General features: G+C 36.2%; 120 protein-coding genes across 120 annotated transcripts; 55 read left to right on the forward strand and 65 right to left on the reverse strand.

Moving 5' to 3' along the window:
- Positions 1-2330: 2330 nt before the first annotated feature.
- HO133_002961 (uncharacterized protein) lies at positions 2331-3089 on the reverse strand (the record flags this gene model as incomplete). Its single annotated transcript, XM_037293885.1, has 1 exon — positions 2331-3089. The coding sequence occupies one exon, from the start codon at positions 3087-3089 to the stop codon at positions 2331-2333; it is 759 nt and encodes a 252-aa protein (XP_037149963.1).
- A 1817-nt stretch (positions 3090-4906) lies between these two features.
- HO133_002962 (uncharacterized protein) lies at positions 4907-10293 on the forward strand (the record flags this gene model as incomplete). The annotated part of the gene is made up of 8 exons (XM_037293886.1): positions 4907-5061; positions 5114-5939; positions 5989-7652; positions 7703-8026; positions 8081-8680; positions 8734-9619; positions 9683-10015; positions 10102-10293. 8 exons carry the CDS (start codon positions 4907-4909, stop codon positions 10291-10293), a joined length of 4980 nt encoding a protein of 1659 aa, XP_037149964.1.
- Positions 10294-11057: 764 nt separating this feature from the next.
- Positions 11058-12395, reverse strand: HO133_002963 (uncharacterized protein; the record flags this gene model as incomplete). The annotated part of the gene is made up of 2 exons (XM_037293887.1): positions 11058-11700; positions 12004-12395. The coding sequence occupies 2 exons, from the start codon at positions 12393-12395 to the stop codon at positions 11058-11060; spliced, it is 1035 nt and encodes a 344-aa protein (XP_037149965.1).
- Positions 12396-13095: 700 nt separating this feature from the next.
- Positions 13096-14334, forward strand: HO133_002964 (uncharacterized protein; the record flags this gene model as incomplete). The annotated part of the gene is made up of 3 exons (XM_037293888.1): positions 13096-13293; positions 13368-13503; positions 13580-14334. 3 exons carry the CDS (start codon positions 13096-13098, stop codon positions 14332-14334), a joined length of 1089 nt encoding a protein of 362 aa, XP_037149966.1.
- A 1585-nt stretch (positions 14335-15919) lies between these two features.
- Positions 15920-17580, forward strand: HO133_002965 (uncharacterized protein; the record flags this gene model as incomplete). Its single annotated transcript, XM_037293889.1, has 4 exons — positions 15920-16098; positions 16167-17123; positions 17194-17311; positions 17383-17580. The coding sequence occupies 4 exons, from the start codon at positions 15920-15922 to the stop codon at positions 17578-17580; spliced, it is 1452 nt and encodes a 483-aa protein (XP_037149967.1).
- A 1368-nt stretch (positions 17581-18948) lies between these two features.
- HO133_002966 (uncharacterized protein) lies at positions 18949-20126 on the reverse strand (the record flags this gene model as incomplete). The annotated part of the gene is made up of 2 exons (XM_037293890.1): positions 18949-19123; positions 19405-20126. 2 exons carry the CDS (start codon positions 20124-20126, stop codon positions 18949-18951), a joined length of 897 nt encoding a protein of 298 aa, XP_037149968.1.
- Positions 20127-21007: 881 nt separating this feature from the next.
- Positions 21008-22324, forward strand: HO133_002967 (uncharacterized protein; the record flags this gene model as incomplete). The annotated part of the gene is made up of 5 exons (XM_037293891.1): positions 21008-21091; positions 21177-21294; positions 21345-21494; positions 21571-22227; positions 22296-22324. 5 exons carry the CDS (start codon positions 21008-21010, stop codon positions 22322-22324), a joined length of 1038 nt encoding a protein of 345 aa, XP_037149969.1.
- Positions 22325-24354: 2030 nt separating this feature from the next.
- HO133_002968 (uncharacterized protein) lies at positions 24355-25629 on the reverse strand (the record flags this gene model as incomplete). Its single annotated transcript, XM_037293892.1, has 1 exon — positions 24355-25629. The coding sequence occupies one exon, from the start codon at positions 25627-25629 to the stop codon at positions 24355-24357; it is 1275 nt and encodes a 424-aa protein (XP_037149970.1).
- Positions 25630-30147: 4518 nt separating this feature from the next.
- On the reverse strand, positions 30148-31464 carry HO133_002969 (uncharacterized protein; the record flags this gene model as incomplete). Its single annotated transcript, XM_037293893.1, has 2 exons — positions 30148-31236; positions 31339-31464. The coding sequence occupies 2 exons, from the start codon at positions 31462-31464 to the stop codon at positions 30148-30150; spliced, it is 1215 nt and encodes a 404-aa protein (XP_037149971.1).
- Positions 31465-33470: 2006 nt separating this feature from the next.
- HO133_002970 (uncharacterized protein) lies at positions 33471-34940 on the forward strand (the record flags this gene model as incomplete). Its single annotated transcript, XM_037293894.1, has 1 exon — positions 33471-34940. The coding sequence occupies one exon, from the start codon at positions 33471-33473 to the stop codon at positions 34938-34940; it is 1470 nt and encodes a 489-aa protein (XP_037149972.1).
- A 2872-nt stretch (positions 34941-37812) lies between these two features.
- HO133_002971 (uncharacterized protein) lies at positions 37813-39661 on the forward strand (the record flags this gene model as incomplete). The annotated part of the gene is made up of 4 exons (XM_037293895.1): positions 37813-37944; positions 38002-38332; positions 38398-38651; positions 38864-39661. 4 exons carry the CDS (start codon positions 37813-37815, stop codon positions 39659-39661), a joined length of 1515 nt encoding a protein of 504 aa, XP_037149973.1.
- A 4113-nt stretch (positions 39662-43774) lies between these two features.
- Positions 43775-44242, reverse strand: HO133_002972 (uncharacterized protein; the record flags this gene model as incomplete). Its single annotated transcript, XM_037293896.1, is given in 2 exon segments — positions 43775-44143; positions 44159-44242. 2 exon segments carry the CDS (start codon positions 44240-44242, stop codon positions 43775-43777), a joined length of 453 nt encoding a protein of 150 aa, XP_037149974.1.
- A 6043-nt stretch (positions 44243-50285) lies between these two features.
- Positions 50286-51908, reverse strand: HO133_002973 (uncharacterized protein; the record flags this gene model as incomplete). Its single annotated transcript, XM_037293897.1, has 2 exons — positions 50286-51301; positions 51443-51908. 2 exons carry the CDS (start codon positions 51906-51908, stop codon positions 50286-50288), a joined length of 1482 nt encoding a protein of 493 aa, XP_037149975.1.
- Positions 51909-53272: 1364 nt separating this feature from the next.
- Positions 53273-55027, reverse strand: HO133_002974 (uncharacterized protein; the record flags this gene model as incomplete). The annotated part of the gene is made up of 7 exons (XM_037293898.1): positions 53273-53449; positions 53517-53789; positions 54016-54157; positions 54224-54398; positions 54464-54582; positions 54645-54673; positions 54731-55027. The coding sequence occupies 7 exons, from the start codon at positions 55025-55027 to the stop codon at positions 53273-53275; spliced, it is 1212 nt and encodes a 403-aa protein (XP_037149976.1).
- Positions 55028-56898: 1871 nt separating this feature from the next.
- Positions 56899-60994, reverse strand: HO133_002975 (uncharacterized protein; the record flags this gene model as incomplete). Its single annotated transcript, XM_037293899.1, has 8 exons — positions 56899-57414; positions 57468-57782; positions 57837-58121; positions 58176-58333; positions 58384-58675; positions 58724-60825; positions 60877-60921; positions 60976-60994. 8 exons carry the CDS (start codon positions 60992-60994, stop codon positions 56899-56901), a joined length of 3732 nt encoding a protein of 1243 aa, XP_037149977.1.
- Positions 60995-63563: 2569 nt separating this feature from the next.
- HO133_002976 (uncharacterized protein) lies at positions 63564-65228 on the reverse strand (the record flags this gene model as incomplete). Its single annotated transcript, XM_037293900.1, has 3 exons — positions 63564-64055; positions 64127-64835; positions 64903-65228. 3 exons carry the CDS (start codon positions 65226-65228, stop codon positions 63564-63566), a joined length of 1527 nt encoding a protein of 508 aa, XP_037149978.1.
- A 988-nt stretch (positions 65229-66216) lies between these two features.
- On the reverse strand, positions 66217-66978 carry HO133_002977 (uncharacterized protein; the record flags this gene model as incomplete). Its single annotated transcript, XM_037293901.1, has 1 exon — positions 66217-66978. One exon carries the CDS (start codon positions 66976-66978, stop codon positions 66217-66219), a length of 762 nt encoding a protein of 253 aa, XP_037149979.1.
- Positions 66979-66986: 8 nt separating this feature from the next.
- On the reverse strand, positions 66987-67590 carry HO133_002978 (uncharacterized protein; the record flags this gene model as incomplete). The annotated part of the gene is made up of 2 exons (XM_037293902.1): positions 66987-67226; positions 67543-67590. The coding sequence occupies 2 exons, from the start codon at positions 67588-67590 to the stop codon at positions 66987-66989; spliced, it is 288 nt and encodes a 95-aa protein (XP_037149980.1).
- A 389-nt stretch (positions 67591-67979) lies between these two features.
- Positions 67980-70604, reverse strand: HO133_002979 (uncharacterized protein; the record flags this gene model as incomplete). Its single annotated transcript, XM_037293903.1, has 4 exons — positions 67980-68711; positions 68765-69284; positions 69337-69972; positions 70084-70604. 4 exons carry the CDS (start codon positions 70602-70604, stop codon positions 67980-67982), a joined length of 2409 nt encoding a protein of 802 aa, XP_037149981.1.
- Positions 70605-71168: 564 nt separating this feature from the next.
- HO133_002980 (uncharacterized protein) lies at positions 71169-72208 on the reverse strand (the record flags this gene model as incomplete). The annotated part of the gene is made up of 4 exons (XM_037293904.1): positions 71169-71722; positions 71783-72024; positions 72081-72114; positions 72178-72208. 4 exons carry the CDS (start codon positions 72206-72208, stop codon positions 71169-71171), a joined length of 861 nt encoding a protein of 286 aa, XP_037149982.1.
- A 591-nt stretch (positions 72209-72799) lies between these two features.
- Positions 72800-74566, reverse strand: HO133_002981 (uncharacterized protein; the record flags this gene model as incomplete). The annotated part of the gene is made up of 4 exons (XM_037293905.1): positions 72800-73444; positions 73497-73963; positions 74013-74315; positions 74563-74566. The coding sequence occupies 4 exons, from the start codon at positions 74564-74566 to the stop codon at positions 72800-72802; spliced, it is 1419 nt and encodes a 472-aa protein (XP_037149983.1).
- A 1093-nt stretch (positions 74567-75659) lies between these two features.
- HO133_002982 (uncharacterized protein) lies at positions 75660-76181 on the reverse strand (the record flags this gene model as incomplete). Its single annotated transcript, XM_037293906.1, has 1 exon — positions 75660-76181. The coding sequence occupies one exon, from the start codon at positions 76179-76181 to the stop codon at positions 75660-75662; it is 522 nt and encodes a 173-aa protein (XP_037149984.1).
- Positions 76182-77251: 1070 nt separating this feature from the next.
- HO133_002983 (uncharacterized protein) lies at positions 77252-77906 on the forward strand (the record flags this gene model as incomplete). The annotated part of the gene is made up of 2 exons (XM_037293907.1): positions 77252-77377; positions 77463-77906. The coding sequence occupies 2 exons, from the start codon at positions 77252-77254 to the stop codon at positions 77904-77906; spliced, it is 570 nt and encodes a 189-aa protein (XP_037149985.1).
- A 798-nt stretch (positions 77907-78704) lies between these two features.
- On the forward strand, positions 78705-79370 carry HO133_002984 (uncharacterized protein; the record flags this gene model as incomplete). The annotated part of the gene is made up of 2 exons (XM_037293908.1): positions 78705-79267; positions 79337-79370. The coding sequence occupies 2 exons, from the start codon at positions 78705-78707 to the stop codon at positions 79368-79370; spliced, it is 597 nt and encodes a 198-aa protein (XP_037149986.1).
- A 462-nt stretch (positions 79371-79832) lies between these two features.
- On the reverse strand, positions 79833-80836 carry HO133_002985 (uncharacterized protein; the record flags this gene model as incomplete). The annotated part of the gene is made up of 3 exons (XM_037293909.1): positions 79833-80163; positions 80264-80582; positions 80638-80836. The coding sequence occupies 3 exons, from the start codon at positions 80834-80836 to the stop codon at positions 79833-79835; spliced, it is 849 nt and encodes a 282-aa protein (XP_037149987.1).
- Positions 80837-81098: 262 nt separating this feature from the next.
- HO133_002986 (uncharacterized protein) lies at positions 81099-82039 on the forward strand (the record flags this gene model as incomplete). The annotated part of the gene is made up of 3 exons (XM_037293910.1): positions 81099-81270; positions 81327-81406; positions 81458-82039. The coding sequence occupies 3 exons, from the start codon at positions 81099-81101 to the stop codon at positions 82037-82039; spliced, it is 834 nt and encodes a 277-aa protein (XP_037149988.1).
- A 1222-nt stretch (positions 82040-83261) lies between these two features.
- On the reverse strand, positions 83262-84059 carry HO133_002987 (uncharacterized protein; the record flags this gene model as incomplete). The annotated part of the gene is made up of 2 exons (XM_037293911.1): positions 83262-83308; positions 83669-84059. 2 exons carry the CDS (start codon positions 84057-84059, stop codon positions 83262-83264), a joined length of 438 nt encoding a protein of 145 aa, XP_037149989.1.
- Positions 84060-87577: 3518 nt separating this feature from the next.
- On the reverse strand, positions 87578-88406 carry HO133_002988 (uncharacterized protein; the record flags this gene model as incomplete). Its single annotated transcript, XM_037293912.1, has 2 exons — positions 87578-87943; positions 88014-88406. 2 exons carry the CDS (start codon positions 88404-88406, stop codon positions 87578-87580), a joined length of 759 nt encoding a protein of 252 aa, XP_037149990.1.
- Positions 88407-89891: 1485 nt separating this feature from the next.
- Positions 89892-91313, forward strand: HO133_002989 (uncharacterized protein; the record flags this gene model as incomplete). The annotated part of the gene is made up of 4 exons (XM_037293913.1): positions 89892-89959; positions 90019-90199; positions 90249-90825; positions 90883-91313. The coding sequence occupies 4 exons, from the start codon at positions 89892-89894 to the stop codon at positions 91311-91313; spliced, it is 1257 nt and encodes a 418-aa protein (XP_037149991.1).
- Positions 91314-92948: 1635 nt separating this feature from the next.
- HO133_002990 (uncharacterized protein) lies at positions 92949-97738 on the forward strand (the record flags this gene model as incomplete). Its single annotated transcript, XM_037293914.1, has 7 exons — positions 92949-93243; positions 93459-94189; positions 94327-94569; positions 94591-95090; positions 95295-95314; positions 96220-96365; positions 96674-97738. 7 exons carry the CDS (start codon positions 92949-92951, stop codon positions 97736-97738), a joined length of 3000 nt encoding a protein of 999 aa, XP_037149992.1.
- A 1232-nt stretch (positions 97739-98970) lies between these two features.
- HO133_002991 (uncharacterized protein) lies at positions 98971-100034 on the reverse strand (the record flags this gene model as incomplete). Its single annotated transcript, XM_037293915.1, has 3 exons — positions 98971-99032; positions 99065-99279; positions 99334-100034. 3 exons carry the CDS (start codon positions 100032-100034, stop codon positions 98971-98973), a joined length of 978 nt encoding a protein of 325 aa, XP_037149993.1.
- A 2419-nt stretch (positions 100035-102453) lies between these two features.
- HO133_002992 (uncharacterized protein) lies at positions 102454-104050 on the reverse strand (the record flags this gene model as incomplete). The annotated part of the gene is made up of 4 exons (XM_037293916.1): positions 102454-102914; positions 103276-103350; positions 103443-103908; positions 103988-104050. The coding sequence occupies 4 exons, from the start codon at positions 104048-104050 to the stop codon at positions 102454-102456; spliced, it is 1065 nt and encodes a 354-aa protein (XP_037149994.1).
- Positions 104051-105682: 1632 nt separating this feature from the next.
- Positions 105683-108530, forward strand: HO133_002993 (uncharacterized protein; the record flags this gene model as incomplete). The annotated part of the gene is made up of 3 exons (XM_037293917.1): positions 105683-105757; positions 105812-105978; positions 106028-108530. 3 exons carry the CDS (start codon positions 105683-105685, stop codon positions 108528-108530), a joined length of 2745 nt encoding a protein of 914 aa, XP_037149995.1.
- A 606-nt stretch (positions 108531-109136) lies between these two features.
- On the forward strand, positions 109137-111724 carry HO133_002994 (uncharacterized protein; the record flags this gene model as incomplete). The annotated part of the gene is made up of 5 exons (XM_037293918.1): positions 109137-109223; positions 109285-109304; positions 109356-110835; positions 111005-111319; positions 111380-111724. 5 exons carry the CDS (start codon positions 109137-109139, stop codon positions 111722-111724), a joined length of 2247 nt encoding a protein of 748 aa, XP_037149996.1.
- Positions 111725-112335: 611 nt separating this feature from the next.
- Positions 112336-115090, reverse strand: HO133_002995 (uncharacterized protein; the record flags this gene model as incomplete). The annotated part of the gene is made up of 3 exons (XM_037293919.1): positions 112336-114324; positions 114382-114640; positions 114696-115090. The coding sequence occupies 3 exons, from the start codon at positions 115088-115090 to the stop codon at positions 112336-112338; spliced, it is 2643 nt and encodes an 880-aa protein (XP_037149997.1).
- Positions 115091-117635: 2545 nt separating this feature from the next.
- HO133_002996 (uncharacterized protein) lies at positions 117636-121126 on the forward strand (the record flags this gene model as incomplete). The annotated part of the gene is made up of 3 exons (XM_037293920.1): positions 117636-117790; positions 117863-118013; positions 118073-121126. The coding sequence occupies 3 exons, from the start codon at positions 117636-117638 to the stop codon at positions 121124-121126; spliced, it is 3360 nt and encodes a 1119-aa protein (XP_037149998.1).
- A 1258-nt stretch (positions 121127-122384) lies between these two features.
- Positions 122385-122933, forward strand: HO133_002997 (uncharacterized protein; the record flags this gene model as incomplete). The annotated part of the gene is made up of 2 exons (XM_037293921.1): positions 122385-122421; positions 122749-122933. 2 exons carry the CDS (start codon positions 122385-122387, stop codon positions 122931-122933), a joined length of 222 nt encoding a protein of 73 aa, XP_037149999.1.
- Positions 122934-123680: 747 nt separating this feature from the next.
- HO133_002998 (uncharacterized protein) lies at positions 123681-125365 on the reverse strand (the record flags this gene model as incomplete). Its single annotated transcript, XM_037293922.1, has 3 exons — positions 123681-123769; positions 123833-123845; positions 123908-125365. The coding sequence occupies 3 exons, from the start codon at positions 125363-125365 to the stop codon at positions 123681-123683; spliced, it is 1560 nt and encodes a 519-aa protein (XP_037150000.1).
- A 729-nt stretch (positions 125366-126094) lies between these two features.
- On the reverse strand, positions 126095-127259 carry HO133_002999 (uncharacterized protein; the record flags this gene model as incomplete). The annotated part of the gene is made up of 3 exons (XM_037293923.1): positions 126095-126237; positions 126290-126734; positions 126807-127259. 3 exons carry the CDS (start codon positions 127257-127259, stop codon positions 126095-126097), a joined length of 1041 nt encoding a protein of 346 aa, XP_037150001.1.
- Positions 127260-127768: 509 nt separating this feature from the next.
- Positions 127769-130786, reverse strand: HO133_003000 (uncharacterized protein; the record flags this gene model as incomplete). The annotated part of the gene is made up of 1 exon (XM_037293924.1): positions 127769-130786. The coding sequence occupies one exon, from the start codon at positions 130784-130786 to the stop codon at positions 127769-127771; it is 3018 nt and encodes a 1005-aa protein (XP_037150002.1).
- Positions 130787-133930: 3144 nt separating this feature from the next.
- On the forward strand, positions 133931-135512 carry HO133_003001 (uncharacterized protein; the record flags this gene model as incomplete). Its single annotated transcript, XM_037293925.1, has 4 exons — positions 133931-134200; positions 134273-134925; positions 135100-135264; positions 135374-135512. The coding sequence occupies 4 exons, from the start codon at positions 133931-133933 to the stop codon at positions 135510-135512; spliced, it is 1227 nt and encodes a 408-aa protein (XP_037150003.1).
- A 2282-nt stretch (positions 135513-137794) lies between these two features.
- On the forward strand, positions 137795-139035 carry HO133_003002 (uncharacterized protein; the record flags this gene model as incomplete). Its single annotated transcript, XM_037293926.1, has 4 exons — positions 137795-137842; positions 137891-138347; positions 138416-138502; positions 138551-139035. The coding sequence occupies 4 exons, from the start codon at positions 137795-137797 to the stop codon at positions 139033-139035; spliced, it is 1077 nt and encodes a 358-aa protein (XP_037150004.1).
- A 641-nt stretch (positions 139036-139676) lies between these two features.
- On the forward strand, positions 139677-140547 carry HO133_003003 (uncharacterized protein; the record flags this gene model as incomplete). The annotated part of the gene is made up of 3 exons (XM_037293927.1): positions 139677-139769; positions 139912-140047; positions 140198-140547. 3 exons carry the CDS (start codon positions 139677-139679, stop codon positions 140545-140547), a joined length of 579 nt encoding a protein of 192 aa, XP_037150005.1.
- A 294-nt stretch (positions 140548-140841) lies between these two features.
- Positions 140842-141522, reverse strand: HO133_003004 (uncharacterized protein; the record flags this gene model as incomplete). Its single annotated transcript, XM_037293928.1, has 1 exon — positions 140842-141522. One exon carries the CDS (start codon positions 141520-141522, stop codon positions 140842-140844), a length of 681 nt encoding a protein of 226 aa, XP_037150006.1.
- A 1542-nt stretch (positions 141523-143064) lies between these two features.
- HO133_003005 (uncharacterized protein) lies at positions 143065-145327 on the forward strand (the record flags this gene model as incomplete). The annotated part of the gene is made up of 5 exons (XM_037293929.1): positions 143065-143545; positions 143603-143649; positions 143703-144053; positions 144102-144390; positions 144444-145327. 5 exons carry the CDS (start codon positions 143065-143067, stop codon positions 145325-145327), a joined length of 2052 nt encoding a protein of 683 aa, XP_037150007.1.
- Positions 145328-145569: 242 nt separating this feature from the next.
- On the forward strand, positions 145570-146861 carry HO133_003006 (uncharacterized protein; the record flags this gene model as incomplete). The annotated part of the gene is made up of 3 exons (XM_037293930.1): positions 145570-145996; positions 146058-146617; positions 146688-146861. 3 exons carry the CDS (start codon positions 145570-145572, stop codon positions 146859-146861), a joined length of 1161 nt encoding a protein of 386 aa, XP_037150008.1.
- A 501-nt stretch (positions 146862-147362) lies between these two features.
- On the forward strand, positions 147363-147775 carry HO133_003007 (uncharacterized protein; the record flags this gene model as incomplete). The annotated part of the gene is made up of 2 exons (XM_037293931.1): positions 147363-147425; positions 147479-147775. 2 exons carry the CDS (start codon positions 147363-147365, stop codon positions 147773-147775), a joined length of 360 nt encoding a protein of 119 aa, XP_037150009.1.
- Positions 147776-148628: 853 nt separating this feature from the next.
- Positions 148629-149395, reverse strand: HO133_003008 (uncharacterized protein; the record flags this gene model as incomplete). The annotated part of the gene is made up of 2 exons (XM_037293932.1): positions 148629-148829; positions 149231-149395. The coding sequence occupies 2 exons, from the start codon at positions 149393-149395 to the stop codon at positions 148629-148631; spliced, it is 366 nt and encodes a 121-aa protein (XP_037150010.1).
- A 1243-nt stretch (positions 149396-150638) lies between these two features.
- On the reverse strand, positions 150639-151757 carry HO133_003009 (uncharacterized protein; the record flags this gene model as incomplete). Its single annotated transcript, XM_037293933.1, has 3 exons — positions 150639-150784; positions 150929-151624; positions 151682-151757. 3 exons carry the CDS (start codon positions 151755-151757, stop codon positions 150639-150641), a joined length of 918 nt encoding a protein of 305 aa, XP_037150011.1.
- A 531-nt stretch (positions 151758-152288) lies between these two features.
- HO133_003010 (uncharacterized protein) lies at positions 152289-152980 on the forward strand (the record flags this gene model as incomplete). Its single annotated transcript, XM_037293934.1, has 4 exons — positions 152289-152306; positions 152408-152674; positions 152728-152860; positions 152910-152980. The coding sequence occupies 4 exons, from the start codon at positions 152289-152291 to the stop codon at positions 152978-152980; spliced, it is 489 nt and encodes a 162-aa protein (XP_037150012.1).
- A 443-nt stretch (positions 152981-153423) lies between these two features.
- On the forward strand, positions 153424-155342 carry HO133_003011 (uncharacterized protein; the record flags this gene model as incomplete). The annotated part of the gene is made up of 6 exons (XM_037293935.1): positions 153424-153543; positions 153597-153687; positions 153744-154104; positions 154166-154271; positions 154322-154460; positions 154510-155342. 6 exons carry the CDS (start codon positions 153424-153426, stop codon positions 155340-155342), a joined length of 1650 nt encoding a protein of 549 aa, XP_037150013.1.
- A 619-nt stretch (positions 155343-155961) lies between these two features.
- On the forward strand, positions 155962-157399 carry HO133_003012 (uncharacterized protein; the record flags this gene model as incomplete). The annotated part of the gene is made up of 2 exons (XM_037293936.1): positions 155962-156195; positions 156533-157399. The coding sequence occupies 2 exons, from the start codon at positions 155962-155964 to the stop codon at positions 157397-157399; spliced, it is 1101 nt and encodes a 366-aa protein (XP_037150014.1).
- Positions 157400-159154: 1755 nt separating this feature from the next.
- Positions 159155-163590, reverse strand: HO133_003013 (uncharacterized protein; the record flags this gene model as incomplete). Its single annotated transcript, XM_037293937.1, has 4 exons — positions 159155-160870; positions 160963-162702; positions 162764-162881; positions 162932-163590. The coding sequence occupies 4 exons, from the start codon at positions 163588-163590 to the stop codon at positions 159155-159157; spliced, it is 4233 nt and encodes a 1410-aa protein (XP_037150015.1).
- A 1927-nt stretch (positions 163591-165517) lies between these two features.
- Positions 165518-172114, forward strand: HO133_003014 (uncharacterized protein; the record flags this gene model as incomplete). The annotated part of the gene is made up of 11 exons (XM_037293938.1): positions 165518-165749; positions 165804-165941; positions 165992-166877; positions 167007-167119; positions 167167-167180; positions 167236-167290; positions 167343-168027; positions 168079-168153; positions 168573-169143; positions 169227-171793; positions 171871-172114. 11 exons carry the CDS (start codon positions 165518-165520, stop codon positions 172112-172114), a joined length of 5580 nt encoding a protein of 1859 aa, XP_037150016.1.
- A 230-nt stretch (positions 172115-172344) lies between these two features.
- HO133_003015 (uncharacterized protein) lies at positions 172345-174248 on the reverse strand (the record flags this gene model as incomplete). Its single annotated transcript, XM_037293939.1, has 2 exons — positions 172345-174007; positions 174058-174248. The coding sequence occupies 2 exons, from the start codon at positions 174246-174248 to the stop codon at positions 172345-172347; spliced, it is 1854 nt and encodes a 617-aa protein (XP_037150017.1).
- Positions 174249-174575: 327 nt separating this feature from the next.
- HO133_003016 (uncharacterized protein) lies at positions 174576-177773 on the forward strand (the record flags this gene model as incomplete). The annotated part of the gene is made up of 1 exon (XM_037293940.1): positions 174576-177773. One exon carries the CDS (start codon positions 174576-174578, stop codon positions 177771-177773), a length of 3198 nt encoding a protein of 1065 aa, XP_037150018.1.
- A 353-nt stretch (positions 177774-178126) lies between these two features.
- On the reverse strand, positions 178127-180991 carry HO133_003017 (uncharacterized protein; the record flags this gene model as incomplete). Its single annotated transcript, XM_037293941.1, has 2 exons — positions 178127-180810; positions 180871-180991. 2 exons carry the CDS (start codon positions 180989-180991, stop codon positions 178127-178129), a joined length of 2805 nt encoding a protein of 934 aa, XP_037150019.1.
- A 165-nt stretch (positions 180992-181156) lies between these two features.
- Positions 181157-182180, forward strand: HO133_003018 (uncharacterized protein; the record flags this gene model as incomplete). The annotated part of the gene is made up of 4 exons (XM_037293942.1): positions 181157-181349; positions 181416-181561; positions 181613-181835; positions 181870-182180. The coding sequence occupies 4 exons, from the start codon at positions 181157-181159 to the stop codon at positions 182178-182180; spliced, it is 873 nt and encodes a 290-aa protein (XP_037150020.1).
- A 508-nt stretch (positions 182181-182688) lies between these two features.
- Positions 182689-184690, forward strand: HO133_003019 (uncharacterized protein; the record flags this gene model as incomplete). The annotated part of the gene is made up of 2 exons (XM_037293943.1): positions 182689-184517; positions 184564-184690. The coding sequence occupies 2 exons, from the start codon at positions 182689-182691 to the stop codon at positions 184688-184690; spliced, it is 1956 nt and encodes a 651-aa protein (XP_037150021.1).
- Positions 184691-185949: 1259 nt separating this feature from the next.
- HO133_003020 (uncharacterized protein) lies at positions 185950-188619 on the forward strand (the record flags this gene model as incomplete). Its single annotated transcript, XM_037293944.1, has 2 exons — positions 185950-186228; positions 186478-188619. The coding sequence occupies 2 exons, from the start codon at positions 185950-185952 to the stop codon at positions 188617-188619; spliced, it is 2421 nt and encodes an 806-aa protein (XP_037150022.1).
- Positions 188620-189154: 535 nt separating this feature from the next.
- Positions 189155-190917, forward strand: HO133_003021 (uncharacterized protein; the record flags this gene model as incomplete). The annotated part of the gene is made up of 4 exons (XM_037293945.1): positions 189155-189317; positions 189370-189520; positions 189577-190828; positions 190882-190917. 4 exons carry the CDS (start codon positions 189155-189157, stop codon positions 190915-190917), a joined length of 1602 nt encoding a protein of 533 aa, XP_037150023.1.
- Positions 190918-191230: 313 nt separating this feature from the next.
- Positions 191231-191932, reverse strand: HO133_003022 (uncharacterized protein; the record flags this gene model as incomplete). The annotated part of the gene is made up of 1 exon (XM_037293946.1): positions 191231-191932. The coding sequence occupies one exon, from the start codon at positions 191930-191932 to the stop codon at positions 191231-191233; it is 702 nt and encodes a 233-aa protein (XP_037150024.1).
- Positions 191933-192918: 986 nt separating this feature from the next.
- HO133_003023 (uncharacterized protein) lies at positions 192919-195717 on the reverse strand (the record flags this gene model as incomplete). The annotated part of the gene is made up of 4 exons (XM_037293947.1): positions 192919-192955; positions 193029-195052; positions 195106-195369; positions 195421-195717. 4 exons carry the CDS (start codon positions 195715-195717, stop codon positions 192919-192921), a joined length of 2622 nt encoding a protein of 873 aa, XP_037150025.1.
- A 348-nt stretch (positions 195718-196065) lies between these two features.
- HO133_003024 (uncharacterized protein) lies at positions 196066-197418 on the reverse strand (the record flags this gene model as incomplete). Its single annotated transcript, XM_037293948.1, has 6 exons — positions 196066-196376; positions 196438-196502; positions 196557-196930; positions 196983-197044; positions 197102-197138; positions 197227-197418. The coding sequence occupies 6 exons, from the start codon at positions 197416-197418 to the stop codon at positions 196066-196068; spliced, it is 1041 nt and encodes a 346-aa protein (XP_037150026.1).
- A 3540-nt stretch (positions 197419-200958) lies between these two features.
- HO133_003025 (uncharacterized protein) lies at positions 200959-202379 on the forward strand (the record flags this gene model as incomplete). The annotated part of the gene is made up of 2 exons (XM_037293949.1): positions 200959-201364; positions 201418-202379. The coding sequence occupies 2 exons, from the start codon at positions 200959-200961 to the stop codon at positions 202377-202379; spliced, it is 1368 nt and encodes a 455-aa protein (XP_037150027.1).
- Positions 202380-203691: 1312 nt separating this feature from the next.
- Positions 203692-204699, reverse strand: HO133_003026 (uncharacterized protein; the record flags this gene model as incomplete). The annotated part of the gene is made up of 1 exon (XM_037293950.1): positions 203692-204699. One exon carries the CDS (start codon positions 204697-204699, stop codon positions 203692-203694), a length of 1008 nt encoding a protein of 335 aa, XP_037150028.1.
- An 843-nt stretch (positions 204700-205542) lies between these two features.
- On the reverse strand, positions 205543-207057 carry HO133_003027 (uncharacterized protein; the record flags this gene model as incomplete). The annotated part of the gene is made up of 1 exon (XM_037293951.1): positions 205543-207057. The coding sequence occupies one exon, from the start codon at positions 207055-207057 to the stop codon at positions 205543-205545; it is 1515 nt and encodes a 504-aa protein (XP_037150029.1).
- A 4879-nt stretch (positions 207058-211936) lies between these two features.
- HO133_003028 (uncharacterized protein) lies at positions 211937-212592 on the forward strand (the record flags this gene model as incomplete). The annotated part of the gene is made up of 2 exons (XM_037293952.1): positions 211937-212060; positions 212108-212592. The coding sequence occupies 2 exons, from the start codon at positions 211937-211939 to the stop codon at positions 212590-212592; spliced, it is 609 nt and encodes a 202-aa protein (XP_037150030.1).
- Positions 212593-214905: 2313 nt separating this feature from the next.
- On the reverse strand, positions 214906-216464 carry HO133_003029 (uncharacterized protein; the record flags this gene model as incomplete). Its single annotated transcript, XM_037293953.1, has 2 exons — positions 214906-215907; positions 216195-216464. 2 exons carry the CDS (start codon positions 216462-216464, stop codon positions 214906-214908), a joined length of 1272 nt encoding a protein of 423 aa, XP_037150031.1.
- Positions 216465-219159: 2695 nt separating this feature from the next.
- Positions 219160-220313, reverse strand: HO133_003030 (uncharacterized protein; the record flags this gene model as incomplete). The annotated part of the gene is made up of 2 exons (XM_037293954.1): positions 219160-220181; positions 220292-220313. The coding sequence occupies 2 exons, from the start codon at positions 220311-220313 to the stop codon at positions 219160-219162; spliced, it is 1044 nt and encodes a 347-aa protein (XP_037150032.1).
- A 389-nt stretch (positions 220314-220702) lies between these two features.
- On the forward strand, positions 220703-222016 carry HO133_003031 (uncharacterized protein; the record flags this gene model as incomplete). The annotated part of the gene is made up of 3 exons (XM_037293955.1): positions 220703-220829; positions 220882-220988; positions 221039-222016. 3 exons carry the CDS (start codon positions 220703-220705, stop codon positions 222014-222016), a joined length of 1212 nt encoding a protein of 403 aa, XP_037150033.1.
- Positions 222017-222932: 916 nt separating this feature from the next.
- HO133_003032 (uncharacterized protein) lies at positions 222933-227129 on the reverse strand (the record flags this gene model as incomplete). Its single annotated transcript, XM_037293956.1, has 6 exons — positions 222933-223492; positions 223549-223644; positions 223699-226206; positions 226259-226909; positions 226969-226999; positions 227085-227129. The coding sequence occupies 6 exons, from the start codon at positions 227127-227129 to the stop codon at positions 222933-222935; spliced, it is 3891 nt and encodes a 1296-aa protein (XP_037150034.1).
- Positions 227130-230775: 3646 nt separating this feature from the next.
- HO133_003033 (uncharacterized protein) lies at positions 230776-234438 on the reverse strand (the record flags this gene model as incomplete). The annotated part of the gene is made up of 4 exons (XM_037293957.1): positions 230776-232792; positions 232848-233768; positions 233826-233944; positions 233992-234438. 4 exons carry the CDS (start codon positions 234436-234438, stop codon positions 230776-230778), a joined length of 3504 nt encoding a protein of 1167 aa, XP_037150035.1.
- A 1656-nt stretch (positions 234439-236094) lies between these two features.
- On the forward strand, positions 236095-237109 carry HO133_003034 (uncharacterized protein; the record flags this gene model as incomplete). Its single annotated transcript, XM_037293958.1, has 4 exons — positions 236095-236136; positions 236201-236452; positions 236519-236798; positions 236850-237109. The coding sequence occupies 4 exons, from the start codon at positions 236095-236097 to the stop codon at positions 237107-237109; spliced, it is 834 nt and encodes a 277-aa protein (XP_037150036.1).
- Positions 237110-237825: 716 nt separating this feature from the next.
- Positions 237826-238880, reverse strand: HO133_003035 (uncharacterized protein; the record flags this gene model as incomplete). Its single annotated transcript, XM_037293959.1, has 2 exons — positions 237826-238660; positions 238723-238880. 2 exons carry the CDS (start codon positions 238878-238880, stop codon positions 237826-237828), a joined length of 993 nt encoding a protein of 330 aa, XP_037150037.1.
- Positions 238881-239315: 435 nt separating this feature from the next.
- HO133_003036 (uncharacterized protein) lies at positions 239316-241102 on the forward strand (the record flags this gene model as incomplete). The annotated part of the gene is made up of 3 exons (XM_037293960.1): positions 239316-239318; positions 239376-239460; positions 239511-241102. The coding sequence occupies 3 exons, from the start codon at positions 239316-239318 to the stop codon at positions 241100-241102; spliced, it is 1680 nt and encodes a 559-aa protein (XP_037150038.1).
- Positions 241103-241823: 721 nt separating this feature from the next.
- Positions 241824-243683, reverse strand: HO133_003037 (uncharacterized protein; the record flags this gene model as incomplete). Its single annotated transcript, XM_037293961.1, has 4 exons — positions 241824-242811; positions 242865-243178; positions 243241-243493; positions 243646-243683. 4 exons carry the CDS (start codon positions 243681-243683, stop codon positions 241824-241826), a joined length of 1593 nt encoding a protein of 530 aa, XP_037150039.1.
- Positions 243684-245377: 1694 nt separating this feature from the next.
- Positions 245378-246989, forward strand: HO133_003038 (uncharacterized protein; the record flags this gene model as incomplete). Its single annotated transcript, XM_037293962.1, has 5 exons — positions 245378-245468; positions 245519-245533; positions 245588-245863; positions 245915-245942; positions 246083-246989. The coding sequence occupies 5 exons, from the start codon at positions 245378-245380 to the stop codon at positions 246987-246989; spliced, it is 1317 nt and encodes a 438-aa protein (XP_037150040.1).
- A 159-nt stretch (positions 246990-247148) lies between these two features.
- On the reverse strand, positions 247149-247616 carry HO133_003039 (uncharacterized protein; the record flags this gene model as incomplete). The annotated part of the gene is made up of 3 exons (XM_037293963.1): positions 247149-247221; positions 247282-247464; positions 247540-247616. 3 exons carry the CDS (start codon positions 247614-247616, stop codon positions 247149-247151), a joined length of 333 nt encoding a protein of 110 aa, XP_037150041.1.
- Positions 247617-247856: 240 nt separating this feature from the next.
- Positions 247857-249128, forward strand: HO133_003040 (uncharacterized protein; the record flags this gene model as incomplete). Its single annotated transcript, XM_037293964.1, has 1 exon — positions 247857-249128. One exon carries the CDS (start codon positions 247857-247859, stop codon positions 249126-249128), a length of 1272 nt encoding a protein of 423 aa, XP_037150042.1.
- A 716-nt stretch (positions 249129-249844) lies between these two features.
- Positions 249845-251472, reverse strand: HO133_003041 (uncharacterized protein; the record flags this gene model as incomplete). Its single annotated transcript, XM_037293965.1, has 3 exons — positions 249845-250115; positions 250186-251039; positions 251095-251472. The coding sequence occupies 3 exons, from the start codon at positions 251470-251472 to the stop codon at positions 249845-249847; spliced, it is 1503 nt and encodes a 500-aa protein (XP_037150043.1).
- Positions 251473-252758: 1286 nt separating this feature from the next.
- On the forward strand, positions 252759-254135 carry HO133_003042 (uncharacterized protein; the record flags this gene model as incomplete). Its single annotated transcript, XM_037293966.1, has 3 exons — positions 252759-252791; positions 252854-253288; positions 253344-254135. 3 exons carry the CDS (start codon positions 252759-252761, stop codon positions 254133-254135), a joined length of 1260 nt encoding a protein of 419 aa, XP_037150044.1.
- A 209-nt stretch (positions 254136-254344) lies between these two features.
- Positions 254345-256171, reverse strand: HO133_003043 (uncharacterized protein; the record flags this gene model as incomplete). Its single annotated transcript, XM_037293967.1, has 1 exon — positions 254345-256171. One exon carries the CDS (start codon positions 256169-256171, stop codon positions 254345-254347), a length of 1827 nt encoding a protein of 608 aa, XP_037150045.1.
- A 3296-nt stretch (positions 256172-259467) lies between these two features.
- On the reverse strand, positions 259468-259954 carry HO133_003044 (uncharacterized protein; the record flags this gene model as incomplete). Its single annotated transcript, XM_037293968.1, has 3 exons — positions 259468-259644; positions 259701-259892; positions 259952-259954. 3 exons carry the CDS (start codon positions 259952-259954, stop codon positions 259468-259470), a joined length of 372 nt encoding a protein of 123 aa, XP_037150046.1.
- Positions 259955-260254: 300 nt separating this feature from the next.
- Positions 260255-261995, forward strand: HO133_003045 (uncharacterized protein; the record flags this gene model as incomplete). Its single annotated transcript, XM_037293969.1, has 3 exons — positions 260255-260369; positions 260433-260488; positions 260541-261995. The coding sequence occupies 3 exons, from the start codon at positions 260255-260257 to the stop codon at positions 261993-261995; spliced, it is 1626 nt and encodes a 541-aa protein (XP_037150047.1).
- Positions 261996-262426: 431 nt separating this feature from the next.
- HO133_003046 (uncharacterized protein) lies at positions 262427-263286 on the forward strand (the record flags this gene model as incomplete). Its single annotated transcript, XM_037293970.1, has 2 exons — positions 262427-262470; positions 262665-263286. The coding sequence occupies 2 exons, from the start codon at positions 262427-262429 to the stop codon at positions 263284-263286; spliced, it is 666 nt and encodes a 221-aa protein (XP_037150048.1).
- A 290-nt stretch (positions 263287-263576) lies between these two features.
- On the reverse strand, positions 263577-265564 carry HO133_003047 (uncharacterized protein; the record flags this gene model as incomplete). The annotated part of the gene is made up of 9 exons (XM_037293971.1): positions 263577-264064; positions 264117-264234; positions 264289-264304; positions 264360-264453; positions 264652-264972; positions 265020-265124; positions 265175-265307; positions 265359-265430; positions 265484-265564. The coding sequence occupies 9 exons, from the start codon at positions 265562-265564 to the stop codon at positions 263577-263579; spliced, it is 1428 nt and encodes a 475-aa protein (XP_037150049.1).
- Positions 265565-266199: 635 nt separating this feature from the next.
- HO133_003048 (uncharacterized protein) lies at positions 266200-267567 on the forward strand (the record flags this gene model as incomplete). Its single annotated transcript, XM_037293972.1, has 2 exons — positions 266200-266787; positions 266839-267567. 2 exons carry the CDS (start codon positions 266200-266202, stop codon positions 267565-267567), a joined length of 1317 nt encoding a protein of 438 aa, XP_037150050.1.
- A 658-nt stretch (positions 267568-268225) lies between these two features.
- HO133_003049 (uncharacterized protein) lies at positions 268226-269543 on the reverse strand (the record flags this gene model as incomplete). The annotated part of the gene is made up of 3 exons (XM_037293973.1): positions 268226-268873; positions 268924-269112; positions 269490-269543. The coding sequence occupies 3 exons, from the start codon at positions 269541-269543 to the stop codon at positions 268226-268228; spliced, it is 891 nt and encodes a 296-aa protein (XP_037150051.1).
- Positions 269544-270722: 1179 nt separating this feature from the next.
- Positions 270723-274061, forward strand: HO133_003050 (uncharacterized protein; the record flags this gene model as incomplete). The annotated part of the gene is made up of 4 exons (XM_037293974.1): positions 270723-271474; positions 271558-271721; positions 271768-271847; positions 271896-274061. The coding sequence occupies 4 exons, from the start codon at positions 270723-270725 to the stop codon at positions 274059-274061; spliced, it is 3162 nt and encodes a 1053-aa protein (XP_037150052.1).
- Positions 274062-274220: 159 nt separating this feature from the next.
- Positions 274221-275753, reverse strand: HO133_003051 (uncharacterized protein; the record flags this gene model as incomplete). Its single annotated transcript, XM_037293975.1, has 1 exon — positions 274221-275753. The coding sequence occupies one exon, from the start codon at positions 275751-275753 to the stop codon at positions 274221-274223; it is 1533 nt and encodes a 510-aa protein (XP_037150053.1).
- A 1285-nt stretch (positions 275754-277038) lies between these two features.
- Positions 277039-278559, forward strand: HO133_003052 (uncharacterized protein; the record flags this gene model as incomplete). Its single annotated transcript, XM_037293976.1, has 3 exons — positions 277039-277191; positions 277275-277709; positions 277768-278559. The coding sequence occupies 3 exons, from the start codon at positions 277039-277041 to the stop codon at positions 278557-278559; spliced, it is 1380 nt and encodes a 459-aa protein (XP_037150054.1).
- Positions 278560-279170: 611 nt separating this feature from the next.
- HO133_003053 (uncharacterized protein) lies at positions 279171-280496 on the forward strand (the record flags this gene model as incomplete). Its single annotated transcript, XM_037293977.1, has 2 exons — positions 279171-279341; positions 279498-280496. 2 exons carry the CDS (start codon positions 279171-279173, stop codon positions 280494-280496), a joined length of 1170 nt encoding a protein of 389 aa, XP_037150055.1.
- Positions 280497-281885: 1389 nt separating this feature from the next.
- On the forward strand, positions 281886-283220 carry HO133_003054 (uncharacterized protein; the record flags this gene model as incomplete). The annotated part of the gene is made up of 2 exons (XM_037293978.1): positions 281886-281957; positions 282006-283220. The coding sequence occupies 2 exons, from the start codon at positions 281886-281888 to the stop codon at positions 283218-283220; spliced, it is 1287 nt and encodes a 428-aa protein (XP_037150056.1).
- A 128-nt stretch (positions 283221-283348) lies between these two features.
- Positions 283349-284399, reverse strand: HO133_003055 (uncharacterized protein; the record flags this gene model as incomplete). The annotated part of the gene is made up of 2 exons (XM_037293979.1): positions 283349-284162; positions 284212-284399. The coding sequence occupies 2 exons, from the start codon at positions 284397-284399 to the stop codon at positions 283349-283351; spliced, it is 1002 nt and encodes a 333-aa protein (XP_037150057.1).
- A 333-nt stretch (positions 284400-284732) lies between these two features.
- On the forward strand, positions 284733-286415 carry HO133_003056 (uncharacterized protein; the record flags this gene model as incomplete). Its single annotated transcript, XM_037293980.1, has 6 exons — positions 284733-284935; positions 284987-285065; positions 285116-285244; positions 285295-285619; positions 285677-286113; positions 286173-286415. The coding sequence occupies 6 exons, from the start codon at positions 284733-284735 to the stop codon at positions 286413-286415; spliced, it is 1416 nt and encodes a 471-aa protein (XP_037150058.1).
- Positions 286416-286780: 365 nt separating this feature from the next.
- HO133_003057 (uncharacterized protein) lies at positions 286781-288384 on the reverse strand (the record flags this gene model as incomplete). The annotated part of the gene is made up of 4 exons (XM_037293981.1): positions 286781-287296; positions 287350-287696; positions 287768-288143; positions 288229-288384. 4 exons carry the CDS (start codon positions 288382-288384, stop codon positions 286781-286783), a joined length of 1395 nt encoding a protein of 464 aa, XP_037150059.1.
- Positions 288385-288911: 527 nt separating this feature from the next.
- HO133_003058 (uncharacterized protein) lies at positions 288912-291479 on the forward strand (the record flags this gene model as incomplete). The annotated part of the gene is made up of 4 exons (XM_037293982.1): positions 288912-289514; positions 289571-290212; positions 290264-290485; positions 290544-291479. The coding sequence occupies 4 exons, from the start codon at positions 288912-288914 to the stop codon at positions 291477-291479; spliced, it is 2403 nt and encodes an 800-aa protein (XP_037150060.1).
- Positions 291480-291718: 239 nt separating this feature from the next.
- On the reverse strand, positions 291719-292249 carry HO133_003059 (uncharacterized protein; the record flags this gene model as incomplete). Its single annotated transcript, XM_037293983.1, has 2 exons — positions 291719-292153; positions 292208-292249. The coding sequence occupies 2 exons, from the start codon at positions 292247-292249 to the stop codon at positions 291719-291721; spliced, it is 477 nt and encodes a 158-aa protein (XP_037150061.1).
- Positions 292250-292924: 675 nt separating this feature from the next.
- On the reverse strand, positions 292925-296433 carry HO133_003060 (uncharacterized protein; the record flags this gene model as incomplete). Its single annotated transcript, XM_037293984.1, has 8 exons — positions 292925-293313; positions 293484-293832; positions 293922-294140; positions 294267-294903; positions 295051-295088; positions 295142-295519; positions 295859-295997; positions 296270-296433. The coding sequence occupies 8 exons, from the start codon at positions 296431-296433 to the stop codon at positions 292925-292927; spliced, it is 2313 nt and encodes a 770-aa protein (XP_037150062.1).
- Positions 296434-296791: 358 nt separating this feature from the next.
- HO133_003061 (uncharacterized protein) lies at positions 296792-298867 on the forward strand (the record flags this gene model as incomplete). The annotated part of the gene is made up of 4 exons (XM_037293985.1): positions 296792-296993; positions 297044-297128; positions 297183-297400; positions 297453-298867. 4 exons carry the CDS (start codon positions 296792-296794, stop codon positions 298865-298867), a joined length of 1920 nt encoding a protein of 639 aa, XP_037150063.1.
- Positions 298868-299725: 858 nt separating this feature from the next.
- On the reverse strand, positions 299726-303252 carry HO133_003062 (uncharacterized protein; the record flags this gene model as incomplete). The annotated part of the gene is made up of 2 exons (XM_037293986.1): positions 299726-302475; positions 302535-303252. The coding sequence occupies 2 exons, from the start codon at positions 303250-303252 to the stop codon at positions 299726-299728; spliced, it is 3468 nt and encodes a 1155-aa protein (XP_037150064.1).
- An 823-nt stretch (positions 303253-304075) lies between these two features.
- Positions 304076-306590, reverse strand: HO133_003063 (uncharacterized protein; the record flags this gene model as incomplete). The annotated part of the gene is made up of 2 exons (XM_037293987.1): positions 304076-304960; positions 305010-306590. The coding sequence occupies 2 exons, from the start codon at positions 306588-306590 to the stop codon at positions 304076-304078; spliced, it is 2466 nt and encodes an 821-aa protein (XP_037150065.1).
- A 522-nt stretch (positions 306591-307112) lies between these two features.
- HO133_003064 (uncharacterized protein) lies at positions 307113-307884 on the reverse strand (the record flags this gene model as incomplete). The annotated part of the gene is made up of 4 exons (XM_037293988.1): positions 307113-307287; positions 307348-307612; positions 307668-307800; positions 307858-307884. 4 exons carry the CDS (start codon positions 307882-307884, stop codon positions 307113-307115), a joined length of 600 nt encoding a protein of 199 aa, XP_037150066.1.
- A 519-nt stretch (positions 307885-308403) lies between these two features.
- HO133_003065 (uncharacterized protein) lies at positions 308404-308978 on the forward strand (the record flags this gene model as incomplete). Its single annotated transcript, XM_037293989.1, has 3 exons — positions 308404-308441; positions 308502-308595; positions 308649-308978. 3 exons carry the CDS (start codon positions 308404-308406, stop codon positions 308976-308978), a joined length of 462 nt encoding a protein of 153 aa, XP_037150067.1.
- A 944-nt stretch (positions 308979-309922) lies between these two features.
- On the forward strand, positions 309923-311636 carry HO133_003066 (uncharacterized protein; the record flags this gene model as incomplete). The annotated part of the gene is made up of 3 exons (XM_037293990.1): positions 309923-310042; positions 310138-310712; positions 310763-311636. 3 exons carry the CDS (start codon positions 309923-309925, stop codon positions 311634-311636), a joined length of 1569 nt encoding a protein of 522 aa, XP_037150068.1.
- A 488-nt stretch (positions 311637-312124) lies between these two features.
- Positions 312125-315772, reverse strand: HO133_003067 (uncharacterized protein; the record flags this gene model as incomplete). The annotated part of the gene is made up of 5 exons (XM_037293991.1): positions 312125-312571; positions 312624-312798; positions 312858-313227; positions 313278-315135; positions 315185-315772. The coding sequence occupies 5 exons, from the start codon at positions 315770-315772 to the stop codon at positions 312125-312127; spliced, it is 3438 nt and encodes a 1145-aa protein (XP_037150069.1).
- Positions 315773-316659: 887 nt separating this feature from the next.
- On the reverse strand, positions 316660-319235 carry HO133_003068 (uncharacterized protein; the record flags this gene model as incomplete). The annotated part of the gene is made up of 5 exons (XM_037293992.1): positions 316660-317428; positions 317576-318130; positions 318185-318633; positions 318685-318698; positions 319079-319235. The coding sequence occupies 5 exons, from the start codon at positions 319233-319235 to the stop codon at positions 316660-316662; spliced, it is 1944 nt and encodes a 647-aa protein (XP_037150070.1).
- A 343-nt stretch (positions 319236-319578) lies between these two features.
- Positions 319579-321591, forward strand: HO133_003069 (uncharacterized protein; the record flags this gene model as incomplete). Its single annotated transcript, XM_037293993.1, has 1 exon — positions 319579-321591. One exon carries the CDS (start codon positions 319579-319581, stop codon positions 321589-321591), a length of 2013 nt encoding a protein of 670 aa, XP_037150071.1.
- A 343-nt stretch (positions 321592-321934) lies between these two features.
- On the reverse strand, positions 321935-324287 carry HO133_003070 (uncharacterized protein; the record flags this gene model as incomplete). Its single annotated transcript, XM_037293994.1, has 3 exons — positions 321935-323410; positions 323461-324068; positions 324146-324287. The coding sequence occupies 3 exons, from the start codon at positions 324285-324287 to the stop codon at positions 321935-321937; spliced, it is 2226 nt and encodes a 741-aa protein (XP_037150072.1).
- A 459-nt stretch (positions 324288-324746) lies between these two features.
- Positions 324747-329212, forward strand: HO133_003071 (uncharacterized protein; the record flags this gene model as incomplete). Its single annotated transcript, XM_037293995.1, has 15 exons — positions 324747-325049; positions 325111-325279; positions 325335-325792; positions 326488-326524; positions 326610-326740; positions 326873-326887; positions 326953-326972; positions 327034-327096; positions 327150-327237; positions 327306-327436; positions 327487-327558; positions 327748-327968; positions 328027-328398; positions 328555-328976; positions 329045-329212. The coding sequence occupies 15 exons, from the start codon at positions 324747-324749 to the stop codon at positions 329210-329212; spliced, it is 2670 nt and encodes an 889-aa protein (XP_037150073.1).
- Positions 329213-329383: 171 nt separating this feature from the next.
- On the reverse strand, positions 329384-331864 carry HO133_003072 (uncharacterized protein; the record flags this gene model as incomplete). Its single annotated transcript, XM_037293996.1, has 5 exons — positions 329384-330174; positions 330270-330738; positions 330798-330890; positions 330943-331230; positions 331406-331864. The coding sequence occupies 5 exons, from the start codon at positions 331862-331864 to the stop codon at positions 329384-329386; spliced, it is 2100 nt and encodes a 699-aa protein (XP_037150074.1).
- Positions 331865-332641: 777 nt separating this feature from the next.
- HO133_003073 (uncharacterized protein) lies at positions 332642-333739 on the forward strand (the record flags this gene model as incomplete). The annotated part of the gene is made up of 1 exon (XM_037293997.1): positions 332642-333739. One exon carries the CDS (start codon positions 332642-332644, stop codon positions 333737-333739), a length of 1098 nt encoding a protein of 365 aa, XP_037150075.1.
- A 797-nt stretch (positions 333740-334536) lies between these two features.
- Positions 334537-335327, reverse strand: HO133_003074 (uncharacterized protein; the record flags this gene model as incomplete). Its single annotated transcript, XM_037293998.1, has 2 exons — positions 334537-334962; positions 335109-335327. 2 exons carry the CDS (start codon positions 335325-335327, stop codon positions 334537-334539), a joined length of 645 nt encoding a protein of 214 aa, XP_037150076.1.
- A 717-nt stretch (positions 335328-336044) lies between these two features.
- On the reverse strand, positions 336045-336950 carry HO133_003075 (uncharacterized protein; the record flags this gene model as incomplete). Its single annotated transcript, XM_037293999.1, has 5 exons — positions 336045-336348; positions 336406-336542; positions 336595-336649; positions 336723-336847; positions 336915-336950. 5 exons carry the CDS (start codon positions 336948-336950, stop codon positions 336045-336047), a joined length of 657 nt encoding a protein of 218 aa, XP_037150077.1.
- Positions 336951-338581: 1631 nt separating this feature from the next.
- On the reverse strand, positions 338582-339458 carry HO133_003076 (uncharacterized protein; the record flags this gene model as incomplete). Its single annotated transcript, XM_037294000.1, has 2 exons — positions 338582-339242; positions 339307-339458. The coding sequence occupies 2 exons, from the start codon at positions 339456-339458 to the stop codon at positions 338582-338584; spliced, it is 813 nt and encodes a 270-aa protein (XP_037150078.1).
- Positions 339459-339792: 334 nt separating this feature from the next.
- Positions 339793-342763, forward strand: HO133_003077 (uncharacterized protein; the record flags this gene model as incomplete). The annotated part of the gene is made up of 2 exons (XM_037294001.1): positions 339793-342257; positions 342313-342763. 2 exons carry the CDS (start codon positions 339793-339795, stop codon positions 342761-342763), a joined length of 2916 nt encoding a protein of 971 aa, XP_037150079.1.
- A 492-nt stretch (positions 342764-343255) lies between these two features.
- On the reverse strand, positions 343256-344660 carry HO133_003078 (uncharacterized protein; the record flags this gene model as incomplete). The annotated part of the gene is made up of 2 exons (XM_037294002.1): positions 343256-343648; positions 343788-344660. 2 exons carry the CDS (start codon positions 344658-344660, stop codon positions 343256-343258), a joined length of 1266 nt encoding a protein of 421 aa, XP_037150080.1.
- Positions 344661-346600: 1940 nt separating this feature from the next.
- On the reverse strand, positions 346601-348452 carry HO133_003079 (uncharacterized protein; the record flags this gene model as incomplete). Its single annotated transcript, XM_037294003.1, has 3 exons — positions 346601-346683; positions 346851-348225; positions 348273-348452. 3 exons carry the CDS (start codon positions 348450-348452, stop codon positions 346601-346603), a joined length of 1638 nt encoding a protein of 545 aa, XP_037150081.1.
- Positions 348453-348955: 503 nt separating this feature from the next.
- HO133_003080 (uncharacterized protein) lies at positions 348956-350167 on the forward strand (the record flags this gene model as incomplete). Its single annotated transcript, XM_037294004.1, has 1 exon — positions 348956-350167. One exon carries the CDS (start codon positions 348956-348958, stop codon positions 350165-350167), a length of 1212 nt encoding a protein of 403 aa, XP_037150082.1.
- Positions 350168-562067: the final 211900 nt, after the last annotated feature.

Raw genomic sequence — 562067 nt, forward strand, 5'->3', positions numbered from 1 at the left:
TGCACAGCCCCGTACCATTCGTCTTTGCGCCTGCCGCTTGTGAATACCACGCTTGTCAAGTAGTACACCTGAGAACTTCCGACACAAGTAAGAATCCAACGTTGTCAGGAACCTTCCGTGCGGCAGTATTTGTCGGGCTACGGTATTTGAATCTCTCCTTGGAGATAGACATTAGTGCTTGGACAGTCAAAAAAGCGCTCGAAACTTATCGTACAAGACCATGTAGTTGCATAGGCTACCATTTGATGATCTTCACAAAAGAACGAACCGTCCTACTTGCTCTACTAGCTACCTACTCTAGGTCAAGAACCCATTAAACAAATCGGCGACTTTAAAGGGCTTTCGCTCTAGTGAACTTATTTTATTTGAAAGATCAATAAGATTGAAACGCAGAAAAAGATCTAAGGTGCATTGGGAAAGGGTTCCCTTATACGTACTTATGGCTGTGCTTCGGTCTCTGCAGAATTACCTGAGACACTATGGACTTCTCATACATGAGGCGACTGTTGAAACGCCAGCCCCCTATGCTAGCGCATACCGTGTACTTGTCTAGTCATCTGTATGTATATGACTATTCATACCCCCCATAAATCAATAGTCTAGTATTATTCTGACTCTACTCCACTATCCCTGTATTCTACCGGTCAACAGAGACTGTCTGTGTGTCTTTTTTTTCGGGGGTTTTTTTTCAGCAAGTTTACCTCGAAACATGGCAAATCTGACATGCATCAAGACAAATGCCTTACAATCTTGACTGTTTCTGATAGCAGCCTATCGTTGTTGCAGCATCGTTTGACAGCTGCTTGTTACTGTATTTTGGGCGTCGCTTAGCCAACGTAGCGGAAAGGGATGTGTCGATTAAGCTTTCACAATGGTAGTACAGTGCTTTGCGCACCTGCGACACGTCCGCAACTGACATCTTGATTCTCTTCTCACATACCGGCACCCCTGATAACCCTCGACTCGGCGCAGAAAGCGAGACTTGAAATCGACGGACGGACCGGCGGTATCCCGATTCCGCATCAGAGAGCAAGTGAAGGTTTCTTGTATCTGGACGGACAAAATCAGTATCTAAACCCATCCAATGCACAAAAATGATACATAGCAGGTACCTCCGGATAACATACTGAAGCACAGCAACTATCAAAGACAAAAGATCTGGGGCAGGGAAAAAAGTTCGAATGCGATCAGGGTTCATACTTTGCTGGAGCGGCTTATTTGCTCCTGTCTCTGTGCTGGCTGTCATGACAGCGGATGTGGTTGTTTACATTACCATAAAAAGAGGGAAGAATATCGACAGCTGGTCTGTCCTCGCCTTCCAAGACCATTGAAGAACGTTCAGACACTGACGACGGAGCCAAAGTATGACCACGTTAAAAAAACCTCAACGCAACGCTCAATGCGAACGACCAATTTCCTACGAAGAGATGACTCAACCAGCCCTGCAAATCCTAAAATTCCAAAATATAAATCCTACATCATTCGTCCCCGCAAGTGACTGCTCCAGCCTAGCGTCGCCTTACACACCCTCGGCAACTGTTTTATAGTCGACCGCAAGCAACAACTCATTCAACATCAACTGCGATACGGACCATTTTGACATGTCTGCGGCTCTCATGAGGTTCACCGCATTTACGTTTGAAGACTGCATTACCGCTTGCGCCAGCCACAACCAAAGAGTCCCGAGTCTGCACCCAAGCTCGACTCGTTATGGCGCGAGCTTTGACCACGGCGTAGGCGGAAATCAGGGGCCTAGTTGTTTCTTGAAGGGAATGCAGGTTCTTGCGCCTTCGTCGAGGCCTGGGCTTAGTAGCAGTGCTGTGTTGATTACGACTGAGTGATCAAGAGGAGTGTGTCTCGTAGCGAGGCTTGCCAGGTTTCTTTCAGCGCACAACCCTCTTCAAAAGAGCTTTCCGCCGTTCTTCATGTTTGGTCATTAGATTTGTAACCCTGTTCATTCTGCTGTCCTTAAATGCTGAGGCTTGTTTCTAGACGTGTTGCGATATCTAAGATTTCTATCTTTGTAACTCGCTCCGAGTCAAGTTGGCCCTGGACTTTCCGTGCCAAGCTTTGAAATAGTAAAGTTTTCTTCCTAGCTACACTTGTACGCGAACAGTTCAGCATCACGTGTATTGACCACCTGGCTTTCGTCGCCGTCACGCAGAAACCTTGCTAGAAGTCAACGAGCGTCTTTGAGTCGCACACACTTACAGCTAGGAACTCTAACAGTGCTAATGCACTCGCTGCCCTATATCATGAAACTTGGGTCGTTCGAACACACTTCGGGATCTGTACCCCTCCATGGAAGCAATGGTATCAAAGCAAAAATCTTACAAAGAGTCATATTCCGCTGTTCCCAAGTTTAGCGTGTACTTTAGGGAGCTAGCCAGAACATGCTGTTGCGCCAGGCTGTACATAACGGCGAGACTCCACTTCCTTCCCAAGCGCTGTATCTCCACAGCTTCATGCTTTTCTGCGCATTCTGCGCACGTAATCACTTGCCCCATTACCAGTACGCTTATACGATCCCTACTCTCCGATCTCAGTAGACAGGGTTGGCGGCAAAGGAAGCACTTCGCTCTATCCTGCAACGGCTCCACAAACATTTCGAAGAAACCACTCATCGTGTATGCCAGCATCGTGATATGTTGCTGGTTGGTAGGGCCTATTTCCTTATCGAACTCGCAATTTAGTCTCTTGCGAGCCTCGACGTAGTGCTTTTCACCCGAGCTGAAGGGGCTACATCCAACAAAGGTAGCAGGCATTTGTCGAACTGCGCCACCAGTCTCATTGAACTTGAAATTTCTGGTGATCTCGCGGCCAAAATCTGCTTCCGGGATGGAAGGTTTCATCCAGATCAGTTTATGGCGCGTTTGCGAACCATAAGGCCAAGTGCAGCGGAAGAAGATTGGAACAATGGGATCATATGTCGATCCTGCTAAGACCCTGTCGATGCCGTCATCTCTAGAAGTACCGTTGAGAGCCGTCGTCTGAACTAATGTGCGGACCCTGTTGATGAGTTCGTCGAGATTGCCGAGGGGATGGTCCAGCGAAACCCCTATGGGAATAGCGTTGATTGTTGGGTTCATGTTGGCTGAGGAGGAGCTCATTATCGCTGTCTTCCTTTCCGGTGTTGAGATGGTTCTCAAGGGAATGCGACTCCCTGGAGAAGAGGATAGTACTTTATTTCAAAAAGAGAAGTGTGCCGGAACGTGCGTGTATAATTTGCAAAATCCAACAAGAACAAACAAATCTTCAGATGTGCTGGCCGCTGCAACCAGAAAATGAGGAGGAACGGCAGAAAAGATCATGAACATTTCGATTCCGCGGAGGGAGAAGATCGAATGAGCTTAGAGCGTTACTCTTTCCCTGCCATATGGTGTTGTTTTCTAGCTCCTGTCTGTCATTCGAGATACGGGACATCCCTGACAGACGTAGGAAAGACGCGAACAAGACAGTCAACTCGACATGGAGTAGTTGTAACAAAACTTATTGAAATGCACTCAGAGTAATCTTCGCACATACCGTGCTACTTCTATGGGTACACTTTGGTATTCGGATGCATAAGTACTCGTACACGCCATCCTAGTTAAGAGGTTCGATACTTTTTGGCATGAAATTAGGAATCGTTTCGAAGCCATGGCAAGTACAGAGGTCGGCACCGAAAGTCCTGCACGCGCTAAGAAAGGGTCCAGCTGTCGGATAACGCCCTACCCGGAGGACCACCTGGACAATGCGCTCAGAGCTGCTTCAAGTTTGTATCCGGCGTGACCCCCACTCGAGGGTCTACGCCCCTATCAGACCCCAAAAAGGTCCCTAAGTTCAATTTATTCTAGTTCAGCTACAGGGCTGCCTTCCGAAACTAAGGTAGGGTTGGGCCTGCTACTAGCGCTGTGCAGGACTTTCGGTGCGGACGTCTGTAGAGGACATCAAACCTACAGCCGAAGCGGTTCAGTGGAAGGTAACCTGCCGGTCTTTACCACTTTCTGGACGTGATCACCGAGACGCTGAGCTGACAAGGGTGGCTGGGTTGGGGAAAGTGTACCCGGAAGCCCCGCCCGGTGCTCTCCGAAGCTTGCAGAGTAGAGTAAGCGCCGACCCCCACGTTGCTCGGCGCGTGGAAAAACTTCATCGTCCCTACCACTCCCACTTCACTGTTATGGTCACACACGACACGCAAGGTTCACTGTCGTTGAGCAGCTGGACTGGCTCTTTCGAAGTGTTTCTATTGCTTCGCTCCGAAAACGTCTGAGCTGTGGGAGCGATGGCGAGACAAACGGTCCACATCTTGCATTCGATTTGTCTCGTGAAGGAGGCGATGCCCACATGAAACGAGCTGGCCGCGGAAAAGGTCGTGTCCAAAGAAACGATGGCCAATGGATAAGACTAGCACAGGCTGTGCCGGCGACTCACCCGGGGCTGAATGCAGCATCGAGGCGCTTGTTTAAATCTTGTCACTTCGATCCAATGGCAAGCCAGAGAAGTGCTTGACTTATCGTTGGTTCCGACACAAAAGAACCCTTGGTCAATGCACTCTCTTCTCCCGTATCTCCGTCGTTGACATGAGTGAGAACGCACATGCATAAACGTAGCGCTGAGTCCATCAGCTGTGGGGTTTCGTGAATGCACGGGGTCGTCTTGAGCACCGGATACGGCAATGTTCGTCTCAAGTTCGATTCTGTGTGACAGAAGTACGCTAGATGTGCAAGGTTATTGGTATGAGTCTGGAAAATGCGCTGGATGTAGCATTTTTTCGGTTACATTAGTCGCTTCAGCATCAGCACTAGCGAACAGCAACCATCAGATCAGCATGAGTTACATCGGGGTCTTTAGGGTCTCTGCCATTCTCTTAAAACTGACATGACCAGGATTCAAGGCAACCCAACAGCCGTCTTAGATTCACAGTATGAAGACCATCAGTCGAGAGAGAGGACGTGAGATCGTGGACGAAATCAGAGAGAACAATGGCGGCATCAGTGCGGCAGATCGCGCCAAGACACCTGTAAGCGTACTTAGATCTCTCGACAGTGTACGAAGGAAATTGGGGTCTGCTACCCAGACGTAAGTTTCTTCCCGCGAAGCTCTGGGCCTCTGGTGCTCACGAATTTTTCAGTCTCGCTACCAATCTGTATTCGAAAGACACGCGATTCGTGTTCGAGCTTATTCAGAATGCCGAGGACAACGATTACACAACAGTAGAAGCGGCTCGCGACGAGCCGCTTCTTACATTCGGACTACATCCAGACAAAATTATCATTGATTCCAATGAGGATGGATTCACGGAAGCAAATGTCAAAGCAATTTGCAGTACTGGAGAGAGTACCAAAAATATCTCCAAAGGCTACATTGGGGAAAAGGGAATTGGCTTCAAGTCAGTCTTCAAGGTTGCTTCTAAGGTCCATATTCAGTCCGAGCCATTTTCTTTCTTCTTTGAACACAGACGTGGCGATGGTGGCTTGGGAATGGTCACACCAATCTTCGAAAATCACCATGGGATCCCTTCAAACATTCGCACTAGGATGACCTTGACACTTGCCAATCCGTCCGAAGCCGCGAAACTCGCACAAGAGTTTTACGACCTACCCGAGACATTGCTTCTGTTCCTGAGCAAGCTCAAAACAATTAAAATAACCAGGTTCGATGCACTTGGCACCGCGTCCGAGACCACGTACTCGAAGCAAGTCGACCTGATACAGCACCGAGCGACCTTGACAACACTCTCGGTCTCCAACGGGATTGCCGATGGATCGAGGCGTAGAGTGGTGTCTACTTATCAGATCAAGTCTAGACTTTTAAATAATCTTCCCGAACACCACGCCCGTCTTCACTCCAACCAAGCGGAAGTGGTACTAGCTTTTCCTTTAGACAGTCAATCTATACCTATCATTCAACAGCAACATGTGTTTGCTTTTCTACCCATCCGTCAAGTTGGTTTCAGCGTGAGGAACCACCTTCCTGAACGAGATCATAATTGCTTACATTCCTCAGTTCCAAATCCAATCCGATTTCATTACCCAAGCAAGTCGAGAGGACGTTGAAAGAACAGATTGGAATGAGGTCATACTTAGCGGTGTTGCAGAGACCTTCCGAGATGGAGTTCTCGACTTTTGCGGCCATCCTACGCTCCAATACCAGTGGATGAGATACCTGCCAAGCGAAATGATCTTCGAACCCTTCTGGGCACAGCTTCTTCCGAAAATTGTAAGGCTTTTGAAAGAGACACGTGTCTTGCGACCCTGGAGTGGAGGTGCCTTGAAACGTCCAGACCAGCTGAAACGAGTTCCAGACTACTGTCTCGACGAGGCAGGTAATCCTCTGTTCAAAGACATGCCCGATGAAGTATACCTTTCGGCAGGATACGAATGGGGTGACTTTCAGTTACTAGATAGACTCGCAGTAAGAAAGCTCAGTCTTTGGGATATCTCGACCAGAGTTAACATGGATCTCAATGATCCCTCCTCGAGATGGAAATCATCTACGGCCAGCGATGAATGGGTTACGCGAAGTGCATCTATGCTCATGCGGCCGTTTTCCACGCAAGGATCCGTCGCCGAGGCTACCGGAGTCAGGGCATTGCCTTTGATTCCCCTGCAAAACGGATCTTGGGTCTCGGGCGACTCGGGCACAATTTTCCATCCAGACAGCGACCGCGTCCCGGTCCCAACAGACCTCGGTTTACGACTTGTGGATCCTAAAGCACTCAGGAATTCCGCCCGAAAAGCTCTGTTCACGCACCTTGGTCTGCGGAATTGCGCTCCCAGAGACGTAATTGCATTGATCCTCAAGAAGTATAACACGTGGGGCAATATCTCTCTGCAATCATCGGTCTCGCACCTTCGGTATCTGTACTGGCATCTCCCGAAGAACGAACGCGATCTGCCAAAAACCATCTACCTCAAAGACCAGGAGTCACGGCCAGTATACCGTACTTTCGTCACACTTGGCAGAGAAATCATCGTGGATGATCTGTACTTCGAGACAGACGAGAAATACGATGCCAAGCGGCTTACGATGCAGGAAAAGGTTGGCAGCAAGATCATCTATCCTGGATTTCCCCTCCATTACATCAACCGCGCATACATAGATGCAATGCCATCCGACGCCCGTCGCTACGATAGCTCCTGGGAAGGCTGGCTCGGAGACTCAGCAGGTGTGCGATGTATACCTAGACTTGTCAAGCCGTCCACTCCTACAGCTCTCTCGGATCTCTTTCTCTACATTTTAAGATGGCGCAAAGAGGTGGTGGGAACGTTGAAAGCACATTGGGCCTCATACAAGGATTTGATCACCCCTCCCGTGATTCGTGCGCTGCGCGAGGCTGAATTTCCTTGTGAAAATTCGAAGAAGGCACCTTTACAAACTACCTATCTACCTCTCTCGAAACTAACGAAGAGGTGCAGAAATTTCGACGTTAACCGAGAACTGCCATTCTTAGTTTTGCCTAGTGAGACAGACGGTGGATCTCAAGAAGACTGGAATTTCTTAGAAGTGTTCGATGTTGGTCGTGAAACCAATACTAGATTCTATCTCGACGTCCTTCGCTACTTTGTGCGCACTCATCAGAGCCCCAGCGAAGCCTCAAGAAATATCCTGCTCAAGATCTACGAGGCAGTTGAAATACACAGTAACGCCGAGGACCGTGAAAAGATTAGGTCAGGTCAGGTCTTGATGTTTGTAATTGTTTGTACTAACATTTTTTCAGCAAGGCCTTTGCTGAAGAGAATGTCATCCACGTAACAGCAAGAAGATGCCAACCTGCAATGTGGACAGAGCCTAAGAAGTGCGTCTGGAAAGCGCCTGAATTTCTTACCGAGTATCATTCGCTCTCGAACCAAGAAGGGTTTCGGGACAATGACAGACTGAGGCATCTTTTCCAAATCATATTGAATATTAGAGATGCGAACTGGATCTACTACTTACACCAAATCCAAGTGCACAAGGCAAAGGGACTCCCCCCAAATGACATCCAGGAAATATATCGACATCTTTATTTGGAGGTGGAGGGGGATGACTGGGAACACGTGCGGTAAGCAGTCTTGCACAATTGGCGTTCTGCTACTGACTGCGTCTCTATTACCAGCCAGCGCTTTAGTGATAGACATTTGATTTACGAACCTTCTGGACGAAATTGGCATTCACCTGCCTCTTGCCTGTGGACAGATGACACCCGGATATCTGACAAGGTGGCTCTAGGTAGGCACTACCCTAAGCTTCAAGCTTTCTTCGTCCAGCGCTTGGGAGTCGAAGAGCCCAATATCGATACGTACATTGCCGAGCTACAGCTCCTGACGGCGGGCGATCAGTCCCCACCAATGGAGGATGTGAAGGGCTTGATCAAGCAGATCAACTCTTTTGGGCCGCAAGCGGGAGCTCTGGACAGACTGAAATCGTCTAACGTTCTGCCTGTCAAAGGTTCAGATGGTCAAACGCGCCTCAAAAAGACTTCCGATGTATTTGCGATAGTTGACCGAACCGGATATGGTTCTGCATTTAGAGACAAAGTACCAATCCTGGATTTCGAGATAGAAGACGTTCGAGAATTACGGCCAACCATTCTAGCGTTGAATCTGGAGGATAGATACATGTCTCGGGTGGTCGTAGAAAGCTCGACAGTCAAAGATTCTTCGAGGAACATGAAATTGAGTAATCACGTCCAGAACAGAGCATATGCGCTTCTACGGTATGTCTTTCCGCATCGTACCTTTCCATCCCGGAGTAACTCACTCCGTGCAGATGTGCTTCTTATTACGGAAGCCGAAATTCGTCCTTATACCGCAAGATCCAAGCTACGGATGTTTATGAGAGCGATGGAATCTCCAAAACCATTACACTTACGCTCAAAGGCCTCTGTATAGCTGTCGAGGGAGCAAAAGGTATAGTGCACATTGTGGAGGACGATCAGCAAATGCGATTCTATGTGCCGAGAAACAGGGAAGACCGAGAGCTATCTTACTGCACAGAGTTACCAGAGAAACTGGCTGCTCAATTAGGCATGAACGATATAGCAGCTATCAGGGTTGTTGGAGATATCCTGACGAAAAGTTTGCCTGTGCTTGAGAAAGTGCTTGACCACCATGGCATTGTGCAAGTGGCAGGAATAGAGCCTGGTCCACAGACGGTCTCTCACGATTCATTGTCGGACGAAGACGATGAGCAATCAGTAAGTCATAGAGCGACAAATCAGCCGGTGCATGCTCCATCAACCCCAGTGAGGCATGGGTCGACGGAGTCGGCGTTTACTTCAAGCTCAGCTCCAAATTCCACAACGCGCGCAGGGTCGTCGTCGTATGCGGGAAGCGCTTTGACCCCGCAATCATCGCAGGCAAATACGAGATTCTCAAGCACCCCTAGGTCAGGTTTGTCACCATTTCCCGAGAGAAGGAGGGATTATACAACGCCAGAGATATCCACTAGCGGCTATGAATATCGCGCCCTTCTTGACCGCGTGATTCGTGCAGCAAGCCGAGCTCCATTCCCCAGGCCTGGTATGCCCTCGCCAGAGGTAGCCTCAGACTCGAATGACGACACTCCCTTCGCGTTGTCAGATACAGTGTTTGGAAGTCGTTCGGATAGCAAGGTCAGCCACGACGTTAAGATTGGCGCCGCAGGAGAGTTATATGTAAGTCAATCGCGCTTTGCCTATGTTCTTACATCCCGAGAAGACTGATCTTGCGTGATCTAGGCTTTCGAGTTTCTACTCAATTTGAATCTGCCAAATCTAGACCGAAGTAATTGGAGAAGCACCATTCGCAAAGAAGTTTGCGTGCACGAGAAATACAGGGACATGCCCGCTTGGAATGGTAGAGAAACTGCAGACATCACGTACGAGGACCAGGTTACGGGAAATGCGGAAACGACACTTAAGCTCACTCAGCTCTTGTTTGAACATGGCCATCTCCCTCACGGCCTACTCGTCGAACCTGAGGGTCCCGGGATCAATTACTACTTGGAAGTGAAGACGACAACACTCGGTTGTGGAACCCGCCTCTTCGTCAGTAGAGCACAATACCAAAGGGTCAGTGGTACATCCCTGCTATGGGTGGAAATAATTTACGCTGCATATACCTTGGATAGGAGAAAAAGCTAACCACTTGGTTCCAGATGCACGAAATGACCTTGCGTCCCGGGCTTCCGGTCAAGAACATCTACGTGATATTGCGAGTCTTCAATCTGGGTCAGGAGGATATGGGCATGCGGATCTATGTTGACCCGGCGGCAATGGAGCGAAATGGCGAGCTGGAATTTCAGGCGGAGACATATACGGTGATTCCGGCAGTAGAAGAAGAATTATAGTGAGCGAGCTCTCTGTGGGTATGACAAATTGTCTGTGCTGTTGTGGCGTTCTGTACAAGCCAGGACCAGGTCGACTTCTTTTGAAGCATCTCCTTCTTTTTCTTGTAGCAGCTATTGATTCATGAGTTCTTTCATGCTTCATTATCGGCTAGCGAACATTCAAGAAAGACCCTTCAATTCAACTTAAAGAGAGACACAAAATAGGCTGAACGCAGGCTTACAAATGGCATAAAAGGGACCACACGTGGAAGCATGGTTACCAAAGTGCCAGTACAAGTCGGTGGACGAGGGAAGCGAACTTTTGACAATAGGCGAAAGGGAGGAGTGGGGATTGTCTACAAGAACGTCACACGTGCAGAAATGGGAATACTCAGATTTTCCTAATCATACGCAATACAGGCTCCAACGCTGCCGATCGCGTCGACGGGCATGAGTTTCTATCGCGTTTTCTTGATGATAAGTGCAGACAATCAAATGCGCCCACAGCCAAGATCAGGCCTCCATCTGGCAGTGCCCTAATTTTGCAATTCCAACTCGTACCCACTCACCTCGGCCTACATCAAAGCAACTCATATCTCACCTCAGCTCTCACTCGCTCCGATAACTCCAACAAATGCCTCCTCCCAACTCTCGAGTAAATCAGAAACCAAGCAAACCAAGTCGCCTCATCGGCGGTAGGATCCGGCACACGCTGCCCTTTCTCAAAGTAACAATGATACGAGGACACGCTCCGCCACAAGTCGGGACAGCGTTTCTTCAACCCATCAGCCAACATCGTCCGCAGCAAGTACTCCGCCCTTGTCGAGTGTGATGAACACAACGTTGCGCCAGTACTGTGGTCCAGCACAGAAAGGCTGTGAAAGCGCTGCGGTCCTCTCCGCGTCCCCCACTGCAATCAACAAGTGGAGAGCGGCATAGCTGATACCGTAGGTACTATGAACTGCTCTGGTAACCATAAGGCCTGGAAGACGCGGATTGACTTCGATGAGGAAGCTGTTCGGCGCTTCGGTAAGGGATTCACTTGCTGCGGTCTGAAGATCCAGGACGCCGTCGGATACCCCGTACTGCATGCTGGAATCGCGTACGCGAGCTTCCACATGGGACACCCCGGATCGGAAACCAAACTTGAGTAGCGTTTGATGCAAAGACCTTTGGACCATCTCCAGTTCAGCCGCTGGAAGGCCGGAAGGGTAGAGCACTGCGCTCGCTTTGAAGACGGTGGACGTTCCAGCCTCTTCCCGGTCGCCCGCTTTGGGGAAGTCGTCTGCGCCTTCGACGAAGAGGACCTCACCATCCTGCAGAACGAAATTGGCATCGATTTCAGGTCCGTCACAGTATGGCTCCACGCTGACTGCGTTGACGCCGGTTAGGAGTTGAAGACTCGGTCGACCGGCTTCTTGCAGCTCTCTGTGATCCCGTTGACATGTCGAATGGCACGAAATGCTCCCTAAGATGGATGGCATCGGGTAGTTCAAGCCAATGACCAGGCGTGTCAAGTACAATCATCCCAATGCCAAGCGCTTTGGCAGAACGCAACAATGGCTCAGTGGTACTTCTATCTCTGCCGTCGACGTAGGCTAACATCTTTCTTGTAATGGGCTGCGGCGTCATCCATGGAAAGGAAAGCCTGTTGTCAAGTTCCGCTTCTAGTTTGCTTAGCTCAGACATAGCACATCCATGTCGTGGAACATTGACCAAGATGCCTCCAACAACATCTGATAAAGACCGTCCCACTGCACTTGTTCAGCACTTTGAGACCTCAGGTATTGTCGTGGCTGGCAGAAGCTCTGGACTTTCTCGACCCCTTCCCATTCAATCAGACGTTGCTCTAGAAAATCGGATTTGGAAAGATAGCCGTCAGCCCGAGGCACAATCAGCTTCACAGCTGCCTCGCGGCCCTCAGGTGTTTCCGCCGCAACGGAACACCAGAAGAGGAAGAAGTTGATCGCTGCAAAAGAACTGTCACCGTTACAGCCCCTGTCGTCTTGGAAGCAGGTGAGGTGGTCCAGTGAAGCCTTGGAGGCATTTGAGACAGAGATGTCTGCCTGCGACTTGTCATATTGAAGTCTCGCATCTAGAATGATATTGACACTCCTAAACATCCTTTGTGATTCGCCATCCTTCGTGTCGCAGATCGCCCCGAAACAAGAGATGGGGACTAATTGCGCGTTCTGTCAGCCACTGACCCGTCCGTCGTCCAGTGAAGACCCTACCTGTCTGACCATGTATTGGGAGCTCAAATCATGTTGTACGAGCCATCGTCCTATATGAATGCAATAAGCAAAGCGTGCGGTGAACGACAATGCTAGCGAGAAGACGTGAGGCCGCAGTGATTTTCCGGTATATGTGCTCATATTCGCAACATTCTGCCTTAGTGAATGTTCTCAATCGGCGGATCTGTCGATCGCCGAGTATGTCCTTCGAAGTCTAAAAGTGCTGTGCCACCTTCTATGGCATTTACCAGAGTGGCAACAGACGGCAACTATGAGGTTGAACCAGGTATAAGTCACAGAAAAGTCATCCTCCGTATTGCCGACTTGTAGTAGATCCAGTCCCAGAAATCTGCAATAATCGTCCCCACAGATCGAACATGGTTGAAAACGTGGGCTGTGCCGGTGACAATGATCAAAGTCTGGCGGTATCGAGCCGCAATGGCAGGAATCATCACGAGGTCGAGAAACAGAGAGTAACATCTCTGAACCCACGGATGGTGGTTCCTCCGCCTGGTTGCTACTCTCAGGCTCTTTCTTTCTTATTTTCAGTACCAGGTTCGTCCAGCGTCACCGCATCAACACTCAAACCATGACTGACCCCAAAAGCTGCCAAAACATCAGCCTTCTGAACAGCTTTGGCGTCTACCAAGCGTACTATTCCCCCGCCTTTCTAAGCAACAAGTCTTCGTCGGCAATATCATGGGTTTGCACGATTGAAGCTTTCCTCCTGGAGATCATAGGAGTGATCATCGGCCCTATCTTTGACCGTGGCTACTTCCACACACTCGTCTACACAGGGGCCTTCCTGGTCGTCTTTGGCATGATGATGCTGAGTCTATGCTCTGCGTACTCTACTGGCAGGTCGTCTTAACGCAGGGGGGTTGCGTGGGTCTTGGCAGTGGTTTGATCTTCGTGCCGAGTGTAGCCGTGGGGACTGCTGCGTTTAGTGAGAAGCGTGCGATTGCGGTGGGCATTGCTTCGTCGGCTTCGAATCTAGGTAAGTGGGCCGCCATCGTATCTATACTCTACGTCGCTTGAAATGACGTAATTAACCACGCTGCACCCAAATCTAGGTGGTATCATATATCCCATCACATTCCGTCAGCTGCAACCCAGAGTCGGATTTGCGTGGGCCACGCGAACAATCGCGTTCATAGCCCTTAGGACATTCATCATCTCGTTCGCGGCACTGCGCGACCATAAAGTCGCCGGCAAGGAGCCACGCGCACTGATCGATGTCCGAGCTTTCCGTGAGCTCCCTTTCATGATATACCTACTAGCCCTCTTTGGTCTATACGCCGGATACTTCGTCCCGCTCTTTTACGTCGCCACATACGCTTCCACCCATCTGTATACCACCTCGGATTTTGCTTTCTACCTCACCGCCGTCACGACCGCCGGCGCTTTCATCGGAAGGCTCTTTCCAGGTTTGTTCCTAAAGCCCTTCGCTGCCATCGAGACCCTCGTGCTGGCATCGGCAGCAGCAGAGATCTCGGTGCTCGCGTGGGTGGGCGTCTACAACCTCGCGGGCATCATCGTCTTCTGTGTCGTGTTTCGCTTGCTATCTGGAATCATCATCACACTGACGACCGTCATGGTCCCTGTGCTATCGCCCGGAACGCTACAGGGTAAGGTGGGGACGAGGCTGGGCATGGCATATGCGGGATGCGGGATGGGGGTTCTCATATGTAGTCCGATCGCTGGAGCGGCTTCGCGTACGACGGTTGGAGACTTCCGCGGAGCCCAAATCTGGGGCGGTGCGACGCTGTTGCCGGGCTCGGCTTTGTTGGTGTATCCTTGGTCAATCGTGAAGAGAAGGAAAGAGTGATAGAGAGTGTGGAGACGAGAAGCTCAATGTCTGCCCGGATGGGTTTGTCGGAGCGGATAAAGTATGATGGTTTGTGGGCTCTGTAGGTGCCTGCATACTTTTGCGCTCTTCTGAGCCTTCCGGTCGTCTGCACACGGCGCTCCTTTCTCTTTCTCCCGCATCCCTCCAACTGTTTATCGAAGAGATTAACAGTTGAAAGGTTAAAAGGTTGCATGTGGCCAAAGTCTGCGCTGTAGTCCCCACACGTCTTCTAGGTTAACGGAGGTCCTCGGATGCAGTTCTAGACCATTCGACAAGAACCTGTCGAAATTTGGCCCCCACGCGTCCCAGCCACCGTGTTTTTCAGCCACCTGATTTTGTACTGTACTTAGGATCTGGCCCCGGGAGGTTTTGGAGAATTAAATCCATCTGTTCTACACAAAACATACCCATACCTGATATTCTAAAAGAACCACCAAGATCGTCAACTGGAAACATCAAAGAAATCCCGCTCTCATTGCAAACAAGTCTTATATTCTTGATTGCGCAGCTGCACGACAACATTCTCCCTGCAATTGACTACACAGGGATCGTTGCAGGGACGAACGGCCGCTATCGCTGCTACAGAGACGAACACGGGTAATATCATGGACAAAGTCCTTGTAGGGCCGTGGTTAGGGCGGTGCTAATTGCCACTCTACCACGGGAGCTATGATTGGCACAGCATCGTTTCTGCAGCAGGGGTTTTAGAAGCGCTACTAATGCAAGCCGTTGAGGTAGCCTCCCGCACTACCATAAAATCGCAGGAGGTTATCCATACCGAAAACCATCTCGGGAAGGGAACCTTTCTTTATGAGACCTCGGTCATTCCGCAATGCATGAGACATTCTGTGAAGCAGCAGGAGATTTCATAAAGTGTAGTGCTGTTTTGTGATTCATCTGTTCGACCTCTTCACGGCTTGGTACGGAACAAACATATGCAGGTCGAATCCTACGCGGGGTAAGTGTTAAAGGTATCCTTCCGTTGCTTAGCTGGGTAAGTGTTCAAGATATCTTTCGGTTGTTTGGCTGGGTAGTGTTAAAGGGATCCTTCGGATGCTTAGCTCAGTCTGTTTGTTCAACGTGTCGGCCAGACTTCTTGTTTTTCCCTTTTCAAACTCGGGTTTTTTTGTATGTAAAGCTTTGCATTTCACCTGATCTTTCTTGTATGCAAATTGTTTCATAGAAGAAGATATTCCTAATCCCGAAGGCATTGCCTTCTTTACCGATAGACAGCAGGAAAAGATGTTGATTTCACTTTCCGTCCTTGCGATAGGCTTAGCCTACCTCTGCCACACAGCTTTCGCATCAACAAATCAGTGTCGTTGTTATCCAGGAGAAACCTGCTGGCCGTCTCCAGCAGAGTGGGCAGCACTTAACAGCTCCGTTGGTGGGAGACTAGTTGCTACCGTTCCGCTTGGTTCACCATGTCACGACCCTACTTACAACGCTACCGTTTGCAAAATTTTGCAGGAGAACTGGGTCTGGCCGCAGGAACAGTGAGTCTTGGAGTACCGCGATTTGAAAGTATCCTGAGAGTAGCAGTTACGTGTCATCTTCGTCTGTCATGGCACCCTTCTACGCCAATCAAAGCTGCGACCCTTTCACGCCGGAGTCTCGGCCTTGCACCTTGGGCAATTACGTAGATTACGCAATCAACGTCACCGAGCCCTCCGATGTAGCCAAGGGAATCGCATTCGCAACGAAGAACAACATCAGGCTCGTCATCCGCAATACAGGCCACGAGTAAGTATTCCCGCAACCACTCCCACCCCCAATCTTAACCCCAATCATCCTAATACCACTCAACAAAGCTACAACGGAAAGTCAACCGGCGCCTTCGCCCTCGCGATCTGGACCCACTACCTCAAAACCATCTCCTTCACCGACTACAAATCCCCTTCCTACACCGGCAAAGCCATCAAAATGGGCGCCGGCGTCCAAGGCTTCGAAGCCTACGCCGCCGCACACCGAGTCGGACTGTCAGTCACCGGAGGCGAATGCCCGACCGTCGGCCTCGCGGGCGGATACACGCAAGGAGGCGGCCATTCGGCCTTAGCGTCCAAGTATGGCTTAGCGGCTGATCAGACGCTGGAATGGGAAGTCGTTACCGGAACCGGGGAGTTCGTGAGAGCCAGTCCGGGAGAGAATGCGGATCTGTATTGGGCGCTGAGTGGAGGGGGAGGGGGCACTTACGGTGTCGTTTGGTCGCTGACGTCGAAAGCACATGTCGACATACCCGTCTCGGGTGCCAATCTCACGTTTTCGAGCGAGGGTATATCGACAGATACGTACTACGCGGCCCTGACGGCCTGGCATGCGAATCTGCCCCGGCTCGTAGACGCGGGCGCGATGACGGTCTACTACGTCACCAGCGCAGCTTTCACCCTCACGCCTTTCACGGGGCCGGGTATTTCGGCGTCGAGGGCCAAGGAACTCCTGCAGCCTTTCATCGATGAGTTGAATCGGCTGGGGATCGAATACAACATGACGGGCCCGACGGAATTTCCTACGTACTTGGATGAATTCAACACGTTTCAGCTTCCAATCGAGGTCGGCACCGCGCAGTACGGCGGCCGTTTGATTCCGCGCTCGGTCGTTGAGAATGATACTGATGCGCTCACGGCTGCAATACGAACAATCAATGAGCAGAATTCAGCGCCTTTATTTTGTGGCATAGGGCTAAATGTAAATATGAGTGTGGCGGGGGATGTAGACAATGCGGTTCTGCCGGCTTGGAGGGATACGTTGATCGATGCTGTCATTACGACGTGAGTATAGTCCAAACCCGGGTTGAGCAAGGCGACCGTGGGGAACGATGGGGCTGACTTTGAGAAACAGGCCTTGGAATTTCACAGCGCCGCTTTCGGATATGGTGGAGTTGCAGGAGGAGATGACGGATGTGCTATTGCCGCAGTTGGAGGCGATTACGCCGGGGTCGGGATGTTATCTCAACGAGGTATCCCGTCCTTTGTCTCACCGCGCATCCCTCACCAGGTATTGTGTAAAAAGACGCTGATGAGCGTGCAGGGAGATCCTTACCAGCCTAATTGGCAAGAGACTTTCTACGGCGCGAATTACCCGCGTCTTCGCTCGATCAAAGCTAAGTATGACCCTCATGACATCTTCTACGCTACCACGGCCGTTGGGAGTGATGAGTGGGAGATTGAGAGCCCGGGAAGGCTGTGTAGAGTGCCAACTTGCGAACAAGTAGGAAATGTTCAGTAGGTCAAACGCAAAGATGGAGATCCATGCCGACCTGGAAGAGCGTCTGCGGACGGACGAAACGTGATGGACTTTACCGGTGCTGAGGGGCCACGAATAATGATGACAATTGCTAGCAGCACGGGCAGTGAGTGTTTAGTGAAATGCTCAATAGTCTTTCCAAGCATGCAAGATCACTGGTGCCGAGGCTGCACTGTCTGGAAGTTAGTCTACCACATTATCTGCAGCATGTGCATGAAAGACCGCCCGGGTCTCTGTAGTTGCGTGAGCTGCGTTATGTGGCCACATTGTTCGAGGATGCAGGAGTTTGAGTCGTAAGCCCATGCCCGTAGCGTCGTTGTAGTTGACAGAAAAATGTTCCTAAACCGAGAGCTCTAATTGGCCAAGTCTGTCTTCTCAAGACAGAGGTTGCAGACCCCTTCCGCCCATGTGTGAGTACTACTTCAAGGGATCTGGATTGGAACCGGAATGCTCTATCATACAGAAATCGTTGCCAGTCCTCTTGGCGCATGATGTGACGTAAGTCATGCTTGTCAACTTTCAGTATGCTAATACCTGCACTCGCGGCGAGGACCTGCCGTACGCAATCCTTGTCATCGGAGCACAGGGCCAGCATGTAAAATGCTGTTCTCTGGTCCGCTCTTGGTGTTGATAACGCATCGGACTACGTCCTTGATGAGGAGAGGAATATGTCAAAGCCGCGTTACTTGGCCAGTCTTCCTCTGCTATCGTATAGATGTCCGCGTCGTGATCTGTAAGTAGTTTCGCAATGGATGTATCAGCTTGGCGGCAAAGCAAGTTGAAGACAAGTACCGTGGCATGGCTGACCCCAGTTGAGCCTTGTGCCAAGAAATGTCTCAACGTGTGTTATATCCTCTTTTAGATGAAATTTCCAGCAGACTGGGGTTCTCTTGGACGTCAAGCTAGATTTGGATCTAGGGGAATAGAAGGTGCGAAAGTTTGGAGATCTGTCAGGCGAAGAAATGGCAAGCTGCATGCACACTGAACAGTCCCCGCAACAAGACGGCTGAATCCGGTAGCAACGTCATGACATTCATTTCCACGAGCGAACTGGCAGAGGCTCAGTTGAAAAGTAGGGTGAAAAGTCTCAAATTTGTTGATAAACAAAAATGTGGATTATCCGGATTTCAAATGTGACTGCTCCATACAGGAGCGAAATGATAGAAAATTTGGGCACGAGCCGCAACACGTTTATCAAATCTCTAGCGGTTAGTGACCGATGGCGTCCTGGCGAGGGACGTCATCCCAACCTCCTCATGTGACAGCAGAATCGTCCAGAAACCCTCAGGAATGGCTTTCGACGAACTCCGCTGCAGTGGACCTGATTGATCGCGGTATCTTCCCTAGTCCTCAAGTAATGCTTACAATCGTGCCTCTACTGAGTTGATCATCCTCCTTCTCCTTGTGTTGATCACTCCACTCCCTTCGTCCGCCCCTCCTGTTCCTCCCGTATTTTGCGGACAACTCGCGCTCACCGAGCTTGCTGCCGGCCCATCTCTTATCACTGGCGCTGGCATCCATAGGCCTGTGCTCTCATCACAACAGACAGTCGCGTTTGGTGCATACACTGCATCATTGCAGAAACCCTGCAAGGTGTTGAGATCAGGCGGTACTGGTACGGACGGGGGGATTTCGGAATAGATTGGTAGTGTAGTATTGGATTCGCTACAGTTGGCGCATATTTCTAGTAGGTGGCGCAACTCGTCATGTGGGTTTTGCATATTGGGAAAGTTGGTGCAGCCAGCCTGCACGGCTGCCAAGCGTGGAAAATATTAGCGAGATTGCTGCTTCTCAATGGGAAGATACGTTAAGTGCTCACATGCATAGTAGAGGGCGTAATTTGGCGGATGCTTCAGGGACTCCGAAACATTCAGCGCAGAAGCGTCCGTAATAGTGACAACCATATCGCCAGAAACTCGATGATAAAGATGCACCAGATTGCCAACAAGAAGAGCCTCCTGGTTTTTGAGTAACCGATCATCGTTCGGGGTTAAAGTATTCGCTACCACTAGCGGACAATCAGATAGCCTTGCTTGTTTCTTGATTGTCCAAAACAACGGACAGAGAGGCATCAACTCAGTCTGCATCCAACTCATAAGTGGGCTGTTTGGCGCATGCATGCAGTGTTGGTAGAGGAGGTCGGTTTCTGGGACGTTGTTGGCGCATACAAAGGTTGGGTGTCGTATAGTGATGGGATTGATATTGCGGCCTTGGCCGCCCAACGCGACACTAGCACCAACGGCCATTCTCTGATAAACTCGCAGTATTTTTGCTTTGCTCGAGTCGTCCTTGAAAAACGCGCTGTAACCATGCGTGGAAGCGGTGCCCAGCTGGAGGTCTGCAATCACTTTTTGTAATCCATTGTACACCTGTGGCAGAAGGTCTTGCAGCTTGGATGCTTCGGAGTCAGGCTGTCCGGAGTTGCACAGATGGATGAGATAGTTGCCGCTGCTGACCGTGTCCTCAGCACCGACTGAATGCAAGAGGGCCAAAGCGAAGAGCAATAGTGATAGGGGCTTGAAAAGCATTGTAGCGATGGTTTAGAATACACATCCCCGCCCTGTAAGCAACGCAGAGATCGAATTTCCGTCTCTCCCTTGATTTGAGGGAAATCTTCGAGGGAAAGTTGGGTGAAAAAAATATCTGAAGTTCTCATTTAAATCAGACGCACAGACAGGTCGGATTAGTCGACTAGCAGCAAGCAATGATGCTAAGTGCTTGAAACGTCGGAAATATCAATTTCTTGCAAAAAGCCAGAAGTATATTGCCGCAGGCGACAGCCTCCACCAATGCTATTGCCTCTCATGTACGGGTTGCATTACGCAACAACAATAACGAACGCTACAAAATGTATACCTACCGAGAGTTTCGCTTACCTTGTTTCTCACGAACAGCCGATCTGTACGAATCGGTGGGAAATGACGCGCCTACCCAATGATATCATACGGCACGTACAGGGGCGTACTCCTTGCATAGTCCTTTAGTGGTGTATCATTGGGATATCTTGTGACTTGAAAGTATCAGAACAGATTTGAGATCTCTGGGTTTCGTCCCAATTTCAGCGACAGATGACCCAGATGGCGTAATAAAAGACGTGCTTCCAAGGTTATGTACTACAGTATAACCCAAGCCAGCGTAAAGCTACCCCAGACCAGCATTGGTGCATGACGTGCCGCGTCAGGATAGGATTGAAAAGATATCGACAGTATCTCGGAGAGGGTGAAAAAGGTGATAATGTTCGAGCAGTTGCAGCTAGAGCCGTTTTGGCATAGCGCGGTAAAAATGTCGAAATTTGCCGAGCTTCCGACCTTTCGAAGCTTCCTCTCTTCACCCATTTGACCGCATCTCACATCCTGCAATTGCTTCAATCCTTCCACTCAAACTAAGCTCGACATTACCTGTATACATTATGCTTGCTTCAAGAACTATGCTTGCCTCTAGGCCTATTCTCGGCGCTTGCCAGAGGAGAGCTTTCTCAGCAACAGTCAGACAAGTACGAAGCTCCTACAGCTCCGCCAGCCCCAATTGCTGCAGCTCAACCCCCGAAAACTCATCATGGCACTGACAGTGCTCGTCAGGCATCCAAAGTCACCGTTCTAGGTGGTGCGGGGGGTATTGGACAGCCACTATCCTTGCTGATGAAGCTGAACCCTCGGGTCACCGAGCTTGCCCTATACGATATCAAAGGCGGACCTGGTCAGCAACAGAAGCTATACTCTATGGATCACCGCTGATCTTGAGGGCAGGTGTCGCCGCTGATATTGGCCACATCAACACCAAGAGCGTTGTTACCGGCTACCAACCCGATGCCGATGGCTTGAAACAAGCTCTCACTGGTGCAGAAATCGTCCTAATTCCCGCCGGCGTACCAAGAAAGCCAGGCATGACCCGCGATGGTGCCGTTCTTCTCTCATTTCCCATACACGTCTATCCCCCACTTCCGAACAGTCTTCTAACAAAGCCCGCTCACAGACCTCTTCAACACTAACGCCTCCATCGTCCGGGATCTGGCCAAAGCCGTCGCAGACGCCGCCCCAGATGCCAACGTTCTGGTCATCGCCAACCCTGTCAACAGCACTGTCCCCATCTGCGCCGAGATATTCAAGGCAAAAGGCACATACAACCCCAAACGTCTCTTCGGCGTTACAACCCTGGATGTCGTCCGCGCGAGCCGTTTCATCTCGCAACACAAGAGCACGGATCCCGCTGATGAGAACATCACGGTTGTGGGAGGGCACTCAGGTGCCACGATCGTGCCACTCTTGAGCCAATCGGGATACAGTCTTGAGGGCAAGGATTTGGATGACTTCGTCTTCCGTGTGCAATTTGGCGGTGATGAGGTTGTGAAGGCAAAGGACGGTGCTGGATCAGCTACGCTCTCGATGGCCATGGCTGGTGCTCGCTTCGCCGAGAGTTTGCTCAAGGCTGCTCAGGGACAGAAGGGCGTTGTGGAGCCCACGTTTGTTGACAGCCCGCTATACAAGGACCAAGGCATCGACTTCTTCGCCTCGAAGGTGGAGCTAGGACCAAATGGGGTAGAAAAGATCCATGATGTGGGTAAGATCACACCCAAGGAACAGGAACTATTGGATGTTGCCCTGAAAGATCTAAAGAAAAATATTGTGAAAGGTATGTCTTCCGCGCCAGCATTGAACCCTCCTTCCTAGAAGCGCACCACGACTAATTTCTACTTGCAGGTGTCGAGTTTGTCAAGTCGAACCCATAGATAGGGACGCAACTATTCCACTGTAAAGACCATAGGCGGTTATGCTCTAATCCCCGGATATGGGATTTGGAATTTGGCAATGGGCCTGACCTTACCGCCTTCTAAGGATTTGTTGTATTCCCTTTCTCCGAAAATCCTCGAAAGCAAGCAATATTTGTGAAAGTTTCCTTATCAGATAGCTCTGTCTTCATATCAAAGACCTTGACAGGTTGATCTCATCCTTTTCCTCATCTCCTCTACGGCGGATCCCATGCCGCAACATCTCTTCCTTCCCTTTTTCCGCGCCGAACGCAATGCCCTGCATTTCACATTCATGGCATGATGATATCATGCATGAGATTATGACGTCGCTCTACGCTTCTTCTCGTCCGCCACTTTATCCTCCGTCCCTCGCCTTCAATCCATATTCACATCCACACCAACACCACCCATAATCCACACAGCAGTCTCCCATTATACCTATCGACCATGAAAATGGCATCATCCTCCTCACCTGCGCCAACGGCAAGCCATGTAACCAGCTCATCCCATTCCTGCTCCCCAAAAGGAAGCATTTACGCCTAGCAGTCAGCAATGACTCTTCCCGCCAACAGCTCCTCGAAAAATATGCCGGCAAGTCCAAAGCGCAAATCGAGGTCGTCCTGGCGGATTTGACGCAGCCAGATGACTGTAAGAGGATACTAGAAGGTACCACAGCAGTGTATCATGTCAAACCAACTTTCCATCCAAGAGAAACAAAGATCGGGTCCAACATTCCTCTACTCACGCGTACGAACCTTCTCGCTGACCACCTCCCATCGCAGCTATCACATGATCGACGCCGCTCTGACCAACAACCTCAAACACTTCACCTACTCGAGTCTCCGTCCTGCACCCCTGCCTCCGCAAACTCCTAAACCACAACTGCAAGCGCTACATCGAGGCAGCACTGATCGAATCCGGCTGACCCTACACCATCCTTCAACCCTCCAATTCCATCGACCTGTTCCCGATCCGGGAGATACTATCTGACGAGCGGCCGGTTTGCCGCGCGCTTTGGAACCCCGATGTTCCCTTGTGCTACACGTCTCTGTACGATCTCGTGGACGCTTCATCCGCTATCCTCGATCGGTGTGAGGACCATTTCTATGCGACTTATCAAATGGTTTCCACCTCTCCGCCGAAGGGATATGGCGAAGTTTGCAAAATAGTAAGCAAAGTCGTCGTCAAGGACATCAAAGTCGAAAAGATGCCGTTTCAGAAGACTATGGAGAGAGATTAGCCTGTAGAAACTATGTTTGGTCTAGGTGATAATCCGCACACGAGGGATGTTGCGCAGAGGCGGCTGCTTTACTATAACTACAGGGGGTGGGTGGGGAGTACGAATGTGATGAGGTGGGTGCTGGGAAGGGAGCCGATGGGGTGGGAGGGATTGGGTGAAGGGCAAGATGGAGGAAGTGGGAAAGAAATGATGCTAGAAGTCTAAGCCTTGTGGAACGGGACGTGGCAGATATTCAGGGAGCATTTGGGGTCTGCAGTGGGCTCCAACCTCGGCTGGATGGCGATATCGAGAAGTTTCAAGCTAAGGGATTGTTTTCCTTGGATCAGCACTGCAGGGTGTTGACAATCCGTTTGGGCTGTCGACATCTTGTTATCGACTACCACAGTGGGCCCCATCCATGAAAAGGTGGCGCTATCAGACGGAGTTGAGCTTGGAATCTGAACTGGCTGGGTTCACCTAGCAACACGTTGACGGAATATCTCGGCTGGCTTATTCAGGAAACGATCGTTGCCGAGCTTAACCTTGCATCACGTTAACGCAGTATCTTGGCTGTTTGCACACATTTGTTCACAAAGCTAGCATTGCCAGCTCTTGGGGGTACACCTTGTCTCGACATTTTGCCCTTGCCTTCGCACTGCCTAGCTATTGCTCAGGTGTCCGCAGTCTACATTTTCTGGGCCAGGGCCCGGCGTGGGACGTATAAAGACAAAAGACTGCATGAAAACTTGCAAATTCCTTTAGATGCTTGCCGTCCTGTTTGGTCTACCTTTCACCACTCGTATAGTCGTTGACCAAACGGTGTGTCCTTGAAAAAGGGTGTTGAGATCCACTCAAACCTCACGCCCACATTCTTGAATGTCTCCAGCGCCAACCCCTCAACATTGGATAATTGGGATAAGTTATGGTCGTTGGGATCTTGTGCGGAGGGATGCTGGAGCCACCAGATTAGACGTTTGAGCCCAGGCACACACACTTCCTTATTCTTCGCAAGCTCCCGGAACAACACGAGATCATCCTCCGGGCCGGCTGGCTTCTCCTCGCAGCAATTCAGCCTTTCGAGCTGGAGCTCTTCCAACTGTGGTGGTAGGACTTCATGCAACATGGCGTGAGACAGCGTGGCATAAGGCACCGCTAGCCGTTTGAGGGCGGTCCACTGGACGAATGAACCAGGAGACTGCACCGGTTGGTAATTCCTGAGAGCATGGCCCGTTGTAGAGAGTGCAAGTTCTTCGATTGTTGATAGATGGGCTAGCAGTGCGGGTCTGAGATCAACCTCGTGTGCCGGGTCGTTGGGCACCATCAGAGGCTCCCAAGGTGATTCGATCTCGAAAACGAAGCATCTCAAGTGTATGACAGCGTTTAGGAATGCCGTTACAGAATCGCCATGGATGCGCGGACAGCAATTCAGGAATCGAAGGTCCTCCACAGCCGAAAGACCAGCACGGATTCGACGCTGATCAAGCCAGTGCTCATGCTCGAATTTATCCGTGAAGAAGAGCTTCTCGGCCTGTACCTTCCGTACCGATGGCCCCCAAAGGTGCTTGGCTACGATCTCCAAGGGGACGCCAAGTTCCAACCACAGGCGGCCACCATCTTCGTCATAATGGTTCGTGACATGACTGAAATCGAACCGTTGGGCCGTGAGGTCCTTGCATTCAGTGGGGGTACCACCGCCATGAATAGCGGGTGGGTCGTATGAAAGCTTGCGCAGTCCCGGCATGCGACGGATGATGCTGATCTGGGGATAGCTCTGGTACCAGGGAAAGTGGGTGACTCTCAAGGAGAAGGCGGTGGTGTATCTGCCGAGTTCCGGACGCGCCTTCAGGGTTGCGATGAGTTGGTCTGTCCGCTTGAGGGTGGGTATGAATCCTACTGGACATTCCTCGAGTGGCTCCGCGTCCAGGTGAACGATGCGGTAGAGGAGGGGTTCGGTGAGGTTCTTGAAACGATGTGACACAAGCGTGACTCTTGCTAGGTCGCTGTTGAGGGGAATGTTGGCGACGACATTCTTGAGAATCTCGTTTGGAAAGTCTGTCAGCTTCATTGTGGTTGTATTATGATTTCGTTTGTGGTTTGAATCTATGTGTTACTTGGGGAAGAGATAGATGGGAAGGGAAAGAAGAGTGGGTTGGGCGAAACGGAAGTTGCTTAGCGCCAAGCCACTCTGAAACCACAGTATTCATCGGTCGGGCACAAACATACGGACTTCGGAGAAGCGTGGCATCACGCCTACCTTGGAAACGTTTCATATCATCTGCTCAATGATGCTCTTATCTGTTTACTGCAAGCTGGATAGTGGATACCCGCCTTCAACATTTCGTGCTGCTTATGGGCTTAGCCTAGACAATCCCACATTAGCTAATCAATCAGTTGGAGCGACGAACAACGTTGGAGAATCCTCCCATGGGTGAGGGCCGAGGTAGGCTCGTGTCCGCCATCTGAGGTGATCATCTGCTCAAATGTATCTAGGAAGGCGGTGTATACGAGTAGGTCTGCTTAGTTCGCCACGTGGGACGGGGGTTTAGTGGGTCACAGGATATGCCCCTGTTTCAGACGGTTGTCAGGACCCCTGCAAGGGGTAGGAGACATCTGCCTTACCGGCCCACGCCTGTACATGGCTAGCTAGATGCGAGTTTTTCATGAATGGCACAACTAAAGAGAAATCAAACATGACTGACGCAAGTCGATTTGAAAAGCTGTATTCGAAGACTTTTTGGGTATACTCTACCACATCACGTACTACCTCCGAACTCCGATTTCTGTCACGTCAAGCTGTCCTCTTTGAACTCTGCGTGTCACATGAAAAGCACAGTCATGAGCTATGTTGAGATCGATCAGAAGATTGTATGCAATTCTTGTCGTAACAGAGACCTACTCCGCCCGCGCAGCAATTGCACTTCTTCCAGCGAACAAGATGGGGCAGCCTGTATTCCAATCTCAAAGGCTTACCGAACGCCGATCCAGTCCAGTCAAGTATCCAAGCTGGCTCGAGAGGTAAGCAGATTTACCATGTCTTTGGCTGGTTTTGCATAATTTCCAGTCAAAAGTTGCTCGAGACACGGGCATACAGAGTTAACAAGATGCCTGTTGACCCCATCATCGACAAATTCTGAATCTCACTAGGTGGAATTACGTGAATGCATACTTGATTTTAATCATTGATGTGGGATGTGTACCTGTTTGCCCAAGCATTTTGTATGCTGCCAAGGGGATCGGGTATGTGGAATATCAATGCCCCATGGTCAGTTGGTGGGGATGCTGTACTGCGGTATGACTTTGGTGAGGCAGACGTAAATTCAGAATGCGGACATGACTCAGAAGTGTGTTAAGGCTGTGACAGGATTTGATGTCGCATTCGCTCACTGATTGAACTCGATTGGATTGAGTTAGCAGCCACCAATTTCTTTTCGTCAGCTTTTGTTTTATTCTCGCTTTCTAGGCTGCTTGCTCATGCATGAGCTTGAGTGAAAGTTTGTGGAATTTCGGTCGAAGACTTGCTCACTTGCCGGTTCGCTTTTTAGGGAGGTCGCTTCTATTAGCAGTCTCCCAGTTCGACTGCGTGACGCAAACTACGTAAGAGAGGACTTGATCCAGATCAATTCTGAAGTAGTGCCAGCGACATCCTTTCTATAGGGAATCCTACCACCTCAATCCCTCTTCCACCTGTTCCAGCCTGGAACTTCCCCTACACAGACTGTCAGCGTGTCTAGTTCCTTCATGTTCTATGCATGCGTTCCTTCTACATCCTTCCATGCATATTCCATCATTGTTCCTTTCATGTAGCTAGCCATAGATAGCAGTGCTTTGTTCTCCATCAGCTACATAATGGCTGATGGCCCCACCACTGAATCTATACGCTTTCTATCATCACCACTGCTGTGCTACGCTGAGACAGACTCAATCCTACTCCAAAAAATCCGCAACATCTTATGTCCCAATCTGGCAGTAGCTTATCCTCGAGCGTACCTGAATGATCTGGAAAGCACTGGTGGCATGTTTGAGTTAGAAGTCGTACTCCAAACGACCTCGATAGCAGATGGAGATCCAGGTGCCGAAGCGAATATTGAATACAAGCAGAAGGTGGACTCTGTCCAGAAAGCGGTTAGAGGGCGGCTGCAGAGTGCGGTTGCAGCAACACAATGCCCTGTTCCAATTTAAACAACCCCTTGCATCGTGATCTTCAGTTCCCAAAATACCCTCCACCTGCCCAGGATATTCCATGCTGACAGCGGAAATTGGAAATTGGAAATGCTCTCGGAATGAACTTGAGATATGTGATAAATGACGGATGTGAGACAAAGTGTGGCCCAGCGAGCATTGACGGTCTAAGACACACCGCCCTTTTGATTATGCAAAAGATTCGACATCAAGGAGGCTTGATTCCGCATTTACTATTTCCGAAGAGAGTTTCCTTCAAAATACATCCTTCCGGCGTCTTTCTCCTGTCAGCCAGTTTATCAAGATCTCACTGCCTACAAGCTGATCGGTCTATCTTTTCAACTGCACTTTCTCTTCTCAAGAGAATACTTGCCATAATGTTCGCCTTCAAGATCGCACTCGCTGGAGTCCTAAGGTGAGCGCTTTCGAAACCTTTTCCTCCAGTCACGTCTTCAAAAGGTCATTTCCATCTATCACGGAAAGGGAGGAGAAGCTGCTGGAGTCCTAAGGTGAGCGCTTTCGAAACCTTTTCCTCCAGTCACGTCTTCAAAAGGTCATTTCCATCTATCACGGAAAGGGAGGAGAAGCTATGACTCGGCCTCCAAACCCACCACATATCTTCCACCGCTATTCTTTCCTCCCTCTCCCGCCCGGGTTACTTATCCCACACGCTCACCAAACCCAACCAACCCATCACACTAACGCTCCCACAGTCTCCTTCCCCTCTCCCTCACCCACATGCCGCTCGACAGAATCCACCCTCCCCCTCCCAACAGCCTCTCCACCATCACATTCTCCAACCCGACCGCCACAAACGCAAACACCTGTCCCACAATTACATCGACGGTCCGCCCGGACGAGTGCTTCAAGAACCTGCAAGCGTGTCCTCAGTTCGTGATGCTGGAAACGACAACGGTGCCGTGCGGGTGTCCGGCCAGTGCTGAGACGACAACGGTCACGGCTTGTTACGGGTGTGGGAATGTGAGGTGAGCGATTTCTCCGGATCCTGATTTGATATTGCGAGAGCGGAATATGTTTCTTGACGGAATTTGTGATCTTGGGAAGGCAACTACTGACCGGAGAACTTGCAGGTGGACGACTGTGACGGCGAAGGGCTGTTAGGGTTCGCTGAGCATAGAGGAAGGGTGGCGTGGTGTGGTGGATGGGGGCAAGGAGGGATGTCTTGTGAAAGGTTTTCCGTACTGTTGAACGAGGATTCAATCAACAGATGCCATGGCTAGGCGTTGGGGTTATGCTTGTATCTGTGGAGAAAGACTGGGCAGGATCCGCCAGCGTCTACGACCTTGACGATTGAAGTATAACAATGCACCAGTCAAATTACGGCGCCATGATCCGAGGGCGCGTCAAAGAAACAATCGGAGTCGACGTTCTGCAATTAGGATAACGAAATCTTCGCTTTTCTTGTCGCTGCGCAGCTCTCTCTCTGTCTCTCTCTCCATCTTTCTGCCTTTCCCACGAAGTGGCGAAGACATTTGACCTGTAGACCAATTTGACCGATATCAATTTCTCCAATTCTTGATCTAGCATGCTTCCATTTATCAAGTTTAGTAGTGGCACCTACGTGCAGTATTCTCTCCTATACTCGAATTGAATCTCACTGCATGGTGGAGAAAAAACGGGATTCGGAAAGTCACCGAAAACCGCTGATTGTTTTGGCAGCTAGAAGCCTAAGCCAATCAAACTGCCTGGTTAAACATGGGAGGAAGCTGAGGTGGTAAGGGTAAGGTAAGGGTCCAACTGCTGGCGCATTCTACTGAGAGTCCATCGTCCTTCCAGCCTCAGTGAACATTTCAAACTGCCTCCGCATCTTTGTACTACGATGAGACTACCGAACTACAGACTTCCTATGGACTGTGTCAGATATCCTAGCATGCATGCCAGCCGCCGCACGTGTGGTGGCTGCCACTGCCAAAAGCTCCGCTGTCAACGGGACAGTCAGGACAACATCGATAGCTGTTCCCGCTATCTGAACGTAAGAGCATTGTGCGTATATAGCGCGCCTCTACCCACAGGCCATCTCATCACCCACCCATCTAAAGCTTGGAAGAATGCGGTCCACGCGAACCACTTGCAGACATCTTATAAGTCATGAGAGGGAGGTAGGGTTGAGTCTTACCGTGACTACTTCTATATGCTAGTGTCAGCGCTAGGTACGATTTCGGTGCGACTCCTTTTACAGTGGAGATGTTTTTCTTCAAGCAATCACTAAGTCCCATACGAGATGCATAGAGAGTTTTGACTCTCAGTGACGAGTTAGATAGGTCCAAATCAAGTTCACCTCGAGCTTTGAGAATGCGATTCGGCATGATATGAAACTGACATTCAACTAGTTGGTAGCATAATATCTGTAAACTAGTCTTCTGCTGGGTTCTCCAACTCCCTCTCATTCACAACCTCCAACCCGGTCTCGGTCGGCCAGTCCTTCCATCATTACTTGCAGGTTCCTCAAGCTATCCATCCCCTCCTTGCTCCTCATCTTCTCCTCCAGCTCACTAAGATCCTGGTGCCAGTACGACTGCGTAGGTTTTTCATCCAGACTCTCAACCAGTCTCTCGAAATTCTGCACCGATTCGCTCGATTCGGCGTTCAGCACCCACGCTACCAAGTAGACCAGCTCTGCGAGTTCGATAGGAAAGAATTCGATACCCATGGCATCACATATCCAGAAATGGGCCTCTTTCCAGTCGTTGAGCTTTGCATGGCACATGGCGATCTTGCATCTTAGCATGAAATGGAGGTAATTGAATGCGAACATCTCAGTCCGGCCACCCAGCAGCCCCGTCTCAAGAACAGTCTTGGGAGTAAGATACCGGTTTTTGGTGAATGTCTGTACTATGGCTGACATGTACTTGAGGATTGCTTGCGCATGGTACCCCAGGTCACTGAGTTTGACGGCTTCTCGTGACATGGTCATCACACGATCGACAGTATCTTCGACACTCGGGGCTGGTTTCGAGAGCCTCGCGACAACACTGTTCTTGTAATCAGTGTTTACGTGACCGCTTATGGTGAACTTGCGCACGCTGTGGAAAGCGGTGAATGGTTCCAACAAACGACGTTGAGCCGAAGTGGACACTGGTTCAATGATCATATTCTCGTTGGGTTGTGGACGCATGGCGACCTCGAAATGGACATCCGGGAGAGACGCTTCAGCTGGTTCGCAAGTAGCGTCGTGGTGTAACATTATCTGACACAATGATCCTAGATCATCGCAGGCAATCACATAATACATTCTTCCGTAGTCTACGTTGAGATATCTGGGATCTTCCTCCAGAGTGACCGACATGGCGCAGTATTCGAAGGAGTGTGCCTTGCTGCCTGTTCCACCTGCGTACAGTAATGCTATGCCTCCAACGGCTATATTATCATCAAGATTGAAAGTAATGCTTGATACCACGACGAAGAGGTTCTCGTGATACAAGATTTTGATGGCTTCATCGTGGATTTGTCGATTGGTACGAAGAACTGCGGACTGAAAGCGAAAGTAGGAGCACGGCCAGAGCTTTGCACAACATGGATCCTATGAGCACCGCCGACGTCAGCAAACTTCAATACCAGGTATCGCATGACTTACACGGTTAACATGTTCGGCATAGCATTTGACATTTTTGGCCAAGAACAGGTACCGGTAGATCTCGTCGCGTATCTCTCGTGGTAATCGATTCGTAAAGAGGGACACTTCGATGTCAAGGTCAGCCATGGCTGAGCAGACGTTGAGAGGGTCTCGAGGATCATAGGATATAATCGTAAGAGGTGGTTGAGGTCGCTTGGTGGTCTCGCATAGGGAGGGAAATGTCTTCTTGCTCATTAGCAAAGACGACCTTGAGACTACAACTAAAGATTGAGGACCAATGCTCCACGGCTTATCCTTTTTTGTCTTGAGGTCGAAAAACCTGCTGGCATCGTGTTTCAGGATGAGATGAAGATGATGGCAGACTACAAAGCGACATTCAAACGGAAGCCAATGTATTTGTGGCTAATGTTATCTAACGAGGTAAGCTTAGTGTCGATTCGGTACGGTAATTACCGGCGGCTGCGTGGTAACTGTCTTGCTTGATTTCATTCACCAAATCTCAAAGGAGGGCAAATTACAAATTCATACCCCAAACTATGGGATTCTTACAAATTCATACCCCATCTTACATTTTCATACCCCTCACCAAAAAAATGGGGTATGAATTTGTAAGTTGCCAGTCTTTGGGGTATGAATTTGTAAGTTACCATTTCTTGGGGTATGAAAATGTAAGATACCACCAACATCCCTATACCTGTAAATCATTAGAACGGTATTTTAGGGTGTTCCAGGCTACCTACCCCAATTGTTAGTAACCCGAGTTACCGCTAAAGGGTTAAATAGGGGTGTTTGCACTTCACGCTGCAGACACCCCTATTTGACCCTTTATGGGGCCCCCGCAGGGCCCCCGAAGGAATAATTCCTAACACCAACCGCCCCTATAGATGGCAACTTACAAATTCATACCCCTATTTATGGTATCTTACAAAATCATACCACTGTTAATGGTATCTTACAAATTCATACCCCATTGGGGTATGAAAATGTAAGATGGGGTATGAATTTGTAAGAATCCCATAGTTTGGGGTATGAAAATGTAATTTGCCCCTCAAAGGAAGTGCCATAGAAATATGGTAATGTCAGGCTATGAATTTCCAAGCAACTTTCGTTGGATCTAATGCTCTGATCTATTATTTTTCATACTCCCTCCTACATAGTTCCTCATTTTATAGCCCGCTTAATTATTGTGACTGTACGGTTTTTTACTCAGGATATATTACGAAGCTAGCCTAGTGCGGTGCGGAAAATTACATCCGATCCAAAATACCCAGAAATTCATCTCCCTCCAACTACCCACACGCGGGTGACGCAAAAACCTGCACACACCAAGAAATCCCTTCACCTTGTCAGCTGGAATAACTCAACGAATATCCTTCTTATGAATTAGGCTTTGCGGAATAATATATTAGTATTATCGAAATCCTTAAATTACAACGCATAACTTTTCTGCTAGGGTTCTTCGTTGTGAAATCATCATCAAATTTCAAGGTGTGCAGGTTTTTCTGTCACCCGCGTGCTACCCTCCATGGGTCACGAGGTCCAAACGCTGGCTTGGGATCTACGAAGAAGGTGCACCATGCTGATGTGGCACTGACATCTAATCCTGTCATGAAGTGCTACAGAGGAGGTCTCAGGGCCGAAGGCTTCCGAACGCGGTCGTTAACATGCTCTTCCCAGCTTTGTCCGAGCACAAGAAAGCTCGCGTAGGTGGCCGGATCTGGACTATTCCTGAGCAGTGTAACTTAAGGCAACTGAGAGGCACATAGTTTTGTCACTGCGCTGATAGTGTATCCAACCAAAAGATCTGATAAGTCGACAATCTTTCATAAATAGGTACTAACAGCTTTCAGTATTAGCGAAAGGCTCCTTTCGGTGGTCTTTGTTGAGCCACGAAGATGTTGAACCACAAAGAACTTATCTGGATGTCAAGTCGAAGACAAAGCCTGACTTTGTTTGCTGGCAAACAAAGCCTCAACGAAACCCAATGAACGCATAATTCTATCATCTTTTCTCGACTCCTCTTTGATTCCTCCTAGAACTCACCTCACAACAAATATTGCGCAACTAAACTTATCCTAAAAAGAACGATAAAGACTTACGTCTAGTACAACCTCGTATAGATGTCAGACAATATGGCTTTCGACCAAACAGAAAACACCGAGATACCTCTGATCGATTCACTGCAGCCGGCGATAGACAGCTCGCACGGGACAAGTGGAGGAGTGTCTGATTCGCCAACCCGATCCGTCAATGCTTCGCCAACCCGATCCTCGAACTCGAACGGCTCAGTCCGAACGTCTTCTACGGCGGCCTACGAGCGGGCAGAGCGGGAAGCCGAGGACGCTTTCAATCAGCGCATCGAAAACCTGTGCCAGGATTTATGGCCTTCCCCAACGTCTATCAAGCACCGCTTCTTAGCTAGTCAAGCTGCTTTACGCCTACGCACGAATAAGTTCTTTCGCTCTTTTGTACCAGCGCCACAAGTACCACTGATCGAGCACCTCAAAGGTGGAGGTTTCAATCACATCACAAGTATAACACTACCGTCGTCTTACGATGAAGGCCACCGCAATCTCATCCTTCGAGTACCCCGAGAAGGCGAGTCACGGCCTGATCAGCAAGTGGCCACTTTGGATTATGTACGACAGCGAACAGCAATCCCGGTAGCCTCGATCGAGTCTACCGACTTTACCTGCAACAACGCGGTAGGGAAACCATATGCCATCCAGCATCGGATTCCTGGACGAGATTTGGATTCGGTATGGGATGTTCTTAGCCGCTCACAGCGATGTGTAGTTGCAAAAGAAGTGGGCTGCTTGATAAGAGCTCTCTTGTCAGTGGAGAGTCCGGTCGCCGGCACCATTGAAGCAGCTACCAACGGCTCATACACTTCTGCCGAGCTGCCAAATATCGTCCCATTCATACTGACAGATGCACGTGGAGATCTCGTTGAGGAACTGGAGCCGGACGCGACCAGTGGTGCAGGGACTGCTCGTTCGAGCGAGACTACCGTGGAGTTCTTTGAATACTACCTCTCGCGCTGGAGGAAATCTGCTCTCGCAGAGAGTCTTGGGGAGAACAACTGTGACGTCGAATTATACGATGACATGCTCAAAGTCGTGCACGAGATGAACGCCCTGTGCTTGTTCAAGCCAGAATTGAACTGCTTGTGCCACCTTGATTTGCACCCTCGCAACATCATGGTCGAAATCAATTCCGAGGACTCCGTTCGAGTCACAGGGATTCTTGACTGGGACGAAGCGGTGGTCGCACCAAAATTTGTGAACTGTCAACCCCCTGGCTGGCTATGGGGCTACGACAAAGACACCCATACCGAGAATAGCTTACTTCCCTGGCCATATGAGCTGGAGGGGGCCAACAATACACCCTCGACACTCGAGCAACAGGAGCTCAAGTCCATTTTCGATGACCATGCTGGGCCCGAGTACCCACGATTGGCATACTCTGAATCCTCCCGCCTCATGAGGGGACTCTACAGAGTCGCAACACTTGGATTAACAGCGAATTGGCACAGTGCAGCGGCGGAGAGGATTGTGAAAGAGTGGAACATACTGCGCCCGAACTTGACACATGATTTGTAGTCGAACTTGAAAGAGCCGGAAGCAATTATAATAGTGATAGTACAAGTGTTCTCGCTAGGTGAAAAATTTCATCCGAATTGCACAGACCCTTCCTGTCTGTTCAATTGATAATCCAATAGTAATGCATTGTCTCCCTTTTCTACTCCTTTGAAGTGAGGATAACGTTTATTAAAAAAGCACTCAGTTTGATCTTAATTTCGTACCATTGTCCAAAGCATTCATACGTCATACTTTACCATTTTCTCGTTCTTATCCAACGTTCGAGGTCATTAGCAGAGCCCGTTTTGTCACACCGCTTTACGTTGCTTTCATACTGTTATAAAGCCAGTCTGGCTCCGTCAACACGTACGACAATGTCTGGCTCTATAAACTATCCTTGGGAGCCCGCTTTTCGTGTCACATCTCTCTGTGCGTTTCTCTTTGTTTCCAATACAAACGAGCGACACCCTGATATGTTACTTCTACATGTATTCAGGGCCTCCCCAGCTCTGAACCCTCGAAACAATACCTTATCATCCCAGCAATTCTCAAACCACGCTTGCCAACTACCACGCTTACGAACCACCACATTCACGAACCACCACACTTACGACCTACGCGAAACAATTTTACATATAACAAGATGGGAATGGGTAAAAGGTCCACCGTCCACCACTGCCCCAAGGCATCGAAAGGCAACTGCCGCAAGGGGACAGGCACGGATGGAATGCCAATCTGCACCAAGCATCAAAAAAATTGCACGAACGTCACCCGTGTCGGTAAGGTATGCAGCTACCCACGCCTTATAGACGAGCGGTGCAGAGGACCTTGCTCGCGCTAATCGCTTCGCGGATTGAGTATACATTTTGCTTATGAACAGCAAATGGTGTGGCGATTTTTCTGATTTTGCTTTTATGTCCTTTCTTTTCTGGCTATTATACCTGCGTCTTATGAATATAGTGTCCTTACCTGTCAACCCACTTCTGTATCTCTAGTGAAACTGTCTCATGTATTAGAATTGCCCCTGTGTCTGCGTCTCGATACCGATGTCTGGCTGTCGTAGTACAAATCTATTTCCATTTGACTCACATCCTCCCTCCTTTTTTCGCTACGATCGGGCTCATTTGCCAAAAGTCGCGTCGCCAGTCATCCGCTGGATCATGATAGTACGCAAAGAGTCAATCCACGAACATTTAATCTACGCTCTCTAGCAACACATGTAGCATCGGTACTCGTACAAGTCCGCAGTGAAGTCAAGACGAAGACCCGATTCTTCAATTCATTGGAACAGGACATTTTAAGCGTTGGAGGTCTGGACGTCTCTGCGCGACACGTGTAAAAAGGGTTCCACCATCGCCCCGAGCAAGCCGATGTTGATCAGACGAGTTGCCCTAGCCTTAATAGCTACTCGGTATAATACATAGACTATTAAGCCTACAGTAGGATTCCCACCAACAAGTCATGAGCGGAGTCAGCAAGTGACCAGGTACCCGGATCCCGCGTTCATCATCTCCATGTTCAGCGCCATGATTAGTCTGCTACAGATCGCCACAGCTCCGAGGAACCTACAGAAGAAGTCGTCGAAGACTCTCCTAATTGAAGAATTTCAGTGTGGCCATGAATCTTCTGCGCAATAAGTTCGGAAGTCTCAAAGAAGGATCGATCGGGGGCTATTTTCCCCGAAGAACAAAAAGAAGAAGAACAAGATGGGAGGAACTGGGGAGTGCGAAAATGAGGGAGGCTCCATCTGAAGACTGTTCTTTTCATGAGCTCGAGCGCTTGGGGAACTTCGGCTCATCCCTCTCTCTGTATATCTCACTCTATCTCACCATTGCTTACCCTACTTTTTTCTAGCTCACACAATGGAGCTCACCCTTGTCTTCATTACGATCACCGTTGATGGATGAAGCGGCGTGATTAAAGCTAAGTGGTTTAAAGCGATATAGAAGTATCCTGACTTGGAGTGGTGAGAGAACCCGGGTTCGATGAGAGTCGCCCTTCCTAATGGCTGACGTGTCTACATCGAGTATGACGCCTGTCGCCGCCGTCAAAATTACCCTTCAAATGTGAGTAGGGGTGAGCCACCACCTATAGGGTTTCGTACGTCCCCTTTAAGTTACATGAGCTGATACTTTCCTTTGACCGATCAATGTATGTTCATGCACAAGTAACTTTACGCGCGCGAATCAGCGAGATGAGTACTATCTTAAACTGCTGCCGTAATCCGATTGGTATATGCATAGAGACGAATGAGTGTGTGTGATCTCATGTCCTGGATTGGCTGACTTGTTCAATAAGGTGCTTACAGATCGACTGTATCGTCATCCAAGCCACCACGGTCCGGCCCCTTGGTACCCAATCAAGGCCCGTGCCTAGACCAGCTCAAGGCTGACAATAAGGCTATGCTAAAATTCTGCCCATCCCCCAGCCCATACATATACCCCTCGAGACAACTTTACCTAGATGAATTGTTCTATTTAATAAACTTCACTGATAGCCGCGACGGGAATCTATCGTCCAGTGCTTCAAATTTCAAGATGAGCTCGCGCCTATTTGGCAACGGCACCAACTTAGTGCATTGGAAACCCAATCCTAACACTCGTGGCACCTCTGACATCCTAAGCACATGTATCATTACCATGCTACTATGCGTCTGGACCGCCGTGCATCTTAATGTTTCTCCACCTGGAAGCGTTTGGGTACCGAGACTGAGGAAGGTTGGATGGCTGGTTTTGGCACTTCTTGCCCCTGAGATGATCGCTTACACCGCCTGGTATGTGCGCTTTGAATAACATTTTGATCGCCGGATTTGGGACCTGCTAGTTGCCACAGTTCGTCGAAATAGTGTAAGCTAATAAATGGCAGGTCCCAGAGGCGTCGGGCGCTCTCCATAATGCGTGAGGTCAACAAGGCCTTTGCGTTACCGGACCCTCCCTCCTGGCATGAATCAATAGCCAAAGGCGCCAAAAAGGCTGTCACAGGGTTCAAAGGAGTGTTCATGCCACATGACCAAGAACCTGTTCGGGTGAGTTGGAACGATTAGAACTGTGCACTTGAGCGAAGTGCATTGATCTTCTAATAGCAACCGACTCTTGAAGCTCAGAGACCTTCCTCATCTGAGGACCGTCACCCATGGACTATGGTGCATGGATTTTACGCGTTAATGGGTGGAATAGCCTTTGAGATTCCAGGAAACCTTCCCGAATCCCAGAGATTCTTACCTTCCCAAAACAGTGAGACTTGGTTTGTTGGTTACTATGGAATATGTCGGTTACCAGAGCGTGAGACCGGCCGCGACGTAATCCCGAACCTTTCAAAGGAAGAGATAGAATCGAAAAGCAAAGCCAATGGACTCGCGAAGGCTCTTGTCTGCATCCAGGCCTCATGGTTCATTGCACAATGCGTGACGCGTCGTATGTAGAGAGAATACCCTACCTCCGTGGAATCTTGAGGAAGTTACTCTAACAGCCCTGTACAGTCGTACAACGCATCCCGATTAGTTTGCTGGAGCTCAACACGTTTGGTCACGCGATCTGTGCGCTGCTGATATACTTTCTTTGGTGGGAAAAGCCTTTCGAAGTAGACTATCCTACGATGACCCAGGGTCAAATCCTTTGGGATATTCGCTCTTTGATCTGGATGGAGAGCAATCGATCATCTGCTGCCGAGTCATTCCGTCGTGATCTTAGGGATTATCTAAAAAGTGACCAATGGTTCCAGACACTCTCAGAGGTAGAATCTTTCAATTTCGCTTCATTGGGTAGTATTCTTGCACCGCTTTCTCCGCCGAAGACATAGAGAGTGCCATTGATGACTTAACACCTTCTTCTTTGACATATATTGTTCTTTGCATTGATTCTTCGCATGGATGTAAGAGTAATTGCCAAAAAGTTCTTAAATGACCAGCTCGCTTTGGACCACAGATGCTAATACTGCTACCGCAGGAAGACAAGCGACTGCTTTTGCCGTACGAAGAAACGGATGCTAGTCTCGTCGATTCTTCCCAGGACATTCGCAATAACGAAACACGTTTAGAGCAAGAAACAGGGCATGAAGGAGACAACGAAACCGGCTTGACTATCTTGAAGCCCGGTCAAACTCTACAGGGGACAGGTTTCAAGGCGCCAAACCTTGAAAGCATTGTCGATCGAATCGATAAAACGTCTACTAGAAATTTTACAGAGTCTTTCAGCAATCACACCGGATCACATCTACCTCTTCCGAACATTAGGCTCACAACTCAAGACGTCAACCGTTGGAAAATGGCCTGGCGCGCTTATCAGACTGAATTTTATTCTTCTTTGACAGTTCGGCGATGCAAAAACTGGCCCGACACAGATCGATTGGCAGAAATTCCAATAGCCCTCGGTTTCAGTGCGGCAGCATTGATATACGGTGGACTCCACGCATTGGCATGGTTCGCACACTTCGATTCATCTACTGAGCAACTGTTGTGGCGGATCTCCGCTTGCATAGTGATGGGCGGGACTCCTGTCCTCTTCGTTGTATACACCTCTTCAGTTCTACTTAACGAGTTTGCGTTAAGATCTATATCTGAGCTTCCTGAGTACATGGAAAGCGTTATCTTCTTTTCTCTATTTGTTCTTCTTATCTTGATACTTGTGGCATACACATTAGCACGAGCCTACCTGGTGGTCGAATGCTTCATCAACCTCTCACATCTCTCGGCCGGGGTCTACGATGTTCCAAATTGGTCCACGTACTTCCCTCACATCTCTTAGGCGAGCCCCCATTCGAAACAGTATACAACATCTCGCGGATCTTGGACGCCAATACAACGGACATGGCTTCGGAATGGAGTGGCGGAGCGGCATCAAAATGAGTACGGACTGGCACGATGACGGAGGGTGGCGAGGAAGCGGTTTGCCGGTTGAGAATTGCTCTAATACAGTCCTTTTGAACGGAGTGAGATGATATTTAGCATTTTGTCTTAACGACTCTCGTTTTTAGGCGCACAATTATAATGCAGTCATGACAACGGGGCCATTGCACTGGCTAATATTCTCACTCCCTCTCAAAAAACGCATGTCTAGATCAATTTGGGACGCGTTATCAGTGGAGAATATTTCGCAGATTCCTCCGCAAAGACCAAGACTGAGGCCGCCGTCAAGCCAGGATCTTGGACAAGGTCAAAACCAAAGCTTCCCAAATTGGGAGACCGAGAGTCCCAGCGTTGATTCTAAGGGCCCAGAAGGCAAAGAAATTCTGATGCTTCGCCTCAGCACTAGCCTTCTGATCCCTTATCGTGTGTTGATGACAGGAGGAGTATCTGCCAAAAGTGTGCCAAATCCGTATATACAGAAGCCGAAGCACAAAGCTGCTCTGCCCAATTCTTGCGACTTTCACGCGTGATCAGATCTTGGCCCCCTGACGAAAGAAATCATTCCAGAGTCCAACAATGGCAAAAGCTAGGGCACACCAGGCACGACAACATTCGTGAAATGGAACCCAGGGCCCAAAGAAAGCTGTGCAGTGGCTCAATTCAGCGTCTCTAATAAGACAGAAACCCCCGGACCGCACTTGCCATCCTGCCTGTTTTCTTCAACCTGATCATCCCTACATACAATTTGTAAGTTCAACTTCTCCGCAGGGTAACATGAATCATATAAATAGAGCTCACCCGACCGGTGTCACATTCCGCATACGTACCGTACGATGAGAGAATGCATCTTCTCAGGACATTCGATTCAGGCACGGAAGACACTCTCTACCCTTCCTACCGTTTCTAGCAAGGCCATACAGTACATACGCTCCAGTAACTTGCATGACATGATCTCGCTTCATATCACTCGTGTCTGCTCTTCCGAAAAGGGCACGCTGCTGACTGCTCCCATCTGCACACACTGCAATATGCTGCTTACGGTTTGTATCTAGCTCAGACGGCTTTAAGAGGTCATGGCCATCTACTAACAGTATCAGGGTTCTCATGATGTGCGGTATCAAGGGTGCTAGGCCAAGTCTCAATTGACAACGAAGAGAATGGGATCCTTCTGTCTGCAACCTGCTTCGTTCGGCAAGAGAAGCGCGTACTAATGCTTTACGCAAGCGCAGTGTTCCAACGAAGCCAGCGGTGCGTGTGGTCCCTTTCCGGATCCTGTGTATTGGCTACGTGCTGTTTACAGCGGCTTTTTCGCAAGGGTGAGTGGCATATGCGGTACCAGATGATGCGCAGCTGGAGAGGTGATGGAGAGAGATAGGATGAATTAATACATCCCTCCTCACCATATTCTCGTAGGTACCGTGCCGGTACGCAGTTTTCCGTAGACTCCCATACCCAAAGTATCCACTGATGAAGGCTGAGATGACACGAAGATGCGTCACTACCCTGCGTGGCCGGATGATCGGATCTACATTGCTGTTACGAAAAACGTTCCGGATAGAAGCGCAGAAGGGCGATCTACACGAACAAGGCCCGTGCGAAGTGATCGACAGACGCACAAACATGCAGCTCTCCTTTTGGACAGAGGACTATCCAGTCAGACCCTCATGTTACACACAAGCCGGGTAACAAAGGCGATCTCTTCGCGTTCCGTTTGGGTGGAAGATAAGGCCCGAGTCCATGCGGGGTCTGCGTTATCATTGACCAACCTTCGACGATCTTGGGCAAATTACAAATTCATACCCCAAACTATGGGGTTCTTACAAATTCATACCCCATCTTACATTTTCATACCCCTCACCAAAAAAATGGGGTATGAATTTGTAAGTTGCCAGTCTTTGGGGTATGAATTTGTAAGTTACCATTTCTTGGGGTATGAAAATGTAAGATAACACCAACATCCCTATATCTGTAAATCATTAGAAGGGTATTTTAGGGTATTCCAGGCTACCTACCCTAATTGTTAGTAACCCGAGTTAACGCTAAAGGGTTAAATAGGGGTGTTTGCACTTCACGCTGCAGACACTCCTAAGAGGCCCCGCAGGGCCCCCGGAGGAATAATTCCTAACACCAACCCGCCCTATAGATGGCAACTTACAAAATCATACCCCTATTAATGGTATCTTACAAAATCATACCCCTGTTAATGGTATCTTACAAATTCATACCCCATTGGGGTATGAAAATGTAAGATGGGGTATGAATTTGTAAGAATCCCATAGTTTGGGGTATGAAAATGTAATTTGCCCGACGATCTTCCGGAGCATACTTCCCCTTCTTCACAACTGCATTGTGAGTGTCAGTCCAAAATCAGCCAATCGACGCCAAATGCCGAGACGATGCTTAGCTTTACAACTCGTCCCCGTTGATCCTTCAGACTCAGTCTTACACCTCGGCTCACCTTTAAAGAGTGGTTACAATGTCGGCGAGAGGTACTTTATTCAATTCAGGTAAGTCAGCCTTTGTACTAGTACATGCGCACCGAGAAGGAAGTAGGAGATAGCTATAACACCGATGCTCGATCTTCAATTTACGAATATTAACGGTACATACAGAGGCAAATCACTTACCAATACCCCAAATTGTGAAATGCTTACCGATTCATACTGTCTTGGTTATGGTTCGGTAAGTTGCCATCTATTGGTGTATGATTCAGTAATTTACCAGTCATCGTCTTCCTTTCCAGGGGGTTAATCCACTAATAGACAATTAGAAAGATGATTAAAAAAAGTCTAAGCTTGTAAAGTGTTGGAACGACTCAACACTCGCTACCACTAGTACTCATTCGGCCTAGTCATTGATATATGAAGGCCTTCCCTATATATAGATATCCTTCTTTCTTAGATATTATTAAGAATATTATATCTAATAATAAGTCTTATTATAGTAGTAATTATATACTTAGATATTATTAATATTAATTAGTATACTTTAATAATAGTATATAGATTAGTAAGGCTATACTCTTAAAAGAAGTTCGCTATTAATGTCGTCGCGATAGCTTTATACGATTCTATAATTATATAATCGATTTAGCTCTCGAGTATTATTAATTAAATAAAACTATAATTTCTATAATTTCTACGACTTTTATCTAGTAGAGAATACTTAGAAAATATTAAGCTTTATATTATATTAATATATAATATATATTTAAAATAAAATTTAAGAAGAAATCTAAAGCTTTATCTTTAGTCGAATCGCTTAATACTATAACTCTATATTAATTAGAGAATATATTATTTAAAGAAGTTAATTTAATAGATATCGATAAGAGAATTAAATAATTTATTCGTTAGAGAATATAAGACTATAATAAAAATAAATGAAAGTCCCTCTCGAATATCTTTATTAAGAAATTTCGACTATTCGCTAAGAAGAACTTTAAGATTCTTTTTAAAAAGAATCTCTATAATTTATAAAACTATTTATAAACTAATAAAGTCTATATTAAAAAAGAATAAGAGGTTTTAATAGCCGAATTATTAGCGAATATAATTTAAGAAGAAATCTTATAACTATTAGACGACGAGAATCGTTCTTTATTAAAGTATTATTCTTCTTAGTAGCAGCCTTATTATTAGTCTTATCGATCGGAGAATACTATTTCTCTTCCGCCGTAATAGCCTTATTAGTAGCCTTATCGACCGGAGAATACTATTCCTCTCCCCCCGCAATCGCCTTATCGACTAAAGAATTCTACTCTAATTGTCAAGGAAATGGATGACTGGGTCATGAATTCATAGTGGTGTAAAAAGATGTTCATTATTCTATGTGCCTGCAGGGCAGATATGTGCGGTGCCAAGCCACGCTAGGCCCAATTGGGTGGTGGCTCTGGAGGAGGCCTTGGCGTACCGTGACAACATGCCCGCAAAGAATGAAAAAAAAGACACGTCCTCGTGGCTGCATCCCTGGATAGCTACATCAAGCGTGCGCCGTCCATATATCTATACACCTATCCTTGGCCTATAGCCTCCATATCCTTCGCATATCGAATGTAGCCGAGCGGAGAGGCGAGAGTGAGAAGAGAGGCGAGGAGTGAGGTAGAAAGTGGAGTACTGCTGAGGCGAGGGGAAGGATCTCCGCAATTATGCATAGTGGCTTGGTGTGGAATTATGGAGAGTGTGTGACGTGGGATCTTGGAGAGCTGAGCCGTGTTCTTGATGATGGTGACCTTGTTGTCGCTTGATTTCTCCGTAGATTTCTCCACATTTGCCTGTTGCAATGGCTTATGCTTCTGTTCCTGCTCTTGCTGTGCCGGCTTTGGCATTATGACTGACTGCTTTTGCTGTGGCTGCAGTGGGTTGAAATGCTTGTCGAATGCCTGGCGAAGCATTACTTGAAGCGCTGGTAGAAGGATATTCGTGAAGGAGTGGTTTTGCTCTGCCGTGAAACCGCGAATTATCTGGCTGTTGGAAGACATGATGTGATGTCAAATGGCCTATTGAAAGGATTGACTTGATTGGCTAATTTTGCGTAGGCTGTGACGGCCTAGCTGCGTAGCGGAGCGCGGGGGCTGACTGTCGGTATATCGTGACTGCGGGTTGAGTGACGGTATAGACGACTTGGGAGGACCTGGGTTAGGTGTTGCTACCAATTGTCAAGGAAATGGATGACTGGGTCATGAATTCATGGTGTTGTAAAAAGATGTTCATTATTCTATGTGCCTGCAGGGCAGATATGTGCGGTGCCAAGCCACGCTAGGCCCAATTGGGTGGTGGCTCTGGAGGAGGCCTTGGCGTACCGTGACACTAATTCTTTCTCTAATATTAGCCTACGACCTAAATTATCGAGCTCTATATCTACTATTCTTATCTTATTAAATTATTTAAAATTTCGATATTAAATAAAATTATAGTTATAATAAGAAACTTATTACTCTAATTAAATTATATATTATTAAGAAGAAGTATAACGAAAGTCTTATTAAGAGTTTTAGCTATAAATTTATAATTTTTATAAATCTTTATATAAAAGTCGAGATTTCTTATTAAATTCTTCTAATAGTATTTTTAACTATATTAAAATCTATAGTATTAAAATACTATTACTTTAACTATTAAGGAATTAATTTTACTATTTAATAACTCTTTAATCGATTTTAGAGTTATTTTAAGAGAGAAGAATATCGTTATTTTATACTTTATAAATAAAATAATAATAATCTAAAAAGCTTACTTCGAGCTAGTCTCGAAAAGAATAAAGAAATTATCTTTAATAAGATAATTTAATAACTTCGTTAAGTCTAAAGAGAATTAAATTACGAATTTTAATTAGATATAATACTTCGAAATAAGATAGTTATTTCTTATAGTAATATTTCTATATATAATATTATAATTTTATAATAAATAATTATAATTATAGAGTTAATTAATAATATTTATATTATAATTAAAAATTATAAAGAGACTATAAAGACTAAAAGATTCGAGCTATTTAGATTTATAATATACTTTATTAATCGAAAATATTATATTAATTAATCTCTAAATTAAAATAATTATAATAGATTATCTTTATAGATAACTAGCTTCTAGAAAAAGTAATATTTTATCTATAAGAAGATAGACTATTAATTAATAAAGTATATTAATAAGAAATAATAGAAGTCTCGAAATAAGTTTATAAAACGATTTATCGACTTTATTAATAAGCGATATAACTTCTATATTTAAGAGTTTAAAAGTTAGAAAAATAAGATCGAGGATTATAAAATCTTAACTCTCGATATTTAAAAAATTAACTTAAAAGAGATTAAGAACTTTATTATAACTACTTTTATAGTTATATCGAATTAAGCTTAAATATATTACTTAAAGCTTTTTAATTATTTTATATATTATAATATTATTAAATTTAATAACTTTCTTAATATTAGTTAATATATCTTAAAGTAGTTTTATAATATTATATTAGATATCGAAGCTATATATATATCTACTATTAAATATAATTAAGTAAAAACTTATATAAGAGAATTTAATATATAATTAAATATTACTATTAATAATATTATTATCTAATTTAAAATTGAAATAATAGTATTAATTAGAAAATTTATAGTAAATTCATTTATTAGCTAAGTCGATTTCCACGTAATATAAACTAATATTCTATTTTTATTATATATTTAAAATATAAATAAGCTAGAGATCTATCTAAATAATTTTAAAAACTAAGTTATTTTAAGAAATAGTTCTATAGTCTTAATTATTCGCTTTTATAAATATTTATTCTTAATATAGAATTCTATATTAGTTAACTATCTAATCGATATCGAGTTATATTAATTATATTATTAATTCGATTATCTCTTAATTAATAAACTTATTTATACTCTAGAGAAAGTCGAGTATAATAACTCGAAATATTATTATATACTTAAGCGAATTATCGAGTTCTATATACTCTATTAGAAATACTTTTAATCTTTAAATTATTTTAAATTCTCGCTTAAAGACGAGGATAATATTTATTTTAATTATATAATTATTATTAATATTCTCTATATTAATAATAGCCTAATTCTATAAATCGTTAATAAGAGAACTTCTTTTTAGATCACCCGCTGGTTAATAAATATAATTATATTTTATATATAAAATATACTAAGACTATACTAAATAGACGTATATATTAAATCTCTTAATATTATTATTTATAACGCTAAAATTAACTTTAATAATATCGAGTTTAAATAAAACGTTAAAACTCTAAATATTTAAATAAAATATATATTAATTAAGGCTACTAATTTTATTAACTTAGTAAAATAATATTATACTTTATTAAGATAAGTTTATCTAATAATTACTACGAAATTAAAGAATTAAAATATTAAAAAGAAGATTTATTTATAAATAATTATTAAGGTTATTAACGATATAGTCGAATATAATAGTATTATTTTTATATTACTAGTTTTTAAAATCTTTTCTTATATTATAAATAATAACGTATTAACTTTATCTATTATTAAGAGAATAAAAGTTATTAATATAATAATAATTAAAGTTATAAAACTTTATATTAAGAGATAAGTTAATAACGCTCTATATTAGCGAAATAACTTTTAGATTATAAAAATATATAATACTTTAATTAGTTCTTCGATACTAATATAAAGAACGTATTAAAAAAAAATTAAACTATATAAATTGCTAGCCACTTCTCAAGAGATATATATTATCAAATTATCTAATAATTTTATAGACTTTCGAATTACTATTATTAAGCTATATTTAAAAAAAATAGATATTCTAATCGAGTCTCTCGAGTTTTTTTAAATAAGAATCTTTATAATTAAATGATATTTAATACGAAAATAACGATAATTAAGATTATTAAGACTCTTTTTAAAACGCTTTACTACGTTATAACCCTTCTCGATATTAATATATTCTTATTTATTTTCGAAATTTAGCTAATATTATAATTTATATATCTAAGTTTATATTATAATTATCTTTATTAAACTTTTAGATATCTTAATAAAAAGAATTTAATAAATATTTAAAAAGAATATATTTAAGATTATAAAGATCGAAGATATTCTCGTAGAAGTATAGATATTTAATAGTCGTTTTATGAATTAAGTTAAGAATAAGAATATTAAGAAAGTCTTCGAGAAGTCGCGATTAGTAGTATAAGTATTTAACGAACTAATTAATAACTTATTATCGTCTTAATATTAGCTATCTTATAGCTATCTCTATATCTACGCGATATTATTTAGATATATATATAATCTTAATTTAAGTTAATTAGAGATATCTTTATTTTAACCTTAGCTAAAATAGAATTATCTTTAAAAATAATACTTTATATTATTCTCCCCCTCTATAAAATTACTAAGTTCGATATTTACTAGTTTTAGATATATTATAAATACTATATAAAGAAGCTAGAAATAACCCCCTCTATATTTAATACTTATTTATTATTTAATAATAATATAATAGTAATTATTAGCTTATAAATCGATAACTCTCTTATCATCGATATTATCGAGTTTATAAATATAGAATTATAAGAATTATATATCGCTAAATTATTAGCTAAATTATTCGAGAGACTTATTTTAAAATAGCCTCTCGAATTTAATAAATTCGTTATTACTTTTAAAAATAATATAAAAATTAGTTAACTTAGATAAGCGAAGAAGATTTAATTATTTATAAAATTATTTATAAAAGAATAATATATTATCTAGCGAGTATAAGAAGTATATATTATTACTATTTTATAGCTATAAGCGATATTCGCTCTATTATATATTATCTAGATTATAGAGTTTATATATAAAAATATTTAATATTTAAATCACTATTTTTTATAATAAATAAAAGAAAAAAGCTTTATATTTATTAAGTTAGATATAACGTCTCTAAAAATTATAGCTTTTATAAATTTATTATTTACTAATAATAAAGATCTTTCTTTTTAAATCGACTATATAATAACTCTAGCTAACGCTTAGAATAAGATTAATATTATTTATTAATAATCGATTAAATACTATCGAGTTATTAGAAGCGTATTAGTCTTCGAATTTTATATATTATTTCTAGAATTCGATATTATAACTATTATAAAGTCTATTATAAATTAAATTTTCTCTAATACTCTTTAGAAAAAAATACCTCTTTCTATATATATAGACTCGAAATCTTTATATAAATATCTTATTAAGCTAAAGACGATTTAAGAGAAGAGATTAATAATAAATATTCTATATCTAAGATAATCTTACGAGCGATAAGAAATTATCGAGATTCTCTAGATTAAAGAAGATAAGAACCTAGTCGATACGATAATAAAGAATAAGAGATATAATATATTATAAAGACTAGTAGATACGAATTAACTAGATCTAGATCTGGAAGAATAGATGAAAAGATAAGGTATCGATCAATAAGGAATCATCTTTCTCCTATTGCTACTAGAAATACGCCAAGCATGACCGGATCTAGGATGTGATGCATTGCAAAGACTAGTGGACACGAATCAACTAGATCTAGATCTGGAAGGGTGGGTGGAAAGACAAGGTATCGATCAATGAGGGATCATCTTTCTCCCATTGCTACTAGAAATACGTCAAGCATGACCGGATCTACGCCCACTGCAGCAAAGGGAGCAATTGCAGTTATGGAGGCTACGGAGAAGGAATGTTTTGATAGCATGTGAATAGCCTCACTTTTTGTTTTTTGCCAGTGTTGGAACGACTCAACACTCGCTACCACTAGTACTCATTCGGCCTAGTCATTGGTATATGAAGGCCTTCCCTGTACATAGATATCCTTCTTCCTTAGACATCATTAAGAATACCATATCTAGTGATAAGTCTCATTATAGCAGTAACTGCATACCCAGGTATTACCAACATAAAGTAATCATAGCAATCAAATTATCATCAATCATAAATCTTGATGATTCCACCTCGAAGCATTTTCTAAGCTATCGCATCATACTCATGACACCATTGGGCGCTTCTTCCGGTGAAGTAAAGGAGGTTACTTAGGGGCTACTAGGCTACCGGCTTGGGGCGGGCTTTAGGGGGCGGGCTCCGGGTTATCTACCCCAGCCGCACCGAAACCCCGGGTCACCCCGCCCCGTCACGCAACGTACTCGTATTTTAAAACAAGCTAGTTCTACGGCGACGAGCGTTGATCGATGTCTTTCGATATACCCTCAAATAGCCCTGAACACGATGGATTACCGAATCATACCTCTGTGGATGGTAAGTTACCAAATCATATTCCAAAATTTGGTTGGGAGGGGTATGGGCAAATTACATTTTCATACCCCAGACTGTGGGATTCTTACAGACTCATACCCCATCTTACATTTTCATACCCACACCGGTATGATTCGGTAAGCATTCCGTAGTATGAGGTATGAGTTACTTAATTTGCCCGTACATACAGGGAAGCCGTGGGCAGGAAGCTACATATGCAGACGGTTGTGGCAAGTACTCGACGTTGGACTACATACCCTTATAGAGGTCAAGGCTCGCCCGGGGTAAGGAGCGCGAGAGCCGTCACCCTGGTAGAACCCCACGAAAGTGCAGGGGCCTCCGCCGCCAGGCTGCGTAAGGGTTGCTATCTACCGGTCTGACTGGAGGACATTACCTCTTCTCGCGAAGAACATGAGGATTTTCCTGTCCAGCTGGCCTAGGTACCAGCGGACATCGATCGAAAGTGAATGACGAGTCACTCACTGATGTACGCTAAGAGTTTGTAGTATTCGCTGCTAACAAATGTCTCTGTTTGCCACCTTCCATGGTCTTCTTTGCCACTCTGAGACCCACTATGAGACCGAGTAACCCACAGTCCCACTGTGACGATCAACGGCACGAGGATGTAGGCCCGAGCGTGGATTCCCTGGCATCTCATGAACGGAAGGAGCGAGAGACTGTCGTCGCGGATCTGTTAGCCCACGTAAAAGACTCTTAGAGAAGCGTATCATACCAGAGGCAGCTCTGATGGCGATGAGTGCGCCGCTTCCTCGGAAGAGGTAACTGATAGGACATTAGGCGACAGCTGAGCCCCTCTATCGCTTGGTTCTATCCTTAATTCCTGGACCCTCCGTTGCTGACGATGACGACGGAATAGAAGCACAAGCACTCCCATGATGGCCAGCCCTGCTACCCCCCCGACCGTCCCACCGACGATAATGCCAGTCTTCCTAGGTTTGTTCTGGGAACTTAGAGGAGGGGAGCTGCTAGAACTAGGGTTGCTTGTTGGTGTTGGTGTGCAAATCGCCCTAACTGCTTGTGAGCCAGTATGCTGGTTTCCTTGCACGGCGGGTGCTAATTGAAAGTGGCCGCTCTCATAATCGACGACTAAATAGTTGAATGTTAGAAATATGCCACCTAGGATTGGCTGGACGGTTGAAGGGTCACTCTGGGCGTTGTACACGATTTCTGTCTCCACGACTGATGAGTTTGTGATCTGAAAATGTCCGAATTGATCCGACCCTCTCTCTAAAGCGACGAACTTGGAATTTGAAATGACAGTTGTGTAGTTGTTCTCAAGTGTTATTGTCATATTACCGTCCGGCGCCTGGGCTACGGGATAGGTTAGGCCACGGTAGGAGGAATCATAGCTGGTGACATTTGCGAATTTGTTAACCACATCCGGTGTGAAGGTGAAGCGGTCCTGAAAAGGTTCGATGCAGGCAACCATGTTCTCGGACGAAAGCAATTCAAAACTTTCATTTGGTTGGTTATACATGATACTAATGACAGTGACCTGGAGTGGACAGGGTTGCTGAAGTGTCCAAGTTCCTAGAGGGAACGTGGCGAAATTTCCAGCAACTCTTCCAGGATCGTATCCACCAATTGTCAGAGCACCGTCGATGGGTGATAGCGACCGGTCTCCTGCCCATAATCCCCAGGCTTTGGATGGCGCCACGTTGGCTTCGGTCACAGCTGCCAGGAAAGAGGAGTTCTGACCGAGCGGGAGACCAGATTGAGTCCCTATAAAGCATATCGACAAAAGTCAGCCAACCCTTAACTCAGAATGGATCACGCCTGTTTTAGAATATCCAGTAATGTATCCTAGTACACAAAGTCCCATTGTTCTTGCATAACTGGGCTGAGCTGATTTCAACGACCTACCGGATACCAAGTCAGAATCTTCAACTAAAGGAAAGCCCCATATACTGTCATTGGATTGAAAATCAATGAAGTCATTTAAATAGACGTAAGAGCCAGTGGCAGTCTCAGTATCCGCTGCGCTGCCGTTCCATCGATCTTTGATCGAGACTGAACAGGTCGATGACTTCGAGCTATTGTACACGCCGCCTTTTCCACCAACGCATGAAGTATTCGCTTCCGAGCCGCAGTCGAGTACGTTCGAGAGACGAGTGTTATTGAGAGTGGTTGAGGGTCGGAGAGAAAAGATCTGATTGGGAGACCCGATGCCAAGTTCTAAGCCCCTCGCAACAGCAACGCCGTTGGCAGATACAGTAACATTGCTCCACGGCAGCGACAATGGTGCTACGTCGCAGTTCCCGCTGGCGGCAATTACGGTTCGGAGGAAGGGGAAGATGTAGAGGCTTAGACGTATCCAGAAAAGAGCCATAACGCTAAGCTTTGGGCACGCAGTCTTCGCAACTTCTTCGTACAACGTTCGCAAATGACAGTTTTCTTACATATAAAGAGGGTGTATAATGAATGAATCTTAGAAGGCGAACTTGGCGTGGAAACAGCCTGATCTGAAGGGCACCACCATATCGCTGTGGAGGCAGAGAAAGGTGGGTTGCGGAGGAGATTGACCTATACGTATTGGTTACTGGGGTGCATACGCAATGCAATGGCCAGGAAATCTCCGTAGGTATAGACCAAAAAATGGCGCAACGGTTTGCATCAGCTGACAGGTGGACCAGAGGTCGGCGTATGAACGTCGCTGCCTCAGCACGTGGAATTGGGGGTTGCATGCTTACTGTAGCCTCGTTCGAGTTCGGATAGAAATTTTGAGTCCTAGCGAATGGAGAACCTGGAACGCTATTATGGCTGTCGTTCAGTCTCAGCTGAATGGTCAGCCTTGCGTTCAGATGCACGAATAACGTGCGTGCATTAGTCCCAACTGCCTCATGAAACCTTTACGGTTCGTGCAGAGTAATGCTTGCTCAAAAGCGGTGGCGCTAATGCTCAGCACCGTTGCTTGGGATATACTTTAGCTTTCGTTTCTTGTCGCCATTTTGACGAGTCGTGGTTTCGGGATTCATACATGCCCCTACCCTACCTGGTCTAGAGAGGGTAATTGCGCGCAGATCCTTACATAGCCTTAACTGTTGAAGTGATCGGATCCGTTTTCTGCTCCTGCAGAACTGCCTTAAACTATTGCGGATATATACGGGTGACTCCGCTGCTAAATATTCAGCCTCAAAGGGGACTGTTCGTGAGCGACTATCCGCAGAGGACCTGATTTGGCAGTCGTCTAGCGCACGTGCCGCCTAGGATGAAAACCTCCAACTTTGCGAGTGTAAGCTCAGCGCTAGAACACTGAAGCCTCGAATGATTGAAGTAAACGGAGCCGCCAATCATTTTGGCTAATTATTCATACGAGACCACGGGCGAGTTCTGTCACGGAAACACAAACTTACCCGTTGTATTCCACCGGTATAATCTCACCAAGCTAGCACAATGACGGTTCCTTTCAATGAAACTGTTACTGTAAAGATGAGTGGAGAGCCTCACATCCACTCGATTGTAGTACAATATCGCCTCATAGAGCTGTTCTAAGCTTCGCCGTTCCCGGCATTCAGAATAATTCTCAGATCTCTTCGGCGTTGCTTATCGTCAGTCACCCTTGACCAAGTGGTCCAAGTTAAAACAGTAAAAAGCATAAGAACGGCAGACACTACAACAAAAATCCAGATAGAGTGGTTGGACTTGTCTTCAGTGATCTCGAACACGTTCATGCCAAATACTGACTACTCTTTATTAGCTCTTGGGTGGAAAGACGAGGGACGGCAGCCAACCACATACTGCTGAAAGCATTAATGGTAGGTAAATGAAGGTTAGGACCGTGACGCGGCGGATGCTCGCCGCCAATACGTTCGCTGCGTGGCTCTCTTCCACAGCGACTCGAGTATCCTGAAGCGTTGCGATGTTGAAAATCTGGAGTGGATCAGTCTATCATATCTCGTCTGCCTGAATACTGGTTCGACCAGGTGGCAATACATACCAGGCTGATCAAGTTATTAGTCTGTTCCGAGAGCTCAAGCGACCGTGTCTTATAATCATCTAGCGCAGCCGTTGTCTTATGAAGGTACGCGGTCATTGACTGGTGGGCGTTGACGCTGGTGAAGAAGGGATGGCCCAGCATTTGCTGAATTGTGTCTTTCACCGCGAGGATGCGTCGACGCGATTCGCCAAACAGCGGCACCAGTCTATGTAACTCACGGGTGTAGATGAGCTGGTCATCGGGCGAGAGCTCCTCTTCTACGCACTTTTGGTTCTGCTTACCGTTACCTGCGATTAGGAAGTCTGCCAAAATTCGAAGAGTCTCAATCAATGGAAGGTTTCCTTACCAGGACGTCGAGATGTTCTTCCAATTCTTCGAGGAAACAGCCCCAGGTAAAACTGTATTTGTCTCAGCGCCCTAACTCAGAATTTTTGAGGGACTAGGTACTATTGCTCGTGCTCATGCTCGTGCTCATGACTGACCTGATGATATAGAATACCTTGGTTAGAATATCGCACAGCCCAAGTTTATGCTCTTCAAGCCCCGGGAGCTCCTCCTCGACATTTGCGGCAAGTGCAAGAAGCGCTTCTACGAAAGCCTGGTCGGCAGGGTCAAATACTATCACTCCATTATAACGCGGCCTTTTAAAGATCAGTCAGTAGCTCACAACGTAGCCGGCGACAGTAAAAGCACAGCCTTCGGCATACCTTTCCAGGGGAATTCTTATGAACACCACATTGATCCGCGTCACATGCCAGGTATGGCTTGACTGGCCGCTCTTGGTACGGAAAGTCATCTTCGGAGAATTGCTGCTGCGCTTGGCTTCTGTAGGAAGATTGTTATGGCCATATCTTTCCATGACCTGGAGACCGAAAAAGACAACTATTCGAAGGTTGTGAGCTAATTGTTGCAATTTGGGCAGCTTGGTAAGCTACAGAGTGACGCACAATCATTTACTGGCACACCAGTACTCAGAATTGTATAGGCGAAGTTGAAAAAGCGAGGTGTGATATTGAGATGAAAGCCAAGCATCTGGAGGGCTTCTGCTGAAAGACTGGATACGATACTGTGCGTACAATACCATCAATGGATTTGTAAGATTACTTTCTGAATGCAAGGAGTACGTACTATAACGCACAGTATGTTTCCTCGGGCCGCTTTTTCATATGAGCACAACACTTTCTTTATTTTATCATCAAACACAGATGGCGTACCTGCTCCAGTAAGAGTGCCTCTAACTCTACCGAAGATCTGGCCTGCCTGTCCCGGCCCCACTTTGCCCTCTTTTTGCTAGCGTCGTAGCTGTAAGACAGTCTACAAACAGAGCAATGGGTTCCGGGGTTTTCGCGGAGAAATCGCTCAAGCTCCTTGAATGCTAGTCCGTTTGAGCCTTGGTTCGGCCAGCTCTGATGTGGGTGCAGATGATGTGTCGTTGCATTAAGATACCTGCTTTCACCGCCCGTCCGACCAGTTGCTGGCTCCCGCATCCACCAGGCAGATCGGATTGCCATGGCGTCTCGACGTCGGCCAGACGCGATAGTAAGCTGTACTAAGTCCAAGACAATGTGGAAACCCCAAAGTGCTTCATCTTAGTACGGAAAAGCGTTTTGACCATGCCCCCTTTCTCGGTATGCAGTATTACGTATGTCCCGCCTGGGGGCCAAGCTGTGGCCAATAATACCCCGCATACGGACCACATACAATAGCCTTATCAATACTAGCCGGAAATCGCCGCTGGAGTGGTGGATCGCAGCTACTTTGACAATTTAGCCTTTCAAGCCAGCAGTAACCGCAAGTGGTACTTTAAGGCTTACGCCGTGGGAACATGCACATGCTGAACGACTGAAAACTCTCCCGGCGCAAAAGTACATTTCAATGGAATTTTTACATTGTGAAAATGCGACAGGTAAGATTCTTGCGGTTCGAGGAATATTTTCCAAGAAAAGGGAAAGTGTGAGATTCATGTTTGAGGGATCCAAAATGGCGGAAGAGAATTGTTTGATCCACGTTTCTCACATGTAAGATTTCACTTTGATTGATGGGAAGAGGGAGAGGTGGAGCGGCGTAGGCACAGATGGATTGTGCAAGTAACAGAGTTGTTGTTGGAAATCATGCTGCTGCAGCATAGTGTGTTATAGCTACCCCTCACGCTGGCAATAACAATATGGCATAGCTGTTGTTGGGGGGTATTTAGTTCGTATTAGGTTCGATTCCTAATGGCGCTGGTACAATTATGGTGTTGCGGTGCTTTTTATTTTCTGGCAGCGCCATTAGCCATAGGTTAGCGAGGGCTTAGGTTCGAATCCCATGCGACGCATTGATTTGTGAAGCGAAATGTTCCCCGTTAGTCATAGTCCGAGGGCGGACACCTGTTGGTTGTGGTCGTGTTGTTGGGGGTATTTAGTTCGTATTAGGTTCGATTCCTAATGGCGCTGGTACAATGGTGTTGCGGTGCTTTTTATTTTCTATAGCGTGGCTTCACATGATATATAAGTAACCTACATATCACTCTATAGCTAATTAGTCCTTCAACCTCTCTTCAATTCTAATAGTTGTTATTCTTTCGGTCCTTGCTGACAGACGTGGGATATGAAAACGGTGAGACGATGCGCTCGACGTACTCAGCAGCCCCTCGTGAAGTCCAGAATGATCGGTACGCTCTTTTCCGTAGCCACATGGCAGAAATTGAGAGTGCCAAGGCTGATCATCTTAGTGCCTGGGCAATGCTTGGCTGACATCGAGGTACAACCAGACGGTCTTCGAAGGGAACCCTTTGTCACAGCCTTAGTTGTGGCACATTAGCTTGCAAGGACCACCTACCCTAAGCAGACAGCGTTCAGCAAAGAGGACTACTCAAGAGAAGTGATATGAATCATCTGAATGAACTGCGAACTTTGATGACATGGACTGGAACGGGTTCAGGACGCGGAGTAGATAAATCTATCATTCTTTGTGAATGGGCCCCTGATACACTATCAGGTCACATTACTTCCACCCTCTCCTTCTCAAGTGCATGCACTGACAAATGAAAAAGTAAATGAATGGCACGCCAGATCTCTGGCTGGTACAATCTGTACTAAGTATCTCTTCCGCTAGGGTGTGCTCCTCAAGTCTCCAGCACACATCTCCAACCACCACCACCGTCCTACGTACGCTCCTCGTCATGCTGGCGTGCCGGATTGCGTCGACCAAGCTGAGGGAGCATACCGGTCCGAAATTGTCCGCCTGCTTCACGTCGTAACCATACGAGCTAGTCGACGCTGACGATCGGGTATCATTGAGACACATGTTTCTAGTTGATGCATAACAAGAGGTGTAGTGATGGGCCTGCCAGATAGGCAATGCACATTTCTCAGGTCCTGTAAAGCCACATAAAGCGTAATCAGCCAGCAGTTCTACGCGGGCCCCGATGGGGACCATGGGGAAAAGATCCGCTCCCCCGACTCCGGGAAGAGTCAGGCTTCTGGTCATACCAATCAACATCACTGAGTTGCAGCTTCCTTGCACGATGACCGCTTCGGTTCGTGCCAGACTTATCCGCAGGTCTGGCATTCGAGTTGTTCGACGCCGATGACTGATGCAGGGATGCGTTGTGCTGGTGGTGAGAAGGGCCGTGCTTCTCGCCACCTAGACCTTCAGACAGATAACTGTGAGCAAGCGTGTTCTCATCCAGGGGGACCAAAGAAAAACCAGCAGGTCGCTGGTCACGGAGGTTGGGGTTTGGGTGGGAGAAGTAATCGGAAATGGCATTGTCTGTACCAGCATCTGTGCTTGAGTCTTGCAGATCATAGTTCAAGACCAGGTTCTTGATACGCTGTTGTTCTGCGCGCTCAGCTTCCTTTTGGGACTTCATCGCAACGGCGAAATGGGAGTCGGAGGGCATCTCGATGGTTCGAGTCTGTACCTCCTTGTCAGCAGTATCTCGTTGGCCCAGCACCAAATGATACATACCTGCTGTCTGTTCCCTTTCTTGGTCATAAGGGAAAATGCCATGGTATTGGCGTTGGGTGGGGTCGCGGTACCGCCCTCGTTGCCACTGTCATCGGCGGCGGTCGTCGTCTCTCGCTGTGCACGACGCATAGGTAGTGGAACATCGAACATGGGCTTTCGATCGAATTTGCGAGAATCTAGGCTCTCCGACATCATCTTGGCAAGCTCCCTGTCAAATTCAGCTTCAGCTTCAGGATCTCGCTCTTCCTCTTGACGCGTGACGACAATGTCCTCCTCGAAATCGGAGTCATGTTTCGATTCGCCATTAGTAATGGGCTACATAAATGATCAGTACACGAATAGAAAGCAGTAACAGACTAGAAATCAAACCTCTAATTCAGCTTCGTCACTTGATGATTGAGCGTCCACATCTGGCACGGGTAGCTCATCTTCATCAGCTTCATCCTCGGAAGAGACTCCATCGTCAGGTTCTTCTGCTTCAATTGGCTTCTCTTGTTCCTGTGCTTTGTAGTTCTGCTTCACCAGGTCGGCGAACGCACGACCAGCTTCTTCAAAGTCAGCAGCAAGCTTCCATTGCGGTCGCGTTAGCGAAAACGTGTCCTGGATAATGAAGTCAATGTCCATGGGAAGATTCTCCTTTGTGTGGATATAGTACTAGCACGTATCAGACGGTTGTGCTCATCAATATGGGCTGTTCAATTAATTTACCTGGAAGAATGTCAGGAAGAAATCAAGCTTCTTCTTGGCGGCGCCACGATCAAAGCATAAGCCGCAAGTGTCGAGAAGAGTGCACACAAGACGTATTCTGAAAAAGTCATCGGGCATGTCGATTGGGTTTAGTCTCTCTCGAGTCGGTGTTCCACCGGCTATCTAGTATTAGTATGGATTCGTGAATTCCATAGCTTCCTGTACTTACGGTGTCCGAAGGTAACCATCCGGTAAAGCGTGTCAAAGATCAGGGGCGAGTCAACCATCTTGTAATTGTATAGTTCTCCCAGATACTTAACCTCCGCTAGTCGACGCTGATTGAATTTGAAGTCATTCTGTTCCAAGCCTAACGTGATGTTCTCCATGAGGTTATCAATGACCATGATCACAAAGTCTTGATGGTAGCGATATAGAGATCCGATGAGGACAGCAAGCAGATGAATGTTGCTGTATTTGACTTTACCAGGTTTGGAAAAGATCTTCTCTAGCATATTGACAACCTGCACGCGATCAGCTCATGCGCAGCAGATCAACAGTTGGGAGCTTACCTCTTGTTCCTCCCAATGGAGTTTGCGCAAAGACTTGAGTACCTTGGTGTAGGTGCGTTTGTTCATGTCAAGGTAGACAAGTCGCGAGACATATTGGTGGACGGGCGTCCGTTCTTTTTGTTCAATGGCAGCCCTCTCGGGTGGATTAACATAGTACATTGCATTTTCGATCAGCATTCGCTCCTGCTGCCCAAGGTGCTGAGCAGCCTTCTTTCGTTGCAGCGTCTCCAGGAACGAGTTCATTCTGGGAGCCGTGTCTGGGTTCCGAAGCAGATAGCGACCGCAGTTCTCCAGAAGATTGCCAATGATCTCGATGTTCATCCTTGAGAAGTCGTCTAAGCTGACTTTGAGACAGTGGAAAATGACATGCTCTGGCACAACGCCGAATTTCGTGAGCTCTGCAAGGTATCGAATGTTGCTGGTTCGGACCTGGCCCAGGAAGTCCTTTTGCTTACGCCGTTGCAGGCTTCTGAACTCATCATCGAGATGCGATACCAGGCCGTGAGAGACATCGGGCATATACTTTCCCAATGTTGCCACCAGGCGTGAGTAGGATGGTAACAGGTCAGATCGGCCCTTGGGCACTTCTTGGACGGTCTTGATCAAGCGATTTCGAGATGCTTTAGAATTGAGGAAGCAGAAGTCCATTGCAGCTTGGTCGATCTGCTCCTTGTTTTGAAGTTCCGGAAGGCGAGCTAGAAGGGCATCCACCTGTGCACCAACGGTTTTATTGGCGATTGCAGTCGACTGATCGTTCGACGCTGTAGTCGAGGGCACCTTCTCATGCAAATCCTTGACTTCGTCATTGGTTTCCACTCGCTTGCCCACCTGCTCATCTCCTTCTTGTTTCTTTTTCTTCCCGTCTTCGAGCAGAATCCCTGGTACCCGATCTTGCAGATCTATCAGATTTTCATAGAAACGGCGCTCCTCGTCATCCTCCCAGATGCCTGCACCGTCGGCTTGACCACGAAGGTATTCGCCAGTCTTGACAAGCCCTATCCCAGCAAATGCTCCCGTATCTTGTGTGTCTTTCTCTTTCAAGTCTGGCATTTCCTGGTTTTCCAGCGCGTCGCACAGGATTTGCGCATTAGTTACTAGCTTCTCTTGGGACTTCAATTGTTTGTCATAGTTTGCCTGACGATCTTCAAAGACTTCTCCGGATTTGACATAGGCCTCAGCATTCCGTCGTCCTTGTGCAGTGATACTTTTGTTACCCTGGATGATGTGGGTTTTGACGTCTTCAAAGTAGCGATTGAGTACGTTTTTGAAGCGCTGTTGGAGTTCTGTGGTGGTCAACGGGGGATCTTCTACTTTTGTGGCAAGATCCTCGTCAGTTGAGCTCTGGTCGTATGTTTCCGGAGCTGCTGAGATCGCCCCATCGGGTTTGACAGATTTCTGTCCGTCTGTGCTTGGCGATTTGATACCCAATACATCCCAACCAAAGCTCTTCACGAACAAAACCACCAGAGGAAGATTGACGTGCTCTTTATCATGGCCAAGCAAATCTTTGAGTACTTCGAGGGGAAAGGGTTCTGCGTCTGTAGAGCCCGCCTTCCCGACGCCTTGTCCAGATTTTGACTTCCCCACAGCTTCACCCAGTTTACTGCTCGCAGGTCCAGCGTTTTCCTTTCCCCTGGCCGTAGCATCCTCAGGCCTTGCAACGTCGTCCAAGCTCCGCAGCAAGCCTACAAGCCAAAGTTCCGTCGCAACTTTGAGCAGCACCCTATGCCTTGTTAGACGCTCTTTCTCTTCCTTTTCTCTTGCTTCCTGCCCTAGGTTCTTCAGCTGTCCCTTGTCCGGTGTGCTCAAGCCCCGTCCGATCAGCCATCCGAGGTAGCTTGTGTACTCAGCCGGTCCAAAGCGCTGATGTAGTGCACCGATAATCTCCACCCCCGCCGCGATCTCTCCCGGCGTCTTGAGCTTGGTGAGACCTTCATAGCTGGCGGATATCACCTCGGAAAGGTACTTTTGAAGCGACAGGGAGCGGATTTCTTGGAGAAAGGTGGTGGTGCTAGCAGCTGTGATGGCTGTCCGTAGTCGCTTTATGAAGGCAGTATTTTTCTTGAGGGATGAGTCGAGAGAGTTGTTGACACTGAACAGGTCTACTTCTGAAGTCAGCTCTTTCCCTGCCTTGGACAAGAAGCATGGTGTACCTGTTGCGCCAGCCCAAGCTTTCGAGTTGACGTCACGCAATTCACCTTGATGCTAGGTTAGCGCATGTATGTGAAGTGCTCTCGATAGCCGAGTCTCACGTTTTCTCTTACGATCCATTAACCCCACTTGATGCGCACCTCCACGGTGCTGTTAGGTGTTCAAGGATCTCTCATGTGCGCCGCACTGTGAATGATGAGACAGAAGCTTTGAGGCTTCATATGTCTGCTGTAAGCTTGTGGAAATATCTAGCATTTGTCGTCTCTTTTCTCGGAGAAGAGGACAAGGTGGTCAGAAATTATGGAGGTATGAAGGTAAGAAAATGTGGTGGACAGTGGACCAGAGCGAAGTGGCATGCATTGAGCATGGGAGATCGATAAGTGTTTAGCGGCGGATAGCTAGCGGACGATCTTAGCCTGCAAGGCACATCAATTAAGGTAATCACATCGTTCCGAGACCCGAACCAATCACTCTTCATCTTCCCCACTTCGCGTCGTTTTGCTGGGCAAGGCTGTGATGGTGAAATTTACATAACATTGACATTGACAATACTACATGCAATTCGTGCAATTCATGAGATAATTCGCAGTATCATCGCTCAGCCACATTACTCTACGGCCTTTTGACTTACTACGTTGCAATCTTGAAATACCGAAATGAAATGTGACAGTTGAACGCCAGGCAGACTTGCCAGAAAAGTGTGCAGTCTGGGACACTGAATACTCTTATTAGTACGTTTATTTGACATGTCATCCAGAGATAAGCTGGCATTTCACGAACGAAATTGCTGCAGGTTGAATGTTCAGTAGCGGGATAGATACTTGTTGGTGCTTGTTGTGTCGACGTTCTAGGGCTTTGTACCGCTTCGTCTGCCACCTCTTCTTTTTTTTTGCACCTCGCCTGCCACGGTGTCAATACGGCCACAGAACTCTTGATTGAGACCTTTCGAGAATGGGTGGCAGCCCCCTTTTGTATGACGAGCCAATTTTTGCGCCAGGACAAGAGGGGTTTCTGCACCCGACGGTACGAGCGCGTATATTGTTTTTCGGCAATTGGACCACACAATTTCTTTTTCGTCAGAAAAAGTGGTAAATACAATTTTAGTATCTCAGACTTTTGCTATGCTGATGAACTAACTGCTTTGGAACGACCGTCTTAAAGCAGAAATTCAAACTCCGCCTAGCAGTATCTAGGTGCCGAAAGGGCAACCGAAACGGTAGTAGCGACACTGTGCGTGCGTTGTGAGAGAAGTCGGAAGATGAAATCAAACCGGGGAGAGTCAAAGGGTATCCGAACAGCGATGAGCAGACACATCGAGTCCTGGACGTCGACTGATTATTCAATCCAGCCAAACAACAGAATCATGCGAAGCAGACAACATCCCAACGAGGGAAAGAGAGATACCTGCCACTCAGAAAGGCCTACAACGACTTCATTCACATCGATAACCCTGAAAAAAACAAACCTCCATCGAACCAAAACCATGCACCTACAACGGCGGCAACGGAACCAATTCCGTAATGGCTCAGCCTGCCTGTATAAACAACAACATGCCGGGGATGTCAGAATGCTCTAGCCGCCGATGAATAGAACGGAGCCGAGTGCCTGCCGCCTCTGGGCCGGGTAACGTTTGGGTTATCACCAGACCGAGCACGATTACCCCAACGCTGTCAAGTATTTCAACAGATGTAAATGATGTTTGTCATCGGCAATCAATGCCAATCAGGCCATAACGACAAACTATCAGCACGAGTAAAGAACGCTGAGACATCCGGCCGAGTATAAGACTCATACTAGCGCAACGGGCTACGATGCAGGGCGATAGGGCAGGGAAATCGAACTCGATTCCCGGGACGCTAATCACTCGGTACCACCATCCAACACGGGTGTCGGGACTCATGATCGCACTTTGAACGAGTTTCGCCTCACATATTGGGAGATTGGGCAAATGCATGGACATGCGTGGCGGTTATATTACCCTTTTTTTTTTTTTTCTTGTTTGGTCAAGAGCTCCATCATCCCGTCATCCGAGTCAAACAGTAGCAATAAGATAGTGACGATACCCAAATACCACAGTCTACCACAAACCACACGATCCACGGAGAGATGGCCGAAAACTCACCCGCTACACCAAAACAACGACGACGACGACGATAGAAACCCACTCCCTGCTCAAACACTAAAAGTGAGTATGTTTGTCGCTGTTGAATTTCCTATCACCCTTTCCACTCATCTTCTTCCTCCACTTGGGCAGGCGTTGCCCTTCAAACACAACTTTTTTGTTAAACACGATGTCAGATTGAGAGTTTCGACACAATCGGTTTTGGACACGGCCAGTTTTGAACTCCGTGTTTTCCTTTCATCCCGTCTCTCTTTCTGAATTGAATCAACTGAAGCTTTGAGCCACCTTTCTCTTGTGCAACACCTCCCCTTCGCACGTTAAGGCATGTTTATTTTCTTCAACATTGCAGGTTTTGATGTTCTTGTGTGTAAAATCTGCCTTCAATCTTTGCGTATTCTGCTTAGCTAGTCGCTACAGAGCCAACAATTCATGCGTAAATGCCAGTTATTTGCATGCTATGCTACCTTTGTATCCATGGGCTCATATCCTAGCGAGAGCCAGTAACTTCTTCGCGACTAATACGCCCTGAATCCCACTCTATGCTCTTTGAACTGTTCGCGAAATTGATCAGTTCAACAATCTTGCAAAGATCTCCGAGTACCCAGATTTTGCGAGAGCAGAGGAAAGACTTACATCGAACACCCCTCCAACACCCCTAAAGAAGCCCTCTCCAATGACCCACACATCTCTCATACCGTTCCCTCCTAGTCCTCCTCTGCTAGGACCTGATCGGCCTCTCTTCCCATCATGCACTACTTCATCCCTCTCCTCTCGAATCCCCATCCTCGTCTCCACCACCGCTCCAACACAATACCCACTGCCTGCCTCTAGCCTACCCAGACTGAACTTGCCACCTGGAATACCAGACCATTCGGCGCCGCGACCTCCTTGCATGAATGGAAAAGGGGTTCCACTGAACTCGAAATGTAGCGTTGGTGGGTTGAGGCAAGGGAAGACGTAGAAGTTTGAGAAAGGAGGAGGAAGCGGCCGTGAACCCGAAATGGAGGCGTAGAAGGCTTTTACGGCGAGTGGTGGGGCGAGGATGAAAGGGCTGTTTATCTGTAACGTATCAGCTCACGCCCGCTTGGAGTACACCATTACGAAGAGAGAAATAATCAGTCGTGGCTCACATCAATGACCACAGCCTGATTCTGCAATACCTTACTTCCGTCAACCCATACTCCTCGCATCAGCAGCTGCCACCATCCCTCGGCACCTTGGACTCCTGTCCAGACCCATCCTGTTTCCCAATCCTCTCGCTTTGTCACAACCTCTTTACCGTGTCTGCCCCTCTTCACTAATGGCGCCAATTTCTCAACTGGGCCTACGTCACCCTTTTCCGTCCCATCCAACTGATTTAGCGCGTTCTCGGTCTGGCTGACCACCATCTCTATAGTGCTGGCAGCTGTACCTCCAACACTAAGAACCCCGTCTTGACCGTTGATCAGCATCAAAGAGAAAATCGGATGCTGGATGACTTCTTTCTCAAGTAACTGCTTGAATAATGATATTGAGCCGGTCTGGCTGAGATGTTCTGATGGAGCAAGACCCAAGGAGCTACCGGAAGGGCCAAGCGTGTTGCGGGAGAATTTGGAGGGGCGGCAGTATGGGAACGAAAGGGGCAATGGATCGTTGACGGCCGGTAGAGTGAAGAGGTCTGTGTGTTGGTAGCAGGTTGGGTAGGGACGATCTAGCGACTTCTGTGCTGATTGGGAGAAGAAGTCATCGTATCGACTCCCTTTGCGGCTTGTTGTCGTAACCACGTAGAAGTCCGAGACCAGCATGTTCAGGTCCATCTCAATCTCTTGCGGTGGATCTCCAATCTTGACCTTCGCATACCTGCAACAAGACAGCCATAGATCAGCAAGCCGTTCGCACCTCTCAAGAATTGGCGGACGGGATCTACCAGATTCCATCTGCGGCCACTTCACCCATAAGTGCACTTGGATCCCTTCCACCCACCTCATTGTTCTTTGCCTTCCTGACTAACTTGTTGCCTTTGACCTCTCTCTTCGTAAGGTTGAAACGAGCTTCTGTCTTCTCTAGCTCTTCGGCGAGATAGGTCAGGTTGACGTAGTCGCGTGCGAATTCAGTTGGAGCGAATTTGCCACCTCGACGCGTGAGAGTGAAGTGCAAGACTGGTGCAGTGTCGAGAGAGCGTAAGGCGGGCGCTGAAGCGAGCGTGTAGGACAGAAGTCCTGACGTAAGTGTCAATAGCGGTAGGAGATGCATGACGATGCTTTATGCTCATGTATGAGCAACGTGGTGCTGTTTCTGGGGTCCCGAATGAGTTGAGGAAGGCGCGGTTGAGGGTGTTGACTGTAAGGATGCAACGTGAACATGAATATCAAGCAACATCAGGTAAGTTGTGGGCAAGAACACTATGATGACGATCAATTTCAAGATAGACAGTCATCACGAATTAAAGTGTAAATGCTACCCGACCACGACTAATGAAGTTTTGTTGAAGCGCTGGAACTTCATTCTGGTTCATGTTTATCTCTCTTCAAGGGCAGAACTTCCACCGCGTTTCCCACATCCCATCTCCGCATACGAGAGTGTCATTTTTCATGAGGAAAACTTCCAGACTGGCCAGCTGCGGAGACTCCCTATCAACCAGGTGGATCTTTGTTTCTGCATCCCAATCATCAACATGAGATAGATTCTTGTGTTGAAAGCTAAAAGTTCCTATATTCCATCTTGTGATGGGACAGTCCCTTTACTAATGGAGATGAGCGGCTCTCAGAATTCGAAAAGCCAACCTTCCTGTACCGCATCTTTCATATCTGGTATGGCTGAAAAGGCAAGAGGTTGAGATTGGTCCTTGTCAGGCCAAAAATCCTCTGCTGTATTCTTTCTCGTAAGAGTACCTTTCGTATTGGGGCCACTCATAGCGGCGTTGTGATTTTCGCTTGTATCCTATGCTTTGGTATAGGTACGGCACGGGCTTCTTTTCCAAAGGCATTCTCAGTCGCCAGGTCTGGAAACGCCTTGGACTCTGTGAATTACAACTTCGAAGCCTACCCCCCCCCCTTCTTTTTTCTTTTCGGATTTGCATGTATTACTTCTCTCGCTTGTAGCGGTTTTGCTGGCAACGGCAACACCTCGATTGGTCAATCAACTTGGTAGTCATGTCGTTCCTACCCACGTCGTGAGAGGACCTGGGTTCATCAATGCCCCTATTCAGGCTTCCAGCAATTCTCTACCACTCTGGACACTATCACCACGGCACCTCCTCCCCAAAGCGATCGAAGAACTTCCCAGAATCCTCGTTTCCAAATCTCCCAATTAACCCCAACACATCCACCACACTCTCCTCCGCACTAATTGCTCCGTCCTCTTTCACAGCCACCAACCCGCTTTCGACCCTTCCCGGATGCACAACCGTAAAGATAATATCCGGCAAATCTATCGAAAACGATTTCACGATCGCGTTCAGCGCCGCCTTGGACGCACGATACGCATACCCGCCACCGGTCGTATTAGAGCCCATGGAACCCATCCGAGAACCCATGATAACGACTTTCGACCCGCCAAGAGGCCTCAGTTTGGGGAGCAAAGCTCGAATGAGTAAGAACGTGCCCACAGTGTTGGTTTGAAAAGTATCCGTCATTGTCTCAGCAGTTATCACATTCATAGTCTCTGCCTCGGCAACATCGGCGCTCCTCTTAATCGATACCGAACTCTCGAGACCCCTCACACCAGCGCTGTGGATCACGAGGTCAATATCCTCGACATCATGGAGTTGCGTGGTGATTTGGGTCTCATCTCTTACGTCAATCGTAAACATGCGGAGCGTATTCGTTTCGTTATTGCCGACGTCCTTGCGGTACGCATCTGCTGCTTCCAGAACGTTTTGTGCAGAGGAGGAAGAAAAGCTCCTATCGACTGCAAGGACGGAATTGTCGGCACTTTTGAGATAGGCTGTCACGAAGGCCTTGCCTAAGCCGGAAGCAGCGCCAGTCACGATGATATTGGGCATGAGCACGATTATCGAAGCTGCACCAGAGAGTCCGGTGAAACTGATTGCCGTTTCCCTTGATAATCACCGATCTCTGGTGCTGTGTGGATAGGATGGATTTGCAACTGGAGTGATGGTGAACTAGCTTCAAAGCGGGCCTCGACGGCTGGGGGAAAAGCGATGAAAGTTTCTTCCAACCCCTCCGCAGTCGACTCGGCGGCGACCCATCTGTACGAGTTGCTGATTGGGAAGCAAAACTTCTGCAGAATCTGTACGCACTACTGCAAACTTAGGGATGCAAATATGCCTGTTGTGCCACGAGTACATTGAGGGGAACACCAAGACCATGAGATCCCTGCACGAAAAAATGGGGTTGATCATGCTGTACAGCCTTACAACCGTAAACTGTGGGGTCCGGACAAAATGAGATACCGCGTTTGATGCATGCTACAAAAGTACCTGCGTAATGACACGTCGACAAATCCATCAACCCCACCTTTCTACGCGCAGGGTATACCACATGCACAAGAGTACAACGCAATACAATGCCTCCTTGCGGACCTCTTGAGCACTATAAAGAACTACGGCTCCAGGTATCTCGCAGATCACAACTCCTTGACCACGAAAATCCATTATTCATATCGCTGAAGTCCTTTGGATCGGATGCCGGCAGCTTTTCATTTCCTAAGGATTATAACTTTGGCTTGACGGTCGCTTTCGAGGTTCAGAACCCATGTCCGACTTATGTTCTTGAGGAGGTATGAAGGCATGGCTATCCTCGAACATCGAGAGCAAAAGACTGTCCTAAAGGTGGCAATTTTAGGATGGTGACTTAAAGATCGCGGTGCGGAAAATGTGGTCAGCAGGTTGTTGCAGCAGCACTTCGGAGCATATATTAGGAAGACTATCAGAACGCTACGTAGAAAATGCAGGATCTAGGTCCCCTCCATCACTGATGCATGTACTCGTTGGTATCATATCCGCTATACAGCAACAAACGATGAATCCACTCACAGCCCCCCTCAACCCCCTCCCTCCCCTGGATGATCCCTATAGAACTCGCTCACACTCTCAAGCTCCGTCATCCTGAGCGCCTCATCCACACTCTTGACAAAATGCCTCGGTCCCCCACACCTTCCTACTATCCCGCTCTTCTCAAACATCCGATAAACATGACTGCTCTCCTTTGGCACTCTGCAAAAGAACACCCTTTCACCGTTGTCAATATACCCGTCCACAATTTCAGTCAATACTTGTGTGCCTGAGCCATCAATCGAGGTGACCCCATGGACGTCGAAGATGATGTTTTTGTTGTGCTCCGGTGCTCGCACGCGTGGCAGGGCGGGATGGGCGGCGTTGGTACCATAGAGTTCGAGTCTCCGGAGACGGTTTTTAAGGTCGCCGGTGTTAGCGAAGGTGAGGGGTTCGGGTATCTTGACGATGAGGCAGCCTTCGATGAATTCAAGGGCTTGGGGGTTATCTTCCGCGTTCTCAAATTGGTCTTGTGTGCCTGGTACTTTGCCCAGGATTTGTATGCGCGGTTTTGTTGAATGTCGAATAACAGAGAGCAGGGAGAGGCCGACACCGAAGGCGATGCCGAGGGTTAGGGAGTAGAAGATTGTGGCCGCGAAGATGAGAAACATAAGAGCAAGTTCCGACCAGCCGCGGATGTGGACGAAAAATTTGATGTCGTGGGGGGCTTCTTCGATGAGGGAATAGGCAACGACGGATATCATGGCTGAGAGGACGGCTTTCTGGGGAAGGGATCAGCGATGGCAACGAGGTGGAGATATGGAATGAAGCGTACCGGTAGGTAATAGAAATACGGCAAGAGGAAGAGAACACATATGACAGTGATAAGACTTAGAAAGATACTACTCATCGGAGTCTTCCCACCTGTCGACGCATTGACTTTGCTCCTTCCATACCCACCGAAAGCCGGTAGGGCCATGAAACACCCACCCAGTACATTGGCCGCCCCAAGGGCCACAAGCTCACGATTGGCACTGAGTGACATACCCTGCAATCCTTCGCTCCCTCCGGTTCCCAGACTTTTAGCCGCTACCGAAGATTCAAAGAAGCCGAGTAGCGCGATAAGGAACGAGGTACTCATGGCTTCTTGTATGTGTATCATTTTGGAAGGCTGCAAAGGCCATCGAAATGGAAACGGTGAGCCGGTGCTTGATTGGATGGTCCCGAGGATCTCGAGACCTTGCTTGTCCCAGCCGAATTTCCACGTTAAGACCGCAGATAGAACGACGACGACGAAGCGGTCCGGGACGTATGCCACGGATGGGAAACGCGGCTGCATGTATTTCTTAAGTTGCCTGTGCGTTTTTAGCAAAATGGTCCTAGTCTCTCGCGAGGCTCACGACATACCTGCAAACCATAATGATGGCAAAACTCCCAAATGCAACACCACAAGTCAATCCGTGCGCATATTTCACGTTCGTCACCAAGAACACAATCTTTGCCGCACTACTCCCGTGGCTCACCCCTCCTGGATCATGTTTAGCCCTTCGATTCAGTCCCATTTCCGGTATAAGCTGATCAACCAGTATCACAAATCCGATTGCGCTGATGAAACCCCGGAGAAAAGGTCTCGAAAGCACACTATCCAAAAACCCAAGCCTTGTCAACCCTGCAACGAATATGATCGCACCAGCCATCCCCGTCACAACACCTGCAATAGCTGCGTTTCTTGCATCGTCTTCATCCCCAGAGTGTCCAGAGTCTACACTACCTCTCACCACCGTACCCACAAGCAGTGAGCCAGCAGCTTCTGGTCCAACAACCATTTGCGGACAGCTGCCTAGCAGCGCGTAGATGAACGGGTTGAAGACGAAAGAATAGAGACCGTTGATGGGCGGTATGTGGCCTAGATTGGAGGCATAGGATAGAGACATGGGTATGTAGAAGGATGCCATGGTAAGGGCAGCGATGAGGTCGCCTTGGAGATATGACCATTTGTATTGGGTTATCCATTGTAGGAAGGGGAAGTAGTACGCCAGATACCTGTGTGAAACACGTGCAATCAGTAGTCAATTCATACCTTCACCAGCTTCGGACACACTCCAATACATCTCTTTCAACATCCTAAGCCGGATTCTGGGGGAAAGACCATACATTACCCTCCTTCCCTTCACACCATGCCTTCTAGCCAACCACTGCGTCGTACTCATGGGCCCTTCATCTCCTTCCCCACTTCCGTCTCCTCTCCCGCCTTTCCCATCGTTTGCCCCATCCAATTGACCGCCCGCCCTGGATCCAAAGACCCCATCCGCAAGCGCATCTCCTAGAATGCCATGTCTCAAATCCGTCTCTCCAGCATGCCTTCCCCCAAAGACACCTCCATTACCTGACTCAGTATGTTGAGGTTCGTAGCTTAAGTGTGTAGGAGTATAGTTGTTTTCTCGTGCATTGCCGGCATTGGAAGAAGATTGTGGGGGCTTGTTGGAGTCCGAAGAGGTAGGACGGCTAGCATGCGGACTTAGCAGACCATGTTCGCATTCTTCTTGTTGGCAGGAGGGGCGATGGTAGGCATGACCGCTCCTGGCGCTCTGGTTAGATATGGAATGCTGGAGGAGCGGTGTCCGTTGCGTGGGAGGAGAAAGATTCGAATGGGAGGACGAGGTTCGGGAAGGCATGGCGAGGCTTGGTAGGGGGTGAAGGGAAGAGTTAATTCCTGGCGGTGGTTGGACGTATCATCAATGCCAGTATGGTAGTGATGGGTCTATAACTTAGATATGCAACAAATATATGATCAACGGTATGCGGGTTACCTCAGATTGCCGGGTCACGCTGGGCCAGGTGGCATGTGTGAACAGCTTATAGAGCGCCCAACTTCAAGTCACAGATAAACGATTCCAATGCGGATGATTTTGGTCAAAGTATTATCGGTCTATTCTCAAATGTATTGATACTGTCTATGATAGTGTGTTTTACAGGCGCATTTTATCTGCTTGCAACGTAACGCCATGAAAAGACGGGGGAACAAAAAGAAAAGAAAAGGGTAGCGAGTCTCTGAACTCCCCTGCTGTAATACGAGTAGTTACGCCACTTGCTCGAATCTGCGTGTCTTGAATGAGCCCTTCGCGTCTCCACTGTCGGAAGGCAGCTACCGCGGAGAGGACTAGGTGGCATCATAGAGCACATTTATCTCACACCTTAGCCGAGCAACTAATCCTCATCTCGGGTCTCTTCGCGTGCGTCTACTGCGCCTTTTTCATTCCTGGCTGCTGTTGACCACCAACGTACTTGTTGATATCCGTAGCATCAGTAGCCTGTCTTCCCGCTCCCTTCACCGTCTCCCAGCCCTGTCTTACCATTGGAGGCGTGCTCTGATTTGCAAGCAGCGCATCCACCCTGGCAACCATCTGCGCAATAGCCGCCTGTACAAAGCTGCTCTGGCTGTATCTGGCCCTCACAAAGACGGTGTAGATACCCAGGAGGATCCAGCTGCCCTTGGTGAAGATGATTGCCGAGAAGAGGACGCGGAACCAGAGGAAGATTTCGAGGCTAGCGACAAGCATCATGGAGGAGTCATAGTACTCTTTGACAAACTTGCCAATTGTATCAGCCATAGGAGAAGCTTTGGTTGCTGGGCGGCCACCTGGTGAAGCACCGGCGGCAGATTGCTGTGGGCCGGAGATAGTGGGAAGGATGTTGGTACGGGTGTAGGTCGCGACGTGAAAGACAGAGTAGACCATGAACGGAAGGAGTGCGAGCGGGACCTGGCGCGCGAAAAGCCAGACAAGTGCCATTGCTGCAGACAAGGGGTATCAGATTGGTACTAGTTGTGGTGGTACGTTAGAGATTCACGAACCTAGATATTGCACATTCTCATCTCCAGCGAGGGCCATAGGGCCACCTTGTTGGCGGCTATTGGTGCGTGCTCGTGCACGGTAGGCCTTGTAGACGACGATTCCATAGGTAGCCGCGGCAGCCACGAAAGCGGTGCGATAGGAGTATCGGGCCCAGGCACTATATGGGTGGAAAGTGACATAGGATAGGCCATAGCGGAGGGTGCAAAGAAGCAACGTCACATGTCCTACAAACCAGCCGAATCTGTAGAAACAAAGTCAGTGCTGGCAAAACACGGTAGAGTAGCTTCCAGGACTCACTGAAGTGTCTGCGCGAGGTGCATGAAGCGCTCGCCTAATCAGGTTCTGATAAGCATGTGTGGTAGAAAGCAAGACTTTGACGGGATGCGAAGTGTACCTAGAGATCCAGTGGAAGGAGGCGGAGCCATTGTTTTTTAATGATATGTTGGTTCAAAGCTGTGGAATGGTGACAGTGGAATGTGTCTTCGTGGTAGTGGTGAGGTGGTTGTTAAAGAAGTTTCAAGCCGTGAAGAACAGGGTCAGGCTGAAGCTCTAAATTTCCCAGCCCTGCTGAATGACGCACAAGTCGTTTCTTGACACGCGACACGAAATAATGCTGCGTCTTCACTACTTTTACATACCACAAGTCACCAGGTGTCCTCTAGCAATGATGGGTTTGGTGCCTACGTCTGCCTAGGGTAAGAGCCATACCAGCCAGGGAGCCTCGAACTCATTCTCGAGCAACTGTCGCATGATAAAGAAGATTGGCTATGGGCTAAAGAATATGAGGAAATACACTTCAGAAAGCTATCTTGACAGACATGCCATTTTGCTTCCTGCCCTTCCTCGACATTACTCTTCAACAGTGTCCAGTCTGTAGAGTTTAGTACCAATGAAATTAGACCTGGGATATCGAGAATATGCTGGGAACCTAATCAAGGCTGCACCGACGTCCTCCCTTGGCAAAGGAACCGGTAGAAGGTCGCATAGTCATGGGCACAATGATGCCGCTTTTAGAGTTAGTTTCTCCCTCCGAGTGAGAAGCCCTTCTTCTTCGTCTTCTCATCCAGTGGCCGTCCGCTTTCCACACGTGACTTCTTCTCGTCCAGCTCTGCACGTTGCCTCTCCAGCTGATCCTTCATCTCACGATGTCTAGCATACAGCTCCTCCTCGCTCTGCTTCAATTTGCTCTCTTTCTCGGCGACCTTCTGCTGAAAGACCATCTTCATCTCCGATTCCATCTTCGCTAGCTTTTGCTCGTGTAGCGTACGCTCCTCTTCCTGCTTGACAGCTGGGTTGACTTCTTTGAACACGCTTGGGTCCTGTGCCACGCCCATTTGAGTAAGTCTGTCAGAGCGGTAATTTTCGTAGAGCGCGTTGTTGGTGTGCTCTTTGAGCTCTTCCATGTGTGTACGGATAAGCATCTGTCGTAGCTTGACGAAGTCGCAGTGGTCTTCGTTGTCTACTTCGATGACACCCCAAGGGTAGCGTCGTCCGCGGACCTTTCGACCTTCTGGGCTAGTGACTTCGCTGTTGGCACCAACGACGGCAAATGGAACCTTTGACATGATCTCCTGGTTTTCCGCGATAGTCTCGTCATCGTCCAACTCGTAGCGTGGTCCTTCAAAGATCTGAATAGAATGGTGGTGGATATCGGTCAAGATCTGACGAGCTATTAGCGCCTGTTACCGCACCGAAAATCCAGCATCAGCTTACTCTCGCTTTGAATGACATGATCTCCTCGTCCGTCAGAGTATCCGACTTGGCAATGACCGGAATCAGGTTGACCTTGGTATGTAGTCTGCGCATCACTTCGATATCCAATGGCTTTAGCGAATGACCTGTAGGCTGGATAAAGTATACACATGCGTGCACTCGGTTATCAACAATGTTCATTCTGTTGACCTTGTTCTCAGCATCCAGGTAGGCATCGAAACGCTGCTCAATGTTCTCGACAATGGGCCTCCAGGAGTCATCATTATTGACAAAGTCACCGAAACCTGGTGTATCCACAACAGTGAGACGTAGACGCACGCCATTCTCCTCGATATCAGCACTGATTGATTGGATTGAGACGGTTTTTGGGATGATGTCCAAGCTAGGGCCCTTCCGCTCTTTTGGCGGGTAGAGGGAGGTATTGAAAAGGGTGTTAACCAAGGTAGATTTTCCCAGACCGGATTCACCTGTGATGGTCAGTTGCTGTGGTCCTCGGATCTTGAGGTTGGCACTCACCAACGACCATAACGTTGAAGTTGAACCCTTTGCGGACACTTTTGCGGTGCCATTGGTTAGGCAAATTCGCGAAACCAACGTATCCTGTGAGCTTCCTCCGAACAACATTCCTCATGTCACTAGCCGCCTGTGCTGCTGCCTTGGGGTCTTTGGAGCTGACAGTTTGAGAGGCAATTTGCTGAGTGGGGCTCATTGGGTTGGTGCGCTCATTGTACGGTGAAGTGGGCTTTCCGTTTGGTACTGGAGGGCCGCTTTGGGGCGCTGGAGATTGTCTCGGCGCTTGCGATAAAGGCCCATTGGTAGCTATAGAGAAATTAGAGATGTCCCTCAGTCTTCGTTCTTTCTTGGGCGTTGATGGAGGCGTCGGCGATCTGAAACTTCCGTCTTCAACACAATATTCGCTGCCTCTCGTACGGGTGACCCGCCTGACATGATGCAATTCGAAACATTCTAACATGCTGGCTATTCATGTTCTCGTAATATATGGCTGCTTGCAGGTACAACGATGATTGGGGCAGAGAGCGTTCTGGGGTATGATGATCCAACTTACCCATGTTGACGAGCTCGACAGAGTGTGGAAGGAAGAATCAAGTGAGGAAGTGACCAGTCACCTGTAAATTCCGTTTGAAAGTTAGCAGGAGCTCGTTGATTGCAGTTTGTAGTCGATGGTGATACCGGCGTAGGATCTTTGGGCGGGACGCGAATGCAAGCCAAGCTGTGGGGAATCCTTATTGTTTGCTTACCTTCTGAGGTCGAAACACCAATTGCGCAAACGAATGTTCCCACGCAATGAGAAGTGAGCAAGCGAATGATGCCACAACGATATGTGAACGATATGTAGGGAGGATATGACAGGCGTGTCGTGGTTTCTGTTGCCGTCCAGAAGTGCAAGATTTTTGGCTTAAGGGGGCCGTTAGCGCTTCATAGAGATGAAGGAACGGACAAGGGTCTCAGCCTTACGGGCTGGTCAACGGCTCCACGATCTTTTGACACCTCACACTCACAGCGACCTTCTCAACGAACTCTATTAAGGGGATCCTATTCGTACAACTTGCACATGTGATCGCCCGGAAGTTCAAAGCTGAATTTTCTCGACTTACTTGTGGGCTATCATTTACTTTTCACGGGAAGCAGCATGACAGAATTGCCTTGTTTCTTTGTGAAGTGGACCAATCAGGATACTTCGCTACTCTGTTTTTACCTTAACGCTTTGACTGTGCATACTGTCTCGGGATTGTTGTCGTGCTGGGACACCTTCGCATATGTGCTAATGCGAGAAGGTGGAAATAAGAAGCCTTGTCTTGACCAAAAATGGGTAAAATGTTTTCACAGCCGGTCTCGGAGTTTGATCAGTGCACTCTCTCCAGCATCAAAGATGAGCCATAGATGAGATAATGACGACGTGGAAGTTGCGGAGATTCAAAGGTTTCTTTCGCTGCTGCATAAAGGGTATTTCTAGGCTTCCAACCTCCCAACCAATGGCTGCTTCTGCTATGAATGTTCCTCCCAGCAACCCCTTTTGCGCCCGGTGGTTCGATCCATGAATTCTCATGAAACGCACTTAGTCGCCCAATATGATGGCCTGAAACTTCCACTTCTCTTTGCAGTCCGAAACGCCACGCTATGGGTAAGAGGCCTTAGAGAACATCAAAGTATAGTCTCTGAATCGCTAGTATTAATAGGGTCCTCGTCGCTCGCTTCGGGACGCCACAGTTTCGGGTCTGATCCAAGTGAACCATCCTCTTGATCTTCGTACAGTGGAGTCTCCGAAACATGCTCAACAATCCCAATGGCGTGGCCATTGCCGTTCAGAGAGACAGCTTTCCCAATTTCCTTACGAGCACCATTCTTCACCCGGGCACGCTCCCCCTTCATCCCTGCTTTCACTTTACCCGCTTCCCTGCATCCACTGACCCTTTCGAAAGCTGCCAGCTGCGCACAGACGATCAAGAAGGTGTAGCTCCAACAGAGCTTTTCTGAAGCGTGGACGTTGAGATGGGGATGTTGGGCTGAAGGACCGAAGGTAGAGTATGGCGGCGGTTGTTTGGCAGCGTCCACTAAGATTGGTGGTAGAACACGTGAGAGTACGGTGTTGAGACTCAGGAGGAAAAGGACCGGGTTGAGGAAAATAGCCGGCACGATGTAGGATTTCGAGATTGCGGGATGCATGGTGGCGAAGGTAGGATGTGAGCAATATGGTCTGATATAGAGGACGACCTTCGTGGTAGAATAAATCGCTGGATGGTCCTCTGCTGAATCTGACGAGAGTGTTGGGCAGATGCCTGCCTCGCAGAGTTTAGGACAGTACAAAGTCGAAGCCTTGGACACAATTGCTGGTTAGCCACCGTAGATGATGTGTGACTCCAATGGGTAAGCACCTCAATTTGTGGCAGACTCACCAAAGAAGGAGTGTATATTTAATCGGTGAACGCGAGCTGAAAGCTTGTTGATCCTCTACCGATATTCAGACCTGGCGGCTTTCCACAGGGTCAGAGGATAGGCTTATGCAAGACTCTCAGGTCTGTGAGGGAAGTAGGAGACTATGGAAATCATGATCGAAGTATAGTTGAAAGTGAGTTGGGAGGGAGGTATTTCATCGTCATTTTAAGAAGTTAATTGGATCCAAATAAAACCTGGCATTCTCAGCAGTCTGAGACCTGTACTTTCTTTCCAAGTAAATCGCCGAGAGCGCGGGGGAAATTGCACGCTCCTGCCCGGAGACAGGACATAGAATCGAGCCAGCACCTTGCACATCTTGTGTTGCCTTGTTTCCTTCTCTCCAAAGACTGCGATCATCGCCGAAGTTGTTTCCAGCAGCTGGAATCTCTTATCTGAAAGGTCTAGAATCAGGGACTGAGGGCACATCTGCATGAGCCACTGGCGGCGGGTGCTCCCGTCAAGGGCCCTCTCACTCCGCGCTAGTCCACGGATTCGAAACGTGTTGCGAATGCGATCCCCTTCCTCCCTGTCAATATGGTTTGTAAAGCTCCAATCTGGAAAGCAAGGTTGTCCTGACAGCGAAGATAGAACACCCTCTTTAACTCTGCTCTCAAGCAGTCATCTTCTCTACGCCGCGACCTCGATGCCTTCGCCGATGCACCAGGCACTTCGTCGCCCGCACTGCAAGGTCAGCGAGGCCAGATGATCTCGTCAAATAGCATCCAAATTGACCAAATCACATAGGCCAAATATCTGCCTCACTTACTTCACTGTCTCGCACAATAGACGACTATGCAGAAATGGCGAAGAAGGAGCTTATTCCAAGCAAACAAGAAAAGGCCCATGAACGCCTGAAGAATTTCCGGATCGAGTTGGCAGACTATAGGCAGAGTTTTGATCGCTTAAGAAAGGATAGAGACGACAGTGTAAGGCGTTCTGATGCATTGCTACAGCGATCCAATCGCCGAATAGATTCTTGTTTTCCCATTGCTAATGCTCGCTCGGCTGCAGCAAACGGCCCAAAACCGCACTGAGCTCCTTGGTCGTCGCCCGCATCATACCGCAACGCCCGAAAACCCCTACTCGCAATCCAGCCTGGCTCAAAACTCAACCTTTGCTCCCCCTAAACCTCAATCCTTGTCTTTTGGCGCCGCTCCACAAGACTACACCCGAGAAACACACGCTCTGCGTGAGCAGACCTTCATGTCTTCAACAAATGCTGCACTGGATGAGTATCTTGAACGAGGACGAGCGGTCTTGGGTGATTTGGGAGACCAAAGAGAAATGTTGAAAGGAACACAAAAGAAGCTGTACAGTGTGGCCAACACACTAGGTATAAGTGGTGATACGATTAGGATGGTTGAGAGGAGATCGAGGCAAGACAGATGGATCTTTGGGGCTGGCGCGATTATATTCTTTGCATTCTGCTGGCTAGTCATACATTACCTTCGGTAAGAGGAAACAAAAAGGACAGCCACTGTACACTATCGCTTTAAGGCAACTCCAACTTGAGCATGGCGTTGGGGCCAGACAATTTCGCTGTTAGGTATTAGTGCAGTTTCTAACGGATCCATACGCACGTTGAACGGCTTCATAGACGGTTTCTAGTCTGGCCTTCTTAACATGGAGAAGTCCAAAGTAGATAGGGTGGCTGCTCTCTGTTTCTCAATCCCTCTTGCAGCCTTGCTGTAGATTGCTCAATTGCGTCGCATCGGGAGAAGTCGTAGCGCGCGGTAGGCGCGAACCGATGTCATTTCGCCAAGGCCAGCGCTGCAAGTCTCAAGCTTGGATTTGCACGAGACCTCCAAAGTCAAACAACTCATCGCTACTTCAACAAAATCTCTGCACATCGTCCTTCCAAGCAACAGCTCAATTACATACCATCAAAAGGCAGGCATCATATGCGTGGACGTCCTTATCGCGTGGTGCTAAGCGTGAACAGCAGACACTCCTTGCTCTCAAGCTTTGAATATTATAACAACAACAGACATGTCGTACGCACAAGCTGCACAGAAGGGACCCAAGCAGTCACCTGAAGAAGTATGCAAAAGTCCGTCTCGCTTGCACGGTCTCGTGACTAACAGTTTGCAGGCGTACGCAACATATTTTCTTTCAAGGAGCAGTACCCTTCCCCATGTTCTGGCTCTGCACATCGCGTCAACATATCCTCTTCACAGCTCGTGCAAATATCACTGCCAAAGCCCGCAAATCATCCATCCCTCCCCATACAAACACTGACACATTATACCCAGAATGCCAAATACTGACATGCCAAACGGTAGCCGTGCGCCAGCACCCCCTTCTTTAAACTCCTCGTCTTCCTCCTTCACCAATGTAGACTCACAGCATCTTGAATCAGAAGCCTCCGAGACCGCCGACCAAGCAAAGGAGAAGACCTCTGAAGCCGCCGATAAAACCAAGCAAAAGTCCTCCGAAGCTGCCGAAACCACCAAAGAGAAATCCTCCGACTACGCCCAGACCGCCAAAGAGAAGGCCAGAGAGGCAGCCGACTATACCAAAGAGAAGTCTTCCGATTTCGCAGACTCCGCAAGCAAGAACTACAGTTCGGCGAAGAAGAGTGCGGAGAAGAATGCAAAGGAGGCCAAGAAGGAGATTAAGAGTGCTGGACAGGACCTGAATGAGAACAGGGACAATCCAGTTGTCATTGCCAACGGCGTGTTGATAGTCGCTGGAAGCGCGGCATTGGGATATGGAGCATACACCAAGCATGTGAAGGGAGAGCTAGATTGGCAAATCGCGGCCATCACCGCTGGAGTCGTGGGCGTGTTGGCTGTGGGCGACTACTATTTGAGCCAGTGAGTATTGTCTTGCCTTCTGTTGGATATCTGAGCTGTTGCAATGATCGATTGCTGACACTGCAGCAGATACCTGTTCAAGAACAAGTACCCCAAGAAGTAGACGTGCGTGGGGAACGCCGAGGGTGCCATAGGGAGGAGACGCCAGGATGGGCGGTTGCGTGTGCTTTTCGACAATCATACTCGACTCATTTCGATTTCCTTGGTCAGAGCGCTAGGTAGCTTGGGATTGCTTAGTCGCCATGCCGTCAGTGATATGACATATGGTGTAGTACTATCAAGTGCTGTCTGATCACAGCTTTGTGGACCTTGCCCGATCACTCAAGTCGTCCTGACTAATATTCTCTACAATCCCGAATGTATGCTCGCAAGCTCTATATGCGGAGAGGAGATCGCAGTGCCGATGCCCATAATTTACAAGGTGCCCATGAGTACCTCCTATACCAGGAGATTAATGCTCTAACACAAATCTGCCAAACTTTCATTTACTCGCCCCTACTTTTCTTTCCATGTAAATGCCGCTCAATGCTTTGTCATACAGTACAATACACCTTTTCCAAAGCCTTCACTTCCTAACACTAGCACCCGTAGCATCATGTGCCGCCTTCGGTACCATCTCATCGCTCTCACTCGTCGGCTCGCCATGCTCACTCTCCACTTGCCGCTTCGCAGCTTGTGCGCGGTCTGTATCACTAATACCTGCTCCCGAGGCCACAGGATCTGGAGATGACGACGGCGGTGATTGCGACGCAGGTACAGCTGACGTCGCGGCTGTTGGTATTGGTCCATCGCCCGACTCTGGAGACGGGGCACCTTCGTCGGGTGGGGGGGCGTCGTATTCTTCGAGTTCGGAGCCGTAGATTTCGGGGTGTCCGCGGAAACAATCTTGCATCGTCCTGTCACTCCAGAGTCAGCCCTCATTCCCCATCTTCTTTTTCTCATTTCCAATTCGTCCTCCTCAAGATTCTCAGCGCGTCAAAGATAGGACGAACTCACTTGAAATTGTCAATACAATCCATCCCCTTCGGCTCCGCCTTCGAAAACACAAAACAGCTAAACGCCCCCCTGAACTGCTCCCCGCACGGCCCGTACGCCATACCCCCTAAGCATGGGCAATCCCAATGTATCTCGCCGGTCTCTTCATTGAAGGCACCCTCTTGTGAGGCTTGTTGCTCTGTTTCTTCAAGTGTTTCCGGTTCCGTAGACTTTGGCGGAGGCGTGGGAAGGGGAGGTCTGTCTTGGCGATTCGGCTTTACCGATTCAAGGGTTGGGACAGAGGTTTCGTCGGAGGGGCTGCTCGGAGGAGGGACTGCGACTGGGGAATTGTTGTTAGTCTTGAGGAATTGAAAGGGGGTACTTAGGGAGCGAACATGGAGGTTCTTCGGCGAACAAGGTGCTTGTATTGTAATAATATATCACTCCAACTGCCAACCCCAACCTCGTTGCGTAGTTTTTCCAGCTCCGCGTCTGTTGCGCTGGTGGCGCGGTGGAAAGGAAGCGGCGCGTTGGGGTGGAGCGGAGGGAAGGGATAGGAGCGCGGAAGAGGCAACGGGGTGCTTGTCTTATCATTGTGGAAGCTGGAAGGAAGGACATCGAGGAAACCTGATGTTGCAGGTGCAGTCAGAGTAGCTGAAGGTGAGTAGCAACTTTTTGGTACGAGATGTTTTGTCAGCGGAAATTTCCGTCCGGTCTGCCATGACGATTGACGAGATGTTGCCAAGACTCTTCTCTTAGATCGAGGGGGATATAATTAGTTCTCGTTTGTTATGTTTAAGCCATGTAATCTTTGAAAAAATTACGTTGAATAGAGCTCTCAGCAGGTAGGGCAAGCATGGTCCAAGATCAGAACCCCAAACTATGGCATCCAGCACGCTTCACCCACGGCCACATCCATGGCTCGGGTGATGGACCATTTGGGCCTGATGAAGTCAAGCAACACACTGTTATAATACTCAATAACCCATTGGAGAACAGAAATCTTCTAGTTGATGTCTGTATCGAAGGTATGCATCATATTAAGGCAAGAGATTCGGGTTTCATGGCTGATATAATAGGTCAGCTCGTTGCATTGTATGTGCCGATGGCGGAGCAAATAGACTTCATGATTTGCACCTTGCGGGAAAAGAAAAAACCATCTGTGTCTGTCATTCGAGTCTTTGTTGGTTATTTCTTTGTTGACCAAAGTTCTAGTTCCCCAACGCCATATGCGGAGACTTGGACTCTTTACGTCTCGACGTCGAGGAACACTATCGAAGCCAAGACGTAAAGATCATCAAAGACCCAGATCAGTATTCAACAGACCTAACAAAATGCCTGAAGTATATAAGAGATCAAATAGTCGAAACAGAAGATGAATACGAATCTCCTCGGAGAGGAGTGGACGTAGCGATCTTCGGAAGCCTTGGTGGCAGGGCCGATCAGGCCTTCTCTCAACTACATCATCTTTACACAAGCTCCCAAGATTTTCCATCGATGATTGGCGATTTGTACCTTATCACAGCGGAAAGCGTGATGTTTCTTTTGGAAAAGGGGAAGAACAGAATCCATGCTCCAGTGGGACCGAGGCATTTCACTGAGAATGTTGGTGTTATACCAATTGGAAGGCCATCAAAAGTTACGATGCACGGTTTCGAATGGGATGTAACAGACTGGCGCACCGAATTTGGTACCCAAATGAGTACGAGCAACCACATCAGAGCGGAAATTGTGGAGGTGGAGACCTCGGAAAGAGTCTTGTTTACTCTTGAGACTGCCAGAAAACCTGGACGCTAAGCTCTGCATCTCCATGGTGGCGAGACTTCTAGGAGCAATGAAACTCATCAACTTGTCCTCTTGCCTTAACGGCATCGATCGAAGATTGACTAGCATGCCGTGGATCTCGCTTATTTCGCGCTAGAGACACCCACCTCTGGGATCATCGATATCTAAGAGGACATCAGTACTCTCTTACTTCGTTGACCCGGTATCTTAGGATCTTCACCCGGCGGTGGCTATGTGCTCGTGAAAGATGAGAATCGTATAGGGGTGGTTGATGACTGGACTCAATCAACCGGACCACTAGCGTCACATGTAGCGTCTTCAAATCTATTATTTTTCTGAGCATTTGTTTACCGTGTTTCAAAGACAGCCGGGTTGTAAACCTCAAATAGGTATAGCGCTTCACCGCGTCGTGGTGAGGAGGTGGAGCGGGAGAAATTTCAAAGGTGGGGGACGGAGAGCATAGAAGGGGTGAAAAGGGGCTTGCTCAGAGTGTTGACGGTTGACTTCAAAGCGTCTCTGCGGCGCGAGCGCCTTCTAACATGCTTTAACAACTGTTTGGCTCGAGAGAAATCGCTCGACTAAGACCATTGAGGCCCGAGGGTTACGAAAAGGCCTTTCATGCTGGGTTCAAAAATGGTTACTCCTGCCAGTACTCCTATCCAGCCTTGCTCCAACTCCGAAAATAGCCCTTCCTGCAGTCCCCTCCGCCGTCCAGTCAAAGAGTTACGCAGAACGCCGTCAACCAAGTTGACTTTTCGCATGCCTACTCTTGACAGTGGGACAACACTTGGCTTGGCTTGGGATGTGTATTGGATCCGACCAACAACCCTTCCATAGCGTTTATCGAGAAATGGCGTCCAACCGGATTCAGTCTTTCGCCGATCAAATCACTCGCTTCAGGTTGAACTACAACCTGGATGTCTCAGATCCGGACGCAAGATGAACCAATCTAAGCGGGCTTCATGTCTTACGACGGCTCGATCCATGTTTCGTCGAACATGGTTGGTGAAGGTGGTCAGATTTACCAGACGTCAGTAAGTTGTTCCGTCAAGCGAACTGATGAAAAGCGGACATGCCCTGATGAGCTATGGATGAGAGGAGATGGCTTTTATTCAGAGAGATATTAGATGATGTAGCAGACCCTTCTCTCTAACCCTGTCACCTACGGAGATTTTCCAGAGATCCGAAGGCTGATTTATCTTTGCATGCGTTCGAAAAGGCAGAAATGCTAGAATCAATCGAGCCAAGCAGCGTCCTGTTTCCCTTCCGACCGTGCCTGGCCTGTTAACAACAGCTATAAACATCGCATGTTCCCTCGGGAATCCGGATTACATGGGCACCACTACCACTACCGATGTCGTAATCGCATATTGGGAAGCGATACTGCTTCGTGCCGCCCCATAGTGGGCAATCTAAGACCTCGAACATGTCTCCCTCAGAGATGGCTATATATTGTTAGCTGTCGAAAGATGATGATGGAAGGGGGGGAACCCGAGCGCGTACAACATGGAGCACAGAGATGGAGGGGCATCCTTCCCTCCCCATTTCTGAGGTGAGGATACATCCTGTGCATTTTCTGGAATTCCCACACATCACCCATCGTTATCCCTTTATCTATCCACAATGTACAAAGAGAGCGACTATTGAGTGGGTGCGCTACCACATCGCGCATCAACAGCCCACCAATCGCCGGTCGAGTGATGAACATCCTCTGCCAAGATGCACCGGGGTAGTCGAACATCTCCAGGATCTTTACGTCCGTCGACCGGCATCTATCATGTCCCTCCAAGTCGTCTTTCCTTCCACCCAAGTGGTGGAGCAAGGGATTCCACTCTAAGCCGGTCAGGTCGACATCGCCTTCAGGGACCTTCGATAAGAGGAACAGCTTTCCTTGTAGCTTCGGAGACGTGTTAATGATCCATCGCCACGTCATGTTGACGCGTTGCTGGAAGAGTAGGTCTTCCTCGGCGGCGTAGGACAGGATCATCTCGAGGAGCTCTGGGAGCATTAGTACGATCGTGCTTGGGGGCATGTCTGGCTCAGCTGAATTCGACATTTGCATAGACGGGAGCACAATGGGCTCTATCCTAGAGAGAGGTTGATCGAGATTTGAATTGCAGAATGCGAAGACGAAGAGTCGAGCAGGTTTTTGAAGACACTCGGCTGCACTCGGCTTGGGCGCTTCAGCCGACGCTCGATGACGCTAAATTTCGGGAAGTGTTGAGGCGGGCACCGACGAGAGACTCCTTTCAATCTACTGAACCGGTGCATTTACATTCAGGATTGACGCACTTCAAGAGATCAGAAACTTTTAAAACTTTCATCGAGGTCTCTGTTTGTATCGAAGAACAGCAGGCTTGGACGAATGTTTGGAGCTACTAGACTATCAAATTCTATTTGTCTAGCAAGGGTCGATCGACCTCTCTCACCGCCTCGGCATGTCTCTTTCGCACCCGATGCAATGCTCTGGGGTGGTAACAAGCGACCAGCATCCCTCAACACTAGGCTCCACAGGTCTTGAACAGCGAGGCAAATCTCGTCTTGGAGGCCTGGAACTTCAATTAGAGTTGAGACTTGAGGACCTATGATCTCGCGAACGAGCCCCTCGTGCCAAGTCATGATCTAGCCCAGAGTCCATCCCGTCTCGCTCTTTCACGCACGTGCAAATACACGCCCGTCGTTATAGGAAATTTGCACGTGCACACGGCAGCTAGCTAGGTAAGTAGGTAACGAACGTGCTCTCTTCCAAGAGGCCGTGGGGTTGTTGTACGCTTCCATGATCTTTATGCTGAGATTTGTATAGTATGGGGGGTCCTCCGTAATATGTTTCCACGGGTAGTGGTATTCCCTCGCCCAAGTGAGACAGGAAAGGATTTCACTCCAGAACTGAGAGCTCAACGCTTATGTCCCAGACATCTGCGCGGAGGAACAGCTTCCGCTGAAGACTGGGCGTACCCTTGACGACCCGGTGCTATTTCTTGTTAATGCGTTGTTGAAAGAGTATATCCTAGGCTGGTACTATGCAAGCAGCGAAAACATCTCCAAGGGTTCTGGCAGGTTCAGGGCCTGGGTCGAAGAACGCGTGGCTCGATCCTGCGCTGGGAGATTTGAGAAGTTGGTAGGTAGAGATACGGCTGGCTCTGCGCCACAATGTGGCTCTGGACTGCCAGGTTTCGGGGCCGTTGGAGTCATGGGTGATTATTTGGCGATGAACGGCTTACTCTTGTCTAATGTGGGAGAGAATGAGCGTAAGGCTGGTGCGAGTGAGCAAAGAGACCAAGCAAAGAGTTCGGAGAAGCTTGGTGAGACGGTGAGGAAGGACGGAAGATCAACGTTGCTTGGTCACGAGATCTAGGCCCTGGGGCCATGATGCCCGATGACGTTGGCCCCGTGACTTTCGATGGTTTTAATAGGACGGACTGTCTGGAACGGAGTTTCTGATTGCACATTCACTTCAAGTTATCGCTTCCATTGTCCACATTGCCTGATGTTATGGTACCAATGTTGGATGACCGGTGGTGGTGAAAAGGCTCAAGTGTTGACAGTTCAGCCATCGGACCAAGCTCCACTTCGAACTTTGCAGCTTTCCAGCACCGAACAGTCCTGCAAGAAGGCTCTTCCATCTGTCCGACCCTTCCATCCTGTCTGCGGGGTGTTTGTTCCGGCGTGTGCCGCTGGTTGTTCGTCTTGCTGTATGACTGTCCCGATCAGAAGACTTGGAAGTCACGGTGAGCAAGTGTGTCTCCTTCTTACTCTATTACGCCTGTGATTATTTACAAATCTTCATGGGTCTATCCTCATCGTAATCAGCATGAAGAAGGTCTCTCTTCTCCTGGGCGTCTACCAGCTGGCCGATCGTGATTCGAGACCCACAAGCAATTGGCTTGATGTATTTATTTCTCTCCCAACCACTAACCGCATACAATCCCAGCTCAGTGATGGCGGGTTTGGTCATGAATATCCGCTTCCATGATGCTGTCGGATAGCTGGCTTTTTCACTGAAGGCATTCTTGGCGATTTGACGCCAATCCCAGGGGCCGTAGTATTTTTGCAAAAGGAGCCCATGAAGGGGTTCCAAACAGCGTGCTTCGGCTCATACTCACCTTTGCAAGGTTTGATTCTGAAGTAAAGCTTCTCCTGGATTGGAGGCGATCTCTGGATAGTTGCTTGCCACGTCTTGTTGACTCGTTGCCAAAGGAGTAGATCTTGTGGTCTATTGTATTCCAAGATCATTCCAAGCAGCTCAGGGATACCAAAGGTCTCGGTGGACGGAAGCATGGCTGATGTTTTGCGGTTGTCCCGCCGTGCTAGGATGGTTTGTCAGCTAAGGTCTAGTCATGTCTTCACTGCCCCTAGCTCACACAGTCTCGGCTCTAATGATGTTCACCGTAGCTACACTGGCTTCGTTGTGTTGGAGACGGTGTCGCTCAGCAGCGTAGATGTGGTGAGCTTACGGAACACTCAAGTCATCACGGTTGACAACGGGAATTTAAGAGGAAGAATTGATGATGAGTGAAGAAAAATGAAAGTTTTGGACCCAGCCCTGGATTTGCGTTATACAATTCTACATTGATCACGTGCTGCGATCTTACTGGCCGCCTCGATATTTCTATACTTTGGCCTTGGTGGGATTTTTACTCATCCTCCGAAACTTCGTCAACGATTCTTCATGATCCGCCAAAGAGACATTGCGCAGACTTGCGTAATCAGGTGAACTCCACAAGCGTGCGTTCTGAAACCCAGAACAAATCGTTCTTTTATCGTTTGTTAGTCTGCTGAAGCCGAGAGTGTGAAATTCTTCTCCGGCTTCCGGACAGGATCTTGAAGACCCGTACACGAATGGTAGTGCTGTCACCTCTCACACATCTGATTGCCACTTCTTTCTCAACCCGCTCCGAGCTTCGAATGTCCCCCATGGTCACGCCGTTCGTGTTCACCACGGGCCCGTATAGTTGGGTGCACCCAGAATCGCTTCTGGGTGAATCGACATACATCTTGTTTACGGCAGGTCGTGTCAAGAACATATGTAAAAAGAAGAGATTAAAGGTCCAGAAAATGTATGTACAGTGGCACGCATGACGCCAACGCCAACGAAATGCAAGTGTTGATAGCGTTTCATGGTGCCTTCCTAATCTGACTTACTAAGGACCGCTAAAATGGCTGGCAAAATATATGTCGTTGAGTTAAGTGCACCAGGACATCAATGAAATGCACATTGGTAAAGAGATAGATGGGACTGCTAGAGGACGAGTAGCGAGAGGGTTGTAATTGATACCTTGAAGTGAATATTAGCAAAGATATTCCAGCATAGGCGACAAAGGTATTCTGTAAGGGTAGGCGATGTGAGGCTACTTGGGGTGAGCTATAATTCATCGTAGTGTCTCTCGATAAGCGACCTATCTATCATTCCGCACGAAGTGGCTTTGCTCGAAACGCTTTTGCTCGATTGCCTACATCCAGCATGTTCAGATGAATGTTAGGATGGGGTCCACATCCCTGTCAAACCTGCCCCCCGACTCGGTTGAACGTATGCTGCTCGATAGCCAATGACTAGAGTGGTCTATAAACCGGTGAGGTACCGCCTTTGAGGGGAGTTGGATGATTACCGGTTATATCTCCGAACTGGGGCAGATTAAACATCCGTATCCAGAGCCTAGGTTTACCTCGATGTTCAAATTCTGTAATGATGCTGTGATCCATTGTAGCCGGCGCATGACCTTGCCAAGCGATCACAATCAACTGCCCCGTCTGCACTCCCTTAACGTCCTCTATCTTATGTATAGGATAGAAGGTAAAGTCGTGACGACATAAAAGGACGTTCCGCATTTGCATTTCGCGAAGCGCAGGTTGCGTGAAGAGCATACGTTTCCAAGAGGCGGAAGAGTAGTCGGCGTTCCTAAGAGACTTCAAATCAAGCTGTACCGAAAACAGCACGATCTTAATGTCCATCAGTGAATGGGAATCGCGGGACTCGAGGGTCACGTACGAATTCATCGATACTCATCGTGCTTTCCACGTTTGCGTTTCGCCAGATACACCAGCTGATCATATACGTTGATCTTGGCAAGTCAGGCATTGGGTAAGTGCAGCCTTTTCCGGGCCTGAAGATGTCAATGAACGGATTCCACTTCCACTCGGGGACCAGCTCGTCATCCAGCTTGGCATCAGCTGTCAAAAATAGCTTTCGTTGCAGATGCAAGGAAGCGGTAGTGGCATCTCGGAAAGCCTTTTTGACACGCTGCGCAAGTAGCAGATCGCGTTCAGGAAGGTGGAGTAGGATACTTTCCAGAAGCTCCGGGATGGCGAAGACTTGAGATGCTGCAGTCATGCCTGGTCCGAATGACTCAAGAAACCTGAGATACACAGGGTCTTGGCTCATGCTGTACATCCAAGAAGGTCAACGTATACCGAGTAATGATGGAAGCTTTTTGTTCCCTTGAAGTTTGATGATGGGTCCGAGATTGCGGCGTCCTTGCGAAGTTGCCAGCTCACGTATTGACAGCTAGGAAATGGATAAGCCTCACAATGAAAGCCTGTAAGCCTCACTTTGACTTGGTCGTTCATGGATAAACGCTGGTGACCGCGTGAATCGACTTAGAGAACTAGCGAGTGTAAATATTGGGATAGTGGAGGGAAGTAAGAAACGAGGAATTGACGTGGGTTGGATCTAAAAAAGTATGTGATCGTCGGACGTTAAGATGTTAAGAATCTTAGCATGCAGCACGTGAGTTTCGCAGTGAAGGACTACTAGCGCTAGGCAAGTCAACGCAGAAGCCGACTTTCAAATCAGCACGAAGACGTGAGTTGGGCTTCTTTACCCTCAGAAAATGGTTATGTCAAGCTCAGAGCGCACTTTCAAGACGGGTTCGCCGCGGAGGAGAAGTAACACAAATGAGCGAGATGGCCACTTCACAATGGACAGATTGCTGTTCGGGTTTGCTTCTCTCCTGCCTCCACTAGAGACATCCCCGGGTTCTGCTCCAGTACTTGAGCAGCAACATAACTCCATCTTGGGCCAAAGGACATAAGAAATTATAAAAGGCCAGAAATGGTCTTATTGACCATCTTCAACCTTTTTCGCAGCAAAGCTTGTGCTTTTCGTCAGCTCGGAGAGATGGATGGACTCGTCCGGTGGCGAGCAACAGCCCGCCATGCGTCCGTATCCTGCTGCGGCTTGCCATAGGTGTCGTGACTGGAGCAGGCGGTTCTTAGGATGTTTGTAAGAGTTGTGTTTAATTTCGTACTGGTTGCCTCGTCTTGTGGGTATATCCCTTTTTGTTTTCGACAAGCAAGGCCGAGAAGGAGAGTCACCACGCGGTGTACGACTATGTAGCGGTCCACGGACTTGTAGCAGCCCATCACCATGCCAGAGAATGATTATATGCATCGAACTGGTTGCCTCATCCAGGCAACGCTTATTGATACGAGCTCACCACGCGGGTGACAGAAAAACCTGCACACCTTGAAATTAGGAATTTGATGATGATTTCATAACGAAGAGCCCTAGCAGAAAGGTTTTGCGTTGTGATTTAAAGATTTCGATAACACTAATATACTGTTGCGCAAAATGTAATTCATAAAGAGGGTATTCGTTGAGTTATTCCAGCTGACAAGGTGAAGGGATTTCTTGGTGTGCGCAGGTTTTTCTGTCACCCGCGAGCTCACCGACGTCACGAATGTATAGAATGAGCTTTGGTACGTAGGAACTGCCGTAGTTTAGCTTGCAAATTGAACCTCGGCTTATTGTCTTTGTGATTCTGTCACGCTCTTCCCCCCACATCCTACAACCTTTTCCTTTTCCTCTTCCTTTTCCTCTACATTCATACCCTCACCAGTCACTCTGACACTCTGACACTCCTCAATCATGGCAACCGAAAGACTCAACTCCATCCTCAGCCACCTCAGCCCCAGCAAGAGCGGACTGTCTGCAATGTACGCCGCTTTCCCCGCCATAAGTCCGGTTGCATTTGCTGATCACCAACTGTCAACAGAACCCAGAAGAACGCCGACGATGTAGTCATCACACTCGCCATAAGGACGCCCTTGACCAAAGGCTTTAAAGGCGGCATGAAAGATACTTCGCTCGACTTCATAGTTTACCAGCTGCTCAAGAAGGTCATCGAGAAGTCAAATATCGACCCGCAGATGGTAGAGGACATTTGCCTCGGAAATGTCAGTATTGACCACGACCCATCTCACTGCCCTTACTGACATGAACGAGGTATCTAACGGTAAAGCCGCCTACATCGCCCGTGCTGCCTCCCTTGCTGCCGGCTTCCCCACGACGAGCGCCGCATCCTCCGTCAACCGCTTCTGCTCCTCCGGTCTGAAAGCCGTGCAAGATATCGCCAACCAGATCAGTAGCGGTAGCATCGAATGTGGTGTTGCCATTGGCGCCGAATCAATGTCGGAAGGCGGCGACCGCCTCGAGAAACCCTTCCATGACGCACTTCTCCAGAACCAAGATGCCAAGGATTGTATGCAACCCATGGGGCAGACATCAGAGAACGTGGGCAATGACTTTGATATTTCAAGGGAAGCGCAAGACAAATTCGCAGCCGAATCGTATCAGCGTGCGGAGAGAGCGCAGAAGGCTGGCTGGTTTGACGACGAGATTGTGCCGTTTGCCGTTACCATCAAAGACCCCAAGACCGGCGAGGAGAAAAAAGTCACATTGACAAAAGACGAGGGACCGCGTTACGGAACCACATTCGAGTCGCTCAGCAAGATTCGCCCCGCTTTCCCAGCCTACGGCGATAGGAGCACAGGTGGTAATTCTAGCCAAGTGACCGATGGAGGTAAGCATTGCTCGCGAACTGCTTTTCTCTGATTACCCCTCTTAATCCCTCCGCCAGCGGCCGCCATTCTCCTCATGAAGCGGTCCACCGCCCAAAAGATGAACCAGCCTATCCTCGCGAAATTCTGCGGCGCCACTGTTGCCGGAGTTGCTCCTCGTATAATGGGTATTGGGCCCTCCCTCGCCATTCCCAAGCTCCTCGGCAAATTCAATCTAAATCTCCAGAAGGACGTCGATATCATCGAAGTCAACGAGGCTTTCGCTTCGATGGCTGTCTACTGCACAAATGTCCTTGGTATCGACCCATCGAAAATGAATGTGAGAGGCGGAGCTATTGCGTTAGGGCATCCGCTGGGAGCTACAGGCGCCCGACAAATCTGTACTGGGCTGAGTGAATGCCGAAGACAGAAGAAGAAGATATTGTTGACGAGTATGTGCATTGGGACAGGTCAGGGCATGGCGGGTCTGTTTGTGAATGAGCAGTTGTAAGTTTTGATAGAGTGGGTTCGATGTATGTACATAAAAGCATTTTCGTGCATTTGGTAGCAGATCAAATACGGTCAAAAAAAAGAAGTGGCCCAGTCAATTGTATGCAACCTCACATCAACTGACCACCCCCGTCGAGTTGAGCGCATATATGACTCTTGCATACACATATCTCTACTGGGCCCCTTCGTCTACTTCGCCGCGACCAGCATCCTCCCCCCCCTCCGTCTTACCTTCGTCCCTGTTGACTCCTTCAACCGTCTCCTTCGCCTCCTTCACTTCCTAGAGATCCGCTCGTGCTTCTACAACAACAACATTAATCCAGCCTATCTCATCCCCATGCAAAACATCCCCACTCACGAACCCTCGGTCAATCTCATTCACATGGACCTTGCCACGGATGAGTTCTCCCGAATGTCCGGAACGTTGAATATTCATCGCAGCTTTCGTTGACGAAATTGAATCATAACCGTCCCCTTCCCTGCCTTGAACGCGCCCTAATTAAGCCAACAGCGTCTTCCGAAGCTAGCCTCTGAATCAACAGCGCTCATACCATTTGTTCCGTCAGGCATCCAGCTAAGCTTCCGGCCGCGGCAACAGTGCGATAAAGGATACATGCTCCGAGAAGAGTGACAGAGTACTCGTTTTTGACCCATTTCATCTTTGACGGGTTCTCTTCCCTCCGGAGAAGGCTGTAGATCCAGCTTCGCCGAGATCTCCCCCTGGACTCACCGGTCCATCTCGGTCGGAACCGGCATTCATGCAGATCTAGATGCGTTCTCGATTGCTTACATTAATCTGACGGCGAACAAAGCCGGCATTTCTTCGCACGAAAGCAATGCCTTCGGCACGCTAATACTGGCGTAAGGAGCTTTCCGAGCAACAGCGAGGGGTCGCCGTGAGATTCATTGATGTACGGGCTACCTTACATGAAAAGAAGGCTGGAGGCTAGAGTGCTATGAGCACTCGTCTCTTGGATAGCGGACACTATTAGCAGTTACCTATGTAACGCTGGTGGGCCTTGTGGGGGTGAAAGATGCTGCCAGGCCTTGGCGAGCTTGGGCTCTTCCCGTTCGGCAGCTAAGATCAATCTCAAGGTGAAACAGGATGTTGTAACCCTAAAGTACCGAGCGAGCCTACCTTATTCTATTAGCTGCCTCCCGCCATGTGCCCTCTAACTCCACCGAGAAAGGGGGCAATCGGCGAGTGGGATGATTGATGCTCCTGGATATGGCTTGCCATCAGCTTCTTACAACAATCGACTCGAGTACGGAGTTCGGGGCAAGATACCGTACAGCGTGTCCAGGGTTGAATTCCTCTCCAGTCTTATTAATACAACCGTGCTTGCTCGTCGAGCTGGTCCACTGATAGAAAAGGGTAAAGAGGGCGCGGAGAGTCTGGAGGGGAAGCGAATCCCTCCAGATGATGCCCATTGCGTTAATCTTCGCTCGCGATTCATGTATCATTTGTAGGAGAATGATGCGAGCGTACGAATTCGAGATTAACTTCATCTTAAGGTAAGCCTGCTATGCCGCAACCTTAGATAATATGAGAGATATAGTTTGTCAGCCCAAGCTTTCAATCTCTCCGACTCAAACAATTCCTCTACTTCGACTCCACTTCCTCACTTATTCAAAAATGGGAATGCAATTCCCATCGCCTTTACGAGTCTCCCATCTCAAACCCATTTGCCTCGCTGTCTTCCTTATAACTGCCTTGCTGTACATTTTCCCCAAACATGACCTTTCTCAAAGCACTGGCGCATTACAAGCCTTGAAACCCTCAGTCTCCCACTACAGCGATGAGTATCGGCACAACTCGTCCCATGAGGAGCCGGCCGCTCCACCTCCGTCTTTCGACTTCATAGACTTGAACAAATTGGATACAGCCTTGTTATCCAATGCGCACTACAACCCATACGTCGAGTCCAATGGTATATGGCGCAGCTCTCGCAGAGAGCTGCGCCATGCGTTGGTCCACGAGGCGTCGATGTCAATGGGAACCCAGATGACATGCTTCTCGCATATGCAGTCTCGCCGCCGAGTACGCATCGCTTTCCTTGCGCTCAATCCAATTCCGAGATCTTCTTCCCCCATCACAGCCCATCTAAATTGATACATTCTCGCTGACAGTCTTATTTTACCGTAGTAAGCATACCTGAACCCATCTTCGGCTCCTATCACGAAGGTGGACTCGACCGCGAGCATTGCTTCGACCGTAACGGCCGCCTCGGCCTCTACGGCTATTCAAGCGCGAATCCCGCAGGATGGGCGCAACCATCTCGAGTCAATTGGACAGAAGTAGATTGGGGAACGCTACAGGACCAATGTGTGGAAGGCAACGCAGACCGCTACGCTCTCGTAGCGACCCCTATGCGTCACCCACTTAGGAATGCCACTGCTGAAGACCTAGTCTTTAACTCGACAGAGAACAAGAGCAACGCGAAAAAAGGTTTGTTTGGGAAACCCAAGTCTCGCACTGCGGTCGTGGTGCGCGCGCACCATAAGATGAATTTCAGGAATGATACGATGATGTTACTACGTTCTCTCATTGCGGAGCTCTCTCTTCATTCCGGCGGAGAATACTCGGTTTTCCTGCTCGTCGAGGTTAAGGATGAGAGGTCGATTGATGATCCTGAAGTGTATCAAGATATCCTTGAAAAACACATTCCGCAGGAGCTTCATAAGATGACACTTTTGTTCAAAAGGGAAGCGCTGATGTCTTCCTGGTACCCGAAAAGTACGTTGAAGGTAGAGGGGTTGAATCAGGCGCTACAGGTCTTTGCGGAGCTGCATCCAGAGTTTGATCATTTTTGGCAGACAGAGCTGGATGTAAGATATACCGGCCATTGGTACAATCTCTTGGAGAATGCGGACTCGGTACGTCCTAATTTAGGATTCAATACGCCTTTCTACACCCCTCTCTGAGGCCGAAGACGTGTTCGGAGAGTATGACTAATACTTTCTCTTCGAATCGATATCCCGAGAATCATGATGCTGACACCAAATTGGTACAGTGGGCACGCTCACAGCCTCGGAAACTGCAATGGGAGCGCGCAAGCAGGTTCTTCGTCCCGCATATCCACAAGACCTGGGCAAATTTCACCGAGCTTGTTGAGGCCAGCACTCCCAATGGTGGCGTTTGGGGGTCCCCCAAACACATTGCCGTACCAGGTCCCATCGGACCTGAGCCTCCCGTCACTAACCCAGCCAAAGACAAATATACGTGGGGCGTAGGGGAAGATGCCGACATCATCACTGTAGGCGCTGTGGTCTACTAGCCCGGTGGGAAGGATTGGGGCATTGGAAAGGAATTCCCAGGCGATCCGCAACGCTCGCTCGAAGTCCGAGTCTGTGTCCAGCTCGCCATTGCCCGCTTCTCCAGACGTCTGTTGCGCGTCATGCACTCGACCCAGTCGCAGGATGGGGTATCCATGACGCCGGAAATCGGCCCCTTTACCTATGCGAAGCTTCACGGGCTCAAGATCGCGCACTTCCCCCTGCCGAATTACTATGATCCCCAGAATGATATGCCGCAAGATGTGGGGGAGGTCGAACACCTGATCAATAAACAGGGTCCGGAATCCCCCTTGAAGAATCCGAGGAGTGGCTACTTTGATAAATTCATGCATCGTTTTACGTATTGGCTCAATTACGGGGGTGGACAAGTCCCGCAAGAGTTGTATCAGAGGTGGATGGGTGATAAGAAATTGGCGGCTGATGATCCGAGCTCGGAGAGACTGTGCATGCCGGGAATGTTGTTGCATCCCGTTAAGGATACGTGAGTCTGAAATGTTGCGTTGTTAACGGGGAACGAGCCGAGGACTCTTATATCCTAACTCAGACAAAAGTGACTGCGTCTATGAGATTTTCGTGGTTATACAGTTCGCTCACCTGAACGTGCCAACCGGGGACGGGTGCTTGTATTCTTTTAAGCGCTGGCACAACCGGTGAAGGGGCAGGGGACTTGTCAACATCGTTACAGGGACGCAGCTTATGAATCAGGTCGAGTCACTCACTGCTCTTCCCGTCAACGCCGGTAGTTCGTCAAGCTGTGACTTGATCCTGCTGGCCGGCTTATTCCACACACGCAAAGATCGTCATGCTCACGCTAGCTCTAGCGTAACGTACGGGATTTTAGGAGGGTCCTTGATTATTCTATCTGAAAAGTTTGATGCGGTAAGGATCAAGGAAGCGAGGGACATCGAGCGCGCCTGTTGATCCGTATGATGATCTCGGGGTTTTACGGAATCTGTAAGATCTCTTGACAGAACCTAAACCCGTGCGATTAGCTGAGAATCATCACTGTTAATGATGATACGCACCTTCTTTATTGTTTTCGCTCACCTGTAATACCATCTTGAGTTTCAGGCGTGCGCTTCGGCTTGACAATCTCATCCTCTGGCTGAACAAAAAGCGTCTCAAAGCACTCGGGCCCGTGAGGTATTCTTAGCTGTCGTGATGTACATCGTAAGAGACGAGAAGAGGATCTCGATGAAGAAAGGCTTGAATGAGGGGAGACTTGAGTATTGATTGACTTGGTCGAATTGGGACAGGACGTATTGATTATTTTCTTGTTCATGATGGTCGAGTGCTGCCTCTTTGTCCTAGGCGTCAGTCGAGCTAATAATAAGCTGTGGAATAGGATAGGATGATGATAGGAATGTCAAAAGCAGCGAGGAAGTTCGATGGATTGAAGGTGACAAATGGAGGTCCGAGGACGCATCCTATGTAAATCGGCTGTGGCCGATCGGATTCTAGCGGCCTTTCCACGTTTCCTGTAGAGGACCGTTTCTTGGCATTTTCAACCGAGCACCACGAGGCAGTGAAATCTTTACTATCTACAGGCAACCAACGAAGAGACAAGACATTCACTGACGCCAGATGACTCGAGCCTCCAATCTGGACAGCTACACAAGAGGAGACCCGGCGCGTTACCGTCATCCCCACGGTCCTCAAGGCCAGAGAAGCTTTCAACATCGCTCACGAGGACATCATTGACCTCGATGTTGTTCAGTCTGGTCGAACGTACGGATACGAGTATGGTTCAAAGATGGTCTGGAAAATGAAGACTGGATTGTTATATTTCGAGCTCTTGACATTTACCGTCGGCATGCGACTCCTATCAAGCGGGTCGGGGTGCTTTGCTGTGCTATCATGCATGCGCACTCTTGTTTCCCGCCATTCATGCGCTCCTTGATATCACCATAGATCCAGTCCCCATATCTTGCTTCCTATGATTTAACTGCTTTGTCCTTTCTTATCTGCTAAATCCGACGCATTCTCTGACGGTCGAGGATTCGAAGCGCTTCCACCTATCTTGTGCCAAGATGAAGTTGGCTTCTTTGAACTTCACCGTCGCAGCCGCGACCTTATGTATCATCCACATCACCTACGCACTCCCTGCGTCTTCGAGTACACAATGCAATCTCCGCCACCCTCTCGTTAGATATATACTCACTTCTTCTAGTTGCATTTGGCCCAGAAAGCTACAGCCTTAGCGACTACTTATCAGCTCCCAACGCATCCTTTCCAGCAGCGAACATGACTGATGCGAATAGCATCTTCGTCGAAGAATGTGGCGATGAAATGCGCATTGTTCACCAAGCATACAACCTTGCAAGAGCTGCTGTCAATGTAGCAAAAGCCGATGTCGTTCGTGGCGCAGACAGCCCTTTTGGCTTCAGTGCTATGTTCAAAAGCGACAGATCCAAATATCCTGTCTCATACTATCTGAACATGATATTTGATTCAAAAGGGCTGATCAATCTAAAACCGCATATGGCGCACCCGACCCCACCTCGTCTTGCTTGCGTGCACGAGAACAGTGCATCTGTGTATAAAGGCCTTCAATTAAAATATGATCCTTGGCAACGGTGCATCCATCCGTGGCCTGGCCAGAGGTCTCTCCGGATCTTCTACGCTGTTGACACCGCGTACATTTTCCTCTGTCCCGATTTCCATTATCAAGCCCCAGCGCCAGCCGGCAATCATTGTCCAATGGTTGAGGATAACAAGTTCGTAGGAGACGTTGACGTCTTCTATCGAAATTACCAGATGTACACATTGATGTACGAGCTCATTCGCTTCTACCTCCAAAAGATCGCGCTGGGTTCTGAAAGCCTTCCCAAAGAGACGTTTGACTGGAACGAGTGCGTTGCCTATGGTGTCGAGTCTTCCGTGAAGAACCCCACGAACATCCTACTCTACATAGCGTGTAGGTCGCATATCTGCTTCCCCTGCTCCTATCATTCCTTTTCGATAGATGAATCCAACGCTGACCGGATGCTAGTGGCGCAGCAGCAGTGCCTCGCAGCACCCAACCCTTCCCAACCTCCATGGGTGCTGCAGAGGCGCACAACTACCCTCTCCGCCGTCAACGTGTGGCAGACGCCGGCGCCCGGATTTCCAGCCATGGCTTTTTTTTAAAATAAAAAAAATATATTAAAAAAAAAAATTTTATAAAAAAAAAAAAAAAATAAATATTTTTTTTATAAAAAAAAAAAAAAAAATTTAAAAAAAAAAAAAAAAAAAAAAAAAAAAAAAAAAATATTTTTTATTTTTTTTTTTAAAAAAAAAAAAAAAAAAAAAATAAATAATTTTTTTTTTTTTTTTTTTTTTTTTGCCTTTTAGCGGGTTGCTTGCCGCAATGACAGCTTCCAGTGCCCAGGTAGCAGTCGGAAGCGGGGGTCCCGTGGTATCGCTTATGCTACCCTTAGCCAATAGTGAAACCTCTTGAACACCTTGTCTCTCGGACAACCCCCATGCTCACTGACGGGATGGTCGTTTTGTACATCACATCAATGAACTCATGCAGCTGACAGGATATCAATATCCTCGAGCTCAACATGTTGAAAGTCGGATACCAGACATGTGAGAAATTGATTGAAACTGAAAGACTGATTCTTGATTCATGGGATGTTCGGATATTTATGTACATAAAACAGGTGCCTGGTGGCTACTTTAGGGGCTGGTAATTACCAGCCCTGGTAAATACGCGACATGTATGCGATAGCCGAAGGGGCTGATGTTGTAACAAAACATTCCATCCTTGGACTTGGCGAACATCATCCATCACGTGATAGATCCATCGCTAGCCTTTGCTCAGCGCACGCCGCGGTGGCGCTATGGAAAGATCAGAAGTTCGCGCGAGGTCTGCGTTGGATGATTAGCCTCAGCTTATATCCATCCAGCAACGTAGTATCAGCATCGGTATTAAGGAATCTGGAAGTGAGGGAACTTTGGTAGCGGCAATCGTGTGAAGTGCTCTACGCTAGCGATTGAAACAGTCCATCGATTATATCGTGCGCTGTGAATTTAAGTCTTGCGATACTAAGATGGTGCTTGTGTTGGTCTCTACGTGGAGTGAGGTTGGGACAAGATTCTGTGAGCTTGGCGCTGCAATTTACTATCTTCTACATACACGCTCCATTTGCGGCTCGGATCGACACGTGCAGAATGGTGCCGGGATGCCCAAGACGATCGGAGACTCTATGCTGTGGCTAGATTGAATCAATGGGGTTGTACGTGTGGCAAACCCCCAGCCGGGATACGTCGCTCAAGAGAACCAACACCAGATTGTACCCAACACGCCTCGGAAAGATTCATAGCACACCCTTGGAATGTCATTGCTTTCGGGAAGGATAAAGGCTCTGCCTGTCCTAGTTAGGGTGGAGGTAGTAACGGGCATGCTCCTCGGGCACACCAGGGACCAGTAAGCGTGCTAGGGAACGACAGTGAGCGCTCTCACCCTACGCCGATTGCTTCGGGATGTGTCACTCACGAGGAAGAACCAAACGTGATTCTCATTGTTGATGAGGGCTTTACCATAGTCACCCTCGCGAAGCAATCTGGCTTGATACGGTCCATAAGCTTTAGAAGAGCCACAGAAGTCACCCTCTTGGTCGTCGATGAACTCGCCGGCCTGCAGGACCGTGCCCCATGCTAGCTGACCCACGTTATAGAAATGGCTGTATGGCAACTTCAGTACAAGGCCCTTGTTTCTTCGTTGATTGACCACTCACAGTACTTCGTGGAAAAGGAGTCCTCCAAGGAATTGCATCCTATAGTCTACCTTCGAACCGATCTTGCTGCAGTCGGCGGGATAGTCGGACAGAAACCTCCGATTTCTCAGTACCTGCCATCCGAAGTCGTAGATGGCGATCTTTGGATCCAGAGCCCTAGGAGCAACGTTGAACGACTGGGCAAGGTTCGGAGCCGTGCCATGTTCTCTTAAGAGAAGGATTTCGCTGAGGTCCGTGGGTCGATAAGCCTGCAAGTTCCCGGTCATATCGGTAATCCCTCCCGGTTGGGCCATGCGCAAAATTGTGTAGGCTACTTGCTGGACCTTGGTGACGTGGAAAGGGTGGAAATAGGTCTCGAAGATGTTAGGATCGACTCGAGCCCAGTTGTTATAGATGTAGCCGACGAAGTATACCATGTCTTGATAAGCGTGATTCAGATCCGCGTTCTCGGCATTGCTTCGATAGGCAATTGTCATGGCGCCTCTTTTCTCGAGCCTAGTATGGTTCTCCCGTTCATCAAACTCACTGAGAGCTCCCAGATCATCACGCTCATGAGACCGATCGAATGCAACGCGCGATGGAACGTGCTCTGACGGGTGAGTGCTGGCGCGTGCATGCGCATAGTGCGACGAGGAGAACGGTGCCAAGCTTAAAGTAAGCAAAGTAGAAGCTAGGCATCGAATAGCCAGAGAAGATTTCATAATGGGAATTGCTATATTGCAGAGCAGCTTATGAGTGGTAGCCGCTCACAAAGGATCCATCTGAGAAGGCGAGGGTGCAAGGAAGAGAGGTGTACATGATGAAGGGTAGAGCTTTGATCGGCCCAATGCTATGTAAGGCCTGGATACTGCAGAGAGGAGAGTCAGGTATGATGAAGGATAAAATGAGCTCCAACATGTTGAGATAAGCCGACCCTTGGACGCCATGGTCGACGCAGCAAACCACAATATGGCAGCAATTGCAGATACGCCTTGTCGACTCTCGTCCCGACCTAGGCTGTCGGTCTGTTTGGTACTGCCTGCAGCAAGTATCTTTCAACGGCAATCGGCATGAAAAGCGAAACTTGCCTCCCATCTTCCCCGTTGGATTTGTTGGTGGGGAGTGTCAAGTGTCTAGGAGCCAAAGTTCCTCTCTCTAGATAGATAAATAGTATGTACGTTAATTGTATCGCTAAGCTTATCTATCTTCTTTGTAGATTAGATTTAAAGTCGACACGGGAAGAGGGGGAATTTAATGTATATGCTGAAGATTTTGTGATCAACGCTTTGATGGATAATTTTTGAGTTGTAGGATTTGCAAAAGTGACAGACAATACGACGACAACAACAAGCTCCCTGCGAACCTTCTTTTTAATTGTCAAGTATATCTCGCGAATTTGGCCAGCGAGCAAAGCTTATTGCCATTTGCCACCCCCAAACTCAGTAGATTGCGTCGATATTGTCAGAGTCCCATTAACCCACTTCACGATAGAATCAAATGCCGCTGGACGGATTCCGTCATATACATGATTTGCAACATTGCAGCGTGAAACATTGATCGTTTCCTTATCTGCCCCAACGCGCATACTGTACCTGAGACCTTGTGCCCGTTACCATCGGCGTAATAGGCTCAGGTTGACTTGCTACAGCGGAGCCAGATACACCAAAAAAGAATAGCCTACCAGCTAAGCTTCGTCCAGCACATGTTGGGATCTCGCTATCACCGTCCCACAGAACAACCTCCTTCGATGTGAGTTTTCATTCTCCTACATGAATCTGTTCTGTCTTCAACGCCTATATATTGTCCCGTTATCGTCGCATTACCGAGCTTTGTGTTGGTCGACGCCCAGAGTAAGTTTCCAATAGGACACACGACAACGAGCTCAGACCAAAAATACACTACCTACAACCGCTCTCTGATCACGCTGGCGCCAGGCTGACTCAAGCCGGTGACGGCGTAGCACTGGCCCTATCGTTCGATGGATTCACAAGATTGCTGTTTATCATGATTTCTTATTGAACACGAGTATCACTTGATTGTATCTTGTCCGCCGCTTGAGCTTTATGTCAGTGTTGGTGTGAAAACAGAGAGGGCCACTGTGGGGTTTGAGATGGGACCCAATTCGATTTCGAGGTCCGTAGCGGATCCCCAGCCATAAGCCGTGGCCACTCAAAAGATTGTCAATAACGACGAAAATCCTATGCTCTGTGATATGTTTTCTTCATGATCTTTTCAGTGTCGCTAGCATAGCTGCAGCCTTCAACGACCTGACATCTTCAGCTGTCTTCCTTATCCTTTCCCTTTCCTTCTCTTTCTCCATAATATCATGCTCTGGACCCCTTTATGCGTGCTGCTCTTTACCCATCCTTTCCGCATTCTCGCTCAAACAACCGGAGATGACATTCCCATTGTCGAAGTATCAGACGGGCGCATCTTCCTGCCCAGCGCTGCTAGTGTTGCCGGTGTCTGTTCGACAATCACGACCACGATCGGCAACACCGTCGACTACATACCGGTACCTTGCGCCGACGTAGCTCATGCCCCCATATGGTCTGAGAAAGTCCTTGTCGATGGAACAACAGCCGAGATAATCATTGCTCCTTCAGGCAATGTTCGATTCGCCTCCGAGGCTTGGCTTGATGCAAACCCGCCGAGTTCGACTCGCCCCGCCAGCCAAACCCGGTTCTCCACAAAGGCCACAGCAAGTTCCACGGCTAGCGCCTTCAGCAGGGTCGTTCCGTCTTCTTATATCAGCCTGAACTCTAGCTCAGGTGTCTCGACGTCTTTGTGGGGAGCTCGTTCAAACTCCCCTCCTACAGCCACCCAAACGAGTCTGTATCTCTCAAACACAAGTCAGGGCTCCGTCGCCAATAATTTGTCAATAAGCACCGTATCAAGCTACCAGAACACAAGTTCTGGCTCAGGCAACAGAAGCACATCATTGCGCACCGGATCAAGTTCGCTTAAATCAGGTGCCACCTCCATCTCCGCCAATCTCACCTGGAGTTATCATCTACGTGTTCAAGGCCCTTCATTGACAACTCAATCAACCTTATTCGACTCGGATTCGGGTACTCTCACCTCAATCAACGCTAGCTCGGGCTACAGCGCCTCTTCAGTGACAAGACTTGTAAACTTAGGTCAGAACTCCAGTAGTCCGCAGCTAGAATCAAACCCCAGCAGCTCCTCCCTTTCGTCGTCGTTAATGAGGAGCATCTCTACTTCCCGGGGTAGCCATGAGCCCGCGACCAATGCACCATCCGCCCCACCGACAGAGGGCTTCCCAAGTACGACAACGAGCATTCGCATCGCCTTGGCCGCTACATCTCTGACCACATCGTCTTTCCTATCAATTCCAACCATCACGCCGCCGCCAAAGTCGTCGGCTTCCGCAACCGGCAATTTCACCCCACCCATATCCTCTGACCTCGACGCATTCGAAACATCAGGTCCTTCACTGATCACACTGAGCATGAGTGGCCAATCCATCACCTTGACACGGCAAACCATGCCTGGCTTCGAAGACTTCACAGGCACGACAACTGTGACAACTTCAGAGATGACGACCAACTCTGCTGGAGTAGTAGTTTGGGTAACTGGTGCTGTGATAATTGGTACAGATGGCATATTTTGGGGAGTCTACCTCGCTTCTCTAGGCACCAGAGGCTTCTGCATTTGGCCTTTCTGTAGCGGCGGCGGGATCTGCATATGGCCATTTTGCGGAGGGACTGGCGGTGGCGGCGGAGGAGGACACGACGGCATCCCAAAAGATGAGGGCAAAAAAACGCTACCGGATCCAAAAACGCAGGAAGGAATGACACGAAAAAGGTCCGACCCAACCTCCACCACCGTGCCAACATCAACCACCGCGCCAAAATCAACCCTCCCAAAGTCGACCACAGCGACAACCACAGCCTCCGATACCGCATGCCCCCTCTTCAGCATCCCCACAGATTCCCTTACCTTCGACGACAGCCCCACCTGGAATCCCAACGACCCAGAATACGTTGGCGACATTGTCACTGCCGCTTATGCCATCTGGCGGATAGATACTGGGAGTGGATCTGAGATACTTCCGCCTCTGCCAACCAACACGGGATATGGAAACGCAGTATCGATTGACTTCATACCTAATGTTGCGAGTGGTGGTGGAAGTTCGACGAACGGTCCGTCGTCAACGGCGACTACTACGCCAATGTCAGAGGTGTCGAACAGTGCTGTAGTAGCTGCTAGTGCTGCGCTCATGGCATCGATAATGTCAGCCTCTAGCGCGAGTGTCGCTTCAGTGCAGAGCGTCGAATCAGTCCAAAGCGCAGCATCCGTCGAAAGCGTAGCTGCAGCCCAGAGTGTTGCCCTTGTCGAGATCTTTGCTGCGATCCAGAGCCAGGCTTCGATCAACAGCATCGCCTCAGCGCAAAGTGTAGCCTCCGTGTCCAAGTCCAGCGTCCTCTCAGTCGCCAGCGCCATCTCAGCAGCAAGTGTCGCCTCGGTCCTCAGCGCCGCCTCCATCGCCTCCCTCCCAACGCCAACCCCCAACCTCGCGATCCTAATCATGCGCAACGTCAACTGCGATGATACCAACTGCGCCAGTGACGGCTACGTCTACGACGTCGTGCCGTCTTCCCCCACCGTCTTGATATGCTCCAACCCACCGTATATTCACTATTATTCATACCCTGACGACGCACCCGACGACGTGCAGTTTTACGCCATCAACAGTGGGACGTTCACCAGTCATGGTGTGTATACGAATTGTCAATATCAGGGTACTAGTATTTCGTTTGGGATATTTGGCTGCGATCAGATGGAGGCCGTGTTTTGCAATTTGCCGACGGAGCAGGAGACGAGCTGTTCGAGCACACACGATATATATGAGGATGAGTGGGAGCCTGTTGCTTACTGTGAAGTGAGTCAATACCAGCGATCTGTACCTGAAGACCACATTATCAATGCTGACAATTCTTTGCTTGTAGTGGGTCGGTACGACGCCTCAAAGCAAACGACGGTTTTCGCGGTACTCTATGTAATATTTTCAACCGCAAGTGAGAATTATACAGATCCATCCTTCTCCGTGGCCATCACATCACTCTTGTGAATAGAATAGATAACCACAAGAAATGTACCTCCTCAAGGTGCTGTAACACGCGTTTCACGTGTAAATGTCCATCGATTCCTTGTATCGTCTTATGGATAATCTCAAGATCTATAAGCCACCACTAAGTGTAACGAGACAGCGTCTACCTAACACGAGGTTGTTCTCGAAGTCAACAAGGCAGTCTTCGAGACGATGCAAAGCCTTGAGTAGATCATCGTGAGGCTCCAAGCCAAACCAAACCAACTCAAAACGCACCCCTGGGCCCCTGGGCTAGTTTTGACTTTGCGGTCTCACCACGCCGCACCCTCCGGGCGGCTCGAGAATGCCTGCGTTGATCATTGCGGCAGTCTATGTGGAAACGACATCCAATGGACCGCTTGATACCTGCTCAACTTCCAAAACGACATCTTGCATGAAAAAACGATGATGCTTTGACCCCATCTTGAACCGGATTTTATTTTCACGTAATAGAAACTCGGGCAGCCGCTTTCGGACCCGACTGGAGATGTCGTCTGGGCGTGCGCAAAATAAAATCTCGATGGATTGCGAGTGCATGTTAAAATCTGGCCTGTCTCCTTTTGCGTTTGCTCCTATTCTCCATGCGTGCGTGACTGACATGGGCCTCGTGATTGGTTTTCGTTGTCATAGCTCTTCTTTCGAGAAGGCAGCGTCTACGTATGTCTATTTTGGTGGCAAGCGGATAGCCTGCAGGCCGACCTGCAGCGGGTGGAGATCGGTCAAGCTTGCGGTTACAAAATTCCGTCACTGCTTCCTTGAAAATTCACTTCAGTTCCCTTCCAAGAACCTCTCAACTCATCTTCTCACTTCTTCATCATCACAGTCATTAAAGCTTGTTATGTTTCAGCGTGCTTCATTTCTAATAGAACAGTCTCTAGTCGTCGCATAGCGCTCGTCTTCGCTACGCAGCTACCCCGCCAAGACAAATACCAGCTATCGTCACTTTGGCAAAGTTCATGGATACTCTTGTTCTACCGCGCAGCATTGACTCCTGAGGAGCTTGGAGGTGAGCCGAGACATGTACACTGGGCCTACACATGCCCCCCATGACAGCCCCACCACCGCCCTTACATCGGCACTCATGTACCACTCAACACTTGCCCTTGCTCGTCCACATTCCTAATCAGTGTGAGATGGCTGATTTACTCGTGTTACGTGCAGCCCGCCCTTCCGCATACCACGCGTCATAGCCGCTGAGGTTCTCGTGCTACCACAAGAACCTGTTTTACTCTGACAGTCGCTACCGCTTCAACAACTATGGATCTTTACCCACGACAAGGAGCCACCATGGCCAGCGACCCTTCGACTTCGGCAAAATGGCCGGTATCAGATGTAGGATTGCGGCAAGACTTCAGTGCAAGGCCATGGGCTTACAGTGGCGACTAGATTGTTTTCGTTTCGATTATGGGCTTCGTCCTGAGCGCAGCCGCCCTGGAATGGTTCCTCTGGCTCGCTGCCTTCCTCTATTGCCTGGTCAAAGTCTTCAAGAAAGCTGAGCACTGGACTATTCGACTTCTTGCCGTTATCATGATGATCAGCTTCACAGCCCTGAGGTCAGTCACACAAAGCCAAAGCGCAAGAACGTTATTGACTTCGTTGCAGATGCATCTTTTTGCCAGTCATGGTTGTCACGCTACCACTGCCTCCACAAATCACAGCCAAATTTCCTCCTGAGCTCGTCAAATTCCTGCAATGGTTCGCCTTCTACTCCTTCTCAGGCCTTCTGATCATCCCATGGCTCTTCTGTGTCTACCAATTAGTCGTCAACAGCCTTGGCCGCACGAAAAGGATCAAGACGGCATTGGATGAGGACTCGGCGCCGAAGACTGTTATCGTCATGCCATGCTACAAAGAAGAGCCGGATGTCCTCTTGACAGCCATAGATTCAGTGGTGGATTGCGATTACCCGCCATCCTGCCTCCACGTCTTCCTATCCTTCGACGGCGACCAAGAAGACGAGCTATATCTGAAGACGATTGAGAAGCTTGGGGTGCCTTTGACGCTGGAAAGCTATCCAAAAAGTATTGATATCACGTACCGAATGGCGAGAGTCACGGTCTCGAGATTCCCGCATGGCGGAAAGCGGCAGTGTCAGAAGTCGACGTTCAAGCTCATTGACAAGATCTACACGGAATATCTGAAGCGCAATGACAACCTTTTCATTCTCTTCATCGACTCGGACTGCATCCTCGACAAGGTCTGCATTCAGAATTTCATGTACGAAATGGAGCTCAAGCCTGGGAGCAAGCAGAACATGCTGGCTATGACTGGAATCATCACTTCGACGACCGTGAAGAACACTTTAATCACGCTCTTGCAAGACATGGAATACCTACACGGGCAACTTTTCGAGCGCTCAGTCGAATCCGGCTGCGGTTCCGTTACCTGTCTGCCCGGTGCACTTACCATGCTTCGATTCTCGGCATTCCGGAAGATGGCCAAGTACTATTTCGCTGACAAGGCGGAACAGTGCGACGATCTCTTCGACTACGGCAAATGTCATTTGGGAGAAGACCGATGGTTGACCCACCTGTTCATGATTGGTGCAAAGGAGAGATACCAAATCCAGCTCTGTACAGGAGCCTTCTGCAAGACTGAAGCTGTTCAGACATACAAGAGTCTTCTGAAACAGCGCCGACGATGGTTTCTGGGTTTCATCACTAACGAAGTATGCATGCTGACCGACATCCGGCTGTGGAGGAGGTATCCACTTCTCTGCATTGTCCGCTTCATGAACTGCACGATCAGGACGACGGCCTTGCTGTTTTTCATAATGGTTCTCTCCGTTATAACCACATCAAACAAGGTCTCGAATCTCCCAATCGGCTTCTTGGCTGTATCGCTTGGCTTGAACTGGCTTCTGATGATCTATTTCGGCGTCAGACTTCGGCGCTTCAAAACTTGGCTGTATCCAGTCATGTTCGTCATTAATCCCTTTTTCAATTGGGTATACATGGTATATGGGATTTTCACTGCGGGGCAGCGGACTTGGGGTGGGCCAAGAGCTGATGCGGGCGCGGCTGACGCGCATACAACGCCTCAACAAGCCATTGAGCATGCGAAAGCGACTGGCGACGATCTCAATGTCGTGCCGGAGACTTTCAAGCCTGCCGTCGAAGCTCAGCACCCTGGGAAAACTGTAGCTACCGTCCCTCTACAGCCTACAGACCACGTCGAAGGCCGTTTTGCCCCTGCCGAACATCTTCCTGGTGGTTGGTACCTGCAAAACAATGACTCTGGACTCACCCTACCGAGTATGCTTCCAAGAGATCCGAACGTACCTCGCATCCCATTACATCCTCGAGAATCATTCGACTCCTTCGTCACCAGCGCATCACCCACCAACTCCGTCTATATGCCCCGCCGAGTCGAGAGCATCATGGGTGACGAAGACCGAAGGAAGTATTACTTCGCTCAGCAGGCACAGCAGGCACCCACTGGCGCTTACTTGAGCATGGAGGCACAGGATCATGGCCATGTTTATGAAATGGGAGACGACCCTGACACCAAGCATGCCTGGACCGAATCAGCTGAGTCTGTCGACTCTGAAGAGTATCAGAACCAAGATATTCCGCACTACTCTCGTGATGTTCATGGCCGACATTCGCCTGTTTTCGCGCCTAGACACCCGGTCGGCGTTCCGCTTGACTTTGAAGGACCGGGCCATGGCGATTTGGGAGTGCCAGACTTCTCTCTGAGCCATGGGCAGCGCTCGAGCACTAATAACGGAAGACTTGCTCCCAATCATCCAGAGCGACCACCTGCCATTGCTGGACGACCGATTAGAAAAGATCGTAGTCCACTGGGTCGAGCGCCAATGGTCCGAATGCCTACACGGGAGGATGTGAATGACATCGAAATGGAACAGCAGGCGAGACCTCAGGATTCTTTCCTGGAGCAGCCAGGCAGACAGCAGAATCCCTTTATGGGTCGCTCGGCGCGAACGCACGAGCCTCCGCCAGCGAGCTATCGGCCACCGAGGCAGGAGGATCCGTTGATGGGGGAGACACCCGGTCGTCCATCAAGTACTAGGAGCGAGAGGTCGGAGACAGCCAGTACAAAAAGCAATCGGAAGAGGTTGCAGAAGGCGCGGCCGAAGAAGTGATGAATAAAGTGGTGGTTCAACTGGTGAAAGCATTGTCAAGGCGTCTGTGAGCATAGCGAAGGGGCTTCGGCATAACCAGCACGAAAAAAGCAGCATATACATGGTCGATAGTGGTCTTCTTAGCATTAGCGGCATGCAGTATTTGACGGCATCGATACTGGATATGGAGTATGCTGTACTACTAGCTGTTTGCAATGGTAACGGTATGGCAAGAGAAAGAAGTTTGCAGCATACTAGCAGAGGGTCAAAGCCTTTAGATTGAGAAAGCTGCATCGTTACATGACATTAATTTTTTTTGTTAATCACAAAATCAATAGAGCACTCTACCGTATCTTGCCACTGTTAGTCGGAGGAACGTCCGAAAGTATAAGAACCATCACCACCGTTGTGCAGATCTGCAGCGTGTCTTGGCATCTTCAGTAAATATTTTCATCACTAGAAGCTTCTGGCTGTTTCTCAGCCTCGCAACTCAACCACCACTCAATCACCACGTATTCGCCAACTTCACACATGATATCTCACAACTAATCCTCTACTCGCCATCGAGACCATACATTGCACTCCACCTAATTCCCGCCTTTCAAACAAGCATTTTTCCTAGTCAGCATGTCGGTCGTGGGTGTTGATTTCGGTACGCTCAACACGGTCATTGCCATTGCACGGAACCGCGGTGTCGATGTTATTACCAATGAGGTATGTCTCATAACTTGGCTGTTGTCGTTAAGAAGCCATGCTGACGCCGAAAATTGCGTAGGTCTCCAATCGGGCTACACCGTTCGTTCCCCCACGCACTCCTCAACTACTTTCCCAGCTAACAACCCACAGATCACTCGTTGGCTTCGGACCTAAGAGTAGATATCTCGGCGAACCCGCAAAGACTCAAGAAATCTCCAACCTAAAGAACACTGTCAGCTCCCTCAAGCGCCTAGCTGGCCGCCAACTCCAAGATCCCGATGTCCAACTTGAACGCGAATTTGTCTCATCCCAACTAGTCCAGATTGGAAATGAGGTCGGTGCAGAGGTCACATATATGGGCGAGAAGCAGCAGTTCACGGCGACCCAACTTGTGTCGATGTTCCTTAGCAAGGTCAAGGCTACGGCATCCGCGGAGCTGAAGCTGCCGGTCTCCGATATCGTCATCAGCGTTCCAGCATGGTTTACCGATGTACAGCGGAGAGCTATAATGGACGCATCAGAGATCGCTGGGCTGAAGCTGTTGCGGTTGATCAACGATACCACCGCTACGGCGCTGGGCTATGGTATTCCTAGGACCGACCTTCCGACTGCAGAAGAAAAGCCAAAACGTGTTGCTTTCGTCGATATTGGGCACAGCGACTACGCATGCTCGATAGTCGAGTTCAAAAAAGGCGAGCTGGCCGTCAAGTCTACGGCTTACGATAGGCATTTTGGTGGACGAGACTTCGACAAGGCTTTGGTACAGCACTTCGCTCGAGAATGGAAGGAGAAATACAAGATCGACATCAATACCAACCCGAAAGCTCTCGTTCGAGTCACCGCCGCCGCCGAAAAGATGAAGAAGATCCTCTCCGCCAACGCACAAGCTCCGATCAGCATTGAGTCCCTGATGAACGACGTCGATGTCAACGGAATGATGAAGCGTGAAGAGCTGGAAGAGCTCCTCCAACCATTACTGGAGCGCGCAACAATACCTCTGGAGCAAGCACTCGCCGAAGCTAAGATGAAGGTGGAAGACATTGACACGGTTGAGATGGTTGGCGGATGCACTCGTGTGCCATCTCTGAAAGAACGGATAAGCAAATTCTTCGGCAAGGGACTTTCGTTCACCCTCAACCAAGATGAAGCTGTTGCCCGTGGCTGCGCTTTCAGCTGTGCTATCCTGTCCCCCGTCTTCCGCGTTCGCGACTTCTCGGTCCATGATATCGTGAACTACCCTATCGAATTCAACTGGGAGCAATCGCCTGACATACCGGATGAAGATACAAGCTTGACCGTCTTCAACAAAGGCAACGTTATGCCATCGACCAAGATCCTCACATTCTACCGCAAGCAGCCATTCGACCTGGAAGCCAAGTATGCCAAGCCTGAGATGCTCCCTGGCAAGATGAATCCTTGGATCGGAAAATTTTCGGTCAAGGGAGTGAAAGCCAGCGGTGATGATGACTTTATGATCTGCAAGCTCAAGGCACGTCTCAACCTACATGGCGTTCTCAACGTTGAATCGGGGTACTACGTAGAAGATGTCGAGATAGAAGAGCCCATACCCGAAGAAAAGGAAGGGGAAAAGAAGGACGCGGACAAAAAGGAGGAGAAGAAAGACGGTGATGTAAGTCCCCATATCTCCTTCATCTCTAAATGCTTGCTTTGCCGATGACCAATCGTTGAAGGACGAACTTGGTCCACGTTCGAAATTCAAGAATCTCGCGAAGAGTGTCTTCGGCAGCTCCAAGCGACCACCATCTCGCGACACACCGCTGACAGAGTCTACCAATCAGGCAATGGACACGGACGCTCCCAACGGCACCGCGGAACCCAAGCCCAAAACACGGAAGATCAAGAAGCAGGTCCGCAAGGGCGAACTGCCTCTATCGTCGGGCACGTCATCGCTCGATCAACAAACCAAAGATGCTGCCGCGGAGAAGGAAGGTGCCATGTTCATGGAAGACAAGCTTGTTGCCGATACGGAAGACAAGAAGAACGAGCTGGAATCTTACATCTACGAGCTTCGATCGAAGATCGATGATCAATACTCCGAACATGCAAGCGATGAGGAGAAGTCGAAATTAAAAGAGAAGCTGGAGCAGAGCGAGGTTCGTCTTTGCCCTATGCATTCGCATCCCTGGCTACCCTGAAACTAATACTTCCAACAGGACTGGCTCTACGACGAGGGCGAAGACGCCACCCGCGGCGTCTACGTCGCCAAAATGGACGAAATCCGCTTCGTCGCCGGTCCCATTGTCGGCCGCTACCAAGATAAAATTGAAGAGGAACGACAAGCTGTCCTGAAAATCGAAGAGGAGAAGGCGGCGAAGAAGCGGGCGGAGATTGAGGCGCGGAAGAAGGCGGAGGAGGAGGCGAAGAAGGCCAAGGAGGGTGGGAAGAAGGAGAAGGAGAAGGATGGGGAGGGCGACCAGGAGATGAAGGATGCGGGGGATGCGCCGGAGACGGTGAAGCCCGAGGGGGTCGAGGAGCCGGATGCCGAGATGAAGGGATGAGGGCGCCGAACAGACAAATGACCAAGAGGCAGAAGTGGCAGCCGGATGAAGAATGATGAGAACCTCAGGATGGATGGTATGCATAGAGGTGCTTGGTACGTTCTTGCCGTGACGGACGCGCGAAGCGCAGGGATAGACGATGCTTTCTCCAGTACCTCTTATGACGATAGACAAGCAATCGAAGGAAAACGTTAGCCACGCTCGAATGTTTTTCAATTTTTCCTCCTCCCGGCCGGTTAACGGTCAGACGATTTATTCCGTCATCATCATTATTCGGGGACAAGTGACCGTTCAGACGCACAGTAGTAATATCATTTCTTCGTTTTGCTCTATACAATATCTGAGACTGAGACACAGCTGCTGTGTATATATCCGCGAGCTTTTCAACGCCGCCTGAGTCTCGCGCCGGTTATGTCAAAAGCCGCGCGCGGGGATGGAAGAAGGCAGGCCGGCCGTATGTATATACTCGAGATAAAAAAAAAGATAAAAAAAAAGGCCTCCGATAAGCGAGGGCGGAGATATGTGCAAACCGCATCCCATATGCACAGTGTACGGAAACATATCAATCGAAGGTAGCCAGCCAGCCAGTCCTTTCACGAGTTCCCCCGAAATCAGAAGAATAGGATCTGCTCATCCGCCCACCCCTGCTCCTTCAACACCTTGTGGACAGCCTTCTCCAGCGTCTCCGGGCCGCAGATCAACACCATGGTCTCGTCATGCGCATGGCAGTGTTTTCGCACCAGCTCCGCGTTGATCCTTCCGGTCAGGCCGGGCCAGCCCTCGGCCGGCGCTTGTGTAAGCGTGTGGATGACTTGGGCGCGGTCCTCGTTGCCTTGGAGTAAAGCGTCCAGGTCTTCTCTGCAGAGGATGTCTTCGACGAGACGGTTTCCGTTGAGGACGGTACACGTGGTTGGGTCATCTTTATCCCGCATCACGGCGCGGAAGACTTGGAATATGGGCGTGATGCCGCTGCCGCCGCAGATCATGGCGAATCTCCTGACTTGTTTCTCTGTGCCGCTGACGGCGCAGCGTCCGCGACCCATGTATTCGAATTTACCAATGGGGCCTTTGAAGTCGACGCCGTGGCCGACGGGGAGGGCGTTCATGGCCTTGCTCATTTGACCGCCTGGGTGAGAGTCCGAGGAGAGATAGAGCTTGATGAGAACTTCGAAGTGGCCTTTGCGTGTGGTCTCGGAAATGGGCGTGTAGGAGCGGATGATGGCTTCGCGATCGACGGGGTCGCGGAGGCGGATCATCAAATGTTGGCCTATGGGCAGACCGAGGGTCTGCTCAGGGTGTTCCAGCGTGAAGGTGAAGACGAATGTGTCTGCTGAGATGGCACGCTTAGAGTGGAGGACAGCTTTTGTCCAGGCGCGGGAGTTGAGGAAAGTGGGGCGAGGTTCGTTGGATGCGGTTTCGGAGGCTGGTTCTGAGAGGGCGAGTTTGGCGGAGTCGGAGAGGGTGCCGAGGTGGTAGGAGGGCATCATGCCTTTCGCCGTTTCGGAATGGATGGCCATGAATTCGTCAGAGCTGTCGAGACCCGCGGCGCTGATGATAGATTGGGCCCCGCCGGGGTGTTCTTTCATAAAGGAGAGACCCGTGTAGACTTCGCCATTTATGACGAACCAGGGGTCTTGTTCGCTGTCGTGTTTTCGCAATTCGTCAATCGTGATTTCATTCTTCAAGCCTGCTTTTGTCATGGGGACTTCTTTTGCTTGTTCGTGGACAACGGCCTTTTCTTCTTCGCCGGCGAGCTTTTCGCCCCAGTGCCCATTCGTTAAGTTGCCGCCTGCTTTCCTCACTCTCTCCATCCAGCCGCCTGGCATTAGTGCTGGTTGAGTTGGATGCTCGAATCGCAAATAGTCGCCCTCTTTACTTATGGTGACACGGAACCACAGATTGTTCATCATACCGAGTACGCTCCAGTACATATCTTTTGGTTGGATGTTCATGCTTTCATCCATGGCTCGAACAACGATATCCTTCGCGTCTGCGAGCTCCACCGTTGGTATGTTTAACGACCAATGACACCAACAGAAGCAAGTTTCTCTCCATGACATGTCGAGGCGTCCTCCAAATAACGTTTGCTCGGCTTCACGATATCGATCCTCGGCGTAGTCGATGTCCGCTAACCGCCACGTCCGGCCTTTGTCGATGGAGATCTCAACTCGAGTTACTCTTCTTCCGCCGCCACCGTAAGCATATCCTTTGGCCCGATATCTCTCCGGGCCATCTTTGAGACATACTTGCTCTTCATGCGCAGGATAGGCTATTGCTGAGTTGGTGCTCAAGTCATAGATGGCGTATCTATCATCATGCCACCATTTGGGATCACTGGCAGACTCCTCGGGACTGACCATGGTCGGCAAGACTCGATTGTCGTATATATGATACCAATTGTCACTCGGAGCAGCTGTGACGATGAGACTTTTCAGCCATTTTACACTTCGTCCTCCGATCTGCCCTGGTATGACGGCCCGCAATGGCTTGCCGTGATCCGGTCGAAGCATCTCGCCGTTCATCTTGTGGGCAAGCATCATCCCTCGATTCGGGTCCATGACCCAATTCAACTTCACGGATGTGCCGTAGAATCCATTGGGCTAGGCGTAGTATATTGTTAGTCGAGCTCCCTAAGACGACTGATTGGATTTCCATACCAGTTCATCCGCGCCTTCCATGCACACATATCGGGCACCTTTTCTTGGGCGCGCTTTCTTTATGAGCTCCGACATTGCCACCCCAGTAAAAAGCGCGGTGGAGACGCCGGCGGCTCCCCATGAGAAGCCTTTGCTTTTTCTGACCTGGTTTTGTTCTTTCCTTCTGTTTCCAGCGCAGACAAGTGTGATGGGGCAGGTGATTTGCTCGTACTCGGCAATCAATTGACGAAGGGTGAGGGTGAGGGGTCTTTCGACGAGCCTAGAGGACAGCTGTCAGCGAATTGAGAAGAACTTGGACGCTGTGTTCCACCTACCCTTGGACCGAGATTTGCCAGTCGGGAATGTCCTGGTCCTTGACTTCTGGAACAGCACCATGGTTCCTGACGTAGAAGAGTTCAGGGCTTGTTAGGAAGCCTTCGTTGAAGAGGGCGGACAATGGTGCCTCTACGTTGAATGGGTGGGTGCCGGTCAATCGGATTAATCTCGGGTCTCGGGGTACGTGAGCATCGGGGGTCTTCTTGTCGAGGTCTAGGACATTGGTGGGTGGAGTGGTAGGTGGCGGTAGGGGGATTTCGACTTCTTCGCTTGACTGGGAGTCATTTTCTTCAGTCTGCGGGGGTGAAGGGGGTAATTGGTCATATTGAGGTAAATTTTCATGCTTGTGTAATAAATGGTGAGAGCGTTTGTCTTGAGTAGTAGGGTCCTCCATGGTGATGGGTGGGAAGCAATTGAAGAGAAAGCAAAGAAGTCATTATTCACAGAATAATTCACAGAATAATTAGGTCGAAATTAAAGCAGTGGAAAATGGGGGAAAATCGGTTTATTCGGATTGGATTGCCAAAGTTGGTGGAGTGTCCGACATGATGGCCAAGAGAGGATATGACAGAAGAAAGGGAGTCATGCAAGTTTGAAAGGAGATGGCGATCCTGTCATCGTACCTTGAGAATGTAGAATAATGAACCAATGAGCTACTGACTGTATTGGTGGGCATAAGCTAGGTAGTCATGGGTGGAGGAAAAGGAGCCCGCGGAAGTGGCATATCCAACGCATTGCATAATTGCCATTCCTCGAGCACATGGGACCATCGTGCAGTTCCCAATCGTAGCGGTAGTAGTCAAAAGAAAGAAGATGCTTATCCATTAGCGCGTAGATAAGACATGCCCCGGTCTGGTCCATTTGCCATTCGCCCAATTACCGTTCACCATTTAAGTGCCATTTGCCATTTACCATTTGGCCATTTGGGACTGGAAATGGCAAATCCAAGGAAGTGGAGGTTTAAATAATTGAATAATGCTGACTTGGTGAGCAAGCAAAAGACGATGCCTACTCTATGCATTCATTACATGCAATAATGCGAGTATTCTTGTAAATAATCAAAATGGTATAGTAATTACTAATGGAGGCGGTAGATGTTGTTATATGTCGAAAGAATTATAAAACATAATTATATATGAAGAAACAGGAGCGTTCATTCCATCAAGCAGCGGCCTTGGCTGTGCATAAGCGAAATCCTAACTTTCAATGTTTCGATAACTAAGTGGATGCAGCACTTGGCGTTCGTGGTGATTGACCGTCTGGAACCCACCATTTTCATCGCTGTTGCTAATTCCGTCTCAAATTGAAGAAAACTTCCGCTCCGTCCAACCTCTACCACCCACAAGCCTCTCAACCTTACTTTAGCCCGATCACATCAGAATCTCATGGTCCTGGTTCGAAGATTAAAGCAATGGAAGCAAGAATGCTATGAGCCCAGCCGAGGGCATCCAGCATACCTTTCACGCATCTCATCTTGGACCCGGGTTTCACTCAAGCTGCAGAAAGGTGCTCTTTGATGAAAGCAGATGCCACCACATCTGCTGTGTAAACGCCCGGACTGGGCTTCCATCACGCTGCAGCGGGATCATGAGTGCAAGCGAACCTCAAAATCAATTATTGAAAGGCTCACGTTCAGTGAGAGTCGAAGGCTATGAGAGCTAAAGAAAGTCTTGTGCCATACAATACCGGCCTTTGAAGCCTTCCTCAGCCCCCGACACCAGCCATCACCACACCGCCATAATGTCTCATCAGCAGGACTCCCGCCATCACCATTGCGTGCCTCAATCCTCCGTCCCCAGCCATCACACCTTCATCCGACCGTTTCCAATGCACGCATGCCAGAGCTCGGATTGGAAGGGTTGGAGAAGGGCGAGAGAATTGAGCCGTGGTAAACGGGGGGGAGTCCTTGAAGAACGAAATGACAAAGGAGAATCTCGGGTCAGATGTGTATGGTTGAATAAGAAAGATTGGGTGGACATGGAAGATTTCGATCTCACTTGCAGAGACAGTAATTTGAAGACAATAGTTATGGATCCAGCGGCATCATGGTTGTAAAGTTGATGATCTGGACAAGATGTGTAGAAACGAGGTCTACGTGCGTATGGTGTGGGTAAGGTAGCAAGGATGAATATTCTATGGAGAAGAAGCCTGCTGCAGGATCTTCCCCCACCAAGCGAAGACACTATACTAGCGTGATCAAGGCTCCCGGAAGCGTCTTTCAACTTAGGTGGTGCGAAACATCTCAAACGCCAAGGGATCTAGAATACCTTACGCTAACAGTCGGGCTGAAAAGGAAGCTTACCCTCATTCTCCTTAGAATCTAAAGTATAATAAACAGCAGATTGTAATTTCCTAAAATGTGATAAAGTAAGGTAAAGTAGAGTTGTCCGCGACTCGCTTGTAAGTGGGGAGGGCTAGACTAGCGCTAAACAAAATGTTGGCGCCAACCAGACGACGCATGCTTATCTTCGCTTATCTTGTGCTTCAAGATGAAGTCGACTCCACCACAGTTCGTAATTTATTGAATAATTCTCCATTGCCGAGGAGAAAGATCAATGGTATTTGCCACATTGCCATGAATTCGAATTTCCCTTTTTCCATCTTTTCAAACAACAGGCTCACCAAATAAAACGATAAACCGATAAACCGATAAGCTACCGACCTTCCTCTGCCTTTCCCCGCGGCAAGAGGCCAAGGTATTCCTAGAGCATGAGGCATGGCATGCGTCGGAAACCTGCCAATAACAATGCCTCTTTCTCTGTGCTTCCTTTCGCCTCATCTGCTACTGAATGAAATCTCATTCTAGCTCTCTTTCTCTGCACTATTCTCCGCCTACCTTCCAAGTCTCATTACGGCGTTAGCTTGACTGCTTCATGCAACCCTCTTGAATGCTAACAGCAAACTCTTCCACTATCCCAGCTGTATCATAAATATTCAGCATGTCTTGGGCAGACTCCTCCCCCGGCATGCAGGCCGGAAGAGTGCCTGTCAATGGCCATGACCCGGAAGAAGAAAGTGCCCAATATCCGAGGCCCCCCGACAAGAGGAAGAAGGTTGTTGTTGTGGGGTTGGGAATGGTGGGCATTGCATTCATGTGAGTCTACAAACTTTGCAGACTACAGCGCTGCTAATGCTGGAAACACGAGCTCACGAATGTTGTCGACAGTGAGAAGCTACTGAAGATGGATGCAAAAAGGAGGGAATACGACGTCGTGGTTATTGGAGAGGAACCACATTTGGCGTACAACCGTGTTGGCTTGACTAGCTTCTTCCAGCACAGGAAGGCGGAGAACCTATATCTGAACCCTCGAGAATGGGTATGTCGTAAGCTCAAGCTCGAGCTATCATGACGGGGCTAATGCTTGCTTCCGTCCAGTATTCTGGTTTGCCAGAAGGCTCCCTCAATTACCACCTCAATACCCAGGTAACCGAAATACACTCCTCAGACAAGGTTGTCTCAACATCCACCGGCGAAACCGTCCCATATGATATACTCGTCCTCGCTACCGGCTCCGACGCTCTTCTGCCGCGACACACGCCTGGTCATGATGCAAAGGGAGTCTTCGTCTATCGCACAATTGAAGACCTAGAAAAGCTCATCAGCTATTCAGAAACGTGCAAGGGCGCTACGGGTGCAGTCGTAGGTGGTGGTCTGCTCGGATTGGAAGCTGCAAAGGCCATGATGGATCTCGAAAGCTTTGGCAAAGTCAAGCTCATCGAGCGCAACCGATGGGTTCTTAGTCGGCAATTGGACAACGATGCCGGCAGCATGGTCGTAGACCTTGTGCGAAAGCTAGGCTTAGACGTGCTTCTTAGTAAGCGAGTCGGCAGGATTGAAGTGGATGAGGACAACGCCGTCAAAGGGGTGCTATTTGAAGACGGGGAACACATGGAGTGCAAGTGTCTCATGTTCGGTATCGGTATCAAGGCTCGAGACGAGCTTGCGAGAAGTGCAGGAATCAAATGTGCCGACAGAGGTGGAGGTATAGTCATTGATCCAAGTCTCATGACGAGCCAGGACGGCGTCTATGCTATTGGAGAGTGCGCCAGCTGGGAAAGTCAGACTTTCGGCTTGATCGCTCCCGGCATCGAGATGGCTGAGGTTCTTGCTTTCAACATGACTCAGGCAAAGGTTCATGCTACAAGGAAGTTTAAGAGACCGGACCTGAGCACGAAGCTCAAGTTGCTAGGTGTGGAGGTGGCCAGCTTCGGAGATTTCTTTGCCGACAGAGACGGACCTAAAGACCTACCAATTAGGAGACATGGAGCGAAAAGCCAGGATAAAACCGGGGTCCAAGAACAGGAAGAGCAAGTGAAGAACCTTACTGATGGGCCACCCCCGCCACCAGTGAAAGCTTTGACTTATATGGACCCCTTTCAAGCGGTCTACAAGAAATTCCTTTTTACATTGGACGGCAAACATCTCTTGGGAGGCATGATGATTGGAGATACCAAAGATTATGTCAAATTGGTACCGATGGTGAAGAACCAAACGATGTTGGACGTTCCCCCCAGCCAATTCATCTTAGGAGCCGCCAAGGAAGGAGAGGACGATGCAAACGATTTGACTGACGACACACAGATCTGTTCATGCCATAATGTCACGAAAGCAGATGTAACAAAGGTCGTCAAGGACGGAACATGCAAAAGTATTGGAGATGTAAAGTCGTGTACAAAGGCTGGCACAGGCTGTGGTGGCTGCATGCCTCTTGTGCAGACGATCTTTAATACGGAAATGAAGGCTCAAGGATCGGAGGTCTTGAACCATCTCTGCCCTCATTTCAAACACTCACGAGCCGATCTTTTCCATATCATTACCGTCAAAAAGCTGAAACAATTTCCGGAGGTCATGAAGGAGTGTGGTACAGATCCAGATTCTCTGGGATGCGAAGCATGCAAACCAACTATCGGCTCCATCCTCGCCTCACTCTACAATCAGCACGTTATGGACAAACCGCTGCATGGTCTCCAGGACACCAACGACCGATACCTCGGCAATATTCAGCGAAATGGTACCTATTCCGTGATTCCTCGAGTATCAGCCGGAGAGATCACCCCGGAGAAGCTCATCATCATCGGCACCGTTGCCAAGAAGTACGGACTCTACTGCAAAATCACTGGCGGCCAACGCATCGATATGTTCGGTGCTAAGAAAGAAGACTTGATCGATATCTGGACCGAACTCGTCAACGGCGGCATGGAATCCGGTCACGCTTACGCCAAGTCCCTACGAACTGTCAAGTCGTGTGTTGGAACTACGTGGTGCCGCTTTGGCATTGGCGACAGTGTAGGCATGGCCGTCCGCCTTGAAGAACGCTACAAGTCCATACGCTCGCCCCACAAAATGAAAGGCGGCGTCTCTGGTTGTGTACGTGAGTGCGCTGAAGCCCAAAACAAAGACTTTGGGCTCATCGCCACGGAAAAAGGCTTCAATGTCTTCGTCGGCGGTAACGGTGGAGCAAAGCCACGCCACAGCGAGCTCCTCGCCAAAGACGTACCACCAGATGATGTCGTCCCCATACTCGATCGTTACCTGATGTTTTACATGCGCACAGCAGACAAGCTCCAACGTACAGCCCGCTGGATTGAGCAACTACCAGGTGGCATCAAGTACCTCCGTGAAGTCATTCTCCAAGACAAACTCGGCATAGCAGCCGAGCTCGAAATGCAAATGAATCAGCTCGTGGGCACCTTCTTCGACGAATGGGCCGCTGCCATTAAAGATCCCGCTCGCCGATCAAACTTCCAACAATTCGCCAACACAGACGATACCCTTTCCGTTGTTGACAAAGTCGACGAGCGTGGCCAACAACGCCCCGCTTACTGGCCCAAAGAGAGCACAACTGAGGATTTCCGTGGCACGCAATGGAGTGACCTCGCGTGGCAGCCTATAGTGGAAAGCAAACACTTCGTCGATACTCCGACCGGCAGCAGCAAGAACGTCAAGCGTGGAGACACGCAACTCGCCGTCTTCAAGATCAAAGGAAAGTGGTACGCCACGCAGCAGATGTGCCCGCACAAACGCACTTTTGCTCTCAGCGAAGGTTTGATAGGCGACGACACGAAAGCGGATAAGCTCTGGGTCTCCTGCCCTTTCCACAAGAGAAACTTCGCCCTCAACGGCTCCGATGCGGGTAAGTGCTCCAATGACGCCGAAGTCAATATCGCTACTTTCCCTGTTGAAGAAAGAGACGATGGCTGGGTCTATATCAAATTACCTCCCGTTGATGAGTTGGACGCGAGACTGGGGACCAGCAAATGGAAGGTCAGGAAGGGCGAAGGGAGTGAACCGTTTGGGAAGCTGGATGAGAAGCTGAAGGGCATGAAGGGACGGAAGCCATTGCAGGATAGTCATTTTAAGGATGGAGCGGGCGAGGTGAAGGCTGCGAGGGAGATTACGGCTGGAGGAAATGGGGGAATTGATTGGTAAGAGTATATGACGACGTGCATTGCGTGGATAAGCATTGTGCGTTGGAGTCCACGATCCTTGTACAAAACGGTTTCCTAGAATGCCTATACGATGGGTGCAAGGTACGCTTCCCTACGCCTACTGGTCGTGCATACAGAGTTTCACCCTTCCCATGCAAGCACAAACCCCTCCGGCTCCCGCCATCCTCGAGCTTGCCCCCCCCCCAAAGCCAAAATAGACGAAGAATCCTCAACCTCATGCACGACAAGAGGAAGTTGCGTCGGCCTCGCCCTTTTAGAAGGAAGGATGTACAGAACAAGCCTTGAGACGGTAGGTCGGTTCGTTCGTCCCTCGTATCTGGATGGCTTGCATCTACATCTACATCTACATCTACATCTACATCTACATCTACATCTACATCTACATCTACATCTACATCTACATCTACACCTACATCTACATTTACATCTTCCCTATCACCACCGACCCAGATGCCTCACCTCAAAGGCCTCACTCAAGACATCCCGGCTCCACGACTCTCACTTCCCCCCCTCCTAGCAGCCGTAACCTGCCGACCAGGCACTTTTAGAAACACGCATCTTCTTTCCCCTCCTTTACAAAACTGCCTACATGTAATTAACATATACCAGCCGATCGATCAACCGACCCTCCCAAAGTCTCGTTTCCCACTCGCCTCCGGCCCTTGCATCGGTCTTTTGAATCCCCCCAAAGTGGAAGCGGGCGAGGCCGACAGGAGATGTTTCACGGCTGAAGCGGAGCGAGCCCTTTCCGACTGAACGCTGCTGCTACGGAGCAGGTCGTTCGAAAGAGGGTATATACCCTACCGACTCCTCCCCCGGCACCAGCACCCACTTTCCCGCAGCCTTGTCAGTCGTTCTTCCCCGCCTAGCACTCCTCTCTCTCTCTCTGTTGCCCCCGACCCGCCATCCAAGCATCCCCTCCGCCCCGCATTCCACCCGCTCGCCCTCCTTCCCCTCACCGCGGCGGACCCGATCCCCTACAACTGCCCCGGCGCCCCGAACTACTGTCCGTCCCCCCCACCCCAACCCTGCTTTCACCTTCCCCCCCCCCGCCCATCACATCTTCGGTCACCACATGCCTTCCCACAACTCCATCCTTCACCACACCCACTAACCGAAACCTCACACGGGCGGATGCCCCGCCGGCGTGGACCCCCGTCCGCACCGACGCGTGCTCCAAGGCCGACAAGGCGAACGGCCGCGCGACTTTCTACCGGTACGTTGCATGCGTACACACCATGCTCTCTCTCGTCCACAAAGCCTTTTCTTTTTTTGGTTTGCCCTGTGTGCGTACCGTTTCCCATACACACACATACTTCTGAGCCGGACGTCTTCGCGGACGAAAGATTGCGATCACTCGGGTTTGACGTTGTTGGGACGGACTTTACATATTCTATTCCATCTGGTTTATCCCGCCGGGGATGTTTAAAGATCTATCATTTTCCCTTTCTTTCTTTCTTTCTTTCTTTCTTTCTTTCTTTCTTTCTTTCTTTCTTTCTTTCTTTCGTCTGGGTTGTTCAAAACAACAGGCGCGGACGCAGACGGCGGCGGTGCAGGTGTGCGGGGAATATCCCGGGGACGTGCAATTTTGAGGAGTAGTAGAAGAAGAAGAAGAAGACGACGAAGAAGAAGAAGAAGAAGAAGAAGAAGAAGAAGAAGAAGAAGAAGAAGAAGAAGAAGAAGAAGAAGAAGAAGAAGAAGAAGAAGAAGAAGAAGAAGAAGAAGAAGAAGAAGAAAGAAAGAAGAAGAAGAAGAAGAAGAAAAAGAAGAAAAAGAACAGAGGGTGAAGTTCTGCGGGTGCGGGTTAAGCGGTGAAAGGGCAACGAACAGGGGATGATGATGTCGAAGGGGTCCGTGATGACGGTGTGGGAAGAGAGAGAGAGAGAGAGAAAGAGAGAGAGAGAGAGAGAGAGAGAGAGAGAAAGGGTGTGTATGGTAGAGTACTAGTACGGGAAGCTGTGACGCCGACGCCGACGCCAACGGAAGAGCTTCCGGGGTGATGGACGTTGCGCGTTGGGAAGCAAGGAAGGAAGGAAGGAAACAATTCACACATCGTATCACGTCCGTTCCGTACCGCATCTGTTTCGAATACTTCCGTTCCGTGTAACATTGCCATGGGGGGAAAGAAGCAGGTAGAGATCGAGCTGAACTACCTCGTTGTCTGGGGAAGGTGGACGTATCTCGAAGGCTATTTCTCAATTCTATCTATCTACCCTGACCCCTTCCCACCCAGGCCCTTGCTCTCCATTTTCCGGCCCCCTTCAAGTCAACAGCGTCCCCCACCACGCAAGCATGTACAAAAAGACGAATCGACTTCCGGTTCTCGAAAGCCAGCGCACCTCGCTATGCAGACATCATACCCCCTATCCAGGGCAGGCAGGTGGAAGTAACAAGGCCGGCCGTACTCGGATATCCTGATTTAGTAGAAGCAAACCGAACAAGTGGTATCTCGCAGTCGTAAGACTTTGGACGTGATGGAAGAAACGAAAGGGATCGCTAAAATGCTGCATCTGATATGCACACCGCACAAGGAGTTAGACACCTCGATACTTTTGGTCTGGAATAGTGTTGTATCGACAGTTGAGCCTTGCTGAGGCTACTTGGGTTTCCGCCAGTAGTATTGCTAGGTTCGTTAGCACATGTCCAATCAGACATTTCAGCCATGGCTGGATTTGCAGTTGCCTACCTTGTGACTCTTCCTACAATTTCTCAACCCTCTCCCTCCCATTCCTTCCACTACTTCCCGTCGGCTCCCATCCACATCCGCCTCTGGGATGTAGTAGTACTCGCTCTCGAGACGCTTGCCGGCCGCGTCCTTGCCTTCACGCTCCACAGTTCCAATGCAGCGCGTACGGTCCAGCGTTGCCTTCAATACATCTTCTGTAAGTGAAGCGTCTTTCAGAGCAGCAGGCAGGGTTTGCATGAGAGTTGAAAGTGGTGTGGATTGAACGCGCGAATAGGCTAGTTGATTGATCACATGGTGCGTAATGGCGTCACCTGCTTCATCTTCTCGATGCAGAGAGTCAGAGACGTCGCGGTGGGCGTTGTGGCGACGGCGTTTAGGAGAAATGCCAGCTCGGCTCGAGCGTTGGGGTGATATGCTCGCTTCTTTGAGAGGATTCAGGGGATGACGATTAGGCGAGGCATTAGTGGTGAATGATTCCATGCGAGCTCCCAGGTTGGCGCCATAGGGACCGAAGGACGATATGATAGGGTCGTTCTCTTCGTCATTGTCGTCGGAGAAGTCGTTGGGGTTGGGGGTTTCTTCCAGGAGAGCAAAAGGTTGTGACGCCACTTGTGTAGACTGTGTAGCTTGCGTGTTACCCGCTGGTGGTTTGTCCTTGTCTTCGTCCGATGGTTCGTCTTCATATACCTGCACAGGTACAGGTATAGGAGGATCGGAAGCAAAATGTCCAGATGGCTGAGCATGAACAGCTTGCACAGCAGGCGAAGGAGACACAGGCGACTGCAACCTATGTTGCTGGCGAAGCGGACTTGTATCTAGAGGCCTATTACGTGGGGCGGCCGTGGCGTTGCGCTGCGGAGAGGTTTCGGAATCCCACGTCGAGTCCGAGTCTGTAGGGGTCGAAATCTTATTCTCATGCTTCGGCCAAGTCAATAACACACGAGCATCCTGTACATCCACCATGATATCCGCATCTTCAGTCTCAGAGGTAAAAGTATCCCCTTTCATGAGCTCCCATGCCTTTCCTTGGCAGTGCACTTTTACGCCATTCCAGCCCCTGCATTCAACTTGCACTCTTTTAGGAGCAGGAGGGTTAGAGGCTATGTACACTGCGCTGACGTGGACGCGGGAGATGAGCTTGTTGGTGGAGAGCTGGTAGTGGGAGGAGTTGCTCGATCTGCCCATCAGTGTTGGCTCTCCATGCTCAGAAAGCTCTATGGATGGTACAGTAGCTAGAGGGGCCCGCTCAGAGACTGCGGAATAAGTCCGAATCAAGCCTGGGCGACGCGTACGTAGTGGTTGAGGCGGAGAAGAAGAAGGGATCATAGTGGTGGAAGATGGAATAGGTGTGGGATATTGGCGCTCTCTATTTCCCAACTTGGCCGGAGACGCGTGAGCCAGGCGCTTCATTGGTCGAGGTAGTGCTGGCGAAGAGGAGAGAGGCTCAAACGCTGGCAGTAGAGAAGGAGCTGGACGCTTGACACCAGCGACTGGAGAGACGGGGAGAGGGACATGCTGCGGAGAGGGAGGCATTTCTGTTCTGAATATGCGGGCTCATGCATGAACGCCAGGGAGACGGCACTTTTTATACTGGATGTAGTATGAGTGCACTGGGTCAGAGGGCTTTGTACATGATCAATTGAGAAAGCGAGATGGTGTATTATGAGTAAAAAGGCTTTGATTGGCAGAAAATGTTGAAGATGTACAGTGGTAAGAGGTTGGAAGAAGAGAAGGTCTCTGACACGGTCAGTTCTTTTTAGTTGGCGCCGCTCCACTCGCTTTCTCTGGCGCGTGCTCTCGCGTTCTCCCACCACTAGATCTTCAATCCGAGAACCCCACATATCCCGACGATCTACATACATCATTTCCAATACATTCATTGTGGAGATTGGTCAAACTGGTTAAATAAAACAATTGATCACGCTCTTCTATCTGACTATCTGAGTGTTAGTGTTGCAAGATGCGCGCTGCGAAGCCTGATCTGGAGACTTGCTTGGGGGTATAAAATGCTATGCTTAACCGCTCCTTCGTCTCCCAACGCCCGCTGATGAAAGATTATGCTTATTCGAATCGTAGAACAATTCTCGACTGCCATGGATGTTATGTGTGAACGTGAATTCCAGGTATATCAGGTCAGTTGAGGGTGAAAGGCTCACGGATGCCACAGGGATATCAATTGCCATATCTCCTTTTCGTAGCTTGTGACAATGAGGATTCACTTTTCCTAGATGCGTTCCAGTCGTGCTGCTCTCATGTGGTTTCTCAATCCTCCTTGTCCTCAGTCGTGTTGGCATGGCTTCCCACAATAGCCTCAGTGTTGTCCGCCTCAAGTGGAGGAGCTGCCAAATTCGAGGGGGTGGCCGGGCTATTGGCAACAGCTGAGGTGCTTTCACTGAGTTGGCGTTCTACGCGTCGTCAGTACCATGGTAGACAAGATTGACCTCTTACTTGACGTACCTAACTCCCTAATCCTCTGCTTCAACATCTGGTTCTCCCTCGTGAGCATTTGCGTCTCCGCCTGGTAGAAAGCACCGTCGTCGAAGCTCGACTGGCTCCTGCCTGCAAAGCCCCAGTCCTCACCCGGTCCCTGCATACCAGCGGAGACAGGGCGCAGAGAAGGCGACGCAGTGCGGCTGGGTGTTCTAGAGCGGCGGGAAGACTGCCGAGAAAGATCCATAGAGCTACGGAAAGGTGAGCTCGGACGGGGATTGTTGAAGATGGACACGGAGGCCGACGGCAGGTTTGGTGGAATGGAGTAGTGGTAGGGATGATTTGCTGAACGCTCAGAGGGAGGAGTGGTGTCATCGAGTGCTGTGGAGCTACTGAGAGGTGTGTATGATGCTTGTTGCTGGATTGCTTGTAATTGCGCTTGCTGTTGGCGGATCATTTCCAGCAGACGGTTCTGACGCGCGCAGAAATGTCAGTAAAGCAAGAAGATAGGTGCAGAAAATGATAGACTGAGAAGACTGCTTACCACTTGAGCCTCCTGTTCCGCCTCCAATTCTTGATGCAGCTCGCCCAAGCTCGGTGCCCTATCCCGCTGAACCCCCATGATTGGACTTCCCATCGCTTGCGGACTGGCTGAACGAAACGGAAGGTTCATACCCTGATATGACTGACCCCTCAAATCTCCAACCTGCAACTCTCCAGGTCCAGGTACTGTGGGGTCGTACGAGCCTAGAAAAGCATTCGAGCGTCTCCTCTCACGCTCACTACGGCTGACTTGCGGTGATGCGCGCCCACGGTTCGAGCTAATGGATGAGCGGCGGGATTCTTCATTTTGAAAGCCTGCGTTGATAGTAGCTGCAGCGGCAAGAGAGGAGCTTGAGGCATGGCGGGAAGGCGAGTGGCGTGAAGGTGAGTGAGTGCCATTGCTGTAAGCGCGTGAGGGTGAAAAGGATTGGGTTATTGAATCGATGTCAGGCATCGTGAGGAGTAGTGGACCCAATACAAGCTGGGTGCTCCAACGGCGGACCTACTTTTTTATACAATGAGACCCTGGGTCATGGTGCAGAGGTGTGACTGAGAGGAACAAGGTGAGGTTTACAGAAGTTCCTGTTGACAGCTCGGCACTAAATAATGTGGCCCGAAGTTGTCCCGGCTGGTTCAAACTTTTGGGGCTCTCGCCGTTGCATGATCACCTTTACAGATCTCTCGAAAGTTGCTTACATCCTCAGAAGAGTTTCTGTGCATGGATTGATCTTTGATAAATGTCATTGTGTGAATCTAATCCATGGGTATCATGTTCCTGCTAGCCTATACCCCCCTCGTTTGGTAATCCTTTTGTAGTCCCATCCTTTTGTGAAAAAAATCCCCAATAGCGCCCGCTAAAAACCGAAGTATTGGAACATAATGCACGAAGTCTTTTAACATGAGTCTGAGACCAGCACAGCATGGGTGGCGAAGTGACATGGGTGAACATACGGTTGCGTGAAATCAAACAGCACCCAGATCGAGAAAAGTTCGCTGGGGCGCCCCGTACGCAGGGTTCCATGGACCGTCAAGCGATCCACGAAATTTCCTATCCGAAACCTTGATAGGAGGAATAAAAGGATGTGGGGCAGCTTCATCGAAGTAATGGGTTGCCGGAGAAATCACCGAGATCCTACTCCTAGGGCTCGGAACGGCAGACACTGGCGGTGGCTCTCGACCGATCCGTGGCGAGCTCTTGCGAAAGCCAAGCTGTGGTCGCTGCTCAGAAGGCGGCGGCGGAGGGTTGCGGGTAGGCCTTAGGGGCGATGGCAGTGACTCTGTTGGTGGCGGTGTAATGTTTTCAAAGTCGAAGGTCGTCTTAAAGGCGGTTTGAGGCGGAGTGGCATAGCTAGCAGGAGATTGGCTGCGCACTTGCATGCTCACTGGACGACGTAGATCTCGAGCTCGGGTTTGATCGATCCTCGTCGATTCTTGTGTGGTGGGAATTTGGATAAAATAGGATTGGTGCGGCGCTTCAGTCTTAGGTACAATAGGGACCGACAAATTCGCTTGAGGCATTACAGAATCATGTGGCGGCTCACGAGCTGTTGATTCATGGGACGGAGTCCTGGGAGGGGATGGAAGAACAGAAGCGCGTGATGAGGGGCTCACATCAGGCACAGCTGGCAGAGCCTTTGTTGGTGGCGGGTAAGAAAAGCCTCCTCGTGGAGGTTCCATCTCTGGCAAAGCTGTTGGTGGTGGCGATGGTGGTGATGGTGATGGAGTGACGAAAGTGTGCGGCGATGGTGTCGCTGAAGGAGACGCGAGCAAAGCCGTTGGTGGGGTCGGAGTTGTGGAGCTGGCTCTTGACTCTTCGGCACCTGGCAACGGGGGCAAGGGGGACAATGGTGATTTGATAAAGGAAGATCGTGAGGAGAGGTCAGCTCCAGGAATTGCTGGCAGAGCCGTAGTTGGGGGTGGGTGCGGCGATGGTGAATGACTCGCCAGCTGAAGCGGAGATACACCTCGAGAGTATTCCAACGAGGAAAATCGACGAGAGAATGGAGGGTTTCCCTCTGACGAAGATGGAGGACCACAAGAGCCTGCCGAACGAGGCGGAGTGCTCGTTGATGGGAAAAGACCATTCAAGGCCCTTGGGCTTGGTTTCTGGAGATGTTGGAGTTCTCCTATGATAGAAGTACGCCTTCCATTACCTGCCCCTTCCTCGCTAATGACAGGTGGAGAAGGAGACGCATGGATAAGGGCTGCCGGTGGAGTTTGCGGCTTTGAAGTAGTGCAAGATAACGCAGGAGAGTTGCTTGAGGACGAGTAACGTTTGCTGAAAGTTGGAACACTGAAGTTGGGTGCTGCAGGGGATGGAGTCCGTTGCTGCTGTGGTGCGTATTTCGAGATTCGATGCGATGATGGAGGCGCTGGAGGGGATGTTGTGGACTCTCGACGTTTTTTATTTGGAGACGTCAGCTGTTGCGCCGAGCTTTTGACCAGTCCATGATACATAGATGTTGTTTGTCGCCTTTCGTTGAAGTTCTGTGGCCACTGCGGTATGTCGGCCTGGAGATTCACTGGCGAAGGTCCAGGCGATGAATCTCTTGATGACGACGTTGTCTTTCCCACTGACGCATACGACTGTCGTGGGCTTTCTCTCAAATGATCGAGGTGGATTTGATTTATAGACTCGGCTGTATTCGATGTGGCACGCGATTCAAGGGACTGCTGGGTAGCCATGGATTGCCTTCTGACAAAAGAAGGATCTGTTGGGTCAACAACGGCTTGCTTTGAGGGCTCCGGTGAGAGAGTATTGTTGCCGAACGTAACATTCGGCACTAGGTCCGTGATCTGAGAAAACCGATTGGGATCCCTTTTGACCAGATATCGCTGGCTTGGTCTCTGATGCAGCTCTTGAATTGATTCAACTTCAGCTGGTTTCCGAAACTCGTCTGGTCGATATTCTTTACCACCCATAGCTTGAATTTCTTTCCTTACAGTTGCCATCCAAGCGCTCAATTCTTCCGGGCTTTCAAATACAAGTAGGAAGCTAGAAGTAGACCGCTTCATCTGGCTTCGTAAACCTAGATTTTTGAACATTGACCTCGAAGCTTCCGTGTCCAATGACCCATTGTCGTGGGCGACTTGAGATATTTGCAGGACATAAGGCTTGCCAGGAATGGCATCGCTTGCAAAGGCGGCTGACTCCTTGGTCAACGACATAATCTTCTCAGGCAGTCTGTCAAATGGCCCTTGGCCAGCATACTGCAGGAAATAGCCGGAAGTAATTAAGACGAAGGTTTTCTTCGTCCAATCTCCCTTCGATAGCACATCTAATGCGGTAGGTCTTTTCAGCTTTTTTTCTTTTGAGGATTTCATTCCATTGACCTCTGGAGTGTACGACTCCACTCTTTGGTTCGAGCTGCCATTCCTTTCAGCATTGAGACGTAAGATTGTTTCTGCGGAAAGTGCGGGCGCTCGTAACGTCGCGTGCCTCACTGCCTGGGGATATGCTTGGAATAGTGGAGGTGGATCCCAAGCGGCTGAGCTCCTGCTGGTAATCTCCCTTCTGAAGGATGATCTGAGCGCTGATTTAGAGGTTCGGCTCCGCAGTGGAGCAGCAGGGGGGTCAATGTCTGGCCGGGCTTGAATTTCTGGGGAGCGAGGCTCGGAATCTTTTTTTTGTAATGCTGTCGTTTCAGCACTCTTTGATGTCCCCGCAGGCTCGTCACATTCCCATTGTACACCCAATTTCTCTTGCACTCCTTCAGTCGCCAATGGCTTTGATCTGCTGAAAAGACTGGATAGCCCGAACCTAGAAGTTCGCCGCTTCAAATTGGGTGACAGTGAGTCCGGGACTATTGAACTATGTTTGTTGCGCTGACTGCTTCGCTTTGGGTTGAAGACGGGGTCCGTGAGGACTGTGTGGTGAGACTGATGAGAGGGAGAGGGCTCGTTATTGAAAGGAGTCAGGGGAGGTGGTGGCCGCAAGCCATTGCGCGGAGGCTCTTGAGGGGTTTCTTTGGAAGACGTCATATTTAATGTTTGTGAGGAAAGCGAAGGGTTTGGTGTGGGCCACCAGGGCCTGAAGTCGGAATGAAGATTGGTTGACTTGGTCGAGGTCAACGGAGATACAGTTCGCGCATGACCTCCGACTGCATCGCATGAGACCAGCTTTCGCGTGAGATGACGTGTCAGAAAGCTGTGGAACGCTCTCCCGGACTGACTTGGGATACCTCGTGAATTATCTTTTTGCTGGAAGAGTGGAATGCGATGATTGAGAGGCAGAATCTAGTCTTGGAAGATGAAATCGGATGTTCAATTGACGACACGGATTAGGCGGTCGGATGGTAGTGGGATGTATGAGAATGATGAGTGGAGGATGCGGCATAGAAGCTGAAACAAACAATGCGAAGAAGGAGCGTGTTGGATAGAGTAGTGATCGACCACGCCTCCGATGAATGGCAGGCAGGCGATATCACCTCGTGGAAAGAAAGAAAGACAGAGAGTGTATGTGTGTATAAGAGGGTGTTCGTAGGGAAGGTGATAGGGCGAGAATACGAGGGAGTTGGAGACACGTCTGGGAGTCTTGGACGGGAGAGTTGGATTCGACACGCGCTGCGTTGCAACCCTCTGCAAGCATCCCGCAAACCTACGGTGGTGCTAGTCTAGCCTTACATGCTTTGAGTGACACTCAGCAGACAGCGGCTGATGGTCGTTAAAAAGTTGGCGCGACGCTGTAGCCTGTGACAAGGGGTGACAGCCTGCAATTTCCAATTTCTACGGAGAAGTTATTAAAGTACCTAGGTACATACATGTAAGTAAGGTAGAGAAATTAGAAATTAGAAATTAGAAATTAGAGAAATCAGCAGCATCTGTCAAACCCTGTCATCTTAACTAGTTAAGCGCACCGACCATCTCCGGAGCCGGAACTAGGGGTGACGCAGACCTAAGCACAGGCCATATATCCATTGACCTGCATCCAATCTCGATGTCTTGCATCGACAAACAGGACATGCTTCCGTCATGCCCATCTTTTTCAAACTTAAAAATGTTTAAAAAAAAAAGTCGAGAAGTCGAATTTGCCCTACTTCCCTATAATCAATTATATTTACAACTACAATTACAGGCAACAGACAAGACACATGCATCTTGGCGACTTCCATTCAAAACACGAAATGTTCTACCCTGAGTATTCAAGGCCAACTTATCAAAGGCTGTTTATCTCGAAGGATTTTTCTATATGCTTGCTGGTAATCAGTCAAAGGAACATCCAGTTGGGCAGCTTCCAGGCTTGGCCCAGCAAATCAGAAATCGCTCCCATGCGCCATCACATGGTTCCGGTGCATTACTCCTGCTTGGTGTAGCTTTTACAAGGCGTCACCTCAGGACTCTATTCTCTTATAGGTTAACCTTCAAGTACCGCGAACCTTCGGCAGTGAGCATGCAAGCCATGTGGATTATCCTGACAAGACAGCTCATACCTCAACACTCGCCACCAAACTTCGCAGCTGCACCGTCTACCACACCTGCGAAATGACGAATATTGGTGGCGCCTGCAAGGATTTCATGCTTCATGGAAGTTGGCCAACGAATTCCCATATTGTCGGCGGACCGCTTTGTCGGTGCCAAGTGTCCTCGCACCCCCGATGAATAACCTGTGTGCGAACGTCCATGTAGCCAACGAAGGAGCGATTGACAATGCCGTCACCAGCCTAGTGAGAAACTCCATGAGATTGCCGGAAGTGAAAGGTAGCCTTTCTCGTGGGTTCAACCCGACGCTGGCGGGCCCGCCGAAGATCACGCTGGCGCAGGGAGATCTTCATTTCCAGCAGCTGGAGCTTCGAGGGGCTTTTGATGTCGGGTCTACGAGCCTTTTCGGGTTCAGATGATAGCAATAGATGAAGTTGCGGGCGCGGCAACGCGGGCTTTACTGTGGGTCTCCCGGCGTCGTATCTATCCGGATTAGACACTTTGAGGACACCCTTTAAGAAAGGTCAGCAGAAACGCGTGTGAAAAACCTTTTTTAGTGACCACGTCTCACTTCTGCCTAAAGAAGCACGTGCTATACACATTGACTATGCTCACGTTGATAGGTACTTCGAAACTCCGCACATTTGGGAGACTCTGCGCATTCGAGAAGAGTAATGGTATTCTGCCTCCACACAACGTTCGGAAACCTGCAAATACCAGCAGTGATGAACAAGATGGTAGGGTCCACAACTAATCTCCGCTCCGTACACGATGTGAGGCCTTAGATGCCAATCAAGCACAAAAGTATAAATTCAGCAGGATTGACAGTCTCGCGGGTGACAGAAAAGCCTGCACACCACCAAGCGATCCTCCCAGCCTAATGTTTGGAATGATTCTATCAACACCCTCTCACATCGCGGTAGATTGTACTACTTCTGCGAACCGAAGTATTCTTAATAGGAACTTCGTTGGCAAAGCGTGATCGATTTGTAGATGTTAGGTGTATAGGCCGATCTGTCACCCGCGAAACTGTCTGTTTATTCACGTGTTCTATCTACACGTGACGAGCTCGCAGAACAGACAGCTCGGTACGAGTTGCCTCCGAGATTACCAATTTTCCGAAGAGGACCAAGATGGTTAGACTTACGAGTAGGGTTTCTATCCAATGACAGGACACTGAAGCTCTCTGCGTGTTCGCGGTCTTACATATCGTTTATAGCGCAAAATATGACAGCTGACAGGTATGAGATTTATTGTCTCGAAGCTAACGATATGTACATCTTGTGCAGAAGTTAGATCACCGGGAGATCCGGGTGAAATGTTGGGGCTCGATCGCTTCGCAGGAAATTCCATCATTGTCCATCCATTTTGTTGAGTCACCACGGCCGACAAAGAGGAAATCATCAACAAAGTATCAGTTGGCTTGGCAACTCGAACCCTGTTCAGCCTTCCCAGCCTGCCCCAAGCGCTGCTGCAGACCCGTCTCCATTAGATCCTAACCTGGTAAGCATTATATCTTTGAAGCCAGGCGAGGGTCGTTGTTTTCTTCCCAAGTTGTTGAAACAATTGATGATCTAAACACGACAGGTAACATGGGCTGGTCCCGAAGATCCGGAGAACCCCAAGAACTGGCCAACAAGTCGAAAATCGACGACCCTCCTTCCAATGTCATTGTTCAATTTTCTATCCTCAATGAGTTCGGCCACCATGGCCCCAGCATTGAACACTATTCAGCAAGATCTCCATTTCCAATCCACCCTCCTTGTCGTCTTATCTCTGTCAGTCTTCCTTTTAGGCACTGCGGTGATACCTCTGTTTACGGCTCCCCTCTCCGAGGTTTTGGGGAGATCGATAGTCCTTCAGTCAACTAATGTCTTCTACATCATCTTCAATACCCTGTATGGTGCTGCGAAAACCCAGAATCAACTAATCGTCTTCCGTTTCCTCGCGGGCTTGGGTGGAGCCGGTCCCTTTGCTGTAAGTCTTCATTTAACTACTGTGTAATGAACATGGTTGGCATATTTTTGAATGCTAACACTCGAGCTGCAGATTGGAAGTGGCATCAATGCCGATCTGTTCCGACCTCACGAAAGGGGCCAAGCCATTGCGGTCTATACCCTTGCACCTCTTGTTGGAGTTGTTGTAGGCCCCATTGCAGGTGGTTTCCTCGTCCAATACACATCGTGGCGATGGTGCTTCTATGTTGTTTCAATTGCTGGCGGCGCGGTCCAGGTCTTCGGCTTCCCCTTTTTCCGCGAAACTTACGCCCCAGTTCTTCTTCAAAGAAGATGCAAACGGTCACGAAAGAGCACCCAAAATCCGGATTTGTACACCCAAAATGATAGGGTGTCTCTTTCACAGCTACTGCGCACTAGTCTCATCAGGCCCTTCATGCTGCTTGGAACCCAACCCATTGTGCAGGTCTGGAGCTTGTATTGTGCATACCTCTACGGTATCCTTTATCTCCTGATTGCAACCTTCCCGAATGTCTGGACGGATACCTATGGGGAAACCGTTTCCATTGGCTCCCTCAACTACATCTCATTGTTTGTAGGAATGGGTATAGCTTCACAACTTGGAACACGCCTTGCCGATAGGTATTATAAGAAGTTGTGTGAGGAAAACGGCGGGCAGGGTCGTCCTGAGTTTCGTCTTCCTGTTCTCATCATAGGGGCGTTCATGGTGCCGGTGGGATTATTCTGGTACGGATGGAGTGCGAGGTCCAGCATTCACTGGAATCTTGCCGTGAGTAATCATCTGCTCTTGACTCTATACCTATCAGGGCCTCTCGTCTGTATTGATGAAAACAGACTTGGAAATTCCACTCAAGAAAAGCCTAGAGGCACAATTTCTTTGATGCTGACTCACATTCGCAGGAACATTGGGGCAGCCATTTACGGGGCCGGCACCGTTCTGGAGTTACTTTGCGTCATTGGTTACATGATTGACACATATCAAAAGTACGCAGCAAGCGCCATAGCCGCTATCATCGTCCTGAGAAGCATTTTAGCTTTTGCTTCGCCTCTAGCTGCCCCGAGTTTGTAAGTCCTCCGCCGCTTGCTGCCTTCCATCCAAGTTTATCAGGCAACTCCCCCCTTCCTTCATTAGCCAGGTCATATTTTACTCTTTCTCACTGATGTATCAAACTAGATATGGCAACCTCGGTTTCGGGTGGGGCAATACCCTTCTCGCATTCATTGCTATATTCGTTGGGATCCCCGCGCCCATTCTTCTGGGGTACTATGGCCCAACCTTGAGGAAACGGAGTCCGTATGCGAGAGATGATTGAACATAGAAAGATTTGTGGAAATTAGATTACGAGTCGTTGGAAGGACTCTCAGGCCCTTAGTGCTTCTTAGTATCTTGCCCTAGTCACTTCTTACTTTCTAAATTTGTGATCATGAGGGTGTATCCAGAAGGATAGGTGGTATGAAATGTTGCTTCATGCTCAGAATGTTCTCAAGCCTCTTAGCTCACAAACAGTACATAGACAAGCAAACAGCTTGCCAAACCATAATACCAATACTCAAGCCAGCACCACATCCGCTACCGCGCAACTTTCCACCTCAAGTCCCCCGCGACCCTGAATCCACGTGCTTCATTTCTTTCACATCAAGCACTCAGCAAGCTCCCTATCCTTCCTGCCATCCTCCCCCCAGCGCCACCCTTTTCCTCTCGTCCTCTTCCCTCTTCCCTCACCCCGTCTCCCCATTCGCAGCAGCCTAACAACAAGCAATGATACAACTGCCCTACTGCGGCATGCGCTTCCGCCGCTTTTCCATAAAGTACACCAAGAAGCACTAGTGGGTGGTGACAACCCTTGCCGGTCCTGCCCACCCCACCGATTGGCATGACGGTACTTGGGCGCCTGCTGACTGTCGTGGCTGTCATCGAGGCATATCGTCGTCCAGACGTCGGATTCGAGCTCGTTGTTGACGTAAGGTATGTGAGGACGAGCCGGCCATGGGTGAACGTGCTTGACACACTCTAGCGTCCTTGAGCCTACAGTGGCGCGTCTTGGCGGAGGCACGTGCTACTACCTATCTGTATGATGCCGTCACACCTTGTACGATTCTCGCTCTCTAGAGTTACTGTCTTATCTATTATTACAAAATATTCGCGTTATTTTTAAACATCGATAGATTTATATTCTTTCGAATCTTAAATACTATATTAAATGACTTTTGACAACAAAGAGATGAATGTGCGAGAAGATTCATCTGAATACCTATCTGACATCTGCTCCAACGGACAAGAAGTTATCTTCCCGCTGATGGTAAATATGTAGGTGAAGCAGGACTTGAGAATCTACGAGCGGATGCCATAGTTGCGAAACAGTCGGCGAGGGAAGGGAAAGATTCCGAAATGTATTGATAGGTTTGCACCGCTCAGCCTGATCCCCCACGCACACGGTATGCCCCACGCCGTGTGCCTTATGCCACATCTCCCACGCTGCAAAAATCATCATTCACGGATCTGCTTGTATCTCGGTCGAATGTTTCGTTTCGAATCATGCGGCTGGGTATCATGATTGGTTCATATCCGTACATGCAGTCATCCAAGGCTGCGAAGTGCATGTAGGTGCAGCCATCTTACAGGTTCCAGGAATATCTAAGATAGGGATTTTGATCCTGAGCAAAAGCTTCGGTCCGCAGTTCTAGAAGCGCACCAATCGGAAGCCGGAGTGGTGTCAAAAGCTGATCAGGCTGGTGTACCCCACCTGTCGATACTTCAAATGCGGTTTCAAATGATATAGGGCGGCTTGGGGTCATCGATCGCTGTGTCGAACCTGATTCTTTCCAAACCAGAGATACGAACAGAAGTAAAGTAATTCGGATGGCACTGGGGCTCGGAGCGAAAGGCGCAGCAGCCTCATCGATGCTTCATGATGGGGTAGAGACCTCTTGGCACAAGTGTAGAATAGACGATGCGTTCGCGTTTGGGGCGAGTGATGACAAGGGGATGTTTTTCTTACGAAGAGCATTTATTGAGAGTGGGAGGGTCTCGGAAAACCAATCTGGAAGGATGGCAAAAACGCTCGGTGTACAGGTCGGATAGAATTGCATGAAAAACATGGATTGCTGGGATGGGGTTCTGACTTGTTCGAACTTGTGCGTGAGCAGGAAGTGCTAAGATCTCGTGTATGAGACGGTACTTGAGAGCATGGGTGCATGACAGGGGGCGGGTGGAGGAATGCGTGGAGGCTGAGGCTGCAGGATTGGGGAAGAGTCTGAATGAATGGTGGGCTGGACGGCGACCAAGTGAGAGGGGAATTTAGAGGGACAAGGGTGGGACTGGAGAAGGTAAAGAACCAAGATGCTGGTTACATACGAGTACCCCTTCCTTCGGCTACACCGGTGCTCGGCTCCAAGACTTCAGCCTTTGCTGACATGCGTTGATGATCGATGGGACAACGCAATCGTGCTCTTTTCACGTGCAGAGAGTCTGTCGATCGGTCGATAGAGTAGCGCCATCATCCTCACCGACGTGCTGACAACTTCTCAACTCCTTCCTTGATCATAGAAATTTGCGTGAACGATCGCTGGTCTGGGGCACGTTCCAAGTCACATCATGTCGCCTTTCGACGATACGGGCAGAATACACAAGTGGCCTTTGCTGGTCTGTGGGGCTCTCAACTCTGTGCGTGGCTTGACTGAAAGAGACTAGATATCCAACTCCGTCCTCTTTGGCGTCTGTCTAGCAAGCGTTAGCGTTCGATACTACGTCCGCTTTTTCATACAGAAACAGTTGTCGATAGACGATGGCATTCTACTCTTCGGGATTCTATGCTTGATCTCAGCCATGGTCTTACTGATCATCTTCGTCGACGATTTGTTCCTGGTCGAGGCACTGGAAGGAAGCACGATCCCGGCCGACTTGCCGGTAGACTTCCTTCAGCGTGTCTTCGATTTCGAAAAATTGGTTGTTGGTGGTCTGGTGCTGACGTGGTGTGCTATCATCTCCGTGAAGTTCAGCTATCTGTTCTTATTCAGAAAGCTTATTGATCGAATTCGTCCTATGGTCCTTTACTGGTGGGTTGCTGTGATATTCAATGCGTTGATCTCGATTTATGGAATTATCATCTATGCCGTTATACGCCCTTGGTATTGTACCACTATTTCAGGTATTCTAGGATTCTTGCTTTGACCCATCCCTATGATTTGGGAACAATGACTGATGGGTTTGGTTCAGTGGAGTGTTTGCAGGGAAACGGTCTAGACAAATCATTTGCTTTCGCAATCAGCCAGATGGTTCTCGACATCTTCGGTGATCTCTTGAGTAAGTTTCACATGGTTTGACCGTTTCATGACTGATCTCTGCCCGCAGTATTGGTTATCCCCTTCCACCTCATCTGGAGGATCAAAGTCCGATTGTCGCAAAAGCTCGTCTTAGCGTCAACCCTCTGTTTCACCGTCCTAACCATCATGTGCACAATAACCCGTGTCGTCGGTGTTCGCACGAGCTCCAGCGATTCCTCCTTAGACACCGTTTGGCAGACATACTGGCAGTACATCACTGCCAACATCGCGCTGACCATGACAGCGGCTACAGCCTTCCGAGCGTTCTTCATCTCCAGACATCAAGACAGACCAGCGCAGAGACAGGGATCCAACAAGTCTTGGATTAGTAGGAGTTGGCGGTTCTTCAAATTGGTGCTGAGGCCGTGGTCATGGCAAGGGAAAAGCAGCGCACTGCAAATTGGTGAAGACTCCAGTAACCGAGGAATAGAACTGCCATTGATCGAAGAGCGGGCCACCATGACTGGCATGCGGACTTTCATCAACCGGCAAGGAGAATTCGGTGAAGAATAGCGCCTGCAATCCTTGAAAGAAGGGGTATTGGCTGGAAAGAGTTCCGGCTGAGGGATTTACCTTCCACGTTGTCCTTTGCCAATGAGGAAGATGATACGGCAGCCTTGCAAAGAAAAAGCATCGACTAAACAAATTATGTGAAAATAATGATCCCGCAGCCGAGCTGAACACATGCCAGACACATGTATGTAATGACCACAGACCGTTAACAGCCACTGAAATCCATGTTCCAGAGATACAAGAACTTGATGTACCATCTCACCACGATTCCATTGGCCGGGTGTGTCAATCCGCCGCAGCAGCTGACAGACACTGCAGATGATCGTCTCCCTGCAGGACGTCGATCGGCGGGACGACCGGTGTCGCAATCAGATATTATTCAGCCCTCTGCATGCAGGGGGTTCGCGACTTTGGGCGATGGTGGGCGCGCCCAGGTATCGAGGTTGCCTTATTTACCGGCTCACCTATCTGGATCGTTCGCTTCGTCTTTCACAGAATATAGCATCAGTCTCTACTCTGCTCTTCTGCTCTTCTCCCCGGACGCTCAACTGGGGAAATCCGTGCAGTGTTCTCACTCTTACAGAAGAAATTGATGTGGTAAACGTAGCCTTCGCGACAATCCACCCATCTTCGAGATCACGATGCACTCGAAACTCCCATACTTAGCGCCACTCGTCCTTCTTCTCTCCTCCAGGTCACATGCCCAGAATCTATCCAATCTCCCCTCCTGCGCAGTACGTCGCTCAGCACTCACTCACCATTCCTTCTCCCCCCCCCCTGCCCTCCCCACAGCCCCACCGACTCGGCTCGCCACTCTCCCCAAGCCATCCTTACGAGAAGAAGACCAAGCTAACACCATACTTCCCTCTTCCCCAGCAAAGTCCCGCCCTCTCCGCTATCGGCTCGACGGGCTGCCAAGCCAACGACTTCGCATGCCTCTGCAAAGACAACTCCTTCATCAACGCAGCCCTCGCCGGAGCAGAGAAACAGTGCTCGCAAGCTGATTTGCAAAGTGTGTATTGCCCCCGTCTCATAACCTTTCTCCCCCAGCCCCACCTCCGAGGTCCAGAAACAGCGTACAGGCGCGATGATCGCTACGGAAGCAAGGCGGTACGAAAGCTTCCAGATGTAACGATCGACTGACCGGGAATGTTTCCTCCAGAAGTCCTAGCCTTCGCGCAACAGATCTGCGGTAGCGTGGGCGTGAGCCTCAGCGTTAGTGCCAGTGTAGAGGGAAGTAGTACTCCCTCTCCGATCACCAACACACGTACACCCACGCCAATGCCCTCGCCTGTGACTACCAGCACACAAGTATTGCAATCTGCGTCCCCATCGAGGTCTGCGCTCGCAGCGGCTACGACGGCGACGAGTCAGGCGAGCGATACTGCAACAAGCAAAGTCAGAGGGACTGCGACTTCTGGTGCCAGTGGTTGGGATGCGAGATTCGGTTTGCGAGGCATGATGTGGAGCGGAGCGGTCGTGGGATGGTGGTTATTTGGGGTTGGGGCGTGAGGGAAAGAGGGAGGAGGGGGAAGGAGGCAGTTTTGGTTTGTTTTCTCTATACAGATTGAACGCAGCCTGTTGCCAATTCATTTGGTTGCGGGAAGTCTCGAACTATGAATCCCGGATTAGAAGTGTTTGAATAGACAGAATCCATGTGAGAGCTGAGACTATCTTGGTCTGATGTTTTGACAGTCAGTCCCGACTGCGCATGCAGCAACGGAGCCCCCCCCCCCACCCAAAACAGTCTGCAATAGAAAGCTCAAATGTACATATCCTGAGATTTAGGCGTACACATCAAAGTCCTCATCGAAGGGTTTCCCGCCTTGACGGCCTTCGCCCATATCTTCTCCATGGCGGGGACATGTGTGAAGAGCCATGGTCAAAGACGTTGTGCCTGTAAGCACGCAGCGCAGCCCGCCCTTCCTCATCATCCATGAACTTCTGACGGAGTTTTGTCACATGGAAGATCTCCGTCTCATCATCCATGATCTCAACCCAGTGCACCAGTATGTTGGCATACTCTGGGTTCCAGCAAAGCGAGAAGACCCAGAAGGCTTCGACTGCACCAGTCTTCTTCTTGTAGCCGCGCCCTTCGACGTATGCTTTCAGTTTGACGAGTGACTTTAGGACAGCGCCGCAGTCGCGTTGAGCCTGGTTACGGGCATGGGGGATGGCGGTTTGGGCGGGCTTGGCTTCGAAGATGAAGAATGGCCAATCAACGATGCAGCCTAGGCTCTTGATCGCTTTGATGTCGCTGGGTCCTCGCGTTCCGGGCTTTATGAATTGGGGTCGCAACTTGCCGAAGACTGTGTCGGGGTTGGGTTCGGTCATGCCCAGCGCCTTCACGGTGTCGACCTTCCCTGGAACAAATCCTGTTGCCAGATTTGGCTTTTCCTGGCTTCTCAGACCATCATTGGCCGCATAGCTTTCCATCATTATCATCATCTCCCCTTCGGCATCCCGATTTTTCGTCTTCTTCACCATCTTCAAAATTGTCAATGGGTATGTGCCGGGAGCTAATACATTGTACCTCTAAGCACGCACGCAATATTCAAGAGCGGAGCACCGTCAACACGTGTGAATTGGAAACAGAAAGCTGGCATGCATGGAAGCTGGGAAGCTTTGGGCTGCGGACTTTTCATCCGAGTGTATAAAGTAAGCACACCGTAGCATGTCATGACCAGGCCCGAGAGAAATGTTCCTTGACCTCACACCTTATCAGGCTTAGGTCTAGCGATATTTCACAGTTGTACAACGCTGGTGAGAGTCGCATTAGTCTTGCGAGCTCTAAAGCTCAGAGCTCGCAAGGCTTCTCTCACAGAGTCTTGAGTCCTCTATAAGTATTTGCTTGTACTTGTTGCTGTTTTCATTCGCCGCTGAAACGGAATCAACAACAGATGATTCAGTCAATAATAGCGTTGATGACAATGCAGTACGAAACAGCTACACTCTACGTGTCGAGATACACGCTTTCTTTTCTCGAAGGCTGAATTGGTCGCGTTGATAAAGAAGCATCGCAGGATAGAGAAATATCGCAGAGTAGAAGAGTATTGCAGGGTATGAAAACATCGTAGGGTAAGAAGGTATCGTATCGTAAGATACATAATTTTGGTAGGGTATGTAGAGGGTAAAATACTCTACTTGAGGCCCAGCCACGCTAGTGGAGGGAGCTAGACAGGGCTATTGATTGGCTGATTCAGACGTCAGGCTTAGATTCCATCACCAAGTAGTGTATTTCACATCAAAGAATGTTGCGATTTGCGCGATATTACTGTAGCACTCTACGATTGAACACATAGTTGTCAAATGAAGATATTTTGAAGCTATACACAATTGTCACTTTACAAAAAACCGGCAGAACTTCGGTTCCGGGGGCTAAATGAGAAATTGGGTACGCAGCCATGAAATGGAGCTCTATGACTGCACTCCCTGCACATAGCGATCTAGACGACTGAACTGTGCCAGAAACACGTCATCGACCGGCTTACTGACATATCTTTGCGCGCGAGACTAATCCAGGAGGGTGGTGAGGTGCAGTGTGGTGTGAGTGTACAGGGAGAGATGCTCTGGTGGAGTGGAAGATCTGAGCGACATAGCCTGATCAGGCGACCCAGGTTATACTTTTATATGTAGAGTGGTTCAAATGGACATAGATAGCTGCTCTCCTAATTTGCGGGCGCGATTTCTTGTCTAGACCTGACTACAGTTTTGATGCCAAGACGGCCGGAACTACATTAATCCCCTCCTACTAGCGTGGCCCTCCCGAGCACAAGGGAAGGGATAGCGGCCACGCCCGTGCCAAGGAAAGGAGCCAAGCAAGACCAAGCACAGAGGTTCGGGGAGGACTGAAATATTTAGCCTTAGGGTTTCTGTTCCGTGACTACTCCTAAGCCCGAAATCTGAAGCTCTCTAATGTCGTTGATGGCTCAAAGAATGGCAGCTGGCGACGCATGAGAACATGTCGTCTTGAAGCTGGTGATACATTCATCTTATACAGAAACCTGATTACCAGGAGGTCCGGGCGAAATGTGGGGGCTCGATCGCTTCTCAGGCCATTCCACCCCTTCTGGCTCTCCTCCACCACAGAACAGATCATTTTCACCTGCGCCTCGACGTCCCAGTCACCTCGGGCCTGGACTTGCGGCGAGACCACCACACAATCCTCGATCTTCATCTCTCAACGTCTCCGGCAAATACAACGCTTCCACCACGTCATTGAACTCTCCACGTCTGCCCAATGGTTCGGGTCTAAAGCAGCAGATCACCCCGCCAGCAGACTTCACGAACCCACTGAAATTGCTAGAGGAGATAGTTGGGCGCCCAGTAGCTGACGAGGATGAGGGGCATGGAGAAGAGGGTCAAGGCCAATGGGAGAAGCCGGCTGACCTGGTCGAGGATGTTCATTTTGGGGGGCGGAGCATACATAATTTCTTGGAGGACGAAGATGAACGACACGACATTGGAGATTTAGACTCCTATGACAATACCGCACAAAGTGCCATGGAATGTGAGTATGTATACTCTTACAAAATCCCACTGTTCTGATACTGAACGTCGGCATCAGATGAACGAGCCAAGGACAAGTTTGAGGACTTGCATAGATCCATCCTCGTAGATCTTCTCCTAGTCAAGGTAATGCCTGCGTAATGCTGATGCTTTGTTAGGCATGCGACGACGTTCTCAAGTCCGTCGAAGTTTCCCTGACAAATTTTCAAAAAGACCTGGGTGCAGTGTCAGCCGAGATCGAGACCCTTCAATCCCGCTCAACTACTATGAACATCAAGCTAGAGAACCGAAAAGTGGTTGAGAAGCTTCTGGGTCCTGCCGTCGAGGAGATTTGCGTTTCTCCTACAATAGTCAAACAGATCTCCGAAGGTCCAATCGACCACGCTTGGATCAAGGCGCTTGAAGAACTTGACAAACGATCCAAGACAATCGAACACAAATTCAAAGGACCTGACAAGGTCCTTGCAGTGTCAGAGGTCAAGCCGCTTTTGGAGGACCTTACCAACTTGGTGAGACTTGCGACTTTTCAACAAGACCTGACTGATATCTTCACACAGGCTATAGAGCGAATACGTGACTTTCTGGTCTCTCAGATCAAGGCTTTACGTTCACCAAGCATCAATGCCCAAATTATTCAGGAGCGAGCATTCATTGCTTACAAGGACCTCTATGCTTTCCTGGCCAAACATCATGCCCAGCTTGCCGATGAAATTGCTCAAGCATACATTAACACTATGCGTTGGTACTACTTGAGTCACTTCACACGCTATAGAATGGCTCTTGAGAAGATCACTCTGTACACTGTGGACAAGCATGATGCTCTGGGAGATCAAATGAACCAACGAGGTGTGTCTTTTGGCCACGAATGCTATATCCTGCTCACTAATTGGTCATCCCAGGCGCCGCCTCCAAAAGTGCCCAACCCGCTCACGACGCTCTCTCACTTGGTCGACGTATCGACATTCTGAAGCGCGCCTCTTCTTCTGCGCTTTCCTCCCATGTAGCGGAGCAGTCAAAAGCTCCCACGTATCTCGAAACCCCTTTCTACGCCTTCAATACCGCCTTGATCGACAATGCTTCCTTCGAATACTCCTTCCTCACAAGCTTTTTCACTAACTTATCATTTCATGTCGTCTCCCAGCACTTCAATTCGATATTTGCCCCGACTTTTGCTTTGGGAAATGCTTTTACGAAACATCTAATAGATACTTCCTACGACTGCTTGGGAATACTACTTTGCGTTCGTCTGAATCAACATTTAGCCTTCGAGCTGCAACGGCGGAAATGCCCAGTCGCGGATGGATATGTTAATGGCACGAACATGCTTCTTTGGCCGAGGTTTCAGTTGGCTATGGATGTGCATGTTGAATCTGTGCGGCGCTCTACAGCTTCGCTCTCAGGTGGCTCCCGCGCTACATTGTCCTTGATGAACTCAAGTGCAGATAGCAAGGGGTCCACAGCTCCCCACGTTCTGACTCAGCGCTTTGGGCAATTTCTGCAAGGCATCTTGGCGCTCGGCAGCAACGAGAATATAGCATCAGTCACAGGAGAGGCGGCACCGAGTGATGCCGAACCTGTGGGCCGCAGCTTGGAACGCTTGCGCGGGGAATTTGAAGCTTTCTTGATGAAGTCTTCGAAGGGACTAGTACAGGGGAGAAGGGGAAGGTTCTTAGGGAACAATTACAGTCTTGTATTGACTATTGTAGGAGATACGGGCGGCAGATTGGCGAAAGAGACGAGGGAGTGGTTTGAGCAAGCGAAGGAAGGTGTTGGAGAATATTGAGACAACGCGGAAGTAGAAATATCCAAATCAATCATACGTTGATTCGCGGTCAAGTATATGAAGCACGTGAACTGCTTGAACAAAGGGTTTTCATATCGCTCGGGGATAAGGTCGGCAATAACAAAATTCTGGTTGCGCTGTCCTTTCGAGGAGCGCCCACGACTGTTGTAAGATCTTAGAAAATCGAAAACCTTTGTACAAAGAATTACAGAGACTAGATTCGCTCAGCACCACCATTCAACATGTCAGGCCCACCACCTCCGGGCCAGCAGCCCACCCCTCAGCAACTGGCAACCATCCAGCAACAAATCGCCGCCGAAGCCCAGAGACGAGGCATGACGCCCCAGCAGCTGCAAGCCCAGCAACGGCAGCAGATCCAAGCCGAAGCCGACAAAGCTGGCTTGACCTTCGACCAGTACATCAACAAGCTCAAACAACAAGCTTTCGAAAACCATCAACGCCAGCAGCAAATGGCGCAGCAACAAGCTCAGAACCAAGCTGCACAACCACAAGGGCAACCGCAGATGCAGGGGCAGCAGGGGCAACAGGTGCCTATTACACCGGGAGCGCCGGATCCGAGGGCATTGGCGCTAGCAAAATGGTTGAAGGGTCAGGATTTGAAGCCGAGGACTTGTATATTGAATGGGCAGCGAAAAGATATGTTTAGAGGTATACATTACGCCTTTCACCTTCGTACATATCTCTACGAGGTCACTAAATGCTCGAGCAGTCAAACGTGCCCTCCGAGCCATCGACTCCGCCGCCTACACGAAAGCCCGCAGTAAAAACCCTCTCCTCCCCGAAATCACTACCGCAACCCCAAAAGCCGAAATTTTCAAACTGCTCCCCCTCTCCCTCCTTGCTCTACGTGTGTCAAAATCAGATCCCCACGAAGGCCATGGCCATGCTCCTTCGAAGCCTCAAAAGCGAGTTAAGGGGCTATGGACCGTTAAGATCGAACAGCAGCAGGATATAAACGATGATCTACATTATGTCTGGCTGTACGAGGGACCGCAATGGCGGACAAAATTGTATGCGGTGGGAGCTTTGATACTGATTATGACGGTCGTCATGTTCCCACTGTGGCCTGTTACGTTGAGGATTGGGGTTTGGTATCTTAGTATGGGCTTCTTAGGCTTGATAGGGTTGTTCTTCGCTATGGCTATCTTCCGCCTCATACTATTCTGCGCGACGGTCTTTACGGTACCACCTGGACTATGGCTATATCCGAACCTCTTTGAGGATGTGGGTTTCTTTGATAGTTTCAGGCCGGTATGGGGGTGGCAGGAGGTGAGTTACCATTCAGCTTGTATTTCAACTTGAGGAGCGGGCGGTGAGGCTGATCGCAATCCATGAGCAGGACAAGAAGGCGAAGAAAGCCAAGAAATCGAAGAAAGGAGGAGGCGGGGAGAAAGCGGCTGCTAAATTGATTGAGGCATCCCCATTGACAAATGGTACGGAAACAACGAATGGGCAAGTCAGCAAGCGGCACGCGCATGCTGCGCCGAGGGTTGAAGAGGTGGAAGATGAGTAAATGATCCGGACCGCTAAGAAGTAGCTTCAGTCATGCCGGCTAAGCATGCAGATTGTACTATGGACGTGAGGACATTGGCGTTGATGGCCTAGAATGGGGGTTTTGTCTTGGGTGGTGGAGTAAGCACATGCTTCATGGTGTACCATAGAAGTGTGAGATACTTCTCTTTCGTGCAAGGATTTGACGTTTCTGAACTGTTAAGATCTGAGAATCGGGGCAGTTGATCCCGCGAATAAGATTCAAACGATTCTGCATGCATGTCTCAGTTTTTCTTTTGGCTTTTTTGGTTATAAACAGCGAGGTATTTATCTTGCCAGATCTCTTTTTGTCACCGAAAGACTAGCCAAACCACCGCCAATTCAGCGAAGATTACAGGCAAGGCCCTTTGTTCCCAGCGAAGTTCCTCTTACTGATATCCTGCGAGACCAAGAAGCCCAACGAGCTCCCCCATCCACTCCACACCAACACATACCAAATCCACACTCCTGCCCAGGCGACAAGATGTCACTATTTATCAACCTCGACAGCCAATCGGGTGCCACCGTCAGAGGCATGCTCTTCGGCGTGCTAAAGGCTCTCTCCCCCATCGCCCTCTTCTACTTCACCAGACCCCACAGCCTCCACTGGAGCACCTACTTCTTCCCCTTACCGACCCTGGCGGCAGCGGCCAGGCTCTCTTCGAGGGCCGTCGCATTGCACGCTTTGACGGAGAGAGAGAAACACTGGTATACGATGACGATGAACGGGGCGTTGTTGAGCGACGAGCAGATGGAAATGGGGCAAGGAACGGGGTATCTGGCTCAGAAGTTGGTCGGACTTATGAAGGTGGATATCGAAGAGGATTGCCGGAGGAGAGGTCAGCGGTGGGGACGGCGGGCGGAGACTTCGAAAGGCAGAGTTGGTGGGTTGCATAGTGCTGGGGCGCTTCAAGGATTTTCGCTGCGCCTCGTTTTGATGTATTGGTATGATGAGAAACAGAAGAAAAGCTCCACTCCGTTGTTATCGACTGATGACTGCAGTGCTAAATATTTACTTACATAGTGAGCTTCCCCTGCGCTGTCGATTTGGCAGCTACCGCCAGGATGTAGCGGGTTTCGTATACGTTTTCACGAACGACGTTGTGGATGCCCAAGGATTACCTGGTGCATATCGTGATCGTGAGCCGTGGTGTCCACTTCGACAATCTCTGGTACTTGTTGATTGGTAAAGCGATCTTGTTCTTCGCTCCCAATTAACCCGACGTGAGTGAGCGTTAATTCTTCCACATCTCGAGCTCGCTCTTTCAGACCTCGCACGCAGCCCACCCTGGGTAAGTACAAAGGAGGGGCTGTCGCCGGTCACTGAATGAGCTGACATGTGGAAACATTGCCAGAGAAGCCGCATACCATGCGCTTGGAAGGTGTTAAAGTGGGCGATGGCTTGGGCTGTCTGCTCGTTCTAATGTACGCCCTGTGCCGTAGGGTTTACTGCTGAGGAATGGCTTTGCGTGGTAATTCGCTTGTGTTGTTGGTACATGTTGTGGGCTGTGATATACGTGCCGGAGGGTTGGGATCTGACCTAAACTTCCCTGATCAAACGGCAGCCGTGTCGACCTGATTCACCATGAAAGAGGCAGATTCTGATAGCATTCACAATTTTCGGTCTTCAGAGTCGAATCAGATTTTGGTTTCTTCATTGACATGCTGATGATCTGAGCGTTGTAGCCGCTTCGTAATCTAAAGAGGCCAGCACCCATTTACATGAAAATGCCACAGCCCTATTGCGTAGCTAATCGATCTCTTCCTCAGTTGTACTTCCCCTGATGCTCTGCCCCTCAGGCTCTGATCCCCCCAGGACGGAAAGACCGGCAACAGATGACCAAGATCTCGACTCACAGTCCCAACTTTCTGCCAATACCAAGCGCACCCAGGATCGGCATGGATCCTCGCTATCTCCTGATTCCTTTCCTGCATCGTAGAAAATTGGGAACTATACCCAGCCATAAGCAAAAAGTCATGCAATGTAGGGGGGCATGTGACAAACCTTAGTCTGGACTCCAAGCAATGCTCGCAATAGATCTTCCCAGCGCGGATATCAAGCAGGATCGTCGCTTCTGCCGACTTCAGCTTCCATCCATCATACATCGACATCGGACGCAGGCAATCGTGGCAGGGAATTCGTTGCTGGCCGCCAACAGTAGGGAGGCATCTGTGCGAGTGTTCTTTCCTTCGAATGCCGCAGGCAATGCACGTGCGGTTTGCCTTCGTCTTCTTAGCGTCAGGATCTGAGAACTGAGCCGTATCTTTGACAAGCCCGCAGTGGGTGCAGCAACAGCGAACTAGCTCTCTATTGCGTGGGAAAGCGGCCTCGATGGCGGCATGTCACCTTACTACTTCTGCGAGGGTGAGGGTAGTCGTGTCGATGTCAGTGGCCCAGCCGCGGAATCTCTTGGACACAAGCTTGACGCTGAGATGATCTGTAGCGTTGACGCTACTTAGGATATTGAGTAGGGTTTCGTTAGGGACATTGTTGAAAGGCCCGAAAGGGGTGGCCATGCTGTGGTATCCTTAGCAAGGTCTTAGCTATTACGCACATAGTGCCATCAGGAACGTACTTTGGTGTGAGAAGTGGTGATATTTTGTCTTTCAGTCGCCCCTCAGATAGCACTTCTGAATTTGGCTCAAAACATCGGACAGGAGCGTCGCTCACCCGCAGGTTGAACGCTCCATTGGCTAACGCCCGAATGGAAATTATACAAGGGGATCTTTGAATCAAAAGAAGACACTAAAGGTTTCCGGGGGCCTCTGAGGTATATCCAGTGCCTAGTCCATTTCTAGCGAGTACTATGAGCTCCACAGTCGCAGCGTTATGATAGAGGGCTCTGGACCATCAAGTTTCTTGCATAGACTCCTCCATACATATAGAGAGAATTAAGCAACGCAGGGGTGATGCCATGGAACATAACATTCGAAACTGTTTTCAATTTCGGCACCGACAACATGTTCGAAGTCTGGAGTGACATACTTTTGGCGGAAACAAAGTTCTTTCCATAAGGGCTACCGAGTTGACAAATCCTTGGCCGGTCATGGCAACTCTCAGATTTGTGAGAGAAAGTGCATGCTCAAGACATAGCAGAGCAGTATTACTTAAGGTAAGCTTGTGCTGCGGAAGTGCCTTTTAGGTTTGGTAAGGGCGCCGCAAGGTTACACCAACATCAAGGACGGTCGATGGACGGAGCTGACGATTGAATATTTCGAAGAAAGATATGGGTATCGAAAAAATGAAGCTTGGATTGGCAATGTTTAAACGAGTGACACATTGCCATGATGGAGCGGGTGCATAGTCAATCATTCAAATCGACAACATGCGGACCTTTTCAGGTCGAGGGCAATGGTAGAATGCAAGCTGATTCATGCGCAAGATCATCTCGAGAGTGACTCTGGAGTGATTTGGACCGTGACCTATGGCTTCATCACGATATCTGGAACGTTGACTTTCCTCCATTGCCCAAGAGCGTAAGAAACTCTCTCTCCGTCACCAGGTATGTAAACATGCTGCTGGCCTGGAATGGCTCTAATGTAAGGTTTCCTTCGTATGGAAAAGTAAGGTTTATAACTCGTATATAATAATGGAAAAGAGTCTTTCAGGACCTAATTCCAAGGACCTAATTCAGAGACTTTACTCTGTAGGTTTGAGAAAAGACTGATTTGGCAACGATTGTGGGTTTGAGCCTGCGGCTGTCGGTATACGAAAGAACAAATGCCTGGACTGCGGTCCATGAATCTGCACTCCTAAACCTCAATACCCATGCTCGGCCAATTGTTGCTCGGTCCACTCCCACAACTCCCCCGCCAGCTTCGAGTCTCGCGAGTACTTGGACCCAGCATTCTCTGTGGCAGTAGGGACATAGTACGTTCCAGTTTTGGCCTCTTCGCTCGTCGCGGCTGGAAAGATTTCGGTGTCAGCATTGCCCTTTCAAGAGCGGTCTCCGAGTGTTGAAACAAGCCTACACAGCAACATTCCTGACACTTGATGCGAGTTTCGGAAATGGAACGGAAAGGAAAAATTCTGGCTGCGAAATCACATACCAAACAATTGCGTGAGAGCACCCTGTTGGACCGTCGTCAGGAATGGTGAGGCTATAGGGCGAAGGAATGCCGCGAGCCATGGGTGTTCTTTCTGGAAACCCAGGGAAAGTCCAGTGTCAATGCCTCCTGGGTGAAGGACAACGCTCTTGAGGGCGGGGTAGCGCCTAGTGAGTTCTCGCGTGAACAGGATATTTGCCAACTTCGACTGGCCGTAGCGCACCCAGGTGTTGTAAGAGGCCATATTTGAATGGGCATCTTTCAATACAAGTCCGCCTTTTGGAGGAAGCCTGTGCCCTTCTGAACTGAGATTGACGACGCGTACGTCTCCTTTGCCCTCCGCGGTGCGCTGCAATGTGGGCATGAGAAGCTTTGTGAAGAGGAAGTGACCGATATGATTGGTACCGAATTGAATTTCGTACCCCTCTTTGGTGGTGGAGGCAGGTAGAGCCATGACCCCTGCATTGTTGATAAGAACGTCAAGTTTATCGGACTCGGCATTGAAAGTATCGGCAGCTTTTTTCACAGACTCGAGAGAAGCTAGGTCCAGCTCTAGGAAGGTTATATTGGCATTTGGCGCTGTCCCTTTAATGTCTGATATGGCAGACTGTGCCTTGGATGGTGTTCGGGCGGCTAAGTAGATATGGGCGTTATGTTTGGCAAGCTGACGGCAGGTCTCCAGTCCTAGGCCATTGTTACCTAGGACTAAAGTTCAGTATATTGCCCGCTGTACTGACAGCCAGATCTGAATCTAACCTCCAGTCACCAGGATTGTCTTCCCTGTTAGATCAGGAATCTCCGTGTCCGGATCAAATTTCTTGCCGCCAAACATTCTGAACTGTCGTACGAAGAGGAAGGAGGATTCGAGAGTGTTGGATTGTCGGATAGCTGGATAGAAGAAGAGGGCAGTAGCACTGCATCTTTTGGCTACTATCCCTTGCCCCTAACGTCTTTCCGAGTGATCGCCCGAGACTTGCCGAAGACAGATTGGGGCAAGCCATGATAGATATCTGCAGCTTGGCAAGTAGAGTACAAGCACAAGCGACAATTTGCACTGGTGACCTTATGCCTTACGGAATAGAAGCGACATAAGAAAGCTGGAGAGTAGAATCCTGAGAACCTCAGTAAAGCAGGAATCAAAGCACGCAGGGGCAAGCACTTGGTGACCCCACACCCATCTAGCCATAGTGAGCCGAACTAGCTCGCCCCGCCAATCGCACTTTCTTCGAGTTCTTGACTCTTTCACGTCAAGAAAAACTTCAACTCTTCAACAGATACTCTAACCCTCGCCGCCGGCGCCTAGTCCCCTTTAGTTCCTATTTATCTATTCGCTCCTTTCATCTCGCTTTTATCAGCTTTCATCATGGCGGACGACGCCCAGGTAAGTGACATCCAAGCTGTCTCACAGACTTTCCCCCGCCAGACCGGCGCATGAGCTCGAGCATTTTCTTTCCAACTTTTGCTGACCAACTTGCCCATCAGCATGAGCATACCTTCGAGAGCGCCGATGCCGGTGCTTCTACCACCTATCCTATGCAGTGCTCTGCGCTCCGCAAGAACGGATTCGTCGTCATTAAGAGCCGCCCCTGCAAGATCGTCGAAATGAGCACTTCCAAGACCGGCAAGCACGGTCACGCGAAGGTTCATCTCGTTGCAATTGACATATTCACTGGCAAGAAGCTCGAAGACCTTTGCCCCTCCACTCACAACATGGACGTCCCTAACGTCCAGCGCAAGGAATACCAGCTTGTAATGATTCACTGCATACGCCTGCAAATTACATTTTGCTGACCGTTCACTAGCTGGATGTCACTGACGATAATTTCCTTTCTCTCATGTCTGACGACGGCACTACCAAAGATGATGTCAAGGTTCCTGATGGAGAGGTTGGTGACAAGATCGAGAAGCTCTTCCGCACCGAAGAAAAAGACACGAGTAAGTCGAACCTCTGTCAAGAAGTATGACTTTCGCTAATGTTTGCAAGACGTCATTGTTCTTACTTCCATGGGCGAGGAGGTGGCTATTGAAGCGAAGGAAGCCCCGAAGGCCGCTTGAAGGCTTTTCTCAACCAAAAAGTGGGCTTACATCCTCCGGAGAACAAAGACAGTAAAGTGGATATCATGGTTAACGTTGGTTGCTTTTGTGCACTTTAGCGGGGGATCGAAGCTGGCAGCCCAGCTTATCTTGCTACACTTCATGATGGATCTCCCTCAAAAGGTATCTTGGGTTTCGGCATATACCTTCTGCATGTATTAGGCGATGGATACTGCATGAGTTGATGATAAGGATGAGATCAATGTAGAAAAGAATTCAAACGCTGAGATATGAGGACACCGAGTCATTGAAAGTCGATGTTGATACACATAGGCAATATTTAAGTTTTCGATGTAGATCCGTTGCGCGACGTAGCTATGAACCTCTTCACTCCTATACACCCATCATCCAAGCCGCTCCAAGGCAAGGCCCATCACGAAGATCAGCATGCCTCAGAATAATACATGCCTAAAAAGTTGGAATACACGAAGGGTCAAAGGTGCGGCAAGGAGGATAATTGCAGATCAACGCTGTACTACGAAGAAAATAGCTTCCAGTACTGCAAGAGGGGGCATCTGCAGGAGGTAAATGGGGATCTAAGCCAGTTGGGCATTGAGCCTGACAGAGTCATATCCAGGGAATACCAACGCAGCAAGATGAGGATGACTTTGGCACCCAGGGTAGAAAGACCCGCGTCAGAAGGGAAACAAAAGAAAAGGTCTCCCAAAGTAAGCCCACGCCCTGCAACCCCGCTCCTCTACAGAACCTCTCTAACAGCATCCAGTTTACAGAGGCGCCACTGCTACAGAGCTCTACCTTCAATCCTATCAGCTCATCCTCTGGAAACAATGCTACGCCTTGGTCCACACCACTGGCCTCCCAGCAGAGCTCGAGACCGTGGTCAAAGACTTATGGGCGTTGCGGTTGCAGTTGCTGAAAAGCAAGACTGATGCTACCTCAGACGAGGACACGATGTTTAGCTCACAGCCGCAGAGCGAGACGGAGACAGAAGATAAGCATGAGGGTGTTGGGAGAAAGTGGAAGGTTAGGGGGAAAATTATGCCCAGCTTGATTGAGACGCTGGGACTCTGCTATCTGGGAACGATCCTGCTGCGATTGCCTGTTAGTATTGGGGAGATGCATCGGTACGTGGCTTGCTGTCTGAGCTTCGGAATAGACTTGTGCTAAAACGGTCTCGATGTCCAGGTGGGCTGTCAGAGAGGACATTCCTTTCATAAGGGCCGTGAGATTCGTACCGGCTATCATGAAGCAAAGGCTACCCGCACAGTACCTCAAAGCACTGGATACCACGGCATGGCTATCCAAAATATTGGAAAGGCTTGACTGACTTTGTACTTGCAGTCTCCGCTCGAGCTAGATCAGCTACGCAAGACGATCCATAATCTCTCTCTTTTCTACACACACCATTTCGCGCTCGTCTTCCCTCCACTCAACGCTCCTCTTTTACTCTACAAGCAGATACGCAATCTCTCCTTACCAAGTATGTCTAGGTACTATCCCTCTTCAAGTCTCCAGCTAACGAGACGCAGTCACGCTCCACCTCAAAACGCTCGAGATTTCTCGACTACTATTAATAACGTTCGCCTTTCCATTGCCTAGCTTTCGGCAGCAGATCTCTTCCTTGCCCGAAATTCAGCTGATATGTCTGCTGATAATAACGGTGAAGCTCTATCACCCATTTGACGGCTTTACCCGCCATGTGCGCTCTCTTGCAGACTCGGCTGTATTGACAATTGACTGGGCAACATGGGTCGACGTTCAAAGCTCTCACAAACTCCATGCTACCGGCGAGGCTCACGTGGAACGTGGAAGCGAGATAAATGTCACGGAAAGGGATGTCATGAATATGACGGGGGAACAGTTGGACGATTACATGGATTGGTACGAACGCACCTATGTCGACGAGTCCCGTGTGGAGGAAAAAGCTCGTGGCCTTCCAAAGCAGCTCCTCGACATGTTTCCAATAGGTCGTACAGATGGTTCCAGCCCTACGCCATACAATTACGATCAGATGGCTGTCAAGGAGCAGGAGACCATCGACAAGAGGCTCAATGTGGTGATGGGCAAGCTGCGTTTGCGCAATGTAGTCCCTGACAACCCTGAATATTCCGCTGGGGTTCATGGGGACTCGACTCGAATCGGAAGCTTCTACAAGAGATACAGGAAAGTTGAGGATTTAACGCCGCACGCCAAAGCTTTCCATGAAGCAGTTGCTGAAGCGATCGGTGTCAGGCTTGAAAGCCTCATTCTAGCGGTGGGACAGGTGGAGCGAAGCTTGGTGAAGTGGAGAGAGGCAAAGGTGAAGGCAGACAAAGAGGAAGGTGATGCGCTCATGGAGAATACAAGCGACAACAACGCTTGACCAACCATGAAGGTGCATGACCGCAAACGTAGTGGATTTCGGGTGAGGACCATGGAACTTACCTTCGGCTGGCGGCGCCGTTGCTACTGATATTCATAGTAGTTCCAGACTGTAGGCTTTCTCGGTTGTGTTGCTTCTTCTTGAAACACTGTTCCACATCCATGAACTTTTTCTATTCCAACTGGATCGCTGCAGAAGACATATAGCGTTATACACAAGAAAACTCTTGTGCGACATCTGCTGCAAGGAGTGGGCTCGTATTTCTACCAATCGCATGCGCAACCATTGTTCTGCTTCAATATCCTGATCGGCTCAGTCAGACGGCGTACCCTTTGTTTTAGACATCTATGGTTTTTTTACTCGGTAAAGAAACCATCTAAATCACTTTAAGAACCGTCGGAAGCGAGGGGCAGCGGCTGGATTGAGGGATTCGGAGCGCCATTTTACCCTCCGTCACAACAGTCCTCGTCTGCGGCAAGAGTCAGCACTTTGTGTCACCGAACTACATCTAGACATTCACTGTTATCACCCGCCTTTTGCAATTGGCAAGACATTCAGCGTACACCGCATAGCGCGTTGATCAGTGTCCGTGTACTAGGTAGGATTGTTATACCCAGCAATGCCCACAACATCAGCCGAACGTGTCTTCCACGCTATACCCGTCCCAGCCACAGCAGAATCGCTGTACAATCGCTCCTATTTCTACGTAGGAGGTGAGTATGTGGATGCCGAGAGTGGCGATGGCCAGCGTATATTCACAGGCCAGATGTACGTGGAGCAGCTCACGCCAGCTGGTGGTGTAAAGCACCCATGGCCAATAGTCTTTATTCAAGGAGGTGGTCAGACAGGAACGGTGGGTTAAGTCATTGCTTTGTCTGCTTCAAATTGTTCAATTCACTGCGCAGGCAAAGAACGCATGTCGATCATGACTTACGTCCTTTGAGAAAAGAGAAGGTGTGCCGTACGCGAGACACCCTGGGGAAGATCGGCCTGGGGATTGAAGAGCTAACAGTGCGAGCAAGCAGACCTTCCTCGCCAGTCTCAACGCAACTGTTTTGGATTGATCGTATCTCATCGCATGCTGTTGTCCTCTCTTGTACCAGGATTCTTTTGGCAAATTCGCACTTGGCATATCCATTAAAGCGTCCACCTTTCCTTTGTAATCCCTCGCTGACATCCATAATGCACAGAACTTCCTCAACACTCCTGATGGCCGTAAAGGGTGGGCATCCTGGCTCCTAGACCAAGGCTATACTGTCTACCTCCTCGACCAAATCTCGCGCGGCCGCTCTTCTTACCACCCTTCTACTGGCCCAACTATCACCTATACTGCCGAACTGGCCGAAAAACGCTGGACTGCATGCCGCGACTTTCAGCTCTGGCCGGAGGCCGCCCTTCACACGCAATGGCCAGGCTCGGGCCGTGTTGGCGACCCTGTATTTGATGCTTACTACGCCAGCACCGTCCCCTCCCTCAGGGACTATAGCGTGGAACAAACACTTATGCAGACCGCTGGAGCTAGCCTGCTGGACCGCATAGGGCCCGCTGTCTTAGCCACTCATTCTCAAGGTGGCACCCATGGCTGGCTGTGGGCTGACGTTCGACCTGAGCTTGTCAAAGCCATTGTCGCAATTGAACCCAGCGGACCACCTTTCCAAAGCACTATTGTCAAAGACGCCACGGTCAAGCTCTACGGTATAACGGACATCCCCATGAGCTATGATCCACCAGCCGATGCCACGATTGACGGCCAGGCACCATTGCAAACACACGAACAACCTGCCCTCAATGGCAGAACCTGTATCCTGCAACAGGAGCCTGCGCGAAGACTCAAGAATCTCTCCAAGATACCCGTGTTGTTAGAAACAGGCGAAGCAAGCTCCCATGCTTCTTACGATGAGTTCACTGTGCGCTTCCTTAGGCAGGCAGGCGTGAACGTGAAGCATCTCAAGCTTGCGGACGAGGGGGTTCACGGGAATGGGCACCTACAGTTTCTTGAGAAAAACAATTTGGAAATCATCGAGATGCTCGAGAAGTGGATCAAGACGATTGAATAATGTCCTCTTGATAGCTTCGCATAACTCCCACAAACCACGACCTGAGAAACTTGTTAAGATTCCCACCTGATGTATCAGTGATCAAATGTGCTGCTGTCTGCGTGCGAGCCTGCGTATTGCGTGTTTGTCCCGTCTAGATCCACTGTCTGATCCAGAAGTCCACTATGCAGTATCATCAGTGTATCCATGACAGATAGCATAAGCCCATTCGTATGCGGGTTTCTAATTGAAAAGAATGTACTCTATGATCCAAGCCCCAACGTCACAGGGTAATCCTCTACCCGAAGTTTTGAACCACAGAAGCTGAGAAGCTCTATCAAGGTGCACTCTTTACAGTCAACGTTCCTGTTTTCACGAAAGGTTTCACTCGAGCCTTTATGTCTAGTCTTATCCTTCTGAGAGCAGCATGTTGAGATTATTGTAGTAGTAGAGATCGCTAAGAGCGAAAATGTAGCTATAACGCCTCATATATTCTTGTCTTTGACTGCCGTAAACGATGATCTATTCCGTCACCCGTTAATTCTCTTACTCCACAATACTTATGTAGAGGACGTCGTGCCCGAATCAAACTAGCGCCAAGTCTCGGCTGGCAGAGCCATTTCGCCCCACGAACAATCCAAAACTCCAAGTCATCGACATCAAAAGACCACACCTAAGCACAGCAGGATCGAAGAACCGCAATCAGTAAGCCACCTTCCACATCGCCATGTCATTGAATCTACATGTACTAACTTCTGCTCTCAACCACAGTGCAGATGTAAGCTCCCGCGGCCCTCACCCACAACAGCCCGTCCGCCCACAGAGAACTGACAATGTCACAGCTTCGTCAAAACCCTCACGGGTAAAACCATCACGCTCGAAGTCGAATCCTCCGACACCATCGACAATGTCAAGGCCAAGATCCAAGACAAGGAGGGTATCCCGCCGGACCAGCAGCGTTTGATCTTCGCCGGGAAGCAGTTGGAGGACGGGCGTACGCTGTCGGATTACAACATCCAAAAAGTAGGTTGCATCCACAAAACTGTTGGTGGGGAGCAAGAGCAGTGGGCCAGGGAGGGAATCTGCCGGAGTTTCGAATTGTGCAGGCCTTTGGGAAACAAAACGCTGACGACCTGCACGTGAACAGGAATCCACCCTGCACCTCGTCCTCCGTCTCCGCGGCGGCATCATCGAGCCCTCCCTCAAGGCTCTGGCCTCGAAATACAACTGCGACAAGATGGTCTGCCGGAAATGTACGTCCCGGCCCCCTCTCCGATTCCCCAAGCTTGCCCGGGTTCCCAGCGGCAAGTGGGGGAAGACTGCTGACGGATGGGGGATTCCAGGCTACGCCCGTCTCCCACCACGAGCAACGAACTGGTAGGCGTTCTTTCGTGGAACATCGCGGGCTGCAGCTGACAGGACGTAGCCGTAAAAAGAAGTGCGGCCACACGAACCAGCTGAGGCCAAAGAAGAAGTTGAAGTAGAGGATACGCTGTGGCTGTGGGTTGAGCTGGACGGTTGAGATGAAAGGAGTTTGTGCTGTTGTTGTGTGCTAGGCGGATGAGATAGCATAGGCAAATACAAAGCTACTTGACTCGAAAGTCCGCGGGTTGTTGGGTTGATCTTGCCTATTTGTCATGATGACGCCCTCTGGTTTGTTTTACAGTTGGAAAGTGCATAAGCGAACGTTCGTCATACTTCAAGGATTCCTGCCATCATTCTCGTAGCTCATCGGTCTTCATCCCCAAGCCTCATCATTCATCATCATAAACACATCTAAAGCGCATTCCGCAATTGGTACCTAAGCCACAGTACCACCCTTCCCAACACGTCGCCCTTCTCCACGTCCTTCAGCACTGCCTTCGCCAACTCCTCAAACCTCTCCCTTCTCTCTTCCTTAGACCCAAAGTCCGTGTGGCTTTCATGGTCCGGTTCCACATCTAGCATGTCGTTCAACAGGCCTTCGCCCCCTCGATCGACTATTCGTTCGAGTATGTCCCCGTTGATATGCATGTAATGCGGTCGGGCAGCCGAAGGCTCAATGTGTCTTCGATGGGGCTTGCCTGGGTGGAAGGGGCAGATTATGGGGTGTCGCTCGGCCATGTTTTGAGTGAAGCGAAGGAAGCGCCATTCAATGCTAGAAAGGATAGACATTTGAGTCAGAGTACCATCTGCGGAGGAGCCGAGTATTACTTCATCCACTGGTGGTGAAGAGTTGACGGGCTTGTTCCCATTGCTTTCAAGGGAACTACGAGGATCGTGAGACCATATCGGACGACTGACGTGTCTGAGACGGGTTATGGATGCTTGCAACACAGCCTCAAACACTGTAGTCATCGCATTATCGATCCTTCGCTCGGGAGGCTGCCATAGTCCTACGACTGTATTTGACATATCCGAAGCTAGAACAAGTGAGTGGGTGGGCAACTGAAGATGATGTAAACCACATCGAGCGGACTGATCCCCGAACTGGTAGATCAGCTGACCAGCATCGCACCGATATACTGACAACGACTCACGACTGCTTGAAACATATATGTATGGCTCTTTCACGGTTATATGCCTTCCCGGTGACCGCATTGCAACTTTGACTGGAGTTTGCCAATTGATCCGAGATGGATCAGCTACCCCGAGAGACTGCATGTATAGATCGTTTCCGCAGCAGTAGACGAGCGACTTGTCAGGGTATATAGCCACAGAATACACAGGTTCATCCGTATCAATCGCTTTCTTTGTGACAAGTTTTGGAGGCTGATTGCTTCTTTCCTTGGTAATTGCGAAGAAGAGTAACCGCCCGACTGGCTTTTGTGCCCGGGTCAACATGGTGTTAATGACCAACATATGGTACTCGTTGACGCCAACTATAGGGAACCACTCGGTCACACCAAGGAACTTCTCGCCTGGTTTGCATTCCGATATCATGAGCGCTTGATTGTCTTTGGGCTCTTCCCCATCATCAATGTCCATTGCATCGGGATCAAGCCCGGCGACTGGGTCGACATCCGAGTCCAGAAACGAGATCATCGGGCGCAGAGCACGCTTGCCTCGGACGTTAGGTCGCCCATGGATTTGTCTAGCAGACCGAAGAACTTCGAACTTGTTGTGGAGAACAATGAGCTTATCCAGGTGTTTTGAATATAACACTCTAACAGGACTCCCACCAAGCTCTAGACGGCGAGGAACCATTTTTGGCTGCGAATCGAGAGAGATCGTATGGAGTTGATTGCCATCCATGCAAACGAAAGATTCAGCGGTGAATCCAGGGGTTCCTCCGGGCAACCATGAATCCACAACTTGACTGATTGCAGAGATTTTACCTTGCTGAAGTGAAGGTTTGCATGGGTCTGTTATCCACACGTTGAGCACCGTCGCGGGTGCTTTATCGTCCTTTTGGGGATATTCTAGGGTGCATAAAGTGTTCTCGCAATGGATGACGACTCTATTGGCCGTTGTGTCCTTAAGGACAGCCACGGAAGTATGGCCGAAAGCCAGCTTTTCGCAGAGAGTTAGATGGTCCATTGCCATTGTCAGCATGTACATCTTGGGTAGAATCCCAGGATAGTGGTAAACTCACATGTACCTACTTCCTTGCTCAGATTTAATGTTTCCACAGTGCCATCGCGGAGGCCACAGACAAGGAGCGGTTGTACCCCTTTGCTCGTGGCCCTTGCGATGATAGCGATACTATCACATATACCAAAGGGACCGGCAAAAGTATGGTGAATGGTAGTAGCAGGGTTCAGGAGCCCGGAGCCAATGTTGGCCGGCAGATAGATATCCAGCTCTCCCGCAAGAGTACCAACGAGTACGAGAAGTTCTTTTCCGGTTTCCAGCACAGAGAGGCAGGATGGTTGTACGTGAAGCGGTATTTGTTGATCCAAATGCTGATATTCATTGGCAAAATTTCCAGATTCTAGATAAAACTGTCCATTCCGTTGGGTAGCGAAAACAATAATGGTGTTGTCCGCAGTTGTGTGTATACAGGCCGCCAGAATCCGCGAGTCTCCAAATGGATACTTAGATCCTGGCTCATATCTCTCGGCGTCAAGTTGATTTTTGTCCGGCTTTGTGTCCTCCATATCCTCTTCTTTAATCTCTTTGTCGTTCAACGGTGGCGAAGGCAATGATGTGGCCATAAGAGAGGTTTCTGTAATTTGAATAGTGAGGCCTCGATTTGTGCGCCCTGCAGCGATCGTCCTAGCGTTGAGGTCAAGACCCACATCATGGTCAATGAGTTTATAATCAGCCTTTAGCAGGCCTACATCATCGCCAGTGGGTTCTGGTTCTTGCTTCAGCCACACTCGCAGAAGATAAGTTCGCAGTGGGTGAGACAAGATGATATATGTGACGTCTTCCAGATAATTGTCTTGCCTGTCTTGCTCGTCTGTGTTTCCGTAGAAGCCGTGCAAGGCCCAGATTCCAAACAACCCATTTTTCAATTCATCGATAAGATCAGATACTGTGCTGATTTTCTTCGATGCTTGCACTCCGTAGCGTATCTCTGAGATCGCGCCGTATTTTCCTCTGCCGGAGCATGCGAACAGCCGTTGTTGTCCCTTTGAGGCGTTGTTTGCTGCAACTGTGATCCCTGCATTCTGTCGGTCCATCGGAACATTGGCAATAGCGAAATCATTGATCGGCGTCCAATTTGGTAAAGTACCTCGCTGATTGGGACTTTTCTGACGGGGTGGAAAGCTCCACAGACCTCCATCGCTTTCGTCGCCGCCTGCGATCAGCACATCCTCTGTATAAAGACCAATATCTACAGTCGCAAATGATGTGTTGATGTTGACCCCGAGTCTGCCAACGTTGTGGTTGCTGTCGATCATCTCTTTGAGACCATGATCAATCACCACATACTGCACAATCCCGTCCTCTCGGCATAAGACTATGTTGTCTTCGTTAGGCCTCTTCTTCTTGGATCTCATTGGTCTTGCCCATTGAACCCAAAGTGGCCGCCTCGTAGAAACGCCAGGTTCTTGAGGCTCTTGCTCAACGGCGAGGCGATGTAAGAACCGGTGGCAACCCCCCGTCAAGATATCCTTGATCAAGACCAGGCGTTTCTCACACACCATGATAAATGCACTGTTTTTCATAAGAGGTATCAGAAGTAAGGGCAGCTGTTCGTCTGGATGCAAAGCTATCTTATTTGGCCTCGGCTGAGACAGGTGCAAAGGCATATCAGCGTTCCAGTCGTACCAAAACAACCAACTTTGGTGATCCCTTGCGACAACGAACAGCAGAATAATTTGGTTTGGCTCGTCCTCCGGCGGATGGAGGAATTCCATCTTCAGAATTCTTCCGCCCAGCAAGATGAGCTTTTCCTTACAGTGAGATGGTTATTAGCTGGGGGGTGTGCACAAGCTAGATTGACCGAACACTCACTTCTTTGATCGGCCCAAGCTGAGACTTCTCCTTGAACTCTGCTCTCATCTCGTTCATTGGCTTCAAAGCGTATACGTAAGCTCTGTCTTCGTGAGCAGCAACAGCCATTGCTCGGGACCTAGACTTGTCAGTCAGGAGCTTGTCCAACGTATCTGGCTCACAACGCACTTCGGATCGACAGCAATATGCTCGCCAAGGCGTTGCAAAGGCGAGGTCGGAGCTGGCAAGGCCTTCTGACTCCAGAAAAGTTCAGCATGCTCCAAATCTCCACTGACTGCACACAAGAACACAAGCCTGTTCGACTCCAAAGCTAGAACGAGGATATGAGGTGGAAGCTCTCGTCGGTACAGGGCAGCACAATCCGGAAGATTTTCTTCCGGGACCAAATCGTTATGTTTGTTAGCGTGGGTATCATCCCAACGCTCCTCCTTCCTGAGCTTTCTATAGCTGTAGTCGTGTCTTGTCAGCTCCCTTCGCTCTCCGATTACTCTAGCGGACTTGATTGCTGAGTCAAAGTCACTCTTGGTGGCTATTTCTCTTAAAGTGTAGTCCGCTTTGGCTTCTTTGATTGTTACTGAATTTGCCGATATAAAGAGCACGTCGTTCTTCGTCTTGTGCCGTATTCTTGCAGGGATAATCCGGTTGATGACGGAACTTCTGACCAGAGTCTTCGTAAGGATTCCTAAAGAAGGCGTCTTTGGAAGACTGATCGACGGCTGACTCCGTTCTTTGCGCGGCGTTTCTGCATTTTGGGCTCTTACATGGTAGGGGTCCACGTTTCTAGTGACCCATCTTCCATTCTCAAGGACAGTAGTTCGAACCGACATTTTGAGGAAAGGCTCAACGATAATCCACTGTTGTAACAATGTTCTTGGGCCTTTTCAAAGATTACAGGAGAGGCTATGGTAGATCTGCAGTCCTCTTAAGCCAAAGGAAACAAGGACAAGTTGCCAGGGAACTAGGGCAACTCGAGGGAGCAACGGCGTCCTAAGACGAGGGAGAAAAGGAATCAACCCCTCTGAAATATGCCTGGCCTAGTCTGTAGAGTCTGGAAGCAATTGTCAAGGGGCTCATTGCCCCTCATGCGGAAGACAGAGAGAAAGAGCTGTCTCGATGTGGTGAGGGTACATGGGTGCGACGCCAGCAATATTCACGCAACCTAAAGGAGAAGAAGCTAAAGGTTCCAGCTGAGCGGGAACGATTATGCAACTGAAAATCGACGGCGACCTATTCACGGGACTTGCACCCAAATATCCTTGGGCTGGTGGGCCGGCGACCTTTTTCTGGGGATTCGAGCGGAGTACTCGTACCTCTCCAGTAGAAAATGTCCACTACTCTCAAGGAAGGACCAATTGAATTGTGATGAAGATGATGATGATGGAATCAACGAATCTTCTGCTTGAATGCGGGTCGCCTTTTGGTGTCTCAATGGAGAATATGTAAAGGTCATTATTGTGCTGCTGGTACTGCTGGCCGTGAAGTACGGTAGAGTAAGGTAAGCTGGCGCTTGGAGGCCTGTCGGTATTAGTCGTGGATTCCAGAAGTGAGTTACTTGATAAAGCGAGGACACCAATAGATATTTCCACTCAGCGGCACGTCGCTTGATCTATTGGCGTCCTCGCTCTATCAAGTAACTCACTTCTGGAATGCACGAGTATCCGTTAAACGCCGAGAGGCAACAAATTGTTTTCTCCGCACCATTATTTCGATTACTACCCCACCACATCAATATGATTCAATAAATGTAGTCTAGATCTATTATATAGAGTTCAATGCATCATTCCTTCCATGAAATCGTCTTACGCAATCCCCTTTGCGACATAAGAAGACCTGACATACTTTATATCCCCCGCGTGTCTTGAAAGCATCATCCCTATTCCCACTGATCTCTCGCCCAAAACCTCGATTTTGAATATCCTTACGACACATAAGGCACGCCCGAATGGCCTTTAAGTCTTACTAATTATGATTACCTCGTAGTGTAGAGATAGAGAGAGGATTTGGCCTTGCTCGATAGAGATCTCCTTCTTTTAATAACTCTATTATTACGCTTTCATAAATAATAGAAAAGTAAAAGATTCTTATATAGATTATAATAGCGATGAAGATTTTAAGCTCTGATATAGTTGTAGAGTACCAATAAGGATCGCGAGAACTCTGAGCAGAGGCATACAAATTTGTATTATCTCGAAGTATTTCCCAGACAGTAGTAGTTTATATGAGATCAAACATAGTACGTGAAGTAAGAAATAGGTCACTTGGAAGATGACTGACGGCTGCCCGATACTCAATTTTCATTGGTTGATACTCTGGGAGTGGTGGAATACGCTGGAGAAGATTGTCACGTTTTTCAAGAAATTGCTGTCTCTCCTTGGTTTTTGAGGCTTTTTTTTGCTGCTCTAAGGCCTAATCTAATTCGTCCTTATCAGAAGTAGGTAGGGTAGCAATTTGAGGCATATTGGACTATTGGTAGTGGAGTTATTTAATGATTAATATAAGGAAGCTATTGAATGTGAGGGAAGAATCTCGGTTAAATTTGTTGCCTCGGCCTGGGCGGTTATCGGATAGTACCTCGGTAGTCGGTCCCCGCCGTCTTGCCCTGCACCGCCGATCATCCGCCGTACTACTCGTAACATCTCAGCACCCATGATTGAAGACCTGTCAGTCTTGCTTCTACATTACGGTTGCTGCAAGCTATGATCATCTCCACCTTTCGCAGGCCTTCGGGGTCGACCATATCACCATACACGTGCAATGGAGAGGCGGAATGAGGACAAGCGTGAGCTGTCAGAACAATCTGACAGCCGTACCTCCGCAGTTGGTATTTCCAAAGAATCTCAGAACAGGGATGCTGGAGAATCAAAGCTGCCACATGAGGTCAATCGTATACTAGCTGCTTGCGAGGATCCCCACGATCTAGATCTCTTGATCAGACTGGCAACTTCTACCGGTGGCTTGATCAACGACGAGGTACGGAAGGTGGTCTGTAAGTCTGCCAGAGCTGAAATTCCCCTATTTCCCGAGACTGACCGCTACTGAGGGCCACTTTTGCTGGGCTACAGAAGCGAAGAGTCTGAGCTCACCGGCTCTGCTCGCTACCCGCTGGATCTTCCAATCCATAAAGATGAAGATCAAGTCGAGCTTGATGTGAACCGGTCCTTCATCTACTACCCGAAAGGTAGGCGTGCTTTGAGCCCCTAGGATAGCTTGATGCTAATTCAAATCTAGACGAATCGGAAAGGCAGCTTGATCGACGGAAACGCGAGCTTTCGTCGGTGATCATTCAAGTCTTAAGGGAACACCCGATGCTTTCCTACTTTCAAGGATTCCACGATATCGTTCAGGTCTTTCTACTTGTTCTTGGTGTCGATCGAGCGCCCACAGCTGTCGCTCATATCTCACTCTTACGTATTCGTGATTTCATGCTGCCTTCGCTCTCGGCATCCCTTGAACATCTGAACCTACTGCCGACCATCCTCTACGCGGTGGATCCGAAGCTCTGCCTCCATTTGTCACAGACGCGGCCGTTCTTCGCCTTGGCGGCTACACTTACTTTGTACGCTCATGACATTCAGGAGTATGGTGACATAGCTCGACTGTTTGACTTTTTGATCGCGCAACCAGCTGTTGTCTCCATCTACTTCTTTGCCGTTATCATACTCTCGCGCCGCGATGAACTGTTTGAGATCCCTGCGGAAGAACCCGAGATGCTTCATTCGGTCCTGTCCAAGCTACCCAAGCCTCTGAACTTGGAAGCTCTGATCTCCCGGGCGATGACGCTATTTGAGGAGCATCCTCCGGAAAGTCTGCCGTTAAGAGCTTGGGCGAAGATCTCAGTTTACAGCGTCCTAAAAACCACAAGAGAATCTGTCAGAAACCAGACTCTCGAGGACGGCGAAGACCTGTTCGAATACCAGGCATTACAGCTACGGAGAGAAGAGTTGCAGAAACGAGCAATGGCAACTATATGGAAATACAGACGTCCTGCTAGTCGAATGGGGTTGGCATTCTTGGTCGGTATCTTTTCGATATGGTTTAGCAGAAGAGTGGGACTGGATCCCAGTTTTGGTCTAAAGAAGGTATTGGAAGTCTTCAGGAAGTTTCGTTGGAAACTGTGAGAGGCTACTTATATGGATGTTGTACTTTATATACACCAATAGATCACAAAAGCTAAAGAGATTCAGATCTCTGCCAGTCGACCTGTGGAAGTCCCTACACTGAAGTGACATCGAGTGCGGGATAGAGTGACCTTGGCCTACAAAAAAGGCAACTTAGCCGATCTCGAGCTTGGCGACACGTTTGTCAATCGACGCTCAGCTCCGCCATTCACAGTACCTCACCCAGGACAAAGAAAAGGTGGGTACAGTTCTTGATGGCGAACCAGGGCTATGATGTCGTCGTAGACGTCGATGAAGGGGTATGCTCACTGTCCAATGGAAACTTCAACCCACACACGCTAACCTCGTCCCAAGGGCGATCTGGGTCATACAGACCTCCAACAAGACGACCTCGAATTCCATTCTTCCAGTATGCTCTCAGGACTCGCCCAAACCTCCTATTTCTAACTTCCTGCTGCTAGACTTCAACGACCCATCGAACCCACGCTCCAAAATACTTCCAGACACATCCACTCCCTTCGGCAGCACCCAAAATCCCACACCGTCCAAACGTTTCCTCTGGACCCTATCATTCTATGCCCAATTTTTCGATGTCGATACATCAGAAGTGCTCCGCCGCTGTACCTCGTCTCTCTACCCGCGTGCCCCGTTCCTGGATATTCTAGACGGAAACCCCGATCTCTACGGCCCGTTCTGGATCGCTACGACGCTTGTCTTTATACTTTTCATCACAGCTACTATGAGTCAATACCTGAGCCGGAACCATGATATCCATTTCGAATACAATTTCGCCCTGCTCAGCGGCGCCGCGGGTTTGATTTACGGTTACACGGGCTTCGTCCCTGTTGGACTATGGGCCTTGCTGCGGTGGTTTGGAGCCGAATCCGCAACACTCGTCGAATGTTGGGCGTTGTATGGGTATGCGAATGTGATATGGATACCCGTGGCCATCATCAGCTGGAGTCCGATTTCAATGTTGAACTATGTCTTCACTGCGTTAGGGTTTGTGGTGAGCGTTGCGTTTCTGGTCAGGAATCTGTGGCCGGTTGTGAGTGTTACAGACGCGAAGATTAGTCGGGTGCTGGTCATTGCGGTGGTGTTGTTGCACGCGGGATTGGCTATTGCGATCAAGTTTACATTCTTCGCGTGAATATCCCCTTCAGTTGCTGGAGATTATGTGCTGATATATTTTGACAGACATGGCAGTCCCGCTGTAAAGGTCACCAAGCCGAGTGGCGATGGAGTTGGAGCCACGAATACGACAAGACCTTTGTTAGGCTTTTGAATGATATGAACTCGCCCTTCGTTTATAGCTCCCTGTAGTTCTTATTCGGATACCCAGCTTCTTAAAAGTAGAGTCGAGCACTCATAGATCTGAAGAATTTGTGAAATGACTCATCTCAATGAAGCTGATCTTCCTCCTGTAGAGTACCGAGTCCCACACATCCTGAGTAGAAGCTTGCTCAGTGTGTATCCACAGCTTAACGAAAGGAATTCTCAAAAGGCATGAGACATTTATGTGAACTAAATTTGTATGTTCAGGTTCATCTACGAAGTATCTTCGGTCACCGTCAAACCACCGCCAATTCCTTCTCCGCATCCCGCACTAGCAAGCATCTTTGCCGCTCCCACGATCAAACTTCAGCCCACGCCATTCAGCGCCGCCCACAGATACCCTACTAAACGTTTAGAGAACCATCCTTCAAGCTCTTTATTCCAAAAGCCTTCCCTGCACAAATGGCGCCCAAAAAGAAAGGCAACAAGAAGGGCAACGACGACTGGGAAGCAGACTTGGGTGAAACCCCGGATCCTATCGCCGCCGCAGCCCAAGAAGCCAAAGAGGTTGAAGCAGCCCGAGATGCCGAACCTGATGAAGCTCCTGGTGGAGGAGGCGGTCTACTGGCTGCACTCAAGAAAAACAAGTCTAACAAGAAGAAGAAAGGCAAGGTTGTGGAGGAAGACTATGTGAACGGCGAAGATCCTCCCACAGCGGATGGTGTCAACGGTCATGTCGAACCCAATGGTATACAAGACCTAGCCTTCACGGCACCTGAGGAGGCTACGACAGAGGACCTATTCGATGAGCAGGTTACGAAGGCCAAGAGTGGGAAGGGTAAACAGGGGAAGAAAGAAGGGACACTAGTGCCCAACGAGGACGAGGACGGAGAGGATACAGAAGAGGGGGGCACAGGAGGGGTCAAGAGTAAGAAGGAGAAAGAGAAGGAAAAGAAAGAGAGAGAGAAGGCGAGGAAGAAAGAGCAGGTACGTGCATATCTTTAGTGTTGACCTTACAAGCGTAGGGATACAGAGAGGCCGTGGCTTATTAACATGCTTTTTGTTTCCAGGCTGCTGCAAAAAAGAAACAAGGAGGTGCTCTTCCGGCACAAAAAGAGGAGCCTGTGAAGCCCGTAGTCGAAGCGAAGTCTGAGGCTGCCTCAGCTGCCGATGCAGGGAAAGGAGGAAAGAAGAAATTACCGCCCGCCCTTGCAGCACTCCAGAAACAACAGGAAGCTCTGAGAAGACAGCAAGAGGAGCAAGAAAAGGCAGATGCCGAAGAGAGAGCCCGGATAGAAGAAGAGGAGCGATTAGCGGCGGAGGAAGAAAAGAGGAAAGAGGATGCTCGAGCGCGGAAGAAGGAGAAGGACAAGGAGAAAAAAGAGCAGTTAAAGAAAGAGGGCAAGTTGATGACACCAGCCCAACGGGAAGCGCATCGGCGGAATGAATTGAAGAGAGAACAAATGCTTGCCGCCGGTGTAAAGGTTGCAGGACTGGACGAGGAACCTGCGGAGAAGAAGAAGCCGGTGTACGATAACAAGAAGAAGAAGGGACTGAAGAAGCCAGGCGACGATGCCAGAATACAGGAAGAAAAAGAAGCTGCCGAGGCAGAAGCTCGGCGGCAAGCTGAAGAAGCGGAGCGTCTGAGGCTAGAAGAAGAGGAGAAGGCGAGGGCTGAAGCTGCGGCGGCAGCAGCAGCAGAGGAGCCCGAAAGTGACGGCCTCGAGGACTGGGAGGCTGTTGCCGATGCTGACGACGGTAATGTTAAAGAGAGCTGGGAGATGGACTCTGATGAAGAAGCTGCTGCCTCGCAATCACCGCCTCGGAAGCCCAGTGCTGTCACTAATCTTATGGAACAACTCAAAGCCGCACAAATAGACCTGCCTTCGAGGCCCGCTCCATCAGCACAAAAACCACAGCAGAAGCCACAACAGAAGCCAGCTGAATCCGATTCCGAGTCGGATTCAGACGACTCGTCTGCTGATGCGCAAGGAACAGCCACACAACGAGCGGCTGCACAGAAGAAAGCTGAAGCTGCAGCCAGGAGGCAGAAACAACACGAGGAGGCGCTTGCCGCCAGATCAAAAGACAACCTCCGTTCTCCTATTTGCTGTATCCTGGGTCACGTCGATACCGGGAAGACTAAGCTATTGGACAAGATACGGCAGACTAATGTCCAAGAAGGTGAAGCTGGAGGTATCACGCAACAAATAGGTGCAACCTATTTCCCAGTTGACGCCCTAGAAGCTAAAACTGCGGTCGTCAACAAGGACAACAGCTTCGAGTTCAAGGTACCTGGTCTTCTGGTCATCGATACTCCTGGTCACGAATCCTTCACAAATTTGCGATCTCGAGGATCCTCGCTATGTAATATTGCCATTCTCGTTGTCGACATAATGCACGGGCTGGAACCGCAGACTCTGGAGTCGATGAAATTACTCCGTGACCGGAAAACACCATTCATTGTTGCTCTCAACAAGATCGATCGTCTATATGGCTGGAAGAAGATTGATAATAATGGTTTTCAAGAAAGTATGGCCTTACAGAACAAGGGGGTTCAAAACGAATTTCGAGATCGCCTCGAAAAGACAAAAGTCGCCTTCGCCGAGCAAGGCTTCAACTCTGAGCTTTACTGCGAGAACAAGTCCCTTGCTAAATTCGTTTCCTTAGTACCAACATCAGCGCACACAGGAGAAGGTATACCAGACATGCTAAAGCTGCTCGTCAGTCTAACGCAAGAGCGAATGACCAACAAACTCATGTATCTCTCCGAGGTCGAGTGTACAGTCTTGGAAGTGAAAGTCATTGAAGGTCTAGGCACAACCATCGACGTCGTCCTATCTAACGGTGTCCTACGAGAGGGCGATCGGATAGTTCTTTGCGGTATCAACGGCGCCATTGCCACAAACATTCGAGCATTACTCACCCCAGCACCGCTAAAGGAGCTCCGCCTGAAGTCCCAGTATGTCCACAACCAAGAATGTAAAGCATCGCTAGGTGTCAAAATTGCGGCCAATGACCTCGAACACGCCATCGCCGGTTCGCGCCTCTTGGTCGTCGGACCAGGCGACGACGAAGAGGATATTGAGGAGGAAGTCATGTCTGATATCGAGAACCTCTTATCGAAAGTCTCTAAAACAGGACGTGGTGTCAGCGTCCAAGCATCCACCCTCGGCTCTCTCGAAGCCCTCCTTGAATTCCTCAAGGTCTCCAAAATTCCTGTCGCAAACATCTCCATTGGCCCCGTCTACAAGCGGGACGTCATGTCCGCAGGCATTATGCTCGAAAAAGCCAAGGAATATGCAGTCATGCTCTGTTTCGATGTCAAAGTTGATAAAGAAGCGCAAGAGTATGCTGACCGGGAGGGAATTAAAATTTTCACGGCGGATATCATCTATCATCTTTTCGACGACTTTACGAAACATATGGCGCAGTTGGCGGAGCAGAAGAAGGAGGATAGTAAATTGTTGGCTGTGTTCCCTTGTGTGCTGAATCAGGTGGCGGTGTTTAATAAGAAGGATCCAATCGTGGTTGGGGTAGATGTTGTTGAAGGCAACCTCAGACTCCTCACGCCAATCGCCGTGGTACGGACGAACCCGGTCACCAACGTCAAAGAGGTTGTCAATTTAGGCAGAGTGTAAGCTTCCTCGTCCTCCGTACCCTCTTTCGCTTCTTCCACAAGTCTTCCGAGAATTGTTACTAATTCCCCTACAGCCAATCAATCGAGCGCGACCACAAACAAATTCCCATGGTAAAGCGCGGCCAGCCCTCCGTCGCCATTAAAATCGAAGCTCCCAACCAACCTGTCTATGGTCGACATTGGGAAGAAAAGGACGCACTCTACTCGTTAATCTCACGGCAGAGTATCGATACTTTGAAGGAATTTTATAGGCCTGATGTCAGCAATGATGAGTGGGCGCTGATTAAGAAGTTGAAGGGGTTTTTTGACATTCCCTGAATTGGAAGAGGGGAGCGAGATGTTTGAGTGACACGATTGGCATGATTTTGCATAGATAGCTTGGCTTGGATGTGACAAATAGCGGACGCTTGGTACATGTACATACGCAAATGCATCTCTGGAGCCTCATTTGCTGTTGGGCATGTCGCGATCTTTACAGTGACGGTGTGACCCAACAATATGCAAGAGCTGGCGGTCTAGTTTCGTAGATTCGTAGCACTGTTTGTTCCTCATCGACCAAATCCGAACCACCCCTTCTTCTTCTCTTCTCCGCCTTTCGCTCCCTCGGCAACCCCGTTGACCGCTTTTTCGTTGATCTTTTGAGTCCGCCCTGGATACTCGATGTAATTGAACGCTACGTCCAAGAATAGCGGCTTAACAGGTATCGGCTCCACCTTAGGCGGGTAAGTGACCAATTTTGTGAGGTCGACGTCATTTAGAGGATATTCGTACAATCGCTCTATCAGCGGTGGTACGGGGTTAATGTTTTTGTTGAAAGATACGGAGTGGATATTGTGAAGTTCGACCAGGGCGCGGTGCTGGGATACGAGACTTTGGAGGAGTGAGTGGAGATCGGAGGCTTGGGTTGGGGTGATGTCGAGTTTTGGAGGCTTTGCATCCGATCGTTGGGTGCTAGAGGGGTGAAGAGACGCTCGACTAGATAAATCGAGAGCACGTGACAGCAGGGCGAGTGCGTTCTTCGTTTCCGATAGCAGGGCGTAAGAGCGAGCGATAGCGAGGCATCTTAATGCTGCAAAATATGCCCTTTTGGGTTCGAGTTCCTCGACGAACTTTTGGTCTGCTGCTACACCGGGTAGCTCTTTGACGGAGTCTAAGCTCTGTAGTGTGGAGTCGTAAAGTACAACTCTTTCTCGCAGCCTGGTGAGTTTCCGTCCGGTGCTTTCTTCTTGGATTACAGTCGTCTTGCCGTCTTTTCGAGAGTTTCTATATATCTCTGGTTCAAGCAACGCCCCGTCTTGTCTGCCACAAAGTATTCGATTCCTACCAATTCGCCACTCCACCAATGCGTAATTGACTGCGGTCCTAGTAATTTGCAACGCCTGCATGCGTCGATCTCCTTGGGAAATACCTTCGGCAGACAACTCGTCAAGAGCAGTCTTCGTGGCGTCAACTGCGTCTTGACTGGGTATGAGGACTTCATCGTAAGCGGCTGCTTTACCTTGAGGTGCCGCATCTGGGTTAGCTGTCAAGAACGCGGAGAGCTTGGATTCCGCATTGGAGACCGCTGCCAAAGCCTCAGCAGTGGCTGCGTCTTCGAGATTCACGAGGCGTGATCGCCATTGGATTGTCTTTGGTACATTTTCAGCGTTACCGCTGGGCGTCTTCCTTTGGGCAGTGGCTGGGTCATCCAATGCATCTGGGTGGTCTTTCAAGATCTCTCGGACAAACGGGCTGTCTTCGGGAACATAGCGTGAGATGATGGTATCGATCGATGTGGTACGGGGCAATTTCAATTGGTAGGCGGCATATCGTATGCTAGGGTCAACTGTGGTGTTCAAGAGATCCCGGAAAAGATCCTCCTGTTTTGGGCCTCCACTTTGCGCAAGCGTGGTATAAATGAAACGAGCCTCCGAATACTCACGCAGGCAGTCCTCCCAGCGGTGCTTCTCGAATTCAATGGCTCCCCGCAGTGAGACGTAGTACGCTCGTGCTTCGAGTAGGGCCTCCGAAGTAGCCTTCGTAACTTGTTTATTCTTAAGCAACTTCACAAGCTGTCCAGCATAGGTACTAGCTTTATGTAGGCGAGAGTGCATGTGAGACTTCGTTGATCCGGTACTACCATGAGCTCCGGATTCTGCAGAATGCGTTGACTTTATTTGCATCGCTAGGGCCCATGCTCGCTCTGAAGTAAGCAGGAGCAAGTATATAAATCTGAGTTTCTGTATGAGGACTTGCAGATCAAGTTTCTAGGGTTGACGCACTCATGATTCCCAGCTATATCTTCGGCCGTGACCGCAGGTCTTGCCGCATACTTTTTGCCTTTGGTCGAGGTATAGTGGAGCTTCTTCCGTACAACAAGCAAGCGTCGAGAAAGCTGTTTCCTGTAGGATGCATAATCACCAACTAGAAGTGCCTTTTCACGCTGAGAGACGATAAAATTGGTGATATCCATTGTAGCTTACTTGGAGGAGAACCATGATGTCCTTGACAGTGAGCTTGCCCGCTTTGTGGGTGGATCTCGGAATGAATTCCGAGGTCTTGGCGCTCCCGTTTCGATGATGTACTCTACTCGTAAATTCTATTCGTAAATTCTGTTTGTCTATCATGCCACTTTTGAGGCTACTAGGTCTTCGCCTGTACATATCTTCTACTGGCCTCTGCGCGAACATTTCTTCGGGCTCCCTTTGACTGACTCTCCCATTTTAGACTTTTCTTCGAGGATCTATGACAGCCAAAGCCTCGGCGATCCCTTCCCCTGTGGTAGCACACTTGCCAGGGCATGATAGAGAGAGCGGTTGGATGGCTCCACACGGGAGAACGAGCTGTGCTCCGGGGCTCCAAGAAGCATTCTCGCAATCGACGCCACCTACACTCTGCCTTCTGGTCTCACGGTGCCGGTAACATCGATCTACCGTCTTGGTGGATGCTCTTTCTACAAAAATCAGGCTCCGCCCAGGAGTCATGTTCGAGCAAAAGACACGGAATCCCAACGGTAGCATTGTCCAGTGGGCTTCAAGAGATCTTCCTAGACTTCCTGTATCCTGTACATACGCTAGCACTCATTAGACGGCTCAAGCGGTCCACAAAGGCGCAACATCACGCTGCTCAGAACATCAAGCACTGTTCCAGAAGCTACACCTCAATTGCTGCAGATTTAATCAATGGAGCGAAGGCAGTTAGAACAGCTACTGGGGCCCAGGCCCAGGACGCTTCCGCGAGGTCTTCGTCAGAGACGCCTCAGCCGGGCGATGCAATAAGACGAGGAATCAACGAGATGCTTGATTCGAAGGATCAGACTTGGATCTATGATGAGCTGTGGCAAAGCTATCAAGCTCTACTAGAGATGTCACAATCGCTAACGCCACAAGAGCTTATCAGGATGCTGCGATCCTTGGGGGCGTCAAAGAGAACCATTGATGTCGAACGTGCCGTGGCTCTATTCGACAGCATACCTGTCACGCAGAGGCGGGCTATTCATTACAGCTACGCCGTCTCAGCTGCGCTCTCATTGAAGGACCTGGACACAGCAATCGACATCCATCGTGAGGCTTTGGCAAGGATTAGTGGTTCTATCGGGACTGCAGCACTACTTCGGTATACCGTGCAACATGAGAAGTGGCAGTTGGCAATAGACACATGGCACGCATATTGGGTCAATAAACTACACTACTACACAAGGCCCGATATTTGGACAGGAGTCAACGCTCTGTCTCTGCCAGATTTGATGGAGAAGGCTATCTCGGCTGCGAACTTCGCAATTTCGACTGCTGAATCTTCTTCACAACATGAGAATGCAGTGGCTGCTCGCGATTTCGCATTAGAATTAATTCGACAAACTCTTTGCATTCAGAACACCAACTTCGATATCCACAACCATTGGCGGCTCGTTCAGAAGGCAAGAACCCTTGATGCTTCGGATATGACGACACAAACCATGGCTTTGGAGCAGCTATTATCCATTAACAGTAGGGAGCATGGGCATCGCGCACTGAACCTTTATCGGATACTACGAAAAGAGTCGGCATTCTTACCTAGTACGGACTTACTCTCATTGGTGACGAGCAAGCTAGTGGCAGAAAAGAGTAGTCTCGGCATGTTTATGATTATCGAAGATTGGCGCACTTACCATCAGAAACTACCCGCTGGCATTGCTATCAATGTGGCGAACGTCCTTGCTCAACTCGGACAGCTTGAGCCCCTCCAAAACCTATTCCATGATTTTTGTTCTACGTATGGAAGGCCTACCAGGAAATGGTGGTACAACATCCTGCTTTTCGTCCACAATAGGCGAGCAGACCCTGAGGGTGTGGTGCGCGCCTTCAACGACCTGCAGAAGGATTTTCACTTCAAGCCTACCGTGCGAGCCTGGAATTATGTTATTGGGACATTCTCTCGCATTGGCGACGTTGACGGCGCTCTGACTTGGTTCAACAAACTCCTCGAGTCCGAGTTACGGCCGGACTCCAGAACCTACTTCCTGCTAATGTCTTTGTACGCGAAAAGAGGGGACTGGGAGACCGTCCATGAGTTCCATCAACAATCGAAGATCGACGGTAATAAAACAACCATGTTGATGGTTGACAGTATTGTCTTGGCAAACATTAACGATGAGAGATTGGCAGAAGCCGAGCAACTTGTAAAAGAGGCTTTGCACATGGATTTAGAAGGATCTCGGACGTTTATGTGGACCATTCTGCTCAACGCGTATGCTCTGCGCAGAGAGGTAGAGAAGGTGTCTGTGTTGCACAAACAAATGCAAGCTGCAGGAGTGGCATCTAATGGCATGACTTATGCTGCTTTGATGACAAGCCTGACAATTGCTAAGATGCCCCAAGCAGCATATAAGATCTTGGATACGGTAATGCCGCGAGCAAAAATGAAAAGAACGTCGCTACATTATGCCATCGTCATGGGAGGATACCTTGCAAACAAGAACTACGGCAAAATATTCGAACTCTACAAAGACATGCTGACGCGCAATCTCAGCCCGACAATGAGCACCCAGAACATCCTTCTCCGAGCGGCAGCCTCAGTGGACAAGGCGAAGCAAGGTTACGACGAAGATCCTGAGAACCGAACCGAGCTTGGACGTGCACAACAGACTTTTGAGCAGACGATATCCAATCTGGATCCAATGGAACTCGCGGCTTCGGAACCGCGCAAATTCGTGGGGCCTAACCCCCTAAATGAGTCCTTCTCCTCCACCTACTTCGAGTATCTCATCTTCCTCTATGGCAGAGACGCTGCTTTTGCTAAGGTCACTGAGCTCTACGAACGCTACATCTCCACTTCCGCCCGATTCAGCAACCGTGACGTCGAAGCCAGTCCTCCAATTCGGTTACTTAGCGCTCTCATGATCGCTCACATACGCGCTGGCGACCATGAAGAGGTTGAGCGATGCTGGTTCCTCGCTCTCGACAAGTCCGAGAAGCTCGCCTGTCGCGCCAGGGCCGTTACGTCGGAGCCAGGCTGGGTATTACACTCACGCCGCCTTGTAATGAATGTACCTCTACGGCATTACATAATCTCCCTAGCTGAACAAGGCCGCATCGATGATCTGATCAGCACAATCAAACAGCTACACTCCTCTGGCTTCGCCCTCAACAGTCCTAATTGGAACCTCTACATCCAACACCTTGCCCAGTCCCCCGAATCTAGACATCAGCTGCTCGCCTTTGAGCTCTGCGAGCGCGAACTGATCTCAAACTGGCCGGGCTGGGATACATTGGGAGATCCCACTTACGTCAAGGTCAAACTCCGCGCAATGATGAGGGATACATTGCTTTTGCCGAACCAAAAGATGCCAGCATACTTGACTCTGGTACATTTGGCAGCTGTGTACCTGCAGGCAAAGCAAGGGATTCGTCTCACGCCGCCATGGCGCTTTGTCAGGGTTGCGCCAAAGACGGTGGATGCGCTCAGTAATATGCCTAGGATGGCAGATACATACCAGATTACTCTTTTACGTGGAGGATAGTGGTGCATGGCTAGAAGTAGCTAGGAATGGAGAACTTCGACATGTATATATCCGTACGATATGGGACAGGGGCATCTTTGGCGTACATAATTTCTAGTTTTTGGTCCCATACTGATAAAAGGATGTCAATACATCTGACCCTCGCGTCCATTTCTGTATCCGTTCTACATCTTTGGAAACCGAATATGTAAGACCGATAGGGAGTCTATTCCCTGACTTTCTACTATGTGACTTGGGTATATGTCCATCACTTGTGTCATGTGAGATAGTAATCAGACAGTAAAGACATTGTAAGCAATCTCTAGGCACCAAAAAAAATTCTCGATTTTAAGAGCAGCTGTATTTCAGGGGTATCATTTTGCATAAAATCCGCTCATCTCAAAGTCCAGAAGAAGCTGGCCAATGGTGTTTCCTCCATCTGCGCTCAACGCCTCACCTGCATCGTGACTTTTAGTGCCGCCCTCGCCTCGCCGCTCGTTCAAACCTCTGCAAACGCTGATGAAAATTCTGACTTTCTTCTTGAACTTCTCATAGGTCTCCTTCAGGTCTACCTTGAAGCCCGAATGGCCCATGTCTCGGGTAGCTTCAGTCCTGGCGTGCCGTGCAAACACCAGTATCAGGCTGAAAATTTCCTCGAGCAACTTCATGACCTGCGCCTGTCTTTTCCTTAGAATCAGGCTAAACATTAGCCGGTCCAGCAGATTTTCGTGAAAGTCGCGCAGTCTATGAAGACTGTCGCCATCGCTCGTGCCAACGCGGTCCAAGGCTATGTCAACCTCTTCGAGCCTCCGTTGGAGGATATTCCAATTCGCTTGAACGCCGTTGAAAAAATACCGACAGATTGCGGAGACAAAGTGGTGGCTTTCGATTCGGAAAGATTTAGATATAGGGTCTGCTTCTTGACGAATTGCAAAGCGCAGTTTTGTGTCACGAAAGAGCTGGTTTACGACGAACAGCATTCGTACTGCTCTTAGCAGGAGTTTGAAGACAGTGTCATACTTTGTCAGGGAAGCCTGGGTAATCACTGCGTCCAAAGGTGGCGGAGGCCTATACTGAAGCCTCAAAAAGTCCAGGGCCTCGATAGAGTTAGGGTTCATACAACGCTGCAGCTCGTCTTCAGGCATGTCTCGAATGGCAAAACTCAGGCCTCCAGGGAGTTCTCTCCGGAACATTGAAGAACCATTGGCTTCTCGCCCAGATTCGTAATAGCTTTCTGTCAAAATACCCATCAACGCCAGTCGCAGTTCAGAGCTCGCTGGTGGCCAAGTATCTCGAGAGCCCAATTTCAAGCCCGAGGTGCCAGCGCGGGAGCGACCTTTCCGGCGTTCAGCAGAGTCGAGTTCAGGGTCAAAGAGAGCGTGCGAAAGGCGAGAAGCGAATACGCCGTCGCCAAAAAGGCTGTAGCGGTGAAGGAGAATGAAGTGAGACCGTATGTTGTGCTCCTTGAAAACAAGGCGTAGGCACGCACGGTTGATGAGAAGGGCCTGACTTGCGATCACAGGATTGAAAGACAGGATGGGAAGCAGAGACAATGGAGGCGCAAAGATCTCTTCCTCTGGCAAGTCATTGTAAATACACTTGGGTATAAAATTATTGCCCTTCTCCGCCTTCAAATCGGGTAATGGTTTCTCGAAGGTTGCAATGGATGCGTGGATGTAGGCTTTCGCCGTCTCTTCCGAAAGCGCAACCGTCGCTATCTCAGCCTGTGCGACGCCTTCTTTGGGCATATGCGCCTCTCTTGGATTGCCACCATGGAGGTTGAAGTCCGCGATGGCTTTCTGAAGGTTTGATTCATACTCCTGGGCTTGCCTTTGTGTTCCTTCCAAGTCCCGCCATGAGAATCGCCAATCTAGGTCGGGGGCCTCCATAGTACCAACCTGTGTCGGTCTCGAAAGAGGATGTTCGGGTTGATGACTTTCGAGTAGTCGCAAGCTTTTTCCGGTTTCGAAGATTATAAAAGAATCCTCTTCTGAGATAAAATTTGGCATTGATAGATGCTTAAAATCATATTCCAACTTCTTCGTCTCCTTACCGCCCTCGAGTCTTTGTGATTCCTCTCTCACAACGACAAAGTTCTGACCGTGACCATGAATTCCAGCACCGGTCTTTTCCTTCAGACCCACCCATTTGCAGACAGAACTTAGCCATGGTTTGGACACGCTTGCAAGAATCTGGAACAATGCTGGCCGAATCCACTCAGCTGAATGTTCGGTATCTTCCACATATTCATAGAGCCGAGATAAGAGCTCTTCATCACTCCTGGCTGCGTCAACCTTAATGACTATGTCGTTAAGGTAAGACAATACTAAGCCAGGCCTTTCAAACAGTGATTGGAGTTGGAGTAAACTACGTGCTGACGTCGATGAATCTCCGACTTGAGCGTGAAGTGTTGCAATGATGGCAGAGATGCTACCCACCAAAGCTATAGATGTTGGAATTGACATGCTCGAGGTTTGTGTCTCGTCAATGAAAGACTGTAAGCGTTTTGTTTTGTTGCCATGGTCGATGAAGGTAGCGCTAAGACTTTGAACTGTCTCGAGGCTGTATCCTGACATGCGCCCATTCCCGATGAGGGGAAGAAAGGATCGTTCGTGCTCATGATAGCGATATAGCACGGATTCTCTTCCCAGCCCAAGCTCGACAAGGCTGGATACCAGAGCGGCGGATTTGATCACACATCCAGATCTTTTGCCAAGACTATCATTCTTTGTATCTCCGTCCTCGACGGCAAGGATGGCATCAAAAACCCGGGGTCCACCTTCGCTAATGTATGTAGTCCGAGGCTCGTGGAAGGTCTTATCATAGAAGGTTTCCCAGCTTTTCGATTGGGGCGGTCTTTGCACTTCTGGATCAAGTGGAAATGACCAGATGTCAGGCGTTTCAAGGGTCTCAAATGATTCTGCGGAGGAAAGCACAGAAGAAGCGTCGAATGCGCCTAGGTCTTCTATGGGGCCATAGGTAAAGGTCGAGAAATCGGGCAGCTCGAGGTCTAGGTCTTTCGATATCCCAAGTCGTTCATGACTTTCATCTTGTACATCTTTCGCAAAGTATAAGCATGGAGTCCTTTCTCATACACTCCTAGGTGACAAAGACGTACTCAATGGTTCAATTTCAAATGCAATAGAATCTATTGCGCGCTCACTAAATTGAGCGAAGGTTGATGCTTTCCAAAGGTCTGGAATCGCGAACGCGTTTCCATCTCTGACCTGTTGATCCATAATCCCTTTGTATATAATCTTCCAACATGAATGGATTGTGGGCGACGTGACCTGCGCAAATTCCGGACGACGCGATACTGTCGCCAAGGCGCTAGTCCGGCCTTAGGAGGTAAGGTACAAGTTCAGAAATTAAGAGGTTTTCAGTTGCACATAAACAATCCAGCCATGGCTCCCAAGAAGAAGATCCGCCAGCCTTCGAGGGCTGCCTCAACACCGGTCGGCGACGTAGTCGAGCAGGCAGAGGAGACACCAACCACAATGAAGTCGGACTCGGGCATAGGGATCATCGTCACAGATGCATGGACTGATGAACAGGAGACATCGCTCTTCAAAAGCATGGTTAGATGGAAGCCTGTAGGTTCGTTTTCGAATTATATGAGTTCGCTTCATCTACATGGCGGATTGCACTGACAGTCATTGCCAGGCATGCACAAGCACTTCCGAATGATATCTATCTCTGAGAATCTGAGGAACCATGGCTACTCCTCTCCTCAAAATGCTCATACACGAATACCAGGGATCTGGGAGAAACTGGGCAGTCTGTACAATCTCGAGACTCTTGATGCAAGAGTTAGTCTTCCAGAGACTGGGCCACAGGAAGCTTAGACTTATAGCTTCCAGGAAGACGCTTTCGGCGAACCAATCCAAATGGACGGTGATCCTGCTGAGCAGCCCTTCTGTCCGTTCGCATTACCTGAAGATGAATACCGGGACATGATGTTTGGAAAGAGATTAGCAGGTGAAGGAACTTCGTCGCCGCCGCTACTTGCCCACCAGCTCTCTGGCATGTCTGTTGAAGGCGGAAGAGCGGCAAGAAGATATAGTACCGTGGACGACACAGATGGTATGCATGCTCATTGCTTTGCACGGACGCTTAGTGAATGTTCCAGATCCACGTTCTTCGCCAGCATCAATTAGTGGGCAAAAAATAAGCCGCAACACTCGTACGTCGAAGGGTACGCGAACATCGCTGCTAGCAGAAGTCTCCACGATTGGAGGAAGACAGGGGAGTAAAGGATCAGTGGATCAAGGTACTGACGATGGTCAGAAGGACGATGAAGATGACGGCGAGGCCATGGGGGAAGACGAGAACGATAGTAAAGCTGCCACGCTGAAGGATACTAGCAAAGCATCGAAAGGAGCTGCAATAAAAAGTAATGCGTCGCGGAGAAGTGGACGGAAGAGGTAAGGTTCGGAATTGCGGAATGTTGAATTGAAGGGGGGCATATTCTAGCCAAAGCTGCGAACCTTTTCCCTTGGCATTAAGCGTGAGTTTTGAGGCAATATACTGTAAGCCATAGTTTCACAGATTTGACCACAAGAATAGGGAACTAAGTGAATTCGGTGCTCAGGTGATTGATCCCTGTTGGAAGGAGCTGGAGGTTTTGCCCCACGAGACCGTGTTCAAGGCCGTTTGGTGGGGTTTGCCTCGGCACTCGGCTAGCGCTCATGGAGAACTGCAACTGCATTGCTTCGTGTTCAAGGACACACGTAATTTGGGGCATCCTTAAAAACAACAATACTCAAGAAAGCAATTCTCTTCCGCTCTTTCCTTGTTCTACACTGATCAGGAGCTCCTTTTCCCCTTAATTTTCCTTTGCTGACTGGCTCCGGGGATGTTGCAAGCATTGGCAAGAAGCCGCTCAGCATTCCGGAATAGCTCGACGACGGTCCATCCTGCAAAGGTAGCTTTAACAATGGCTGAGATGAACAAATTGCAGGAAAGACTGACGGATTGCTCAGGCTTTCACCATGGCGCCAGCAAATTCCCGACGAAGCTCGTCTGCGCTACCCGAAGGTATGGGGTCTTTCCTTTCATCCGGGCCCATCCTATTGTCGCATCGCTCATGCATTGCGTGTCAGGGTACCGAGAAGACAGCTCGAAAGGTGACATGCTACGATTCGAGGATTCGCTCCCTAAACTACCGGTTCCTACCCTCGAAGAGACCTCAAAGCGTTACCTGAAGTCCGTACAACCACTGTTGAATAAAGCCGAGTTCGCAGCAACGAAGAAAACCGTTGACGATTTCGTGAAACCTGGCAGCATTGGACAAGAATTACAAAAGAGGCTACAGGCCCGTCGAGAAGATCCCAAACACCGGAATTGGATCTACGAGTGGTGGAACGATGCAGCATACCTCAGCTATAGAGACCCGGTCGTGCCGTACGTCAGCTACTTCTATTCACATCGGGATGATAGGAGGCGACGGAACCCAGCGAAAAGGGCGGCAGCGTTGGCTACGGCTGTCCTCGCATTCAAAAAGCAAGTAGACAGCGGGAGTTTGGAACCAGAGTACATGAAAAGGCTTCCCATTAGCATGGAATCATATCAGTGGATGTTCAATGCGTGCCGCATTCCTGGCAAAGCAGTCGACCACCCAGTCAAATATTCCCATGAAGACCACAAATACATTACGGTGGTCCGAAAGAACCAATTTTTCAAAGTGATGTACGAGGTCAGTGGCCAACAGCTCAACGCTGCAGAGTTGGAGAGGCAGTTCAATCGAATTTACAAGATGGCGCAAAAGACTCCAGCGGTCGGTGCATTGACTACTCAAAATCGTGATATCTGGTACTCCGCTCGCGAGACACTTCTCTCGGCGCATCCAGCCAACGCTGCTGCGTTGGAGACCATCCAGGCTTCAGGGTTCCTGATCTGCCTGGATGATGCCTCACCAGTAACGTTAGAAGAGCGTGCCCATCAGTATTGGCATGGTGATGGTGCGAATAGATGGTTTGATAAACCCCTGGAATTCATCGTTAATGAGAATGGCACTTCTGGCTTTATCGGCGAGCACAGCATGATGGACGGCACTCCTACTCATCGACTAAACGACTACATAAATATGATGATCTTCACCAACAAACTCGACCTCTCCGACTCCAACGTCCGCTCCGACCTCGCTGAGCCTGTGGCCGTCAAATTCCACATCAACGAAGTTGTGAACAAGGAGATCCACCGGGCCATCTCCGATCATGAGAACCTAATTGCACAGCATGAGCTGAGGGTGCAAGCCTATCAAGGCTATGGCAAAGGTCTAATCAAAAAGTTCAAGTGCTCGCCAGATGCTTACGTGCAGATGATCATCCAGCTCGCTTACCACAAGATGTACGGCACCTGTCGTCCCACCTACGAATCAGCCGCTACTCGACGCTTCCAACAAGGCCGCACTGAAACTTGCCGTAGCGTCAGTGATGAGAGCGTAGCATTCTGCGCTGCCATGGCGGACCCAGAGGTTCCTCCAGAGGAATGCATTAAGGCTTTCCGAGCCGCTGTTGACGCCCACGTCAAGTATATCACTGATGCAAGCGACGGAAAGGGCGTTGACAGACATCTGTTCGGCCTGAAGAAGTGCTTGAAGGAGGGAGAGGAGTTGCCAGAGATCTTCAAGGATCGAGCATACGGTTACAGCGGAACGTGGTATCTAAGCACCAGTCAATTGAGTAGCGAGTATTTCAACGGATACGGGTGGAGTCAGGTTATAGATGACGGCTTTGGCATTGCGTATATGATCAACGAGAACAGGTGTGTAGTCCAATTGGTTGATGAAATCATGGCTAACGACATGTAGCATTCAGTTCAACATTGTGAGCAAAGGATTGGGCAGTGAGCGCATGAGCTTCTGGCTCAACGAGGCAGCGGGCGATATTAGAGATCTGCTTCTACCAACGACCGAAGGCCCAAAAGCAAAGCTGTAGATTTATGGGAAGCATATTGATTCAGGAGGCACCTTGTATAGGATACTGCAAGGTCTCTACATTTTGCACATTTTGAAAGCCATGGATTGCTTCAAGTAGGGTGTACTCTACCACAGCAATAGCATACTATTGTTCGGGCAACCTTCTGAATCATCAGTCGTCATTCCAGACTCCACTGCGTACTGGGTCTCGCATATTTCGGGGGTACTTTATATAGTACTTTACTTTATATCGTACTTTATATAGTACTTTATGAAATCGGCTTTGCTTCTGGTCTCATTTGTGCTTATCGGATTGGCTTGGACGAGGAGCTCGACCCCGCTTCGGCAGCTCGCGCGTTCCTGATCCGGCCCCGGGTTACAGCTCGGCAGGGGTGAAAAAAAGTTCGGCAGGGGTGAAGCTTCGGCATATGCTCGCTTCACCTCGGATGAACTCATAGCATATGCTGAACGTATCCGTTCACCCCGAATGAACTCGGGCCGAGTCTAAAATAATATCGGCACTTTAGAGGGGGGTAAAGGCATATACTAGGCATATGCTATAGACTTCTAAATTTCTAGCCACTACAAGAAGTAATTCTCTATTATCAATAGTTATAATAGATAAATTATTAAATAAATCTGCATATACTAAGCATCAGCTCCGCATATCCTACGTGTGGGGATTATCTCATATACATAAAAATCACTAGACTGAATTTAATTTTCTTCACCCCCGATGAGGTGCTGGCATATGCTGAGTGTATCCCTTTCACCTCGGACGAGGTGCATATACTTAGCATCTACTCACCCCTGCCGAACTTTTTTTCACCCCTGCCGAGCTGTAAGCCCATGTGGCCCCTGTGAGAATTGTGAATCACATCACCCCCGATAAGCGGCGAGTCTCGTCATAATCCTCCAACATCACGTCAACATGGAAGTCATACAGTGTCATGAGTGCAACAAAGCTTCCTCCAGATGCAGGATTCATTGCAAAGCATCTTCTTCGTATTTGCGTCCAGCTGGAGAAAGGAAGTTGAGTCGATTACTCTAGGAGTTAGGACTGCTTTGTCTGCACTAACATTGCCACACTGCACCTAGGGCATGACCTTTATGGAAACTTATGCATAACTCCGCATTTGCACAAGTGTCATACAAAACCGCTGTGTGAATCAGGAGAAAGGTAATCCCTCGTCTCCGCGCCATAACCCTGTTTGCAACCACTCACCCTCCACATCCCATCTGCTCGGACCATGAAATCTGCCAAACCCCGCCGCCAGAATGCCTATCCACCAAGATCCTGAACAGCAGCTCTCGAAAGCTTACAAACAAGAAGAGCTTCCTCCACACCATGTCAACGTGCGGAGACTGTCAGAAGAGAGCATAAGGACAGAATACTGTGACGGGCCAGTACCGGATATCGAAATGGACGATGTTGCCCTACAGACACGGAGAGATGGCAGGGTTAGCAATAATGGAGAAGCAGTCTGCAGTGATAGGGCCGAGTTGATCGAACGAATCAAGCGAGGAGAAAGTCCCACTTGGATTCCTAATCAGGCGGTGAGTTGGGGGTGGCCTACTTTGAAGTACATTCGGGGATTCTGCGTATGGTCCACATCTATGAATACATGGCCATGAACTTTGCAAGCCAACCTCTAAAGGGTGATTTGGTCGTGTCAAGCTGCTTGCTTGAACGTTGTATCATGGTCAAGGAGAAGTTGATTCACATGTACCGGAGGTGCAAGCTTCTTTGACCTTCTTAGAGGCAATGTTACGTTGGAGATAGTAGCTAACGGACATATCGTACAGCTGCAAGAGGAGTACCTCAAGACCAATAATGGGGATGTTCCAAGCCTTCGACGCCAGACTTCCGAATGGAAAGCCCCTTCCCCTCTCCTTCCAGCCGCCGAAATCAAGGGTATGGCACAGAAGCAGGATGATACATTGAATGCCGGATTAAGTACACCATTGGAAGTTCAGAGACCAAGGTCAGCTTTACACGCTGGGGACTTCACGGAGGTACATGGAAAAGTGAAGGAAACTTCACGAGACTCGCCACGGGTTTCCAGGCATTTTGATGCTTTCCCAAAAGGGGCCCTAGGGACTTCACCAACGACTCCCTGGTATGATCCGCCTTCATCATTCAAGGAATTTGATGCGAGCTCCCAAGTCAGTCCCCGTGACCGAGACTACGCTACCTCAGACCGAAGGCCTTGGAGGAGCCGAGCGCCATCACTTAGCTCGTACTCATCATCAAGCTATGTACTCAAGGCCCCCACAACTCCATTGGTCCAGCAATCAAACACCACCGATCTGGACTTCTCCCCAACGATCCGTTCCGTTAGCCCCGAGAAAGGTAACAGGCGCCATACATTACCTCCCAATACCCTTCAAGATATGCACTCGTCCTCTAGTGGCCAAGCTTCGACTTCTTCACAGGCAGCTCGTCATCCTCCATCGTATCGAAGGGAAGGTCCTTTTCCATATGGCCACCATCAGCGCAGATCTTTGACTTCGAATTGGTCTTTGCAAGCTTCCAGCTCCCCGCAAACGCCTGCGTACCTACGCCCAAGGCGGACATCATTCTCTTCCGAGGCTTCCCCTCGGCAGCATGCCCACATGGTGGGATCGTACGAGGAGTCCATCCTTCGTGGATGGATGTCAACCGCTCCCTCTAAGCCTCTAGATTTTACGGCCCAGATTGGCGTCCTTGGTAAAAGCAATTGCAAGCCCAAATGTCCAGCTCATGTGACTGTTCCTTTTCCTGCGGTGTTTTACAGCTGGAGTGCAGGCAATGGTAGGAGCTCCGTGAACGATGATCCTAGCCCCTACGTGGGCCACATCGATCTGCAGCACTCGTTATCACCTCCAGAACCTGAAATGGCTTCAACGCTCCAAGCAGAGGTTAAGGTTGAATCTCAGACCAAAGTGAAGGGTGCGGAGCATGATACAACCGCTGCCAAACTTACTCCGAGAAAATCCAAGAAGAGAAGGCGTACCTCGCCTGCATCTGCTCCGCCCAGAGGGAGCTACAGGATACCTGAGCAGGGCCAATTACAGATTATCATCAAGAACCCCAACAAGACAGCGGTGAAGCTTTTTTTGATCCCGTATGACTTGTCTGGAATGGAACCAGGCACCAAAACGTTCGTGCGCCAGCGTTCCTACTCGGCCGATCCCGTCATCGATAGCCCCCTGGCCTCAAAACCTGAACCGGACGCAGCATTTATATCCGGCAAACCAACTCTGCGCTATCTGATCCATTTGAACATCTGCAGCCCTTCAAAAGGACGATTCTACCTTTACCAGCAGATCAGGGTTGTCTTCGCGAACCGCGTGCCAGACAACAAAGAGCAGTTGCGAAACGAGATCCAGGTACCCCAGCCAAGATTCAGCGCTTATAAACCAAGTAGAGACCCGTTGTTTGGTGCCAGCTTGAGCGCAGGTGCGAAGCTAACGGCAGAAAAGGCATTTAGAAGACGGAGCTCCGGGTTCGGGTTTGATAGCGACGAGGCTGATGGTCATGCTACGCAGACTTTTACAGGCGGATCAACGTTCCCCTTCATTACTGGCCCCCCCGTTCCTCCTATTCCTGCAATACCGTTCAATATCGCAGTGTCACGGCAAAGGCCTACCAAGGGCCAGGGGAGCAGCAACAGTGAAGCCATGGACCTGGATACTTCGAGGCCCACCACCGCGTCGGACATGCAATCGCCATTGAGCGACAAGACTACCATTTACTTGAATGGCGTGCAGCCATCAAGCTCATATAAGAGCAATTCCTCCAGCAATGGTAGCGACGGCTACAACAAGCTGAACAAAGGAGAGTCTGGCTACGGCGGCGTCTTTGGGAGGCCTGGTACTCCGGAGCCCGGCGAAGGCTTATTGGCAAGGAGACTGAAAGGGTTAGGTGTCCAGCGAGATTCGAGACAGGTAGAGGAGGAGATGTGATTGTATTGATCATCAATCATGGTGGAATTGCACGACTTTTTGTTGGGGGGGGGGAGTTGTCCGGGTTTTAGGCCTTGAGCATAGATAGCGGCGGCATTCCGAATACCTATAATATTGTCCGTACAGAGTTCGATGATGAAAAAAAGGTTCCCCTTGATGAATAGTATCCGCTTCAGTTTCGACACTTGAAGCTCTTGGCGGGACCGTTCCTCTTGGCGCCTCGGGCGTGTGGTCTGAGCTTCGGCAGACCTATTTCCCGAGCCCACCTCTCGCCCGCCGCCACCGGCTCCTTTTATTAACGAATGATACTCATAGTATAAAGAGGCGACAAGTATAGGCTTGATAATTCAATGTGCTCATCATAATTTGCGCGTTCTTTACTGGCTTGTTCATTGAAGGGCACATTCTCTTTGGCCTCTGTAAGATTACGAGTAAGTATCAATCAAAAAGTTCTTTGTTTGCGGCTTCAAATTTGACTATTTGACCCAAATTTGACCGCTCGCCAATAATTTTAATTTCTCCCCCTTCGCGCAGCATGGCCGCCCTTATGAATGGAAGCTTTGCATCGCCAATTGCAAGCGCAGACTACACTGCTCTCAGCCCAGCAGAGGGAGGACTCCTGTCAAGAGTGTACAATGGCATGAGCGGACTCAGTGTCACAGTCACCCTGCTGTTGATACTTGTCGCATATGATCAATGTGAGTCTACATTGCATCCACGGCTTCTATGGGTCGCTGAGGTATGCCGCAGTCAAATATGTCTGGAACAAGGGATCAATTGTTGGACCGTCGTGGAAAATACCCTTCATTGGGCCGTTCCTGCAATCCGTCAATCCAAAGATGGACGAATATAAGGCAAAGTGGGCGAGTGGAGACTTGAGCTGCGTTTCCGTCTTCCATAAGTACGGACAAGCAGCTCTGATACCGCCAATTGCAAATGCTGATCGCGCTGTTCTAGGTTTGTCGTCATGGCATCGTCTCGGGATATGGCGCGAAAGGTCTTCAATTCACCTACGTTCGTCAAGCCTTGCGTGGTAGACGTAGCAATTAAGCTGCTCCGGCCTACAAATTGGGTGTTCCTGGATGGCAAGGCACACACCGACTATCGCAAAGGTTTGAACGGCTTGTTCACCCGCCAGGCATTGGAGGCATATCTGCCAGGTCAAGAGGAGGTCTATGACAGATACTTCGCGAGGACTTTGGAAATATCTGAACAAGGAGACAAGGAGAAGGGTGTACCCTTCATGCCATTTTTCCGAGAGCTCATGTGCGCCGTATCCTGCCGGACCTTCGTTGGCCACTACCTGTCCGAAAATGCAGTGAAGAAGATTGCAGACGATTATTGGATGATAACCGCGGCCCTTGAACTTGTCAACTTTCCAATCATCCTTCCTTTCACCAAGACGTGGTATGGGAAGAAGGCGGCGGACATGGTCCTTGACGAATTCGCCAACTGCGCCGCAAAGAGCAAAGCACGCATGGCCGTCGGCGGTGACATCACTTGCATCATGGACGCCTGGGTAAAGTCTATGATCGATTCCACTAAATATAATGAGAAAATTGCCAAGGGAATTGCGGTCGACCCGGAAGCGAAACCTGCCACCCTCGTCCGCGACTTTTCCGACTTTGAGATCTCCCAAACTGTCTTCACGTTTCTTTTTGCCTCGCAAGATGCGACCAGCAGCGCCTGTACCTGGCTCTTCCAAATCATGGCCGACAGACCCGAGATTCTCGACCGCGTACGCGCAGAGAACCTTGCAGCCCGCAACGGTGACAAGGATGTTCGCTTCAGCATGGACTTACTCGAAAACCTCCCATATACCCGCGCTGTTGTGAAAGAACTCCTACGGTATCGGCCGCCAGTTATCATGGTGCCCTACGTTGTCAAGAAGCCCTTCCCTGTCACAGATAGCTATACCGCGCCTAAAGGTTCCATGATAATACCGAGCTGCTGGCCCGCACTACATGACCCAGAAGTCTACCCAAATCCTGATTCATACGATCCCGAGAGATGGATCAGTGGGGATGCGGAGAGCAAGAGTAAGAACTGGTTAGTGTTTGGTACTGGTCCACATTACTGTCTGGGACAGACATATGCACAATTGAATTTGATCGGTATGATTGGAAAGGCCAGTCTGTGCCTAGACTGGTCGCATAAGCCTACCGAGAAGAGTGAAGATATTGAGGTTTTCGCCACGATATTCCCACAGGTGAGTCTGTCATCCGGAAAAAAAAGCAACGAAGTGCTGATAGTTGGCAACAGGATCACTGCCCGTTGGTTTTCACAAAGCGATCATGAATGCTGCCGTCTTTGTTTCTCAGCTTGCACCAGTCCTCATATCATTGTAATTAGATTTCCCTTTTTTTTTCTTCGTCCCGCGACATTACATTCCCCGGAGTCGTTTTGGGTGGCTTTTATGGCCGTTCTGGGCGTTCATATAGCGTCTGATTCATTACTTCGAAGTTCCAACATCCTCGTCATATAACCACTCCGCGTCCGTTGTACCCTCTTCTGGACATCGCTGGATGTTACACTGCCTCTATCTGTTCTCTCCAATACGTGATCTCTATGGCAAGTTTCAATATTCCGAGGACTCTCACCTCCTAACCCTTCACCGTTCAACCTCCCCTCCCCTCCCCTCCCACTCGATCCACCCGCCTTTCATATCCCCGGCCTGGACTCCCACCCACTCCCTCGCCATCCTAGCTGCAGCTCTACTCCTCACCCCGGCCTTGCAGTAAAAAACCACCTCCTCCACCCCCGTCCCCCCTCCATCTTCCCCCCCGTCCCCCGCTTCCCCATCGGCATCCGCACCCTCAACCCCATCCTCCGCACCCAACCCGCCGCCCGCCTCCCTCCCCTTCGCTTCCGCCGAGTACGGCAACTCCGACGTCGACGTCTTGTACGCGTGCGGTTTCCCGAACCCGAACCTGTCGAAAAAGTCCCCGTCGCTCAGGTGGAACGCGTCCGGGTTCGACGTCAGGGGCATGGAGTAGGCGCCCGGGATCCGCCCCGATTCCTGCACTTCGGCCGGCTCGCGGACGTCGATGATGATGGTGCGGGAGGGGGAGGGGGAGGGGTCGGCCGTGAGGGCGCGCACCTCTTCGAAGGTGTAGGGTCTGGGCGCCGAGGGTTCCGTGCTGTGGTGGTGTCGGTGGCGGGGGGTGAGGGGAGCGGGAGATGGGAGTGGACGGCGGAGGAGGAGGTGGGTGTGGTGGTGGCGGCGGAAGAAGCGCGGGGGAGCGGCGAGGACGGGTTGTCGGGTGAGGATTGGGATGACGGTTTGGGCGAGGAGGGAACGTGGTGGGGCCATTGGGATGTTGGGGAGCTGTACTTATTGGAGGAGAGAAGGTTGGGGAGAGCGAGCATGAGCTCCGGCCGCCCCGTCATCTATCGACCGAAGTTTATCCAAGACGGACTATTTTCGCATTCAGTTGTCACATCACACCAACACTTTTAGACAAAATGTAGAACAATCTTTGGAGGATAGTCGGGCTCGTCCACGTATGTTTCTGTCTGGCTCCTTCGGGATCGAATAACCTATCAATGACATCTGGGAAGGCGCTCCCCCTTGGTGCAAACTTCGTCGTCAAGCCCCACTGCTGGATCGCTCTCTTTTTCCGAAGAAGCCATAACCCCTCCGTTGCACTCCCCTCCGCACGACCCTCGAAACAAACGAAAATGGCACTACGAAGGAGGCGAGCGAGGATCTCGTCTTCCCACAGCACAAAGTTCGAAACCGAACATGCGGACGGTAAGCGCGAGACGCGAACTAAATAGTACGCTGGGTGAGTAATGGATGGCGATCCGAAGGGTTTGCTCTGCGCTGGCGAGACCGGTGGGTGTGGCGGTTATGCAGGTCTTTGGACGGGAAGCTGCCAAAGGGGGCTGTCGGCGCCTGAGACGCCTGAGGTCTGTGATCCGCTGAGGGAGGAGCTTGAGGGGGTGAGATGGTGGAGAAGACGGTTGGGGAGGTGGAGATGAATACTCGGTAGGTCAGGAGCTGTGAGACTGCTAGGAAGAGCCGCTGGAAACAATGGTCTCTAGATCAATACCAGCATGACGCCAAGAATGATTCGACGAGGTCAAGGCAAGAGGTACAATGTTTGCACAAAAGCATCTGAACACTCAGTCATTCTTCTCTACTAGCTTCCACAAATCAAAAGGTACTCTGCAACGCCGATGCATCAAATGATCCCTCCCTCGCGGCTCGGTGCAGATTCGATACCGCAAACATTGTCTCCCAGACCAACGCCGCCCCCATCCCAACCACTTCTCTTACCTCAAAACAGACCGAACTTAGATCTTATACACAATACCGTCGCTCTCGGAATACCTATTTCACCAATCGTTATTAGCCAAACTCCCTTGACACCAACTTCGACAAAGCGAAAAGGGCTAAGGCTCACATAATCTCATTCCTCTCCTGCATCCCCTCCAGCGCCTTCCCAGCTTCTGCCAGCCCGAACTCCGCATCCCCTGTCCTTCCCAACCTCTCATTGACTGCCTTGACAAGCGGCTCTACGTCGGCGCTCTCGTTTTGGAACACACTGGTATTCACCAATTGCCCTAATGCAGTCCGGAAGACTCGCAGGCGGTTTGCACTGATGGGCTGTTGTGAGTCGCCGTTAGTGCTGGCTTGGCTATCATCTCCTTGCGATGTGAGGAGCTGAGATGCTGGCGCTGAGGACGCAACCGACATCTGCGATTGCGTGGTGCGGCCATTGGTGCGGGGGCTGGCAGTGTACATGTCGTCATTGTCCGAGTCGCCATCACCGTCCACGTCGCCGCCGTTGTCGCCGTTAGTAGCAGCACCCCTTGTCCTTGCGGTCCCGTTGGTCCGTGTTGTTCGGCGAGGAGTGGTGCCATTCCTTCGTGGTGCTTCTTCTTGGTCTCCGTCGTCATCGTCGTCATCAGAAGAAGAGTCGCTGGACATTGCATCCGCATGGCTGACTTTCCTCCGCTTCTTCCGCTCGTCCTCGACAACTTCCTTGAAGAGGGCGAACCGGAGAATCGACTCTGCGGCTTCGGCATCTTTCTCTTCTACCTTGTGTGAGAGACGAGCTTTGGCGTGAGCCGTTGCAAGGCGGATCAGTGTTTCGAGGGTACGAGCTGTCATAGGAGAAGTCTTGCGTTGATTCCCTTCCAGCTCGTCGTTGCGAAGTGCGGAGTAGGTTGTTACGATGTGATCTGCAGCCCCTTTTGTGAGGACAGGTTTGCGCTGTAGCTTGGCGTACTGAATATACTTCTTGATGAAAGGGATACTCAGCACGTCAACTTTTCGAGCGGCGCCACGACCTGAGGTCACGGTCACGCCGGCGTGGAGCATGATGTTGAATTTTTCGTAGACTGTGGTGGGTTGGTTGGCGTCTTGTTCTTCGTCGAGGCCTACGCCGAGGGTCTGATATTGCTGTTCGCGAACTGGTGCGCCTTCTTCAGTGCCAGGCTGGCGATATCGATGCATACGGAGGACGTGCTCAGAAATCTGACGGTCGCGGAAATCATCGATATCGTCTGTGACGACGAAGAGAAGATCGAAACGGGAGAGGAGCGAGTCAGGAAGGGCGATGTTGCGGTGCGGATCTTTGTGAGGGTCGTATTGGCCGTAGATGGGATTTGCGGCTGCGATGACACTGCAGCGGGCATTGAGAGATGTGTGTATGCCCGCTTTTGCAATGGTGACGGTTTGTTGTTCCATGACTTCGTGGATGGCTACTCTGTCGATGTCGCTCATTTTGTCGAACTCGTCGATACAAACGACGCCTCGGTCTCCAAGAACCATGGCGCCGGCCTCGAGACGTCGTTCTCCTGTCTCTTTGTCTGAGGTCACTGCTGCTGTGAGACCAACGCCTGAGGATCCTCGGCCAGTCGTTGCAATTGCCAATGGTGCTGTATTCAGGACGAATCGGAGCAGCTGAGATTTCGCAGTCGAAGGGTCTCCCACCATCAAGATGTTGATATCTCCTCTTAGATGTGTACCATTCTCCAAGTTCTTCTCCATACCACCCAATAGCATGAGCAGTATTGCTTTTTTGATGTGATCATGGCCATATATACTCGGTGCTAGCGACTGTGATAATAGTTCAAAGACATTCTTTTTCTTCGATATCTTGTTGATATTTCGAATATCCGTATCTGTGATTGCCGACTGAGCGATACCCCCACCCGACTTAGAAGAGAGCATGATGACATTGTTTGCCAGTATCAGTGTCCTGAAAGTCGCACTACCTTGACCGGCATTGCGGTTCCCTAGGGACCGGTAGATACCAACGAGCTGTATTCGGTCTCCCGGCTTGACTTGGTCTACTAAATCATCGTCCATGATCACGTCCACACCTCGAGGAAGCTGTCCGGCCGGTGCACGCTCTGGCATCTCCTGTATCGAGATGGTTTGGTGATCTCTGTAAGTGCAGTAACCATATTCTGTAATGAGCTATTGATTGTCAGCGCTTACCACCAAATAGGCTCCGTCTTCCAGCATCTTACCGGCTCTCCATCCTCATCCTCTTGAGGATACACACTTGTGCTGGCGGCTCCATTCACGGTCATCGTCTGATCCCGGTATTCCCTGAACCGGAATATGTTCTTCTTTTCATTGTAGTGCACACTTTTCACCACCTTCGGGCGAACTAAAGAGCATTTCGTAACAATTCCTTCTAGCGATACCATATGGTTGAGGTGATTGGAGCTGAGGGTTCGAGGGTTGCAGGAGAATTCACCGAAGCTGCCAACGTATGCGCAGTAGTACATCTAGCAATGCAATCAGGCCTGTTGATAGGATTTCGAACGAAGAAAACTTACAACATCGTCAGACGCCTCCCTAGCAGGTCTATTGGGTAAAGCCACAATCGTATTTTTGAGCGCCTGGTCGAATGCTTGAGAGAAATCGAAAGGTGCTTGGAGAAGTCCATCTGCCAATTGTCTATTGTGTGTTCTGATCTCATCAAGGCTGACAGTAAGTCTTCGAAGACCTCGATTGAGCATGAGTATGATGTCCGCGCGGTAGCTTCGAGCGCTTTGATCGCTGGGATCTAGAAATTCTTCTGCCAGGCGTATGCGATCTCGTACTGCCTCATCGCGAAGCTGTAGACCATCCATCTTGACAGAGATAAAGTGGTAATGAATGAAGGTAGGGGATTTTCTCTTGAGATATTCAGAAGATGCGGAAGGTTGATGTTCGGTCTGTGGAACGCGTTGAAATCGCGTTCCTTCGCGGGAAGCTGGCGGCTTTGTACGTGTGAGCTGCCGTAATAGATTGGATAGGCTAGTACTATTTGGGATCTCACGCCATGCGCGTTGAGACCGCCATATATTCAAGTTTGTTGAATCTTCGTTCCGACTACATCGAAGGCCCAAAGAATACACAAAAGTCTCTGAAAGCGTCTTTCATCTATCATAACATCTTTCAGCCTCATCGCTGCTGTCAGGAATCATTGCACAACTCTATCAAAAATATCCCTGCAGTTTCGTATCATTCCCTTTCTCGACGGCTTTTGGTACATCCGCCCAATCAATCATCTTCAAGAACTCCTTATGAGCGTTCCCTACTCCACTCTTGAATCCTGAGCGACGTTCATCCGGCGTTAAGACAGGATACCGAGACGAATCGGCGCTTCTTGACTGGGACATTCCGCTCGGCCTTCGGTTGTCGCGGACACTCTTCCAGCGGAACAGCGCTGGGAACGTAGGTAGGCAGGCGCCGAGGATACCCTGGCAGACCTCGACGACGGCCCATACGCATGGCTTGACGTCGGACCCTAGTAGCTTGTTAGTGTAGTCCCGCAATACGAGCTCGATATCACGAAGTCGAGGCCTTACATGGTGCGTCTGAAAGCGAGATATTCGCCATTTGAGGAATCCGGTATAGGCTGACGCCACAAGTCCTTCACGTCTTCGGTCAATGTCACACCTACCAACGGACGGATCTGGTAACTTACAGGCTCCCAAGCGAAAATATACCAATGAGCTGAAATTTTCTCGCTTTGTCGGCGTGGAGACGCCACAGAAACGGCATTGGCAGGCAAAGTGCAATGATATCAGTAAGTGCGTTCAACGAGCCCAAAATAATGAACGCAGTGTTCAGGTGAATGCATTGGCCCTGCACAGTCAAGTTCCAAGACGCATTGACTGGTCGACACTGAAAGACGACAAGAAGGTTCATGGTTAGACCGCAGCATATTACGAAGCCGCCAACGGTGCAGAGGGCAATCTTGAATCGAGGATCTGGGAAGAGGCGACGATAGAGTAGCAAGATGGACAGCTTGACTGCTGTGATGGCAGCGTTGTACAGCTCCTCGGTGGCGATTACCCACTAGCATACAATGTTAGCCGGCGCTCAACCATATGTGATATCGAATACTTACTTTAGCGAACGTCTCGGGGTTCTTGAGCAATACCGCGTGTTTTCCACCTCCGTAATGGACGCCTAATCAACGGGAATCTCTCAGTATTATCTCGCCATATCTATTGGGTGAGTGCATACACATTAGACCTCCTGCGACCTCTCCAGCTGCAAGAATCTAGGCGGCAACATTTGCACCGGTTAGCCATCTCTTCTTGCCAACGAGAGCGCTGATGGCGGGAGTAATGCGTTCAAAGGAATCTCACAAGTGCAACGATGGTCATGTAGTCGTCTGCTAGGATTGGAGCTTTGCATAGTCGTCGGGAAGAAAATCTGAGAACCACTGCAACAGCCGCAATGACAATGCATATGCCGTGTGATACAACGATATCGTTGGACCGATCCTGGTGGATATGTGCGAGTTGATATTGGATCTCTTGGGCATTTGGTGGTGCCATTGAACGACTTTGCCAAAGGCCCAGATGTAGAGCACAAGGCTGACTGTTTGAAGACCTTTGGTTTCGGACTCAGGGATTCCTTCGTAAACGAAGCTCGAATGTGACGCTTACACAAGCCTGAGATTGCGGAAGGATGTAGTTTTGCTCTATGTTGCTTGATGATTTTAGGTTTCTCTTCCAGCAAGCCACGAGAAGCGACTGAAGAATGCGCGGGAACAGTAGATCAAATGAGCTTTGACATGGAATAGAAGGTGCCGTTAGAGTATGGCGCCTCGCTAGAGGAGGGCCCAAAGTGGGAGGGCTGTCAAGACTCAGGACCAAATTTCGGTGCATGTGGGGTGCTAGGCTTTGGCTGTAGTATTGCGCCGATAGGTTGAGTACGTTGCAGCAGATTCGAGTCGAACACGCGGCACAGTGACATTCATGCACCTTTGACGAGTACTCGGTTCATGACGGGGCGCTGTGCTGGAGGGTGGTGCACTCAGTGGTGCATGGGGTGCCATCACCGGCGTATTGATTGATGCACTGTTGTAGGCTGTGTGCGGGTCCTTTTCTTCCTAACAATCTCTATGGTCCTTCCATACAATCATCTTTTGCGAGCATCCAATCAAAATCTGATTCAGCCCATAAGCCTGCATCTTGATTAAGGCCTCGCCTATAATCTCCGCATTCTCCAACATGAATCGCGTATTTGATGTGGTACGAGTAATAAGTCGGGCAAAACGTCGCACTCGGAGTGTATACGTGTATAGGATTAGTGGAAGTACATAGAGAGAGGCACAGCGTATGGCCAGTCGTGTGTCTCCAGGATCATCGATCATCGATTATCGATTATCGACATGAATAATTGAAACTTTAGATAACTCCTGCATGTCATGTTAAAGCCTCAGTTACCCGCAACCGTTGTGGCGTTCTTCCCACATCTTACGTCTTACGCTAGCAGCGACTACAATCGCTACACTATCAGTCGTTCTTCATACTTCGCAACCTTCGCACTGACACTCGACCAATAGAGGCTGTCCAGAGACCCTACGATGAATGATAGGCTCAGAACGAATCAGAAAACACGCCGATCTTCTCAATTGGGACCGCCAGACTACCGGTTTGAATGCGCGCATATACTATACTAACTGCATTGTGCATTGAAGCGCGCCATCGACAGCTGGCAATACCAAGACCCTGTGAAACCTCGACACGGGCATATTCTAATCGTTTGCTGAATCTGCAACGAGGAGTGAATTACAGTCACTCCCAATAGGGGCCAGCAGATGAAAAAAAGTGGATATTGTTCAAAATTCGCGGGGTTCTAGGCTCGCCCAATGCTCGATGAGATCTCGTGCGATGGTCGAGATGCTGCAGGTACCGGTACCCTTACGATTTCTTCGCGAACCTACTGGATCGGGACCCCGGCTACGGTTCACAGACGATGGCGTCGTGGACGAAGACAGACCGGTGACGAATTCCAAATCATTTTGTTCACCCATGCAGCACGTATTCAACGCGAGTTCTAAAGGCCGGGATAGCTCTTCCAAGATCAATTTGGTAGCAGGCAGAGGCCATGGATGAAAACCGAAGTCCTTCAGTAAGCATTCTAGACTGTGTCCCACGCATGGCGAAAACAGAAACATTACCTGATGGAGAACGCTCTTCGAAGGAGAGTGCTTAGTCTTCACTAGAGCACATTCGACCTGCATCATGACGAGATATCCAGTCTCCAAACACGAGCAGGCATGCCTCTGAAAGGCAGCTGAGATTCTGGCCATCGATCCCCGCCCACTTGCACTATCTAAAAGCAAAGCATGCCGAAAGTGACTTGATTCTGAGACCTCGCCATGACGACAGACATTTGAGAATGATGGTACCTAGGCACAAGTAAAGGTGGCGATCTCCTCAATGTGGCCAACCATGCTTTCTCAGAAACAAGTGGGCATGCATGCCCGCATACTGAAGATGGGTACATATCAATCCAGGATCAGTCGCAATGACGTTGGGCGATCATATCATGCACAGATGCTATTGCATGTTGAGGAAGCTCAATTGAGACTTAGAGATGGATGAAGCCGACACACAAGTGCTTGTTGCAGGACGCATGCCTATAGTAGGTAGTACAGTCGTGGTGATCGGATAGTTCAGAAGACTGCTCGAAAAAGAGTTTCATTCCTTCGACCACTCGTCAGTGAGTGGGCAATCTCCGCCCTTCCTAAATTCACTCTTCGACGGCCTTTCGTTCCTCAATCATAGGTACGTCTTCCGGAAGACGAGTATCATCCCACTTAACGACCCCCAAATCGAAATCTCGTCTGGGAGTATCACTGCCAATCGAGCTTAATATTCAATCTTTCCGGATCGTCGGCTCCGGAAATCAGATCTTGGACGCGCCCATTCCTCAAAAACCGGCGGCATTCTAGTAATCCGAAGCCGATTGTGTGTTCCCAGAGGCGTCCATTCCTATCGAGAGCTGCAATTCGAACATGCGAACCTGCGACAGCGTTGCTGCGAACGCTTTCAAGTCGCTCTTGGAGCACCGGAAGGTTTCCAACTGACATCACCACACCCAGAATTCTGCAATTTGGTGCCGGGGCCATGCATGCTCAGTAAGCAAGACCGTAGTTGTGGGGCCCGGGATGCACAAGTACTCCTGTTGTCACCGAATGTACCACTCAGGCCGGCGCTGAAGGCTTGCTCCAGGTGGTCTGATCGATTCGAAAGACTGTTCGCCATTGACATGTAGAGTTTTCAAACCTTATCAGCAGCGACTGTTGAGAGTATCAATCTATTCTGAACGTTGAAGCAAAGCGCGTCGTCGCTGTTTACTCGTGTGTTTACCACAAACGCCATCGTACAGAGCGCCAAGATCTTGATCAGTCAGCCTCCACCCGGTGTGCTGTCTGCCACCTTACTTTACACCTCAGCGAGACTATTTAGTTTCATCTTACAACAGTAAATGCTTAGTATTTGAACTCAGCTTTCTGTTCCGAGCCAAGCAGCGGAAATTATTATATATGACGGTAAGGCCGCAAAGCTTTCCTATATACCGTGCCATGTATTCTCACGGCATCGATGGTCTCCTTCCAAAAAAACACCCCCGAACTCAGATGTCATGAAACGTGTTTGGGAACACGCGTCTAGGGCAGAGTTTCGCTAGAGTATTTGTTGCACCTTTTGAATTTCTATGGAATGGTACCGACCAGATTCCAAAGGTTACCCATCACAGAATAACAATGCAAAGTATTGATGGCTCAGTAAGTTGGCAAGAAGCGCGTATAAATACCATTTCCTACCGGATGGATTATGCTTGGCTTACTTGGTCAAGGGCTAATGATATTGGACCTAAAACATGAGTGAGGTGGGGCATTTCTGGATACCGACATGGAGGTTTGCTTCGTCTTCACTCTGAGCAAACTTCAATGAGTGATGTCACATTGTCTTGAGTATATGCCTCATTCGATGAGCCCACGACATTTCGAGACACGCTCCTCTTCAGTGACATCCTGGACATCAAGCATACATCATTAAAGCGTGAGAGCAAAGTCTTTGGCCATGTCGTCTTTGAATCCCTTCTCGAAAGAACAACGTCGTCAAAGTATCATTCGGGCCGCAAGTGCAATACTCAAGGGTAATACAATCCAGGCCACTGACAGGAACGCAATCAAGGCTATCATCTTCGAATATCCAGCAAGGTTTGAATCTGTAGTGAAGTTGTATGGAAGTGATATGGTCGTCCAGATAATATCCAGCTTGCTTGAAAACGGAACATTTGCGTTGGAGTCAAATGCTCAGCTTGAATCCGCTAAGACTCATCAGCCCTCTGCGCTCAGGGACAGACAGCATGACGCTTTGGAGCAAGAGGCAGCCCAATCAGAAGCGATGGCTCTAGATGAAGCCTCAAGATCTGATCTAGCTATGCTTGAAGGCGACCTAGGTGGCGAGCACGTCGATGTTGCAGGTTACAGCTTCTGCCATGCGATTATTGTTGATCCCGCTAATGTGTATGAAAAGAAGTCGGACCGATCGAAGACCCCTCCGGGTCCATTTCCCCCAAATCGCCATCTCTCTTTCCCTCGTACTTGTCGTATATTTCTCAGCATAAGCTGCTGAATGCTGTTCAGAGAGTTTTGGAGAACTGCTGCTACGATTGGGCGGCCAGGTGGATCCCTTCCTTGTTGAAAGAGCGGAATTGGACTTGTTCGGAAGCCGTAGAGCTTGGCAGGTGGACCGCAATCATACCTAAACGAGCTGACGCTTCCAGCTTTGATGCGAAGATTCTCGGGTCAGGGGAGGCATTAACCGCGGTCTTCCAGGCAACGCACCCGCTTCGTCATGCAGCTGTACATCGCCTTTGCACAAGCGTCAAAGGAATTGAGAAGATGCTCAGAAATGCGTTGAAACTGGCCACGGCTCTACAAGATACGCCACGCAAGCGCAAGCTTCACGATATCCTTGTGGCTTTCCGGGCTACGATGCAGGCCATGGAACGAAAGAAAAACGACCTCGAGAATCAATTGGACACAGAAGTCTGCAACATTCAGGAACAGAGAGCAGCTTTGGATAAGAAGGCAAAAGAAGCAAGGTTAGGCATGTTCCAACAGGATCGGGAGAATACAGTTCAAATCAGCCGCCTGTTCGAAAATTCGATACGAAACCTGACCTCGACGGACGAACCTGATGCGACTGGCATGGAGCAAGACAACGCAAGGAATCATGTCTCGGAAGAGGCTTGCGATGACGCAGTTGTCGGCGGTACCCCAGATAAGCACAGTGCTGAGGTCATTCGTCATACGACTGATAAAGCTAGTTGTGGAAACAGAGACAGCAAGCCAAGCAATCATGGTGACAGTGAAGCCAACACAGCAGACTCCACGAAAACTGCACAACAGGCGATCGAAGATGAGATGGCCGCATTGCCTTCTCAATTTGATCTTGACGGCTCAAATCTGCCGTCACAGTCCACTGGTCAATAAATAGCGTGGCACCTGACATCGGCGTAAGGGAGCGGCAAGTAGCCCAGCAAAGAGCAGAGAAAAGTTAATTTCTAGGTTCCAAAACATCCATGATATGTGCGTGTGTTATACCAACGAGAGCAAAAGACCTCGCTGTGCAGAGCGAGCGTGAACCATCGCCCAAAACCAGACACGAAGTCCCGAATCACGCCCTTCACATCTCCTCACTCCCGTAGCCTCATTTGCACCATGACAAGCGATTGAATCAGTCGGCGTCGCAACAGCCACATTCCCCACCACGCCCCACCTTTCACGTCCAATAGCGAACCGCAGTCCGTCACCACGGTGTCCCCGGTTCATATACCTACCCATCAGGCCCCGGAAGCGCCGCTGGCAATCGCCAATAAGTCAGGCGCCGGACCGGCTTGCCTGAGCTCCTATCCAGGCTTCCAGCCCACCCCATCCCATGACTGTGCACTTCCTCCCCTCGCAACTTCGCCCTAGACACCTTTCAAGGAAGGGCTCGCTGGAGGATCGTCGCTGGGGAGTAGCGGTCCGTCACCCGCGGAAAAGAACGCGCGCCTTCACTTCGGGCAATGCGTCTAAGTCCATGGTAGTGCAGTGAGGGTTGATCTGGACGTGTGGTGAAGGTTGGAGGTGCAGAGTTAGGCTTGAGGTTAGGGGATGTTACAATGTAAGTTGCGAAAGAGGTGTGGTTCAAGATCGGGCTGTGGGTACTTGATGGGGGCGTTGATGTGGATCCTGTGTAGTAGAAGTCGGAGAGGCGAGGGTCGCCGTAAGAGCAGGCAAAACGCCTTGAAGGGCGTGTAGAAAGTCGGGGGGGGGGGGGCCCAATTAAAGCATCCGATGAGATACTGCATTCCGGCAGATGATGCTCTAAAAGATCTCGATGCCCCAGTGAAGGCGAAGCCATCCCTTGTCGTGTTCGCAGTCCTTGCGCTTGCCACTGCTGCATCTCACGCTTCAAGTTGGGCAAAGGCAAAGGCAAATGGAAGTGTTTGGCCGGCGACAAGGGATCAGAGTCGGCCGGTGCTATGGACGAGTGTCTCGGATTGCTTGCTGCGACTCTTGGGAAGCTCGCTTTGGGCACTCACGGGCTTTTTTCGAGCCCCCCTACTGCAAGAGTATCGTATCACGTGGAGGAGCTTCGCCAGTGACCGTTTTTTCTCCATTAATAGTACATGCGAAGCCGTGCTATATCTCATGTGGGTATCTAAACCTCAAAAGCGCCATGCAGCAACACCGCCCTCTTCTAAAAAAAAATGACGCCTCTTGCGATTTCAAAAAAAGCTCATTCCCTAGCATCTCGTCCTTACGCCTCATAAACATCGTTCCCATAAGCCGCCGCCGCCGCACGCTCGTCACTGGGACCCTGAACGACAACCTCGGGCTGCTCATACGAGTACCTCACCCCCCTGCCCAGCTCCTCCGACATCACCGCCCTCCTCTTCCCCTTATCCCCCACCGTCATCCCCGTCGGCGCGGGCGGCATGCCGTAATGCAACGGCGCCTGCTGCTCCACCGGCTCGCTGATCGGCACGAACCCCGCGTTCGGATTCCTCTCCCCCCCCGCGCCCGCGCTGACCTTTTCGTTGTACATCCTGTCGGCGATGACCGTAGCTTGAGCGTTGACGAGCCGCGCGTTCGTGTAGCGACACGCGGAGACGAAGAGCGCGAAGTGCAGGAGCAGGACGACGAAGCTCAGGGCGGCGCCGACGGCGATGACGGTGCCTTTGCGGTTGACGGCGTCGTTGTAGGATTTTTGGGCCGCGCAGCTGGTGAAGCTTTCGCAGAGGTCGGACGTGGTGGAGGTGGCGTTGCTTACGGTGCTGTTTGGGAAGATGAAGTAGGAGGAGCTGTTGTCGTCGCTTTCGGTGACGGGGCCTCCTTGGTTGTAGTTGTCGTAGTCGTTGGGGTACCACCAGAAATAATTCCCGGCGCCCACCGTTGCGAATGTGCCTGTGACTATCAATCCGAGCCACAGCAGCAGATCGCATGCTACGTTCGCGCCGGGGTGGATCGGTCTGTTGCGGATGAGGAGCACGAGGATGTTGGCGACGTTCCAGATTATGGAGAGGCCGAGGCTGATAAACTCCCAAGGGAGGAACCAGATGTCGCTGTTGTAGGGCCAGTCGTAGTAGGCGTAGTCGTAATTGTCGTAGATGTTGTTTGGGAAGACGACTTGGTGGGCTAGGGACCAGCCGATGAGGCCGATGCTGATGATGGCGAGGATGATGGCGAAGGAGCGCAGGATGTATTTCCAGAGGAATTTAGGGTCATCGGCGTACATTTCCTGGCGGGAGGGACGGATGGTGATCATGATTGGGGACTCGAGAGGGAAAGTCAAATTAAATCTTTTCACTTAGAAAGAAGAGATAGAAGTATTACAGTCTGATAGATAAGATGACATTGGAAAAAAAGCGAGAGACACAAACCTAATAAATGTTGTAGGGGAACGGTTGTGAAAGGACGGCAGGAATAGATGCCGCAGCCCTCGCTCCGCCACGCTTGATGTTTCAAACATATAGTAACAATGGCTGGAGAGACAGTCTATCGGATACCCTAGGAGAGGCGAGGCATTCCTTGCTGGTGAGTGAAGCGATCGTATCACTGTTGAGGCCGAATGGATTCAGGGCTGAGTTCGGTTCTAAATTTAGTAGCAAAGCACAAGGTGTTCTCCTCGAGCCGTGTCTCAAATGCCTGATGCGCTGGCAAAATGCGCATCAAAATGTGAGTCAAGCTTGCGAAAACAAAGATTGCATGCGCGAGAGACCAAAAAAGCATGAATACTCTCGGGTCGCATGCCTTCCTAAAATTGGCATTCAAAGTCTGTCTTGAGGGGCCGACAAGTAGCAAGCTCAGAGGGGCGCGAAAATTGGAGCGTAAATAGTGTGATAGTATATGGGTGGCAAGTATATCTAAGACAGATGCGTGTGGTTGTATCTACCCAATGTATGTCATCAGGAAGGAGTTTCGTGGGAAAGGAAGGAACCACTTCGAAGCATGGGAAAATCCAACTCAAGCCTCGACGGGCGAGTTACATCATGCGCCGCACAAATCCATTCCCAACCCAAGGTCCCGTTCCTTCCAATCCTTGATTTTAAAACCGGAACGCCCGCCCATGCTTGTTCATCCATCTGTGGATGTGAAAGCGCAAAGAGCATCATTCCTGCAAAGCACTCGTCATGAAATCCAATTGACCCATACTCCGGGCCGCCCTGTCCCTCCCCACCCTAACACTCCCTGGACTTCGAGGCGGAAGATAGTCTGCATTTTCGTATGGATCTAATCGAATCTCATCACTGTTGGGACTAGCCTCGCTCTCATTGTCGGGTCCTTTGCCCCATTCGCTAACACTCGGCCTGGTACTTCGTAGCAAGCCGTTGGGCATGACAGAGTTATCAAGGTCAAGGTGTGGAGGCGGAGGAGCCCGGCGACTGTGGAGGGTTGACCCATCTATGTCTCGGGTTGGTGATGTCTCAGGAGAATCGGGACATGAGTTAGGGATGCCGCCAAGACCATCGTGTGGAGGATAGCCGTCAGGCTGTTGTCGGCCAGGCTTGAAGCAGGCGGCGGGATTGGTAAATACATTAAGTTGGCAGTCTTCAGTGTTTTCGATGTGTTTTGTCTCAACGACGCAGTTGCGATCCAGAGTGGGTATCCATTGAAATCGGCTCTTGTTGTTTGGTCCAAATGAATTCGAGCGGCTGTGATGTGGTACACGCGAGGTGGAGTAGCTACTGTGGATAATGGCAGGAGCGGATCTCTTGGCGTTGTCTTTCGGTTTTTTCGAAGGCTTCTTGTACTTATTGCTGATGTACTCCGTGGATCTAGAACGACCGGTGGGCGGTTTGGTAGGTTTCTCGCTACCCTCTTCTATGTTCAATTGCTGGTGACTACTGACAGTCGAATTGGCGAGGGTCATGAGCTGGTTGAGCACCGCGAATTCGAGCTTCAACTTGATGCTGTAGACCATCGCCTTCAATGTGGCTTCGATCTCGTAGATGTTCGAGTACTCCATGGCAAGCAGGCAAACGTCCATCCCGATGATGATTAGGTTGATCCATATGAGTTGCGTCATGACTTTTCGTGTTCGACCATGGTAGACTGGCTTGAGAAGTCTGATGGTTGACCAAACGTATACCCCGGAGATAATAAACTCTTGCGAACAGAAGGCCGTCATTTGGAGCTTCTCCATAACGTTGAATGCGGGGATGTATTTGGCAGAATCCATCGTATTTGATCCGTATGTGAGTATGGTAGTAGGTATATGAAAGCAAACAGCATCGACGATGATCATTGCGAGAATTGCACGGAGGATCTTTTGCTCCCGCACGACGAGATGGAGCCTCGAATACAGAACTACGGCCTGACCGGTCACCATGCAATACCAGCCAACGGTGATGATAGTAACTGCAACATAGTCGTTGAGGGACTGATTGCGGGAAACCAGCTGGAAGAACTTGAGGAGGAAGCCGAGAGCATGAAGCACACAGCCATAACTCGATATCAGAAGTGACCAGAAGTAGAGGCCCCGATGTCGTTTGAAAGTGAGGAAGACTTGGACATTGAGTTCGGCGACATTGTACCATGCGACTGCAGTGAAGGCAGCTATGGCCATATAAACACCCTTGTTGAGCGGGATTGGGCCCCCGGATTCTCCTTCAGGGGGGGCCATTTTGGCGACTCTGAACGTCGGGTATTTGGGGCAAATGATTGTTGAGGATGGGTGAATGGAAGTGTCAACAGTGTGGACTCATAGGGGTCGCAATTACTTGTAGTCGAATTCAGGGAAGCACTTTTGACTGCACAACCAGCCAAGGCCGCAACAAGAATCGGTAGAGGGTTTGATGGAAAGGGAAATGATAAGATAGTTATTGCGGAGTAGTGGATTTTGGAAGGAAGGATATAACGACGATGGAATAAGCGGACGGGTAAATGTGTCTTTGCGGAGAATATGGGGTCAAAAATGCCGTTTTGCGGCTAAACAGCACGGTTCTGACGGCTTGCGCATCGAAGAAGGTCTTGACAGACGAAACAACGGGGGGGTTGAATGTGACGTTGAATGACAGGGTAAGGGAGAAAGGGAATACAGGGAGAAAGGGAACAAAGGGAGAAATGAAGAAGTGAAGAAGTGAAGAAATGAAAATGGGTTGAGGGTGAAGAAGTCCAATGCGATCGACCAGCAAAGTTACGGGGGGGGGGGGGCTGAAATAAAAAACCTAAGCAAAATCAAACCGTCGCAGGCCATGTGCAAAGGGTGAGCAGGCAAATCATATCCCAAATTGCGGGGTAACAGAGCATTGTTTACGTTATTAACGGTATTTCGATTACCACTAGAACCATATCTTCTTTCCATACCTCTATCCTAAAGGTACCTTAGGGTTACCCTCGAAGACTTTGTAGGGTCCAGTGCATCTGTAGTACAGGCAGTAGTATGATAATAGTATGTACTATATAGAAGTAGGGGGATATGATCTTCAAAAGATTGAGAATTTGAGTGACAGCAGCGCGAAAGCCTTGCATCTAACCCATGCTAGTGTAACCTCGGTTATGAGGCCGAAAGCGCCATGACCGAAATCGACATGTAGCACCGAGATACTAGATACAACTAGATACTAGCTATAAGGCTGTCCTGTCAAATATAACCAATCAATAAATCATACTTCTCACAATATCATGTAGTTTTCATCCAGTCGCCCGTCGAATCGCTGTAAGCCAGCCAACCAGTTATCACCTCATCCCCATCAACTTCATCAACATGATTGACTTGCTACACCTCCGACCAAGACGGCCAAATCGAATGCAGATTGACATTATTATTGTACCACTAACATTCCTACTGTATAAAACGCCAAAAAATATTCGAACTGGGAACTGGGAACTGGGATCTTCAGAGACTGCATGACCGTGTCTCATCTGCACGCGCACATTTCTCCGGAGTCCGCGACTCTTGGGATTTCGCGAAAAAAGAGATAGACGCTTCAATGGTGTGCAGCTGTCAAACCTTCAGCGGTCCAGTCCATGCAAACGAGTCCACTCGCACAATTTGTCGACACGGATCGCATCGCAAAATTATCCCATCGAGATCTTCTGCTCATGCGCCTATATCCTCCAACTCCCCGGATGTATGGTTTGGGAAAGTACTTCCCTCAGCGCTGGCATATGCTTGGTCTTGGAAATCTCACCATTTTTACCACCCCCGCCGTATCTTTACCAGAGTTCCCCGAATCCGGTCATGATGAGGCCAGACCCAGCCGGAGATGTGGCCAAATCGCTCGCAAGTATGACCCTTCTCGGCGACTTTCATTTCAAGGAAAGCCACTCGTTTCTCGTGTGCCCGGGTGGTGCTTTTGGAAGGATCACCGTCTCATCTTATTCATTGGACCGCGAGATAGCATCACGTTCATCTTTTCCTCTTTGAGGCTTAGCCCACTGTGCGGTAAAAGCGCCTACATCTTATTCGTTTTCTTTTGACGAACACCTCTTCCCTTCCTTCCAATTCGTTGGCTACAAGCAGAGTTCACCTGCGCCGTCTCATGCAAGAGATCGTTCCCGGTCGCACTCACAGATAACGCTGCCAATTTTCGGATTGAGCTAAACATAGCTGCTGTGCCTTCGGGCCCGTCACAAACACCAGCGTGGCAGTCTCATCAGACGAGGCTCCAAGCCTTATTGCTACGGTACCGCTGAATCTGCCACTTCAATAATGTGGAATAGAGTCATGAAGACTAGGATGTGGCTGATCTTGTCTGACCTCCAAGACACGCAAAAGATATGTATTAACTGCTCTGACTCGCGTCAGACTGTCAGTCCGGAGGCAACGGCGATCTCCCTGCAGTGCATACGTTTCATAGGCTGAAAATAGCTCACACGCATTGTTGGCAGCATCATAAACACTTCTGTGCCTAGATGATCTGGGTCTTCTCCCCTGTTTTAGGTCTGATCTGTTATCATGCAGCGGGTCTGCGATACACAGAAGACAACAGTACTGTTGTCTAAGTACACAATCTTGGTACCATATCTTACGAATTTCAGTAGGCAGACTCTACCCAAATTCATATGCGCAGGTATCACACTACAGCACCATGTTTGCCGACTTTCTTTCCCCAGGTTTCGCCAGGAGAAATTCTCGAGCTCTATCTCCAGGCGCTCAAATCTGGGCTCGAGATACCAACTTTAGATCATTCACAAAGCTTCGACCATTTCATCACCACCGACGGAGTTCACTCTTGAGCCGAACCGGGCCATTGCAGCGCAAATGATATATGTTTCCGATGTCAATGACCGCACGATCACGATGTATCTAAGCAAGGACCCACAAGATCCAGGTTTTAAAGCTTCATGTCCCTTCCGTTGACATTCGGAAGAATTACCCGTTGACATACATGCGCGAGCTTTATGCCTGCACGACATGGTACAGGCGCCGTTTTGGTTTCAGGTTGCAAAATAGTGTCAGGAGTTGTTGTTTTTATGCACGTAGGCTCAGCAGCACTGCAAGAAGTGCTCTCCATTTTGAGGCGCTTCAGTCATGAAGATTGGTCAATGCTTTGACGGCAGGTTCATGAGTTGACTGCGCATCAACCTTCACCTCCGTTTACAATCATTTTGCATTGCTAGCTCTGGGAGCCCAACCTGAACAAGGGTGCAGTTTAAGTAGCTACAGTATTACAAAGGCTACCCGGCTCTACCACAAGCTCGAGCAACTCGCAACCCTGCTTCCTATGTGTACATGGCAAATCGAAACGCCATGCAACGTGCGCATCGTATAATTTTGCGCTGTCTGAGATACAGCCCTCGGACCTGACCTTCTTGCATGGAACATTGCAATCAGAAAGTCTTTGGGAACGAAGATGGTCCTCCTTCGTTGCTTTAGACGAAGTGGTATTGACAGCCTCACTATCTTCGAACAGGAGCCTTCTTTTTTGTTTACTTGTGTTTAGCTATGTTTGCCGTCCAAGGGACATAAATACAGTCCTCAGACCGACACGCCTAAGCAACAGTCCAGCGCGTCCACATCTCTCGCGATGACATGCCGGACTTGCATAAAATCTCCTTCTCTTCTTCTCCCGATCCACGCACAGACGGAAATAGTTATGCTCACGTATATGGAACATGATCCATCAAGCCACAGCGGATTTGCTAGTGCATACACAAGGACGCACGGACCTGCAAGTATAGTACCTGCAGGCACGAGGCAGCAAAAGACCAGAAAGTTTTCTCCTCCAAAAGATCATTGCTGTAATCCTACCACATGCTGTGCTCGTATCGAGCGGAGTACGTGCACGCACTTGTATTGCTATATTAGTTATGTCTTACCTCGACTTCCTCTACTGTGCTTTTGCTCAACCAATACCTACCCGTTGTCCAAATACGTCCATGTCACCCCATCACCAGCCCTCCAGTCAACTCCCATATCCATATTCCCCCAACCCACCTCCAATCCTCTCACGAGAACAATACACCGACGAACCAAACGAACCATGCACGCCCCGTCTCTCAACCTCATCTTGCTATTCTGGTTCTTGAGTAGCCGCATCGGGGCCGTACCAATGGGTCCTACTGAGCGGCAGGGATCCTCATCTGATTATTTCTCTTTCAATGTGACGTCTAGTAAGACTACCTACTGAACGTGGTAGATCTGGGCATATCCGATCAATTGAGAGATGCTGATGTTTATGCAGCAACTGAGAGAGTAGGCTTGGAGAATGCCGCGATGGATGGGTTGGCAGATGTGAGCTGGTCCTTCTCTAGTCTGGCATGTCGTGAGAAGGAGTTGCTACAGAGATTAATGGCGGCTGATGTGATGTGGTGTCAAGCTCTCGGAACTCGATCTCGTCAAGGAATGACCAGCGGGTGGAAGCAGGGTGGCCAATGTGATCCTCGTGTACGACTTTTGCTTGGGAGGTGCTTTGTCTGGTCGATACAGAGACATGGTCTATGGTTTGCTCGGGTCTTTCTCGCTCACAAGAGCAACTGATGCGAAAGTTTTCGTGCACAGATATTCGAATATGATAACGGACGTCAAATTCAACACCAGCTAATCTCGTTCCGAAATGTTTTCCTCACCGCTCGAGACTTGAATGTCAGGAAAAACGCTACCGTGCTGAAATCCGCTTGGGCCACAACAACGCTTTGAACGTCCCTTCAAGTAAGCATGAACCTCGCTCTTTGAACCTGGTGTTCCTCTTCAACGATCAATTGCCCCTTGGCATCCCCCTCCATTTTCTATCTTCATCAACCAGCGCACGCCTCACGACGCCCTCGATCATCATCGTGCGAGACTCATATACTCAACATACTGGATCATCCAAAACCCTGTAGTACATCTGCACATCATCCGTAGCCATCAGCCTCACCTGTTCTTCCAGGCGCGATACTTTGTTGATCTCCGCCGCAAACCCATCCTGTAAGAGACATGCGTAGAGGTTCAAGTCTAGGATGGCTGACACGTCGTAGTCGAAGGCATCCAGTGCCAAGGCGCTAAAAGAACGTCGCCGAAAATCAATTTACTTGCGTCTCGCCAATCCTCTTTGTTTTTTCACTCCTTACCAGACATGGCACCTAAAAGAATAACAGACGAAGTCGAGCATGATCACCCAGAAACACAAGCCAAGAGGTTCAAAAAAGGTTTCTCCGTAGGACCAGCCACACTACCCGATGGCACATATCGTCGCAAGGGTAATTTCTCTGCACGAAGGCAAATCCATAGACTAACCCATCGAAAGTCCAAAAGATCAAGCAAGATCTCATTCGGAAAGCCAAGGTCAAGAAATCCTACAGCAAGCTCAAAGAACGAGAACCAGTTGACACAAAACCTTCCGTCTACACCTCGACCCCTCCTCCAGAAGAACCCTCTGCATCGCTAGAGCTGCACCCTGAGAGACAGGCTATGCTGGATGAGCCTGAGCCTGCGCCACGGGAACAGATAGATACAAAACAGCAGGTGCTGCGAGGGAGGAAACCACCACGCCCAAAGTCGGTGCCTTTCCGAAAAGAAGCCCTCCTGGCCCAGCAACGCAGAGAAGAGAACGAAAGGCGTCAGAAGGAAGTTGAGGAAATCCGTCGGCAGCGGCAGGCGAAGATCGAGGAGAGGGAGAGGTTCCGCAAGGCCATGGCTAAAGCAAGATCTGGAGGCAGAGATGGGCAGAGGAAGCTTGGGCGCGAGAGCAAGGTTCTGCTGGAGAAAGTGCAGAGGATGATGGGACCTTGAACCAAAGATGGTCTATTTGGAATGAGACTCTCTGGTCCTTCCGCTCCCACGACACAGACATGCACATATCATCGCCTCGGGCTTCAGATCTAATGCTGCTATTAAACTGCGCCAATAGGCTACTTTCAATCGCATTGGGCCAACGTCACGTCACCAAATGGTAGCCAATGTTGAAACTGCTCTATGGGAGCCTCGACACTTTATTGTGATCGCAGAGATCGTCTCGGCCAGGAATGCCGATACTTGCACGGAGACAGATCCTTGCCCAGCTCAAAACGCCGAGAAAAAAGCGTCTTGAGAAGCATTGCCAGTAAATCTTTTCCAGGTCTACGGATCTGTTTGATACTATCTGGAAGCTTGTGGCTCCTTGCCTCTACCTCCTTGTTGTGATAAGGGGCATGACTGTTAGGGAAACAATGCTACGATTCTGTGGCTCTTACCTAGCAAGTCTTGCTATTATATCACTTCTCAGCCGTAAGAATTTCAGCATTGGTCAGCCGTCGAACATCGACCTCAGTTGATGATGCTGGTTTAGGACCCAGAGCGCGGAGTTCTTATGTTTCTTAGCCTCCTGCTTCGCGACAAAGTACGAACCGAAGCATTGGCCGACCTTGCCGCTCATGTCTTTGACTTTTTTTATGGCAATCATTCCTTTGTACGTACACTTACGCTTTGATGTTCGTGGCGAGAGAACACCAGTCAAAAACCCCTCAGCACACTCAATGGAGACAAACATTGCCATTTCAGTCAGGACCCATCATTGAAACAAAGCTACAACACCACATCCACAACCGTTCCATTCCCTTCCACATCCCGCAAACCACCAGCGGGACGCAACCGAATCCGTATCCGATCAGACACCCCCACATCCACCCAAGCGCTGCCGTACCTCCGCACCGCCCCCCTGCTCCCCGCACACCGTCCGTTCATCTCCGCCGCCGCCCGCCCGGCATCCAGCCAGCTCCCCCGATCCCGATCCGGTCCGCCCCCGCGCAGTCCCACGACGACGTCGCACCCGCCGTACGTCCGGGAGACCGGGAGCCGGAAGCCGTCGTCGGCGCCGCCGCCGTGGAACGTGCCGACGGTGTGGTCGATGGGGAGGCGGAGGATGGCGCCGGCGCAGGCGTGGAGGGAGATGCGCCCGGGGAGGGGGGTGCAGTGTATCGTTTTGGTATCGCGGACGGTGATGATGCCGGGAGATGGGTCGTTGCCGTTGCCGGTTCGGCGGGTGCGGGCGGCGTGGGTGGTGATGGTGGAGAGGATTAGCACGGAAAAGGAGAGGGCGGGTGGTGGTTTCATGGCGTTCGATTGTGGCTGGCAAAGGCAGGATGTCCTCTTTTCGACGATCGACAAGCGGGTCACTTCTCTGCGTATGTTGCGCCTCAAGGGTTTTCTTCTCTCGCTTGGATTACTTGCAAGCGCCGGTCACGCGCTCAAGCGATAGATCAACGACTGTTGAGACATTGTGGGCAAATTACACGTGCGAGCCGCAATTCCGTGCTCATACACCGGATTCTAGCCCCTTGTTATGGTTTGTTCTCAGGACTCTAGAGCTGGAAATGGGTGACATGGAAACGCAAACGATTTCAATGGGGGCTTATTCTAGCTGCTGCCCCATGTTACATGGCTATTCTGGGTTTGAACCCGCACAGGATAGGCACGACCGCCACTCTTGACCAGTAAAAAGGGGCTCACAGCCAATCTCAAACTTCAATGACCGCGGTGGAACCTATGTCACAGTTGTTCCGTTGATTGGCACGTCGTGTGGCCTTCTCCCCCCAAGGACAGATCTCTGCAGTTTTATTCAGTATCACTGAACCGATCTGGCAGCTCTCATCGTCTGTACAGTTACGCTACGAAGCTCGGTCTACCTCTTTAAGATCCACCATTCTAGGTGCAGTATACCGCAGCGTCCCGCGCGCCAGCTTGACTACGAGCATGTCGTCCACATCGGAACTCAGGATCCGATCATGCTCGTCTCCTCTGTCAGCGCCAGTCACTAATAGCATCAGACCCCACAGTGTTATAGAGCTGGCTCCATGACCGTAGAGCTGACTTCATGACATCATGTGAGGCAGATTGGTAAAGATTGTCATGCGGACACTTTCTAGAGCTCGAAAGAAGTGGTTAGCAGGGACTGGATCTGTACCATGTTCCCTGCAGAACGGGCCGAGCTGATCCAGCCAGCCCAGATTGCGACGTCGAGCTCGCGCCATGGAATGGACATTCCATGGTGTTTGAAGGTGACGATGGTTGGTGTGTTCGGCATAGGGGAATGGAATGATTCCCGCTATTCTGCTCAGTGCGTCCCTTTCAAGCTAGCTCGCGGGAATACCACACCGACGCAGACCCCACCTTTCCATGGCCTACGAACTTGATATCGCATGTCAAAAGCTGGTAATGTTCTGGCGCTCCGGTCATGAAAGCGTACATTCCGTCCAAGATCCACGACAACTGCTTCCAGGTGATGATGATCCCCTTGTCGGGAAGAACAGTGATACGAACACTTTCTTCCTCGTGCTCGAACTGGTCGTTAGGGATAGGCGAGGAGGGATGCTGACCCAGAGGGCTAATGATCTGCGAGCGGGCGCCGTCGAAGGCTGCCCAGACCGATAAGATCGGAATCGCGTCGCCGAGGACGTCGAAGATTAGGGCGAAGGGAGTGTCGGGTATTCGGAAAGGGATGGTTTTTGCTCTTAGCGCAATTAGTAAGGGGTCCGTGGGAGCCAACAGGAGCTTTGTGTCTTTTGCGTTCGTCAGATTGAGCAGTGTAGGATCTCGGAATTGAAGGCCGCGGGAAGGGCGGTATGAGACGAGCCCTTCCCCCGTCCTGGTCCCGTCTTCGATGATCTCGAATGATAACTCTTGCATATGCTGCCGGCCGGCTCCCGGATCACCATTCATGAAACTGGATGCCTGACGCAGCACAGAATTCAATTGCTGCCATGATACTCCGTGATGCAGAATCGCCTCAACGCCAATCTGTACACTGCCGCCAACAGCACGGTACTGAAAGTCATCGTTCGCGATGGGTTCGTCGGGTTTACTTTGGAGGAAAGGGTGAATCCTAGTGATGGCGCCGTTGAAGGCGGCGTTGACTGCAGAAGACGGGATTTGAGAACCGAAGAGATCAAAGGTCAAAGAGATTGATGAAGGAAGGGAAGTCAAGCCTATACGAACAATTGAAGAGGTGTTAGTGGCGCCTAGTGATGCAATAGAGGTTTCATTCCTAAATTCGGACGGCGAAAGTACCGTTGTCGGAACGGTGAGAAGGGATTGGAGAAAGAGCGTGGATAGTGCACAGAGGGTGTGCATCTGTAGGCTTCAGACTGCAAATCGGGCTTGAGCAACGTAGCACATTCGATGATGAAGAAAGCTGACAAAGTCAGACAGAGCTCATGTAGAGCAACTATCTGAAAACAAAAGGTCCCACGCCAAGTGACTACCCTTGCAATTTGCCGCATGTCGTAGTCGAACTAATCGCGACTTGCGGTGTTTTGAGTGGTAATGGATGATAGGTTTTCGATTGACTGGCTTATGCGACAGGCTTGCAGTATTGAGGCTCTGGGCCGTGCAATGATGACGAAAAGGTAACCAATCACCTGATACACCATCGCTGAATCGATGAGAACTTCACGTGTCTCAATGAAGTGCTTTTTCCAACCCTGACGCACCTCACTTCCCAGTCCTGCCAAGCGAGGTTTTCTGACGTAGACTTTCGTAATAATAATTGCGTATATGACGCCTCCTCGTTCTTCGGTCACAGACACAAATGCTGATTCTGTACTGTCTGTTGGATTCAAGACTGTTGCAGGAAGAGTGAGCTCCCTTATGACCTTGTCCAATCCAATGCCTTTGTTTACCGATGACATCTTATCAGAGTGTTCACAGTCGTCATGAGACCTCATCCGCCCTTTTGAGCTCCGTATCCTGTAAATTGCCACTGTAATAGCTACATAGGGTGAGTTCGTCTAGAGTTTGGGGCCGTGATTTATGTCTAGTGGCGATGTAACCAGTATATCGAACGTGGAGATCCTCGGCATCGCACTTTGCCCGGGGATCACTGAAGACGTTGTTTCTGTTGTTGCCCAACAGAGACGCCGGCGCCCAGCGAAAGCCATCAGCCAGTCTTTTTGATCGGTGAAAGAGGACGGAAGCCGGCAATTGTTCGATCAGCGTATACATCGCCTACATCCTTTGCTCCGCTGTTATGCCGTCCACAAACGCTCTTCGGATTCTGAACATATGTGAATGTTGCCAGACATATCGTTTCACCCTCTAGCTTGCTCGTAGTCCGATACTCAAGTGCCCGGCTCAAAAAAGCATACGTCCTATCCCTTGCCTGGAATTGTGGGAAGGCGCTGTATACGAGCTTCATGGCAGACTCGGTATGATTAGACTAAGACCGCTCCGCCTGACGACCGCATTGAACTCAATCGAGCCTTCGTGGAAGTGGGTATCCAATTTGCTGCAATTTGGGGTCTTTTCGGTCATCACAGCCTCTTGGAGGGTCCAAAGCCGTTTCATCCAGCCAGATCACAGGATTCTTGTTGCCAATTCTGTTCTGCTACAACGCCTAGAAGAGCGCGGTGTATCCGCATCGAGCACGACTGCTTGTCTGGCTTGACGGAAAGTATTTGCCAGCTGCGTAATTGCAAGTTTCCTGAGCTCTTTGCGGACCGGATCGATAGGAATACACAGTGTATCAACCCAGAACGCGGTTTGTGTCGCACGTCTTGTCGAGGACCACACCAGGTCAGCGCTCAAGCGCTTCAGTCGTAATATTTGACATGATGGAAGAGCGTTTGCTTTGGGGTTTCCTAGAACGTGTGCCCAAACATGAGAAATCGCCACATATTCAAGGCCATTGGCGATATAGACTATAATTCTCCCTTTGGGAGGATTTCCATGCTCTGGAATAAACGGCACATAAATCATGGGCGTACCGCCGCTTCGTAGAATGGAGCCGATCTTCTCTTGAGCAATCGAGACCTCCGGGACGAAGCACCACATGGACACTCATTCGCATGATTGGTTTTGCAGTCGTCGTCTGAAGTCTGCAGGGCGAGACACTGCAGCTCAGTATAACTTCCGTGGTCCAGCTTTTGCGAAAATGGTAGCTTGAGCATGCTAGCAAGTAAGAGTCTAGTGTCCTCCATTACTTTCGTTAGCATAGATACCTCATTTCGGCACTAACTTCCCGACTGAGTCAATGGCTGACAGGATTCTGCCTCTGAACGAATGTCACGTGTCTTAGATCAGACTCGCCATAAGACACAGGCCACGATTGCATAGCTGCATGCTTAATGGTCTCTCCTAGTATCAACATAGGTTAATATTAGGTCTGTCGACAACACCGACGATGGGTCCCAGCTTGCCTTGGTCTTATTTGAATTGAAGTGGAAAAAGAAGCCTTCAAGGACACAAAGACACTTATGGATTTGCCCTTGACGTTGCTAAATAATCTCCCAATCCCGAAGATATCCCCTATAAGGGTTTTTCTTTTTGTTGTTCTAAATCCTGGGTTGGTCAAATATAGTGTTTCTGATTCTTTTCACTTTTTGTTCTTGCTCCTTTTATGTTCCATATGTCACTTACAATCTTCCCCCCCGAGCAATATCCTAGCCATCTCCTGCAACTCTCAAACCGAGTGAAGTCACAAAATATAGCCCAAGTCTTGCTACCATCCATCCTTTTTTCTTCCGATACCGACTTGCTTCGCCCGTGGCGGCGATGCATTGTCTCAACACAACACAACAAAAATGCGGGGGCAACAACCCCCCATCAGCATATCATTTCTAGATCTCATGCAAGGGATCTTCTCAACTCATCAGGTGTCGGGTGCAGCACTGCTGAACCGAGCAGCATTCAGCAGCAACGACACCTCTTCCGAGGCAGACGTACAGTTGTAACGAAGAACGCCTTACCAGCAGCTGAGAGAGCAGAGCTTGAGTAGAGCGTTGCCAGATCCAAAGCCAGGATTGCCGCTTCGAAAGACCGACTAGCAACCACCAAAGCTCAAAGCATGCCTTGGTGCCTTTGACCTGGTGTACCAAAGTGGCTTTGTCACATATGCAGATTTGCGCGTCATGCAGCAGACATTTACCCAGCATGGTAATGAATTCCTGACAGCGTGGGTGCTCTCGGCGGTTATGGTCAGCGATCAATTGGCGTAGGATCATGAAGATCGCAGACGAACCTCTTCGCCTGGGCACTCCACTCGAAGTTGACACTCCAGCGCTGCTGCGAATGCCAAGAAGCAAGATGACGCAGAATCGACGAGATCTCGAATTTGAATGCCCTCTCGGCACGATCTTGAGTGTTGTGGGAACAAGCTAGGAAACAGGGGAGTTCTCTGACACAAAAAGGTAGAAAATAAGATCGGTAGGGGTTCAAGTTCCAAAGATTTGTGATGAAAAGTATCTCAATTGAAGTGACGAGCCTTCAAGTCTAACCTTAGGAAAATTCATGAGCGCCATCACCAAATTCCGCGAATGCCACCCAGTTTCAACGCCACCTCTTTCGCCACCATAAAAAAGCGCCCCCTTTCCACGTATAAGCCTGTCATCAGTAACCCTCGCTGACCTGACTACCGACCTCTGTCCAGCTTCCCGGCGTACTGACCAGGGCTTCGTCATCGCTCATGACATCCATATCCTCGCTCCCGACTTGACTAGCATGCTCACCGGTACCTGCATGTGACCCACCAGTGTGGTTCTCCATTTTCTCTTCGATACTGCCAGCTGCTTCGGATTGAGGTGGTGAGTAGAAAGCCGGTGCACTGTTCTGGGCCCATTCATTGACAGACCAAAAATTTGAACGTGTTGGCTGGGGTTCATTACTGAGCTCAGCTAGATCTGCAGCAGCTGAGGAGGCGGACGTGGTGGGTGTGAGGTCCAGTAGCTGTTCAGAGGGATGGTTGGAGACTTCGTCGGTGTCGATAAGGAGGCGTTGGGGTTGGTACGCTGCTGGTTTCGGAGGGACTGGAGGAGAGGCCGGAGAATCACGGAGAATAGGTGGGGAAGCAGATGAGGCGGGATGAGTAGGTGTGCTGGAGCCTGAGATAGTATCTGGCTCTTGCTCTTGAGGTAAAGGAGGTGCATCCATTATTGGCACACCCATCTCATCGGCGAAAGGGTCCGCATATGCAGAGCCCAGAGCTGCGGCCCTGGATTCTATATGTCTGAGGCGTAGGCCTGGTTCCTCTGGTTGGGCCTCGGCAGCCGATGAAGTCGCCGTCGTTTCCTCGACTTTGAGAGCGCCATCCCTGTCAACCAGGTCATCGAAGCTCCTTGCCTTCCCCCTGGCTGCTTGCTTTGATCTCCGTCGCTCTTCTATCATTCTGCCCCTCTCTAAAATCTCATGCCTGGCTCTACGCCTTCGTTCAACCGCTTCTGGGTCCTCATCCTCGCGAGTTGAAGCATCTGGTGATGTGTTTCGGGATTCCGATTGTGGTGCTACTTCGTCGCCTAGGCTGTATAGGGCTATTGCAGCCTTACGTCGTGATTCATCGATCCACTGCCGTACTTGGGGGTTTTCGTAGATAGCGAGACCGGCAGCGCAGATGAGGGAGATGGTTAGAATCAGGCCTGGAGACTGTAAGCTTGCTGTGAATGGTATTGTCGAGACAGAGGGGTGTGATTTGGTCTCTCATCTGAGACTAGTGCAGGCATTCAAGTTTCATGAGGGTGTGACTGACCTTTGGCCAATGGCGCCGGCATGGTGAGAGAGACTTTAGGTGTCGTGTATAAAAACTTTTTTATGTAAGGTAAATTGGAAATATGGCAGGCTCAGGAGAGAGTGATAAGTGGTAGACTGGTAGAGGTATTGCAGAGCAAATCGGCGGTGCCTGGAAAAGAGGCCGTCTCGTCGTCATACCGAAAGACCGAGTACTCATTCATGCTCAAGCTACTTTAAGGTAAGTTAATGCTTCGCCCCCGCACTAGCCCCGATAAGAAGTCCCCGATATCCCGTGCCTCGGCTCAGGGCGCGTGTAAAAAAGCCCTAAATAAATACGCGACCTTTTGATGCTTTGATTGCCTCGATTGCTTAGGATGCTTCTCCAACAAAGTCTTCTTCCCACGAAGTAGATAGAACATCATTTGTAACCATGTCGCGCCCAAGCGCCTTCGGACAGAGGGATATCAATTCCAATCCCACCTCGGCAGCTCAAAGAAACCTCTCCCTGACCGAAGAGCTGGAGAAGCTGGAACAATCCATTACCTTGACCCTCCAAGGTGATTCCATACCATGCGGGTACCAATGTGCGGCGCTGACTTTGCTTCTTAGAGATCGATCATAACTTCAGTCGAGCCCACCGGATCGTAACGACGAGCATTCTGCCAGTTGTCGAACGATATGCAGAGCATTCGAAAAATGTCTGGGAAGGCTCCAAAGTATCCCCCCCGTCCTAATCGCATCAAGCTTATAGCCTGACATGCCACAGTTCTGGAAACAGTTCTTCGAAGCCTCGGCCAACGTCTCCCTCTCTGGCTATGGGGAACCTCCCGCCGACGACGAAGCCACCACCACAGAAGAAGACGATCCCACCACAACCACGCCGTCAACGTCAACCTACGACTCCCCCCAGCCCAACACCCCTTCGAACCAGCCGTATCCTAACGAAGAAACACTCTCTCCCTCCCCAACCAACAGTACGCCACGTCCGCCCAAGCAAAAACGGCCAATAGCAACAGCCCCGTACTCTTCGCCATACGAAACCCTCAAGCGAGAAACCCTTGCGCCCTCGCCGTCTGAATCTACTCTTCCATCCACACCCCGCGCCGCCGCTTCTCCAGTGCCTCAATCATCTCCTTTCGCTCCGCCTTCCACATCTCACCACACAGCCCGCCGCACGCCGGCAAACGATGTCCTTCTGCACCGCGTTCTGGACAAGAACTGGCGAATACAGGCCACCCCCCACTCCACCATAAGACTGCCTCAGCGTAGCAAATCATTCACAGATGCAACGCCGAAACCCAGCACAGCCAAGAAGGGTAGAGGCAGAGCGAAGGAGGACTTCGATCTGGATTCCTCTCCTGCAGTGCCTGCACCACAATTACATTCAGAAATCTTCGATACGCCGGCACGAAAGAGCCGTATACCAGGAGTCAGTGTGCTCACTCCTGCAAGAGGGAGGACACACAGCGCCGCCGAAAGTGGGAAGAGGGGAAAGCAACAGCAGATGTGGGATAGTGACAGCGACGATGGTGAAGACGATATGGGAGTCGGGATGAGCCCGCCAAAGACGATGCAATTCCATGTTCCGCAGCCGAGGTTGTTGAGGACGCCCGCACGGGAAGCTTCGAAGCGGATTGTCGAGGATTTGTTGCTTACGGCTGGGGGGAACGTGACGGATGATTTGGAGGAAGACAGCCCGAGTGTGGTTCAGAGAGCGAGATTGGGAGACGAGGACACCTTCTGAGGCTTTCTATGTGTATAGTACAGAGAAGAAAGAGGCCCAATTTCCATCTCACATTCCCTCTACTGTCCAATCCTGGTTTTGCAGAATCAATCAAGCATTGCTCTTCGACGCTTGTAATCTTATCTCTCGATCTCAGCGGAGCCGTGGGCAATGTTCCAAATGAAGTGGCTGAAAGCTGTAAAATTGTTACTTCAAGCAATTCTCAAACGGACACTCAGTCCTTCCATGCTTGTATCCGTTCAGACTCTCGGTATTTGTACCGTTGCATCTGTCATCTTTTCTGGTAGTGAGCCTGATATTCTAAATCCTCCTCCGGAAAGCGTGGTTATAACCTCGTTTCCAAACAATTTGTTCCAAGAAATACCCTCACACTGGTCTGCTGCTCCCAATCAAAAGCACGACAACGATTCCAGTGCAAAGATTACTAGTAGTCTAATCCATGATATACTTTCTCAAGCTAAATACAACTAATGGTATATATCTACCCGTATCATCAGGTCCTTAAAATGCTCCATCCGTAAGGTAAAAGATTGAAATGCCCCCATAAATGATGCACGCTTTGCTAGTCATGCCGGAACCCAGTACACGGAGGAAACTAAAAAGTATCATCTCCGAAGGATATATGGTAAGATAAACAAGGATAGCGCCCGCTCGAAGTGCTGTAGAAGTAAAAATCATTCCAATAAGGGTATCAGTATCGTTTCTTCGATGTGCTCTCGCACTCTCGTAACCTGGAGGCCGAAGTCACTATACCCACTTTCGTCTTGTGACGTTTCCACTCCTCGAATTTGAGAGTGTAATGGTGTCTCGGACCTTGCCAGGTCCATCTCTCGATACTTCTTGGACGGCGGCATCGAGCACGCCGTCATGAGCCTCCCTCTCTCCCTAGGTCACAATTTTTTTTTTCAGGTCGCTCTCATCTCCGTTCATCGTCACCCATGAACACCTCCTGGCAATGCTCAATCAAGAATTGCACGGCCCCGTTCTTGGCCTGCGTGTCTTGCATTTCTCTCGCCAGACTCTCTGGCCGCATAACAGTGGGTGCGAACACAACCGCCACGTTCTGGCTCGTCATCAAGTTGTCCGCCTGCTGCTCCACGACTCTCGCCAAATGAAATACCAGTACTTCCAGCGTATCACGGTGATGCGTGGGTAGCTCGCTGATTGCGTTTCTCATGCTGCTCACGCGGTAGGTGTGGTTGAGGGGATTATTGGGGTGGGCCGGATGTGAGGGGTCGATATCCATTGGGTTCTGCCCAGGAGGTGGAAGAGTCTCGAGGAGTTTATCGTATACTTCGTAGGTGATAAGTGGTGTGGGAAGCTTTCGGAAGTATTGTTTGAGGGTGGAGGTGACGGCGTTGATATCGAGGTCGGGATCAGAGATGTCGAAGTCGTTGCTGCGTTCAAAGCCTTCTTTGATGGTTTGGATTTGGGAGTTGCCGCCAGATTTGCGGTAGATGCCTTCGATATCCATGCCTAGTGAAGGGTGTCAGTAATAGACAAGGTTATGGAGCAATGGCACGAAAACATACCTCGGGCGTCCACTTCTTGGATACAACGCATTACGATACCGGGGATGTTCACCCGCTCGTATTCTGCGCGGTGCTCAAGCTCGGAGCCAAACAAAGCTGTTGGTTATGTTAGCGAGATCATAGCACTGGCGGAAGAATGCAAGTACATACCTGGACCACCTTCGTGATTGATAGCAGGCATGCTACCGTTGGGCGAGTTCTTCCACGGCTGCTGCCTTCCCCTCTGATTGCCGAAGAAGCCTACGAATCCTGGTCGCGCTGGGTCATGACTCTGATTCCTGGAGAGGCTACCGCTGGGATATTCTTGCTGCTGCATAGCTCCATAAGGCATACCTTCAGGATACTGGCCTTCTCTTTGATTCCTGTTCCCATCGCTAGAGAACGCTCCCTTCAGGCCTTTCGTGACGCCTTTGGCAACGTTGTGACCTCCTTTCTTCCAGTTGAACTTCTTTGGTTGGGCCTTTCGGATATTGACCACTTGAGGTGCTGTCAAGTATGTTGCAGGCTCGACTTCGTTCTCCTGCACCACGGTGGATCCGGTCATAGTACTTTCCGTGAACGAGGGCCGTGAATCCCGAACGTCCATCCCAGAGTTAGACCTACTATTTTGGTTCTGTGCATAGATACCCAGGCCATTGGCTTGAGGTCGGACAACGTCAGGAGCAGGGCCCTCATTTGCTTTTCGAAGCTCTTGGACCTGGTGGACAAGCTGATTATTGAGATCTGCGAGTTGCGCATTCTTCAAAGACAGCTGTTCAAATTCCTGAAAGCTGCTCTCTCTCAGTTGAGTGAGGTTGAAGATTTCTTCGGTCAAATCGTTCCTTCGCTGCGTCAGCTCTTCGATTTGCGGCGCAAAAGAATCCTTCAGCTTCTGTAGGCTTTCCGCAAACTCTCTTAGTACCGCGTTACTCAAGTTACCAACGTCCAGTGGGTCGCCGCTTTTCTTGGCTGCAGCGATATGCTCTGTCAGAACCTCCAACTCCCGGACCACTATCTCTTTCTGTGTGTCCAGTACGACCATCGTAGATCTTTTTTCCCGCAGTTCTGTGTTCATCTGTTTGATATTGGTCCTGGCTTCAACCGCTGCTTCCAATTCGACGATTCTCTGCTCCATTTCGGTCATCTTCTGCTTGTCCCTACGACTTTCGTTTTTGTACCGTCTGAGCTCTTCTTTGTTCTCTGGCGATGAGGCTGTGGGACTGCTGACTTCATTGGCAAAACCAGGACTGTTCGATCCAACGAGAGGTGACTTGGGCCATTTTTGTTCCCTAGAAAGACGGGTACCTCTGTCACTGTAGCTCCGAGCGTGACGGACCGAATGCGAGACACGTCTTAGGAAGCCACCTTGGTCTTGCTGTCCGTCAGTGTTCGTAGCGTGAGCTATGTCATTATCCATGGTGAAACCTTCCGCTGCGGGGTGGCGCATATTTGGTGAGCCTGAGGAGTCCCCATTGCGTGGCGATTCAGGCTTCATCAAGTCGGTCTTTGCTTTGAAAGTTGCTGTATTCGGAGGGTTCGGAGGCACTCTGGGTGCGACAAAGGAATCGCTTGAGGAGGCACCTTGCTGAGCGAGGCGTTCGCGGGCACGTAAAGGAGGCGGCGGAGCATCAGCAAAGTTGACAGCTGATGGGGAGTCCTGCGCCCTTGTAACGCCTCTACTCCCATTGGTGTTTGCAAGTGGTTGAGTAGTCGTTGTAGCTGGTGCCGATGCTGGTTTCTCGTAACCGCTCTCAAAATTTGACACATTATTCGACAGCTTGCTCACAGTTGCTACATCCATCTCTCTCCTGGGAATAGGTTGTTTGCCAAGCGATGGCTTAGCCAAAGAATCGCCCCTCTCCGGCAGGTTTTTTAATTGCGTACTCAACGGCGAAGTATGCGAAACTGGCGAATCCGTCGAAGTATAACTTCTCGAACCTTGGGTGTCAAGAGGCGAGCCGCTTAGAGTTGCTTCAGAGCGTGAGGAGGTTGGGGACTCATGCGAAGATAATATGACCTGTTGCTCTTTTACCTGTGTACTTGCCGTTACTGGCGCAGACTTCGTCTTTGACGCCGGTATGGAGGTATCTCTCGTTGGCGGAATCGGGTCTGACTTCGAATTCCTCTTCTTCTTGGGGGCTTCTTGTAGCATGAACTTGCCATTAGTTGTCTCGCCGTTCCGACGAGGACGAGGCTCCTCGCCTGGAGTGGCTCGTGGGGTCTCGTGGGCAATTGCATTGATTGAGTTGCTCCCAAGCTCTTTCTTGCTGCGGACTTGATCCGTGAGGTCAGTGGACAGTTGCCGACCTCTTTCTTGATATGCAATGTGTGGACTTTGCGGTTGAGAAGGCGGAGATGAATGGCGAGAGCTAGTTGGCGAAACAGGGGTGGGAGCTGTCTGAGTATTTTCTTTCTCGATTGGCGATTTCCGTGACGCGGAATTTATCGCGTTGAAGTAATCTCGAGCGGTAGGTTTGCTCTCGCTCGGTTGAGACTTGGGTGTACTTTTTTGCTCGTCGAACAACTCCCGCCTAGCTAATGGAGACGGTCCAGGCGCTGGGTTGGGATCAAGTGCCATGGGAATGAAGAATCCCTCGCCATTTCCAGATCCATCAGATAGTTGCGAATGAACTGAGTGTCTATTGTTTTGATAGGTGGTATTGGGTAGCGTGATATTTTCTGCCAGTTGTCAGCTACCGCATTGAAGGAAGCCACCCCACTGGATGTATACCTTTGCGCTCGTCTTCTTGAGTCATAGGTGACCTTTCACGTTTCTCACTCCTTGATGAAAGCGATCTGAAATTCGGCGGCCTTTTTGGAGGCCCTCGGGGTATTTCAGCCGGTGCTCCAGTCTCCGACCTTGATCTCAAATTCGATGGCACGTTGTGCGCGCCAGGTGGGAGTTCGGTAGGTGTTTCGGAGTAGCCCTCTGAAGGTGGGCTCTCATTGTCCGGCGGAAAGGCACTTTGGTTGACGGCGCTTGGCGGTAGAGATGGCAAGGACTTGTCCAGCAACATGGTGTTGTTCTGGGGTTGCTGAAGATGTTTATGACGATTTGAGCCGTTCTTTTGAGATTTCTTCCGGCGCCTTTGCATCAAGGATTCGTGACATTCCATGCAAAATATGCCCTGTGAAGTCCTAGCATATTTGAGATTCTCGATCTTCTTTTTGCAATTCCGACACTTGAAGCACGTAGCGCAAAAGGCCTGGTCTCCCGTGAGAATGGCGAGGTCCTCTATCTTATTGTTACAGACGCTGCAGCTATATGTACAATTGTTGCAGATGAGTGAGCCGTCGCCGAGCAGGAGGAGGTTTGCATCCGAGTCGAGGATGGTACCGCAGGTGTTGCAGCGGAAACAGTCTATGTGCCATCGATTGCCCGCTGGTAGACTATCAGTATATCGATCTCGCAAAGTGACCATGGTTGTAGCAGAGACGTACCCAGTTCGAAGGCCTTTCCTTCCTCGAGTATCTACGTGCAGGTTACACTCGTTAGCACTCCGGCCTAGCACAGGGGGCTACTCAGCTGAAAGGCAGCAGGGCGGCGTGAAACATACCTCTCCACATCCTTTACACGGATATGCTGCCTCGTCCTGCTCCATAGGAGACTCAGGAAAGCCCGAAGACGAGTCCATCATCATCAGAGGCACTGGGTTGCCAGAACCCAACTCTGCTGTGGCAATCAACAGCAGACGTCAGGGCCAGCGTATCGATAGGACGTTTGATCCTCCCCGCTAGCTCTATTCATGGGACATAGGCCAGACTTGCCCAGATCCACCCAAATGGACTGATATCCCTTGCCGTTTCGCAAGAAAACCAGACCTCAAACAGTCGAAATCTGCGTCTTCCGGGCGTAAGGCAAGCCTAGTCGACTACCGGTTCGGTCTATGGTGCGCGTATGATGGGACTGGCGTTGGCTGACAGGTACATGCACAACCGCGAGCGACAAGCGGAGAGAAAGGAGTGGATAGCCTAAGCTCTGGCCAGGGCAGCGCGCAGAAAGCTGTAATATGATGCAGGCCTCGCAGCTTCCCGAAAAGTCGTGGAGTTAAACCGTAAAGCACTCACACTCGCCCCGAAAGGGCAGTGGGATGAAGTTGGTCGTGATTATATTGATTCATTGGGGAGTGGATGGAGAAAGAATTTCGAGGTGCGGACCTTGGGACTCGTGACTGGGGCTCTCGGCAATGGTGTTTCAGGATTATTAGGGCAATTGGCCTTGTGGGAAGGTCAACGACGAAGCGTGCAAGCAAGAATGAAGATTCGTCGGTGTCGCTGTCGCTGTCAGCATCATCATAGGTGCCAGTGGTGTTCCGAAGTTCAGGGTGACGATGTCCAGGCGCAGAAGAGGAAGTGGCTAGTGCGTTTTTGAGAGTATTTCCACTATACACTACTATACCAAGGGCAAAAGGTAGTTCGCCGGGAGAAAAGTTTGGTGAAGCATTTTCCAAGCCAGTGCCATTACGAATTTACGGTACTTAAAGACAGGGTGGGTACAAACATTTTCTACTGTTCTACGGCAGTGCCCACAAGTACCTCGCATAAGGGGTTTTGGTGACTGATGAGTGATGACTGCTGTGCTACGAATGTGTCTGACCGCTTCAAACGTGCGCAGCCAGGCTGAAACGCATATCTAACGGCAAATCCATGTCGGAGTCCTTTTATGCGGAAGATATTTTGATTGCAACTTTGTGATACGGGAGGGCCGAATGGAATGGAACTGGAATGGGCGCAAGCCATGTATGTAAGGAGTATAAGTATACAACTGCTTGCTCCTTTCCGAATCCTTTCTACATCCCACGACTTGTCAATAATTAGTTATCAGGCTCAGCCAGATCACTGAGCGTGAACTCCAGAAGCCTGATAGGTAGTAGTATTGTTTCAAAATTGATAGAAAAACCAATAACGCGCTGTCCGGAACTCTGGGCGCCCCCGCAACCCCTGCAGGAATACACATACCCTGTCACTGCCAGGGTGTCAGGATGTCAGGGGGCCCTTAGACGCCACCCAAATCCTTTAGGCATAGCGGGGGCTGACGTGGGGCCTGATTAGCGGCCCAAACCTTGACAATATGCCTATTGCCTGCAACTAACTACTGTGCTACTGTACTCTTTACTCCGTATGGTGGTAGGTCTACCTTACTGTACCTGCAACATCATTCATCTCCCTCAGCCTTGTCTTGCCGTTCTGCAGCATTAAGGTATCTTACTAGGTATGCATGCAGTATGCCTCCTATCCCCTTCAGCCTCACCTCAAATCCTGATGCTGATAGGTAATGCTTCAACCTGCCTGTTTTATTGAACTCAAAGGCTTGCAAGTCAAGTAGCATTCTCCACCAGTCAAGCTTTACGCCTCTTGACTTTTCTCAGAAACATCGTTGCCCTGAAACACTTTGCCCATGTTGCACCTCCAGCCCGTCCCTAAGAAGGCCTGGTGCCGCCGTCGCCGTGCAAGCTTGTCGTTGACAGGGCCTAGTAGTAATGAGTAAAGTTGGAGATTATGGTCCGGCGAGACAATAGAACCTCAATAACGATAGGCAGATGACAAAGATCTGGGATGTTAATCATTCTAATCAATGTTCCATACGACGATATCCGATAATCGCGGCCCGCAAGCATTTCCTAAAACTCAAAGGTTCAATCTGCTAGCGCCGTTGGGATCTCGAATTGGGCACTAAAAGTAATAAAGTACGACGCTACTAGCGTTGTTGATTCTGCGCTTGTAGAAGCGCGCCTGACTGTGATCATAATCATCACATCGAGAGGAGACCAACTACCAGGCGTATGTTCATCTTCGAGGGCGGCAGAAGACTGAAGAGGCGTTCATACGCATCCACTCAATCAGACCAGCGCCATGTAGCTCTACTACCTATAATGCTCCAATTGCGGCATACTTCTGGGGTTCAGGACACCTCGACTGCTTTAGCCAGATGGGCGACTTCATCCATCGCACCACTTTAAGCAAAGACCTTTTAAAAACCTCATCACCAGCTACGTCAAGAGTATTCAGTCTTATTGTATTCGCACGGAACTTCGAATCCTCCAAATGTCCTTTGTCTTCTGTTCAGACGTGGATTTGACATGACACAACGAAGGGCCTACCGATGGTAAAGCGGTTCGACGACTACTACAAATACTCGGGTCAATCTCCTTGAAAGGATTGCCCCTGTCTTCAACAAGTCCCTACGTCAGAGCTCTCAATGGAGCCCCAATCAGCTCTTTCAGTATCCGGTCAAGCTGGTATGATGACAGAGATTGTGCTGATTGGGCGTCAGGACTTGCCGAAGACCTTCAGTTCCTATACAACATATGCTGCTTCTTGTCCTTGACGCGTCTATCAATTGACGGCCTTCAGTATTGGACCCGAGAGGGGCATATCAAAGGCTATGGTGAACGGAGAGAGACTAAAGCGTCGGACGATTCTGATCGAGCTCTTCGCAATTTTGGTACACCAGGCAATGGTCCGCAAGAAGTGATCATTCGGCCCAAAGCTCTGCGAAATCTATCCATTGAAGCGTGCCCTACGAGCTACGCCGGGCATCTACATCGGCCATGTTCGAGCGGGAAGCTATACGATGCATTACTCTTGTCTATCCCCAAGACCTGGATGATTCTCGGTCGCTCATCCTGCAAGACTTCCCCAAACTCAAACGACTTTGTATGAGAATCGATTCCTTAGTCTTGCGCAATCTGTCAATGTCGGCCGCTCTTCCACCGGTATTGGAGGAGCTTCATCTTGAGACTCAAGATGACATCGGAGCCATTCGTACGTCTCACGTTCTCAGAATTGGCAATGCGTTGTAGCCCCATTTTTGGATCACTTCCGTGATTTGAGAAGTGCAGATGCATGCACGAGCTCTGGGCGAGAAATCTCTAAAACACGGATGATACTTCCGAGTCTCCAGTCACAGATCCGTGCCTTTGTCTTTTTGGCGTAAAGACTTGAACCTCGGAACCCTGTTAGAAGTTGAGGCCAAACAGTCCGCTACTCAAAGAAGAGAACCCTCATAGCTCTAGGAAACTATTTGTAGAACTAGTTACCACGGCACGCATAGCTTTAGGCAGAGACACATCGAACAGTGAACACTTTGCATTTTATTTCAGCGCTATTTAATACATTTTGAGTGCACAAATTGGGAAGCCCTACTGAACAGTGCATATACAATACAACGACAGCCACCAGCGCCATCGCTGAAATGGAAGGCTCGAAGCCCAGAAACCCCAGAAACGTTCCGTCATCAACCATGCGTTACTGCATAACAGCCCTCTTTCTCGCCAAATAGTAAGTGATCAAGCTGCGATGATCTTCCTTCGCACCCGTCACAAGGCCCCAAAATCTTTTTTGATCCACGGTATCGTATAATTCAAGCACGAATTCGATTACAGCGCGTCGTATATCAGGATTCGTATCTGACAAACATCTCGCACCCATCCAGCCTAGTCTCTCTTCTTGTTCCTCACTCAGATGAAGGCGAGTTCCTTTCTCTTGACCACGGTGTAATAAGCCGGCTAGGACATACAATCCCATGAGAATGGTATTAGTCTCAGCGCCTTCGGGACGTTCGGTCTCTAGAAGATCCATAACAGAATCAATGCAGGGAGACGGGTCACACTGATGGACGATGGACTCAGCGGTCTCTTCGAGACCGCAAACAATATGGGATGTGCTGCTGTAATGCTTGCGAGCAGCAAGGACAGCGGTAAGTGCGCGCGGATGGTAGGTGAAGAAGTATTTCGGCTGATGTTGCAGCAAAACTCGTACCGTAACCAGTACCTGCGTCTTCAAATCCTGCGCTTTGCCTGTGCGAGGTGTAGATTCGTCATTTGGTGTCTCGAGGTATTCGAGGAGTGGGAGGATTAGCTCGTCAAATTTGTAGCCGCCTTCCCAGATTGACTCTCCTGAGGTGCGAATCAGCGCCTGAAGCTTGCGAAATCCGTGAACATCCAAGCTCCTTGACTGGACGCGGACGATTCCGCTGTCTAAGATCTTGCGTGCAAGCCGGGGATTATCAATGTTTTCCGAATTGCTAATACGTTGTCTCTCCGCTGCCTCAATAGCCAACCACTTCTGGTGGTATTCGGGACTAGCGGGCTCCTCCGCTAAGAGTTGATGATCAAATACCTGGCGATGCTGTTTTGCAGGCTCGTTCACTGGAAGTTCTTCAAGGGCGCCTGGCGTGTGGACTAATGGCGGAAGGGATAATTTGCCATCGCTGGGGTCAAGCACAGGATCTTCATAGACCTGGAGCGGCCGTTGTTCCTGGAAATAGGAGGTTTTCATGGTCAGATTTTCTTTCCTCGATCCAATAGCTCTTGGGCTCATCGATATTCTTTGGCTACTGGCCCCGTTCATTGATAGATGATCAAAGTCGTTGGCTAGCTTTGTGGGACTCGTGTGGGACTTGTCACCTCCATGGCCATTGATCGATGAAGCGGAACCGTTCTGGTTGAGATACTTCCTTGGACTCGGGGATGATCCAGCGTTCTCGGACTCCGTAGGCATGAATGGATCTCCCGTAGGTGGTATATCTAGTGAGGAAGTAGACTTGATCTCAATAGGTGCTTTGAGTGAAGGCAAGAAGTCGCTGGCGTTCGACTTCGTCTCACTCATATTGGGCATAACCATGGTGAAATCTTCTGCAGCTTTCGTAGGACTATGCTGGGGCTGGACTTTCAAAATGACTATGCCAGCTTTCTTTGATGAATTCGCCTTGACGGAGCTGGTACTAGCAGGGCTACCAATCTTCGTAGGACCCATCTTAATCGTACTTGCGGTGTTTGCGGGGGTCTTTGGTCTCTTTACAGGGCTCACCGCAGGACTTCTTGGTGGTGTTTCCGTTCTCGCGGGTTTCCTGGTAGAATAGGGATCTGCGGTAGCCGGGCGAGCTACATCTGCTCTCCGTCGTGGGCGCACTGGTGCGGAGGATAATGTACCAATCGATGTTGTAGACACGTTTCGGGTGGCTGCAGACATGGCAGTTGCCGGTCTAGCCAGACTAGGCTGTAGGACAGATTTCTTGGGTGATCCAAAGGGTTCGGCCGACCCAGGGCGTTCGGGAAGATGTTTGCCTGCTAGCTTTGCTTTCTTTTGTGCCGCAATGGTCTCCTTGATCGAAGGTCTAGCTGGTACTGAGGTCGTGCTATGAGAGAACCCGGGCTTAGCACCAGCTACAGTAGTGTGCGGTGCCGGTATCTTGTGTGGGTTCGGGTTTGAAGGATCTTCTATCAACAAATCTTGTTGTTTCTTGTCGAGAGTGGACATGATGCTAAAAGACGCATTAGCAACGAGACCAGGTGGTCGAGGATAGACGTGTGACGTACACTTCAGATCTTTCCGGCCAAAGACGGGCGAATGCCCAGTACGTTGATCGCATGCTCTCACGGACTTTTAGGTCCCGGTCTCCGAGACCAGCTCTCAGACACTTCTCAATCCATTCAAGCCCTCCGGCGTGCTCAATGACATGCTTATGGTGTCCGTGTTTGTTGATGATTATTTTGAGCCATCCACACGCATAACTTCTAGGTTGCACGTTCTTGTCCTGGCAAGCGCTGTAAATATGTTGGGTGAGTCGACTGTTAAAAGTCACATTGGCCATGATGGCGGAGACCGTGTCGTTGCCTTTAGCTGCTGTGATCTTCTTTGTATTCGCACAAAGCTTGATCAGATTCTGAAGTAGGATTTCAACCATGCTATCAAGACCAGGCCCGGCGACTCGGGCCAAGTCTTGTACCAAATGGCAGCCAATGGCGGATACGGTTGTCCTTAAGGAATTGACAGTCTTCAGAATACCGTCGAGGAGTCCCTTGATGCCGGCAAGGTAAACTGTGGTGAAGTCTTGAAGTGCATTGCCTTTCGTTATTTTTCTCAATTTCAATATGCTCTTCTCTCGCTTGAGCCAATTCTGCTCAGACTCCTTGCCCTCGAAGTATGGATGCATCTCACGGAACGTTTCTTCAAGATCTCTGTGGCTTTCGATGTACAAGGGATCCAAATGTACGGCTTCTTGCTCAGATACCGACATTGGCGGCGCATCAAGCGGGGGGTCGCTTGCGGTACTACTGCCAAGAAAGTGTGTCTGTCTCGGAAGCTCACCAATTCGCGCCTGTGTTGGCGGGGCAGATTCGATTTCCTCATGAGCAGTAAGTCCAAGCTCGGATAAGATGTGGTCAACAATTGATCTCCGGACATTGCGCTGTTGAAGATGCTTCTGCAGGTCGTTGGTTCCCTTGATTCCAGCATTTCTACGCATTGTCAGCGATGGCTACCGTAGCGGTCGAGACTCAGCTCCGGGCACTCACTGGAACAATTCAATGATTGTAGACTGTGCGGTCCGTCGAACGCTTCCATCAGCCTCTTCAAGACAGTCCACAATATTGGGCACAAAGGTTCGAAAGGGTATATTCTTTTCTGAGCGGATCTGAGACTTATTAGCATCTGTTGCAAGGCGGGAAGGACAACACATACGCTAATTACCCATTGCATCCCAGCTTCTTTCGTCTTCGGGTGTCTATTGGTCAAGGCATGGTCGCGCACATATTGCTCGACATCCGGTGGAGAAACGGAATGAAAGTCAGTGAATGCTTGCAGCGCCCTTTGTCGAATGCGATCTTTTTGGTCTGCGAGGCGCTCGAGTAGACACGGGTAAGTTCTGATTCCTTGTGCTTGGAGAAGCGAGTCCTGGTCCTGCAACTCTAAACGTTTCATGAGATGACCGAGTATGGAGAAACCGGCATCGGTGAGGTGTGGTGTAGCAAGTGAGATGCGAATAGCATCAAAGAGTGGTGCGACAGCATGTTCAGGACAGTGACGGTGCTTGATCTCGGCCTTGAGTTCTGTCAAATGCTTAAGCTTGGTGTCAATAGGTGCAGTGCTTTTTAAGGCAGTGAGTGTATTGCTAGCTAGAAGCTCCATATCGTGGATGCTATGGAGAAAGAATGGCAGCAAAAGTTCGGCGTTGCTTGTACTTATGGTTGTGCTTGCTGGTCCTTCGATTTGCCTCGGGGGGGGGGAGTCGCGCAATGTTTTGAAAGCAACATATTTAGCGTCCGCTTTTAGTGTCCGCTTTCAGGAAGGCCCGGGGGTTTCGCAGCCCAGCGAAAGGCAAAGGCTTAAGGTACGGTACTCTAAGGTAGGTACCTACCGTACCTTAGCACGCGGGTGACAGAAAAACCTGCACACACCAAGAAATCCCTTCACCTTGTCAGCTGGAATAACTCAACGAATACCCTCTTTATGAATTAAATTTTGCGCAACAGTATATTAGTGTTATCGAAATCTTTAAATCACAACGCAAAACCTTTCTGCTAGGGCTCTTCGTTGTGAAATCATCATCAAATTTCTAATTTCAAGGTGTGCAGGTTTTTCTGTCACCCGCGTGCTTAGGTACTTGTAAGTGTACCTTAATGAGGTAGTAAGAGTAGGTACCTACCTTAGTGGGCGCCTTGTCTCTGCATTCTCTTACTTCAGAGACGGGTATGTAAGGTACTCCTACCTTACATTAGGCTTGCCCCTTTACCTATCCAAATCTCTCCCACCGTCTTCCACCTTTCTGAAGATGGCTCGGGGTGGGGTACCGTTGAAAACGATTCAATTCGCCTCCAATTCTGTCACCTGGGCTCGTGCCGCTCAGCCCATCCCCTTTGTTAGCGTTATCGAAACTGCCTCCCATATTTGCTCAGGGAATATCACTAATCAGATCAACGAGGAAGACAGACTTGCAGAATATGAGATTAGCAAATTTCTTAATCCTATGTACAGGTATACGAATTGTGTAGCTAAAAGAAAGCAGGAAGCCAATACTAATGGACCGATGCTTCGACAACAATAGGTTCACGTTTGTCGACCAACGCTCGCATTTGCTACATAGCTAGAAACACTACATATCACACAAACAACCTTTCTTTAACCGCATGCAGCTCCTTCACGGGCTCCGATTTAACTCTGTGGGATTGGCAGTCTTTGAGTTCTGCAATCCTTCTGCTTTGAGCTTCGCCAGACAGGCGACAGTCGTAGTCTTAGACAAAAGCATTATAAAGAAGACATCGACTTCAAAGACACGGTAGATGATACCTGAACTCTGCCGCCAACACAGAATTTAGCCCAAATTTGGACAGATGGCTCTTGGCATTGAGCTGGTTGGCCGACAACAAGAGCAAATTGCTGATGTTCTGTCCGACACTTGATACTGGAGCTCTGGTGGCGCCGCCGTTAATCCTCCCCTCAGCAAGAGTCTCGCGACGGACTTTGGCAGTTTGCGTCCTACTCCTAATCATCTTGGCCCTCTCTGTCTCTCTATCAGTCACGGAGCTACACAGCCTCCTGCGTCACCGCACAGATCCCATAGAATCCTCCAATAGTATCCCAGTAGGCTTAGCCTGTCTTCCGGACGGTCGAGGTCCGTTCTCAGTCCAAGACTGATTGGCTAGCTGCGTTTCGAGGCACTCTTGATTTGACCCAACGTTTCTATTTTGTTGCACCCTCCACCCGTTATCTCACTCATGCAGCCGCCCATCCTCAAAGCTTTTGCTTGATATTCACCCAGTGTCGCGGCCATCGACGGACGACAACATGGCCGTCAAGGGCGTGAATGGCGTTGCACTAATCACAGGGGTGCGTGCATCCTCATAAGCCATACGCTTCATACTATCGAGCACTCATCTTCGCTTGCATCTAGGCTGCTGGTGGCATCGGGCGTGAGGCTGCTTTTGCTTTTGCTGAGGCCGGGGCAAATGGCATCATCTTCGCTGATATGAACGACAATGGTGCTCGAGAAGCAGCTGAACAGAGCAAAATTGTAGCCATCCAGTCAGCCTACCGTTACCTCGTCGTCCATCTCGATGTCACAGATCCAGCGAGCGTGCAGTCCATGGTCGATGCTGCCATCAAGGAATTTGGCAGGATCGACTACAGTGTCAATTGCGCTGGGGTAACACCCCCGTGTTAAGGAACAATGTTCACTGTATCTGAAGCTGATGCGGATGGACATGTTCAGGTAGGCACAGATTCAAACGCACCGACTGCGGATGCGTCCGTCGAGGAGTTTGATAAGCTTGCAGAAATCAACACGCGAGGGACAATGCTGTGTGTACGCGCTGTCTCAAAAGCCATGGCAGTGCAAGAGCCTCTCATGTATCGAGGCCGTCACGGGCAGCGATCTCTTGGTCGAGGGTCCATCATCAACATTACTTCCGTCATGTCCTTCATTGGGGCTCGTGGCAAACTTCCATACGCAGCCTCGAAACATGCAGTGATGGGCATCACGAAAACGGCTGGTAAGTCTCGAATGTTGTCTTTGGGGATGATCTTTCTGATCAGAGACGCAGCGCTTGACAATACAGCTCACCACATCAGGGTTAATGCCATCTGTCCTGCGTGGGTCGATACGGCGATGATGGCCGCAGACTTCGACAAGCAGCCTGAGCTCAAAGGTATCATTCAAGCCGTCTCACCTGTCGGGAGAATGGCTGTACCAGAAGAAGTTGGCGACGTGATTGTCTTTCTGTCCAGTGCCTCGGCCAGCTACATCAATGGCCAGGGTCTCATAGTTGATGCTGGATTAAGTCTTACAATGAACCGAATGTAATCTGTACAGTACGAATAGGATACAAGCCCTAGCTATCAAAAGCGATCCTAAGAACCTGTCTTCTGGAGTTTTGCCCCTATGAGCGAGTCATAGGCTGGACAAGCTTTGGAAGGCAGGTTCCGACATCAGGAAATGTTTCAAGATTATGTGAATCATTCAACAATTTTACCTGTGTTCCTGGGGATCTCTTATATCGTTGTGAATCCAGGTGAAAAGCTAACGCCACTATTAAATCTACTCGGTCACACAAGATTTCGAACCTAGACTACCACGATTCGACGGCCATGGACCTTTTGACCTTTACGAGTATGATTGATAAAGCTCGTTCACCGAATGAACTCGGATTAGAAGTAGTAGAAACGTACAGTTGCAATACACCATCATTTCGAGATGCTGCTAGAATTGGAAGACCAACGAGGCACAGCTACATTTGATCCTCAGAGACCATCGGGAGAATGTGAGTCTGAAGAAATTTGGAACTTGCACCTCGCCTGATGCTTCTAGAATCGAGTTGACTAGCAGCAGATCCATCCTGCTCAGCCATGGGAGTCCATACTCAGCTAATACCTGATCTTTGACAAGCGGATCAATATCGGCTGGGACTGAAGCGTTTTGTAGGATATTGAGTCTATGAGTGGGAAGCAATGAGGGCTAATAGAGAGGATATCATCTCATCACTCATACACCTGGTCTTGCTCGATACCATCAATTCCAGTTCATGCAAGGTTGTCGTTTGGCTTGTCCTTTTCGACAGACTCGTCTCCCTCGGAGCGACCGTCTTTCCTGCCCTTCTCTTTCATTTCAGCATTATCTTTCCTATCCTTCTCGTGACTTTTCGCGCTGCTCTCCACCTTTTTCGTCATTTTCTGTTCCTCGTCTAGGCTTCCTTCATACTCCTTCCACAGAAGACTAACGTTTTTGCCGAACAGTTGCTCCCAAAAGTCATCCTCTGCGTATTTCTTGTCCTTCAATGCGTGATTAATCTTTCTCACACTGCCTCGGCCACAAGTACTTTCTATCCATTCCAAGAAATATCCTGTATGCTGGTATCCAGCATCCCACTGCCCACCTCCTTCCTTCTTCCAATGTGGTGGGCTTAAGCCAGCCTTCAACCTTACAAAATCAGCAATGCCTTCGATTAGCCCGCCAGGTGCGGTTCCCACGGCGTTCCATTGCCAGCAATGGACCATTTCGTGTACAAGCACCCCTTGTACCTCGTCTTTCTGTCGCGCAGATGGAATTCCATTGATATAGTCCAGAGAAAAGTGGATTTCTTTGTGGTCTCCGTCTAAATCTGAGCCCGTTGTATATGCGACACCGCCCATAGCATGGAGACAGAGGGTCACGGAGCGGCACGCAGGGATATGATCGTTGGTTTTGGTGGGTTGATAGAGAATGGAAAGGACGGCGTCGACTGCCTCGGAAAGAGCTTTGGAAGGGTTCGTATTGCTGAAAAAGACATTGGAACCAGGGTGATCAAGGTCAAGGGTAGAGAGGCGGAGCTTTGGGGTTGGAAAGGTTGGTTTTGGATGTGGACGACTAGTCACTTCCCTGTCGTTGATCTGGTTGTCAGAGCTCGAGACAGATCATTAAAGACCCCCTGAAATGCTTACTCTTCCCTTCCATCTTTCTTTCGTCCCGCCTCTTTGAAAAGATGAGCCTCCTCCTTGGGGCGGATAGGAAGAGGGGAGGGAGTAGGTTCATTTGGGGCAGCGGACATAGCGAGGGGTGTTGGTAATAGTTTGGGAGTCGTGCGGACCGTCCGAGTCATTGCTGTATATATGAACAGTTTCTATAAGTAACTGTTACCTAGTCGAACTCCGTTGCTCCATAGGAGAAGGGTATCATCCCTTACACCAAAGGTATCACGACTGAGGTATCCCTGCGTCGATCAAATCGGTATCTCGGTGAGTGACGCACCGATGAGGTTAAACCATGCAGGCTTCGTGACAGCGAAGGTACGTAACAGTTGCACCTGCGCAACTTGAGCACCTGTTGAAACACTCGGTGTTTTTACAATGAGAATGAACTTGGGCCCAATTGCTGAGCGTGGGAAGTAAATCGGAAGAAATTGAAAAAAAAGAGAAGAAAAAAAACAGGGAATCTTTTGCCATTTTCTTGTGCAAGACCTACCTACACATACAAAAGCATTGCCAATGCGAGTGCAGTAAGCCAATCAAGGCCGAACGCGGAAATCAGTAGAACCATGGTATGTCAACTAAAGAATGAGATACATCCCGAATGTCGTTTGTATTAAGACCCTCAGGCTTCTCTTCTCCGATCAATTGTAGCAGGTCCTCGTTCACGCCATCCCGAGGCAGGCTTGGACCTTTGCTACGTTACAGACAATAGTAAACCATCTTACCCACCCTTCACTCTTCAGCCTCTGATACCCGGTCAGTCATCGCCACCTCTGGCCCATCTTCGACTTATCCCCAACGCGCTTACCGCAACCCAACCGACGCTCTTGTTAGATTTCTTGACTACAAACATGGCAACAAGTGGGCGATATGGGAGTTTCGTGCCGAAGGTACAGGCTATCCGGACAGCGAGGTCTACAATCGAATAAGACATTTTCCATGGCCAGATCATCATCCTCCCCCTTTCGCTCTGATACCCAACATCGTGGCTAGTATGCGAGAGTGGCTGAAAGGTCCCGAGTCGGAAGAGGGGAGAACGATTGTAGTACATTGCAAAGCTGGAAAAGGCAGGAGTGGGACCTCGGCTTGTAGTTACCTGATCAGCGAGGAAGGATGGACCATTGAGGAAGCACTGACGAGATTCACCTCTAGGAGAATGAGGAGCGGATTCGGAAGTGGAGTCAGTATACCAAGCCAATTGCGGTGGGTCGGTTACGTGGATTGGTGGACGAGACATGGTAAGATCTACGTTGAGAGGCAAATCGAAATTCTCGAAGTACATGTGTGGGGACTCCGAGACGGGGTGAAAGTGGCTGTTGCGGGCTACGTGGAGGAAGGTAGAGTCATCAAGACATTTCACACATTCGACAGAAAAGAGAGGATGATCATGGATGGGGAGTCGCAGAAGATGGTCAATCCCGCAAGCGTCTCGGATCATCTCAACGAGAAAGCTCTCCCTCTCCAGGAGACCAACTTTCAAGCCGACCCCAGCCATCCTTCCTACTCATCCTCGGTCTACTCCAAAATAGCTCACCAACCGGGCGCGGATGCTGTCCTCTTCCGTCCTGAACGCCCAATCGTACTTCCTACATCCGACATCAACGTCGACTTCGAACGCCGCAATAAGGCTACCTACGGCCTCACAATGGTCACGTCAGTCGCACATGTCTGGTTTAATGCGTTCTTTGAATCTCAACACTCCTCTACCTCTCAACCTGACTACGGGACTGCCTCCATGGCCACAGCCGATCCTCCTAGCGCGGACACCCTACCTGACAGCGGTGTCTTCGAAATTGACTGGGAAGCAATGGACGGCATCAAAGGGTCGGCTCGTAAAGGTACCCGCGCGCTCGACCGTCTAGCAGTCGTATGGCGAGCTATTCCAGAAACCAAGGAAGGCCTCACGAAGATCATCACCGAGCCAAGCGTCGGCCAGCCAGTCCCAGAGAGCAAAGCCGCGGATTGGAAGAACGCGAATCTCAAAATCGCTGCCGAAAGTCTAGGCAAGGACCTAGGACTGCGAACTGAGAGCCCGTCGAGTACGAATGTGAGTAAGGCCAGCAGTACGACTGATCTCAGCAATACAGCACTGGCTGCAGAAAGAAGCGATAGCGATTCGGAAGCTGGCGTCAAGGTCCATGGACCGGAAGGGGAAGAGCATATACCGCATCCGGATCAACCTGCTATTTCTGTATCGGAGCCTGCGCCGATGGATCGCAGTCATTCAGATGGAGTTGGCGGGCCCCCCAACGTCAACTTGGGAATCGAGAAAATGCGCAGCCCTATTCCTGACCCTGATATGAGATCAGCCAGTACACAGGATTTGCCGGGTATTCCCGGGCAATTGCCATGAGGAAGATGACGAATGAATGTGGTCAATGACCGGCGTATCAGGGCCAATCAGCTCTTTCAACTGCATTTGGGCATTTCGGTAGGAGCATAGCAAGCATTTGTTGGAGCGATGGCGTCAGAATGGGCTTTTGAGCAGTGCAAGTAGCCCTGCATTTGGGCATTTCAGTAGGAGCATAGCAAGCATTTGTTGGAGCGATGGCGTCAGACTGGGCTTTTGAGCAGTGCAAGTAGCCCTGCATTCGGCCCACCTAAGCGTGTCTGTCAGCCAGTCTTTCGTGAACTTCCGGCTGTTTGCTGCGGCAATGTGATCGAAGCGTGGCCCATGAGAGGGCCCATTTGAATGACATTCGGACCTGGGAGGAAATCCTAGCTCACATCTCTTACCAAGATGCTGGGAAAGAAGACGACCCTCTGATCACGCTGCCTGTGCTATCCCTCGGTTCGGGGTCAGGATTATTCACCTATTCAACTTCCAGACGAACAAAACCAGCTACTGATAGGCATGCTCGCCTGAGCAGGAACTCATAACGTACGCTAGTGTGTAGTGCTGCTCTTCGATATGAACTCCATGTGGAATTACCATTGAATGGCAGCATCTCATGAAATATTGTAATCGATTACAAAGATCTTGTCAATCTCAATCTTACATGCTCTCTTCTCACCAGCCAGACCTAGACCATCTTTGGCGCTTTTCCTACCCCTCTCATTCCAGATTTCATCTCCTATCCAGCATGTTCAACAATCTCGCTGACGAGCGCACCATTCCTCACCACACTCTTGACCTGCTCCGGCAGCGCCTTCTCGACATAATCATCATCTTCTGTCTGTCCCGGCAAATTGACGTTGATGCCCGTACACTTGCTCGTGAAAACCTCTGTCCCTAGCGAATCTCTACTCAAATAGATCGCCGCGCCATCGACTTGGTCTAGCATGATAGTCGGCAGCTTACCCAAAACCTGCATTTCAAATTTAGGGCTTTTGATGACATCGACGGCACTAACTAAAGAATCTATGACGAGCGAGCATTGCGTGCAGTTGTCGAGAGAGATAGCGTTGGCCTTTCCGATGATACGGATGGGAGTCTTGGTGCAGCGCGTTACGAGGATGGAGTGCGAGATTGAAGCCTCAATTTCGAGCATTTGGCCAGGGTTGTCATAGTTTTCGATGAGCCATTTGTTGCCCTCAAGGTCTTTTCGGGGTGGTCTCTTTCCGCGCATACTTTCTGGCTTAGGCTTTTTGCCAGGGATGGGCGATTTGCCGAGAGAAGAGCTTTGAGATGAAGAGCGGCTAGGAGCAGGCGGAGCGCTGGCGCCCTGGGCACGGAGCGAGGGATTCTTGTGGGTTTGGATGGACGGATCAACCTTGCGGAGGTGAGAGGTCACATCTGAGCCACGAGATATTTGATCGAAGACGGCACCCATGTCTGACGAGCTGGAAGTTGGAGTGACGCCGTTCGGCGGCATTGGCGGTGGAGGTGGAGAGCCATCGAAGGAAGGCAGAGGAGGTGGTGGAGGCGGTGCCGGGCCAGAAGATGGCGGTGGGGTTTTTGAGGACGTCTGGCCTGTTTGAACTTGGTGGAGGGCTTCTTGTGGATCAATGCCGTTTTGGTTGTTCCATGTCACGCCTGACGGGTAATGCTGTTTTACGTACGCGATTAGGGATTTAAAAATGGCGTAAAAGGCGTTAACCCAGTCGACATGTCTCCGATCCCTGATGAAGAAATTAATTGACATCGGGCATCGAGTGCGACGGCGATGACTTACCTCTCCTTATACTCCTTGATCACACGGTTCCCATGATATTGAGCGCTACTGAGTATTTCCGCCACATAGTCTGCGGGTTTGGGGTCAATGGTTATCCAGGCGAGCACTTCAATGCCTTCGGATACAGTTGTCAGATGGGTAAAAAGGGGCGATGCTCGATTGGCTTCTCGAATGTCATTGACAGCACCCATCATCGCTTGCAAGTCCTTCAAGATCTCCATATAGACTGGTGACTGGATGTCCGGCTTTCTGGCTTTGGTGGTGATAATAAGGAACTTGCGCTCTGCAGCAAAGGCTCGAAGGACAGCAGCAGACTGGTGATGCGAGGGTCAGCAAGCCAGATGCTTCGTGGATGAGGAAGTCTTGGTGGACGTACCTGCTCAGCAACTAGTCCCCCAATCTCTTCGCTCATATTAACGAAGGACTTGACTTGCCCATTGATTATAGCATCGAAATCATCAATGACCGGAGGTAGTGTTTCCATGTGCCTGGAAGGCGATCTTGCCTGGTCCAAAGCCCGTTCTGCGGATGGTCCCTGGCCGGACAGAGGCTGGGCGGCATCTGTCGTGACTGAAGGATCGGTTATCGTAGGTACTAGATCTTCCAAACGCGAAGTTGCAGCTTCGAGCCTACCAAGTATGGTCAGTGCCAACTTTGCAGGTAGAGTGGAGGGCATTTGGGGGGGGGGTGGAGTGGATTTGACGGAGATGGAATGGGTAGTTTGGCAGGCAGAGTAAGGCAGAGCAAGACTGTTGGCAAGCAAGTAAGGGTTCGTGCATACCGCTTGATCAGGGTTGTCAAGTTCACCGAAGCTGCCATTATGGGAAAAGGAGAGAGTAAAGACAGGCGCTTCGCTGGAGTACTGTAGTAGCAATCACAGCTGTACTCTAATCAAAGGAGAAAGGACAAGAAGCAAAGCTCTGTCACAAAATCAACAACCAATTCTTTCTTACTCCGGTGAAAAAAAATTGAATAATGTGATAGATACTTTAGTTTTGCTTCGCAGGTACATTTGCATTTGCATGCATTATTTGCCTTGGCAAGATAAGCTTCATCAGCCTTATCGAAGTGGTTTAGTTCTAGGGTTTGGTATAGTCCTGCAAGACCTCACGCCCAATATATACCCTGTTAGAGTCTGTCTCAGCGGTGCAGGTCAAAGCATTTTAGCACTCGCAATAAGCAATCTCGAGCTAATCGCTCAAGCTATCATTACAGTATCATCAGAATCTCAGGATATTGGTTACGATTGGGAGGTCCTAGAGGTAACGGACGGAGCTACTTGTAGTGATTCAATATAAGGAGGGCCTATCTGATAGCCGGAAATGAACTGAACTTATGACGCGAGTCTCATGAAACTCAGGGCCTTGGGTAAACGTTCGACAGCCAGGGTCTTTCAATTCGGAGTCATAGTTCTGGGTGGTCCTTCCTGGAAGGCTTTTGCAGGTAGATAGCTGCCATAGGCTTCTGAACAATCCATCCTTCTACCCACCCATGGCTGGCTCTTCTTGGTTTCTGGAGGTCTTGCCCAGATCCTAGGTGGCCCTCAAGTGATCATTCTTTCATTCTTGCTTGTATTATCACCCTCTTTGGCCGTTGAGCCGTTTGTACAAGTACCCTTCTCCCCTGCCCCGCAGAGACGCCGGCTGCGGAAGGCTTCAGTGCTCTCACTAGCGAATTAGAATCAAGAGCCAAGATACCTACAATCTTCTCATCGACGTCGTCATCATCAAGCATTCCAGCAATTCACCCCACTATCACCTATAAACCCTGCTACGCCAGCAACCCCATCCATTATGCATTCTAGAATAGGATATGATACTCTAAACTTCGTTCTATCTCGTCTCGTTACGTACCTACGTAATAAAAGCTTATAGAATAACTAATATAGTTATCAAGCTATAGATTGTAGAAATAAAGCTACTTCTATAATTCTTTATTATAACTAAATAGTTCATAGCTTCTATAATTTTATCGGAAAATATATAATTAAGCTAGTTATCTAATGGATCACACTAATTTATAGCCATAGAGCCGAAGGCCCCTAACTAATTCTCTTGTACCTTTTCGTATTTATACCAGTCCGATCGCGAGCCGACCCGCTCTTTAAAGTAAATTAGACAAAGTTACTCACGACTACAAGGCCTGGAGAGCGGACGACGGGTTCAGTGTTGAGATTGTACAGTAGACTGTAGATGTATGTATTTTCGGAATGAAACTTCCCTGTTCGATAGCAAATTAGGGCCCACAGCTCAGATTTCGGGAGCAGACAGCTCCTTCACTGTGAATCCTCCAGAATTGTCTTGTTACTCAGGTGAAATGCCGTGTTTCGGCAACGAAAGGATATTTCTGCTCTCCAAATGTGTCTACTCCAAAATCTGCGCAGTGCTCAAATTTGACAGTATTCGGTTCTACACGCAGATCTGGCCTGCAACTACTTGGTTTGTTTTTGCTTCCCAGCATTAGCCATCTGGTCCGCTCTCAAGCTTCTAACTTTGGCACCAATCAGAGGCATCATGCCGGAAAAGCACTTGATACCCGAGAAGGAGCAAGTCAACTTCACGGGAGAAGATGAGATAGAAACCCCCATCGACTTTGTTACGCTTGGTGAATAAGTTACTTGGCTAAACTCATGATGTCAACTGAACATGTTGCAGGCTCGTGCATCATTGGTGAGCTTTTCCGAAATCCCTTTTCATATCTAGACCATCTCCAATGCTTGTCAGACGACATCTATCAAGAATCGCCGCCCAAATTGTTGTATTCGAATGTACTTGGAGGTGCCGGGATTTACGCAGCTCTTGGCGCGAGGATTTTCCGGGAAATCAAAGGCAATGGGGTGGACTCGAAGTCTGTTGGTATGATCGTACATGAAGGTTGTGATTTTCCAGTGGATGCAAAAGTTGAGCTTCAGTCTTGGTGTCTGAGCAGCATCTTCGTCAGGACGCCGCACAGGTTGACCACTCGCGGGAAGAACGTCTACTCTAAAGAAGGAGTCCGTGGTAAGTCAATGGTATGATCTCGAGAAGCAACGCCAATGTTTACTTGACCAGACTTTGAATTCCTGACTCCTAAGATCCAGTACGTATTTTCCGTGTCCATACTTTCTCTTCTGGACCAAACATTGAAATTTGAGACATATCTTGAGAGCTTTTATTCTTGTTCCAAGCCTCGAGATCCCCTCGAAAACAGGTAATACTGACCACGAGTCTAAAATCCAGGGTCGACCACGCAATGCTCAGTGGTCGTTTCTTGACGTCCAAGAGCTACCACCTCATCTGCACTCCTATTCGGTGCATTGAACTAGTGAAGGGCATCATGAGTCGAAGAAAGGCTCTTAAAAACGAACACCCACAATGGAATTCTGATCAATTCCAGACGCCATTCATTGTGTGGGAGCCTATGGAGCACTGTTGTCGGCCTAGCGAGCTGCAATCAATCTTTGAGGCAATGGATTTTGTGGACGTATTTTCGCCCAATGACCGCGAACTCTTTGCCCTGTTCAACGAAGAGAATCAGGGTGAGGGCACTATAGCTCAACAAGATCTCCAACAGTATTGCAAGACGCTCCTCGCGCAAGGGTTCGGACTCAAGCCAAGTGCCGTAGTGGTCCGAATGGGGGAAGATGGTTGCTTCGTAGCTTCGCACACCCGAAATGTTGCATTGCCAGCGTACCATACGCCATTGAAGCACGTAAAACAGGAAGACCGTGCGACCTGGAAGAACAGAGTTACGGATCCAACTGGGGGTGGCAACGCATTCCTAGGAGGCTATTGCATAGGGTTGCTGATGGACGAGTGGCGCGATCTTGGGCCCGGCCTCACTGCATTTGAAGGTAGTGCATTAGTGGGCTCCATCAGCGCCAGTTTCGCCATCGAGCAGTCCGGAATGCCAACGTTAAGTTACCATGAAGGGAAAGAGCTGTGGAACGGTGAACGAAGTCTCGATCGCTTAGACGTGATGCGGGAGAGAGTCGAGAAGCTCGATATCACCAAAGTCTCTGGCGAGTTGTTCGACAAATTTTCACCATGGGAGGTCTCAAAGAGATCTGCGGCGACTGGTACAACATCACAACGTCTCCTACATAGGCGAAGCACAATAAAAGACGCGAGAACGCGGATTTCATGAAGACAAAGGTTCGAGCAAGTGGAGGATCTACCAAGATTGGTAACGGCCTTCTCATGAAAGATAGCAAAAGGAGATAGCGAATTGATCTACACTTTGTGATACCCATAGGCTCGCCGATTATCTGCAACGCCGGCAGTAATCAGCTGCATGGACCTGTCGTTATTGCTGCCCTTTCGCCGCTGCTTCCTTGGCAGCTTCTGCCCGTTCGTGCTCTATTATTTGCCTGCTCCAACTAAGATAGACCAACATCAGTATATACGCACTTAACTTGTAGAAAATAGGGTATTCTTACTATCGACTTGGGAAAAATCTCCCCTTCTCCGGCATTCTTGGCCTGATCTCCCTCTCCGCACTGATGTTCCATGCAATTGCCGTAATCCCGATGACGACCACCCCCATTACCGCTGTGTTTGCTTTCCAATTGGCTGGCTGTGCATACCATCCTCCTGCTGGTGACCAGACATGCTTGGGATATCTTGAAATGGGGTAAGCCGACTGAGCAGAATGGAGTTTCAAGAGCCATTGGATCCACAGCCCTTGCTCTACTTACGGTATCTTTCCTCCGCTAGAGTGCGAAATTGACGCTCCTTTCGACTCGACCGACTTGATCGAATGGTCTTTCTCCATTGCGCGTAGTAATCGGGTTTCTGTTAAAGACAAAGAGGAAGTGCGCTCTTTCTAACTTTACTCTATTCATGGCCTTGGCATCGGAATTGATCGACAAGACCATTAAATTTAGAAGTAGCTCAAGAATTTTAAAGATGCACCAGCTTCAACATCAACATTCCAGATATCCCTAAGGAACAGTCGTTGAGCAATTGGGGGAAAAGGGAAAACTGAGGACCTACCGTCTTGTCATATGCCTATATGAAAGGCTTGCACCTCCTACGATGGAGCGGCTCAGTCCTCTCGCCGCGCACGAGACCATGCTGCTTCATTCACAAATATCCGAGTCAATATCGACCTCAACCTTTCAACATTCTTCTCCGCTTTCAATCCTCCGCTGCAGTACCAATAAGAACCATCTCAGAACCAGAAGATGACACTGAGCCACAAAATCCAGCACACTACACCCTCCTCCCATCTCCACCACCCTCACGCGCCCTTTCCTCCGCTCGCCTCTCCGCCTTACATGCTCGACTCGTTCTCCCTCCACGCCTTCCCCTAGAGTCTCTTGCCCGCTGCCTTGTCGACCCTTCCGCCGATACAAACCCTAATTTCAACAATGCCTCCCTCTCCATACTCGGCTACGACCTCTTAGGCTACTACACCTCCGAAGCCATCGTCTGCCGCTACCCTCGTCTCCCCACCGAAGTCACGTTCGCCGCCATGTCCGCCTACTGTGGGTCTAAAACTCTCGCGGCCGTTACGCGAGAATGGGGCGTCGAAGTGGCGGCAGCGCCAGGGGGAGAAGTCGATCCTGGGGTTCTACAATGCACAAGGCAGGAAGCGGGAAATGCAAGCGTGAACGGCACTGGCACACAGTTCAAGGACCTCCCAAAAGTTGCTGAAGATCCTAGCACGCGACCTAACCCAGAGCAGCAGAGAAGGGGCTGGAGCAGAGGCGCGACTAGCAAGACCGTCTATGATGACGACTTCGGAGACGAAATCGAGCGCACCGAGACCGACTACGCAGAGCGACCCGAGCTGCGACAGGAAGACGCCCAGCGGAAGGCTAAGAGGGGGGTCACGCTCGAAGTAGCATCCGCCGGGTTTGTGAGAGCGCTGATGGGTGCTGTGTATCTACATGCTGGGAAGAGGGCTGCTTATAATTTCTTCAAGGCGCACATACTCAGTCGGCACTTGGATGTGAGCAAGTTGTTCGAGTTTCGACAACCAACGAGGGACCTGAGTAAATTGTGTGCGAGAGAAGGGTTTGAGAGTCCTGTGGCAAGAATATTGAGTGAGACTGGGAGAAAGAGTCGACATCCTGTCTTCGTGGTTGGTGTCTTTGCAGGGAAGGACAAACTCGGAGAGGGATCCGGAGGCAGTCTGGATGAAGCCAGAATTCGAGCTGCCATAGGTGCATTGAAGGGTTGGTACCTGTACAGTCCGTTGGAGGTGAGGGTGCCCAGCGAGGCTACCGAAGGGAAGCCTTGGGAACCGGTACTTGTTGATGGTGGAGAGGTGTTTGTGTGAGTTTTGGGGGTGGAAGCGGATGGATATACCTGGCCAGCATTTTGCTGCTGCAAGATCTAAGCGCTTCTTGTGGAAATGTTTTGCGTGCATCAGCAGGCTTCATTGGGCGGCGTCTGATCCTGTACACCATATGTACATAGAGGAAAACGCCCTTCTCCAAATATTATGTCTGCTGGAAATGCTTGGTGGTGGTTTGGTCAAAGGACGATACCCCCAATTTCTCCTTTTGCCTGTACACCCGAAATGGACGCCACAAATTCCTCCGTACACGAAAAGAGTGGACACGAGTTGTATGCCACCGAAAACTATTTCCTTGCTGTTCTTGTCGTGATACCCTGAGGACTCCCAATTGCCACCACTTGGGTTAGATTGTGATTCAAAAGAGGAAGTACGTAGACATTGGCTCCATTTCTATTCTACGCGGAGATATAACAGGGGTCAAGACCCATCACGTTGTTGTAGTCTTTGCCATTAATCATTAATCAAGTATCCGCTAGCACTTATCGTTATCTCTCATTTTCAACAATATCCTCATATCAAAGCTATCCTTGTGGCCGAAAAGCAGTATGCAAAAGCAATATGTACAAGCAAGACTGGTATCTTGATACTTTTTGAGGACAGAAAAATGGAAAGCCAATGCCATCTTCTCTCTATGCATGCATGATCATCAGCAAACCGCTGCAGAATGAACCTCTTCTCTAATTGCAAACTTCACATCACGACTCCTCGACCTTTGAATCGACCTTCTTAGAGTTCCCCTGCTCCTCTGCTCCATCGTCGTTTTCCCGAGCACGCTTCTTTGAGCCTGGATCGGCAGCAGCATCTGGAGGAGCTTCAGGTGGTGCTGTAGTCGCATCCACTGCCTTGTCGTCATTTTTCGTCAAGGTGTCGGTAGCCTCTTTGGCTTCGTCTTTGACCGGCTTTTCTGTGCTTGGGCTATCCTTGTCGTCCGATCCCGGGCTTGAGGTCCTGACTTTTGGAACTCCGCTGTCGTTTTGTTAGAATGAGTCTTGCATCAGGTGAATCGATAGTGCGTCTCAGAAGCACACGAACTTACCGCTCGTCTCTCTCTCTCCTCTGATCGTTCCTGTTCCTAGATCTATCTCGGCCTTCTCTGCCTCGGCCGCCTCCTCGACCGCGTCCTGAACCGCGGAAACCCTTGTGCTTTCCGCCATTCCTGTCTTTGAAGCCACCCTTGCGGTCTTCTTCCCGACGAACCCTCCAATCCCGGTCATCCTTGTCGTCTCTATCGCGTCCGACACCTTTCTCTCCCCGCCTATCGTGATCATGACCAGCCCAGTCACGATTACCATTCTGATGAGCACGATCATCTTCGTTGGGCCTCACACGGCCAGCTGCAATATCATCGACCTTATCATCACAGTACTGCTTCTTGCTCTTGACCTGCAGCTCATTGCTTTGCCACTTAGGTTTGGGGTCTAGAGCGAGGAAAGCGTTCTGGGTCTCTTCCGAGTCAAACTCCACAAACACACTTCCCTTGAAGGTACCGTCATACGATCGTCGTAGACGCACAGAGTTGGTGGGGCCGTGCTGAGCAAAGTATGCTTCAATGTCAAATTGAGTGCTTGGCCGTTCTTCCCCGAAACCCTTTGCGTAGACACTTCGAGCCATGGTTTTGTCTTCGTGAACCTTTTGTATCTCTACCATTGGCTTACCTACCAGACCTTCAGGTAGCGGGGTTTTTCGCTGGATGGACGTGTCATCTTCGACGACGTTTAGGATGGTACTCTCTTTGAGAGCGTCGACAATGGCAGATAGGGGCTGGAAGTGGCGCATACGCTTGAACGAGTGGATGGTACTAATTGGGACTGGTAGATTTTCATGGCCTTCGACTTTTGTGAACAGGAATTTGTCTGTCAGAAGGTTGGAGTCTGAGAAGTAGAACTCGACCTTGGGTATGGCGGTCAGTCTTTATGAAGTTATATAACATCGGAGAATTACACACTTGTTTGCGAATGGCAACAGGATCGCTACTCTCTTGTTGAGAAACGAGATCCGACTTGTTATTGTGCCTTTTGTGTGGACGATCATTGGGATTGCCATACTGTTTGCGAGGTCTGTCGTTCCATTTCTGTCCTTCTCGAACCCTCTTCGAAGGTCCGTCCTGGCTTGGACTCTCCTTCTCGGATTCCTTGCGCGTCTTATCTTCCTGCTCCACTGGGCTCTTGGCGCTCTTTCCGGCAGACGCTGCTTCGGTGCCATTGGTCTGACTCTCCGATTTTGATTCTTCAATCAATCTTTCAATTGTATCTTGCGACTGGCCAAGCGATGGTATTTCTACTTGGTCCTCGCTTCCAGGCTTGGTTAGCTCTTCCACCTCCATATTGGGTAGACTCTTCTCTAAGCAACTGTCAGTCTCAGCCATATTCTTTTCACCGTTGACAGAAGGAAAGAGTCCCTAAACATAATGCGAGTTTGATAGATCATCAGACGTGAGGCTAAATGCTTTACCTTTTGTTTAGAAGATCCTATTAGAGACTGCTTTGCATAAATATCGAAGGACTGATAGCTCTCCAGTCACTCTAGTGGGACAGGGTCTTCAAGTCAAATAGTATATAGATGATGGGAAGCAGTGATTGGGTCTCGATGCAATGTACTCGTGTACCTTGGAGAATGTTTCTGCGGAGAATTGTAGATCTGGTTATTACAAGATAAGCTTGTGGTGAGTGGGAGAGAGATGACTACCTTCGAGTCATGAAAAAGTGGGAGGGTCAGCTCTGTCAAACGAGCGGGGCAGTTTTTCCCGGCTCCGACTAGAATACGGTGAACCACTAATAAATCCCTGCAGCGAACGCGAATTCTAGTGATGTGATTGGAAAGCTTGCTTTCTCAATGCTCAAGAGTTGAAATCCCAAATGGCTTCTACGCTAAGAGGCTAGTGACCAATCAGATCATCGGATCTCACCATTTTCAGTCTAAAACACACCTTATTTCTCCATTTTCGATCTAAACGCGGGTACACACGGGTACGTCCAAAAGAGGAAGCTGGAAAAGAACTTCAAAATCTTCAAATCCACCTTTTTTGATTCCTTTTCTTTTATCAAAAATATGATAATAAACTAAGTACGTAGAGTTATAGAATTACTTATACGCTTTCAGATAACGTAGCGTAGACGAAATTTGATAAAGTATTCGTCTATCGAGCTTGCGAGAAGAGCCTCTCCGGCAGGAGCCCTCGGAGAGCCCTCGGAGAGCCCCCGGAGGGTCAGGGGGGTTTTAGGGGGTCTCCCCCTAAGTATATCAACTATCTCTCTCGATTCTCAGGGTTAGACCCTTTAAAATCCCTTAAACCCTTCGGAGCTCTTTAAGGGCTCTCCGAGGGCTTCTATCGGAGGGGCTGTCAAAGCAAGCTCGAAATTAATCAAATATCACTAAAATAATCAAATTTCGAGCTTGCTTTGACAGCCCCTCCGATAGAAGCCCTCGGAGAGCCCTTAAAGAGCCCCCGAAGGGTCCGAGGGGTTTTAGGGGGTCTCCCTGAGAATTAAACAGTCAAAAACCAGTACTCGGCAAGCTTTTCACTACTGGGAAGCCCGCGCCCCAGCACATATTAATTTATAGCGACAGCCCTGACAGAACTGACTACCACTCATACCAGATCGATTGACCATGCGCAAAAGGTTTCATGGTCTCAAGAGAATAGTAAGTCTTTATATTCGGCGCATATGTGTTGGAGATTAAAGAATGACTAATACATCTCGTAGAAACTTCGACAGTCATGGAATAAATACAACCTGTTCAATCTCTCTCGAGTCGAGCCTCCCAAAAATATCGAAAGAACCTTTTTCCAACAGAAATGGACCGCCAAAGCTTTGACAAGAGCATACCATGGCGAAACTATCAGAGAGAAGCAGTGGACCAGGATGTTCCGACGGACAATCCGCTCTGTCGTGCCAATGGATTATAAGATGCTAGCAGAGAAGGATGGATCAGAACAGGCCGAAGGGAGGGGATCAGGACTTGATCCACCTCCTGATCAGAAACCTAAGCCGTTCCCACGGACACCATACCTCAACATGACATATGCGCCAACCGAGCGGAGGCTGGATACCGCTATCTTCAGGGCTCTGTTCGCAAGTAGTACGAGGCAGGCACGCCAGTTCGTGGTACATGGATATGTCAGAGTCAACGGAAAGGAGGTCCTCATTGCTCTCGAGATGTTTGCTAGCACATAGCTAACCTCACGCTCCGCAGATGATCTACCCAGGCTATCAATTGAACCCAGGCGACATGTTTCAAGTGGAGCCTGATCGCGTGCTTTATGCCACCGGCGCCCCAAAAGATAGATTCGAGCGTCGCGCTGGCCGCAAGATACGGGCCAGATACTCCAAGAAAGCGTCTAACTCCGAAGGCTCTGAAGATGCCGAGCCTCAAACGCCCAAGTCAGACCCATCTCATGAACCCACCACCACGGACAAAACCCCCAAAGAAAGCCTTCAGTCTCTCCTCAGCCAAGCGAAAGAACTTCTCGCAACTCCTTCAACTTCTCTAACTGCAAAACGAAAGCAAGATCTCCGCGCCTTTCAAAGGACTGTGAAACGCACCTTAGGCCGCCCCAAGACCCTGACAGCGACCTCGCTCGACAGTCAATTAGCAGAAATAGTAGCGCGTATGATTACAGCACCGAATACTGGTCTAAAATCACCGTCACCCCCAAAACCAGAAGTACCCGTACTCTCAACGCCCGAACTTCAGGCGGAAGCCGCCACCCTCGACTCTACCCAACTCAAGACTCTCCGCGACGCTCTCAAAGACGCGCGCGAGAACCCTGTGGATCCATCAAAACCGTATGCTACTCCTTGGCGGCCTAGAGAGTGGATGTCCGCATTTGCATTTGTGCCCCGATACTTGGAGGTGCATCAGAGAGTATGCGCGGCGGTGTATCTAAGGCATCCGGTTGCGAGACCAGGCTTAGCGGAGGTGCCGACACCTTACGGAACTGAGATAAATACTCTAGCTCATAATTGGTATCTACGGCGGAGGTAAAGGAGTGCGTGATAGCGGCTGGCAGCTGTAAGAATCTGTACATCACCGTGGAAGATTTGTAGCATAGCATGGCACACTGCATAGAAACACTTGGACCGTGCTTGTGCCCTTGGAGTGACAGCGATGTGCTCTATATCCACGAATGTGTCTCTGGGTATCTGGGCGTCATGTACACATATACAAGCTTCAAAATATGAGAGCGAGCATCTCTACTCCCCCTCACGCCTTTCCGGATTTATCTCCATTTCGGGCTCTTCAGAGCCATCCTTCCAATATTCTTGGATCAGACTTTCCACTTTCCACTTCGGGACTCCCTCACCTCCCTCCTCGCTGACAAGCCTCCAGACTCTTTGGTCGCCTCTCTCACAGGCTCTCCTTGCCAATGACACTGCAGTACCATGTCTAGGCCACCATCCCAGGCCACGCATCTCCTCGAAATAGCGCCAGGCATCGTCGATGCTGCTCTCGCTATTGAGGCATACCAATGTGAGCCGATCGTACGTGAGTCTGTCCGGCACGACCTTTAGCGCCACCATTTCAGAAGCCAGGAACATGGCAAGGTCTTTGCGAGCAGCTTGCGAGCAGCCGCGAAAAAGAAGATTGAATGTTGCAGTATCGGGAGTAAGAGAGTCTCCAAAGTTGTGCAAGGCCTTGTAGATTGAAAGAGAAGAGGCGAGGTCATGGTGAGCTATGTACGCTTCCATTATCACATTGATAGCCTGTATCGGAATTTGACGGTCCTGCTCGCGGAGTTCTTCGAGTATTGAGACTGCTGTAGCTACCAGACTGGGCGACAGGCATAGATGGGTGAATATGGGCCGAGTAGACGCTGCTGTTGGAGGATGGCCGGCAGCCGTCATGATGGTAAGGAGAGTGAACGAAGTGCGAATGTCCTTGGCGGTCATGTATGTTTCTAGTAAAGCTTCGTAGTGGTGGAGCTGGATAGGGTTGCCTGATCGGCGACCTAGGATACGTAGGGCGGACGTCGCGAGGTAAATGTCTCCATGACGAGCTGCAGTAGAAATTATATTGATGCAGATTCCAGCAGAAGGATTGAGATACGAGCTCTCGACCCTCGCCCTGTAAGCAAAGAGGGTGCCTCGATGGTGTAGGGCGCGTGAGGCAGTGTCGAGCAGATAGTACCACAGGGTCGCTGAGATGTAGAATTCGCCTGACGAGAGGCGGTGTTGCATTAGGTTGACTGCCGAGTCGAATTCTTCAGCAGAGCAAAGGGTATATATGATCAGGTCATAAAGCCAAGAGTCGACTTTGGCTCCTTCTTTCTGCATTTGGTCCAGAGTATCAAGCGCAAGCTCTAGCTGTCGCTCTCTGATCAGACCCGTAACCACGTCGTGCCAGCCGTTTTTGGTCAAGGAAAACCATCGTTGGCGTAGTTCTTCGAGTATGCGTTGCCTCAACAGGCAGTCTGGATGTACAGCAAGAGCCTGTATGGTGTCAGCCAAAGCATATCTGAATCCTCTAGTGCAATATCCCACCGTCAAAGCAGCATGATATGTAGCGGAATCCGGGGTAAGACCTTCCACCGCAATCTCATCTAGGATCCTAGCAACCTCTCCTGCTGAGCCATACTGATGATCCGTGTTGGCAAGCAGCAATGCATCGTACAACCGCAAATTCGGCTTCTGACCGCGTTCTTTCACCAATATCTTCACACAATCTCGAATATGGGCATAATGACCTTGCAGGGTTGACCTCCGCAACTCTTGATATGCAGATGTTATGTCTAGGTGCCTTATACGGTCTTGATCACGGACATGCTGGCCAACGAAGGAGGGTTTCTGATAAGCGCACCGCTGAGCTTGAAGGTTTCCGGGTTGGCGTAATGGACGCGGAACAGTTCGAGAGCTTGTGAGGAAGCTTTGTGTGTGGGTCTGGCGTGGGTGGAGTTTTCGACATACTATCAGACTTCTCGCACCTGGCCGTGAGATCTCATTGAAGCCTTGCCGCGGGATTCTACTCGATGTTGGACAAAGACATTGCAATAAGCCATCGATTGTCGTTCTCCCCGATGACATTGGCTTCAAATGAAAGCATGTCTTCTCAGTCTCAAGATATTATCAAACTTCGTTCCTCTTGCTTGCCTCGGTCCCTCAGATGTGCCAATACCGCTAAGCCCCTTTGGGGTAGTTCTCTGACTCTGGCAGCCTTTCCTATGTGCCCCTTCAGTCCACGCTCATCGTTGTTAAGCCCCAAGCATTTCAGTCATAGCACAAGAATTTTCCGAGACAAATTCACTGTTTACCAAGGATACTTCATTATGCCAGAGATGCAGTCTCTTCTCTTCGACGAAATCATGATCAAGACCTGCACTAGGTAGTATGACTCCAAGAGGTTTGGAATGTCAAGTCTGCATGATGCGACTTCACTTTCTACTTGGTCAAAAACATCCATATCCCGCGGCATGTGCATACCCTCTAGGGGTTCGCACCACCACTACCCGGGGCCCTGGTTCAAGTTCTTGCCTCAGCTAAGAGATGATAGCAAAAGTCATGCATAGAAGGAATCTAAAAAGATTCCAGATCTCAATAGGGACTGTCCCAGAAAAGTTGACAGTTATAATCAAACGAGCCCAAATTCATAATTCTTGGTATGGGGAAAGCATCTTTCCTGCTTGAATACCCATCATGCTCAATTCCTTCAGATGAACGGTTCACGTATTCTGACTGATTCCCACAAAAGTGTGCCAAAATGGAAAGAATGAAGCCCTTGGGATTTCCCTCCCCCCCTCTCAACAACATGGTTTCCTGTAGAGCTTCGAAATTTCCACTTCTAACTCGGTGAGGGACCTAAAAGTGTCAGAACCCTTGCTCGCCTAATTTCCCCCTCTATGCATGACTTTTGCTCGATCCTCTTACAAAACACAACCCCATACTCTGCTTGCAGGGTGCCAATACAAGGGGTAGACATCTGCCAAGGCCGATTCGCGGCTTATCATGCTCCCGCAGCTACCAAGGGTATCAACAAGTGTATGGAAATTTCTTCTCCAGTTGGTAAGTGGATATAGTAGATCTAGTCTTGTTAGCCAGCTCGTTCCAAAGATTCTGCGCTGTCTTACACAGTATTTTCCAACAAAACCTCGCTGTGTTAAGTGGGCTAGTCTCTCTGCAAATGCTAAGACGAAATTCCACTAGCATATTTCCGGGTCAGCATTTCCGTTCTGAGAATGGCCTCGAGCCATGAGACAGCGTCGAGGGAGCAAAGAGATGGCGAGATGAGCAGCCTGCTTCAGTGACATGTCACGCGACTCAAGACCCAGCGCTGGGCTGCAAGAAAGGACCCCAAAAATGCCTTACGGGTATTGTTCTTGTAGCAGAAAAGAATTCCAATTCAATGTTCGCCCATGTGATTGTGAAGCTATTCACGGGCTGCTGCTGCTGAATCCATTTCTGCCTTACGTTGTCTATGACAACGTTATAAAAGCTTTCGAGAACCGATGCGGCGATCTGCACAGGTAGTAATGAGAGGTATTTGTCGACTCGGCCGATCTACACAACTTTTGGCATAAGCATGTCTTCCTTAGGGGAGGAACTTGACTTGTAAGACAAGTCTATCTTTAACGTTTGGACTGCATGTTCCCGGGCATGTCTTGAGATCTAAGACTCCGAAAGGGTGGAGAAGGAAGTATTCTAGACTGTACGAACCCATCCATTCGGCAACTCATAGAGATCCCTGGCGACAGGAAAACGCTTTGGGGTATACTGAGGACTGCTCCTCGTCTGTGAGGATGGTATAAGTCTTGGTCTGCTTTGAGCGTTGTAGGTGTGTATATTTGCAGCATTTGGTGTTGGACTTGTTGCAGACAGGAATACAAAGCCAAGGAGCCAAAGTAGCAGATGCGGTAAACATGATATCTTGGAGGGACGCATACTGATTGACAGTGAGGGGTCTTCTCTTTGTCCGTGTCAGTCTTGTCATTGTACTGGGAAAGATCGAGCTCGTGACGTTTGGTATACGAACGCCCTGAACAGCCTGATGGCGATAGTCATGGTGGGAAATACTCAGCTGGTTACCCCAGCATGCTTGAACCGTGGCGGAGAGTAGTCGGCTATCGCATACATATGCGAACAAGACTACCCCAACATATAATATGCTTACGAAAGAGATGGAGGAACAATGAGTGAATGTGGAGATGAAGCGATTGGCTTACAAATGTCCCGTTGAAACCCTGAAAACGTGGATGAAAGACCTTCGAGCGCTATGGTATTTCTTGGCAGGGGGTACAGTCTGCGCTGCCGCCAAATCTGCAGCATGGATAGTTCGGCCAAAACAGTCATCACGGCAAAGACCTTGAAAGCTCGTTCTCATGCCTGACTCGAGCAAGCTTACCCTGCTGAGCTGTTTCAAATTGGATTTGGTGCTGATAGACAGGTTGCTCTGGAGAGCACAATCATGTCTGTCCTGGAGACAACAGAGAGCACCGAGGACCTAGACCTTGCACCCAATCCGGAACCCAACCGATAACTTTTCCCTTCCCCAATTGCGAATGAGGAATGTGCGTAAATAGCGATCCCTCTTGTTATGTACCTAGGCCACTCGTCTGCTTCTCGATGCTCTCTGAGAATGCGCAGAGATGATTGACTTTAGACTTCACAGCAATCACGCAAATACGGTATGTTACCCGCCCGAGATTTGAAATCTCGATCTGGTCAATAAGTGGTAATGAAATGATCAGAAGAGGTTGAAAGAGTTGCACTCAGGTGGCTCTGAGCAGTCGCAGTGGCCATCTTTGCTTGTAGCAAATAGCAATCTCGTGGGTTCCAAGAAATATCGCAATGAAAGCAAGATAGCATGCGAGATGAAACAACAAGAAGCAAAAACATGCTAACGTCTCAACTATAATATTGTAGTACTAACAGAGGGAAGCAACAATTACACGGAAGAACTTGCGATCAATCCTCTCGTTGTCGATAGACAAGAATTGATCGAACATGGATTCTGAGGTATTCGCAGTCTCTCATTGCAGTCCATGTCCATAACCCAGAGGGAGGATACGAGGATCTCTATCGCTGGTGTCGTCTACTTCGATGTTACCGAGCTTTCGATTTGTGACCACGGCATTTCCAAAAGTGTCTCCTTTCTTCCTGCATCATACTTTGTAACCGATTTGAGGTACATCCAAGAACGGGGGGACCATGCTTCCTCATCCGTCCGGGTCACTCAATACTTCTACGACAACGAAGCTCTGCTCGAAACCTGTGTAGGTGGTAATGGCAAACGTCGGATGGACTCTTGAACATGCCCATTGCTCGACCATGTAGAGCTCATAGGAAAGGCCACCCCATATATTTGATTTGCAGCACAATTCACAGCCTCAACCTCTGCCTCTGCCTCTTCCACGAGCTCCTCTTACCCCACCCCTTCCTCTGTCTCCTCTTCCCCCGTGATCACCTCTCAGGGCACCGCCACCTCTGGCGCGACTCGATGGCTGGTTTTGCTGTTGGTCTTTGACCAGATCGATGATCTCGTCCGGTACTCGCAAGTATTTGATCTACCACCAAAGTCAGCCCACATTGTTCTTTCACATCAACGAGGGGAGTGATATACATTATTCCCCCTCACATAGACCTCTGGTAGTCTGAAAAATTTATCGCCGTCTGGGCTTGTTTGGACCACTTCCTTGAGCGTAAGGTTCATCCACGTATCGCAACTGATCAAGTGACCGTTGAGCGTCTCTCCGTTCTTTAGCTCGACGAGCATAGGGTGACCCTGGGCTGCATTGAGAAGACCTAACGGCAGCTGAGTCGCACCGAAGTCAGCATACAGTACCGGTATGTCCAATATCGAGCTCGACTTACCATGGTTGGCCTTGATTTAAATGGGGGAAATGCGAAAGCTGCAGGATCGACACTAGGTATCTACGGTCATTTACAATATTCGAGAGGCGCGGTTGAAGCTCCGCGCTACCCTTAGTGCTGGACTGCTGGACCCTTCGGACGCGATTGATCAGCCCTGCCAAGAAATCAAACAGGGCTTAGCTCTTGGCAAGGTGGTGCAGCTGAGTTGTTGCCTGCCCGAGCCTGCTGACTTCAACAACAAAAGGTTCAATACTACAATCCCCTCCTCTCGAGAGGCGACTTCGAGCCGTTGTCGCCACCAGCATGCGCGGCTTCACCAAGGCGGCAGCTTTGCTGTCATCGACTTGGGCTTCGGCTTTAGTCATTCCTGAATCGGGTTCCCTGAGCACTCCGTCATCAGATGCCGTGATCCAATATCGTAAGGCAACCTCTATAAAGCCCTGACGTTTCTGATTGACTAAGCATACTAATTTTCCTTTAGATCCTTATGAAGCTCTACTAGAATTCGGTGCCAGATCTGGCGAGCCAATTGATCCAGTATGATGCACAATGTACCGAGTCTTAAAGAGCATTTACCAATAGCGTATAGATCGTCACATTCCAGGTCCAGGGTACGGAAAAGGCATGTGGAGAGAGCAATGTCAAGCTTAATGGTCAAGAGCTGGAGGCCAAGTGGGAAGGGACGACTGCCGAAGGTCACGATTACCTCGACATCTACGGTGGAAGCGAAGCCACATGGCACATTAGCTGCCTTTACGACGCTGTGCCAACCGATGGAAGCAATTCCGTCGGAGAAGATGTCGTCCATGTCCTCAGTATCCATTTCGTCAACCCAGCCCGTCGTGGATTTACGGTCTCGTACAAACAGATTGGCCATCCGGCAATCCTGCGCTTCTTTCCGAGATACCAACCAGCTAATTTCGCTCTTGATCCTGTGCTCGCCAACCAATGGCGGAGGCCGTCCGTAGATTTCGATCCGGATATTATGGCAAATGCAGGAAAGAATGATTCAGTCTTGTATGAAATTTTGAGTCAAGGCCAAAAGAGCCTCGGGGCTGAACTGACTGCCATCAAAGGTTCCTTGAAAAAGGGCATGAAGAAGGTAGCTGGTATCTGGTGTCACAAGAGCAAGGGAAAGCCTAGCGAAGTGAAGGCCGTCTCGGTAGAACATTCTAAGATTTCCACTGACCGACTACTGGAGCCACCTCCCCTATCCTACGAGGAATCAGTTTCCACAGCTGAGGCTTCCAGTTCAACGAGCACCACACCCAATCTGTCCGCAGCGGAAACGCGATCTTTTATATCGACGGAAGCTCTGCAGACATCGACAAGCCCCATAACAACAGCTCTTCCCTCTCAACCCAATATTAACACCCACCTCCTTAAATCATTTGGCTTGGGACTCATAGTCCTGTCGTGTCTTGCATGGCTCCTCCTACGTTGTCGAGACCCTCGTCACCGTGTTGACTGTGCCGCTCGCAGGGAGGAACGCAGAACCAAGCGAATGTATCGTAGGGCTGCGCAGAAGCAAGCATTCGAGAACTGGCTTCGGAGCGTTCATCTTAAGTTCAAAGCTCTCCGTTTGAGGTACGGCTTCGCGCCTCAGGCAGCAATTAGCTGGGATGAGAAACGGACACGTGTGATCGCACAAGAGGCCGTTCTGGAAGATGCTATGGCCGACGACATTAGGGCACTCAGAAACGCCCACCGGGTCGTGAGCAGCATTACGGCTGCCGAAGAAGGGAGGCATGACTTCGTGTACGAGGCCGAAGGCTCCGAACGGCGGAGGAGCGTCTCCACTCTCCCGGGGTACGAGAGTGAGGGTAGCCTACCACCCTCGTATGACGACGCAGGGGATAGCTTCGAGAGAAGCGCTGTGGTCAACGGGTTTCAATCTATTCCGGTCGACGCCGAGTTCACCTCTAACAGCAGTGTCATCTCGACCAGTCCACGAATCAGCCGAGACGGCACAAACAGCGAATTTGACGAGAAATTTGAGCAGATAACATTGGAAGCAAGCGGCCCGGCTGGTTCGGGTTTCTGATCGGTGAGAGGGCTGATAAACGGAGCGAATAGGTATGGCGAGGGGGCTTGGCTGTAGGCCGTTAAATGTACAGTATTTGGAGCCCTGGATGGAAAGGAGGTGGCGTTCAATTTACGTCTTCATGCCAATGTTCGCACAATGGGATGTTTCTTCTCCGTATTTACAAGCATATGTAGTCAATACCACTCGTCGATCCTATATCGATCTACACAATTCGAAATCATGATTGTGTATCCTTTGTGCAATTGCAAAGGAACATAATGCTCCACACGGGTATCCAAATCGAAGTGGACCCCCAATTGGCAATTGGCCACTACGAGTAGCACTAGAAGACGTGCGTTCGAGAGCGTCATGAACTCTTGACTACACGAATATACTACACAACGCAAAGCTTCGCGCGTAGCTCAAATTGCTCATTCTTTTCAAGCGCCATGGACGGCCTACGAAGATGCGTCATATTTGACAGTTTCGGATCGTAATGTCAGTCCACCGTTCCCTGATTCGCAGTCCCTACCGAGGTCCAACCCCGTACAGATCAAGCCGGACCACGTTTCATCTCTCTGGCTGCCCGCCACGTCACCGTGACCTACTTACGTGTCGCACACATGCTCATTCCAAGCCCTTTTCGACGGTGCACATCGGCACGTCATACGAGCATCTATGCGCCAGGACACTCCCGCGCCTTGAATTCCGAGATCTGACCCGCACAGGCGGTCCTGATGACAAGGGTATTGATCTACTGGGAAAATGGCTGCCATTGTCTCTGCAGTACACCAAGTCCCCACCCCTAAACGTGGTGGTGCAGTGCAAAGCTGTAGCGCGAAAGGCTAGCCCGGAGATGATCAGGGAGCTTGAAGGGACCCTTGCTGGCGCGCCGGGTGAATGGAGGGGAGAAGATACGATCGGGCTGTTGTGTGCGAAGAGGGAAGTTACGCGTGGGGTGAGAGATGCTCTGAGGAGGTCGAAGAGGGCCGTGGTCTGGATCATGATTGAGGATCTTGACGATGCCAAGAAGGACAGGAAGGGAAGTGGAGACGAGGTTGAAACAGAGGCTGGAGACAGCAAGGAAGTGCAGGAGGGAAAAGGAGGAAGGATCAGGCAGATTTTGTGGAACGATCGGGTACAGGAGTTAGTAGGGAAGGTCACAGGGACCCGCGTGATCCATATACCTGGAGAGGATGGAGGGCGAATGGAGACGGAAGTGCTCATGTCATACAACGGCATGTTGGCGGTAGCTGACGATGTCGGAAAAAGACTGGGGGACGATATTCCAGGTTCCTCGCATCTATGACGGTTCGGTTGAACAAACAGGCCATGTTCACCCAGCTACGCTAAATTTGTCATCTTTTCCGGCCGCATACCTCGGAACCGTTTCATCGTAGTCTGGCTGCCTCCCTATCTGTGTTGGTGTTGAGATCAGTGTCGAGCCGCCTCAACCGAAACTTGAATCTGTCTGGTATACGAGACTCCCGGGCACAAATAGCGGCAGCCATAATGCTTTGTAAACGTCAAATATCTATCATCTATCATCATCTTTTCAATAAGACCACTCGGCATGTGTTGGAGGGCCTCATGCACGTATCAAGCCTCACGTGCTCTCTCCCTCTCTTTACGCTTCTTCAAGTTTGCGATCCAGTCGTGGTGTATACTCCAAAGGCTTATTCCCACGCCAACCAAGCTTGCCCCCAGCGTGACAAAGTACGCGTTACGATAACAGTACAACCCGTCTTTGCAATCTCGCTGCCCGCCAGGTAGGATGATCGAATGCCGGTCATAGATGTGGCCGTAGACCAGATTGAAGATGTTACCGAAGACAATAGGCGCAAGCGTCATGCTGCCCCAGTTTTGACTGAAGCCATTCACGCCGAAGGTTTCTGCTACGAGTGCTGGGTAGACGCCGAAGAGGAAACCGTAGGCTAGGCCGGTCAAACCAGACAAGAAGCCAAGAAGGTGAGGATTATCTATTTGGGTCCCGCAAACTTGGGCGAAAAGAAAAATTGTGCTGGATATAAAGAGGCACCAAAAACGGCTCATTCCCAGCTTCCTGACAATGATATCGGAACCAATACCTGGGCAGATGAAATTAGCGTTGGGTTTCGGGAGTACGCAGCATTGACGTACCGCTGGTGAGCCGTCCACAAAAACTCATGAAGGAGAGGATCTCGACATGCATCAATTGTCGTTCTTGTACGAATTCTGAGGAGGCACTGTCGTCGTAATGATGCCATAGCGCTCTAGCCTGTAAAATAGGTGAGAATGTTCAACGAAACAACAAGAAATTAGGAAGATTTACATCGCTTCCGATATTGCTGAGCAGCTTGTTAGTGTGACATCCCTCCAAGATGGAAACAGCGATTTACTTGCTTGATCGTCATTATGCCCAAGCCTGTCAATAGGCCCATTAACACCCATAGTAGGTAGAACTTCGTGTGTGAAAGCATCGCTAAACCTCGTATATCTACATCGTGTGAGTCATGATCCGTTGCAATTTTTGCCCCGCCTTCCTCATAAGGTATATCGCCGGGACACGACCCAGAAGACTTAGACAACAAAGATGTGGTCTCTTCTGTGCCTTGGCTAGGGACTTCATGTCGATTAAAACTTGAAGGATCCTTGGGTGCATCTTCATGAAATTTGATAGACTCAGGTTGCGTACCTGGTTCATGAGACAAGTGACGGACGATGTGCCTGCTGTCTTCAGATTTGGAACGTTGAAGTAATGTTGAGGCATCCGAGCCGCTTCGTTCGAGTGAGCCGGGCAGAGGATCATAAGACTGCGGGACTGGCACAATGCGAAGGAGGAAACTACCGATGAAAGGGATCGTGAACGTAGCGATCGCTAACAAGAGGAGCAGATCTAGAGTATTGTCCGGGAAGGCTAAGGACGATACGGATGCGAAGACAAAGGCGCTCAGGCCGAAGGCTGATAGGGGAAAGGCGGTCGCGGCACCACGGTGATCCGGCCAATTCAAAGCGGCTGAAACTGTGAGTTTCCGGCGACCGTGTTGACGTAGGAAGCCTTACATGTCTTGACAGCGCCTGCGAAAGAAGCGCAACCCCCCACGCCTGTCAGAAAAGCGAAGAAACATAGCCACGGCAACGATATTGAACCAGGACCTCCATCATATGCTGTGGCGATGTCAAAAACCTGACCTTTTGGGCCGCATAGGGCTCCATACCTCTATATAGCGAGAAGTAGCCCACTCCCAACGACACGGCACCCAAGAGAGCGCCTGGCCGAGGACCTCTTGTATCAACCAGTAGACCTATCGGGATGCCGGCGCTGTACATGCCCAGATTGCCGAATGTACCCTGCGAGACATGAGATGCATGTCTAACGCTTTTTCAAAGAAGATGGCCCACAATCAAATTGCTCTGGGTTGAGGAGAGCTTCAACTTTTCTGCAAATGCTGGTGCCCATGCCGAGTACGCATACTGTCCATGCGGTCAGCGTGTTACACAAAGACAAATGTTGCTGGCATATCCACATTAGTCCCGCATGCCAGTGATATAAGAGTGGCTGCAATCACTGATAGTACTCTCGCTGTCCTCAACCTGTTTCCTGACATTGTAGTAGTAATTTGTAATTGGCTAGGCGGGCAGAAGGTCTTTGAGAGACGGTGATTGCTCGTCACCACCTCTTCACGATGGCGAAGCAAGTAGCATCATATCTGCATACAAGGATACAAGGATGAATTAATCAATTTGGACGGACACAAATTGCATACAGAGTATGGTCAGGATCAACAACCGATACGCTGGTGGACAGCTTATCAGTGCCAAGAGAATGATATCATACCCAACCGCTCGGGATTGGTTGACTTTAGCGCCTACCCTAGAATACATCGAGCACGTCCCACTGGTCGCATCAAACACGAATATTGTCATACACCTCCGCCGTATCGCCTTCAACCTCGAAATCGCGAGAAGAAAGTGCCTTGGTGGACACCATGGGGGCTTTACTCTCCCTTCCGCTCTTGGCTGTCCCGAGTCTTGGGACGGTGAGTTGGCCCCGCTGCTTTTGTTCCGGCGGGCGTTGCCTCAACCATTCGTACTGACTGACCTATCTGTAGCTGATGACCTTTGGAGCCTCCTGTTGCGGAGCAGCCACTTGTTCTGCAGTATGCAGTTCCTGTGGGAAATTTCAGAGCAGGTAGATATCCTTTGGGCCGTTGCGAGGATGTATAGCTAACAGGAGACAAGCATGGCCACTCGCATCGCCTACGCAGTCATCCTTTTACTCAATTCAATAATATCTTGGCTCATGCTCACACCATGGGCCCTCAAGAAGCTGGAACATCTGACTTTGGACTACATGGCGATAACCTGTCAAGGAAAGCAGTGCTATGGTTTCGTCGCTGTCCAGCGGGTCAACTTTGCTCTCGGTCTATTCCACTTCGCTCTTGCAATCCTGCTGCTCGGTGTCAAATCTTCTAGGGATGGACGAGCTGCATTACAAAACGGTTACTGGGGGCCTAAGATCATCATCTGGCTGGCTTTCGTTGTCATGACCTTCTTCATTCCCGAGGCTTTCTTCCAAGTCTGGGGCAAATACTTCGCATTGGCCGGAGCCATGATGTTTGTGCTCCTGGGACTCATCCTTCTAGTCGATCTTGCCCACACTTGGGCTGAATTCTGTTTGGAGAAGATCGAAAACTATGATTCGAAGGCATGGAGGGGCGTTCTCATTGGATCGACGCTTGGCATGTATACCATGTCGTTCGCCATGACCATCGTCATGTATATTTTCTTCGCAAACAGTGGCTGCGCAATGAATCAAGCCGCAATTACCGTACGTTGATGTATAATCTTACAAACCATGCTACCGCTAATAAGCGTCTAGGTGAACCTCATCGTCCTGCTCATAATCTCCGCCATTTCGGTCCACCCCGTGATTCAAGAATATAACCCCCAGGCTGGCCTCGCACAGTCCGCTATGGTTGCCGTCTACTGCACCTACCTTACTATGTCCGCCGTATCCATGGAGCCCGATGACCACCACTGCAATCCTCTCATCCGTGCTAGTGGCACTCGCACAGCGTCAATCGTCATCGGCGCGATCGTTACCATGCTTACAATCGCCTACACCACTACCCGTGCTGCCACTCAGGGTATTGCTCTAGGTAGCCAAACTAGCCACTCATACAGCAAGCTTGGTTCAGAAGAGGCCGCAGAGCATGGTCTCGTCGACACTCAGCCCTCTGCATCTCGCCGCGAAATGCGCGCCGAAGCCCTCCGTGCTGCGGTCGAAGCTGGCAGTCTGCCTGCTAATGCTCTTGACGACGATGACGAAGACGAAGAGTCCAATGACGGCCACGGCGGTAAAGACGATGAAAGACGAGGCACGCAATACAACTACTCCCTTTTCCACGTCATCTTCCTGCTGGCTACATGCTGGGTTGCTACCTTACTCACGCAAAACATCGATTTCGAGAACGCTGGTGACTTTGCAGCTGTTGGGAGGACATATTGGGCTAGTTGGGTGAAGATTGTGAGCGCATGGGTGGCGTATGGCATTTACACATGGAGTCTGGTGGCGCCGGTTACGATGCCGGACCGCTTTGGCTATTAAGAGGAGCACAGTAGCTTTGCTCCAGATATGGGCATTTTTTGCGGAGCTGTTGCCAGGGTGTGCGTGGGCATTGGCTGCCAGGGGTTAACATCGGATGGTGTTTATGGGTTCATCATCGGTACTAGGTTGTTACGTACATAGTATAGGCAGTCAATGTGAACGGATGCGAGGAGGCTCTCATCAGTCGATATATCACATTTCTCAAAACACGAACTTACTTCAATCTGGTGGTGATGTCTCAAATCTAGAAACAGGCCTCTTCAGATGTGTGTGTGTGTATTGATGTCATGTGTTTCTCAAGTCCGTAGGCCTTTGGCTCTCAGCATAGATTGCCACCTATTAAACGGCACCGTCGTACGAGTAAAGTACATGTAAACGCCTAACGGAAGGGTATTAAAACTCGCATTCTTGATCATAAACTTTTAATCGATGCTGGACAACATGAATTGAATGAAAATCGTGATAATGGTACAGGTGTCCGTAGACTTCGAACAAAAGAAAAGCCGAGGTCGAAGATTAACATTAAGGTGTGCTGCAGCTCACATGTCCCTTTTGGATGTGAGATTCTAACAGTTGCAGAAGGCGTTCATCGTCTGATATCATCAAAAAGCGGAATGGTCAATACTGGTAACAGTCCAGAATGGGCGTGTTGGTAAGGTTAGGCGTGCAACCCGTTGGTGAAGGCTTGAGGCGGCTCTGGGTACTCCGAGGAGTCTGAGATGCGACTTCTCTTGGCAGGTCGTGATTCCGGCTGCTCGCCTCGTAATTCCGCAACCTCACGCTCAAGCTCGTCAACCTGGCGCTTCAAGTCCTCTTCCCGGTGCAGCGCCTGGTCTAAAGACTGACGCAGCTGGCTCTCGGAGTCTTTGGGAAGCATCTCCGCTTGTGGGGCGCCACCTTGTTCATACTGATTGACCGTGCCCTTGTATAGGTCGTTGATGACCTCCAATTCGCTCACCCGCGTCTTCAGAAAGGTATTCGCTTGTAGTAGCCCTTCGTATGTCTGTGGGGGTTCTAAGTTGCGGTCATTGAAAGATGACGTGGAGCCTGGCGAAGGATGACGCAGCTGAAACGCAGGTATTGCGGGAGACTGGAATGCATGCTCCGCTGACGAGACACCGTCGAAGATATGTTGAGGAGCGATGTTGGAAGGATGAGCGGGGGTTTCGTTGTGCGAGACCGGAGAATTTGATCGGTCGGACCCAGAATTGTGGGTCACTCGCTGATTGTTGGCATAATTTGGATAATTTGGAGGAGGAGTACCCTCTGATTGAGACGTGGGCAAGCCGTTACCGTCAAACAGCGACTTCATCACCTTTGTTAGTATATTTCTTTGCGCACTTCGAATGTGCTTACCTTTCGCTTCTGCCCCTGACCTGCGGTTTTGACACGATTGCGACTCTTGATTACATCTGTTTTGAGGGATATAGGCCGAGGCGTACCATGAAGCTTGAGGAAGAGGCCACATGCATTGCAGAGGACGGATCCCATCTCGTCGCGTCGCCAGAGAGGTGTTGTAGACGTAGTACAGTTCTGGCATACTGGCTGTAGGTTCCCAGGCTCACGGTCAGCAAATGTTGCCATATTTCACACAAATACCCGCAACCACAATTTTCGCCGCTCTCGAATTAGTCCTCGACCTCTTCACTTCACTTCAGCCCGGAACGTTTTTTCAAAGCGTTGAAAACAGAGAAGAACGAAGCCCGATAAGCGATAAGTAATAAGCTCTTTTAGCGCGCAGAAAGGGATCTGTGGCCCGCCAGCAATCCAAAAACGTGGTCGCAAAGCCGAACTTGTGAAATACTCTGATAGAGATCATGCCATACATCTGAAAAACACGTCGGTCTTCTTCGCGCTCAGATTCTTGCACGCGAGGGGTCGTGAGGGGAACTATCCTAAGTAAACCAGCTGAAGATACTCACAGGGACGTTGCCTTGACCTGTAGTCGCAGCAGGTAACGATGTAGCATAGCTCATGGTTTGGGAGACATCATTGTACGCCCTATCAGCATCCAGCGGTCAGCCTCAGTCTTGTCCAATCTCAACCACGTGTAATTGTTCGGCGCTCAAGACTAAGCGCCCACTCACGGGGGTGAAGCCAGAAAATGCAGCCAAGGGGGAAGCGTTAGAATATAGGGTGCGTTGCGTAATGGGGTAGTTACCGGAGATGCGGCGACGGAACAGAGGCGACTGAAGCCAGGGTGACTAGAGCAGGAAGTTCGAGGTGGAGATTTGCTTGGTGGGAACGTTGCTGTGTTGAGGCCGAGGACCGCCGAGAGGAGTCGTGGTTGAGGCTGGACGATGGCGAAGGCGCCCGAATATCTGCTGCAGGAGCCGTTTTAAAGGCTGGCAGATCCGGGATCTGATGTGTAGAAGGCAATGGAAGTGTGGGATCCAAGGGGGAGTGTCTGTAGATGAGGGGTACTGATACCGAAGCCGTGGTTGCGGTTGTGGGGGATGTAGAGTGGAAGAATGGAGTTGGAAGCGCTTGGTACCGCAAGGAGGTAGTCGGAAGGTGTTGGCGAAGAAGAGTGTGTTGAGTGTTGTTCGTGGTGTTCGTGGTGTTTTCCCGGGACGCGATAGTTGATTAAGGAGCGAGGATTAAATTAAAGTTGCTTATACAAATGAACGCGCTGGCATTATTAGGTTGGGTAAAGGCAGAAGCAGAAGCAGAAGCAGAGGCAGAAGCAGATTACACGTAAAAGTACAAATGGTTGAAGGATAGCATGGGTTTACGTCGTGGGCGTGGGCGTGGGCGTGAGGATTTGGCTTGGAGGGAGAAAATATGCCCAGGGCCCCAGGGGCAAATCGCGATATAGATAAAAGGGATGATCTGCCGCCCTGCACTTATTAAAGCATTTCAAAAGCAATTAAAAGCACTCTAAGCATATTTGAACAGCAGGGGAGCTATTTTAGGCTCTTGTCATTTCACTTGGTCTTCATCCCCTCCAAATACTCATCATGGAGTTGTTGGATTCGAAAATGAGTTGGTCTTTAAGGATGCTTCCTTCATCTCCTTGCGCCTGAGAGGTTTCAAAACTCAAGCAAGCAAGCCAATCTCGCCTGCAAGAATCCTTTACACCCAAAAATCACACGCTGGTAGACGCGTTCCATTACTTTAGCAGAAGCGTCCGTGTCCTGTCAAAATGGCATGATATGGCAACGATCAAGGCTCTTGAGGGTCGTACTGTTCACCAAATCCAATCTGGCCAAGTCATTGTAGACCTGTGTTCGGTGGTGAAGGAACTGGTTGAGAACAGTCTCGATGCTGGAGCTACTTCGATCGATATCCGCTTCAAAAACAATGGTCTTGACTCCATCGAGGTTCAAGACAACGGTAGTGGCATTGTCAGCGAGAATTACCAGACCATCGCCTTGAAGCATTACACCTCCAAGCTCTCTAGCTACGACGATCTTTCTTCTTTGCAAACGTTCGGCTTCCGAGGCGAAGCTCTTTCCTCTCTTTGCGCTCTCTCCAAGTTTCATGTCACCACTGCCCGTGCAGATGAAGCTCCAAAGGGCACGAGGCTCGACTTCGAGGTGTCTGGCCAACTGAAGAGTACTCAAGTAGTAGCAAGCCAGAAAGGTACTACTGTTGCTGTTGAGGATCTTTTCGTGAGCCTGCCAGTTCGGAGAAGGGAGCTTGAGAAGAACATTAAGAGGGAATATGGTAAAGTTCTCGGTATTCTCCAGGCGTGTGCTTGCATTAGTACGCAAGCGCGGATCTCCGTCAGCAATGTCATGGCAAAAGGCAAGAGAGCGGTAATTTTCGCGACAAAGTCGAACCAGACAACCAGAGAGAACATCGCGACTGTCTTCGGTACAAAAGCATTGCCCGCGCTGGTTGCTATGAATCTCAGCTTCGAGCTACAGCCTACCAAGACCCAAGAACCAGCGTCTAATTCCGAGTGAGTACCCATACTACACATGGAGAAACGAGAATCTGACTGCCAAGAAACAAGCAAGTGCAAGTAATTGGCCATGTTTCAAGACCCACCTTTGGCGAAGGTCGGCAGGCACCTGACCGCCAGATGTTCTTCGTCAATTCAAGGCCTTGTGGACTTCCTCAAGTTGCCAAAATCTTCAACGAAGTCTACAAGGCCTACAATGCTTCGCAGTCGCCATTCATTTTTGCGAACCTATCGTTAGACACTAGTACGTGGCCCTGGAAACACCATAGATTTTTTTTTAATGATCCCAGATGCGTACGATGTGAACGTTTCGCCCGACAAGAGGACGATTCTGTTGCATGATCAGACTAGTTTATTGGAGTCCATTAGGGTTTGTAGACGTTTTAGATTCTTGGGAATAGCGAGCTGACCGCTGCAGGTTTCTCTGACCGCGCTTTTCGAGAAACAGGATCAGACTGTACCACAGTCTCAAAAGTCGGGTCAGACCTTTAAAAACCTTACGGGCCGTCGGGGAACCTCAAGCGTTGATGACACACATACGCCTGGGAACCACGCGTTACACCCCCCGGAGCTTCAAATTTCGGATGATAGCGAGTATGAGGTATCGAGTGAGAAGGAAGAGCCAGCCAAAGATGACGGTGTGCCAAGTCTGATTGAGAGCTTTGCAGGCCGTGACAGCAGAGAGCGTGCTATCAAGGCCACCTCAGCTCCAGGGGCATCGAATAGGACGAAAATGTTGTCCAAAGACAAGCAAAAGCTCGTAAAGAAACTTGGTCGAGAGAAGGAGCAATCACACGAGCCTGCAGACTATGATGATGCTCGGGATCTGGCGAAATCTGATGCCATGCTGAATGGTCTTGCGAGACCAGTGGAAGACTTCAATCGGAGGATTGCCGAGCAGCAGCCTGATTCGATTGAGACTCCAACCCCAATGGGATGTCTTTCGCGCGAGGAGTCCCAAGCATCTTCACCAACGGGAAGTAAGTCAGAGACGGAACACTCTTCAGGAGTAGTGCAAAACGCCTTTGACCGAATGCGCCCCCGGCGTAATCCTCCAGAAGTTGCAACGATAACCATTGGCTCAAAGACTACCACTTCTGTTCTCGGACCATCCTCCTCCTCCAAACGGCGAAAGCTCGATTCGACAACAGCCACTCCAATTAGACCCACGGGCTTCGCTGATGATCCAGCGCGAAAGAAATTCAGTAGCAGCATGAGAGCCTTTGCTGCTCCCGGCTCTGAGCTAATCAAGTCGGTTGGTAGACCACAAAGCAAATCACGGGTGTCTCGGCCGTACCTTGGCAGTGCTAGTGACAATGAAGACGAATCTCGTGTGACGGACCTAAGTCCAGGAGCATTGACAACGTCTGAAGATGATGACGAAAGCCCGGCCGAGTCCCCAGGTGGTCGTGCCAATGAAACCCTGGAGACGCCTCTCGCGGAGGCTGAATCTGATGATGACTACCTGGATGATGAGGGTAAGAAAGCTCGAGAAGAAGCGACGGTCGCCGATCTGATCAAACAAGCCGAGGAAAAGGCAGCTATGCCCTCCGAGGACAACATCAGACGTGTAAACCAGATATTGAGAGGTCGCGGGCAAAAGGACTCCACTACGCAGCTCATGCAGATGATCGACGAGTCCGTAGAGAGAATTGATCAGCAACTGAAGACCCTGGAGACCGCTTTGCAAGCACCCGCCGATTATGGCTTCTCGCCAAATCCTACAGCTCCCACGGAGGACACATCTGCTGAAGAGAGGTTGTCGCTAACCGTATCAAAAGCCGACTTCGCGCACATGCATATTACAGGCCAGTTCAATCTCGGCTTCATTCTAGCTGTCCGTGACCCCTCTCCCTGTTCGCCCAATTCTGATCTCTTCATAATCGACCAACACGCCTCAGACGAGAAGTACAACTTCGAGCGTCTTCAGGCCAAAACCATTGTCCAAAATCAACGCCTAGTTCATCCACACAAACTCGATCTCACCGCCATCGAAGAGGAAATAATCCTCGACAACAATAACACTTTGCTAAAGAACGGTTTCCAGGTCGAAATTGACATCAGCGGCGATGAAGAAGTCGGCCGTCGCTGTAAGCTCATGTCCCTCCCGATGAGCCGAGAGGTCACCTTTGACGTTACCGACCTGGAAGAACTTATCGCTCTGCTTGCCGATAATCCTTCCTCTTCCTCATCAGAAAGCGTTCCACGGCCGACCAAAGTGCGACGCATGTTCGCCATGCGCGCTTGCCGTAGTAGTGTCATGATAGGAAAGACTCTCACGCCGAAGCAGATGGGCGCGTTGGTGAGGAAAATGGGAGAAATTGACAAGCCGTGGAATTGTCCGCATGGAAGGCCGACTATGAGGCACGTCTATGGGTTGAAAGAGTGGGAGGGGTGGAAAGAGGGTGGTGGGCTAGCGGGAGTGGAGGCAGGGAGAAAGGTTGAATGGGGGAGATGGGTTAAAGGCGTGAGGGAGCAAGAAGAAGAGATGGACCGAGAAGATGATGATGGGAAGGAGGAGCAGATGGAGAAAGGCTTCGACAATAATGAAGCTGGGGATGCAGAGAATGAGGAATGGAGTTGAAACAAGATGAGTGAACATGTGTTTAAGGATTGTACCGAGTAGTTACCACATGCATGCTGTACGCTAGACTTTCACCTGTAAAACAATGACATGTTACCCTTTATCCAGCCCGGACTCCCTCCTATTTATGAGCACGCTCTGCTAAACGATCCCTAGAGCTCACATCCATCCTCCGGTCCCTGTCCTTCCCTCCTCCATCACTTTCCCGCTAACTTCTCGTGCTCTGATGCCTCCACTTGGGAAAATTCCTCTCTCCTTGACCTCCACTCCGCTCCTACTAACAACCCTACCTCCGCCACCCATTCCTGCAGGCCCAGATCTCCCCATGCCTCCCCACGCTTTGGCCTTGCCGATCCCAACCATCCCAGGGGCCCAGCCCCCTCCTTGGCCAGGATTTCCGGTTCCCGGCGTCAATGGCCCCTTCTCTACCCCGGCTGCTCCCCTTCGCTTCTGCTGATCGAGCGGTGGGGTTGGTGGGTTCATTTGCAGAGGGCGAAAGTTCTCGTTGGTCGTGTACTCAAAGGGCGAAATCTGGGAAAGTGGCTGGTAGGACGGTTTGTTGAGAAGGTGCTTGAGTTCTCTTGGGGGCGATGGGGATGGAGAAGAGGAGGGAGAAGGGTGCGTAATCCAATTGCTGTCGGGAAGTGATGGGACTGTGGACCGCGGACGTGTTGATCCAGGTCGACTTGTTGCTATTGTGGTGATGGTGCTGGTGGAGTAGATTGATGAAGATTTAGTAGGAGAACGAATTATATTTGGGTGGTTGGTATGGCTCGCGGGGTTGGAAGAGTTGGAATAAAGCGAAGAAGACTTGGCGGGAGAACAGATTACTGTTGGTTGATCGGTTTGTTTCGCCAGGCTTTCGCCCTGAGAAAGGACAGGGAACATGGTACGAGACGACTGGTGGGAGGGGGAGTGTTGATCATAGAAAGGGCCTTGAATCTCAGTACGAGAGGAACGATGAGCAGGCGGTTGGTCGTAGAAAGGAGTTGCGAGGTCAGTCAAAGAGACACTGTCATTGGTGTTGAGATGGGGAGCATCAGTAGTGTTGATATGGGAGTCGGTACGAGAAGAGCGCAATTGGTCATTATTTTGGCTCTGGATCTTGGTCCGCGAGGAGCGCTGAGAGAGCGGTAGGTCATAGAAGGGGCCTCCAATCTTGGTATGAGGGGAACGATGAGCCGGTGGCTGACCGTTAAACGGAGTTGAAAGGTTAGTACGAGAAGCTCTGGCGCTCGCGTTAGGATGGGAGACGTTTGTAATGTTTGAGTAGGAGTCGTTGCGGGTGTGCATGAATGGGACGGTCGGGGAGGCCATCAGAGGATCTTCAGCCCTGAGTCCTCGGATCTTGTCTGTTGATATGGAGATTTGGCTCGTACGGTTATCGAGAAGAGATGACTTATTGCGCTTGTGCCGAGACGTTAGATTGTCCTCTAAAGGGTTCATATCCGGAGGAAGTCTTGAAATCTTGCGGAAGATGACCCCAAGATAGATCGATACCGCTAAAGATACCAGGTGAAACGTCCCGGTAACCACGCTGGTAACAAAGGTGGCGAACACGATACTGGTAGTAGCCTGGTCGCTAGCGAACAGAGTGGACCAATGACCTGGGGCATTGACAGGCTCGATAGACTGGGTGTGAGAAATCAAGGCCGTAAATACAAGGAACGGGGTCAATCCGGCGTCAATCATGGCTGCAAATAACATATAACTGGCCGAAGATGATGGTGTGCGTCCCCTGGCAGAGCGCGAAAGATGATATGTACCATAGACGGTGTGCAATATTGCAATTCCGGGCTAATACAATACGTGATTAACGTTGATCTTTTGTCCTCATTGGGGTTATACATACGGGCACCCGTATAATCCATCCTGTGGTCGCGTCGGTCCCTTTGATACATATGACACAAAATAGCATGCCAACTGCTCCAATCAACTGGCAATTTCGAAGGACTAGCTGAGTGATTCGCGTAGATTTGACTCTCGACTTTGTACGCGGACTCATTGGTTTCCAGTCCAGGTTTCCATACGGACTAGCAAACGATTAGACAAAGCCACGGACAAATCGCCATAAGTATGGGCAAGCAGCCAAACATCAGTGGCATTCATGACGGCACAAAATTCAAAGTGATCTCAAAACATAGACAACGAATTTGGCCAGATGCTCTGATGCTACAAGGATAATGCTTCCCATGGACACGTCGTTTGTTCGAGCACTCGGCCTGGAGCCTTCTGATGCACAGAGAAAAAATTACGCTAGACAGCAAAACCGTGCTTTTTCTGAAAGCTCGCGCCCAAGACTTACGCGACAAAGTACGAATCCGGATGTCGATTAAATTCCTTGGAATTAATCAAAAGGCCATCCGGTTTCGATCTTGGTGTTGGTAGAGACAGGCTCGCTTGCGATATGGCTTTGGGATTGAAGCCTCGCTCGGTGGGGGCTGAGAAAGAATATTTCGAAGGATGTTCGTAGAGGAAGGGCGGCTCAGCACCCATGACTTGGTACAGTGCTCAGCAAGTATCAGATAGAAAATACGACAGATACCTGCATGTATAAGGATATCGAATATTGAATCCGGAACTTGAGTCGGGTGTTGGCGAGGCAACGTCGAGCTGCTTCAAAATAAAGTAGCGACACTATCTACCGAGGCACGCGGGTAGATTGATGAGATCCTCAAATTATCTCGCAAGAACCTTCAGCTACGGTTCTTATTTCTGTCACCCGCGTGGGCACTGCGAGGTTACCTACGTAAAGTACCTTACGTACAGGTAGGTACCTTACTCGTAAGCGACTTGAAAATTCCACGAACGAACCCTCATTTTCTCCACTAATTAGATGAGCACCATCACTCGAACTATTAGCATCTGTACCAGGTGCTCAAAGTTGTTGGTCAGACCATCACATATTCATATTACGAGGCTACACGTCTCAAGGCGGCATAGCAGCCATGTTGTTCGGAATGACCGGCCTTTTCGCATGGCTGTTATTGGATCTGGGCCTGCGGGCTTCTATACAGCTTATAAGGTCATGTCAAGTATAGAGAATGCTATCATCGATATGTATGAGTGTATGCCCGTACCCTTCGGCCTAGTGAGATTTGGCGTTGCGCCGGATCATCCAGAAGTCAAGGTAAAAATGCCTTTTCAACCCGCCTGTATTTTCTTATTTGCCTCTCATGCTCTCACTGTTCACTTCTGATAATCCTTTCTCAGAACTGCCAAGATAGATTTGAGGAAGTTGCTTCATCACCGCGCTTCAATTTTATAGGCAACGTTGCGGTTGGCAAAGATCTGCCGTTGGCAAATCTCAGACCTCACTATAACGCTATCGTCTTCGCCTATGGTGCCACCAAGGACCGGAAACTTGGAATCTCAGGTGAAGACAACCTGAAAGGAATCTACTCAGCGCGCGACTTTGTGGGCTGGTACAACGGACTTCCCGAACACGAAGCACTGGCGCCAGACCTGGAATCGGGTGAAGAAGCAGTGATCATTGGGCAAGGAAACGTAGCCCTTGATGTAGCACGTACACTCTTGAGCGACGTCAATAGTCTACGGAAGACGGACATGACAGATTATGCCCTTGATTCTTTGTCGAAAAGCAGAGTGAAGAGACTTCGTGTCGTTGGTCGAAGGGGTCCAATGCAGGTGTGTACTTCCGTCTCATCAATGCCAAAGAAAACCGCACGATTGACAATTCGTGTAGGCATCCTTTACTATCAAAGAAGTCCGGGAGCTATTGAATCTGCCTTCTGTCTCTTTCGAGCCTATTGATCCTGCTCTGTTTCCGCCAAACGCTGCAAAACTTCCTCGAACGCCCAAACGTCTCACTCAGCTCTTAGCTAAGGGCTCATCAACTCCAGCTTCGCAAGCGCGAAAGTCCTGGTCTTTGGATTTTCTCCTGTCGCCTAGATCTTTCAATGCGTCCAGTGCAACACCTAGTAATCTATCTTCTCTCACATTCCTCAAGAACAAAGTAAATGGTCCAGACGTCTTCGACTCGTGGGCTACCGTCTCTCCCACTACAAGTGAGGTATTATACCCCACTTCGTTGGCGTTCCGGAGTATTGGTTATAAGTCAGAAGCCATCAATGGCATGAAAGATTTAGGCATAGACTTCGATGAGTGTCGAGGCATCATTCCCAATGATTTACATGGTCGTATCACTAGTCTCTCAGAAGACGGGACCGGGATTCCGGGCCTCTATTGTTCTGGATGGGTAAAGCGAGGTCCGGCGGGCGTGATTGCTAATACAATGGAAGACGCCTTCGACACAGCGGAATCCATTGCAAAAGACTGGGAAAACAAGGAACCGTTCATGTCCGGTACAAATGGATGGGACGCGCTGCAAGAAGACGCAGCCGCAAGGCATCTGAAACCTGTCAGTTGGGAAAATTGGAAGAAGATCGATGTAGCGGAAAAGGGAAGGGGGAAAGCAAAGGGTAAGGAGCGGGAAAAATTCACAAGCATCCCAGACATGCTTGAAATGCTTGACTGAAGAATGGAGATGGCGTGGCCCGGAGCGGCTTTCGCAGAGCACAACCACGAGCACTAACGCCAAATCAAGAGGAAGTATAAAGTTGCCGTCAGCTATGACCTTGAGCTGACTCTCAGCAGTGGATTAATGAGCTTGCCACGACGGAGAAATTAAGCCAAGGGACACTTAGGAGATACACCCAGTACGCTGGGGTGCGAATGTCTATACTTTGAGCATGCGGTGCGCAGTGACAGACTCCTCCACTAGACCGATTGAGCTTAGAAAATTTGACTATATCTTTTCCGAGACTGGAACGTATTGCTTGGGGCTGCTAGAGAGGGTAGAGCAGCAGATTTTCTCGGAAGAAGGCGTGTCCTGCTGTTCTCGAGAAAGTTATTCTACAGCAACATGTATGCGAAATGAGTGTGTGTATATATATGAGCTGTGATATGAGTCTCCAATTCCACATGTATCCTCTTCTGCGTGCCGGTAAAGCGTCGACTGATCCTTATCTCCGAGGACGAACGTCATTCGAAGCCAACAACTCTAGCATTGGTAGAGCCTTGAAATACCAATTATGCTGAAGCTTTCTCGTATTGTGGTTGCGAGAACTTTTCTTCTCTATTCCTGACATGTTCGCCAGAGCGTTGTGTCGAGTGTTACGAATGCAATGCGATCTACGGCCTTTCTCGACCTCTTCGACGCCCAGGGCTGACTTCACCCATGTGGTTGGTGCAATGCTCACCGCAACAAACTCTTCTCGAGGTGAAACTAAAACATTTCAGGTGGTCGGCGCTGGAGCTGTAGGTCTTGCTATTGCTCGCAAGCTGGCTGACCGGGATGGCACTTCGACCCTTCTTATAGAGAGGCATGGAGCAGTGGGGACAGAAACCAGCAGTCGCAATTCAGAGGCGGGTCTCTACACATCTACAAAACCCCTCAAAGCTTAGCCATGGCAGGTCATTCACGCCGGCCTCTACTACGGTCCTACCTCTCTGAAGACACACCTATGTCTCAAAGGCAAAAAGATGATGTACGATCTCTGCGAGAAGCAAAACATTCCTTACCGCAACGCAAAAAAATGGATCCTTTCACAGAACGCCCAGCAACATGAAGAGCTCGTCAAGACACATGACTTTGCCAAGTCAATCGGCGTGCCAATACATTTCATCCCCTTATCAGAAGCACATGCCCGTGAACCAGACGTCCGAGTCGAAGAAGCCGTCCTTGAGAGCCCGACAACCGGCATCGTAGATTCCCACACCTACATGTCCTATCTGGAGTCTGATTTCCAGTCAAAAGGTGGTGACTTGGCATGCTATACGAGTGTGGAGTCAGTCGAGCCTCTTGCTTCGGGCTCTCAAGGCTGGAAAATACAGACCAAATGTCCTTCTTCTTCGAAGACGACATGGATAACAGCCGATACTTTGATAAACAGCGCGGGTCTAGCTGCTGTGTCCTTATCAAACAGTATACTTCCACACGCGCGGCATGTTAAGCCGTATTATGCCAAGGGCTCGTACTACTCTTATTCTGCTCCTATGCCCCGTCCGAAGACTCTCGTGTATCCTGCGCCAACTACGGGAGCCGCTGGCCTTGGTACACATCTGACCATCGATATGACGGGCGCGATTCGATTCGGTCCAGACGTTGAGTGGGTTGATGATCCCAACGACCTCTCTGTAAATGAGTCTCGATTACCAGCCGCTCTCGAAGAGATCGAGACGTATCTACCAAGGATTCAGAAAGAGAAGGTTGGCTTAGATTACTGCGGTATCAGGCCAAAATTAGGAAAGGGAGGCGCTGTTTGGAAAGGTAATGGGGATGGCTTTTTAGACTTCGTGATTAGAAAAGAGGAGGGGTTTGAAGGATTTGTCAATCTTCTCGGCATTGAAAGTCCCGGATTGACCAGTTCTCTAGCGATTGCTGAGATGGTCGATGGATTACTCTATAAATGACGTTGACAGGCGGCCATGCATATAGAGCAGAAATGGGCTCAGTCTCTCCGCGGAAATCAGATCTCTTGGTTGTTTCGTATTGTAAGCTCAGCTGCTATGTCAATTTACTCAGCGCGACCTTGTCTCCTTTCATTCTTGCTATCTAGCTAGCTATCCCCGTTCGATGCGGTCTTGCATTGGGAGCCAAGCCAGTCAAATCAGCAATGTCCTTTGCCTTCCACGAATCTCAGATTGTTACATCCTAAGAGAGGTTCTTGAAAAGACCTTACGTTTGCCACCGGACCCCAGATTGTCCTTTCTTTACATCCGCAAGATACAGTCTTTGGCCCGCCCCGAATTGCCAGTCGTTGTGGATCTCCACATCAGGAAAGCAAAGGTCCATTTGGATCAGACTCGACTTTCAGCGACGCGTCAAAAGAAGCCCTAAAGGTTCTCTTAGACTACACTTTAGCCCTCACCTGCTATGCGGTGACATACCGCCACCTGTAGCCGCCACCCCTGTTGAAGAACATAAACATGATACGAGATAGCCGATTATTAATTACATTACAGTGCCGAGAAGCCACGGTACAAGGCCTCATATACGGATATACCCTGGGCACACTGAATTTGCCTTGACAATGTAGAAGTCGTTATCTCTTATCCGTTTTCCATTGCTTCACTAGCATTTAGTTCCTCACAAAAGTTGGACTTCTAAAACACACGGGTAAGTTTTTTCCACATATGACGGCCGTCCCATGCCTTTGCTGCCTTGCGTTGACTGCGATCCGGTATCCTCGAAATATCTTGAAATGAAGTGAGAGCTATCGGTTTTGATGCCCCCATGGACAAGCTGTCCGTGCCAAATACCATTGCCCTAGATAACATAGCATGCCACTACGGATCGAGTGATTGAGGTCCATAGAAAGGTCCTCACAAGGCTATTTGCATATACTATGCTTATTGTCTTTTCCTGGCACGACATCGGAAAGACCTCAATCGCCACGAGCAGGACCACGCTTCTATTTTCCCATCGAGTCCGTAATTGTTCGGAAACCAAAGCATTGAAGTTCTTTCCTCTATGAGACACATTCTCGCAGGCACATTGTTAAGCTCCACCCTTGCTTTCTCTTATGGTTTGTCCTGGGATCCCAGTGCCCCTCAATTAAATAGTGGAAAGGAAGGAGACGTCTCGCCGAAAATATCCGGCCTTCGACTCGGTAAATATGAAAGGGGGAAAAGGGAGTATAACACGAAGTGCTCCTCGATGCTCCGTGTGTTCTGGTTAGGGTTTTAAGTCCGAGAGCCCTAGTCTCGGATCTCGGCAAATCTTTGATCCGGTTTTTGCGCAAGGAAAATCCACATCCATTTTCTATAACTTAGTTCGTGCAATTCAAATTTTTTGCAGGTATGGGGCCAGAGTCTACCGCGTTGACGACAGACGTCGGATCTGAGTCGCCGTATCAACTGGATAAAGTCCAGGTCAGTCCGATTTCAGCTTTTCCGTAGAAAAAGCCTAACGCCGAACAGACACTCAGAGCTTCCAGCGCACTTCTCAAGCATATCAAGACCGAAGTGCAGAAAAAGGAGACTGTCTCTGGGACCAAAAATCTCCTTGCACCGGAAAATTCTTCCGAAGATGTTTTTCCCTCGGACGTGGAGCCTATATGGCTTGTCCTTACCACGAAAAAATTCATGACCGACCAAAAGCGCCTGAAACCTCGCAAAGTCCTACTTCCGCACTCTCTACATACCTCTTCAAACACATCGATATGTTTAATATCACCAGAGCCGCAACGCCAATTCAAAGATGCCATTGCTCATCCTTCTTTTCCCACCACACTGTCCAAGCGGATCACTAAGGTTATCAGCATCAAGAAGCTGGAAGCGAAATACCGCTCGTTCGAATCTAGACGGCAGCTTCGTGATTCATACGACGTTTTCCTTGCCGATGATCGCATCGTCACATATCTAGCCAAATTTCTGGGCAAGACGTTCTATAATACTACAGCCAAGCGGCCTATACCCGTCTCCCTCGAAGCCTCGAAGCCAAAGGAGAGAAAGAATGCGGCTCTTCCAAGCACCAAAGTCCGTAAGGAACCTTCCGACACCAAATCGATTGCTGCACCGCCTTTACTCGCGAAGGAGATTGAACGCAGTCTCTCTACAGCACAGATCAACCTCTCCCCATCGACTACCACCGCAGTACGCGTTGGCCTTGCATCTTATACGCCTGAACAATTGGCGGCGAACATCGAAGCTGTGATGGCAAGCCTCGCCGGGAAACTCGTGGGATGGAAGAACGTAAGGGCTGCGCATGTGAAGGGCCCTAATACAATGGCGCTGCCAATTTGGTTGGCTGAGGAACTCTGGGTAGACGAGGGTTACTTGCTTGAGGATGAAGAAGCCGCAGAGGCGAAGGCGAAAGCAGCCCAAAAGGGAAAGAGGAAGAGGAAGTTGATAGAAGGCAAGGAGGCTGGTCATGCAGATGGGGCAGGGAAGAGAAAGGTGGACGGTGAAAGTGAGACTGCGGACGAGCCCAAGCAAAAGAAGGTCAAGAAGTTGAATGATGAAGACCTAAGTCAGGAAATGAAGGAGAGACGAGAGAAGTTACGACAGCAGAAGAGACAAGCTAGGGACAGTGTTGAGGGAAACGATGTGACCATGGACAGGACTTCAGTGGCAAAGCCCAAGGTCAAAAAGACCAGGAGGGCGACGACAGCGATCTCAGCATTTGAATCATGATCTGACGAAGTCTCATACACGATGATACCCACGCGTGTCGAATCAATGTCGTCGAAACAAGATTTCTCACAGAACTAAACAGCAGCCAGGTACTACGAACAGCCATTCCATTGGTCCTTAACGCTAAATCAGTCAAGACCACCTTTATTGCGCGACTTGAAATATCTGTTGAAGGCATCTGTGAGGATATTGTCGCTCAGCTGCATGTGTCCACCCTCAGCGATCCTGAAATCGAGTCTTCTCTTTTCGTCCAGAAAGCGCAGACCAATCCAATCTTCCTGATAGATGTCCCTTTCTTGCAGCTTCGTCACTTCCTCACTCGTAGTATTTACCTCACTGAAAAATGCACTCTCCTTAGGGACGACCGTTGTATCATTTGCGAACATAAACATGGCGAATCTGCCCAACTTCTTCATGTTTTCTTTATAGGTGTCATTTTTTACCTTCCTTTCGTTATTTATGTCAGCCAGAAAGTTGCTGTATTCGAAATAATTATCCAAATCCTCAGGGTCTCGATAATATTGCGCGGGTACCAGTCTACTTTGCGAAAATGAACCCCATGCATTGCCTTTCAGGACACCGCGCCAGGTCTGACATAACCAATCGTTGGTAGCACATTCTTGAAACTCACTGATACCGTTGTGCTGGCTTCCAAAGGTCACAAGATTCTCCACCCTTGGACTGTTGCAGCGCTCAACGTAAGCTCGAAGGAATTGGCCGCCTTGGGAAAAGCCGAGAGCATTGATGGCCGGTGCTTTGGAGAGTACCGGATGCGAGGCTAGATCGTCGCATACTTTCTGAACCTGCAGGGTCACATTTCCCAGGAAAGTGGCAGTGCGGTCGGCGGAAGGATCACCATCAAGACGAATATAGTATGTGGTTGTGTTTCCAATGGTGTCGTTGAGTAGCTCCCCAATCGATTGAAGGCCTTCAGCTTTGTAGCTAGAATCTATGAGTACAATGACGTCAAGCTGAAAGGAGGCCGACCCACTTGTCGCCGAGACCATGCCAAACCACCAGGGGCAAGTTTGCTGACTCTGCCGAGCTTGCAATTGGAGTGCTCTCCGTTGGTAAGATGGGCTGTTGCGGAGGAGGTAAAGCTGTCACAAATCTCCAAGCAATTGGCAACAGAGCCCAGAGATAGAGAAAAGTCATGCCCATATCTATGCCCATGCCCATGATACGATGAGATGATAACGCTGCTGTAAACACAGATGTCGCCCTTAGGTGAAGAAGGTGGCGGCTGCCAAGAAACACAGAGATGTTGCCAAGACAAAAGAATTGTACCCCAATATCACCCCCTATTAGTTCTAGGGTGAGTGGGGGGTCGTGGGGGTGCATATATGTCTTGTACTGCCAAGCCTTTTCCCCGGATTTTGTTAAATTGACTTCTTCCAGTTTCAAGATTTCAATCACTCTCGTTTCACAGAAGACTTCAATCGTTCCGCAGTAACATTGACAGTCGTCTACTCGAGAAGCTGGATTCTGGATTTCTCGACACTGGATTATGAAATGGCTCCGTCTCAGATAGCAGAGCCGATGGAGCATGGTCTTGTTGGTCCTCACCCGTCTTATATCGAAATTGCAAAGCCATACATCTTCGAACCCAAAATTCATGAATGTCTTACCGTTGCTGGAGTATCAGAAGCGAAGGATGACAGTATTCGACTTCAGGGTGTGGCCTGGATCGACAGTGTGAGAAAAGCTATGCATCTGTCAGTAAAGACTGGTAGCATTCTCTAAAGCCCAAAAGCTGATATGAATAGTCCCGTACGAACTTACAACACTGCAGCGGTGTACTATCACAAGTTCCGTCTAGTACATCCTGATAGCAATGGTTACATTGTGAGTATCAGAAAACCCCCAGTAAATTTTGCCCTCTAATAGCATCGTAGGATGCGGCTGCAGCAGCACTTTTCGCGGCGTGTAAGATCGAGGACACACTGAAAAAGTCAAAGGAAATTCTCTGTGCTGCGTACAATCTGAAACTTACACCGGGAGAGCAGCTTACTCCAGATGACCAAGTACGTGTGCGTCCAGTCGAGAAATCGATCCATTTCCTGACTATGGACAGCTGTTCGAGAATCACTCAAAGACAATCATTGGTCTGGAACGTCTCATGCTCGAAGCATCAGGCTTCGACTTCAGAAATCGTTATCCTCAAAATTTGGTTCTGAAGATGGCAAAGCATTATCATGTAGACCGAGATACGGTAGGCAAAACTGCTTATAACATATCTCTGGACCTCTATCGCACCTTCGCTCCCATCAAGCAGACCACGGCCACCATGGCAATTGCATGTGTGGAACTATCGGGGCGCATCTGCGAACAGCCGGTTTCGGAATTAGAAGCAGGCAAGGGTTATACAAAATGGAGAATCTCTCGCCCCGAGGTCATGGGTATGCCCTCTTACTACACTCCTATCAAAACACCATATCTAATCATGTCAACTCTAGAGACGCTGCTTGACCTCCTGGACTTGTATACTCACCATCGAGCATCTACCATTGTCGGCCAAGATCACGCCCTCGAGACTTTCATTAGCATCCGAATTGCCCTAAATCAGGAAGCATCGGCCAACAAGTACCCACGCCATTTCCAAAGTCACAAGAAGAGGTCCATCACCAATGGCGCCAAAGCGGCAAATGGCATCATGGACTCGAAAGCTAAGAAACCCGTTACTCCAACCACGAGTCCTCGCGATGAATCCTTGAGAGACATTACCTCTCCAACGGCTAATGGCGGCTCGAAGCCTGGGCTGAAGGAGGGCACGGTGCGCTTCATGCTCAACCCGCAGCGCGCAAGAGACGAGAAGAATGCTGTGGCCGAGTTCTTCAAGGTGGAAGAAGAAGAGTACGAGGTCGAGGTCGAGGTTGAGAGGGAAAGACGTAGAGTCTGAGCTTCCCCTGGGGCTAGATTTGAGCCTGACCTCTGACCATGGAATGCGAGTAGGTACTTCCAGAGACGAAACGCATCCGTTCATTCAAAGCCGAACCCGAGGCCACCATTGCAACACCTTACAGGGGAGATCCCGTAGAATGGTGCGGCAATGCACCGGACAAGCCGCATGAGGGTCAGCGAAAAGGCAATGGTCGGCTGGAACACCAAGTCCTGGTCCAACGAGGTCCTCCAATTGTTAAGGACGAGGTCCCGGGACGAGCTTCAAAGCGAAAGAAGAGACGTCGAGGCCGTTAGATACGGCCTCAGGAAGCACAGAGCTAGCTTGAGGGCATGTGCCCACAAGTCTGCAAATTCGACATTCCGACCGGAGATCAAGTTACAGCTTCCGAGTGGTAAGAGCAGTGAGGAGATATATCATTGACGCTTGCAAAGAACGTTTTCGGATCAAAATTATAGCTTTAGATGAAGTGACCGCTGTTTTGGTATGAGTGAATTTCTATTGTCATAAGAATCATGAGGATTTATGTCAAAGCCCCAACTATCTAATCTAAAGATGTTAGGCTACTATTGCCCCCGCTGTCCATGCCCATCCCGATATAAAGATCATATGCATCGGAATTTGTCGCTTATAAGTTAATTGATTTTCCTCGAGGTTCCCTTCACTTCCTCTTTCCGACCACTCCTGTCAGGCAGTCGAGGAGCCGCTCTTCCACAAAACCCTGATTGACCATGTACTTGCTCAAACCCTTCACCACTTCCACCATTTCCTCAGCATCCAATCCCTGGATTGCCCTCTCCATGACATCCCCCACGCTAGCCCTGTAAATCGCAATGAAGCTCTGGTAGTACATGAAAGCAAAGAAACCCATGATAAATTGGCAGTCCATACGATCGGTGATACCGCCGTGGCCCGGAATGGACTCGCCGAAGTCTTTGACTTTGAAGGTACGTTTGAGGCCCGAGGCGAAGAAACCGCCGAAGGGCGCAATGAGGGAGGCGAATGTTGCGAAGACGAGGATATGAAATTGCATTGGGGCGATGTGAACCGTGGAAGGGATTTGGAGGGAGGCTGGGAGAGGGAGGTTGGTGAGGAAGGAGGGGATATGATAGGCCTGATGTATGAAAACGGGGTTTGGGGTGCAGGAGAGGCCCGTGAATATGTTCGCGCCAAGATCCTAAAAGATAATTAGTTTGGGGGAATGACATTGTACGGGCTAGGTTGTTATACATTTACTGGGCAGATGAAGTATTTGTACCGCATCAATACGTTCGTCATGGCAAATCCGAAGATAATGGTACAGATCCACGCTCCAACAAAACCCTCAACAGTCTTCTTAGGCGAAAGCTTGATGAGCTGGGTACGACCGAAGGCAATGCCACAGATGTAGGCGAAAATGTCGTTGGTGATTACGAGGGATGCTGGGAGGAAGAACCAGATCATCCCCTCGAAAATGTTGTTCATGATAAAATGGGCTTGTACAACGATTAAGTAGAGGGCCATGTGCGTCCAGGCGAACTGGGTAAATTGGAAGCGGTAGTGGCCTTTCTGAAGAGAGCCGACAAAGAACACAAACCCTGCAAAAGGAGTCAATCGCGGATTTCCTCTCCAACTGCAGCTGACGATGACCCCTGTAGCGGAGACGTACCAATGACATATAGCATGAAGCTGATGAAGCGATGGTGGGTTGCGAAAGGTAGTAAAACCTTGTCGACCAGCACTATATGCTTGAAGTAATATATCACGCTCTCTCCGTAGAGAAAGTACATTGTCGTCCCCAAGAAGTACCAGTTCAGCGATCTCGTGAATCGTAGGTTCTTGGCCCTGCTTGGAACATTTGCGATGGCAATGACTTCTTTGAAGGAAACAATCTGGATACCCGTCACGATGGCTATCACATATAGATGACCTGAAAACATGGCAGTGAAAAAGCCGGCGATCATGACGAAACTCCAGATCGTCCGTGTGATGAAGGTCTGCTTTTTCTTTTCGTACTCTGATTGCGGTGGAATTTCGGTCTCATCCTATAAGGAAGGCATGGGCATCAGCATTGTTTGATAAGATTGGCCCGTCACGGTGAGAGTGATCCATCTGCACAGAAAGGTTTACCTCTTCTTTGCTTGACTCCAGCTTCCCATTCAGACTTGCTCTCGTTGGGCTACCTGGCTCGGATACGCCCTCGCTCTCGGATATGCTGGGTCGTCTTCCATTCTGGTGATTACTCCCCCTATGTTGAAATTGGACGTTGCGCCTTGGCTTGGCCATGGCTCTTTGTAGAGGGTGCTCACTGCTCAGCTAATAAACGGGCCAGCTTGTATTCTCTAAGGTCAAGCAACACTTCAGACACACGCGCGGCGCGAGATGACCGGGAAGCTCGTCGCTCGCACTCTGTCGAGTTCGGGTAAGCTCAAATCAAGCTTTTGGTGCCTTGAGCAAAAGAAGCATGCAGAGGGCGAGGAAGAGCGCCAATTCTCTGGCGCGGACTGGGATATTCTCACGCCGCACAATTTCAGTTTTGCTGCGAGATATCAAGATCAAAGTATCGGCGTTATCGGCGTTGAAGACGCAGTGTCACAGTGCTGGGCTGCTGGCCCATCAAACGTGCGCTGCAGCTCTACTCGAGCCCTACAAGTACTAGCCCTACTCGAGGTAGCCCGCGCCGCTTCCCGCACTCTCGCGCTCTCGCTGTGGACCCTTAAAGTATAGTACCCTTCACACGTCAATATCTCAATGTTCAAAGTACTCACATGGTCAACTTGTAGACCTCTCAATGCGGATATACGACGAGTGTCATGGACGACCAGGGCGGCGAAGATGATGACTACTCGGATGACGACCTAGACGCCTTGCCGGACCACGCGTTTCATCAACTCCAAAAAAATGCAATTGAATCAACGCCACAACCGAGCCTGAGTACACAAGTCCAGCTTCCTACCATAAAACAATCTACCTCACTAGCAGGTGGTCTTGGACGACTATCGGCTGGGGGACCTGCGAGCCATGCTGCTAACCAACATGCGTTTCAGGCGCCATCGTCAGACTATGGCGACTTTGATGAGGAGATGTTGGACGGCGAGATCCTTGACGCTGCAGAGGAACCTGTTCTAGCTGCGAGATACGAAGCTGGTGCTGGTGGGAAAAAGCCTGGGGAATACTCTCAGAGAGAGCAGTGGAGACTACAGCGATATGCGGCGAACCAACGTAAATCAGGGCCCATAGAAGCGCAGCAACGTGTGAATCAGCAGGGAGCTCTTGGCGTGCCCTTATCCAATGGTAGCGATTGCGGTGGTCCGAACACTACAGGCCAAGGAGAAAGGGCTGTGTATTTGGTGAACCCTGGCCTGCATCCACAGGAGAGTGCGGATGTGAACGCTCTTCAAGCTCAAGTCCTGAAGGTGAGCTTGCTCAAAACTCTCTTGTACAGGGGCTGCTTGCTTAAACTTCTCTTGAGCTGCTACGTGAACGCGAGGCACTTCAACAGGCTATTCAGAATGCCAATGACAATACTTATTCCAAGGCTGGCGAAATTGCTATCGTGCGAGCCAATGCAACCAAAATAGAAAAGGATTTTGAGAATCGAACTCTCGCTCTACAGAAACTGCACGCCGACGAAGCAGCGCGACAAAAGATCGAAGTAGAAAAGGCACGAGCAGAGCTTCAGAAGCTCGCTACGGAGAAAGACTTCCTTGAAAATGATCTTGCGGAAGGGAGCAAACAGATCAGAAACCTACAGAAAGCTATAAAGAAAGGGGAAGACAAAGATGCCGAATTGAAGATTAGGGGCAAGGAAAATCAGCCCGTAACTCCGAAAAAGAACAAAGCTTTGGCCTTTGCAGATGGCTTCGAAGATGAGGAAATCCAGCCCATGTCGCCTTCCAGACTAGTCATCAGATCCAAAGCAAATACCCCTAAAGCCGGGGCAAAAAGGAAAAGGAAGCCCACAGAAGCCAGCCCTGTCAAGCCATTGGATCTCACGCAACCAATCCAAATCGACTCCTTTGAGGAAACAGCTGGATCTCAGAGAGGTCATGTTCAGTTAGCCAATAACCAAATACCAAGGCCTGCTCCAGTACGGCAGGACCAGAAGTTCAAGGTACGAGTTGCGAACGCATTGGGATTGCCAAACTAACATCTACTTCCAAAGCTTACACAAAGATTGCTCGACCGTCGCTTCACACCTGAGGAGCCAAGGACATTCGAGCGCCTGGCAACATTTTCATTCCCTTCAAACCGAGACCGAGCTCTCTCCACCATTCTACTTGATAAAATGTCGACACTTACTTTCAAACCAGACTCTGACAATTTTGCGGCTGCACTTGGTCTGATCGTTATCTCATTATGGTCACAATGTATGGAGGAGAAATATGTAAGCATTTTCCATCTATCTTGACCGGTGTTCCTTCATTTCTGACTGTCTAACTCAGCATCAGCCAGTGCATCTCCTCGTGGACCTGGTCAACTTTATACTCGTGCTCAATTCAATAAAGACAGCACCGGATCTCACGAACCACCTGATGAGTCTGGTTCAATCAACAGCCGATGTGATACTCGTGCCCCGTTGCAAGAAAGAGTCACCTCGGAAGGACAGAGCAGACATTAGCTGCGTCGAATGTCTTCAGGTAATGCAAACGATGGCGGAAGACTGCTCTTGTGACACAGAGGAGATAGTACGCTTCTGGCGCACTATGCGTTTCGATTTCATAATGATGCTCCTCAACTTCATCAACCCTCTGGACGAAATCAACATTATGCTCAGCATGCTCCATACAAGCATTTTGGATCAATCCTTCGCTATGATCATTCCTCCGAACAATGGACAGCAAGACGCATCCGAAGCTCATATCATTGACAACCTCTCCCACCTGCTCATCAATACTCCTCGTACTTCTCCAGGGGAAGAGCCACCCGATGCCGCCAAGCTATGCGAAGTCCGTCTCCATGTTCTTAGTTTGATCGAAGCCATGTGTAACACCATTCACGGCAGTGAAGCGCTTGCGAAACATCGACTTGTTATCGGCCACCTGGTACGCGTCATGAACGATGAGCTCGACCGAGTTTACGATTACCAGTATGGGTATGAGCAGAGGATCATTCTCGTCAATACCTCCACCCGACTCCTTTACCACCTTACATCCAACTACGCTCATCTTGTCAATATGCAGGCTCGTCTCTCCGTGGTCCCTGGCGGCGAAAAGAAGTTCCTCGTCGCTCTCACCCGTCTCGCATTCAGTGAGGGCGGCTTCTATGAGCAAGGCATTGAGGATGACGTTGTGGATTGCGCGCATCAGATGCTGGAGGCTAGGGTCAGCCCTGAAGAGGCAGAGCAGTTGGTTGAGGCATTTTCAAGCGCCAGGAAGTAGTACTAGCTGTCTTTGGATTGCGGATTCGCGATCCTTTTATTGTACCCAGATTTGGCTTTGCGTTGCAAGCATATGTACGAGCGGACAACCCGTGGGCGATATTGTAGATCATGTGCTGCTTGTGGATACACCCTTCGTCACCTTGAGGAGCATATCAAAGCCCGACAGTGACGTTACTTGGCGGCAGAAAGACAGCAACGCGCCTGGCGGAGAGGCGCGGAGTATCGAAACGTCAGACATCACCGCCTTATTCCCCCAATGATCCCATCGACCTTTCCTAGCCAAAGCTCCCTCTCCTCCTCGGCCTTCTTTCGCTCTTCCAACGCTTGCCCAAGCTCGGCATCCAGCCCCGTAATCCGCGCCTTCTGTTTCTCCTGACTATTCTCTACACCCGGCAACACACTGATGAGATGCTCAATCTGCTTTGTTTTGAGTAGTAGATCTTGGGCTAGTTCTCGCTGCGCGAATGCGAACGCGGCGGGAGTGTCGGGACGTTGTTCTGATGGGTATGAGAAGGATTCAGGTTGCTCGTGGTTGGAATTGGGATTTGCGTTGGAGTTGCTATTATTGTGATTGTGTTGAGAGGTGGAAGGAGGTGGGGGTGGGGGTGTGAGGGCGGAGGAATTGTGATGGAGCGATAGATAACGGATGGAAGCGTAGAATTGCGTTCCTAGCTTTTGGTGCGTGTTAGTTTTGGTGAAGGTGAGAAGACGTAAGCGGCATCTTACTTGATCATAGCAGTCTTGAAGCTGTGTCAGGCGATCTGCCATGGTTGTTGTGAGTATATTATACACGATAGCTTGAACTGTTTAGAGACTTTGGACACGAGTTCCCCGCGTGGCCCCCTAGCCCCCTAGCCCCCTAAACCGCCCCTCCGGCCCCTTAGAGATCCGACCCGCAACCAATGACACATGCGCCACAAACCCTACTCATAAGTACTGCAAGTGCTAAAAATACCATTAACGACTTGACCTCTTCCTCATCCTTTTACACCACCATCAAAGAGCACGTTACTTTACTTTAGAGAGACGCTTCAGATGATTACGATAATCGGAGAATGGCGCGTCAGATTATGGGGCTGTGATGGTATGCCAAGATGCTAAACGAGGGTGACATAAGGTACCTGTAAGGTACCTTATATCATAGCGCAGCCAGAATCTCCGAGCAATAGAAGCAAAGACGTCGGAGCATGTCATCCTGGCGCCCCGAGCATGACCTTCGTAACAGCAGGTTGTGCATCGCCTTACAGAAATTCCAAACTTCATGGCACTCCATCTTTCCATCAGAATTCCCAAGACAACGCGCCAATTTCGGCAATACAAGGTTGCTAACAGCGCTTATCAGTCTTGCATCGGGCTTGCTCGAGTGCTTGATGAAATTGACAAAACAGAAATGCTTGGGTATCTCAAACGAACTTCCAAGTATTCAAGGCACAGTAATCCACCTCATTGAAAATGGTCTCCATGCTCTCGTAGGTGCCTCTTCCACCGCTGAATCTTCTCCTTCTCCTCCGCCTCCAGTCTTTTAGCCTTTTTCCTCTCATATACAGCCCTGACAGTCCTCTTCGTTTGGTCTCTGCCGGCTTCGAAGTTAGCTCGTGCGAGGGCGACAACCTTATCGATCTCTTGTGGCGAATATATAAAGTTCCAGGTGGAAAGAAACGGCGACGTGTCTGGATCAACGTCTTCCACCTTGGGATTTCGTAGGAAGGGAAAATAGACAACCGTAATTCCAGCCTCGGGAGCTAGGAGCTTCCAGTCGGCATCGAGCTCAACCCGCGAGCTTTGTGATGGCTTTTCGTCGCTCTTGCGATCCATGGTGGTGCCAACCCAGACTGTGAGCAATTTTCCAAGTCAGCATATCTTTCTTGGTACACGAAATCACCTTGAGGTACAAAAGATGTAGCGTACGTGGAGGATAGACGGGAACTGAACTCCCGGGATAATGTATTGATACTTGAGTGCCGGTACATGCTGGGAGGGAGCTACTCGGAGATTTACGTACCATTGCAATAGCCCAGGTCAGATTCCTGGGTCTCGTGCTTTGCGATGTGATCCTTGACATTATTTTGAGACCTCCCTCTCTGCTCTTCTCGCGTCTCAGCTATTTTGCCAGCAGCCTGTTGAGCTGTCGCTGCATCAGCTGCGTCGAGCTCCGTCTTCGTTTCGTCTTCTGCTCTTGGCCAGCCAGCACCTACGGGCCATCCTCTGACACCTCGTTGTTTTGCGTAGCCCTCGGCAACAGAAAGCCAATTTTCCTGCCTGATATCGGCAGAAGCATCAAAGCAGACAACAATGTCGACGTTTCGGTCTCTACGGAGTAGCGGATAGAGAGGAAGATTATTGCTCATGCCCTAGGAAGATCAGTATTGAGCAACTGCAGAATTGCGGTTCCAATGGAAGACCCATGCATGCATCATCATGAAACATGGCAGTGACTTACAGCATCCATCAGCTCGAGATATTCATCGTTGAAGATGCTCTTCGGACAAGTCGATGGCAGCCGGTTTTCAAGGCCTCTTGCGAAATTTGGGATTGTTCCTGGATCAATTGGATGCAATTTGATCAAGTCATCGTTCTTCTCCTCAAGCAGGGCGTCGATACCTCCAAAGCCAGCAAGTCCTTTTATCACGGGGCGGACCTCTTTGTAATAGTGGGCAAGCTGACAGAGGTTTTGAAGTCAGCATTGGCTATTGAAGACAGATTTGCTTCCTGAGACCTCTTGAAACGTATATCAAACCTCGAAAGGTGGCTCAGCTTAGGATATCTGGACCCAGGAGTTACGTACGGTGGCGCAAAATGCGGAGCCCCATATTCCCATCAGAAGCGGAAGGCGAAGCTCTGGAAGTGGAGGCCTATTGTCACGGTTCACACTTCTTCCCATTTGGAAGTGACGGCCGATGCTCCATGAGGGGATGCCGGCCTCAAACTCTTCACAAAAAAGCTCGTAAGGAGTAAATTCGAACCACTGGAACCATGCCTCTTGCTTTGCCTTTTCCCTCGCTGCGTCCATTGTCTCGCCTTTCACTTTCTCGTCCTCTAACGGTATCTCATGCCTAACAGCGGCATAAATGGGAAGTGGATTTGCACCACTAGAGAGGTAAAACCGTTGGTTGGAGAGCTTGAGATCTCGATCGTCGACGCTGAGCTCATCTCGTGGGATCATCAATCGGCTCGATAGCAGTAGGCCATAAACATCGACGAGGCCAAAATCTGCTTGCGGGTCTCCTCTGAGCCGTTCCACGGAGCCAGCAAGGAGGAATTTATTTGTGGGAGCTCGAGTACACAAGTCTAGGAAACTGGGAGGGTATGCTATATGGATGCCTATGCGTTTCTTCAGGTGCTCTATAACTTTGTCATGTCTACGGCCACCGAGACTTGAGTTGTACAGAGTCTGCAGCCAGCAACTGCCGCTGACACCGGCACTGGATAACAGATTTGGAGTCAGTACTGTTCATTTGAGGGTTTATGTTTAGACTTGTAACAAGACTAGAGAGTCAACAATGCCAAGAAACGTCTCAAATCTCAGGATTCAATCCGAGAGGGGGGACATGGACTCCGCGGATACTTACGTGTAAGTGGCGCAATCAAAGAGCCCTGCCTCCTGCGCCTGTCATATGGTCAATATTGCATGATTGCAGGCCATCATGGGGTCTTTTCTACACTCAAGTATGATGCTGCTCCAGCAACTAGGGCCCTTAGACCTCCACCTGATCCACACACTGCGATGGTGGGCACGTCTTTGGGATCCACATCGGCCTCTGGTATCTCGAGGTACTTTGCCAGCGCACACCTTGTGTATCTCTTTCTGCGCCGGACGAAGGCCATTTCATCAGAACACAAGTCTTTGCCGACCCTTACTCTCGCATTCAGCGCAATCTCGGGATGAATGTTTTCATCCTGAGCTTCTTGCCAGATCTCCTCGGCAAGTGACCCTCTGGCCATGTTCATCTCTCGCTGAAGCTTTGCCACATAGTCCGGAAGATCGTAGGCCCATTGCGGAATGAATCGATCCGTGATCTTGTCTCCAAGTGTCGTCCACTGTATGAATTTCGACGTCAGCTAGAAACCGGCTGCAAATACATCTAGGGAGTCTCCTGTCTTGTGGGATCAGGAATAACAATGCTCTCTGCACCCTTCAAAATGCCAACGAGAAGCTGGATGTATGAAGCAAGCCTTGGAGGTAGAGCTGTTGCTCCTCTACCAATTGAAAATTCTCCTTTCGTAGAAAACAATTCGGTCTCAAGATGACTCTTTCTGGTAAAAGAACCAGATTCATCAGACGATCGCAGAGGGTTATTTGGTTTCTTGTTCCTGAAAGATGTCTCGCGACCCAAACCAATGGTATCGACGAGGGGTGAATTTCTTCAATGTACGTACCTGGACAGATGATATCGACTTGCGGGCAATAGCAACATTCAAAGAGAAAGAGGCCCACGCTGCGCTATCCTCATCCTCGAAAAGGGGAATTTCGTCATCCTGGCTTTCTGCTGGAGCTTTGGCGTCATTGTCTTCCTTTCTGCATAGCCTCGGGTCAGCGTATTTTTTCGAAGTCCTGAGCCACAGAAGTTGCTTTGCCAGGCCAACAATAGGCGCACTGCGTGCCAAAGTAGAAGCTTCAGCAGTATGATTCTTTGTAAATACCATAATACTAGAAAGGACTAGATTTATTACACGCATCAATAGCAACTTATGCGACAGAAGGGACGATTGTACACATGGAAACGTGATCTACACCTGACTTTGCCTATGTCTTGACGGTCATACCAAGCAGTTGAAGAGTGCACTTACTGGCTCGATTCTTTTGGCCCTCTCTTGGAAATATTAGGTCGAGTGCTAGGCCATTGCGTAGTACTACCGCTGTCGTTATATCGCACAGCTGAGGGATTGAGCCTATAGTTGAGGGTAAAAGCGACTGATGATCCCACAACTAGAGAGCCTATGCGCTGGTTCATAGTCCTTGAGGTTCACTGTTTTCGAGTTTCCATCGGAAGAAACACGACGGTTGCCAAGCCACTGATCTCACTATGGCCACTTCGATGCTAACCAATCTGGGTTTAGCGGTATCGATCATCCGAGCTTTATCACGTTGATGAGGCACGCTCTGCAGGCCGCCAGAAAACGTGGCAGTTGTAGGACGGTAGAAGCCTGCAGACGCCTGACAATATAGGGTTGCTTTTTCCCATCAATTGGTAGAATCTGAGGGTTGATAACTATAGATCTGTATAATCAGGATAGGCCAGCACCCAACTGGGGTGGCATTCCCCCCCGTCTCTTATAAGTTGTATCCTGTTCAAGAAGAAGCACAAGCGAATGATGGCAAAAGTTCAAAAGGCAGTCTGGGCGGAGGAAAAAGCGGAGGTAGAGGTTCTCCTTGCACAAAGAGATGAGCATGCAAACATTGGCAGAAGACTTAAGACACTTCAAGCAAGTGTCGAGGGTGGAGGTCGGACAGTCAGGGATGGGATGGGCCAAGTGCACAGCAACACAAACCAGCATCAGATCAAAATACATAGTATGTCGGCAGACCAAGAAGTCAACATGGAACCTAACGTTCTGTTCAAGACATTGAGAAGCTTATCAAGCACATTGACAAGATGCTTGAGCCGGGACAAGACAAAGGTAAGGAAGAGAGGATCATTCGGGCTGGGTAAGTCTAATCAAGGGGAGATTCTCTCTGTCTCTCCGCTGAACCAACATTCAGACCGGCCCAAGTCGGATTGACCGAGTACTTGAACTCGCTGAAACGTGTGAATCGAGCTCTTACCGAGATGGGCACTACAAACATGCGTGCCAATCAACAGGCCATCGGTGACTTCAACGAGCTTTTGGCTGAAGGTAGTAAGAAAATGGAAGAAGTCTATCGTTCCGTGCTACTCGAATTTTCTCAGCCTCTGGAGCCTCTGCACTATCTCACAAGGGGTAGGCCACGCATATGTTCCGTTCTATGACCTCGAGTGCTAATCCACCAAAGAATTGCCCTTCCCAACTTTATCAAATGGGACTGCATCAGAGTTGGAGGCTATGGACAGATATATCTCTTCTCCAAGCGCTCGCAGTACAGTTCCCAACCAGAGCGAGTCAGCCTCGATCCATATCTACTCAGATATTCGTGGTCCTTACCTCGTCGGTAGCCTTCAAAATCTATCTTTAGCATCGATCAGCACCTCGAAGAAGAAGAACTCCGATGAAATCTATCGTCAAGGCAGCAATGCCATCAATCAATATGCCAAAGCGATCGATAGCATTTTCCTTGCCGAATTCCAGAATGTTTCTGCGTGCTTCCCCCGCGATGCTTGGACCATAGCATTCGAAACCACTTGCCGCAGAGCCCTTGCCGAGTTTGCCAAAACTCTGCGCGAGCTTAACATGCACATCAAATCCAACCTGACCACGGACTGCTTCCTGGCTTACGAGATCATTGAGGTCGTCACAGATGTAGCACACCATCTCAACTCCAAGACTGGAGAACCGCTACCCTTTGGGGATGCTCTAGCGCCAGTCCGGGAAATCGCGAAATTCTCACTCCCCGAGCTGCTAGACGACCAACGACGCCGCATTATGTCCTTGGCTATTTTGCCTGCAGATGGCTCGGCCATTCCCTTCACCTCTGAAACGATGACACGCCTCCAGACCCTTACCGTCTATCCCAAATCCCTCTCATCAATTCTGGCCTCTATAGGTGACGGCAACTGGACTCAGTCCGCATCAGCTAACCGTTCGAACAATTCCTCCACCTCCTTACCCTCGCTCAAATCCCTAGATGTTGGCGCAGACGGCGCTCAATTGCTAACGCATTACGTTCTCGACACCCTTGAGGCACACCTGACCACCCTCGAATCACGTGCTCGTATTCTGCTCAAATCCAAAGCTGTTCATGGCGTTTTCATCTCTAACACTGTCGCTCTAATCGACCGCATGATCCGCTCCTCTGATCTCGCCTCACTTATCGGCGCCAATCCCGGCGCTCAAACCAAGATCGACACTTGGCGCAGGAAAGGTGTCTCCACGTATATGGACGCCTGGCGTGAACCGTCATCGGCGCTCTTAGACTCCACTCGCACAAATGCCTCAGGAGCCCGGCCACATTCCGGCGCCTCTCTCACCTCAGCGGAAGTGGTCAAATCTCTCGGCAGCAAAGAAAAGGATGCGATCAAAGAGAAGTTCAAGCTCTTTAACACTTCCTTCGACGAGTGCGTGAAGAGGCATAAGGAGTTGAGTCCCAGCATGGAGAGAGAGGTAAAGAGTGAATTGAGTAGGGAAGTGGGGCATCAGGTGGAGCCGCTCTATGCACGCTTCTACGATCGTTACGAGGCACTAGATAAGGGGAAGGGCAAATATGTTAAGTATGATAAGGGCTCGCTAGCTGCAGCACTGGCGTTGCTCTGAAGGCGGACTGGAGGACGCATTCTGTATGATACTGCCTTGGCAGATATCGTCTTGAGTTTATACGAGGCGGATTGCTGGACGGCCTCTAAATTGGAGGCAGTGTGGTACGTAAGATTCGTGGTGCAGAGCATAGCGGCGATACCCTTCTGATAAGCGTTTACCCGGGTTCTTTCTTTCTTCTCCTTTCCTTTCCTTTCCTTTCCTTTCCTTTCCTTTCCTTTCCTTTCCTTTCCTTGTAGGAGTGTGCAGAGCTTCTTTCTACTAGGGGATGCGGCTTGGGCATAGCGTAGGTACCTACACCATTCAGCGAATCTACATTTTGCTTAGTCACATGCTATCTGTGACCAATACCACATGCACGACTGATGCGGTACTTTGAAATCCTCAGCGATTGGGTCTGGAGTTCAGGAGACTAATCATTCGCTATCTGCTGCAATGGGGTATCAAATCTATGGATTGCCAACGCCTTTGTCTTGAGCAAGTCAATCAACCAATGCCTCTTCTCAAGTATGACCGAACTCCAGTTTCAACTTCATTCGGCTCTGATGTATGCAAATGCCCTCATATGTTGACCAACGACTTGGAAAGTCAAAGGTCTTGATCGTAAAGCTTGAAGTGAGAAGGATGGCAAGCATTTCGATTCATGAATAATGGCGTCGTACGGAATCGACAGTGGATATGCAAGAGACCATTAGCTTAAGGCAGGCAAGATCGAATGCAGAGCAGTTCTGCCGCTCGATGATCTGTTAAAGGTGTCATATGGCTGGCTGGTGATTTTGCTGGTGATTTCCGCAATGAATTTTGGTCATATCTTTCGAGTATCAAATAAAAGATGGCGTGGAGTCTGAGAAAAAATCTCTACCTGAAGAGGCTTCTAAGCTCATCCAGCTTGCGCTTCGCTGCTTCAGCCTTGTCAATTCTGCCACGATTCATACTGAGATCGGCGAGGTTCTGCTTCTTGCGCTGAAGATCCAGCATCTTCTCCTCGAAGCTGTCCTTCATGATGAAGCGGTAAGTGAAAACCTCGCGTCTCTGACCCAAACGATGGACCCTGTCAACAGCCTGAGCCTCAGCAGCCGGATTGAATTGTGGTTCCATGACGTAGACTTTGGATCCAGTGGTCAAGTTGAGACCTAGACCTCCAGCCATGATGGAAATGAGTATGACGCATACTGTCGGATCGTCTCTAAATGCGTCAAGAGAAAGATTGCGGTTCTTGCGGCTCATCTTGCCATCGAGACGAACAAATTTGACGTTGCTGTCTTCAAGCGCGATCTGGATCAGGTCAAGATTGGCGGTCCAGCCTGAGAAGACGACGCTCTTGATAGGCTGTTCACCAGTCGGTAGACTCTGACTCTCGACTTCCGATCTCCTTAAATCCTCCAAAAGTGCTTTGACTTTCGTATGTGGGCCACCATATCTTCCCATAATCTTCGCATGACGGGGATTTTCCCTAGCCATAGCTCTAGCCTCTTCGGCGGCTTCGATGCCGTCCTTGGTAAGCTCGAAAAACGACGTTCGCAACGTCTGCTCGCAAAAAGGGCACTTGAAGCGATGGTCCGCCGAAGAATTCTGGATAATCGAACTCTTGACAGCGTCCATGCACTGTCTGCAGATGATCTGATAACATGGCAACATGCATCCAAGTAGATCATCGCTACCATTTGGCGTATCTTCTCTGTCTTTGACGATAATCTTACGCGTACATTGAACGCAAGTATCGGAATCAGTCTCTCTGAAAAGCATGAGCATCTCGTAAGCTTGCTTTGGGCTGAGAGCGGGCCTATTGTCCTCTTCTTCATCGTCGAGGGTAATGGCGTTGTCCAAGCTAAAGCCTTCTGTGACTTTGAGATCATCTTCGCTGAGGAGTTCACGGCCATGGGCGCAGAGCAGACGGAGTCGCATGATTGCTCGAAGGATGTGGGCATACGTTTTCCCGCCCAAGCTCTTTTTCTGCTCACCAGCAATGACCTTCAGTGTATTTTGAGAATCTTTTGCGAACCAGTCGTACAGACCAAACTCTTCATCAGTAAAAGGCAATCTAACAACGTGATCATGGCGCCCAGGAAGATCAATGCGATCTTTGAGACGTCGAAGAGTAATGCTGTCCACAAGAAGTCGAAGCTTCGGTATGATTTCAGGATCTGCGTTCTTGAACGGAGCAAGGATGAATTGAGAAAAGCCGCCCTTGTCGAAAGGCTGGACTCGTAGAAATTTGACTAACGCTCCCAAGTCATCCAATCTATTCTGGACTGGAGTACCCGTCACGGCCCATCTTCGCTGGGCTGAAAGTGCGCAGATAGCTTGAGATTGACGGGTGGATTGCTCACGGATCATGTGCGCCTCGTCAAGGACAATGCGGAAGAAGTTCGTTTGCAGCAATGGTTCGATGTCTTTGCGTTTGGCACGTCCTCCATATTCGCTAGCCACGATGCTGTAGGTCGTAATAACAAGATCAAATCGGGCCAAAGCATTAATATCTGTGATACGATTGGCGCCATGATAGACATAGTAGTTCAATGCCCCAGGCTTGATGTGAGTAGCGATCTGATCTTCCCAGTTCGCGAGAGTGCTCAACGGAGAGACAAGTAATGTGGTTTTCGAATTGCGAATCAAGGCTCTGTCGCCATCTATTTCTGGCAAGTGCCCGATCTCTTCCCATTCGCCGGCTGCCTCCAAACTTCCAACAATGAGAGACAAGATACTCAGTGTCTTGCCTAGACCCATCATATCTGCTAGGATTCCTCCGAGTACTTCAGGTGGCTTATTGCGCTCTTCTGTGCCGGTGATGACGTTGTAATAGGTAGGTGATCCATTAGGTCGATATCTTAAGCGCCACAGCGAATTATTGTCTTCGTCGTTGTCGCTGAAAACTCGCTTTTCTTCCTTGTTGCTGAGGAAGTAGAGACCTTGTTTCTGATGGCTGAGCAACGGTGTGATGATACGAGGGTCAGCTTCTTTCTCTGGCAGATTCTCTGACTGCTCAAGAGAATCAAACATTCCAACAATATCGTTATGAATCTCCTCTGCAGTACGAACGACGTAACCAGGAGCTGTACGGGGCGCGCTCTGTGTCCCTCCATAAGAGGTCCTCGGAGGCGTGTCGGCAGGTTGATGTGGGTTGACGACCTCGATCCCACTATCTACCATGAATGGAGGTCCGAGTAAAACACTTCTCTGCCTGAGAAATTTACCCAGTGGCTGGGCCTTGACCTTCGGACCGTACAAGTTGATCGTAATGTCAAAGTATTCGGAGCATTCTTTGCCCGGGTAGTCGTTAGGCTGTCTCTTTCTTATGGTGATCCTAGCTTGCGTTCGAAATCGAGGGTTTTTGGAGTCCATGATCCTTGCAAGGGCGAATGAGGTTTTCAGATCAACGTTGCCGAAGTCTTTGCCCATGGGATCGATGACGCGAATAATGTTGTCTTTTCCAGGGAAACGCTTGAGCTGCAACCTCATGGCGGGCCAGTCGCCCTTACTGATGTAGACAGCTTTACCGCCGGGGCACGGCAGTTGATGAGCTTGAACTTTTGTCTGTTGCAAGCGTCCATAACACACTTCCTTCTCCTGACTGTCACCAACGACGACGATTTCTTCATCTTCATCATCTAAGATTCCAATTAGTACCAGTGCTCGACAAAGCTTTCTTTGAATAAAGGATGCGTACCTCCAGTCAGATCTACCACGGCGTTGACAGACCCTGACTCCGCGATGCCTTGCTTCTTTTTCTCTTTCAAGTATTCTCCGATCTCTCCACCCATGCCTCCGCCAACGAAGCTGACCTTCTTGTCCTCTTCGACATCGAACTCGCCGCTCTCGGCTTTCGGCTTCTTCTGCGGACGTTCTTCACGTTGTGAAACATTATGCACTTTCTCAATCAAGCTGCCCATACCCTGACCTTCGTAGTCCTCGTGGTCTCGCTTGCGCAAGCCATTGACGTCGGCCTCGGAGGGTTTACCGTTTAGGTGCAGATTGGAAGGACTTGGTTGAGCTATAGTAGATTCGGTTGAAGCGCTCTTAGAATCTCTTTGCCGTTGGTCATTGCTGAAGCCTTTCGGATCGAGAAGGCGACGTGGATCAAACGAGCTCGAGGCCGCTTGCCCAGCTATTGTCGCATTCTGTGAGCTCACGGCCTTCTTGCCTTTATGATCAAGGGCATCGTAAGCGTCATCCTTTGATTTTTGCGATGCAAGATCGGGAATCAAGGGTGTTTCAAAAAAAGGCTCAGAACGAGGGGGTTCACTGCCGCGACGAGCTGGCACAGAAGAAGATGCAAAGTGAGATGAAATGGAAGTACCATTGGCCAAGTGCTTCTTCAAGGCTTTGGGATCTGTGAGCGCTGCAGCAGATAGCTGGGTACCGTTGGCCCCTGTCCAGGAAGCCATGTGGTGAGATGTATGGCTCGAGGAAGCTGTCGAGGTTGTGATCATGAGAGTGGTGATTTCAGTGAGAGATGGTAGTTTGAGGTGGAGGATGAAGAAAGGACAAAGAGGGCATTGTGATAAGAGGCGAATGAAGTGAAGGAAGTGAATGAGGGGCCAAATGATTCAAGTGATTCGAGTGATTCCAGGCATCTTTCTACAAGTACTTTTGGAATGTTATCTTCTATCTTTTTGTATGTCCGTCGATGCCTCGAAGTGCGAAAACAATGAGACGACTCTTAGCTTGAATGCTTACCCAATGAGATGAGTCGATGCCGAGGAACGCCACGATTACTTGCCTAAGGTAGAGTAGTCGATTATGCCATGCATGCACTTTCATGCAGTGACGCTATCTACGGGAACTAAGATAAGGTACTCGTAGCCGGTGACCTTAAAAATTGGGGTACCTACCTAGGTAGCTAGGTACCTTAGGGCAAGTAAAGAGCCTCACAACTTACAAGCCTCACGAGCCTCACCAGGATGTTCGCTGACCGCTCACTTCTCCAAACGGCCGTGTCACCAAGCTTGAATTGTTTTGGGTAAGTAAGGTAATGAATGTTCAACGAGGTACCTTATACTCTAGTAAATACCCTATCAAATCAGAGCAGGATCTGATTATAACTCGACATACGCTATGCTGATTCTAGGTCTAGCAACCTTTCTAGCAACCTGAGCGCCATCGAGTGGTGTGATGCTTCATGCCCGGTCCACCATGTATCAACACCCTTCATGTGTTATGATACCCTATACTCATATCGTACAAGCAGTAGACATGCACCCAGACCCTCTAACACCATGTGAACACAGGGTTCTTGCTTCTTACCGTTTCCAGCCTTTCCACAATTACTTTTCGCTGATTTCCTTCCATACCCTCGGCAGCCGAGTAGCCTAGATCTCCTTCCAGATCGTCACTACCGCCCAGAAAGCCTCCACCATGTCGGGTCGAGAAAGAGTAGCGCCGCCTTTGGCTGCTCGTGCTTGCATTCTTACCGTGCCCTTCCAAGCTGAGTCGAGTCTTCGATCTTGTGGCACTTGGTCTGGTGTTGTTTGCGTGGACCATTTTGGCCTCGTCTAACTCGGCTTGGTGGTCTACCAATGGCCCCTGGACAGTCATTGGACTCTCGGTCCCATTAGGGAACTGGCCCAGGTCCGATGTGCTGTTATTTCGTGAAAGATCGAAGCGATTTGGATTGGGTAGATCAGTTGTGGGTGACGACAGGCCAAGAAGATCGTGTTGTGGTTGTGGTGCAGAGGCGTTGGCAGCGCTTATGTCCATTTCCTCTTCTTCGATACTTTTCCGCACATCGTTATCTCTCCGCCTCCGCATCTCAGCGGAAGGTACTCGCATAGGAATCGCAACAGGGATATCAACAAGGTCATCCCACACGCACACACGCGTGCGCCGAGTCAACTCGAGCGGGCCATGATCTGATGTTTTCAGCGTCTCAACCACGTTCCATGCTTGCCCTTTCATTACGGCTATCTGCCTGGCAAACATTTTTTCCTTGAAGTCGGAGTCCTGGCTAAATACTCGACGGAGAGCTAGTTGTGTATCGCTCCACCATTTCGTAGAGGTGAGCAAAGGAAGGAAGTGATCTCGAGTCTTTTGTGAAAATGGTTGGCCAATCAGAGAAACAGGGAGGAAGAGCCAGCCGAATGGGAAGCTTCGCCACTGGGAAGCGATTAGCGTAAGCTCGCACTGCATTTGTAGATTGGCTTACAGCATCTGGGTGCTTCCATGGCCACGACAAACTATTGTCGATGGCCCCAATCGAAATGGCGGCACCTTTTTCTGAATCGAGATTCGAAGGTGTGTCTGATCTGCTCGCAGTCGACATAGCCTCTTGACGCTTGTAAGGGGATGTACTGGGCTTTATGTTTCCTTCGCTGTTGGTTTTGATCATGGGAACAGGCCGCTCACCAGAACGGCCGCTCATTTGCGACGGGTCCGCAACAATAGAGACCTCTTGATTCGCAGCATCTACCCTAATCATCCAATTGTCCAAGCCTCGGTCTGTGTTTCTCATAATATAGTCTAGGATCACAAGCTTCTCCAGCTCTTCTCGGAAAGCCTGCTTGAGTGGGTCCGTCCATGAAAACCCCCTATCCTGACCTTGGGGTTCTTCATTGCCGTTCATGGACCGAACGTCGCTGCGAATCTCTTCATCATCCTCTAACGGAGCGCTACTAGGCCTGCATGTCTCTGTCCAAGGCTTCTTTCTCCATCTTGGCGCATCGTCCGGCCGGAAGCCTGAATTGACTTGATCTGGCCATGGGTGATCCCGCAAGAATAAATTTGCGTCTTTGAATCCCTTGAGAAAGACCTGGAAGCTTCCAACCTTTGCAGGTAAAGGTTTCCGTTTTCGGTAGTATGCAGACTTGTCCCAGAAATCGTAATGGAATGATTTAGATGAAAGGTACACGATATCCGTATAGGGCACCAAGTTCGTCCGTAGCCTACTGTCCAACACGTACGCAGCTGCCTCGGATACGTAGGAAAGATTAGGTATAAGACATGCTCTGCCAAAAAAGCAAGGAAACAGATTTCGATGTAGCCACTTGGTCCACTTGGGATTTCTCGACGCGTATGGCTCCTCGTCTTTTGGTTTGAATACTCCGACAACTTTTCCGTCGCTGTTTTGGGCGAAGTAGCTCCCTGAACTACCTTGCGAAATCATTTTTGGATGTACACCAAGCTCGATGGCGACTTTAACGCTCTCCACAACATCGTCGAATCCCATTTTTGTCATCCTGTCTCCTTGGGTTTCGCTAACATCTGACGCAAGAGTTTCTACACTTGCTGGGCGTAACCCTTCCGGAGCCTGGAATACCGAGTGTTTAATCTCCAACTGTTCCTCTTCTTGCGTCTTCCCTTTCACCTTGCTGATCTTGAACTTTGACGCTATTTCTTCCGCCCATCTCTCCAATCTAGCATTTATTGCTTTAATGTCCACACCCGACGAATTCCTTCGCAACCGCCGTCTACCGGTATTCAGCCGTCTCTGGTGTCTGGTAGAGCTCTCATTGAGGTCCGCTTGCATTGGTCCATGGGGTTGTGGCTGAATGGGGGCATAGCGAGGTGCTGAGAGGGTGGATATCGTTCGAGGGACACGGAAGGCGTCATCTTCTTCAGAATCATCCAGATAAGCATTCTCATCATCTGCTTGAGCTATCCGGGCATAGCCTGAAGTTGGAGGTCTGTGTCGAGGCATGCTGTCGTTAAAGGAGAATGTGTCCCTCAGCGGACTTGGCGAGCTTGGATCTGGAGATGCGGCTGCCAGCCGGGAAGAGCCGTCCATCATCTTATCTACCGTACCTTATTGCGAGGCTTTGACCCTTGGTTTTTCCTCATAGCTTCAATTTGTATTGTCCATGATTTTGAATTGTCCAAAAAATGTTGGACAACTGACACATTGAGATGACCTGAGACAATTCGAAATATGAATTCTCTGAGATGTGATTACAAGAAGCAACGCACTTGACACTAATGTATGCTGTCACAGTTTCTGGCGAAGCCACGAACCCCACTTTCTTTCACAATTGCTCCCACCTTCTATATCTTCACATCGTGTCGAGGCTATTATAAGTGCTGCTACACAACAACGAGACCTATTGTTGATCCATGTACAATCCTACGTGGATGCTGGCCTTGCAAATACCAGAAGCCATCGCACAACTCCATCGCCATCAGAAGGCCGATCATCTTGGGTCGAGATGCTTTCAGCCTGCACCAAGCAAGTCCCTTCACCGAGACGCCTTTATTACTCCAGCCGCCACTCGTGGGACGCCACGCTATGTCCGAACATGAACGTCAGATTGCCCCCCTAGCGCATTGTCTGCCAAAAATAATTTGAATAAAAGAATTTAGAGAATTTTGGGTCGACGTTGATAACATGGACGTCGCCTTTCTGGTGGTTTCGGATTACGGCTTTGTTGTAGTTGCCTGTACTATCGGCTTCGACATCAATACCAAGGGATCGATACACCTTTAGCTTTAGTCTGCGAATGCAGTAATTAGCAATGACGCGAATACCATCAGTAAAAATCAGGGACGCTCACATTGTAGGGTCATCCATCTCTCTCTTCGCCCTCGCCATGTTGTCTCCTTCTACCCCTTCGACCTCCAAGTCATGTAATCGGCTCTTCAGACCTTCCCCCTCCTGCTCTAGCCTCTCCCCCTCAATTTCGAGGTCTGAGGCTGCTTTAGCAGCACGGAATTTCTGTGTATCGAGCTCAACTATTTGGGACGCATGATCTGTACTGCTTTGCGAGGAGACAGTCTCGCTGTGTTGCTGTGACATAGTCGCAAAGTTGCGTGATAACTCTGGGTAATCGATAAGTATTGGGACATCTGCGAAGATGAAGGAGAGCATAAATACTCTTCAAGGCGCTCTCGGCTTCCCGTATGCGTAGATCACGAGCTTGCTGGAGGGTCGAGAGAGATTCATTGATGCGGCCGATGGCGATCTTGTCTGTGTCGATATGAAAATTGGCCATGGTGCTTTGAACAAGCTTCAAACAGATTAGTATAGTGACTACTCGGAATTCACTTCAACAGAGAGCTCTTACCATGGCTGGGTCCTCGTCGAATAACATCTTGGAAGCAGGCCGTGCTTACTGTTGTCACTCGATGGACAAGCTTAACCTAGAATCATCAACGTACCCGTCGTTCCTAGGATAGTGATGTTGGTTTCGAGTGGTGTTTGCTTTGAATGGCTTGGATCGGCAGTGAAGTTTTGTGGTTTTGTGAGAAAGTAAACAATGAAGATGATCGACCACAACCGTGGAGCATCCCGCCGGCAGCTAGCAGAGCTAGCGTCCAACGCCACACGAATGACGCGGAGCCAAGCCTACGAGTAAGCCCAAGCCTCACCAAGCCAAGCCAAGCACGAGCACGCGCACGACCAAGAGTCTCTACATTTAAGCACCGTTGTCGCCTACCGTACTTTCACTTTTACTCGTCTCTCTTTCCGTCTAGGTCCCATTGTTTATTCATCGACATTGGTCTACAAGAGTTGGAATGTCTCATTTACCATGTAAGCTTCTTTCGTTCTTCTGGGCTTGGTGGGCCCAATCTTAGCATAATTGAGCTTCCTGGAACCTATGCTAGCTAACATGGCTCGACATGTACCAGATGCAGCAGATGCTGATAGGTAGGACACCCGTTCAAAAAGTACTTCCGGTATCAGCACACTCACTGTGAGGCTACGTAGTCCCCTGAAACCCTCCGAGCTCAAAGTACTGCGAGATCAATACGAGAAAGAGGGAGACTACGTCGGCGTGCAGACCAAATTTAACTATGCATGGGTGGGTCACAACCAGTAATAATATTTCGAATTCTCTTGCTCATTCTATCCCAGGGCCTGATCAAATCCTCGGCACGCGGTGAGCAACAAGAAGGCGTTCGCCTACTGTCGGAGATATTTCGAAACGCACCGGAGCGGAGGCGGGAATGCTTGTACTATCTGGCCCTCGGAAACTACAAGCTGGGAAACTACGCAGAGGCTCGCAGATATAATGATCTACTTCTCGACCACGAGCCATCGAATCTGCAGGCAGGGAGTTTGCGGGGCCTCATTGATGATAAGGTCGCCAAGGAAGGTCTGCTGGGAGTAGCAATACTCAGTGGTGTGGCCATTGCAGCGGCCGGGGTGGGTGCTATGATATTCAAAGGAGCAAGGAGGAGGTAGAGGGCGTTGTTTCAGGTACAGGTTCATGTGGCTGCGATTCGATCAATCGAGTAGTGTCTGTGTGCTTTAGACGTAGCTGGAACAAGGGAGCTCATGAGATTCGTCAATCGAGGCGGACTTGCAAGATTACCGTAATGGTTGGTGGCTGTGGTTGACCGGGTTGGTGTGGCAAGAAGAATCATGGTGCTGGTGGTGCATGATGTTCGGTATGGAAAATAGTAGAAAGGCGAAGAAGCGAAAAAGGCCAAACAATATGACACGGGTCTGATTGCTGCCCGCCCGCCTGAAAGACTGATGGCCAATTCTCTTACCATTTACGTATGAATTTACTCTACACCACCAGGGCACCTGGTACCAACTTTTTCTCGACTTCTGACATTTCATTGCCTATTATCGTTTATGTTTCTTTGTATACAAAGTAACAGCGAATTGTTTGACAAAGGGTGAAAGGGTGAAAGGGTACTGGTGTCAGTGTCAGCATCAGTGTCAGTTGCCTTGGCTCGCTTGGCTCAAGGCTGGAACCGGAAACGGAGAAGGGATGATCACTTCCTTACAACCAACCACTCTATCTGACATTCATTACTCCACTCTAACTGCTTACTCTGACATCAATATCCATTTCATCTTGAACAACTCTTTATCAACCAACATATCTTATCATTCACATATACCCCCCCCCTCCCCCCGGCCTGTGTTTCAGTCGTTCACTTCTCTGTCTCACGGGAACCCCACTGCGCCTCAAACCTGACTACTACAAGTCTACAACCACTCCGATACGCCACACCACACCACATGATTCACTGCCTTATCCAGGCACTTGCTTGACGCCTTCACCTTCATTCAATCCGCAGCAACTTGCCACACCAACCTGAAGAAGAGCTTCTTTGACACAATCTAACAACCGCTGCGTGGAGAGGAGAAAGCCTAATCTGTCAAGACATAATATGGCCGACCAAGGGGAACAGCAGCGAGAACTCGTCTTCTGCCACGCCTGTCAAAATGAATGGCTGCGGGATCAGCATGGTCTGCAGTGCCCAGAATGCCATTCCGACGTTGTTGAGATTGTGAGTCTTCCCAGTGTTGAGCTGGTTTACCTTGCTGTCAAAGGCTGCGATATCATTCGCAAGACCTTTCAAATCCTGACCCTTCCTGTCGACAGATCGACGAGCGTCACGATCCACGCGACAATCATGTCGATATGAGCGATGATGACGATGATGACGACGAGGCCACTTTAACCAGCAATGACAGCCTACCCCACCATACTTTACATCATCACAATCCCTGGCAAGCAGAAGCGCCAGATCCCGATGAGCCAGATATCGAGCATGTCGAATGGAATCCTGCTCCGGGCGTGCACTTCGCTCGCACTTCCTATCGGTCGTCTTCTCCTATGGGTCGAGGTCAAGCCAATGATCCCTTCGCGCCCCTCTTTCAAAGCATTTCCACCATATTTGAAGGCGCTGCAAATGCAAATGCAAATGCCCAGGGCCGAACGCAAGCGAGGAACATCCGGGCCATACAGCATCCAACTCATATTCACCGCCCAGAATTCGCATCTCAGAACCCCTTTCCTAACCACCAGCATCACCACATTCACCATCATCATAGCCCATGGACTCCCGGCTCTGGTCCGTCGGGCGGCCGACAGGCCTTCACAGCAACCGGCCGAATATGGCCTCAGAACGGTCCCAATGCACCTCCGAACGACCGAAACATAAACAATCTCCACAGGTCAGTAAATACGTATTATTTGGTACTTGTCAATTACTAAACACCCATAGCGTGCTTGCCACAATGCTACAATCGGTGCAAGCTAGCATGGTCGATCCTCATGGAGATCGTGGCCAGCACGCTGGTATGCCCAACCTTAACACATTCATCACACAAATGCTCGGCGGCGTATCTGGAGACGCCGTTTACAGCGAAGAAGCCCTCGACCGCATAATTACGCAGATGATGGATCAGAACCATCAAGGCAGCGCTCCGGGTCCAGCTTCGGCGGCAGCTATAGCTGCGCTACCCAAAAAGCCAGCAGACAAGACTATGATGGGGTCAGACGGAAAAGCGGAATGCTCAGTGTGTATGGACGCCGTAGACGTTGGAGACGAAGTTACTGTTCTGCCGTGCAATCATTGGTTCCACGGAGACTGCGTGGGCGCTTGGCTTAAAGAGCACGACACTTGTCCCCACTGTCGAGCGGGCATCATGCCAAAGGAAGGCGGAGCCGACGCTCCACGGTCTCCAAGCCAGGCGCCACGGTATACCCAGAATCCGTTCCCGGATAATAATTCGCCCAGTTCAGGTCCCTCCCCGAGCCAGAACGGCATCAATCAGCGACCCCCCATGCCAGGCGCTTTCACCCAGCCAGGCATGAATCTGCCATATGTCCTCGGGGGTTTTCAGCGGTATTCAGAACCACAAGCATTTGTTCAGCCACGAGGACAACTTTCGCCACAGCCTTCGCAGCACAGTCAGAGGAGGAGAAACAACGCGAGGGGAAATAGCAATGACAATGGCAACGGCAACGGCAATGGCAACGGCAATGGCAACGGCAGTGGGAATGTTGGTGAAGGGAGCAGCGGGAGCAGCCAGGGATCCGGTATAACAGGCTGGTTCAGAAATCTACGGGGAGGTGGCAGTGGTGGAGGTCGATGATGAGGCCAGTCCGCCAGTGTTAGCTGCTTGACTCGGCGACGTAGCTATGTGAAAGAATAACTTACGAATTTAGCTGAGGCCTTCTGGGCATTGGCTGCCCATGAGCGTTTGCTAGGTTCTTGATGCTCTTTACTTATTCACATCATGACTGCGATGTCACTGCATTGTGGGCGTTGGGAATAGACAGAAGAGGACTCTGCGGTGGCTTCATGGCTTGCTACTGCACCTAGACACCCGATCCTGATGAGAGCACGGCTTGGGACAGCGGTTTTCTGAAGAGTGGTCGATAGATAGCAAAGATGAAGCTGATACCCAATAGATCCACTGTTCCTTGCGTTTGAGACATTACGATCTGATCTCCCAATCATAGTCCCATGATACATTATCTAATGTCTTGCTTCTACCCATTCCCGAATATATATGCACCGAAGGGAAGCATAACTCGCTAATTAACCCGCTGTGAACCCATGCAAAATCACATCTCTCTACTAAGGTCTCTTCTTCGCACCTCTATCGTTCCCGTCGTCGACTCCCTCTAAGATCTGACTTAAGCCTTGCAGCGACACTTCATTGCTGGAGAAATGCACCGCAACCAACCAAGCACAAACCAAGTTGACAATGTGATGCAATGCGTATGCGTACGTCACGCCATAGACTGCAGCGTAGCCGGCGAGTATGAAGAAGAGGATGTTAGTGACGTAGCGAGCCCTCGATGTGACGCGGGGGATCATCTTGCCGCAGGTAAGGGTTTCGACGAGTATTAAGTAGGGCATTATGGATAAGACATTATGGTGTGAGGAGAACGGTGTGAGCCACTGCACCGCGAGATTGTGGGCCCAGACGAGAAGGACGGGTACGTTGATGGGGAGTACCCAGAGCATGAGGATCAGCATTGAATGAGAATAATTGTAGAAATTATAGTGGCCGCCAGATCGCTGTCCTATATTAGATTTCTCGCAATTTTCAACGGGTTTACGTGAGACTTACAGTTTCCCGAACCAACCGCAGCGCCCGCGTGCACGTCGATAGCTGTACAAGAACAGCGTCTAGGTAGGCGAACTGATAGGGAATGAACGTTGATACTAAGAAGAGTAGTACGCAGGTGGTAATGATGCGTCTTCTGGGTGAGCTGGCAGCGAAGTCGGGAGCAACAGATCTTCCACTACATGTTGGTTAGTCGATGAGGCTTCCTGGTAGACCGAAAGTTGAATATTTGCATACCTCACGTCCTCAACTCTCACCCACGCCGGCCTAGCGGTCAGAAAATTATATGGCAAGTAGAAGAGGTTTGTCAGTCCGAGAGTTACATAATTGACACCAACGCAGATACCAACATTGATGAGGCCGAACAGCGGGACCAGAAACCAGAAGATTGGATCTTGTGAGCCTAGTAAAAGGTCGTTCTTGGTGAAGTCGATGGCTGACTCTGTGGCATTTCCTCCCCAACCAAGCCAGCCAGTAGATACGGGCCTCGGAGGCGCAGCACTTGATATTGTCAAACCCATGGCGAGGAAGGTCAGTGCAAGGAGCAACACCGGCAACGATGTTTTCAGGCAAAGGTCTAGAGATTCTGCAAACGTGATAAAGATTCCTGCTCTGGGTCAGCTACAGACTCCTCCAATTTGGAGAACTTGCACTCACCACTTTCGTCGTACACTTTGAATTGTTTCCGAAGCACAAGGGCGACAATGACTAGTGGAAAGGCCGCGAAAACCATCCTGTACCGCATCACCAATTTCCCCATGCTACCCGGTACATCGACGTTCATTGATACGTCAATCGAAGAATTACAGGTTGGATCGGACCAGAACTGTAATGAGACACCATCACTGACAGTTTGAGCGCGCAGTGGCGGCGGCATGAATGGAGCCACGCCGTGCAGGCTGATGTTCGCATCCTTCACATTCACAAAGTATTTCGACTCATGTGGTTCCGAGAGATGCTGTCGCAGAAGTGGGGTGAACAGCTCTGCGTCATCGCCGCAGGCTTGCTTGCCCAGGTTCAATTTGAAAGCAAGCAGACTCGAATGAAGCGCGGGAATCTTGATCTGAGTCATGAAAGGCCTAGCTGCAGGTAGTTTGAGATGTAGACCGAACGAGAGGAGTCGCCGGAGGCCTAAATCGGTCTCGATAATGGAGTCGAACTTTTCAGTGAACTCTGCGATGGCCCATCCTTGGCTTGGTTCCACAGTCTTATCGACCACAGCGACAAACTGGTAGTCTGCAAGGTCTTCTAAGTCATATTGGAGATAGGACATAGGTTGCGCTTTATCGTATGGGTGAGCGGACATCTTTTTTGAAGCTGGAAGACGAATAACATCTGAGGCAGCGTTTTTGCAGGCCAGTCTAGTAGAGCCAGAAGTACCACCGGACAGATCCATGTTCATTGAGAACAGCGTTGATGATTGGCCATGCTGCAATGGAAAGACGCTGCAGAAAAGCACCTCGATCTGAGCAGTAGTCCCAGGTTCTTCCAAGCGTTGATCAGACAGCAAAATGAAGCTTTTCGAGCCCTGCGGAATTCGCATAGGAACCGGAAGAAGGTGTGCTTTTGGTTTCCCTGCACGTCCAAGGTCTCTCAACACGAGATTTTCTCCCACAGACATTACGGAATGTGAATTGTCTTCTAAGGTGAGCAATGTGGATGATTCTTTTTGTGGCAGCGTTTTCTCCACCACATCCTCCATTCCGGTCAAATACCAACTTCGAAAAATACGCATTCGCTCCGCCCTTGGCTTTGTTTGCCCCGGTCGATGTACATCCAAAGTGCTGAATATTGATCTTACTATCGGCTTCATCAATTGGACACACCACGTAGTCTGTATGTGATCCGCACCAGTCCACACATTGGGTATACCGGAGGTGAAAACAGTGAACCCATGGGTGCTTGGTACAAGGGATTCGAGACTGGCAAAATCCGAGGGCACCACTGTATCCAAGCCTCCACCAGCGATTGAGATCAAAGTGACATGCCATAAAGGATTGTCGTTTGCCCATTTCTGTGTGTACGCTTGTCTCCAATAGTCATTGATCCGCTTGTATGTTCGCACGGACTCAGCATCGACGGAGACGGGTGGCCTTGCATGGGGCGCAGACATGGTAACGATGGTATTGATCGAGTTCGATTGGTAATTTGGCATGGTAAGCATCGTTCGAGCAACAACACCGCCCATGGAATGGCCCACTAGGATGACTGAGCTGGGATCAGGCAGACCAGGATCACGCTGAGACCTTCGAGGGTCATGGTAAAGTGACAATATGTAAGCAACGGCATCGTTCAGGTACTCTGCCTGATCTAATATGGTCTGACCGTGAAAAGCGGAAAAATCTTCATTGAAATCGACGGAGAAGAAATCTAAACTTGTCATGCCCTCTTTCAAAGCCTGGGCATCTTGTTGTATACTATCATGGTAGTACGAGGCTGCTTCGAAAGCCAGGCATCTCGCTTGTTTGTAGCTTCCTGCATTTCCGGGTATGAACAAGACAGGGACACCCTTGACCTAAAGAGAATCAGCATACCAGAATTGGATGTTTCATGTAGACTCCCACCTTTGGGTCTTCGTCAAAGCCCCCTTCTCGGTACAAGTACAGATTGTATTTGCTAGCGAAACGCGTATGCTCGGTATCGAAGTCGGAGAACTTGATGTAAATTGGCCGTGACCAGCACATATCGCATCCCTTAGGATCAAGCTGTCGAGTAAGGAAGGCATGAACGATGAAGAGGAGGATCAGGGCGGACAAGGCGGTAACACTGATGGTCAGCAATGAGCATGCCCAGGGGTTCCGCGCTCGGGAGCGTCGCCAGGTCCGAGGTTCCGGCATTCTGTCGATGTCCTCTCCTGGTGCCAGGAGAAGCTGCTTCTTGCTGGAAACGCCCTGTCGATTTTCTGCCGGCGGAGACGGATTGGATCCATTAGGAGGGGATTGAATAAGGCCAATTGCTTTCTCGATTTTCCTCCGATCCAGGGTATCGGAGTGCCTTGTCACGTCATACTTGGCAGAGGTGAAGCTCTTCTTCTTTCCATGCTTGTTGTTTCCATGCTTGTTGTTTCCATGCTTGTTAGGGGGAGCAGTCTCGGCTTGGGTAGGGGCGCTGTTGTCGGTATCCTCAGCGGAGCCCGACAGCCTTCTGATCATTGAACCCAGCAGCAAACAGGATCAGACAGCATGAGAAGTCGAAAAGCCTCTGGAGTAAGGGAGAAGTCCCTACGGGATTCGAAGAGTGTCGCCGCGTTGCCGTTTGGTGGTTGGGGTCAAGCTGTTCCTGTTACTTCAGCCAAGCCAAGCCAAGCCAAGCTTTTGACGCGCGAGCACCAGGAGGAAGAACGGGGTTTTCCCAGCCCCCCCAACAATTAATAGGGTAAAGTAGTACCGTACAATCACAATTATGAGATAATTACCGTGAACGAGTGTGGGGTGGAGGACTTGGGCATGATGCAACAGGACAAAGAAAGGACGAGGAGTAGGACAAAGCTCCGATCAGCTTATCTTCCAGTGTCATAGAATACATGTACATTACTTTAAGGTACCTTAGCTGCTTAGTTCCTAAGGCATAGTCGAAAGCTAAGGCAAGGCATCTCACATCAAGGTGCTTCAGGTAGACTATTATTACCTGCCTCCTGCATATCTGCATGACACAACCGTGGGCCAACAAACATCACAAAGGTTTGTTCCTTAAGCAGGCAAGCTTAGGCTAATTAATTAATTAATCAATTGATCGTGTTAATAATTGATTCGTGCCATCCCAGTGCCAAATATTTAAATAAAAGTATTCTAAATACAAGGTGCATGGTCTAGCCTCGATCGCACAAGCAAGCGGCCATGATTTCATCCCCTCCATACAAATTGGCAGATCATCTTAAGAAAATGGTACAACGGTAGGTACTTGGGACCTATCAAGACTGGACATCCATGCACACCCCTAGAAAGATGCGGATCCTTGAGGGTCGAACAAAGCTTGAATTAGGGAAGTAGATTAATGGACTAAGGTAGGTAGAGTACGTATGCCCCGTATGTCAGAGAGGTCAGTGAGCGACTGGGCCAACTCGAATCTCTTCTCGCTGCCTCACATTATCCATCTGTCTAATCTTCTCACTCGCCCGGCCTTTCCGCTTCTTCTCTGCTTCAAGCTTGCTGAACCAACCTTTCGCCCCAAATTTGATCTTGCTGATCATATCCGTCGCTTTGCCTTTGCTGATCATGTCCCCGGTCAATTGATCTGCCATTGGCCTGATTTTGTTGACGAAGGCCAGCTGCCCTTCTGTCGCCGGCTGTTTCCTCCAGGCTTGTCCGTTGTGAACAAATCTCCAAGGGAACTTGGTCAAAGCGAACGTATCAGCTGCGTGCACCGCGTCAGAGAATGTACTCGAGTTTGCAACTACGCGCGGACGCATGTAGGGGCTCTTGGCCTTAGACTCGGGTGAACGGTCTCTCTCGGGCACTTTCTGCGTATAGGTGACCGAAAAAGTTGTACTAGAACCAACATCTGAACATTCAATGGTGAGGTAGTCACCGCTCTGCGCCGATAGAACATAGCGATTCTGTCCCACCATCACCCAAGCTAGCTGACTAATTCCGCGTATGTGTCTTTCTCTTGAAGTGTCGTCAATCAGGTCGAAAACCGAAACATAATCTGTAAAGGTGATAGTCGACTGTCGTGATGGTAACGAGATATTAGTAGCATGATCCGCAGCACGCTCTTCGCGAATAGCCTCCAGCTCCTTTCGTTCGTGTTGCGACTTCATTGCCTCAATGTTCGCGCCAGTGACCAGTTCCCCCGGATCGAGGCCAAATCTGTATTATAATTTCAGCTTCAGTGTTGCTTGTTTGAGGAGCTTTGTTGATGCTTGGAACATGTCTAGACGGCCAGATACTCCAAAATACGTCTCGAGATTCAATTTGTGGTCCAAAAGAGGGAACATGGACTTCGAAAATACGTACAGCGTTGGGGTCGTAACAATCCCGGCTTCGAGAGATACAACCATGTCGATGATATGGCAATTTTCCTTTCCTGGGTAAAGGCGCATGCCACGCCCAATCATCTGTACTAGTAGGTTACGTGATTTGGTCGGCCTCGCGAGAACAACGCAATCGATGTTCGGAATATCTGTCCCTTCAGTAAAGACACCACAGTTTAGAAGTACCGGATACTGCCGGTTTCTAAAGGCATCGAGCCTTTCGCCGCGGATTCGCTTTGGCGTGTTGCCTGTGACAAATTTTGCCTCAATACCATGTCTGCGGAAGGTTGCCGTCAAGTCTGAAACGTGAGCTAGGTCAACACAGAATACTAATGTAGATTTTCGGTCGGCGGCTCTAGCCATCCACGCTCTCACGGTGATCTCATTCGTTTCCGGAGTATTAACTGCTCTAGACAGATCTCCAACCTGGAAGTCCCCAGCAAGTCCCTTTTTAACGCCAGAAACATCTGCCTTGGATTGAACAGTGGTAAATATAACATCGGAGAGCCATTTCTCGCCAATCATGTCGACATAGTCTCTGAGCACCTTTCTCAGCATATAGAATCGATCTCAACAACGTCGCTAAACGTACTTGTGATATACTATGTGATCAATAGCGTCGCTAAGTCGTAATCCATCGAAGCGCGACAGTGTTGCTGATACCCCAACCAGAGCTGCTGGTGCTGGGGAGTCGGCAGTGGTCGAGTCTTTCAGGAGTAATCCAAAGTAAGTTAAAGTCTCCATGAATTTGGCAGCCACAATATGATGCGCCTCATCTACCAGGACAAGCTTAAATCTTTTGGGGTCAAACTTCAGCATCCTGTCCCCTGAGACGATGCTCCAGATAGAAGCAACGGTTATGTCTGCACCACCAGAGGCATGCGAACTGCCCATTTCGATCTCGATAGACTTGGATGGATACGCGTTTTTGCAATGTCGAGCGGCTTGTTCGACAAGCTCGCGGCGATGTACCAGGATCAGAGTCTGAGTGGCATCTGGCGTTGGTGCTTGGATGCGATCAATGAGTTGTGTGAAGATGACCTGTCAATCGATCAGTGATTGATTGTCTGGACCCTCGTCTTGGCGAAATACTGTTTTGCCGCTGCCTGTAACGATTGCAGAGTCAGCATCGGCTTTCACAAGAGGATTTCGAGTTTTGAGATATGTCTACAAAGAAAGCGGCTTGTTCGCTGCAGTCAAAGGGGTAGGAAACCCCACTATATCCTCTTACGACACAAATTCCCAATAGCCGAATTCAATGCTCCCGAATGCTTCAAAATAGGTGTTGATCTCCAGAACCTGATTTAAGAAGCCACGGCAAGATGTTCCCCATATCATATCAAGTAGAAGCTCGAGTAGAGCAGACAATCCGGAAGCGATGTCATCAACATTTGGCAGGCATTCAACTCTTGGGCTCCATAACGTGTGTCAAAACTCAAAGCTTGGTGTTGAGAGGAAGTCTGGAATCTGCAAGAACAATACGTACCAGTAGCTAAAGAGATGCCAAGCCTCTTGTGGCCCCTTTCAAGGTAAGAAAGGACGGATTTTATGCATTCTTCTTGGTATTCTCGGAGGCGTATCGATGAGACCAGCTCTGGTGCAATGGCGGGCGCTAAAGTTGCAAGTCGCCGTACATCGATCATTGGAATACATGTCGGACGAAGTCTGAGGCACGTAATTACGCTCAGAGGTATTCGCTGCATGCCTCATGTTGCTTGACTTATTGAGTGTAAGCGTGTTCGCAGGACGAGCAAGAGCGATCGTATTAAAGTAGCGGCTATTGGTAGGGCTGAGGCTTGGCAAGAATCTCGTCTAATGAGCACCACCGGTACTGGTCTGCATCGATCCCCGATAATCATGTGAGAAGAACACTGAAATTGAACCTTCGATGCTCATCAACTCCATCTTGTCATTATTTCGTTGATATCTCGAGGGTTCAAATACTGATGTTTAGCCAGCAACGGCAAGTAACACATTCCTGCCACGATGTCCAACAGCGCGTCCAATTTGGATGCGCTTGACCACTCTGTTCAGGACTCACAATCCGACGCTTTTCATTCAGCGTCAGACAGCTCAGAGAAGTCTTCAAACTCTTCCTATGACCGTTCCAGAAGCCGAGGGAGGCCCAGGAAACGTAAGTCCATAGAAAACTTGACATCTACGCAACCTTGGTTAAAGCGTCTGAAGTCTTCATACAATGATGAGTACCGTGGACTGTTCAATAGCGCAATTATGGAGATTGCGTCGAACAAATCTTCAGAGCCAGATACTCTATTACAGGAGAGCCACGTAGGAGTCACCGTATGGTCTACGGAAGAGAAGGGAGCGTTCTTCCGTGCCCTTACCAGGAGAGGTCGAGAAGACATCCGAGGCATTGCCACTGAAATAGGCTCAAAGAGCGAGTCTGAAGTCTACGTATATTCAGATATGCTATACAAAGCTGCGTTAGACCAGCAGAATTACGAGACTCGCAAGAATATACTGGATACTTCAAACATTGAAGCTGCGCTTGAAGTGCGTGGGGATTGTTGTGCGGCTCTTGATCTCACAGCAGAAGCTCTATCTGCCCTTCAGCAAGATGAGGAAGAAAGGGCTGAGAAAAGGAGGCATAAAGATTTGGCCCTTTTAACCCCAGGAATCGCCAGGTGGGTAGAACGTGGTATAGTATTACGTGAGGGAGGCAAGGAAGGGGTATCACAGCAAATTCCCGCGGCAAGACTGTTGAACCTCACGAACTTCCTTGCACTTTCAAAGCGCTTCTTTATGAATTCGGTCATCGCGGAAGATAATTGGCGTTCTTATACGGGAAGAAAAATCAAATCACCTTCAATCATGTATACAGCATTTTCCGACTTCCACGCAGTATCAATTTCTATCACACAACGACTTGTACAGTCGAGTCTATTCTTCGCGATGTCACGGCTAAGAGCTATGTCCGCATCAGGACACTACACGCCTCGATCACACGTCAGACGACGAGACGTTCTGGCGGCGCTCAATGTGTTGGGCATGAGGACTGACGCGAAAGCCTTCTGGGCCAGGGCGGCTCGAAAATGCAAGCTACGAGTCTATGACAAAGTCAGGCACCGGCAGGTCTTCGGCAAGAGATACAGCTACGCGGAGATTGAAAGAATTCTATCTCCCAGTATGATCAGCGACCCAGACAGTCCAGAAATAAAGGCCAATGACGCGATTATTCCAACGTTTCGAAAAAGCCGAATTCTGACAGAGCATTCAGCAAGCGCATCGGAGGGTTCGATGTCGACTGACGCTGCCGGGACGGACGCTCTGTCAGATTATGAAGACCTCTCGGCGACGCCTTTAGACCCCACAAACAAGCAAGACTACAAGCAAGAGGCCCATGATCAATTACAGGACGCCTACGCGGAAGCACTTGACCAGCAGGCCAGTCGTAATGAAGAACGCCGCTTGTGGGAGATGCTTGGCGAAGATCCGGCAGAAAAGATGGAGCCAGTAGATGTGAAGCTGCCCAAAGCCTCTCTTCCAAACCGGAAAGACAAGGAGGAAATGTTTGACTGGAGAGATTGGGTAGACTACGCTGGGGATTGGGAGACGCATGAGGTTCCAGTATTCGGAAGCAGATTTGCCAATAATCGAAATGTCAAAAGGGACGGGGATTCTGGCGCAGGATTTACCAGCTCCGAATCCAGCCCGGAGAGTCTGATCAACGACGAGTCTACCGGAGAACAGCACGACTCGAACTCTGACTCAGATGCTGACGGCGATGGTGCGATCAACGATGATGGCCCCAATGCATCGTCCGCCGACGACAATGAGCATTGGGCAGGCAGTAATGGTGGTGACCCCGACAGAGACATGTGGCATTCAAGTCTTGACGATGATACTCCAGCTACCAAAAAACGAAGAGGTGGACTGCGGCCAGGCGACGATAACACGCGTCCCAAAAGTCTCACACGCCCGCTAGATGCTACTAACAACAACATGGAGAGTAGTGATGACAATCTTTCCAACGAATGAGCATATTTTGAGGGCTGCAACACCCTTAATGACCTAGACATGCTTTCTTTGGGAATAATCAACAAGACTCTATGTTACACATGCTTTGACCCTAAGGAAGCGCAACGGACAGCCTACTGAACGATAGAGCACAGTATCCAACGACTGGGGTAATTTGTGATACTGTCTAACCCAGCACAAATAGTACATTTCCGAAGAGTCAAGAAGTCTCTTCCCTTGCCGAGATATCTCTTACGATTGCAACTCGCAGATCAAATTCATCTGCGCCTGATGCATTGCACTTGTGATACATCATATTGCGATGTTCTTGAAATGCGCCTAATAATGACTTGGAGCCCCGCTGTCAAATCTCGATGTTCTTGTACCCAGTATCACCAGGCCCATATGGTTCTACAGTCCCCTTTGACATCTCTCGCTGGAACCCGAATCTCTCACCCATTCCCTCTTGTGTCATCCTCGCGGCTTCCTCTCCACCCTTCTGATTTGCCGCGCGAAGCGCGTCTTGTGTTTCGGACACTCGCTTCCTGAACGCCATTCGGTCTAAGAAGAGTTGCTGTCTGCCACGCTCCAATTCACGGCGCTCAGATTGTAGCATTGCTTCCATCTCGGAAAACTGCTGCAGCTTGAGCTCGAATTTCTGCAAAGTTGTGTTCACTGCTGCGGAAACAAGGCGTGTCATCTCACGCTCTTCATTCGAAGCCAACGCTGCGGCACGAGCAGCAGATGTAGCGAACGCCGTTGTTGCTGCAAACGACGACGGATCTTGCCGTTTCTCTGCTGACGAGAGAGCCATCTGATTGTTAGCTTCCGGTTGCGGGCTGTCAACGTTATCAATTTCCATGGAATCCTCCGTCTTCATAGCTTCCTTGTCCTTCCCTTTGTCTGCGTGGTCTCCACCCACACCGATGTTCAGGCGTTTCCGGTAAGCCTTCTCCATTTCCTTTACGGATCTACCTGCCGCTGCGGCAGCAATGGAAGGTTCACTCATACCTGCTAGGAACCCTAAAACGGACATGACCGGGTTGTCTGACTGGGCAAACGGAACACGGCCGTTATCGAGTGGGCCATAGCTTGGGTGGCCATTGACTTCCGGTTCAAGGTACTTGTCCTCAATCTCCAGTTGCAAGAATTTGACGACGCATTCTTCACGGGTGCGGCTACCGACGTGGTCGGCTATTTTGTTCCAATTTTCGTCGTGCTGCTCGAGGCCTTCCAGGAGCAAGAGCAATTCCTCGTCGGTCCATGGCGCATCCTTATCGGCTACAGCGGAGTAATTGGGATCCTCAAACTTGACAAAGTCTATAGACTCATGCTTTTGATCGTATCGGTGGTTCTGATAACAGGCCGGACAAATATCAAAAAAGACATTGTTCTGTTTGCCACGATCAGTGAGGGTCTGAGCGTAGTGGTATCGGAGGCGCGAGCAATCTATAGCGCAAGAAGCACAATATATGGTTCTCTTTGGCTCTTTGGCTATGTCCTCAATAGTCTTCGTAGAGAGATCGCCGGAAGGCGCACCATTAGAGGAGTGTTCCCCACCATTGGCTTGTTTGTCTTTAAGATCTGCCGTGAGATCCTTGCCTTTCTGATCGTAGATGTTTCGGCGGATCTCGAGATTAAGATTCTCCCTCTCATGGGGCGGAGCTTCCTTGTAGGCTTTGAGAAGAGCATTCTCGGTACCAACAAAGGTTTTGCCCGGCTCGTATTTGACGTCTGATGCTGGCTGGAAAGTTTGCAGACCACGAGGTGTGTCCGCTACTATACGGAAATGGCCGGTAAAAGGCGGACCAATGCTCGATGGCCTTGTGTCAGGATCGATCTTGGAAGCTTTTAGCAGGGCAAAATGGCATGGCGCGTTCGAAGGATTACCTGATAATTGATCAACCCCCATGACTCGAGGAACGCATGGACTCTCATAATGGCACAAACATCTCCTGCAAGGTTACGCCTGCAGGCAGTGACGGTGAGGTATTCAGAGGGATTGAGACGATATGTGTTGATCATGAAGTCGCGGTAGTCCTTGTAGACTGCCGGTGTTTTGCTTCGGTTGCGGCTATTGAAGAATTCCGGTAGGGACTTTCTCTCTTCTTTGTGAATTAAGCGCATGTCAAACCAGGTGCTATAGCTGGGTAGGACCACCGCATATCTCTGAGCTACGAGGTGAGATCGCGCGGCCGACTCCAGTTCGGCTTTCGTTTGAGTCGGCTGGCCATCGGTTTTTTCGTCCGTAGGTTCTGCAGGGCTGCCAGGCTGGTCTCCATCCTTGTTGGGGCTGCCAATGTCATTTGCAGGCTCCTCTCCGGTACCTGCCATCTCCTCATCCTCCCTGTCGCCATCGTCGTCCCCTGTTCGAGGCGCATCCGGAGCATCTAGAGGATTGTCTGAGATTGGTAATGGTGTAGATTCGGAGAGCTTCTGCGGTGATACGGAAGATGTGTTGGGATTTGGGGTGACTAGGGCTTCAGGTGCAACGGTGGCTTTAGAAGTGCAAAACAGTGATCAGTATTAGCCCATCCAAACTGTAGGAAAGGATGTCCGGCGTGAAAGTAAGTACCTGCACCATTCTCAGAAAGAGCCGAATATGAGGCATTGATTTCTTCATTGCCTTGCGCCTGTGTAATTTGGTGAGGCTGGTCTAGGGTGTTTGATGAAGCTAGGGCAGACGAGTGGCCAAGGTCCGGAATTTCCCCTTCCATTTCCGCTGACTGGATACAGATGTCTGTTCAGGTACGTAGTACTTGGCCGATGCTAGTAGGCTGCTGATGCTTGCGTTCTCCTGAGCTGTACAAACTGAGACTTGAGACGCCGGGCTAAGCCTCTGATTGTTATGATTGAATGATATCGCTGTCTAAGATCTCGTTCAACATTCTGACCCTACGCTCATAGAGATGGAGAGGGTGGGCTGTTGACACTGATGACTAGCTGCTGGGCGCGTGAAGCGACAGTCTCGCAGTGATAGTGCTGGAAATAAGGTAAGGAAGACACTAAGGGCGACTAGCGTGATCGGCAAGTCGGCGTGATACGGCTCCTCATTATCGACAAATGACTTCCGAGAGTTCCCTATTCCATCTTCTTTTACGCTGTCAACAGAGGTATTGTCATAATTTACCGCTGCCCGATGGATATTGGGGGAGTCCATATTGACCGCATCTACAATGCTGCTCACCACTCGGCACTCTGCTTTCCGGCAAGCACAATGCTACCTCAGGCTCTCGAGAACCTTCAATCGACAACAACAGTCCGCTTTTGCCCGCCTACTAAGCTCCCTTGCTGTCCTTGAACAACGCGAGGGGAAACTTCAGAGTGCATCCCTCAGCGCTGTCACTGCTGCTCAAAAGCTAGGAGGCTCAATAACAGGCTTTGTTGCCGGGAGTGGTGTTAGATCAGTGGCCGAGGAGGCTGCAAAGGTCAGGGGGCTAGAGAAGATCATCATGGTCGAGAATGGCTCATATGACAAAGTACGCTTACTGTGCCGTATACTGCTGTGATTACCCGTGATTGCTTCTAATCATTTCTCAGGCTCTCCCTGAAAATTATGCTCCTCTACTTGCTGAAAACATAAAGAAAGGAGGTTTTACACATGTGTTTGCTGGGCATTCGGCATTTGGCAAGAATCTGATGCCCAGGGTGTCTGCCCTCCTGGACGTACAACAGATATCAGATATTACCGTTATTGAGGGCGAAGATAGTGAGATCGACCAAAGTTCGTGACTTTGGCGAAGCATGCTCTGACTCGTTTGTAGCCTTCGTTCGACCAATATACGCTGGAAATGCCATTCTCACTGTTCAATCATCAGACAAAATCAAGATAATAACAATCAGAGGCACGGCTTTTACAGCTGCCGAGGCCGAGGGCGGCTCTGCTGAGATCACCGAGGGGGTGGATCCCAAGGTTGAAATCAAGACTGAGTGGCTTTCGGAAGACTTGGCAAAATCAGACCGACCTGACCTTGCAACAGCAAGCAAAGTTGTTTCTGGTGGACGAGGTCTCAAGTCAAAAGAAGAATTTGACAGAATTATTCCACCATTGGCAGACGCTTTAGGGGCAGCCATTGGCGCATCAAGAGCAGCGGTCGATAGCGGCTTTGCGGACAACAGCTTGCAGGTCGGACAGACAGGCAAGAACGTTGCGCCGCAACTCTACCTCTGTGCCGGTATTTCGGGAGCCATCCAGCATCTTGCAGGTATGAAGGACAGTAAGGTAATAGCGGCAATCAATAAGGACGCCGATGCTCCAATATTTCATGTGGCTGACGTTGGTCTTGTTGGCAACCTTTTTGATAAAGTGCCAGAGCTGACTATAAAATTGAAGCAGTAGCGAAGAATGCTTGTCTTCATGTATATATTTCGAAATCTTACACCATCTTTGGACAGACCTCTTCACCTAAGCCACTTCGTACTTCACACCTTGCATTGTTCTCTTCGTGTTATGAAGCGAAAGAGCATGACTCTGACAGGTCATGCCCGAAATCTGTTTCGAGTATTCGGCAAGCCGGTTATAAGCGAACCACTCCCTGTTCATCTTCGAGGAGAGTCGCTGAGAGCGAGTTTCCAGGGCGAGGAAGGCTTGCCTACCATAGGTTTGGTCAAAGAGAAGACCTAACTTCGAGACGTAGTTAGATTACACGGAAAGACAAGATTGGTAGAATGCACACTTGCATATGGGGTTCGAATTTAATATCAGAGCAGTCGCGATGAGCAGTATGAAGATAGAAATGTGTCTGAAGCAAGTTTTCTCCGTCGGCTAAATGTTTTCAAAGTGAAGTGATTGTTCACACAATATTGCGGCGAAGGTACTCTACTAGTACCTCCTTTACCCCGCTCCCTTCGTCATATTTCCACTTTACCTCCGAGAACGTTGTCAAATGCATCATGATTTCCATTTTATTTGCGGAGCATGGACGAAGACACACGACGGCTATCAGCCTTGCAAGTACGGACGGATTCTCCCAATATTGAGGCTACCGATAATGCGGCTGCCAATCATGCGCCTGCTAATACTACCAACGCGCCGAAAGCTAAGGATCATGTCAATCAAACCAACCATATTATTGCTGCGAGTCCTGTGACCGCTTCAGACCGAGGGGACGCATCCTCCAAACCGCAGAGACGCCGTAATAAGCCAAGTCTAAGCTGCGAAACGTGCACTGTAAGCCATAAGTACCAGTAATTTGTTTTTTCTAGAAAAAAGGATAGGGAAAATGGAAGGAAGGAAGGAAGAAAGAAAGAAAGAAAGAAAGAAAATGCAGACATTGGTTCAAAAATACTTACGGTCCTTCAGATTAAGAAAACAAAGGTTGGAAGATGCCTTGTCCCTTAACCTTCATTTCCTCCTTATTCCCATGCTTACATCTCTTCTAGTGTGACCGAGGAAGACCGATGTATTCAATACCTAAGAGCACCTTCTTCCTTAAAGCACGCCTCGTCTGACTTCATGGGTAGATGTTTTGCATGCGTTAAACGGAGATCCGAATGTCACTATTCCCACCTTGCTGATCTGATCGAGTTGCTCACCCAATCCTTGACTCCAAAAAATCCTTCGTCTGATGGAGTATTAGGGAATCACATCGTGCCCTGGGCATCGATACGCCAAAAAAAAAGTCAAAACCAAACGGTGATGCTGCGTCAAATTCTACCCTTGTCAACGTCTGTTACCCTCGACTTTGGACTTCGTCTCCATATTGGCACAGGGACTGACTCAAGCACACACACAGAATGGCACCACCAACCCCACAGAACGGCCACTTTCAAGGTCGTCAACTGGATCCTCGCCGATGCCACTCTCCAACGTTCCCTTCTCCCATCCTACAGCTTCCAATATCTTCAAGGCCGAACATCCCTTCAGGTGAACTTTGTGATTCTGGTTTTGCAGAGCTATCACTGACAGGGAGCAAGCAACTACTGGACCCACCAGGGCGGGCTGAACGAAGTAATCGGAGTTCTGCCAAGCAAAGACCAGGCAGATATGTTAGTTCCTCCTTCTCCTCCTTTGTAACGAAGAAAGTGTGTCCAACTTTTCACCCAATAGGCGAGCGAGTCTTTTACAATTTCATCCTTGATTAATCTTGGGCTTCGTTCAGCACTCATTTTCTTTCCATTCTGTTCCCATGCTACTAGTTCATTCTTGTCCCAAGAGGCAGCTAATTCGCGCTCAAGTCTAATTGCCAAATACTTTGATGTCGTTGATCCCGTTTATCCGATGATCCACCGCGAGTCCTTCCTACGAGACTACGAATTCTTTTGGTTGTTGGCGCCAGCGGAGCGTCCGTCTGTAGATGGGTCATTGGTCGCTCTCATATTCGTCATGCTGGCAATGGGTACACAGTTTGTCACATTGCCATCGTCTGATGACAAGGAGCAAACGGCTGAATTTTATGGTAAGATACCAGCCTTGGTGTTCGAAGTAGTGTAAAAGGTCCTGACCTGATTGAAAAGTTTCGGCATCACACCAGGCGCTAAGAGTGTTCTCCTACCTCGGTCGTCCTTCGTTACGGGTCATTCAGACCATGGTTCTCATCATATACTTTCTCATGAACGATAATCACGCAGCGGATGCTTGGGCATTCGCAGGCATTCTCATCCGCCAGGCCTATGCATTAGGCCTGAACCGTGACCCGTCAATCATCGTTCCCCACGCGCACCCTTTCGAGAAGCAGCAGCGCCGCAAGGTGTGGCAAGCTGTGCTCTTCCAAGATACTTTCCTCACCGTCATACTTAAATTACCTCCTACAGCCACTCATACCGACGTCAGAATTGAGGACCTGGCTTTGGAAGTGGAAGAGTCGCTCACCGAGTCCGGCGCAACAGGTAAGCACCCTTTCTGCGTCATTTCTGCCATTTCCCGATCTCTGCTGGAAACCAAACATGTTTGTGGATTAGATGATGTGTCTCTGCATTCCGAATCTGTCTTAATACTCAAAAAGGCGTTTGAAAAGAGGAACGCTGACTCCCGGAATGCCGTAGATGTCACATACATATCGAGCATGTGGAACCTTGCAAACATAGTACAATCGACTCTCTGTACCCCGCGGTCTCTTTCGCTCCCAATATCGTCCTCGCACACCCAACGCACCAGCCTGATTGCTTCATTCCATCGCATCTACATGTCTTTCCCAGCGCCTTTCCGCACATTCACCGAAGCATCTATCTGCGACTTAGCACGCCGGAGCAAAAGGCTTGCAAGACAAACTTTGTTCCTGACAAGCAATTACTTCCACTGTCTTATGCTAGTATATGCCGACGAGCATGGGCAATTAGACATCGATATTCAGGGAACTTTAGACGCAGCTCACGAGGCCATCAATAGTTTCTTTCTGCTGCGCGCGTTGTTCGAGGACGAGGCCATGGTGTGGTATCATTTCCAACATCGAGCATTTTCTGAAGCGGTGAGCGCCCATCCTTCGTGCTGAGCGCGGGATCTATTAGAAGTCCCAGACTGACTTTCGAATATTAGCTAGTAATCGCGGAGCTAGTCAAAGCCCAAAGTGACAACATCGCAATGAATCCAACCAGAATGAGAGCTAAGAATGACGTTTTAAGGATGATTGGGATTCTACAGCTGAGTAGTGGCGTAGACATGGTGGCTCGCACGAGAGTTTCTGTGCTGAGCAGGTATTTGTGAAGGAGGTGCGCAAGCGACTGCCTCTTCCCGTTGATGGTCACCACGCACAATAGCATAATACCCAGGTTTCCGTTGCGAAGCTTGTGCGAGGACATTGACGATGTATTCGTGTTACGTTGAATTCAACGACATCTTGCCTAGAGAAACCCAGTGTATACCAAAATTCACAAATCATACATCCTTCGACTTGTCCTTAGCCAAGACACGCCTCCCTTGTCTCCGCATATATCGATTCAAACTCTCACAAAGTCGATCAAGCACCCACTCACTTTCGCTCGAATCTGCCAACATTGGGCTATCCTCCCCAATCCAATCCCATCCCACAATGCCTTGTTCCTCTTCTGCCAGCTCAATCTCTTCTTTCGACAGTCTGGAGAAGCGTATGAGCCGCGTATACTCGGCCCATTCCTCGTAGCAATACCTGCGAGGCGGGTCGTCTTTGAGGTGATTCGCTGTATGCCGTATTGCTATCGCAAGTTTCCCGGCTAGAGCTTGATCATCGAGATTGTCTAACTCGCTGACTTGCTCCATCGTAGGTGCTGGGTCCATCTCATCCTCCTCTTGCCCAACGGGCATACCTGCAGCCAGGCGTCGCTTCTCTGCAGCTTTCTGCGACTTTTTCTGCAGCCACAGCAGCAGCCATGGATACTTCTCGAGCAACTCACGCCATAAGCCTGCCTTCGGTAAAACGGTCCAATCGGCCAGCTTGAAGGTGCCGCGCTTAAAACTGGCGATGACTGTGTCGCCCATGTCGGAAATGAGGATTGTCATGGTTGGGACGGCGATAAGGGACCAGACGATAAACAAAGGTTTTCCGGCGTTACTTTTGGGACTCAGGTCTCCGTAGCCGATGGTGAGAAGGGAGACATAACAGAAGTAAAGAGCCTGAAAATAGCTCAGACCTTGGGACTTCGATTCCGCTCTCCAGAAGCCGACAGCGCCTACGCACCAGAGAAGTCCGACTGCATAAGAATAAGCCTTCTGGCGAGCATGAAGAGAAACCGACGGGATAGTTGGTTGGCTTCAGCGAAAAAAGGAGTATTCAACCATTACTTACATGCTATGAAGGACATTGTCAAGGCAGAATACCGCTTGAACTTGTGAGTATCATACTGAATTTTCCTCATTGCGTCGAACCGATCCTTTTCTTGCCTCATCAACAGGATTTTTGGTTGCCTCGAACCAACTCGTCTTAGCACCCTTAAGCCGGCAATCACGGGACCAACCTTTGATTTCTTTTGGTGGGATTCGCGAGGGGCTGGGGCGATTGCCTTTTCGACATCGAAGTTGACCGTACGCTGTGTAAGGTTAAATGGCTCGGAAATTGGGGCTGGCTTTTTGTGATGAAGTTTGGCCAACGCATAAGCCTTCAGTTTCTCATATTCGAAGTCCGTAGTTGCAGTCCGTCGTAGTGTATGCGTTCTCTGCTTCTCGACATGCGACTTAACGACATGAGTCGATCCGAGTTCTTGGGCGAACCCTCGGATACTGGATACCATCAAACCTAGGATGATGATACCGCCAACCTAATAGGAGAAGTATCAGATATCTGTTATGCAGACAACCAATCTATGAGGTTGCTCACCGAATACGGGAAAACTAGGCCTCTTCCGACGTCGTTTGTAGGGTAGAAGTCACCAAATCCTACTGTCAGTACCGTAACGTCACAGAAATAAAGCTAGCGCTATTAGTCCAAGAAGGACGTCGGAGTTGGGCGAGGAAAGACGGACCGAGTCCACAAAAGACCAACCCTCCACTTTGGCGAACACGGCAGCGCCTCCGGCAAGCCAACAGAAGAACATCATAGTTTGAAGTATCAAATTTCGCTGATCATCGGACAGTTCAAAATGCTGAGGATAATGGCCAAGAAAGTACCCCAACATATTCAACATCAGGATCATCGATGAGACGAGGTAAAGAATGGCAGCGATGACGGCGTGCCAGAAGCCTTGGCTATAGGTCTGGTCTGGTCGGTGGGGAGGCACGTACTCATCCATGGATGCGGTGATAGCGATGAGCTAGCGTCGTCAGTCAGAAGATGTCTCATTAATACCATGATTTATGATTGCGTATAGACAGCACATGACGAAGTACATAGAGGAGTAACGTCGTGTGGACAAGATGGCAGAAGACGACGGTATAATGATAGAATTGGTATGACACATGTAAGTACAGTGGAGAATAGTGACATACAATTCCTGTTGCGAAGTACCAAAGAATAATAGTGACGGGCAAAGCTACTATATAGCGTATGCGCCTGGTGAAATTGAAAAGAAGAAAGATGTTGCCAGCGAAACCACATGCCAGCGAGGCGCCATTGAGTCCCAGACACCATCTGGGGTCTGGAAAGCCCGTTGAATCTGCATCGATGCCTGGATTGGCCGGGTTGTAGTTGTTCCTCCATGATGTGACCAGTGCCGCAATGGACATGACATTGGCCAGAGGTCCAGTGCAAGCAGCGAGGAGGGGTATAGCTGTGGAGCAGAACCACCAATCTTGAGGTTGATCATCGTCGTCGGGCCTTAGGTGAAACTTCCATTTCTGCTTCCCAGGTGTTTCTGGCGTAGGGGCTTTACATCTCGCGCGCTGTAGTGTGCTTGTGGAAGCGTCTGTTGAATCTGAACTCCCAGGTGGAGAGTCGGTGGTGCCCATCTCGTTCTATTATGAGTGAGGTGCAACATGAACCATGGTCCTGGGAGGTTACTTCCTAACGGCGACGAAGCGGGGCGTGGCGGGGAAAAGAAGCAACTAGCTAGCATATGATCGTTATCGCCAGGCCAACATGACGAGGAGGTGTATGATACAGATATATGGCTGCTCTTTATGCGCAGGGGGTGTAGAGGAGGAGGAGGAGGGAATGGCAATGAACTGTTGCATAAAAACGAATCTCCGAGGAAGACGATGACAAGAACTCATTGTTCCTCATCGATGAATTTACTTAACCTTATCGGGCACTCTAATCCGATGTAAAGTAAGCGAGGTATGGGAGATAACAGTCGAGACAGTTAACTCCGTATTACCTAAGAGGCTAAGGTACTAGTACTCTACTCGTATGGTATTGAATAACCGCCACACACGTCCGCTGCCTGTTTACTGTTCAGCACCAAATCTCAAGTACCGACCCCGGCATTCTGGGGAGACTACACAACTGATGTGAGAGGGGAGAGTACGTATACTACTACTGTGTTCCTCGAGAGCAGATGTCTACGAGTACTTATCTTATTTTTCATCTACGAGTACGTTGATTCACTTTTCAATAAATAGTTCGCAAATTGTACCACTTTTCTCTTTGCAGTCAGCAGCAATACGAGAGTAATGGGGCGCCAGGAGACTTCCGAACCTAAGCCCCCTTTTCCGTGGCACTTAGGAGTATTTGATGCGCATTGTCATCCGACCGATACGGTCCCTTCACTGGACAATGTCGCAGGCATGAAGACTCGAGCACTGACTATCATGGCTACAAGGGAACAAGACCAAAGCTTAGTGGCAGATTTTGCCGACAAGCTGGGCATCACTGACGACGCAATCCCAGCCCTTGAATCTACAAGCGGCAATAAGAAATCAAGGGGTTACATTGTCCCTGCATTTGGTTGGCATCCATGGTTCTCTCATCAAATTTTCGTCGATGGGAAAGGTGTAATCCCTAGTAAACTCAATCATTACCGGATGGCCATATCGCCCTCACCAGAAAATGATGATGATTTTATTGCTACACTTCCTGATCCTCGACCACTGTCCCATCTACTCGATCAGACTCGCAGTTACCTTCAAAAGTATCCTTATGCGATTGTGGGCGAACTCGGACTCGATCGTGCCTTCCGTATCCCTGGAAACGAGTTGGCAGACAACCGATATGAGAGGGATCCAGCTTTGACGCCCGGTGGAAGAGAGGGCCGACGACTGTCACCTTACCGCGTTGATATGCACCATCAACGGAAAATCCTGAAGGCGCAACTCAACATCGCCGGAGAACTGCAAAGAGCAGTTTCTGTTCATGGTGTAGCTGCACATGGAGTAGTCTTCGAAACCCTGGAAGAAACCTGGCGTGGACATGAGAGACGATCTCTGAGCAAGCGCGAAAGGAAACGAAGAGCAACGCTTGATGCAGCACACCAAGAAGAAGAATTTTCCGAGGCAGATGAACAGAGCTCCAATTTAGGTGGTCCTAAGCCTTTTCCTCCTCGAATATGTCTTCATTCATACTCTGGGCCCGTAGATACCCTCAGACAGTACCTCCACCCATCAGTGCCTGCAATCATCTTCTTCTCCTTCTCTCTTCTCGTCAACTTTTCCTCTACCTCAAGCAAGGCCGTCGCTGCCATCCAAGCAGTGCCTGATGACAAAATTCTCGCTGAGAGTGACCTACATGCCGCTGGAGAGAAGATGGATGGCTTATTAGAGGATATTGTCCGAAAAATCTGTCAAATCAAGGGTTGGACGTTGGAGGAAGGCGTGAAGCAATTACGATCAAATTGGTGGCACTACATATTCGGAAAGAAATTAGGGAATGAGGATGGCGCTGAATAATGATGACATTGGCCCAATACGTTCTGCTGCAAGCTTGCCTTTTATGGGCCGAGGACGACCAGGAGAACAGAGAGAGTACCCTGTCAAAGTTTCATAGCAATTGGGAACATCCCTATGAACAAATACGAACACTGTAGTTCTACAGTTCTGAGTGCTCTATCAGCCAAGGAGCACGAAATGACAGATTGCTCTGGCGGTTAAATGATGTTAGCGAGCATATTCCGAGGCCTTTTCTTGAGTGCAGAAGTTTTGGATGTAGAGTAAGACGTGGAGGAAGGGCGGGTGCTGCGCGTCACGGAGCTCAAGAACAACATGTTGGATTGTCAAGAGAAAAGAGGTATGTCGTACGGAGGCCCGCAATGCATCATTGACCAACTAACCAACCATCAACGCAGGCTCTTGTTCTATCATAGAATTGCTGTTTCTTACCCGCTTCCGAGAACATGGCATCAAGAGCGAAGGGAAACCATCGGTTGTACAGTAGTATTCTTTCTGTCAAATGCCGCTTCTATCAGGGGTAAGCAAGGTAGTCCATTCGTCTCGATACCTACCCTAGCGGAGGGCAGTGGGTTCCGGTAACCGTACCCAAACGGTATTGGTGTGCGCTAAAGTAAGGTATCATATCGAAGAACATTTCTGCAGAGACGACAGCATCGCTCACTATGCTTCGATCCCGTCTCAGAGACCAATTGTTCCACTTTCCCGAACAGCTATGCCAATGGGATTCCCTAGACGTCTCCAACGGATGCGCCCGAGATGTTTCGTTCAGTCCAAACGTACCAGCTCAATCCCCTCCTTTACCGTGATTTCACGTCGACTTTTCGCTCTTCGAAAGCCTGATCTATCAAGATGCGATCCAGCCGGGGCATTTTCTTGAGACCAATCTGACGCAGCTCATAATTTGGATCCTTCGCTTTCACTGCGTCTTCTATCTCCATTTGACTGATGCGGAATTGACGGCTAGCCTCTGACTCGACGTCAAGCTGCTCTGTGTTGAGTGCCTCCTCACGGATGCGGGGAGGTGCATCCGTATCCCTCTTGCGCTTGCGAGGGTTTTCCCCTCCCTTCTTGGGAGACTTGGCCTGTCCTTGGGTATCGCCCGCTTGGATTCTGGCAGCCTTGACTCGTTTCACTATGGAATTGGGCTTAAGTCTCCCTCCGCTTAGATTGCTGATTTGTTTTGGGCTCCAATGAGCTATAACCTGCAGTAGAAGCGGTCCCCACTAGACAAAGATGTCGCCGTCAGCATTGCGATTTCAAGTAAGCGTTTCTAGTCTTGAAAAAATTCTACAGACCAAGGTCTTCCAAGACACGACTCAAGGCTCAAACACTGGTTCGATAGAGTAATATGGGTTCCGGAAATACGTACCAGATGATTCGGCCATTGCTTGATGATATCTTCAGTCTCGATACCCTCGGGCAAACGCTCTGTGGTTGCGGGAAATCCGGGGATGTGGACTCTTCGTAACTGCTGATACTTCGAGATATTCTCACCTGTGGGTAATGTGACTTTGGTGCCCGGTTCACCATGGGTCTGTCCTATGCTCCGTTCCGAGCTCTTGGAGACTTGCGCTCGCGCTGTATCCATGACTACAAGTGAGGTTGGAGATTATTGTCAAGGAGACGCTTTAGATGGTGGGATTTGGCGTTAGCACGAAGGAACGTGGGCGAAGGTTTCTCGAGAATCAATGAAAAGGTTCAGAACGTTGCCTGAAGAAGTTGTGTTGTATGAAAGCCTTGTCTTGATTCACTGTGAGGTGGCTAGAAGCACAATTTACTTAAACACAATAGCTATTCAAACGTGTCGGCTTCATCTCAGAGCTTGCGAGGCATCAGAGTGAATACCAGCTACGTTGAGAACGCCGATCCGTGAATATAGAAGTCTTGTAACAATGGCAACCGACCAGAAAGTGGTAATGGTAGCTATTAAAGAAATAGAAAAAGAAGTCTCTGAGATAGATGCAACTGTCACGCCTCAATTGTGGACGGTACAGACTCATGAAAAACTTTGAATTTGGGACAATCTGCTCTCTATCATCAGAATTGGCCATTCTTTCACATCGATCTGACCCAGTAAACACCAGGGTTTGGCTTGCAAAAGGCAAAGCTCAACCTCAACTGCTTAGCAGATGCGAGGCCTTTCAGACAAGACACAGCTCGAGAAAGCAAATCTGTAGGCAGCTGGACATATGAGATATGAAATCTCTTAATGAATCACCAATAGCGACCTATACAGCAAGATGGACTACCAGCATTTCCCACTAAGCTATGCTTTGACCTAGTTCAGTGATAGCAAAAGTAACACCTAACCAGACGTGGCCTTCTGTTTATCCTCCAAGACCTTTTTGACAGCCGGTCTGGCCGTGAGGCGCTCCATCCAGGCATAGTAGTGAGGGTAATCGCCTTTGAAATCGATCTTCGTATCGCCAGTGATATAGGGAGCTAGCTGGTACCACGTGACGAAGCTCAGATCAGCGTACGTGCACTTGTCGCCAACAAGGTATTCCTTGCCGTTCAGAATGGTGTCCAGGACCATGGTGACTCGCTTAACCTCGGCGCCATAGCGGTCTTTTGCCGATTGGACATTTTCGGGATGGTATTTGTTGAACCTGGCACACCATTAATCAGCGTGGAGCTCATGGCCGTTGGTCTTCAGGTGGACTTACCAGGCTGCTTGGCCAAAGTACGGGCCTTGGCCTGAAGACTGGAAGTGAAGGTATTGCTTGCAGTAGTACTTTTCAGGGAAAGAAGTGTACGTAAGCGAGTTGGAAGTATCGTAACGATCGATCAAGTACTCAATGATCTACATTACGTTAGTGAGTTAGTACCTGTCTGAGGAGTGTTTGGGAACTTACGGCTCCAGATTCCCAGAGAGTGATGCCAGTATTTGGATCCTCGATCGCTGGTACACTGACACAGAAAGATTGGTCAGCCAGGGTATTTCCGGAAATCGAGGAATTGACTGAGGAGAAGGTTTTCTTACCGGCCATTGGGGTTTTTGTCTGTGTATGGTTTGGCCTTGACCTCTTTGTGCAGGTCGACGAACTTGGTCTCGTATGGCAGGGCAAGTTCTTCAAGAACGATAGCGACCTTCCAGGGATTGGGTCCCTGCAACGCAAAATTCCAAATGAGTAATGAGTAGGTGTATTGTAGAACAGCGGCCACAGGTACTGACGCTGTCGTGAGACCAGAGGGTAATTGTTTGTGTCATGGTGGAAAGGAGTGGGAGGGCGAGGTTGTGATTGTTGTTGTGATTGTTGATTTTCGAGGTGAGAATTCTGGATGAGAACTGAGCTGATCTGTCCCTCCTTTAAACAAAGTGAATGATAATGAGGGGCCGAGAGAAATGAATTTGAATACTCGTGGATTCCAGAAGTGAGATATTTGATAGAGCGAGGACACCAATAGATATTTCCACTTAGCGGCATGTCGCTTGATCTATTGGTGTCCTCGCTCTATCAAGTAACTCACTTCTGGAATCCACGAGTATAATTAAGGGCCCCTTCGATAACCACATATTTTCAAAATATGCCAACATATATTACCCCACCTCTTAGCAAATAAAATGTGGGCTTAAAATAGCACTAGTAGACACTTGAAAATGTGTAAAATATATATACGGTTTCTATAATCTCGGTAAGTAAGAATCGAATATAGAATAGTCGAAAAATTCTTTCTCGTCAGAGATAATTACCTTTCTATCTACTATTTAATAGTCTTATAACTAATATATCTACTACTGCTATATAGGCTTTAGCCATTATTAATACTTCTATTACCTTCGTCGTTACTCTATCTTTTATTATAATAAGAAGAATAATACTAAGTAGCAGTAAGAATAACACTTATTGCTATCTCTTTAAATAGAGAGTTATCTGTAACTGAAATATAGCTATTGCAGTTATGAAATGTGGCTAGCAGTCATAAAAATGAAATATCGCTATTGCAGTCATAAATATTCATTATTCCTGTGTGCATAGCGCATATCGAGCCTCAAATTATGGGTCAACCCATAATTTACATATTTTCAAGACGAAATGTGACCTGGCAAGTGAAAATATGATTACCGAACGAAACCGTATGTATATAGTACGCTAATTTGAAAATATGTGGTTACCGAAGGTATAAAGTACCGAGTAAGAGCGAGCCGAGCGCCCCCACTTTTTGGATTTCAAATCCTTTAGTTACATTACCTTCACATGCATGGGATCGAGGGGTTGCATACACGCATGCAAGGCACAAATCTATATTGTGTAGAGTAATAAAGTACCCCAAAAGTGAGTTGCTTGATACAGCGAGGACACCAATAGATCCTTCCATTTACCTTAGCCAGATGTTGCTTGATCTATTGGTGTCCTCGCTCCACCAGCTCTATCAAGTAACCCACTTCTGGAACAGCGCAAGTACCTAATAAAGTGAGAAGGCCGAGTTGACTTCGGATTTTCGTCCGTCCAAAATCACAACTATCTTGTTCCTTTTTTTCTGCGACTCCTGCCACTCTCCTAGCACCTAGAATCCGTACGGAATCTAAGCATCTTGCTCTTCCCGTGCAACTTCCGCCCTCCGAGGCTCCAAACCATAGACAGAATGTATGGTAAATGGGAATCCTCGTCGTCTCACAGCCGGCCTTCCGTTCAACCCGAGTCCTGCATATCTCCGTGTCCCCGTGGCGCACATGAGAGCTGATAAATCGTTTCCAAAGTGCACCGAACCGATGTTGGTCACGTGGTAATGCGCTGGCTCGACGCTTTTCCTTGGTGTCCCTTCGATATGAAGCTTCCAAGCTTTCTAGATCGCTAGTAGAAAAGGCAGACGATGGCGTCAAGAACCATGCTTGGTACCTCATCTGTGCGAGGGAGTGTCGCAGCGCTGCCCCAGCGAATGTTCGTGATAGCAGCATCCATCCTCCTCCGTAGGATCCTGGAATAGGCTGCCTCCAGCTCCAGCCTTGATCGCGTTGACCACATCGATTGCGAAGTCTGAGCTTCCCTCGAAGCACTGCCTGTACGTGCTCGCATCGCTCTCGCTCTCGGGGTCCATTATCTGCCGAGCAGCGATCTTACTGACGAGCTTACGGAATGGCGATGATGGAGGGGTCTTGTCATAGACTGGTTTTATCTCTTCTGGCCCAGGTACTAAACCAGCTTCATTGCACCCCTTTCTAAATTGGTCGATAGCTAGGTTCTTAAGCTGGGGCAGGTTGATTTTGTCGCAAAGTATATAGAGCTGCTGGCAAGCATCCGCAAAGTCCCACTTCTTGTCCATCGGCATATCGCTGACATTGTCAATCTTGCCCTGGTATAGCCACTTGACGAGAAGTTCGAAAGCTCTTGGGTCGTCATCAAACAGCTCGACCGAGACATCTTTCCCTCCTTCTTTCATGCTCCCATGCTCGACCTGCTTTTGGAACCATGTTGAGTGATGGCAGAGGATGTTGCGATGAAGTGACCAATGGCGCCTGGTTTTTCCGACGTAAACATCCATGGTCGAGCCTGACAGGAGTCTGAAGCGCAACAATGTTAGTCAACCAAAATGTAGCGCCGCAGGAACGGAAAAGAGGAACCAACTCTGCGAAAGTCTTTGCTGTGGTTTCGCCTATATCCGTCACTGCCATGCGAAAGGGGCCTTTGTGCTCGTAGGCAAAGTCGCAGTAGTGAATGTGCAAGGAGTCTATAGAGGAGTGGCCTGTTGGAGGAGGTGTGTATGGTGGAGTATCCATGGGCTAGGCTGATGCTTGGTCTTGAATGATGCGGTTGAGTTCCGGAATATACAAACGAAGAGGTTGCCAAATGCTCGAACGACGATGACAACATGAAATGGATGGCAGCAGCTGAAGACTCCAGCGCTCCAGAGTTCCAGCGCAAAAGAGCCGATGACCGTATGTATCCCGTCGCGAAGATTAAGAAACGCCACAGCCGGTCCGGCGACCACTACCACGGTAGTGCGATCGGTAGCGCGATATCGGTCGCGTCTTTGGTATGTACGCGTTTTCCTCTTTCTTAACATATATTGTTTCAAGTACTCGTATTTCATTCCTTTGCCTTCGACGCGCAATGTCTCTAGTATCGTCACCCGTAACTTATCCACCAAGTTTGTCACCTCCACTCATACTGGAAAAGCGCAAAAGACAGCATGAGCTGGAAGTACCCTTGCAGGTAAAGAGGAAGGCTCTGAACGCGAAGGACGAAGGTCATGCGAGAGTGGAGTTCCGAACATTTGCATTGGATACCTCTGACACGGTGTCACCAAAAGCTCGGATAGTGGACAATGCACCCTCAAGGTCGCAGGGGCCCTTCGCCGACGACGACGACGATGACAATTACGATGATGAAGGAATGGCGAGTAATGTTAGCATGCTTGGGTCCTTTGAAAGTGGAACCCCAAGGACAACAGCTACGGCACCGGCTTTCAAGTCTACCCTAGCTAGACCAGATAACAGTCGGCAGCAACATTTGTCATGTCGAGCGCCTCAAGCCAAGACATCATCAGGTAAAACCTTCAAACTCCATTCGAAGCATACACATGCTCCCGTTCCATACGAACAGCTCGTTGCTGAGCGGTCTAATACTGCACCAAGGAAGGCAACAAAGAGCTATTATGGCGTCGACGTTCACAAGCTGCTCGATGAGGCGGCCAAGGATGCCAGGAATGAGAAACATAAGAACAGCGACGCTCCACGTCCATCGATAGAAGCGCCATTGCCCAGAAAGACCTCCAAGAAAGGTCGAACGATGCTGTGGACGGAGAAGTATCGCGCCAAAAAGTTCACAGATCTAGTCGGTGACGAACGTACGCATCGTGACGTTCTGCGATGGCTCAAAGGCTGGGATCCAATTGTCTTTCCCGGCACAAGCAGACTTAAGCCAAAGACCAAGTCGATGGAGACCGAAGCAGGGCCTCGACAGCAACGGAAGATACTTTTGCTTGCAGGACCTCCCGGTTTGGGTAAGACTACACTCGCACATGTTTGCGCAAGACAAGCTGGCTATGAGGTAGTGGAGATCAACGCCAGCGATGAGAGGAGTCGTGACGTCGTCAAAGGACGAATAAAAGACTGCGTTGGTACTGAGAACGTCAAAGGTATCAACACCAAGGATGCAGCAGGTACGACTCGCAAGGCTGGAAGACCGGTTTGTGTTATAGTTGACGAGGTCGATGGCGTGGTCAGTGGGAGTAGCGGTGGAGGTGAAGGTGGATTCATTAAGGCCTTGATCGATTTGGTTAACCTTGATCAGAAGAACTCGAACGTTCTCGGATCTACCTCAGCCAATTTGGTCAAATCGAAAAAGAAAGGCGACAGGTTTCGACTTTTGCGGCCGATGATCCTAATCTGTAACGACGTGTACCATTCCGCCCTACGGCATCTTCGTGCTTCCACGTTGGCAGAGATTATCCACATTAGGAGGCCACCGCTGGACAAGGTCGTAGTTAGACTCAAATCAGTGTTTGACAACGAGGGTGTCGCTTGTGACGTTGATGGCGTGCGAAGGCTTTGTGAGGCAACCTGGGGTGTCAGCGACAGAAGGGAGTCTCGGACGAATCCCAGTGGTACTGGTGAAGGTGACATGCGAGGCATACTGGTGGTCGGCGAATGGGTGGCGGCGAAGATGCGAGCATCTACCGGGAAAACGGCTCGACTGACGAAGAAGTGGGTAGAGGAGCATATGCTCGAAAATCTTTCGCATGAGGGAGACGGAGCTCGAGGATTGGGTCATGGCGGCGCAAAAGAGGTCGTCGAGCGGGTTTTCTTGGATGGCGCAGGGTTTCCCAAGGCTGCCTTTACAGCGCCAAATAGCATGTGCAGAGTACAGAACAGAGACTTTCTGGGAGTGTCAGAGCTTGCGAAACACACAGCTATAAGTCGACTGCGGGACGTTGTCGACACATGTGGCGAGAGCGACCGCATTGTCACCGACTGCTTTACTGCATACCCTTCGCGTTCTTTCCAAGACGATACTTTCCTTTCCAAGCCTAACGCTGCGCACGAGTGGCTGCATTTCCATGATCGGTTGTCTTCGAAGGTGTACGGGGGTCAGGAATGGGAGCTTGGACCATATCTTGCGCAATCGGTCCTTGGATTCCACCATCTGTTCGCTTCTCCAGCAAAGCATTCATGGGCCGACCAGAAACGTTGGGATGATGAGAATGAAGAGCTGCTTCCTTTCTCCGGTCCTCGAGCTGACTATCTGGCCTCTGAGGCCTTGAAGCAGAATAGGGCTGTCCTGCTCGGCCTTCAGTCTTCTTTATCGTCCCAATTGCTTCGCTCCTTCAGGTCTGCTGAGGACATCTCGACTGATCTCCTCCCAAATCTCATCAGGATGTTGACGCCCGATGTCAAGCCCATTGTTGTAGGCGGAAGTGGCGACCAGAGAGGTGCAGTAAGCGTTCGAAAGGAAGGAGAGCGAGAAATGATCCAACGTGCTGTTGGCGTTATGGGCGCTGTTGGCGTCACGCTTGAGCGAGCCAGAGTCGAGATGGGTCAAAGTGGCATCAGCAGCCACATCTATCGCATGGAGCCGTAAGCTAGCCAGTGCTGTGGCTCGGATAAGACTTACACTGACGCGTCTCTATAGGCCTCTAGACAACTTGGCGGCTTTTGAAACTGCCTGTCAAAATGGTTCAACGACAGCTCCAGCGAGATACGCGATCCGCCAAGCTCTCGACCAGGAGTATCAGAAGTACCTCCTCCGTCAGCGTGCTGATGCTCGTCAAGCTAGATATAGAGCTGGAGGTGGCCTTAGTTCTGAGGCAGATTTCGGAGCCGAGGACAGAGAAAATGCGAGAACTGAGGAAGGAGTAAAGCCGAAGCCGGTAGCGGTCAAGCGTGACTTTTTTGGGAGGATCATCAATGTAGTTCTACCCGCGGCAAGAGGCCAACCAAGCCAGGGTGAGTGTGAAGAATCGCAGAATTCAAAATCAGATGAGAACGAGAAGGAGAGGAAGGTGTGGGTAAGCTTTCATGAGGGTTTCTCGAATGCGGTCAGGAAACCAATTACGCTCAAGGAGCTAATGCGAGGGTTTTGAACCAATCTCTAACCACGGGCAGGAACAAGCGAGATTCTAATTGAAATTCTTGCATTTGTTGCATTGACTAAGATGTAGGGAACTGAAACCCACGTCTTGCCCTGTGGAGATTCACCATAGAGAATAATCATTGACACCGTTAACATTGTGCAATTGTGCTGGCTGCTAAAGACACTGAAAGTAGAATCTTGGCGGATATCACCACAGCCAATAGCCGTTCGCAATCAAGAAATCTATCCATACCTATTCATTGTCAGTCTCCAGCCCCTGAGATGGAGATAATACTGGGAAGATTCACCATACTCTTATCGCTAGTCGGAACCTATCAAGCGTATGTATGAGACGACCAGCTATGATTTTAACACCCACTCACGTCTGTCCAATGTCATTCCTTGGAACCTTAGAAGAGAGATACCTTCAAAAGACTTATTAGGAAGCTATTTATTCTATTAAGGATAGGAACAGGATAGCAAGGGGAGTGTACCATGTGAATCAGAGGTAGGCGAAGCGATTGGCGCAGTCGACTGGATCATGAACACGGCCAGACGTGTCCTCGAGGCGCTTGCTCACTAGCACCCATGCGTTCTCCATGACGTACTTGTACGCTTCAACAAGCAGCCTATCCTCGTTGTCATCAAAGCCAGCAGGTACCGGTTGCGTGATGACCTTGAGGTTTGTTCCCGCCTGGAAATCAAGGGCACAGGGCTTGTAGACTTCGCCTTTTGCAGCGGCGATGAGTGTCGCGTTTCGCTTGTAGCGGCCATAGATTGCATTTCCTGTGAGGTTCGAAGGCTTGCCGTGGGAGGACCGAACGTTGTTGATGATCTCTGCGATTTCGTCGAATTGTTTGTTTTCTTGTCGCAGGCGATAAATTTCGTGGTTCTCCTAAAAGATTTTTCTAGTCAGCTCTTGCTAGTTCTAGCCGAGAACTAGAGCCATGGGAGATGTTTCTGGACTATGGAATCAGGTTTCACGGCTTCGGAAGACGCTTGAATGAGAAAATTTGCGATTGGGGAACTCCTACAGGATCCATGTCACCTTTCGCCTTCTTCTGTGCCCCACCAGCAGCGATACGGCTTGATGCCTCACTTAATGCTCTTTTCATCTGTGTGGCGTTTCCTCTGAGAGCAGAATCGCTATTTGACGGCCCAGTGAAATTGGTAGCAGTTGCGCTATCCGGAACAAGATTTGCGCCAGAGGTACGACCTGATGCCACCAGTGCTCCAGGAAACACACGCTTGTTTTGGGTCGTGGTTCCCCTAGTAGGGAATGGAATGGGAAACAAGCCTGTAGAGGTGGGAGAGGAAGCCGAGGAGTGGCTGACGCTGAGATCGTATGGGCCGGTAGCTGCTGGGCGTTTCAAAGCTGTATCCGTCAACTGGGGAATGAGAAGGCCTTCTTGGAGGGCGTTGATGACCATAAGGTCGCCGTTCATGATTCCAAATCTGGATTCAGAGTGGGTCTCATTCTCGTATGAATTGACTTGCATACAATTGGCATTCATAGCTTCGAAGCGAGATTCGCTGCTCTTATACAGGGCAGTAACTCCAAGGCCAGGATTGGCTTGGAGGGAGGGGGCATGCATGGAGTCAGTACTAGAGTCGGTGCTCTGAGACAAAGATCCGAATCCATCATAGAGAGCGGCATCCCGGTGGTGGTCCCAAATCAATCTACTCGTGCCCAGAGTGGATTGTGTATATTTCGATGTACTAACGGTAGAATATTCATCGTTGTGAGGTGAGGTTGCTGCTAAGTTGGCAGACATAGTAAGATTGGCAAGGAACTCGTCGATTTCTCTCTTGATGTTGAAAATCAAGCTCACTGCACGCTGATCCATATCTAACGGGTTTGACTCTAGAAGAGCAAGGTCAGAGAGAAGCTCAATGAGGTCGGACATCTTGGTGTCTTGATCAGGTGTATCTTGGGACAAACCAGTCACGCGGTAGTAAAATGTGAACGGTAGAATATGTGTTGACGTGAACAGTAAGATATTTTTTCAGATGGATGAGTTTACGTCTGGACCGCCCTGATGAACTTACAGGTTTGTCCGGTTTGTTCACTCGCCTTAGCGAGATGAATTGTAAACCCGCGAAAGCAATATGAGTTGAAGCAAGGAAAGCGACGATGTTGTTGAATGTATTGCTAAGGAGTCCATTTGGGAGAGCGCGAACAAAACGCGGACAATATGCACTAGTGGCGAATTCTGTTGTTTATGTTTTGCCAATTCGTCACCAACATCTAGTTCACTGCAAGTCACATCGTGCACCAATGTTCCGGCCTATCTTGGCCTCCTGGTCATTTTATATAAGCTCTTCTTAGGAAACTTCAGTACGAAGAAGATATCAAGTAGTCATGTTTGTCTATTAATCTGCGGGCTTTGATGCTAGCAGTATTTCATGATCAGTCAGGATTATGCTGTGTAAAGAAAGCGAGGCAGAAAAATTCGACATGCCAATACAATCATTATCAAAGGTTTTTCAAATTCGATAGCAGGGGTAGATGCGCAAGCATTAGAGAAGTAGCAGATGTCGCGACGAATGTGTAGCCTTTTCGAAGTTGAGCAGCTAGCTAAGATTGCATGAGCTGATTTAGATCGGTCAAGAACAATATCTTGAGATCTCGAATAGTATTCAACCGCAAAGCATTCATAGACACCTCACAGAGAAAGCAGTCCATGTAGTAATGACTGATTTAGAGAATGTTGTCAAAGGTCGATGGAGAAGCGGCGCTCCCGGCGGCAAATCAGTGTAACCTGATCTTGGGACCTTTCCCCATGCGCTGTTCTTGGCCGCCCATAGCGGGGTCGTAGTGGTGTTAGAGTACTTACTCCCTCCCTTAGCATACTTACTCTACACGACTCCCTCCCTGTCTTCTTTCTCTTTACTCCCTACTGTCCAGCTACGCAGCATGCCCAGCTTATTCTACATACTGCTCTCGCCAGTCCTTTTGTTCATTTCAATTCCTCTCTCATTATTCGCTGCTCTTACAACCACGCTAGCCTTTTCTACTTTATTCTTTCGTGCTCTTCTTGTATATGCAGAGCTCGGGGCCGTGTTAATACAGAATAAATTTGCCAGTCAACATGCAAATGAAAAGACTATGGTGCCCACAAGCGTGACTCCAGCTGTTGCAGAGGGAAAACAGCCGCGGCACAAGAGCAGAAGAAGCAGTGCAGGTAGCGGATCCCATGGTGGATCTACAACCCCTAGACTTCCGGATACCGGTTTTGGCATCTACAGCGGTGGTGGGGTAGTACGCGACTTTGAAGGGGTGGGGGGGTGGAGAGTCCCAGGCACAGCTGATGAAGATGCCATATGGACGTCTCTGAATTCTCGACTCGAATTGCCTGCAATGGTCGATGGCCGCCGGCGCAATCATCACCGCTCAAGAACTTCCGGTAGCCTCACAACCGTGTCTTTACCTCTCAATTCGCCCGTGCGATCTCGCGCGAGGACCCCCACAAGCGTTCGAGTAGGAGGGAGTACCAGTCCCGAAGAGTATTTTGCCAACCGTGCACCCTCCAAATCGACGACCGCTTTGGATGCAGCCAACATCTGAAGAGCTCTTCTGTAACATAAACCCTTGGGTTCTTCTTCTGGGTCTTCTCAAGGGTCAACTGGCACGTAAATTGACCAATAAGATGTTTGTGCCTAACGTCTACTAAGAACATCAACCATCCGTACAGCGCTATGCGTAAGATCCAGGTCTACCGAGACGCCTTTCTGCGTTTCTACAGTACACACCAGGATACCCGTCTATTGTTGTACAGCGACGCCCGCAGACCGAATGCCCGGACCATCTCATGGGACGGACCGAAGTCCTCCGCTTCCAAAAGCACTACGCCTGCCTTTCGTGACGTGAAACTTCCTCCATTTCTTCTCGCATGACATGGTTAAATTCAGAAAAGCCGTCCAGATATACTGCGCCGGCAACTCTGAAGTCAGCGTCTGCTTTCTAACGCACCGAATTAAGTCAAGTCTGGAGAACGTAGGGGGAAAGAGGAGACATCCCATATCTACTCCCCCAACATGTCTTGGGGTGCAAGTTTCGGTATCGACAACAAAGGACTGCTCGGAAGTTTACGTACCATGGTGACCGGCTTTTTTGATGATCAGAACCTTGGCTGAGCCATTGTCAACCTCCTTCTCAGCGGCAGAGGCTGTCTTCCAAATTAACGCCTTCTCCTCCTCCATCTTCTGCTCAGCGGCGTAGCCACCAGCTATATCCATCCAATCATTCTCTCCGTACATAAGAACGACAGGAATGCCATTCTCTCGCTTTCGCACCGCCGACTCAACACTGGAAGTCGTCGATCCATCCGGTTGTAGGTATTGCCGGCCGACGCCTTGAATACGCCGTATAAGGGGACTCCGGGCAAATGCGCCCGGTGCCAATATGTACGCCAGGGCAAACTCCCCACTACCTCGCTGCTTGAATAGTGAGTACGCGTAATTGTGGAGAGCCTGAGCTTCTTCTGTTGCCAAGTGAGAGAATCGTCGAGATGTCCAGCCTGAGACGAAGCGGGGACCCAACGGGCCGGACCAGCGAACCAAGCTGAACGGAGAGATGTTCGCGTCCCACAGGTAGGTCAGCCATTTGGGCAGTGGCTTCCTTGGAGCAGTAGGTAGCGTTTTGTCTACAGTCTTGCTGGTCTCCTGTCCTTTCGATCCGGCATTTAGAAAGTTGTTCTTGTCTCCTTGCTTCGCGGATTCTAGTATCTTGGGGTTTGAGCTGCTCTTCACACCTTCTTCTTGATCTTGGCTGAACTCATTGGTTAGGGTGGAGTCTGTGGGTTCCGGCATTTCAGCATTTACGGCGTACGGATCCTCAGGTATCCCGACGGGGGAAGCCAGAATCAATTTGTTCAGATGTCCAGGGTATTTCAACGCATAAGCAACGGACATGTAACCACCTAGAGAGTGACCGACGAGAGTGAACCGATCGATCTTTCTTTGCACCCGCCATTCCTCTAGAGCATCGATAAACCAGTTTTCTGCTTCGGTGATGCACTTTTGCCGATCTTTGGAGTGAAGTTTGAACGGTGGTCTACTACTTCGACCCATTCCCAGGAGATCAAGGGCATACACTTTCCACCCTTCGACTCGACTTAGTCCTTCGAAATTCTTATAAAAGAAGCCAAGTCCTGCACCATAGCCATGAAGGATGACCAAATTCTGGTCAATGTCTTCGCCTATGCGTTCCACCGAGAACTCGTTGAGGGCTCGATTATTGCCGCTTAATTTCACCAAATTTGAATGCCATTGCCGGGGTCCGTATGGATCGCTATTGGAATGCGTCTGGACAGCCGAGGCCTTGTCGACGCTATTATCTGAGAAGGATGCTGTTGATGGGGTTTCGGAGGGTAGCATTTTCCCCGTTTGTGTGTGGGTCGGAGGTTGCTTGAGGTACGGAATGTATGACAGAACAGTATGTTCGGCTTTGGCAGCTGGTATATTTGCCCACTACGCTAAATCAGCACAATGCACCTTCTTCCCTGAAGATTACCAACCCATTGACTGAAACCTTCCTTGTAGCCTAATGTAAAGTACCCACCCGTCCTTCCCGTCCTTGCTGTCCTGTTTGTCCCCGTGGATGTGTTGCTTGCTTTTTCACGTTGGGAGTCCAGGGGACTGTGGTGAGGGCTTGCTCGTGATTCATCGTCGCCGCCATTAGCGGTGGCGGTAGACATGATCGCGGTGTGTTGCGAGCCCCCTAGCTGCACGGAAGTTTTAAACCGAGTCACACAACGTGGGCTGCAGAGGACAATTGTCGGCAAGTAGAAGGGCAGCAGGACACGCTTATTGGACGGCGGCCTCGCGCTGAGGTTGATAGAAAGAAGATTCAGTGAAGACAGCTTGATAGAATCCCCTTGTCTCCAGTGAATTCTCGCTTGAATCTCGACAATGAAATGTGTAATACAAGGGAATTTTTAATACTGAAGGTAGGATGGCAATGCAAGCATTGTCTCGTACTCGTAACAGGTAGCAGCTAAACGTTTTAAGGCCGACGGGACGAAGCATCAACAGGCCAACAACGAAATACCCATGTGATTTTTGTTTTCGCACCCTGGCCGATTCGCAATGACTTTGGACTGGTCATGATGAGCAGAGTGGTCTCGGTTGGCGAACTGTTGCTGCCCTTCAAGTGGTGGGAGGAGCTGAAGCAAGGAGTTTAATGATCTTCTAGGGGATCATGTCCGGCTCCAAGCTTGACCAAATTGTCAAAGGCGCTCCTCCACCAGGCACTTCAGTCCCTTCCGTCGTCTCTAGATCATCTTCACCAGCTCCATTAGCAGAGAAAGCGGAGTTGGGAGATCCAACATCATCCCCTCCTTTGGTAACTTCGGACCCACTCGCGACGCTTCCTTCTTCACCTCCGCAAATATACCTCAATCTTCTCATCGTTGAAGCTTCCCTCCGTTCTCAATATTTAACCCTGCGCGCTCGTAGGAGGCAGAATACATTCTTCTTGCTCCTGCTTGTTATCTGGATCACTGGCTTTTCATATCTCTTGTTCCTGCGTCCACGCGAGGATGGAAGCGGAGTGGGTGGCTCCGTCTACTGGGTGGTCGAAATGGGAGAGAAGGTTGCATTGATGGGAGGGGTAGTTACTGGAGTTCTAATATGGGGGACGGGCCAATGGGATCGGGGGGTGAGATGGCCACGGCGCTGGGTAGGCATTACAAATCGAGGCTTGAGGAGTATGAATGCAAAAATCGTTGTTATCAAAGGGCCTTGGTGGAAGGAGATGTTGGGCCATCTTTCCTTTCTCTTTCCCTATTCCTCTTTTTTCCCCACTCAAGGATCTTCCTATCATTACATAGATCACGTTACCGAGAAACACGGCTCAGGTGGTATCCGGCCCATGTTTGAAGAGGAAGGGGGTGCACCGCGAGAGGAGGATCTTTCGCCTGGAGGTGACTACATCAAACTTCTATTGTTGCCTAAGCCTTTTTCTCCGGACTTTCGTGAGAATTGGGAATTATATCGTCTGGAGTACTGGGAGAAGGAAAATGAGAGACGAGCACACCTGCGACACCTGGTGCAAAGAAGTGAAAGAGAGCTGGCACAAAGGCATGGCGGGTGGGTCTGGTGGGTGGGAGGGCGAGGACGGAAAAGGGTGCAGAACACTAGTGGAAAGGGTGATATCGAGAAAATCCATCATAAGCACCCACTCGAAAAAGAAGGGAAAAGGCACTCTCTCATAAGGTCGGACTCACATTCTCGAAACACTTCTCGCAGCAGTACTCCATCGAACGTTGAAGGGGAGGAGCGGCCTACTCGGACACGGCGAGGCAGCACCACTATGAGTGCCAGTGAACGGAGAAGAAAGGCAACCAGATCTTCTACATCCGCAGAAAATAGCCACCTCTCCAAGCTTACCGCGGTCAGTCGCCCAGCTTAGTCCGCACGTTTGTATACCAGCGAAAAGCTTAAATTCCTTTTCCGACACGCTTCTCAAGATCCTTACAGAGATGAAGAAGACAATTCTCGGCGCTGGCTCCTGATATGTCCTTTTCGACTTAAGGGAAGGCCTTTGTTGACTCGGTCGACTTTTCGCTACTGTGACTGCTGTAGTTGACCTACCACTGCAGACTAACGCAGACTGGGTCGGCGTCCTTTATCGCATGACATGGTTTCGTACAAGAAGAGCGCAAACAATGTAGGTAAAAACTGGTGAACCATCACCACTCTCTGAGAATTGGATTTTGAATGTCGAACAAGATACACACGGTGTAACATACGTGTCTCGGTTCCTATTTGGATTGTTGGGGAGAGGGTGAAGGTTCCCCAAAATCTGTTTTCCTCTTGAGCGACTCGATACCTATAGGCATATGGCACCAGCCACTATGCGCGATGATAAACGCAATCGTAGGGCTGGGCAAAAGGAGCCATCGTGGGAGGTAGAACGATGGGATGCAAGGGCATAGATAATACTGTACAAGTTCATTCATTCGCAGCACAGCCAGGAACCTTCTACATGTTGACATTAGTAGGTGGAACACTTGAATGGTTAGATCTGATAGCATCAAGAATAAATATATCGCCAAGCCTCGGCAAACCTTTCTCGCCTCGATAACCCGTTTAATTTAATGCTCTTATATACTCTTATATAGTTTAATTAAATAAGTATAGAAAATACTCTCTATATGAAAAAAACTCTCTCTTCTCTATTTTTTTTAATTCGAGTAAATAAAAATATTTAAAATATCGAATAGTAAAAAAAAAGGGAATATATATATATATAATATTCTATCTATACTAGATAGAAATTCCATTTTTAATTTACGTAATTTTTTAAAAAAAAGGTTTATTTAATATCTATTAAATTTTAATTAATTTAAAATTAAAGAATTATATTATAAACTATTAATATATATCGATAAATTATAAACTCGTAAAAAATTTAATAGTCTATAAAGATCGCGTAAATTGCTATTTTAGAGAAAATATATAATTAAAGTATATTACGTAATTATATCGCTAATTAAATATTTATTATAACTTTTAATTAACTTTCTATTAGCTTTCTATTAATATTAAATTTTTTATAATATTAAATTATTTATAATTTAAAATAAATAGAGAATTAATATTATAGATTATATTTAAACTTAATAGAAGCTAGTAATTAATAGCTTAATATAACTTAATATACTAGATATATTTAAATAACTAGATCTTATAGTAAAAGAATTATCTTATTACTACTTAAGAAATATCTTTCTTAGAAATAAGATTTCTAAGAATCTTATAGAAATATAAGATAAGATACTTAGTTATTAACTATAAAGTTATTATAAAGAAAAGAGCGACTAAATATAAATACGCTAAGATATATTATATAATTATATTACGTAATCGCTAAGAGTTATATAACTCGAATTTTAATATTTTTCTTTATATATATTCTCTTATAGATAAAATCTAGTAAATACGAAGCTTAATATTAATAGAATTTAAAATTAAATAGATAAAATAAAATAATTTAATCGATTTTTATTAAATTATTAAAGTAAGATTAGCGTTAAATAATTAAAGTAAAATTTAAATTAAATAATTAGAGTAAGTTAATATCGAATAATAAGAGTAAAATTAATATCGAATAATTAAGATAAATTAGTATCGAATAGCTAGCGTAAAAATATATCTCTTATACTCTCTATACTCTTACTCTCTTTATATAAATAAAATTTAAAAATTTAAAATTTAAAGTTTATAATATTTAAAATAGAGTAAATAAAGTAAAAAGTCGAAATTTAAAAATAACTATATTAAATTATAACCCTTATTTAAATATAATCTAAATTTCACTTTTTATTAAAAAGCGGTTTTTTAAAAAATTTATTTCTAGACTATTTAATATATATTAAAAATTAATTAATTTAAAATTAAAGAATATTTATAAGAATAACTAAATAAAATAATTAAAAGAAATTCTTTTAGCTATATATTATCGACTATAAAATCTTTATAAAGATTATTTTAAATAATTAATTCTTAATAATAATAACTATAATAGTAATAATTTAAAAATATAATATTTAAGATATTAATAATAAATAAATATAAGCTTCTTAAAAAAGCTTTAGAAATTTAATAGTAATAATAATAATAGTATTAAAAAAATAGTTATTTTAATATAAATAGTAAGTTTATTAAATACTAAATCTAATATAGCGACTTAGTAAATAATTTAAATAAATTATCTATAATATAAAAATTAATAAAATAATTTTTCTAAAATAATTAATAATAAACGACTTTTTTAGATTTAGATATAAATATAATAAAATAGCTTTTCTATTAGATATTATTAAAATAAGATTATATTAAAATAATAATAAGATTAATAATTATTAAGAAGATAAGTAGATATAGCTTTTATCTTAAAGATATTTTAAAAAATAATAAATTTATTTAAATAAAGAGTCTTAATAAGTCTATTAGCTATTTATTTATTAATAAAAATATATTATATATTTATAATATTATAATTAATCTTTTTTTATATAAAATAGTAGATAATATTAATATACTTAATATAAGTATAAAATTAAGTATTTTTTATAAGAGTAATTACGCTTTAATTATTATCGAAAATAATAATAATTTTAAGATTTATATTATCGAGATAAAGAAATTAATTAAATAGATTTTTTAGTTAAATTACTTTTTTAATAATCTATATTTAATCGATATACTTTATTTTATAAATAAATAATATTATAATAATTTAACACTTAGATAATTAATTAATCGCGTTATTTTTTATATTAAAAAGATAATTAAATATAAATTTTTAAGTTATATTACTAGTTTAATTAGAATTAATATAATTAATAAATTCTTAAAAGAAGCCTTTATATATAAATTCGTAGTATATTATATCTCTTAAATATTAAAAAATTTAAAAAATTATATTTTAATACGCTAAAGTTAAATTAATTAAATAATAATTTATTAATAATATTATATAAATAATATCGAGATAAATATCGAATATAATATATATAAGAGATTTCATCGCGGATTAATAGTTTTTTTATAATTTTTTTAAAGTAATATAACTCTTTTCGATAAGAGTTAATTTATAACTAGTTTTAAAAAATATCGATATTAAAATAAAATTCTAATAATTAAAATAATTTAAAAATTAAGTAATATAAATCTTTTATCTTAAGCGAAGAATATTATTATAATAATTTTTTTTAATAATTATATTTAAGTAGTAGATATATAATCTTAAATTCGATATATAAAACTTTATATTAAAACTCTTCTTAATTCGCTAAATCTTAACTTTATTAAAATTAATAATTAGAATATTATCGATATAGAGCGCTATAATAATACTCTCTTTAGAGTTTATAAATATATTATTATTCAATTTAATAGAGAGAAAGCTTAATTTCTTTATATACTTTAAAAAATATTAATATTAAATTTAAGAAAATTATTTTAAATTATAAAGTATCTTATTTAGCTTATAAACTTTAATATTATTCTTATTAAAATTATTAAGTTAATATATATAAATCTCTCTTTTTATATTATTATATAAAAAAATAATTTTAATATTTATTTACTTTAGATTTTAATTTAAAATAATTATAAGTATAAAGATCGTTTTATAATTTATAAACTTTATTATTAATATAAAAATATTATAATAATTATAACTTTTCTATTATTTAAATTTTCGAATAATTTAATATATCTTATAATAAATAATTTTCTTATTAAGATCTTATTTTAAAATATAAATCTATCTATCTTTTAAAATATAAATCTTAAAAAACGTCTAAATAAGATATTAAGTATTATTATTTATAAGAAATTTATATTTATTCTTTATAAAAAGTTTTTAATTTATTTAAAATAATTAATTAAATATAATCTATTTATAAATAATAGATTTAAAGATATTCGATTTATTAATATAATTTATAAATAAAATAAATATTATAAAGATTTTTAAAAGAGAATTAAAAAATAAATTTTATAAATTCGAAATTATAAGATTTAAATAATTATATAATATTCTTTAAATAGTATTTAATTTATAATCTTCGTAAATAGCTTATATAACTTTAATAATAATAAATAATAAATTTAAATTTAAGAAAATTTCTTATATAAATAGCGTAAATCGAATTATTAATATAGATATAAATATAATATTTAATTAAATAATCTATATTAAAGATATTTAAATTAAAAACTTTTACGTAATTAATTAAATATATTATATTAAAAACTTTTATATAAATCTTTATAAAGACGTTAATTTATTAATTAATTAAAAAAAATTTAGCCTTAATTTTATAAATATTAAAGATTTTAAAATTATTAAAAATTTAATAACTATTCTAATTATAGATATAACGTTTTCTAATACTTCTTTAAATTTAATATCTTTTAAAATATTAATAATACGCTATCTATTTAATATCTCCTTTATAGCGAATATTAATATTATTAAATATTATTATTTATTCGAGAACTTATAAATCTTAATTTCTTCTTTTAAATTTATAATTAAAAATTATTTTTTTATAAAGTAAACGCTATTAATATAAATAATTATCTTTTTAATAAAATTATATAATCGAAAAATATACTTTTTTTTATATCTTAATAAATTATACTTTTCACTTTAATCTATAAGCTTCTTTTAAAATTATTTTATTATATAAATAATAAAATTAATTATATATAAGTAAAAAAGAATAAATTTTTATTAATAAAAGATTTTAAAAGAGATTACGATAATTCTAATATTAGATAATTATATCGTTAAATAATTAGCGATAATAATAATTTTAAATTAAAAAGATTTATTAAGATTAAAGTTTAAAAGAATAGAATATATCTTATATAATAAAATCTATTTAAAATATTTAATTATATTATTTATCTAAGAGTTATTAAATATAATAGATTTTTATTTAATATTTAATAGAGCGAGATAATTAAGAAAGATTTTAAATATATATTTATCTCTATTATTAAGATAAATATAAGAGATTTTATAATTATATAATTTAAAATAAGTTTTAAATTATAAAAATATAATAAAGATCTTACTCTTATAGCGAATATAGTAAACTTTAAAATAAAAGATAAAATTATTTTTAAATATTATAAAGTATTTATAATTATTAAAATTAGTAGAGAATAGAGACTTTATAAAATCGCTATAAATAAATTTATTTAATTATATATTAAGCGTAATAAAACTAATATAAAAGATAATCTTTTAATATTTTATAATATAATATTTATAAATATATTTATCTATAATATCTTTAATAAAATTTATATCTATTATTATAATAAGAAGTTTATTTAAATTCTATTAATTTAAATAGTTTATATAAGTATATTAGAGTTAATAAATTAGATTTAAAGAAATATTATATATCGCTAAAATACTATTTAAACTATTCTAGAGATTAAAAAAGAATAAATCTTAATTATAAATATTTATAAATTTTAGATTATCTTTAATTAGAGTATAGTTAATTTTATAAAAGCTAATTATAATATTAATATTTAAAAGTTTATTAATAAAAAAAAAGTTAATACTTATATTAAGTATATATAAGATATTAAATAAAATAATATTTATATATTTATTTTAAATAAAATTATTTAAACTAATAATATTATAATTAAAAAATTAAATTTAATTATTTTTAATATTATAAATAAAGCGAGAGTAAATCTTTTTATAAATAATAAATATTAAATAATTAATAAAGAAATAGTAAAAGTAATTAAAGTTTATTATTATATAAAAATATAGATTAATAAAGTTAATAATTATTAAATTATACTTTAAATTAAAATTAATAACTATTAAATTAATAATTTTATTATTATTAATTATATTAAAATTATTAAAATTATTAAAATTAAGATCTATATAATATATAATTAAATTTAATTTTTTTAGAAAAGTATAATTAATATTAAGATATTTATTCTTCTCTAGAGTAAAGGCGTTAAAAAGTATCTCTTTAATACGCTTACGCTTAATACTAAAGCTCTTCTTTATATTATTAAAATTAATTATAATAATTTAATATTTCTTCTTCTTTTTTTTATTTAATATAAATTTTTTAAATTTTAAATAAAAAAACTTAGTTTAATATTTAATAAGAGAATATTTAAATTTATATTTAATAACTTTATATAGAGAATAAGTTTTATAATTAATTTTTAAATTATCGACTTTATAATATCTAGCGAATTATTTATCTTTATTCTTATTATTATTATTATAAATAGTATATATAATAATATCGTTATCTTTAAATAATAGTAAATAAATCTCTTTATTTATAGCGATATAAATAATTTTATTAAATTTAATAATCTTATTATTATATAACTTATAAATCTAAATATAAATTATTATAAAGATATTAAAAAAGTTTTTAAATTTTATAAAAAAGAGTTAAATTAGAAAAGACTTTAATAAAGCGAGTAATTTATATAGACTAGCGATTTTAATAATAACTTTATAAAAATTCTTTTTATATTAATAAATATCTCTTTTAAAAATAAAAATAATATTAAATAATTAGTAAATTAACTTCGTATAAAACTTAAAACCTTTAAATTTATAATATTTAATAATAATATTTAATATTATTTAAAAAAATTTATTATTATAATTAATCTCGATAAGCTAGCGATTATTATACTTAAAATATTAAAAAATAATTATATAAATTTTAAACTTAATAATTTTAATAAAAAATAAAAGATTATTAAATATTAATTAGCTTTTAATATCTTATTTTTATTTAATATATTTTACGCTAAATTTTAGAATAGCGATAAAGATTAAAAAGAAATTACTCTTATTAAATTAAGATTAATTAAGAATATTAATTATAAAGCGCTATAATTAATTATTTAAATCTATTATTATTAGAAGATAATTTAAATTATAATATATAAAATATTAATAGAAAAAGCGATAATAGCGATAATAATAATAATTTAATTATTAATTTAAATAAGATAATAGAGTTAGAAAAAGATTTTAAGAGTAATTTTAAAATAAGTAAAATAGATTTTTTAATATAAAGATTAAATAGCTTAATATCGCTTATAGAGCTAAGAATATCTTTACTAACTTTAAATTTAAAGTTAATAAAGCTATTATTTAATAAAATAATAGAAATAGAATAAATACTCTAATTATTATTAGAGTTTTTAAAAATCTTATTAATATTAATTAACTATTATTTTTAAACTTTAAATTTTTATATAAAAAATAAGAAATATTTATATATAGAGCTATAATAGATATAAATAATATAATTAAAATAAAAGATACTTAATAATAAAAATAACTTATAAATAAAGACTAGTTTCTAATAGAATTATATAAAGTATAGTTATTATAGATATACGAACCTTCTAATATTCTTCTTATACTACTTATTTAAAAACTTAAATCTAAAATATTTATATCGCTAGTTATTATTATAAAATTTTAAAAATTATTTTAACTTTATAATTATAATAATAGAATATAAATAATCGCGAAAAAGAATTCGATAATAGAGTCTTAGCTCTCTTTTTTAAGAGACTTCTAAAAATCTAGAAGCTAATATTAATAAGATATTCTTATTATTTTAATTTTAATAAATATATAAATATATTAAGAAATAGTAGTACTAGCTTTAAAATATTTTAAATTATAATTAGATTATTAATATTAATATTTAATTATTTTTAATTAATAGTTATTAATTTAATAATTAATATATAATTTTAAAGTTAATATTAATATAAAATAACTTTATTTTTAATAGTATTAAATATCTTAACTTAGCGAAAATTAATAAAAATTAAAAAGTCTTAATAATATAATTTAATTATATAATAACGAGTAAAGGCCTATGAATTAAATTCATAATAATTTTTTTGATTAGGGCTATCGAGTAAATTTGGTGAGCGATCTTTGGTAAGCGATATTTGAGTGCCTTGCCTTTTAATAATCATAAGACTAAATTTAGAAACTCTTTTTTTATCTGAAAGCCCATATTTCGTTCTATAATTTAAAAAAGAAATCTCAAAATTTCAATAGAAAACAAAAAAGTTAATTCTAAAATCAAATAATGTGTATCTGATTAAGGCTGTCCGGCTGTCGAGCGAACTTTGGTGAGCGATATTTGAATTCCTTGCGCTTTAATAATTATAAGACTAAATTTTGGTTTTTTTTTTTATCTGAAAGCCCATATTTGATTCTACAATTTAAAAAAATAATCTCAAAAATTTAATAGAAAATAAAAAAGTTATTTATATATTAATAACGTATACCTATTTTTTTTATTAGGGAGGCGTAGAAGGGCGAGATTTTAATAATTACGGACGCTAATTTATTTACCCGCGATAATTTAGCCGATCTAATTAAAGAGCGTAGCGAATTTAAATTTATAATTAGCTATATATATAAATTTAAGATTTTTAAGCTTAACTCTATCTTATTCTATTATATATACTTACGCTCTTTAATTAGATCGGCTAAATTATCGCGGGTAAATAAATTAGCGTCCGCAATTATTAAAATCTCGCCCTTTTACGCCCTCCCTTATTAAAAAAATAGATATACATTATTAACATATAGAATAACTTCTTTATTTTCTATTAAATTTTTAAGATTTTTTTTCAAAATTATGGAACGAAATATGGGCTCTCAGATAAAAAAAGAATTTCTAATTTTAGTCTTATAATTATTAAAGCGCAAGGAATTCAAATATCGCCCACCAAAGTTCGCTCACCAAAGTTCGCTCGACAGCCGGACAGCCCTAATTAAAAAACAGATACACATTATTTGATTTTAGAATAACTTTTTAACTTTCTATTAAAATTTTGAGATTTCTTTTTTAAATTATAGAACGAAATATGTGCTTTCAGAAATTTTTTTTTTCTTAAATTTAGTCTTATAATTATTTAAGCGTAAGGAATTCAAATATCGCTCACCAAAGTTCGCTTACCAAAGATCGCTCACCTATTTACTCGATAGCCCTAATCAAAAAAAATGATTATGAATTTAATTCATAGGCCTTTACTCGTATATACTAATATAATTATATAATTAATATATTTAGCAAGTTCGATATTTTAATTAAAGATAATATATTTTAACTCGCTTAGAGTAAAGACGAAAATAACTTTTAGCCCCTTATATTATTAGTAAATTATACTTATTTAGACTTATAATTATTTTAAAAAAAGAAAATATCTTTATTAAGAAGATTAAAAGAATATCTTTATAGTTATTATTATCTTTATATAATAGACTTTAGATATTAAAATATAAATATTAAAAATTTAAGAGTAATCGTAATTATAAAGATAAATAGTATTTATAATATAATAATTATTAAGTAGAGCTTAAGTTTATAATTTATAAAAATATAAGATAAAATACTTAGTTATTAATTATAAAGTTATTATAAAGAAAAGAGCGACTAGATATAGATACGCTAAGGCGTATTATATAATTATATTACGTAACCGCTAAGAGTTATATAACTCGAATTTTAATAAATCTTATACTATTATAATAGTAATAGTAATTAGTATATATAAAAGAATAAGATAGAACTAAGCTTGAAAATCTTAAATTTATATATATAATTAATTATAAATTTAGAGTTACTACGCTCTTTAATTAGATTAACTAAGTTATCGCGAATAAATAAATTAATATCCGCAATTATTAAACGTTCGTAATTATTAAAAAAATAGATATACGTTATTAATATATAGAATAACTTTTTTATTTTCTATTAAGATTTTAAGATTTTTTTTTCAAATTATAGAATAAAATGTAGGCTTTTAATTAAAAAAAGAATTTTTAAATTTAGTCTTATAACTATTAAAGCGTAAGAAATTTAAATATCGTTTATTAAAGTTCGCTTACTAAAGATCGCTCGATAGTTAAATAGCTCTAATTAAAAAATAAATACATATTATTTAATTTTAAAATAACTTTTTTATTTTTTATTAAAATTTTTTAATTAAATTATAGAATAAAATATAAACTTTTGGAAAAAAAAGAATTTTTAAATTTAGTCTTATAATTATTAAAGCATAAGGAATTTAAATATCGCTCTCCAAAGTTCGCTTACTAAAGATCGCTCCTCGATAGCCCTAATTAAAAAAATGATTATGAATTTAATTCATAGGCCTTTACTCGTCAGTATATATAAAAGAATAAGGTAGGGCTGAGCTAGAAAACCTTGAATTTGTATGTACAGCCAATTATAAATTCAGGGTTACTACGCTCTTTGGTTAGATCGGCTGAGTCACCGCGGATAAACAAATTAGCGTCCGCAACCATTAAAATCTCTCACCCTACTTTTAACCCTTTAACAACTTTACTATTTTCTATTATTTTTTTGAGATTATTTTTTTAAATTATGGAGCGTAGATTGCGTATTTGGACGCTTTAAGAATTTCGAAATTTGGTCTTATAACTATTAAAAGGCAAGGCATTCAAATATCGCTCACCAAAGATCGCTAACCAAAGACCGCTCACCAAATTTACTCGACAGCCCTGATCAAAAAAAGGGTTATGAATTTAATTCATAGGCCTTTACTCGTATCTATATAATAGTAGTAGTTACTATTTAATAGCCTACTATTAGAAACTAATAGAGTCCTTTATTAATGTTAATAGAAATCGAGGATTCTTATACTTCTTAAAATAAAGAATTCTTATACTTCTTTAAATATAAGAACGAAGAATCTTTATACTTCTTTATTTTTCGTTATAACTATATAGTTATTAAGCTAGCTTTTTATAATATAATTATATCAATCTAATAATTATAAGATTTTATTATCTTTAATTATTAAGTAAGCTCTCTTATTAATAAAACTATATAAAAAAGATTATTTAATATCTTATTAAGAATACCTTTAGATTTATTAGATTAATATTATTATTATTAAGAGACTAATAAATATAATCTTATTTTTTATTATTTAATTCGCTTTTTTAATAAATTTAACTAGAAAATTAAGCTATTAATTATATTTATTATAGTTATAACTATATCTATCGATATTATAGCTTAATACGACTTAATACGACTTAATATACTATATCTTAATACCTTAGCTATAACTTTTCTTATTACTTTTATTATTAAAATATTATATTTATACTTATAACTTAATAATTAATAATTAAATTTTTTTTTTAAAGATAATATATTTAGTTATTATCTCGAATCGAGATTATTTTAATAGTAAACTAATTAATAAAATTTTTAAGAAATTTCGAAGTATATTAATCGCTTTCGCTTATATTTATTCTATTCTTTTAAATTTTATTATTTTTAAAATTATTTTTTATTAACTTCTAATTATAATTATATTAAATTAATTTTTTTAAAAAGATATATATTAATTTACTAATTCTTTAATTAAGCTAACTTCGAATATATAAATAATTAATAAAATTTTAATACTATTATTTTAACTATATAAATTTCTAAATATAAAATTATTTTAAAAAAAAATGAAATCTTATTAATCTCGTTAATATTTATATTATTAGATATCTTATTAAAAATAATTTTAAACTCTTTTAATTATATATAAATCGTTAATATTTTAATTAATCTATATTCTAAATAAAGAATTTAAAAGAATTTTAATTAATTTTATACTTCTTTAAATAAGATATTAATTAAATTTAGAATCTTCTAAAATTATCTCTATTTATAAAAATTGTTACGAGCGTATCCTATATCTTCCTTAATATATCATTCAGCCCTATGGTCTATTAGGGCCTAGCGTGTCTTGATAAAGACATCTATTACTATCTAATACCTTCTATCTATATAATTATTTAATATCTAGTTATCTTATTTAATATATCTATATTAATATTATATCTATATTAATTCTAATACTATAATTAGATTATCTTACTTATTATATTTAAATTAATAGACGAATTTAAGAAATCTATTAATAGAGGCTTTAATAAGATATTAAGTTAAGTTATCGTATTTCTAAATAAATTTATTATATAGATAATATATATAAAGAGTATCTATTAAGATAATATAATAATCTTATAATTAGTTAGAGAAATAAAGTAATTACTAAATTAATCAATTTATATAATTAGTAAATTTAAAGAAATTATTATTTAATTTAATAATTATATAACTAATTCTTTAAGCGAAGTAAAAGTATTTAAAAGAATAATATTTAAACTATCTATAATTTTTACGATAGTCTAAATAATTTATAAATTAAGAAAAAAGTTCTTATAAAATATAATATTATTTTTCGAATTTGTAGTAAAGCCTTATAAAAGATATTATAAGAAATTTTTTTATTCTCTTTTTTATTTAATATTTATAATATTAAAAACTTAGAAGAAATAATATAACTCTCTTCTTTTTATTTTAGAATTACTATAAATTTTAAATATATAATTAAATAAGATAAATTGAGTTAATAATCTTCTTACTTAGATATTTAATTATTAATAATTCTTATTATTTAACGATATAGTAGAGAATATTAAGACTATTATAAACTTTTAATAAATTATTAATATTGATTAATTACGTTATTAAGTCGATAAGAAGCTTAATTAATTTTTTATTATACTTTATAATCTTCGCTATTAATAAGACTAGTTTTAAGATATAGCTAAATAATATATCGATTTTAAAACTAAGAAAAATAAAATAGTAAATTAATAGAATAAGATTTAATAACGCTTAGAGTAGATTAGTATTAAGATTAAGAAGTTATAAAAATATAATAGAGAGCTTTAGTAATAGCTAATAATTTTGTAATTAGATATATTTAAAGATTTATAAATTATTTTTAAAATATAAGTATTAATCTTATTAAAGTCTATCTAAGTTTTACTTCTTATTTATAGAAAAGAGAAATTTATTAAATTATTAAATTCTCTCTTCTTTATTAATAATAAGAATCTCGTATAGAAGAATTAATTAGTTAAAATAAAGGAAAAGTTATTAAATAATAAAGATTACTATTCTATCGAAATATTTTAAATTATTTATCTTCTATTATATATAAATAAAAAAGCGATCTCTTATACTCTAAATAGAAGATATAGAAATATTATAAACTTCTATATATTAATTAGCGAGATTATAAATTAGCTAATTAAGATCTATAAAGAGATAAATTATTATAAAAAGATAAGACGCGATTATGATTTTTTTTAATAAATAATTTAGCCCTTTAATAGATTCTATATAAAACTTATTAAACTTAATTCTATATTTAATTATAATAAAATCTATTTAAGAAATAATTTAAATATTAAGCTATAAATATATATTTAACTTTATATTATTTTTATAAGCCTTTTTAATTAGAAGTTTATATCTTTAAAGAATATTAAGAAATATCTTATAGATAATAATAACTTATAATATATAGATTATAAACGATATCTAGCCTTGATTCTTAATAAAATAACTTTTAAAATTATTATAATTTAAATAAGAAAGACGATTATCGCTATAATCGAGGATTATATATCTTTTACTATTATATCGAGTATTTATATCTTAAGTATTTTTTAGAGTATATTAAAGGCGATAATCGATATAGATTTAAGAGATTTAATATATTTTAATTATAGAAAGATAAGTTATATAAGATATAATTATTTAGTATAAAAATAGACTAATACTAATAAGAAGATCTTATAAGAGATAAGAATCTATAAACTTATTATTAATAACGAATATAAGATAAATCTATTAGCCGATATCTACGAAGTCTCTAAAAATTCAGAAAATAAATAATCTCTATTAAAATTACGATAAAGGGTACTTATAACGTATACTTATTAAATACTTTTAATAATTTTTTAATACGCTATTCTTTTAGAATAGAAGTTACGCTATCGTTATAAGAATAAAAATATTTATTTTAAAACGCCCTTATTAATAGTAGGTATACTAAGGCGTATATAGTTATTAATAAATTTCTAGTTTATAGAATTTATAAAGAATTATTATCAGAACTAGTTTTATTATTGAAATCTAAGTCTCTAAAGAATTACGATAATTAAATTGCGAGGAAGCTTATTATTTACTATTTACTTTCGATATTAATAATAAATAATTATCGAGAGAAGACGTATTTTATACTTATCGCCCCTTTTATATATAATATAATTTTAAGAAAATCGTAAATAAATAAATATAGAGTGCTTCTCGATATAATAAAGGATAAGATTCTTTTTATATTAGATCGCTATAATTATAACGATAATAAGATCTTAATAATAGAGAATCTCGCTATCTTATTAAATTTAAAATTAAAACTCTCTATTTTATAGATTATTTTAAAGAAAAAATCTTTCTTTTAGCTTATATATAATAATAACTTAAACTTTACTATCGACTTAAATGCCTCTAACGAAATAATTAATAGAAAGAGATTTATATTTACTTTTAGAAATATAAGATAAAAATAAGATATAGACTTATAATTTATTAATATCGCTGAAATTAATATTATATTATATTATTAATTAGCGTATAATAAGAGAAATCGACTATTTATTCTTATTATAAACGAGATTTATAACTCGCTATTAAAGAATTTATCTTCTTAAAAAGAATTATATAGTTTTTATATATTAATTAATAAGCTATATTCTTATAACTTAGAAAAGAAATATAAGAGATATTATAGATCGAATTATTTTATTTAAATTAACGCTATTAAAATTATTAGTCTTAAGAATATTAAAGAAAAACTTCTTATCGAATATTATAACTATTTAAATATCTTCGATAGAGAGAAGATAAATAAATTACTATTATACTATTTTTATAATTATAAATTAGAATTTATAGATATTAATATCGTTGAATTATTAAAGAGTTAAATTTATTCTATATTAGAATATAAGTTAAAATAAATTAAGAAGTATTTAGATAAGTATTTAAAAAAGGGTTTTATAATATCTAGTTATACTTCGTTTATATCTTCTATCTTATTTATTAAGAAATTAAATAAGAGCTTATACTTTTATATAAACTATCGAAGACTAAACGCTATTATTAAAAGAAATTAATATTTAATTTTATTAATAGATAAGGTTCTCGTAAGAATTTAGGGCTATAAATATCTTATTTAATTAAATATTATAGTCGTATTTAATATATTATATATATATCTTAATAGTAAAGATTTTATTATATTTATTACTTCTCTTAATATATATAAATATTAAATACTCTCCTTCGATCTAATTAATAGCTTAATTATTTATTAATAGTATATAAATAAAATTCTATTTAAGTATCTAAATAACTTTTACTAAGTCTATTTTAACGATATTTTTATTTATAATTAATTAAGAAAAGAATATATATTATATATTTGAAAGATTCTTTAAAAGCTATAAGAGATTGGATTATAAATAGATATTCTTAAATATAAGTTTTATATTTAAAAGATAAAGTTTTTAGATCTTCTTATTTTAATTAATGAACTTTATATAAACTCTATTAAAATTTAAACTATTATTAAATAATCTATTTTTACTAATTTAAAAAAGATATAGATCTTTATTAGCTTTTATAACTTCTATTATTAATTTATAAGAGATTTTTTAAAAATTATAAAATTAATAGTGAAATTTATAGCTAAGAAAGTAATATTTAATTAATTATTAATCTATTAGAAAGTCTTTTATTTACTTAAAATAGTTATTATAAAAAATTTAATTCTATATTATTTTAATAGATTAAAGAATATTATACTCGAAATAGACTTCTCGAATTATATTAATAATAATATTCTATTTTAATATAATAATAAAAAGATTTTATACTCGATAATTTTTTATAATAAGAATCTTACTTTAGTTAAATATAATTATTAAATCTATAATAAGAAATTACTAGCTATTATTCGCTATCTAAAATATTAATATTCTAAATTAAAATATATCGATATCTCTATTAAAATCTTTATAAATTATAAAAACTTAATATATTTTATTAAAGAAAGAGATCTAAGTTGTTATTAAGCTCGCTATTTAGATATATTATTTAAATTTAATATTAAAATTATCTATTATTTAAAATCTTAGAATATTAAAGTTAATATATTTATATATATAATCGATTTTAAGCTAGATAGTTCTAAGAATAAACGCTTAAAGTAATAATATTAGATAATATTTATATCTAATTATTTAAAGCTTAATAATAGAGATATTAAGATTATCTTTTATAGAATAGTCTAAGAAAATAAAATTTATAAAATTTATAATAAAATTTATAAGGTAATTATAGAAAGTAAAGATAAACTTCGCGAAGTTATATTTAATAGATACTCTATAGAAAATAGAGTACTCTATTATAAAAACCGCTTATAGATATTAAAGAGTTTATTTATTAATATTATTCGCGAAGTATATAATTAACTCTTATATAAATATTTTAATATAATCTATATTTATAAATTATTTATTTAAATAAAAATACTATTAATAAGATATAAGAGCTATTATTACTATCTATATTCGAAATTACTACGTCTACTATAGATCTAAGGCCTCTTATAATCGAGAATATAGTCTATTATAATCTCTATTAATTTCTTAAAAGCGATAATAAAATATCTTAATAGACTTTATAACGAGTTTACTTATATTTAATAGATATAATACTATTTAAATCGCGATAAATTAATTTATTAAAAAACGTTATTACGTTATATATTCTAATATAAATAAAGAAATTATAGCCGAAAAGACGATTAATATACTACTTAAAAAGATCTTTCGCTTATATAATCTATCGATATTAATAATTTCAAATAAAAGACCTCAATTTATATCGATAATATAAAAGGTTTTCTATAAATAACTCGAGATTAAGACTAAGTTATTAATAGTCTTTTATTTTAAAATTAATAAATAGATTAAATGAACTAATTACCTTAGAATATAAAACGTTATCTTTAAATATATTATAACTATATATAAAATACTGTTTAGGCCTTCTAATACTTTTTAGTACTAGAAAAGTTAAATCTATTTTTAAATCAGACCTAGTTTCATATATTAACCGGTTTTGAATCCTTTCGCAGATGGTCTCCATACGCTAAAAACGATATTTAGACCGTCTTCAGACGATATATAGACGGGTTAGTATTGTCTATAGTCTAGGTATAATCTAAGTACAATCTGGATATCGTTTTAATAGCGTTTAAATACGATCTAAAGACGGTCTGAAGACGGTCTGGGAATTAAAAACGATCTAAAAATTAAAGACGATCTAGAAAGTAAAGACGATCTACGAAGGTAATTCTTGCTATATAGAGTATCTTACTTAAAGCAACTTAAAAATAATACTTTTTAAAATCTACTATAGAATTAATAGTAGTAATAATTATAATATATAGAAGTAATATTAAATAAAGTTAAAATGAAAGTAATGTTCTATTAGTATATCGCCTACTAAAGTCTTCGATATATATATTATTATATAAGTTATATAATATAAGAGTAGCTATATAGTCTTATAGCAAAGGTTTATCTTACTTAGTATCTTCGTCTTTCTATATAATATCGTTATCCCCTTCTTAATCCTCTTTATCTTTATCTCCGTCTTTATTATTTATCTCCGACTCTCTCTCTAGTATATCTAAGTCTTTATACTCTTTATCTACTCCTTCGATATCTAATCTATATAAAGTATCGAAGTTCTAATTAATATTTAATCTTTAATAACGCTTATATTAAATTACGCGTAGAATAGTATACTTCGAGAAGTAATTAAGAGAGTATAAGAACTTTTTTCTTTAATAAAGAGTATCGAATATATTAAGAAGATATACGCGAGTATATTTAATTAGATTAAGATTACTAAGATCATCTTTATAAAATTCTATAAGTCGTTAATAAGTTATTAATTATAAAAAGATATCTAGTAATTATTAACTAGCTGTCGAAGTCTTTAATAAATATACTTATATTTTAAAAAGCGTATTTCTTTAAATTTTATATTATTAAAGTTAATAGCCTTAATTCTAAATTTAAACATCGTCTTTAACTAAAAAATATTAAACTTATTTTAAATCTTCGTCTTAATTTTCGAAAATATCTAAAGTATTATTAACTACGTAGACTTTATAGATCTAATATAATATATTTAATATTATACTTATATTAATATTACGACTAAAATATAAGTCTTTTATTACTTATATATTCGTTATATATATATCTTCGCCTTCTTATAAACTAAGTACTCGATCTTTATTCTTAAAAATATCTCTTATAATAACTTATTTATATATATATTTAATAGATATATTAAAAAGTAGTATCTAATAAGAATATTCAGCTAAGCTATAGCCTCTTTCTTACTCTTTTTAACCTTCATTTTCTTTAACTTACTAATATTAATATTTATTTCTATACTATACTAGCTTTGATTTATATTAGAAAATAGAGTTATAATTAAGTTACTACGACTTCTCTTATCTTTAGATTCCTTCTTACTTTCCCACTTATTTCTAGTTCTCTTATCTCTAATTCTCTTATTTCTAATATTCCCTATTAAAGTCTTTAATATTTTTTCTACTATCTTTAATTATCTAGATAAATTAAAGATTATATTAAGCTTTGAAAAGAGAAATAAAAAGAATTATATAGTGGTTGAGGATAGCTTCGATATATTTAATAGTTTAAATTTAAGAGTTAAATTTAAGTTTATAGAAGTCTTCTATAAAACCTTCGAAATAGATATAAATTTAGATTTTTAAATTATTAAGACTTTCGGCGTAGTAAAGTTTATTATAATCTTTTTTAATAATAAAAATAAAAATTTATACTATAGTATAAATTTAGTAGGATTTAAGACATTTTTAAAAGATATTTATTAATTTTCCTAAATTGCTAAATAAAGATACTTTATTATTATTTAATATATTCTTATTTATATCTCTTCTATAATAATATAAATTATATATAAATCTTAATTAATTAAATTTATTTCTTAAACCGCCGTTATTATTAATTTTTATAGCGCGTTTTAATATATAATTTCGATTAGATCTAGATACCCTCGATATCTAAAATTTAAATATCTTAATTATACTTCGTTTATTATCTATAATAATTCTTTATAAAATCTATTATAAAGCCTTTTATAAAGTCTTTTACGAATTCTATTATTAAGATTCTTAAGTTATAATCTTCGAGATTAATTATTTAAACTAAATAAGAGATAATACTTCGAAATAATTAATATTTAAATATATATAGAGAATAAAATATAGAAGATATTTATAAATTAGAAATATAAGATATAGCTTCTTCGCCTAGCGTATAGAAGTTATATTATTATTATTCGAAGAAATTATATAGAAAGCTTTATTTCTACTATCTTCTCTCTATAAAATAAAATTAAAATATTATATAATACGAGTAAAGGCCTATGAATTAAATTCATAATCATTTTTTTAATTAGGGCTATCGAGTAAGTAGGTGAGCGATCTTTGGTGAGCGAACTTTGGTGAGCGATATTTGAATTCCTTGCGCTTTAATAATTATAAGACTAAATTTCAAAGTTCTTAAAAATTCGGAAAGCACAAACAGCGCTTCAAAAATTAAAAAAAAAATCCCAAAATTTTAATAGAAAACAAAAAAGTTATTCTATGTGTTAATAATATACACCTATTTTTTTGATAAGGGAGGCGCGGGAGGGCGAGATTTTGATGGTTGCGGACGCTAATTTATTTACCCGCGATGAGTCAGCCAGTCTAGCCAAAAGGCGTAATAACCCCGAATTGATAATTGGCTGCACATACAAATTCAAGGTTTTCTAGTTCAGCTCTATCTTATTCTTTTATATATACTGATTTAGATCTCGTATTAGTAATATAAATAGTATTATAATAAAGTATTATAATAAAGTATAATTTATTAATTATTACTATTATATATAGTCGTATTCTTTATATATTTAAATATTCCTTTTAGAATTCTAGTATTACTTATTTATTTTTTTAAAAATTACGCGTTAATTACTATTATCGCCTTTCTAATCCTTAAATTCTTATCTTCTAATTTATACTCTTAAATTTAAGCTTTATTTTTTAATAGAAGATTTATCTATAAAAAGCTTTATTATTATAATTACTTTTCTAAGATATATATTAAAGTTTTTAATCGCTTATTAAAGCCTTTAATAGTAATCTATACTCGCTATATCGAATTAGATTATAAATATTTAAGAAAAGACTCTACTATAAAAAAACGAATCTCTTCTAACTTTAGCTTTAGAATTTATTAAAGTAAATAAAATAAGAATATATCTACGCGGAGATCTATTTTAATTATATTTTAAAGAGTATATTAAGAAATAAATCTTTTCTTAATAAAAGAAAGTCTTAAATAAAGATAATAATTAAAAAAGAGAGTCTTCGCTAGATAATATTAAAAGATATATAATTATCGAAGAATAATCTAAAAGTAATAAATTCTTTAATTATTAATCGAATAAAATTAAGTAAAATAAAATTAATTATATAACTATAATACTATTTAAAATTTATTACGCGAATATTAAGAATATTAATAATCTATTCTTTAATAAGAGGCTTTTAGATAATAAGATTAATAATTAAATATAGATATTTACGAAATATAAAAAATTTAATTACGCGTTTATTAAAGTTAAGAAAAAGCTATTAAAGACTTCGAAGCTTAGCTTAACGTCTTTTATAGATATTAAAAAACTACTAGAGATCTTAAGATCTAGACTAAAACCTTTTATAGATAATTTATTATTATAATTATTATTAGAGATAGAGATTATATATTCTATAACTTCTAATATTAAAAAAATAAAAATAATTAATTTAATTAGATCTAATAATAATATATTTATCGATATTAATTTATTTAATAAAACTATATTATCGTTCGCGAAGAAGCTTACATTTTAATATATTAAAGATAAATACTTATTTTTAGATATCTTAAATACTATCGCAAAAGATTACTTTAAAAATTCGCTAATTCTTATAAATATCGAGTATATAATTATCGAAAATAACTTACTTATCTTTGATATTAAAGAATACTTTTAAAAGTATTAATTAATTAATTAAGTTATTATAGCTAGTTATAATTTTAAAATATTATATAATTTTATAATTATTATTTAAGATCTTAATTAATTAATCGATATAAAGTCTTAGTTATAATTAACGTAGTATATAAAAGACTTAAATTAGAATAATATTATTTATTAGTTATTTATAGAGAATACTATTAGAGAGTTTAACGAATAGTAAAAATATTTTAATAATCTCAATTATTAACGCGAAGATTTAAAGGATTTTTATAATTTTCTAAAAATCGAATAATAAGAGAAGCGTATAATATTTTAAATATTAGATATAATACTTTCTTAATAGCTATAATTCTAATAATTTTTAACTATTAAGGCTTTTATTCTATTTTATACTAATCTAAATATATATAAATATATATTTATAAATATAATAAGTCTTAATAAGATTTAAATTCTTATAAGATAGCTGCTATAAGTAGATATTACTACGAAAGCCTTTTAGTCTTTAAATATTCCTTTATTATATTATATAAAGCTTTCTCTATATAAAGCCCGCTTATCTACTCTATCTAATACTTTTTATTAAAGTCTTTTATAAATAATACTCTTAAAATCTTTTATAGATATATTATTAAAGCTTACTAATAGCTATTATCTAGTTATAAAAAATACGTATTAATTAATTAATTAAAAAACGATCTTATATTAATTCTATATTAATTATTATACTAAAATATCTTATTATATAATAAATTAAAACTATTAAGCTTATTACGCTTAAGATCTTTATAATCTATAAATATTATAATAATAAAAAACGCTATAATTTAATCGTTAGCGAGAAGACTATTTAGAGTAAACTTATTAAGATATATTTAGTATTTAATAAAAAGAAGTAAAATTCGAGGATAATTATAATTATTAATTATAGTATATTTTTAAATTAATATAAATCTTAGACTTTATAAAGTTATTATATTAATTAATAATATATATCTAAAATTAAGATAAATAAGATAAAGGTGGAGTTAAATTCGAATTAAGAGGATAATCTTAAGAATTATTTCGATATTACTATTTTAAATAAAGCTTATTTAATTAAGTTTCTTATAATTAAGAGCGCTATAAATATAATCTAGCTTAATATTAATTTTTATATTCTTATAACTACGTTCTTTATATTTAATAAAATTATAGACTAAGTTAACTATATATCGTTTATTAAATATAAAAAAATAGATTATTAATAAAAATCGAAATAGTTAAGAAAGCTTAATTTTATAAAGAATTAGAATTTATTTAATTTTATAGATAACTATCTAGTAGCTAAATTATATATTACTTTTAAAACTATAAAGAATTAAATTTTCGCGTTAAAAATCGATTTTATTATAAAAAATACTTATCTAATATAAATTTAAAAGAAAGTTTTTATTCGATATATAATATCTAGTTAAATCTTATTTTATATCGAATTTAGTATTAAAGAAGCTTTATTAATTATTAAGATTATTATAATTAATTATATATATAATAATTAAAAGAAGAAGAAATATCGCGAGATAAAAGACTAGTTTATAGATAAGCTTATTATTATTAGATTAGAATTTATATAATAGAGAAAGCTTAAGTAGTCGCTAGTTATATATTACTAACTCTCTATAATTACTATATAATTAAGACTTTTTTATATTAATTAAAAATTCGATCTAAAGATAACTAATATTAAGTTCGTTTTAGAAAATAAGATATATTTTATTAATTAGTTTTATTAAATAGTTAATAGTAGAGTAGATTTAAATAAGTTTAAAAAATTGCTATTTATACTTTATAGCGATAGACCTAAAATTAAAGTCTTATTTCGTAATATTCGAAATTAGATAAATCTTTATCTACTTATCTCTACTAAAGACTTCTACTTATCTTTATATAAAGCTTCTTATATATTAATTATCTACTAGCTTATTAAAAGCTTCTAATAAATATATATAATTAATATAAAGTCTTTTATAAAAGCTATTTATTAATATTATTAATAGTACTAAATAATTAGAGATAAGAAGAAATATATTATCTAGTATTAACTACTAGCTATTATTATATTACTATTTATTATCTTCTAAATTCTTAATATTAATATTATTATAATTACTATCTTTTAGAAGATAAAAGAATATAATCTTATTATAGATTAATTTAATAAATTAAATAATAAAGTAATAGTATATATAATAATATATACTATTAAAAGTATTAGTCTAAATATATAATAATAATATTAATATATTTATATAATTAAGAGTATATAGAACTTTAAAGTTTTAGAATAGATTATAAATAAGATATAATGATTTAATAATTCTTCTAAAGTTATATATCTTTATAAGTATTACGTTATTAATATATTTAACGATATTATAATATAAAAGAATATTAAAAAGATAATCTTTAAAGCTATAACTAAGTTAAATCGCGCTATCTTCTATTTAATCGATAAAATAATTAAGTAAGTTAATCTAGATAACTAAGTACTAATTAATAATAGATTAATAAAAATTAAGAATTTAAATTTAATATTAAGAGATAAGATATTTAAGATCTTAACTTCTTATAAGATATTACGCTATATTCTTTTAACTAAAAAAGAAGAATATATATAACTATAAATATAAGTTACTCTCTTTATAAAATACTTTCTTCTATATTATACTAATATTCTCGATATATAAAAGTCTTTTATAAGAGATATATTTATAAAGCTATAATTATAGCCTCTACTATAATATACTTTTTTTCTCTATATCTTATTCTTAATATAAAGATATTTTAGTTTTATAATTAATATTACTAATATACTAAGTATAGTATAAATACTATAAAAGGCTTTTTATAGCTTTCTTCTACTAATAATTATTATATTATTTAAAACCTTTAATAGAGGCTCTCTTTTTTCTTTTCTTATAATTATATTTTAATTATAATCTATATATCTTAATAATAATTAAAGATTATTTTAATAATTTTTATAGAAAAACTTAATAGCTTTAATATAGATTATATATTAAATTTTTAATATATATAAATATAGTAATTAAATATTAGATTAATTATATATATTAATAAACTATTTTTAAAATATTCTCGATAAAAAGTAATATATATTATCGAATACTATATCTTAGACGAATTTATAATTTAAGATTTTTAAGATTTAAATAAAAATATATAACTTTATAATAAGATTACTCTAAAACTACGACTTTTTATAAATATTATAAAAAGCATTTTATAACTTTCTTTTAAATTTATAAATAGCTTCTTTTTTTTAAATATATATCGATTATTATTATAGCTTCTAAATTTTAAAAGATTAATAATTTATAAATATTTATATAAAACTTAAATAAGAATAATAAGTCTAAAGACGATAAATCTAAAGACGATAAGTCTAAAGACGATAAGTCTAGAAATTTATTCTCGTATATTACTATTATAGATAATAATTATAGAAAATAATAGATTATATCTTTATATTATATTAGTCTAACGAATAATTCGCTTTTATTTATATACGCTATAAAAGTCTTTAGCGAAGAGAGTTTTTATATAAGTAATATAATAGAGTAGTAAGTATTTTTAAATAAGAGTATAGCTTCTTTAAGTATAGATAAATAGAAAATAAATAAATAAAAGTAATTAATATTTAATATAGAGATAAATATAAAGAGTAGTAAAGAGGAGGATTTATTTATTATAGATTTCTTATATTTATAATAATAAGTTTTAATTATTATCTAGCCAGCTAACGAAGTTCTAAATATATCTTAAAAAATACGCGCCTTAACACTTCTAAACTACCTTAAAGATCTCAAGCCTTCTAATAATATTAATAATAAGAATTTACTATTATAAGATAATCTTACTAAATTCGACAGCCACGAAGGATTATTATTACTCTTATATGTGATACCCTCACCTACGATATCCTTATCTATAATTATCTTACTTACTATATTATTATCTACGACACCTTTACTAATATTATCTTATAAAATAATTCTATAATAAAACGAAAAAAATGTTTTTTTATTACCTCTATATCTAGTATTAAGTTTATAATTTAAGAAATTAGAATATTTGAGAATTAATTATACACGCCTAAAAAAGATCTTTTAATTATAGAAGTTTTTCGCAGAGAGAGTTAGTATAAAGAATAATAAGATTATAAATTTGAATCTAATATAGATCTTATTAATAAAGCTTAATATACTAAAGCGCTAGATTTATCGCTATATATTACTACTATAATTAATAAGAAAGTCTTTAATAATTATTCTAAAAAAATAGCTATTACTTTTATAAAAATAGAAAATAATAAGATATTAGAGAATTAAAAGATTAGTATAATAATATTAATATAATCTTATTAATTTTATATATACTATTCTATTAATTACTAAACTACACGAGAAAATATTTTTTAATATAATTTATTATATAGATAAGTTTATCGAGCTTTAAAAGTCGAATATTTAAAGATTATCTATATAAATAATATTTAAAGACGTTTATTATATAAGTACTAATACTTTTATTATCTCTAAAGATCTAGTTTATATTAAATCTCTATCTTTTAAAATAGATTATATAATATTTATTAGTTAGAATTATTAAGAGAGTATTAATAGAGAAATAGTTATAATTATATAGATAGTTATAAAATAGCGATATATATAATCTATCTTATATAATTTTAATTTAAATAAAGATAATATATATAAATTCTTTCTACTTAAGAATTAACTTCTTAAGATAAATAGTATTAATTATTATCTTAATATTTATCTTAATTATAAATATAGTAATAATAAGAAAGAGGTTATCTATCTCGACGATTAGTATTATATTTAAAGAGTCCTTAATCTTTATATATCGAGTATTTAATCTCTTCGCTATCTCTATTAGACTTAAGAAGAGTTAAAGATATAGTATTTCGATTATAAATGTATCGAAGTATTTATAGTTAAATCTTATATATCTATATTATATCTTCTATTTATTAACGACTTTAGAGTATATAGAAATATATATAAAGCCCTTAAAATATTTTATTTAATTCTAATTTATTTAAATTATAAGAAATATAGAAAGCTTATTAATATATTTACGATTTTATTAGAATTATATAGCGCGAAGCTTAATAATATAATAGAAGTCTTTTATAAACTTATTTAGAAGTTAGATCGTAGTATAAAATTAAAAATTAATAAAAATCGAAATACGACGTTAATATAGGCCTTTAATATAATATTTCTTAGCGATATACTCTAATAAACTAATAATAGTAATTTTATATAATATAGTACTTAAATAAATTATAGAATTTACTATTATTTAAAGAAAGAATAAGAAAATCTTAATTACGATATTAAAGTCAATAGTAGATATTATACTAAGATATTTAAATAGAGAGAGTATATATAGAATTTAAATAATAAAATAGAATATAGAGTATTTCTTCGAGATATAAGAGTGCGATTAAAGGCTCTAGCTATTATAAAACTTATATTAATTTTAGATCTAATTTAATTATAAGTATATAATATATCTTATTCGAAATAAAAAGGGTTAGAATATATTCTTTAAGATTTTCTTATAACTTTAATTCTAAATAAATATAAAAATATTATTTATTTAAAAGCGTTTTAGTAATATCGATTTTCTTCTAATTAGATATAAATTTAAAGTTTAATATATTATATATAGTTTTAATTATTAATAGAAATAAAAAAAGCGATATTATTAGTCTCGTTAATACTTCGAAATTATATTATAATTAAATAATTTAGATTACTATTTCTTTAGATAATAGAGAGTATTATAACTATTTAATCTTTATCTCTAAGAGTTATTATATAAATATTTAATTTAATTATACGAAGTAATACTCTAATAAAAAGCTAGCGCTATATTAAGTTTAATACGCTATATAAATATATAATAGAGATATAAAGAGTATATTAAGAGTTAATTTTATATACTATAATAGCTAGAAAAAACTTTAATAGATAGATTATTAAAGCTAGAGAAATCGAAGAAGATAGAAAAACTAAAGGATATAGAGAATATAGAGAATATAGAGAAGATAGAGAAGACAGAGAAGACGAAGAAGATAAAGAATATAAGGTCTTAAAAATTATTCTATCTAATATCGTATACTTTAAATCGAAGATAATATCGATAAGGCCGAAACTTAAAAATAAAAGGCGACTATCTAAAGATAATAAATTTCGAAAACTTTTTAATCTCTCTAATATATATATAAGTTTATATCTAATTAGAAATATAAAGAAATATATAATAGTTATAAATTTTAACGTACTAGTCGATAAATTAAAGTATAAATATAATATTTTAATATAAAATATAATAAGCGCTAATAATTTTATAAAGTTTTTAAAGATATAGCGAATATAGCTATATCTTTAAATCTTATAAAATATCTATTCGCTAAAGATATTATAAAATAGTTATTATAACTTAATCTTACTAGAGTATAAGAGTATAATTATTCGAAGATAATAAAGATATTAAAGTTATTATATATTTAATACTTAATATTTATAAAAAGCTTTTTATTAATTAAAGAATAATTACTTAGCGAAAATAATAATAAAAACTTTTACGATATAATAAAAAATATTAATTATTAATATCTCTAATTTTCTATAATAGGTTTTATTCTAGACGTATATTTTTATATTAAAACTATTATAAATTTAATAAAGCTTTTATTATAATATAACTTTATTTAGCACTTAATAGCGATATATTATTAAGACTATAGAATTCGAGTTCTTCATTTTAATATAAGAGTCTTAAAATAATATCGAAGAATAGAATTTATAAATATATAAGTTATATATTTCTTAATCTAGATTCTATTAAAGCTTTTTATAAAGATAATAAACGTTATATATATAATATTAACGATTATCTTTATATAGATAATATTAGAGATAAGCTAAATTAATATTTTTTTTATATATACTAATAAAAGAGATACGCGTTTTTTATTATATATATCTATTTAGCGATAGAGAATAAAGACCCTATTATAAATTTAATTTTAAATCTTTTAATATATACGCGTAAAGGCGTATAATAATATATTTATAAACTTCTAATATTAAGAGATAAGAGTCTATATATAATCGAGATACTTAAAGAATTTAATTAATTATATAAGAATAGAAATAATTACGTATTAGACTATATATAAAACGTCGATTATTTATAAGATAAGTAGATATATAATAGACTTTATTTAGAATAAGTATAAGTATATAAAAAACTTAAGATAAATATATAATAGACCTTTAAATAGAGATTATAATAGAGATTAATTTAAGATATTTCTAAGATATATCTAATATATATTAGATATATATATAGTTTAGATTTCTAAATCCTAAACTTTTAAAAGTATTAAGAAAAGATATAGATATTTAAACGATCTTAAAATCGTTTCTCTCTAATATTATACTAGCTAAAAACTATCTTAGAATTATCTTTAAATAATATTAAGAAGATTCTTAGATCGATCGTAGATCGATTATAGACCGGTTTTAGAGTAGTCCTATATCATCTCTATATCGTCTTAAAACGCGAGGTATCTAGACTATCTACGGTAATAAAATTTTAGAATTAGACTCTATAGTAATTAATCTAAATAATTACTTATTATTAAATTTATCGATAATAATACTACTTTTATAATTATAAATATTCTATTATTCTTTATAAATAAAAGCTTTTATTCTTAAATAAGTTTTAGTTTAAATATTATCGACTATAATATTATTTATAAGCGCCTTAACGCTACTCGAGTAAAGAATATTATTAAATATATATAATAAATCTTTAATTATATTCGAAATAATATAGATCGCGTTTAAAAGATTATAGTAATTTAAATTAATAAGCGACGCTAGAAGACTACTTTTAAAGTAAATAATATAATCTTTCTTAGTAATAATTTTTTTTTTAAATCGATTATTATAAAAGCTAGATAATAAGAGATATAGTTTATTTAAAGTAATAAGTCTTATAAGAATTTCTTATCGTTTAAAGCTCTTAATAAGTATAAAGATTTATAATATCTTTTATCTTAATCTCTTAAGCCTTATATTAATAAACCCCTTATCAAAATAGATTAATTCTTTATTAAAGTATATTACTATTAAGAGTTAAATCGAATAAATAATAGAGGAGATCATCGTCTTTAAATTTATTAATAATTATTTTAAATATAGAGTAAAATAAGAGAGTCTTAATAAGAATCTTAAATAATATAACTCGGACGATAGCGAATTCGAAAATTGTTAAGATATAATTACTATTCTGGTTATTATCAAAGATATATTATCGTTATATAACGGTTATATAACTAATAACCGATAAATAACCGATGTATCACCGATGTACAACCGATATAAAACCCCATTCATACTCGTTAGAAGAATTATTCTAACTCATGATATCACATCGGTTGTTCAACGGTCACGTGACGGTCACGTGACAGTTGTCGAAGGGTTGTAAAACGGTTGTAGAACGGTTATACGATTCTCATAGAACTATAAAAAATCTATATAATAACTAAAGATAAATTTTTAATTTTAAAGTTCTTTATAGGGCTGAAAATTCGCTTAGTATATATAGGCTTAAATATCAACGCTAGTAACTTAAAATTGGTTTTTTTCAAATTTTTACGAAATTTTTATATTAGAAGATATATTATATAATACTACTAGCCTATTCGAGACTTAGTAAAAAAAATTTAAAAAAAAAATATTATTATAACGATTATAAAACGATTATAGAACGGTTATAGAACTATAACCGTGGTGGGTTCTAAGGGAAGAGGTCTATAGTTTACGACGGTTATAAAACGGTTGTAAATCGGTTCTAGAACGATTTTCCAACTAGTATAGAACCGTTATAATACCGTTTCATAATCGTAATACGCTAGTTCTATAACTTTACAAACGGGCAGAACGATTTTAATTAGATTTATAATTAATTAATAATCTCTCTTAAAGTAATCTAGATAATACGAAGTTTTTAGAATCTATCGCGATCTTTTATTAGATTTACTCACTCTTTTAATTAAATTAAAGTTAATACTTTTAAATTATTTAAATCTTAAATTTATCGAGAGATAATAACGAATAAATATTAAAAAATAAAATAAAAATTTATTATATAGAAAGAAGTTGATTTTCTTATAATTAACGATATTTAAATCTTAATAAATTTATTTTTAAATATATATATTTTAGATAATAAATAGATTTATAAATTTAAGTAAGATCTTATAAAGAAGATTATACGATATAAAGTTTAACAGATAATTTATAATTTTGAATAGCGCGAAGGCGTAAGTTTTAATAAGACTTTTATTTTTATAATTAAATTTATAAATTATAAAGTAATCTTTATTTTAATAATAGCTCTTAATTAAAAATTAAAATAAATAAATATTAAAATCGCTTTTTTTTATAATAATATAAAAAAAAATCTATATAATATAGCTTATAAACTTTAAAATTAATAATAAGTATAAGATATAAAAATTAAAGAAAGCGCTATATAATTTAAAATAATTCTTAAAAGTTTAATATAATACTTTTTTTATATATTTAAAAAAATTAAGCTTTAAATCTATTATAGCTAATTTCTTAATCTTTATTAATAATATTATAATTATTATAATTTATATAAATAATATTCTTTTAACTAATTTTAATAAAATTGTTATAATAAGCTGTCGTGACTGCATAGATACATGGTTCTACCATACCTTCGTACCTGCCAAGGAGGTACTTTAATAAGAATCTTAGCTTAGCATTATAAGTAGTTACTTCTTAATAGAAGAATAATCATCTTTACTATATATTACTCTTATATCTATATTTTTATATTACTCTTATAATATAATAGTAATACTATTATTTGATATTAATTAATTATTAAATAATTTAGAAGCTTCTCTATTATTATCTATTTATTTAATAATATTTTATTACTTAATTCTTTATAATTATTCTATTATCTAAATCTTTCGCTAATACTCTTTTATTTATTAAATTAAAATCTTTACTATCTTATTAATCTAGTAAATAATTTTAATTTAATAAAATATCTTCTTAATATTAATATTATTTATATTTATATTAATTAAAAGATAATTATATTAATCTTTTAAATCGATAACTTTATTAAAATAGTATATTTATATTTTAATCTACTAAAGCTTTTAGTAGTATTTATAATTTAATATTTTATTATTTATACCCTTAAGCTTCTAGAGCTATTAAGACTTTTATTTATATTATAAAATAATAAAATAAGAATTAAATTTAATTTTTTAGAATTTAAGTTATTAATATTATAATTATTAGATTAAATTATTAATAAGTCTTTCTTCTATAAAATAATTAGAGATTTTAAAAATCTTACTATATAGTTAGTAGAACTATTAAAATCTTTTTTAATCGATATTATTTTATTAAATTTATTTTTATTAAACTCTCTCTCGCTAATTATATAAAAATCTTTAAATTTTATTTAAATAAGAAGTTTTATATTAATAAACTTATCTAGTAAATATTCTTCTTCTATATTTAAGATCTCTATAAAGATTATAATTTACGATAATATTATAATTTCTAATTTTTCTCTTAATTATTAATAGCTTTAATAAGATATTAATAATACTATTTAAAGAGCTATAACTTAAATATTATAAAATCTATAAATACTATTTAACTTTATAAATTTTATAAAATAATTAAGATTATAAGATTTATCTAGAAAATTATTTATTTTATTAAATATTTTTAATTAATAAAATCTATTAGATCTTAACTACTTTAATCTTTATCTTAATAAATCTTATAAAAAAAGTGAGATTATTATAATTAATAAAGATATCTACTTTTATAGCGTTATTCTTTTTATTAAATAGCTATAAGATATAACTATTATAAAAAACTTTTTTATAATTAAAATTAATTTTAATATAGTATTAAAAGATATAGTATTATTATAATATATAATTAAGTTATTAAATTTTAAGAAGTTTAATTTATAGATAGATAATGATATTAAGAAATAGTATAAGTTATTATTAAGATAATTTAAGAAATTGATTAGAATAATACTCGCTTATCTTATTATTAAAAAGTATATTTTAATAAATATATATAATAAAAAAGAGTCTTCGAGTTATATATAAATAGTTATTTATTATATTAAGTCTATTAATATAGATAATATTAAAAACTAATTAATATTTATTTATTAAGATATTATAATAGACTTATATACTTTTATAAACTTATTATTTATTATAATATCGATTTCTTTATTTATTTAAATATTCGAATTAAAAAAAGATATATAATTTAAAATATTTAGATTATTTTATTAAAGGCTTTAATTAAATTAATTATTATAATAATAATATAATAATTAAATCTTTTAATAAAATCTTCGATAAGATTAATAAAATTATAAAAATTAATTATTTAACTTCTTTTAGTTTTAGTTCTATTTATAATAATTTTCTAACTATTAAAATAAATCTTATAATAAAGAATAATATACTTATAATAATTAATAGTATAGTTATTAATTAAATTAGTAATACGCTCCTCCGTAAGATAATTATTCGCTTATTATATCGTTATACCTTTAAATTATTAATTCTTTAAACACGTTAAATTCGATATTCTCGAATTAATTTAAGTAATTAAATTCTTTTTAAAATAAAAGATTTTTAAGATAAAATAATTATAATTATTAAAGTAATAGAGATAAGTAGCTATAATAGCTATAAGATATCTACTATAGCTAGATTACTATTTATTAAACTAATTATAATAATTAAATAGCTTATAATTAAGCTAATTATACTAATAAGAATTAATTTAACTCTTAAAAGTATAATAAGATATAAGGAGTTTATTAAGGCGAATTATCTAAGAAAAGCTTCGCTAACGATTATAAAGAATAACTATATAAAAAGATCTATATTAACTTCGTTAATATTTATATAATCTATTAAAATTACGATATATCATTTATATCTAAAATAAAACTCTATAAATATTTATAAGAGAATTATTTATAAGAGCCTTTTATAATTAAATAGAAGTCTTTTATTTATTAATTAGAAGTCTTTTATTATTAAAGCTTCTATTCTATTAAAATTATTAATTCTAATTTTATTAAAAAATTTAATCTAGATATAGAACTTACTTTTTAAAAGTAAAATTATACTTATATCTTTATATATCTATAATTTAATATAATTAATAAAAAGATTTATATTAATATTAGCTATAGAATTACTCTAATAAATAAATTATAATTATTAATATTACTATCTTTTATAAAAATTTAAAAAATAATTTTATCTCTTTATATTAAGAGTTTAGATTTAACTATATATAATATTAATAAGTATATTTTAATTTTAATATATATTTCTATTAGTAAGATAGACGATAGTAAGATTCTCTATCGCATTTAAAAAAAAATTTATCTTATTAATAATTTAAAAGCTTATATATTATTAAAGAATAATATTATAAATTTTAAAAAGATTATATTTAATATTATTTAAGATAAAATATATATTAATAGCTATACTATTATTATTAATATTATTAATTAATAATATAATCTATATTAGAGATATATTATTTATATCTATAAGACTTTAATTATAACGTCTTATATTAATATTATAATATCTATTAATTCTTTTAAAAGATTATTTAAGAGAGATTATATTTTTGAGTTAATAGTATAATAAAATTTAACTCTATATATTTATTTTATAAATTTATATATTATTAAAGTTTTAATTAAAAATAAAATTAATTAGATTATCTAAATCTCTAAAAAGCTTTATTTAGATATATTATATAAAGTTAATTATAAAAATATTTTCTTTATAAAGCCTTCGCCGAAGTCTTTTATAAATAAGTCTATTATAAATAATTAAATTAAGAAAATAGCTACTCTTATTATAGTAGTATTAATAAATATAACTAATAATCTCTTATAGCTTATTTATAATATTATTATATTTTAATTAAATTTTATTAAAAAGATTAAATTATTAAATAATATTATAGTCTATAGTAATAAGTATAATACTTAAATTCTAATAAATTTAATTAATAAATTTTCTATCTTATAGAGAGATAAAGACTTTACTAAAGTATTTAAAGATAATTAAATAAAAATTATACTATATAATAATTAGTAAAATAGATTATCTAAATTTAATTATATAAAGATTTATCTTTTAGATATTAATAATAGAGAAATAATTAATAATATATTTAATAATTTATAATAATAAGATAAATTTAAATATACTATTAAGTCTATTCTATTTAATTATCTTATATTTATAATTTAAAAAATACTATTAAATAATAAGTGAAAGAAAAGAGTTATAATAGATATTAAAGATTTTAATAATCTTATTATTTTAAATATATACTTTATATTATTATAATTAGATATTATAGTAAGACTATTAGAATATATTTATTTATCTATATTCGATATAATATCTTTTTTTTATTAATAGTTTATTTACTATAATAATCGCTATATATTTATTATAATTTCTTATTAAGATTAAAAGACTTTTAATATATTAATTATAAAATATATAAATTTTATAATTTATATATAGTGATAGATTAATAAAATTCTATAATTTATTAAAGACTTTATTTAAGTATATATTAATAATATTATATTAAATTTTAAAACCTTAAAAAAATATATTATATATTTATAAAAATTATTTTAAATCTTAATTAAATATAATATTACTATTACGTCTATAAAAATCTTTTTAAAATATTTTAATATTAATCTATTAGATTATCGAGTTAATTCTTTTAATATAATAATAATTAAAAATAAGTTAAAAGCTATTAATAAGATCGCTTATTTTAATATCTTTAATAATTTTAAATACTATTTTAGATTAATAGATTATTTAAAAAATTTAATTTACTATTATATATAGCTTATTAATTTTTTATAAATATTAAAAATTTATTTATTTAAAGAGATATTTATTAAAGATAATTTATATTATATTTATTTCTTTAAGCTTTATTTATTAAAGATTATCTTATAGAAGAATTAAAGCTTTTAAAGTCTATAGAAAGCTTTAAATAAATTTTTATTATTTATATACTTTAATTCGAATAGAGATTTATAAATAAATTTAAATATTTTTAAAGAATATAATTTTAATATATAGATATTTTATATTAAAAAGAAATATATTATTATAGCTAATATTAAATAGTTATCTAGAATTATTATAGAGTTAATTATATACTTATTAAAGATATTAACTTTTATTAAAAAGAATTATTAGTCTATAGAATTCGAGATAATAGAATTTATATAAACTATTAAAAAGGTTTAATATCTTATAAAAAATTTTAAGTAATCTATTATTATTTAAATTAATTATTTAACTATTCTTAATATTATAAAATAATCTTCTATTACTTTTATAATATTTATAATAAAATTAAATATATAATTAATATATACTTCTTAATTTCTTTATTAATTCTATCTTAATATAAGATATAAATTTAATAAAAAATATATTATATTAGATACTCTTTTATATCTTATAAATATTAATAAATTAATATTATTTAAAGATTACTTAAAGTTTAATATCTTATATATCTATATTATATAAATAATAAATTATAATAATATTTATAATTATTCTATTATCGTAATAGAGATAAATAAAGTTTTTTATAATAGACTTCTTATTAGATATAATATAGATCTATATTAAATAAGAATTATTAATATTATAAATACTAATATAAGATTAATAGCTAAAAATAAAAGTATTAAACTTTCTTTTATTTATAATACTATAAATTTTATTTTTATTTTTTATAAAAATAAATTTATTAGCTTTAAATAATTATATATATCTTAATTATTAATTAAAGATATTCTCGAAATCGCTTATAATAATAATTATCTAGATTTTAAAAGATCTTTTAATATAATCTCTAAATTATAATATATATAGAAATTATTTAAATATCTTTATAGCTATATTAAGTATTATTCTAAATATTTAATATTATAAACTTATCGCTATAAATCTTATAATTATTTATAATTTATAAAGAATTCTATTTTATCTTTCTATATCTTAATACTTAATTTTATTCTTATTATATTATTATTTAATAAGAAATTTAATTATATAATAATTATTATAGATAAATTTATAAAGCGAATTATTTATATCTCTAATAAATCTATCTAAAATACTAAAGAGTAAATTATTATTTTATTAAATTATCTTAATATAGATAATTAAAGAGTATTAAAGATTTTACTATCTAATAAAGATTTTAAATTTCTATTAAAGTTATAAAAAGCTATATTTAATAAATTAAAAATTAAACTATTATACTTTATTATTTATTATTTCTAAATAAATAATAATAATAAATATATTAATTAGATAACTAAAATCGCTTTATATTTTTATTTATATACTTTAGAGAAGTCTTTAATATAATCTATTATTCTTTTATATATATAAGTATTTCTTAATAATATATAGTTAATTATTATAATTAAGTTATTAAATAAACTTTTTTATAGATTTTCTCTTAATAAGATCTTTAATCTTATTATATTATTTAAATTATTATAATAAATATATATTATTATTAAAGTTAAAGTTATCGATATAATAAGCTTCGTTTAAATATTTTAGAAATTTTATTATAATTATAAATATTAATTTATATACTTTAAAAAGAGAGATAAAATACTCTTATACTTATATAAAGATTACTTTATCTTATAATCTATTAATATTATTAAAATAAATAAAATTAATTAATATTATATTAACTCTTTTAAAATTATTATTAAAATAAATAAGTAAGTTTATTATCTCGATATATCTAATTATTAAAAAGTTTATTTTATATTTTTAATAGTATAATTAAAACTATAGCCCGCTAATATTAACTTTTTCTATAAATTATTATTAAAAAAGCTTAATTCTATCTATATAAAAGACGATATTAATAATTATAAGTTATATAAATTATAATTCTTATTTAATAAGTATATTAGATATTATAATAAGAGTTAGTTAATTAAATATCTAATATAATAAAAAGAATATAGTTTTAAATATAATTAATAATATAATATTAAGTAGTTAGGCGATACTTCGAAGTTAGTAAAAGATTATAAGATCGCTATATCGCCTGAGTTAGAGTTATAATCACTATCTTCGCTACTAGAGCTACTATCTTCTTATTAACTACCTTTACTATTAATAACGCATTTATAAAAGCCTTCTATAAATAATTACGCTACTATACTATTACTAAGATTATTATCTTTACTATTAAAAACGTATTTATAGAAGTCTTTAGTAATTAATACTATTATAAAAGTATTCTTTTCGTTAATAAAACCTTTAAAGCTTACTATAGAGATTGCGGTTGTAATATCTAGAAGAAAGAAATTAATTATATAAAAATATTAATATACCGAGGTCGCCATAAGCTTTTTTATTGGCGGTATATTATTATAGTAAGCTATTATAACTATATAGATATATAATTCTATTATATCTTTGTATCTGCTAAGGAAATATCTTAATAAGAACCTTAGCTTAGTATTATAAGTAGTTACTTCTTAATAGAAGAATAACCATCTTTACTACACACTACTCTTATGCCTACATTTCTATATTACTCTTACAAAAATAGAAATTTAAAATATTAAAGATAAATTTAATAATTACTCTAAAATAATTAATTTAGATTTATATATCTATTATTTAAATATAATTATTATTAGAAATTATATTAATTATATTATTAGTATATATAATAGAATAAGATAGGGCTGAGCTTGAAAACCTTGAATTTATATATGTAGCCAATTATAAATTCGGGTCCTATACGCTTTTTAGTTAGACCGGCTGAGTCAGCTTAATAGCCCTCCCGTGCCTCCCTTATCAAAAATTTATATATAGAAGTTTTACACTTTAAAGTACTCAGCCTACGATATATATAGTTACTTTATAATTCCTCAAATTGTAGAGCTCGCTTTACGCTTTCTAACGCTATAAAAATAATAAAGTTTAGTCTACTATTAATAAATTAAATAGATATTCAAATATAATAGTTATAATAGTTATATCAGACGCGTCCGGGTTCGGATAATAATCCTTTCACCTATTTGTGTAACTATTCTTCTTCTATAATTCTATTAATCCACCAATTATGAATAAATTAGCCCTCGATACCCCTCGCCTAAATATTGCTAAGTATCTAAGGCACGTATCCCTTCCGCTTATCTTTTAAACCTCTTACTAATAGTAATCGAGGTCGTAAGCGAGCCCAACAGCTACCTACTACTACTCATAAACGCGTTAAAAAATCCTCAAAAAGAGCTCGAACGAATACGTTCTCCCCTATATACCTAAGCCAGCGATAGATAGATTAAACTGATATTCAAATATTGTAGTTACACCAAACGCGTCCAATTCAAATATATATACCCCTTTTACCCGCCTCTTAGAGCCCCTACTAACGCCCCTAGATCACCCCTTAGCGAATCCGCTATTACTAGTAATCGAGGCCGTAAGCGAGCTTAATAGCTATCTACTACTACTTATAAACGCATTAAAAGGCCCTTAAAAAGAGCTTAAACGGATACGTCCTTCTCTATATACTCCTCTTAAGCTAGCGATAGATAGATTAAACTAATATTCAAATATTATAGTTATACTAAACGCGTCCGGAATTAAATAATAATCCTTTCATCTATTTATATAACTATTCTTCTTTTACTATTCTACTAATTCTACTAATTCTACTAATTCTAATAATTCTATTAATTCTACTAATATAAATATATTTACCCTCAATATCCTCATACTTAGTTAAATAAGAGAAGGATCTATAATAGGCGAATACGGGGAATACTATAAAGAATATTGCGGAGATAGTTATTAGTAATAATAATATAATAGATCTACTCTTTATAATCTTATATTAATTTACTTAGTTAGTATAAGAGAAGTTAATATAGTAGACGAATACGGAGAATATTACGAAGAAATTAAGCGATAATAAGATCTCTAGCACTAAAAACACAGCTTAGCTCTTCAAGATCTCACGTTATATACTTTTTATAATTTTATATTAAATTATTACTTAATAAGCGAAGAATATTATTATAACTTAATTTATTATCTCTACTATATTAAGAAGTAAGAGAAAGAACTATAATAAGCAAATGCGGAGAATACTACGAAGAACACTATAAAGAATACTACGAAGAAATTAAGCGGTAATAAGATCATTATCGTTAAGAATATAACTTAGCTCTTCAAGATCCCACATTATATACTCTTTATAATTCTATATTAAATTATTACTTAGTAAGCGAAAAATATTACTATAACTTAGTCTATTATCCCCACTATATTAATATAATATATTACTATAATAACGTTATAAGAGAAGAATCTACTACGATAATTATAGTTAATTAGATCTTTATAGAAGAAATATCGAATGATATATATTTGGATAAATTGAAATCGTCCGATATCTTACTCTAATAGCTATTTTATTATTCAAAAGATTTTACTGCGGTAAGAGATAATGTGGGATTTATACTACTAATTAATATATTATCTCTATTTCTTTTCGATATTTCGATACTTTTTATTATAAGGAGATAGGCCTTAGCGCGTCTCTCTCCGCATATATGTGTTTATATGTAGGTTAAAAACGCATAGCAAGCGATCAGAGTTCGATTTGACTTAGGGCTAGGGCTAAAATTCGATTTAACTTAGAAAAATCCAACTCCATGAATTTAATTCATGGGCCTTTACTTGTTTAATTTAATTAGATAAAATATATTAAAAAGTTTCTTATTAAATATAGTATATAAGAATTTAAAGATATATTTAGTTTTATAAATATCGAAAGATATTAGATATTTAAAGAGAACTTTTAAGTCTTTAAAGTCTCTTATATTAAGTATTAGTATATATAAAAGAATAAGATAGAGCTAAGCTTGAAAATCTTAAATTTATATATATAGCTAATTATAAATTTAGAGTTATTACGCTTTTTAATTAAACTAACTAAATTATCGCGGGTAAATAAATTAATATCCGCAATTATTAAATGTCTATAATTATTAAAAAATAGATATACGTTATTAATATATAGAATAACTTTTTTATTTTCTATTAAAATTTTAAGATTTTTTTTTTAAATTATAGAATGAAATATGGGCTTTTAGCTAAAAAAAGAATTTTTAAATTTAATCTTATAATTATTAAAGCGTAAGAAATTTAAATATCGCTTATTAAAGTTCGCTTATTAAAGATCGCTTAATAGTCGAATAGCCCTAATTAAAAAATAGATATATATTATTTAATTTTAAAATAACTTTTTTATTTTTTATTAATATTTTAAAATTTTTTAATTAAATTATAGAATAAAATATGGGCTTTCGAAAAAAAAAGAATTCTTAAATTTAATCTTATAATTATTAAAGCATAAGGAATTTAAATATCGCTCCTCGATAGCCCTAATTAAAAAAATGATTATGAATTTAATTCATAGGCCTTTACTTATTAGTTAATAATAAAATTATTAATATATATAATTTTTAATATAAGATTAGATATTATATTTATAATTTTAATAATATCTCGATATCTATTAATTAAATTATTTTAAATCTCTAAAAAAAGTAGAAAAGATATAATTTCGATTTAATAATTTCTCTATTATATTAAGTTAATATTTAATAAAAAAAATTAATTATCTATATAATATCGAAATTATTAATAAAAATATAATTATTAGACATCTCTAATAAAGATTAAATATAAATTTAATTCTTATTATAATTATATATAAGAAGAGAGATATAATTAAGAATTTTAATAGATAAATTTATAATAAAAAGATGGCGATAAAACGCGTTTATAAGATAAATAAATTTTATTAAAAGCTTAATTTATTAATAGTTTTAATATTAGTTAAAGTTTAATAATTCTCTTAAAATTTAATAATAAAAGAATTAATTTAGACTATAAAGTTTAAATTTAAATTTAAATTAAATACTAAATATAAGCGATTATTAAAAATAAAAAAAATAAAAAAATAAATATTAATTTAAAAGATTATTTTTTCGTTTTTATAAATATTATAGCGAAGATTATTAAAATAATAATTATTAAAAAAAAATTAAAAAATTATAAAGATTAACTCGAAAGAAATAAATATTAATAAAAAAAATAAAAATTATAAAAATTATAATAAGAAAGAAGAGAAAGATTTTAATATTTATAATTTTAATATTTATATAGCTTTAAAAGCTTTAACAAAAAAGAAAAATTAAAAAAAATCTTTTAAAGCTTTTAACTAGTAATTAAAATTTAATTAAAAAGAACTTTATTATTATATTAACTATACAAATATCTTTAGAAATTATATTAAACTCTTAATATTATTTATAATTTTTTTTAGAAATATTAATAATTTAGATTTTATATTAATATTAATTATAAATATAAAATTAGAGAATAATAAGAAATATAATATAATATTTAAGAAGTTTTTTAATACTATAAATAATTATTATAATAAAAATAAATAAATATATAATTTTTATATAAACTACCTTAGAGGAAATATATAATTAGGGTATGTCACGTGACTTAACCATTAACTCGATATTTGTTATAACTTTCAATCAACTTTAAATCAACTTTTCATTGAGATTAAATTTTCTATAATAGTAAATTATTCGATATTCGAAATAAATAGATAATTATTTAGTAATTCCCTTATTATATATTAAGGTTTATACTAATTCGGGTTTCTCGCTTCGCTTATAATAGCCTATTCATCAACGTCACGTGATTTATTTTTCGATTTTTCGATTTTTCTCGAAACTTAATATATAAGTAAGATATATAGCCCTATAGGGCTGTGGGACTTAAAGAAATTTTCGAAAAATTTCATAAATTACCGCTATTCATTAATTCTCTACTAGTAATATATTAATGTATTACTTTATGGCGTAGTATTAAAATAATAATAAATCGATATCTCTTTTATATTTCATTAACTATCCATTAACCATCTATTAATAATAAATTCAACTTAATCTTCTATAAATAGAAAGTTTTATATAACTCTATTCGACATACGTTATATAGAATATAAAATCTAAAGATATTCGGTGTGTAGTCCTTATTATATAAATCGTATTGTTATCGCTAATAGTTTATCTATTTTCTATTAATAGTAAATTCCCATATGTAGTAGCTCCCGTAAGGTATAATTTAAAAGTATTCTTAATATTTAATTAATATTATTTAAAAAAAATTAATTAGAATAAAATCTATTTTATATTTAATAAGAGAAGATTTTATTATAGAAAAGTAGAAATTAATATATTACTATCGCAAAACTATATATATTTCTCTATTAATATATATATAATAATTAAAAAAAAAGTAATAATCTTAAAAAAAAACTATATTATATTTATTTTATTTTATAATATAATTATTAATATTAATATTTTAAAATTAAATAAAATAAATATTTAATAAAGAGAATTTAACTTTATTATTATTAAAGATAAAAATAAAGTTTTTATTTAGATAACTTAAAAAATTTCAAAAATTAAAATTAAAATCTTAAAATTAATATTTATATTATATTAATTATAATTTTTTAATTAGATGTAAATTAAAATATTTTTATTAAATATTAATTTTTAATATTAAAATATCTTTATTTATTTAAATTTATTTTTATTATTAATCTTTAATTTAAAATCTTTATATTAAATCTTTAAATTATAATTAATAATAGTTTTTAAATTATTTCTATAGCTAACTTTAAAGAATAGTTTATTAAAATTTATAAAAATTAGCTATTAAAAAGATTATTTATTTTTTAAAATTTAATTAAATTTATAAAGATAAATTTTTATTTTATTAATATTTTTATAAAAAAATTTAAAAAGAAGTTAAATATATTATATATTATAAATTTTTTAAAAAAAATTATAATATTGTTAAAATATAAGGTAGAATACTTAGTTATATTGACTATAGAGTTCTATAGAAGAAAAGAGCGATTAGATATAGATATATTAAGGCGTATTATATAACTATATCACATAATTACTAAGACGCTAAGAGTTATATAATTCGAATTCTAATACTTCCCTTTATATATATCCTTTTATACGCGAAATTTAATAAATATAAAGTTCAACGCTAATAGTATTAAAACTAAATAGATAAGATGAAAATAACTTAATCGATTTTCGCTAGAGTTTTTAGCGTCGAGTAATTAAAGTAAAGTTCGAGTTAGATAGCTAAAGTAAGTTTAGCATCGAGTAACTTAAAGTGAAAAGTCGAAATCTGAAAACGACTATATCAAACCCCCAAATTCCACTTTTTGTCAAAAAACGGTTTTTCGGAAATTTTATTTCCAGGCCATCTGGTGCACACCAAAAATCGATCGATTCGAGACCGAAGAATATTCGTGAAGATAACTAAAATAATTGGAAGAAATTCTCCGTCTCATTCATATGTATACATATATTGCGACCGGCTACAAGGCTTCTATAAGAGTCGTTCTAGGTATTTATTTCTTGATAATAGTAATTAATAGTAATAGTAATATAGATAAGAGTGTTTTAAAAAAGTTCTAAAGATTTAATAGCGATAGCGATAATAGCGTTAAAGAAATAGCTATTTTAATATAGAATAGCGAGTTTATATTAAATCTAAGACTCGATAGACGATTTAAATAAATTATTTAAACTATAGAAATTAATAAAATAACTTTTCTAAAGTCGAAGTTAATTTCTTTAAATAGACGATATTATAAATAATATTTTAGTCTAATTAATATAAAAAATTTCTTAAATTTATTTTTAAATAATATCTTAATAAATTTATTAATTATTTATTATTTAATAAAGATATATTTAAAAGTAATATTATTAATAACAATTTATTATTATATATAATAATATTAAATATTAATATATTTAATATATATATAAAATTAAGAACTTTTAATAAGAGCTATAGTATTTTAATTATTATAATAAATAATAATAATCTATATATATTTAACGCTAAAATTAAATTAATTAAAAAGTTTATATAATTAAATTATTTTTTTAATAATTTATATCTAATTAATATATTTAGCTTTATAAAAAAATAGCGTTATAATAAATTATTATTTTAATAATTAATTAATAATAATATTATTTATATTAGAAATATAATTAGAAATAAAATATTAAATATTTTAATTATTTACTTAATTTATATTTATATAATTAATAAATAATTTTAAATTTTCTCTAAATACTAATTATTAATTTTTAATATTATTTAAATATCGAAAAATATACTTAATAGCCTTTTAATAGAATTTATTAAAATTTAAAATATATTTAAAAATTATTAAAATAATGAATATAATATTAAATTAAGTATTTAATATTATATATATAATTAATTTTATAATTAATTAATAAATATAGCGAGATTAATTAATAAAGATAAAATTATCTTTAATAATATAGAATTTATTATTATTAATAAAAGTAGATAATAATATAAAATTTAATATATTATATTTCTTTAAAAAAAATTTAATATAATCTTTTTAATTAAGATGTAAAATTCGATTAATATAATCTTTAATAATTATTATATTAAAATAATAAATATAAAATCTTAAATTAATTATTTTAAATTTCTTATTAAGCTTATTTTTAATATTTTATATTTTAATTTTATTAAGATTTATAAATAAAATATTATTTATATAAATAGCGATAATAATTATATTATTAATAAATATAAAAAAATTAATAATAATAAATTTAAAACTCAATTTTTTAAAATAAAAATATAAAAATATTATATTAAATTTTAAAGAATTACTTTAAATCGTAAAGTATCTTAATAAATTTATATATTTTATTTTTTTAATTTTTAATTTTAAAATTAGTAAATTAAGTAATATAAATTATCTTCTTAATATTATTATATAAAAAAATAATTTTAATATTTATTTATTTAAGCTTCTAATTTAAAGTAATTATTAATATAAAAATTATTTTATAATTTATAAATTTAATAATAAAAATAAAGATTTTATTAAAATTAAATTCTTTTTATTATTTAAAATCGCGAATAATTTAGCGAGCTTTATATTATATAATCTCTTTTATAAAATTATATTTAAAATTATAAATCTATTAATTTTTTAAAATATATATATTTAATAAAAGATTTATTAAAGTTTAAATTTTATTAATAGTAAACGAGTTAATTTCTTTTTTTATAATAATTTTTTAATATATCTTATAATAAGAGTTCGATATAATTTTCTTATAAATTCGAGATTTATAGAATTTAAAAAAAGAGGTTTTTATTAATAGCGTTAGAGGATCTAAAGAAATTTCTCTATATACTTTTAAAATATTAAATAAATAATTTATTATTAAAATTAAGTTATAATCGTTTATAAAGTAAATAATAAATTAAAAAAGTACTATTATAAAAACTATAAAGAGAGTTTTATTATTAAATATATTAAATAATTTTTTTTTAAAGATTTTAAATTAGCTAAAATTATTAATTAAGCTCTTTTAAAAATTTAAATAAAATTAAATAAATTATTAACTTTATCTTTAATAAAAATTATTTATCTCTTTTAATAATTTTCTTTAAAATTATAAATAAAGAGAGAAGATAATTTTTAAAATAATTAATAATTTTAATAAAATAATAATTATTATAATAAACTATTATTTTAATATTATTATATATATTTTTCTCTAAAATAAAAAATATAAATTTAAAAAAAATATTATTAAATTATTTAATATTTAAAATAATAGTAATTTTCTTATTATTTAAAAGTATATAATAAAAATAATCTTAATAGCTTATAAGTTATTTGTTAATTATATAATTTTAATACTTTTTTTAATTAATAATTTTAAATATAATTTAATAAAAATCTATTTATTTAATAATATATAAATAAAAAAAATTTAAATAAAAAATTAATATAAGTTTTAAAAGAAGTAATATTTTATCTAATTATAAATTAATAATTATATAAATAATTTTTAATATAAATAAATTTAATTTAATACTTTTATAATAAATTATATTTTTTAAATATTATATTAATTTTATATTAAATAATAGTATTTAATTATTAAATTTATTATTTATTTAAAGATTTTTTAATATAATATCTTTTTAAATTATTCTTCTAAATAAAAAAAAAAAAATTATTTTATAATTCTAATATTTTGTATTATAATTAAAGCGAAGATAAGTATAATAATTATTATTATATTTTATATTATTAAAAAAAAGTTTAAATATAATAAAAATAAATTTATTAAAATTATTTAATAAAAGATAGATATTAAAATATAAAATAAAATTATTTAAAAAAAAAATTATAAATATATAATTATTATAAGAAATATTAAATAATTTTTAAAAATTAATATAAATTAAATTATTCTTTTATCTTTTAAAAATAATATAATATTTATAAAACTTTATTTTAAAATTAGTTATAAAATATAATTTATAAATATTATTAAAAAAGGATTTTAAAAAATTTATTTTTAATATATATTTTAATTATCTTTTTAATATTTTAAGTATTTAAATAATTTATATAAGTATATTATATATATAAAATATTTTTATTAATTTAAAACTCTTATTTATTAGAGAGCTTTATAGATTTAATAAAAGATTTAATATAAGAAAAAAAAATTTATTAATAATAATTAAGACTAGAGAGATATTCTTTTAAATATTAAATATATAAAAATAATTTTAAATATATTTAAAGGAAATTTTTTTTTATAAAAAGATTATTAAGAATAAAAGAAAGCGAATATTATTACTTTTTTAATTATCTTTTAAAAATTAAATTAAAATTATATCTAGATATATATTAGATATTATTAAAAATTTAAAAATTTTTAATATTTTTTATTTTATATTTAAAATTAATATTATTAAAATTAATAACTATATAGCTATTATTAATAAATTTATTAATAAAATAAAATTTTTAGAATTTAGAGAAAATTTTAAAAATTATAAAATTATAAATAATATATTAAATATATATATAATTATAAAATTAGAGAAGAAATATTATTATTATAATAAAAAATATAATAATAAAAATTCTATTTAAAGATTTAATTTTAAAAAATTTATAAATTTTATTATTTAAAATTTAAGAGTTAATAATAAATATAATAGTAATATAAATAATAAAATAACGCGTTATTATAAATTAAATAATTATAATAATTATCTTAATATTAAAAGATTAATTCTTTTTCTTTTTAAATTTTTCGAATTTAAATTTAATATTAATATTATTATTTTTTTAATTATTTTTTTTATTTTAATTATTATAATTATTATAATCTTTATTTTTAAAAATTTTAAATTCTTTATAAACGCGTTTATACTTTAATTATTTAAGATAATTTTTAATAAAATAAAAATTTTTATTATAAATAATATAAAATTTATAAATTTATATCTAAATATAAAAGTTAATAAAATTAATATTATTTTAAATATAATATTTAATTAATATAAACGTTATAAAAATAAAAGTAAAGATATTTATTTTAATATAAATAGTTATTATATAAATATTAAAAAATTTAGCGAAAATAATAAAATTAGAAATAATATTAAATTATTATATTTTAATATAAATTAATATAAATTTAAAAGATTTATTTTTATTATAAAATTATAATTTTAATTATAAATCTTATAATATTAAATATATTAATAATTTAAATTTTTATAAAAGTAATAAATTTTTTAATTTCTATTAATAATAAAAAGAATTTTTTTAGATAAGCTATTAATTTTATATAATAAATTAATAAATTAATTAATATAAATTTATAACTTATTTTTATAAATAATAAAAATAAAAGACTTTAGTTTTTAAATAATAAAGCTAAAAATATCTAATTTATAAAATTTATATTTTTTTAAATTCTTTTAAATAACTATAGCGTTAATAAAATTTTTAATAAAATTATATAAATTATTTTTATAGCGAGTTTTTATTATAATATAGAGTTTATAATATATTTTATTTTATATTATAATATTTATATTAATAATAATCCTAAAAATATCTTTTATAAATTATTATTTAATTATAATTTTTATAATAATTATTAAATAAGAGATTAATTAAATTATATTAATTTTAATATAATATTAGAAATCTAATAGAATAAAGAAATCTTATATATCTCGCTTTTATTTATAATAATTAAAAATATTTTTAAATATAGAAATTTAATAAAATTAATTTAAATTAATTAAAAGTTTAATATCGATATATTTAGATATAATACTATTTATAAAAAATTAACTTAATTTTTAGAGCTTAATAAAATAAATAAAGTAGATAATATTAATAAAACTAGCTTTACTCTAAATTTAAAAAACTCTTTATTTAAAATTAATTTTAATAATAATTTAAGAATAAGTTAATTTAATATAATAATAATTTAAGAATAAATTAATCTAATATAATAATAAAATTAATATAAAAGATTAAAATATACTCGCTATCGATATTATTGATATCTAAAATATTTATAATTATTTAAAATATATAAAGAAAGTTTTATTAAGCTTTAAGATTAATTTAATATAACTTAAAGCGTTATTTAAAAAGAAATCTTATATTATAATTTATAATATAATTAATAATATTTTAAAGAGATAGACTTTAACTTATAGATATTAGAGCTAAAGAGAAATATAATATAAATATATAATAACTTAATAGAAAATCGCCTCTCTTTATATTTAAGAGGGAATTTAATTAAATTCTATTTCTTATATTATTATCGCAATTATCTTAATTAGTCTTTATTATATTTATAATATAATATCTTTTATTAATTAACTCTTTTATTAAAAAAATTAATTAAAATTAAATATAAGATTATTTATAATTTCGCTTTACTTACTTATTAAATTTAATTAAAACTTCTTTATAAGATTATTTTATTTTTATAAATATAAAGAATAATTATTCTTTAATCGCTATAATAGAAGATAATTTTTTTTTATATATTAATATATTAAATATATAAAATATAGATTATTTTCTCTTTTAGCGTTATATTATTATTTTAAATTAAATTTTAATCTTTATTATAGAAATTATATAATAAGATATTAAAGTTTAATCGCTTATTATTAATTTTTAATATAATAAAATATAAAAATAAGAATATATTATCTTTTATTTTTAGCGTATTTTATTTAATATAAAGAAATTAATAATATTTTAATAATTATAATAATTATATAACGAAAAGATATAGATATATAATAATCTATTATAATATATAATAATTTTAATAATATATAATTATTAAATATAAGATAAGATACTTAGTTATTAACTATAAAGTTACTATAAAGGAAAGAGCGACTAGATATAGACACGCTAAGGCGTATCATGTAATCATATTATATAACCGCCAAGAGTTATATAATCCGAATTTCAACACTCTTCTTCATATATATTCTCTTATAGATAAAATTTAGTAAATATAAAGCTTAATACTAATAGAGTCTAAAACTAAGTAAATAAAGTAAAATAAGTTAATCGATTTTTATTAAATTATTAAAGTAAGATTAATATTAAGTAATTAAAGTGAAATCTAAACTAGATAGTTAGAGTAAGTTAATATTAAATAATAAGAGTAAAATTAATATTAGATAATTAAGATAAGTTAGTATTAAGTAGCTAGCGTAAAAATATACCCTCTATATTCCTATATCTCTACTTCCCTTATATAAATAAAATTAAAAAATATAAGATTTAAAGTTTATGATATTTAAAATAGTGTAGGTAAAGTAAAAAGTCGAAATCTAAAAACGACTATATTAAACTAGTTCTTTATTAAAATTCGATTTAAATTTTACTTTTTATTAAAAAGCGGTTTTTCGAAAATTTTATTTCTAGATTATTTAATATATATTAAAAATTAATTAATTTAAGATTAAAGGATATATATAGAGATAGCTAAATAAAATAATTAAAAGAAATTCTTCTAGCTATATATTATCGATTATAAAATTCTTTATAGAGATTATTTTAGATAATTAATTTTTAATAATAATAATTATAATAATAATAATTTAAAGATATAATATTTAAGATATTAATAATAAATAGATATAGATCTCTTAAAAGAGCTTTAGAAATTTAATAGCGATAGTAATAATAGCGCTAAAGAAATAGTTATTTTAATATAAAATAACGAGTTTACTAAATATTAAATTTAATATAGCAACTCGATAAATAATTTAAATAAATAATTTATAATATAAGAATTAATAAAATAGCTTTTCTAAAATAATCGATAATAAATAATTTTTTTAAATCTAGATATAGATATAATAGAATAGCTTCTCTATTAAATATTATTATATTAAAACTATATTAAAATAGTAGTAAAATTAATAATTATTAAGAGAATAAGTAAATATAACTTTTACTTTAAAAGTATTTTAAAAAATAATAAATTTATTTAAATAAAGAATCTTAATAAGTCTATTAGCTATCTATTTATTAATAAAAATATATTATATATTTATAATATTATTATTAATCTTTTTTTATATAAAATAATAGATAATATTAATATACTTAATATAAATATAAAATTAAACGTTTTTTATAAGAGTAATTACGCTTTAATTATTATTAAAAATAATAATAATTTTAAGATTTATATTATTAAGATAAAGAAGTTAATTAAATAGATTTTTTAATTAAATTATTTCTTTAATAGTTTATATTTAATTAATATATTTTATTTTATAAATAAATAATATTATAATAGCTTAACGCTTAGATAATTAATTAATTATATTATTTTCTATATTAAAGAGATAATTAAATATAAATTTTTAAATTATATTATTAATCTAATTAAAATTAATATAATTAATAAATTCTTAAAGAAAGTCTTTATATATAAATTTATAATATATTATACTTTTTAGATATTAAAAGATTTAAATAATTATATTTTAATACGCTAAAATTAAGTTAATTAAATAATAATTTATTAATAATATCGCGTAAGTAATATTAAAATAAATATCGAGTATAATATATATAAGAGATTTTATCGCGGATTAATAGTTTTTTTATAATTTTCTTAAGACGATATAGCTCTCTTTAATGAAAGCTAGTTTATAATTAATTTTAAAAAATATTAATATTAAAATAAAATTTTAATAATTAAAATAATTTAAGAATTAAGTAATATAAATCTCTTATTTTAAATAAAGAATATTATTATAATAATCTTTTTTAATAATTATATTTAAGTAGTAAATATATAATTCTAAATTCGATATATAAAACTTCGTATTAAGACTCTTCTTAATTCGCTAAATCTCGATTTTATTAGAGTTAATAATTAAAATATTATCGATATAAAGCGCTATAATAGTATTCTCTTTAAAGTTTATAAATATATTATTATTTAATTTAATAAAGAGAAGATCTAGCTTCTTTATATACTTCGAGAAATATTAATATTAAATTTAAGAAAACTATTTTAAATTATAAAATATCTTATTTAATTTATAAATCTTAATATTATTCTTATTAAAGCTATTAAATTAGTATATATAAATCTTTTTTTTTATATTATTATATAAAAAGATAATTTTAATATCTATTTACTTTAGATCTTAATTTAAGATAATTATAAATATAAAGATCGCCTTATAACTTATAAACTTTATTATTAATATAAAAATATTATAATAATTATAATTTTTCTATTATTTAAATTTTTAAATAATTTAGTATATCTTATAGCGAGTAATTTTCTTATTAAGATCTTATTTTAAAATATAGACTTATTTATCTTTTAGAATATAAATCTTAAAAGATATCTAAATAAGATATTAAGTATTATTATTTATAAGAGATTTATATTTATTCTTTATAAAAAGTTTTTAATTTATTCGAGATAATTAATTAGATATAGTTTACTTATAAATAATAAACTTAAAAATATTTAATTTATTAATATAGTTTATAAGTAAAATAAATATTATAAAAACTCTCGAAAGAGGGTTAGAGAATAAATTCTATAGATTTAAAATTATAAGATTTAGATAATTATATAATATTCTTTAAATAGCGTTTAATTTATAATCTTCGCGAATAACTTAAATAACTTTAATAATAATAAATAATAAATTTAAGTTTAAAAAAGTTTTTTATATAAGTAATATAAGTTGAATTATTAATATAGATATAGATATAATATTTAATTAAGTAATCTATATTAAAAGTATTTAAATTAAGAGCTTTCGCGTAGTTAATTAGATTTATCTTATTAAAGACTTTTATATAAATCTTTATAAAGGCATTAGCTTATTAGCTAATTAGAGAAAATTTAATTTTAATCTTATAAATATTAGAGATTTTAAAGCTATTAAAGATTTAGTAATTATTTTAATTATAAATATAATATTATTTAATACTTTTTTAAATTTAATATTTTTTGAAATATTAATAATACGTTATTTATTTAATATCTCCTCTATAGCGAATATTAATATTATTAAATATTACCACTTATTTAAAGACTTATAAACCTCGATTTCTTCTTTTAAGTCTATAATTAAGGGTCGTTTTTCTATAAAGTATATATTATTAATATAAATAATTATCTTCTTAATAAGATTATATAATTAAAAGATATATTCTCTCTTATATCTTAATAGAATATACTTTTCGCTTTAATTTATAAGCTTTTTTTAAAGTTATTTTATTATATAAGCGATAAAATCGATTATATATAAATAAGAAAGAATAGACTTTCGCTAATAGAAGGCTTTAAAAGAAATTATAATAATTTTAATATTAGATAATTATATTATTAGATAATTAATAATAATAATAATCTTAGATTAAAAAGATTTATTAAGATTAAAGCTTAAAAGAATAAGATATATCTTATATAATAAGATTTATTTAAGAATTACTAGAGATAATAGATTTTTATTTAATATTTAATAAAGCGAGATAGTTAAGAAAGGCTTTAGATATATACTCGCCTTTATTATTAAGATAAATATAAAAAATTTTATAGCTATATAACTTAAGATAAATCTTAAATTATAAAAATATAATAAAGATTTTACTCTTATAATAAATATAGTAGACTTTAAAATAAAAGATAAAATTATTTTTAAATATTATAAAGTATTTATAACTATTAAAATTAGTAAAGAATAGAGACTCTATAAGATTATTATAAATAAATTTATTTAATTATATATTAGATATAATAGAATTAATATAGAGAATAATCTTCTAACACTTTATAATATAATATTTATAAATATATTTATTTATAATATTCTTAATAAAATCTATATTTATCGCTATAGCGAAGAGTTTATTTAGATTCTACTAATTTAAATAATTTATATAAATATATTAAAGTTAATAAATCGAGTTTAAAAAAATATTATATATTATTAAGATATTATTTAGATTATTTTAGAGGTTAAAAAAGAATAAATCTCGATTATAAGTATTTATAAGCTTTAGATTATCTTTAATTAGAGCGTAATCAATTTTATAGAAATCGATTATAATATCGATATTTAATAATTTATCAATAAAAAGAAGATTAATATTTATATTAGATATATATAAGATATTAAGTAGAATAATATTTATATATTTATCTTAAGCGAAGTAATTTAAGCTAATAATATCGCGATTAAGAGATTAAATTTAATTACTTTTAATATCGCGAATAAGATAAAAGTAGATTTTTTTATAAATAATAAATATCGAATAATTAGTAAAGAAATAGTAAGAGTAGCTAGAATTTATTATTATATAAAAATATAGATTAGCGAAGTTAGTAGCTATTAAGTTATATTTTAAATTAAAATTAATAATTATTAAGTAAATAACTTTTTTATTATTAGCTATATTAAAAATATTAAAATTATTAAAATTAAAATTTATATAGTATATAATTAAATCTAATTCTTTTAGAAAGATATAATTAATATTAAAATATTTATTCTTCTCTAAAATAAAGATATTAAAGAATATCTTTTAAATACGCTTACGCTTAATATTAAGACCTTTCTCTATATTATTAAAATTAATTATAATAATTTAAATCTTCTTCTTCTTTTTCTTATTTAATATAAACTTTTTAAATTTTAAATAAAAGAACTTAATCTAATATTTAATAGAGAAATATTTAAATTTATATTCGATAATCTTATATAAAAAATAAGTTTTATAATTAGTTTCTAAGTTATCGACTTTATAATATCTAATAAATTATTTATTTTTATTCTTATCGCTATTATTATAAATAGCGTATATAATAATATTATTATCTTTAAATAATAATAAATAAATCTCTTTATTTATCGCGATATAAATAATCTTATTAAATTTAATAATCTTATTATTATATAATTTATAGATCTAGATATAAATTATTATAAAGATATTAAAAGAGTTTTTAAATTTTATAAAAAAGAGTTAAATTAAAAAAGGCTTTAGTAGAATAATTAATTTATATAAATTAACGATTTTAATAATAATCTTATAAAAGTTCTTTTTATATTAATAAATATCTTTTTTAAAAATAAGAGTAATATCGAGTAATTAATAAATTAGCTTTATATAAAGCTCGAAGTCTTTAGATTTATAATATTTAATAATAATATTTAATATTATTTAAGAATTTTTATTATTATAATTAATCTCGATAAGCTAGTAATTACTATATCTAAAATATTAAAAAATAATTATATAAATTTTAAATTTAGTAATTTTAATAAAGAGTAAAAGATTATTAAGTATTAATTAGTTTTTAATATTTTATCTTTATTTAATATATCTTATATTAGATTTTAGAATAGCGATAGAGATTAAAGAAAAATTATCTTTATTAAATTAGAATTAATTAAAGATATTAATTATAAAGCGCTATAATTAATTATTTAGATTTATTATCGCTAAAAGATAATCTAAATAATAATATATAGAATATTAATAGAGAGAATAATAGTAATAATAATAATAATAATTTAATTATTATTTTAAATAAAATAGTAAAATTAGAGAAAGATTTTAAGAATAGCTTTAAAGTAAATAAAATAAACTCTTTAATATAAAGATTAAATAGTTTAATATTACTTATAGAGCTAAATATATCTTCGCTAGCTTTAAATTTAAAATTAATAAAATTATTATTTAATAAAGTAGCGAGAATAGAATAAATACTCTAATCGTTATTAGAGTTTTTAAAAATCTTATTAATATTAATTAACTATCGCCTTTAAACTTTAAGTTTTTATATAAAAAATAAAAAGTATTTATATATAGAGTTATAATAAATATAGATAATTTAATTAGAATAAAAGATATTTAATAATAAAAATAATTTATAAATAAAGATTAATTTTTAATAAGACTATATAAAGTGTAATTATTATAGATATATAGATCTCCTTCTTAAAGAGAGATTAATACCCTTCTTATATTATTCGTTTAGAGATTTAGATTTAGAATATCTACGTTATTAATTACTACTATAAGACTTCGAAGATTATTCTAACTTTATAATTATGATAATAAAATATAGATAATTATAAAAAAGAATTCGATAGTAAAGCCTTAATTCTCTTTTTTAAGGGGCTTCTAAAGGCCTAAAAGCTAATATTAATAAGATATTCTTATTATTTTAATTTTAGTAAGCTTATAAATATATTAAAAGATAATAGTATTAGCTCTAGAATACTTTAGATTATAATTAAACTATTAATATTAATATTTAGCTATTTTTAATTAATAGCTATTAATTTAATAGTTAATATATAATTTTAAAGTTAATATTAATATAGAATAACTTTATTTTTAATAAAGTTAAGTATTCTAATTTAGCGAAAATTAATAAAATTTAAAGATCTTAATAATATAACTTAATCGTATAATAATAAAATTATATATTTAATATATTTAGCGAGTTTAATATTTCGATTAAAGGCGATATATCTTAACTCGCTTAGAGTAAAAATAAAAGCGACTCTTAGCCCCTTATATTATTAACGAATTATATTCGCTTAAATTTATAATTATTTTAAGAGAAGAAAATATCTTTATTAAGAAGATTAAAAGAATATCTTTATAATTATTACTATCTTTATATAATAGACTTTAAATATTATAAAATAAATACTAAAAGCTTAAGAGTAGCCATAGTTATAGAGATAAATAGTAGATATAATATAATAGTTGCCGGGCAGAGTCTAGACTTATAACTTATTAAATATAAGATAAGATACTTAGTTATTAACTATGGAGTTACTATAAAGAAAAGAGCGACTAAATATGGAGTTACTATAAAGAAAAGAGCGACTAAATATGAACACGCTAAGGCGTGTCACGTGACCATATCACGTGACCGCCAAGAGTCACGTGACCCGAATTTCAACAATAATTAAATATAATATATTTTAACTTATTTAAAATTATTTTATATTAAAAATAATATAAAAGTTTATATAATAAATTATTAATATAATATATTAATATATTAATAATTTTAATATAGCTTTTCTTACTCGCGATTTTTATTTTTTCTATTAAAAATATATTCGATATATATTATTTAGCTAGAATAATTATTTTAAAATAAAAAATATTTATATTATAAAGATTAATAAAAGAGATCCTTCGCGATTATAATTATTATTATTTAATAAATATTAATATAATAAATATAATAAAAATAATTATAGCTATAATAAATAATAGATAAATTATTAAATTATTAAAATTATTATTAAATAGAATTTAAATTTATAATTTATTAAAATATAAGATAGAATACTTAATTATATTAATTATAGAGTTCTATAAAAGAAAAGAATAATTAGATATAAATATATTAAAATATATTATATAATTATATTATATAATTATTAAGACGCTAAAAGTTACGTAATTCGAATTCTAATAGTTATATTAACTATAGAGTTCTATAAAAGAAAAGAATAACTAGATATAAATATACTAAGACGTATTACGTAATTATATTATATAATTACTAAAACGCTAAGAGTCATATAATTCAAATTCTAACACTCCCCTTTACACGTATTCTTTTATACGCGAGATTCGATAAATATAAAGTTTAATACTAATAATATTAAAATTAAATAAATAAGATAAAAATAACTTAATCGATTTCTATTAAATTATTAAAGTAAGTTTAATATTAGATAATTAAAATAAAATTTAAGTTAAATAGTTGAAGTAAAGTCTAAATTAAATAATTAAAGTAAATTTAGCGTTAAATAATTAAAGTAAAGTTTAAATCGAATAGCTAAAGTAAATTTAATATTAAATAATTAAAATAAAGTCTAAATCGAATAATTAAAATAAATTTAGCGCTAGATAATTAAAGTAAAGTTTAAATCGAATAGCTAAAATAAGATTAGCGCTAAATAATAAAAGTAAAAAATCGAAATCTAAAAACGACTATATCAAATCGGGCCTTTATTATCAAATTCTACTTTTTATTAAAAAACGGTTTTTCGAAATTTTTATTTCTAGGCTATCTAATGTATACTAAAAAATAATTAATTTAAAATCAAAGGATATTCGTGAGAATAATTAAAATAATTAGAAGAAATTCTTTATTTTATATATATATATATATAAAGATATTGCGATCGATTATAAGGCTTCTACGAGAGTTATTTTAAATATTTAATTTTTAATAATAGTAGTTTAATAGTAATAGTAATATAGATAAAAATATTTCGAAAGTGCTTTAAAGTTTTAATAGCGATAGCGATAATAGCGTTAAAGAAATAGCTATTTTGATATAAAATAGCGAGTCTATAAAGTATCTCTAATATAGCGATTTAACGGGCGGCTTAGATAGATTATTTAAACTATAAAGATTAATAAAATAGTTTCTCTAAATTTAAAATTAGCTCTTTTAAATAAATAATATTTTAGCTTAATTAATATATAAAACTTCTTAAATTTATTTTTAAATAGTATTTTGATAAACTTATTAATTATCTATTATTTAATAAAAATATATTTAAGAGTAATATTATTAATAATAATTTATTTCTATATATAGTAGTATTAAATATCGATATATTTAATATATATATAAAATTAAAGATTTTTAGCGAGAATTATAATATCTTAATTATTATAATAGATAATAATAATTTATATATATTTAATATTAAAATTAAATTAATTAAAAAATTTATATAGCTAAATTATCTTTTTAATAATTATATCTAATTAATATATTTAATCTTATAAGAGAATAGCGCTATAATAGACTATTATTTAAATAATTAATTAATAATAGTATTATTTATATTAAAAACGTAATTAGAAATAAAATATTAAGTATTCTAATTATCTATATAATTTATATTTATATAAATAATAAATAATTTTAGATCTCTTTTAAATACTAATTACTAATTTTTAATATTATTTAAATATTGAAAAATACGCTTAATAGCCTTTTAATAAGATTTATTAAGATTTAAAATATATTTAAAAATTATTAAAATAATAAATATAATATCTAATTAAATTTTTAATATTATATATATAAATAATTTTATAATTAATTAATAAATATAGCGAGACTAATTAATAAAGATAAAATTATCTTAAATAATATAAAATTTATTATTATTAATAAGAGTAAGCGATAGCGTAAAGCTTAATATATTATATTTCTCTAAAAACTTCTTAATATAATCTTTTTAATTAAAACGTAAGATTTAATTAATATAATTTTTAATAATTATTATATTAAGATAATAGATATAAAATCTTAAACCAATTATTTTAAATTTCTTATTAAACTTATTTTTAATACTCTATATCTCGATTTTATTAAGACTTATAAATAAAATATTATTTATATAAATAGTAATAATAATAATCTTATTTATAAATATAGAGAGATTAATAATAATAAATTTAAAACTTAATTTTTTAAAATAAGTTATAAAAATATTATATTAAATTTTAAAGAATTATATTAAATTATAAAATATCTTAATAAGCTTATATATCTTATTTTTTTTAATCTTTAATCTTAAAATTAATAAGTTAATTAATATATATTATCTTCTTCATATCGCTATATATATATTTTTTTAATATTTATTTATTTAAGCTTTTAATTTAAAGTAGTTATTAATATAAAAATTATTTTATAACTTATAAATTTAATAATAAATGTTATATTACAAGTATAGGCATAAGGTTTTAATAATAAAAGTTATAATAATTCTTCTAAGGAAAGCTATAGCTAAAATATCGAGTGCTAAGCTATATTAAGCGCTAAACTATATTAAGTCGTATTAAGTTATATTGAATCTTTTTAACGATAGATATAACTATAGCTATAATATCTTTTTCTCTTAAGAGAAAGCTCGTCTTAAGCGCTAGAGAAAAATTTATAAAAAATATTAATAAGTTTAAGAGTTAATAGTAGGCTTTAATAATAATAATAAAAAATAAGATTAAGATAGATATTAGCGGGTAGTTATAATATCGGAAATTTTAATTAATTTAAATATAATCTCCTAGATTTATTCATTCGCCGAGTATCCAGCTAATCTTAAAATCTTAATCTTTATATTAAGCGACTAATAATTTTAAATTAAAAAACTCTATCGCGAGAGTTTTTATAATATTATCGCTTTTTTATAAAATTATATTAATATCTTATTTAATTTGTTCCCTATCTATTATAATTATAATTATCTTTAATATTAAAAATTTATTCGTTAAAATCGCTATCGCGTTATCTTAATTCAAGTTAAAAATTATAAAGATTTAAATTTTATAATTAGTAAAAGCGATAATAATAGATAATTTAGCGACTTATATAAATAATATAATCTTACTTTTTAATTTTATTAATATCTTATTTTTAAAATATGTAATTTTCGAGATAGAGCTCGATAATAAAGTCTTTGATTAAGTTTATCTAAGAGAGCTTAATATTAAAATTATAATTGATATTTAATTAAGATATAAAGTTAATTCGAATTATATCGAGAGAGATTATAACTTCTTAAGTCTTTATTATTTATTTAATAAAAGACTTTCTAGAATATTCTAATCTTCTAGAATTCTATAATTATTTAAATAAATATCTTCTAGGTAATAATATTATTTTATTTTTTCTTTAATATTTTTTACTAGTTTATTAAAATATATATTATCTTTTATACTCTTCTAAGCGATAATAAAGAGCTTATATATCAGTATATATAAAAGAATAAGGTAGGGCTGAGCTTAAAAACCTTGAATTTGTATGTGCAGCCAATCATAAATTCGGGTTCGCTACGCTCTTTGGTTAGACCGGCTGAGTCAGCCCGGTAGCCCTCCCGCGCCTCCTCATCAAAAATTAGGTGTACGTTATTCACAAATGGAATAACTTTTTTGTTTTCTATTAAAATTTTGAGATTTCTTTTTTAAAATATGGAGGGTAGTTTGCGCTGTCCAATACTGAAAGAATTATAAAATTCGGTCTTATAATTATTAAGAAGTAAGGAGCTCAAATATCGTTTGCCAAAGTTCGCTCATCAAAGATCGCTCACCAAATATACTCGACAGCCCTGATCCAAAAAAATGGTTATGAATTTAATTCATAGGCCTTTACTCGTAAGCTCTATATATTCTTTAAAATTCTTATATAGATAATTAATATATATTTTATATAATAAAGTATCTAACGCTATTCTTATTCTTTTATATAATTAATATTTTATAAGATATAAAATTTTAGATTAATCACTTTTTCGAATTAAAATTAAACTTCTAAAATTTTAATCTATTTTTAATATATAATTTTATTATATAAAATTTCTAAGAGTTAAATAGAATTATAAAGATTTTATAATAAAGAAGAAATTTCTTTTTAATAACGTTATTAATAATATCAATAATAAAATAAATTTTTTTTTATTAATAATAGATTATTTCGATTTTTTAATATAGTTAATTCGAAGCTATAATATAATATTCTTAAACTTCTCTCTACTATTTATATTATTAAAAAATTTATAATTTATTAATTTATTAAGATTTTAATAAATAATAAAAATATCTTTATTTTTTACGTTAATTATTAGAATTCTAAATCTTCTTAAAATAATAAAGATTATATTAAATAAGAGATTTAGGACTTATAATATTAATATTAGCGAATTAAAGATTAATAAATAACTCGATATTAATATTAGTGAATTAGAGATTAATAAGTAATTTAATATTAATATTAATAGATTAGAGATTATTAAGTAACTTAATATTAATATTAATAGATTAAGAGTTAGTAAATAATATAATACTTATAACGCTAATACTATTAGATTTAATAAAAAATATAATTCGAAATTAATTTATTTTTATTTTTAATTAAAGTTTAATAGTAATCTTAGATTATAATAAAGATACTAAAGTATTTTATTCGCGTTTTTCTAAATAATTTATTAAAAACTATAAAGATTAATATAATTAAAAGCGATTTTTAAAATAATATAAATTATTTTTCTAGAGTAAATCGAGTTTTAATTTACTCTTAAAAATTATAATTAATAATATCTTATAACGAACTTCTAAATAATTATTAGAGTTTTAAAATAAAAAATCGTTATTCTTATTTTATAAGTTAATATCTCTCTAATAATTCTATAAATAGTAAATATAAAAAGCTTTTAAAATTTGTTAAGGTAACGTAAGATTCTCAGGAATTTCATTTCCGAGAAAGACGTTTTCTGAGAAAGATGTTTCTTAAGTGATAAAAAGATGATTCTTCTTCTATAGAATCTAATTATTTAAAGATATCTTAATATTAAATTATATCAAGCTATTAGTCACTAGCTTCTATCGAGTTTAGATATAATTTATAATATATATTAATAGAAAGAAAGAAAGATAGCGTTCTCGCTATAAGTAAAGAAACTTATTTCTTTAAATAAGAATAAACTTTTTTTTCTCTATAGTAAGATAAAGAAAGTTATAAAATTCTATTTTTATAGAGAAAACCCTTTTTTAATAAGAATACCTAGCTTTTCTCGAAAGATATTTTATTAAGTAAGAAGTCGTATACTATAGCAAATAGTAGAAGTAGTAGAAGTAGTAAAAGTAGTAAAAAAATTTAATAGCGAAGTAAGCGATAACGTAGGCGAAGGTGAAATCGTATTTTTTATAGAAATTAATACTTTTATTATAATTCGAATTATAAAAATAAGTCTTTTTTAGAAAATATAATTTTTTTTATAAGAATAACCTGGCTTTCTAGTAATAGTAGCTTAAATCCCAAGAGTTAATAGAGTAAATACTTTTTTAACCGATATTTATATAGTAGACTACTTCTTTTCTCGACGATTTCTTATAAAATTAATAAATATTTAGATATTATATTTCGTTATAAGATTCTTTACTTCTAAGAGGGTATATAATAAGTATTAAGTATTATACTTTTCATTACTATTTTTTTAATATATTAGATACTTAATATTCTTTTTAATTCTCTATCTATTACTTAATTTCTCGATTTCGAATAATAGAAATTTAATAGTAAGATCTAGATCTATTTAATTTTCTTCTTTTTCTTCTATTAGCTATAGCGAATATAGTTTTCTATAATAAGAATCTTTAGATTAATCTAAAGTAGATTCTAATTAAATTATAGATATTATAAAATAAATAAATATAATATCTAAAAGATCTAGTCGATAGATAGAATTTTCGATTTTTTCTAATATTTTAAATAGTTTAACTCTCTAATTAAAAAGTTTAAGATTAATATTAAAAATAAAATAGCTATAATATAGTTATAAATAAATTAATAATTTCTCGCGAAGATTAATAGCTTTATAGCTATTATTATAGCGAGTTTTTATTATAATATTAGCGAAAGTAATAGCGTTATTAATTTCTTTATATTTAATAAAATATAATTAATTAAAATCCTCTAGCGATAAATTTATAAATAATTCTAGAGTATCTCTTACTTAAAATTTATAAGCGATTTTATTTAATATAAATTCTATTAATATAACTAAGTTATTAAGATATATTTAAAAAAATAAAAATACGCTTAATTAGTTATTTATATTAATAGTAAAATAAAATTATAGAATAATCTTAATTATCTAATCTATTTTTTTCGATTATTTATCTATCTAAAAGTAATAAATAATTAAAATTACTATAATAGTTTTAAGCTTCTTAAAAATAGTTTTTTAGAAAATACTTATAAACTTAGTATTATAGTTATTAATTATAATAATAAAAATATTCTAATTATAAGATATTAGAGTAATAAATAAAGTATTTATCTAATTAATTATAATTTATTTATTAAATTCTAATATAAGAAGTTTTCTCTTTAAAAATTTATAAGTTATAATAAAAAGTATATTCTTATCTTTTTAGAAAGAAAGTGTAATAATAAAATTTATTACTATAGTATAAAATAGAATCGACGATATAAAATTAAATTAAACTCGCTATAAGTGAGATATTATTTAATTTAATTAAATTAATATTTAGAGTAATATTTTAAATAAATTTAAAGATATTTTAATAAGCTTTTAATATAGATTAATAGCGAGATTCTAATATAAGTAGTATAAAATCCGATATAAAGATTCTAGTTATATATTAGCTAAAAAAAAATTTATTATATAGACTTAGAGATATAAAGTTATTACTTATTTATATAATTAAGTGTAATATTATAAATAAAATTATTATATTTTTAAAAGCGAAGTTCTTTTAAAAGATTAGGCTCGGGCTATTTAAGTAAATTAAGAATCTTAATCTATTAAAAATTGTTGGAATTCGGATCACGTGACTCTTGGCGTCTTGGCGATCACGTGATATAGTCATATAACACGCCTTAGTGTATTCGTATCTAGTCGCTCTTTTCTTTTATAGAACTCTTTAGTCAATATAACTAAGTATTCTACCTTATATTTTAATAGATTATAAATCTAAACTCTATTTAATAACTATTTTAATTATTTTATAATTTATCTATTATTTACTATAGCTATAACTACTTTTAATATATTTATTATATTAATATTTATTAAATAATAGTAATTATAATTATAAAAAATCTCTTTTATTAATCTTTATAATATAAATATTTTTTATTTTAAGATAATTATTTTAATTAGATAATATATATTAAATATATTTTTAATAAAAAGAATAAAGATCGCGAGTAAGAGAGGCTATATTAAAATTATTAATATATTAATATATTATATTAATAATTTATTATATAAACTTCTATATTATTTTTAATATAAAATAATTTTAAGCGAGTTAAAATATATTATATTTAATTATATAATATCGAAGTTATTATATATCGTAATAGAGTATTATATACTTATATCTTTTTATTATATAATTATTATAATTATTAAAATATTATTAATTTCTTTATATTAAAAAAAATATATTAAAAATAAAAGGCGATATATTCTTATTCTTATATTTTACTATATTAAAAATTAATAATAAATAATTAAACTCTAATATTTTATTATATAATTTCTATAATAAAGATTAAAATCTAATTTAAAATAATAGCGTAACGCTAAAAGAGAAAATAATCTATATTTTATATACTTAATATATTAATATATAAAAGAGAATTATTCTCTATTATAATAATTAAAAAATAATTATTCTCTATATTTATAAAAATAAGATAATCTTATAAAAAAGTTTTAATTAAATTTAATAAGCGAGTAAAGCGAAATTATAAATAATCTTATATTTAATTTTAATTAATTTTTTTAATAAAAAAGCTAATTAATAGAAGATATTATATTATAAATATAATAGAAAATAATTAAAATAATTATAATAATAATATAAGAGATAAAATTTAATTAAACTCTTTTTTAAATATAAAGAGAAATAATTTTTTATTAAGTTATTATATATTTATATTATATTTCTCTCTAATATCTATAAATTAAAACTTATTTTTTTAAAATATTATTAATTATATTATAGATTATAATATAATTTTTTTTTAAATAATACTTTAAATTATATTAAGCTAATTTTAGAGCTTAATAAAATTTTCTTTATATATTTTAAATAATTATAAATATTTTAAATATAAATAATATTAATAATAAATATATTTTAATCTTTTACGCTAATTCTATTATTATATTAAATATTTTTATTTTTAAATTATTATTAGAGTTAATTTTAAATAAAGAGTTTTTCGAATTTAGAATAAAGCTAATTTTATTAATATTATCTATTTTATTTATTTTATTAAACTCTATTATATTATAAATCTTATTTTTAAATTTAAATTTTTATTAAAGCTTTACTTTATTAAGCTTTAAAAATTAAATTAATTTTTTATAAATAATATTATATTTAAATATATTAATATTAAACTTTTAATTAATTTAAATTAATTTTATTAAATTTTTATATTTAAAAATATTTTTAATTATTATAAATAAAAGTAAAATATATAAAAAAAATTCGTTTTACTAGATCTTTAATACTATATTAAAATTAATATAATTTAATTAATCTCTTATTTAGTAATTATTATAAAAATTATAATTAAATAATAATTTATAAAAAATATTTTTAAAATTATTATTAATATAAATATTATAATATAAATTAAAATATATTATAAACTTTATATTATAATAAAGACTTATTATAAAAATAATTTACGCGATTTTATTAAAAATTATATTAATATTATAATTATTTAAAAGAATTTAAAAAAATATAAATTTTATAGATTAGATATTTTTAGCTTTATTATTTAAAAATTAAAATTTCTTATTTTTATTATTTATAAAAATAAATTATAGATTTATATTAACTAGTTTATTAATTTATTATATAAAATTAATAGCTTATTTAAAAAAAAAACTTTATTATTAATAAAAATTAAAAGATTTATTATTTTTATAAAGATTTAGATAATTAATATATTTAATATTATAAAATTTATAATTAAAATTATAACTCTTATAATAAAAATAAATCTTTTAAATTTATATTAATTTATATTAAAATATAATAATTTAATATTATCTCTAATTTTATTATCTTTATTAAATTTTTTAATACTTATATAATAATTACTTATATTAAAATAAATATTTTTATTTTTATTTCTATAATATCTATATTAATTAAATATTATATTTAAAATAATATTAATTCTATTAACTTTTATATCTAGATATAAATTTATAAATTCTATATTATTTATAATAAGAATTTTTATTTTATTAAGAAATATCTTAAATAATTAAAGTGTAAACGCGTTTATAAAGAATTTTAAATTTTTAAAAATAAAGATTATAATAATTATAATAATTAAGATAAAAAAGATAATTAAAAAAATAATAATATTAATATTAAATCTAAATTTAAAAAATTTTAAAAAGAAAAAGAATTAATTTTTTAATATTAAAATAGTTATTATAATTATTTAATTTATAATAATATATTACTTTATTATTTATATCGCTATTATATTTATTATTAATTTCTAAATTTTAAATAATAAAATTTATAAATCTTTTAAGATTAAACTCTTAAATAGAGTTTTTATTATTACACTTTTTATTATAATAATAATATTCTCTCTCTAACTTTATAATTATATATATATTTAATATATTTTTTATAATTTTATAATTTTTAAAATCTTCTTTAAATTTTAGAAATTTTATTTTATTAATAAATTTATTAATAATAGTTATATAGCTATCGATTTTAATAATATTAATTTTAATATAAAATAAAAAATATTAAGTATATTTAAACTTTTAATAATATTTAATATATATCTAAATATAATTTTAATTTAATTTTTAAGAGATAATTAAAGAAATAATAATACTCGCTTTTTTTTTATTTTTAACGATTTTTTTATAAAAAAGTAATAGTTTTTCTTTAAATATATTTAAAGTTATTTTTATATACTTAATATTTAAAGAAATATCTCTTTAATCTTAATTATTATTAATAAAGAAATTCTTATTTATAATAAATTCTCTATTAAATCTATAAATCTCTCTAATAAATAAGAGTCTCGAATTAATAAAAATACTTTATATATATAATATATTTATATAAATTATTTAAATACTTAAAATATTAAAAAGATAATTAAAATATATATTAAAATAAATCTTTTTAAATCTTCTTTTAATAATATTTATAAATTATATTTTATAATTAATCTTAAGATAGAGTTTTATAAATACTATATTATCTCTAGAAAATAAAAGAATAACTTAATTTATATCGATTTCTAAAAATTATTTAATATTTTTTATAATAACTATCTTATATATTTATAATTATCTTTCTAAATAATTTTATTTTATATTTCGATATTTATTTTTTATTAAATAAGTCTAATAAGTTTATTCTTATTATATTTAAACTCTTTCTTAATAATATAAAATATAATAATTATTATTATACTCGCCTTCGCTTTAATTATAATATAAAATATTAAAATTATAAAATAAAAGTCTTTTATCTATTTAAAAAAATTATTTAAAAAAAAATTTATATTAAAAAATCTCTAAATAAATAATAAGTTTAAATAATTAAGTATTATTATTTAATATAAAATTAGTATAATATTTAAAAAAAAGTAATTTATTATAGAAGTATTAAATTGAGTTTATTTATATTAAAAATTATTTATATAATTATTAATTTATAATTAAATAAGATATTACTTCTTTTAAGATTTATATTAATTTCTCTTTTAATATTTCTTATTTATATATTATTAAATAAATAGATTTTTATTAAATTATATTTAAAATTATTAATTAAAAAAAGTATTAAAATTATATAATTAAGAAATAATTTATAAACTATTAAAACTATTTTTATTATATATTTTTAAATAATAATAAAATTATTATTATTTTAAATATTAAGTAATTCGATAATATCTCTTTTAAATTTATATTCTTTATTTTAAAAGAGAATATATATAATAATATTAAAATAATAGCTTATCGTAATAATCGTTAACTTATTAAGACTATTAATTATCTCGAGAATTTTTTTTTCTTTATTTATAATTTTAGAGAAGAATCGTTAAAAGAGATAAGTAACTTTTATTAAAGATAAAATTAATAATTTATTTAATTTTATTTAAATTTTTAAAAGAGCTTAATTAATAATTTTAATTAATTTAAAATTTTTAAAAGAATAATTATCTAATATATTTAATAATAAAACTTTTTTTATAATCTCTATAATAGCGCTTTCTAGATCTATTATTTATTTTATAAATAATTATAATTTAATTTTAGCGATAAATCGTTTATTTAATATTTTAAGAGTATATAAAAATTTCTTTTTAAATTTTCTAACGCTATTAATAAAAGTCTTCTCTTTTAAATTCTATAAATCTTAAACTTATAAAAAAACTATATTAAATTTTTATTATAAAATATATTATAAAATTACTATAAAAAAAGAAATCAACTCGCTTATTATTAATAAAACTTAAATTTTAATAAATTTTTTATTAAATATATATATTTTAAAAGATTAATAGATTTATAAATTTAAATATAATTTTATAAAAAAGATTATATAATATAAAGCTCGCTTATTTATTCGCGATTTTAAATAATAAAAAAAAATTAACTTTAATAAAATCTTCGCTTTTATTATTAAATTTATAAATTATAAAATAATCTTTATATTAATAATTATCTTAAATTAAAAATTTAAATAAATAAATATTAAAATTATTTTTTTATATAGCGATATTAAGAAGATAATTTATATTATTTAATTTATTAATTTTAAAATTAAAGATTAAAAAAATAAGATATATAAGCTTATTAAAATATTTTATAATTTAAAATAATTCTTTAAAATTTAATATAATACTCTTATAATCTATTTTAAAAAATTAAATTTTAAATCTATTATTATTAATCTCTCTATATTTATTAATAAGATTATTATTATTACTATTTATATAAATAATATTCTATTTATAAATTTTAATAAAATTAAAATATAGAGTATTAAGAATAAGCTTAATAAGAAATTCGAGATAATTAATTTAAAATCTTATATTTATTATTTTAATATAATAATTATTAAAGATTATATTAATAAAATTTTATATCTTAATTAAAAAGATTATATTAAATTTTTTTAAAAAAATATAATATATTAAATTTTATATTATTATCTACTCTTATTAATAATAATAAATTCTATATTATTAAAAATAATTTTATCTCTATTAATTAATCTCGCTATATTTATTAATTAATTATAAAATTATTTATATATATAATATTAAATACTCGATTTAATATTATATTTATTATCTTAATAATCTTTAAATATATTTTAAATCTTAATAAATTTTATTAAAAGATTATTAAGTATATTTTTTAATATCTAAATAATATTAAAAATTAATAATTAATATTTAAAAAAGATTTAAAATTATTTATTAATTATATAAATATAAATTAGATAAATAATTAAAATATTTAATATTTTATCTTTAATTATATCTTTAATATAAATAATATTATTATTAATTAATTATTAAAATAATAATTTATTATAATGCTATTCTCTTATAAAATTAAATATAAATTATTAAGAAGATAATTTAGCTATATAAATTTTTTAATTAATTTAATTTTAACGCTAAATATATATAAACTATTATTATTTATTATAATAATTAAAATATTATAATTTTTATTAAAAAAATTTAATTTTATATATATATTAAGTATATTAATATTTAATATTATTATATATAAGAATAAATTATTATTAATATTATTATTTTTAAATATATCTTTATCGAATAATAAATAATTAATAAATTTATTAAAATATTATTTAAGAATAAGTTTAAGAAATTTTATATATTAATTAGATTAGAATATTATTTATAGTATTATTTATTTAAAAAAACTAACTTCGAATTTAGAGAAGCTATTTTATTAATTCTTATAATTTAAATAATTTATCTAAATTATCTATTAAATTTTAGATTTAATACTCTATAAACTCGCTATTCTATATTAAAATAATTATTTCTTTAGCGCTATTATCGCTATCGCTATTAAATCTTTAAAACTCTTTTAAAATATTCTTATCTATATTATTATTATTATTAATTATTATTATTAAGAATTAGATATTTAAAATAATCTTATAAAAGCTTTATAATTAATCGTAATATATAAAATAAAGAATTTCTTCTAATTATTTTATTTAGTTATTCTTATAAATATCCTTCGATCTCGAATTAATCGATTTTTAGTATATACTAGATAACTTAGAAATAAATTTTTTAAAAACCTATTTTTTAATAAAAAGTAGAATTTAATAACGATATCAATTTAATATAGTTATTTTTAGATTTCGACTTTTCACTTTAGCTATCTAGCGCTAAACTTACTTTAATTATCTAGATCTAACTTTATCTTAACTATTTAATATTAAACTTATTTTAATTACTTAATTTTAATTTTACTTTAATTATTTAATATTAAACTTATTTTAACTATTTAACTCTAACTTTACTTTAATTATTTAATATTAAATTTACTTTAATTATTCGATATAAATTTCACTTTAATTACTCGATATTAAACTTACTTTAATTATTTAGCTTAAACTTTACTTTAATTATTTAATTTAAATTTTACTTTAGTTATTTAGCGTTAAACTCTAGTAAAAATTAATTAAGTTATTTTTTATCTTATCTACTTAGTTTTAATATTATTAGTATTAAACTTTATATTTATTAAATTTCGCGTATAAAAGAATATATATAAAGGGGAATATTAAAATTCGAATTATATAACTCTTAGTGTCTTAGTAATTATATAATATAATCACGTGATACGCCTTAGTATATTCGTATCTAGTCGCTCTTTTCTTTTATAGAACTCTTTAGTTAATATAACTAAGTGTTCTATCTTATATTTTAACAAAAATTCTTATTATACGTCTTAATAAGGCGTTTTTTAAAGTTATTACTTATTTCTACTAAGACTATATAATAGATTAGAATTTCTTTAAGTAATATTATCTATTTATTTAATTCTAGAATACTCTTATAAAGACTATCTAGTACTACTTATTTCTCTTTAAAATTTATATCTACTTAAAATCTAAATAATATATTAAAAACGATATTTACTTTATTAGTCTTATAATATATAATAAAATTAAATCTTAGAAAATATTAAGAAGTATAAATTAGCTAAAGATTTAGTTTATTAATAAATAACGTAAAAAGCGTAGTTTATTAAGCGATCTAAATTATAGTAGAATATGTTAGAATATTAGATATGTGATGTGTAGAACGAACGAATTAATTCTCTAAAACCTCTCCGAGGCCAGGTCCTAAATACAGTACAAAATTAGGTGGCTGGAAAACATGGTGGCTGGAATGCGCGGGGGCTATATTTCAATACTCCTCTGCAGCCACGCTCTTAGTTTACCTAATAAGAAATAAAGCTATATATAACTCCCATCAACGATAAAGGCTATTTCAGCCTGAAATAACAATAGGTTATTCCAGCCTGAAATAATAATAGGCTATTTCAGCCTTAATAATAGGCCATTTCAGCCTTTCAATAATAGGTCATTCCAGCCTTTTAACAAGAGGCCATTCCAGCCTTTCAATAATAGGCCATTTCAGCCTTTCAATAAGAGGCTATTTTAGTCTTTTATAGGCTATTTCAGTCTTTTAATAAGAGGTTATTTCAGTCGTTTAATAAGAGGTTATTTCAGTCTTTTAATAAGAGACTATTCTAGTCGTAATAATAGATTATTTCAGTCGTAATAATAGACTATTTCAGTCGTAACAATAGGCTATTTTAGTCGTAACACACACTATTCTAATATAATACGTCTTTCTAACGTAATATTTAACACTTATTTTAAGTAATACGTCTTCTTAACGTAATACCCTTTTCTGAGATAATATAATATGCCCTTAAAGCATAACACCCTTTCTGGGTAATAAGAGTAAGCCATCTCGGAGTAATGTAGCCATTTTATATAGAACTTGTATGCCATATTGGCACGTGTCTCCATTATCTGTAGTTTTTCGCGACGTTTCTCTTTGTTATTATCCTATTCTTTTTATTCTATAGCTCGCCCGTTAGTGTGATTGAGTTTTTATTTCGACGAGGGTTTTTTGCGACGACGAGGGTTCTTTATGACGAGGGTTCTTTGCGATGATTGCGACGATACGGCGACGTAGTTATAACTCTATTCCTGAATTAGTCTTGTAGGAAGCTGGTATTATAGCGACTTAGCCTGTATGCCCTGTAGATCGGGCTTATAGTGGTAGCGAGGTACGGTAGTAGGATAAGGTACGGTAGTAGGATAAGGTATGGTAGTAGGACGATATGGTAGCAGCGAGGTATAGTAGAAGCGTCAGAACCGGGCTCATAACCTGTTAGAATATTAGGTATGTGATGTGTAGAACGGACGGATTAATTCTTCAAAACCTCTCCGGGGCCAGGTTCTAAATACAGTACAAAATCAGATGGCTGAAAAACATGGTGGCTGGGATGCGCGGGGGCCACATTTTAATAGAATAATTAATATAAATTATTATTAGTAATACTTCTAATACTTTAATTAAATATCTAATTTTATAAACTATTTAAATTATAATAATAATCTTAAATTTTATAAGCTAATAATTATATTTTATAGTATTAGTTAATTTACTTAGAAATATTATAATCTATATATCTTCTCTAATAAAAATAAAGACTTTTTTTTTATATATAATAAATTATAGTAGCGAAACTCTATATTTTAGAAATATCGATATTAATATATAATTTCTATTTTTAATTAAAGTATATTGGAAAGAAGAGCGAGTAAAAAGTATTCTATAAATTCTAAAAGATAGAAATTTCTTTTTAAATTAATTTATAATATAATTTTATAGAAGTTTATTTATACGTAGATTTAATTAATTATTTTTTAGAAGTAGTAAATATAATAATTACTTCGAATTAATTTAAGAAAGTAGTTAATTTAGCTACTATTATTTAAGTAAGAGAAATCTTATATTTTTATAATAGCTAAATACGTTATATATAGCGAGAAATTAAATTTTTTAATTATTTTATTAAATTAAGAAAGATTTCTAAATTATAAAGATTTAATAAGAATCGAAGTATAATAATTATCTTAATCTTCTCTTCTAATATAAATATATTAAAAGAGTTAACGCGTTATTTTAATAGTATTATAGAAGAATTTTCTAGAAAGAATTTTATTAATATTAAAAAAGTATATTTCTTTTATAATAGCTAAAATAGTTATTAGAGATAAGATTTATATTTTTAAAAGATTTTATTAAAGATAATAATATTATTTATAAAAGTATATATAAAAATATAAAGTAAATATAGTAGAATATTTATTTAATATTATATATATAGCGAAGATTCTTTATATCTTATAAGTATTATATTAGATTCTTTTTAATCGCGGTAATTAATAATAGTAAGTTTATATCTATTAGAAAGCTTTATATTAAATTAATAAAATTATATAACTTTATTCTCGATAGAAATATAGATATATTTTACTATTAAAATAATAATATCTAATTATAAGAATAATAAATAGTTATTATTTTTTATTATAGTGTTAAGTTCTCGAATATCGATAATAACTCTTTTCTTATAGCTTTATAATATATCTTATTAAATTATAAAGTAAGATTAATTATAAAAAGTTAATAACGTAAAAAAGCGAAGCTTTTTTTATTATTATAATTTATTAAAAATAATATTAGTTACTTTTTAATCTTTATAATTAAAAAAATAGACTTTTAATAGCTTTACTTTAGCGTCTAACTTTAATAAAATTAATATTTACTATTTTTTAGAAATATCTATAATTCTTTCTAAATTTATAAAGATATCTTTATATTTTATTATAATAGAGCTAAAAATATAATAAATCTTATTATTATTATAAATAATTATATTATTTAAAAGTATATACTTAAAATTAAAATCTATTATAATAATATAATTTATATTAATAGAATTATTTATAATAATAATAATAATAACTATCTTTAATTAATCTAAAATAGGCTATCTATAAATTATTAAGTTTATTAATTTATAAGAAACTTAATAGTATTTATTTATAATATACTCTACTATAATATTTAATCTTATATTTCTAAAAAGTATAATTAGTACTTTTATAGAATTCTTTATTTATATAAAAGTTATAATGAAATCTATAATATAAGTAAAGATATTACTTTCTCTTTTAAGAAAAGTTAAGAATTTAAGTTTAAATAAATAATTATAATTATTAAAGAGCGTATTATAATAGCTAATTAGAATATTTATTAGAAAATTAAATAATAATATAAATATAGACTTTACTTTTATAACTCGCTTAATTTAAAAATAAAGCTTTATTATAGAATAAATAGAAATCTTAATATTCTAATAATTATCTATAATAGTAAATTATAATTTATATTCTAATAAAAACTTATATAATATAAAAATATCTATTTTAATTAATATATTAGTTTTAAGATTATTTATTAAATAAATTTTTATCTATATTTTAATAAAGATAGCTTCTTCTATATTTCTTAAATTTTTTAAAAAATATAGATTTATAAGAATATACTCTATAGTATTAATAATTCTATTATTATAATTTTAAATTAATATAAAAGATATTTATTTCTAGATTTTTTTCTCGAAATTAAATAAAAAAGCTAATAAAGTATAATTATCTAAAATAACTAAATATTTAAAATCTAAATAAACTTCGATATTAGAAGAATTCGAATCTAGATAAATATTTATCTTAATATATTAGAAATTATAAAAAATATTTTTTTATCTATATTTAGACGATTTTATAATAATAATTTTAATAATTTTAAAAGTAGAAACTATTTTTATAGTATAAAGTATAAAAATTATTTTTATAGTATAGAGTGTAAAAACTACTTTTATAGTATAAATATCTACTTTAATAGTATATTTAAGATTCTTAAGATTCTTAATTTCGAAATCTATAAATTTTCTAGAAATTTTATTCTTAGGTTTATAATTTTAGTATTACTACTTAAGATAATAGAATAACTTATTTCTAAATTTAAACTTTTTATAATATTATTAATAAGCGTATTCTAATAGCAATAAGTTAATAAAGTTAATTTCTAATTTTATATTTTTATAAGATTCGTGAAAGTTAGAGTAATCGTTTTTTTATTTTTTAATATTTTTCTACTATAGTTATTATAAAAGCTATTAAATTTTTTTTAAATAATTTAAATCTTATTAAGAATTCTTAAATTCTTTTACTTTATTAATTAAGATTTAATAAATTTATTACTTTTATTATTAAAAAGTCTAACTAATAGTATTCTAATAGACTTCTTTAAATCGATATAAAATATAATTAAATTAAAAAGATTAATAAGAATTATACGCGTTTTACTATTAATATTAACTTAGATTAATAATAATCTAACGCTATATTAATAGAGTTAATAGAGCTAATAATATTTACTATATATCTCTTTAAGAGTAATTTTAATAAGTAAAATTATTATTTTAATAAACTAATTAATAATTTTAAGATTAATTATAATTTTATTAATTTTATTAATTAAAAAAAGCTAAAGATTACTATTATAATTAATTAGAATTCTAGAAATTAGAGTTCGTAAATTAGTTAGATATATCTCTTACTTAATTATATTAATTAAGATTATCTTTATAAAATAGATTTAATATATATAAAGTATTACTTATACTAAGCTTCATTATTTTTAAAGCCTTTACTTATTATTATTTCTTTCTTATATTTATAATTATAAGAAATTAATTTAATATAATTTAAATAGTTAATAAATCTATATTAGATTAGAATTTAATATTAAAATTATTTTAGATAATATTAAGTTAATTATATTTATTATCGAGCTTTACTATTTTAATAACTCTAATAATAATTATAATATACTTATACGAGTAAAGGCCTATGAATTAAATTCATAGTCATTTTTTTAATCAGAGCTACCGAGTAAATAGGTGAGCGATCTTTGATGAGCGATATTTGAATTTCTTGCACTTTAAGAAATATAAGACTAAATTTAAAAACTCTTTTTTTCTCTAAAAGCCCATGTTTCGTTCTAAAAATTAAAAAAAAAATCTCAAAATTTTAATAGAAAACAAAAAAGTTATTCTAAAATCAAATAATGTGTACCTGTTTTTTGATCAGGGCTGTCTGTCCGGCTGTCGAGCGAACTTTGGTGAGCGATATTTGAATTCCTTGCGCTTTAATAGTTATAAGACTAAATTTGAAAATTCTTTTTTTATCTGAAAGCCCATATTTCGTTCTATAATTTAAAGTATAAATCTTAAAATTTTGATAGAAAATAAAAAAGTCATTCTATGTGTTGATAATGTACACCTATGTTTTTGATGGTTGTGGACGCTAATTTATTTACCCGCGGTGTCTAACCAAAAAGCGTAGACCTGACGAATTGATGATTGGCTGCACATACAAATTCAAGGTTTTCTAGTTCAGCCCTACCTTATTCTTTTATATATACTAATAATTTACGATATCTTATTATATCGTTAAATATATATCTTTTTTTAATAATAATAGTTATTTCTAATATTTTAATAAGTCTAAATCTCTTAAATAAAGTAATACTTTATTTATTAATATTATTATTATAGATTAATAAATACTTATTATTATTAATAAGCTAATATATATATTATTCGAGTACTTTATCTCGAAGATAAATTTATAGATTATTTTATAATAGCTCTATACTCTTAATTTTTATAATATTTTTAATTATATTAATAAAGATAATAATATTCTAGAAATAGATTTCTTTTTTAATATATTCTATATCTATTATTATATTAGAAGATTTATTATTATAAAAAGAATTAAAGAATTCGATATCGCTATTAAGAAAATAAGATTTATTATTTTTATTAATAATATTTTACTCTAATATTTCTAGATTTTCTAGATTTTTTAATAGATCTAATAGATTAAAGGATTTTAGATTTAAATAATTTCTTATATAATAATTAATAGTATTAATAATAATTGCTTCTATATTAATAGCTTAAAAGTTTACTTTAAATCTTTTATCTATTATTCTACTATTACTATAATAACGAATAATTTTATTAATAGAGATATTTAAAATTTCTAATAAATAATATTATAAATCGTTAAACTTAATAATTAGTTAAAGATTATTACTTAAAGATCTAATAGATAAAATTTCTATAGCTTAATCTAAAGGGATTTATTTTTTTATTTTTAAAGTATTATTAATAGATAGAGAATCGAAGAAATAGTATTTTTAAATTATAAATTCTTAAAAGAAATAAAATATTATTTTTAAAATAATATAATTATTTATTTAATCTTCTAGCTAAGTTTATTAAAAAAGCGAATTAAATAATAAATAATAAGATTATACTCGTTAATTTTTTAATAATAATAATACTAATCTAATAGATCTAAAGATATTTTTAATAAAATATTAAATAATCTTTTAAGTAGTTTTATTAATAAGAGAGTTTACTTAATAATTAAAGATAATAAAATCTTATAGCTATTAGATCTAGATAACTATATTATAAAAAGCTAGCTTATTAAATATATAGAAGTAATAAAAGATAAAGAAGCGAAAGATAAAGAAGCGAAAGATAAAGAAGTATAAGAGTTTTTTATTTTTTCGATAGAAGAAGTATAAGAATTATTTACTTCTAATATTTAAAGAAGTATAAAAATTCTTTACTTTAGATATAAAGAAGTATAAGAATTCTTAATTTCGAATTAATCTAATATTAGTAAAGAACTTTATTAGTTTCTAGTAGTAAGCTATTATATAATAATTACTGCTATATAAATATTATTATTACTATTAAAATAACGTAAGATTCTTAGAAATCTTATTTCTGAGAAAGACGTTTTTTGAGAAAGACGTTTCTTAAGTAGTAAAAAGATGATTTTTCTCCTATGGAATCTGATTATCTAAATACATCTTAATGTTAAGTTATGCCAAGCTATTAGCCACTAGCTTCTGCCGAGTCTAGGCATAATCCATAACAAAATTCTTAATTATTTTAATATCTTTACGCGGGTTTTAAATTAAGTTAATTAAAAAGTATTAAATAAAGAATAATTATTATAATTAAAAATATATATAAGTAAGAAGATAAAAGAATAGCGACTAACGTTTTTCTTTATCTAATAAAGATTTTTATTAAAATTTAAAAGTTTAATAATATTATTAATAATCTATTAAAAGACTTCGCTTATAGTATAATAAAGTATTTCTTAAATTAATAATCATAGAGTATTCTAGATTAAAAAGTAGAGATATTAATTATTTAATATTATAAATATTCTATTATAAAGTTTAAAAAGATTTTTAAATTTAAATCTAGCGAGATAATAAAGAAATATTATATTACTATATTATAAAATCGATATTAAATAATCTTTAAAAAATTTATATAGATTCTAATTATAATACTTTTTTAGATATCGAAAAGTATAAAAATATTAGAAAGATATTTTTAGATTTCTTTCTAGATAAATTTTAGATAATATTAATTTATAATAAGAAAACGCTAAATATAGCTATTATCTACTTTAATTTAAAACTAATTTATTAAATAAAAATTAGTCTCTTATTTAGAGATATCGCTATATCTATATTTAAGTTTTTAATAAATAATATTAATAAAGAATCGCGGAAATATCGTTATTTTTATAATAATATTTATTTATATAATATTTATATATTAATAAGATAAAATTAAAATAGAATATTATTAATTTAGATAAGATATAGATTTAATGTAAATAAGAGTAAAAGTATAATAGTAATTTAAAAAATTTAAATTTAAAAAATTTAGATCTATTTTTATTTATTTTTATTTAATAAGTATAAATTAAATTACTTAAAAAGCGAGGATTTAAAATTTTATTTTTAACTTTTTAACTTTTCAAATTTCTTAATTATCTTCAATATATTCTCTCGAAATATACTTATAGATTTTCAAATAATTTCGAAATATTCTTTTTAGTATACTTGATATCTATTCTTCTTCTCCTATTTTTTTTATATATAATCTTCTCTACTATATACTTCTTCTATCTCTTAATAATTATAAGCGTAAAAAAAATATCTCTCTATCAAAAGAATTTGACTTAATCTACTTTAGATAAATAATTTAAATAATTAAATAGATTTTAAATATATGAAATAAAAATTTTAGCTTATAAATTAAAGCGTTAATCTTTTTAAAAAATTTATATAAATTAACTTTTTTAATAAATAATAAAGAACTTTTAGAAATATAATAATCTAATTTTTTAATTTTAATTAATTTAAGATATATATTGTTAATTAGATTAGATATTTTATATTTTATATTATATCTAATAATTATCTTAATCTATATTAACTTAATAGCGTTAATTTTTTTTTAAATATTTTTTAAATCTTAATAAAGTTTATAAATATCGAGTTTTTTTCTAGAATTATATTTATTAAAAAAAATTTAATTTTAATTTTATAGAGAGCTTCGAAAAAGATAATAAAAATTAAGATCATCTTTATAATATTTAGAAAATACTTTACTTTCGCTAATAGAGTATTTTAATTTTTTTTATAATTATTAATAAGTAGATATCGTAAAGCTATCTCTATTATTTAATTTATATATTTTATTTACTTATTTATTAAAAAATAATAAATTATTATTATTTTAAATATTACTTTATAGTTTAATTTTTTTTTTAAAATATATTAATAAATTTAGAATCTCGATTAGAGATTAATTTATAGAAAATTCTTTAATATTTATAGATTTAATCGAAATATTAAACCACCTAAACTTCTTTTTTATTTTTTTTATTTTTTAAAATTAACTAAATAAGTTTAGAGAATTTATTAATAATTATTAGAATATATTTATATTTATTAAAGATTAAAAATAATCTAATTATAAACTTTATAAATAATTTTTTTAATAACTATGAAAAACTTTTTATTAATTAAAATTATCTATATAATAATTATTAAAAGAGTTTTAATAATTAATATACTAAGTAATTATTAATATATTTTTAAATTACTTTTTATATCTTAAAAAAGTAAATCGAGTTATAAAGTTAATTATATATTTAATATATATTCTTATAAATGTAATAATTATAATTATACTCTAAGACTCTATAGATTAATTTTTCGAAAATATATAAATAATTTAATTTCTTATTTAATATATAGAGTAATTTTAAATTAATATCAAAATAATAGAACTAATAAATAATTTATAAATCGAATTTTAAATTTTCGATCTTCTTTATTTATTTTTAGATTTATTTATATATATAATTAAAATATAAATTATTAAATAAAGTTATAGAAATTTTATTAAGAAATTTCTTTTTAATTTATAATATTATTATAAAAAAATACTAATTATATCTAATTTTTTTATTAATATTTATTTTATAAATAAACTTTTAATAAAAAATTAAAAAGTTTATTAATATTATTATAAGTTTTTTTAACTCTATATATAGTCTTTATTTTAAATTAAAAAGTTATTAAGTATAGAGTTTATTTATTTAATTGAATATATTAATAATTATTAGTTTTATTTTAAAAAATAGGTTTTAAAATAATATAATTAATAATTATTATAAAATCTCTATTATCGAAAAATTAGAGAAATTTAATTAATATCTAAATTAAAGTTTTAGTTTTTAGCTTTATAACTTAATATTAAATTTTAATATCGCTAAAATTATATAATAAAATTAAAATTAATTATTTAATTCTATTAATATTAATTTAATATAATATTATTTTAAAAAAATTTATTATTATTATTATTAATATATAATATAAATAAGTAATTAAAGTTTAAAAAGGCGAGTATTAATATATTATATAGTTTATTTTTTAAAATTTTTTAAATCTTATAATATTCTAAATTAATTTATAAATTTAATATTTTAATAATAAGCTCGTTTAGTTTAGAAGTTATAGCTATCTTTATAAAATCTAAATTAATATTAATTAAAAGTTATTTCTTTTTTATATAATTTTATCGGGATTTATCTTTATTAAAACTTTTTTTAAAATTTTAATTTTAAATTTAACTAAAAATCTAGTAATGATTATATAATATTTTATAAATTTATAATAATAGCTAAAAAAATCTAATTCGATCTCCAATTATTTAAAATCTTTTAAAAAAGTTATTTTTTAAATTACTTTAATTTTTTCTTTTATAATATTAAAATTAAATTTAGAGATATAATAATTAAGAGTAATAATATTTAAATATATAAAATAATACTTAAAAAATAAGAGAGTTATCTCGCTTTTTTCTAATAAATCTAATATTTAATTAAGATATTTAATATAATTATTAAAAAATATCAAAAAAATATTATATTATTAATATAAGTTAGAATAAGTTATTAAAAACATAGAGCGAGAAGTTATTTTATTTATAATTAGAAAAAATTCGAAATATTTATAAGATCTATAATAAAGATCTTTAATTATTATTATTCTTAATAAAGATTAATTAAAGTAAATTTTTATTAATTTAATAGCTTAATAGATTATTAAAAAAAATTAGATTAATAAATAAGAAGATTATTAATTTATTTAAAGCTTCTAATATAGTATTCTATTTAGAGAATAAATAGATATCGAAATATAATTTAATATTTATCTTTTTTAAATCGATAATAACTCGAAATTTACTATTTTTTTATATTATAAAAATCGATAAAAAGATAGCTAAAAAAAATTCTAGAGATATCTTCTTAATATAATTTTACTTTATTAGCGAATTTAAAATAAAATTTATAATTAAATAATTTTATTAAGATAGATAGTAAGAATTTTATTTAAATTTAATTTAATAAAATTTTATTTTTAAAAGATATTAATATTTTAATTTTATTATTAAAACGCTCTAGACTAGATCGAAATAATATTTAATATTTTTTAAATATTTTTTTAATTTATTTTTTATATTTTAATTTTTAATATTTAAAAATATCTATTTATAGTATTATAATTTTTTTTAAGAAATTTATAATATATAATATATTTAATTTTTTTTTATTTTTTTTTATAAAGATATTAATAAAATAAAAATCTATCTTTATAAACTTAATTAAGTTTTAAAAAATAAATAATCTTTTTAATAACTAGTTTTTATAAATTTTAATAAATTATTTTTTAAAATTAATTATAGAAATAGTTTAAAAGTTATTATTAATTATAATTTAAATATTTAATATAAAGATTTTAAGTTAAGGATTAATAATAAAAATAAATTTAAATAAATAAAAGTATCTCGATATTAGAGATCGATATTTAATAGAAATATTTTAATTTATATTTAATTAAAAAATTATAATTAATATAGCGTAGATATCAATTTTTCTCCACTTTTATATTTATAAAACTTTTATTTTTATTAATAATATAGATATAAATACTAACTCGAGAATCTTAATCTTAACTTTTAAAATTTTTCGAATTATTTAAATAAAAATCTTATCTTTATCTTTAATAATAATAAAAATTAAATTCTTTTTATCAGATATTCATTTTATTTAATTTTAGAATATTAATATTAATAATTATATTACAAGATAAATTAAATATAATATAAAATTATTTTAAGATTTTTTTTAAATTACTATATATATATTAATAGAGAAGTATATATAATTTTACAATAGTAATATATTAGCTTCTACTTCTTTATAGCGAAGTCTTCTTTTATTAAATATAAAATAAATTAAATTTTAATTAAAAATTCTTAAATAATATTAATTAAATATTAAGAATATTTTAGAGTTAGAGTTTATATAAAATTATATATTTATTTATCTTTATTATAATAACTATTTATAATACTAAAAAACTCTTTAAATATTATACTATATTTCTTATTATTTTCTAATTTTATATTTATAATTACTATTAATATAAAGTTTAAATTACTAATATTTTTAAAAGATATTTATAAATAATATTAAAGATTTAATATAATATTTAAAGATATTTTTATAGCTAATCTAATAATAATTTTTTTTTAATTAAATTTTAATTATTAGTTAAAAGCTTTAGAAGAATTTTCTCTAACTTTTTATTGAAATTCAGATTATATAACTTTTAGCGTCTTAGCGATTATATAATATAATTACGTAATATATCTTAATATATTTATATCTAATTACTCTTTTCTTTTATAAAACTCTATAGAAAATATAATTAAATATTTTATCTTATATTTTAATAAATTATAAGTCTAAACTTTATTCGATAATTATTTTAATTATTTTATAATCTATCTATTATCTATTATAATTATAATTATTTTTAATATATTTATTATATTAATATTTATTAAATAATAATAATTATAATCGCGAAGGATCTCTTTTATTAATCTTTATAATATAAATATTTTTTATTTTAAAATAGTTATTCTAGCTAGATAATATATATTAAATATATTTTTAATAAAAAAAATAAAAATCGCGAGTAAGAGAGATTATATTAAAATTATTAATATATTAATATATTATATTAATAATTTATTATATAAACTCTTATATTATTTTTAATATAAGATAATTTTAAAAAAATTAAAATATATTATATTTAATTATATAATATTAAAGTTATTATATATCATTATAAAGTATTATATATTTATATCTTTTTATTATATAATTATTATAATTATTAAAATATTATTAATTTCTCTATATTAAATAAAATACGCTAAAAATAAAAGATAATATATTCTTATTCTTATATTTCGCTATATTAAAAACTAATAATAAGCGATTAAACTCTAATATTCTATTATATAATTTTTATAATAGAAATTAAAATCTAATTTAAAATAACGATATAACGTTAAAAAGGAAAATAACTTATATTTTATATATTTAATATTAGTATATATAATAGAATAAGATAGGGCTGAGCTTGAAAACCTTGAATTTATATATGTAGCCAATTATAAATTCAGGGTTACTACGCTCTTTAATTAGACCGGCTAAGTCATCGCGGGTAAATAAATTAGCGTCCGCAACCATCAAACGTCCGCAACCATTAAAAAAATAGGTGTACGTTATTAACATATAGAATAACTTTTTTATTTTCTATTGAATTTTTAAATTTTTTTTTTAAATTGTAGGGCGTAGATTGCGCTTTTGAATGCTTTAAAATTTTTGAAATTTGGTCTTATGATTATTAAAAGGCAAGGCACTCAAATATCGCTCACCAAAGATCGCTCACCAAAGATCGCTCCCCAAAGATCGCTCCCCAAAGATCGCTCCCCAAAGATCGCTCCCCAAAGATCGCTCCCCAAAGATCGCTCACCAAATTTACTCGATAGGCCTGATCAAAAAAATGATTATGAATTTAATTCATATGCCTTTACTCGTATTAATATATAAAGAGAAATTACTCTCTATCGTAGCGATTAAAAAATAATTATTCTCTATATTTATAAAAATAAGATAATTTTATAAAGAAGTTTTAATTAAATTTAATAAGCGAGTAAAGCGAAATTATAAATAATTTTATATTTAATTTTAATTAATTTTTTTAATAGAAGAATTAATTAATAGAAGATATTATATTATAAGTATAATAAAGAATAATTAAGATAATCGCGAAAGAGATAAAATTAATTCAATTCTCTTTTAAATATAAAGAAAAATAATTTTCTATTAAATTATTATATATTTATATTATATTTCTCTCTAATATCTATAAATTAAAGTTTATCTTTTTAAAGTATTATTAATTATATTATAAATTATAATATAAGATCTCTTTTTAAATAATACTTTAAATTATATTAAACTAATCTTAAAATTTAATAAGACTTTCTTTATATATTTTAAATAATTTTAAATATTTTAAATATAAATAATATTAATAGCGAGTATACTTTAATTTTTTATATTAATTCTATTATTATATCGAGTTAATTTATTTTTAAATTATTATTAAAGTTAATTTTAAATAAAGAGTTTTTTAGATTTAGAATAAAGCTAATTTTATTAATATTATCTACTTTATTTATTTTATTAAATTATACTATATTATAAATTTTATTTTTAAATTTAAACTCTTATTAAAACTTTATTTTATTAAATTTTAAAAATTAAATTAATTTTTTATAAATAATATTATATTTAAATATATTAATATTAAGCTTTTAATTAATTTAAATTAATTAAATTAAATTCTTATATTTAAAAATACTTTTAATTATTATAAATAAAAGCGAGATATATAAAATTTCTTTATATTATTAAATCTCTAATATTATATTAAAATTAATATAATTTAATTAATCTTTTATTTAATAATTATTATAAAAATTATAATTAAATAATAATTTATAAAAAATATTTTTAAGATTATTATTAATATAGATATTATAATATAAATTAAAATATATTATAAACTCTATATTATAATAAAAAATTTATTATAAAAAAAATTTATATAATCTTATTAAGAGCTATATTAATATTATAATTATTTAAAAAAAAATTAAAAAAAATATAAATTTTATAAATTAGATATTTTTAGCTTTATTATATAAAGACTAAAGTCTTTTATTTTTATTATTTATAAAAATAAATTATAGATCTATATTAATTAATTTATTAGTCTATTATATAAAATTAATAATTTATCTAAAAAATATCTCTTTATTATTAATAAAAATTAAAAAATTAATTATTTTTATAAAAGTTTAAATAATTAATATATTTAATATTATAAAATTTATAATTAGAATTATAATCTTTATAATAAAAATAAATCTTTTAAATTTATATTAATCTATATTAAAATATAATAACTTAATATTATCTCTAATTCTATTATCTTTATTAAATTTTTTAATATTTATATAATAATTATTTATATTAAAATAAATATTTTTACTTTTATTTTTATAATATTTATATTAATTAAATATTATATTTAAAATAATATTAATTTTATTAATTTTTATATTTAAATATAAATCTATAATTTTTATATTATTTATAATAAAATTTTTTATTTTATTAAGAAGTATCTCGAATAGTTAAAGTATAAATATATTTATAAAGAATTTTAAATTTTTAGAAATAAAGGCTATAATAATTATAATAATTAAAATAAAAAAAAATTAAAAAGATAATAATAATAATATTAAATTTAAATTTAAAAGATTTAAAAAGAAGAAGAATTAATCTTTTAATATTTAAGTAATTATTATAATTACTTAATCTCTAATAATATATTACTTTATTATTTATATTATTATTATATTTATTATTAACTTCTAAATTTTAAATAATAAATTTTTTAAATTTTTTAAAATTAAATTTTTAAATAGAGTTTTTATTATTAGAGTTTTTATTATAATAATAATATTCTCTCTCTAACTATTAAAAGTAGTAGGTGAAATACTTAATCAATTAGATCTAACTATAGAGAGTATTATAAATATATATATCGTTAAGTCTCGGCAAATCTTTCTTATCTCGGCTAACCTTTCAATTTAGTTAGATAATATATTTCGATATTTTTATATACTCGAAATATAGCTTAAATTAAATAAGTAGAAAAATGAAAAAATATTTTTACTTCTCTATCTTCTCTATTTGAGTAAATAATTATATCTAAACGCTGGATAATAAAGGTGAAGAGGGTATATATATAGAAAAAATTCTATTTACCTTATATAAAAATTTTATTTTTTATTAAAAAATAATTTTTTAAAAATTTTATTTCTAATTTACTTAGTATATACTAAAGATCGATTAATTAAAGATTAAAAGTTTATAATATTTATAATAGAATAAATAAAGTAAAAAGTCGAAATCTAAAAACGACTATATTAGACTATACCCTCACTATCAAAATTCCACTTTTATTAAAAAGCGGTTTTTTAAAAATTTTATTTTTAGGTTATCTAATATATATTAAAAATTGATTAATTTAAGACCGAAGAATATTCGTGGGAGTAGAATAAATCTAATTAAAAGAAATTATTCGTCTTATACGCACACGCTTGGCTATAAGATCTTTATAGAGATTATTTTAGATATCTAATTCTTAGCGATAGTAGCTAATAATAATATACGTTTTATATATAATATATTAATAGAATAAGATATAAATAAAGATATTTTAAAAGAGCTTTAAAGATTTAATAGTAATAATAATTATAATACTAAAAAAATAGCTATAATAATTATAATACTAAAAAAATAGCTATTTTAATATAAAATAATAAGTTTATAAAGTATTTAACTTAATATAATAGCTTAGCGAATAACTTAAGTAAATTATTTAAGATATAAGAATTAATTAAAAATAAGCTTCTATATAAGTAATAAGATCGAAAGACTTAATTTACTTAATTATTTACTCCTTAAGATACTTTACTAAAGTTAATTCTTAATAATAATTTATTTATCTCTTAAGATACTAGAATTAACTTTTTCTTAATAATAATCTATTTATCTCTTAAGATATTAAAGTTAACTTCTTCTTAATAATAAGTATATCGTTAAAATATAAATTTATCTTCCTCTTAAAATATTATAATTAACTTTTTTTAATAATAAGCGTATTATTAAAATATAAGAAATAATTATTCTATAGACGAGGTTCTAAACTAATAAATTTTTTAAAAAAGACTTAAATTTATCTTTATATAGAGCTTTAATAAGTCTATTAATTATCTATTTATTAATAGAAATATATTTAAGATTTATATTATTATTAGTAATTTAGTCGCGTATTTAATAATATTAAATATTAATATACTTAATATAGCTATAATACTAAAAGTTTTTTACTAAAATAATTATATCTTAATTATTATCGAAGATAATTGTCAAAATATGAGGTAGAACACTTAGTTGTATTAACTATAGAGTTACTATGAAGGAAAGAGCGACTAGATACGGACACGCTAAGGCGTGTCACGTGACCATGTCACGTGGCCCAATTCGAGTCACGTGACCCGAATTTCAACAGTATTAACTAGAGAGTTCTATGGAAGAAAAGAGCGACTAGATACGGACGCACTAAGGCGTATTACGTGATTATATCACGTAATCGCCAAGACGCCAAGAGTCACGTAATCCGAATTTTAATACTCCCCTTCGTATATATTCTTTTATACGCGAAATTTAATAGATATAAAGTTTAACGCTAATAATATTAAAACTAAATAGATAAGATAAAAAATAATTTAGTTAATTTTCGCTAGAGTTTAACGCTAGATAGCTAAGGTGAAATTAGAGCTAAATAGCTAAAATGAGTTTAGCGCCGGGTAATTAAAGTAAAAAATCGAAATCTGAAAATAACTATATTAAACCCCCAAATTCCACTTTTTATCAAAAAACGATTTTTCGAAAATTTTATTTTCAGACTATTTAGTATATATCAAAAATCGATTAATTTAAGATTAAAGGATATTTATAGGGATAACTAAATAAAATAATTAGAAGAAACTTTTCGCTTTATATATTACGACTAGCTATAAAGCTTTTATAAGATTATTTTAGATATCTAATTCTTAATAATAATAGTTAATAATAATAGTAGTATAGATAAAGATATTTTAAAAGAGCTTTAAAGATTTAATAGCGATAGAGATAATAGCGCTAAAGAAATAGTTATTTTAATATAAAATAGCGAGTTTATATTAAGTCTAAAGCTTAATAGATAGCTTAGATAAATTATTTAAACTACGAAGATTAATAAAATAGCTTCTCTAAATTTAAAGTTAGCTTCTTTAAATAAATAATATTATAAACGATATTCTAATCTAATTAATATATAAAATTTCTTAAATTTATTTTTAGATAATATTTTAATAAGTTTATTAATTATTTATTATTTAATAGAGATATATTTAAAAGTAATAATATTAGTAATAATTTATTTCTATATATAATAATATTAAATATTAATATACTTAATATATATATAAAATTAAGAATTTTTAATAAAGATTATAATATTTTAATTATTATAATAAATAATAATAATTTATATATATTTAGTATTAAAATTAAATTAATTAAAAAGTTTATATAGTTAAACTATCTTCTTAATAATTTATATTTAATTAATATATTTAATTTTATAAAAGAATAATATTATAATAAATTATTATTTTAATAATTAATTAATAATAGTATTATCTATATTAAAGATATATTTAAAAATAAAATATCGAGTATTCTAATTATTCGCTTAATTTATATTTATATAATTAATAAATAATTTTAAATCTTTTTTAAATATTAATTACTAATTTTTAATATTATTTAAATATTAAAAAATATATTTAATAGCCTTTTAATAAGATTTATTAAGATTTAAAATATATTTAGAAATTATTAAAATAATAAATATAAGATTAAATTAAATATTTAATATTATATATATAAGTAATTTTATAATTAATTAATAGATATAGCGAGATTAATTAATAGAAGTAAAATTATTTTTAATAATATAGAATTTATTATTATTAATAAGAGTAAATAATAATATAAAATTTAATATATTATATTTCTTTAGAAATTTTTTAATATAATTTTTTTAATTAAGGCGTAGAATTTAATTAATATAGTTTTTAATAATTATTATATTAAGATAATAGATATAAAATCTTAAATTAATTATCTTAAATTTCTTATTAAGCTTATTTTTAATATCTTATATTTTAATTTTATTAGAATTTATAAATAGAATATTATTTATATAAATAATAATAATAATAATGTTATTAGTAAATATAGAGAGATTAATAATAATAAATTTAAAATTTAATCTTTTTAAATAGATTATAAAAGTATTATATTAAATTTTAAAAGATTATTTTAAATTATAAAATATCTTAATAAATTTATATATCTTATTTTTTTAACTTTTAATTTTAAAGCTAATAAATTAAATAATATAAATTATTTTTTTAATATCGCTATATAAAAAGATAATTTTAATATTTATTTATTTAAGTTTTTAATTTAAAATAGCTATTAATATAAAAATTACTTTATAATTTATAGACTTAATAATAAAAATAAAGATTTTATTAAAATTAATCTTTTTTTATTATTTAAAATCGCGAATAATCTAGCGAGCTTTATATCGTATAATTTTTTTTATAAAATTATACTTAAGCTTATAAATCTATTAATTTCTTAAAATATATATATTTAATAGAAGATTTATTAAAATTTAAATCTTATTAATAATAAGTAAATTAATTTTTTTTTTATAATAATTTCTTAATATATTTTATAATAAGAGTTTAATATAATCTTTTTATAAATTTAAGATTTATAAAATTTAAAAGAGAAAGCTTTTATTAATAATATTAAAAAATCTAAAAAAAGTTTTTTATATATTCTTAAAATATCGAATAAATAATTTATTATTAAAATTAAATTATAATTATTTATAAAGTAAGTAATAAATTTAAAAAGTATTATTCTAGAGATTATAAAAAAAGTTTTATTATTAAATATATTAAATAATTATTCTTTTAAAAACTTTAAGTTAATTAAAATTATTAATTAAATTCTTTTAAAAATTTAAATAAAATTAAATAAATTATTAATTTTATTTTTAATAAAAGTTATTTATCTCTTTTAATAATTCTTTTTTAGAATTATAGATAAAGAGAAAAAAATAATTTTCGAGATAATTAATAATTTTAATAAATCGACGATTATTATAATAAATTATTATTTTAATATTATTATATATATTCTTCTTTAAAATAAAAAGTATAAATTTAAAAAAATATTATTAAATTATTTAATATTTAAGATAATAGTAATCTCGTTATTATTTAAGAGTATATAATAAAAATAATCTTAATAATCTATAAGTTATCTTTTAATTATATAATTTTAATATTTTTTCTAATTAATAATTTTAAATATAATTTAATAAAAATCTATTTATCTAATAATATATAAATAAGAAATATTAAAAGAGAAATTAATATAAATTTTAAAAGAAGTAATATTTTATTTAATTACGAGTTAGTAATTATATAAATAATTCTTAATATAAATAAACTCGATTTAATACTTTTATAGTAAATCGCTTTTTTTAAATATTATATTAATTTTATATTAAATAATAATATTTAATTATTTAGATTTATTATTTATTTAAAAGTTTTTTAATATAATATCTTTCTAGATAATTCTCTTAAATAAATAAAAGATTTTTATTTTATAATTTTAATATTTTATATTATAATTAAAGTAAAAGCGAGTATAATAATAATAATTATATTTTATATTATTAAAAAAGAGTTTAAATATAATAAAAATAAATTTATTAAATTTATTTAATAGAAGATAGATATTAAAGCGTAAAGTAAAATTATTTAAAAAAAAATTATAAATATATAATCGTTATAGAAAGTATTAAATAATTTTTAAAGATTAATATAAATTAAATTATTCTTCTATCTCTTAAAAATAATATAATATTTATAAAACTTTATTTTAAAATTAATTATAAAATATAATTTATAAATATTATTAAAAAAAGATTTAAAAAGATTTATTTTAATATATATTTTAGCTATCTTTTTAATATGCTAAATATTTAAATAATTTATATAAATATATTATATATATAAAGTATTTTTATTAATTTAAAACTCTTATTTATTAGAGAGCTTTATAGACTTAATAAGAAATTTATTATAAATAAGAATTTTTTTATTAATAATAGCTAAGATTAGAGAGATATTCTTTTAAATATTAAATATATAAAGATAACTTTAAATATATTTAAAGAAAAATTATTACTCTTTTATAAAAAAATTATTAAAAATAAAAAAAAGCGAGTATTATTATTTTTTTAATTATTTTTTAAAAATTAAATTAAAATTATATTTAAATATATATTAGATATTATTAAAAGTTTAAATATACTTAATATTTTTTATTTTATATTTAAGATTAATACTATTAAAGCTAATAATTATATAATTTTTATTAATAAATTTATTAATAAAATAAAATTTTTAAAATTTAAAGAAGATTTTAAAAATTAAGAAATTATAAGTAATATATTAAATATATATATAATTATAAAGTTAGAGAGAGAATATTATTATTATAATAAAAAGTATAATAATAAAAATTTTATTTAAAAGTTTAATTTTAAAAGATTTATAGATTTTATTATTTAATATTTAAGAGTTAATAATAAATACGATAATAATATAAATAATAAAATAATATATTATTATAAATTAAATAATTATAATAATTATCTTAATATTAAAAAATTAATTTTTTTTCTTTTTAAACTTTTTAGATTTAAATTTAATATTAATATTATTATTTTTTTAATTATTTTTTTTATCTTAATCGCTATAATTATTATAATCTCTATTTTTAAAAATTTAAGATTTTTCGCGAGTACGCTTATACATTAATTATTCGAGATACTTTTTAATAAAATAAAAATTTTTATTATAAATAATATAAAATTTATAAATTTATATCTAGATATAAAAATTAATAAAATTAATATTATTTTAAATATAATATTTAATTAATATAGACGTTATAGAAATAAAGATAAAGATATTTATTTTAATATAAATAGTTATTATATAAATACTAAAAAATTTAATAAAAATAATAAAATTAGAAATAAAATAAAATAATTATATTTTAATATAAATTAATATAAATTTTAAAAATCTATCTTTATTATAAGAGTTATAATTTTAATTATAAATTTTATAATATTAAATATATTAGCTATCTAAGCTCTTATAAAAATAATAAATTTTTTAATTCTTATTAATAATAAAGAGAAATTTTTTAAATAAATTATTAATCTTATATAATAAATTAATAAATTAATTAATATAAATCTATAGCTTATTTTTATAAATAATAAAAATAAGAGATTTTAATTTTTAAATAGTAGAGCTAAAAATATCTAATTCGCGAGATTTATATTTTTTTAAATTCTTTTAAATAATTATAATATTAATATAACTTTTAATAAAATCGCGTAAATTATTTTTATAGTAAGTCTTTATTATAATATAAAGTTTATAATATATTTTAATTTATATTATAATATCTATATTAATAATAATTTCGAGAATATTTTTTATAAATTATTATTTAATTATAATTCTTATAATAACTATTAAATAAGAGATTAATTAAATTATATTAATTTTAATATATCTAATATTAGAGATCTAGTAAAACGAAGAAATCTTATATATTTCGCTTTTATTTATAATAATTAAAAGTATTTTTAAATATAAGAATTTAATAAAATTAATTTAAATTAATTAAAAGTTTAATATTAATATATTTAGATATAATATTATTTATAAAAAATTAATCTAATTTTTAAAACTTAATATTAATATATTTAGATATAATATTATTTATAAAAAATTAATCTAATTTTTAAAACTTAATAAAATAAAAATTTAATAAAAATTTAAATTTAAAAATAAGATTTATAATATAATAAGACTTAATAAAATAAATAAGATAAATAATATTAATAAAATTAGCTTTATTTTAAATTCGAAAAGCTCTTTATTTAAAATTAACTCTAATAATAATTTAAAAATAGATTAATTTAATATAATAATAGAATTAGCGTAAGAAATTAAAGTATACTCGCTATCGATACTATTTATATTTAAAATATTTATAATTATTTAAAATATATAGAGAAAGTCTTATTAAGCTCTAAAATTAACTTAATATAATTTAAAGTATTATTTAAAAAGAAATTTTACGTTATCAGTATATATAATAGAATAAGATAGGGCTGAACTAAAAAACCTTGAATTTGTATGTGCAGCCAATTATCAATTTATCAGGTCTACGCTTTTTGGTTAGACACCGCGAGTAAACAAATTAGCGTCCGCAACCATTAAAAAAATAGGTGTATATTATTAACATATAGAAAAACTTTTTTATTTTCTATTAATTTTTTAAGATTTTAAATTTTAAATTTTAGAGCGCAGTTTGCACTTTCCGAATTTTTAAGAATTTTAAAATTTATTCTTATGATTATTAAAGCGCAAGGAATTACTAAATTTAGTCTTATAGATATTTAAAGATAAGGAATTCAGATATCGCTCACCAAAGATCGCTCACCAAAATTTACTCGACAGCCCCGATCAAAAAAAAATGATTATGAATTTAATTCATAGGCCTTTACTCGTAATTTATAATATAATTAATAATACTTTAAAAAGATAAGCTTTAATTTATAGATATTAGAGGGAAATATAATATAAGTATATAATAATTTAATAAAATATTATCTCTCTTTATATTTAAGAGAGAGTTTAATTAAATTTTATCTTTTATATTATTATCGCGATTATCTTAATTACTCTTTATTATATTTATAATATAATATTATCTATTAATTAACTCTTCTATCGAAAAAATTAATTAAAATTAAATATAAAATTATTTATAATTTTATTTCGCTTATTTATTAGATCTAATTAAAGCTTCTTTATAAAATTATCTTATTTTTATAAATATAAAGAATAATTACTCTTTAATTATTATAATAAAAAATAATTTTTATATATATATTAATATATTAAGTATATAAGATATAAGTTATTTTTTTTTAGCGTTATACTATTATTTTAAATTAAATTTTAATCTCTATTATAGAAATTATATAATAGAATATTAAAGTCTAATTATTTATTATTAATTTTTAATATAGTAAAATATAAGAATAAGAATATATTCTTTTTTATTTTTAATATATTTTATTTAATATAAAGAAATTAATAATATTTTAGCGATTATAGCGATTATATAATAAAAAGATATAGATATATAATATTCTATTATAGCGTATAATAGCTTCGATATTATATAATTAAATATAATATACTTTAATTTATTTAAAATTATCTTATATTAAAGATAATATAAGAGTTTATATAATAAATTATTAGTATAATATATTAGTATATTAATAATTTCAATATAACCCCCCTTACTCGCGACTCTTATTCTTCTTATTAAAAGTATATGTTGGAATTCGGATCACGTGACTCTTGGCGTCTTGGCGATCACGTGACATGGTCACGTGACACGCCTTAGTGTGTTTATATCTAGTCGCTCTTTTCTTTTATAGAACTCAATAGTTAATATAACTAAGTATTCTATCTTATATTTTAATAGATTATAAACTTAAACTTTACCCGGCAATTATTTTAATTATTTTATAATTTATCTATTATCTATCGTAATTATAACTACTTTTAGCATATTTATTATATTAATATTTATTAAATAATAATAGTTATAATCGCGGAGAACCTCTTTTATTAATCTTTATAATATAGATATTTTTTACTTTAAGATAATTATATTAGCTAGATAATATGTATTAAATATACTTTTAATAAAAAGAGTAAAAGTCGCGAGTAAAGGGAGCTATATCGAAATTATTAATATATTAATATATTATATTAACGATTTATCGTATAAACTCTTATATCGTTTTTAATATAAGATAATTTTAGATAAGTTGAAGTATATTATATTTAATTATATAATATTAAAGTTATTATATATTATAATAGAATATTATATATCTATATCTTTTTATTATATAATTATTATAATTATTAAAATATTACTAATTTTTTTATATTAAATAAAATACGCTAAAAATAAAAAATAATATATTCTTATTCTTATATTTCGCTATATTAAAAATTAATAATAAATAATTAAACTCTAATATCTTATTATATAATTTTTATAATAAAGATTAAAATTTAATTTAAGATAACGACGTAACGCTAAAAGAGAAAATAATCTATATTTTATATATTAAGTATATTAATATATAAAGAAGAATTACTCTCTATTATAGCGATTAAAGAATAATTACTCTTTATATCTATAAAAATAAAATAATTTTATAAAAAAGTTTTAATTAGATTTAATAAGCGAGCGAAGTAAAATTATAAGTAATTTTATATTTAATTTTAATTAATTTTTTTAATAAAAGAGTTAATTAATAGATAATATTATATTATAAATATAATAAAAAATAATTAAGATAATTATAATAATAATATAAAAAATAAAATTTAATTAAACTTTCTTTTAAGTATAAAGAAAAATAATATTTTATTAAGTTATTATATACTTATATTATATTTTCCTCTAATATCTATAAATTAAAATCTATCTTTTTAAAATATTATTAATTATATTATAAATTATAATATAAAATTCTTTTTTAAATAATATTTTAAATTATATTAAGTTAACTTTAGAGCTTAGTAAGACTTCTTTTATATACTTTAAATAATTATAAATATTTTAAATATAAATAATATTAATAGTAAGTATATTTTAATTTTTCGCGCTAATTTTATTATTTTGAAATTCGGATCACGTGACTCTTGGCGTCTTAGCGGTCACGTGACATGATCACGTGATACGCCTTAGCGTGTTCGTATTTAGTCGCTTTTTCTTTATAGTAACTCTATAGTTAATAACTAAGTATCTTACCTTATATTTTTATAGGTTATAAGCCTGAGCTCTACTCGATAACTATTATATTATAACTACTATTCGCCTTATAACTGTGACTATCCTTAGACTTTTTAATATCTATCTTACGATATTTAAAGCTTATTATATAAAGGCAGTAGTAGCTATAGAAATATTCTTTTAATCTTCTCGATGGAGTATTTCCCCCTCTTAAAATAATCGTGAGTTTGAGCGAATATGATTCGCCAATAATATAAGAGGCTAAAAGTCGCTTTCGCCTTTATTCTAAGCGAGTTGAGATATATTATCTTTAGCCGAAGTGTTAAACTCGCTAAATATGCTAAGTATATGATCGTGTTATCGTGCGATCGAGTTATATCGCTAAGGCTCTTAAATCTTACTAGCTTTCGCTAAGTTAGAATATTTAACTCTATTAAAAATAAAGTTATTTTATATTAATATTAAGTTTAAAATTATATATTAATTATCGAATTAATGATTATTAATTAAAAGTAGCTAAATATTAGCATTAATAGTCTAATTATAGTTTAGAGTATTTTAAAGCTAGTACTACTATCTCTTAGTACGCTTATAAGCCTACTAAGATTAAAATAATAAGGATATCTTATTAATATTAGCTTTTAGGCCTTTAGAAGCCTCTTAAAGAAGAAGATTAAAGCTCTACTATCGAATTCTTTTTCCGCGATTATCTATATTCTATTATCATAATTATAAAGTTAGAATAATCTTCGAAGTCTTACGATAGCAACTAGCGATATAAATATTCTAGATTTAAATTTCTGAATAAGTAGTATAAGAAGGATATTAATCCCCCTTTAAGAAGAAGGTTTATATATTTATAATAACTATATTTCGTATAGTTCTATTAGAAATCAGCCTATATTTATAAGTTATTCTTATTACTAAATATCTTTTATTTTAATTAGATTATCTATATTTATCGCAGCTCTATATATAAGCACTTCTTATTTTTTATATAAGAACTTGAAGTTTAAAGATGACAGTTAACTAGTATTAGTAAGATCTTTAAAAACTCTAATAATAATTAGAGTATCTATTCTACTCTCGCTACTTTTATTAGATAATAACTTTATTAACCTCGAATTCGAAGCTAGCGAAGATATCCTCAGCTCTATAAGTAATATTAAGCTATTTAATTTTCGTATTAAAAAGTCTATTTTACTCGCTTTAAAGTTATTCTTAGAGTCTTTCTTTAACTCTATTATCTCGTCTAAAATAGTAGCTAAATTATTATTATTATTATTACTATCGCTCTCTCTATTAATATTCTATATATTATTATTTAGACTATTTTTTAATAACGATGAATTTGAATAATTAATTATAATACGCTATAACTAATATCTTTAATTAGTCTTAATCTAACGAGAGTAGTTTTTTCTAATCTTTATCGTTATTCTGGAATCCAGCGTGAAATATATTAGATAAAGATAAGACATTAAGGGCTGGTTGGTGCTTAATAACCTTTTACCCTTTATCGAAATCACTAAGTTTAAGACTTATATAACTATTTTCTAATATCTCGAGTATAGTAATTATTAGCTTATTAAGATTAATTATAATAATAAGAATTCTTAGATAATACTAAACGCTATCGCTAAATACTATAAGTCTAAAAACTTTAAACTCTATACGAAGCTAATTCGCTAATTACTTAATATTACCTTTACTTTTAAGAGAGGCATTTATTAATACGAAAAGAACTTTTTATAAGATTATTATTAAAATCGCTAGCCTATATAAATCACTCGCTTTATTAGAGCCCTTTCTAATTTAGCTCTTTCTTATAAGACTTAGAAACTCTTTTAATATCTTTATAATAATTTATATTTAGATTTATAAGCTATATAACGATAAGGCCGTTAAATTCGATAAGATTATCTATATCGCGGTGAATAAAGAAACTCGTCTACTATTATTTAAAGACGGCGATATCGCTATATACGCTATTCGCAACGGTAGCGATAAGGGTAAAGGTAAATAGTTCGCTAGATATTATAAAGCTGACAGCTTAGAAATTAATCGCGAAACTTATCTTCTATATAAGGCCGCTAAATATAAATTTAAATATCTCTTCGTTAAATACTAGATCAAGTTCCTTTATCTAAAGCCCGAAAAGTTTATATCGAATAAGGAAAAGAAGAAGAAGGCTTAAATTACCGCGATTAATTTTAATAATATAGAAGAGAGTCTTAGTATTAAGCGTAAGCGTATCGAAGAGATACTTTTTAACGCTTTTACTCTAGAAGAGAATAAGTATCTTAATGTTAATTATATCTTCTTAAAAGAATTAAATTTAATTATATATTATATAGATCTTAATCTTAACGATTTTAATATTCTCGATATGGCTAATAATAAGAAAGTTATTAATTTGATAGTTATCGATTTTAGTCTAGAGTATAACTTAATAATAGCTAACTTTATTGATCTATACTCTCATATAATAGTAAACTCTAACTACTCTCACTATTTCTTCGTCGATTATTCGATATTTATTATCTACGAAAAGATCTACTCTTATCTTATTCGCGGTATTAGAGATAGTTAAGTTTAGTCTCTTAATTGTAATATTATTAGCTTAAATTGCTCTATTTAAGATAAGCGTGTAAGTATTATTCTACTTAATATCTTATATATATTCGATATAAACGTTAATCTTCTTTTTATCGATAAACTCTTAAATATCGATATCGTAGTTAGCTTTTATAAGACTAGCTACGCTTTAACTAAAGATGATTTAAAACTTATAAACACTCGTAATCGAGATTTATTCTTTCTTAACCTTTAAAATAGTTTAAATAGTACTTTAACGATATATAGTATTTTTTTAAACCCGATTTATTAACTCTAATATATTTATATAGATTATTTAAATTAGTAGAATCTAAATAGACTTTTCGCTATAGCGATAGATATAAATTTTATTAAGAATATCGCGAATGAGTATACTTATAAGTACTATATTATGGGGCGTTAAAAGGCTATTCCTTATATTAGTTCTACTACGCCCGATATACGATTAAGTAAATTCATTTATAGTAATCTTATAGAGCCTCTATTTTCTATAGATTTTAATGGCTATAGATACTTTATAATATTTAAGAATAATTTTATCTTCTACTCTAAAGTCTACTATATCCGCTATAAGAGTAAGACCTTCGCTATATTCTTATAATTTAAGACTTATCTTAAGTTATATAGCTATAAGATCTCTTATATTCGCCTTAATAATGGAGGCGAGTATATATTTAAAGTCTTTCTTAATTATCTCGCTTTATCGAGTATTAAATAGAAATCTATTATATTTGATAACCCTTAGATAAATAGTGCGGTTAAGCATTTTAAGTAGATCTTATTATATAAGATATATTCTATTCTTTTAAGCTTTAATCTTAATAAATCTTTTTAGTCTAAAATCGTTATTATCGCTAATTATCTAACGATATAATCGTCTAATATTAGAATTATCGTAATCTCTTTTAAGACTTTCTATTAACGAAAGTTTATTCTTTTTCACTTATATATAATCGATTTTATCGCTTACGCGATAAAACGAATTTAGAAGAAGCTTATAAATCGAAGCGAAAAGTATATACTACTAAAGTATAAGAGGGAGTATATCTTTCAACTATATAATCTTATTAAGAAGATAATTATTCGCGTTAATAGCGCGCACTTTATAAAAAAACGACTTTTAATTATAAATTTAAAAGAAGAAATTAAGGTTTATAAGCTTTTAAATAAGTAATAATATCTAATAATACTAGTATCCGCTATAGAGAAGATATTAAATAGATAGCGTATTATTAATATTTCGAAAGATATTAAATCTAAAGAAGTATTAGAAAACGTTATATCTATAATTAAAATAGCTATTAAATCTTTAATAACTTTAAAACCTTTAGTATTTATAAGATTAAGATTAAATTTTCTTTAGTTAGCTAATAAGCTAGCGCCTTCGCGAAGATTTATATAAGAGTCTTTTAATACGACGTATCTAATTAACTACGCGAGAGTTCTCAGCTTAAGCGTCTTTAATACGAGTTACTCAATTAAATATTATATTTATACTATTATTAATAATTCGACCTATACTATCTATACGAAAAATTTTCTTAAACTTAAATTTATTATTTACTATTATTAAAGTTATATAAGCTATTCGCGAAGATTATAAGTTAAGCGCTATTTAAAGAGTACTATACAATCACCTAGATCTTATAATTTTAAATCTATAAGATCTATTCTCTAACTCTCTTTTAAGGCCTTTTATAATATTCGCCTTATTTACGAACTATACTAATAAGCCGGATATCTTTAAGTCTATTATTTATAAGTAGATTATATCTAACTAGCTATCTTAAATAAATTAAAAACTTTTTATAAAGAATAAGTATAAATCTCTTATAAATAATAACACTTAATATCTTATTTAGGCGCCTTCTAAGACTTATATTCTAAGAGATAAATAAGTTTATATCTTAAAACGAGGTCTTGATAAGAAAATTACTCGCTATAAGATATACTAGATTATTTAAGAATTCGAATAATAGAAGAGCTATAACTACTATAATACTTTTGTGTTAATAATAAAGCTTATAAGTTATAAGATAATCTTCGCATTTATAATTACTCTAAATTAGAACCTAAAGTAAATAAATATTAAAACTATCTTTCTATATAATAATATAAAGAAAGAGATTTATATACGTTAACTCGATAGCTTTAATAAAGATAATATTAAGGTCTATAAGCTAAATAAGACACTTTATAATCTAAAGTAATCCTTTTAAATCTAATATTAGCATTTCTCGAAGTATATAAAGAAATTAGGTCTTCTCTCTATTAAATCGAATAATAGCGTATTTATAAACTCTAAGAAGAGTATTATTATAGCGCTTTATATCGATAATATTTTAATTATCAGTTTAAGTAAAGTCGAGATTTAGCGAATTAAGAAGGGACTTAATACGAAGTTTTATATATCGAACTTAAAATCATATATTTACTACTTAAATATAATTATTAAGAGAAATCGCCGTAGCGATATTTTTCGTCTAAAATAAGAGACTTATATTACTCGATTCTTAAATTATTTTAACTATTAAAACCTTATCTCGATATCGATATCTCTTAAAACTAGTTATAAACTAGCTCTCGTCGAAGAGAGCTATATCGCTCTAAGAAAATTATAAAAGAACTATTAATCCGCGGTGAGATCTCTTATATATACTATACTCGATATCTATTTTAATATCGCCTATACGATATTATTAATAAATTACTACTTAGTTAACTCGACTTTAGCGTATTAAAATACGATTATTCGAATCTTCCGATATTTGAGAAGTATAATATACTATAAACTCGTATATAAAGACTCTCTTTAAGAACTTATCGATTATATTGATTCTAATTAGACTAATAATATAACTTAAAGATTTATATCTAACTACCTCTTTAATATAAAAAGTAACGCGATTAGTTAATTATCTAAGCGTTAAGCTATTATAATATTATTTACTTATAAAATAGAGTATATCGATTAGACGTAGGCTATTAAAGAAGTAATCTAACTAAAGAATCTACTTAATTAACTCCTTCGCCCCGATAATATAAACTCTAAAGTTATTATTATTTTCGATAATAATTAAGATATAATTACCCTCGTAAAGAACGCTTAATTCTATACTCGTATTAAGTATATTAATATTATCTACTATTTTATACGGGAAAAGGTTAATGATAATACTGTGAATATGCGATATATTCTTATTAATAAATAGATGACTAATGAATTTATTAAGGCCCTTTATTTGAATAAATTCGTTATTTTTCGAGATATCCTTAAGATGAAAGTTATATCTACTCACCCCCTTAATAGTTGATAATTTTATTACTATCTTAGTATAGTCTCAGTTTAATAATATCTAATAGAGGAGCTATTCTATTATATTTACACCTAGATTTAGAGAAGTCGCCTATTATTAACTACTTTAGAAAAGCTATTTTATTAGTCCCCGTACTATAAATAATCTATTCGAGTCGCTCGCCGAGTCGCTATATTAGACTTGGCACTTAGCGAACTCGCTATTTTATATCGAAATAGCTATTTCTTCAGCGCTATTATTATTATCGCTACCAAACTTCCAGAACTCTTTCGAGGAATTTATACCTATTTGTTACTAATGCCTCGGATATTACACCTCAAATTTGCCGCCGCCAGCCACTATTACTAAGAACCAGTCACCTGAAACGGCCTAGGATTTCTTTCAATTATTTCATTCAGCCACTCTCACATATATTCTCCGGCCTCAAATCGATCGATTTTTGATGTGCACCAGATGGCCTAGAAATAAAATTTCCGAAAACCGCTTTTTGACAAAAAGTGGAATTTGGATCGAATTTTGATGGGGGACTGATCTGATATAGTCATTTTCAGATTTCGACTTTTCACTTTATCTACCCCGTTTTGGACGTTGCGAACTTTAAATCTCATATTTTTTAATTTTATTCGTATAAAGAGGAGTAGAAATATAGAGGATATAGAGGGTATACTTTCACGCTAGCTACTCGGCACTAACTCACCTTAACTATTTGATTTAAATTTCACCTTAATTACTCGACGCTAACTTACTTTAATAACCCGACGAAAATTGACTAAGTTATTTCACTTTATCTACCCAGTTTTAACATCGTTAATATTAAACTTCGTATTTATTTAGTTTCGCCTATAAGAGGATATATGCGAAGAAGAATATTGAAATTCGAATTATGTAACTCTTGGCGTCTTGCGATTATGTGATATGGTTACGTAACACGCCTTAGCGTATTCGTATCTAGTCGCTCTTTCCTTTATAGTAACTCTATAGTAAATAACTAAGTATCTTATCTCTATTTCCACATATTATTATATCGAGTTAATCTATTTTTAAATTATTATTAAAGCTAATTTTAGATAAAGAGCTTTTTAAATTTAAAGTAAAGTTAATTTTATAAATATTATTTACTCTATTTATTTTATTAAATCTTATTATATTATAAATCTTATTTTTAAATTTAAATTTTTATTAAAGCTTTATTTTATTAAGCTTTAAAAATTAAATTAATTTTTTATAAATAGTATTATATTTAAATATATTAATATTAAGCTTTTAATTAATTTAAATTAACTTTATTAAATTCTTATATTTAAAAATATTTCTAATTATTATAAATAAAAGCGAAATATATAAGATTTCTTTATTTTATTAAATCTCTAATATTATATTAAAATTAATATAATTTAATTAATCTCTTATTTAGCGATTATTATAAGAGCTATAATTAAATAATAATTTAAAAATTTTTTTTTTAAAATTATTATTAATATAAATATTATAATATAAATTAGAGCGTATTATAAACTTTATATTATAATAAAAACTCGTTATAAAAATAATTCGCGTAATTTTATTAAAAGCTATATTAATATTATAATTATTTAAAAGAATTTAAAAAAATATAAATCTCGCGAATTAGATATTTTTAACTTTATTATTTAAAGAATAAAATCTCTTATTTTTATTATTTATAAAAATAAATTATAAATCTATATTAATTAATTTATTAATCTATTATATAAAATTAATAATTTATTTAAAAAAAATTTCTTTATTATTAATAAAAATTAGAAAATTTATTATTTTTATAAAAGTTTAAATAATTAATATACTTAATATTATAAAATTTATAATTAAAATTATAATCTTTATAATAAAGATAAATTTTTTAAATTTATATTAATTTATATTAGAATATAATAATTTAATATTATCTTTAATTTTATTCTTTTTATTAAATTTTTTAATATTTATATAATAGCTATTTATATTAAAATAGATATTTTTATTTTTATTTCTATAATACTTATATTAATTAAATATTATATTTAAAATAATATTAATTTTATTAATTTTTATATTTAAATATAAATTTATAAATTCTATATTATTTATAATAAAAATTTTTATTTTATTAAAAAGTATTCTAAATAATTAAAATATAAACGCGCTTATAAAGAATTTTAAATTTTTAAAAATAGAGATTATAATAATTATAATAATTAAGATAAAAAAAATAATTAAGAAAATAATAATATTAATATTAAATTTAAATTTAAAAAGCTTAAAAAAAGAAGAATTAATTTTTTAATATTAAGATAATTATTATAATTATCTAATTTATAATAGTATATTATTTTATTATTTATATTATTATCGTATTTATTATTAACTTTTAAATATTATATAATAAAATCTATAAATTTTTTAAAATTAAACTTTTAAATAGAATTTTTATTATTATACTTTTTATTATAATAATAATATTCTCTCTTTAACTTTATAATTATATATATTTTTAATATATTATTTATAATTTTTTAATTTTTAAGATTTTCTTTAAATTTTAAAAATTTTATTTTATTAATAAATTTATTAATAATAATTATATAATTATTAATTTTAATAATATTAATTTTAAATATAAAATAAAGAGTATTAAATATATTTAAATTTTTAATAATATTTAATATATATTAAAATATAGTTTTAATTTAATTTTTAAAAGATAATTAAAAAAGTAATAATATTCGCTTTCTTTTATTCTCGATAATATTTTTATAAGAAAATAATAATTTTTCTTTAAATATATTTAAAGTTATTTTTATATATTTAATACTTAAAAGAATATCTTTTTAATCTTAATTATTATTAATAAAAAAATTCTTATTTATAATAAATTTTTTATTAAATTTATAAAGCTCTCTAATAAATAAGAATTTTAAATTAATAAGAATACTTTATATATATAATATATTTATATAAATTATTTAGATATTTAGAATATTAAAAAAATAGCTAAAATATATATTAAAATAAATTTTTTTAAATCTTCTTTTAATAATATTTATAAATAATATTTTATAATTAATCTTAAAATAAAGCTTTATAAACGCTATATTATCTTTAAAAAATAAAAAAATAATTTAATTTATATTAATCTCTAAAGATTATTTAATATTTTTTATAATAATTATATATTTATAATTATTTTTTTAAATAATTTTATTTTATACTTTAATATCTATCTTTTATTAAATAAATTTAATAAATTTATTTTTATTATATTTAAATTTTTTCTTAATAATATAAAATATAATTATTATTATTATACTCGTCTTTATTTTAATTATAATATAAAATATTAGAATTATAAAATAAAAGTCTTTTATTTATTTAAAGAAATTATCTAAAAAGATATTATATTAGAGAATTTTTAAATAAATAATAAATTTAAATAATTAAATACTATTATTTAATATAATATTAATATAATATTTAAAAAAAGTAATTTATTATAAAAATATTAAATTAAATTTATTTATATTAGAAATTATTTATATAATTATTAATCTATAATTAAATAAAATATTACTTCTTTTAAGATTTATATTAATTTCTCTTTTAATATTTCTTATTTATAAATTATTAAATAAATAAACTTTTATTAAATTATATTTAAAGTTATTAATTAAAAAAAGTATTAAGATTATATAATTAAAAGATAACTTATAAATTATTAAGATTATTTTTATTATATACTTTTAAATAATAATAAAATTACTATTATTTTAAATATTAAGTAATTTAATAATATTTTTTTTAAGTTTATATTTTTTATTTTAAAGAAGAATATATATAATAATATTAAAATAATAGTTTATTATAATAATCGTCGATTTATTAAAACTATTAATTATTTTAAAAATTATTTTCTCTCTTTATTTATAATTTTAAAGAAAAATTATTAAAAGAGATAAATAACTTTTATTAAAGATAAAGTTAATAATTTATTTAATTTTATTTAAATTTTTAAAAAAGCTTAATTAGTAATTTTAATTAATTTAAAATTTTTAAAAGAATAATTATTTAATATATTTAATAATAAAACTCTCTCTATAATCTCTATAATAACGCTTTTTAAATTTATTATTTACTTTATAAATAATTATAATTTAATTTTAATAATAAATCGCTTATTTAATATCTTAAGAGTATATAAAGAATTCTCTTTAAATCCCCTAGCGCTATTAATAAAAGTCTTCTTTTTTAAATTTTATAAATCTCGAATTTATAAAAAGATTATATCGAATTTTTATTATAAGATATATTAGAAAATTATTATAAAGAAAGAAATTAACTCGCTTATTATTAATAAAACTTAAACTCTAATAAATCTTTTATTAAATATATATATTTTAAAAGATTAATAGATTTATAAGCTTAAGCGTAATTTTATAAAGAAAATTATATAATATAAAGCTTACTAAATTATTCGCGATTTTAAATAATAAAAAAAGATTAATTTTAATAAAATCTTTATTTTTATTATTAAGTTTATAAATTATAAAGCGATTTTTATATTAATAGTTATTTTAAATTAAGAGCTTAAATAAATAGATATTAAAATTATTTTTTTATATAGCGATATTAAAAAGATAATTTATATTATTTAATTTATTAATTTTAAAATTAAAAATTAAAAAAATAAGATATATAAGTTTATTAAGATATTTTATAATTTAAAATAATTCTCTAAAATTTAATATAATATTTTTATAATCTATTTAAAAAAATTAGATTTTAAATCTATTATTATTAATCTCTCTATATTTATTAATAATATTATTATTATTACTATTTATATAAATAATATCTTATTTATAAATCTTAATAAAATTAAAATATAGAATATTAAAAATAAATTTAATAAGAAGTTTAAGATAATTAATTTAAAATTTTATATCTATTACTTTAATATAATAATTATTAAAAATTATATTAATTAAATTCTATATCTTAATTAAAAAGATTATATTAAAAAATTTCTAAAGAAATATAATATATTAAGCTTTACGCTATCGCTTACTCTTATTAATAATAATAAATTTTATATTATTAAAAATAATTTTATCTCTATTAATTAATCTTATTATATCTATTAATTAATTATAAAATTATTTATATATATAATATTAAATACTTAACTTAATCTTATATTTATTATTTTAATAATTTTTAGATATATTTTAAATTTTAATAAATTCTATTAAAAGATTATTAAGTATATTTTTTAATATTTAAATAATATTAAGAACTAGTAATTAGTATTTAAAAGAGATTTAAAATTATTTATTAATTATATAAATATAAATTAAATAATTAATTAAAATATTTAATATTTTATTTTTAATTATATCTTTAATATAGATAATATTATTATTAATTAATTATTAAAATAATAATTTATTATAATACTATTCTTTTATAAAATTAAATATATTAATTAGATATAAATTATTAAGAAGATAATTTAATTATATAAATTTTTTAATTAATTTAATTTTAACGCTAAATATATATAGATTATTATTATTTATTATAATAATTAGAATATTATAGCTTTTATTAAAAAATTTTAATTTTATATATATATTAAGTATATTAATATTTAGTATTATTATATATAAAAATAAGTTATTACTAATATTATTACTTTTAAATATATTTCTATTAAATAATAAATAATTAATAAATTTATTAAAATATTATTTAAAAATAAATTTAAAAAGTTTTATATATTAATTAAATTAGAATATTATTTATAGTATTATTTATTTAGAGAAACTAACTTTAAATTTAGAAGAGTTATTTTATTAATTTTTATAATTTAAGTAATTTACTCGAGTCATCTATCGAGCCTTAGATTTAATATTTTATAAACTCGCTATTTTATATTAAAATAGCTATTTCTTTAACGCTATTATCGCTATCGCTATTAAATCTTTAAAACTCTTTTAAAATATTTTTATCTATACTACTATTACTATTAGCTATTATTATTAAAAAATTAAATATCTAAAACGATCTTATAGAAGCTTTATAGTCGGTCGTAATATATGAAATAAAGAATTTCTTTCAATTATTTTATTTAGTTACTCTTATAAATATCCTTTAATTTTAAATTAATCGATTTTTGATATATACTAAATAGTCTAAAAATAAAATATTCGAAAAATCGTTTTTTAATAAAAAGTAGAATTTGAGGTTTAATATAGTCGTTTTTAAATTTTAACTTTTCACTTTAGCTATCTGACTTAAACTTTACTTTAATTACTTAATATTAAATTTACTTTAACTATTTAATTTAAACTTTATTTTAATTATCTAGCTCGAACTTTACTTTAATTACTTAGCGCTAAACTCTAATAAAAATCGATTAAATTATTTTTATCTTATTTATTTAGTTTTAACACCGTTAGCGTTAAACTTTATATCTATCAAATTTCGCATATAAAAGAATATATATGAAGAGGAGTATTAGAATTCGAATTATGTGATTTTTGGCGTCTTAGCGATTATATAATATAATTATATAATACGCCTTAATATATCTATATCTAATCGCTCTTTTCTTTTATAGAACTTAATAGTTAATATAACTAAGTGTTCTATCTTATATTTTAACAGTATCTTATAGGCCTGAGTAGTGGCGGGAATTTTAGGTCTATCGTATATAGATTGGTCATTCTACCAAATTATGTGGACTACATAATAAAGACTATATATCGGATCCTTCAAAATAACCTATTTTATATAATTTACGTTCTTTATAATGTGTTAACACGATATATCTACTATTTTTACTTATGGTAAGTTTAGCAAAATTTATTATTTGTTTTAGCTTACGTATTAATGAAGAGTTAATAAATAGTTAATAAATAGTTAATAAAGAATTGATTATAGAATAATATAATAGTAATTCTGTGTTAGTGAATTATTATATCTTAGTATATTATAAGTAACCTTATATAAACTATATTTAATATCTCTAATTATATGCCCGTATTAGTATATCTAAATAATAGATACTTATTTAATTTACTTAATAGCTACTATATCTATTATCTAAATAACTAAGATAAACGCTATATTACGCTATTAATCTATAACATTATTATATAATATTATCTCTTCTTCAAGCTTTAATTATATATTTATCTATATATTAAATAAGTATTATATAATATAAATAAATATAACTAATCTATCTAAAGGAAAAATAGTATTATATTTAATAGATATATATTTAAAATAATTAATTTATAGTATTAATTATAGCGCTACTTTTTTTTTTTTAGATAAATCTCTATTAAGATTAAAATAGCTTCTTATAGTATTTATATATTTAATAATATATTATATAATAGTATAATAATATAATAATATAACGAAATATCTAAATAGAATATAAAATTATTAAGTAATTTATTATAATACTTTATTACTTAATATAATTATAATTTATTAAATAAATTTTTTTATACACTTTCATTACTTAATTAAGCGAATTTAAAAGTATTTTAATAGCTTATATACTACTATTAGTATATTTAATTTTTTATTCTTATATTTAATATAAAGATTTAGATTAGATAATAAAGTATTATATAGCTTAATATTAGTAAAAAGATAAAAATAATATTAAAAGTATATTTTTTAAAAGTCCTTTAATATAAATATATTATTTAAAATTATTTTATCTAATCTAGAATAGTTATTAGAATTAATATATAATATATTAATAAAATATAATTAACATAGCGTAAAATATAGCGCGGTTATATATTTAAAAATAGAAAAAAATTTAATATCTCGAAATTAATATCTATAATATTTATATTAATTATATTATTCTACTTTTTTCTCTACTATTACTAATTCTATATTATTATCTTATTCTAATATTTCATTAAATATAAATCTCTTTTTTATCTTAAGTTATATTATCTTTTCTCTATCTATATTATTATTAATATTATATTATAATATCTTTTTTAAATTAACGATAAAATATATAATAATAATCTATATATCTAGCTTATTTACTTTATTTATTTACTCTAACTAATTATAAAAAGATAGATATATACTCTATATTTTATTATCGTTATTATTATATTAATTTAAAAACTTAAATCTAAAATTCTAATTAATTTAAAATTAAAGATTAAGTTATTATTATTATAGATAAGATCTATAAAAATAAAATATAGATTAATAAATATCTAATTAATAAGAAAGTTAGAGAAATCTAGAAAAAGTAGAAAAAGCCGAAGATATCTTTAAAAATAAATAGAGATATTTAATATATAAAAATATTACGCTAATATTAAAATCGTTAATAATTCTATTATAAGGCTTCTATATTATATTAATAAGAAAATATATACTATTATTTATTCTAGAATATTCGAAGATATTATTTATTTATATAATTTTTTTATTAAAAAAGTATTAATCTATTAATCGCTTTTTTTATATATCTCGCTATTAAAAAAGAGCTTTATAATTATATCTAATATTTTTCTATATATATAAATTACGCTCGCTAGATTTCTATCTTTTAAAAAAATTATAATTTAAATTATAATATTTAAAAAATAAGTATTTATATTATTTTCTAATTTTTAATTAATTAAATCTAGCTATCTATAGATTTTATTTTTTAATATTTTTTAATAATATAAATACTTATATAGCTTTAAATTAAATATTTTAATTAAAAGAAAACTTTATTATTAGATATTTTAAAAAGATATTTATTATTTAAATATATTTATTAATACTATAAGCTTTACGCTAAAATTAATTTTCTATTTTTTAAACTATTCTATAGAATTATTTAAATTAAAATATAGATATATAGATATATAATAAAGCTTAAGATAATATTATTAATAGATAAATTATATTTATTTTCTCGAAATTCTTCTAAGTTAAATATTAAGTATTTCTCGAATTTTTATTAAGTTCGAATTTTAAAGATTTTTTAATAGTTTTTAAATTAAGAGTTTAATAATTCGTACTTTAAGCTTTAATATTTATATTTAAATATTATATTTCGCATATTATATAATTTATATCTTATATTTAATAATTTAATATTAAGATAAATAATTTTAGAGTATAAAAAATATAGCGAAATTTTTTATAGAGAGCGTTTATTTAATAAGTATTTATAAATTTTATTATTTTATAATTTAGATAAATATATTCTTTATTATCGAGATAAAAATCTTTAAAATAAATTATCTTTATTTTATATAAATTAAATATTATAATTTTAATTTAGAAATAAGATAATTTCTTCGCGAATTAGTTATCGAGTTTTATTAAGTTATTTTATATATTTAATATATATAATATAATACTTCTTATTTTTAATATTAGAAAGTTTTATAATATTTATAATTATAAATAATTTAAGATAGAAAGTATTTAGAATAGAATTAATTTAAGAAGTATAAAAATTCTTTATTATAATAATATACGCGAATATTTTAATTTATCTATATAAAAGCTAATATAAAAATACTTTATTTAAATAAATAAGCTCTTTCGCTCTAATAATAATAAAATTATTAATTTTAAATATAATTTAATATTTAAATTCTTTATATTTTAATAGTTAATATTCTAATTTTATTTTAAATTTATCTCTAATATAATTAATATCTTAATATAATAAATTTAAAAGGAAGTAGAATATATCTATTTATAAAGCTTAATTTTTAATATTATTATAATTTAATATTATAAAAAAAGATTATATTTAACTTATTATAGTTAATCTAATATATTTATTATAATATTAAAATAAATAAATTATTATATTTAAGATTAATAGATTAGAGTAATTAATCTAGCTCTTTAATAAATTTTTTATTAAGATAATTTAAAATAGTAAGCTTTTTATATAATTTATTCTCTAAAATAATTAATCTTAACTCGCTCTTTATATTCTTTTACTCTTTTTTAAAGAATAGTAATAATTACTTAAATAATATTAAATATTAAATATAAATTCTTTATAGCTTTATTATTAATTTTAATTTAAAATATTATATTAAGCTAGTAAATATAAAGTAAAGCGTCTAATAAATATTTTCTTTAGATAATAATATCTTAATAATATTATAATAATTTATATATAGAATAGATATCTTAAAGTCTTTAGATATTTAAATTAGCGGAGTATAATAATAGTTATTAAAATAATTTTTTATCGATATTTATCTTCTCTAAAGAAGATTATTAGATTATTCGAAATTATATATTTTTATATTACTTTAATAAAATATAATTTAATATAAATATTTAATTTATTTATAAAAGCTCGAAACGCTATCGCTTTTTTTAATAACGTCTCTTCTATAATAAAAGATTTTATAAAAATTTTATACTCTAAGCATTTTATTTTTTATATTTTATAATTTTTAAATATATTAAAAATATCTAACTCGTTATTAAATTTTTATTAAAATTTTATTAATATTATATCTCTAAATAAAATAAGTTTTTTTTTATATTTAAATTTCGATAATATAATAAAAATAATTTTTAAAATAATTTTTAAAATAATTTTTAAAATAATTTTTAAAATAATTTTTTTAATTAATATAATAGAGTAGCTATATTATTTCTATTTTCGCTAATTATATTATAAATTAAAATAATAATATTACTCTTTATTATATAAGTATAATATTATATAATAAAATCTATAATATAATACTCTAAATTTAAAGAAATAATATTCTCTATAGTCTTTAAAAAGAGTAGTATTATTTATTTTAAATATAATTATATTTTTAGAAGTAGTAATATAATAATAGAGATTTTTATATATTTTTATATTTAATAGCTTTATAAATAATAAATAGAAGATTATAATTTACTCTAATTTAATAAAAAAGAAAAATAATAGAGTTTAATTATATAGGCTTTAATACTTTTTATTATAAAAATAGTTTTAATTAAAATTTATTAAGTTTACTTTATTATATTAATAAACTTCGAATACGCTATATTAATTAAATTATTTTAAATAAAATTTAGAGAAGATAAGATTTTAATAAAAGAAATCTACTTTAAATTTATTTTTAGTATTTTTAAGTAGTTAATAAAGTTAGATAACGATTTCGCTTTTAATTTTTTATATAAAATTCTTTAATAAAAGCGTTTATTAAGTTTAATATTAAATATTAAATTTAACTTATATTTTTTAGAGATTAAATATTTTATATAATCTCGATTTATTAGTAAAGAGCTAAATTCTATATTCTATATTTATTACTTTATATTCTTAATAAATACTATTATATAAATATATATTATATACTTTACTTTATTAATCTTTATTAAAATCTCTTTATTTAATTTTATTATTTTAGATTTAATAACTTTAATAATATTTATAAACTCGCTTTTATAAGATTTTAAAGTAAGCGATAAGATATTAGCTCTTCTCTTTTTTTCGTATTAATTTAATCTTATAATAATAATATATATTTTAAAAATTAATTTATATATATTTTAATATAATTTAAATATATTTATAAAAGTAAAAAGAGATATATTAATATAAAAAGATTTAGAGAAATTAAGGAGATAATATTAATTATAAATTAGAAGTTTTAATTTATTACGATAAAAAAGATAAAGTTATAAAATATTTATTAACTTAATTTAAATATTATAGATATTTTATATAATAAAGTAGATCTTATAGATAATTAGCTTTTTATTTAATTCTATATTTAAATCTTTATAATAATAATTATAGTATATTTTTATTTCTAGAAAATCGATTTAATTTTAAATAATATAATAAAACTCGTTTTTTAAGAGAAATAGTTTTATAGTTATAGATTATAAAGAAATTAGATAATCTAATTAATTTAATTTAAAGCGAGATAAGAAGTAAAGAGAATTAATAATAAGCTTTATTATTTCTAAAGAGATTATTATCTTAATAAAATCTTTCTTAACTTTAAAAATTCTATTAAAATAAAATTTAATATTTATTATAGCTAAATAATAGTAGTTTAATTTTTAATAATAATAATAAATTAAATTAGATAAGAGAATTATAAAAGAGTTATTATAATTTTTAATATAATCTCTAGAATATATTTTTATTAATATTATCTATATTATAGAATAATAGAATTCTATTAATTTATCTATAAAATAAATTATTTTAATATATATCTTTATATAAAAATTAGTAGATAATAAAATAGTTTTAAAGAGATATAGAGAATTAAAGAAATATATATCTTCTTAATTAATATAAGAAATACTTTTAGAATCTTAAATAGATAGTTTTTAAAGCGTTATAATTATCTTTTAATATTATAATTTAATAAGTAATAATTATACTTTAATATATTTTTTAATAATAAAAATAGACTTTAATAGATTTTTTAGAGTCTTTAAATTTTTTAATAGATTAAATATTTTTAATAAGCTTTAATAGCTTTATTTATTTAGTTTAATTATTTAATATTATAATTCGAAAGCTATTATAAAGGTTTTTAGCTCTATAAAAACTCTCTTATAAAGAATTTTTTTAGAAAAATTAATTATAAAAGAGTGTCTTAATAGTAATAATATATTTATAATCTATTTACGCGAATTATTCTTAAATATTAACTCGTTAAAATTATTTTTAAAATTATTTTTAAAGTTTTATATTAATATTTTTAGAGAAGTAGAAATTAAAAACGAATTTAATAAAAATAATAAAAAATCATTTTTATTATTAAATTCGTTTTTTTAATTTAATATAGTATTTAAATTATTATTTAATATAGTATTCTTAATAATTTAATAGAGATTATTCATTATAATAATAATATTCTTTTAAAATTAATAAACGTTTAAAGTTAATTAATAAATTAAAATATAATTTTATATACTTATATTTATTTCGCTATCTATAATACTTTTTAGCGCTTTAAAATATTTATTAATATTATTTTTTTTAAGATATTTTAAAGATATAGTTTTATTTAAACCCTCTTACTCTATTTAAATTCTTTTTTCTATTATTATTTTTTATTATTTTTTAATATAATTATCTCGAAAGATAATAAATTTAAAATTAAAATATTAGAGATCTAATATTTATATATTATTATCTCGCTATATATTCGCTAATTATAAGAGATATATATTATATAATATCGCGAGTTATATTAAAATATTTAGAGTAGATTAATTTAATAGATTAAGATTTTAATAGATTAAGAATTATAGAATAAATAGATATTAAGAATAAATAATAATTATAGATTTAAAAAGGCGATTAATAATATATTATCTTTATAAGAAGATAAAGAAATAAAAAAGAGTTTTGAGGAAATAAGTGGGTATAGAGATATTTTAAAGATAATTAGTTTTATTATAATAAATATCTAAGCTTATTATTTAATTAAATAATAGCTTTTTTTTTATAAAATATTACTATTACTTAATTAGTTAAATTCTTATTAATACTATTATTAAGAGAAATAGAGAGATTATCTATCTATTTAATATTAATTATTTCTTTTTATAAGATTTAATTCTAGTTTTTATAAAATAATATTATTATTATAAATACTTCGCTATATTATATAAATATATTTATTAATTTTTTAGATTATTATTTAGCTTTAGATATTATATAATTAAATTTTTTAAATAGTTTAAACATCTTAATTAGCTTATTCTAGTATCTATTAATAAATCTTTTTAAATCTTTTTTAATTATATAAATATCTTATTATTATAAAAATAATTAGTCTTAAAACTTAAAAATTAAATTTAAAATCTTACTCTTACGTTATAGAGAGCTCTCTATAAAAAAAGTAAATATTTAAATCTAATTTTTAAAATATTAGATAGTTTTATAAAATATTCTAGATTAGAATATAGTAATATTTAATTTATATAGAGTATAAGATAATATTATTAGCGAAGAAAAGATAATTAAATTTTTAATATTTTTAAGATATTAAAATCGTTAAGTCTACTTTCTCGATAATTATTATTATAAAAAATCTATAGCTCGAAAATTAATCTATTTATACTATTTATTATTCTTTATAATCTTCTATTTTTTTTATTTTTTTTATTTATTTTAATAACGATAATAGTTATTTTTTTATTTATTATAATATATAATAAATTTTTTAAGATATCTAATTTAAAATAAATTAAGAGAATAAGTATATAATTCTAATTTATTTTTATAAATTCTTCGTTTAAGTTTATATTAAAGAAGACTTTAAAAAAAAGAAAAATAGTTTTTTAGCTCGCTAATATAAAAAAGTTTAAAATATATAAACTCTTTAAAATAGAGTTAAATTATTAAGAAATTATTATATTAAGCGATATAGAAAAAAGTAAAAATAGAGATAAAAGATTTAATAAATCGAAGTTTATAAAGAATAAGTAAAAAGTAAGTTTTCTTTTTCTAAAATGCTAATATTTTTAATATATAATATTTAGAATAATAATATTTTAGAAGAGAATAAAGTAGATAAAGAGTTTAATAATATTATATATTAAGAAGAGATTTTTAAAAAGAGTGTTAAATAGATATCTAGTATATCTAAGTTAAAGCTTAAATAAGATAATATATTATTTATATTTAAGATTAATAGTTTATTACGCTTTATTAATAATATTCGAGTTAAATTTAATAAACTTTTATATAATTATTAGATTATATATTTTATATATTTTAATTTAAATAAGATTATATATATTATTAGATTTATCTAGAGAGATAATATTAAGCGATATAATTAAAAATAGATTAAGAGTAGATATCGTTTTAATTAAAATGATATAAATTAAAAAACTTAATTTATTTTAAATATAATTATAAATATAGTTTATTTTAATATTATCTTTATAATTTATTTATTAATTAACTTTTATATATAGATTAAGATTATAAACTTTTTAAAAAAGAATATAATAAATATCTTAATTATTATTATAGGATCTAAGGTTTTAATATATTAATTTATAAGTAAATATTTATCTAATTCTTTTATTTAGATTTTTAACTTTTCTAATAATATTATTAATATATTTAAATTAGATAAAATAAATAAAGAGTAATATTTTTATTTTAAAAGTAGATTAAGTCTAAATACTCGTTTTTAATACTTTAATATTAATCTTTTAATAAAATATTTAATTAATCTTTAATATTAAAGTTAAGTTATATATAAATTAATTTTAAAATAAAGATAGATATATTAAGTCTTCTTATTTTTGTTATAATTTACTTCTTTAAATAAATAAGATAAACTCTTTATTGAAGTATAATAATTATTAAAATAAGAATCTTATTATATTAAAGAGTAAGTAATAATATAATAATAAAGTAAAGAATAAATTAAATTTCTTAGATAATAATTTAAACTGTTATTTTAAAAGAACGTTATTATTATTTTTTTGATATATTAAAAAATCTAATAATATCTTTATTAAAGAAAAGTAGGCTATACGCTAAGTATCTATCGCTATTCGAGATCTATATTTTATTATCTCTATATATACTTATTTATTTAGACTTATAATTTACTATTTATCTCTACTTTATATATATTATATCTTTAGAAAAATATAATTTATTAAGCTATTTAAGGGTTTATGATAAATAGAGAGCTAGAATTAATATTTACTTTTATAATAATAATATCTCGAAATATAATAAATAAATAATATTTTATAATTTAAGTAGAATATAATATTAGAATAGCTTTTATACTTTTAAGATATTTATTTAATATATATATATTAAGTAATTTATAGTAGTAAGATAATAAAGAAAGAGTATTTTTTTAGGCTTTCTTAAAGAGCTATAGTATTTTTTATATATATAATTATTTTAATATTCTAATTATATCTTCGCTATAGAATAAATAAAATTAAGATTTATTATAAAATATTAATAAGATTAATTTTAAATCTTAAAGAATAATTATTAAATAATATTAAGTATAGATAAAAATATATAAATTTTATATAAAATAATAGCGATAAAATAAGTTATTTATTTATTTCGTTTTATTATATACTATTCTATTATTCTATAAAGTTCTAGTATCAATATATAATTATTATATAACTTATATTCGACTAATTATATACTAATAGTGCAATGATAGTATATCGATTATATAATGATTATATAATGGTTATATAACGATTATATAATTATTATAAATTATAGATTACTTCCCTTAGAACTCATAATAATAATTATTATAGCTTAATTATTCGTTAATAATAATTTAATATCTATTATAGAATTATTATATAACGATTATATAACCGATTTAATTACTATCTTATAACTCTTTTATAACTTAATTATTCTTATATTATATTCTTTTATAGCCTCGTATATTATATATATTTATATAAGAACCTCTAAAAAGATAAATAAAGTATTTATTTATATAAAGTCTTATATAGTTATTTATATAAGTATATTAGATTTATAAATATAATACTTTCTAAATATACTTTAATATATAAGAATTTTAATCCTTATTTTAAGTTAACTTTATTAGTATATTTACTATATATAAATCTTAATATTTTAATTTAAAAAATCTAAATATTTATTATTTAGTTTAATAAAAATAGATTAATAATATTAATACTAGATTAAATATATCTTTATTCTTATTTTATAATTACTTTATTATATAAATAATTAGAAAAGTGTATTTCCTTTATCGATAGATATACGCGAAATACTATATTAATTATCTTTTAATATCTATAATATTAAGATAGTTATTAATATTATAGATATAGCGGCGACTAATTCTATTAAAGACTTTATTAATTATTTATAAATTAAGTACTTAAAAAATAAGATAGTATTATTTATAAGTTAGTATAGACTATTCTTTAATATTATTTTAATAAATTTAAATTAAAGTTTATTATCTAAATATTATAATTTTACTAATATATCGCTATTAGATATTAAATAAAGTTATACTATAAAGAAAGCCTTATTAAGTTTATTATAGTTATTATCTAAAATTTATTTAAAATAAATCCAATTAAGAAGAGCTCTTTAGCCTTATACTAATCATCTATAAAAATACTATAATAATTTTTAATAATATTATCTATTCTCTATTTATTAATCGATAAAAAGTTTTTTATAAAAGTCAAATATTATATATCTAAGAGAATTAAGATATTTATTAATTTCGAGTATTTATAATTCTATATACCCGCTAATCTTAATTATAAAGATTATTATATTATATTTTTAGCGAAAAGATAGATTATTAAATTTAAAGATGTTATAATATTAATTATATCTTTAAAAATTCTAGAATAATAGTTAATTATAATAATTTAAGCTCTATAAAATATACTTATACTTTAATTCGCCTATTAAAATATTTAAGTTTATTATTATTATATATTTAGTTATATTATTAATTAGATATAAGTTAGTATATATATTAAAAAGCTTAAAAAGCTTCTTAAACTTACTATTCTCTTTTCTTCCCTTTTTTTTTTTTTTAATTAATTTTTCTTTAACTTTATATTTTAATAATATTTAAAAAATAACTTTAAAATTAGAGTAATTCTTATTTGATATTATCTTCTTTAATATTTTATTTATTAATTCTCTATTATAATTAGAATTTAAATCTAATTCGCTAAAGTCTATTATAATAGAAGCTCTATAAATAATAAGATCTTAATAGATTTTATGCGCTTTTAATATATATTAATAGAGAAGATTAAATTCGATATAGCGCTAAGTATTAATTAATATATTAGAATAAATAATTATATTAAATATTTTTATTATTACTCGAAGCGGAGAAGATTTAATAATTATAATATTTATTACTATTTATAAAAATAAGAGATAAAATTAATTAATTTTTATTTAATTTTAAAGTATTAATAACGCTAAAATTATAGTTTTTTTTATCTTAGAAAGTAATTATAATTAGATATAAAATATTAAACTCTAAATTCGCTTTTACTTTAAAGAGAATTAAAAGTTTTAAAAGATCTTTAGATATATTAATATATTTATTAAGAATTAAAGTTATAAAAAAACCTTATAAAATTTTATTTAAATCTCTTTATTTAGAGTAAAACGTATTATAAGAATATAATTATATAAGATTAAGAATTAAAGTAAATTTTATAATTAATAAAATTTTTAATTAAATATCTATATTGCGAATAAATATCTTAAAATCTATATTATCTAAGTTATTCGCGTATTCCCTTTATTAAATAATCTCTTAATAATATCTCTTATTATCTATAATATTAAAGTTTAAATTTTTTCTCTTTTTCTTTAGATAGAAATAATTTTAATAGTTTATTTTTACGCTATATCTTAAAAAGTCTATATTATTAATTTATTATAGTATATCTTCTAGAAATATAATAGCGAATACTTAAATAATAATTATCTCTTTATTAATATCTAATTATATCCCCTAATTTAGTTTCTAAATAAACCTATTAAAGGCTTTTACTATATCTTCTATTTTTATATTATAAAAATCTAATAATAGTGTAAATATATTTATAAGCTTTTTTTATTTATTATATTTTAAATAAATAAGAATTAAATAGAAAGCTTTTAAGGCGTAATATATATTTTTATATATACCGAAATCGTTAATAAATAAGAAATATAATAGAGATTTATATAAGTTAATAGTAAGTAACTCGAGTTTTTAATAATTAAAATAAGTTATTTCGAGTTCGCTATAAGTTTAATAAAGCTAATAAAAAGATTATACGCTTAAAGATTTAAGATTAAGAACCCTTCTAATATATTTTTATTTATTAAAAAAAACTATTTCTTCTTTATTATCTTCGCTATATTCCTAATTAAGATATATAAATAAATATTTATTAATTATATTTAAAGACTACTTAATAAAAAGATCTTTTAATAAAAAAAGCTTATATTTAATATCTAAATCTAATTTAAATATTTTTAAAATAGATTATTATTTTATAATTATTTATAATATAATTATAATTTTATCTAATATAATTATATTTATATAATAATCTCGATTTATAAAGATTATATAATTTATCTTATAGAGTGATATTATCTTAATATAAATAATATTATTAAAAATAATTAAGTTATTAATTTAGATATAATAGATATTCTTTAATATTATTTATATAAAGAATTCTTAAATCTAAGATTTCTATAGCTCTATAGATTTATTTATATAATACGCTATTCTAAAAAATATCTTCTTTTATAATATTATAGCTAAAAGAATAATTCGAATTAAATTAAATAAATTATATTAATATTATTATATTATACGCTTAATTATTTATCGCTAAACTCTCTTTTAATATTATAAAAGTAATAGCTATTTCTTAATTATAATTAATAAAAACTTTTATATTAATTATAATAGTAATATATATTAGCGAATCTATTATTTTAATATATTAAGCTTAAATAAGAGTATTTATATAAGATTTAAATAATTATTTTTATTATTATTATTTATAAAAAGCTATAATAATTAAAGAATTTCTTTTAATCTAATATACTTTGCTCTTATATCTTTTAATTTTTTAAATTATAATTTAAATATTAGATATAGAGAAGAAGAAAGTACTTCTTTATCTATTAATTAATAAATAATTTTATAGAAAAAAATAAATAATAGTGGAGAGGTCTTAAATAGAGGGGTATAAGATAAAGAGTATCTTAATAGAGATAAAGATAGTAATAAAGATAAAGAAAGATGTTACTTATTTCTAATTTTACTCTTATTATTAAATTTAAAATTTTTAAAATATTAAAGAAGTATAAGAGATTATAAATCTTAAGATATATGAAATATTTTATTAGATAGCTACTATATAATTAGAATTAATAATATATATAATAGAGATATATTATAAATAAGTTCTTATTATTATTATTATCGCTTTATTTATACTCTCTATTATATTTTTTATTATTCTTATTTAAATTTATATCGCTTTCCGCTTTTTTAGAATAATATAACTCGCCTCTCTTTATATTATTTATAAATATATTCTCACTAAAGCCTTTAATTAACTCTATATTTATCTCTAAAAATAAAAAATTAATAATAATATTTTTATTAATATTATTATTCTAAAATTATAAAGATTTTAAAATTAATTTAAATAAAATAATATTTAAAGTAGAGATAAGATTTAATAAGATAAGATTTAGATTAAAATCTTTATTATAATTAAGATCTTAAATAAGAATATATAATTTATTTATTCTTAATCGAGAAGCTATTATAAAAGAGAATAATTAATTATAAATATTAAACTAGTATTTACGTAAGTTTAAGAAAATTACTTATTTTAATTAAAAGATATATTTTATAATAAATATCTTTTAATATTTAAGAAGTTAAAATTTATAATTATATCTATATAAAGAGTGTTAGCTATTATAAAGTATTATTAAGTATTATTAAATATCTATTAAAAAGTAGATTATAGTAGTTCTAGAAATCTATACTTAATAATTAATAAATTAATAATTAATATATTTTATAACTTTTAAAAGAGGCTAATTACTATATAGATACTTTTATAATATATTATATATTAAATAGTAATATTAAGAGAAGGCTATAAGAGATTATAATTAATTTTATTTATAATAATACTTTAAAGCGCTTTTTATAAAATAAGATAGTCTTTTTATTAAAAGTTATATATATAAAATAATTTTTTATAAAAGTCTTTTCTAGCGCTATATATAATAGTGTTAGATTATATAATTATATCGTTAAAGTTATTATTAAAAACATCTATTTATAGAGAGTGAGAGTATTATAATATAACGAAAATAAGGCTATAAAGAAGGCTGTGAAGAAGACTATTATTTAGGTTATTAATTAGATTAAAAGCTTTTTATAGTAAAATTATATACTTATAACTTAATCTTCTTTTTCTTTATTATTATTAAAATATAACGTAATAACTTATATATTATTAGAGATTTCATAATCTTATTATCCTTATTAATATCGATATTTAAATCTTCTAATTTTATTAATTCTTTATTTTTAATTATCTAATTTTCGATATCGAATTCTCCTTTATTATTATTATCTTTATAAAAAATTTAAAGATTAAAATAAATTATAATCTCTAAAACCGTCTTTTTAATATTCTTTTATATTATATAATTATCGAAAGTATTCTTTATAAAGTATTTATATAGATAAATAATATTAAAAGAATTCTTAAATCGACGAGTATAACTAAGAGTTTATTATAAAATATTAAAATTATATATAGATTTAACTATATAAACTCGGCAATAATGCTTCTATATATTTAATTTAGTAGATTTAATAATATAAGTTATAATATAAATTATAGTTTTTTTATTATAATTATTAAACGTATTAATAATATAATCTCTCTTATCTCTCTTTTAAAATATCGTTATAATAATAATTTTAATTTAAAGTATTCTAAAAATAGTATAGAGTAGAATAGTTATTATGAGTAACTAATACTATATTAAAATCTTCTTTTAATCTTATACTATTTATATGATAAAAGTAATTAATACTCGCTTAAGATTATATATATAATCTACTTCTATAATAGATTTTTATAATAGATTATTTTATATAAAAGAAGTCTTTTATAAGAGATTATAGAGATATATAAAGATAGAGTAGATATTAATATTTATTTAATTATAAATATTTTATAATAAAGCTTTAATCTTTAATACTTTTTTTAATAGTTATTAAAGATAAAAAGCTAGATTTAATAGATTTATATCTATAATATTAAATTAATCTATAAAGAAGAATCTATTTTTAAGTATTAATTTAAGATTTATAACTCTTAAATTAACTTTATTATTTAAATCTAAAAGCTTTAATTATATAATTAATATTATAAACTTATAATATATAGTTAAAAACTATTAAGACTTTTTCTATTTCTTTAAACTAAATTTTATAATAATATTAATTTTAATAATCTTATCTTCTATTACTCTATAGCGCTTAGTCTTATTATTATTATAGCTATAATTAATTATAATAGTTTTAACTCTTAATAGATATTCTTTAATATAAAAATCTCTCTTAAAAAAAATATAATTTAAATAAATTTATTAAAGAAGAATATACTTTTAAATTTAAATAAGATATCTTTCTTTAATTACTAAATCTATATTTATCTATTAAATCTAATCTTTATAAGTTTATTATATTAAATATAGTTTTATAGCTAAATAATTATCTAGAATATTAAATAAATTTAAATTTATAGAAAAATATATATTATATAAAGAGTTCTCTTTTTACTAATTATTTATATTAAGATATTTAATAAATACTATATAGCTAGTCTAATTAATAATCTTATTTAATATTAATATTATTAATATTATAATATATATTTATACTTTTAATTATTATAGTGTGAGAGTATTTTAGATAATTAAAGACTTTAATAACTACGCTTTATCTATAATAATAATCTTAAAATATTTTTTAAGATTATATATTTAATTAGATTATAATATTATATTAATCTTATTAGTTTATCTTTTAATTATTTTAAGACTATTCTTTAATTAAATTCGCTATCTCTTTAGATTATATTTATCTAATTATATATTTAAAATAATTATTATAACGATATTAAGATTAGCTTTTAAGCCTTAAAAGATTAAATATTACTTTCTAAATTACTTTTTAAAGTCTATATTATATATGATAAATATATAATAATAATAATCTCTGTAATATTTATATATTTTAAAGAATTTAGATATAATAAAATAAAATATATATATTTATTAATTTAGAAGATATATAAATATTATAATTAAAAAAAGCTTTATGCGCTAGCGATTATTTAAATTTAAATTTCTAAATATATATATAATCTAATATAATTACTAAGAGATTTTATAAAAGACTTTAATAGTAGAATTTAGATAGTCTAATAAGATGAATATAAAATAGAAAATATATATTTTTATTAAGTAATAAATTATTATCTAGATTTTATTTAAGTCTATAATATTTATTAAAATATATTTTTAAATATATTTATTTAGATAAAAATCGACTAGCGCTTTTATATTAATAGATTATTAAAATATAAGTTTAGAGAATAAGGATATTTCTAATATATAAAGAATAGTATTATCTTTATTCTAAGGGATATTAAATATATTATAAAAGATTTCGAGATTCTCTCTCTAATAGTTAATCTTATTAAAGTATTATTACTTTAAATTAAAGGTTTTAATAATTTTATCTATAAAGAGCTAATAGATAATTATATCTTTTTTAAAATTATTTATAATTTATATTATTTATATTTAAGATTTTATATCTATTTAATAATTAAGATTAATTATATAATTTATAATTTTTTATAATACTATAATATTACTACTATTCTTAATTAGCTAATTAATTAATTAAATTTATTAAAAACGCTTATTAAGATTAAATATTATTAAAAAATTTTTTTTCGCTATATACTTAATATTAATAAATATCTTTATTAAGCTAAAATAAAAGTTAATATCTTTATTTTTAAAATTAATTATAAATAGTCTATTAGCTTCGTTATTCGAGTTTTTATCGAATTTAACTTTAATATTATAAGATTAAACTATCTCGCCCTTATTAGAGTTATTAGATAAATTATTAAATAAATTATTAGATGAGTTACTAGATAAGTTATTAAATAAATAATTCTCTAAATTAATAATATTATTAAATCGAGTAATTATCTAAGTTACTAAAGTAGTTATTAATAAAATAATCATCGATTAATTAGCTTAAATAATCTATTTAAATTAAGCACTCTATTTAGATTAAGCGCTCTATTCGACTTATTTTTAATTAATTTATTTTTAATTAGCTTAATTCAATTAATAATAATAAAAGCCTTTTATAAGATAAATATTTATAAGAATCCTTCTTTTTAAAAGATATTTAATTATACTCGATATATTATATTAAAACTTAAAGGCGATTATATATCTAACTTTTATTTAAATCTTTATTATAGAAGATTCTCTAAATATTATTATAATTATTTTCTTAAAGATTATATATTATATACGCGTAATAATCGATATTATTTTATTTAACCTTATTAGAAATTAGATAAAAGAATTTATTATCGCTAAATTACTCCTCTTAAAATAAATATCGTTTAATTATTTATAAACTAGAGTCTCTTATTCGTAAATTATTATTTCTAAAAACTCGGGCTTACTAAAAATAAATATATATTTCTATATATTAATTAAAGTAAAGCTTAAAAAATCGACTATTAATAAAGTCTTTTAACTTCGCTATATTAATAAAGTTAAAACTATCTTATAGTTTATTATTAATTTATAATTATATAATCTTAGAATTCGTATTTATTATAGATATTATAATAAATAATTAATAATTTATATAAGACTTTAAGTATATAAGATAAAATAGAGATATTATTATAATAGTCTTTAATAGATAAATACTTTTAATTAATACTCTATATAAGAATTTAAATATATAAGAATTTAAATATATAAGATAAGATAATAATCTAATTATAGAAGTCTTTAATAAATAAATAATAATAAGATTTAATATATATAGATAATTAAGATAGCTAAAGCGAAAGTAAGATAAATAATATAATAAAGAAAGTAAAGTAAGTACTCTAAAAGAGAGTGAATAAAATTATTATTAAAATTTATTTATCTTCTTTATAATCTAAGGATTTTTTTATAAATAATCGTAATATAAAAGATTTATATATTCTTATATAGACTAAAGTAAATATTAAGATATCTTAATAATCTCTAAGATAGCTTCTTTTCGAATATAATTAGCTAAAATAAAAAGACTAATATTATCGCCCACTTCGATCTTTAAATTATATCTTTATAATTTCTATATTCTCTAATTTATATTAATATTAATTACTTAAACTCGTATATAATAACTAAATAATCTTTATAATAAATCTCTTAATAAACTTCGATAATTAATAATAAATTTAAAGTCTAAAAAACTAGATAAATTATTTTAGATAGAAAGCCTGTATAGAATAAAGATAGTTTCTAAGATAAATTAGCGAAAATCATATTATTTTATAATATACGACGACGTAAAAAATCGCTAGATAAAGATTTTAAGAGCGAGAATAATTAATCTATAGCTTTTAATAGTCTATATAAAATTAATATTTCTATATTTTCTTTAAGTTTAACTTATTTAATATAGACTATAATTAAATCTAAGTCTTTAAAAAAGCCTACTATAAATAGTGTAAAAATAATAACTTCGCAACTCTCTATCTCGAAGTCTTTCTCGAAATCTATTATAAAGTAAATCTCGAGATTTATTTTATAATCTATCTCGTAGTCTATCTCGTAGTCTATCTTATAATCTATCTCGAGATCTACCTTATAGATTATTTCTATAAAATATATCCTCGATATAACGCGTACGTTAAATTTCCCATCTATAAAAACTATAATTTCCTATATATTAGAGAGTACGTTAAAGGCTTTAATAAATAATATAAGAAATAAAAATAATAATAATAAGGAGGCTAGTATGAAGAAGAGAAATTATAATAATTTTATTATTACTCTAATATCGAGTAATAATAAAACTAGTTAATCTTACGATAAAAGTTAATTATAAATATTAAAGTTAAAAAAAATTAGTTTTAATAAAAAAAAGCTAAAAAAGATAGAAAAGATAAAGAAAAATAAGAGTATAATAATAATAGAATTAAATATACTCTATAGATGATACTTTCTAATCTATCTATTTAATATATATATAAATAAACTTATTTAAATAATATTTTTAAATATAAAGATTAATTATCTAGTATATAAGAATATTAAACGATATATATAAAGCTTATATAAAATTTAAAAGAGATAGATTCTAGTAATAGCGCTTAAGTAAGTATAATAATAAATTAATTTAATAAGAGATATATAATTAATATATCTATCGAATTTATTTATATTTGTGGATATTAAAGAGAAAATCTATATTAACTTTAATAACTTATAATTTAAAACTATCTTTAAATTTAATATTAATATTATAGATTTTGAGGATATTAATCTAATAAGACTATGTTTTCTAAAATATAAAAGATAAATCTATTATTATTTATTAAAGGCTTTTATATATACTAATATAATCCTTATTTAAACGCTTTTCTTTAACTTATTATTTATTAATATTTAACTTATCTCTATTATTAAGATATATATAATTTTAATTTATTTAAATATATATAATAGTATCTCTTAAATATCTTTAATATTCTATATTAATATATAGAATTTAAAAATTAAAGTATAGATAGCTATTTTAAAAGGCTTATATTTTATTTGATATAGAAAAAATAATTCTAAAAGATTAATATTAATAAAGACTTAAATATTTTTATATTAGAGGTGAAATTAATAAAAGAGATAGATAAAGTATTAAATAATATAGAAGATAAAATAATTAATAAGTAATAAGAGGTTTTAGAGAATACTTTTATATAGAGAGTGAGTATAATATAGAGCTATATATACTATATTCTATAAGTAAATTTCTATCTATTTATATTTACTTTATAATACTTTATATTATAACTAATATTAAGCTATATAGCTATATATAAAAGACTTCGACGAATTATAGATATCGATATTTATAGCGATATATACTTTTAAGATATCCTATATAGTATTAAAGATAGACTACTCTATTAATAGCTTTCTTCTCCTCTTTAATTATATAAATATTTCTAATTTATAATAAGAGGGTTAATATACGACGATTATATAATTATAGTATAATTTAAATTAGATTAATATAGCTAGTATATAATCATTATATAGCGGTTTTATAACGATTATATAGCTATTTTCGTTATATAACCGTTACACAACGAGTATAGAATAGTTATATATCTTCGCAGATAGCTAGAATAGTATTATTATAATTTTCTTTAAGTTCTACTCTATTATATAAAAATCTAAATTAATAAAATAAGATTTAAAGTCTTATAACTTTTTAATCGTTTTTAATTATTTTTAATTTTAACTCTATATTATATAGATTATTTAAACTCTATAAATTTTATAATATTTTTATATTAATTAAATAGTAAGTAATATAATATATTAGATATTATATATATTAATTTAAAATAATATTTTTTATTTTAAATTTTAGCGCTAATATTAATAAGCTTTATTATTTATTTAATAAACTAGTTAATTATACTATAAAGCGTTTTTCTAAAAATATAAATATTATAATAATTAATATATTTATTAATAGTATATTTATCTATCTATCTATTATTTTTAGCTTTTTAAAATTATAAAATTAAATAAATAATTTATAATATAGTAATAACTTTAATTATTTAAAGAATACTATCTCTTTACTTTATATTTTAATTCTCGCTTAAAATAACGCGAAATTTAATAATATTATTTAAAATAGAGTATATAAGATTAAGTCTATCTTATATAAGAAGAAAATATAAATATTAATATTAAGAAATAAAATTATAAAGTTAAAAAAAGAGAGAATAGAGTAATAGACTTTAATAAAGGGTAAGTATAATAATATTTAGATAAGTTATAAATTAATTAACGCTAATATTTTAAGTATATTAGAAATAAAGCTAATTATATTATAGGCGAAATTCTTAATTAAGCTTTAAAGACGTCTTTAGAGCTAGATTATATTATTTATATAGCCTTTTTAAAATAAAATAATATTATTAGAATTATAAAATAGGTGCTTTATATTAATTATAATAAGGAGTTAAATAATAATTATAATAGCTAATATAGCTATTTAATAAGAAGATAGTATAAAAATATCTTTAATAAATCTATTTTCTAATATCTCTAGATATAAAGAAGAATTAGAGAAAACTTAATATATAGAGAATAATTAATATATCTTTATCGCTAAATTTAATAGATAAATATTCTATTAATAGAATTCTATTTTTATATCTATAAGTTCTATATTATTAATATATTTATACTTTTTAATCTTATTTAAGATCTAGAAAAATTATAATATCTCGTTATTATTATTTAAACTATTTTTTAATTTAAACGTTATTTATAATAGCGAATATTTAAATTAACTATATTATATATACATTATATAATATTAATTTACACTTTCCATTATCTATATTCATCGATATTATAATTATAAATACGCTATTTCGATAAGTAGTATTACTCTTTATTAACGATCTATTAATTTATAGTTAATAAAATAATTCTATAAGATATTTTAGATCCCTTATATCTATCTATTTTAAAAATTAAATTATTAATAATATTCTAAATCGGATATATCTTCGATAAGGATATGGCATATATAATGTATTAATAGAAATTTGAAAAGTGGAAGTCAAATCAATGAGGTATATTTATCGACTATGTGAGTGTGGAAGGTTAGCCGAAAATTCCTAAAGTGCGTGCTTCCCCTAAGGTATATTCGATATATATCGTTTAACTAGAATAATTATTTTAAAGTAAAAAATATCTATATTATAAAGATTAATAAAAGAGATTCTCCGCGGTTATAACTACTACTATTTAATAAATATTAATATAATAAATATATTAAAAGTAATTATAATTATAATAAATAATAGATAGATTATAAAATAATTAAAATAATTATTAAATAGAGCTCGAGTTTATAATTTATTAAAATATAAGATAAAATACTTAGTTATATTAACTATAGAGTTACTATAGAGGAAAGAGCGACTAGATATGAATACGCTGAGGCGTATCACGTGACCGTCAAGAGTCACGTGACCCGAATTTCAACAGTATTAACTAGAGAGTTCTATGGAAGGAAAGAGCGACTAGATACGGACACACTAAGGCGTGTCACGTGACCATGTCACGTGATCGCCAAGACGCCAAGAGTCACGTGATCCGAATTCCAACAATAATAATTATTTAAAGCGATTTATTAGAGTAAATTTAATTAAATAATTTTTAAAGTTAAATAGCTTTCTTTATAATCTAAATTTAATTAATATATTTAATTTTATAAATAGATAATATAATAATAGCTTATCGCTTAAAAATTTAATTAATTATCTTATTTTCTAGATTATAAATATAATCTAAAATTAATTTATAAATATAATCTAAAATTAATTTATAAATATTATAATTATTAATTTAATTAAAATTAATATAGTTAATTAGATCTTAGAGTGAATCTTTATAAATAAAATATTAATAAATAATTATTTTAAGATATTAAAAAATACGCTTAATAATTATATAATAGATTTCGATAGAGTTTAAAGAATATTATAAGATTATTAATATAATAAATATAATATCTAATCTTATATCTAATATAGCGTATATAAGAGATTTAATAGCTAATTAATAAGTTTTTAATAATTTAATAAATATTATATAATTATTCTCGATAGAAAGTAAATATATATTAATCTTTATAAAAGTAAATTATAATTTAAACTCTTATATTTTATAATATTTAAGAAATTATTTAATATAAGCTAATTAATTTAAATATAATATTTAATTAATATAGTTATAAGTTATAATTATATTTAAATAATAATTATAAAGACTTAAATTACTTATTTTAAATTTAATATTAAATATATTTTTAATTTATTAAATATTAAGTTAGAAAGAGTTAATAATAAGAATATTATTTATATAAAGAGCGATAATAATACTAATATCGAGATTAATAAATATATTATAATCGATATTAATAAAGATAAAATCGATTTTTTATATATAATTAATAAAGATATTATATTATATATATAAGAATTACTTTAAACTATAAAGTATTTTATTAAATTTATAAATCTATTAAGAATACTTTTTTAAGATAAAACTAATAAACTATTTTATATAGATTTTTTTTTAATATTCTTATAGAGAAAAGCGATTTTAATATTTATTTATTTTAAATTCTAATTTTCGATAGCGATTAAGATAAAGATAATCTTATAAAATATAAGTTTAATTATTAAAATAAAGATTTTATTATAATCTAAATCTTTATATTATTCGAAATTATATATTATTTAATAAGTCTTATAGCGAGTAATTTTATTATTAGATTTATATTTTAAGATATAAATTTATTTATTATAAAGTATAATACGTCTATAAGATAAATCGATAAGAATTTAAATATTATTCTTTTTTAGTAACTCGAATTCTTTAATTATATTATCTTTCTATTATTTATAAAAAGAATTATTTATAATAGCCTTTTTATAGATCTTTAATTTATATAATTTTATATTTATAAATTAAGTAATTATAATATAGAGTATAAAAAGATTTAGAGAGAGATTTTATAAGATTAAGTAAGAATAATTAAGATATAAAAATATATCGTTTTATATTATTAAAGTAAATTAAGATATAATAATAGAAATATTTATATTAAAGTTAAAAGAAATTATTATAAACTTCGAAGATCTTAAAATAAATCTAGATAATTAAATAAGTTTATTTATATTTATTATATTTATAAAAAGAAAATTTCTAATTAAGAAAGACGTTATAGATTTAAGTATATTCTCTTTTATAGCTAGATTATTTAGCAATTAGAGAGATATTAAATTAAATAAAAGTTTATTCTTTTCTTTACTCTATATAATCTTTAATAAATATATAATATTATTATTTAATAGTAATATTTAATAGATATAATCGCTATTATAGTTTATAAGAATATCTTTTTAAACGCGATATTATTCTTTCTTCTATTTAATAATTAATTTTCTTATTATAGCGAAGCTCTTAATTTTAATATATCTAATATATATTAAATAAGATTTATATTTAATATAAATCTTATATAGAATAAATTTATAGCTTATAATAAGATTATAATTATAAAGATAGTTTATCGCTATTATAAGCTTTAGCTAAAATTTCTAATTAATATTAATATTTTTTATAATAATATTAATAATATTAAAGAGAGTTTAATTAAATTATTTAATAATTTTATTTTATTCGAAATTTTCTAATTAAATTAATTTTTAAATAATATTATAATTAGTATAATAGATATCGAAATTATAATTCTTATACTCGCCTCTATAATCGCTCTATAGATATTTAATAATATAATTATTATATTTATTTTAAAGCTTAAAGCGCTTAAAAGCGATAAAGATATTATTTTTTTATTTAATAATCTTAATTTCGAAGCGTTTATTATAATTATTTAGAAAGATAATAAAGTATTTTTCTTTATCGAAATCGCGCGGGGTAATAAAATTATAAATATCGATATAAATTAAATTATTTAATCTTTTTTTAAGGCGAATATAAAATTTATATAGCGTATTCTTCGCTTTTTTAATAGTATATAAAATATAAAACTTTATTTTTATAATTTTTTTAATAAGGTTTATATTCTTAGATAACTTAATAAGCTTTTAAATATTTTAATATTTTAAATAATTTATATAAATATATTAAAGATTAAAAGTTTCTTTATTAATTTTATAAGATATTTTATTAAAGTCGAAATCGAAATTAGAGTTAGAGATATTAGATTTAGCGAAAATAAAAATATCTTTATTTATTAAATTAGTTTTTTTTTTATATTTCGAAATAGTCTAAAGTATAGCGAATTTTATATTATATTATTTAAGTATTAATATAAATATCGATTTAACTTTAAACGATATTAATATAGATTTTAACTTTTATATATAAAAAATATATAAATTATTTTTTTATAGTTAAGCGGTAATATCACGATAATTAATTTTAATATTATTTAAAATAAATTTTATAGATAAATTTTATAGATAAATTATTATATATTAATTATTTTTAAAAAATTAGATTAAGAGATAATTTAAGAAGATAAAGAATATTAATAAGAATTAACTTCTTCTTCTTATTATCGATAATAATATTAAAATATACTTTATTAATATTAATAAAGATAAAAGAGTTTTTAATACTCTTAATTAAATAGATATTATTAATTTTAAAATCGAGGAGATAATATTTAATAAAGATATCTTAATAAGAAGTAAAGTATTATAAATAAGTATAATTTAAAGTCTATTATATAAACAAGTTATCGAATTTAGCGATATATATAATATATATTTCTTTTTTAATATTAATGAAATTATAATAACGTTTCTTATTAAACTTATAATCTCTATTCTTATTCTTTTTATTATTAAATTTAAAATTATTATTTCGAGTATTACTTTATCTTTATTATTACCGCTATTAATATCTTTATTTTAACTCTTTTTATTAAATTAATTATACTTCATTTTAATATAATAATATTTCTTATAATAAATATAATATTTAACTCGCTTTTAAATTATATAACTATTAAAATTAGATATAATTTTCTTATATAACTCGATAATAATAATAAGATTTAAATTATTTAAGATAAGATAATAAAGATATTAAGTAATAAAGATATAGCTAAATTTAATACGCTTAAAAGATAAATTAATAATTATTTAAATAAATTAAGTAGTAATATACTTTAGTAAGAAAGTAGACTTTATATTTATTTTATTTATTAATTTATAATTTTAAATATAATAGATAAAATAGATCTTATAGATCTTATTTAATTTAATATAGATAAGAAAAATAAAAAAGTTAATTTTTAACTTTAATTTAGATAATATATTAATAATATTAATATAAATACTTTTAAAGCGAGTTATAAAATTTAATATATTTTTATATTAATTAAGATTTAATTTAAGTAATTAATAATAGAGATTATTAAGAGTATTAAAATCTTTAGATTTATTATTTATAATAATAATCTCTTATAGAAGATAGATATTAATTTCACTTTTTAGATTTAATAGTAAATTATTATTAAGATAATTCTAAATAGTATTAATAATTAATTTATATTCTAGCTTTTATTTAATAACTTTATTTTTAATAATATTAATAAATTCTATAACTTTAGCATTGAATATATTTTCGACTAAAATAAAAATAATAAAATAATTTTTTTATTTAATTTTAATAAATTTAATAAGATATTATATTATAAGATATTAATATATATCTTATTATTATATTTAAAAATCTTTAAATTTTTTAAATTTAACGATATAAAGAGATAGCTTATTAAACTTTATATCTAAATTAATTTCTTTTAATATAATTTTAATTTTAATATATTATTTAAAGTATAAAGAAATTAAGAGTTTATAAAAGAATTAAATTTAATAGATTATATAATAATATTAAAGAGATTCTCGCTATTAATTAGTTTAAGAGATAATTTATAAATTAAATTATTAAGAGTTATAGAGCTATTAGAGAGATAGATAAATATATAATTATATTTTTAACTTTTTAAATACTTTCTAAATTAATATTAAACTTTATTTAATATTTAATTATATTAAAAAAAATCGCGTTTAAAAATATATCTATTCGCGTATACTTTATTATATAATATATAAAATTATTTCTAAAGAATATTTAGAGATATAATAAATGTATATAGTTTATAATAACTTTTAAATTTATTTTAAATTATAAAAAATATTAATAGATAACTATATCTAAGATATTTAATATTATTTTAATTAAGAGAAGATATTAATATATAACTATATTTAAAGTATATAATATTATCTTAATTAATATAATTAGATAAAGGATTTTTTTAAAATATAATTAAATTTAAAGGTAATTAGATAGATATAGAGTTTATATTAAATAGAAAACTTAAGAGCTCTTTATATTCTTTATTTTATATAATAATTATATTCTTTATTAATAAAATATTTAATTATTAATTTATAAATTTATTAGCTAAGCGATTAATAGTATTAATATAATAATATTTTATTATAATCTATTTAGCTAATATAATTATATTTTAATTAAAAAATAAAAGTATTTTTTTATATATTATCTCTTTTATAACTATACTATTTTTATTTATAGATTTAATATTTTATAGATAAAATTAATATCGTTTAAAGCGCTTAGCTAATTACGGTAGTTAATATAATAAAATTTTTAGTTAATTTAATATTTAAGCTCTTTATTCTAATTCTCTATTTTTTAATATAACGATTAGAGATAGTAATAGCGAGGTCTTTATAAGAATTATAATTATTATATAATAAGTATAATTTATTATTTAGAAATTAATAAAGTTTAAAAAGTATTATCGAATTATCTTAAAGTAAATTAATTAGATATTTAATATTATAATAATATTACTAAGCGATATAATATTATAATAAAACTCTTTTTTATTCTTTAAACACTTAATTAATAAATTAATTAATTTATAAATAATATACTAAATAAATACCTTACGATTTAAGCTTATAACTTATTAAAAGTAATAAATAAAATACTTGATTAATTAAATCTAATTGCAGAGAGTATTACGAATATATATATCGCTAAGCCTCGATAAACCTTCCTTATCTCGGCTAACCTTTCAATTTAGTTAAGTAACATATTTCGATACTAACTTTATAATTATATATATACTTAATATATTATTTATAATTTTATAATTTTTAAAATCTTCTCTAAATCTTAAAAATTTTATTTTATTAATAAATTTATTAATAATAATTATATAATTATTAATTTTAATAATATTAATCTTAAATATAAGATAAAAAATATTAAATATATTTAGATTTTTAATAATATTTAATATATATCTAAATATAATTTTAATTTAATTTTTAAAAGATAATTAGAGAAGTAATAATACTCGCTTTTTTTTATTTTTAATAATCTTTTTATAAAAAAGTAATAACTTTTTTTTAAATATATTTAAAGTTATTTTTATATACTTAATATTTAAAAAAATACTTTTCTAATCTTAATCGTTATTAATAAAAAATATTCTCGCTTATAATAAATCCTTTAATTAAATTTATAAAGCTTTTTAATAAATAAGAGTTTTAAATTAATAAGAATATTTTATATATATAATATATTTATATAAATTATTTAAATATTTAGAATATTTAGAAGATAATTAAAATATATATCGAAATAAATCTTTTTAAATCTTCTTTTAATAATATTTATAAATTATATTTCGTAGTTAGTCTTAAGATAAAATCTTATAAATATTATTTAATACTTCTTATAAGGATTATATATTTATAATTTTTTTTAAATAATTTCACTCTACGCTTTAATATTTATTTTCTATTAAATAAATCTAGCGAGTTTATTTTTATTATATTTAAACTTTTTCTTAATAATATAAAATATAATAATTATTATTATATTTATTTTCGCTCTAATTATAATATAAAATATTAAAATTATAAAATAAAAGTTTTTTATTTATTTAAAAGAATTATTTAGAAAAATATTATATTAAGAAATTCTTAAATAAATAATAAGTTTAAATAATTAAGTATTATTATTTAATATAAAATTAACGCGATATTTAAAAAAAGCGATTTATTGTAAAAATATTAAATTAAATTTATTTATATTAGAAATTTTCTATATAATTATTAATTTATAATTAAACGAAATATTATTTCTTTTAAAATTTATATTAATTTCTCTTTTAATATTTTTTATTTATATTATATTAAATAAATAGATTTTTATTAAATTATATTTAAAATTATTAATTAAAAAAAGTATTAAAATTATATAATTAAGAAATAACTTATAAATTATTAAGATTATTTCTATTATATACTTTTAAATAATAATAAAATCGCTATTATCTTAAATATTAAATAATTTAATAATTTTTTTTTTAAATTTATATCTTTTATTTTAGAAAAGAATATATATAATAATATTAAAATAGTAATTTATTATAATAATTATCGACTTATTAAAACTATTAATTATCTTAAAAATTATTTTCTCTCTTTATCTATAATTTTAAAAAAGAATTATTAAAAGAGATAAATAATTTTTATTAAAGATAAAGTTAATAACTTATTTAATTTTATTTTAATTTTTAAAAGAGCTTAATTAATAGCTTTAGCTAATTCGAAATTTTTAAAAAAATAATTATCTAATATATTTAATAATAAAACTCTCTTTATAATCTCTATAATAATATTTTTTAAATTTATTATTTATTTTATAAATAATTATAATCTAATTTTAGCGATAAATTATTTATTCGATATTTTAAGAATATATAAAGAATTCTTTTTAGATCTCTTAACGCTATTAATAAAAGTCTTCTCTTTTAAATTCTATATATCTTAAATCTATAAAAAGATTATATTAAATTTTTATTATAAGATATATTAAGAAATTATTATAAGAAAAAAAATCGACTCGCTTATTATTAATAAAATTTAAATTCTAATAAATCTTTTATTAAATATATATATTTTAAAAGATTAATAAGTTTATAAGTTTAAGTATAATTTTATAAAGAAGATTATATAATATAAAGCTCGCTAAATTATTTATAATTTTTTAAAAAAAAATCGATTTTAATAAAATCTTTATTTTTATTATTAAATTTATAAATTATAAAATAATTTTTATATTAATAACTATTTTAAATTAAAAGCTTAAATAAATAAATATTAAAATCGCTTTTCTATATAATAATATTAAAAAAATAATTTATATTATTTAATCTATTAACTTTAAAATTAAAAATTAAAAAAATAAAATATATAAATTTATTAAGATACTTTATAATTTAAAGTAATTCTCTAAAATTTAATATAATACTCTTATAATTTATTTTAAGAAATTAGATTTTAAATCTACTATTATTAATCTCTATATATTTATTAATATTATTTATATAAATAATATTTTATTTATAAATCTCGATAAAATTAAAATATAGAATATTAAAAATAAATCTTATAAGAAATTTAAAATAATTAATTTAGAATTTTATATCTATTATTTTAATATAATAGTTATTAAAAATTTTATTATTAAAATTTATATCTTAATTAAAAAAAATATATTAAGAAATTTCTAAAAAAATATAATATATTAAACTTTACGCTATTACTTACTCTTATTAATAATAATAATTTTTATATCGCTAAAAATAATTTTACTCTTATCGATTAATCTCGCTATATCTATTAATTAATTATAGAATTACTTATATATATAATACTAAATACTCGATTTAATATTATATTTACTATTTTAATAATCTTTATATATATTTTAAATCTTAATCAATTCTATTAAAAAATTATTAAGTATATCTTTTAATATCTAAATAATATTAAAAATTAATAATTAATATTTAAAGAAGATTTAAAATTATTTATTAGTTATATAAACGCGAACTAAGCGAATAATTAAAATATTTAATATTTTATTTTTAATTATATTTTTAATATAAGTAATATTACTATTAATTAATTATCAAAATAATTATCTACTATAATACTATTTTCTTATAAAATTAAATATATTAATTAGATATAAATTATTAAAAAAATAATTTAATTATATAATTTTTTAATTAATTTAATTCTAGCGCTAAATATATATAGAGTATTATTATCTACTATAATAATTAAGATATTATAATTTTTATTAAAAATTCTTAATTTTATATATATATTAAGTATATTAATATTTAATATTATTATATACGAGAATAAATTATCGCTAATAACGTTATTTTTAAATATATTTTTATTAAATAATAAATAATTAATAGACTTATTAAGATACTATCTAAAGATAAATTTAAAAAAATTTATATATTAATTAAGTTAAAATATTATTTATAGTATTATCTATTTAAAAAAGTTAATTTTAAATCTCGAGAAGTTATTTTATTAATTTTTATAGTTTAAATAATCTATTTAAATTATCTATTAAGTCTTAGATTTAATACTTTATAAATTTATTATTTATATTAAAATAGCTATTTCTTTAACGCTATTATTATTATTATTATTAAATCTTTAAAGCTCTTTCGAAATATTCTTATCTATATTATTACTATTATTAATTATTATTACTAAAAATTAAATATTTAGAATAATCTTATAAAAGTCTTATAGTTAATTGCAATATATAAAATAAAGAATTTCTTTTAATTATTTTATTTAATTACTCTTATAAATATTCTTTAATCTTAAATTAATTAATTTTTAATATATATTAGATAATCTAGAAATAAAATTTTCGAAAAATCGTTTTTTAATAAAAAGTAAAATTTAGAGATTTAATATAGTTATTTTAAGATTTTAATTTTTCACATTAATTATTTAGCGCTAAACTTACTTTAACTACTTAATTTAAACTTCACTTTAACTATCTAACTCGAACTTCACTTTAATTATCTAATATTAAAATTTTAAAAAAAATCGATTAAATCATCTTTTATCTTATTTACTCGATTTTAATACTATTAGCATTAAACTTCGTATTTATTAAATTTCGCGTATAAAAGAATATATATAAAGGAGAGTATTAGAATTCGAATTACGTAATTCTTGGTATTTTAATAGTTATATAATATGGTTATATAACACGCCTTAGTATATTTATATCTAGTCGCTCTTTCCTTTTATAGAACTCTATAGAAAATATAACTAAGTATTCTATCTTATATTTTAACACCTTTCTCTTTTATTAGAGCTTTTAAAATTATATAAATTTTAAAATTATAGATATTAAGATCTTCCTCTTCTTTTTTATTATAATTTTTATTTTTATTATTCTTTCTATTAATATCTATTTCTTTTAAATTAATTTTTATAATCTTTTAATTAATTTTTTAATAATTATTATCTTAATAGTCTTCGCTATTAATATCTATAAAAATAAAAAAATAATCTTTTTAAATTAATATTTATTTTTTTTAATTTTAGATATCTCTAATAATCGTTTAAATTTAATATCTAATTTAATTTTGGATTTAGACTTTATAATCTAAACTAATTCTTTTATTATTAGATTTCTAAAGAGTTATTAAATTCTAATTAATATTAAAACTATTAATAAATTAAATTTTTAATAAAGTTTATTTATTTTATAAACGCGTTTTATCGCTATTTTATTATTATAAATTTATCTATTAAATTTCTTAATTATATCTCTCTTTTTATATATATATATAGTAAGAATTAAGTTTATATCTAGCTTTTATTAAAGATATTTAATAACTATACTTTTATTAATAACTTTAGCGTTATATAGATAATTAATTTTTTTATTAAATATTAAATTAGCGTAATAAAGAAATTATTATATCAAATTTTATTTTTTTTATTTTTTTTAGAGATTTAAAATAATTGATAATATATTCTTAAAGAATTTTATTTTCTTATATTATTAGACTATAATTTATCTTCTAGCGAGCTTTTATAAAGAAATTATTTTACTATTCTAAAATACCTCTTTTTAAATACATTAAAAATATTTAAAAAATAAAAGCGTTATCTTCTAATTTCGCGATATATTAAAAATAATAGATAAAGAAGATCGCGAAGTATTTTTAAAAATTAAATATTATAATATCTTTTAGATAAAGTTTCGAAGTTTTTTATTAATTCAAAGATTTCTAATAATTAGAATATTTATATAATTAAAAAAAAATTAAATTTTTTTTTAAAATTTTTTATATTCTTAAGAGAGATAATTATTTTAATTCTAATAGCGACTCGAAATTAATTCTAAATAATAATTTTTTTTAGAAATAAACTTAAATTTAGAGTTAAGATTATAGTTTTAATAAAGCTTTATATCTTATTAAATAACTCTTATTTATAAATAAAATAACTTATTCTTAATTACTAAATAATTAAATTTTTTTAATTATTAATAAAATTCTTAAATAAATTTTTAGAGCTTTAAATTTTAATAAATTTCTAAAAAAAGATTTAAATAAATTTTTAGATTTTTTAATTTTATATTCTAGTGAGATAGAAAGATAATAATTTAAAAAATTAATTAATATTAAGATAGAGAATTAATAATTAAAGAGTCTATCGAATTTATAAATCTTTTAAATATATATCTAATTAAATCTTCTTTAATTTCTTAATTATATAAATCTAAATAATTTATTTTTTAATCTCGATAATTTTTAATAATTTCTATCTTTTAAATATAAAGTATTAAAGTATATATTTTATTAAAAAAAGTTAATACTTATAAGAGTAATTTTAGATATCGTTATAAAAAGTTTTAGAGTTAAAAATAATTATCTAGCGTTAATAATAAATAATAATTAATAAATTTATTTATAAATTTAAGAATTAGATTAAGAGTACTTAATTTTTCTAATTCTTTTTTTATTATATTAAATTAAGTTTTTTTTTTTTTTAATTATCTAATATATACTAAATTAATTCTTAATTTAAAAACTATTAATTAATTTTAAATTAATAATTTTTTTTTAAATCTTTAATAGAAGTTAATAAATAATTTAAATAATATTAATATTAATATTAATTAGAGATTTATATAAAAAAGATAATTTATAGTCTAGCTTCTTTTTAATTAATCTATTAATAGTTATTAAAATAGCTATATAATCTTATTAATAGATATTTTTAAAATATTATAAATTTTTGATTTTTTTTTAAATCTCGATTAACTTTTTAATTTAATTAATTATATATTCTATAATACCTAGTTATATTATTAAACGTTTTTCTATAATTCTAGAAAATTTAATAAATATAAAGTTATTAAAATTTCTATTAAAATAATTTTTAGAATTAAGAGAATTATTTCTTTTAATTTTAATAGATTTTTCTATTTTTATTAAAAATAAGATTAATATTAATAAAATTTCTAGAATTATTTTTATAAATAGAGATAGTTTTAGAAGATTCTAAATCTAATTAATATTTTATTTAAAAAAGTATAAAGCTAATTAAAAATATTTTAAGTCTTCTATTTAGAATATAGATTAATTAAAATATTAATAATTTATATATAATTAAGAGAGTTTAATTTTTTTTAATAAGATATTTAATAATATAAATATTAGTAAGATTAATAAGATTTAAATTCTTTTAAAATAGCTTTATATTTAGAAATTTATATAATTAGAATAATTATTTTAAAATTTTATTAATTATTTATATATTTAAAGCTAGCTTAATTAAAGAGTTAGTAAATTAATATATATTTTTTTAAACTTTTTAATATAATATAATTATAATTAGAAATTAATTTTTTTTTAAAGATAGTAAAGTTTAAAGTAATAGAATAAATATAAGCGAAAGCGATTAATATACTTTAACATCCTTTTAAAAAATTTATTAATTAGTTTATTATTAAAATAATCTCGATTCGAGATAATAGCTAAATATATTATTTATAAATTAAATATTATTATTATTATTAGTTATTATATTATAAATATAAATATAAGATTTTAATAGTAAAAGTTATAATAATTCTATTAAAATATGAGATAGAATACTTAGTTATATAGACTAGAGAGTTCTATAGAAGGAAAGAGCGACTAGATACGAATATATTAAGGCGTGTTACGTAACTATATTACGTAATCGTCAAGACGCTAAGAATTACATAATTCGAATTTCAATACTCTTCTTCATATATATTCTTTTATACGCGAAATCTAATAGACACGAAGTTTAATACTAATAGTGTCAAAATTAGATAGATAAGATAAAAATAACTTAGTCGATTTTCGCTAAAGTTTTAGCGTTAGATAATTAAAGTGAAGTTAGAGTCGAATAGTTAAAGTAAGTTTAGCGCCGAGTAACTAAAGTAAAAAATTGAAATCTGAAAACAACTATATTAAACTATGAAAATATAAGATAAGATACTTAATTATTAATTATAAAGTTACTATAAAGAAAAGAGCGACTAGATATAAACACGCTAAGGCGTATTATATAATTATATTATATAACCGCTAAGAGTTATATAACTCGAATTTTAATACTTCTCTTTATATATATTCTCTTATAAATAAAATCTAATAAATATAAAGCTTAATATTAATAGAGTTTAAAATTAAATAGATAAAATAAAATTATTTAATCGATTTTTATTAAGTTATTAAAATAAGATTAGCGCTAAATAATTAAAGTAAAATCTAAATTAAATAATTAAAGTAAGTTAGCGTTAAATAGTAAAAGTAAAATTAATATTAAATAATTAAAATAAGTTAATATCGAGTAGCTAGCGTAAAAATATACCCTTTATATCCTCTATATTATTATCTTCTTTATATAAATAAAATTTAAAAATTTAAAATTTAAAATTCGCGATATTTAAAATAGAGTAGATAAAATAAAAAGTCGAAATTTAAAAATAATTATATTAAATTATAGCCCTTATCTAAATATAATTTAAATTTCACTTTTTATTAAAAAGCGGTTTTTTAGAAATTTTATTTTTAAACTATCTAATATATACTAAAAATTAATTAATTTAAAATTAAAAAATATTTATAGAGATAACTAAATAAAATAATTAAAAGAAATTCTTCTAGCTATATATTATTAACTATAAAATCTTTATAAAAAATTATTTTAAATAATTAATTTTTAATAATAATAATTATAATAGCGATAATTTAAAGATATAATATTTAAGATATTAATAATAAATAGATATAGACTTTTTAAAAGAGCTTTAAAAGTTTAATAGTAATAATAATAATAATATTAAAAAAATAGCTATTTCGATATAAAATAGCGAGTTTATTAAATATTAAATCTAATATAATAAATCGATAAATAATTTAAATAGATTATTTATAATATAAAGATTAATAAAATAACTTTTCTAAAATAATTAATAATAAATAATTTCTTTAGATTTAGATATAGATATAATAAAATAGCTTCTCTATTAGATATTATTAAATTAAAACTATATTAAGATAATAATAAAATTATTAATTATTAAGAAAATAAGTAGATATAGCTTTTACTTTAAGAGTATTTTAAAAAATAATAAATTTATTTAAATAAAAAGCTTTAATAAGTCTATTAGCTATCTATTTATTAATAAAAATATATTATATATTTATAATATTATTATTAACTTTTTTTATATAAAATAATTAATAATATTAATATATTTAATATAAGTATAGAATTAAATATTCTTTATAAGAGTAATTATACTTTAATTATTATTAAAAATAATAATAATTTTAAAGTTTATATTATTAAAATAAAGAAGTTAATTAAATAGATTTTTTAATTAAATTATTTTTTTAATAATTTATATTTAATTAATATACTCTATTTTATAAATAAATAATATTATAATAATTTAATACTTAGATAATTAATTAATTATATTATTTTTTATATTAAAAAGATAATTAGATATAAATCTTTAAATTATATTATTAATTTAATTAAAATTAATATAATTAATAAATTTTTAAAAAGAGTCTTTATATATAAGTTTATAGTATACTATACTTCTTAAATATCGAAAGATTTAAATAATTATATTTTAATACGCTAAAATTAAATTAGCTAAATAATAATTTATTAATAATATTATATAAATAATATTAAAATAAATATCGAATATAATATATATAAGAGATTCTATCGCGAATTAATAATTCTTTTATAATTTTTTTAAAATAATATAATTTTTTTTAATAAAAGCTAATTTATAATTAATTTTAAAAAATATTAATATCGAAGTAAGATTTTAATAATTAAAATAATTTAAGAATTAAATAATATAAATCTCTTATCTTAGATAAAGAATATTATTATAATAATTTTTCTTAATAATTATATCTAAATAATAAATATATAGTTCTAAATTTAATATATAAAACTTTATATTAAGACTTTTTTTAATTTATTAAATCTTAATTTTATTAAAGTTAATAATTAAAATATTATTAATATAAAGCGCTATAATAATACTCTCTTTAAAATTTATAAATATATTATTATTTAATTTAATAGAAAGAAAATCTAGCTTTTTTATATACTTTAAAAAATATTAATATTAAATTTAAGAAAATTATTTTAAATTATAAAATATTTTATTTAATTTATAGATCTTAATATTATTTTTATTAAAGTTATTAAATTAATATATATAAATCTTTTTTTATATATTATTATATAGAAAGATAGTTTTAATATTTATTTACTTTAAATCTTAATTTAGAGTAATTATAAATTTTATTATTAATATAAAAGTATTATAATAATTATAACTCTTCTATTATTCGAATTTTTAAATAATTTAATATATCTTATAGCGAATAATTTTTATTATTAAGATCTTATTTTAAGATATAAATCTATCTATTTTTTAGAATATAAGCCTTAAAAAGCGCCTAGATAAGATATTAAGTATTATTATTTATAAAAGATTTATATTTATTCTTTATAGAAAGTTTTTAATTTATTTAAAATAGTTAATTAGATATAACTTATTTATAAATAATAAATTTAAAAATATTTAATTTATTAATATAATTTATAAATAAAGCGAATATTATAAAGATTTTTAAAAGAAGATTAAAGAATAGATCTTATAGATTTAAAATTATAAGATTTAAATAATTATATAATATTCTTTAAATAGCGTTTAATTTATAATCTTTATAAATAGTTTATATAATTTTAATAATAATAAATAATAAATTTAAATTTAAGAAAATTTCTTATATAAATAATATAAATTAAATTATTAATATAAATATAAATATAATATTTAATTAAATAGCTTATATTAAAAATATTTAAACTAAAAACTCTCGCGTAATTAATTAAATATATTATATTAAAAAAATTTATATAGATCTTCGCGAAGACGCTAGCTTATTAATTAATTAGAGAAAATTTAATTTTAATTTTATAGATATTAAAAATCTCGAAGTTATTAAAGATTTAATAATTATTTTAATTATAAATATAATATCTTCTAATACTTTTTTAAATTTAATATTTTTTAAAATATTAATAATATATTATTTATTTAATATCTCTTCTATAGCGAATATTAATATTATTAAATATTATTATTTATTTAAAAGCTTATAAATCTTAATTTCTTCTTTTAAATCTATAATTAGAAATTATTTTTTTATAAAGTCAATGCTATTAATATAAATAACTATTTTTTTAATAAAATTATATAATTAAAAGATATACTTTCTCTTATATTCTAATAGAATATACTTTTTACTTTAATTTCTAAAATTTTTCTAAAATTATTTTATCGCGTAAATAATAAAATTAATTATATATAAATAAAAAAGAATAAATTTTTATTAATAGAAGATTTTAAAAGAAGTTATAATAATTTTAATATTAGATAATTATATTATTAGATAATTAGCGATAATAATAATTTTAAATTAAAAAGATTTATTAAGATTAAAGTTTAAAAGAATAAAATATATTTTATATAATAAGATTTATTTAAAACGTTTAGCTATATTATTTATTTAAAAATTATTAGATATAATAAATTTTTATTTAATATTTAATAAAGCGAGATAGTTAAAAAAGACTTTAAATATATATTTATCTTTATTATCGAGATAAATATAAAAGATTTTATAATTATATAATTTAAGATAAATTTTAAATTATAAGAATATAATAAAGATTTTACTTTTATAATAAATATAGTAAACTTTAAAATAAAAGATAAAATTATTTTTAAATATTATAAAATATTTATAGCTATTAAAATTAATAGAAGATAAAAATCTTATAAGATTATTATAAATAAATTTATTTAATTATATATCGAGTATAATAGAATTAATATAAGAGATAATTTTTTAATACTTTATAATATAATGTTTATAAATATATTTATCTATACTATTTTTAATAAAATTTATATCTATTACTATAGTAAAGAGTTTAATTAAATTCTATTAATTTAAATAATTTATATAAATATATTAAAGTTAATAAATTAAGTTTAAAAAAATATTATATATTATTAAGATACTATTTAAACTATTCTAGAGATTAAAAAAAAATCTTAATTATAAATATTAATAAGCTTTAAATTATCTTTAGTTAAAGTATAATTAATCTTATAAAAACTAATTATAATATTAATATCTAAGAATTTATTAATAAAAAGAAAATTAATATTTATATTAAATATATATAAGACGTTAAGTAGAATAATATTTATATATTTATTTTAAACGAAGTAATCTAAATTAATAATATCGCGATTAAAAGATTAAATTTAATTATTTTTAATACTATAAATAAAATAAAAATAAATCTTTTTATAAATAATAAATATTAAATAATTAATAAAGAAATAATAAGAGTAATTAAAGTTTATTATTATATAAGAATATAAATTAATAAAGTTAGTAGCTATTAAGTTATACTTTAAACTAAAATTAATAGCTATTAAGTTAATAACTTTTTTATTATTAATTATATTAAAAATATTAAAATTATTAAAATTAAGATTTATATAATATATAATTAAATTTAATTCTTTTAGAAAGATATAGTTAATATTAAAATACTTATTCTCTTCTAAAATAAAGACGTTAAAAGATATTTCTTTAATACATTTATACTTAATATTAAAACTCTTCTCTATATTATTAAAATTAATCGCGATAATTTAAGCTTTTTTCTACTTTTTTTTATTTAATATAAACTTTTTAAATTTTAAATAAAAGAACTTAATCTAATATTTAATAAGAAAATATTTAAATTTATATTTAATAAGCTTATATAAAAAGTAAATTTTATAATTAATTTTTAAATTATTAACTTTATAATATCTAGCGAATTACTTATTTTTATTTTTATTACTATTATTATAAATAATATATATAATATTATTATTATCTTTAGATAATAATAGATAAGTTTTTTTATTTATAATAATATAGATAATCTTATTAAATTTAATAATCTTATTATTATATAATTTATAAATCTAAATATAAATTATTATAAAGATATTAAAAGAGTCTTTAAGTTTTATAAAGAAGAGTTAAATTAAAAAGAGCTTTAATAAAATAAATAATTTATATAAATTAATAATTTTAATAATAATTTTATAAAAATTCTTTTTATATTAGCGAATATCTCTTTTAAAAATAAAAGTAATATTAAGTAATTAGCGAATTAGCTTTATATAGAATTTAAAGCTCTTAAATTTATAATATTTAATAATAATATTTAATATTATCTAAAAATTCTTATTATTATAATTAATTTTAATAAGCTAATAATTATTATATTTAAAATATTAAAAAATAATTATATAAGCTTTAAGCTTAATAGTTTTAATAAAAAATAAAAGATTATTAAATATTAATTAACTCTTAATATCTTATCTTTATCTAATATATTTTATATTAAATTTTAAAATAGTAATAAAGATTAAAGAGAAATTATTTTTATTAGATTAGAATTAATTAGAGATATTAATTATAAAGCGCTATAATTAATTATTTAAATCTATTATTATTAAAAAATAGTCTAAATTATAATATATAGAATATTAATAAAAAAGATAATAGCGATAATAATAATAATAATTTAATTATTATTTTAAATAAAATAGTAGAATTAGAGAAAAACTTTAAGAGTAATTTTAAAATAAATAAAATAGATTTTTTAATATAAAGATTAAATAGCTTAATATTACTTATAGAGTTAAAGATATCTTCGCTAACTTCGAATTTAAGATTAATAAAATTATTATTTAATAAAATAATAAAAATAGAATAAATACTTTAATTATTATTAGAGTTTTTAAGAATCTTATTAATATTAGTTAACTATTATTTTTAAATTTCGAATTTTTATATAAAAAATAAAAAGTATTTATATATAGAGCTATAATAGATATAGATAATATAATTAAAATAAAAGATATTTAATAATAAAAATAATTTATAAATAAAGATTAGTTTCTAATAGAATTATATAGAGTATAATTATTATAGATATACGAATCTCCTTCTTAAAGGGGGATTAATACTCTTTTTATACTACTTATTTAAAAATTTAGATTTAAAATATTTATATCACTAGCTACTATTATAAAACTTCGAAAATTATTTTAATTTTATAATAGAGTTCTAGTCTTTTTTTTAAGAGGCTTTTAAAGATCTAGAAGCTAATATTAATAAGATATTCTTATTATTTTAATCTTAATAAATTTATAAGCGTACTAAGAGATAATAATATTAGCTTTAAAATATTTTAAATTATAATTAGACTATTAATATTAATATCTAATTACTTTTAATTAATAATTATTAATTTAATAATTAATATATAATTTTAAAATTAAAATTAATATAAAATAACTTTACTTTTAATAATATTAAGTATTTTAATTTAATAAAAATTAATAAAAATTAAAAAGTCTTAATAATATAACTTAATTATATAATAATATAATTATATAATTAATATATAAGTAAAGGCCTATGAATTAAATTCATGAAGTTGGATTTTTCTAAGTTAAATCGAATTTTAGCCCTAGCCCTAAGTTAAATCGAACTCTAATCGCTTGCTGTGCGTTTTTGACCTACTTTTATTACTATAAAATTGATTTATTAATCTATATAGTATATAGATATATATGTGCGGAGAGAGGCGCGCTAAGGCCTAATTAGAAAGATATATCGAGTATAGAGAATTAATCTATAATAATTACCTATAAAAAATAGAGAAAGACTATATTTTTATAGCAAGAAGTATTAAAATACTAAAAAGAAATAAAGATAATATACTAATTAGTGATGTAAATTCTATATTATCTCTTATCGTAGTAAAATCTTTCGAATAATAAAATAGCTATTAGAGTAAGATATCGAACGATTTTAATTCGTTTAAATATATATTATTCGATATTTTTTCTATAGAGGTCTAATTAACTATAATCGTTATAGTAGATTCTTCTCTTATAACGTTATTATAATAATATATTATATTAATATAGTAGAGATAATAAGTCAAGTTGTAGTAATATTCTCCGCTTACTAAGTAATGATTTAATATAAAATCGTGAAGAGTATATAATGTGAGATCTTAAAGAGCTGAGCCGTGTTCTTGACGATGGTGGCCTTGTTGTCGCTTGATTTCTCCGCAGTGTTCTTCGCAGTGTTCTTCGCATTTACCTGTTATAGTTCCTTCTCTTACTTCTCCTCTTGTAGAGTATTATATTAAGTGGCTAGCTGAGTGGCTGACTAAGTAGATAACTAATATAACGTGGGATCTTGGAGAGCTGAGCCGTGTTCTTGACGATGGTGGTTTTGTTGCCGCTTAGTTTCTCCGCAGTGTTCTTCATAGTGTTCTTCGCAGTGTTCTCCGCATTTGCCTATTGTAGTTCCTTCTCTTACTTCTTAATGCAGTGAGGATAATAGGCTAAGTTACAATAGTGTTCTCCGCTTACTAAGTGATGATTTGATATGGAATCGTGGAGAGTATATGACGTGGGATCTTGGAGAGCTGAGCCGTGTTCTTAGTGCTGGGGGCCTTATTGCCGCTTAATTTCTCCGTAGTATTCTCCGCATTTGCCTATTATAGTTCCTTCTCTTGCTCCTCCTCTTATAGAGTATCACACTGAGTGGCTAGCTGAGTAACTAACTGAGTGAATGACTAATATAACGTGGGATCTTGGAGAGCTAAGCCGTGTTCTTAGTGCTGGGGGCCTTATTGCCGCTTAATTTCTCCGTAGTATTCTCCGCATTTGCCTATTATAATTCCTCCTCTTACTCCTTCTCTTATAGAGTATTAGATTGAATAACTAGCTGAGTAGCTAACTGAGTGGATAATTGATATAATATAGAATCTTAGAGAGCTGAGCCGTGTTCTTAACGATAATAGCCTTATTACCGCTTAGTTTCTCCGCAGTGTTCTCCGCATTTGCCTATTATAGTTCCTTCTTTTACTTCTTTTCTTATAGAGTATTAGATTAAGTAGCTAGCTAAGTAACTAATTAAGTAGATAACTAAGTGATTGATTAACGATCTAATTAAGTAGATTGCTGAGCTAATAGAATAGGTAGTATTGATTAAGCGGTTGGTCGAGTATCGCTAACTTAAGAGGAGTATATAGAGGAAGACGATGGCTGTAAATCCGTTCGGGCTCTTTTTAAGGGCCTTTTAATGCGTTTATAAGCAGTAGTAGATAGCTATTAAGCTCGCTTACGGTCTCAATTACCAGTAGTAGCGGATTCGCCAAGAAGTGGTCTAAGGGCGTTAGTAGAGGCTCTAAGAGGCGGGTAAAAAGGGTTATAATTGGTGGATTAATAGAATTATAGAAGAAATATAGTTAAAATAGGGTGATAAAGAATAGATAGAGGAGGAAGACGCGTCTTGGGAGGTAGCATCGCTGGGTTAAAAGGCACTGCTGGCTTGAAAGGAATCTATAGGGGAGGACGTATCCGTTCGGGCTCTTTTTGAGGGTCTTTCAACGCGTTTATAAGTAGTAGTAGCGGATTCGTCGAGGGGTGGCCTAGGGGTGTTAGTAGAGGCTCTAAGAGGCGGATAAAAGGGGTATACATGCCTGAAGCGTTTAGTAACATTTCCGCGAGGGGTATCGAGAACGATTATATTTATATTGATAAATTGATAGAATAGTGAAAGAAGAATAATTACACAAATAGGTGGAAGGATTATTATTCGATCTCGAACGCGTTTGATATAGCTATTATAACTATTATATTTAAATATCTATTTAATTTATTAATAGTAGGTTAAACTTTATAATTTTTATAGCGTTAGAAAGCGTAAAGCGAGCTCTATAATTTGAGAAATTATAAAGTAATTATATATATCGCAAGCTGAGTACTTTAAAATATAAGACTTCTATATATAAATTTTTGATAAGAAAGCTCGGAAGGGCTAGCGGGCTGATTTAGTTAGTCTAGTCAAAAGGCGTAATAATCCCGAATTTATGATTGGCTGCATATATAAATTCAAGGTTTCTAAGCTTAGCCCTACCTTATTCTATTATATATACTAATTTAGCGAGTTCGATATTTTAATTAAAAGTGATATATTTTAGCTCGCTTAAGATAAAGGCGAAAGTAACTCTTAATCTCTTATATTATTAACGAATTATACTCGCTTAAATCTATAATTATTTTAAAAAAAAAATCTCTATTAAGAAGATTAAAAGAATATTTTTATAATTATTACTACCTTTATATAATAAGCTTTAAATATTAAAATATAGATATTAAAAGCTTAAGAGTAATCGTAATTATAGAGATAAATAATATTTATAATATAATAGTTACTAAGTAAAACTTAGACTTATAATTTATAGAAATATAAGATAAAATATTTAGTTATTAATTATAAAATTACTATAAAGAAAAAAGCGACTAGATATAAATATGCTAAGGCGTATTACGTAATTATATCACGTGATCGCTAAGAGTTATATAACCCGAATTTTAATATAAACCGAGCCTTTACTATCAAATTCCACTTTTTATTAAAAAACGGTTTTTTAAAATTTTTATTTCTAGGCTGTCTAGTACACATCAAAAATTGATTAATTTGAGACTAGAGAATATTCGTGAGAGTAACTAAATAAAATAATTAGAAGAAATTCTTTATTTTATATATTATAATCGACTATAAAGTTTCTATAAGGTCGTTTTAAATATTTAATCTTTAGTAATAATAATTAATAGTAATAATAATATAGATAAAAATATTTTGAAAGAGTTTTAAAAATTTAATAGCGATAGCGATAATAGTATATAGCTATTCTAATATAAAATAGCGAGTTTATAGAGTATTAAGTCTAAGGCTTAATAAATAACTTAGATAAATCATCTAAACTACGAAGACTAATAAAATAACTTCTCTAAAGTTAAAATTAACTTTTCTAAATAGATAATATTATAAATAATATTTTAACTTAATTAATATATAAAACTTTTTAAATTTATTTTTAAATAATATCTTAATAAATTTATTAATTATCTATTATTTAATAAGAATATATTTAAAAATAATAATATTAATAATAACTTATTTTTATATTTAATATATATATAAAATTAAATTTTTTTAATAAGAATTATAATATTTTAATTATTATAATAAATAATAATAGCTTATATATATTTAATATTAAAATTAAATTAATTAAAAAGTTTATATAATTAAATTATTTTTTTAATAGCTTATATTTAGTTAATATATTTAATTTTATAAAAGAATAATATTATAATAGATTATTATTTCGATAATTAATTAATAATAATATTATTTATATTAAAAATATAATTAGAGATAGAATATTAAATATTCTAATTACTCGTTTAATTCGCGTTTATATAATTAATAAGTAATTTTAAATTTCTTTTAAATATTAATTATTAATTTTTAATATTATTTAGATATTAAAAAATACGCTTAATAATCTTCTAATAGAATTTATTAAGATTTAAAATATATTTAGAGATTATTAAAATAATAAATATAATATTAAATTAAATATCTAATATTATATATATAAATAATTTTATAATTAATTAATAAATATAGCGAGATTAATTAATAAAGATAAAATTATCTTTAATAATATAAAATTTATTATTATTAATAAAAGTAAGCGATAATATAAAGCTTAATATATTATATTTTTTTAAAATATTTTTAATATAATCTTTTTAATTAAGATATAAAATTTAATTAATATAATTTTTAATAATTATTATATTAAGATAATAAGTATAAAGTCTTAAATTAATTATTTTAAACTTCTTATTAAATTTATTCTTAATATTCTATATTTCGATTTTATTAAAATTTATAAATAAAATATTATTTATATAAATAGTAATAATAATAATATTATTAATAAATATAAAGAGATTAATAGTAATAAATTTAAAATCTAATTTTTTTAAAATAGATTATAAAAGTATTATATTAAACTTTAGAAAATTATTTTAAATTATAAAATATCTTAAAAAATTTATATATCTTATTCTTTTAATCTTTAATTTTAAAGTTAATAAGTTAAATAATATAAATTATCTTCTTAATATTATTATATAATTTTTTTTTTAATATTTATTTATTTAAGTTTTTAATTTAAAGTAATTATTAATATAAAAATTATTTTATAATTTATAAACTTAATAATAGAGATAAAGATTTTATTAAAATAAATTTTTTATTATCATTTAAAATTATAAATAACTTAGCGAACTTTATATTATATAATTTTCTCTATAAAATTATATTTAAATTTATAAATTTATTAATCTTTTAAAATATATATATTTAATAAGAGATTTATTAGAATTTAAATCTTATTAATAATAAATAAATCGATTTTTTTCTCTATAATAATTTCTTAATATATCTTATAATAAGAGTTTAATATAATCTTTTTATAGATTTAAAATTTATAAGATTTAAAAGAGAAAGCTTTTATTAATAACGCTAGAGAATCTAAAAAGAATTTTTTATATACTTTTAAAATATTAAATAAATAATTTATTATTAAAATTAAATTATAATTACTTATAAAATAAATAATAGATTTAAAAAATATCGTTATAAAGGTTATAGAGAGAGTTTTATTACTAAATATATTAAGTAATTTTTTTTTAAAGATTTCGAGTTAATTAGAATTATTAATCGAGTTCTTTTAAAAATTTAAATAAAATTAAATAAATTATTAACTTTATCTTTAATAAAAGTTATTTATCTTTTTTAATAATTCTCTTTTAAAATTATAAGTAAAGAGAAAAGATAACTCTTAAGATAATTAATAATTTGAATAAATCGATAATCGTTATAATAAATTATTATTTTAATATTATTACGCGTATTCTCTTTTAAAATAAAGAATATAAATTTAAAAGAAATATTATTAAATTATTTAATATTTAAGATAATAGTAATTTTATTATTATTTAAAAGTATATAATAAAAATAATCTTAATAATTTATAAATTATCTCTTAATTATATAATTTTAATATTTCTTTTAATTAATAATTTTAAATATAATTTAATAGAAATTTATTTATTTAATAATATATAGATAAAAAATATTAAGAGAGAAATTAATATAAATCTTAAAAAAAGTAATATCTCGCTTAATTATAGATTAATAATTATATAAATAATTTTTAATATAAATAAATTTAATCTAATATTTTTATAATAAATTATTTTTTAAATATTATATTAACTTTATATTAAATAATAATATTTAATTATTTAGATTTATTATTTATTTAAAAAATTTCTAATATAATATCTTTTTAAATAATTCTCTTAAATAAATAAAAAACTTTTATTTTATAATTTTAATATTTTATATTATAATTAGAGCGAAGGCGAGTATAATAATAATAATAATATTTTATATTATTAAAAAAAAGTTTAAATATAATAAAAATAAATTTATTAAATTTATTTAATAGAAGATAAATATTAAAGTATAAAGTAAAATTATTTAAAAATAATATTATAAATATATAGTTATTATAAGAAGTATTAAATAATCTCTAAAGATTAATATAAATTAAATTATTCTCTTATCTTCTAAAAATAATATAATATTTATAAAATTTTATTTTAAAGTTAATTATAAAATATAGCTTATAAATATTATTAAAAGAAGATTTAAAAAGATCTATTTTAATATATATTTTAATTATCTTCTTAACGTTCTAAGTATCTAAATAATTTATATAAATATATTATATATATAAAGTATTCTTATTAATTTAAGACTCTTATTTATTAAAAATTTTTATAAATTTAATAAAGAATTTATTATAAGTAAGAATTTTTTTATTAATAATAATTAAGACTAGAGAGATATTTTTTTAAATATTAAATATATAAAAATAGCTTTAAATATATTTAAAAAAAAAATTATTTTTCTATAAAAAGATTATTAAGAATAAAAAAAATATATATTATTATTTCTCTAATTATCTCTTAAAAATTAAATTAAAATTATATTTAGATATATATTAAATATTATTAAAAATTTAAATATACTTAATATTCTTTATTTTATATTTAAAATTAATATTATTAAAATTAATAATTATATAATTATTATCGATAAATTTATTAATAAAATAAAATTTAAAAAATTTAAAAAAAAATTTGAAAATTATAAAATTATAAATAATATATTAAATATATATATAATTATAAAGTTAGAGAGAGAATATTATCGTTATAATAAAAAATATAATAATAAAAAATATATTTAAAAATTTAATTTTAAAAGATTTATAAATTTTATTATTTAAAATTTAAAAGTTAATAATAAGTGTAATAGCGATATAAGTAATAAAGTAATATATTATTATAAATTAAATAATTATAATAACTATTTTAATTTTAAAAGATTAATTCTTCTTCTTTTTAAACTTTTTAAATTTAAATTTAATATTAATATTAATATTTTTTTAATTATTTTTTTTATTTTAATTATTATAATTATTATAATCTTTATTTTTAAAAATTTAAAATTCTTTATAAATATATTTATACTTTAATTATTTAAAATACTTTTTAATAAAATAAAAATTCTAATTATAAATAATATAGAATTTATAAATTTATATTTAAATATAAAAATTAATATAATTAATATTATTTTAAATATAATATTTAATTAATATAAATATTATAAAAATAAAGATAAAGATATTTATTTTAATATAAATAATTATTATATAAATATTAAAGAATTTAATAAAGATAATAAAATTAGAGATAATATTAAATTATTATATTTTAATATAAATTAATATAAATTTAAAAAGTTTATCTTTATTATAGAGATTATAATTTTAATTATAAATTTTATAATATTAAATATATTAATTATCTAAACTTTTATAAAAGTAATAAATTTTTTAATTTTTATTAATAATAAAGAGAATTTTTTTAAATAAATTATTAATCTTATATAATAGATTAATAAATTAATTAATATAAATTTATAACTTATTTTTATAAATAATAAAAATAAAAAATTTTAATTTTTAAATAATAAAGCTAAAAATATCTAATTCGCGAAATTTATATTTTTTTAAATTTTTTTAAATAATTATAATATTAATATAGCTTTTAATAAAATTACGCGAATTATTTTTATAATAAATCTTTATTATAATATAGAGTTTATAATATATTTTAATTTATATTATAATATCTATATTAATAATAATCTTAAAAATATTTTTTATAAATTATTATTTAATTATAATTTTTATAATAATCGCTAAATAAAAGATTAATTAAATTATATTAATTTTAATATAATATTAAAAATTTAATAAAATAAAGAAATCTTATATATTTCGCTTCTATTTATAATAATTAAAAATATTTTTAAATATAGAAATTTAATAAAATTAATTTAAATTAATTAAAAACTTAATATTAATATATTTAAATATAATATTATTTATAAAAAATTAATCTAATTTTTAAAATTTAATAAAATAAAAATTTAATAAAAATTTAAATTTAAAAATATAATTTATAATATAATAAAATTTAATAAAATAAATAAAATAGATAATATTAATAAAATTAGCTTTACTCTAAATTTAAAAAGCTTTTTATTTAAAATTAATTTTAATAATAATTTAAAAATAAATTAATTTAATATAATAATAGAATTAGCGTAAGAGATTAAAGTATATTTATTATTAATATTATTTATATTTAAAATATTTATAATTATTTAAAGCGTATAAAGAAAGTTTTATTAAATTTTAAAATTAACTTAATATAATTTAAAGCGTTATTAAAAAAAAGATTTTATATTATAATTTATAATATAATTAATAATATTTTAAAGAAATAAGTTTTAATTTATAAATACTAGAGAGAAATATAATATAAATATATAATAATTTAATAAAAAATTATTTCTCTTTATACTTAAAAGAGAGTTTAATTAAATTTTATCTTTTATATTATTATTATAATTATTTTAATTATTTTCTATTATATTTATAATATAATATCTTCTATTAATTAACTCTTTTATTAAAAAAATAAATTAAAATTAAATATAAAATTACTTATAATTTCGCTTTACTCGTTTATTAAATCTAATTAAAACTTTTTTATAAAATAATTTTATTTTTATAAATATAGAGAATAATTACTCTTTAATCGTTATAATAAAAAATAATTTTTCTTTATATATTAATATATTAAATATATAAAATATAAATTATTTTCTTTTTTAACGTTATATTATTATTTTAAATTAGATTTTAATCTTTATTATAGAAATTATATAATAAAATATTAAAGTTTAATCGCTTATTATTAATTTTTAATATAATAAAATATAAAAATAAGAATATATTATTTTTTATTTTTAATATATTTTATTTAATATAAAAAAATTAATAATATTTTAATAATTATAGTAATTATATAATAAAAAAGATATAAATATATAATATTTTATTATAATATATAATAACTTCGATATTATATAATTAAATATAATATATTTTAATTTATTTAAAATTATTTTATATTAAAAATAATATAAAAGTCTATATAATAAATTATTAATATAATATATTAATATATTAATAATTTTAATATAATCTCTCTTACTTATAATTCTTATTCTTTTTATTAAAAATATATTCGATATATATTATCTAATTAGAATAATTATTTTAAAATAAAAAATATCTATATTATAAAGATTAATAAAAAAGATTCTTCGCGATTATAATTATTATTATTTAATTAATATTAATATAATAAATATACTAGAAGTAATTATAATTATAATAAATTATAAATAAATTATAAAATAATTAAAATAATTATTAAGTAGAGTTTAAGCTTATAATTTATTAAAATATAAAATAAAATACTTAATTATATAAATTAGAGAGTTCTATAAAAGAAAAGAATAACTAGATATAAATATATTAAGATATATTATATAATTATATCACGTAATCGCAAAGACGCCAAGAGTCACGTGATCCGAATTCCAATAAATTCTTCTAAGGAAAGTTATAGCTAAAATATCGAGTGCCAAGCTATATTAAGCGCTAAGCTATGTTAAGCTATACTAAGTCGTACTAAGCCTCTTCGATAGTAGATATAACTATGATCATAATAATAAAAGCGAAGATTTTATTAAAGTCGATCTCTTCTTATTATTTAAAATTATAAATAATCTAGCGAGCTTTATATTATATAATCTTCTCTATAAAACTACGCTTAAACTTAGAAATCTATTAATATTTTAAAATATATATATTTAATAAAAGATTTATTAAAATTTAAATTCTATTAATAATAAGCGAGTTAACTTTTTTTTCTATAACAATTTCTTAATATATCTTATAATAAATTTTTTTTTTTTTTTTTTTTATAAATTTAAGATTTATAGAATTTAAAAGAGAAGGCTTTTATTAATAATATTAGAGAATTTGAAGATTTTTTTTTATATACTTTTAAGATATTAGATAGATAATTTATTATTAAAATTAAAATAATAATTATTTATAAAGCGAGTAATAAATCTAAAAAATATTATTATAGAAGCTATAAAAAAAGTTTTATTATTAAAGATATTAGATAATTATTTTTCTAAAGATTTTAAATTAATTAAAACTATTAATTAAACTCTTTTAAAAATTTAAATAAAATTAAATAAATTATTAATTTTATTTTTAATAAAAATTATATATCTTTTTTAATAATTCTTCTTTAAAATTATAAATAAAGAGAAAAAATAATTCTCGAGATAATTAATAATTTTAATAAATCGACGATTATTATAATAGACTATTATTCTAATATTATTATATATATTCTTTTCTAAAATAACAAGTATAAATTTAGAAAAGATATTATTAATTTATTTAATATTTAAAATAATAGCGATTTTATCGCTATTTAAGAATATATAATAAAAAAAAAATTTATAAAAAAAAATTTAATTATATAATTTTAATACTTTTTTTAATTAATAATTTTAAATATAATTTTATAGAAATTTATTTATTTAATAATATATAAATAAGAAAAATTAAAAGAAAAATTAATATAAATTTTAAAAAAAGTAATATTTTATTTAATTATAAATTAGTAATTATATAGATAATTTCTAATATAAATAAATTTAATTTAATATTTTTATAATAGATTAGGCTTTTTTTAATATTACGCTAGCTTTATATTAAATAATAATATTTAATTATTTAAATTTAGAATTTATTTAGAATTTTTTTTTAATAAAATATTTTTTCAAATAATTTCTTTAAATAAATAAAAAACTTTTATTTTATAATTTTAAAATTTTATATTATAATTAAAACGAAGATAAGTATAATAATAATAGTTATATTTTATATTATTAAGAAAAAGTTTAAATATAATAAAAATAAATTTACTAGATTTATTTAATAGAAGATAAATATTAAAATATAAAAAAAAATTATTTAAAAAAAATATTATAAAGATATAATTATTATAAAAAATATTAAATAATCTCTAAAGATCGATATAAGTTAAATTATTTTTTTATCTTTTAAAAATAATATAGTATTTATAAGACTTTATTTTAAAATTAATTATAAAATATAACTTATAAATATTATTAAAAGAAGATTTAAAAAAAAAATTTAATATATATTTTAGTTATTTTCTTAATATTTTAAATATTTAAATAATTTATATAAATATATTATATATATAAAGTTTTCTTATAAATTTAAAATTTTTACTTATTAGAGAGCTTTATAAATTTAATAAAGAATTTATTATAAACGAAAATTTCTTTATTAATAACGATTAAGATTTAAAAAGTATTTTTTTAAATATTAAATATATAAAATTAACTTTAAATATATTTAAATAAAAACTATTATTTTTTTATAAAAAGATTATTAAAAATAAAAAAAAGTAAGTATTATTATTTCTCTAATTATCTTTTAAAAATAAAAATAAAAATATATTTAAATATATATTAAATATTATTAAAAATTTAAATATATTTAATATCTTTTATTTTATATTTAAAATTAAAATTATTAAAATCGAAAATTATATAATTATTATTAACGAGTTTATTAATAAAAAAAAATTTTAAAATTTAAAAAAGATTTTAAAGATTAAGAAATTATAAATAATATATTAAATATTTTTATAATTATAAAGTTACAGAGAGAATATTATTATTATAATAAAAAGTACTGTCCTGGTTATTACTAAAGATATATTATCGTTATATAACGGTTCTATAACTAATAACCGATAAATAACCGATGTATCACCGATGTACAACCGATATGAAACCCAATTCATACTCGTTAGAAGAATTATTCTGACTTATGATATCACATCGGTTGTTTAACGGTCACGTGACGGTCACGTGACGGTCACGTGACAGTTGTCGAACGGTTGTAAAACGGTTGTAGAACGGTTATACGATTCTTATAGAACTATAAATAATCTATATAATAACTAAAAATAAATTTCAATTTTGAAGTTCTTTATAGGGCTGAAAATTCGCTTAGTATATATAGGCTTAAATATCAAAGCTAGTAACTTAAAATTGGGTTTTTTCAAATTTTTACGAAATTTTTATATTAGAAGATATATTATATAATACTACTAGCCTATTCGAGACTTAATAAAAAAAATATATATATATATATTATTATAACCATTATAAAACGGTTATAGAACGGTTGTAAAACTATAACCGTAGTGGGTTCTAAGGGAAGAGGTCTTTAGTTTACGACGGTTGTAAAACGGTTGTAAATCGGTTGTAAATCGGTTCTAGAACGGTTTTTCAACTAGCATAGAATCGTTATAATACCGTTTCATAACCGTAATACGCTAGTTCTGAAACTTTACAAACGGGCAGGACGGTATAATAATAAAAACTTTATTTAAAAATTTAATCTCGAAAAATTTATAAACTTTATTATTTAAAATTTAAGATTTAATAATAAATATAATAGTAATATAAATGATAAAATAGCGTATTATTATAGATTAAATAATTATAATAACTATTTTAATATTAAAAAATTAATTTTTTTTTCTTAAATTTTTTAAATTTAGATTTAATATTAATATTATTATTTTTTTAATTATCTCTTTTATCTTAATCGCTATAATTATCGCAATCTCTATTTTTAAAAATTTAAAATTTTTCGCGAATACGCTTATACTTTAGCTATTTAAGATACTTTTTAATAAAATAAAAACTCTTATTAATATATATAATAGAATAAGATAGAGCTAAGTTATAAAATCTTAAATTTATATATATAGCTAATTATAAATTTATTAGATTTACACTTTTTAATTAAATTAATCTATTAATTTATTAATTCTTCTATATATTTTTATTAAAAATTTATATATAGAAGACTTATATTATTAATTATTTATCTTTTTATAAATATAAATATTTTATAATTTTATAAATTATAGATCTTATTTTACACTTTCTAACGATATAAAATTTATAAAATTTAATTTATTATTTATAAAGTGAAATATTATTTAAATATAGTTATATAAAACGCGTTTAAAATCTAATAATTCTTTTATTTATTTATATAATTACTATTCTTTTATTATTTTATTAATCTATCAATCTATTAATTATAAATATATTTATTCTCTCTATCCCTCACTCTTATATTATTAAATCTATAAAATATATATATTTCTTTTTCTCGTCTTTTAAAGCCTCTATTAATATCCTTAAATTGTTTTTTAATAAATTTATTATTATTAATAATCGAGGTTGTAAGCGAGTCTAATAGCTATCTACACTTATTTATAAATATATTAAAAAATTCTTAAAAAAAGTTTAATTTTTTTTTATAGATTTCTCTTAAATTAATAATAATACTTTTTAATTTAATAATACTATTTTTTAAAATATATCTTTCTTCTCTATTTATTCTTTATTACTTTATTTTAAAATCTCTTAATATATATTAAATTCTAAATATTATTAATAAGAAGTTTTTAAATAAAAAAAATATTATTAAAAATTCTTTATTATAAAATTTATTAATAAGTTTTTTTAATAATAATTTTTTTAATAATTTATATTCTTTTAATCTATTTTTTAATTTTTATTTAATTTTTACTTAATTTTTAATAAAATTTATTAATTATATTATATATTATTTATATATTATAAAACTTATATAATATAATTTAAATTTTATAAATTAAATTTATAATTATTATAATATAATATTATAAAAAAATTAAAAAATTAAAAAATATTATAATAATAAAAAAGATTAAAATTAATATATCTAAAATAAATAATATAAATAATATAAAATTAAAATATTAAAATATTAAAATAAATTTAAATAATTAAATTAAATTTTTTATTTTTAAATATTAAAAATTTTAAATTTTATTAATAATTATAAAGAATTTTATCGCTATAGCGTTTAATATAATAATATAATTTTTATAATTTTATAATAAATTATTATTAATTATTTTATTATTTTATATATATATAAAATCTAGAGAGTAATTACTATTTATATATTTATTTTAATATCTTTAAAAAATAAAAAATTAGATTTTAATTAAATCTATATTATAAATAATATTTAAAATTAATTTATAATATAATATAATTTTCTTTTAATTATATTTTTATATTAATTTTACTAAATATAATTATTATAATTATATTAATTAAATACTCTATTAGAAAATAATTATAATTTTTAAAAATATTAATTTATATATTAATATTTAAAAAATTAATATTTCAAAAATTAAAAATTAATTTAAATATATAAGATTATAAATTATTTTATAAAAATTTATAATATTATAATTCGCGTATTCATAATTATTTTATTTTAAATAAAATTATTATTATTTAAAAAATTAATATAAAAAATTTATTAAATTTATTTAAAATTAAAAATATTCTAATAAAAACTCGAAGTAATTATTACAGTAAGCTATCGTGATTATATAGATATATAATTTTACCTACCTTCGTATCTATTAAGAAGGTATCTTAATAAGAATCTTAGCTTAGTATTATAAGTAATTACTTCTTAATAGAAGAAGAATTATCTTTATTATATATTACTCTTATATTTATATTTATATTTTTATATTACTCTTATAATATAATAGTAATATTATTATTTGATATTAATTAACTATTAAATAATTTAGAAACTTCTTTATTATTATTTATTTATTTAATAATATTTTATTACTTAATTCTTTATAATTATTCTACTATCTAAATCTTTTATTAATACTCTTTTATTTATTAATTAAAAAGTCTTTATTATTTTATTAATTTAATAAGTAATTTTAATCTAATAGAATATCTTCTTAATATCGATATCGTCTATATTTATATTAATTAAAAGATAATTATATTAATCTTTTAAATTAACGACTTTATTAAAATAATATATTTATATCTTAATTTATTAAAGTCTTTAATAGTATTTATAATTCGATATCTTATTATTTATATTCTTAAGTCTTTAAAATTATTAAAATCTTTATCTATATTATAAAATAATAAAATAAAAATTTATTTAAATTTTCTAAAATTTAAGTTATTAATATTATAATTATTAGATTAAATTATTAATAAACTTTTTTTTATAAGATAATTAAAGATTTTAATAATTTTATTATATAGCTAGTAGAGCTATTAAAGTCTTCTTTAACTAATATTACTTTATTAAATTTATTTTTATTAAACTCTCTTTTATTAATTATATAAAAATCTTTAAATCTTATTTAAATAAAAAGTTTTATATTAATAAGCTTATCTAGTAGATATTTTTTTTCTATATTTAAAATCTCTATAGAGATTACGATCTATAATAATATTATAACTTTTAATTTTTCTTTTAATTATTAATAGCTCTAATAAGATATTAATAATACTATTTAAAAAGTTATAATCTAAATACTATAGAATTTATAAATATTATTTAATTTTATAAACTTTATAAAATAATTAAGATTATAAAATTTATTTAAAAAATTATTTATTTTATTAAATATTTTTAATTAATAAAATTTATTAAATCTTAATTATTTCGATTTCTATCTTAATAAATCTTATAAAAAAAGAGAGATTATTATAATTAATAAAGATATCTATTTTTATAGCGTTATTCTTTTTATTAAATAACTATAAGATATAATTATTATAAAAGATTTTTTTATAATTAAAGCTAATTTTAATATAGTATTAAAAGATATAATATTATTATAATATATTATTAAATTTTAAATTTTAAAAAATTTAATTTATAAATAAATAATAATATTAAAAAATAATATAAAATATTATTAAGATAATTTAGGAAATTAATTAGAATAATACTCGCTTATTTTATTATTAAAAAATATATTTTAATAAATATATATAATAAAAAAGAGCCTTTAAACTATATATAAATAGTTATTTATTATATTAAATTTACTAATATAAATAATATTAAAAATTAATTAATATTTATCTATTAAGATATTATAATAGATTTATATATTTTTATAAATATATTATTTATTATAATATTAATTTCTTTATTTATTTAAATACTCGAATTAAAAAAAGATATATAATTTAAAATATCTAGATTATTTTATTAAAGATTTTAATAAAATTAACTATTATAATAATAATATAATAATTAAATCTTTTAATAAGATCTTTAATAAGATTAATTAAATATTAACTATTAAGATTAATAGAATTATAAAAATTAATTATTTAACTTTTTTTAATCTTAATTCTATTCGCGATAATCTTCTAGCTATTAAAATAAATCTTATAATAAAAAATAATACGCTTATAATAATTAATAGTACGATTATTAATTAAATTAGTAATACGCTTTATAAAGTAATTATTTACTTATTATATTACTACGCCTTTAAATTATTAATTCTTTAAATATATTAAATTCGATATCCTTAAATTAATTTAAGTAATTAAATTCTTTTTAAAATAAAAGATTTCTAAAATAAGATAATTATAATTATTAAAGTAATAGAGATAAATAGCTATAATAGTTATAAGATATCTACTATAATTAGATTACTACTTATTAAATTAATTATAATAATTAAGTAATTTATAATTAAGCTAATTATACTAATAAAAATTAATTTAATATCTCTTAAAAGTATAATAAAATATAAGAAATTTATTAAAATAAATTATCTAAGAAAAGCTTTATTAATAATTATAAAAAATAATTATATAAAGAGATCTATATTAACTTTATTAATATTTATATAATCTATTAAAACTATAATATATTCTTTATATTTAAAATAAAACTTTATAAATATTTATAAAATAATTATTTATAAAAGTCTTTTATAGTTAAATAGAAGTCTTTTATTTATTAATTAGAAGTCTTCTATTATTAAGACTTTAATTTTATTAAAATTATTAATTTTAATTTTATTAAAAAGTTTAATCTAGATATAAAAGTTACTTTTCGAGAATAGAATTATATTTATATTTTTATATACTTATAATTTAATATTATTAATAAAAAGATTTATATTAATATCGACTATAAAGTTACTCTAATAAATAAATTATAATTATTAATATTATTATCTTTTATAAAAATTCGAAAAATAATTTTATCTCTTTATATTAAGAGTTTAAATTTAATTATATATAATATTAATAAGTATATTTTAATTTTAATATATATTTTTATTAATAAGATAGATAATAGTAAGATTCTTTATCGCATTTAAAAAGAGATTTATTTTATTAATAATTTAAAAGTCTATATATTATTAGAAAATAATATTATAAATCTTAAAAAGATTATATTTAATATTATTTAAAATAAAGTATATATTAATAGCTATACTATTATTATTAATATTATTAATTAATAATATAATCTATATTAAAGATATATTATTTATATCTATAAGATCTTAATTATAATACTCTATATCGATATTATAATCTCTATTAACTCTTTTAAAAAATTATTTAAAAGAAATTATATTTTTAGATTAATAATATAGCGAAATTTAACTCTATATATTTATCTTATAAATTTATATATTATTAAAATCTTAATTAAAAATAAAATTAATTAAATCATTTAAATCTCTAAAAAGCTTTATTTAAATATACTCTATAAAGTTAATTATAAAAATATCTTCTTTATAAAGCTTTTATTCTTATTAAAACTTTTTATAAATAAATCTACTATAAATAATTAAATTAAGAAAATAACTATTCTTATTATAATAATATTAATAAGTATAATTAATAATCTCTTATAGTTTATTTATAATACTATTATATCTTAATTAAATCTTATTAAAAAGATTAAGCTATTAAATAATATTATAATCTATAATAATAAATATAATATTTAAATTCTAATAGATTTAATTAATAAATTTTTTATTTTATAAAAAGATAAAGATTTTATTAAAGTATCTAAATATAATTAAATAAAGATTACGCTATATAATAACTAGTAAAATAAACTATTAAAATCTAATTATATAAAGATTTATTTTTTAAGTATTAATAATAGAAAAATAGTTAATAATATATTTAATAATTTATAATAATAAAATAAATTTAAATATACTATTAAATCTATTTTATTTAATTATTTTATATTTATAATTTAAAAAACTTTATTAAATAATAAGTAAAAGAAAAGAGTTATAATAAATATTAGAAGTCTAAATAATCTTATTATTTTAAATATATATCTTATATTATTATAATTAGATATTATAGTAAAACTATTAAAATATACTTATTTATCTATACTCGATATAATATCTTTTTTCTATTAATAACTTATTTATTATAATAATTATTATATATTTATTATAATTTTTTATTAAAATTAAGAGATTTTTAATATATTAATTATAGAATATATAAATTCTATAATCTATATATAACGATAAATTAATAAAATCCTATAATCTATTAAAGATTTTATTTAAATATATATTAATAATATTATATTAAACTTTAAAATCTTAAAAAAATATATTATATATTTATAAAAGTTATTTTAAATCTTAATTAAGTATAATATTATTATTATATTTATAAAAATCTTTTTAAAATACTCTAATATTAATCTATTAAGTTATTAAATTAATTTTTTTAATATAATAATAATTAAAAATAAATTAAAAGCTATTAATAAGATTATCTATTTTAATATACTTAATAATTTTAAATATTATTTTAAACTAATAAACTATTTAAAAAGTTTAATTTACTATTACGCGTAGTTTATTAATTTTCTATAAATATTAAAAATCTATTTATTTAAAAAGATATTTATTAAGAATAATTTATATCATATTTACTTTTTTAAATTTCGTCTATTAAAAACTATTTTATAAAAGAATTAAAGCTTCTAAAATTTATAGAAAGCTTTAAATAAACTCTTATTACTTATATATTTTAATTTAAATAAAAATCTATAAATAAATCTTAATATCTCTAAAGAATAGAATTTTAATATATAAATATTCTATATTAAAAAGAAATATATTATTATAACTAATATTAAATAGCTATCTAGAATTATTATAAAGTTAATTATATATTTATTAAGAATATTAATTTTTATTAAAAAGAATTATTAATCTATAAAATTTAAGATAGTAGAATTTATATAAATTATTAAGAAGATTTAATATCTTATAAAGTTATCTAAATAATCTATTATTATTTAAACTAATTATTTAATTATTCTTAATATTATAAAATAATCTTCTATTATTTTTATAATATTTATAATAAAATTAAATATATAATTAATATATACTTCTTAATTTCTTTATTAATTTTATCTTAATATAAAATATAAATCTAATAAAAAATATATTATATTAAACGCTTTTTTATACCTTATAAATATTAATAAATTAATATTATTTAAAAATTACTTAAAGCTTAATATTTTATATATCTATATTATATAAATAATAAATTATAATAATATTTATAATTACTTTATTATTATAATAGAGATAAATAAACTTTTTTATAATAAACTTTTTATTAAATATAATATAAATCTATATTAAATAAGAATTGTTAATATAATAAATATTAATATAAAATTAATAATTAAAAGCGAAAGCGTTAAATTTTCTTTTATTTATAATATTATAAACTCTAATCTTATTTTTTATAAAAATAAATTTATCGATTTTAAATAATTATATATATTCTAATTACTAATTAAAGATATTCTTAAAATTATTTATAATAATAATTATTTAAATTTCGAAAGATCTTTTAATATAATCTCTAAATTATAATATATATAAGAATTATCTAAATATCTTTATAGCTATATTAAATATTATTCTAAATATCTAATATTATAAACTTATTATTATAAATCTTATAATTATTTATAATCTATAGAGAGTCTTATCTTATCTTTTTATATCTTAACACTTAATTTTATTTTTATTATATTATTATTTAAAAAGAAATTTAATTATATAATAATTATTATAGATAAATTTATAAAGTAAATTACTTATATTTTTAATAAATTTATTTAAAATATTAAAGAGTAAGCTATTACTCTACTAGATTATTTCGATATAAATAATTAAGAAATATTAAAAGTCTTACTATTTAATAGAGATTCTAAATTTCTATTAGAGCTATAAAAAGCTATATTCGATAAATTAGAGATTAAACTATTATACTCTATAATTTATTATCTCTAAATAAATAATAGTAATAAATATATTAATTAAATAACTAAAATCGCTTTACACTTTTATTTATATATTTTAAAAAAATCTTTAATATAGTTTATTATTCTTTTATATATATAAGTACTTTTTAATAATATATAATTAACTATTATAATTAAATTATTAAATAAGCTTTTTTACGATTTCTCTCTTAATAAAACCCTTAATCTTATTATATTATTCGAGTTATTATAATAAATATATATTATTATTAAAATTAAAGCTATTAATATAATAAGCTTTATTTAAATATCTTAGAAATTCTATTATAATTATAAATATTAATTTATATACTTTAGAAAGAGAGATAAAATACTCTTACGTCTATATAAAGATTACTTTATTTTATAATTTATTAATATTATTAAGATAAATAAGATTAGTTAACACTATATTAACTTTTTCGAAATTATTATTAAAATAAATAAATAAATATATTATCTTAATATATCTAATTATTAAAAAATTTATTCTATATTTTTAATAATATAATTAAAATTAAAATTCGCTAATATTAATCTTTTCTATAGACTATTATTAAAAAAGCTTAATTCTATTTATATAAAAAGTAATATTAATAACTATAAATTATATAAGCTATAGTTCTTATTTAATAAACATATTAAATATTATAATAAGAGTTATTTAATTAAATATCTAATATATTAAAAAGAATATAACTCTAAATATAATTAATAATATAATATAAAGTAATTAGACGATACTTCGAAATTAATGAAAAACTACGAGATCGCTATATCGCCTTTATTAAAATTATTATCTTCGCTATTAGAGATTCCGCTATTAGAGCTATTACCTTCGCTATTAATAACGTTATAAAAGTCTTTTATAATTAATTACGCTACTATACTATTACTACTTTTATTATCTTTATTATTAATAACTTAGTAGAAGTTTTTTATAATTAAATCTTCGAAGTCTATTACGGAGTAAGCTATTACAATTATTATTTCTAAGAGAAAAAAATTAATTATATAAGAGCTATAAAAGCTTATTATTATATTTATTTACTTTATAATAACTTATCTCTTTACTTATATATATATCGAGGTTATTATACTTTTTATTAACGATATATTATTATAATAAGCTATCGTAATTATATGAATATATAATTTTATTTATCTTTATATCTATTAAGAAGATATTTTAATAAGAATCTTAGCTTAGCATTATAAATAGTTACTTCTTAATAGAAGAAGAGCTATCTTTACTATATATTACTCTTATGTCTATATTTCCATATTGCTCTCACAGTAATAAAAAATTTAATATTTTATATTAATAATTAATCTATATATTCTTATATTACTCTCTTATCTTTTTATTTAATAAATAATTATAATATAATAATATATCTAATATAAATATTATATTAAATAAAAGTTTTTTTATTTATTAATATAATAATAATAAAATTATTTTATAAATTAATAAAAATATTAGTTAAGATAATTCTATATAAATAATAATTATTTTATATTATACATTTATATTCTTTATTTATTTTATTTTATTAAATATTAATTATTTTAAATATATAATATAAATTTATCTTAATAAAATTTATTTTTTATTTTTATAATAGATTATTATAGTATTTTATTTATAATATTTATATAATTATTAAAAATAATAAACTCTATTAATTAAAAATAAATTAGAAAATTATTTAAATTAATAATTATTAAATAATTATTAATATTTGTATTAATAGAGTTATTATAAATAATTAGATTAATAAATAATATATTATTCTTTTTTTCTTTTATTAAAAAAGTTTATAATTTATAAAATAACTTTATTAAAATATTATTATTCTATTTATTAAATTTAATTAATTAAATCTCTTTATAAATTTTATTTAAAATTTAAAATAGCTAGAAAGATTTCTTTTAATTATTTTATTTAGCTATCCCTATATATATTCTTTAATTTTAAATATATATTAAATAGTTTAGAAATAAATTTTTTAAAAAACCGCTTTTTAATAAAAAGTGAAATCTAGATTAAATTTTAATAAGAGATTAATCTAATATAGTCGTTTTTAGATTTCGATTTTCACTTTATCTATTCTATTTTAGATATCGCGAACTTTAAATCTTAAATTTTTTAATTTTATTTATATAAAGAGAGATAGAGATATAAGGAATATAGAAGATATATTTTTATACTAGCTATCCGACGCTAACTCACTCTAATTATTTAATTTAAATTTTATTTTAATTACTTAACGCTAGTCTTACTTTAATAACCTAGTAAAAATTAACTAAAAAAAAAATTAATTTATTTAATTCTAAATCCTATTAGTATTAAGCTTTATATTTACTAGATTTCATCTATAAGAGAATATATATAAAGAGAAGTATTAACATTTAAGTTATATAACTCTTAGCGGTTATATAATATAGTTATATAATTATTAAAAGTAATAGATAAAATACTTAGTTAATTAGATCTAACTATAGAGAGTATTATAAATATATATATCGTTAAGCCTTAATAAATCTTCCTTATCTCGATAAACCTTTTAATTCAATTAAGTAATATATTTTGATATTTTTATATACTCGAAATATAGCTTAAATTAAATAAGTAGAAAAATAAAAAAATACTCTTATCTCTCTATCCCTCTTATTTAAGTAAATAATTATATTTAAATATCGAGTAATAAAGGTGAAGAGAATATATATATATGAAAAATTCTATTTACTCTATATAAGAATTTCATTTTTTATTAAAAAGCGATTTTTTAAAAAATTTATTTTTAATTTATTTAATATATATTAAAGATTAATTAATTAAAGATTAAAAGTTTATAATATTTATAATAGAGTAGATAAAGTAAAAAGTCGAAATCTAAAAACGACTAGATTAGACTATTTTCTATTATTAAAATTTCACTTTTTATTAAAAAGCGATTTTTAAAAAAAATTATTTCTAAATTATTTAATATATATTAAAAATTAATTAATTTAAGATTAAAGAATATTTATAAGAATAGAATAAATTCGATTAAAAAAAAATTATTCGTTTTATATATACGCGTTTAATTATGAGATCTTTATAAGAATTATTCTAAATATCTAATTCTTAGCGATAATAACTAATAATAATATATACTCTATATATAATATATTAATAAAATAAAATATAAATAAGAGCGTTTTAAAAGAGCTTTAAAGATTTAATAGCGATAGTAATAATAGCGCTAAAGAAATAGTTATTTTAATATAAAATAATAAATTTATAAAGTATCTAGTTTAATATAGTAGCTTAATAAATAATCTAAATAAATTACTTAAAATATAAGAATTAATTAAAAATAAACTCTTATATAAATAATAAGATCGAAAAATTTAATTTACTCGAAATTTATTTACTCTTTAAGATATTAAAATTAACTCTTAATAATAATTTATTTATTTCTTAAGATATTAAAGTTAACTCTTTTTTAATAATAATCTATTTACCTCTTAAGATATTAAAGTTAATTCTTTTTTAATAATAAGTATATCGCTAAGATATAAATTTATTTATCTCTTAAAGTATTATAATTAATTCTTTCTTAATAATAAGTATATTACTAAAATATAAGAAATAGTTATTCTATAGATAAGGTTTTAAATTAATAAATTCTTAAAAGAGCCTAAATATATCTTTATATAGAGCCTTAATAAATTTATTAAATATCTATTTATTAATAAAAATATATTTAAAATTTATATTATTATTAGCAATTTAATCGGGTATTTAATAATATTAAATATTAATATATTTAATATAATTATAATACTAAAAATTCTTTATTAAAATAATTATATCTTAATTATTATTAAAGATAATAATTATTTAAAGTAATTTATTAGAATAAATTTAATTAAATAATTCTTAAAGTTAAATAACTTTCTTTATAATCTAAATTTAATTAGTATATTTAATTTTATAAATAGATAATATAATAATAATTTATCACTTAGAAGATTAATTAATTATCTTATTTTTTAAATTATAGATATAATTTAAAATTAATTTATAAATATTATAATTATTAATTTAATTGAAATTAATATAATTAATTAAGTTTTAAAACGAATCTTTATAAATAAGATATTAATAAATAATTATTTTAAGATATTAAAAGATATACTTAATAATCGCGTAATAGACTTTAATAGAATTTAAAGATTATTATAAGATTATCGATATAGCGAATATAATATTTAATCTTATATCTAATATAATATATATAAAAAATTTAATAACTAATTAATAAATTTTTAATAATTTAATAAATTTTATATAATTATTTTTAATAAAAAATAATTACGCGCTAATCTTTATAAGAGTAAATTATAATTTAAACTTTTATATTTTATAATATCTAAAAAATCGTTTAATATAAATTAATTAATTTAAATATAATATTTAATTAATATAATTATAAATTATAATTATATTTAAATAGTAATTATAGAAATTTAAATTATTTATTTTAAATTTAATATTAAGCGTATTTTTAATTCGCTAAATATTAAATTAAGAAAGATTAATAATAAGAATATTATTTATATAGAGAATAATAATAATACTAATATCGAGATTAATAAATATATTATAATCGATATTAATAAAAATAAAATCGATTTTTTATATATAATTAATAAAGATATTATATTATATATATAAAAACTACTTTAAATTATAGAGTATCTTATTAAGTTTATAAACTTATTAAAGATATTTTTTTAAGATAAAATTAATAAATTATTTTATATAGATTTTCTCTTTAACGTTTTTATAGAGAAAAGTAATTTTAATATTTATTTATTTTAAATTTTAATCTTTAATAGTAATTAAGATAAAGATAATTTTATAAAATATAAATTTAATTATTAAAACGAAGATTTTATTATAATCTAAATCTTTATATTATTCGAAATTATATATTATCTAATAAATTTTATAACGAGTAATTTTATTATTAAATTTATATTTTAAGATATAAATTTATCTATTATAAAATATAATATATTTATAAAATAAATCGATAAAAGTTTAAATATTATTCTCTTTTAGTAACTCGAATTCTTTAATTATATCGCCTTTTTATTATTTATAAAAAGAATTATTTATTATAATCTCTTTATAAATCTTTAATTTATATAGCTTTATATTTATAATTTAAATAATTATAATATAAAAGATAAGAGAGTTTAAAAAGAGATTTTATAGAGTTAAATAAGGATAGTTAGAATATAAAAATATATTATTTTATATTATTAAGATAAATAAAGGCGTAATAATAGAAATATCTATATCGAAATCGAAAGAAGTTATTATAAGTCTTAAATATTTTAAAATAAATCTAAATAACTAAATAAGTTTATTTATATTTATTATATTTATAAAAAAGAAAATTTTAATTAAAGAAGACGCTATAGATCTAAATATATTTCTCTCTATAGCTAAATTATTTAATAATTAAAAAGATATTAAATTAAATAAAAGTTTATTCTTTTTTTTATTTTATATAACTTTTAATAAGTATATAATATTATTATCTAATAGTAATATTTAATAAATATAATTATTATTATAATCTATAAGAATATCTTTTTAAATATAATATTATTCTTTCTTTTATTTAATAACTAATTTTCTTATTATAGTAAAACTCTTAATTTTAATATATTTAATATATATTAAATAAAACTTATATTTAATATAAATTTTATATAAAATAAGTTTATAATTTATAATAAAATTATAATTATAAAGATAATTTATTACTATTATAAATTTTAATTAAAACTTTTAATTAATATTAATATTTTCTATAATAATATTAATAATATTAAAAAAAGTTTAATTAAATTATTTAATAATTTTATTTTATTTAAGATTTTTTAATTAAATTAGCTTTTAAGTAATATTATAATTAATATAATAGATATTAAAATTATAGTTTTTATACTTAGCTTTATAATCGCTTTATAGATATTTAATAATATAATTATTATATTTATTATAAAGTTAAAAGCGCTTAAAAGTAATAAAGATATCGCTCTTTTATTCGATAATCTTAATCTTAAAGTATTTATTATAATTATTTAAAAAAATAAAAAAATATTTCTCTCTATCGAAGTTATATAGAGTAATGAAATTATAAATATTATTATAAATTAAATTATTTAATCTTTCTCTAAGGCGAATATAAGATTTATATAATATATTTTTTACTTTTTTAATAGTATATAAAATATAAAACTTTATTTCTATAATTTTTTTAATAAGATTTATATTCTTAAATAATTTAACGAGCTTTCGAATATTTTAATATTCTAAATAATTTATATAAGTATATTAAAGATTAAGAGTTTCTTTATTAATTATATAAAATATTTTATTAAAATCGAAATTAAAATTAGAATTAGAGATATTAAATTTAGCGAAAATAGAAATATCTTTATTTACTAAATTAACTTTTTATTTTATTTTAAAATAATCTAAAGTATAGCGAACTTTATATCTTACTATTTAGATATTAATATAAATATTAATTTAATTTTAAATAATATTAATATAGATTTTAACTCTTATATATAAAAGATATATAAATTATTCTTTTATAATTAAGCGATAATATTATAATAATTAATTTCGATATTATTAAAACGAATTTTATAAATAGATTATTATATATTAATTATTTTTAAAAAATTAAATTAAGAGATAATTTAAAAAAATAAAAAATATTAATAAAGATTAACTTCTTCTTCTTATTATTAATAATAATATTAAAATATATTTTATTAATATTAATAGAGATAAAAGAGTTTATAATACTCTTAATTAGATAAATATTATTAATTATAAAATTAAGAGAATAATATTTAATAAAGATATTTTAATAAGGAGTAAAGTATTATAAATAAATATAATTTAGAGTTTATTATATAAGCGAGCTATCGAATTTAGCTATATATATAATATATATTTCTTTTTTAATATTAATAAAATTATAATAACGCTTCTTATTAAATTTATAATTCTTATTCTTATTCTTTTTATTATTAAATTTAAAATTATTATTTTAAATATTATTCTTATTATTATTACCGCTATTACTCTTATTTTAACTCTTTTTAATAAATAAATTATACTTTATTTTAATATAATAATACTTTTTATAATAAATATAATATTTAATATATTTTTAAATTATATAATTATTAGAATTAAATATAACTTTCTTCTATAATTTAATAGTAATAATAAGATTTAAATTATTTAGAATAAGATAGTAAAAATATTAAATAATAAAGATATAATTAGATTTAATATAGTTAAAAAAATAAATTAATAATTATCTAAATAAATTAAATAATAATATATTTTAGCGAGAAGATAGACTCTATATTTATCTTATTTATCGATTTATAATTTTAAATATAATAAATAAAATAAATCTTATAAATCTTATTTAATTTAATATAGAAGAGAAAAATAAGAAAGTTAATTTTTAATTTTAATTTAAATAATATATTAATAATATTAATATAAATATTTTTAAGATAAGTTATAAAATTTAATATATTTTTATATTAGCTAAGATCTAGCTTAAATAATTAATAATAAAAATTATTAAAATTATTAAAATCTTTAAATTTATTATTAATAATAATAATTTTTTTATAAAAGATAGATATTAGTTTCGCTTTTTAAATTTAATAATAAATTATTATTAAGATAACTCTAAATAATATTAATAGTTAATTTATATTTTAACTTTTATTTAGCGATTTTATTTTTAATACTATTAATAAATTTTATAATTTTAATATTAAGTATATTTTTAATTAAGATAGAAATTATAAAACGAATTTTTTATTTAATTTTAATAAATTTAATAAAATATTATATTATAAGATATTAATATATATTTTATTATTATATTTAAAAATCTTTAAATTTTTTAAATTTAGCGATATAAAGAGATAGCTTATTAAACTTTATATTTAAATTAATTTCTTTTAATATAATTTTAATTCTAATATATTATTTAAAGTGCGAAGAGATTAAAAGCTTATAAGAGAATTAAATTTAATAAACTATATAATAATATTAAAGAGATTCTTGCTATTAATTAATTTGAGAGATAATTTATAAATTAAATTATTAAAAATTATAAAGCTATTAAAGAGATAAATAAATATATAATTATATTCTTAACTTTTTAAATATTTTCTAAATTAATATTAAACTTTATTTAATATTTAATTATATTAAAAAAAGTTATACTTAAAGATATATTTATTTATATATACTTTATTATATAATATATAAAATTATTTTTAAAAAATATCTAAAGATATAATAAGCGTATATAATTTATAATAGCTTTTAAATTTATTTTAAATTATAAAAGATATTAATAAATAATTATATTTAAGATATTTAATATTATCTTAATTAAAAGAAGATATTAATATATAATATTATCTTAACTAATATAATTAGATAAAGAATTTTTTTAAAATATAATTAAATTTAAAGATAATTAGATAGATATAAAGTTTATATTAAATAAAAAATCTAAAAACTCTTTATACTCTTTATTTTACGCGATAATTATATTCTTTATTAATTAAATATTTAATTATTAATCTAATAATTTATTAATTAAATAATTAATAATATTAATATAATAATATTTTACTATAATCTACTTAATTAATATAGCTATATTTTAATTAGAAAATAAGAATATTTCTTTATATATTACTTCTTTTATAATTATATTATTTCTATTTATAGATTTAATATTTTATAAATAAAATTAATATTAACTAAAACGCTTAATTAATTAATTAATTTAATAAAATTTTTAATTAATTTAATACTTAAGCTCTCTATTTTAACTCTTTATTTTTTAATATAGTAATTAAAGATAATAATAGCGAGGTTTCTATAAGAGTTATAATTATTATATAATAAATATAATTTATTATTTAAAGATCGATAAAGTTTAAAGAGTATTATCGAATTACTTTAAAGTAAATTAATTAAATATCTAATATTACGATAATATTATTAAGCGATATAATATTATAATAAAGTTTTTCTCTATTTTTTAAATACTTAGTTAATAAGCTAGCTAACTTATAAATAATATATTAAATAAATACTTTATAATTTAAATTTATAATCTATTAAAAGTAGTAGATAGAATATTTAATTAATTAGATCTAACTATAGAGAGCATTATAAATATATATATCGCTAAGCCTCGACAAACCTTCCTCGCCTTGGCAAACCTTTCAATTCAGTTAGATAACACATTTCGACAATAATACGCCTTAGCGTATTTGTATCTAGTCGCTCTTTCCTTTATAATAACTCTATAGTAAAAATAACTAAGTATCTTATCTTATATTTTCACAATTATCTTAATAATCTTTATTATAATATCTATAAAAATAGAATAATAATTTTTTAAATTAATTTTTTTTTTAAATTCTAAATATCTTTAGTAATTATTTAAATCTAGTATTTAAATTAATTTTAATTTTAAACTTTATAATTTAAATTAATTTTTTTTATTAGATTTTTAAAAACTCGCTAAATTCTAGCTAATATTAAAATTATTAATAAATTAAACTTTTAATAAGATTTATTTATTTTATAAATATACTTTATCGCTATCTTATTATTATAAATTTATTTATTAAAACTCTTAATTTTTATATATATATATAGTTATAATAAGAGCTAAGTTTATATCTAATCTCTATTAAAGATATTTCATAATTATATTCTTATTAATAATCTTAATATTTATATAGATAATTAATTTTTTTTATTAAATATTAATTTAATATAATAAGAGAATTATTAAATTAAAACTTTATCTTTTTTATCTTATTTAGAGATTTAAAATAATTTAATTAATATTTTAAAAAAAAATTATTTTCTTATATTATTAGACTATAATTTATCTTCTAGTAAACTTATATTATTAATAAACGAGTAAAGGCCTATGAATTAAATTCATAATCATTTTTTTAATCAGGGCTATGGAGTAAATAGATGAGCGATCTTTGGTAAGCGATCTTTGGTGAGCGATCTTTGGTGAGCGATATTTGAACTCCTTGCGCTTTAATAGTTATAAGACTAAATTTAAGAATTTTTTTTTCTTTGAAGGCTCACATTTCGTTCTATAATTTAAAAAAAAAATCTCAAAATTTTAATAGAAAACAAAAAGGTTATTCTAAAATCAAATAATGTATACCTGTTTTTTGATCAGGGCTGTCCGGCCTCGCCGGCTACATTTTTTTGATGGTTGCGGACACTAATTTATTTACCCGCGATGACTCAGCCGGTCTAACCAAAGAGCGTAGTGACCCTGAATTTATAATTGGCTGCACATACAAATTCAAGGTTTTCAAGCTCAGCTCTATCTTATTCTTTTATATATATTAATATTAAAAAATAAAATTTATAGATAAATAGATTTAATTAATTAAAAATTAGAAAGTAATATAAATATTTATCTTTTAAATATTATAATTTAAATTATAATTTTTTTAAAAGATAGAAGTCTAATAAGCGTAATTTATATATATAAAAAGATATTAGATATAATTATAGAGCTCTTCTTTAATAGCGAGATATATATAAAAAAAAAAAAAAAAAAAAACTTTTTTAATAGAAAAATTACATAAATAAATAATATTTTTAAGTATTCTATAATAGATAATAGTATATATTTTTTATTAATATAATATAGAAGTCTTATAATAAAACTGCTAATAGTTTTAATAATAATATAATATTTTTATATATTAAGTATTTTTTATCTATTTTCGAAGATATCTCTAACTTTTCTACTTTTTCTAAATTTCTTTCATTTTCTTATTAATTAAATATTTACTAATCTATATTTTATATTTATAGATTTTATTTATAATAATAATATTTTAATTTTTAATTTTTAATTAATTAGAATTTTAAATTTAGGTTTTTAAGCTAATATAATAATAATAGCGATAAAATATAAAATATAAAATTCTTTCTTTATAATTAGTTAGAGTAGATAAATAAAATAAATAAGCTAGATATATAAATTATTATTATATATTCCATTATCGATTTAAAAAAGATATTATAATATAATATTAATAGCGATATAAATAAAGAAAAGACGATATATTTTAGAATAAAAAAGAGATTTATTAGTATATATAAAAGAATAAGGTAGGGCTAAGCTTAAAAACCTTGAATTTGTATGTGCAGCCAATTATTAATTTGGGTCCTCTACGCTTTTTAGCTAGATCGGCTGACTCATCGCGGGTAAATAAATTAGCGTCCGCAATCATCAAAATCTCGCCCTCCCACGCCTCCCTCATCAAAAAAATAGGTGTACATTATTGACACATAGAATTACTTTTTTGTTTTCTATTAAAATTTTGAAATTTTTTTTTAATTTTTGAAGCGCTGTTTATGCTTTCCGAATTTTTAAGAATTTTGAAATTTAGTTCTATAATTATTAAAGCGCAAGGAATTCAAATATCGCTCATCAAAGTTCGCTCATCAAAGATCGCTTATCTACTTACTCGATAGCCCTAATTAAAAAAATGATTATGAATTTAATTCATAGGCCTTTACTCGTATTTTATAAAATATTAGAATAAAATAATAAGATAAAATTAGCTATAGTAGAGAAGAAAGTAAAATAATATAGATATTATAGATATTATAGATATTAATTTTAAGATTTTTTTTTCTCTATTTTTAGATACATAATCGCGTTATATTCTTCGCTATTTCGATTATATTTTATTAATATATTATATATTAATTCTAATAGCTACTCTAAATTAGATAATATAATTTTAAATAATATATTTATATTAAGAAATTTTCGAGAAATATATTTTTAATATTATTTTTATCTCTTTACTAATATTAAGCTATATAATACTTTATTATTTAATTTAGATCTTTATATTAAGTATAAAAATAAGAAGTTAATATATATTAATAATAGTATATAAGCTATCAGAATAATTTTAAATTTACTTAATCGAGTAATAAAATTATATAAAGAAATTTATTTAATAAATTATAATTATATTAAATAGTAAAATATTATATTAAATAGTAAAATATTATAATAAGTTATTTAACGATTTTATATTTTATTTAAATATTTTATTATACTAATATATTACTATACTATTATATAATATATTATTAAATATATAAATATTATAAGAAGCTATTTTAATCTTAATAGAGATTTATCTAAAAAAAAAAGTAGCGCTATAATTAATATTATAAATTAATTATCTTAAGTATATATCTATTAAATATATATATATATATATTTTTTAGATAGATTAGTTAAATTTATTTATATTATATAATACTTATTAAATATATAAATAAATATATAAATAAAGTTTAGAGAAGAGATAGCGTTATATAATAAAGTTATTTAGATTAATAATATAGCGTAGTATTTATTTTATTTATTTAGATAATAGATATAATAGCTATTAAGTAAATTAAGTAGATGTCTATTATTTAAATATACTAATATATATATATATAATTAAAGATCTTAAATATAGTTTATATAAGATTATTTATAGTATATTAAGATAGAATAAATTATTAATATAGAATTACTATTATATTATTCTACTATTAGCTCTCTATTAATTAATTAATTATTATTTTTTAAAGTATAAGCTAAAACGAATAATAAGTTTTATTGAACTTACCACTGGTTAAAAATAGTAGATATATCGTATTAATATATTATGCGCAACGCGAATTATTTAAAATAAGCTATTTTGTATAATCTGATAAGTAATTCTTATTATATAGTTTATATCATTTATCAAAATAATTAATCTATATATATTAGACCTAAAATTCCCGTTACTACTAGAGCTCATAAGGTATATATATAAATTCAAGGTTTTATAGCTTAGCTCTATCTTATTCTTTTATATATATTAATCTTTTAATAATATTAATATTAATATTAATCTAATAGATTTAAAGATATTCTTATATTAGAGAAAATATATTATTAGAGTATATTAAGTAACTATATTATTAACTCGATATTTATTATAACTTTTAATTAGCTTTTAATTAACTTCTTATTAATATTAAATTTTCTACAATAGTAAATTATTCGATATTCGAAATAAGTATAAAATTATTTAGTAATTTTCTTATTATAAATTAAGATTTATACTAATTCGAGTATCTCGCTTCGCTTATAATAGTTTATTTATTAAAGTTATATAATTCATTTTTCAAATTTTCAAATTTTCTCGAAATTTAATATATAGATAAGATATATAACTCTATAGAGCTATAGAACTTAAAGAAGTTTTTAAAAAAAATGATATATTATCGCTATTTATTAATTCTCTACTAGTAATATATTAATATATTACTTTATAGCGTAGTATTAGAATAATAATAAGTCGATATCTCTTTTATATTTTATTAACTATTTATTAACTATTTATTAATAATAAATTTATTTAACTCTTTTATAATTAGAAAGTTTTATATAACTCTATTTAATATACGTTATATAGAACGTAAAATCTAAATATTTTCGATATATAGTTCTTATTATATAAATCGTATTATTATCGCTAAAAATTTATCTATTTTCTATTAATAGTAAATTTTCATATATAGTAGCTTTCGTAAGATAATAAGATATTAAATAACTCTTTAAGTAATCTCGTTAATAAGAGAGTTTAACTAATAATTAAAGATAATTAAATTTTATAATTATTAAATTTAAATAACTATATCATAAGAAGCTAGCTTAATAAATATATAGAAGCGGAAGATAAAGAAGTAAGAAGATTCTTTATTATATAGAAGTATAGGAATTCTTAACTTCGAATTAATTTAATTTAATACTAATAAAGAACTTTATTAGTTTATAATAGTAGACTATTATATAACAGCTATTAATATTATATAGATATTACTATTACTATTATAATAGTATAGAATACTTAGAAATCTTATTTCTAAGAAGAATACGTTTTTATAAGTAACGAGTAAAGGCCTATGAATTAAATTCATAATCATTTTTTTTGATTAGGGCTGTCGAGCAAATTTGGTGAGCGAACTTTTAATAGACTATATTTAAATCGCTTGCCTTTAAATATTTATAGAGTTAAATTTAATAATTCTTTTTATATCTAAAAGCTCATATTATATTCTATAGTTTAAATAAAAAATCTCAAAAATTTAATAGAAAATAAAAAGGTTATTCTAAAATTAAATAATATATACCTATATTTTGATTAGGGCTGTCGAGTGAATTTTAATAAACGATATTTAAGCTCCTTACTTTTTAATAATTATAAGATCGAATTTTATAATTCTTTTAGTATTGAATAGCGTAAACTACGCTTTATAATTTAAAAAAAAATTCAAAATTTTAATAGAAGATGAAAAAGTTATTCTATTTATGAATAATGTATATCTAATTTTTAATAAGAAGGTGTGAAAGGGCTATTAGGCTGACTTAGTCGGTTTAATTAAAGAGCGTAGCGGATCTGAATTTATAATTGGCTATATATACAAATTCAAGGTTTTTTAGTTTAGTTCTATCTTATTCTTTTATATATACTAATAGAAAGATAATTATTTTATTATAAAATCTAGTTATTTAAATATATCTCATATTAAACTATATTAAACTATTAGTTACTAGCTTTTATCTATTAAATATAATCTATAAAAGTCTCTTATAAGAATAATAAATATTATATATATAATTTTTTCTATATATATATTAATAAAAGATATATATATTTATTATTATATATATTTATTTAATAGTAAAGAATTAAGACTCTATTATAGATTTAATTTTAAATTTTCTAATATATATACGTAGAGATATATAATAATATATATATAAGCTTTTTATATTAAGAAATAAGAGTTTATATATAATCGAGATATTAAAAAAAAAATTAATTATATAAAAACAGAAATAACTATATATTAAATACTTATTAAATATTAGTTAATTATAAATATATATAATAAACTCTATTTAAAGTAAATATAAGAATACGAGTAAAGGCCTATGAATTAAATTCATAATCATTTTTTTGATCAGGGCTATCGAGTAAATTTGGTGAGCGATCTTTAATAAGCGATATTTGAGTGCCTTGCCTTTTAATGTTTATAAGACTGAATTTCAAAATTATTAAAATTGTGAGAGTAATATGAAAATGTAAGTATAATGAGTAGTGTGTAGTAAAGATGATTATTCTTCTACTGAGAAGTAACTTATTATAGTAAGCTATCGTGACTGCATAGATATATGATTTTACCTATCTTTATATCTACCATGGAGATACCTTAATAAGAACCTTAACTTAATATTATAAATAGTTACTTCTTAATAAAAGAAGAATTATCTTTACTATATACTACTTATTATATTTATATTTCTATATTACTCTTATAATATAGTAATAATAATATTATTTAATATTAATTAACTATCGAATAATTTAGAAGCTTCTCTATTATTATTTATTTATTTAATAATATTTTATTACTTAATTTTTTATAGCTATTTTACTATCTAAGCCTTTCGCTAATACTCTTTTATTTATTAATTAAAAAGTCTCTATTATCTTATTAATCTAGTAAGTAATTTTAATCTAATAAAATATCTTTTTAACGTTAACGCTATTTATATCTATATTAATTAAAAAATAATTATATTAATCTTTTAAATCGATAACTTTATTAAAATAATATATTTATATTTTAATTTATTAAAGTTTTCGATAATATTTATAATTTAATATCTTATTATTTATACTCTTAAGTCTTTAAAATTATTAAGATTTTTATTTATATTATAAAATAATAGAGTAAAAACTAAATCTAATTTCTTAAAATTTAAATTATTAATATTATAATTATTAGACTAAGCTATTAATAAATCTTTCTTCTATAAAATAATTAGAGATTTTAATAATTTTACTATATAGCTAATAGAATTATTAAAATTTTCTTTAATTAATATTATTTTATTAAATTTATTTTTACTAAACTTTTTTTCGCTAATTATATAAAAATTTTTAAATCTTATTTAAATAAGAAACTCTATATTAATAAGTTTATCTAATAAATATTTTTCTTCTATATCTAAGACTTTTATAGAGATTATAATTTATAATAATATTATAACTTCTAATTTTTCTTTTAATTATTAATAGTTTTAATAAGATATTAATAATATTATTTAAAAAGCTATAATTTAAATATTATAGAATTTATAAATATTATTTAACTTTATAGATTTTATAAAATAATTAAAATTATAAGATCTATCTAAAGAGCTATTTATTTTATTAAATATTTTTAATTAATAAAATCTATTAAATCTTAATTATTTTAATTTTTATCTCGATAAATCTTATAAAGAAAATAAGATTATTATAATTAATAAAGATATTTACTTTTATAACATTATTCTTTTTATAAAATAATTATAAAATATAATTATTATAAAAGATTTTTTTATAATTAAAATTAATTTTAATATAATATTAAGAGATATAGCGTTATTATAATATATTATCAAATTATTAAATTTTAAAAAGTTTAATTTATAGATAAATAATAATATTAAGAAATAATATAAGATATTATTAAGATAATTTAAGAAATTAATTAAGATAGTATTCGCTTATCTTATTATTAAAAAATATATTTTAATAAATATATATAATAAAAGAGAGCCTTCGAGTTATATATAAATAATTATTTATTATATAAAGTCTACTAATATAAATAATATCGAAAATTAATTAATATTTATTTATTAAGATATTATAATAGATTTATATATTTTTATAAATTTACTATCTACTATAATATTAATTTCTTTATTTATTTAAATATTTAAATTAAAAAAAAATATTTAATTTAAAATATTTAAAATATTTTATTAAAGATTTTAATAAAGTTAATTATTATAATAATAATATAATAATTAAATCTTTTAATAAGATCTTTAATAAGATTAATTAAATACTAATTATTAAGATTAATAGAATTATAAAAATTAACTATTTAATTTTTTCTAATTTTAATTTTATTTATAATAATCTTCTAGCTATTAAAATAAATCTTATAATAAAAAATAATATATTTATAATAATTAATAATACGATTATTAATTAAATTAGTAATATACTTTATAAAGTAATTATTCGCTTATTATATTACTATATCTTTAAATTATTAATTCTTTAAATATATTAAATTTAATATTTTTAAATTAATTTAAATAATTAAACTCTTTTTAAGATAAAAGGGTTTTAAAATAAGATAATCGCTATTAAAGTAATAAAGATAAGTAATTATAATAGCTATAAGATATCTATTATAATTAGATTACTATTTATTAAGTTAATTATAATAATTAAATAACTTATAATTAAATTAATTATATTAATAAAAATTATTTTAAAGTTTTTTAAAAGTATAATAAAGTATAAGAAGTTTATTAAAGCGAATTATTTAAGGAAAACTTCGTTAATAATTATAAAGAATAATTATATAAAGAGATCTATATTAACTTTATTAATATTTATATAATTTATTAAAATTATAATATATTATTTATATTTAAAATAAAATTCTATAAATATTTATAAGAGAATTATTTATAAGAATTTTTTATAATTAAATAGAAGCCTTTTATTTATTAATTAAAAATCTTCTATTATTAAAACTCTAATTCTATTAAAATTATTAATTTTAATTTTATTAAAAAGTTTAATTTAGATATAAAAGTTACTTTTTAAGAATAAAATTATATTTATATCTTTATATATTTATAACTTAATGCTATTAATAAGAAGATTTATATTAATATTAACTATAGAGTTACTCTAATAAATAAATTATAATTATTAATATTATTATCTCTTATAAAAATTCGAAAAATAATTTTATCTTTTTATATTAAGAGTTTAAATTTAATTATATATAATATTAATAAATATATTTTAATTCTAATATATATTTCTATTAATAAAATAAATAATAATAAAATTCTCTATTATATTTAAAGAGAGATTTATTTTATTAATAATTTAAAAGTCTATATATTATTAAAAAATAATATTATAAATTTTAAAAAGATTATATTTAATATTATTTAAGATAAAGTATATATTAATAACTATATTATTATTATTAATATTATTAATTAATAATATAATTTATATTAGAGATATATTATTTATTAAAATTCGGATTATGTAACTCTTAACGTCTTAATAATCACGTGATATAATTACGTAATACGCCTTAGCGTATTTATATCTAATTACTCTTTTCTCTATAGTAACTCTATAGTTAATAACTAAGTATCTTATTTTATATTTTTATAAATTATAAATCTAAGCTCTACTTAATAACTATTATATTATAAATACTATTTATCTCTATAACTACGACTATTCTTAAGCTTTTAATATTTATCTTTTAATATTTAAAGTCTATTATACGAAGATAGTAATAGCTATAAAGATATTTTTTTAATCTTCTTAATAGAGATATTTCTCTCTCTTAAAATAGTTATAAATTTAAATAAATATAATTTATTAATAATATAAGAGATTAAGAGTCGCTTTCGCTTTTACTCTAAGCGAGTTAAAATATATTATCTCTAATCGAAATATCGAACTCGTTAAATATATTAAATATATAATTATATCGTTATATAATTAAGTTATATTATTTAAACTCTCTAAATCTTATTAACTTCTACTAAATTAAGATATCTAATTTTATTAAAAATAAAATTATTTTATATTAATATTAATTTTTAAATTATATATTAATTATTAGATTAATAATTATTAACTAAAAATAATTAAATATTAGTATTAATAATTTAATTATAATCTAAAGTATTTTAGAGCTAATACTATTATTTCTTAATATATTTATAAATTTACTAAGATTAAAATAATAAGAATATCTTATTAATATTAACTTCTAGATTTTTAGAAGCCTCTTAAAAAAAAGAGCTAAAGCCCTATTATCGAATTCTTTTACGATTATCTATATTCTATTATTATAATTATAAAATTAGAATAATCTTCGAAATCTTATAATAGTAATTAGCGATATAAATATTCTAAATTTAAATCTCTAAATAAGTAATATAAAAAGAGTGCTAATCTCTCTTTAAAAAGAAGATTTATATATCTATAATAATTATACTCTATATAATTCTATTAAAAACTAATCTTTATTTATAAATTATCTTTATTACTAAATATCTTTTATTTTAATTATATTACTTATATCTATTATAGCTTTATATATAAATACTTTTTATTTTTTATATAAAAATTTAAAGTTTAAAGATAATAATTAATTAGTATTAATAAGATTTTTAAAAACTCTAATAATAATTAAAATATTTATTCTACTTTTACTATTTTATTAAATAATAATTTTATTAACTTTAAACTCGAAGCTAGTAAAAATACTCTTAATTCTATAAATAATATTAAACTATTTAATTTTTATATTAAAAAGTCTATTTTACTCGCTTCGAAATTATTCTTAAAATCTTTCTCTAACTTTATTATCTTATTTAAAATAATAATTAAATTATTATTATTATTATCGCTATCGCTCTCTCTATTAATATTCTATATATTATTATTTAAACTATTTTTTAATAATAATAAATCTAAATAATTAATTATAGTATCTTATAACTAATATTCTTAATTAATCTTAATTTAATAAAAATAATTTTTCTCTAATTTTTATCGCTATTTTAAAATTTAGTGTAAAATATATTAGATAAAAATAAGATATTAAGAGCTAATTAATATTTAATAATCTTTTATCTTTTATTAAAATTATTAAATTTAAAACTTATATAGCTATTTTTTAATATTTTAAATATAATAATTATTAATTTATTAAAACTAATTATAATAATAAGAATTCTTAAATAATATTAAACGCTATTATTAAATATTATAAATTTAAAAACTTTAAGCTTTATACGAAGCTAATTCGCTAATTACTCGATATTACTCTTATTTTTAAAAGAAATATTCGCTAATATAAAAAGAATTTTTATAAGATTACTATTAAAATTATTAATTTATATAAATTACTTACTCTATTAAAGCTCTTTCTAATTTAACTCTTTTTTATAAAACTTAAAAACTCTTTTAATATCTTTATAATAATTTATATTTAAATCTATAAATTATATAATAATAAGATTATTAAATTTAATAAAATTATCTATATCGCGATAAATAAAAAGATTTATCTACTATTATTTAAAGATAATAATATTATTATATATATTATTTATAATAATAATAATAAGAATAAAGATAAGTAGTTTATTAAATATTATAAAATTAGTAATTCGAAAGCTAATCGCGAAATTTGCTTTTTATATAAGATCGTTAAATATAAATTTAGATATTCCCTCGCTAAATATTAAATTAAGTTTTTTTATCTAAAATTTAAAAAGTTTATATTAAATAAGAAAAAAAAAAGAAGATTTAAATTATCGCGATTAATTTTAATAATATAGAAAAAAGTCTTAATATTAAGTATAAGCGTATTAAAGAGATACTCTCTAATATCTCTATTTTAGAGAAGAATAAATATCTTAATATTAATTATATCTTTTTAAAAAAACTAAATTTGATTATATATTATATAAATCTTAATTTTAATAATTTTAATATTTTTAATATAACTAATAATAAGAAAGTTATTAATTTAATAATTATTAATTTTAATTTAAAGTATAACTTAATAATAGCTAACTTTATTAATCTATACTCTTATATAATAATAAACTTTAATTACTCTTACTATTTCTTCGCTAATTATTTAATATTTATTATCTATAAAAAAAATCTACTCTCGCTCTATTCGCGATATTAAAAATAATTAAATTTAATCTCTTAATTATAATATAATTAATTTAAATTACTCTATTTAAGATAAATATATAAGTATTACTTTATTTAATATTTTATATATACTTAATATAAATATTAATCTTCTTTTTATTAATAAACTTTTAAATATTAATATTATAATTAATTTCTATAAAACTAATTATACTCTAATTAAAAATAATTTAAAGCTTATAAATACTTATAATTAAGATTTTTTTTTAATCTCTAAAATAATTTAAATAGTATTTTAATAATATATAATATTTCTTTAAATTTAATTTATTAACTTTAATATATTTATATAAGCTATTTAAATTAATAAAATCTAAATAAACTTTTTACTATAGTAATAAATATAGATTTTATTAAGAATATTGCGAATAAGTATATTTATAAATATTATATTATAAGATATTAAAAGATTATCCTCTATATTAATCTTACTACGCTCGATATATAATTAAATAAATTTATTTATAATAATCTTATAAGATCTTTATTCTCTACTAATTTTAATAATTATAAATATTTTATAATATTTAAAAATAATTTTATCTTTTACTTTAAAGTCTATTATATTTATTATAAAAATAAAACTTTCGCTATATTTTTATAATTTAAAATTTATCTTAAATTATATAATTATAAAATCTTTTATATTTATCTTAATAATAAAGATAAATATATTTTTAAAGTCTTTTTTAATTATCTCGCTCTATTAAATATTAAATAAAAATTTATTATCTTTAATAATCTCTAGATAAACGATATAACTAAGCGTTTTAGATAAATTCTACTATATAAGATATATTCTATTCTATTAAGCTTTAAATTTAATAAATTCTTTTAATCTAAAATTATTATTATCGCTAACTATTTAATAATATAATTATTTAATATTAAAATTATTATAATCTCTTTTAAAAATCTTCTATTAATAAAAGTTTATTCTTTTTTATTTATATATAATTAATTTTATTATTTACGCGATAAAACGAATTTAGAAAAAGTTTATAAATTAAAATAAAAAGTATATTCTATTAAGATATAAGAGAAAATATATTTTTTAATTATATAATTTTATTAAAAAGATAATTATTCGCGTTAATAGTGTATACTTTATAAAAAAATAATCTTTAATTATAAATTTAAAAGAAGAAATTAAGATTTATAAATTCTTAAATAAATAATAATATTTAATAATATTAATATTCGCTATAGAGAAGATATTAAATAAATAATATATTATTAATATTTCGAAAAATATTAAATCTAAAGAAGTATTAAAAAATATTATATTTATAATTAAAATAATTATTAAATTTTTAATAGCTTTAAAATCTTTAATATCTATAAAATTAAAATTAAATTTTCTCTAATTAATTAATAAGTTAACGCTTTCGCGAAAATCTATATAAAAATCTTTAATATAATATATTTAATTAATTACGTAAGAGTCTTTAACTTAAATATCTTTAATATAAACTATTTAATTAAATATTATATTTATATCTATATTAATAATTCAATCTATATTACTTATATAAAAAATTTCTTTAAATTTAAATTTATTATTTATTATTATTAAAATTATATAAGCTATTCGCGAAAATTATAAATTAAACGCTATTTAAAGAGTATTATATAATTACTTAAATCTTATAATTTTAAATCTATAAAATCTATCCTCTAATTCTCTTTCGAAAATCTTTATAATATTCGCTTTATTTATAAATTATATTAATAAATTAAATATTTTTAAATTTATTATTTATAAGTAAACTATATCTAATTAATTATTCTAAATAAATTAAAAACTTTTTATAAAGAATAAATATAAATCTCTTATAAATAATAATACTTAATATCTTATTTAGACGTCTTCTAAGACTTATATCTTAAAAAATAAATAAATCTACACTTTAAAATAAGATTTCGATAGAGAAATTACTCGCTATAAAATATATTAAATTATTTAAAAATTCGAATAATAGAAGAGTTATAATTATTATAACACTTTTATATTAATAATAAAGTTTATAAATTATAAGATAATCTTCGCACTTATAATTACTTTAAATTAAAATCTAAAATAAATAAATATTAAAATTACTTTTTTATATAATAATATAAAAAAAGAGATTTATATACGTTAACTCGATAGCTTTAATAAGAATAATATTAAAATTTATAAACTAAATAAGATATTTTATAATTTAAAATAATTCTTTTAAATTTAATATTAATATTTCTCGAAGTATATAAAAAAGCTAAATCTTCTCTCTATTAAATTAAATAATAGCGTATTTATAGACTTTAAAGAGAGTATTATTATAATATTCTATATTAATAATATTCTAATTATTAATTTAAATAAAATCGAGATTTAGTAGATTAAAAAGAGTTTTAATACGAAGTTTTATATATCGAATTTAGAATTATATATCTATTATTTAAATATAATTATTAAGAGAAATTATTATAACGATATTTTTTATCTAAAATAAAAAATTTATATTACTTAATTCTTAAATTATTTTAATTATTAAAATTTTATCTCGATATTAATATCTCTCGAAATTAATTATAAACTAGCTTTTATTAAAGAGAATTATATTATTTTAAAAAAATTATAAAAAAACTACTAATTAGCGATAAGATCTCTTATATATATTATATTTAATACTTATCTTAATATTATCTACGCGATATTATTAATAAATTATTATTTAATTAATCTAATTTTAATATACTAAAATATAATTATTTAAATCTTTTAATATTTAAGAAGTATAGTATATTATAAATTTATATATAAAGACTTTCTTTAAAAACTTATTAATTATATTAATTCTAATTAAATTAATAATATAATTTAAAAATTTATATCTAGCTATCTCTTTAATATAAAAAATAATATAATTAATTAATTATTTAAACGTTAAACTATTATAGTATTATTTACTTATAAAATAAAGTATATTAATTAAATATAAACTATTAAAAAAGTAATTTAGCTAAAAAATTTACTTAATTAACTTCTTTATTTTAATAATATAAATTCTAAAACTATTATTATTTTTAATAATAATTAAAGTATAATTATCTTTATAAAAAACGCTTAATTTTATATTTATATTAAATATATTAATATTATCTATTATTTTATATAAGAAAAGATTAATAATAATATTATAAATATATAATATATTTTTATTAATAAATAGATAACTAATAAATTTATTAAGACTCTTTATTTAAATAAATTTATTATTTTTTAAAACGCTTTTAAAATAAAAGTTATATTTACTTACTTTATAGATAGCTATTAATCTTATTATTATCTTAATATAATTTTAATTTAATAATATTTAATAAAAAAGTTATTCTATTATATTTATATCTAAATCTAAAAAAATTATTTATTATTATCTACTTTAGAAAAGCTATTTTATTAATCTTTATACTATAAATAATCTACTTAAATCGCTTATTAAGTTATTATATTAAATTTAATACTTAATAAACTTATTATTTTATATTAAAATAACTATTTCTTTAATACTATTACTATTATCGCTATTAAACTTTTAAAGCTCTTTCAAAAAGTCTATATTTATTTATTATTAATATTTTAAATATTATATCTTTAAATTATCGCTATTATAATTACTATTATTAAAAATTAATTATTTAAAATAATCTTTATAAAGATTTTATAGTCGACGATATATAGCTAGAAGAATTTCTTTTAATTATTTTATTTAATTATTTTTATAAATATTCTCTAATTTTAAATTAATCGATTTTTAATATATATTAGATAACCTAGAAATAAAATTTCTAAAAAACCGCTTTTTAATAAAATATAGAATTTAGATTAAATTTAGATAGGGGCTATAGTTTAATATAATTATTTTTAAATTTCGACTTTTTACTTTATCTACTCTATTTTAGACGTTATAAATTTTAAATCTTATATTTTTTAATTTTATTTATATAAGAGAGAATAGAAGTATAGGGGATATAAGGGATATATTTTTACGCTAGCTACCCGATACTAACTTATCTTAACTATTCGATATTAATTTTACTCTTACTATTTAACGCTAACTTACTCTAATTATTTAATTTAAATTTCACTTTAATTACCTAACGCTAGTCTTACTTTAATAATCTAATAAAAATTAATTAAGTTATTTTATCTTATTTACTTAGTTTTAGACTTTATTAGTATTAAACTTCGTATTTACTAAATTTCGCCTATAAGAGGATATATGCGAAGGAGAGTGTTGAAATTTGGATCACGTAACTCTTAGCGTCTTGGCGGTCACGTGATATGGTCACGTGATACGCCTTAGCGTGTTCGTATCTAGTCGCTCTTTTCTTTATAGTAACTCTATAGTTAACAACTAAGTATCTTATCTCATATTTTCACATTATTTATACTTATAAAGTCTTAATTATAATATTCTATATCGATATTATAATCTCTATTAACTCTTCTAAAAAATTATTTAAAAGAGATTATATTTTTAAATTAATAATATAGCGAAACTTAACTCTATATATTTATTTTATAAATTTATATATTATTAAAGTTTTAATTAAAAATTAAATTATTTAAATTATTTAAATTTCTAAAAAGCTTTATCTAGATATACTCTATAAAATTAATTATAAAAATATCTTCTTTATAAAGCCTTTATCTTCGTTAAAGTCTTTTATAAATAAATTTATTATAAATAATTAAATTAAGAAAGTAATTATTTTTATTATAATAGTATTAAAATATAGCTAATAGCCTTTTATAGCTTATTTATAATATTATTATATCTTAATTAAATCTTATTAAAAAGATTAAGCTATTAAACGATATTATAATTTATAATAATAAATATAATACTTAGATTCTAATAGATTTAATTAATAAATTTCTTATTTTATAAAAAAATAAAAATTTTATTAAAATATTTAAATATAATTAAATAAAGATTATATTATACGATAATTAATAAAGTAAATTATTAAAATCTAATTATATAAAGATTTACTCTTTAAATATTAATAATAAAAAAAAATAATTAATAATATATTTAATAATTTATAATAATAAAATAGATTTAAATATACTATTAAGTTTATCTTATTTAATTATCTTATATTTATAATTTAAAAAATACTATTAAATAATAAACGAAAGAGAAGAGTTATAATAAATATTAGAGATTTAAATAATCTTATTATTTTAAATATATATCTTATATTATTATAATTAGATATTATAATAAAATTATTAGAATATATTTATTTATCTATATTTAATATAATATCTTTTTTTTATTAATAGCTTATTTATTATAATAATCGCTATATATTTATTATAATTTCTTATTAAAATTAAGAGATTTTTAATATATTAATTATAGAATATATAAACTTTATAACTTATATATAATAATAAATTAATAAAATTCTATAATTTATTAAAGATTTTATTTAAATATATATTAATAATATTATATTAAATTTTAAAATCTTAAAAAAGTATATTATATATTTATAAAAGTTATTTTAAATCTTAATTAAGTATAATATTATTATTATATTAATAAAAATCTTTTTAAAATATCTTAATATTAATTTATTAAATTATTAAATTAATTTTTTTAATATAATAATAATTAAGAATAAGTTAAAAGTTATTAATAAGATTATCTATTTTAATATACTTAATAATTTTAAATATTATCTTAAATTAATAAATTATCTAAAAAATTTAATTTACTATTACGCGTAATTTATTAATTCTTTATAAATATTAAAAACTCGCTTATTTAAAAAAAATTTTATTAAAAAAAATTTATATTATATTTATTTTTTTAAGCTTTATTTATTAAAGATTATTTTATAAAAGAATTAAAGTTTTTAAAATCTATAAAAAGCTTTAAATAAACTTTTATTATTTATATATTTTAATTTAAATAGAGATCTATAAATAAATTTTAATATCTCTAAAAAATAAAATTTTAATATATAAATATTTTATATTAAAAAGAAATATATTATTATAATTAATATTAAATAATTATCTAAAATTATTATAAAGTTAATTATATACTTATTAAGAATATTAATTTTTATTAAAAAAAATTATTAGTTTATAAAACTCGAGATAATAGAATTTATATAAATTATTAAAAAAAATTAATATCTTATAAAGTTATCTAAGCGATCTATTATTATTTAAATTAATTATTTAATTATTCTTAATATTATAAAATAATCTTCTATTACTTTTATAATATTTATAATAAAATTAAATATATAATTAATATATATTTCTTAATTTCTTTATTAATTTTATTTTAATATAAAATATAAGTTTAATAAAAAATATATTATATTAAATACTCTTTTATATCTTATAAATATTAATAAATTAATATTATTTAAAAATTATTTAAAGCTTAATATCTTATATATTTATATTATATAAATAATAAATTATAATAATATTTATATTTATTTTATTATTATAATAGAGATAAATAAAATCTTCTATAATAGACTTTTTATTAAATATAATATAGATTTATATTAAATAAAAATTAGTAATATTATAAATATTAATATAAGATTAATAATTAAGAATAAAAATATTAAGCTTTTTTTTATTTATAATATTATAAACTTTAATCTTATTTTTTATAAGAATAAATTTATTAATTTAAAATAATTATATATATCTTAATCGCTAATTAAAGATATTTTTAAAATTATTTATAAAAATAATTATTTAGATTTTAAAAAATCTTTTAATATAATTTTTAAATTATAATATATATAAGAATTATTTAAATATCTTTATAGCTATATTAAATATTATTCTAAATATTTAATATTATAAATTTATTATTATAAATCTTATAATTATTTATAATTTATAAAAAATTCTATTTTATCTTTTTATATTTTAATATTTAATTTTATTTTTACTATATTATTATTTAATAAAAAATTTAATTATATAATAATAATTATAAATAAATTTATAAAGCGAATTATTTATATTTTTAATAAATCTATTTAAAATATTAAAAAGTAGATTATTATTCTATTAAATCGTTTTAATATAAATAATTAAAAAATATTAAAAATCTTATTATCTAATAAAGATCTTAAATTTTTATTAAAATTATAAAAAGTTATATTTAATAAATTAAAAATTAAACTATTATATTTTATAATTTATTATCTTTAAATAAATTATAAAAAGTTATATTTAATAAATTAAAAATTAAACTATTATATTTTATAATTTATTATCTTTAAATAAATAATAATAATAAATATATTAATTAGATAATTAAAATTATTTTATATTTTTATTTATATATTTTAGAGAAATCTTTAATATAATCTATTATTCTTTTATATATATAAATACTTTTTAATAATATATAATTAATTATTATAATTAAATTATTAAATAAATTTTTTTATAATTTTTCTCTTAATAAAGTTTTTAATTTTATTATATTATTTAAATTATTATAATAAATATATATTATTATTAAAATTAAAGCTATTAATATAATAAGCTTCGCTTAAATATTTTAAAATTTTTATTATAATTATATATATTAAAAAAAAAGATAAGATACTCTTATATTTATATAAAGATTACTCTATTTTATAATTTATTAATATTATTAAAATAAATAAAATTAACTAATACTATATTAATTTTTTTAAAATTATTATTAAAATAAATAAATAAATTTATTATTTTAATATATTTAATTATTAAAAAATTTATTTTATATTTTTAATAGTATAATTAAAATTATAGCTCGCTAATACTAATTTTTTTTATAAATTATTATTAAAAAAGTTTAATTTTATTTATATAAAAGATAATATTAATAATTATAAATTATATAAATTATAATTTTTATTTAATAAATATATTAAATATTATAATAAGAGTTAGTTAATTAAATATCTAATATAATAAAAAGAATATAGCTCTAAATATAATTAATAATATAATATTAAATATCTAGATAATACTTCGAAATTAGTAAGAGACTATAAGATCGCTATATCGAAAGACTACGAGATCAATATATCTCTACCTCCGCTACCACCTCCGCTACTAGAGCTACTACCTCCGCTATCATTACTACCTCCGCTATTAATAACGTTATAAAAGCCTTTCGCTACTACACTATTACTACCTTTACTATTATTATAAAAGTCTTCTATAATTAAATCTTTAAAGTCTATTATAAAATAAGCTATTATAATTATAATATCGAGAAAAAAGAAACTAATTATATAAGAGTCTTACTATCTATATTTACTACTTAGTAATAACTTCTTTATTTATATACTTCTTACTTATATATATATCGAGATCGCTATACTTTTTATTAATAATATATTATTATAATAAACTATTATAACTATATAAATATATAATTTTATCTATCTTTATATCTATTAAAAAGATATCTTAATAAAAACTTTAGCTTAATATTATAAGTAGTTACTTCTTAATAGAAGAAGAATTATCTTTACTATATATTACTTATTATACTTATATTTTTATATTACTTTTATATAACTACTTATAATATTAAGCTAAGATTCTTATTAAGATATCTTCTTAATAGATATAAAGATAGATAAAACTATATATTTATATAATTACGATAGCTTATTATAATAATATATCGTTAATAAAAAGTATAGTAACCTCGATATATATATAAGTAAAGAGTATTATATAAGTTATTATAAAGTAAATAAATATAAATAGTAAGGCTTTTATATAATTAGTTTCTTTCTTCTAGATATTATAATCGTAATAGTTATAGTAAGCTTCGAAGATTTAATTGCGAAAGACTTTTATAATAATAGTATAGATAGTAATAGTATAATAGCGAAAGGCTTTTATAACGTCGTTAATAGCGGAGGTAGTAATAGTAGCGAAGATAGTAATATATCGATCTCGTAGTCTTTCAATATAACGATCTTATAATCTTTTATTAATTTTGAAATATTATCTAGATACTTAATATTATATTATTAATTACGAGTAAAGGCCTATGAATTAAATTCATAATCATTTTTTTAATTAGGGCTATCGAGTAAATAGGTGAGCGATCTTTGGTGAGCGAACTTTAGTGAGCGATATTTGAATTCCTTGCGCTTTAATAATTATAAGATTAAATTTCATAATTCATTTTTTATCTAAAAGCCCATATTTCGTTCTATAATTTAGAAAAAAAAATCTTAAAAATTTAATAGAGAATAAGTTAGTAAAGTTATTAAACGATTAAAAGTAGGGTGAGAGATTTTGATAGTTGCGGACGCTAATCTATTTACCCGCGATGACTTAATTAGTCTAATTAAAGAGCGTAGTAACCCTAAATTTATAATTGACTATATATATAAATTTAAGATTTTATAGCTTAGCCCTATCTTATTCTATTATATATACTAATATTTAAAATTATATTCTTTTTATTATATTAAATATTTAATTAATTAATTTTTATTATAATATCTAATATACTTATTAAATAAGAATTATAATTTATATAATTTATAATTATTAATATTATCTTTTATATAAATAAAATAAATTTTTTTTAATAATAATTTATAAAAAAAATTAATATTAATAAGTTATAATTTTAATTATATTATTAAAAATATAGAATAAATTTTTTAATAATTAGATATATTAAAATAATAAATTTATTTATTTATCTTAATAATAATTTTAAAAAAATTAATATAATATTAATTAATTTTATTTATTTTAATAATATTAATAGATTATAAAATAGAGTAATCTTTATATAAATATAAGAGTATCTTATTTTTTTTTCTAAAGTATATAGATTAATATTTATAATTATAATAAAAATTTTAAAATATTTAAATAAAGCTTATTATATTAATAATTTTAATCTTAATAATAATATATATTTATTATAATAATTTAAATAATATAATAAAATTAAGAGTTTTATTAAGAGAGAAATTATAGAAAAATTTATTTAATAATTTAATTATAATAATTAATTATATATTATTAAAAAATATTTATATATATAAAAAAATAATAAATTATATTAAAGACTTTTCTAAAGTATATAAATAGAAATATAAAATAATTTTAATTATTTAATTAATATATTTATTATTATTATTTATTTAAAAATAATAAATAATAAAATATAATAATTTAACTTTTAATTTATTAAATATAGCTTTTTATAATTTTAATAAAAATTTAAAATCTTTATTAAATAGTAAGATCTTTAATATTTTTTAATTATTTATATTAAAATAATTTAATAAAATAATAATCTACTTTTTAATATTCTAAATAGATTTATTAAAAATATAAATAATTCGCTTTATAAATTTATTTATAATAATTATTATATAATTAAATTTCTTATTAGATAATAATATAATAAGAATAAAATTAAATATTAAGATATAAAAAGATAAAATAAAACTCTTTATAAATTATAGATAATTATAAGATTTATAGTAATAAATTTATAATATTAAATATTTAAAATAATATTTAATATAATTATAAAAATATTTAAATAATTTTTATATATATTATAATTTAGAGATTATATTAAAAGATTTTTCGAAATTTAAATAATTATTTTTATAAATAATTTTAAAAATAATTTTAATTAGCGATTAAGATATATATAATTATTTTAAATTAATAAATTTATTTTTATAAAAAATAAAAATAAAATTTATAATATTATAAATAAAAGAAAGTTTAATATCTTTATTTTTAGTTATTAATCTTATATTAATATTTATAATATTAATAATTTTTATTTAATATAAATTTATATTATATTTAATAAAAAGCTTATTATAAATTTTTTTATTTATCTCTATTATAATAATAGAGTAATTATAAATATTATTATAATCTATTATTTATATAATATAAATATATAAAATTTTAAATTTTAAATAATTTTTGAATAGTATTAATTTATTAATACTTATAAAATATAAAAGTATATTTAATATAATATATTTCTTATTAAACTTATATTTTATATTAAAATAAAATTAATAAAAAAATTAAGAAGTATATATTAATTATATATTTAATTTTATTATAAATATTATAAAAATAATAAAAGATTACTTTATAATATTAAGAATAATTAAATAATTAATTTAAATAATAACGAGTTATTTAAATAATTTTATAAGATATTAAATCTTTTTAATAATTTATATAAATTTTATTATTTTAAATTTTATAAATTAATAATTCTTTTTAATAGAAATTAATATTTTTAATAAATATATAATTAATTTTATAATAATTCTAAATAATTACTTAATATTAATTATAATAATATATTTCTTTTTAATATAGAATATTTATATATTAAAATCTTATTTTTTAAAGATATTAAAATCTATTTATAAATTTTTATTTAAATTAAAATATATAAATAATAAAAATTTATTTAAAGTTTTTTATAGATTTTAAAAATTTTAATTTTTTTATAAAGTAATTTTTAATAAATAAAGCTTAAAGAAATAAATATAATATAAATTATTTTTAATAAATATCTCTTTTAATAAATAAGTTTTTAATACTTATAAAGAATTAGTAAATTATATATAATAATAAATTAAACTTTTTAAATAATTTATTAATTTAAAATAATATTTAAAATTATTAAATATATTAAAATAAATAATCTTATTAATAGCTTTTAACTTATTCTTAATTATTATTATATTAAAAAAATTAATTTAATAATTTAATAAATTAATATTAAAATATTTTAAGAAGATTTTTATAGATATAATAATAATATTATACTTAATTAAGATTTAAAATAACTTTTATAAATATATAATATATTTTTTTAAAGTTTTAAAGTTTAATATAATATTATTAATATATATTTAAATAAAATCTTTAATAAATTATAGAATTTTATTAATCTATTATTATATATAAATTATAAAATTTATATATCTTATAATTAATATATTAAAAATCTTTTAATCTTAATAAAAAATTATAATAAGTATATAATAATTATTATAATAAATAAATTATTAATAAAAAAAAGATATTATATTAAATATAAATAAATAAATATATTTTAATAATTTTATTATAATATCTAATTATAATAATATAGAGTATATATTTAAAATAATAAGATTATTAAAATCTCTAATATCTATTATAACTCTTTTCTTTTATTTATTATTTAATAATATTTTTTAAATTATAAAAATAAGATAACTAAATAAAATAGATTTAATAATATATTTAAATTTATTTTATTATTATAAATCGTTAAATATATTATTAATAATCGCTTTATTATTAATATCTAAATAGTAAATCTTAATATAATTTAATTTTAATAATCTATTTTACTAATTATTATATAGCGTAATTTTTATTTAATTATATTTAGATACTTTAATAAAATCTTTACCTCTTTATAAAATAAAAAATTTATTAATTAAATCTATTAGAATCTAAGTATTATATTTATTATTATAAATTATAATATTATTTAATAACTTAATCTTTTTAATAAGATTTAATTAAGATATAATAATATTATAAATAAGCTATAAGAGGCTATTAATTATATTTATTAATACTATTATAATAAGAATAATTATTTTCTTAATTTAATTACTTATAATAAATTTATCTATAAAAGACTTTAACGAAGGCTCTATAAAGAAGATATTTTTATAATTAATTTTATATAATATATTTAAATAAAATTTCTTAAAAATTTAAATAATCTAATTAATTTTAATTTTAATTTTAATTTTAATAATATATAAATCTATAAGATAAATATATAGAGTTAAATTTTACTATATTATTAATTTAAAAATATAATTTCTCTTAAATTATTTTTTAGAAAAGTTAATAGATATTATAATATTAATATAAAATATTATAATTAAGACTTTATAGATATAAATAATATATCTTTAATATAAATTATATTATTAATTAATAATATTAATAATAATAATATAATTATTAATATATATTTTATCTTAAATAATATTAAATATAATCTTCTTAAAATTTATAATATTATTTTTTAATAATATATAAACTTTTAAATTATTAATAAAATAAATCTTTTTTTAAATATAATAGAGAATTTTACTATTATCTATCTTATTAATAGAAATATATATTAAAATTAAAATATATTTATTAATATTATATATATTAAATCTAAATTCTTAATATAAAAAAATTAAATTATTTTTTAAATTTTTATAAGAGATAATAATATTAATAGCTATAATTTATTTATTAAAGTAATTTTATAGTTAATATTAATATAAATCTTCTTATTAATAATATTAAGTTATAGATATATAAAGATATAAATATAATTTTACTTTTAAAAAATAATTTTTATATTTAAATTAAATTTTTTAATAAAATTAAAATTAATAATTTTAATAAAATTAAAATTTTAATAATAGAAAACTTCTAATTAATAAATAAAAGGCTTTTATTTAATTATAAAAAACTTTTATAGATAACTCTTCTATAAATATTTATAAAATTTTATTTTAAATATAAATAATATATTATAATTTTAATAGATTATATAAATATTAACGAAGTTAATATAAATCTCTTTATATAATTATTCTTTATAATTATTAATAAAGTTTTTCTTAAATAATTTATCTTAATAAGCTTTTTATACTTTATTATATTTTTAAAAAATATTAAAATAATTTTTATTAATATAATTAGTTTAATTATAAATTATTTAATTATTATAATTAGCTTAATAAATAGCGATTTAGCTATAATAAATATTTTATAATTATTATAATTACTTACTTCTATTACTTTAATAGTAATTATCTTATTTTAAAAATCTTTTATCTTAAAAAGAGTTTAATTATTTAGATTAATTTAAGAATATCGAATTTAATATATTTAAAGAATTAATAATTTAAAGATATAGCGATATAATAAATAGATAATTATTTTATAAAGTATATTACTAATTTAATTAATAATTATATTATTAATTATTATAAATATATTATTTTTTATTATAAGATTTATTCTAATAGCTAGAAGACTATTATAAATAAAATTAAAATTAAAAAGAGTTAAATAATTAATTTTTATAATTCTATTAATCTTAATAATTAATATTTAATTAATCTTATTAAAGATCTTATTAAAAGATTTAATTATTATATTATTATTATAATAATTAATTTTATTAAAGTCTTTAATAAAATAATTTAAATATTTTAAACTATATATTTTAAACTATATATTTTTCTTTAATTTAAATATTTAAATAAATAAAGAAATTAATATTATAATAGATAATAGATTTATAAAAATATATAAATTTATTATAATATCTTAATAGATAAATATTAATTAATTTTTAATACTATCTATATTAATAAATTTTATATAATAAATAATTACTTATATATAGCTCGAAGACTCTCTTTTATTATATATATTTATTAGAATATACTTTTTAATAATAAAATAAATTAATACTATTTTAATCGATTTCTTAAATTATTTTAATAATATCTTATATTACTTTTTAATATTATTATCTATCTATAGATTAAATTTCTTAAAATCTAATAATTTAATAATATATTATAATAATATTATATCTCTTAATATTATATTAAAATTAACTTTAATTATAAAAAAATCTTTTATAATAATTATTTTTTATAATTATTTTATAAAAAGAACGAGTAAAGGCCTATGAATTAAATTCATAATTTTTTTTTTAATCAGGGCTATCGAGTAAATGGGTGAGCGATCTTTGATGAGCGAACTTTAGTAAGCGATATTTGAATTCCTTACGCTTTAATAATTATAAGACTAAATTTAAGAATATTTTTTTTCTTTAAAAGCCCATATTTCGTTCTATAATTTAAAGAAAAAATCTCAAAATTTTAATAGAAAACTAAAAAGTTATTCTAAAATCAAATAATGTGTACCTGTTTTTTGATCAGGGCTGTCGAGCGAACTTTGGTGAGCGATATTTAGATTCCTTACTTATTAATAACTATAGGACCAAATTTCAAAATTTTTAAAAATTCAAAAAGCGCAAATAACGCTCCATAATTTAAAAAAAAATCTCAAAATTTCAATGGAAAATAAAAAAGTTATTCTATTCGTGAATAACGTACACCTATTTTTGATGAGGGAGACGCGGGAGGGCGAGATTTTGATGGTTGCGGACGCTAATTTATTTACCCGCGATGACTCAGCCGGTCTAACCAAAGAGCGTAGTGACCCTGAATTTATAATTGGCTGCATATACAAATTCAAGGTTTTCTAGTTTAGCTCTATCTTATTCTTTTATATATACTAATAACGCTATAAAAGTAGATATCTTTATTAATTATAATAATTTTATCTTTTTTATAGAATTTATTAAGATAAAAATTAAAATAGCTAAGATTTAATAGATTCTATTATTTAAAAATATTTAATAAAATAAATAATTTTTTAAATAAATTTTATAGCTCTAACTATTCTATAAGATTTATAAAGTTAAATAATATTTATAAATTTTATAATATTTAGATTATAGCTTTTTAAATAATATTATTAATATTTTATTAAAGTTATTAATAATTAAGAGAAAAGTTAGAAGTTATAATATTATTATAAATTATAATCTCTATAAAAATCTTAAATATAGAAAAAAAAAATTTATTAAAAAAATTTATTAATATAAGACTCTTTATTTAAATAAAATTTAAAATTTTTTATATAACTAGCGAGAGAGAGCTTAATAAAAATAAATTTAATAAAATAATATTAATTAAAAAGATTTTAATAACTTTACTAGCTATATAATAAAATTATTAAAATCTTTAATTATTTTATAAAAAAAAGATTTATTAATAGTTTAATCTAATAGTTATAATATTAATAAAAATCTTAATAGCTTTAAAGATTTAAGAGTATAGATAATAAAATATTAAATTATAAATATTATCGAAGACTTTAATAGATTAAAATATAAGTATACTATTTTAATAAAGTTATTAATTTAAAAGATTAATATAATTATTTTTTAATTAATATAGATATAAATAATATTAATATTAAAAAGATATTCTATTAAATTAAAATTATTTATTAGATTAATAAGATAATAAAGACTTTTTAATAAATAAATAAAAGAGTATTAATATAAAATTTAAATAGTAGAATAATTATAAAGAATTAAGTAATAAAGTATTATTAAATAAATAAATAATAATAAAGAAGCTTTTAGATTATTTAATAGTTAATTAATATTAAATAATAATATTATTATTATATTATAAAAGTAATATAAAAATATAAATATAATAAGTAATATATAATAAAGATAATTATTCTTCTACTAAGAAGTAACTACTTATAATATTAAGCTAAGATTTTTACTAAGATATCTTCTTAATAAGTATAAAGATAGATAAAATCATATACCTATATAATCACGACAGCTTACTATAACAAAAATATTAAAAAGCGCAAGTTGCGGGCTATAATTTAGGTAAAAATCTAAAAATTTTAATAGAAGATAGTAAAGTTATTAAGGGGTTAAAAGTAGAGTAAGAGATTTTTTAATAGTTACGAACGCTAATTTATTTACCCGCGATAACTTAATCGATCTAATTAAAAAGTGTAAATCTAATAAATTTATAATTAGCTATATATATAAGTTTAAGATTTTATAGCTTAACTTTATCTTATTCTTTTATATATACTAATAATAGACTTTAAGATAAATAAATAATAAGTTTTTAAATAGAGAATATTAATAAAGATAGATTTAAGATATTTTTAAGATATATTAAATATATATCTAACTTAAATCTTAAATTCTAAACTTTTAATAACATTAAGAAAAAATATAAATATTTATATATATAAAGTTTCTATTATTATTATCGAAGAAAAGTTTATAAATATTTAATCTTAAGTTTTAAATTAGCGTTTTTTATAGATTTTTCTTTAACGATATATTTAAGATAAGCTTTTCTCTAAAAAGAAAAGATATTATAGTCTTTATCTTATTATAACTCCTATTTAAAATAATAAGATTTATCTATTAAGGAAATAATTAAAAAGATACTTAACGCGATATTTTTAATTATAGATTTCTATAAAATAAATAAATAGATAAATAAACTCTATAATTAAAAATAGATATCTATTATAGTATTATTATAATACGAGTAAAGGTTTATAATTTAAATTTATAATTTTTTTTTAAATTAGAGCTATTAAGTAAATAGATAAGCGATCTTTAATAAATAAACTTTAATAAGCGATATTTAAATTCCTTACGCTTTAATAATTATAAGATTAAATTTAAAAACTCTCTTTTAATCTAAAAGCCTATATTTCGTTCTATAATTTAAAAAAAAATCTTAAAATTTTAGTAGAAAATAAAAAAGTTATTTTATATATTAATAATATATATCTATTTTTTAATAATTATAAATATTAATTTATTTATTTATAATAATTTAATTAATCTAATTAAAGAGTATAGTATTTTTAAATTTATAATTAATTATATATATAAATTTAAGATTTTTAAACTTAATTTTATCTTATTCTTTTATATATATTAATAAAATACTTAGAAATCTTATTTTTAAAAAGAATATATTTTCTTAAATAATAAAAAGATAATTTTTAATTATAGAATTTACTTATTTAAATATATATTTATATTAAACTATATTAAGTTATTAAATTAAATTATATATAGTTAATATATTAATATATATTAATATATATAAAAGAATAAGATAATACTAAATTTAAAAATCTTAAATTTATATATATAATTAATTATAAGTTTAAATTTACTATACTTTTTAATTAGATTAATTTATTTATTATAAATAAATAAATTAGTATTTATAATTATTAAAAAAATAAATATATATTATTAATATATAAAATAATTTTTTTATTTTCTATTAAATTTTTAAGATTTTTTTTTGAAATTATAAAAAGAAATATCGGCTTTTAAATTAAAAAAGGATTTGTAAATTTAGTATTCTGGCCATTACTAAAGATATATTACCGTTATATAACGGTTCTATAACTAATAACCGATAAACAACCGATGTATCACCGATGTACAACCGATATGAAACCCAATTCATACTCGTTAGAAGAATTAGTCTGACTCATGATATCACATCGGTTATTCAACGGTCACGTGACGGTCACGTGACGGTCACGTGACGGTTACGTGACAGTTGTCGAACGGTTATAAAACGGTTGTAGAACGGTTATACGATTCTTATAGAACTATAAATAATCTATATAATAACTAAAAATAAATTTTAATTTTTAAAGTTCTTTATAGGGCTGAAAA

The sequence above is a fragment of the Letharia lupina genome, assembly GCF_014066315.1.
Source record: "Letharia lupina isolate WasteWater1 chromosome Unknown contig_16, whole genome shotgun sequence".
Lineage (NCBI taxonomy): Eukaryota > Fungi > Ascomycota > Lecanoromycetes > Lecanorales > Parmeliaceae > Letharia > Letharia lupina.